Source organism: Aedes aegypti, chromosome 2 (assembly GCF_002204515.2).
Source record: "Aedes aegypti strain LVP_AGWG chromosome 2, AaegL5.0 Primary Assembly, whole genome shotgun sequence".
In the NCBI taxonomy this organism is placed as follows: domain Eukaryota; kingdom Metazoa; phylum Arthropoda; class Insecta; order Diptera; family Culicidae; genus Aedes; species Aedes aegypti.
In genome coordinates, this window is record NC_035108.1 from 10,486,095 (window position 1) to 11,062,810 (window position 576,716).

The 576,716-nt window shown below is 38.0% G+C and overlaps 3 protein-coding genes across 17 annotated transcripts; 1 reads left to right on the top strand and 2 right to left on the bottom strand.

Annotated features, from left to right (window-relative positions):
- Positions 1–550: 550 nt before the first annotated feature.
- Positions 551–4,068, top strand: LOC5567848 (60S ribosomal protein L8). The gene is made up of 3 exons (XM_001657661.2): positions 551–701; positions 988–1,137; positions 3,238–4,068. The coding sequence occupies exons 2-3, from the start codon at positions 1,000–1,002 to the stop codon at positions 3,883–3,885; spliced, it is 786 nt and encodes a 261-aa protein (XP_001657711.1). The 5' UTR covers positions 551–701; positions 988–999; the 3' UTR covers positions 3,886–4,068.
- A 12,844-nt stretch (positions 4,069–16,912) lies between these two features.
- Positions 16,913–335,744, bottom strand: LOC5567847. 15 transcript variants are annotated; one of them, XM_021839896.1, is made up of 15 exons: positions 335,505–335,632; positions 334,890–335,311; positions 244,073–244,084; positions 165,739–165,930; positions 123,209–123,527; positions 122,300–122,951; positions 121,352–122,220; positions 114,932–115,688; positions 114,703–114,870; positions 58,654–58,969; positions 58,121–58,141; positions 57,769–58,011; positions 56,198–56,374; positions 56,092–56,132; positions 16,913–19,069 (listed from the first exon to the last, which is right to left on the bottom strand). In XM_021839896.1, exons 4-15 carry the CDS (start codon positions 165,841–165,843, stop codon positions 18,049–18,051), a joined length of 4,689 nt encoding a protein of 1,562 aa, XP_021695588.1. In that variant the 5' UTR covers positions 165,844–165,930; positions 244,073–244,084; positions 334,890–335,311; positions 335,505–335,632; the 3' UTR covers positions 16,913–18,048. The 15 variants fall into 15 exon arrangements, with proteins under 15 accessions (XP_021695588.1, XP_021695586.1, XP_021695587.1 ...); XM_021839903.1 differs by lacking the exons at positions 244,073–244,084; positions 334,890–335,311; positions 335,505–335,632 and adding exons at positions 54,926–54,934; positions 55,258–55,273; positions 243,744–243,966 and having other exon boundaries at positions 18,971–19,069; XM_021839894.1 differs by having other exon boundaries at positions 334,890–335,742.
- A 55,778-nt stretch (positions 335,745–391,522) lies between these two features.
- On the bottom strand, positions 391,523–395,064 carry LOC110676358 (60S ribosomal protein L18a-like). The gene is given in 3 exon segments (XM_021843883.1): positions 391,523–391,774; positions 393,931–394,182; positions 395,053–395,064. Coding segments are annotated over 3 exon segments (516 nt in total).
- Positions 395,065–576,716: the final 181,652 nt, after the last annotated feature.

Below are 576,716 nucleotides of genomic sequence, written 5' to 3' on the forward strand. Positions count from 1 at the left end.
GCCGGCGCGGGATTAATAATAATGATATTATGTATCCGGTAGAAATCAAGACCAACATTTATTTATAATTATTGTTTTCTCGGGCCCCGTGCGTCGCAGCTAATATGTGAATAGTGCGCTGTGTTCATAAAAATCGTAAGAATGCAGCGCCACACTAAAAAACTAATTTCATAATCGCGCGAGTTGAGGCGCGTCGCGAGTCTCACTGGCGCGATCCGGTTTGGTGGCAGTGCGACAATATTATGTATCCGGTAGAAATCAAGACCAACATTTATTTATAATTATTGTTTTCTCGGGCCCCGTGCGTCGCAGCTAATATGTGAATAGTGCGCTGTGTTCATAAAAATCGTAAGAATGCAGCGCCACACTAAAAAACTAATTTCATAATCGCGCGAGTTGAGGCGCGTCGCGAGTCTCACTGGCGCGATCCGGTTTGGTGGCAGTGCGACAATAATAACGATCGTTTCAAACCGGCCCGTTTCCCGGGAATCCATATACGGGCCCTTTGTCACCTCGCCCAACCGAAACGCAAACTTTGACAAAGAGAGATTTTCGCTGTCAGAGCTGTCATCCGAGGGGAAGTTTGCGTTTAGCCATTTCCTTGTTTTCGACATTTGCTCGCTTCGCTCTTTCTTTCCGGCTCGTACCAGAGTCTAGTGAACACACATTTTGTGTATCATTAAAATTAATTTTTAAGCCCTGTAAGTGATGTTTTATGAAAAGAATTGTGGATTACCGTTGTTCCCCGGATAGATTTGTACTGTGTGAATGTGAATTTAGTGGAATCGTGCTGTACAAAGGACCGAAATCCCGAGGAAAATGCACCCGAGCGATATGTGTTTATGAATGTTTGTGGTTGACGTTTCGTGTGTTGGCACGGAACAGGAATGCGAGTGTGAAGACCTTTTTGGGATTCTGTCGGGGGATGTTCTCTCAAGTGCTTCCAGATCGATCTAATTTGGTGATGTTTTGTTTATCTCCTTGCAGTAAAACGCCACAATGGGGCGTGTCATTCGTGCACAGCGTAAAGGTGCCGGGTCCGTCTTCACTGCCCACACCAAGAAGCGAAAGGGAGAGCCAAAATTGCGCGCCCTCGATTATGCCGAACGTCACGGATACCTGAAGGGAACCGTCAAGGTAAGGATTCAGTCAATGTTTATGGTTAGAGGGTTGATCGCAAGTCTTTTGAGATACTTGGTCTCTATTTTAAGGTGAAACATGTCGGTATCCAAACATTCAGGGCTGATAGCGAGTCACTTTTTAGTGAATGTTCACTGTTTGATCAAATTCTCGCAAAACTTATGATCTCGCCCTAAAAGCCATTGGTAACCGAGTGTGTAGCTTGATGTCACCGAGCAAACGAATGGATTTACATGATATTTAACACAATGCTACAATGAAGAGAAAATTCTCCTCTATCTCCCAGTGGTGATAGTTTTTATTTTGGTTCATTCATTTGCTTGAAAACAAGGAGCTACACACTTGATTAACAACAGATTTTAGGGCGAAATCACAAGTTATACGAGAATTGTTGAATAATGTGTAAATTTATTCGTTTGTTCAGTAACAACAAGCTACACACTTGATTACCAATGGCTTATAGGGAGAGATCACAAATTAAGCGTGAATTGCCCCCATAATTCCCACAGGGATTATCAGAGGCAATATATTGTATACTCTTCCAGTCTTCAATAAATTCGACATCCTGTAATTGTAATTTGTAATTTGAACTTCATTATAAATTATAACCTGTTAGTTCAACTTAAGATCGGATCCCTTTTTTTCAAGGATTCTCCAACAACACCTAGGATTACTTCTGCAGTTCTTCCAGACCATTTTTCAATCTTTTCTCAAGTGAAATCTCCATGACTTCTTCAAAAGTTTGTTTAGGATTCACAACAGCTAAACTACACTAATTATTTCAGTAATTCATACGAAAATTTCTTCAGACATTCCATTCGATAATCTCACAGGATAAGGAAATCCTAAAAGATGTTACTGAACGATATGATTGTATTTTTTTCAATCATCTAAGCAGTTTCCACATAATAATCCAAGATTTCCTCAAGTATTCAGGAGTTCTGTTAGAGAACTTGTGGGAGCTCATCACGAGTTTCTTTAGAACTTAATCAAGTGTCATCACGATGTAACATTGAGATTTTTTCTGGAACATCTGGAAAACTCGTAGAAGACACCTTGGGAAATTTCTCGAAGAATTTCTGAAATTATTCCTGTAGGAATCTTTAGAATAATTACTGAAAGCTTTACAAGATAAATGCTCGGTTTAAATCGTTAAGAAATCCTAAACGACAACTTTGTAGGAAATTCTAGGAAATGTCTTGAGAAAAGACTGGTTGAAAACTTTAGAATGTTCTTAACGGGAATTCTGGTGGAAGTCTTGAGGAAACGATGGTAGTATATTATTGGATAAATTCCTGGAAGACTTAGGGTAATTTACGCCTTTGGTGCCATTTGGCTATCATCGGCAACCAAAACAAACACCAAATTCATAGTTTATTCTACCAGAACATTTTTGTGCTGTTACTTCAATAGGGCCTATCTGACATGAGCGATTTCTCTTCATCGATCCTCTCTTTCGCTAATTCTGTAATATTTCTTGTTAATGAAGCAAGTGATTCTTCATCCTACAGCACAAATATAATATATTTATTATGGTACATAAAGAGAATCAGTTTTCTGCAATAGCGCAAAGAGAGCCACGATTAAGAGAAATAGATGAATGCAGATAAAACCTTATGAAAAAACACAGATTTGAATAAATTTCGTGATAATTGTGTCAAGATTTCTATCACAATCCCGCCCAAGGTTCATTTTTAAATCCTCGATGGAATTTGTGAGAGTGCTGTCGAGGATTTGTAAAAATACCGTCAAATACATCTGCGAAACATTTTTTCAAAGTTTGTAGAAAAAAAATGGTGTCTACGTCTCGACATCTAATACTGTAAATGAATAATGAAGTTCTTGTAAGCTTCTTTGAATGTGATAAGTGTGTTGTTTTTTAGTTAACGACTTTGATTGTTACTGGTTTTTACCGAAATGATCCAAAACTCCTATCTCGTGATTCCTATTAGGTTTCATTTTGTCCTTTTGATTCCCATTTGGTCTCTTCACGTTCAAGAGGACCCTATTTTATAGAAACTTAGTCGTTACCAACCCTGTATTATAAACAAAATATTCAACAGTTGTTCTAATTGTCTCCTCCCATCTATGTTGCAGCAAATCATCCATGATCCAGGTCGTGGTGCCCCGCTGGCGGTTGTCCACTTCCGTGATCCCTACAAGTTCAAGCTGCGCAAGCAGTTGTTCATTGCCGCCGAAGGTATGTACACCGGACAGTTTGTGTACTGCGGAAAGCGCGCCCAGCTCCAGATCGGAAACGTTCTGCCAATCGGTCTGATGCCGGAAGGTACCATTGTGTGCAACCTGGAGGAGAAGACCGGTGACCGTGGCAAGCTGGCCCGTACGTCGGGTAACTACGCTTCCGTCATTGCCCACAATCCGGATACCAAGCGTACCCGTGTCAAGCTGCCCTCGGGTGCCAAGAAGGTCCTGCCATCGGCCAACCGTGCCATGGTTGGTATTGTTGCTGGCGGTGGTCGTATCGACAAGCCTATCCTGAAGGCTGGTCGTGCCTACCACAAGTACAAGGTGAAGCGTAACTGCTGGCCAAAGGTACGTGGTGTTGCTATGAACCCCGTTGAGCATCCCCACGGTGGTGGTAACCATCAGCATATCGGTAAGGCCTCGACCGTTAAGCGAGGAACTCCACCAGGTCGCAAGGTCGGTCTTATTGCTGCCCGTCGTACCGGTCGTATCCGAGGTGGCAAGGGAGACGAGAAGTTCAAGGAGAAGGAGAAGAAGTAAGGCGCTAGAAGCGGCGGAAGAAGACGGATTGCATCCTAAGTTGCTGTTTTGTGTACTGATAAGCGTAAGGATCGATATCGTTCTGCTGTTCTGGAATTAACACGCGGGGTGACGAAAGTAGGAACGAGCGAAGGAATAATATGGAATGGTTGGTAAATAAACAAGAAAATACCAAAAAAATAATTAATATTGTGTATAATTATTTTTACCGAACTCCAGCATTTCGGCTGTTTTCAATTGGTCGATGTTCAGACAGACCGGACTAGATGATATTTTAGCGTTCTAAAGTTAGTAACTCCATCATCGATTTTTCTGATAACGTATTTAATTTGGACACGTTTAATTTGGGCCAAATCGGCGTAAGAGCCGGATCCTAATCTTGGGATTTTTTGTGGGTTTTCTGAAAGCTATCGAGCTCTTATTTGGCCACCAACATGCGTCGTATTGAAGTGTTTCTTATATTAAAGTTTCAGACAATTCGACCAAGAAAAAAAAACCCATGCCAAAGTGAAATGCCTGTCTCAGTTCCTGAGAATATCACAAATATAATTAGCGTTCTTCCGAATAATAATATTTCATGTGTTATAGCTTCGGAAACCGACAGACTGGACGTGCCACGGGTTGGAGCATGGATTCTGTCTCATTAAAAAGGTGGCATGTAGAAAAGCTCAACGTAGAAGCATTCCCGGTATCTAAAGGCGATGGCGGCGTCGTTTCGCGCGAGTTAAGGGGACACGGGAGACTGTGTTATTTTCCCTATCTTTCGTCTCACTTTAACAATTATCATCAAAACTTTGTGGAAGCAAATCTCGAGTTTTAGTGAACCGATGAAGCTGAAAATTTATTAGGTTGTGCACTACATATATAGAATCATAGTGATACATTTTCGCATCGATATATGGAATGGTTCTTGGGATTTGCTTCTTGAAATGGATAGGGTGATTATGATGACATCCCGTGCGGCCTTAAAGAAGTTAAAAAAAAAACAAAATATCCGTTTTCTTATCTGGCATAATCCGCATAAGTTGGTCCGAAGGGTATTATTAAAAATAAAGTATGTGCAGATTATACCTACCTAGGAAGATGAATTTCCAGGAACAGTTGTTTCGTTTTTCGAAGCTGCTTTAAATGCTATCCAACAATGGATGGAGTGGAATTAATATATGCCCTAAGAGCAGTTCATTTGAGATAATTTTTACACGATTGGAGTCTGGGATACTTTATTCAAAATAGAGTTTTGGAACAGCTCTGTTCCGTGGTTTACAAACAGCAGTAAAGGATATCATTGTCAGGGGTACAAGGCAAGGCTTCGATGAAAATATCCCATTGAAGGTAAAATAGTTAATCAACATCAATTTTCATCTTTCCATACAAGCCCACAAACAACATTAAAGCAAATAAAACAAGTTTGATACATAATTGTTTAGCTGTTTTAAATCTAAGTTATATCCAACAGATCAAGTTAAGGTGTCGTCAGTAGAGTGGGGATTATTCAGCTCCATCAGTAAATACTGTTGTCTACAACCAGCTCCATTAGTGACTCACGTACGGGAATACAAACTATTTGCTCTATCAGGCCATCAACGCCCCGTCCGCAGTGCATGTACCACAAATGAAGATCGTTCTTATATTTGCTAGCTTTGCTGGTTAATTTACAAGTTTGGTAAGCTGAAATAACCCAAGAAACATTTGCCTATTTTATAATCATTTATTAAGCAATTTTTCACAACTACATACTGAATAGTTGCTTTATTATATTACTTTGCAGCTGCTACGCACACATTGTTCAAGCAAATCTGGCGAAATTATTAAGCTTCTTATCATTTAGTGACTGTAATCATATATTGTAATGATGTTTATTCAGGTTTCACTTAGCTTAATAAGGATTAATGATTTAACAACGCTAGTTTAACAAACTACATTATTGCAGTTCAATTCAGCATCATGTTTAACAACATTTTAATTATTTCCAAGTGAAGCCTCTGTTCAGGCGTTGTTCACACAAATTTGGAGAAGTTATAAAGCGTGTCGTTGTATATTGACTTTATTCTACAACTTCAAAATCGCTTTACAAGCATTCATCTCAGCTTATATTCAACTGCCACAAAATTGATTGAAAACAAATAAATGACTTAAAATAGCTAACACTGTATACATCAAATGCAGTGTATACCTTCACCATGAATTAATAGCCACACTTTTAATAATTACCGGAATACTGGATTCAAACTCGAGACCTTCCCATCGTCAGCAGTATACCTTGCCATCTGCGCCATCCTTGAATTCATATATCAGCCTTCCAGTGCCCAATATAAACCTCTTGTAGCTGATTATTGATCATGCTTGAGCTTCTATTCAACAATAACTAATCAACACGTGATCAATGCTGATCAACAACTGAATAAGCGCATTACTTCTGCTGCTGTTCAGTACTGATGCGAGCTGAACTCAGTCGGCTATTTATAGCACACAGTGAGAAAATTTATTTCAATGCTGGTCAAAAATAAAGTTTATTCACAAAGTAAAAACAGTCTGAAATGTTTAATCGAATTTCATAATAAGTTTTAACTTGTTAAAACTTTAATTGAATTGTTCATCTAACTATACTAAAATTCATTTATTAAATGTATAATATTTCTACTAGGTTAATATTTTAATTATTTGTCGTACTTTTTCCATCTATTAAACATTATACAAATATAAAATATATTTCAAACAATAACCCTATGTCAGAAGACTGATTCAAAATATTTTCTAAACATAATTGAATATTGTATTGAGAAAGCATCAGTTATTATTGTATCCAACATGTTTTTATATATTAGTAAGTTAGTGGCGAATTCGCCAAGGGCGAAAAGCCACTCAAATAAAGATAAATAATAATAATATTAGTAAGTTGAATATTGCAATACATTAGGAATACTACGGAATTTTTAGATATTTTGTCCATTTTTCAAAAATTTGGCTATAGTGTGATCTCTTTTGTAAGGCTTCTTTGTTGCTGAACAATGTGTTTAGTAATCGTTATTTTGGACTTCTTTGGATGACCTGCCCGGATGATATATCTATGTTGTATTAGGATTTTATTAAATACCTATTCAGCTTTTAATCATGTTCATGTTAAACATGGAAACAGCTGAAGTGCGAAGTAACCAAAACGTTAGTTCGTCTCCTGTACATTTGTTTACACAATTATATTTGTTTGGTGGAATATTGGCTCTTTAACAGAAGGAAAAATGACTTGTTCAACTCATTAGTAAAACAATCTTGACAAGTCGGCAGAGATTCTTTGGAGAAGTTTAATAAGTGTTGATTCTACTATTATTCATTCCAATGAATAATGTTGAACATTGACTTAAATTTGGATCTAAATACCATCTTCTCAGCTCTTTGTAGGGCATTTTTTTCAGCTGTCACCATTATTCAACAATAATTAACTATGTATGTTTATTTGTGACACTTGATTGTAAGTTGGGTAACCACTTTCATGTAACTATTGTTAAATTATTATTTATACTTCGATTATCATTAAAAATGTTATGATTAGTTACTTTTTCGATATCAATAACGTCGCAGATGATGATCACTACATTTGGAAAATTTAAATAAATTTTGATATTTTTAATCCAATGTGATTCGAACTTTACCCTCGTTGATCCATTACGTCGCCATTACGTCCATTACGTTAATCCATCCATCGCATACACGTCTTGAATTTGATTTGAAAAACATTTGAAACATTTGAAAATAACATAAAAAGAAATAATATGTTTTGCTTGAATAAGAGCATACTCATATACTGTTATTCACATTGTTTATAAGTTGTACTAATCATGCTGGTCAACATTTTAAGTATTAGACACTGAAACTTTTGTACGATTTGTTGTTAATCAAATGTTCAATATTCTACTAAAATAATGGCTACAACCTATAGGAGCTTTTAATCAGTTAATTGTTAAACTTCTTATGTGTTGTAGAACAAAAGCTACTATATTTGCATTTTCGGAGGTTTATTCAGCTCTTTTTCAAAACACAAACTGCAAGTGGAATAACATTTTTTTATAAGCGGAAATTAATTTTATTCAATTAATGATTCAACTAAAAATTTGTTCAGCAATGGTTGCTGCTATGCAGCTTGTATTAAACACGTAAGTATCTTAAAAGCTACCAATTGTTCCTTGGGAAATAACGTTTCTGATTAGTTAGAAAATATATAGATGGACCTGTAGGACAAACTAAGGACAGGGCTAAGTTGATGTAGAAGTCTAAAAAATGCATTTGATGCATTTCAATGCACATCTGATGTGCATTGAACAAGTGATCCACCCCTTGGTTAGGGGCCTTTCTTAGCCGAGTGGTTAGAGTCCGCGACTACAAAGCAAAGCCATGCTGTTATTACAAGCATGAAACAAGCTCACCAGTTGGTAATCCATCCTCGACTGAACAGTTACAATCGCAGCGTCAACACGTATAAGCAGGAATATAAAATAACTCCGATGGAGCGCGGATGAAGTGCTAACTGAAAAAAAATCACTCCGAGCGCGCGAAAAATGAATCGGACAGCTTGGGCCTTCGCTAAGCACTACCCAAGCGAAAGAAGCCAGCGAAAAAACACTGCGAGCGCGCAAAAAATGAATAGGACTGATTGGGCCTGCGCAAAGCACTCTCTTCCGTGTTACCTTAAAATACATGTGGGAATAAAAATTGAACATGCCTAATGAAGTGTGCATCGATTGGTTCTGTGTAACAAATAGAATTTGAACTAGTGCGGTAGTTGTTGAACAGCCTAGCTGCGAGTAAGCTGCTGGCAGCGAGAACAAAGTGGATTCGTTTCGATCGCGTAATCCAGTATTATTGGTTGAAAGTTCCGAAGACCTGCATACATGTGAATAACTTGGAAACTGAATCTTAATTAAACAGAAAGATTTGCTATGTATTATAAAGCTCTCATTAATTTTTCCTAAGTCATATAAGAAGGCATGATTTCTTCAATCAATATTAGTCTCTTGCAAGTTCCTAAATCATTGCAAATCCTTTCCATACCCTACACATGTCCATCTTCCCAGAGCATTCTTATGATTAATTTTTAATCATTTTTAAATTGCGGATAAAACCATTCCTGAGCGGAACAAAGCGAAAAAAGTTGAAAATCATTATTCAACCAAATAAAAAGAAAGAATCATCAGCCAGATTGCTTTCTCAGAAAAAAGTTCATTCCTCCTTAACCCAAACAAATTCGCAACAACAAAAGAACCGTTCTCCAGAAATGAACCGCGAAATCCAAGAAACGATCCCCGTTCAGCCACGGAGATAATGATTCCCTTTTATGTCGTCAGTGCGCAGTTGAAAAGATGATTTTCGAATATTACTCGCTCCCACCCGCGGAGCCAAAAAGGAGTCGCGACGACAGAGGATTCCTGCGGTTGTGAACATTAGGGGAACTGGGGGTAAAATGAACACCCTAAGCAATTTTCATGTTTTCTTGCTTATGAAGCTGTTTGATTCTTTTTCAATTGCTCAGAATTGAAGAAGGATGTTTATGCAATGTAACAAGTTGAAATATTGTGATGGAAATAGAATTTTATCAACATTATTATAATTTTGAAAATTTCTTTCCGCAGAGTCAATGTTCCAAACGTGTGGGTAAAATGAACATGTAACGGGTGTAATATGAACATACATTTGGGGGTAAAATGAACATACAATGGGGGTAAAATGAACATGTAGTGGGGGTAAAATGAACACCATTCAAATTGAACGGGTTGCGGCATGATTCTCGTCATCTGGTACATGATCAATGCATATCTCACAGGCATTCCGGAATCGATGGAACGTTAAGCCGCGACTATTTAGACGGCTGCCCATGTCTGTCTATGTATTTTCACCAGAAAACTCTTGGCATCTGATATTAAATCCGGTAGTATTCGCCCTGTGATGGTGTTCATCCCAAGGAACAATTGGTAGCTTTCAAGATACTTACGTGTTTAATACAAGCTGCATAGCAGCAACCATTGCTGAACAAATTTTTAGTTGAATCATTAATTGAATAAAATTAATTTCCGCTTATGAAAAAGCTGTTATTCCACTTGCAGTTTGTGTTTTGAATAAGAGCTGAATAAACCTCCGAAAATGCAAATATAGTAGCTTTTGTTCTACAACACATAAGAAGTTTAACAATTGACTGATTAAAAGCTTCTATAGGTTGTAGCCATCATTTTAGTAGCATATTGAACATTTGATTAACAACAAATCGTACAAAAGTTTCAGTGTCTAATACTTAAAATGTTGACCAGCATGATTAGTAAAACTTATGAACAATGTGAATAACAGTATATGAGTATGCTCTTATTCAAGCAAAACATATTATGTCTTTTTATGTTATTTTCAAATGTTTCAAATGTTTATGTTTATGTAAATGGATGGATTAACGCAATGGACGTAATGGCGACGTAATGGATCAACGAGGGTAAAGTTCGAATCACATTGGATTAAAAATATCAAAATTTAAATTTTCCAAATGTTCCAAATGCGACGTTATTGATATCGGAAAAAGTTACTAATCATAACATTTTTAATGATAATCGAAGTATAAATAATAATTTAACAATAGCTACATGAAAGTGGTTACCCAACTTACAGTCAAGTGTCACAAATTAACATACACAGTTAATTATTGTTGAATAATGGTGACAGCTGAAAAAATGCCCTACAAAGAGCTGAGAAGATGGTATTTAGATCCAAATTTAAGTCAATGTTCAACATTTTTCATTGGAATGAATAATAGTAGAATCAACACTTATTAAACTTCTCCAAAGAATCTCTGCCGACTTGTCAAGATTGTTTTACTAATGAGTTGAACAAGTCATTTTTCCTTCTATTAAAGAGCCAATATTCCACCAAACAAATATAATTGTGTAAACAGACGTACAGGAGACGAACTAACGTTTTGGTTGCTTCGCACTTCAGCTGTTTCCATGTTTAACATGAACATGATTAAAAGCTGAATAGGTATTTTATAAAATCCTAATACAACATAAATATATCATCCGAGCAGGTCATCCAAAGAAGTCCAAAATAACGATTATTAAACACATTGTTCAGCAACAAAGAAGCCTCACAAAAGAGGTCACACCATAGCCAAATTTTTGAAAAATGGACAAAATATCTAAAATTTGCGTTGTATTCCTAATGTATTGCAATGTTCAACTTACTAATATTATTTCTCAATACAATATTTAATTATGTTTAGAAAATATTTTGAATCAGTCTTCTGACATAGGATTATTGATTGAAATATATTTTATATTTGTATAATGTTCAAAAGATGGAAAAAGTACGACAAATAATAAAAATATTAACCTAGTAGAAACATTATACATTTAATAAATGAATTTTAGTATAGTTAGATGAACAATTCAATTAAAGTTTTAACAAGTTAAAACTTATTATGAAATTCGATTAATCATTTCAGACTGTTTTTGCTTTGTGAATAAACTTTATTTTTGACCAGCATTGAAATAAATTTTCTCACTGTGCGCTATAAATAGCCGACTGAGTTCAGCTCGCATCAGTACTGAACAGCAGCAGAAGTAATGCGCTTATTCAGTTGTTGATCAGCATAGCACGTGTTGATTAGTTATTGTTGAATAGAAGCTCAAGCATGATCAATAATCAGCTACAAGAGGTTTATATTGGGGACTGGAAGGCTGATATATGAATTCAAGGATGACGCAGATGGCAAGGTATACCGCTGACGATGGGAAGGTCTCGAGTTTGAATCCAGTATTCAGGTAATTATTGAAAGTGTGGTTATTAATTCATGGTAAAGGTATTTATACACTGCATTTGATGTATACAGTGTACTTTTAGTAATTTATTTGTTTTCAATCAATTTTGTGGCAGTTGAATAAAAGCTGAGATGAATGCTTATAAAGCGATTTTGAAGTTGTAGAATAAAGTCAATATACAACGACACGATTTATAACTTCTCCAAATTTGTGTGAACAACGCTTGAACAAAGGCTTCACTTGGAAATAATTAAAATGTTGTTCAACATGATGCTGAATTAAACTGCAATAATGTAGTTTGTTAAACTACCGTTGTTAAATCATCAATCCTTATTAAGCTAAGTGAAACCTGAATAAACATCATTACAATATATGATTACAGTCACTAAATGATAAGAAGCTTAATAATTTCGCCAGATTTGCTTGAACAATGTGTGCGTAGCAGCTGCAAAGTAATATAATAAAGCAACTATTCAGTATGTAGTTGTGAAAAATTGCTTAATAAATGATTATAAAATAGGCAAATGTTTCTTGGGATATTACCCCCATCTTAGGTGGTCCATTTTACCCCCAAAGAACCAACAAATTCGAATCATTTGCTTTAAGAATTTAGTAGATAAAAATGCTTTCAATTTCCGTGTACTTATCAAAAATACTCTAAATATATGGGCTCATTCACAAATGTCATAACGCTAAAGGGGGTGGGTGGGTGTCCTCGTGATGTTACGGCTCATACAAAATTTATAAAATATTCATACAAAAAGTGTTACGAGGTGGGTGTCGAAAATGGCCATTTTTGGCGTTATGAAATTTGTGAATAAACCCTATGATGTGCTACGCAGTTCAATAGAGTTTTGATGATTTTAGTCATAAAAACCTTAAATTCCACGAGTGAAAATTTACATGAGATGAGAAAACGGAGAGGCGTACTTTGTTTTTGTTTACTTTTCCAGCTTTTGACAGTTCTAGATCGCGCTAGATTTGTCGATATAGTTTCTTAGTCTGAGGATCAAGGATGGTGCTAAGTTTTGCATAGATTTATGGCATAATTACCGTAAAACACAAATTTGTTCATTTTACCCCACCTGTTCATTTTACCCACAGTTCCCCTATGCATTCACCTCTGCTCTAATCCGGCACCGGAATCGGTCCAATTCCATTTCCATATTGGCAAGGTGCGTTTCCTTCTGCAAACTGGGAGATGAGGACGTGCGAGATCAGCCAGCTACGCCAATCGCACTAATTTAAATTAGTGGCCTTCTTGCTTCAGCCTTCTCGTAGATCAAAGGCTAACAGTTACGAAGCAAAATTCCTTTTGATTTATGATTCATATCGGCTAAACTCACGTTGGCACATTTGAATCCTAGTCAGGCGGCTGTATTTCACTCACAAATGGCTATTTTTAACATCCTCTATACCCTCTTATATAAGCAGTTATCCTGATTCCGTGTCCGTCTACAGGTGAACCAACTGTCGGTCGATTCCGAACGAGCCACGCTGAAATTGGCTTGCCGATACAAAAAAGGTAGGTCCAACTAGCATGTTTATTGAATCGACGTCAATTTTTGCGAGATCCAGACACGCCGGCGCCCAATGTGTGGTATCCATCTGTGCAACCCAGTAAGTGCAACCCATCGGCGCCTAGTATGAAAAATGCAACGACAGGACGTGGAAATATTTGTATATAATTGTTAACAATTGGCGTGCAAAATGTGCGACGTGATGGAGTGGACAGTTTTTGAAAATGAGTTCAGAACATCCACCGAGGAGTTCCAGTTGTCAGATCGCGATAATCTGAGACGACTGAACAAAGCGCTACATGGAAAAGCGCGAAAAACCGTTTTCATCCCTGAGAATGTGGAACAGATTCTGCGAATGTTGAAATCAAACTTTGGTCGAACTCAGTGGGTGGTTGCCAACCGACTGGAGACACTAAGGAACTTGGTGTCTCCAGTAATTGGTAGCGATGACCAACGCGAGAGCCAACAACTATCTTATGAATCCCGAACTCATCTCTCACCTGGCTGAAAAATTTCCTGCTTTCAGAAAACAGATGTGGGTTTGGCATAACGCCGCTCTTTTAAAGGAAGGCATCGCTATTGAGTTCGACACTTTCTCTCGGTGGTGCGAGAAGTGCGAGCAATTCCGGATATTATCTGTTGTTCAACGTCGATCCGCAGCAAACTCTTGCAAGGTTTGTTACATCTGTCTGAAGTCGGACATTGTCCCGTAGATCGCGTAGATCGCGCCCGAAACCGGTCGACAGAAAGGTAATTTTAAAACTTTTTTGACGATAGTAAGAACTGTAGGTGTTATGTCTTGTCTCGCGTCGCGTTTCCTGAATGTTATATCGAGATTTTTTTTCTTCTGCTATGGTCCTGCTATCTGATTCTCGAAAGTGCTTGAAACAGACGAAAAGATTCGTGGTATTTGTTTTCAAGTTTTGGCCCAAAAATGTTAGCCATCGGTTTCTCTGCACATTGATCGTTGGAAATCTATGGAACTTAACCAGTTGACATGGTTCTGTTTTAGGGTTTCTTTGATTATAATTTGCTCGAAACATGATGATTGGACATTTTGGTCGACAAAACAACTAGGTGGAATTTAAGCACTTTTCTAGTTCCAACCGGTAAAAACTGGCACTGAAAAAGTTTTCATAGTTTGATCGAAAGAGTACATTTTTTTTTAAAATACAATTCGATAGCGCTTCAATATCTTAATTTTGACGTTATAAATGATTAATGAAGGTTTAAATCTGTAGACTCAATTACATTTCAATTTACATAATGACAGCTCGTCCCGTAGTAACATTTACCGAGCAATTATTCAAAATCGATTTCCATACTACCGTGAAGGCCCCATACTCTGCGCACTTAAGGCTTTTCAAATTTCAAACAGCTGTAATTAATTGAAAACAAAACACAATACTCTGAAATTTTTGGAGGATATACTTATTGATCTTATGTATAAGGAAAAAATATAAAAGCTTCACTAATTAATGATTTTTATTGCAAATTTTTAATTTTTCTCAAGGGTGTCCGTGTTCCTAACTCTGCGCACTCACTTTTGAAATGCTCCTTATTTTGCGCATTTAGGTTCCTAACTCTGCGCACTCGATAAATTATTTATAACAGTTAAAGTATTTCACTAAAAGCATAACTAGCAGTTAAACTCTGAATTAATCTTCATTTTCTTGCTTTATACGGCTTTACGTCCCTAGTGGAGCGTGAAATGTCTCTAACATAGAAGTTTACTAAGTGAAGTGAAATTTATCTATAGTGCAATCCATGATAATTACTGTTACTAAATACCATTAAGTGCAACTCTTAATAATCGAAATCATCATATGATTTCCAAAACATGTAATTAACTTAGTTTTCTAAAATCTAAACCAACATACAAAAAGGGTACAAACTACGTCTTTTTTGCGTTAACCCTTGGCGTGTAAAGGAAAATTAACTTGGACTGTTTATGTATTTTCACTAGAAAATATAAAAACCAAATTTTCTTTGGTTCGGTTCGGGTCCGGGTTAGGTATTAAATAATTGTCTCGGATTCGGGTCGGATCCGGGTTTGAAGAAAATAAATAAGAACCTGGTTCTGGTTTGTTATATGTGAAACCCGAACATTTCTACTAAATACGAAGAATAGTTTAAGTGAAAGGGTATATCCATTCTTAATGTTTTGTTCATCACTCAATCGAGAAGTATCGCCACTCTATATAAGCTTGACGTAATTAATGAACAATTTCTATTGCAGATCAATAACAGTACTTTATTGGCGTTTCTATATAGCAAATACGATTAAACCTCGATGTTCCATTACTCGATATTGAGTCATGAAACTATACAAAAAATCTAAATTATTTTATTGCATGGTTAGGGAGCATTCAAAAATTACGTCCATCGTTGAGCGGAGGAGGAGTCTACGAAAATGTGACAATGCATGCATTAGATACTGTAAAAATCGCGAAAGGGATTGAGGGCACGGAGTGTAGAAATCCTTAAAACATGATGGACGTCATTTTTTAATCTTCCCTTACTATGATGGTCCCCTCAAACAATTTTCCAAAGCATTTCTATTACATATCACGATGGTAGCGACAAGTCGATGGTTCCCTTCAATATCGACCTCTGGAGGGTTGATTGTACGTTGAAAATAACGTTTTATATCTGCTGCGCATAGTAAGGAACATAGTTGAAAAATGGTTCCTTACTATGCGCACTTAAGAAGAATAAGAAAATGAAGAAAAAAAGTTGCACTTTACCAGTGATGATTGCTCGATAAATAAACTAGTGCCTCCGTACTAAAAATCTGAAATATATTCTTTTTAATTTGCTTCTAATGACTTAAGTGATGAGGTACTCCCTTAGCATTTTTGCTAACGGGCAGTAAATTTGGTCGTTTTTCAATATTGTTAAAGCTATTTTATTTTTTATTAAAGTAATAAACGTAAATTTGTCAAGAAAATTTTTCGCGTACTTTTTTATTACTATTGTAGCAACATATAAAAAAAACTTGGAAACAAAAATTTGAGTATTTTACCAGATTTTGGTGGATTTTGGTAAAAGTGCGCAGAGTTAGGAGCTGCGCAGAGTTAAGGGCCTTCACGGTAACTTCAAATGTGTTTTAAAAATAGTTCCAGGGCACGGAAAATTATGAAACTCTAGATTCTGGCTCAATTTTTTACGTAGTATCATGATATGTAAAAAACTGGATGTCCCTATACAAGCCAATTGAATAACTTTAATTTATTTTCCGATGCCAGTACAAATCTGACTGATTTTCATAACTATTTTATATGTGTGAGTATTTTTGTGTAAGAAAACAAAAATGCAGCGTACCTTTAGTAGCTGTCAAAATACGTTGGGGAGCCGGATCCTATTCTTGGCACTTCTGATTCACTTCGGCAGTGGGGTTTTTTGAAAGCTACAGAGTTCATATTTGGCCACAATGTGGGCTTCGTGGCCGTGCGGTTAGTGTTACCAAGCATTTAGCCGAGTAGAACAATTAACGAGCCAGATGCGAGACGAGTCCTTAAATTCCTCGTATATGGTACAAAATGAAGCCGCAGGCTGGTGCGTTGTGCGATATACGGACGTAGAAATCTCTCAGTTGATAACTGTGAAAGTGCTTTCAGAACACTTTTGAGATGCAGGCTCTGCCCCAATAAGGACGTAATGTCTAGAAAGAATAAGAACAAGATGTGATATTACACCAAGTTTTGACAAACTTTTAAGTTGTGTTTGAAATATATATATTTTACCAATTAATTCACAGTATTGAACGTATTACATCCGAATGTTGCCAAATGTCTTTCCTTTCGGTCCGATATTCTCTTTCAAATTCTGTCCTGTTTCACTAAATTTTGCAGTCAATTTTTTCCATTATAATAAGGGAATTCAAAAGGGATGTGACTGAGTGAGTGTATGTACTTTTTTGTTATGAATTTTAATTCAGAGCATAGATTTGGCAATAAATGTATGATTTACAATTGTCATTTTCGTTTTGTTTTCAATCTGTTTAGAACCGATTCCGAATGGTGCACTTTTAGGCATACCAAAAACCGTTTACGACCGCGAATAATACTTATTGTATGAACCGTGTACTTCACTTTTCGATAGGCAATTTTTTGAAAGAATCGACTTTTCTCTTTTTCAATGCTTGTTCTGTAAGGAAATATAGTGATTGACTTTTGAAACATATGCCTGTGAGTGTAATTAGTTAATAATATTCGCTATTCGATTGCTGACTTCCACTCGTTTGGGAATGTCACCTTAAATTTTAATTATATAGGTGATTCGTTCTAAAAAAAATAAAACTTACTTAACGATTCGTTCAAAAAAGTAAAACGAAACTGGATGTATGTATCGATTGCACAAAATTTTCCGGAGGATTTGGAGAAAACAATTCAACAAGTGTTTTTTTTTTAATTTTCCCTAGCATCTTTACAGCACCTCTCCTAACAAAATAAAAAAATCACTTTTAACTACAAATATAAAAGCACTAGTTCGAAACGAAACGCGCGCTTGGATCTATTCTACAGCTTTCTCGTAATACATGTTGGCTCAAAATGTGTCTTGTTAGGTTTTCTTATCGGGAGTAAAATGGACAGGTTATTTGGTTTATTGATCCAAAAAAGCAGTTTTTTGAGTACATATTTCAGTGTCCTGCGCAGAATATCAATATTTCACTTGTTGATTATAGGTTTGTGTATATGGTGGCTATCAGAGAGTGATAATGAGCGCTGTCTTTGAATAGATATTTTGTTCCATAATTTAAAGGTTATAAGATCACATTCATTTATAGGTTTGTTTCAAATTTGTTTTTTGCAATGGTTTTATTTAAATATATAAATAATCATTCTCTTATGAAACTAGATAACTAAGCTACTTTCCTTACAGCTACTATCATTACATCCAGTCAATCCGTTTGCTAGTTTAAGACTATTGATCTTATTGTTGATAGCTTCCTTTTCCGTTTCGGCGATTTGCTCTTTATCATCATCCTCATCATGCTTTCCATTGCTGCTGTTGTTGTTGCTATCATTCGCATCGTCGCCATTTTGTTCCACGTAAAGATTTCCGTTGACTTTCATAGGCTCCTCTTCCGCGCCGACGGCGTCGATAACAATCTGCACATTGGGCGTCGTTGCCAAGGGTGATGATGGCGAAGGAGGAGTCATGGGAACACGTTCGGCCATCGGAGTCACCGGTGCCGACTTGGATTTGTGCGCAGTAGGCGTGTCCGCTGCCGGGAAGCTGCTGAAAGAAGAGGGCGGCTTGATGGCGGAAGCTCGCTTATTGGACGGCGAGGAGGTGTTCAGCTTGGCGGATGTTATGAGTCCGTTTCCACCGTTTAGCTGAGTCCGGACTGAAGTTTTGAGCAATTTTGTACTGTTGGCTGGCGGCGAAGAAGGAGGCGATGAGAGGCCGCTGCTGTTGCTTTGATTGAGTTTGCTAGAGGTCAGCACGTTGCCAATGAGAGTAGTGCGAACGGTTTTCATGTTGGAACAGTTGGCAGCAGTGGTGATGGTGTTGGCGGTCGATGGAGATGATGATGTGGATCCAATGTGGTTCAGATTACCAGTTGATCCGAGGGAAGACCGCTTGTGGCCGTGGTGGAGGTGGTGTTGATGATGATGATGATGATGATGGTTGGAGTGCTTGATCGATGAGAGCTGAGTGTACACTGATGAGATTTGGGTTTTTGGCTTGCTGTTCACCGGTCCACGGCTGCTGTTGATGAGTGATGATGATGGTGTTGTGCTGTGGTTGTTGTTGTTGCTGTTGCTGTTACCATTAGCGTGGTGATGATGATGGCTGCTGTTGGCAATCGCTGATCTGAGGCCATTGCGTATGGTAGGCCCTTGTAGAGATGTTGGCGGCTCAGTTCGACTATAGGCGAGATGGAAGAATAGGATTAGCATTCTGTTCAGAAAGTGTATGACACATGTATGATTAGCATATGGAAATGATATTTAGATTGCTTCAGGATGTTTTACATATATGATTGGAAGCTTTACTTATTATAGCATTTTAGACTTGATAAATAGCTGTGCTTACAATTCACACAAATCTTCCACCATTCAAAAGCTATATATGCTGATACTTCCAATAAGTTGTTATCCAACTTTGATAACTTGTTGAATAGTAAGCAAACTTTTGAACTCGGCCCACATGAGTCACAATTTTAGTAACCCAACACCGTTTTCAAGTGTCTCAAATTCCTTCAAAATATACAAATTCAATGAAAATTTGGTTCACGAAATTTGCTAGAAAAATTATCACAATGATAACACCTATAGCACAGAAAATATACGTTATTTATTGAGGTTAAGTAGCGCGTCATTCGTTTTGGTAGCCATGAATGCAGCTTGCAATTTCAAAGTAATAAAACTCAGTCTTCAAAAATATTGATTCGGAGAAGTATAACGGTATGAGCCAAGAAATATTCTAAAAATATTCCTTCTAGTCATTTGTGAACACAGAGAAAAAAATATAGTAGGACTTATTCCAGAGGAAATCAAATGCAATATATTTTAGATACACTATTGGGTAGCATGAGGTACGCAAAGCTGTTTTCCATAAAATGTGGTCAAGTATTCAAGTGATTGTTGGAAACAACTTGTAATTTACTCAGCAAAGGATGCCCACCTTTTAGAAATAAACTTTGGAGTTAGCAAAAATTTCCACTTTGTCAAGAATTATGAAATTTTAATCTTGAAATAGAACTTAAATGGCAATATTTAGAACAACAAGCTCTCTAGGTATTTGGTAAGACAAACAAGTTTCAGAATAATATCCTGTGAAATTGATTGTTAGTATTATATTTCACAAACAAATTATGCAATGTTTTTGCTTGACGGAGAAAAAATTATAGTTATTTTAATCTTTGTGTTCAGGATTCTGATAATTTTCTACCTTGTTCAATTCATGTGATTTTTTGAGCTGTGGTGAAAGTTTTGGAGCAGTAGATGCCGAGGTAAGGACTGGAAACTTGACTTTTTTGTATGGAAAAGCGGATACTACGTAATGAACAGAATATCACTGTACATCTTATTACAATTTCTACAGGAAATGATAATACCGTGCTACATCGAATTTCCGGACGCTTCGAAAGCTGGACAATCGAGATTTTAACGGTATTTTTGGACCAATTTTTTTTTCGCTTGGGATCCACAATTATGACATCTTTTACTTTAAGCATTCAAAACAGTTGACACAACATGAGCAATTGTCGCTGAAACCAGGCCGCCATCGGCACCCATCGTTAGAATTCCAATTTTATGTCACTGATCGATAGTTTTCGATAAAACTTAAGGCGATCGTCTAATGGGTTTGAGCGATTTGAAATTTGTATGGGAGCGAAGGCGTTATGCTGACTTTAGACCATTGGGCTGCTTAAACCTGGCTGAATTGGGTCATATAAAACCTTTCACGCTACGAGGGATCATGTTTCCTTCAAATCGTGGAAAAAACTTTTTCCGAATTTTCCCTCGTTTTTCCAGCTTACTTCGGCGAAACAAGCAAAGTCGGAAAAATGTTTCCACCAATTGGGTATTTGCGTGATTTTCAGGAAATTTAAAGCGGTGACATATACTTTTTTCAACTCAGAATGGTGTAAATGATTTCAAACATTGTCCCTGAGGTATTTTCCGGAAAATTAATTCTCGATTTTCCCGGAAAATTTGATTCTTCCGTACCGTGGACATGTACCTAAATATTGAACGACTGGGCTGGGTAAAAAATTTGCAAAATATTTTCAATTACTAAACAAAGGGTAACTAACTGGATTCAGGTGATAAATTGAAAATAGGAACGTTTTTCCCAAGGGTTTTCCCCAATTTTCCACAAACTGGTTCAAAAAATTGAACGCGTAACGCCTGTGTACATGGATCAGTGTATTGAAATGAATGATTTTGTCACCCTCCTATTTGAAGCTAATAAACAAAAAATATACTCATATTTTTGCATATCCCGCATCCTTATATTCCCCTGCAAGTAATAGGCATAGACGGGGGCCGTAATTTGAGCATTTTTACACCGAAATTTTGAAAATTTTGGCGTGACCCCACTTAGCAGCGACATGTTTTTCCAACCAGCTGCCGTGTGGATAGAGAAACGTCAAATGAGAAGTAACGCTGCCACACACGCCTGAAATGGGCAGGGCTGGATCATGCAGAATGCAGGATGCTATCGTCAGATCGTCACTAAACCAGAAAGCGCACAACACTATCGCGACGCGGCTCGACTCGTCGCAATATAGAATCATGTTTGAAACATTACGCATCTATCAGATAATCTTTGAATACGTAGCTTGCTGTTGTTAGTATATTAGTCACGGTACAAGGGACTGATAACATTATATTTTCATATGAAATGCCTGTCTTGTTTATGTAACATTGAATAGTCCAATTTACGAGTCGTTGGATCTGATGATCGCTCATTTTATGAATGAAAATTTGACAAGAAACAGTCGCGTATCGCGTGAAACTAACAACATTATCAGCAATTTTGAAGTTTTGTCAAATGAATTATCAATCATTGATTGAAATGCATGATATAAACTTTGTTCAATACAATAATGTTTTGTTTGCTTGCATGATGCTGAGTAAACAAAAAAATCACTGTTATTTCAAAATCAGTATGCACCTATGTGTCGACAAATATCAGATAATCACGTTTATTTATCGTTTTGTTCATATATGGACTGCGAAAGCAGCTACAAATTATTCCAAATATCTTTTGTCAGATTTTTTTTGACAAAAAATGTTATAAAAATTGTATTCCAAAATCTTAAATATTCTAGAAGAAAGTTTCTTTAGGAAAGTAACTTTCTAGGTAATGATCTGAGTTGCTTAGGAGGTCGTTGGCTAAGAAAATAGATACATATTATTCCGATATCCAATTGTAGGATTCTTAGCCTGTTCCAATATTTAAAAATTGAATAATATTGTAGAATTATTTGCAAAGTTCATATTTTAAAACCCTCAATATTTTGCAGGAAAGATTCTTCCCAGGGCTTAGGGCAACTTCACAGATGGTCCATTTTTTGATCCAAATTTTTAACCTAAAATTGATCTGTCAAAAATAAATAAACTAGTAGACCAAACCGAACGCGCATGCACCGGTTGTTGTATTTTTTTCGATTCATTTCAAATATGATCTACAAAAACAAACAAATGGTGAACTGAAAAGCAGAATTTATTAAACCTGAAGAATTCCCAATGAACTTTGATGGAGTACACGGATGAACTGCAAAGGAATTCCCGGATGAATCGCGACAGAATTCGCGGAGGAGCTTGGAAAAAAATCCGGCAGAGCTCCGATAGAATTTCCGGAAGAGCTCCGATGGTATTCTCGGTGAAACTTTTCTCCAAGGATTTTAAGGGGAATTTCCAACAGCAATTCCTTCGTGGATTTTATCAAGAAATTCTTCCGGATATTTACTCTAGACACATCTCCAATGATTTCGTCAACAAATACCTCCAAGGATTCAATTAACAAATTCATTTGTGGCTTTTCTCCAGAAATTCATTTGTGGCTTTTCTCCAGAAATTTTTAAGGGAATTTCTCAGAGAATTCAATACAGGAATTTCTCCGAGAAGCTTTTTGAAGATTGCACCAGGAATTTCAACAGAGATTTCCTCCAGGAAGTTCTCTGGGGATTTCAAAAATACCTCCAGGGATATCGCCCAACATTTATTCCGAGGATTTTCTCCAGGAATTTCTTTCAGGCCTTCATCCGGGGATTTACTGCAGAAATACCTCAGGGGATTTGCTGCAGGAATTTCTCCGAGGATTACCCAGAAAATCCCTTCGGGTATGTATTTCCTTTAGGAATTTTTCTGTGGATTTCACCCAGAAATTACTTCTGAGATTTTTCTCAGAGCTTCTCCGGGATTTCGTAAAGAAATTTATTAAGAAGTTCCTTCGAGGAATTTCTCCAGGAATACTTTCGAAGACTTTTTCAGAGAATTTATCAAAATATTTCTTTCAGCAATATCACTGGGGATTTACAACAGGGATTTTTCCAGAGATTTCCTACACGAATTCCTCAGAGGATTTCCGGTAACAATTCCTATGGGGATTGGTCCAGGATATTGTCGGGGGATTTCATCCAGAAATTCATTAATAAATTCCCCTGAGGATTTTCTCCAGAAATTCCGTCGGGGATTTTTTCAGAGAATTTTTCCGGAGACATCCTTCAGGAATTTATCTTGGGATTTAAACCAGGAATCCCTCCGGAGATTTTTGCAGGAACTTCTCCTAGAATTTCTGCAGGAATTCCTCCGGGGATTACAAGGATTCCTCCGACAATATTCCCAGAAATTCCTCTGAGAATTTTCTCCAGAATTGCTCAATATTACTATTACTCCGGAGATTTTGTCCAGAAATTTCACCGGAGACTTTTTTTTTTCCAAGAGTGGATCATTGAAGGCAGTTTTTGTCAGTGCTCACCGCATCAAAACAAAGGTGCCACTGTGTATGGCATTTAACATTGTGACAGCATTGCTGTTCTGTCAAACACACAAGATTACGGTGGCGCTATCTATGCATTCCATAGTGGCGGTTTTGGTTATTTTAATGATCCATTCTTCCGGCGATTTCCCCCTTCTTCAGGAATTTTTAAGGGGATTTTAAACAGCAATTCCTCCGAGGATTTACATCAGAAATACTTTTGGGGATTTTGTCCAGCAATTTTTCAGGGGATATCATCCAAGAATTCCTCCGAGTATATCCTTCAGAAACTCCTCTGACGATTTGCTCCAAAAAATCCTCCGAATATTTTTTTTCCATAAATGTTGAACGGGAACTAAACCCAAACAAGCCACCACGACAGTTTCGGACTTTGCATTGTGCATACGCGGGGATCTATTTCAATCTTTATTCAACGGCAGCAGAACCGCTGCCGTACCTGTATTTTTACAACTAATCCATACAATTCAAATACTGTGTAAAGCACACAAAGTTGAGCCTAATTACAGGGATGTTCAATTTCAACCTATTAATCGGCCATCCTGACCGCCATCCGGCTCGGATGGTGATACATTTTTATTGATATCTTTTTTCGTACCACAAACCTCATTTTGATTTTGTCGCTTTTTCGAATTCTGCTTTTTACATTTTCTTGGGACAAATCTTAAGTAACCGTTAATCATCGGCTTCATATGCATTTTTCTACGCTGAGAAAATATTGGTTTCATCCACTCTGAATTGATCCACAAACGTTTTCGAAATCTTATTTCAGTATACTCATTATTACTCTTAAAATCAAGCATTAAAACTAGCGAATAACTTTTATAATTATTTTTCAGTTCATATTTTTAATTTTTAACAAAACAGCTCTTGGATCAATTATTTTAGATTGCTGGGTTCCATCACAAAGTTCAACATTACTGCTCTCACTGTGGATATATTGCACCGAACAATTGTTCTCACTAATTCTATTGTCTATTCGAGCAATCTGTTGGATGGTAAGCATGGCTCATTCATTTTAATCTTCAGCTCTACATTTTTGCACCGTAAATCCCAGATGATCTTGCTCATTTCGGTTATCTGATACACCATATACGATATTTGGGAGCTAACTTCAATCAAATGGTCAATCAGTTCATTCGTCATATCAGTATGGCAAGCCATGAAGCCATCAATTCCCACTGGACATTGGCACTGAGTATTGTACCTAGCCACCAGTCACAATTTGCATCCATATTTCCAACGCTCTCTTACTGCTTCCTACGAATATCACAAGCTGCTTCTCCAAATTCCGTGACTTTGGGTTCCCGGACGAGCCCCCAATTTGTTGAACGGGAACTAAACCCAAACAAGCCACCACGACAGTTTCAGACTTTGCATTGTGCATACGCGAGGATCTATTTCAATCTTTATTCAACGGCAGAAGAATCGCTCTGCCGTACCTGTATCTTACAACTAATCCATACAATTCAAATACTGTGTAAGCCACACAAAGTTGAGCCTAATTACAGGGATGCTCAATTTCAACCTAACATAAATGTCTCCGGGGATTTTCCACAAGAACTCTTCCGAGGATTTTCTTCAGAAATTACTCCGGGGATTTCCTCGAAGAACTCCTTCGAGGATGTTATCTAGAAATTTCTCCAGAGATTTGTTCATGCAATTCCTCCGGGAATTTCCCCCAAGAATTCTTCCGGGGATGATCTCCTGATATTTATTCGAGAATGTCAAATAGCAATTTCTCCTGGTTTTCTCCGGGAATTTCAAGAATTTTTCGGGATATTCCCCAGGACCCCATGGGAATTTTCTCCAGGAATCCCCCAGGAGATCTCTCTTTGGATCTCTTTGGAGATTGAACCAGACATTTATCCGAAAATTACCTCCAGAAAGTCCTCTGGGGATTTCAAAGATTCCTCCAGGGATATTCCCCTACATTTATTCCGAGTATTTTCTCCAGGAACATCTTTCAGGCATTATTCTGGGGATTTTCTCTGAGGATTTCGAGAATTTTCTCCAAAAATTCCTTCGGAGGCTTTTTTAGAGAATTTATCCGATTATTTCTTCCAGGAATATCTCTGGGGATTTGCACCAGGAATGTTTCCGGAGATTTCCTCCAAGAATTCCTCAGAGGATTTCCGATAGCAATTCCTCCGGGGATTTGGTCCAAGATTTTCTCTCGGGATTCCGCCTAGAAATTAATTAAGAAATTCCTACGCTCAGACAAATGGACTATCGAAATACATAGGAATCACTTATGAATATTCGTCACAATGAATTGGGTTGAAATTCATAGCTTTTATATACGAAATCAAAATTTGAAAACACAAAATGTTTTTGCGACAACCTGGAATCGAACCAGAGATATTGCTATCGAGAGGCCCATGCGTACACCACGCGCCTATCGACATCTTGATAGTCTGAGGATTTTTTCCAGAAATTCTTTCGAGGAATTTTTCAGAGATTTTTCCGGACACATCCTTTAGGAATATATCTAGGGATTTGAACCAGGAACTCTTCCGGGGATTTTTGCAGGAATTTCTCCTACAATTTCTGCAGGAATTTATCCGGGGATTTTAAGGATTCCTCCGGCGATATCCTTAGAAACTCCTCCGGGTTTTTTTTCCAGAAATTTCTCAGGGGATTTTCAATAGCTATTACTTCGGAGATTTCGTCCAGAAATTCTTCCGGGGATTTCCTCCAGGAATTGTTTTGGGGATTTTCTCAAGAAGCACCACTGAGTGTTTTCTCCCGCAACTCCTCCTGGAATTTCCTCCAGGAATTCTTCTGCGGATCTCGTCCAGAAATTTCACCTGGAATTTCGTCCAGAAACTTCTCTGGCGATCTGCTCCAGATATTTCTCCGTAGATTATCTCCAGAAATTTCTCCGGAGGTTTTTTTTTTCAAGATTTCTTCCGGGATTTCCATCAAGAACTCCTCCGGGATGTTTTACAGGGGACGGACCTGGTGTAGTGGTTAGAACACTCGCCCCTCACGCCGAGGACCTGGGATCGAATCCCATCCCCGACATAGTCACTTATGACGTAAAAAGTTATAGTGACGACTTCCTTCGGAAGGGAAGTAAAGCCGTTGGTCCCGAGATGAACTAGCCTAGGGCTAAAAATCTCGTTAATAAAGTCAAACCACCATGTTTTACAGGAATTTTCAAGGGGATATCCAACAGCAGTTTCTTCGAGGATTTCCATTAGAAATACTCCTGGGGTTTTCATTCACCAATTTTTCCGGGAATATCATCCAGGAATTCCTCCAAGTAGGGGACGGACCTGGTGTAGTGGTTAGAACACACGCCTCTCACGCCGAGGACCTGGGATCGAATCCCATCCCCGAGATAGTCACTAAAAATTTCAGTGACAACTTCCTTCGGAAGCGAAGTAAAGCCGTTGGTCCCGAGATGAACTAGCCCAGGGCTAAAAACCTCGTTAATGAAAAAAAATACTCCTAGTATATCCTGCAGAAACCCCTCCGGCGATTTGCTCCATAATATCCTCCGATTATTTTTCAAAGAATTCTTCAAGGGATTTCCTCAAGAACTCTTCCGGGGATTTTCTTCAGAAATCCCTCAAGTTCTCCAATAGCAATTCCTCCGGAGGTTCGCTCCAAAAATTCATCCTTGGATTTCCACAAGGAATTCCTCCGATAATGTTGTCTAGAAATTTCTCCGGATATTTGTTCATAGAATTCCTTTGGGGATTTCCCCCAAGAATTCTACTGGGGATTAACTCCTGGAATTTCTCCGAGAATTTTAAATAGCAATTCCTCCTGGGATTTCCCAAGACCCCCACGGGAATTTTCTCCAGGAATTCCCCAGGGGGTTTCTAATAGTAATTCATCCGGGGATTTCGTACAGAAATTCTTCCGGACTTTCCACTAGGAATTGTTCCGGGAATTTCCTTCAGAAGCACCTCTGGAGATTGGTTCAGGAATTCCTCCGTGGGTTTCCTACATAAACCCCTCTGGCGCTTTGCTCCACGAATTTCTCCGGGGATTTTCTACACGAATTCCTCAGGGGATTTAATTCATAAATTCTTCCGGGGATTTCGTCCAGGATTTTCTCTGGGGATTCATTCATTGGATTTATCTAGGAACTAATCCGGGGATTTCTCCCCAGGGTTCCTCTTGAGGTTTTCACAAGGATTTCTTCTGGGGCCGAGGGTTTTCTTCAAAGATTTCCTGCCGATATTCCTCCGGAGATATTCTCCAAGAATTTATCCGGGAATTCTTTTGGAGCTCTACCAGGAATTCCTTCGAATTTCCTCCTTAATTTCTCCAGGAATTTCTCAAAGGAATTCCCAAAAAAAAGTTTTTGATATCCCCGAGGGAATCCTTGGCAATCCAGGCAAAGTCTCCGGAGGAATTCCTGTAGGTAATTCACGAAGAAATTCCACTTAGATAAATTCCTGGATGAATTCTCTAAAAAAAAATCCCGGGAGAATTCCTGGAAGAAATCATCGGAGGATATTTTTTATGAAATCTCTAGAGGAAATCCCCAAAAGAATATTTGGAAAAAAAATCCCAAGAGGAATTGCTGGACGAAATCTCCGCAGGAATTCTTGAGACAAATTCTCAAAGGGAGCGATTCCCCGGAAGATTTTTTGGACGAATTGTCTCCCCGGGAAAATACCTGGACGAAATACCAGGAGGAATTTTTTAATGAAATCCTTAGAGGAAATCCCAGAAAGAACTTCTGGATAAAATCCAAAGAGGAATTCCTGGACGAAATCCCCGCAAGAATTCTAGGGGGAAATTTTCAAAGGGAGTGATTCCCCGGAAGATTTTTGGAGGTAATCTATGGAGCAATTTTTGGAGGAATTCCTGGAGGAAAGCTCCGGAATAATTTCTGCCATAAATCCCCCGGAAGAGCACTTGGGGGATATCAACGAAAAAATCATTGATAACTCCGGGGGAATTCTTGGAAAAAAAAGTTCTTGGTATCCAAGGGGAATTCTTGAAGATCCCGGAGGAATTCATTGAGGCAATTCCCGGAGCAATTCCAAGTGCAATTTCCGGAGAAATTGCTAGATGTATTTTCTAAAAAAATCCTCGGGACAATTCATGGACGAAATCCCCCGAGGAATTTGTTTAATGAAATCCTCGAAAGAATTTATGGGCAAAATCTCCAGAGGATTTCCTGGAGGAAATCCTCACAGGAATTCTTGGGAGAAATTCTCAAAGAAAGCAAATTCCCGAAAGAATTTTTCAATGTATTCTACGGAGGAATTCCTGTAGAAAAGTCCCGAAATAATTTCTAGAGAAAATCCCCGGAGGAGTTCTTGGGGGATATCTCCGGAAGAAGCATTGAAATCCTCGAAGGAATTCCTAAAAAAAGAAGTTTTTGATATCCCCGGGAGAATCCTTGGCAATCCAGGCAAAGTCTCCGGAGGAATTCCTGTAGGTAATTCACGAAGAAATTCCACTTAGATAAATTCCTGGATGGCGCGGTAAATGGCTGGGCATGGCGTACCATTGGTACCTCGCGTACCTGCAGGAATAAAATAGACCCCTTTGTGCGGTCCTTAGCCTCTTGCCCAGCAACTCCTATCCCTACCTCCTCGTGGTACTGGCCGGGGTACGAGTAACCTTGGGGAAGATCGGGTAACCAACCCCCGGTGGGAACTTTGGTCGTATGCTGACAGGGAAGGGGGGGTTTGCTTTTGCAAACCTGGAGCGTCTGTACTCCACGTTAGGAGCGGCTCACAACAGCGTCTGTTCCCCATGTCAGGGGCGGCTGATCATCGTCCGAGTGCCAGAGAAGGACTCTAAGCTAAACTGCGCACTATGGCCCTCCGAACATTTAGGGGGAATGGTCCTCCGGAAATCTAGGGGGTTGGTGTCAGGCCCTGCGAGCCAGCCGTAAAAACACATCAGCACAGGAACGTCAACGAGAGAATACCGACCGGAACAATCGGCAAAGACCACAGCGACGAAAATGGACTAGCGATTGGAAACTCGGTACGTGGAACTGCAAATCTCTCAACTTCATTGGAAGTACTCGCATACTCTCCGATGTACTGAAGACCAGCGGTTTCGACATCGTAGCGCTGCAGGAGGTGTGCTGGACAGGAGCATTGGTGCGAACGTTTAGAGGTAATCGTACCATCTACCAGAGCTGCGGCAACACACGCGAGCTGGGAACAGCTTTTATAGTGATGGGTGATATGCAAAGGCGCGTGATCGGGTGGTGGCCGATCAATGAACGAATGTGCAAGTTAAGAATCAAAGGCCGATTCTTTAACTTCAGCATAATTAACGTGCATAGCCCACACTCTGGAAGCACTGATGATGACAAGGACGCATTTTACGCGCAGCTCGAACGCGAGTACGACCGCTGCCCAAGCCACGACGTCAAGATCATCATAGGAGATTTGAACGCTCAGGTTGGCCAGGAGGAGGAGTTCAGACCGACGATTGGAAAGTTCAGCGCCCACCGGCTGACGAACGAGAACGGCCTACGACTGATAGATTTTGCCGCCTCCAAGAACATGGCCATTCGTAGCACCTATTTCCAGCACAGCCTCCCGTATCGGTACACCTGGAGATCACCTCAGCAGACAGAATCGCAAATCGACCACGTTTTGATCGATGGACGGCACTTCTCCGACATAACCGACGTCAGAACCTATCGTGGCGCCAACATTGACTCCGACCACTACCTGGTGATGGTGAAACTGCGCCCAAAACTATCCGTCATCAACAATGTACGATACCGACGCCCGCCCCGGTACAATCTCGAGCGGCTGAAACAACCGGATGTCGCCAATGCGTACGCGCAGCATCTTGAGGCAGCGTTGCCGGATGCGGGCGAGCTCGATAGGGCCCCTCTTGAGGACTGCTGGAGGACAGTCAAAGCAGCCATTAACGACGCTGCCGAAAGCGTTGTCGGATATGTGGAACGGAGCTCAAGAAACGATTGGTTCGACGAGGAGTGCCAAGAGGTTTTAGAGGAGAAGAATGCAGCGCGGGCTGCAATGCTGCAGCATGGTACGCGGCAAAACGTGGAACGATACAGACTGAAGCGGAAACAGCAAACCCGCCTATTCCAGGACAAAAAGCGCCGCCTGGAAGAGGTGGAATGCCAAGAGATGGAGTTGTTGTACCGTTCTCGAGAAACGCGGAAGTTCTATCAGAAGCTCAACACATCCCGCAAAGGCTTCGTGCCGCGAGCTGAGATGTGCCGGGATAAGGATGGGAGCATCTTGACGGACGGACGCGAGGTGATCGAAAGGTGGAAGCAGCACTACGATGAACACCTGAATGGCGCAGAGAACACAGGCACAGAAGGTCAGGACAGCGAAGGCGATGGCTACGTCAGCACAGCGGACAGCGGAAATCAACCAGCTCCCACGATGGGGGAAGTTAAGGATGCCATTCAACAGCTCAAGAACAACAAAGCCGCTGGCAAGGATGGTATCGGAGCCGAACTCATCAAGATGGGCCCGGACATGTTGGCCGCTTGTCTGCATCGGCTGATAGTCAGAATCTGGGAAACGGAACAGCTACCGGAGGAGTGGAAGCAAGGCGTTATATGCCCTATCTACAAAAAGGGCGACAAACTGGAGTGTGAAAATTATCGTGCAATCACCATCCTAAACGCCGCCTATAAAGTGCTATCCCAGATTCTCTTCCGTCGTCTATCACCTATAGCAAACGAGTTCGTGGGAAGTTATCAAGCAGGTTTCATCGACGGCCGCTCGACAACGGACCAGATCTTTTCCGTGCGGCAAATCCTCCAGAAATGCCGTGAGTACCAGGTCCCTACGCACCATTTGTTCATCGATTTTAAGGCGGCATACGATAGTATCGACCGCATAGAGCTATGGAAAATCATGGACGAGAACAGCTTTCCCGGGAAGCTCACAAGATTGATCAGAGCAACGATGGACGGTGTGCAAAACTGCGTGAAGATCTCGGGCGAACACTCCAGTTCGTTCGAGTCTCGGCGGGGACTACGACAGGGCGACGGACTTTCGTGCCTGTTGTTCAATATTGCGCTTGAAGGTGTCATGCGGAGAGCCGGACTTAACAGTCGAGGCACGATTTTCACGAGATCCGGACAATTTGTTTGCTTCGCGGACGACATGGATATTATTAGGAGAAAATTTGAAACGGTGGCAGATTTGTTCACCCGCCTGAAACGCGAAGCAACAAGAGTCGGGCTAATGGTGAATGCGTCGAAAACAAAGTACATGCTGGTTGGCGGAACTGAGCGCGACAGGACCCGCCTAGGAAGCAGTGTTACGATAGACGGGGATACCTTCGAGGTGGTGGACGAGTTCGTCTACCTCGGATCCTTGTTGACGGCTGACAACAATGTTAGTCGGGAAATACGAAGGCGCATCATCAGCGGAAGTCGTGCCTACTATGGGCTCCAGAAGAAACTGCGGTCAAGAAAGATTCACCCCCGCACCAAATGCACGATGTACAAAACGCTCATAAGACCGGTAGTCCTCTATGGGCATGAGGCGTGGACTATGCTCGAGGAGGACTTGCAAGCTCTTGGGGTTTTCGAACGCCGAGTGCTAAGGACGATCTTCGGCGGCGTGCAGGAGAACGGCGTGTGGCGGCGAAGGATGAACCACGAGCTCGCTCAACTCTACGGCGAACCCAGTATCGTGAAGGTAGCTAAAGCTGGAAGGATACGCTGGGCAGGGCATGTTGCAAGAATGCCGGACAGCAACTCTGTAAAGATGGTGTTCGCCACGAATCCGGTCGGAACAAGAAGGCGTGGGGCGCAGCGAGCTAGGTGGATTGACCAGGTACACCAGGACCTGGAGAGCGTGGGTCACAGTCGAGGATGGAGAGAAGCGGCCATGAACCGAGGGAATTGGCGAAATATTGTTGGCGAGGCTTTATCAAGATAATTGATGTAAAGCCAAATAAGTAAGTAAGTAAGTAAATTCCTGGATGAATTCTCTAAAAAAAATTCCGGGAGAATTCCTGGAAGAAATCATCGGAGGATATTATTTAGGAAATCCCCAAAAGAATATTTGGAAAAAAATCCCAAGAGGAATTGCTGGACGAAATCTCCGCAGGAATTCTTGAGACAAATTCTCAAAGGGAGCGATTCCCCGGAAGATTTTTTGGACGAATTGTCTCCCCGGGAAAATACCTGGACGAAATACCAGGAGGAATTTTTTAATGAAATCCTTAGAGGAAATCCCAGAAAGAACTTCTGGATAAAATCCAAAGAGGAATTCCTGGACGAAATCCCCGCAGGAATTCTAGGGGGAAATTTTCAAAGGGAGTGATTCCCCGGAAGATTTTTGGAGGTAATCTATGGAGCAATTTTTGGAGGAATTCCTGGAGGAAAGCTCCGGAATAATTTCTGGAGAAAATCCCCCGGAGGAGCTCTTGGGGGATATCAACGAAAAAATCATTGATAACTCCGGGGGAATTCTTGGAAAAAGGAAGTTCCTGATATCCAAGGGGAATCCTTGAAGATCACGGAGGAATTCATTGAGGCAATTCCCGGAGCAATTCCAAGTGCAATTTCCGGAGAAATTGCTAGATGTATTTTCTAAAAAAATCCTCGGGACAATTCATGGATGAAATCCCCCGAGGAATTTGTTTAATGAAATCCTCGAAAGAATTTATAGGGCAAAATCTCCTAAATATTTCCTGGAGGAAATCCCCACAGGAATTCTTGGGAGAAATTCTCAAAGAAAGCAAATTCCCGGAAGAATTTTTGGATGTAATCTACAGAGGAATTCCTGGAGAAAAGTCCCGGAATAATTTCTAGAGAAAATCCCCGGAGGACTTCTTGGGGGATATCTCCCGAAGAAGCATTGAAATCCTCGAAGAAATTCCTTGAAAAAAAAAGTTCTTGATATTCCCGGGGGAATCCTTGGCAATCCGGGCAAAGTCCCCGGAGGAATTCCTGTAGGTAATTCACGAAGAAATTCCACTCAGATAAATTCCTGGATGAATTCTCTTAAAAATTCCCGGGAGAATTCCTGGACGAAATCATCGGAGGATTTTTTTTATGAAATCTCTAGAGGAAATCCCCAAAAGAATATTTGGAAAAAAATCCCAAGAGGAATTGCTGGACGAAATCTCCGCAGGAATTCTTGAGACAAATTCTCAAAGGGAGCGATTCCCCGGAAGATTTTTTGGACGAATTGCTCCCCGGGAAAATTTCTGGACGAAATGCCAGGAGGAATTTTTTAGTGAAATCCCTAGAGGAAATCCCAGAAAGAACTTCTGGATAAAATCCAAAGAGGGATTCCTGGACGAAATCCCCGCAAGAATTCTAAGGGGAAATTTTCAAAGGGAGCGATTCCCCAGAAGATTTTTTGGAGGTAATCTATGGAGCAATTTTTGGTGGAATTCGTGGAGAAAAGCTCCGGAATAATTTCTGGAGAAAATCCCCCGGAGGAGCTCTTGGGGGATATCAACGGAAGAATCATTGATATCTCCGAAGGAATTGTTAGAAAAAGGAAGTTCCTGATATCCCCGGGGGAATGCTTGAAGATCCCGAAGGAATTCCTGGAGGAAATTCCCGGAGATATTCCAGCTGCAATGTCCAGAGAAATTCCTAGATGAATTCTCTGAAAAAATCCTCGGGAGAGTTCATGGATGAAATCCCCGAGGAATTTGTTTAATGAAATCCCCAAAAGAGTTTCTGGACAAAATCTCCAAAGGATTTCCTGGAGGAAATCCCCGCAGGAATTTTTGAGAGAAATTCTCAAAGGAAGCAAATTCCCGGAAGAAATTTTGGAGGTAATCTACGGAGCAATTTTCGGAGGAATACCTGGAAGAAAGCCCCGGAATAATTTCTAGAGAAAATCACTGGAATCCGAAAGAATCATTGAAATTCCCAAAGGAATTCTTAGAAAATAAGAAGTTCTTGATATCCTTGGGAGAATCCTTGGATTCCTGGAGGAAATTGCCTTAGAAACTCCACGAGCAATTTTCAGATAAATTCATGGATGAATTCTCTAAAAAATTCCCGGGAATCTCTTGGCTCAAATAATGTTAGCCCTTGTGCTACTCAACGAATTTGTCGTAGACGCAATCTTTCTAAGTGGTCAGGCTGCTGAGCTATCCGCAAAACAAAAATTTAATGCTCACTAGCGCCGCCTGGTAGAAAAATTACGAATCTCTTGGCTCAAATAATGTTAGCCCTTGTGTTGCTCAACAACTTTGTCGTAGACGCCACCTATCTATGTGGTCAGGCTACTGAGCTATCCGCAAAAAATGTCATGCTCACTAGCGCCACCTGGTTGAAAAATCTCGAGTCTCTTGGCTCAAATAATGTTAGCCCTTGTGCTACTCAACAACTTTGTCGAAGACGCCTTTTTTCTAAGTGGTTAGGCTTCTGAGCTATCCGCAAAACAAAAATTTCATGGTCACTAGCGCCACTTGTTGGCAAATTTTCGAATCTCTCGAATGTTAGCCCTTTGTGCTACTGAATAACTTTGCCAAAGACGCCATCTTTCTAAGTGGTCAGGCTGCTGATAGCTGCTGAGGTATCCACAAAACAAACATTTCATGGTCACTAGCGCCGCATGGTGGAAATTTCTTGTAATTTTTGGCTCAAATAATGTTAGCCCTTGTACTTCTTAACAACTTTGTCTAAGACGCCATCTTTCTAAGTGGTCTGGCTACTGACCTATTCACAAAACAAAAACTTTATGCTCACTAGCGCCGCATGGTGGCAAAATCTTGTAATTTTTGGCTCATATAAGGTTAGACCTTGTACTTCTGAACAACTGTGGTGAGTTACATGCTCACTAGCGCCGCCAGGTAGAAAAATCTCGAATCTCTTGGCTCAAATAATGTTAGCCCTTGTGCTACTGAACAACTTTGTCGAAGACGCTATCTATCTAAGTGGTGTGGCTACTAAGCTATTTGCAAAACAAAAATTCAATGGTCACTAGCGGTACCTGGTGGCGTAAAAACGTATGAAAATGGCCACCACGTGTTAGCTAGAATAACTGATCAGCTCTACCGAAGATACCAACCTTCCAAAACATCAGGATCTAGAGATACGAATAATATGTTACAAAGTTTGCATTCTTTTTTTTTATCAAGGTTCATATAGGACAAGTCAGAAAAAGCGCCCCTACCGGACAAATTCTCTATTAAACGGATGATCCTCATCCCGCAAAGGTAAATCGTACTGAGTGCTGAAACTTCACCGAAGACAGTACTGTGCTATCTCTTTACGTATACGAGATATTCAACAACACCCTCAAATTGATGAAATCCCATAAGCCCTGGGAAGAATCATTGCTGCAAAATATTTAGAATTTTAAAATATGAACTTTGCAAATAATTCTACAATATCATTCAATTTTTAAATATTGTAACGGGCTAAGATTTCTGAGATTGAATATCGGAATAATGATTCTACCCCATTACCCCGAATGCCATTTCCCCGAATCCCATCACCCCGAATTTCATTACCCCGAATATACCATTACCCCGAATTCCATCACCCCGAATGCTATTTCCCCGAATTCACAATTATCTTGACATGATGATATTGATGACATTTCCCCATGATTGTGGAATTCGGGGTAATGTCATTCGGGGTGATGGGTCGTTCGGGGTTTTGGAATTCGGGGTAATGGCGTTCGGGTTAATGGCATTCGGGGTAATGGGATTCGGGGTAATGGGGTAGAATCCGGAATGATTCTACCCCATTACCCCGAATGCCATTTCCCCGAATCCCATCACCCCGAATTTCATTACCCCGAATATACCATTACCCCGAATTCCATCACCCCGAATGCTATTTCCCCGAATTCACAATTATCTTGACATGATGATATTGATGACATTTCCCCATGATTGTGGAATTCGGGGTAATGTCATTCGGGGTGATGGGTCGTTCGGGGTTTTGGAATTCGGGGTAATGGCGTTCGGGTTAATGGCATTCGGGGTAATGGGATTCGGGGTAATGGGGTAGAATCCGGAATAATATGTATCTTTTTTCTTAGCCCACGGCCTCCTAAGCAACTTTGGTGAAGTATGTTTCTCCTAAAGATTGAATAATTTCGTATTTTTTTAAAATATTTTTCCTGGTCAAAAAAAATCTAGCGAACAAATTTCGGAATATGTTGTACTTATTTCTCAGATCATTACCAAGAAAGTTACTTTCCTAAAGAAACTTTCTTCTAGAATATTTAAGATTTTGGAATACAATTTTTATAACATTTTTTGTCAAAAAAAAATCTGACAAAAGATATTTGGAATAATTTGTAGCTGCTTTCGCAGTCCATATATGAACAAAACGATAAATAAACGTGATTATCTGATATTTGTCGACACATAGTTGCATACTGATTTTGAAATAACAGTGATTTTTTTGTTTACTCAGCATCATGCAAGCAAACAAAACATTATTGTATTGAACAAAGTTTATATCATGCATTTCAATCAATGATTGATAATTCATTTGACAAAACTTCAAAATTGATGATAATGTTGTTAGTTTCACGCGATACGCGACTGTTTCTTGTCAAATTTTCATTCATAAAATGAGCGATCATCAGATCCAACGACTCGTAAATTGGACTATTCAATGTTACATAAACAAGACAGGCATTTCATATGAAAATATAATGTTATCAGTCCCTTGTACCGCGACTAATATACTAACAACAGCAAGCTACGTATTCAAAGATTATCTGATAGATGCGTAATGTTTCAAACATGATTCTATATTGCGACGAGTCGAGCCGCGTCGCGATAGTGTTGTGCGCTTTCTGGTTTAGTGACAATCTGACGATAGCATCCTGCATTCTGCATGATCCAGCCCTGCCCATTTCAGGCGTGTGTGGCAGCGTTACTTCTCATTTGACGTTTCTCTATCCACACGGCAGCTGGTTGGAAAAACATGTCGCTGCTAAGTGGGGTCACGCCAAAATTTTCAAAATTTCGGTGTAAAAATGCTCAAATTACGGCCCCCGTCTATGCCTATTACTTGCAGGGGAATATAAGGATGCGGGATATGCAAAAATATGAGTATATTTTTTGTTTATTAGCTTCAAATAGGAGGGTGAAAAAATCATTCATTTCAATACACTGATCCATGTACACAGGCGTTACGCGTTCAATTTTTTGAACCAGTTTGTGGAAAATTGGGGAAAACCCTTGGGAAAAACGTTCCTATTTTCAATTTATCACCTGAATCCAGTTAGTTACCCTTTATTTAGTAATTGAAAATATTTTGCAAATTTTTTACCCAGCCCAGTCGTTCAATATTTAGGTACATGTCCACGGTACGGAAGTATCAAATTTTCCAGGAAAATCGAGAATTAATTTTCCGGAAAATACCTCAGGGACAATGTTTGAGATCATTTACACCATTCTGAGTTGAAAAAAGTATATGTCACCGCTTTAAATTTCCTGAAAATCACGCAAATACCCAATTGGTGGAAACATTTTCCCGACTTTGCTTGTTTCGCCGAAGTAAGCTGGAAAAACGAGGGAAAATTCGGAAAAAGTTTTTTCCACGATTTGAAGGAAACATGATCCCTCGTAGCGTGAAAGGTTTTATATGACCCAAATCGGCCAGGTTTAAGCAGCCCAATGGTCTAAAGTCAGCATAACACCTTCGCTCTCATACAAATTTCAAATCGCTCAAACCCATTAGACGATCGCCTTAAGTTTTATCGAAAACTATCGATCAGTGACATAAAATTGGAATTCTAACGATGGGTGCCGATGGCGGCCTGGTTTCAGCGACAATTGCTCATGTTGTGTCAACTGTTTTGAATGCTTAAAGTAAAAGATGTCATAATTGTGGATCCCAAGCGAAAAAAAAATTGGTCCAAAAATACCGTTAAAATCTCGATTGTCCAGCTTTCGAAGCGTCCGGAAATTCGATGTAGCACGGTATTATCATTTCCTGTAGAAATTGTAATAAGATGTACAGTGATATTCTGTTCATATTCACCTGAATACTGGATTCAAACTCGAGACCTTCCCATCGTCAGCGGTATACCTTGCCATCTGCGTCATCCTTGAATTCATATATCAGCCTTCCAGTCCCCAATATAAACCTCTTGTAGCTGATTATTGATCATGCTTGAGCTTCTATTCAACAATAACTAATCAACACGTGCTATGCTGATCAACAACTGAATAAGCGCATTACTTCTGCTGCTGTTCAGTACTGATGCGAGCTGAACTCAGTCGGCTATTTATAGCGCACAGTGAGAAAATTTATTTCAATGCTGGTCAAAAATAAAGTTTATTCACAAAGCAAAAACAGTCTGAAATGATTAATCGAATTTCATAATAAGTTTTAACTTGTTAAAACTTTAATTGAATTGTTCATCTAACTATACTAAAATTCATTTATTAAATGTATAATGTTTATACTAGGTTAATATTTTTATTATTTGTCGTACTTTTTCCATCTTTTGAACATTATACAAATATAAAATATATTTCAATCAATAATCCTATGTCAGAAGACTGATTCAAAATATTTTCTAAACATAATTAAATATTGTATTGAGAAATAATATTAGTAAGTTGAACATTGCAATACATTAGGAATACAACGCAAATTTTAGATATTTTGTCCATTTTTCAAAAATTTGGCTATGGTGTGACCTCTTTTGTGAGGCTTCTTTGTTGCTGAACAATGTGTTTAATAATCGTTATTTTGGACTTCTTTGGATGACCTGCTCGGATGATATATTTATGTTGTATTAGGATTTTATAAAATACCTATTCAGCTTTTAATCATGTTCATGTTAAACATGGAAACAGCTGAAGTGCGAAGCAACCAAAACGTTAGTTCGTCTCCTGTACGTCTGTTTACACAATTATATTTGTTTGGTGGAATATTGGCTCTTTAATAGAAGGAAAAATGACTTGTTCAACTCATTAGTAAAACAATCTTGACAAGTCGGCAGAGATTCTTTGGAGAAGTTTAATAAGTGTTGATTCTACTATTATTCATTCCAATGAAAAATGTTGAACATTGACTTAAATTTGGATCTAAATACCATCTTCTCAGCTCTTTGTAGGGCATTTTTTCAGCTGTCACCATTATTCAACAATAATTAACTGTGTATGTTAATTTGTGACACTTGACTGTAAGTTGGGTAACCACTTTCATGTAGCTATTGTTAAATTATTATTTATACTTCGATTATCATTAAAAATGTTATGATTAGTAACTTTTTCCGATATCAATAACGTCGCATTTGGAACATTTGGAAAATTTAAATTTTGATATTTTTAATCCAATGTGATTCGAACTTTACCCTCGTTGATCCATTACGTCGCCATTACGTCCATTGCGTTAATCCATCCATTTACATAAACATAAACATTTGAAACATTTGAAAATAACATAAAAAGACATAATATGTTTTGCTTGAATAAGAGCATACTCATATACTGTTATTCACATTGTTCATAAGTTTTATTAATCATGCTGGTCAACATTTTAAGTATTAGACACTGAAACTTTTGTACGATTTGTTGTTAATCAAATGTTCAATATGCTACTAAAATGATGGCTACAACCTATAGAAGCTTTTAATCAGTCAATTGTTAAACTTCTTATGTGTTGTAGAACAAAAGCTACTATATTTGCATTTTCGGAGGTTTATTCAGCTCTTATTCAAAACACAAACTGCAAGTGGAATAACAGCTTTTTCATAAGCGGAAATTAATTTTATTCAATTAATGATTCAACTAAAAATTTGTTCAGCAATGGTTGCTGCTATGCAGCTTGTATTAAACACGTAAGTATCTTGAAAGCTACCAATTGTTCCTTGGGATGAACACCATCACAGGGCGAATACTACCGGATTTAATATCAGATGCCAAGAGTTTTCTGGTGAAAATACATAGACAGACATGGGCAGCCGTCTAAATAGTCGCGGCTTAACGTTCCATCGATTCCGGAATGCCTGTGAGATATGCATTGATCATGTACCAGATGACGAGAATCATGCCGCAACCCGTTCAATTTGAATGGTGTTCATTTTACCCCCACTACATGTTCATTTTACCCCCATTGTATGTTCATTTTACCCCCAAATGTATGTTCATATTACACCCGTTACATGTTCATTTTACCCACACGTTTGGAACATTGACTCTGCGGAAAGAAATTTTCAAAATTATAATAATGTTGATAAAATTCTATTTCCATCACAATATTTCAACTTGTTACATTGCATAAACATCCTTCTTCAATTCTGAGCAATTGAAAAAGAATCAAACAGCTTCATAAGCAAGAAAACATGAAAATTGCTTAGGGTGTTCATTTTACCCCCAGTTCCCCTAATGTTCACAACCGCAGGAATCCTCTGTCGTCGCGACTCCTTTTTGGCTCCGCGGGTGGGAGCGAGTAATATTCGAAAATCATCTTTTCAACTGCGCACTGACGACATAAAAGGGAATCATTATCTCCGTGGCTGAACGGGGATCGTTTCTTGGATTTCGCGGTTCATTTCTGGAGAACGGTTCTTTTGTTGTTGCGAATTTGTTTGGGTTAAGGAGGAATGAACTTTTTTCTGAGAAAGCAATCTGGCTGATGATTCTTTCTTTTTATTTGGTTGAATAATGATTTTCAACTTTTTTCGCTTTGTTCCGCTCAGGAATGGTTTTATCCGCAATTTAAAAATGATTAAAAATTAATCATAAGAATGCTCTGGGAAGATGGACATGTGTAGGGTATGGAAAGGATTTGCAATGATTTAGGAACTTGCAAGAGACTAATATTGATTGAAGAAATCATGCCTTCTTATATGACTTAGGAAAAATTAATGAGAGCTTTATAATACATAGCAAATCTTTCTGTTTAATTAAGATTCAGTTTCCAAGTTATTCACATGTATGCAGGTCTTCGGAACTTTCAACCAATAATACTGGATTACGCGATCGAAACGAATCCACTTTGTTCTCGCTGCCAGCAGCTTACTCGCAGCTAGGCTGTTCAACAACTACCGCACTAGTTCAAATTCTATTTGCTACACAGAACCAATCGATGCACACTTCATTAGGCATGTTCAATTTTTATTCCCACATGTATTTTAAGGTAACACGGAAGAGAGTGCTTTGCGCAGGCCCAATCAGTCCTATTCATTTTTTGCGCGCTCGCAGTGTTTTTTCGCTGGCTTCTTTCGCTTGGGTAGTGCTTAGCGAAGGCCCAAGCTGTCCGATTCATTTTTCGCGCGCTCGGAGTGATTTTTTTTCAGTTAGCACTTCATCCGCGCTCCATCGGAGTTATTTTATATTCCTGCTTATACGTGTTGACGCTGCGATTGTAACTGTTCAGTCGAGGATGGATTACCAACTGGTGAGCTTGTTTCATGCTTGTAATAACAGCATGGCTTTGCTTTGTAGTCGCGGACTCTAACCACTCGGCTAAGAAAGGCCCCTAACCAAGGGGTGGATCACTTGTTCAATGCACATCAGATGTGCATTGAAATGCATCAAATGCATTTTTTAGACTTCTACATCAACTTAGCCCTGTCCTTAGTTTGTCCTACAGGTCCATCTATATATTTTCTAACTAATCAGAAACGTTATTTATTTCAGCTTACCAAACTTGTAAATTAACCAGCAAAGCTAGCAAATATAAGAACGATCTTCATTTGTGGTACATGCACTGCGGACGGGGCGTTGATGGCCTGATAGAGCAAATAGTTTGTATTCCCGTACGTGAGTCACTAATGGAGCTGGTTGTAGACAACAGTATTTACTGATGGAGCTGAATAATCCCCACTCTACTGACGACACCTTAACTTGATCTGTTGGATATAACTTAGATTTAAAACAGCTAAACAATTATGTATCAAACTTGTTTTATTTGCTTTAATGTTGTTTGTGGGCTTGTATGGAAAGATGAAAATTGATGTTGATTAACTATTTTACCTTCAATGGGATATTTTCATCGAAGCCTTGCCTTGTACCCCTGACAATGATATCCTTTACTGCTGTTTGTAAACCACGGAACAGAGCTGTTCCAAAACTCTTTTTTGAATAAAGTATCCCAGACTCCAATCGTGTAAAAATTATCTCAAATGAACTGCTCTTAGGGCATATATTAATTCCACTCCATCCATTGTTGGATAGCATTTAAAGCAGCTTCGAAAAACGAAACAACTGTTCCTGGAAATTCATCTTCCTAGGTAGGTATAATCTGCACATACTTTATTTTTAATAATACCCTTCGGACCAACTTATGCGGATTATGCCAGATAAGAAAACGGATATTTTGTTTTTTTTTTAACTTCTTTAAGGCCGCACGGGATGTCATCATAATCACCCTATCCATTTCAAGAAGCAAATCCCAAGAACCATTCCATATATCGATGCGAAAATGTATCACTATGATTCTATATATGTAGTGCACAACCTAATAAATTTTCAGCTTCATCGGTTCACTAAAACTCGAGATTTGCTTCCACAAAGTTTTGATGATAATTGTTAAAGTGAGACGAAAGATAGTGATAGATAGGGTGGTCCTTTCTGTTTTCTCAAATTGGTGGACCCCTCATACGCCAGCTAGCTGAACAGTTTGCGAAAAAGCCCATTTTTTGATAAATCTTGGGTATTTCTTCACGTGATATGTCTCATATTTCCCTTGGAACACATACCAAACTTAATGGCATCGTATAGAGAAAGGATATAGCTTTCATTTAAACTTGAAAAAATTTTGGCGGCCATTTTAAATTTGGCCGCCATTTTAAATTTGGCCGCCATCTTGAATTTTGTTAGAAAAATCGATTTTTCACCATTAGCGCACCGCTAGTTTTGAATTATGAGATCACCATTAGAAAGCTGAGAAAAAATGCGTAAGATAGGCTACAGAAAGTACAACAAAGAAACAAGTTTTCAACCTTTGGTGTTTTATTCGAGTCGAGTAAAAAATAAGAATATTATTTTTAGTGAAAAAATCTGGCGGCCATCTTGGATTTTGACGCCATCTTGATTTTAGGTAGTGGAATTAATTTTTCACCTTGATAGCACTCAGCATGTCGAATTTAGAGGCTACCAATAATAAAAGGTTACGTATACTCTTCTTCTTATTACTCTTCATTTTACTGACGTTACGGCCCTACTGGAACCGAGCCTGATACTCAGCTTTATTAGTAATAAATCCAGGTTATTAAACAGGAATTTTCTTTTTCAATGCGATTTCTGACAACAGAATTATTTTTCGACATAAATGAAAACCGTCAAAAAACATTGATTGTATTAAACAAACATTAAACATTACATTGTTGTTCATTGTATGAAGTTTATAGATTGCGTGTCGGGACATTAGTAAGCCTTGTGGTAATATCTGTAGTTCTAACGTAAAACATTGACAATAGTGCATTAATTTATAATGAAAGTCTTAAATTTTGAGGCAAAAAACATCCTTGATTTTCTAAGCCATAAAGTATCGTTTTTAGTACTGCCCAACATGCATGTGAAAAATAGCGAAATTGAATGATGAGAAGCAGGTTTTGTTCTAATGTGGACGTAATGCCGAAACGCAGGTGTATAATTTCGAGGTTGGAAAAACTGGCGACCATCGTTGCTTTCGACGCCATCTTGGTTTTTAGCAGTTGCATGATTTTTTACCATCTCAGTGCTCATCATGTTGAATTATAAGGCCTCCGTTTAAAAAAAAAAACAATCAGATTCTATCTTTCTTATCTTATCTCAGCTGTTCAACTGATTGTTCATTTGTATCAATGGTTTAAGATCAAATAAATGAAAGAAATAATGCTATTTTACAACTCGAAGATATGCAGAAGAATCATTCAGGTAGCAAATAAGCCTTAAAAATCCTGTTTGATAATTTGTTTTTAAAACTAGTTAAGCTGAAGGGCTGGCTCTGTTCCAGTAGGGACGTAACGTGAGGAAAAAGAAGAACATGAAGAAGAATAAGTGTAACGGTAGCATTAAAATTCAACATGTTGAGTGCTAACAAGGTGATAACTCATTCTACTACTTAAAACCAAGATGGCGTCAAAATCCAAGATGGCCGCCAGATTTTTTCACTCAAATTAATACTCCTATTCTTCATCTGTCTCAAATAATACACCAACGATTGAAAACTTGTTTGTTTTTTTTTGTACATAAAAATATGTTTGCATTGATTGCACTCGCCATATACGTCAAAATAGTAGAACATGATTTGGAAAATCGTTCATATCATAGGGTAAATACCTTTTCTCACCTAGTTTTTGTAGCCTATCCCGAGCAGAAGAAAATAACTACCAAATACCAAATTGAGGTATTCCATACCAGATAATTTCCAATACCGTAATCCGGGGTAACATTGATCATTTTTTTTGAATATTTCTAAAATATTTCGTTTGAAAATGCAAATGATGCAAATTTCATATTTTTAAAACAAGTACTGCCACCCATAGCTCGTGACTATATACTGCATTTTGTTTTTTGAAAGAGTTAAGCATGTTTAAAAAAATATTTTAAGTGAATTTTTGATTTAGCTGATATGGGGTAACATTGATCACCTATGTAAACAATGTTCGGGAATATTGAAAATGTCGTTGCTTACTTAAATCATGGCCCCTGAAGCCGAATATGAAGGCCAAACGCTTACAAGTCATTTACTTTTTGAGTTATTTTAAAATTAAAAACACCTCGAACCACGGAATACGCCTAAAAGTAGGCAATTTCCTAAGGGAATTCTATATTCTTAACAGTAATTCGTTAATGTTGCCTAATTGAGCATACTTATGAAAGTTTTGACAACGGAATCGTTTTCGGTGATGCCATTTTTAGTAAGAACCGCATTTTCTTTGCTCATATCGTTTGCCGAACTTATGTGAGACGTGAATGTTAGATAGCGTCATCCTTACCCATTGAAATAATTGTTTCGAAAAGTTGACAAATTTACGCGTAAGGTAAACGCAATTTGTGCAAAAATCTTCACTTTCATTAGCTTATGAATATAAGAAAGAGAAGCACCATTCATGATTTGAAAATGTTCCATCAATAAATGGCGATACGAACTTTTTACGAGATGGGTCATTCCGATCAATGTTACCCCGCTGATCAATGATACCCCGGATTACGGTACAACCTGAATAAGGTATGGATGAGCCCTGCATAAGAGGTAAAATACCTCAAATAATACCTTCTGCATATTCTACAAATACAAAGCTGATAACTAGATCAGGTATTGTAATAGCTAAATAATACTTGATGGATTTTCATGTAAAAGTGAAATTTTTCAATACTAGTTCAATACCTCCAGCAGACCTCAATAGCTGCTCAATACCTCAATGAAGTATTTTTAATTGTTTTAAAGATTTTTTTCAATACCATTATAATACCCAGTGGCGCGGGAAGTGGGTAGGACAGGTAGGACATGTACTACGCACGAAAATACCTGGGTAGGACAGTCGAAGGATTGTCCTACCCACGATTTTACAAAAAAAAAAAAAAACTAGATCAGTGGAAAGTTTGAAAAATAAATTAAATCATTTATCATCTGATTTTTCAAGCATATTAAGTTTGTCCAGAAACCTTTTGCGATTACCCAGGATATTTTCAGTGCATAGAAAAAAGATACTACACTAACTCATAGAATTTTTACTGTTTATCCATTTGTTATCTAGAAATAGATGAAGACATTAGAACAACCTTAGTGGTTGTAAAGGCAAGCTTTTGACCTAGTTTTGTGGCATTTGTTCAATAAAGTTGTATTAAAAAGAATATAAATATAAATAATATGAAAGAATGTTTTTTTTAATGGATGATAACGAAAGTTAGGTTTCATTGTAGACAGTTGGTCTCTATGTTAATGCAAGGCACGAAAGAGTCTCTATTTTTCAATGAAAGGTTTCTAAAGTTTCTATTTTAACCAAAATGGTCTGTAAAGTCTCTGTTTCCTTATTCTGCATGCATTGAATCCTGATGTTAAGGTGATTATAAAAAGAAGCCAAACTTGGAATTTTCAAGTGCACAAGACGAGAGTATCTGACAACAGTTCGAGATGAAAACCAATCAAATTGCTTGCTTGCTGGTGGTGACCAATGGGATAGATTTTCAACGCGGAGCGCTGTTTGGTTCTCAAGCCTTGTGCTCTTGAAAATTTGAGGTGTGGCTTCGTTCTATAATCACCTTAAATTGTACAGGCTCCAAAAACATTCGGAGATTATAACGGGTTCAACAGGAATTTCGTCTCAGATTCCCATAGTGATAGTGATTTTATTAAGTATAGGGGGAGATCCCCCAGTACCGGACACTTAAGCCACTAAATTCATAATTCGAAAAGTATTGGTTTTATGTGCTCGTGCTACCCATATATGATAAATATTATCATTTTTATAGTGTACAAAAATAAATTTGAAAATATAAGTATGAATTTTGACATTGCATTTTGATGATGTATTTTAGTACCAAATTGATCGATCTTGTAAGGTGGCACCCAATACCGGACACAATCTGGAAATGCCTCAAATTCTGTAAATTTGAACATCATTGAATGTGTTTACTTTAGGAATAGTATATAATTGGCAATTCAATCCATTTGCAACATTTACAAGAACAATTTGAGTATTTCATAGTTTGCAAGATGTCCATCAAAAACCTCTTTCTTATATGATGTTGTTCTGCACATTTTACGATGTTGTTCTGAATGTTCATTTTTCTTAATTTTATTGCATGTTTGATACCATAATCGACGGAATCCATGACAAATGAATGTATTTTAAGACACTCGTGCAATAATTACAAAGATATCATATAACAAATCAGGCTGTCCGAAACTGGGGGACAGGAGGTGCTTAAACAAAATTGTAATTTGTCCATATTTAGTCCAATTATGGTACAAAATTCATTCATACTATCATATTAGGATTATGTTCGAATATGCTTGCGTGATCGAAAGTATTTTTTCATATTCAAAATAATTACTAAATAGGCTCAAAATTAAGGCAATACGTCAAATATTTTGAAATTTTCAATCTTTTGTACTTTTTTAAAAAAGCATGCATATTTCAAGGATGTGTTATTCTACGCAAACATTAGTCTCCATAATAGCTTCCTTTACTACTAATACACCATCTTGATTGGACCATGATTTCTCAATGTTCGACTTTGTCCGGTATTGGGTGCTGTCCGGTACTGGGGGATCTCCCCCTCTCTCCTACTTTCAGGGTCTCTTACAGGGATCTATCAAGAAATACTTTTTGAAATTTTGCTACTGATTCTCCCAGTGATTTTCCAAAGGATGCTTAGAAAAATATCTCTAGAATTTGATCCAAAAAATCCATGAGAACTTCAAAGCTCTTACCTTCAGTAACTTTCTAAGGTATTATTTTTTTGCAAAACTATCCTAGAATTTCCTCCAGATATTGTTCACTAATCCTTCAACCGAATTCTCCAATTGTTACTCTAGGAGATCGTCCCCAAGATATCTACAGAATTTCTATCAATAAAATTCATAAAGGTTTAGTCCAGAGTATTTGAAAATGAAATATCAAGGGCTTTTTACACAACAAACCCTGCAAGAAATCATTTTGTGGATTCTTTCAAGAATTCATCTACTTTTTCTCTCAGAAATCGGAAATTCATTCGAATAGCAAGTTTTGCCAAGCATGTATCAAAAATTTTCTCAAAAAATCCCATGTCCAATGTTTTTCTAGAAATTTCTTTAGAAGATCCTGTGAAATTCTAACTCGAGATTCGAATGATTTTCTTCGATTATCTTTTCAAATTATATAGGAAAACTTCTAAAACTGAAGAGCCCAGGAGTTATTTCAGAAAACCTAGTCCTAGTTTCATCGGATTTATTTTCCAGAAAAAAATCCTATGCATTTCCCTGGAGACATTCCTTGAGAAAATCTGGAAAATTACTGGAAGAATTTCTGTAGAAATCTTAGCTGGAATCTCTGGAGCAATTGTTGAAATGCCTATTTGAAGATTTGTATAAATCCTGAAAAGCAATTTTAACGGAAATCCCTAGAAATGACTTGTGTGTTTCTTGAATATTGGAGGATGTCCTAGGGAAATCGATAAAATCTTGGAGGAGTTAGGACCTTCTTCAAAAAAATTGGAGGAATTCAGATGGTTCCTGAAATAATCTTTGGAGAATTTACATTTCTATGGTTCTCCTTGAAAAAATCCATGTTGTATTATTGAGTTATCCTAAATAAAATTCTTGGATAAATTTCCTACAACAATTCGTGGAGATACTTCTTGGAAAATAATCACTAGATGAACTACTTTATTAGTTTCCGGAGTAATATCTGAATATTTGGAAAAATATCTGAAGCAAATTTTGATGAATTTCTACAGTAATACTTGTCGTAATGTCACGAGGAATTCTCAAAAAAAAAGTATTAGATCTTAAACAAATGCCTGCTCTGATGCTATGAAGAATTAAGCTCTTATCTACTGGCTTCTATTCCTCCTTCTTTGTCGGGTGTTGAATCACTGCGTCCAATTAACTTGAACTATTGTGATATACCCTTTTACTGTATGTATAGTACATACATCATCCAGTGACATGTATGTCACTAAATGATCTATGTACTTCTGAGCTCTATTAGTTTTTGTTTTGTTTTTTTCTTTTTTGGTTACTGTTTGGTCCCTTCTCGGCCTCTTTTTGGTTCTTTCATGATCTCTTATTTTCCGTCAAGAGGTCTTCAACTTCCTATTTTTAACGCACTCAGTCGCTACCAGCCCTGCGAAAACGAAAAGCTTTCAAAATCAAGCCAGTCTTCTAAGAATTATATTGTTTCTTCTGTTTAGCGAAAAACTCATCTGAAAATACAGTGGAATTTTCTCAACTCAACCCAAAACCGACCATAATGTCACTTATACCTTTTGCGTTTGAGCCCCTCAAAATTTAATGTAGTAATTTTCAACTTCCAGTTCAGAGTTAATTTTTTTTTGTTTCACAGTGCACAAAATATTTGCTAACGTATGTCCTACCCATGATTTTGAACGTGGACGCGCCTCTGAACCAAATTGAGGTATTGACAACTGAACAATACCTAATTTTGGCATGATACCAAAATATGGTATGCATAAGTTATTGGGGAGTTATTTGTTCCTCCTCGGGATCTTACGCAATTTTTCCTCAGCTTTCTGATGGTGATCTCAGAATTTAAAACTAGCGGTGCGCTTATGGTGAAAAATCGATTTTTCTAACAAAATTCAAGACGGCGCCAAAATTTTTTCAAGTTTATATGAAAGCTATATCCTTTCTCTATACGATGCTACTAAGTTTGCTATGTATTCTAAACGAAATATGAGACATATCCCGTGAAGAAATACCCAAGATTTATCAAAAAATGGGCTTATTCGCTAATTGTTCAGCCAGCTAGTACGAAGGGTCCACCAATGTGAGAAAACAGAAAGGACCACCCTTAAGTTTTATCGAAAACTATCGATCAGTAACATAAAATTGGAATTCTAACGATGGGTGCCGATAGCGGCCTGGTTCCAGCGAGAATTGCGCTATAATTTGTGTGTTAACTAACGGCGGTGTCCGGGATTCGAAGCGTTTCGGGCATTTCAAATCAACACGGTGCATATGAAACTTAGACTTTTAATTCAATTCCTAAGATTTTCAGGAAGAGCACTGCAAAATTCCCAAAAATCAGTAAGAAATTTATGAGGATTTTTTCGAGGAGTGTTTATGAGAGGTTCATGACGAAATCTTGAAAAAAAGATGGAATTTCAGAAAATCGGAGAAGGAATGCCTGGAAACATATATCTGGAAATTCTTGGAGAAATTCAAATTTTCTCAGGTATTCTGCTAATTAAAGAAACTGTCGTATTTTGGGTCATTTAAGGAAGTGATTTTGGATTTTTGTACCATTTTATAATTTGCACAGCGTAACAAGTTATTGGACATGCTAAATTGTAGGGAAAAACTTTTTCTATGACACACAAATGCTAACACGGTCATATGTAGTCGAAAATACGTCGAAAATAATTCAATTGTAAACCACTGTTTTTCAACATTTTCTACCACGCATGACTTTTTGGACCCTAATAGTATATATTTTAGACTTCAGGCATTTACACTCCCGTGCATAAGTTTGGGTTCACCCCTAAAAAACATGTAAAAGTGTTCAATCCATATCTCTGTGATTACACGTCCAATTGAAACTCTCTAAGCCGCATTCAAAAGGCAGAGTTATTCTTACTTCGTATGTATTTTTCCCGAAATATTTTTTTAACTTTGTCTACTAATTTTTTACTTAAAATTGTGACATTTTTCAAAAAACACACTGAAAAAACATTGCTAGTTTCCTCAGCAATGGATCGACCAAAATTTTGAAACAAGGTGTCATAAGAATCGCAATTTTATGTACTTTGAAGAGCACGAAATTTTTGCGGAAAAATCTGAAAACTAGTCGAAATCAATTAAACAGTCAGTATACTGTATCGTACAAAAGTTTGGGTTCACCTGAACTTACGCCATAATTTGCACTCAAAAAAGCTTTAAACTATTAAAATCGGTTGAAAAATGGCAGAGATATTGACAAAAATGATGTGCGTGCGGCTTTTGCACGATTTGCATCATACTGAGGGGTGAACCCAAACTTTTGCACGATGACTTGAATGACTATTTCATTGATTTTGAATACTTTCCAAATTTTTCCGCAAAAATTTCGTGGGGTCTCTTCAAAGAATATAAGATTACGATTCTAATGACACTTTGATTTAAAATTTTGGTCGATCCAATGCTGAGGGAATTAGATATGATTTTTAGTGTTTTTTTGAAAAATGTAACAACTTTAAGTAAAAATTGAGTATACAAAATTTAAAAAATGTTTTTGGAAAAATACAAACGAAGTAAGAATAACTCTTTGCTTTTCGAATGCGGCTTAAAGAGTTTCAATTGGACGTGTAATCACAGAAATATGGACAGAACACTTTTGTATGTTTTTGAGGGGGTGAACCCAAACTTTTGCACGGGAGTGTACATTCGATAGGAGACAAAGTCTAAGATACTGTCTGTTTAATATGTTTATGCATAGTCTAATCAATCGTTTAAAATGAAAAACCGATGGGATGGGAATAGTTTTTGTTTACATTTGAAAAAATTCTAACGGCTTCAATTTTTGTGTGTAAAGTGTTGTGGATGGTTGCATGGATGAACCGGATGAACCGATTGAATTTAATTATTTTCAGTTTAAATAAAGACAATTTTTATGCATGACCTGTTGATTCAGGTGTAAAACAGTTCTATCTATTCAAATGACATGCAAACTGAGTTGTGCTTTCGATTTGAACTGATAAAATTATTAAAAATTGGCCCAAATGCTCTTAAATCTAAAGGGGTCCAAATATATTACCCTAGCATCCCTGGACAAATTCTCAGCGAACGAATTCTTACCAACTCAGGATAATGCCTGGAAGCTCGGAAATGGCTTCTGAAAGTTCTGAAAATTCCAAATAAAAATTTAGGGAAATTTTAAAATTATTCTCGCGAGCATTTTCAGAAGTATCGCAGGCAACTTTTTCCCAGGCTGAATTTTACTAATTTCCAAAGAAAAATATCCGGAAAAGCTATTTTTTAATGGATTCTTGAAGGAGTTCAGAGAACTATTTCATGGTAGAATCCCAAAAATGTTATCAGGAGTGAAAAAATGGTTAAAAATAAAAAAATCTAAATAGGAATTTTGCTGTTGTAAGATTTTGAAGTTTACATGTATAAAACGAACACGTTTCAAATCGAACCTTAAACTGCGAAAAGAAACCACGTATTTCGGTGGGGATCGAACCTACGACTCCATATTCACTAGAAGCGCCCATTTAACCTACAAGCTGCTTTTTGCTTTTTGAAAAGCTTGGATCCGATCTCGTCGGACAACGACCACACACTGAATTTCCTGACCGCTAAGTGATCGGTAGGTAGCATTGGTCACGAAGCCGATATTTAAAAATAACATATCTCTTTCTTTGATGTCTACATGTATACGACAATGTATGCAGGAATTCTACACCTCATACATCCTAAGGAGGTTTAGTTTACAAAATGATGTCACCATGTGCTTTGGGGTAATAGAGTTCAGTTCGCCTCAGAGCGTCGGGAACTCCCAAGGGACTCCGCAGCTTGTAGGTTAAAACGCTCATCTTGCGAATAGGGAGTCGTGGATTCGATTCCCTGCCGAGCACGTGGTTTAACTTTAAAATCTTACAACAGCAATATTCTTTAAGCTGGAATTGCCTAGAACTGAACAATTTAACTGTGCCATTTCTGCCAATGGTTTTTCAAAGGAACCTGGAAGAACGCATGCAAAAAAATCTTAAAGAAATTGTAAAAGGATTCCTAAAGCTACAGCTTATGTTTTTGCAGAAAGTTCATATTTTTTTGTAGGAATTCAAGGGCGAGTTTCTGGAAGAATTTTCAAAGTAATGTAGAATGTAGAAATTATCCATAGAATTGGGTCCTAAAATGTTCAATGAATTCTCGTTTTTATTCAATAATACGAAAGAGCATGTTCTTGCAACTACTTTAGCTAGTTTTCCCGCTCAAATAACGGCTATATCATTTTTTAACTTCAATTTTAAAAATGGTTCCAAATATCAACCTTGACACTTGTGATCTTGTTTGACATTCACTTTTTCGACAAAAATGCCACAGGGCATATAGTTTTAACACTGGGGTTGTTCCTATCTGACATTTCGGAAGGGACACGGAAAACAAAATATACCCAAAATTCGAGTTTAAACCAAGGGGTGTGACAAAATCTCAAAAATCATAAAAAAAATGTTTTGTGTGCTTAAACCAATGAAAATCATTTAAAAATTGAGTAAACATGTGTTTCTGCCCTAAACTTAAGCGTTTGGTAATAAAATTGAGACAGGGCTTTAGGACCCTATTATTGGAATAATTCTAGAAAAAAATACTGGGAAAATCCCGAGAAACAATCTTTGAAAATTCAAACTTATATGATAGACGTATAGATCGAAGCAGCCTTGAAGATGTTATAGGAACGCTTTCTATTCTCTGGAAATAAAAAAAAAAATAATGGTGTTTGTATGCCACAAATTGGCTTGATAACGGGCAATAGATTTGAATAATTCTCGCATAACTTCTGATCTCGCCCTAAAAGCCATTGGTAACCATGTGTGTAGCTCGTTGTTTCTGAGCATTTGAATGGATTTTATTGCTATTTAACAACGCTATGGGGAAGAAACGATCATTATCTACCTGCCCGAGATGTTGGTTTGGATGCTTATTCCTTCTTTTGCTCAGAAACAACGAGCTACACAGGTAGCTACCAATGGCTTTTAGGGCGTTATCTCAGAGTATGCGAGAATTCTTTCGCTTTTGTATACGTCCAAAGCTCTGACGTGTTCGTGTGAAGAAAAAGTTGAGAAAATATTTTAATTATAGTCGGAAAGACGGGAGAGAACTATCTCATTCTGTAATGAAAGTTTCATGGCATTTTTCAATAGCCTACTTGATGGCAAGACAAAGTTTTGCCGGGACCGCTCGGGTTTTGCCGGGTCGGACATTGTCCCGTAGATGGGCTACATCGTGCCCGAAACCGGTCGACAGAAAGGTAATTTTTTAACTATCTTGACGTTTGTAAGAACTATAAGTGTTATGTCTTGTCTCGCGTCGCGTATCGTGAATGTCGTGTTGTTCTTACGTTAGCACAAATCACTCAAATTGTTACCGCTAGCCTTCTATCTAAATAAAATGGAATGGTGTTTTTGTATGTCATGAAATGGCTCAAGAACGGGCCAATCAATTTACTTGATTCCTTCCCAAATGCATTCGTAATTGCGACGTAATTGTGTAGAATAATATTGTAAAAAACGCACCGAGAAAGTTGCAAAAACGGGAACATAAATTAGACATTTTGTGTAGGGATTTTCCATAGCCTACTAAAAGCCTACCCAGCAGTACGAAGTATGTCGGGACAACTAGTTTTAAATATATGAATAAAATTGCGTTTAAGATGATTATGAAGCGAAGCCAAACTATTAATTTTCAAGTACACAAGCCTGGAGTATCTAACAACCGTTCGCGTTGAAAATCGATCGAATTGCTTGCTTTCTGAAGGTGAACAACCGGATAAATTTTCAACGCAGAGCGCTTTTTGGTTCTAAAGGCTTGTGCTTTTGAAAATTCAAAGTTTGGCTTCAAACAATTTAGAATGTAATCAATCATATCTCAGCTTATGATGCTTTGCAATCAACGATATATGTGAGTGTAGGATAAAAGTTCCAAATTTCAACTCAGCACTTTAGCGTACTTTGCACTGGCATAGAACTGTTGCAGTTTGAAAGTTAATGCTATTCACCTAATGGAAAGTATAAAATATTATTTACCTCATTTAGCTAACAACGAGCAGCATGAAAGTAGATATAAGGTAAATGTTTGTATACGCAATTATCTTGTGTAAATATATGAAAAATTCATAGTTAAATAAAAAACATCTTGCAACGTTGTTGGTTTTCATGAACACGCGAAGAATCACGCAATAGCACCACTAAAAATCGGGTGGCTCCGGGTGAGCTGTCGTCCTGATGTCACTTCGGAGTTACCGATTCCTACCGACAGCCGGACAAGCATCCACCCGGTTGTGCAACAGATGCAAGATGCAGATGACGTTAATGGAGCACAGTAGAACGAACGAAAGTAACACATCGCATACAAGTACCTGTCCGAGTGGTAGCCTTGGATCGGCCAGCCCGAAAGGATTCCACGATTCCCCAGCAGGATTCGATTTGGTCGATGAGAGCATTTTTTTTATGGGTGCAATTTTTTGTTAGTATGTGCGTATTTTAGCAAAATTCGGTTACATATGATCCATTTGTTTGAGGAAGCAGCATGAGTAAGGAAAGAATCAAATTTGTTAGTTAAGCTATGGCGGGAAGGATGAAGGAAAAATAATTTAAATTTAGGATTCGAGCTCTGTTTGTGGTTCGGATGTTCCACTCCTGACGAACAGTCGAGAAAAGCAAAGCGATACATAGCGGATTTGATAGAGTCTACGATGAAATTCGCCCATGAGGAACGCATTAAATCGGATTAGTGTAATCATGAACAGGGATGTCGTGTGACTGGGCAGTTGTTGTATTCTGGGAACCACAAATCCCCAATCGATGCAATTTGTTCGGGGCGTGAGAAATCGTTTGAATAAATCTAGAGCAATCGACAGAATATGCCACGTGAAGCCATAAAACCGGTAAGCAATCGTGCCTAATCCTTGTACAACCCGATTGATGAGGCTAGACTCGAAGTCAGTGCAGTTCCTGATAGGAAAAAAGTCCGCCACAAATAGAGATCGACGGGAAAGGTAACTGAAAATGGTTCTACATTTGGAAAGGTTACAAAGAAATGTAAACAAGTAAGTCGATGAAATAAAGAAAGAAAAAAGTGAAGGAAATGATTAAGAACTTGCGAGAAAGCGCACATCTACAAATTAAAAATAGATAGCGTTAAAGCGGCCAAGCCAAAAGAACTATTAAAACCGCAAATGTCCGATAATTACCTCGCTAATCCTTCCTGTCCACCGAACGATAGGGGCCTCAGCTGCGAAAACAAAAGTTATAAGATAAGCGTAAGTCCAACATCAATAATTCTTCCACGACTCTTACCCTCTCAGTCTGGGTGGCTGTGCTGATTGTGTCAATAGTCTTGTCCTCGGAGCCGTTCCCAGCGGTTCCGTTTGTGGCAACCGGTAGGCCAGCCTGTAGCTTCTCCCGTTCAGCTTCGTACTTTTCGATCAGGTTCTGCTGCTGCCGGATGGTGCGATTCTTGGCCGTGATCTCGCCCTGGCGGGTTTGAGGTCGGAAAAGAAAAAGGAATTGTTTGACGTATTATAGAAGGGGTGAAGTTGAACTTGAAGCTGATAAGAGAAGTATTTACAATCGTATAGAAATTGGGAGACGTTTTAAAGGGGAAGCCTGTGGAACAAAAGATCGAAGCGCTATACAGAACTGTGAGGGTTTTGTATTGAAAGATTAGGACTTTAAAACGAATAAAAATAATCGATATTTGAATGCAAATAATGAATTCAACAGAAGAGTGATTCGGAAAAAACAGCTTCCATTAAGCATGTAAGATGTTAATTAAAAATAAAAGGAATATTCACTTAAAGTTACGTAAACTGAGATATTTGTGAAGAATTATTTTATATGAAACTTTCTGCTAATGCACAAAGCTAAAATAAAAAATTCCACAATCATTTGATGTTTCTTAAAAGTGGATTCAAAGCTGTTTCACCTTAAGGGCTCAAGATATCTCAAATTACCCTAGGAAGCAGAGTTGCACGGGAGGGACATTCTCTTTGAGGACGAAGTATATCATTGTGATTGCACAAATTTTACAAAACAATGCCAAAATGGTTGATGAAAACCGTAAGAATTTTCATAAAAACACTAAGTTAAAGAATATGATAGAATATTATTTTTAAGAATCCACAAGGGACTTCGGAAGGAATTCGCCGAAAATATCGCCAGAATTTCTTGTTATCCTATAAGATTGAAAGTGAACAGCGGTATTTGAAGGTGAAGGTTAACAGCTCTAGTTTGAAAAGAATTATCTTTTAATATTTTTGTAGATGGCTGTAGCCGTAGTGGTAAACGCGCAGCTATTCAACAAGACCAAGGTCAAGATCGCGGATTTGGATCCCAGCTGGTCGAGGATCTTTTCAGTTAATAACTTTGGAAGTTTGCTCTACGAACAAGTCATTTCTTCTTCTTCTTCTTTTTAGCGGTACAATCCACCTTGAGCAGAGCCTGCTTCTCAGCTTGTGTTCTATTAGCACTTCCAGTGATTAACTGATAAATCGATTCAGTGAATGAGTAGACAGGTATCTCACTCAATTGATGTATTAAGTAGAAAATGATGACTTGTTCGAAAAAATGCTTAAGAAGAAACGGAAGGATAATATAAAACACAACAGCAAACTACCTTCAAACTCCTAATTGCAGAACTTGGGCATTTCGGCTGATGTAAAAGATTTAAATTTTAGCTAGCATAATGATGTGACATGGGTATACATTACTTCTGATATAATCAAAAAATGATTCTTTCTCAAATTTATCCAGGTCAACACCATTAGTCTTAAAGTGAGGTTGCAAACTGTTTTGCTCTAGCCTATAGAGTCAGCCTAAATCTATAACTAATTCTAAGAAAATAAACAGGAAACTGAACGTGCAAATACCTGAAGGTAAACCACCTGTCTTCTGAGATCCGCCAGCTCCTGTCGCTGATCCTCCAGAAGCGCCAGTTGCAGCACGCCGGATTCCTTGATCAAGGTGTTTTCCTGTTGCTTGCTGTCGACGACGCTGGTGGCATCTAACTCCCCGGAGGCCCCCGTAGGGCTCACCGTCGATGTGGTTGTAGTTGTAGTAGCAGTAGTGAAGAATTGCCCATTATTATTCTCAAATGGGTTGAGAGTATCGGTCTGCATTGGAAACAAACAAAAAAGTTAACATTCCGCATTTAAGATAGACGGTGTAGTGGACAGTGAGAAATTATATTACAACAAATATGCAATTGTTGGGAAAACCTACCATCATCAAATTTTCTTCATCCTTTCGAATTTTGGAATTCGAAAAACATGATTTTGCGTAACGTGCGGACACAAAACGGGCAACAAATAACGGATTACACAAGAATACACACACATATTCGTAACGGGAGGCCGAAGAACGGAAGAACGGGTAGTGAAGGATGAAGAAAATATGAAAATAAATCGAAAGAAAAAGAAAAATCATACAATTGAACTAACTATGTAACTCATGGCTCAAAAACCTATAAAAACAAGTAGAAAAAAGAGTATTATTCACAAATTTCAACGACACTCAATGTCATGCAGTTTTTTTTTTTATCTAAAACATGGATACAGCCAACAATTTCGTCACGTAATATGGAGTCCGTTTTCATTTTTTGCTTCGATTTCTTAAACGTTCTCCCTATCGTGTGACGCAATTCATGGACACTTCCAAATCAATATCAACGTTCGGAAAATCGGTGCAATCTACGGCTACACACTACATCTGTGCACAATATTAGCAACATTTCACATTTCAACCCCAGAACATACCTTCTGCAGGATCCGCCGAAGCTTGACCAGCTGCGTCTTGAAGTGTACCACATCCTGGAGCATTGAGTTGCGCAGCGACTTGTCCAGTAGTGTTAGATCCTCGGCCGAATTGGTCGCCGTCGAAGCAGCGTCCGCGTTGTTGTTGAACTGGTTCAGGGTGGCCGTTTTGTACGATGACGTAGATAGGCCGGTCCGGCGTGGGAGGCTATCCATCGAGCGGGGACTGTCCGAACCACCGGTGCCACAGTTAGTGGGCGTGGCATTGTTCTGGAGACGTCGCGTCAGCAATCGGGTCGCCCGGGCCGGGAGTTGAGATCTGGAAGAAAAGGAGATTGAAGATTAGATTAGTTCTTTTGTTGGATCTACACATAAATTGGTCGGTGATCAGACAGACTGGACCATGTGTTTTTCAATAGTTTCAGAAAAATGTACCCTAGGCATCCAAAATTTCAAAATATTTGCATTATCTGCTGTGATTATGGAACTTATCTAGGTATATGACGATACATCAAAATATCATCGGAAAATTCAGAATTGAAGGAGTTCTTTACGCATCTTTAGAGCACTAAAATATCATCTAGTCCATAGTCTGTCCGAGCACCGACCAATTGATAAATTAAATTTTACGCAAAACTTAAGGTATTGTGATAATCTCCACCCTACCAGACAGCAAGATTTCTGTACAATTCTGCACAAAAACCTTACAATTATTAGATCGTTTGACATATAAACATTGTTAGCCTCTTATACAGTAAGTGGAAGATTCCAAGCAAATATATGATTTCAATTAACTATTCTGTATAAGTAGGGGGAGATCCCCCAGTGCCGGACAGCACCCAATACCGGACAAAGTCGAAACATTGAGAAATCATGGTCCGATCAAGATGGTGTATTAGTAGAAAAGAAAGCTATTATTTAGACTAATGTTTGCGTAGAATAACACATCCTTGAAATATGCATCCCTTTTTAAAAAAAGTAGAAAAGTTTGGAAATCTTTAAAAATTTGACGTATCTTCTTAATTTTGAGCCTATTTAATAATTATTTTGAATATGAAAAAATACTTTGGATCCCGCAAGCATGATCGAACATAATCCTAATTTGATAGTATGAATGTATTTTGTACCACAATTGAAGTAAATATGGACAAATTACAATTTTGGTTAAGCACCTCCTGTCCCTCAGTTTCGGACAGCTTGATTTGTTATATGATATCTTTGTAATTATTGCATCAGTGTCTCAAAATACTTTTATTTTTCATGGGTTCCGTCGACCATGGTATCAAACATGCAATAAAATTAAGAAGAATGAACATTCATAACAACATCGTTAAATGTGCTATTTTTCATCATATATGAAAGAGGTGTTTCATAGGCATCTTGCAAACTAAGAAAAACTCAAATTATTTTTGTAAATGTTGCAATTGCATTGAATTGGTAATTATAAACTATTTCTGTAGTGTACACATTCAATGATGTTCAAATTTACAGAATTCGAGGCATTTCCAGACCGTGTCCGGTATTGGGTGCCACCTTTCAAGTTCGATCAATTTGGTACTAAAATACATCATCAAAACTCAATGTCAAAATTCATATTTATATTTTCAAATTTATTTTTGTACACTATAAAAATGATAATATTTATCATAAATGGGTAACACGAGCCCATCAAATCAATATTTTTCGAATTATGAATTTAGTGGCTTAAGTGTCCGGTACTGGGGGATCTCCCCCTATCAATTGACCTCAAGTTTCTCGAGCACACAACAAAACAGTACCTACATGAACAATGACTAGCATTTTTCATTAAACAAGGTTTTGCTCTGGAACATACAGTTAGTCTTTTTTTTTTTGAAGCCCAAGTTCAATGTCCCTGAAAATCTAACGACAGAACTTTTTTAGAAATGCCATTTTAAGGTGCAAGAAAAAATGGCTCAAAAGTCAGAACTGAAAAAGCAGTTTTCTCCTTTTAAAATAATAAATTGATGAAAATAAGAACACACAGCCTTTTTATTTGGCAAATAAAAGAGCTGTGTGTTTTTATTTTCTTCCATTTGTCTATTTAAAAAAAGAAAACTGCTTTTTCAGTTTTGATTTTTGCACCATTTTTACTTGGGCCTTAATACTTTTTCTTTTTAGATTTCTTACAAAACTTTCCGCTTTATTAGAGCATTTTCATACAATCCCATAAAATACTCTTCCTGAAACTCCTCTATAAAACCGTTTGAAAATTTCAATAAAATTTTCACTAGAATAACTCTCTAGGATTATTTTTTAAGGCGTGCTTCAGAAAATTGCTTATGCAATTTAAACAGAAGTTCATTGGAAAATTGTGGGAGGAAATCCTTCTGGAATTTTAACAGAAATATTTCACAAGGAATTGTTCTTCGAATTCCATTAAAAGCATTTCAACCAAAACCAGTTTATTAGTAAATTTAATTACATAACAGATATTTTCCACCAGAATTGTACACCAGAAGTATGACATATAATCATAAATTCCAACAAGAAATAAACGCTATATCCTACGGGATAGAGACTTACGATGTGATAAATCATTAATTACCAAACCGAGCAGAAACTTAGCAGACACGCTTAATGCATCATCACGTTAGTAAATACAGTTCTAGTTCATCTCGGAACCACTTCTCTTTCGAAAGAAGTCGTCACTATAACTTTTACATCATAAGTGACTATCTCGGAGATGGGATTCGATCCCAGGTCCTCGGCGTGAGAGGCGTGTATTCTAACCACTACATCAGATCCGTTCCCTAATACAGCTTTAGTACAAATACCCGAATGAAGCAAAGAATGCAGATGCAGAAGATTGAAGTAGCGGAGGTTACGTCCACGGATACTACGGACCCGGGGAAATTGGCTGCATATCTGCACTGGGTTAAATATAGCATTTGAAAGACGAAAAAACAATTCATAGAGTATCCAATCAATACCTACTATTACGGTTTTAAAGACCTATTCTAAGTTTAAAGTCGGTTATAAAACCATGACAACACCTTAAAAGTTAGTTGGATCTCCATTGTGACGCATAAGCCGCAAGAATTTATAGAATCTGAAATGGCATGTTTCTTAGACTCAAGTTTAAGGTACACCGAGGCAAGTGAGAGTTCGGAGTAAGTGGAATCATCAGTCATAGCTCATTTGTGATAAGATTTTCAATGGGATAAGTTTCAAGATTGTAAAGAAGAAAAGTAGGAAATATAAAGACAAGGAATGTACATATGTGACAAAAATAAAATTGCTGTTTTACTAACATGTGTTGTAGTTTCAACATAATTTCTAACTTGCATGGGAAATAGCGGCACGCTCAACGTCTTGTGTTGTTTCGATATGAGATAATTGTGGCTGGATTATCACCCAGAAGTACAAGTTTTGAGTATTATAGAGAGCTGCTTAAGTTTAATAAATATATTGACATATGATTTTTTTTCTGAGAAAAAAAAAACTTTGGAATTAAATTGTTCAACAATTATCGTACTAACTATTTAGTATTCAAACAATCAATATTGTCAAAAGACATCCTTCAGTTATCACGTAATTATTGAAAAAAGGTAAATATTTTCATGTTGTCATAATAAAATTTCAAAATTTAACAAAATAAAAAAAAATTGAATGATCTGAATGATTCAATACTTTATCTGTTTAAACAAACTTTTCATTCAATTCTGGCCATTTTTAGTAATCGTGAGAATAAGCGCTTTTCTGACGAGCAACACATCATATCTGTAGTTTTACAATTTCGATAAAAATCAAAAGTATTTAAATGTAATTGTTAATATGCAACTTATAAAGGGCAAACTCTTGACTAACTCATATTCCTCCTAATACATTTAATAAAAAAACAACTGTATTTCAATATAAAGTGATAATGTATCTAACGAACATTTTCTTCTAAAAACGTTGCGTATTTTATAATTGATACCTTAATTACATCAAATATGTGTTAAACATGGATGCCAGCCGTTACCACAAGACTAAGAAAGCTTTCCGTCTTTACAGGGCTGATAATGACTGAGTACCTTAAAAATAGGATATTAAAGACCTTAAAGGAATCAAAAAGAGGCCGAAAAGAAACTAAACAAGAAGCTAGAAAACGAAACCTAATTGGAGCTAGAAAATAATTGTTTGTTTCTTTATGCAATCAGAGCAGATATTTCTCTGAGATCCAAGACTTTTTTTTTTGAGAATTTCTCGAGACATTACGACAAGTATTGTATGTGTTTATTTTTCATGATCTTCTCTAGGAATCAAATCAGAAATTGTGTCAGGTATGTTCAGATATTACTTCCGAAATTTCTTAAGGTGTACATTTAGCAATTATATCCCAAGGAATTCCTCCATGAATATTCCTAGTGAATTTCTCCAAGAATCTTGCTTAAGGTACCTCAGAAATGAAATTTCTCCAAAGATTATTTCGAAAAACATAAAAAAGCCTCTAAATTTTTTTTGATAAATTTTTAAAGAAAGTCCTAATTTCTTCAAAATTTCATCCACTGATTGCGACCTCCTCCAAGATTCCTGGTCAAAATATCTTCTAAAATTCAATTAATAACTTCTTCAAAAATACTTTCATGAATTTCTAGGGATTCCATGTGAAATGATCCTTCAGTATTTATTTAAGATTTGAACTAAAATTTGCTGCAGAGATTTATGATTTTCAAAGAAACTTCTTCATTGATTCTATGAGATTATCTAGAGTAAGTCCTGATAGTTATTTTTAGGAATTCTTCCAGAAATATCTTCAGGGAAATGCCAAGAATTTTTTTCTGGAATATAAATCCGTGAGGTATTTTTGAAGAAAATTCTAAAGTAACCTCGTATAAAACCTGTGTAAGTTTTAAAGTCTTACCTAATGAACATGGACCTCTGAAAGAACTCATGGACTTTCGAGGAAATTTGGAAGTTTTCATAAATAATTTGTTGAGATAATAAAAAAAGAATCAATCCAATCTCTGGGATAATATTTCGAAAGATTTGTTAGAGTAATTTCTCGAAAAATATTGGACAGAACCTCAAAATAAATTGTGCAGGAATGATTGGAGGAATTATTGGGAAAATTTCTGTAGTAATAACTGGTCTTCTTCTTGGCATTACGTCCTCACTGGGACAAGGCTTCCTTCTCAGTTTAGTGTTCCTATGAGCACTTCCACAGTTATTAACTGAGGAGCTTTCGTTGCCAAAGTTGCCATTTTCGCATTCGTATATCGTGTGACAAGTACGATGATACTTTATGCCCAGGGAAGTCGAGGAAATTTCCATTACGAAAAGATCCTGGACCGACCGGGAATCGAACCCAGACACCTTCAGCATGGCTTTGCTTTGTAGCCGCGGACTCTAACCACTCGGCTAAGGAAGGCCGCTCCAATAACTGGTAATAACTGGTGTAAAAATCAAAATAGACTTTTAACTTTTGCATGGGAATGTTTTGAGAAACATTTTACGAAAAATTTGGAAAAAACTGCAGGGCAATATTTGAATTGAATGCTGGAGAATACTTGGAATGCTGAAGAAATTCCTATATAAAAAATAGATTTGTTCGAAGAACGCTTCAAGGATTTCCTAGGTCCTTAGGAGGAAACGTGAATGAATTCTTGAAGGAATCCACATGAATAGGTGGAGGAATTTTTGCAGTGTTTCTTAAAAAAAACCCTTTTTCAAAAAACCTGGAATAAACCTTTATGGTTTTCCTCGGGAGAAATTCTGTTGAAATCCTTGGAAGATCTCCTACAGCAAACAAATTGGAGAATTGAATAAAATATCTAGAGGATATTCTAGGATAGTTAAAAAAAAAAATATATCAAAATAGTACTTGAGAAAACTACAAGAGGCAGTAGTTTTGGAGTTCTCATGAATTTCCTGGAGCAAATTCTGGAGAAATTCTTTTAAGCATCCTTTAAAAATCTCCGGAAAATTGGCAGAGAAATTTCTAGAAAAAAAAAATCAGGAGAGATCCCACTAGGATACCCTGATAGTGTTCTAAATAAAATCACTATGATAGTTTCTGAAGCTTTTTCTCGGAGAATCTAAAATTAAATTCTTGAAGGGCCTTTTGAACCTGATATAGTCTCTGAAGGTTTCTCTGAAGCCTGTACAATTTTGAATTAGGATTCAATGCAAGCAGAATAAGGACAAAAGAGACTTTAGAAACCCTCCATTAAAGTAGAGACTTTTGAGACACTTGTCTTAAAATAAACCAGAAAATATTAGTGGGAATTTGATGAAATCATTTTTCAAAAATTAACTAATTCCAGATATTTTCACGGTAATTTTAAATCAGCCAAAAAACCTTTTAGACATTCTGGAAGTTCTATGGGAATTGTTCTGAAGATCGTCAAGAGGTTCAGCGATGTTTTGACTGATTATATCAAGAGTGATCGCATGTTCAGAAATCGCTAGCACCAGAATATGCAAAATTAGTCTATTTCGGCCAACTTGCATGCAACTTTGCCAGCTTGTATGACAATTTATACACTTAATTTGCCACAGAACTCAAACTTCATGTGTATAACAATAATTATAATAAAGTTCATGCTCAAAAGTTATTTTTAAAGGTTTAGAAAAGTATTGTATTTTGCCATATAAGAAAAATGAAGAATTTTGTATGGAGACTGCAAGTATGTGGGAAAAATCGATTTAATCTAAATTTAATTTCAACCAAATTTTATCGGAAATAAAAGTTAAAGTCATATTTTGTATACTTGGTGGATACGATCACAAAACAGATTGATAAATTATACTTTAAATTTCATGCAGACATCAATGAAACTGTCTTTTATACAATTTAGACGAGCTGTAGTTAAAAATTGTGACGTGCTGGAACACTTCTGAGAACGGCATTAGATACAGCAATCCCAAATCCACTGGAGATACATAATTTGGTCCTTGAAGCAAGCAAAAATATCATTTTGTTACGCTGTGTCATCAATCGATTTTCGCACGAGTCAGAATATTTTGGGGGTCATGCTCAAACCATGCCACACTTCACTAGGCCTGAGAAACCATGGAAACCCTTATTGTGTCTTCTATAATTTCTGCTGCTGCTGATCTTGTTTTTTTGTAGAATCGTGACAATTTTTTGACTGCCCTACCCAGTTTTTTGCACGTAGTACATGTCCTACACACTTCCCACGCCACTGGAAAAGTGTATATTAGGAAGGTGAACCCAAACTTTGCACGATTTGCATCATACTGAGGGGTGAACCCAAACTTTTGCACGATGACTTGACTGACTGTTTCATTGATTTTGAATACTTTCCTGATTTTTCCGCCAAAATTTCGTGGGGTCTCTTCATTAGAATATAAGATTACGATTCTAATGACACTTTGATTTAAAATTTTGGAAATTAAATATGATTATTCAGTGTGTTTTTTGAAAAATGTAACAACTTTAAGTAAAAATTTAGTATACAAAATTCAAAAAATGTTTTTGGAAAAAAAAACATACGAAGTAAGAATAACTCTTTGCCTTTCAAATGCGGCTTAAAGAGTTTCAATTGGACGTGTAATCACAGAGATATGGACAGAACACTTTTGTATGTTTTTAAAGGGGTGTAGATAACTTGTTGATTATTTTATGGTTGTGATTCTCAAGGGACACTTCTGAAGCCTGGCAAGCTCTATCCAAACGAGAGAAAATCATCTGCTCTCGTTTGATATTCGACAAAAGTGGTAATATAATTGAGTTAAATTGTTGAGTATTACATACATGGTTTTGATGCTTGATAGACACTTCAACTTCCATCCAAAAATAGAACATGAAAATCATCTATTGTCGATTATAAATTGTGTACAGACCCAAGATTTGTTAACAGCTGTGAATCATATTTTGGAAGTTTCAAATTTTCTAATTTTTGTAAATAACAAACACGTGTTTAATTACTCAACTTGTCTCATTACCGTCGAACTCCAAGCTGATGAACAATTCCACTAAGTGATCGCTTATCATTTACCACATTCACTTTCTCCAGTTCAACAGATTTATTTGATAAGTTCGAAAAAAGCCATTCAACACAATCGGCCTAGACTAGCTGCTGTTGCTCATCCAATCGAGATGAGACCATCTGTGACGACGACGACGGGTCACGACGTTTAAGTGATAATTAATTAACCAAACTTGCGGTACAACACTCCTATCTCTTTGGTGCCTCATATTGCCGCAAGTTGCAGACAGCTTGCCGCTAGTGCGGTGAGTGAAACTCAACAGTTTCAAGATTTTAAAATTTCAACATCTGCATCCACCACAGATGACAATACATCACGAAGGGCAAACAAGCGACACAGAAACCAAAATAATGGCAGTTTTGTGACCGAAAATCAATAAACTTGAGTGTGCAACTCCATTCTAGCTCAACTAGCTCGATAGCCCAACAGACATACATAGTTTTAATGGCAAACCTCGTTGTCGTTACTACTGGCGATGATGTCGCTGCAAACGATGCGGATGCTATAGATTTGGAAGGACTTTTTGAAATCGTTGTTGCAGTAGTCGTGGTTTGGCGCGTTGAAGGACTAACCGCCCCAGAGCTTTGACTTCGAACCCTATTCGGGCTGGAATTGGGACTGGGACTGCTGGCAGTGATTGTAATCCGAGGGCCACTGCCACCACCGGGTATGGTCAGGTACGATGTTCTTGGATTGTTGGACGCGGTATGAAGATGGATCGGTTGCTGTTGCTGGTGATGGCGCTGCGGAAGCAGTGGTGAATTGGACCGCGAACGGCCAGGCTGAACAAATACATTTTCCGACGTTTGTAGGTCAGTTTTGACGCGACGTGCTCCGATGGGCGAATGTGGTTGCATGGTCCGCTAATTGAATTATGATGACCTGATACGATTGCTTGGCCCGTTATCACCGGTATTGCATTGTGGCACACTGAATTTTCCTCCACTATCGATTTATGCGTGATAAAAAGGCGTTTCACAAACCGCTAATAGATAAGAGCTCATAAAATACAACAAACAGTAAAAGCTTAGGCACATTTCAGCAGCAAATAAGCATACATTTCACTAAAATTTGATTGATTGGCTAACTACTAAGCACAAGAAAAACAGAATCACGATAGCTGATTGTTCAAAATACGATATCAACAGGATGGAATTTTCTTCGCTACTGGGAAAGTGTCTCCCAACTTGGCTCTGGCGCACTGATTGAGGAATGTATAGTGGTGGATTCCAAAGAGTGCGAGAGTTGACGCTTTTGGAGAGCTCAACAGGGCAAAAACCTTGGAGCAATACTAGTGAGAGTCCTTTTCCGGTTCTTAGCGAGAAAAGACTCACGTATAAGTTATATGGGGATAATGATAGAACCACGTTCCAGTAATAATTTGTATATAAACAATCGTGCTCGCTTTCGAGGCACGAAAATCTGGCACAGGCATAATAGTGCAATAGTGCTCCCTCGAGACGGATAGAGAACTGTGAAAGGAACCTGCGCAGTGAAAGCGCTCGATGCAGACAACGACCGAGAGAATTGTGGTTTGTCGGAAACGTGCAGCATTGTTTTCGTGGGACAACCGGCACATCATAAGAAGGTATATCGCGTGTAATGTCATTCTTGAGAGACATTAGTGATATTTAGAGATAGTGAAACGACGATGTCACTTGTCGACAACAAAACGTCTCTTCCATGAATCTAATTTATAGCTTTAAATTTTCTCGAAATGAAGTTTCATTTTACGATTTTATTTCCGGATCCATTTTATTCACATTGCATAACACTGAACCATATTTCGGGTGTAATTCACAACATGAATTGCCCACAATCAATTATGGCCAGCAAACTGTGCCAACATCCAGTCAATAATAGACTGCCAAACAATAGCTTCAATAATTATGTCTTTATGGTTATGTGGCAATGCTGTTGGAAATCAACCCTAGAGCTGTAGCCCGTCTGGATGGCGTGGTAAATTCGCGTAAACTATGCAACTTCAACAGTCATTTATCTTATGATCTCGACAGTGCACAGTGGGCCGCCCATAGGTCAAGAATAAAAAAAAATTGTCTCGTTTTTTACTACTTAAACTCATGGAGTAATTATGTTTTCAAGAATGTAAAAACATATTTTGTTTGTATCGGAGAAAACATTTGAAGATGGGATTAGATTTTAAATAAATGAAAAAAATAAGCAATTTGTCTCGTGAACCAAAAAAATTGAGCTAGCCTAGGGCTGAAAATCCATTGAATAAAGGTAATTGATTTGGCAATTTCTGATGATAATTTTCATCACATGATGTATAAGATGATTTATGACAGCTTCGTAAAACAAATGAAACCAATGTGCAGTATGCCACTCTCCCTTACTGATCGCCATAATAAAGCTTACAGTCAGCACACCACAAGGTTGATGATCATTATCATGATCGCGCATCTTCTCTCTTGTCTCGGGAAAATTAACGTTCAAGCAAATCAGCTGACACAGATTAGTCGTTAAGGGTAATTTCTCTTGGAAGCAGGTTGTGATGTGTCAAGCAAAATCTATCACAAAAGCAACTGTATCTGCGACGAATTGGAATGTAAGCGCCTCTCATTGCTGGCTTTCTGAGGTGTGACGACCATTCTTCTCTTTGCGCCAGTTCCTAACTGCAGATTCAAGATCACGGCCAGCTGCAGGCACTCAACGAACAGCATATGGGCACAGCACGATCATCCCATGGAGCAGGGCTGTCCAACGTATGACTCGCGGGCCACATCCGGCCTGCGGATTCTTTTTGTATGAGTTGAAGATGGTCTGGCCCATTGAATGTGAAACTTAACCAAAGCACTATGGGCCAGAAGTCAAAAGTTAGCGACAAAAATACAAATACCTTCAAAATGAACAAAAATCATCCTAAAAGTAACACAAACTGAAGAAAACATGAAAAGTTGTGTTTGGAGCGACTAAGATGAAATTTTAATTAAATTGAGAATATTTGTAAAGATTATGCATAAATGGAAAATATATAATGCATTAATTAAAATAAAAAAAATGAACTATTAATTCAAATTCGCTCATATTTCATACTAGAAAATTTCAAAGGTATGATTCATACATTTTACAGTATTTTGAAGATACATTATTAAGTTTCTGAAAAATGAAGCTGAAATAAGAAGCCTGAAAAATGCCATGGTTGTTTTGAATGCGTTGACAACTTTTTGAATTTTCACGGTATATTTGCATTTAATTGTATTTGCATTTTTACAACTTTATTACGCATTGTTTTTACTGTACAATACCTTTGACAAAGCCGAATTTTGGACATTTGGCATAATAAGAATTATATGCCTTCTTTAAAATGCTACATGTTCTTGTATGAAACTACTTTATGCGAAACGTCCATTATGCCAAACGTCCGTATGCGAAACGTCCTTATGCGAAATGTCCTTATGCGAAATGGGTACCCCCCTTAAAAACGCTTGTAGATCGTCTCAGCTGCTTCAAATCGTTTTGGTGGCTTCTGCGCGATCATGCCTTGTACAATCTGGAATAATCGCGCAGAAGACACGACACCAACACGATTTGTAGCACTTTAAGACGTTTTCGTCGTCATAAATAATTGCGCAATGCACAGTATGATTGATTTTAAATTGAAATTAATCAAGCAGAATTCCTAGTTTTCATTTGCTTTCGATGAAATTAGACAATTCGTTTATTCACAGTTGAAAAATTCAGATGCTTAAACTACTATCAAACTCTCGATAACATTACGATTAAATTGCCGATATTTATGGCAGCAATTTAAAAGGATTCAAACGTTTCTCTTTTTCAATTTTTCTCATTGATGGCCTTTGATGCTGTCTTTTAATTTTCTTGTAATCTTCCATACTGTATTTTTTTTAAATTCCTACGAAGTTTATAAGGATAGGTAACTTATTGAATTCGTTGATTGTATTAGCAGCAGCGATGTTGAAAATATCTGGTTAAAAATTCGACTAAAATATAGCATGTACTTGAACCGATGTATCTCGGTCATCCGCATATATATGCAAAAACTTTTGGTAGCACATGAAAGAGTGGAGTATAGGCTTCCACTTGGTTGCAAGCCGTATACGGTGGAATATCTTAACTTTTAAGGTGAACTTGTAAAACTATAGTATATATTACTGATACAATGTAAAATCAAAGATAAAATTTAAAATTACCTTCATATTTATATTAGACATATTTGCTTTCCAAAAATGCACAAACAATATTTTTTCTTGCCATTTTTCCCCACAACATAAATTTTACTATTATAGGCTGAATTTGAAGTTTTTCAGTTTTAACGAAATTGACCTTTGTGAAATGCAATAAAATAATTAACAATTGAAGAAAAAAAAAAATAGTTGGTATACAAAATCACACATGTTCTCAATAATTCATTTTATTAAAAAAGGTTTTTAGACTTTCGTCGCAGAATTTTGAGAAAATGGAATTCATCTGAGCATGATTGTTGTATATTATGTCCTGTAATATATAAGAATCCTATTCTCCTATACATATAGGAATTCATTCTCATGGAGTCCATAGAAGTATTTTCAAATAATCCTGGTATAATTTCTAACGAAATTTTGAGCATGAACGGAGCAGAATGCCAAACATGATTTTTTTTCCATCTCGTTGGATTTTACGAAAGAATTGACCCGCCGAAATTGTTTTTGAGTTTTAGCCTGCGGTTTCAAAAGGTTGAGAACCATTGCCATGCGTACAGGAGAGATCAGACCAACAACAACGGGTGGTGGGTGGTTCAAGGGTGTTTTTCCACCACCGATCGTCACAGCAATTTATGTGAGAGAGATGTATCTAATTATGATTTTGTGCCTGCCTGCTCGAAGTATGTGCTCAGGCATTGTTGATGGAAGACGAACATGCAAATAGTGAAAGAGGCTTGATAACCGATACCGATATGTGTTCGGAATGCTATTCGTTTAAGATGTGAAAATCGTGGAACTGACGAGACGAGGAAATTAATGATAATGGAAAAGGTGGTGAAATTAAAATGCTAAGGGATTGCTGGTGTTTTTGAAGGTATAATTATGCTTTTATCGATCCCAACATATGATATTTATGTTTGGAAGCCATTATTCGATAATCTACTAATTGTGTATGAGGTATTTCTTTCAAGTTTGCTAGTCATATTGCAAATCAAGCTGCTAATATCGAAAGCATTCTTAATCAAGAGAACAACCATTTTTTCAACAATTCTTATCGGTTCGATTTGCAAAAAAGTGAAAACTATTATCTAGAAATTTAAAATTGAGGTATTGTGATTTCTGGAGAGCACTATTTTTTTGACGAATCCATTAAAAACTAATTCAGTTTGGTATCTTAAGAAGAAAAAGGCAATCCCTTTAAGTTAACATCAATTAAACACCCACTAGTTGTTATTTTACTTTCTACCGCCAAAACTAGGGCCCCATTAATTTATTTTAGTCAGTAACTTCTCGTTTGTTTTCGGTGGTTCAAGGTTAACCATTCAATTTGGACTCGATGGACGCACCGAGCGTATAGTAACGCATCACCACCCACTCCATCATCATCCGAGAGCCCAGCAAAGCTCGTCGGAATTGTTACCAATTTTGGCGGGCATTTCGAAACTAGACCACTGTTTGGGTCTATTGTGAACAAAAACTAATACCATTCTCTCAGACCCTTATTTTTCTTATTTTGTGGGAGGCACCTCCCACCGTCCCAGAATTAGCTTTGGCGGTACAATCGAGTGAATTGAGCAAATGATGCAACAATGAAAGTTGAGTTCAAATGGATGAGTGTCCATGACCTGGGATACACAGTAAGGTTTTTTTTATTGCTAATTAAACTTGAGAGCCTTAACGTAAAGCATTTTTCCTAACGTGAATAGACGGAACGGTCATGACACTATATAATTTGTCAAAGTGCTACCTGCACTTGCCGTATAATAAATGCACCTTTTCAACAAACACTTAGCGGCATATATCACATAGCTACATCAAAATCTTTCGAATCAGAGCGTGCAAGAAGCAACCACCAGAGAAATGGTCCAACAACAAGTGCCAAGCTGCATTTTCGTGCGCTGTTAAACTTGATGGGTCGTCTAAAAGCTGATGACCGTAATCGATCGAAAGCAAACTGAAATTGAACGAGATGAACGGGGCGCCCTTGGGAGGCCTTGATAAGCGCAGTCAGATAACGTAATATTTGAGAAACTTATAGGCTTTATGACGTAAATTTGTTGTTAACTCTAATTCCACTCATCGTTTATTTCGGTATTTAGAAAAATCGCCAATTTCGAATTGTGGTTCGACCACAGGCAACCATCATCATCATCATCATTTACGAATAATACCTAACAAAGTGAGGTGGATGCAGTGTGATGATTGTTGAAATTTGCGCCTGGCTAATGACGCATTCATCGTTGCTACCGTTTTGCGAAAAAAAGCTGCATAAATGATTCACTGAAAACCGTTTTGCACATGCACATTTGAATTTAATCGAATCAATGTATTCATTGGGGATATGCAGCGAAACTTGCAATGCTAAGTCGTGAAAAATTAAACGGTTGGAGCTATGCGTGGATGCCGTGCGATGAGCTGATCGACTATTGATGAAAAGGAAAGTGCTAGCTTTGGTCAATTTAACGCAACTGACTGAAGTAGATAACGCTGAACACTGATCGCGTGGTAACGAGGTATGATTTTATAAATAATTACATGATATTGATATCTAATGGATACACTGTATTCCATTAGACTGGCTAAAAATGCGTAATATAATTACTCTGAGGAAACGCATAGGTCATTGCTGATAAATGGACTTGTAAATTTATTTTCAAGGTTTATGGACAAAAGGTCGAAAGACAAAAGGTCGAAAGGACAAAAGGTCGAAAGACAAAAGGTCGAAAGGACAAAAGGTCGAAAATGATTTGCATGGTGGGAAATTTTTCCTTCTTTGAAAAAAGATATTCGACCTTTTGTCCCTTCTTTTTTGTTCTTCGACCTTTTGTCCTTTCGGCCTTTTGTCTTTCGACCTTCTGTCCTTTCGACCTTTTGTCTTTCGACCTTTTGTCATAGATTCACCAGTTATGGACATAGTGGTTCCCTATTTCACCATACGTATTTATTTTAATGTCTTTAAACTTTGAAAATGTTTGTGTTCTGTAGTAGTTGGATTTAAGTAATATCTTGATGTTAAACATTCATTCAAAAATACTTAAAATGTGAAAGTTATCAAAATATTACATATGGCAAAATAGGGAACCATTATGGCCATTACTGGTACACTTTCCCTAATCCACCATACAGTAACACATTTCCCGTTTTCTATTTAATTTGGAGACTTTCTCAACTTTTTTCTCGCTCAATCACGTCGCATTCCTTTCCAAGTTCAACAGACATGTGACATACAAACACCACTATATTTTTATTTATATAGATAGATAAATATAAAGATAACAAGATTAACGGTTGTCGAGAAAAAGACTAATACACTTTTGTATATGAAGGGTTTTGGGAATTTTAACTACACTTATATATTATATATTCCTTCAGGATTTAATCTCCTGATTTCTCCGAGGATTTATTCTGAAATTGTTTTAGAGACTTCTTCGAATATGTCTTTATATATTCATCAATGAATTTCATTAAATATTACTTCAGAGTATTCTCTGGGAATTCATTCAGGATTTTCGTTCAAGTATTCTTTTAGGGATATTACCAGGGATTTATTTGGAAACAGTTACAGAGATTATTTCAGAAAAATATTCAGGAGTTTCTTTTGGGATTTGATTAGGAATTTCTCATTCATCAACACATTTTCTAAGAGATTCAACTAGTAGTTTCTCCAAGAGTTCGCTAATAATTTTCACACAAGTATATAAAATTTGATTAGAAGCTATAAATCCGCAGTTAAATTTCAGCTGCGGTTTATTTATAAAAGAAACAAAACCAAGTTCTTACATATACGTTAAAACACGTAAAACTCTAAAATTTGTGTTGTCCATCCAAAAGCATAGATATTTGACATAAGTAAATCTGAAATGAATTATTTTTGTTTATTTTGAAAATACCTAAAAAGCAACGATTTCGTGAAATTATCTTATGTGGAGTGGAAAGAAAAACTAGTCATTTTAAAGTATTTTGCCATTTTGTCATATGTTTTCTAGCAAAGCCAAAAAAAATTTAAAAAAATATTGTGGAACATCTTAGACACATATATTTGAACTCATCACATCGAAGGATCTTAATAAAAACACTCACTAGTTAAGTTCAGACAAAACACAAAAGTAGGGTCTGTGGTGGGTAGATAAGAATTGATTTTCTAAAATCAAAAAAAAAATCAGAATATAAAATTATTTTGTCAAACACAATTTCCAAAAGCAGCATTTAAAATGTCCTAAGGAAAAATACAAAAAAAAATAAAAATATCTATTTGTTTGAAAAATATTACGATTCTCGTAATCAAATTAGTTCCCATACTTTCTGAGATAGCCTATATCGTTAATTAATGAAGAGTTGTATGCCAATAAAACCACTTCAGGGCTCTCAAGTGTCTAAAAAACTTTAGAGACCTGCCCACAAAGAGACTGAATATCAACCACGTTTCAATAAAGATTCCTCGCGTAATACGAAGTTTCTGTGGAATTTAATAATTTTATTCAGAAATTACAGTTTAAATAAAAAAAATCCAGATTTTTTTGGATGAACTCCTAATTAATGAAGAAATTTAGGAGAAATCCGAGGCTAAATTTATTGTTAAATTCCTGGAAGAATTCCTTATACATTTTGTGGAATAATACCTGGAAGAATTTATGAAGTGATTCATGAGATAATCTGAAAGGTAATTTTTGAAGGATTGGTTCCCAAAGCGGCTGCAAGTATTTCGGAAAAAATGTCATGCGATCTTTTCGAGGAACTCTTGTATGATTTCTCGGAATATTTTTACACGAGTTTCACGAGTCCTAAAATCAATATTTGTTCCTTTTGTCCTGGAAAGTTTTTTTATGAAAAAATATTTGCAAGGCATTTCAGAGTAATTTCTGGAAGAATCGTTAGAAGAACTCCTGAAGAAATCTTATAGAAATTTCTAAGATAATTTTCATTTGTTATTCCTACCAAAAAACTAATCAATACATATACTTCGCAATTCGAGTAACTGGACAAATTGATGTGAAATTTGCGAAAAAGTTCGATGAGAAACGAACTCATGTCTAGGTAGGGCGCGTTACCCCTACACCAGCCGTAAACCACGAATTATAATTAAACAAGTATTGTTATTCCGTTATTAGACTGCTGAAAGATTTTCTGGAGCAAATTTTGAAGGAATTGCTCTTAGCATGTCTTACGAAACCATTCAAGAAATTTCAAAAAAGACGAATTCCCGAGAAAATTGCTAGATGAGTTTTCATAACAATTACTAGAAGGATCTCAATTCGTAGTGGTGTGCTTTTGGCTTAACGCTCAACGCTCCGTCATCGTAATCATCGTCATCATCGAAACTTCAAAAGCAGTTTTTCTGTTCAAAACTGAAAATTTTTCGACGATAATGTGTTCACCGTGTTGTGGTTGGAGAATTGAATACAGTGAACACTTTTTCCTGTAAATTTTCTTGACTTTGAACGAAAAAACTGCCTGTGAAAATTCCGAAATCGATGACGAATCCTGCCCCCTTAATTATGGTTATTTCGTTTGAATATATTTCTTACGTTTTCGGTTTTTTGCCTTTGGAAAATTTAACGACCATTGATACAAAAGCCATAATTTCACCCCATTTATACGCCTGCATTCATGCAACACGCATGACGTTCGTAGAAGATAACGAACCACGAAAGAAAACAAGACAGCACCATACCACCCACTGTTTTGCGCTGATTACTGTGCATCACCACTTGTAACATTCGCTAACACACTCTCATTCTGATCAAGAAACAGAGGCGAATATTTTATGGTTCTATACCATTTCCCGGAGAGACGTTTCCCGGAAATCATTTCCCGGATACCTCATTTCCCGGAAAGACATTTCCCGGAATGACCCATTTCCCGGAAAATCATTTCCCGGAATAACCCGTTTCCCGGAAAGCTACTCAATGATAAATAAAATAAGTAATTTCCGGTTCCATACCATTTTTTAAAGCAAAGTATTATGAGAACCACGAAAAAAATGGGCAAATTTCTAAGAATACTTTATAAATAGTCACTAGATTGCCAAAGATTAGTTTTTCAACGTTCATTCCAGCCACGAAATTTATCGAAGAGAATGATCAAAGTCACCCCGCACGGCGGTAACATTTCATTGATGTTCCAATGCTTAATTGCATCCTTGTTTTTCATGTTGAATAAAACTATTTAAAAATTTAATAATTTAGCAACAGACAACATGCTTTTAGCTTTATTTATAAATATTTTGAAAAAATATATATTAATGATTTTATCCAACATATTCTTAGTTTTTTTTTAATATATCGAGGTTTTATAGAAGTTCGAAATTTTGACAGCTAGGATTTTTTTTTTTCAAACAATCTGATTCCAAGCTCAGTTGGGTCTATTTATACATCATGTAGACCAATTTTCTAGATCTTTCAACCCCTTTGAAAGGTTTCCAACTATAGACTAACTTCAAGACTAAATAATCTCAATACATTTAAGACCTCTACACCATTTTTGAGCAGCCTGTAAGAAAATTTTTGCCCGGTGCCAGTTATTCTGGTATTATGTTTAATATTTTTGTCACACTGTCTATATTTTCATTGGATAATTGCCCTTCTACGCTGTTCTTTCGAGTGTTGCTGTGTCTTACTACAGTAGTTTGAAAACGTGTATCTCATAAAATAGCCTATTTTTGAAAAAAAAGATAGATTTTTGAAAAAAAAGGTTCATGAATTTTCTAAATCATTAGTGTCATCGAAGGCTGTAAATGGGGGAATTATGCTCCGGAAAATAGAACATTTTCCTACAGAAGTTTTGGGTTGCCTTTGGCAAAGGGTGTTTTACTACATTCTAGGCATTTTGCCTACAGCAAGCTTTCGGTTTCACTGGCTTCGCTGACTGCGATTAACTCTGCTTGGTAGCGTGAATTTCATGACTTTTTGCAAACCTGGATCACACACAAATTATGTCACGCACATTTTTTACATATTGCACCAACTCCTTTCTTGTCAATTTTATAAGGCTTGTGACGCTTCCTTCAACTTCTTCCGCACCTTTGGAATGAAACACTAGCTTGAACTTTATGCTGTGATAGTGTTTCAATTGATATCATCGTCTTCTATTTTTTCTTTTTGGCATGACGTTTCAACTGCTTCTCGACTCTATGTTCATATTAGCACTCCCAAAGTTATTCTCTGAGAATATTCTTCGCCAATTGACAAATAAACTCTATGCCATCAAAAGTAGAAGAATGTTTCATTCCTAAAAAATTTCGACCGGCGGGATTGGAACCTGCGATGCTTAGCTGGGGTCTTGCTGAACAGCTGCTCGTTAATCGCTACGAATATTGGGGTTCCGCGAATGTTTTTTTAGTGCATTCCGAAGTGGCATTCCGGGAAATGGGTATTTTCTGTGCTATGTTTACAATCAAAGGGGTGTTTAATGATCCAATAGATTAGGATTGAGTTGTTTAAGGTTGCATTACCAGAAAATATGAAAGTTATTACCAATTTTATGCGAAACATAAATCACCCGTACGGCTCGATACAGTTGCTGCTCTTGAACGCTCTCTCGTTACGTACCAAACGAGAGAGTGAATATTAACATTCTCTCCTATTGCTATGTGCCATGAGCTGTTATGATTCACGAACTGTTACATTCTATGAATATGTTCTCTGAATCCTTTAACATTTTATCTTAACAAACAATGTTCTTATACTCTGGGTATTGTGTAATTATTCTACTGTATGCTTCTGACTGACTTTTCTAGAACTCTAAAAGTCAACTGAAGGACAGCGTAAATAATAATAATGAATAGCATAGGAATAATCTAATGTTTAGATGACTCAGATGGTAAAAAGGTGAGTAGCAAAATAATATGTTTTGATTTCTTTTAAGTTTCATTTGGAATTTGGTAGTGTTTGTTGATCAATAGTCAGTGTTGGAGGTATGATGGTAGTGCTGAGAGGCATGATCGTCTGCCGGTGCGCTGTGAAGAAAATAATCGACTGCTAGATGATGGTCTCATCAATTTATTTTCCATCACTGAACCAACACTTTATACTATATGATGATTTTGTGTCATCGCTAAATTACAAAGTAGCAAATCATCTTTGAAGAATCTTCTTTATTGTAAAGTAATGTACATATATCTTTTTTGTAAATCATCACTGTAAAATTTGAAGAACGTATATTTTATACCAGAACATAGGATGAATTGTAGCTAATTTGCGTGTCTAGTCAATATGCAATCAAATTACAATGTAATTTGGTGTAAATTGGTGTCTATTGGTAAAGTACGTATAGAAATTTTGGTATTGGTGTAATTATCAGGGGGTATACGAGACGAGATAAATGGCTGGGCATGGCTTACCATTGGTACCTCGTGTACCTGCAGGAATAAAATAGACCCCTTTGTGCGGTCCTTAGCCTCTTGCCCAGCAACTCCTATCCTACCTCCTCGTGGTACTGGCCGGGGTACGAGTAACCTTGGGGAAGATCGGGTAACCAACCCCCGGTGGGAACTTTGGTCGTATGCTGACAGGGAAGGGGGGGTTTGCTTTTGCAAACCTGGAGCGTCTGTACTCCACGTTAGGAGCGGCTCACAACAGCGTCTGTTCCCCATGTCAGGGGCGGCTGATCATCGTCCGAGTGCCAGAGAAGGACTCTAAGCTAAACTGCGCACTATGGCCCTCCGAACATTTAGGGGGAATGGTCCTCCGGAAATCTAGGGGGTTGGTGTCAGGCCCTGCAAGCCAACCGTAAAAACACATCAGCACAGGAACGTCAACGAGAGAATACGGACCGGAACAATCGGCAAAGACCACAGCGACGAAAATGGACTAGCGATTGGAAACTCGGTACGTGGAACTGCAAATCTCTCAACTTCATTGATCGCCGAGTGCTAAGGACGATCTTCGGCGGCGTGCAGCAGAACGGCGTGTGGCGGCGAAGGATGAACCACGAGCTCGCTCAACTCTACGGCGAACCCAGTATCGTGAAGGTAGCTAAAGCTGGAAGGATACGCTGGGCAGGGCATGTTGCAAGAATGCCGGACAACAACCCTGTAGAGATTGTGTTCGCTACGAATCCGGTCGGAACAAGAAGGCGTGGGGCGCAGCGAGCTAGGTGGATGGACCAGGTACACCAGGACCTGGAGAGCGTGGGTCACAGTCGAGGATGGAGAGAAGCGGCCATGAACCGAGGGAATTGGCGAAATATTGTTGGCGAGGCTTTATCAAGATAATTGATGTAAAGCCAAATAAGTAAGTAAGTACGAGACGAGATACGCCTACCGTTCAAGTTTTGTGAGTGTGTTAGGATGGCTCATAACACTGCTAGATATTCAAACGCTAATGTTTGCTATCTGATTTGGCCCGAGCTTTCGACCAGTACAGTTTGAGTCGGCCCGCGAGAGAGATGATAGTCAGGCTTGATCATACTCCAGAGTTAAGTAGCATGCTCTGGAGTAGCGTTCTGCCTTCGACTCTGTGTGAGAGAGCAAAAAATACTAACCAGAGAGGCAACGAAAAATTAGCGTGAAAGATGCAACACAAAACACAATGAGGGTAAAATCCATCAAAAAGAGTGACATCACAACTTCGCGAGGCCTGTTTTGTACAGAAGGCACGGTGTCTTTGTGGAGTGACTTTATTACAAAAAAATAGGTAAGTCTGAAATTTCGAACTAAAAACAATTAGACTTTGCTCTTTCATTTGCGACCAAAATCAAAATAATCGGTCGGGGGGTCCAGAACATTTTTTTTTTTTATTTTGTGCGAAGTATTCATGGATATGTGTTTTTGTACCGACACACATTGCGTTGAACATAGATACGGGATAAACTGCAAGATCAAACCATTTGAACACAGTGCGCATCGTACCTTCGTGCTGTGCGTACACGAATTCTCTCTGCTCTTGGAAGTTTTCTTAAAAACTACCTAAAGCAATAAAACAGTACTTTTCAGTGCTACAAAACAGTACTTTTCAGTGCTAAAATTAAAAACGGTACTTTTCAGTGCTACTAAAACAGTACTTTTCAGTACTACTTTTTCTACTATTGATCCCTTTACGATCCTTGTTTGGACCCGTGCCTTCGATTTTTCGTTGGATCCGTTGGCGAAAGCTAGCGGTGGTAATTCTTCTTGGACACCGTCTTGGGAAAAAACCTTTCGAAGGTCACGTCTTCTTTCGTTTATTAATTAAACATGGCATCAACAACAAACAAAAGGAAGGGTGAATCTCTGAATTCACTACTTCCTTCCAAAAAAGTGGGTTTTAAAACTGTCACTACACGTGGCAAGAATGGAAGAAAGGACGCTTCCTCGGAATGCAAACTTTCTTCCAAGGGTGAAATGAATAATTGTATCGAAATGAGCAATCAGTTCGATGCTCTAGACAAATTTTCCGAACACCAAATCGAAGCAGCCTCTAGCCCAGACTCTTTGATTCAAGTGAGGAAGCAAAGAGTGCCGCCTATCGTGGTCAGTTGTTCCGAATTTGGGGGATTTAGGCAGGAGATCTTGAACTCCATTAGGGGAATCAAGGTTTCCTTCCAAATCGCAAAGAAAGGAGACTGTCGCGTTTTGCCGGAAACTCTTAAAGATCGTGAGCTTCTTCTCAAACATCTTGAAGAGAAGAAGCACAAATTTTTCACTTATGACGACAAAACTGAACGTTTGTTCAAAGTTGTCTTGAAAGGTCTCTCAAGTGACTATAAATCACCTGAAGAGATCAAAAATGGAATAAATGATTTACTTGGATTTTCCCCAGTCCAAGTAATCATTATGAAAAAGAGAACCCAATCTGGCATTGTTCGGAAAGGGCTTTCTCAAGAATTTTATTTAGTTCACTTTAACAAAAAAGAACTAAATAATATTAAAGCTTTAGAAAAAGCAAAACTTTTGTTTGATGTCCGTGTGACATGGGAACATTTCCAGAAACCTGGAGGAAATTACCAGAACCCCACTCAGTGCCGTCGGTGCCAAAAGTGGGGTCATGGTACAAAAAATTGTCGCATGGATGCTAAATGCATGATTTGCGGAGGTTCTTCTCACGCCAAAGACGTCTGTCCAGTGAAGGAAGATACCACCAAATTCATATGTTGTAATTGTGGGGCTAACCATAAGTCCAATTTTTGGAATTGTCCTTCACGCAAAAAGGTCATTGAGGCTCGTGCCAGGCAGATGAAAGATAATATCCGTTACGATAACGGTCGTTTCCGGAATTTGCCTGGTAGAGTATCGAACAATGCTCATTTTTCAGTTAACGATCACTTGATCATGAATCATACCCAACAGGAAGATCATAATCATGCTCATTCACAAACTAATTTTAATCCGTCGGGTAGCCGTTCGAATCTTTCTATTTCGAATGTATCTACCCACGGTAAATCCTTTGCCGATATCGTAGCAGGAAATTCGAACTCCTCCCCTGTTCGATCCATGGGTACCCATTCTACTTGTTTCAAATCAAATGGAAAAAAACCCTACCGCCACAGGTAACTCCGCTTCTTCGTCTACCGGAAATTCCAATGGGAAATCACATGACATGTCTGCCTCTGATTTTAATTTTCTAACTGAACAATTGAATCTAATGATTGATGCAATGTTCAAAGCCACCACTATGACTGAAGCAGTCCAAGTAGGTATAAAATTTACAAATCAAATTGTTATTGGATTACGTTTTTCTAATGGATCCAAATAATAATTTAAATATTTTAAATTGGAATGCTCGTTCTCTGAATGGTAAAGAGGACGAGCTGTTTAATTTTCTTACGGTTAATAACGTGCATATAGCAGTTATTACCGAAACGTATTTAAAACCTGGATCTAAACTCAAAAGAGATCCTAACTTTTTTGTTTATCGTAATGATCGACTTGATGGGGCATGTGGGGGAGTTGCAATCATCATTCATAGGCGTATAAAACATCAACTATTTTCATCATTTGAAACTAAAGTTTTTGAAACTTTAGGTATTTCTGTTGAAACACAGTTTGGTAAATATACTTTCATAGCTGCCTATTTGCCTTTTCAATGCTCTGGGCAGCAAGTTAATTTGCTCCAAACTGACTTGCGTAAATTGACTCGCAATAAGTCAAAATTTTTTGTCATTGGTGACTTTAATGCCAAACATCGGTCATGGAATAATTCTCAAAGTAATTCCAACGGCAGAATTTTATTTGATGAGTGCTCTTCAGGATATTTCTCAATTCAATACCCTGATAGTCCTACATGTTTTTCCTCTTCTAGAAATCCATCTACGATTGATTTGGTCTTAACCGACTCTAGTCATCTTTGTAGCCAACTGATTACTCATGCTGATTTTGATTCTGATCATGTCCCTGTTACATTTCAAATATCCCAAGAAGCGATTCTCAATCCTATCAGCTCCACTTTCAATTATTTACGAGCCGACTGGAATATATATAAAACGTATGTTGACTCCAATCTTGATGTTAACATTTCTTTAGAAACTAAACTTGATATTGACAATGCTCTTGAAACTTTAACAAATTCCATTGTTGAAGCCCGGAGCATTGCAATTCCAAAATGTGAAGTAAAATTTGAATCCGTGATTATAGACGATGATCTTAAACTCTTGATCCGTCTTAAAAACGTGAGGAGAAGGCAATTTCAACGCACTCGCGATCCTGCTATGAAAATTATATGGCAGGATTTGCAGAAAGAAATCAAGAAACGTTTTGCTCAATTAAGAAACAAAAATTTTGAAAATAAAATTTCTCAATTGGACCCTGCCTCTAAGCCCTTTTGGAAATTATCGAAAATCTTGAAAAAACCTCAGAAGCCAATACCGGCATTGAAAGAGGAAAACAAATTATTACTAACTAATTGCGAAAAAGCTCAAAAACTTGCTATGCAGTTTGAAAGTGCGCACAATTTTAATTTAGGACTTACTAGTCCAATTGAAAATGAAGTTACTCAGGAGTTCGAAAATATTCTCAATCAAGAGAACGTTTTCGAAAATGCCTGGGAGACTGATTTGGAAGAAGTGAGAACTATTATTAAAAAATTCAAAAACATGAAAGCTCCTGGCGATGATGGAATTTTTTACATCCTCATCAAGAAACTTCCAGAAAGTAGCTTATCATTTTTAGTTGATATATTTAACAAATGTTTTCAATTAGCATATTTTCCTGACAAATGGAAAAATGCTAAGGTTGTTCCAATTTTAAAACCAGACAAAAATCCTGCAGAAGCTTCTAGCTATCGTCCAATCAGTTTGCTTTCCTCCATCAGTAAACTTTTTGAAAAGGTTATTTTGAACAGAATGATGGCCCACATCAACGAAAATTCAATTTTTGCCAATGAACAGTTCGGATTCCGCCATGGACATTCGACCACTCATCAACTTTTACGTGTAACAAATTTGATCCGTTCCAACAAATCTGAAGGCTATTCTACTGGTCTTGCTCTTCTAAACATAGAAAAAGCATTCGACAGTGTTTGGCATGAAGGTTTGATTGTAAAATTGAAAAACTTTAATTTTCCAACATACATTGTTAGAATAATTCAAAGTTATCTGTCAAATCGTACACTTCAGGTTAATTATCAGAACTCCAGATCTGAAAGACTTCCTGTAAGAGCTGGTGTTCCTCAAGGCAGCATTTTGGGACCAATATTATACAATATTTTCACATCTGACTTACCTGAGTTACCTCAGGGATGTCAAAAATCTTTGTTTGCGGATGACACAGGCCTCTCCGCCAAAGGACGAAGCCTGCGTGTCATCTGCAGTCGATTACAAAAAAGTTTGGATATTTTTTCTTCATACTTGCAAAAATGGAAGATTTCTCCTAATGCTTCCAAAACTCAACTAATAATATTCCCACATAAACCAAAAGCTCTTTATTTGAAACCTTCAAGTAGACATGTTGTCACGATGAGAGGGGTTCCAATAAATTGGTCAGATGAAGTTAAGTATCTAGGGCTCATGCTAGATAAGAATTTAACTTTCAAAAATCACATTGAGGGCATTCAAGCCAAATGTAATAAATATGTAAAATGTCTCTATCCCCTTATTAATAGAAAATCAAAACTTTGTCTTAAGAACAAGCTGTTGATATTCAAACAAATTTTCAGGCCAGCCATGTTGTATGCTGTACCAATATGGACTAGCTGTTGTAATACCAGGAAGAAAGCTCTGCAGAGAATTCAAAATAAAATTTTGAAAATGATTCTGAGGCTTCCTCCCTGGTATAGTACCAATGAGTTACATAGAATATCCAATGTTGAAACATTGGAACAAATGTCAAATACAATCATTAATAATTTCAGGCAAAAATCGTTACAATCTTCTATTGCCACGATTAATGCGTTATATGTTTAGGTTAAGTTAGGTTAAGTATATTAAAAACTTTTTTTTTCTCTTATAAGCAGGTGAAATCAACTCACCTGTAAAAAAACTGAACTGCTACGGCAAATGTAATGTAATATGTTGTTAACAAAATGTTAATTAAATCTTAAATTTGTTTTACCAAATTAGGATGATAGTGTTGTCAAATAACACAGAACACCTAGATATAAGAAATGAATGTAATGTTTGGAATGATACTGATAAAAAAAATTTAAAAAAAAAAAAAAAAAAAAAAAAAAAAAAAAAAAAAAAAAAAAAAAAAAAAAAAAAAAAAAAACCATTTGAACACCTTGGCTTGGAAGGTAAAGTTGTTCTTGCTCAAAAGAGCTGTTATAAGCATATATGACATATGATATACGCATAATTGCAAAACTGTCTCAAACGTCATTTTAGTTATTGTCCACGAAAAACCTTGAAAATCGTACTTAAATTGGTCATAATGATGTAAGAAGTTATTAGGAAATATTTTTAATAGGTGAAGATGCATCGATATCAAACCTCGAATTTTCAAAAGATTGTTTGTAGATTTGTATCTTGAGAACCTGACAACCTTTTGCGTCGAACATTTTATTGATTAGTCGCCACCAGCGAGTGACCAGCGAGTTTCCAGTTGTCTGCTTCTCTAGACTTGTGCTTTTGAAAATTCGAGGTTTGGCTTCTATGTATATTCACCCTTAAAACCATTGATAACCGAGTGTATAGCTCGTTGTTATTAAGCAGATAAACCGACCAAAATAAAAACTGTCACCGCTGGGAGACAGAGGAGGATCTTCTCTTCGTCGTAGCATTGTGAAATAAAGTGTAGATCCATTCGTTAGCTCAGTAATAACAAGCTATGGCTTTAAGGACGAGATCATAAATTATGCCAGATTTCTCTTTTTACTCGTCGGGGATGGTACACAAATTATGTCACGCTAAATTTCAATTTTTTCGACCCCCTCCCCCCCTTTGTCACACTTTCTGTATGAGTCCTCTGATAATTTTGTAAGGCTTGTCACGCATGGCTTAACCCCCTCCCCCCTTGGAGCGTGACGTAATTTGTGCATGACCCCTAGATACAAAAGTGACTTAACCGCCTTTCAAACAACATAATTTCAGTTATTCGAATTAACTAGTAGAGTACTTCAAACCTTGTTATAAGGCATGTAATATACTTGCCCCATGGTGCTGAAAAATACGCTAATTTGGATGGTATTTGAGAAGTTTCAAATCTTATATTTATTATGTTATTTTCTTAATGGCACATTGCTTATGAAAAGATCAGAAACTAACATCATGAGACTAAAATGGATTTGGGATTTTTGTACTTGTTTGCAGTACTATAACCCCATATTAACCCCTCTACCGGCAGCTTCAATTTTTCAAAATATTCAAATCGCAATAACTTTTTTGTTTCTCAATATTTTTGAAAAAAAATTCCACATCTTCTCAAAAAACTCTCTCTTATTTTCAGAATCTGTATTGGTTTTGAGCATTGGTCATCTATATTCGGAGATATTTCAAAATTCCTTGGGGGACCGACGCATAGCCATAACTCTCGTAATTATCTCTGGCTACAGATTTTTTCTCATATTCGGTTATTCGCTTTTCAAAACTAAACTTTGATGAAAGTCTATTGTGAAGAAATTTAACAAATCGGTGTAACTGTTTTTGAGCAATGAGCTTTTATGTTTTTGGTACCACTCTAGCCGTAACGAGATCTTGAAAACTTCTTAAAACATCATATTGAAATTGTATATGGGAAGTGTCGGTCCCCCAAGGAACACCGAAATATTTTTTAAACCAGTTGACCAATGGTCAATACCGACATAGATTCCAAAAGTAGAAACGTTTTTTGAGAAGTTGTGAAAAAATGGTGGAAAACTATAGGGAAACAAAAAAGTTATCGCGATTCAAATATATTTTTGTGCTGGAAAAATGAAGCTGCCGGTAGAGGGGTTAAGCTAAATAATAGCAAACAAACTCATGAATATCTCTTCTGCTATCTGTCGAATTGAATTTCTCTCTTCAGCAAATTTCTTTATTATGGTTTGAAGAATGAGCTTTTACAATGGGATAATAAGTTTGTACTTACATTACAGTACAAGCGTGTTTGGAACATACCTCACAATTTCTTCATAGTAATTTCCATACAAACCTACTTTGCCTTTGGGCCACCTTTAAATCGCCACCGAAAAAGCTGCGAATTTCACAGAACACTATTTTTATAGTAAGGATAGTAAGGAACATATGTGAGATTGAATTCTCAAACATTTTTTAATTTTGAACCGCCCTAATGTACATAAACAAATAGATGGGCAACTTCAAACATATGTGCAAGTCTCTCGAAATCAAACAAAAAAAAAATTACTCTGGACCCCCCGACCGATTATTTTGGTTTTAGCAGCAAATGAACGCGAGAAACCTAGACTTTATTGTGTAGAAGTTTGAGACTTACCTATTTCTTGTAATAAACTTGTTCTACGAAACACATCGTGAAGGGTCACTCAAGACTTCCTTATTGTGTGAGTTACGGTAAGCATAGAAGCAAGAGAGAAAGAGTACCAGAAAACATCCTCGCATTTCGATGCACTCTCACTACTATTGTTTGAGGATTTGAGTGGTGATTTTTGAGTTCAATTTTTACTCCCCAGAAAATCCTCGAAATCACCTAATTTTTGTAGAGGTTGATGGGCGAATTTTCTTTGCAAAAGTAAGTTTTCCCATAGTAAATCCCATACAAACTTTGAACGGTTGGCGATAAATTATAGTTTCACTAATCAAGCTGAAATTTTGCACAGTCGTTATGGGACCCAAATTTGAACAAAAATTGGAATTTTGTCCCACACTAATTCCCACCCTGGTATTTATATACTGTTTAAGTTTGAGGGGTCATCCAAAATAAGAGCTATTTAGTTACCGAATACAAACGACTATTCCTATGTTACAGCTCTGACAACTTTGAAAAAGAAATATATCTTAGCTTAGCTTAGCTTAGCTTAGACTGACTACACATATCAATGGTTGCTATTCCGTGATTGACCGAAGTCAGTGAAAATGCACAAAGAATCAACTAGAAGTTCAGCTGGGATTGGCCATAATCTTCTTCAGTGTGCATAATTCAGTGCCTCTATTTATACAAGGTCAATAACGGCGCCGGCCACGTCCTTGCAGTCAGGTGGGATTGAGGGAAGGAATGTTAGTGTGTAACCTTTGCTATTTGGAGACCGTGTTTGCCTCTGCATCTCCACAAAGGTTACTGGGAGGGATGTTTGTCAATGGGGAGGATCGTTGGGTCAAAGGATTCACTTTGATAAGCGATTAGACCATGATAAACAATGATTTGTGAGATATATACATGCTTATACGTAAATATAATTGTTCATATAATTTCTATGTAGAGGAAAATTATGCCGACACTTGAGGTGACGAACCATTCAAAGTTTGTTGGACAAATACCTAAATGTAACATTGCTACAGCTGTCAGTACGAAAGCATGTGTTATTATATTTTACTCATTTGAAAAGAAACAAAAAACTTGATTGGGTGGGACATCATCAGAAGGCCGGCTCCAAAGGCACGTTCCCCACCAGTTGGGAGATTTGTGAATAAAGTGAACCTTTCGCAAGTCTACACTTGTAGTGTCGAACCATTCAAAGTTTTTTTAATTACAAAAATAAAGGTATATAAGGGGTGTTCTGACAAAAAAATGTTAAACATAAATAAATCATGAATCAGAGTTTGTGTCGACACTCACAGTGACGAACCATCCATAGTTTGTTGAAACATCATATTTACATCCCACCATTGTAACGATTAAATGTGCAGTCATACATTTTATAGATTAGAAATAGTAGCATGAAACGAGCTCACCAATTGATCCGTTATCCTTGACTGAGCAGCCACAATCCACTTTCAGCTTCACTCGTTTGCTCGGCTAGCACTCAGAAAAAAAAAAAATAAAAAAATAGGCGCGTGACCCGAAAAAAAACACGGACGACAGCTCGGGCTTTCTTGACGCACTGCCCAGGAGCAAGCGTCAAGGTCGTCGAAAGATCAAAATGAACGAACCGATCGCGGCACTTTTTAACTTACTCCAACCGAACTCCCCGATCACGCCACTTTTTCACTTACGAGATCGACGCGCGACATGTTTGATCCTGCCCTCGTCGCTCGCTCCGGCAAAAGCAAGCGTCAAGGTCGAAAGATCAAACAGAACTCCCCAGCAAAACGCGCGAAAACGAAACACAAACCCCGGCGTCCCGAGAACAAACTGTCTTGCTTGGGCTTTCCGAAACACTGCCCAGCAAAACGCGCGAGAACGAAATACAAACTCCCGGCGTCCCGCAAACGCGCGAAACTAAAAACAAAAACAAACTCCTGGCGTCCTGAAAACAAACTGTCTTGCTTTGGCTCTTCCAAGCACTGCCCAGCAAAACGTGCGAGAACGAAACACAAACTCCCGGCGTCCCGAAAACAAACTGTCTTGCTTGGGCTTTCCGAAACACTGCCCAGCAAAACGCGCGAGAACGAAATACAAACTCCCGGCGTCCCGCAAACGCGCGAAACTAAAAACAAAAACAAACTCCTGGCGTCCTGAAAACAAACTGTCTTGCTTGGGCTCTCCGAAGCACTGCCCAGCAAAACGCGCGAAAACGAAACACAAACTCCCGGCGTCCCGAAAACAAACTGTCTTGCTTGGGCTTTCCGAAACACTGCCCAGCAAAACACGCGAAAACGAAATACAAACTCCCGGCGTCCCGCAAACGCGCGAAACTAAAAACAAAAACAAACTCCTGGCGTCCTGAAAACAAACTGTCTTGCTTTGGCTCTTCCAAGCACTGCCCAGCAAAACGTGCGAGAACGAAACACAAACTCCCGGCGTCCCGAAAACAAACTGTCTTGCTTGGGCTTTCCGAAACACTCAACTTTGAAAAAGAAATATATCAGTTAAAAACTGTCGTAGTGTTCATAACACTAAACTGAAAAGCATCTATTTCTCAGTGGTGATTTAATGCTAAGAAAAAGAAGATGTCACATACCAAAGCTCCTCTTTCATATATGTAGATGCACATGAACAGAGTAAAACTACGTTTACGCAACTTTATACCAGTTTCCGTTGATTGTGTAAGAAAGAAACACTCATTACGCTGATTGACCGCTGCATACCGAGAGACTTGCTGTGCAATATTTTCTCAGCCCTTGTATCGACATGTGCTCGACATGCAAAAACCCGCAAAAGAGCTGTTTATTTTTTCACCTTAATTGACGACTGCTGCATTCTTCACCACACTGGCGGCCACCGTAATTTATTTCCTGCGGATGTTCATTCTTTACCTATGGAGACCGTAGCCCGCTTGATCGAGCTATCCGACTAAAATACCTTGACCTTGTGCTGCATCAAGCAAAGTTCGAGGAAATTGCAAATGGCACCGGAACGAATCTATCAGTGTTGGGCTTATTAAAAATTTCACACCTTTGATTCAATTGACTTTTGCTAAGTGGAGAGTTCCATTCAAATCATCGTCCAGTCAGTGGGGGTGTGGTGATGAGTGTGTCCAATACTGGTCACTCGCCAATTACCATCATCATCTCGTGCGGTTCGATGAGCACGATGAAAGTGAAAAAACTCAACCTAATAGTAGCACGATTCAAACGCCAACAATCGCACCAAAAAGTGCTCGAAGCGAATCGATGCCGAGTTGTGTCTGTTGTGTATACCTATGTTTGAAATTGAAGGTGGGTGAAGTGCCAATTACCAATTAACGGATGGTTACCTCGGGGTCTGCTACAGGTGGCTTGGGTGGCCCGAGCTGGTTTCGATACCAATATGTAACTTGATTTGGTTTTTGAAACGCATCACAAGAGGGAAAAATCATCGAAACTATGTTGATTAATATACTTTGAATAGGATACCTTGATGGCATTCCGTTCATGGGAAACAAGTATGTGTTACAGATCTACAGCACTCGCATGAGTTGGTTCGTGATTAACTGTGTCAGAAGAAAGTTATTGTGGCGCTAGTCATCTTTGATGGCACGCAAACCAGATTGGCATGCAAACCAACTGTACACCTCAATCGAATTGTTGGATCTGAGATCACGCTCTCTTGAGGACATGTGAGCGGCGTTAAGTCAGATGGGACCACTTTAAAAGTTTGCTCAATTTGCTAAGATTTGTTGTGCACGTAAAACTGCAAGAGATATGTAACACATTCACTTTGAATGATCAATATAAATCGATCATAGTATGCAATCTGAGTGCCTGTAACTCTTACAAGGAAAATAAACAGCGTACTGATATTTGAGCTTAATAAATATTGCTTTTTAAAAATTAAAGAGGATCTAAAAGTAGAATGAGTGTTGTACCTTTTAATTCCGCCCTGATTGCATTATCTTTGACAGATACGCGCATTTCGACTACCACTTGTAGCCTTCTTCAGTGTCAGTTGCTCGTATCCACTTGATCCTGTGGAAAAATATCGTCGCTAGGTCCACTCTGACTTAATGCCGACCATGTTTCGTCTCGTATCACATCAAGCCAAACTGGTTGATAAGTATACCTTCTTAGATATCAGTTGAGAACGACTATTTCGATCTCTCGTGCCATCTTAGGGCTGCATGAGGGTCAATGTCTCACCCGTTCGATGATGATTTGTCGCGCCTTGTCTACAAGTCAACACAGAACTCTAAGCGAACGGTAGTTCGATCTAAGGCACCGAACTCGGAGCAAACTGGCTGGCATTGAGTAATGACTCCTCGGGCGCAACCGTTGTTTTCCGACGTTCCACCCCGTTAGGAAAGGTGCCTGCCCGAGTGCGGTTGTTTCGTAGAATTATTTCGCGATTATGGCACAATGCGCGTTGTGTTTTATAGAGTGGAACCTGTTCCGGTTTGGAGGCGGCGGCGGTGGGGGTGCCAGATTCGATCTTTGTGGAAGCGATTGAAAATGCTGGCGTTCCGGGTTAGTTTGGTTTGGTCTTGGAAGTCGGTGCTATTTTTTGGCAAATATGAAGTTTTCTCAGAAAATTAATAAGAATACTAAATTTTTTAAGGAACATTTTAGACTCTTTTTAATGCATTTGAATACTGTGAGCAGAAGCTCAATAAATATTTAACAAAAAGTGTAGAGAATTTTTGATTATTGATTTATGAGGCAATTAGATCCCTTACACTAATTTTAGCCAAGATCACACCACTTCTGCGTTTTGATTAGACTCTGACTGATCGTTAACCATATTGCGTCGTTAGGTTGGATTGCCTCCTGAATCGATTCTTACGCATATTTCAATCTTTTAGGTGACATCGACCTCCATAGCCTCATTTGACACCTAGATTTAATTAAAGCCAACTTGCTCTTTATGTCGCTGGCATCACGAAATGTGCGTAATGTAAAACTGGGTTGAAACAGCTCAAATCAATCAAGAACGATAACAACCAGACGGGGGGGGGGGGGGGGGGGGGGTTATCAGCAGAGATACGCATCAATATTATTTTGTCACACGTCTGCTATAGTTAATTATTTTTGCAATTATTCGGCATAATCTTTGTTTCACCTATTGTCTTTAAAAAACAAGGTGGATTTTAGTAGAGGTAGCGAACTGGAAAATGAGGGGCATTTTGAAGTATTTCCTTTAAATTTTTTGGAGATGCCCAACCTCGGAAGTAGTCAATTCGATTCGCATCTCAATGCTCTCTGAATCGCCCTACTTCCAAAGCGGTATATGACTTTTCCTAATTCTTTACCAAACTAACAATATCTATTACTTCATGAAAGTTTGCACTATGGAGAGATCCTTGGATATTTTCCGGATCTGCATTTCTCTTAGGATACTCCGAGGTGATTTTACAAGAACTTTGCAGTACATATGCGTTATGAATTTTGGGATGTTCACTGTAGTAGCTCTGAGAAGAACATTAGTGAATTCCTGGAGAGATGATTGGCAGATTCAAAGATATTGAGGGAATCCCTTTAAATTACAGTATTCTGTTAAGAATATATTCTACAAATATATTGTCAAGATATCTTTGAGAATATCATTAAAAATGCACCAAAGATCTCCTCAGAAAGTCATTAGATAACTTAAAAGGAACACACTTATGTTCCGTCAGAATTCTAACAAGGAAATGGTAAATCCAGTATTTTTTATTGTTTTATTTCTTTATTGACATTACTTCCCTTCCGAGCGCATACTGCTTTTACAATTCAGTGTTATAGGAGACTTTTGAAAAAAAAAAAAAACATATTGACTAGATTTCAGTATGTTTTTGTGTTGGACGTCACCACAACGCTAGGGAAAACAAATTGAAATAGTAATGGAGCTAAAAAAAAGAAACCTACCAAAAACCTTTGGAAGAATTTTCCAGGAATTTAAAAAAAATGTTAAGGTAGAAGTTTCCAAAGAATATTGTACGGCTTCTTAAGAGGATTTTTTTAAAACTTGTTAACAATGTCAATGATTTAGGGGTCTATTTTAAATCTCACCAGAAATGGGAAGGGAATCCAACAAAGATGTCGTTAGAAATTTTTCAAATATCACACCAAAATTTTGAGCAGTTTAGAACATATTTGCTAATGAACACCTAAAGCCTCTTAGGCGCCGTCCACAAATTAAGAAACGCTCTATGGGGAAGGGAGAAGTAGGCTCAAGCGTTACGGCTCATACAAAAATTTAAAAATTTTCTTACAAAAAAGCGTTACGGAGGGGGGAGGCGATCAAAAATTTTCAATTTTAGCGTTATGTAGTAAATGGATGCCACCTTATTAGCAGAGTGTCGTGTTTCTCATGTATACCTGAATGAGCTAGTGTGCCATGCGAGATTTCATATCGCAGCTTACAGAATATATGAGACACGAGATTCGGATACGTACAAAATATATCTTAGTGAGCGAGTCTCATGAGGCATCTCGTGAGGCTCGTCACATGCGCTTACTAGGAGCACTTCTATGCAGTTATGTTTGCCTAGTACAATAACCCCACGGAAGCATACGACTTCGTTCTATACCTATGCTTCTTCGGTGGCCAGCACAAGTTTTACAATTCAAATGCTAGATCCTTAACCTATTTGAACCACGTCAGTCCTTTCAAACTGGCTACGGGCCGTTTTTTCATAGTTGAATCCCTTTTCCATGCTTTTGAAACCTACGCTTGCGAGGCTCAAATGCACTGTCACACTGAGATTTTCTCATGAGACGCCGCATGAGCCAGTGCAGATGTGATCGTTTGAGCTAGTACATTGCTACATGAGATCTAAAAAAATGTGTCTCAACATAGCACGTGCTCAAGCGCGCGATAGTTTTTGTGCGCTCATGGCAAGCTGATCTCAAGCTCTTGATATGAAGCGCGTATACATGATGTCTGCTTATTAGGAAGATAGCGGCTAATATCTTGTCAACAATTCTAAACAGATCTTATTAAAAATCTACTATCTACAGACTATCTGAAATGATGCTATGATATTGCTTAAGATAAAGAAATTCACTGGAAATTTCCCAAAAGTATTGTACGAAAACCACAGACCGGACCTTTTGTGATCTTGGAGGGAAACCAGTGAAGAAATTTGAAATAAACACGGGTAGCCAAAGTAATTAGCCAACTCATCAAGATTCAAGCAAGAAATGTTCTGATAAAATCATTCAGGTACAAATGCAAAAATGGCAACTTTGGCAAAGAAAGCTCACAACTAATAACTGTGGAAGTGTTCGTAGAACAGGGGGTGTGTAATGCCAAGAGGAAAAAGAAGATCTGGCTAAGAATATGTCAAACATCTCTCTTGAAATTTATTAAGGAACGAGAGAGCCAACGTTGAGAAGATGATCGAAGTCCATCATGTGTATACAGAAACGTGATTATTTTTTCATGAAATCAGGTATTGGTAATGTTAACAGAAATTTAAATAAGATTTGAACATTTATTTATAAATTTAGACATTCAGACCTCTTTCACAGAAGATTTGAACATACTTTTTAAGCTTTCCTTTTTCATCTTAATGATTATTTGATTTCTCATAAATAAACCAAAGAAAGTCTTTTTATTTCTCCTAATTCTAGCCGCTCCAATAATTTGTGATAAACTAGGTGATAATTTCGTGATTCTATAGATCATGTCTGTTTTCATATTCCAATAATCTAGAAATGTTTTTTTATCCCTCTCTTCTTCAGCTCATTTGTGAATTTATGCTATACTGATCCAATTTCCAGTTTGCTAAGGATTGCGTGGTTTGGGACGATCTCTAAAAGTCTATCGAAAAATTCAAAGAGGATCTTTCAGTACAATCGATAAAAGCGTTGGTAGAAGGACATCAAGAATGAAGAGCATCTGACAAGAACGTCTGGAAAACTATGCCAAGGATTTCGAGAGATTTTCGCTAGGGATCCGTTAAGTATTTCAATATAAATTCACTTAAGTTTCTGCTACAAATCATCCACAATTTATGTTAGAAATCCGTCAGAGATCTTACAAAACGCACAAAATGATGATGATATCTCTTACAAACCCTGAAAAAAATTATTGAAGGATTCTTGCTACAGTCTTTTTAAAGCACCTTATACTTCGATAACCAGCTATGGAATTTACCAATGATCTCATCAAACAATCGCCATGATAGCATGAACCGATATTCTAAAGGTCTCAATACCAATACAGTAATGGAGTAGCCAGAATTTTACCAAGAAGCAGTGGCGTAGCTAGAGTTTTGGAGGCCCGGTGCGGAGATAGATTTGGGGGCCCTTAAATAAAGGTTTGCAAAATATGCCTTTTATTACCGACTTCACACATACCTTCAACATTTTTCAGGAAATGTTTAACATTTGGAAGGAAATTTCGTGATTAAAAGGTCAAAAAAATATTTGCCGGTGAAAATTGCCCCCTCCCCCCATAAACCCTTACGTAATTAATGGACCGCCCCATACTAGGTGAATTTTCACTTGATACTAGGTAAAAATTAACCTTAGGGTAGAAGCACCGGTTTTGGCCATACGCCTGTTGTAGCCATAGTGAATTATAACCGTTTTACATAGCCAATCAGCATGAAACCTTTTGTGTTCAGTAGATCACACTCACATGATAGAGATACATTCATTTAGTCATCCAAATTAATTCAAAACATTAGAAAAGCAATTATATTCCTAACAATTTTTATTTCCATACTCCTAATTTGGCCAGGGTATTTCTAATTTGGCCAATCTCATAAGAAATTGATGTGTTTGGCCAATTTAGGAACCAAAATTAAAACTCTGGCCGGAACTTTGGTGGCCTATATTGACCAACGAGATTTTCAAAGCGCAAAAATGGTTTTAGCTCAGTTCCGATATTTTACACACATAATATGGATTGAAAGCGTGCATTCGACATATTTGTAGTATAAATAGGGCTTCCCGTATAACTTTTATTGACATTTTCTCTTAGGCTGGCCAAAACCGATGCTTTTACCCTATAAGGTTTCTGTTTGAAAGGATCTGTAAACGTATTCTTGGATAAGTTTCTAAATATTGTACGGTATTTAGTAGTATGCTTACGGTTATTCCTAGTTGAACTCTTGAAAATTCTTAGGAAAATATCTGGTGAAACTGCTGGACAAATTCCTTAAATTCTAGTATTGTGCAAATCACTGAGAAATTATTTGTTGTGGTTTTTGATGTAGATCTAGGAGGGAATCAAAATAAAATATTTGATTTTATTATTCATGTTTTTTTGTGAAGAATTCTTCGCTGCGTATGGAGGTTTCCTTAAAGAAAATTTTGGAATATCCCTTAAAGAAACATGCAGCGACCCTTCTAAAGAAAAACTTTTCCGAAATTTCCTAAAATTTTTATTTTTGAGAAACTCCTTGTGACTAGAAAAAATATCGAAAGAATATTAAGAAGAATCCATGAAAGAACAATTACTGATAGAATTGCTAAGAAGTTTCTAGGGAAATTACTGCTGAACAACTCCTTGTAGAAATGGAAAAATCCAAAAAGCGCTCCCTGAAAAAAAAAAAATGAAGGGCGAATTCAATAGGAGTTCTAATTATCTGAGGAATTCTCGCAAACTTTCAAGATTCATTCCCAAAAAAACTTCATATAAATCTCAAGGGATCTAAATAATAAAAAAAAAATAAAAATAGAAATAATCAAAACAATTCATGGAAGAATCCTTGAAGGCATGGTTCAAGGCATACTTGAAAAAAAACCACATGATTTGTTGTACAAAGGTACGCCAAGAAATCCCATTTTAGTTTTCAGGGGAAAATGCTTAGAGGAATTCTTAGTTACCCTTGATAAATTCCAGGAATGATTCCTGTAAGAATCTTGAAAAAATCCGGGTAGAATTTTCAGAATCCTTGTGGCAATTTAATTAAAAATCCCTTGATGAATTCACGTCCATAGATTTAGGAACTCTAGGTAGCTTCTTACTAGCTTCTTATAGTGGTTTGACGCCGGATGCAAATTATTCAAATATTAGTAGAAACATTGCTGGTTGCATTGCTCAGAATATTCTGTAGAGTTTCTACATGCAAGCGATGGAAAAAGTTTTCTGAATTTGTTGCTAATGTTGATACTGAACAAATACAATTAGAATTTCTGCAAAACAAATCGTCAAAAATAAATGCGAAACGAATTCTTGGAAGCATTTTCTTAACAAAATTTTGGAGGAATCTCGGGATTCGTGTAATGAAAAAAAAATTGGTAAAAACCATGGCGTACTTTTATATCAATTACCAGGAGCAGTTTTTGAAGCAATATCATGAAGAATTATTTATGGTCAGCCAAGAATAAATTTGGATGATTTTTGGTAGGTGTTCCAAACACCGAAAGACACCGTTCTTTCAGTAGGGCAATAAATACGAACACAACAGCTTCGATTGCCACATGCTATAAAGCTAAAACATATTTATTAAAACACTCAAATTGCAATTATAAATCACATCAGTACTTACAGCTTCGGTGTTTTCGTGCCAGAACAAGTTGGTTCTTTTGCTGTTGTTTGTGATCATATTGCTAGTTGATCAGTGATCAACAACAACAAAGCAGAGCCGAAAACACCGAAGATTGACAAACATGCAATCGTACGTAGTCCGACAAATGCTCAGGGGTTCGTATCACCATTCTCACAGATATTCCAAAATTCCTTGTGGGACCGACTCGTAGCCATAACTCACGTTAATATCTCAAACCACAAAATTTTTATCGTATTCGGATATTCACTCTTCGAAATTATACATTAATGCGAGTATGTTGTGAAAAAATGAAGCAGTTTGGTGCAGCCGTCTTTGAGTAATGAGCATTTATGTTTCTGGTACCACACTGGACAAATAAAGATCTTGAAAACTCTAAAAAACCTCATAACGTAATTTTCAGATTTCTCCAAGAATACTGAACTGATTTGTATGATTTTTGAGTAGCTCCTTATTACCTGGCATTGTAAAATACACATTTAATTTTTTTTTTTGATAAATTGACCAAGAACAAAATGGCCGCCAAAGACATTTTATATGGAGAATATCGGTCCCCCAAGGAGCATCGGAATATCTTCAAAACTAGATCACCAATGATTAATATCTACACGGATTCTTAAACTAGAGTTTTTTGATGTCTTGTGAAAAAATGGTGCAAAAATATTGAGAAACAAAAAAGTTTTCGCAATTATAATATTTTTTTTAGCGGTAAAAAATGAAGTTGCCGGTAGAGGGGTTAAACAACAACAAGAAAAATTATTTGTTAAACAAATAAACAAAAAAAAAGTGTGGGGGCTCAAAGCCACGGTCTCCTGGGTCCCTCGGCGTCTTGGCCCACTCTAACCCTAGCCCTAAAGTATTAAAAATAAGGGATAATTAAGGGGCCCCTGTACATCGCTGATCCATTTTTTCCCCAAAGCTTATGCTTGTCAGGCTCATTTTATTTTTGGGATCTTAAAAAATGTCCATTTCTTACAAACAACGTCAAGCTTTTAATGCTATGAGAAATCCACACTGCGATTTTGGGGCTCCTAGGAGCTCGGGGCCCGGTGCGGATTGCATCCACCGCACACCCTAGCTGCGTTATTGTCAAGAAGACTATCTCTCCAGGAATTCGTTAAGAATATCGAGCGTAATATGCCAATAACCTTTCAAAGATATTACTAAAAATTGTAACAAACTTGCAATTGGCCACTGAGGTTTCAGAAATTTATCAATGATATCTCCAAAAAGCAACAAAGTGTAATTTTCCTATCGTTGCAGTTGAAACATAACCCGCATGCCGATCATAAATGGGTTAGTCGAGCCTAATGTTTGTAGTTTCGTTTAGTCATACTTATGAGTAAAAGTTACAAACATTGTACTCATTCAATTGTTAACAGTTTTTCTTGCAAAATGAATCTTTAAATCTTTATTCAGAAAAAATGCTGCCAATCAGCTTAAAATCAAAATGCCTCACAATTCGAACTGCTTCAGCATCGACCAGTTACGAGTTCAACCCCTAGATCAATTTCAACCCCGAAATTACCCAAAATAATAATAATCGGAGAATTGTGGAACGACCCAAATGATCCCCGCTTGTCGAAGCCAAATGATTGTTGAACACTTTTTCCACCCCTTTTCCAAGACCAAAGTGTATCGCAGCACATCGTTGCAATTACAGTCGATTATTTCAATATCGCAACCGTTTCCAAATGAAAACAAGTAATCGAAATGTTTGCAACCCAACCCGGCGCATTGCTGAGGCCATTGCGTCAAATTATTGATGATCTAGATCTTGTGCCATTGGTCGGGAAGCCAAGCGAGCGCCAGCAAGCAAGCAAATGTTCAACAAAACACCGAGTATTCACTGCTGCATTGCTGCTTGCATTTCTTGCAAACCATTACGATGGCAAAAGTTGCCATATAACCATTACTGCGCCGTCGACGAGTTGCGAGCTCGGTACTGACTGACTGACGGCTATTGCGAGGGTCTCTGAGCTAGCAACAAGCGGTGGTTTTTGCGGTCTGGTACTGGAGTACAAAGAACTTGCTAAAGAATGGTGATAGAAGCAAAACAAATTCTGCTGCTGGTGCAGCCTTCTTAGCTTTCAGTGAGTAAACAGACCTGTACTTGTAGGCTGATGGCCTCCGTCTGTGATGGGGTTCAGAGACTTTTTCGACCACCAGCATCACGCGGTTCAAAGGCTGACATGGTGCTCCCCAGACCGATGTTATCAGAAAAAACCTCTACGGTATTGCTAAACTGTAAATCTGGACAACATTAAGCAAAATGTATGGCTTTTTACATACGATGTTACACCCTTTTGAAGTCCACAAATTCCAAGAAAAACAGTGACATTTTAACGATTTTGCATTATCTATGTTATCATGATCTTCACGATTTTTTATTCATCATTATCTTATCTTCAGAAGCAACAAAACTCGCATAACTTGTTATCTTGCCCTAAAAGCTATTGGTAATCGAGTGTGTGGCTGCTTGTTACAGAGCAAACGAATGGATTTACGCGCTATTCAACAATACGATGATGAAAAGAAGATTCATTCTATCTCCCAGTGGTGATAGTTTTCTTCTTGGTCAGGTAGTTTGAGCAATTACCGTGTGAATGTCACCGTTTTTTTTTTTCTTGGAACTTCTTTTTGTAGACTTGCATAATAAAAAAGGCCTAATTTCAAAACGAGCCCTACGATTTTTATTACAAATGGCATGTAGTTTAGCCAAATGATTTGACTGATGAGCATAGATTTGATGAAGATTATTTTCTGATAGTAATGCTCTAAACGGCACCGTGAGCAAGCGAGGAGAAATGCTCAAGTCTTTTGTGTACACCGTGACGCACTTGCATGGCAAGAAAATTTGCATCAGTACTCTTGCGGCGGAGGAATGCCCGAGTGGGTCATGGAACATCGCTGCCAACACTGGGATGCTGGTCGTTTTGAATAGAATGGTAGGCTGAAAATGGTATGCTGTAGGCACCTATCATCGATAAGAAGACATTTACCCATTGTTTGCAGATTTATCCGATATCGCGACCGACGCCGGTGGTATTTCGATGGATGTTTCGCAATCTTTCATATTGATCAAACAGCTCGTTGCTTTGCACCTGGTTGCAATCTTCACTACTTGCTACTACACTTCAACACTTTTGCTTGTTGTTTTCCTCTTTTCTTCTCTTCATTAACAACACTCCTGTTCTACTCGTTTTCCGAGTGTTTAAGGCACTTTTTTGAACAGCTCCATTCGGTGTTTTGCTTCTATTCCTATTCGACACGAAGGCATTAACCATTGATCGTTAGGTGTGCAAGATCATTCTTCTGGAGCCACTCCGATTTCACTTCCGCCCCTTGAAGCTCTCAAATGATGATCATTCATCAGAGTCTCTCACTATACTTCATTCGGGTTTAATTTTATCCGAATCTGAGGCAAACTGCCAACACTACTCAGATTGAATCTAACTTTGGATATCACTCGAACGGCGAAACTAACCAGCTGATTTTCACCGCCCCTTGCAGTGATGTTCTTTGTGTGTTTTGAATTCCAATTCGCGTTAATCCTTGAGCAAATCCGTTAGTTTCGTGTCGCCGACAAATCTCAACCTTCGCCACACAAACATAAACAACTTCCACAAAAATTTGGGAAGTGCACCGATATAAAAAAGGTTGAACTAATTTCGGCCGAAATAAAAAAAACACATTCCCGAATGGTACCACGCATAGGGAACGAACCCTGGCACAATACGGTCTCGAGTTCCGCCGTCGATGCTGATATGCGCACAGCACCTCTCTACCCGTTAGCATCGACGTTGTTCACGGTGGGAAACACAAAAGTGGACTGAAGCACGCGAGGGCACTCGGCGCTACCACGAACAAGCTACCTCAGCTCCTAGCTCTATAAGCTTTCCTCACAACAGCAGTGCTACAATGCTGCATTCGCGCGAGTGCTCGTTCGGTCTATGCACGGTCCCCGTATGCCAGAGGTTCTCAATGTTTTTGAAGCTGCGACTCCCTTTGAGATTCCTCAATCGTCCCACGAACCCCTGAAAGTGAATGTTCATGAAACATTTATAGAAACCTGCAAGAATCCCATTGGTCGGTGATCTTTTCGGATAGGAAATTTTCTCGACTTCTCAGGGCATAGAGTAACTTCGTACCAGCCCCAAAGAAGAAGAAGAACAAATGGTAGGCACATCCAAAAAATTGGCGTCTGTATTTCACCACAGATAATGAAATCGTGATCTTCTATTACAGTCCACTAAGAATCTGATCAGGAGTTTACCAAGGATCGAGGGATCCGCGGACCCCCAATTGGGAAACCCTGCCGTATACCAACAACATGAGTCATGAGCCATAAGGACGGGGACGAGCGAGTGAGCATCATGAGCCATCAGTCTGCTTGCCTGGTTTTGGTGTCTTCATTCACACGAACTCAAGAAAAACGATCACATTGAACTCGAACCTGACTGTTGTTGTTGGTTGTTGAGCCCAACCGACCAAGTCTTCGTAGGCTTTCCTTCTCTGTAGGTAGGCTAGCTAGTTGGTTGGTTGGTTGGATGGTTATGTGGCGTGGTATGAGCGGGCATATTGATCGTAATGTAATGGTGTGTTGGTAGCCGCTATGGTGAAGAGAAAAACATGACCGTATGTTGCTATTGATAACTGATGCCAACATAAAGCAGTGGGAGTGTAGGGGTGCTCATGAACTTCTGATTTAGTGGTTACAGAACAGTAAAGAACATAACAGGATTTCAGCAATTGTAAGTCTTGATTGAATATATATTTTTTATTATTCTGTCAATATTTTTTTTTTTCAAATTTTTGGCAGAACTTCTTAGGAAACTTCTGACGAATTTCCTCAAAATAAATATTTTTATGCGGATAATGTCGTATTTCTTCAAGGAATATCTTACTGAGATTTTAGTAAAATTCAAACAAAAAATTCTGATGGCTTTTAGTATATTTTAACGCATTCCTGCAGTATATTTAGAGGAATCCTTGCAATACATAATCTTCCGCATTAAACTAGACTATCTAATTTCAATTTACTTCAACGTACCAAATACCTGATTTGTAGGATTTTGAAACAGTGGTCAAAATTCTTCAATCGACAATTATTTTTTTCAGCCTGAATTGCATTTATTCCCGATTTGTCTAAATTTACGAAAATTACGGTTGCAGTCCAGCTTGTACTTAAGAAGTTACTCTAGATTCTATTGGGGTCAACGATACCATACGACATACAGTTTTGGAAAATGCATGAACGATTAAAATACATATTACGATTTTCTATGCAAAATCGTGAATTTTGGTAGGTGTGGTTCCGTGTATGATCTTAGTAAAGACGAATCGAATTCTATTGCTCAAGCTAGATATATTCCAGGGGCACCGAAGGAAGTGGTAATTTCATCTACGCGATCTTTATGTACCGTAAAATGGGGTGAAGTTGGTCACTTCTGAGCGATTTTATTCTATAATTCCAAGTAGGATGCATATAATATTATCCAAATATTTTTTAAACATTCTTTTTCTTCTTCTTGGCATTAACGTCCTCCCTGGGACAGAGCCTGCTTCTCAGCTTAGTGTTCTTATGAGCACTTCCACAGTTATTAACTAAGAGCTTTCTTTACCAAAGTTGCCATTTCCGCATTCGTATATCGTGTGGTAGGTACGATTATACTCTATGCCCAGGGAAGTAATTTCCATTACGAAACGATCCTGGACCGATTGGGAATCGAACCCAGACACCTTCAGCATGGCTTTGCTTTGTAGTCGTGGACTCTAACCGCTCGGCTAAGGAAGGCCCCAACATGTACTGGTTGAATGTTTATCGAATTATAATACAAACGTGATTTTGACAAAATGTTATCATAATAACAAACACATTTTTTAGAATTTGAAAAGTGCCGTTTTTGATTCCGGGGTGAAGTTGATCAGTTACTGCGATAGGTTTCACAAACTAAAGATATATGCTAATCACCACATTTGGGGTCACTGAATCTGAATCAAGTCTCAAAATTTTTACAACTTAAATCGGTCAATTTTAGAATTTAATTATGTGAATTATAGAATATACCACATTAAACGTCTAAAGGTATGCAATGTCTTTTGAAATTAGTAAATCGCTTACTAAAACAGCATGTTCTATCTCTGAAAATGATTTTTTATCTTCAATGCAAATTCATAACTGGGTTCACAGAATTTATCTGGAATGTATGAAACAGTTTAATTAAATGGTATTTTTATATAGCCTTGGCATAGTCGATTGTTTGGAGAATAACCCTTCAAAAGTTCATCAAGCATTTTCTAAAATATCTGTTTTTCCATGGTATAATTATCTTGAATGTCAAACCGAATTTGGGAACATCAAGAGCAGCTATCAGGTGATCTTCAGTGCAGAATGCTAAAAAATCAGCAGGTTTCTACTGAAACTCAGCAATTTAATTTGCAGAGAATATTTTTTTTCTTGTTAGCATTATGTCCTGTCCCAGGAGCCTGCTTCTCAGCTTAGTGTTCAAAGAGCTAATAACTGTGGAATTAACTGAGATCTTTCTTTGCCAAAGTAGGCAAGTACGATGATACTCTATTCCCAGAGAAGTCAAGGAAATTTCCCTTGCGAAAAGATCCTGGAACTACTAATAATATCAGCTCGGCAAATTTTAGCAAAATATTGCTGTTTTCAGCGGAAAAAAGAAATCTGTCAAAACGTACGCCAACAATTTTTTGAAGAAAGAATTTTTGAAACATGATGAAAAATCTCCAAGGATCCAAATCGCGAATAATTCATTTGATGTCAATCAATAGTTAGTAATAAATAGCAGTGCAATCAACGAAATGGAAACTATTGTCGATTTAGTTGTCAGATTAAACTAACATTTTTTAACCTTGCAGATAATAAGCCAGATAGCCGTAGCGGTAAACGCGCAGCTATTCAGCAAGACTAAGCTGAGGGTCGTGGGTTCGAATCCCACCGGTCGAGGGTCTTTTCGTAATGGAAATTTTCTCGACTTCCCAGGGCATAGAGTATCTTTGTACCTGCCACACGATATACGCATGCAAAAATGGTCATTGGCATAGTAAGCTCTCAGTTAATAACTGTGGAAGTGCTCATAAGAACACTAAGCTGAGAAGCAGGCTCTGTCCCAGTGGGGACGTAACGCCAGAAAGAAGAAGAAGATAATAAGCCACTACATATCTTGTATAAATGGAAAGACTCAATTATTTTCCACATTACATCAAAGTAGGTTTTTGTAACCTTACTAGTTTCCCAGATGTTGTTTTGTGAAGTTTGCCAATGGATTCCTTGTAAAACTCCTTCTTCAGTTCAATCAAAGACATTCTGAAATTAGAACAGGTAGGGTGCAGAGCTTATTGGGCAATTACATCTCGTATTTCCATAGTTTATTCACACACAGCAATAATTTCTTGTTAATCTGGTGAAATTATAGTAATCCTTTCTAACGTAAACTACAACATTCGGGTTTCACGAGTTTTTTTTACGTGTTTTGCAACTGAATCATTATTTACGGTTGGAGTTGATTGAGTGATTTTGCATCAAAATATCAAGCGTTTGCGAAGCAGATCTTTAATAAGTTTGCTCTCACGGGAGAGCGTATTGATTGAGAATTGAGTGTGAATCTATCAACACTGATAATAAGCACTGCAATACGGCGCATGTTGTAGCAAAATATGAGTTCAGTAGCTGTCAAAAAACCCCACTGCCGAAGTAAATCAAAAGTGTAAAGAATAGGATCTGGCTCCCTACTTCTGCAGAAACTGATTAGGGATTTATATTTTCCCAAAAGCCTGAGTTGAAAATAGCTATCTTCTGTCAAAATTATCTGTCAAAATTTTCCTCAACATTTGTTTGGTATCACATTAGTACTATATGCAACAAGTCGCAGAATAGTGATTCTTACAGCACGAGTACAATTCGAGTTCTGCAACGAGCTGCGCACATTGTTTTTTCAATTTCGTAGAAGACCACTAGATGGTAACAGAAATTATATCGAGGTGCATTTATCATCACTTTTGTAATTTTCTGAAATTATTGTGTATTGACTCAATACGGAAATTCAAAATAGTTGCATGATGGAAAAGAGTTGTGTAAAAGTCATCTGTCAACTGACTATTACGACACTGTACAGGTCAGTACAGTGCTGACACTTTCTATTGTAAATTGGTATGATGAAAAATAATCTATTACGATGAGAAATTAAAAAAAAAATAAGTAGAAGTTGCTTTGAAATGGATGTTTGGAATTTTGTTTCAGAAAATATTTTCTCTTCGACCTGACAAGGTTGTGGAACCTTTGTCATGCAGCAGTTTGTAGAATAATCAGATTGCAAAGTTAAAAATTTTAAGCAAAGCAGCTTTTGGGTAACACTGAAAGGTTGCCTGTTTTAAAATAATGAATGCAAGAGTTTATTTTAACATATTTCATAAGAAAATCAAACAGAGATTATTAGAACCAAAAGATGTTTATCTATTAGGCTATTCAAAAACAAATTTTGTTCTAGAGATTCTTTAGGTTACTCCTATATGTATCCAGAAATTGTTCTAAAGATTTCGTTGATATTCTCCTGAAAGTTTTTTTTCCTGTATAGCCTTCATTAAAATTAGATTTGAATGAATAATAAACAAATACTTGGGAAACACCTGATTTTAGTTCTAGAAACTCGAATCAGAACTGAGCCTTGAAGCAGTATGTAGTGATTTCTCAAAAATATTTCAAAGAAGTTTCTGCTAGAATTTCAGAAGAATTTACTTGTGGCAGAAAACCTTCGCATTTTTTAAAATGCTGTCTCCTTGAGATATTTTCAAGCACATATTTAGCGAACTTGGAGAGAATAAATCAGAAACACTGTAATGAATTGTTGGATCAGCTGAGGAGAAACTTCAGAACTTGTTTCTGAAAGAGCTTTTTGGGAAATATCTGGAGATATTTTCAATAAACAATTCCAAGAAATTGCTAGAGAATTTCTTGGAGGAACTTAACAAGTGACATGTGTTTGTTTTTGGTTTAAGTACTAAAGAAACGGAAAAAAGGACCAAAAAAGTCGTGGTTAACTACCATTGTCTGAGCATCAGGACAGACAGTAATTAGACTAGGATCTTAACGATTAGTTCAACTTCTCACTAATGATAGTAAGATTGCTTCTAGTTATATACTAAATGACATTTAATTGATCTTAATTTGTCTTTCAAGCTTTTTTCCCTCAATTTCACTCCCAGTATTATCAGGGGCCTTCCTTAGCCGAGAGGTTAGAGTCCGCGGCTACAAAGCAAAGCCACGCTGAAGGTGTCTGGGTTCGATTCCCGGTCGGTCCAGGATCTTTTCGTAATGGAAATTTCCTTGACTTCCCTGGGCATTAGAGTATCAAGTATCATCGTGCCTGCCACACGATATACGAATGCGAAAATGGCAACTATGGCAAAGCAAGCTCTCAGTTAATAACTGTGGAAGTGCTCGTAAGAACACTAAGCTGAGAAGCAGGCTCTGTCCCAGTGAGGACGTTAATGCCAAGAAGAAGAAGAAGATTATCCGAAACACCGCTATGATATAGTCAATTTTGGTGAAAGGGTGCCGAGTTTAGCATGTAGCATGTAGCATAACGGAGGTTAAGCTTCGCACAACGCCTGTGCCTTTAACACAGACGTTAATTAGTGCGACCGTAGCAAATCGAACAAAAACAAAAGAATTGCATGAAACATATAACCCGAAAAATTTCTCACCATCTAACCCGTCGCGTATGTGTTTGAAGACCGGCAACAACGGTGCGGCCTTTATCCATCAGCGCATCAGCGATTATGGTTGGGCTCATCCAGGCGTACCTTCATGCCGCTATTGTTGAAGTGTCTCGTACTGTCTGGTGTTTTAGCACTGGAAGCGAATCTGTTTCCAATTCTCACCATTATTTAACTTTCTGTTCTTGGGCCTGGTTCGGTTTTTATCAGGCTTCGAATATATGTCACTTGATGACAAAAAAAAAAACGATCATCGTGTGCACCCATTACAGTTTTCGAGGCATAGTGGGTCGGATAAGGCGGAAGGTAGGTCAACTGACAAAGCCAATTTAGGTGAATGCCAAACGAAGAGTTCCAAGTAGTTGGTTTCCTTTTTATAGAAGAAAGAAGAAGCTGAAAACTGAAAGCGAAAGCGCAACTTCATATCATACCGGTACTGTTTTTGTTAGAATTTGGAAATCCTACAAAAACAACCCTCCTTTGGTCCACAGACAAACAGGTGTAACACTGATGGAATTTCCGTCGACCACGCTTTAAATCATTTCAAATTCCCAATTTTTCATATCTTACAAACAGAGACGTTCGCTTCGTTTTCTTACTTGTTTGATGTTTCACACTTGCGTCTTCTACAAGAATTGTTGCACATAATCGTAATTCGTGAAACATGGCCACCAGATAATGATTGTGTAAAGTGGGCGATGGATTACGTCTGTTTGTCTATGGCACAACCTTCTAATTCGCATCAACGGTGCAGTTCGAATTGAATCACCTTGCACAAACACCTGGTGGCAGGCTGATGATGCCTGTTTACGGTTCAATGATCGCTTCCGGCCCGGGGTGTATTTATGGCTGTAATGATTCACCACCAGCCTTCAAGGTGGCTCTCATTGGACCGATGAGTTTCGAAAATTTCCATTTTTGATTCTTCCAATTAATATAACTAGCGTGGAAAACACGCGGAGAACGATTCTGACGTGCAACGAACTAATTTGGGAGCCAATCGTGAACGTGTTATAAAACGTTGGAAAAAGGTGTTTATCGATCATTTCAATGTTGTTCGGCTTAATATAGCTCCAATGTCGCGGAGCAACAATGGAAGAATATTTCGTACACTTCGTAGCTTGGCTGACCTGGAGGCTCGTATATTTCATTAGCATCAAGTCAAGGTTAGACGATAACGGTCGATTGAACGACATCACGCTAATGTTTTGTCCCGTCACGCAAAGACAGGTGATGGCGTGATTGAAGAAAGCGTTCCATGAGAGCCCAGGTTTTGGAAGATGAAAGACAAACAAAGTCTTCTTTCAAATATTTGATTAGGTTCTAAAGTAAAGTTCGGATCGGACGGACAATGAAATACCGGTTTGTAGTACCTTCCTATAAAATCGATGATTAATTTTAGCGATTCGAGGTTTGAATTCTTTGTCGGGGTAAATCACGTTTCCCTGCTTGAATGGGGCTTCGCCTTTGTAATTTATTATTCATGTCAAATTTTTAAGTATAGAGGTAGTTATTGTTCGATATGTGGCATATATTTTACATTTACATTGAGTCCAGATTGGCGAAAAACGGCTTTCAAAGTTTGTCAATTAATCAAGGATCCTTTGCGAACGCCGAGAATTTTGAATTGAATCACTTATCCGGTTTCACCTTTTTTTTCTGGCGTTAAGTCCCATCTGGGAAAGAGCCTGCTCTGTTTAGTGTTCTTTGCAAATTGACCATTTATGCATGTGTGCCAGGTGCGAAGATTCATTTTTCCTTGGGAAGACGAGACAACCCAGAGAAATCCTCGACCGGTGAGATTCGAATCCACGACCCTTAGCTTGGTCTTGCTGAACAGCTGCGAGTTTACCGCTACGGCTATCTGGACCTTTATGCGGTTTTTGATGTAGAAAAAAAAAACAGTTCATGACTGAATACTACTGATTGGCGATTGTAGTAGTGAGGGATCGAGCAACATTAAATATTAGAAAATAATTACATCAAATTACAGAGTCACGAATACGATAACCAGAGCAAGATTAAACATGTTCTTCAGCCGAGAATGAACCAGAATCGGGCTGAAAATTACTTTTAAAATGATAAATAATGGTAATTGGTTTTGCTTAAGAATTCTCGTTCATCTCTAATTAGTTGTTAATCAATGTCAATTTGTTGATATTTGTTTGTCCCTTTCAAGGCATCGAAAGTAAAGTAAGACGTACAGAAATTTTCAGATATTTTTTTTTAATTACCATGGGAGCTTTTTCAAGAATGATGTTTGGCATTAAAATCATAAATGACAGCAAATTTTCGAGAATCACGAATTCGGTGGCATTACCTCGATGAGCCAATGGATCAAGGTTTCAGGCTGATGTGGGTGTCTCTGAATACTCAAATGATATTTTTTTTAAATATTCAGTGTGAACTGGCCGTTTTGGACAAAAAGGAGTGGTATTGACCATTGAGTTATTCAAAATTCCGTTGAGGTCAGAATCTGCCGAATTACGATTGTTTTTAATCATTTCACTTTTGGACTGGCGATTTCCGATATTTTTACACATAAAACACTATCGATATATACACTCATATACAATTAAGTATTTTGACCTCTGTGAACACGAAAATCTGATTACCTGTGTCAGCGAGAAAATACTGAGAAGAGAGACAACGAAAAATGTTTGAGGAAGATGCGGCACAAAACACAGCAGAGAAAAATAATTTTCTTCATGGAATTATTCCATCAATAAGAGTGCCATCACAACCCCGCGAGGCCTGTTTTGTTTAAGCGGTCACTCAAGAGTTCTTTAAAGTGTGAGTAATGGTGAGCACACCGGCAAAGATAGAAAGAGTACCAGAAAAAAAATCTCGCATTTTAATGCACTCTTGCTCGACTAGTTTGATAACGTGTGTTGTAAATTCTTAGTTCAATTTTTCTTTTCAGAAAAATCTTGAAATCGTCTTATTTTTGCATCGCAGAGGAATTTCTGTCAAGCTGACTGTCCAATGACCATGTCTATTTATAATTTGTCAAATCATAAAGTTTGATATGTCGCACGAACGGGTTATACAGCATCGTGGAATTGGCCACTGTCTTCAGGACATCTGTAACACGTCCGATGTGACCAGGTCAATTTTGGATGGTCGTGAGAAGCTTTCTAATGATAATTTTTACTCATTATTTGACAAATCAAGAAGTTTGAGATATCGTATGAGTGATTTATACAGTATTGTGGAAATTGTCACTCCCGCAAGGATATCCGGAACACGTCCGGTGTGACCAGGTCAATAATGCATGGTCGTTGAACTTTCCAATGAACATTTCCATTCATTATTTGACAAATTATGAGGATTGAAGTGTCGCACGAATGGTTCTGATCATATTGTCTTTTTCTAGGCATTAACGTCCTCACAGGGACAAAGCCTGCTTCTCAGCTTAGTGTTCTTATGAGCACTTCCACAGTTATTAACTGAGAGCTTTATTTGCCAAAGTTTTCATTTTCACATTCGTATATCGGTATACTTTATGCCCAGGGAAGTCGAGGAAATTTCCATTACAAAAAGATAAGGAAGGCCTGATCACTTTGTGTTTACACTTAATTGTATATGGTTGTATATATTGATAGTGTTTCATGTGTAAAAATACCGAAAAGCACCGGTCAAAAACACAGAACAAAAATGCCAGTGTAGCATAAGAAGGCCGGCTCCAGAGGCACGTTCCCCGCCATTTGAGAGTTTTGTGCCAGATTTGTGTTGTTCTCCAAATATGTGCATGAAAATACATTTAAATTTACAACATTTTTTAGCTGTGAAGTGAAAAGATTCAAAAAATCGTATCTCGGCATGTTCTGACCCCAATGGAATTCGAAATAACTCCAGAACCGGTTCCATTTTGCAGTCCTTGTAATAGTGGTTTCTACGCTCGTTTACATACACGTCACATGACAACAACACTACTTAAAGAGTGCTGGTGGAAAATATAAACAAAGATCAGCTGTTCCCAGCAAGACCAAACGGAAGTATTTTCAACCAGCAAATTTGCGCATGTGTTCGTGACACCGCTTGAAAATGACTTTTTAACAGCTGATCGAAGATTTGAAAATTCTCAAAATCAGTCGTTGGGTACGCAAAGGTTGAAATTTTCTTCTAAAATACAGATAGAAGCATTGTCGTGATTCTCTCAGGCCCTTCTTCGGTCTTGTAGTAACGTCCACGGATTATAAAGCAATGAAATGCTACAAATAGTAATGTTCGACTTCCTTGGGCATCAACATACACGTAGGTTACTCGATATACGCAGCATTGTGAAAATCTCAAATTTCCCTGCTTGAGGAGTAACTCGCGTATCTCATCAGCCAAAATATTATGCATGAGTTGACTCAACCTTTTGACTGATTGACTAGTATTTCCACAGTTTTTTTTTCACACAAAACACCTACTCTTTGTTTCTTTTTTTTTTTTTTGCTTGGAATATAACCATTCTAATGTAAATATTGGGTTTTAACAAATTTTCGATGGGTTTTATGATTGAATAATTTATCTCATGCTTGAGTTTTGCGAAGTAGATCTCAAATGATTTTCTTCTCGTGATGGTTAAGATTTGAGTATGTGTCTAACAGCACTGGATATAAGGTTGACTGGATATAAGGTTAAATGTGAGGTTAGGTTGCGAAATTTTTACAAATTCAAATGAAAACTAATAGTTTCCTTTGCTTTGGATTGCCAAAATTTTATCATTATTTCTTCCAAAATTATCACTAGTAACTTTGAGTAGGATGCACTTATCAATATTCTAGAATAGCGCAACCATTTCTGCTTTGCGTTAGATTACGAATAACTGTTCTTAGAACTGATACAGATGCTGGCTTGTGGGAGTCAAGAAAAAGAAATCATCCATGATACACTTAAAATTATATCAGTGTTTGAATGGAAATCCGTCTGCATAGTTTAATCCCTCTGGCATTTACATTAACAATTTGCACAACTTCGTAGGTGGTCCTAGACCATCCTAGACCATAGACTAGCTCTCAGACAAGGATAAAGGGATCTCCAACAGTCGAGAGCTATCCTGGCCATCATTTTGGTCCAATAGCTTGGGAAGCTATTGGACCACAGAATTCTGTCGATATTCTGAAATTGCATCAGGAATTGCTCAAGAAATTCCATACAAAATATCCGTCTAGAGTTTCAACAGAATTGTCTCCACTAAATTCTCTGAGAATCGTCAATGCGTCCTGTTAGACATTCTACTGGCAGTTCCAAGATCTGCCGGATACCGTTTTGCTTCGAATTGCCGGACGCTTCGAAAGCCGGACACTATGATTTTTTTTTTACATTTTTCATACGATAAATTTGAATTTTACTATAATACTTATGCACAAAACTATTCTTCAACTCTAGTTGTATATTATAGATATTAATGTATCGCTGTAGGCATCAATATATTGTTAAAAAACATAAAAGAATCAAATGCATACCGATACTCTACACATTTCATTGGATGCTGGACTGCATCTCACGATTGTCATGAAGTGAGGGAATCGATTTTGCCCAATCCTTTACATTTTTAGTAGCTTCAAAGTTTGTCACGACTCGATATTTTTGTCATTACGTATAGTAAACAGTTCAAAACTCTGAAATTTAGAGATGATGAGTTGAATTTCATACAAAATAGGCAAATATTTCGTCAAAAAGAAGTGTCCGGAATTCGAAGCAAAAGTGTCCGGATTTCGAAGCAAGACACATCTCTTGGTTTTGCATATTGAAACGTTTTTTTGCAAAAAATATTCGTTATTTTTATTACACCATTCTAAATAATAAACATTTGCCGTACCATCACAGTACCTTATAAAATCAAATATCATGAATTTCTAAATGATATAAATGATATAATAAATGATGTTGAAGTTAGTCCGGTGCTTAAGTGTCCGGATTTCAAGTCATAACGGTATCCCTTCAAAAATCTCATTTAAATTTTCTCCAAACATCCCGTGAGTTGCTGATTTAGGATTATGCTTCCGTTTCGTTGTCTATTGTCAAAATGTAATCGCTATCAGCTCATTAAACTATAAACACTAGTTTTGGAACTGTGATTGTCTGAAATATTGATGTACTGAGCACTAGTTTGTAAATCACCATAAACTAGATTAGGTCAACAAAACTATGGCAGCATCACAATGTTTGCTGTGTTATCATAATCAGTTTTCATCTCTGCATCTCCCACGATTCGCAAAAGACGTGTCAAACATTTTTCTCTCTACCTATTCAGCTAGAGCTTGTTATTGATCCACAATCAACACACTAGTCTGCAAACTCTGATGGTGCTTGATCAGCTAATGAGTTGATTGTTTCCACTGACTTTAGTTGTTATGTTGAGTGCGTCGAAAGAAAGAAGATAATCCGATCATATGATATAAGACAGTGAAATCGATGTGTGTGGTAGATTATGAAATTGAGGGAATCGCCGTTTTCTTCATTTGTTTTGAAATTTATGCATGTTGTGTGTCACAGTCAAAATTTACTCACATTAGGACACGAAGATGAGCAATAATTCGTAATTATTGTAGCAGTATCGCACAACTGCTCAATTTTTGATTTTGGGTCAATGAATAACAAACGATAAAAACATTGGGTAACATCAGTCGGGGCTATCAACCACATCATTTATTTGAGAATTAATGACTGAGGGTTTCAAAATGACATTTGTGTAATGATGTTAAAAAAAAAAGAAATCAAATTGAGCAAAATAAAAATATTTTTTTCTGATTGGTCAGGAAAATTCTTACCAATGTGGAAAATGATCACGATCTGTGAATCTGATCACATTTGAACATAATTAGATCGAAAGCTTTCTCAGCTCAAAACTCACAAACACCCCCTCTATCAATCACTAGGAAAAGCTTCCCATCGGAAGACCGAACCAAAAAGGAATTAGAAACATCGTTACTCACGTTATGCTCTCGCGGCTGGTGTTGTTGTTGCTGTTTCGCTGTGAACGCAAAAGTTTGCTCCATTCGTGCATAAGCTGACCGCCTTTGTTCTCCAACTCGGACCAAAGCTGAAGCTCGTCCATCGAGTGTAACGCCGAGGCGCTTCCACTGGCATTGGAACGGGGCGGTCTGAAACGATCAAAGCTGCATAAAGTTTTCCGTACAAAATTCAAATCGAAGTCTAACTTACCGATCGATGGAATCCATGCTGCTGTTGAAGTCCAACATGAAGTCATCCGATGCGATGGAGTCACATGGCGACAGAGTATCTAGGGATTCGGCACGGGACAGCCGAGTCCTGTTCTTACGGATTGGAGCCGGCGATTCATAGGTTTCGGCCATGACTCTTCTCGGTTTTGGTACCGGTGCACCGCCCTTCGAGAGGGACCTGTTGTTGTTCAACGAAGATATGGAATCTCTCAGCGTGGGAGTATCTTCGTTGATGTGTAAATTGATCGACGCCAGGTCGATCATGCTGCTGTCGTTGAGACCTGGTTCGTCGAACACCAGCGCAGGCTGATCTGCTATTTCATCGTCAATCAGAAAATCTCGCCCTCCGTCGGACAGCGACAGAGAATTTGAAGCGTGCGTTGGAGTTCCCGGCGTTACGGGACTTGCGATTTCTTCCAACTCCGGGGAGATCTCGTCAATGTCTTTCTCCTTTTCCCGTTCCTGTTTTCCCTCGACGGGTTTCTTGCGATGTTTGCGGGCGTCATCCGACTCGGTACAACTGCTGACCAAACTGTCGGTGGGAGATGTTTCGTCATCGAGCAGAATGGCATCTCCGACAGCCGCCGCCATTTCGGCGAACTTGTATTCCTCCGAGCGGAAGATCTTGTTGCTATCCGGTTGATCGGAAAGTGTGTTATCGTTGAAGCTGTTCTGTACCTCGGATACGCTGTCCAGGTTGGTGGAGATATCCATGGGGACTGCCGCGGAGAAGGATGCTGTAGATAGGGGTGGAGGAAGGAAGCAGATAGCATGATTAGAAGCAACAATCAAACAATATAACAATAAGTATAATTCTAGCGAAACATTACTAAAGGACCTATGTAAAAATGGAAGATTCATGATCTCTCGCTCTCTTTCGATTATCGATCGAAAGGCAATTTCCTTGACTAGCGTTTCATACAAAAAACGCAACAGAAGAGGTTAATGTGACTCAGTTATTGATCAAAGAGAAAGTAAACAAAGAGAACCTCTCTTTTGTACATAGGTCCTTTAGTAATGTTTCGCGAGAATTGGTGTATGATAATGAAAATTAAATTGAATAACTATTGCAGTCCTCCTGTTGTTTCAGGTGATCATATTTTATATACAGCATTTTTACAACCAGATCGTGTATCAGTTTCACAACTAGATAATGAGTCCACGGTGTTGAATGGATTGAAAAAAAAATCCGAAAATTGGATTTGTAGCAATCTCATTGACTGGCACCGGAAAGTAAACGGTTAAAATCAACATAAATAAATCTCCAGAATAAATTCCTCAAGCATTACTTCTCCCGGTAAAACTCCTGATTTTTTTCAAACCTTTTGCAAAACGTCTTTAAGGAATCTGTTAGGAATAACTTCAGGATTTTATCTCGATATTAGAGCTGATAGCGGCCGAACAGCAACATATTAGTGGCTTTAGTTACAAAAATTATCAAAATAGTGACAAAAAAGTGACTTCAGTACTAAAACATTAACCCAAAAATGGCTAGTAAGATACGGTTTTATACTAATAATTCATTAGTTTATTATATACACACAATAATAAAGTGTTAAACCTAAGTAATTTGACATATTTCCATACAATCACTCATCTGAGAAAAGATTTGATTGCTTGGTCTTACTAATGGGGTCATCAAAATGCTACTTCATGCCTCTTGTATGAACTAGCATCAATGAAAAGAGTGTGACCTAAAGATAATACATTGGAAATCCCTCTCCTCGGTTTTTCTAAAGGCAACATAAGTAACGCATAGATCACAATTCATTCGGATCCAAGTCGATAGAGAACTCCTTGAAATTCCAAATTCATGAGCTCCGAAGAAAGAAACTTGTGAATGATCTTTTGGTAAGTTTTTTAGGGGTTCAGGGTAAAATTATTTAACACATTGACCATTTTTCAGTCCCGAGCAGCACACATGTTATAATTTAGGTTTATCAACTGATATATGACCAGATCTGGTCGTATATAAGTTGATAACTCTCAATTATAACATGTGTGTAGCTTGGGGTGCGAAATAAATTTCGCGAAAAATAACTCTAAGTATGTCTAGAAACATTCGTTTGAAGGAACATTTTCTATGTTAGTTGTGATTATTATGCTGGAGTTAAACACGTGTAAAAATATCAAATTTAAGTGAAATTGCTGGCAGCTTACAAAAAAAAAACAGGATTTATTGGCTAAATTTTTAGTACATTTGTAGGAATTTCTATTAAAATTTACGAAATAATTACTTACAAAATTACTAAACGAATTTCAAGCTCAATGCCTAGCTAATTTGTGGTGAAGTTCCTGGAGGATTCCTTAGAAAATTTTTGCTTTCCAAGGAAATTTCGGGACTATATTTGTTGAAATTTCTTTACAAGCTAGATCGGATATCTCTTCTAGCTATCCACAATATATTGGTGTAGAGATTCCATAAGCTAGTCATATAACAGCTCCTACAAATAAATCGTCCTGTTTTCGTCTAAAAGATCTCCAAGTTTAGCCAAGAATCGTTTACGAAATGTTCCCAATAAATTATCAAAAAAAACCTAAAAAAAATCATGCCTTCTATCAGGTTTTTTCTACCGTCCAACAAACCTCTAGAATTTTCAACAGGAATATTTCCAGGTCGAAATAGTGACCAGGACACTAAAAAGTAACTTGATACCAGCCCTGCGATATTGTTGTTAGGATTTTTTCAATATCAGGACTACAATTTTTTGTTGTTTGTTGGGATTGTTGAGCCATTGCATTTATTGGATTGAACTTTTGTGGCAATCCTTTCAGATAGTCCTCCGGAAACTCATTAGGAACAAAAATTCTAAAGTTATTGTATCTAAGGTATTGCTTTGACCCGTATAGTCCTGAGTGAAAGCAAAAATACTAAAAGCCTCACCGCTCAGCGATTACTTAACGGATTCGAATAATTTTTTGTCAGTATACTAGCCCACATATCTAGTTCCTAAAAGTGACCAAGAGATCTCAGGTCGGGTAAAAAATGGTTATTTTTTGTCTTTGTTTATTAGCAATGGCAATCATTTTAATTTGCATAAATCATTAAGATCTGATATTCAACATTATAAATGAAGATGTAAGCACCGTTTAGAATGTAATGGATGTGGTCACTCTGACTTAATGCCCTAAAGAACCGGCTATAGATTTGTTGGATACTTAAGGTGAAGATAAATCGAAGCCAAAGATCAAATTTTCAAGAGCACGGATCAGGAGAACCAAACATCCGTTCAAGCTGAAAACTTAATCGATTGGTCCCTAGCTGGTGGTGACCAATCGATTAGGTTTTCAGCTCAAACGGATGTTTGGTTCTCCAGATCCGTGCTCTTGAAAATTTGAACTTTGGCTTCGATTCATCTTCACCTTAACCGTTTCAATTCTCTAACAGTAGAGATTGAACATAATAATTTACTGAAATACGTTCCCATGAGCTTGACACATATGTTTAGATACAAATTGGCCACTTTGTCGTAAATTTGAAGCATCCTGGGACCCAAAATGGTTATTTCAAGGGTCAAACAAATGCAGGACACAAGGTTATCATGTTCAACAGTTTCTCAATAGGTTTACCCCACATTATAGCCGATTCAGGAAATAGTCTGTAACTTGTAATTTGCCTACATCCAGGGACACAGAAGTACAGCATCTTTTTCAGCCGACCTGACCTAGTAACCCACCTGAACAACTCCGGACACATGAACATTCCAGAAATCCTTTGGCCACTTTTAGAATCTGTGCCAGTATACTGACAAAAAAAATAATTTCAATCCGTTAAAAGTTTAGCTTTAATCCTCCGTAAACTTTTTCAAGGATTTACTAAGAATTTTTATAAAGGTTTCACAAAGTACTCATCCTAGAAAGACACCAATGACTCATTTAAAATGTTCTAATAGATAGCTACAGGTATTTTGAATTCCTTCAAGAATTCCACCCGTAGTCCTTTTATGAATGAATTCAAGGGAACTACCCTTTTTTTAAGGCGAAGTAGGCCGTCATTGAAATTTGTACGCGTCGTTGATGATTGTTGCTAATTCTTCTCACGATTTCGAATCAAAGAAAATCAGTTGGTTCTACACTGACACACCTGAAAAAGTATGAGCTTGCTTTATGTATATTAGCGCGTACAGTGATACTTTTTCAAGTCAATATAAACTGTCAAGTATGAGTTTTATCACTTTGAAATGCAAGCTGAAAAGTCATCATTGTTGCCAAAACGAATGACGGGCTACTTAGCCTTAAAGGATCATGTTATTTTTTAAGGTATCTTCCCTTGGGGATATTTTTTCGGACATTACTTCGGATCACAGACCCGTTTCCTAAGAAATCCTCTGGGTTTATCAATGGAATGCACCCAACGATTCATCCAATAGTGCTATCATACATACCTCTCAAAACACTTTTTGAGTTTATTTGAAGTCTCCTTCTCGATTTTTTTCAGGATTTAGGTGGTTTTCCCACATTTTAAGAACAAATCGTATGCAGCCGAAATATGATTGAATATCCAATACTTCGGAATGTTCGTATTGTACTTAAGCAGTTAACTCCTTAGTTCATTTTAGACATAATTCTAGTATTGGTGAAACTATTCCGCTAGTTAAGAAATATTAAAAGAGCTTGATTCTCGGAAGAGTGACTCATAAAATCATCAACAACTAGAAAGTTCAGAACAAGTTTGAATTGAACTTCTTTCTCTTGAAGGTAAATATGATTCTCTCAAACTTTTTGTAAACTGTAAAGTTCGATTAATTACTTGAAAAGTGAGCTGATGAAATCAAAATATGCCCTTTTTTCGAACTTTTGGTTGCTTAGGATGTTACTGATAAGTAATGTTGTGAAAAACTCAATTTCTCATAACTCATGCTTGAGATTTTTCATGCGTGAGTTGTCAATCACACAACTCAGCAGTCAAAAAATCATGGATGAGTTGGCTCACCTTTTTGACTCATTGTCTCGTATTTCAACAGTTTACTCACACACGGCAAGAATTTCTTGTTAGTATGGTAAAATTAAAATAATCTATTCTAACGTAAACAACAACATTCGAGTTTTACGAGTTCACCCGTCAATTTTGCGACTGAATCATTTTTTTACGGTTTGAGTTGATTGAGTTGATTTTGCATCAAAATTTCAAGCGTGAGATTGGCGAAGCAGATCTCTAATGAGTTTACTCTCACGGGAGAGCGTATTGATTGAGATTTGAGTGTGAGTCTATTAACACTGCTGATAAGTATCAACTCAATTTTGGCTGATTGGACGTGCAATCTACGGTAGTTCAGTTATTTAGGTATTGTTGCCCCAGGTTGCTAAAACTTGTCCAAAGATTCATTCAATAGTTTCCCTAATGATAGCTTGAGAAATATTTTTAAAATACTAAAAAAAAATAATGATTTCTGGAATCTATACGAAGAATATTCTGAGGAGTTATTCAACAAAACTCAAGAAAAATATTCTTTGATGAAATCTTGGAAAAAATATCATTAGGTATTTTCTGGAAAAAATCCTGCAGGAACCGTAGGATCTCTTGAATGTAATCCCTCGCGTTATTCCTGGAAGAATCCGAAAAGGCAACCTGGAAAAATGTTTAAGGGACATCTTTTTACAACTGTAGAATGGCAGAATGCCACAAAAAACTCAGGAGAAGTCTTTAGAATAATACTCTAAAATATTCCAGAATAAGTCGACTTCTTGGAGAACTTCTCAGTAAGAAGCAAATTATAAAATATCTTAGGAACCACTTCAAATATTATAAGAAAATATTTTTTATAGTTTTGTAGGAATTATTGTAAAACTTTTTTGAATGAATACTAGACGGAAAAACTTTGTATAATCCTTTCTGGAATTGCTATTGTAATTCTTGGACGTTTTCAAGTGGGAATCACTGAAAGAATTCTTAAAAAAATTGAAAAGAGTTTCTCGTTTGTGCCATCAGTGGAACTCCTGGATGAGTACTTGGAAGAATATTCAAAAAAATCTTTATTTTGTTTCGGAGTAACCTTATCAAAATTTCGGGAAACCACGATAATGCTAAATACTAGCTTAAATTACCGGAAAACCTATGAAGCAATTTCTACAAGATTTCGAATCAAAATTTAAAGTAAACCTGATTATAGAAATTCTGGAAACATTCTTCACCAAATTGAAACAAAATATTTGTAGCAAACTAGTTCAATCTGATTTTTACTAGTCTGAATTGATCGGCCAATTGAAGGGGCTGTTCATGGCAGATTTTCGTCTTCTACACTTCACAACACTAGGAAAAAAAAAGGTTACGCATGGTTGCTCATTTATCCATAAGGCGGCCATGTCCTAGGTCAGATGTGCACTTTTGATAACCTTACAGACGTCGGGGAATCAGCAATTTGATAAACGTTGTGAAATATGAATTATACTATATACTCACACAGCAACGATGGATTACCGGCGGTGATGGTAACCGAGCTAATGTCTTCTTGCTCATCCGCACAGGGCTGCATCCCTCTGGCCCCTCTGCCATTGCACTCATCACTACTGCTCAAGCTCAAACTGCTGCACTCTTTGGCGGCCATGCTTTCGCCGGCATTGCACCACGAAGCCCGCGAACTGCCTGGCGATGACGTCTTGCTGCACTGAGATTGCGCCAAATCCTTAATGATTGCCCCTTTCAGACTTTTCTCCGACGAATTGTTATCGCGTGCCAGTTTTTCCTCCTCGAAACTGTCGACATCGGAGTAAACCATCGAATCCTTGCGCTCGAGCACTTCAAGTGGATCATCACATTCTGAGGATTCGTAACGATTATCGTTGATGTCGATGTCATCGCTCAGTTGCCTGGGAAGTTCGGATGATCGGACAAGTCCACTCAGAGGGACCGGCTGTTGCTGTTGACCGATGGTGTTGAAAGCACTAGGAAGCTTGGGAAGTGCAAGGGGTACGATCGGTTCAGCGGTGAGCGTTTCAAGATCTCGAACTTCGAACTTGTGGCGACCGTTCAAAACCATTTCCAGATTGCGGTAGCGTTGGCGAGGCATTCGGTTGTTGGACGTGGTGTCCGAATCAGTATTTGATGGATGGAAGTCGAGATCATACGAACGTTCGGAGGATAATTCCCGCTGAAATTGGTTGAGCGATCCCTTGCGACTTACATTGGCGGCTTGTTTGGCCCCTTTGGGGTCCATGACATAGCGAGGAGCTGCTGAGGGAAGGCTGATCGGTACCGGATATTGTGGCTTTGGAAGGCTGGAGCTGTGGAGGGTAAACTTTGCCACCGATGACGCAGGTTCTTGTTTTGCTCTGTTCGGGACACAAATAAAAAAAATGGATTAGAGATTGAGGTTGAATGAATCATTGCGTCTAAGTGGCATTTACTCACAGCAGATTAGTTGCGGCATGTTGCTGCTGGTTAGAGTCGTTCACAGAGACAAACTGCCGGCCGTTGGCATTATTTACGCTTGACTGTGATCGCTGCTCGTCGGCACTTCCGTTCGTTGCCGTCGAACCACCGGTGAGTGGTATATTATGCGAAGTATTTTTATGCTCTGCTTGATCGAATTTTGTCATCACTTGTTGCGTGCCTGATTCTGATGAAGCTATTTTAGTCGCGCCATGCGCCGATTGATATTTCGGTAACGGCTTGTGAAGTGCACCGAAACCGCCGCCGGCATGTTGCAATGCCGAAGATCGTTCCTGTTGGGCGTGTGACGGTGCCTGCTGTAGAGGTGTGAATGTTGTGCGTGATGCTGCTGCCGCTGATGCACTTTTTGAGCGGCGTTTGTCCGTGATATAGACGTTGTTATTATTTGTGGTGTGAATGTTATTATTGTTGTTGGAATGTTGTTTGTCGTAGTCAGTAATTGTTTTCGGCTGGAGACCAGCTGATGCCGGTCTGACCACGTTGGTTGAGCGGAAACCGAATCGATTGTTACGATACGGTGCACCGTGAGAGTCTTTCTTGGGCGGCTGAAGGCGTGGTGTCGATCGACCTGTCGCTTTATTTGTGCCATCATCTGCCTGGTCTGCCGAACCTGAAAGCGTAAAAAACAAAATGAGACGAAAATACCTAAGCATTTACGCAAATTTAAATTTGCGTACTTCTTCCTATAAATATCGATGGACTGAGAGAACAACCAAACACGGCAACTAAAAAGGCATTTGACCTCATAGCTGTAGGAAAACAAAATTCTACTCTTGTTACGAAGAGTAGAAATTATTTACAATTGCTTTGAGGCAGATTGCGCCAACAATAGCGCCCTATTAGATCACTAACACACAATTCACTTACCCATATTGCCGTTCTTATCGCTAAAAATGCCATCGACTCCAGGATTGGAGATCACTGTTGCGTTGTCTCTTTCCGTCGCTTTCTCCTTCTCCAGCCCACCGTACAGATGGTTCCCATTGGAAGCTGTGGTCGTCTGTGTTGGTTTCTTGAGTGTACCGGTTCCTGAACCTGGTCCCGTACCATCGCCGATAGCCAAGGGCAGTTTGCTACCCGTGGTCGACTGATGTACTTTGTGCTTTTTGAATCCAAAGGACATGGCCGTGCCCTTGGTCTCAAGGCCGGCCGCCTTTTTGGATGATTTCTTACTTTCCGATTGACCCTGTCGAGAGAAGGAGCGAGAGAAAAGCGACTTCGTCAGTATCGTTCACTATGGTACACTGAGAGCTCAGATGGGTGTGAAGTGCTGCTGTGCTGTGAGCTCGTTAACGACAATTTTACACGACCCATTAGTCACACGCGGACCGTGTTTTGATGAATGCGAAAAAATACTGGACTTTTAAAATAGAACACTTTCTGACTACCGACCGAGTGGTTGCTACTCACACATTGGCCCTCGAGCATGATGACGGTTTAGTGTGGTGAGATGGGACGGAACAAAACATTAAACAGAATGCAAGAGAGATGTCGTGTCCAAAACCAATTTACCATTCGTCTGGAAGGAAAAGTAACACAGTAATATTTGCAGGTAAATTTTGTGGGGAGGAGTTGGTGGGCTCCTCTCGTCGTGAAACCGCTGGCTCAAACTTAATGAACTTTCACCTTTTTGTGAAATAATGTCAGTTGAGTACTAGGATTTATAATCGATACGATAAAAATAGTCAAAACCGAGCAAAAATGAGGGGTTTTGAATTCAAACTATCTTACTGTACTGTTGGTAGGATAGCTAACGAATGAGTGGTCGCACATATATTCAAGGTCACTGCGGAAGAACAATGAGTGTCTGAATTGGAACGAAACAGATGCATTTATTTGAAGATATATTGTTATATTGAGTTGTATGTGTAATACCAACGGGTATAACATTTTTGAGCGCTCAAACACTCTGAGATTTTGAAATGTGATCTAGTAATCCAAATAATAACTGAAAAATAAGTCACAAAAGCATATTCCCAACTGATATTGAAAGTACTTAACTTTAGAATAAACTAGATTAAATATAAAATGCATGGTTTTATCTCCAAAACTACTTGTTTTGAATTTCTACTAGCCTTTGTGCAAACTTGAATACCGTTTCGATTCGTATTACGGACACTTAAGGCCTCATTGAAGTACAACTCATCAAAATGCATATAAACAAAACATTTTGTAGGATACCTCCACGTTATCAAGCCTTCAAAATACTTAACTTTCGAATAATTAGTGAAGGGTTCGATTCCACAACATAAATAATTTTAAATAAATTGAAATGTGTGGACTTTCCATAATTGTTATTCCGGACGCTTAATTACTTTTCTCATATTCTGGCCACTTTGATTCAAATTCCGGACACTTTGTTTCCTATTCCGGACAGCTATAAAGTCACAAATAGTAGAGTCAAATCATCAATTAAAATCGTCAAATCATTAAAGAGCCATCATGGCAGTTGAGCATTCTAAATTTTCATAGATATTTATGAAAAATGCTCATTAAAACGAGCCTCGAAAGGGTAAACAATTGAACGGCAAAAATTGAAACATTTCGTGTGAAATGTTTCCCATACAAAGTAGTGTGTCCGGAATTTTAAGCTGTCCGTAATATGAATCAAAACGGCAGAATCAAACATGTTCCGATGTCATCCGGATAGGCATCTTATTTTTACATATTATTTATGGTGTACGAAATCTATTCTTCTTTTATATATCCTCCAAACTGTCGACATCGGAAGAAACCATCGAATCCTTGCGCTCGAGCACTTCGAGTGGATCATCGCATTCTGAGGATTCGTAACGATTATCGTTGATGTTGATGTCATCGCTCAGTTGCCTGGGAAGTTCGGATGATCGGACAAGTCCACTCAGAGGGACCGGCTGCTGCTGTTGACCGATGGTGTTGAATGCACTAGGAAGCTTGGGAAGTGCAAGGGGTACGATTGGTTCAGCGGTGAGCGTTTCAAGATCTCGAACTTCGAACTTGTGGCGACCGTTCAGAACCATTTCCAGATTGCGGTAGCGTTGGCGAGGCATTCGGTTGTTGGACGTGGTGTCCGAATCAGTATTTGAAGGATGGAAGTCGAGATCATACGAACGTTCGGAGGATAATTCCCGCTGATATTGGTTGAGCGATCCCTTGCGACTTACATTGGCGGCTTGTTTGGCCCCTTTGGGGTCCATGACATAGCGAGGAGCTGCTGAGGGAAGGCTGATCGGTACCGGATATTGTGGCTTTGGAAGGCTGGAGCTGTGGCTTTGGAAGGCTGGAGCTGTTGCCATGCCATGGTGTACGAAATCTATTCTTCTTTTATATAGTGATTGAATCGAATAAGGTTCATGAAGATAAACGAGCATGAAGTTTGTATGAGATCAGCAACAAAAAATCTAAAAATTCCATGATAAATTTTACGCTCAACAAATTAATCGAATTAATCGAACCTTACCAAAGCTGCATTTCAACCCTGATCAGTTCAGTCATCGTTTTCACCATCTTGTTGATCCTCTCTATGTAATCCATTCCCCCATATTCCCATTCATGTAAAACAAACCACATAGCTAACCTCGAGTCGCCGCGAGTATTTCGGCTACCACAACTAACAAGCACCCTTTCCTACCTGAACCTCACACACACACACTACTTCACGCAACCCTACCGACAAACTTGAGCTCTCCATCATCACACCACCCGGACCACCGATTGCAGCATCCAGTACATAAGACAGTGGAAATTTCCCACCGAAGCCATTTCACTGTGCATGCAATGAGTCCTTCTACCTGCAGCCTACTTAAGGAGCTTGCGTGCACAGATTCATTCATTCAGTATTCAGTATTTAGCCGTTGTATGGCACGCGCAATAAACCGTCGTAGTTCGAAAACCGATACCCAAAAGCGTTTCTCTCACCGAAGCAGCCCAGCTGGTAGTCCTTTTCAGGACTGTTGTTAAGAAATCATATTCACAGTCTGAGCTATCGACACCCCAGGCATTCCTTCAGGAGAAGGAACTGGCCGATCATCCTTGGCATTCCGAAGAGGAATTGGCCGCCGAAGCAGGGATCCTTCAACCGAAAGGATTGCCCTCGTCATCTACTGTCCGTGATCGGACAGTCGGTTATGTTGTTCATCACTTCATTTAAGTTGAAAATTTGGGTCGATTTTTAGACGAGTCCAGATACACCGGATTAGAAGCTTTTTCATTCTTTTGGCTCTAAGTATTCCTATCTCTTCAAAAAAGTGTTCTTATGAGCTCTATTCCACAATATCACTGCCTGCCAAAGCACAAATTTGTATGGGAAGCATGGCAGTAACGATACGCTATGCCTTGGATGTTGAGAAAAAAATCCATTCGACCCTTGAATGGACGGATGTCTGGATTGTCTATCCTAAACATTGCTCATCAGACTAAATAGAGACCAAGGCGGAGATATTGCCAGATTTTCTGATAAAACCCATAGAAGAACGGCAAAATATAAGTAGATTTTTTTCGACATAATTTGTAAAAAAGCTTTTGTCTGAATTTGTAGAGAGTTTTATGAAAAAAATTGTTATTATCTTGGAGAATGTAATTGAATCATATTAATATTCACTAAAGGGATTTGTAGAGCATCCACGCACAGTATTTCTGGACAAATATCTAGCCGAATTCTTGTGGTGTTTGAAAAAAAGAGGAATAATCTGAAAGTCAAATTCTTGCATTAAGGATTTCTGGTGGAATTTGTAGTTGCATCAGAGAATCAAATATCATAGGCAAGTTCTGAGAGTCATTGATGGTGAAATGCCTGATGGATTTTATAGGAAAATCCGGTGAATTGTTTGCTAGATTTTATGCTAAGAGGGCAACCTTTTTCAACTAGTTTTTCGAATTTCGCCAGAAAAGCCGACACAAATTCCGCTTGAAATCTTCAAAGAATATATGCTGACAAATATTCGTAGTTTTTCTATGCAGATATCTGTCCTAATGTAGAGTTGTGTTTGATCCTTCGACCTTGACGCTTGCTCCGGCGGGGGCCGACGATGAGGGCAGGATCAAACATGTCGCGCGTCGGTCGAGTGAAAGTGAAAAAGTGCCGCGTTTGATTAGTTCTTTTTAATCTTTCGACGTTGACCTTGCTCCTGGGCAATGCGTCAAGAAAGCCTGAGCAGTCGTCAGTTGATTTCCCTCTCGGGTCGTGCGCCTATTTTCTCTGAGTGCTTTTATATAGCCGAGTAAACGAATGAAGCTGAAAGTGGATTATTGCTGCTCAAGGATGACGGATCAATTGGTGAGCTCGTTTCATGCTACTTTTTCTAATCTATAAAATATGTAGACTGCACCTTTAATCGTTACAATGGTGAGACGTAAATATGATTTTTCAACAAACTTTGAAAGGCTCGTCACTCTTAGTGTCGACATAAACTCTGATTCATTAATTATTTATGTCTAATTTTTTTTTCAAAACTCCTTTTTCTTTGTAATTAAAAAAAACTTTGAATGGTTCGACACTACAAGTGTAGATTTGCGAAAGGTTCACTTTATTCAACAAACTTTGAAAGGTTCGTCACCTCAAGTGTTGGCATAATTTTTCTCTTCATAGATATTGTTCATCTATCTATATAAATAAAAATGGAATGTTGTTTGTATGTCACGAAATGGCTAGAGAACGGGCCATCATATTTTGAGCTTTTCCATTTAGATATGATCCTGAAGTGTTCCGACGTGTTTGTGTGCATAAAAAGCTCAGGATGTTCACCCGGAAAGTTAGAAAAACCAGGAGTGAACGGAACTGCCAGTTTTGTATGGGACGTTCTATGACGTTTTTCAGCAGCCTACTTGATGGCAAGACGAAGTTTGCCGGGTCCACTTATATTTACATATAAGCATGTTTAAATCTCACAAATAATTATTTATCATGGTCTAATCGCTTATCAAAGTGAATCCTGTGATCCAACGATCCTCCCCATTAACAAACATCCCTTCCAGTAACCTTTGTGGAAATGCAGAGGCAAACACGGTCTACAAATATCAAAGGTTACACACTAACATTCCTTCTCCCAATCCCACCTGACTATAAGGACGTGGCCGGCGCCGTTTTTGACCATGTATAAATAGAGGCACTTAATTATGCACACTGAAGAAAATTATGGCCAATCCCAGCCGAACTTCTAATTGATTCTTTGTGCATTTTCACTGACTTCGGGCAATCACGGAATAGCAACCATTGATATGTGTAGTCAGTCTAAGCTAAGCTAAAGCTAAGCAGATATCTGTCCATATGCCGTCTTTATTACATAGACAATTCTTTAAATATGTTTTTGCTGATGTCTGTTCATCTGCACATTTTTGCCCGTAAATAAAAAAATAAAACTTTCGTGTAGAAAGATCAAACCATGAAGTGCACAATGAAATCCACTTTCGTAAAATCGAAAAAAGTCAGTCAATAAAAAAAGCATTTTTTTTAATTGAAAAATAGATACTTTCTGCGATGATTGCGTCATATAGTCCAGCATTTTTGTAAGAATCTAACCCTGAACTTTACGAGTATGGAGTTCAAGATGTCATAAAAATCTTACTTGAATGGTTGATGAATTCCCTATTAAGCTCCTGAAAGTCCTTCCAGATTTCTGACAAAATGATATTCTGGGTACTGTAGCAATGCTGCTCAATGTTTTTCGAGAATCTTGTCTAGAATATAATGGAAATTATGCGCAAGATTCTTCGAGAATTTTGCATAGAATTTTATCAGAATCTTGCCTATGATTTGTTTTGTGATACTATTCTGGAAACTGCGTTGTTGCTTTCCAGGATTATAAATAACTCTTGCTCTGCCAAAATCCTACCTGGGATTATATGAATGCTCTGCTCATAGTAGTGGTGAAAAGGTCACTTTTTAGACCACGTGTGCATATGGCATTCCGGAAGAGGTATTCTTTCGGGAATTTCAATAGTTTGATGGTTTTAAAAATTTCATCGTTTTTCTTTTTTCCTGATGGGGTATAAAAGTTTTGTCCCGGAAGCTGCTTGACACCCGCCTTCACATAAGTTTCGTGCAAGAACGTCGGATTCTCTTGCGGCGTGACAAAATTTTTGACACGCTGCTTCTCTTACTTGGACGTCATTTTGAAAAATGGAGGTTAATCCTCATCATAGCAACAAATGTATATACACTCAACTTTCAAATTACACATTTCAAATTTTTTAAATGCCTTTTTAATAAAAACACATCAATTTGAAGTTGGACAATTTTTGCGCGTTCCAGTCTTTACAATCCAGCACCTCAGTATTTAATTATTATTTTTTTTTTAATTTGACACGTGTGTTTTAATTGTTCTTTAAAATGACCGATTGAACATAATATATGCTTAGTTCAAGTTGATAAATAATCAATGGGGTTTTGAATTTTTTGAATTATACAGGTCCTTAAACTCTATCCGGGCTGTACGTTGGACAGCCATGCTTTAAATCTATTTTAACTTGATCAGACATTTATGCTTTACGTGAAATTTGTGAAAGATATAAACCAGAAGGAGATTATTTTACTTAAATTGGGATCGCCCAAGACGGTTTAGTCATACATATTTTTATATGTTTTATTCAACGAAACACCATAATAACTGCCCAAATTACAATAATAATTAATAAATAATAAATAATTGATTACAAAAATAAAACTAGTTCTAAACTAATAAAAGAGTTGCAAGAAATTTACCTTTATATCGGTATTAGAGACCATAAATTCAGTATGGAACGATATTCTTAAAATTTACGAATACTCTTCATTTGGGTAATAAAAAAAACAATGATGGGATTTTTTTTGAAATTCCTGGTGGAATTCACAGCATAAAATCTTAAGAGGATCCTGATGGGATGGGATTTCCTAAAGATTTTTGAAGGACCTTCGAGCGAAATATTGCAGAACGAATTTCTGCGAAATATAAAGAAATTTCAATATGAGCTTTGAAAGGAGTTGTGGATAAATAAATTTTCATCAGTTATCTATATAAAATTTTTGCATCATGAGAACATTCTCGATGACTTCAAGTAATTATTGGAATAAGCCGAATATCTATAAAGGATTAGGTTTGAAATTAGTCTAGGTTCCTGGAGGGAAATTTCAAAGAACGACGAAAGTAATCTATCGGAATATATCTGAGTAATCTATCAAGCAGGGTTATCTGCCAAAGTTGATGAGATTGATCTACTAAGCTTTAATTAGTCGAAGATGACACGATGAACCTATCGAATATTTTTCAACAAACCTTTCAAAAAGTTTGAAAAAAGTTCACCAAAGATACTTGAATCAATCAAATATTTTGTAACCGTATCTGATCTGGTAGCTCCGAGATGAATTCGTCAATACTTTACCATAACAAAAATCTGAATTGAATGTGATAAAAATCTCTGAATACACTATGAGTTGACCATGGAAGTATACAAGATTTTCTAAATTATTAACCATAAATCGGATACAGATTTTGAAGAAACTAAACGAATTGTTACTGAAAACTATTTCGAAAACTATGAATGACAAGCAAAATACTTGATATTATGATTTTAAAGTATGTTGATTGTCATAAACTCTTGCACCATTCTTAAACAACTATTATTTATTTTTTACATATGATGATTTCACCAAGAATCAATCTCTTTGACTGATGAATCACTTTAGCATAATCAATGGGGCCTTCCTTAGTCGAGTGGTTAGAGCCCGCGGCTACAAAACAAAGCCATGCTGGAGGTGTCTGGGTTCGATTCCCGGTCGGTCCAGGATCTTTTCGTAATGGAAATTTCTTTGACTTCCCTGGGCATAGAGAGTATCATCGTACCTGCCACACGATATACGAATGCAAAAATGGCAACTTATGCAAAGAAAGCTCTCAGTTCATAACTGTGGAAGTGCTCATTGAACACTCAGCTGAGTAGCCGGCTCTGTCCCAGTGGGGACGTAAATGCCAAGAAGAAGAAGAAGAAGGAATTCTATTTGTGATTAAAATGAGATTGACTCATAACAGTTTGCGATCCATTATTGCTCGTTTGAAAATTCTTATTCTTATCATATGGAGTTGAATCGCAGAAAACGATCGATAAACCCATACAAAATGAATATACCCTGAACGAAAAGACATACGCTGAAATAGTTGGCATCAAAATACTCAGCATATGCTCCTTGGGGTTGTTCTTCAACAATGTAATCTCGTTTGACAGTGTTGGAATCTGTTTCAACTGGAATAATCAATTTCAGTGTGAAATGTGTCCAAGCTCCTCTAATTATTCCAGTGGTTTACATCGTCTTCGAACGACCCCTCCTGTGTAGCATGCATGGCTCCATAATGTAGATACAGAGCTCATTTTGGCTACCGCACAAGAATCGAAACGACTATTTATGTAGGTAGAACGGCGACCAACAGTCTAGAAGGGGATTTGTTTGCGGTTTAGCTTTTCGCCATGAAAAAAAAAAACGATTTTGCTTGCCTTTGGTAAAGTAGGTATGTATCGAATGACTCGAACAGACATGGACGAACGTGTGTTTACCTTTCCCCTGTTACTCGTTCAATGAACGAGTTGAGTAAGGTCGAGCGTAAAACATGGCCCATTTGTAGGCGTCAGCCAGACGAGGTAATGCTAGTAATTACAGGTGTAGCATATACTCACGGAATGGTTGTTCATTGAAAGGCTTAAAATAAATTGAAACTACGTACCGAACATCTAGTTTTAAACGACAGGCAGAGAAGAGAGTTGAATTAAGCAGATCATCCTCATCCATTCCGAAGATTCCCACGGGCTGTTCCTATTTGACCTTTGAATGCTTGGCAGATATACCTCAAATGAACATCGGCTAGTGTCTTTGCCTATTTTATGATCTGCGAAAGCAAGCCTGGTCTGTCTATGTCAAATACAACGAAACGGAGACGCCGTCATGCAATCATGTTTCACCTGGGCTCTTGTTTTCCTCGCGATAGAAGTTCACACGAACATGAACCGTCCACGGTTGAACTTGGCACCGAACGACACACGAGAAATGGAGTTCAAAAGTTGAATCACGTTTCTTTTTTCTTATTAAATTGTTGCTGGTCCAAAGTGGATTTTGACATGCATTTAGCCTGTTAGTGGTGGCTTTGGTTCGGATCGAAGCCATAGGAAAAATGATTTGAATTCGGCGTTTATGTTTTGAAATCCTGTTCGTCTGCTACACGCCACAAGTCATGTTGCCTGCCACCCATGGATATGCGAACATTCGGAGAAGCGTGAGCCGACAAAGTTTAAAGTTTATGAGGTTAGTCCAAGTGATGCAGAACAGCAAACTATCACCGACAGTGTAGTTAACATCTCTTCGGTTGGTTGGTTAGTGGAGATATAGAACTCCATGTTGGGGCCTTCCTTAGCCTAGTGCTAACGTCCGCCGATAAAAAGCAAAGCCATGTTGAAGGTATCTGAGTTCAATTGCCAGTCGATGTTTGCTAAATTAAAATTTCCTTGACTACGAATTTGTAAATGACAAATTTGGCAAAGAATGCTCTCAGTTGATGAATGTGAATGCGCTCATAAGAACGCTAAGCTGAGAAGCAGGCTATTTCTCAGTGGGGACGTAATGCAAAGAAGAAAAAGAATCTCCATGTCTCAAACACGTGCGTCCCCGCTGATTCGTTGCATTCTCGTGAATGTATTGAACGTCTTGCGTTGGTGTCCCAAATAGATGAGTGCTCCAAAAAAGATTTACGAGAAAATACAGCATGGCATGGAGCAAGGTGAAAACGATTTAGAGTTCGTGATTCTGCAAATCATGGCTCAATTAGGAAACTGAACTATCGAAATTGGAAAGGGCTGCACTGAGAGGAGCATTTACGAATGCAATCGTGGATTTGGTTTGGATTATTACAGGGTAAAAGCACTGCATTTCGTTCATTCGTTCAGTTTGTATTTGACGTTCTTAAGATGAAAATTTTAATTTGGACACGCATCAACATCGTAGTTTCCTATAAGCCATATATTCAGAACACGACAAACATGTTTGCTAACAAAAGAATATTTTACAAACATGCTTTTATAAAGGAAAGTCTTAATACATATATTCAACCAGTGTTTGGTATTTTTTTTCAACAGTTGCAGTTTTTCTGGAATTTATTTAAATAATTCCGTCTGGGTCTTGTGCCTAGTGTGTTCTTGTGCCTATTTTTTTAACAATTGAACGCTTGAATTCACATTGGCTGGGTTGGTAGCAGGTCTCTTTTAAGATATTTTGTCACAATTTTAATGTAAGTTTTTAGTATTTTAAACTGTATCTAAGACTACTTTTTCCCTTCTGCTTCTTCTTGCAGTGAATCCCGATGTAAATTCTTGAAGAGCCATAGATTCATACTTAGCTTTTCCAAGATTTCTTCAGGAATTACTTCACAGGTTACTCAATAATAAGTTTCAGGAATTTTCCAGAGGTTCAAAAATACCTTTAGAGATTCCTTTACAGATCCTTGAGGAAATTCCTACAATAATTTTCCCAGAAATTTGCTTTGTAATTCAAACATTAATTACTTAAAGGATACTTAGAAATCTCTCCAGGTAATCCTTTATCAACTTACTAATTACTTAATTTGTCCAAAACTCGAATAATTTATGATCTTCTCCTAAAAGCCTTTGGTATCCATGCGTGTAGCTTCATGTGGCAAACGAATTGAATTTTACAATGCTACGATGAAAATAAGATACTCCTCTATCTACCAGTGGTGATAATATTTATCTTGGTTTATGTATTTGCTAAAACACTACGAGCTACACACTGTTTTGTTAGAGATTTTACCAATAACACTCCAACCGACCTCTACAGTTATTTTTCTAGGATATCTGAAATGTTCGTACAAAAAAATATTCCTGGAAACTAGGTACGTACAAATTCTAGGATTGAAGAAATTTGTTTAGGAATTATTCGAGAAAAACCTCCAATAGTTTCAAGAGGATTTCCTACTGCGAGTTTTTCAGTAATTATTCAAATTAGTTTCAAATATTCCTTGGATTCTCTCAGGAATGGCCCAGGCTCCCTGAATTTCTGCTTTACATGAAGTTTCTCAAGGAGTTTACTCCAGTATCTTCCAAAGATTTCTCAAGTAAACTAACCCTTGGTTTCTAGAGTTCATTTGGGGTTTCACTATAGAAATGCTACATCAATTGTTTCTATTATTACTCTGATTATTCATACAAAAATATCTTCAAGGATTCTCCCCAACATTTTTCAGAATTTCCTTTATAAAAACCAGTAGGATAACATCCATGATTTTTTTTGATAATGTTTCCACTATTTTTTTTGAAATGTTAGGAGTGAATCGTTTAATATCTCCTCGAAGTTCAAGTGTATTTTAATAGGAGTTTCATTATTCGTTACTTTTAGATTTCCTTAAGAAAAACCTTCCGGATAACATACCGAACCTACAATAATTTCTTGAAAATTTCTTTGGCAACTCCTTGAGAAATTGTTAGAGAAATTCCAGTAACAGTTTCTGATTCTTTATGGATATTTTCAAATGTTTCTGGAAAAACTCCCTAAGATATACGGGTAGAAATAAGAAACTAAGAACAAGATTATTACTCATGATATCATTACTCCACTGTGTTTTCAGTTTATGAAAATAGACCATGATTTGAACATATGATAACATAAGTCAAATTGCCGTAACTCAATACACGCATCATGTTATTGCTGTTGATTGCCTTGGAATCATCAATCAAATGCATAAAACTAAGACTCACGTATCCGTTTATGAATGAATAAATAAAAGCGAGATTTGAATTAAGTACCTTCCAATTGAAAGTCACGTACTCAATTATATTTACATATAAGCATGTTTATATCTCACAAATAATTATTTATCATGGTCTAATCGCTTATCAAAGTGAATCCTGTGACCCAACGATCCTCCCCATTAACAAACAACCCTCCCAGTAACCTTTGTGGAGATGCAGAGGCAAACACGGTCTCCAAATAGCAAAGGTTACACATTAACATTCCTTCCCCCAATCCCACCTGACTGAATTATGCACACTGAGGAAGATTATGGCCAATCCCAGCCGATCTTCTAGTTGATTCTTTGTGCATTTTCACTGACTTCGATCAATCACGGAATAGCAACCATTGATATGTGTAGTCAGTCTAAGCTAAGCTAAGGTCAGTTTTACATAGAAATATTCACAGTTTCTGAAGGTGTTAGAAATACTGTTGGAAATGTTGGTACTAAATAATTCGCTTGTGTTAAGACTGCGTGTAAACTTTGTTTGTGAAAAATGTTGTGTAAGCTTCAGCGTGAACTGCTGAACTCATTTTTGAAATCATATAGCCTAACAAGAATAGTGTTTTGCTCGTAAAACCGTTTATTGTTGAATCACGTGCTTATTCTAAGGGAAATTAAATACATTTAGGCGTATTATGCAGATTTACAAAGTTTATTTTGCAATAAAATGATGATATACACGAGTTGTAAGAATTTTGACATCATTTTCAGATTCAGGAGACCTAAACTTAGTAGATAGGGGAATTTCACATTAATGAATGTTTGCCCTTTACTAGCATATACCAAATTTGCTGGTATGCCTGAAACATACTTTTGGGAACTTGTAATCAGAAGACACAGAGTGTGTTTGTTTGACAAATTGAGACATGAATTTGCGAAAAAGTACGCGTTCTAGTGAGACTCGAACTAACGACTCCGTGTACGCTAGACTGGCGCTTCAACCAACCAAGCTACAGAACACCTTATGAGTCTGCGGAATAGAAAGCCAAAGTGGATCCGAGTCTCTCTTTTCGCAAATCCATGTCTCTTTCGGACATAGATGCCAAACCCCCAACATTAATCATTAATGTATCCCGAGTTGCGTACTCCTGGCGCAGTTGGTCGTAGAGCGTGCGACCATACTGAGAGCTCAACGCATACTGAATTTCGTGCCTGCAAGTATTCGGTTTATAGGTATGCGGCTGTAGAGCGTAAGAACTCAGTATCCATAAACAATTAGCTCTCACTTGTAATCGGGAGATACAAACGCGAGCGTGTTGGGGGTTTGGCATCTAAGTCCGAAAGAGACATGGATTTGCGATTGCAGAATCATAAGGTGTTCTGTAGCTTAGTTGGCTAAAGCGCCGGTCTAGCGTACACGAGTTTCACTAGCACGCGTATTTTTTCGCAAATTCATGTCTCAAATTGTCAAACAAACTGATTCTTCTGATTATAAGTTCCCAAAAGTAGGGAAATTTTACATTCTAAAATATGCTTTATTGTATAGTGATCAATTTCGCCCCAATGTGTCATTTTCATTTTTTGATATAAAAATATTTTTTTTTGCAATGTTAAATGCTTGGCCTAATTCGCTACTCACCACATAGTAACGCACATGCGCTACTGTCGATGCACGAAAAATCACTAAAAGGTAACGCAAAAAATATTTGTACGGCGAAATGCATCTAACGAATTATTTCTCAAAATTGTGAACTATTTTTGAAAAAAAAATTTGGTATTTGTGCGTAATGGTGATGGCTATCACGCCTACCTTTTTTTTATTACAGCTGTCACTCACAAGAAATTTGAAGTTAGATGCCTTTCCCCATAGAAAATGAAATGAGTAAACTTCTGCTGATCAACTGTGGATAAGTGCAGAACAGGTAATCCATTTCTCACCGTAATAGGCTGTTTTTTATCACGTCAATCTGTCATGAAATGGTCTACTTTCCTGCATTGAAGTATGCAGTGCGGGAATATTCATTACGCAACTGAAACCAGTGCAGTAATTATTCATTACGCTATGCTTTCTCATTACCCAACTGTTTTGAGTTGTGTAATGAATTATAACACAACAATTTTTTAAAAATTGTGAAATAATTGTGAATGTATTCCGATATGATTTCTGATACCCTCAGGTGGTCTTCTGCGAAATTGCAAAAAATGTTGTACGCAACTCGTTGCAGAACTCGATTTTTACAACACTCGTCGTAATTTACGATTCGTGTTGTAAAAATCATCATTCTGAAACTTATTCCGTAAACTACTATTATGAAATGTTAAATTTTATTTAATAAAAAGTTGTGAAATAGTGATCAATTTGCCCCCGGATGACGATAAATTGTAAAACTTTAAGGCGAAGTAGGCCGTCATTGAAATTTGTACGCGTCGTTGATGATTGTTGCTAATTCATCTCACGATTTCGAATCAAAGAAAATCAGTTGGTTTTCCACTAACTCAGCTTAGCTTAGACTGACTACACATATCAATAATTGCTATTCCGTGATTGACCGAAGTCAGTGAAAATGCTCAAAGAATCAACCAGAATTTCGGCTGGGATTGGTCATAATCTTCTTCAGTGTGCATAATTCAATGCCTTTATTTATTCAGGGTCAATAACGGCGTCAGACACGTCCTTGCAGTCACGTGGGATTATGGGGAACATATTATGATAAAAAATATGATTTACAGGGGTCATTCACATGCAACGGCATATATCTCAAAAAGTATTAGAGATAGAAAAATCGTGTCTTCGACAAAGTTGTTTCAAATAGCCAATTCTACAACTTTTTCGAAGACACCATATGACTACTTAAATGTTACGAAAAAATAGTTTTTCTATCTCACTGCTAGATGGATTGATCACAAAACTTTTTGCATCAAAAGATGCGCTTTGATATACCAAGAAACTTCTCCGAACAATCTATATCGCTAAAATCAACGGTTTGGGCGCTATTCAAAAAGTGCATGAAATCGACAAAATCCAACACAGTGCAGTAAAAGATCCAGGTGAATCCGTTGTCTTGTTCTCAAGCCATTTCGTGACATACAAACACCATTTCATCTTTATTTATAAATAGATAGATTTGGCTGGCTGTATCACGGTGTCAAATTTTGGTTATTGTCGAAGTTGCATATACCTCAGATATTTTTCGACGAGGATAAGTATCTGAACAACTCTTACACCCTGAAAGTTTCAAAATATTCCGTCGGAGAAAATTCTCGCGTTTAGTATCATAAGGGCGCAACAGCAGTGATCGATTAATTTTCAATCTTTCCAATTTCAAATCTCTTGTGATTTCCAATCTTTTCTAATCAATTTCTTCCTTTTTTCCATTGTCTTGATATTCCAATTTATTTATTTTCACTCCATAGAATATCTGATGCCTTCAATTTACAAATCTTCGATTTACAATCACTTCAATTTACAAATGCTTAATCTTCTAATCTCTCCATTTCCCATTCCCATAGACTTGAAAATTCCTAGTTTTCAATGTACAACTTGTAACTTCCGATTTTCAACGTCCAATTTCTATGCTACATGGACTCTTGGATAGTTGTTTTCACAGACACTCACTTTTTTTTAAACAACACAGGATAAACCTGTTTCGCTATTCAGAAAGCTTCCACTCTTGAATAGTAATAAATATGTAAAAGGACTCCATTCCACTAGGAATCCTATACCACCAAGGCAATCGTTTTAGCTCAGTGAATATAATTCTCCTCTAAGCGGAAGTAAGAAGTAATGGTGAAAAAAGTATCGTCCGTGGGAAATGAAACCGCATTGCCCAGGTCTCGTGTACTCGTGTGGAAGAGTAAAGTAGCAAAATGAATTTATTTATAACCCAGTACTGCTAGAGGAGATTCTTCACCGGTTGGCTCCAGGAGATCGATAAAGTTATGAAACCGTTTTGATGCTTCGTCATCATCCATTCGGTCTGGCAAACGAAATCGCCTGCGTAGGGAAGTCAAAACAAATATAACGTGTTGGCTCAACACTTTCGGCTTTTGCCTCCAAATAGTGACTGGGAAATGATTTCTGTTACCACTTTCATGGTAGGATAGTTTCCTATTCAGTGTGTTATTCCGCTGAGCTGATGTGAAGGGCGTATACTTTTGCGACCGCATTCACCTATTAATCACTCCGTCATCGATTTTTGTTTCTTTTTCAAGGCCTATGCGAAAATCACTGTTACTGCAATCCCACCGCTGTTTGTGTCGTAATCGATGGGATTTAACATGAGTCTCAATTCACAAAATAACTACAATTAGTGCTTAGCTGCCGCATAGCAGTCATCACCGCTTAAGGCGTCACCTGATTTCCCATCTGAGCGAGTCTCAATATACAAAGTTGCATCATGTTCCTAAGTAGGGGAACCGGGGGCAGAATGGACACCTCCTGTATCTTTGCATATGGAAATATTTCTACACTCTAGATGCAAACTTTATTCTAGTTACCAGACGAAAGAATAAATTATACATTGAAATTTCATTAAAATTCTAATTAAAATTAAACACGATTATAATCGGCTCGAAAAATACAACCATAACTATAATTATATATTGCTGTGAAGATGAAGAAACAAATCTTCAAGTACAAAACTAATCGAAAATATTCAGAATTCAAACAGTATCGACTCTGCGAAAATTGAATAAATTCTTGTTTTTCAAGAGTTATTATATTTCTTTTCGAAATGTTCACCAATTCGGAGTTATTCCGGTGGGACACTGGGTCAAACCGGGTAAAATGACCTTAACTTCCATATCAATAAAACTTTCACGTAACTAATTAGTGTAAATCTGACTCTAAATTAAGCTTCGACTACTTGTCAGTAAAACATGGCAAAAACTCCTTAGGGTACCATACTGCTCCGTCTCCCTCTATAGTACAACGACACTGCTCACATCGGAAGTCAGTGGTGCAAACAAAATTGCACTCTCCTAACTTGCATCGGAACGGTATAATTTTCCAGTATGATGAGTTTCTCATATTGCGTTTTACATAATCTCCGTTCATCATGCTCATCGACTTGTCATAAATCACCGTGGAAAATGAGTCGAAAATGTGATGAACGTGTTTTACCCCGGGGGAGCTATTTTCTTGACAATTCCAACGGTATGCGGTATTGCATTGGGAAAGATTATCACACAAATTTATACAATTTTTAGGTCGCCTCAGTTACTTCTTTACTTATCTATAATCAACGGATTGATATAATATATCTTAAAGGGGGCAATTTGGCATCAAATGTTTGTGCCAGAAACGTCGAAAATCTCAACGCAACTGACAATTTGACGAAAACAATGCTTGTTTTTAATTCCCATACGCTTCAGCATGAGAGAGCAGAAAACATCGGAAATACATATTTCTGAAAGCGTAAATCATCATGACAAAATTGCATCGACCGTTTAGGGGAAAAAATGACAGCAACCTTTGCTGCCCTATACCTTTCCACCTGGTTTCATCCAATGGAGTGGACTCTGCGGATGTTCATTTTGTGCCATTATGGGATCCTCTATTTCTAATAATCACCTCTTTTGCTGAATAGCACAAATTGGTGGCACGAAAGGGCAGTACAGAGCATGAGCTTTCGAAACAAGAGTCGTTTGCCACTCCGGAAACCCGTTGGAACGGGTCTTGTAGTGCATTTACGGTTTCCTCTCGCCGTTCGTTTTCTCAAAGCTCGGGAAATAGCTATAATGCAAGCAATGGCCAAATCGTGTCAGTTTAATTTTTTAAACTGCAAAACACCATTTGCCATAGTTGAGAGCAGCAATTGAAAGCCCAACCACGAAAACACACCTATCTTTCATGGGCAATGTTGATGATACCTTGAGAAGCATCATCGTCATGATCTTGGTCGGTACCGTAATACGGGGTAAAATTGATCACTATAGGGCAAATTTGATCAGTTCGAAAATGAATTATGATCACGTTTTATTGGCATCACTGACTTTCAATATATTTTAGTTTTAAGGTGTCTTATTTTAATGAAGGATACAAACTCTAGTGTAATTAAATTGTATAATACTAAATTAAGTTTTCCTATACTTACGAATTTACTTCTTATGTTAAAAAAAAAATAACAATAAAATTCTTATTTTTCGATCGTATATCATTTATTTTCGAAAAACGTGATAATTCCAAAAGAAATTTCGTATTTATAGGCCCATCAATCAGATTCTCAAAGCTCGTTTTAGCTGTTAAATGGTCAAGTTTATTTGTAGCAATAATTTAAGTAACTTAATTACATTCAGAGGCCCTTAATTTAGTAGATTAGACCAATTTGCATTTTCAAACATGCTATGCAATAAGATGATCAAGATCGCCATTTTTGAATTTCAATTTTTATCAACAGATCATAAATTTTAAAAATGACATAGAGCAACGAAGTTCGGATATTGTCGATACTAGTTTGACAATATCTGATCCTCTAAGGATAATAGAACGAAAAGTTCTAAAATATTGACCAATATGCCACCGGTTTACTGTTCTTGAGCGTATAAGACCAGCATAGAGTCAAAGAGGAATGGTGATTTTCCTGATCCGAATCGAAAATTATGTAAAAATCCAATTACCCGGACAGGAGAGAGACTTACTATGAACAACATCTCTTGTTTCAGCATTTCAGGTACCTCTGTGCACGGGAAGAAGAATAAGAAGGCTCCCAACAGCATTGTTGGTAAACAAATAATAATCAACGCGAGATTTGTACTTCGGTCAGCAGGTCGCTGCGGGGGCTTTCGCTTGTGTCGGCTCCCATGGGGTGGTTTGGTCTATTTTTAGCCAATTGGAGTGCTCGATGGGTGTTTTGTGGAATAGCGAGATTGGAAGAAGAATTGATTCGTGTTTCAATGGAGCCTTTTCCCAAGAGAAGTGGATGAATAATAGTCATCGAGTGCAATGCGAATGAATTGTAACTAACAAAGTGTAAATGAAAATGTATTGATTAGTATACCATTGAGGAGAACACAACAACAGTTTGAAATATATTATGCATTTCAACAATACATATTACCCAACTCCAAAGTTTTCATTATTGTTTTACAAATCACGATGTACACTGCGGTCCCCAGCCCGTTATTATAAGAAAAAAAAAACCGCCATCAAATCTGAGCTCACCAGTCATTTTCTATGGCCAAGCTGCATGTATTGGCAAAACTAAAAGAAAAATCGTACGGTCCGTTTTAAATTTACGCCCTTTTGAAGTTATAAGTCCACCAGTTCATAGGGAATCAATGTAATTTAAATCGTTTTTTACTTCCCATGATCATCTATTTATTCTGATGACCATCAAAACTTGATTCAAGGTTAGTTGATCCAGTTGTTTGTTACCTCTAGGCGGAAGTTTACATCATACGATCGACAAAAATTAGAGTTACTCCCTTTCTAATTTCGTTGGCCTTGTTCAAATGTAATGATAATTAATGTAATGATAAATTGTAATCACATGCCAAGAAAGTTTTTCATAATTTACTGAGCTTTCGTAGGCTCAAGTGTTTTAAGGCATTATAGAGACGGTTTGATCATGTTACTATTTTTTTGTAGCATAATACTCTGGACAATTTGGTGAATCAATGTTTCAATACACTTCACATGCAACACATGGTTACATGTTGTAGAACAATGCGCAAATATACCTCAAATAATGTTTCCAGATTTTAAGTTTTCAGTTGTGGGTCATCCCTTAAGTTTTTTTCTTTCCAGTTTTGAATTTCAGATAAATTACTTCCAGCAAAATCAAATTTTGTTACAATTGAAAAGTCAGTTAGTGTAGGAAATGTGTGTCTGAAAAATAAAAGACTCTCGCATCAAACAACACGAAAAACATTTCCAACTTTAACATAAGCTAACACACTAAGAAGTTGACCGACACTTTTTTGTTTGCTTTCAACGGTTATAGCTGGTGTTTCTAAACTAAGTATTTGATTGAAAAGAAAGCTTACAAAGAAGTATTCATTTTATGTAGGATGCAAACCAGTTTATGGTGGACCAGCATAATAACCACTATGTCACAGAACAATTTACGATTTTCCAAAAAATAAAACTAAAAATTGCACGGAATTCATAAACAACTTTGCTTCAAGCATGTAGCTGTCGAATCTTGAATATTCCAATTTCAGTGATCTTGTGTCACTATGAGACTGAATTTTAAACGTCTCATAGTGGTGCATGGTCGGACAAAATCTCAAAAACTTATGCACTCAAAATCACTTGTTAATACATTTTATAGACTTTTGTACCATGTGTAGTGGTTATAGTTAGAATGCTCAGAGAAATTGCTATATTCGGCGAAGTGTGTAGAAGTTGGATATTTCTCGTGCTACTTGAGTAACCCTAACCGAAACAAAGTGGTAGTTGTACTTATCGAGTTATAGATTGAACGAAGGCTGGCATCGGCATGATACGTAAACAGAGTATCAAATCGATTTGGCCCCGGCGGCGGGTTCGTGTCGTGTTCTGAAACGCAACGTGAATATTGCACTTCGTCTTACGTTCGTAACTGTTGCGATTTTCATGTGATTGAATCGGTTCAGCAGAAATGAGTGGTAGTAGGCTTCCGTGGAACCGTCAGATTTCTGGTAACTATCATAGTAGCGATCAGATGTGGATTTATTTCTACCATCTTTCAATTACTACACTATTGAGCGACGATTTTCCAAAATTTGAAATCATAACGAGATTCATAACGAAATCATAACTAATTTGGTCACAATAAGCTTCATTTGAAAACGTAGTCTTAATCTTTAGATAAATTTTTAAAACTCCGTTCGTTTGATGGTGTTTCGGGAAAATGAGCCACCCACTAAAGAGCAGCAAATGATCCATATATTCAAACGACACATAGTTTTTCTTGCCCCTAGAAGTTCAATTTTTATTTTTATGTTTCATTTTAATTTACATATTTCTTCATTCATATGTGCATGATGTTTCATAACTTGTATATCTTTTTAAGTTTATGTACAAATGTCTACATTACAATTAAATTTTATGGAATAATAGCCTAGTAATTTGATTGGATGAAAAACAATCTGGACAAATTTGATTAGAAAACCAAACGATTTACCGATTGCCATTCCAAGCTATTTAGGACGCATTTGAAGTTCCGTCCGACCATTGTATGAAGGCGCGCCACTGTGCGTCTTATGTAATGCATGAAAACCCAAGCCCTGCAAGTCCACGATTTTGAATTACAGTAATACCTCGGATATAACGTAACTCTAAAACTAATAATTACTCAACTGCTCCTAAAAAGCGCCGCTGAATAAAAAAAATCACGAAACATTACTGGAATGATTTACGAAGGAGTCTCAAGACAAATCCCTACATGAACTCCGGAAACAATTTAAAGGTGTCGTAAGCATAACCACTTGAAAAATTCATAGTAAAATTCACTTAAAATCCTGGACAAATTACTTGTTTAGGCTCTGTATCAAAGGCATAGTAGGATTCATAGATATATCATTAGAGAAACTATTGTAGAAATTCAAAATCTTTGAGTTCAAAATTTCTTTATTCCAGACGAATAACAGTTCCTAAGCATTTTTCAGGCGATTTTTCTGGTGGAGGAATGTTGAACCATTTCTTAATGGAACTCCAGGAAAAAATTCTGATGGAATTGCTAAAGAATTCCTTAAGGCGGGAATCCATTAAGTCGATACTGATCAAATGTACATAGGAACTTTTGGAGAAATCACTTAGGAAAAAATGTCTGGTGGAATCGTTATAGATATTTCAAGAGACTCCATAGATAAAATATTGAAGGAATCTCTCGAGGCATCCTAGAAGTGATTCCAGTTGAAATCCGTGAAGAATTTCAGAAGAAACTTCAAATTCTTTGAGAACTTTGTTTGAAAAATATCTTAAGGAATTCCTTAACCTAACCTAACAATTTCTTTGAGCATGTTTTGTAAAAAATATTACCAATTTTTCCGAGCTGCATTATTTATGGATGTACAAAATCTTGGTCGCATAGTGTACTTAATGCACGCATCCTGAAAAAGGCTTGCTATTAGAACACACCACAAGCGTGAAAATGCTGGTGATTACGGGATGGAAAGCGCGACCGCTTTTGAGTTAATTTTCTGGCCATCGCAAGTACAACCGCGCTAGAGGGGCGCGTAGCCGTGAGGTTACGCATTTTGCTTCATGAGCGGAAGGTCATGGATTCAATTCCCAGCTCCTCCACAAAACAAAAAAATAGAAAATAGAAATAGAAAAATAGAATAGAAATAGAATAGAAAAATAGAATCTGTATCGATAAAGAAGAACTATGATTCCGGCACAGTGGCGGCCATGAGCACAGAGTGCCTTTCAAATAAACATAAGGAATAAAAAAAAAAGTACAACCGCGCTAATACTTTATGTTGTAAGCGAGGTTTTTCACCAGTATTGTACAAAAAACAGCAACGCGAGTACTGAGTACCAAACCCAAAGAAACTTCCTACCGTCAGTCGCCTGAAAAATCACGTCAGTGCTTCACAGCACTAGCGTGGTGATGCTGAAGGCGCGAAAGCCAAAAGAGAGCAAGTAAAATGGATTTCTCTCATGGATTGATTTCTCTCTTGTCTCCCCATCCGCACACTCGCACTGATCGATTTGGTTAATGTAGCAGGACTGTGTACCGGCCAGATTTGACGCTTTGGCAACTTACACACTGAAATTTGTAGGTAGTTCAAAAAGCTTTCTATCATATATACAGAAATGCATGTACGATACAAGGCAGTGCGTTTCCCGATGAGAGTGCACGCGTTGGTTTTAATCGTCACAGCTGCAGCGTGTAGTGTGGAACAAAGTGTTCCATAGCGCGTAGAGAAAATCAGATCGCGCGTCGCACCAAAAAGCCAAATATTTTGATAGGTGAACATTTGCGTTGTAAGCTATCAATAATGAAGATAATTGAAATGGGTTAAATTTTATTGAGATAATTATAGAATTGTACTTCAAAAGTTGGCGGTTACGATGAACGAGTTGTCATCTCTGAAAGTGTGCATATGTGGAAGCAACGACGCCTCTGCTCTTTAATCTATTTAAAATTAGTGCTTTTTGTGATTGTGCCTCAAAAAGGGCGTAATTCTAAATTTAGCCGATCTTGTGATTCAAAACACTGCCCTGTGGTTAAAATTCACTACACAAATCAAATGTAAACCAAATTTGATATTATACGTCTTATGACAATGACAGTAAACGAAAAATCGTATGAATATAACTGAATTCCTTTGATTTTGGATTTATAACTTCAAAACGGGCCCTACGATTATTATAAAATTTTGCTCAGACACGCAGCTTAGCCGTAGAAAACGACTGGTCAGCTCAGATTTGTTGGAGATTTTTCTAACAATGACGGTTTGGAGAGCACCGTGAGTATGTTTATCAAACTGTGTTTCAAGAGAAACACTCAAATCAAAAACTGGTTGCCTGAAGTGGGTACCCCAAGTAACTCATTTGGTTTTGTTCGAAATATACTTTTTAATTTTCCAAAAACGTTTGCTTTATGTTGAGTTCAATGTCTAAACGTATATTCATAATGTATATTTTAACAAATATATTTTAACAAATATATTTTAACAAATATTATTTTATACTAATTCATGCAGACTAATGATGGTGTTTGTCATGCATGCTTGCACTAGAAATACATTTGTAAGTGAATTTTTCTACAAATTTTGTTAAATTATGAAAAAAAATCTAATCCATGTTATCTATTAACATTCACCAGTCAGGTATTAACTACAATGATGCCAAACAATAGGTTAGTAGTCGGTTTTTATGTGTTTAGATATCCATTATCAAAGTTACTCCAAAACCGAAAAGAGACTTTCGATTTTATATCAGTACTTGTTTTTTAAAAATATATTAAAAACCTTTAAAACGGAATGCGGAAATTTTCTTCCAATAAACTATCAAAGTTACCTCGTTTTACGGTACCATAAACATTCCCGTTTATTTGTCAGGTACGAACCTCCGCAATTCGTTTTCCTCAAAAGTAATCCCAGAAGGACTTATGGTTGCCCCGCATTTTGCATATACAGTCGCCTTTCCACATCTCGATATCGAAAGGAAATAGGGAGAGATCGAGACAAAGAACAAATTTTTAATGAATACTAGATTGAAAAACACTCCGATGCCAAAAGAGTAATACACAAACAGACGTCATTTTGCACTCCTAATTTGTTTTGAATCCAAAAAATTTGGTCTAGTAACCTTCGATATTGGTCATATCGACATACGGAGAGAAAATTGAGAACGAAATATCGAGATATGGAGGGTGAAAATGTATGCAGACTGAAGGGACTTATGAAATCATATCGAGATTGAGGGCATTCAAGCCAAATGTAATAAATATGTAAAATGTCTCTATCCCCTTATTAATAGAAAATCAAAACTTTGTCTTAAGAACAAGCTGTTGATATTCAAACAAATTTTCAGGCCAGCCATGTTGTATGCTGTACCAATATGGACTAGCTGTTGTAATACCAGGAAGAAAGCTCTGCAGAGAATTCAAAATAAAATTTTGAAAATGATTCTGAGGCTTCCTCCCTGGTATAGTACCAATGAGTTACATAGAATATCCAATGTTGAAACATTGGAACAAATGTCAAATACAATCATTAATAATTTCAGGCAAAAATCGTTACAATCTTCTATTGCCACGATTAATGCGTTATATGTTTAGGTTAAGTTAGGTTAAGTATATTAAAAACATTTTTTTCTCTTATAAGCAGGTGAAATCAACTCACCTGTAAAAAAAACTGAACTGCTACGGCAAATGAAATGTAATATGTTGTTAACAAAATGTTGATTAAATCTTAAATTTGTTTTACCAAATTAGGATGATAGTGTTGTCAAATAACACAGAACACCTAGATATAAGAAATGAATGTAATGTTTGGAATGATACTAATAAAGAAATTAAAAAAAAAAAAAAAAAAAATCATATCGAGATGAAGAACATCGAGATGTGGAGAGTCGACTGTACAAATTTGTTGTTATCTTCTTTCACATGACGACAGACGTCCTTAGCGTGGATAGAACCTCCACAAATCATACAATTAGCATCCTTGATCACTTTAGTTAGAGTTCAGCCATATTATTGAGATAGATTCTTTCTAATGAGTACTTGGACAGGAAAAAATCCAAGTATTTTTTTTATCTCTTCAGACGATTTATATACACTTGAGAGACCTTACAAGACGACAAACGTTCAGTTTTGTTGTTATGAGTAAAAAAATATACCTCATCTCTTCAAAATGTTTGAGAAATATTTCGAAATCTTCGAGGGATTCCGTCCAAACGCTGCAGTCTCTTTTCTTTGCGATTTAGAAAGAAATATTGATTCCCCTAATAGTGTTCAAGATCTCCTACATAAATCCTCCAAATTCGGAAATATTGGCCATGTTTAACAGCACCCTTTGCTCCCTCACATGAATAGAAGAGCCTGAGCTAGAAGTTGCTTCGATTTGATGTTCGGTAAATTTGACCAACGCATTGAACTGATGACTCATTTTGATGCAATTATCATCATTAAGCATTTCCTTCTTTAATCAATATTCGATGTGATCTTCTAAGAGCTTTTTTTTCCAAAGACGATGCCCAAGAAGGATTATCACCAAGAGTAGAAATAATTTGTGTAGGCACTGCACGAGAGTACGATGCGCACTAAAAAGTCATTCTTGACATTTACGCTACGTTTAGCGACAGTTTTCAAGCCCATTTTTTAAGGTAATTGTGAATTTAGAAATTTATTATTATTTTATCATGTCTTTTATTCTTTATTACAATCATATTCAGAGAAGAGACTTTCAAAGAGGGTTGTCCTTAGTTCTTAGTTCTTCTTAGCTCTCGTTATTGCACATTATGCAAAACGAGTTCGAAAATTTGTAAACCAATAACACGATAAGTAATATCAGGAATATAACTGTTTCTTTGCTGCATGCTGAAGATTGCTACCTATTTCTTCAGGCGTTACGTCCCTACTGGGACAGTGTCTGCTTTTCAGCTTACTTATCTATTTTTATGAGCACTTCTAGAGTTATTAACTGAGAGCCAGCGGGATTCGAAGCCGCATGTGGAATTGCCTTTTGATTTATAGTATTCGTGCTTTGGTTTGTTACTTCAATCCAAATATGAAACCATATTTTACTCAACACAAGATGAGGTTGCGAAATCGAATCCAAGACGCTACTCTCGTACTTGTCACATTCGATTTATTCTTCTTCTTCTTTCTGGCGTTACGTCCCAACTGGGACAGAGCCTGCTTCTCAGCTTAGTGTTCTTATGAGCACTTCCACAGTTATTAACTGAGAGCTTACTATGCCAATGACCATTTTTGCATGCGTATATCGTGTGGCAGGTACGATGATACTTTATGCCCTGGGAAGTCGAGAAAATTTCCAACCCGAAAAGATCCTCGACCGGTGGGATTCGAACCCACGACCCTCAGCTTGGTCTTGCTGAATAGCTGCGCGTTTACCGCTACGGCTATCTGGGCCCCAGCAATTTATCTCTCGTGTAAAGACTGGAATGCGCGATACGCCGGGCCCATTATTCTTCCCAACCCTTGCACCCCCCCCTCGAGAAAATAGAACGACCATCCATCAACATACGCACAACTACATACCATGCTGGAAGCAACTGCGTCGTCACTATGTTCCGTGCAGCACAATTTCTCTAGTTCCTCGAAATCAATCTCATTTTGGCATTCATCCATAGTTTTCGAGGCGAAGACGCTTCGCAATTTCGGTTCACCGGGGGGATTTCTAGGGCTGCGGTTGCTTCGGAGGGAGAACACCCTCGGGCTGTGTGGAATCGCGATGGAACCCGATCTGAGGCATATACACAACTTTTACACAACCTGGACCAAATCCAAATCCCTTTCGGTCACTTGCGTTGGATTATTTACTGCAAAACGCAATTGGTGGAGATTTTTCTTCCGGTAAAGGATTGCTTGCACTAGAGTTTTATCGGTTTTCCGTCACTCTTTCAAAGTGAAGACACTTTTTTTCCAGACAGATCACTTTCCGTTCAGGATTTTTTCCCGATCGATTTTACGATATTTACAAAGGGTCACCACACACTTTATCCGGACATTTGCACGAATGCAATCGAGAATAACGATAGGAAAACTGATTTTCACACAATTTGTAGCAAATTTTCACCTATTTTACAAATTTTCCACCCATGCAAAAGTAATCATACACTCACGAGACTCGTCACACAATTGCTGCAGGACCATCAATTTTCACAGGCCGTCTGTGTTTTCTTCCTTCCCTTGGTGGAAAACGCTGTGGCGGGTTGTGTTGGTAGCATTGATCCTGGAAAGTTGGTGCCACTGGGAATGTGGTTGTGCGTGCAGAGGAGGTGAGCGAAACAGGGACGCACTTCGGGTGGCATACAATTCTGTGAGGAACCATACTGATGGAGCCTGATTGGGGCTCTGATCGGAGCGTATGCATGTTTGTTTTGAAAGTGGGCGCATGCGCTTTTTGGGGTTATTGGAACAGGGATATTCTCCAAGGATGCATGGAAAATTGGGGTGAATACGACTGTGGTGACATCTCGTGAGGGTGAAAGTTTGGTTGGATAAGGTTTTAGTACAGTTGAACTAATGGTATATATTTCGCAGACAGCTTTGTCAGTTGCTGTAAGATCGGAGCTTACTTGGATTGTACACAACTTTGAATATATTTAACTGAAAAGCTTAAGAGTTGGCTTAAGAGTGTTGTAAAGATTTGGTGATAGTGGGCGTTGATAAATGTGTGATAGTACCAAAGACGAAATATTGACTTTGATATTATGATCAGGTGGAGTTTAATTTTTTTAAATCAGCATTAGCATTAACATGTTGAGTCTTTGAAGTGAATCAGTTCTAAATTACTTGAACATGAAGTGATTTAGATTTGAATCTACGAAAACATTAAAAGACACGCAACTGTTTCTAGATAGGTTGATATCTTTATTTGAGACACTTGTAGAACGAGACTGTCTCATGTACCTGAATCACTTGAATATGTAGTAAACATAGAATGGATTACTTGAAAGTGAAGTGAATTTGGCCTGAATGACTGTAACATGCCATGAAGGAAATCAGGCCAGAATAAATCATTACTGAATATGAAGGGAATCAGACCTGATTCACTTAAAAATGAAGTGCAATAAGTCCTGAATTCCTATGTAAGAATGTCAATGCATACTGGTCTTAGATGTTATTTATTGAGGTTTTATTTGCGGTGCATTCAGTCATAACAGATTCAATGAAGCATTACACGGGTAAACATCAGAATCCAAAAACAAGATTATGACTCATGATATCATGATTTCAGAGTGTTTTTAGCTTATGAAAATACACCATGATTTAGACTTATGATATCATGAGCCAAATTGCCGTAACGCAACACACCCGTTATGTTTTTGTTGCGGATCGCTCGAAATCATGAATCACGTTCCTAAAATCATGAGCCGCGCTTCCGTTTATGATCGACAATATAAAAAAAAAACAAACTCTAGAGCAAGATTCGAACCAAGAATCTTCGGATTGAGAGTCCCGCATCATACCACACTACTACTTTTTTTTCTTTTTGGAATCGAGGTGATCGAAACGAATGTAATCATGCAATGCAACCTGTTTAGTGTTGTCAGTCTGGATGTTACGCTTTTGAGGAATTATGATTATGGCTCCAGGAACCATGATTTGTGGTCCTGATATCATGACCTAACCAAATGATGAATTTCATGACTTGTTAATCATGATTTGGGAATCAGTTTTTTTTCCCGTGTAAATAGCGTTCAACTGTATTTTCGGTAAACTCAATTTCACAATGCTTTGTATAAGTAATATAATATTATAAATATAATGCTTGACATCAAATAAATAAGTGCTCCTGTTAAAGCTCATTAGCCGGCTCTGTTTGTCGATAATGAATTGTATTTTAAATTAGTTATTTAGTATCTGTTAAAACCTCTGCTTAAAACTTTATCTTGCTTGTCTTACATAGACTGCACTAAGTAATGTCAAAGTATTCTAAAATCTCAACTGTCTGATGCATGTTATTGGAATGCAGTCTGCTTGTGGTTACCAACATCATTATGTCGAAAATGACAGTCATGCAGAAAAAAAGGAGCAGTGCTGAATTATGAGTTAATCAAAACAAGAATATATAATACAGTCCATTTTCCACATCTAGTATTCGTTAAAAATGTGTTCTTTGTCTCTATATTTTCCTATCTCGATGGTGATCATAGAATTATCAAACTACCGTGTATACTGCTTACAAATGCTGAATATAAAAAAGTAGACATTGAGAAAATCTCACTCAAATTTTGAAGCCTATCTTCTCATACAAATGACCACAATTTTCAAGTACATTTGTGCATGCTATATTAATTTAACGCAATTGTGTTTCTTTTGATTGACTGTTTCTATTGATTGACAAAAAATATAAACTTTAATACAATTCACGTTTAGCAGTTGCTGTTTGGCTTGAAAGTTCATGTAGATACTGTTATGCTTTTATTTTTCAATATGGAACTGTACCAACTTTATATGTTTCCACATTTTTAAACAAAATGAGTTAATTTTTATATGCATAGTAAAGTGAATAATAAAACATGGATGTTGCGACGGAAATAGGTGTTGGTTCGCAAATCCATATGGGACAAATATGCTTTGATGGGCAGTATAGCATATTTATGCCATGCTTGCTTGAACTATCTTTTCTAGTGGGAAAACTATGCTGCACTGATTTATCTGATTAAAAAATTATTTAGCCAGTTAATTAAACCATCCCAGACAAGACCAGCAAGATATAATAAGACGGAATCCATCTTTTATTGTTGCCTTTTGGGTTCTTATTTGACCGGATTTCGCGCCCAATCTTATTCCGAGCTGACCCCACCCTCTCAGATTCAAATTTTATTTTCTGGATGTGACCTTGACAAAATAAGCCACTTTGCATACTTAGTTTTCTAAATTATATCTAGATTATCATTAGAAAAGAGCCAAACGTTTTTATCAGATTTTTTTTACAAAATACTGTAATTGATAAATGACAACTCCTACAAAATAGAGTCGTATGGATGTTTTGCAGATAATTGTACAAACTTTTGAATAAAAATAATGAAAAATTATCAAGCAAAAATAGAAAATTACGCAGAAAAAAATGTTACAATTTAAAGTCGATTCAAAAAAACAGCTATTTTTATTTTTATGAAATTTTGGCAGGTTATTTTGTTAACTAGCAACCGTCCATACATCGCGAGATTGCCATTTTAAATAAAAAAAATTTTCTATCAAAAACTTTCTCTTGTCTTAATTGAAGTTCTCAACCAGTCTTGAACAAAATTCTTCTGGATTCAGATTCCGACACTTTAACACACCATCAAGTGATACATGCCGATTAGACTGGCCCTTAAACAAAAAAGTTGTAAAACTCAACGGGGCACCCCCTAGATATGAGCCTTAGGGTAAGAAAAACGCTCTCTCAAAATTGCAACTCAATTGGTTGCTTTACCAGCTGGCGCATTCGATTTGAAGTTTGTATGGGATATTCGTCTCATATATATTGAAAATTGATCCTATGTCACTATTTCGTTCCGTATACTAATTGTTCGCGTTCAAATAAGCCTAAAATGACAAATACACTAGTTGATACCCTAATGAACATAATTGCAGAAGGTTGTATCGGGATTTAATCTTATTTTCATTACTCTTTCAGTTGTTGAAAGTTAGGCTTAGATCAGCACTCCCGTACAGTCACTTATATGTATGCGACATGTGCCTCAGCTCGCCTAGCGTCATAGGTGGCTATGATGCGCTTAGTGGCTACCTCCAAGCTATGTTGAAGAAATACAAGCAGTGTTGCATGATATACTTCAGATAGTTAAAACACCAACTTTATTAATTTTGATCATGGTACAATCTTCTACAATATTCTCCGCTATTACATCAAGTAGTGTTTTTGACATTCTGAGTCCAATTGAACGCGATCATCAATTTTCCTGAACCAAACAGTAGATGATGTGCTGTTGCTCAAATATTTGAGCTAAAAATCCCATATTAACTTCAATTCAAACGCGCCAGCCCATGGAACGACCAAATGAGCTGAATTTTTCAGAAAGGCTTCGTCTAACCCCAAGAAATAATTCTGGGGGGTGCCCCGTGGAATCATACAACTTTATTTTTCTCCCATACTGAGCTGGGCCAGTCTAATGCCGATGGAGTGCTTATTGCGAGTGCGTAATACAAATACAACCTTTATAAACAGCGACACTGGCTTTGTTATTTGTTTCAAGTCCATTTTGTCAATAGATATACTGAGAAAAATCTACACATTAAAGTCGTGTGTTTTACTTACAGATTTGCGTAAAAAGAAAACCACATGACTCAAGTGTGGTAGCCATATGGATCCCTATTTTCGGTTGATGAATCAATCAAAACAAAAAACAACAACAAAGGAATTCAATGTTTAACACACACGAAGTTTGCAACAAAATCACAGCGAATTGGACGTTTATGAATCGATCCATAATTTCAAAAACACAGATCGAACGGGTGATTTTTATCAGTGTACCAAGCTTGGGTGGCAATTTTTGCTAAGTTACTACGATTTGATTTACTCTGGATTGATATAGGTATGATTTGTTAGTTCGCACAGATATAAGCGACTCCAGAATGTACTTACTACAACTTACAGATCAGAGTTGGGAATTATATAAATTTTTTGTTAATATTCATTAATTTGAATTTGGCATATTGTGCGATTCTGAATTTTGACGTACGAATATGTGATTTTGAACGTGATTCACTGGGCAATGTGCAGGCTAGTGCATGCAGTGCACAATATGTTTCATTCACTCCATCGCATGCACTATACAAAATTGAATTGAAGTTTGACAAAATGAGGATTGAAATTGCAACTTTTTAATCGAAAGTCTTCGATCGTATCATAAAGACCACCTAGACAAAATTTTCTGATGTAGTTCTATAAGGAACAGGAGATAAATAATTTCTGCTCATATTTATGAAGGAATTTCTCTATTTTTTTAAATTGTTAGACATTACGGTGAAATTCTGAAAAAATGATGCAAAGTTTCATAATAATGAACTTTTTTTTTGAACGCGGTGTAAACATACAGTATTGGACAAAACATTTGCAATTTTGTCGATTTTCCATACAAAATGGTCACAAGCCTCCAATTGGATCTCAGTTATTAGTGGACCGATTTGAACGAAATTTTCACAGCACGTCAGACATAACTTGAATTTCAACATATATTTTAGAGAGATTTTTCCAATCACGAGTTCAAAAGTAATAACGGTTTGACTAAACTGAATTTTTTGACGAAAAATTATTAACGATGTATCTGAAAATAGGAAAGCCCTACACATAAACTGTCTTTAGCAAACTTGTTCATATTGTCTAAATCTTTAACTTTGCTGATGACATCATAATGATATTCCTTCAACTTTTTAAGTTACGTAAATTGAGCATTCTTTATTTCTTATCTAATCTCAGCTGTTCAACTTATTGTTCATTTCGATCATAGGTTTTAGACCAACTAAATGAAAGAATTAATGCTGTTTTTCAAATCGAAGATATGCAGAATAATCATTCAGATAGCAAATAAGCGTTAAAAAATCGTATTTGATAATTTGTTTTTGAAGCTAGTTAAGCTGAGGGGCTGGCTTTGTTCCAGTAGGGAAGTAATGTCAGGAAAAAGAAGAACAAGAAGAAGAGTAAGTGTAACGGTAGCATTAAAATTCAACATGATGAGTGCTAATAAGGTGAAAACTCATTCTACACCCCAACCTCTTTTTACGACCGTTATCGGGGGGTCGTAAAAAAAATCGGTCGTAAAAAAAATCAGGGTTATAATTATGTTTTTGAAAAATGCAACGTCTAGATGCGGAAATACTGATTCGACATATTCGGCAAAGTTGAAGCATGGTTTGAGAACTTTTCAAAATGGCCGTTCAAGTTTTCATATTTTGGTAATAGATGGCAACACTGATCGATTGTTATCAAAAGAGCCAATTTTATAGGGGTGTGATATGCAAATACCAAAAAAAATTAAAGATAACGATACCGAATGTTCACCAAAGTTGAAGGAAGTGTTGCGTGCCATACAGTCGGCCGAATCACAAATGTTCATGTGGCTGGCAACACTTTTTTTTTTTTTTTTTAGGAAGAATAGAGTGAAGATCAAAACTGAGTAGTGTGTGGTCTTTCGATTTCATAGCATGCTCTTGCAGGGTGAGCGATGGAATCAAGACCAATTGTTTTCGGTCCGCGTGGCGCGAGTGCGAAAAGAGATTCGCGTTTGTAGTGTGTGGTCTTCCGATTCCATGGCATGGAGTTGTGTTTGATCTTCCGACCTTGACGCTTGCTCTTGCGGGGGCCGGCGATGAGGGCAGGATCAAACATGTCGCGCGTCGATCGAGTAAAGTGAAAAAGTGCCGCTTTCGATTAGTTCTTTTTGATCTTCCGACGTTGACGCTTGCTCCTGGGCAGTGCGTCAAGAAAGCCCGAGCAGTCGTCAGTTGTTTTCCCTCACGGGTTGCACGCCTATTTTATCTGAGTGCTTTTATATAGCCTATTAAACGAGTGAAGTTCAAAGAGGATTGTTGCTGCTCAAGGATGACGGATCAATTGGTGAGCTCGTTTTATGCTACTGTTTCTAATCTATAAAATATGTATGATTGCACCCTTAATCGTTACAATGATGAGACGTAAATATGATTTTTCAAAAAAATATGAATGGTTCGTCACTGTGAGTGTCGACATAAACTCTGATTCATAAATTATTTATGTCTATTTTTTTCTATTCAAAACACTTTCTTCTTTTTACCTTTATTTTTGTAATTAAAAAAAACTTTGAATGGTTCGACACTTCAAGTGTAGACTTCCAAAAGGTTCCCTTTATTCAACAAACTTTGAAATGTTCGTCACATCAAGTGTCGGCATATTTTTTTCTCTACATAGATGTTGTTCATATCAAATGAAAATATTATATTTACATATAAGCATGTTTATATCTCACAAATAATTATTTATCATGGTCTAATCGCTTATCAAAGTGAATCCTGTGACCCAACGATCCTTCCCATTAACAAACATCCCTCCCAGTAACCTTTGTGGAGATGCAGAGGCAAACACGGTCTCCAAATAGCAAAGATTACACACTAACATTCCTTCCCTCAATCCCACCTGACTGCAAGGACGTGGCCGGCGCCGTTATTGACCATGTATAAATAGAGGCACTGAATTATGCACACTGAAGAAGATTATGGCCAATCCCAGCCGAACTTCTAGTTGATTCTTTGTGCATTTTCACTGACTTCGGTCAATCACGGAATAGCAACCATTGATATGTGTAGTCAGTCTAAGCTAAGCTAAGCTAAGCTAAGCTAAGCTAAGCTAAGCTAAGAATAGAGTGAAGATCAAAACCATCGAACCTGAGCGGAACAGAAAAATATGATGCTTAGCAACATAGCAATACTCTTCATCTGTAATCCAGTTTTTCATGAAGGGTTTAAAATTTTTTTCGTAGCTGGCAACACTGCTTAAGTGAAATTGCGCCACCAGGCAGTTGCGGATATCTCAGGATCCTGACCACTTAGAAAGATGGCGTCTTCGGCAAAGTTGTTCAGTAGCTCAAGGACTTTTATTATCAAAGCTATGAGATTCGAAATTTTGCCACCAGGCGGCGCTAGTGAGCATAGAATTTTTGTTTTGCAGATAGCTCAGGATCTTGGCCACTTAGAAAGATGGCGTCTTCGGCAAAGTTGTTCAGTAGCTCAAGGACTATCATTATTCTAACCAAGAGATTCGAGATTTGGCCACCAGGCGGCGCTAGTAAGCATAGAATTTTTGTTTTGCGGATAGCTCAGGATCCTGACCACTTAGAGAAATGGCGTCTTCGGCAAAGTTGTTCAGTAGCTCAAGCGCTATTATTATAAAAGTTATGAGATTCGAAATTTTGCCACCAGGCGACGCTAGTGAGCATAGAATTTTTGTTTTGCGGATAGCTCAGGATCCTGGCCACTTAGAAAGATGGCGTTTTCGGCAAAGCTGTTCAGTAGCTCAAGGACTATCATTATTCTAGCCAAGAGATTCAAAATTTTGCCACCAGGCGGCGCTAATGAGCATAGAATTTTTTGTTTTGCGGATAGCTCAGGATCCTGACCTCTTAGAGAGATGGCGTCTTCGGCAAAGTTGTTCAGTAGCTCAAGCGCTATCATTATAAAAGCTATGAGATTCAAAATTTTGCCACCATGGGGCGCTAGTAAGCATGAAACTTTTGTTTTGCGGTTATCTTTCTAAGTGGCCATCTTTCTAAGTGGCCAGGATCCTGAGCTATCCGGCAAACAAAAGTTTCATGCTTATTAGCGCCGCCTTGTGGCAAAATTCTGAACCTCATAGCGTTTATAATGATAGTCCTTGAGCTACTGAACAACTTTGTCGGAAACGCCATCTCTCTTAGTGGTCAGGATCCTGAGATATCCGCAAAACAAAAATTCTATGCCCAATAGCGCCGCCTGGTGGTAAAATTCTAAATCTCATAGCTTTTACAATGATAGTCCTTGAGCTACTGAACAACTTTGCCGAAGACGCCATCTTTCTAAGTGGTCAGGATCCTGAGCTACCCGGAAAACAAAAATTCTATGCTCACTAGCGCCGCCAGGTGGCAAAATCTCGAATGTCTTGGCTAGAATAATGATAGTCCTTGAGCTAGTGAACAACTTTGCCGAAGACGCCATCTTTCTAAGTGGCCAGGATCCTGAGCTATTCGCAAAACAAAAGATTCATGCTGACTAGCGCCGCCTGGTGGCAAAATTCTGAACCTCATAGCGTTTATAATGATAGTCCTTGAGCTACTGTACAACTTTGTCGAAGACGCCATCTCTCTAAGTGGTCAGGATCCTGAGCTATCGGGAAAACAAAAATTTTATACTCACTAGCGCCGCCTGGTGGCAAAATTTCGAATCTCTTGGCTAGAATAATGATAGTCCTTGAGCTACTGAACAACTTTGCCGAAGACGCCATCTCTCTAAGTGGCCTGGATCCTGAGATATCCGCAAAACAAAAGTTTCATGCTCACTAGCGCCGCCTGGTGGCAAAATTTTGAACCTCATAGCGTTTATAATGATAGTCCTTGAGCTACTGAATAACTTTGCCGAAGACGCCATCTTTCTAAGTGGCCAGGATCCTGAGCTACCCGGAAAACAAAAATTCTATGCTCACTAGCGCCGCCAGGTGGCAAAATCTCGAATGTCTTGGCTAGAATAATGATAGTCCTTGAGCTAGTGAACAACTTTGCCGAAGACGCCATCTTTCTAAGTGGCCAGGATCCTGAGCTATTCGCAAAACAAAAGATTCATGCTGACTAGCGCCGCCTGGTGGCAAAATTCTGAACCTCATAGCGTTTATAATGATAGTCCTTGAGCTACTGTACAACTTTGTCGAAGACGCCATCTCTCTAAGTGGTCAGGATCCTGAGCTATCGGGAAAACAAAAATTTTATACTCACTAGCGCCGCCTGGTGGCAAAATTTCGAATCTCTTGGCTAGAATAATGATAGTCCTTGAGCTACTGAACAACTTTGCCGAAGACGCCATCTCTCTAAGTGGCCTGGATCCTGAGATATCCGCAAAACAAAAGTTTCATGCTCACTAGCGCCGCCTGGTGGCAAAATTTTGAACCTCATAGCGTTTATAATGATAGTCCTTGAGCTACTGAATAACTTTGCCGAAGACGCCATCTTTCTAAGTGGCCAGGATCCTGAGCTATCCGCAAAACAAAAGTTTTATGCTCACTAGCGCCGCCTGGTGGCAAAATTTTGAACCTCGTAGCGTTTATAGTGATAGTCCTTGAGCTACTGAATAACTTTGCCGAAGACGCCATCTTTCTAAGTGGCCAGGATCCTGAGCTATCCGCAAAACACAAGTTTCATGCTCACTAGCGCCGCCTGGTGGCAGAATTTTGAACCTCATAGCGTTTATAATGATAGTCCTTGAGCTACTGAATAACTTTGCCGAAGACGCCATCCTTCTAAGTGGCCAGGATCCTGAGCTATCCGCAAAACAAAAGTTTCATGCTCACTAGCGCCACCTAGTGGCAGAATTCCGCAATTGAATGACCACCATTCACTGTTAGCCTTTGAATTACTGAACAATTTTGCTGAACATCATGATACTCTATTTTGAATACTTTTCAAGATAATGATCATTTATAAAAACGGTCGTTAATCTGAATTTCGGTCGTAAAAAAGTGGTCGGAAAAAGAACCGTCGGTAAAAAAACGGTCGTAAAAAGAGGTTGGAGTGTACTACTTAAAACTAAGATGGCTTAAAAATCCAAGATGGCCGACAGATTATTTAACTCAAAATAATACTCTTATTCTTCACTTGACTCGAATAAAACACCAACGATTGAAAACTTGTTTCTTTGTTGTTCAAAAAATAATGTTTGCATTGATTGTACTCGCCATATACGTCAAAATCGTAGAACATGATTTAGAAAATCGTTCATTTCAAAGGGTAAATACCATTGCTCACCTAGTTTCTGTAGCCTATCTTACGCAATTTTTCCTCAGCTTTCTGATGGTGATCTCAGAATTCAAAACGAGCGGTGCGCTAATGGTGAAAAAACGATTTTTCTAACAAAATTCAAGATTTTTTATTAACTTTAAATGAAAGCTATATCCTTTTTCTATTCGATGCTACTAAGTTTTCTATGTGTTCCAAGCGAAATATGAGACATATAACGTGAAGAAATACCCTATATTTATCAAAAAATGGGCTTTCTCGCAAACTGTTTAGCTAGCTGGCGTACGAGGGCTCCACCAATTTGAGAAAACAGAAAGGACCACCTCGCTCCTGATATTTTATTATGCGAATCTGATGGAATAACTTGAAGATCCATTTATCAAATTTCATGTAGTATTCAAAGACGACTGTTAATAGAGTTTTTCTGAAATTTATTTTGAAAAACGGTCTGAATATGAATAATTTTTCTATTTTTCCGGCTATTACGATGGATTTTTTAACCTTTCTATCCCATAAACATGTCTGAACCCTAGAGGAATCCATTAGTGGAAGAATCATGTAAATCCTTTCTCAAGAAAAAATCGAGACAAACAAACACCATCCCATTTTTATTTATATAAATTACCTTTCCATTTTATTTCCTGAAGAAAATGCCCCATGGTTTCAAGCTGGATTATTTCCCAAAAGAAGGAAATGTGATTATTTTGGAGGTTAGGTGTTATAGTGATGTTATTCCGATTTTAAAAATTTTCATCAAAGCAATATCTCAACAGCCATCCAGAGCTTTCCATTTCAGTTTGTTTCATTCGAAATACCGTTTAGTCTTTCAACCAGGCTGTATCATGACGGAATTGTGACACTGACGAAACGAGTCTTCTCACTGTCACTAGACGAAGCTACATTCCATGTACTCCCTTCATCACGTCGCAATGACGGAGCTCTCATGAGAGCAATTTTGTTGTTGTTTTACTATTCAAATTTCTATCTTTTTTTGGAGAATTTCGGGAAGTAAATGTGTTTGATAAGTTAAGTGGATATGCTTCCATGATTCCAGCCATATAAATAACAATCATACCAGATAATAAACTAAAAATTATCAAGTTTACGTTTCCGTCACAATCCATAGCGACGGAAAATGAAAGAGAATTTGAAAAAAGTCTCTGTCATTGTCTCGCCGTCCGATGACAGTGAGCACGCTCAAAAAAGAATTCTGGAAAACGTGAACTGTCAAAAATACACCATGAACTACCACAAATGGTCACATAAACATGATCTAGTTCACGGTGTATTTTTGTTGTTGACGAGTTCACGTCTGCTGTTCACGGATACGAGAACGGATTTTTTTCTGTGAGGGAAGGATTTATGTGAAAGTCGCTCGACACTCTTTATTTTCATTGACGCTTTCAAGCCCTGCTTTCAACCCTATTGGCAAAATCACCCTTTCTATCCATCGGTCGTTTCGACTGACGACTGTTTTGTCTAACATTTTTTTCAGTCTGATGACTATTTCATCATAACAATCATGTGACCTAACGTCATTAAGATGAAGATGCATCGAAGCCCAACCTCAAATTTTCAATAGCACAAATCTACAGAACCAGACAACTGTTTATGCTGGAAATTTAACTCATCGGTCACTTGCTGGCGGTAACCAATCTATCAAATTTTCAGCGCGAACGATTCTTAGGTTCTCTAGATCCAGAAAATTCGAGGTTCGGCTTCGATGCATCTTCGCCTTGATTTTAAAAATATTCAGATTTATGATATTCGACTGACAATTGGTCGGCGTTGAGTCAGAGGCGACCAAGTACAAAACTTGGAAAATTTGGATTGTTCTCTCATTAGATGCGAAATAACCTTACCTACGTTTCACTTTGACCAGATTTGGTGAATGCTGTAAACTGCGAGAGATATGTAACAAATTTACTTTGGATGATCAACAAAAATCGATGAAAATATGCAGTCGGAGTGGACCAAGTGCTTATTACCATAATAGCGAATATGATCAGCGCGCTGAGGAATATTAGGAAATGAAAAACATTTCAAGAGATTTGTCAGATTTTTTGACATCGATTGATTCTTCTACTTATGCATAAATAGAAATTTATAAATATTACTTAATTCGATGCATTTGATTTTGATTTTTGACCATTTACCATATTTGGATGGGTGGTCATAAATTGCTACAGTTTCTGTGCGGACAGAGCGGACCAAGTGTTGAAAAGCAATAAAATGATTGATAACTGCATTTTTTGAGTCAATTTCAGAGTCCAATAGAAGTTTACGGTAGTTCTATGGTGTATGTATGGCATGTCCTAGGACCCGTTTATTGGACCAGCATATTTTGATCGGTACTCAAGATTTTCACTTGGTCCACTCTCACTGAACGCATATTTGAATATTTCTGGTCTTCAATGCCCTGACCCTGCGAAACTTTAATTTTCAAGCTATCGTAATGCCTTTGATTTTGGTATTTACTATATGGATTATTTAAGAATTTAGAATACTGGTGTCGAAGGGTGTTGATAAGCTCTTTATCTTAGAGATATGCACCCAATTCGACCATGCAAGCATTAAATGATTGTTATTTTCAAAGAAATTGTTCAGTCAGAGTGAACCAACTCACTGAACGGTGGTCTTTAGTTCAGTCAGAGTGGACCAAGTACACATAGTCCATCAAAAAATCGTTCTATTAGAGGTTTGGATTATGATTTTTCATGATTATCACTTCACATCATATTGTTTGAAAGTAACATAAAGACGTGTAGAAATATTGAACCAAAATTTTAAAGAGTTCAAAAATTACAGAGCGTTAGACTTTAAACCCATTTTTCTCATAATATCAAAAATGTCACTTGGTCCACTCTGACTTAACACCGACCATTTCGTCCTTAGGCGATAGAATTAACAAGAGAGTTGGGGAATCGTCTATTCGAAAAGATCACCAGATCGGGAATATATGGACTACCAAGAAGTTTCTGAATGATTTTGAATTGGGATATTCCTCTGTGTCTGTGGACTCTCTTTGAACACTAAATGCATCACGAGACTCTTCTTTCGTCGTGGTCGAAATCAGAACCAAATCAATACAATTATTGTTAGATTTAATAGATTGTTTTGACCGTGATGAATTATTATTATTAGTTTTGTTGGCTCTATCCGCTTAAACGACTTTTAAAGAACGTAAAATAATCGCCAAAACAAAGGAGATATAAAAACAAAAGTTTTTTTTGGTGCTTGAAGAGTCTTGAACTCTTGAAGACTTATATAGCTGATAAAACTCAAAAAAGTAATAAATTCGCTCATAAAACATATTCGTTTTCTCATTGTACACAATCTAAATAAAAAGAGCTTTCAAAAGTGAACGCAGTTTTCAGTAATTTGTAAAGCCTTTTGAAATATCAACCAGTGACCCTGATCACAAATTGCCCTCAATTGCCATGAAGATCTGATTACCAGTGGGTGTAGTTGTCCATCTGTCCATTGTTGTTGTTGAAGCCTTAAATTCGCATACAATGCAATCCAATTTGCACGCATTTATCGCCCATTAATTGTTTTACCAACCCGCACCCGAACTCCACCTCTCAAAGTGATGATTGCACGAATTACCGATTTTTTTTCTCTGTTCGCCATGACCATCAAGCAAATTATGTATCGCTCAACAATGTGAGCGAAACAAAATCAATCAATGAATTTGATTTCCGTCGACTCTCTGGTCTGATCTCGGCCGACAGCGAAATGCGCGGTCAGATTGATTGTGTTTTCGAATTCCTTCAATAACACGTTGCTTTTATTCACTTATACCACTTGAACACCATTATCGAAGAAGGGGGTGTGTGTGCAATGTATGGATTCACTTGAGGTAATCCGATAATGGCGTATAATTTCCAATTACCGCCCGATAAAACCGACAATTTCCAATGAATTTTAACTCCACCCGAGCAGACGTTGTCGGTGTCTTCGGCGGAGTAGATGAAGGTGGAGAATTTCCATAGATTGTCTGCCCAGATGAAAATTTTCAATTAATTTAATAATGTAACTTATTCAAACATCATACCTATGATGAACAATACATGTTGTTATTTATTAATTGTTGAATGTTTTAGTAAAGTTGATATATTTTTTGCTTTTATTCTTAATTCATTTTTGTTGCATAAGTAAATTAATTTCGTATAAATTGCATTAGTTTTTGGTGCAAATAAAAATATTTAAGTTTTTATTGCGAAATCTCGAAAAAAAAATTTCTGTTTTATTGTATAAATAATATTATTTCTACTGTTTTTACTGTATTCAAATTTTTTTATTACAACATGAAGACCCCTGTTTTGATTGTAAATTTCCATTGACAATTTATTCAAAGCTACTAATAGAATTTAGTAGCAAACTTACCAATGGAGATAATCTAATTTTAGAAAGATAAATAATAATGGTAATAACAATCGAATAGAAGGTAAGTAAATTTTTAAAAATACTTTTCGTTTTATGGCCTTTCAGCAATGAAACTTGTTATTTTTTCAATAATATTTTCATCAGGGTAGGTGCTGGGCCAGTGTTAACTTTAAAAGTTGTGGTCCAAGTGCGGCCAAGAGTTTATTAACCAATGAATGTGGTCTCGCGGCCATGCACTGTCACTAGGTCAACGAGTTTACCGCCACGCCACTGCAGTAATCATCGCTACAATTCAATTCGATGCAAGTGGTAAGTGGCACTTTTTGGTTTCCGAACATGTTTCCACCGAGTAGGAGGCAGAGCGTGAGGCGAAGGTGGTTTGGTGGTGATAAATTTCAATTTTCTTTAATTCCCCTAGTGATGGTGGTTTTTGGGACTTGGGCCATATCAAAGGAATTCGCTTCCTGTGGTCTGAGCCTCTGGCAATCAATGGTCTCGAACCTTCAGGATGGGATTTGGTTTTGCGGTTTTCCTTTGTTCATAATGAACCAATTATTCGAGGCTGTGCTTTTTCTCACACCTACTTCAAAGCGAGTTTTGAGGTTTTACGCAAATCGATTCAATGATGACCATTCGGTTCGGTAATGGAGACATTTGGGCAACACTTCGGTTCAATGGAGTGGAAAAATGCCTTCAGCGAAATGTAAAGAATGTACAAAGTAATGACAGATTGGGCTTACCACATTGATGAAGATGATGTCATCATGGTTGCAGATGGCAAGGTACGGGGAGCTTCCAAATTCGTTGAGTCCAGAAACCGGCTGTTTAGAGGCGCACTTGCCCATAGGAAGCCGCCGACCTGCTACGAGGTCGGAAGGGGCAGTGGCGGGATGGTTTCTTCTGGCGGTGTCGGCATCAAGATGATTGGGAAACTGTTGGGATTAATCGAGAAAAGTGGTGAGTGTTATTTCATTTTATGGTTGATAAGGTTGGCTGAGCGCATGCAGGATAATCGAGACATTCCATTCCATCTGGTTACTGAAGCGTGCAGTTCGTAAGGATTAAGGATTGTTAAAGGAGTTAAGAAAAAAAAGAGAAACGTTACTTAATTTAATACAGTTATGAAACAAATGAGAAAAGACAACATATAGGAACACAATGAGAAACTGAAGGTTAAGTGCACAACATAAATGATCATGATTCATAGATGATATTGGCCAAATCTGTAGGAAAATCTTCTAAGAACGCCCTTTAAATATCTTATTCACGAGTTTTTTGTGCAAGTTTCTTTAGAAAAAATATCAGGTAAATTATCTAGTAACAAAATTCGCAGAGAACTCTGTCAAATTCCAACTGGAATTCTTCTGCACCATAGGTTACCCATATTCATTCTTCCAATGTTTATTAACCTATTCGTAAACAGAATGATTCCAGGAGATTTTAAAAATATATTTTCCATATTATTATTTTTTTAATGGTTCCTGTCCTCTATATTTATATCCTGTACATTAATATGGTGTTTTTGCAAAAAAAAAATCATACTCTGTTTTACAACAAATTTTCCAAGCATTTTTCGTGGTTCTTAAAAAAATTAGGGGAAGTAGTAGCAAAATGAACACAGTGCCAACAAATTTCAATTAATTTTTATCACGCACGGATGATTTAGAGCATACATCGGAGTGTTCGGGTTGATACGGAGGTCAATTGATGTGAAAATATAAACGAAAACTAAGATTTCAGATTCGAATTTTTGAAAATTTGAACTGACGTAACTTGTAGCCCGACGGTCTTGAGGTTTTTCGGTGAGGTGAGTATCGTTATGATATGATGTCAAATCCCTTTAGAATTCTGTTTTGAATGGGTTACAATCATTAATCGATATATTGTCGGAAAGGCAACAAACATATTCAAAAATATTTGGTTTGCTCACGGTTTTTGCATGATGTTCATTTTACCACCAGCAGCTGCTCATTTTACCCACATAGTGTAGGTAATATAAACATTTGCATCGTTTTTTGCTTGCGATTAGAATTTGGCAATTTTAGTTTGAATTCGTATCGCTGCTATAGATTACATCCCTAATTGTGAGGATGTGCGATAGAAATATACAAATTTCTCGTTTTTCTATGAGAAACCTTCCTTAACCCTTTGGGGCCTGATTTTTTCCAAGAACTATTATACAGTTTTTGGAACGCCTTTCAATAGTTTTGGTGCTCAAAATGCTAAACATAACAATAAATGATGACAAATATTTTTTTGGGAGGTGCTAGGTCTTCCAAACTGATCTTGAGTTCATAACTTGAAGTCTATGCTTGTAATAACAACCTTGTTCATCATACAAGGTGATGAACTGTAATCTACCGTATATTCTGAATGTTCTAGATTATCTAACTTGTCGGGATGTTCAGTACATAAGATCTACAACGCGATGAGAGTCAGGATTTAGTGGTAATAAATTAATAACCACGAAACGAAGCACTTCCGAAACATGGTGTATTCGACAAAGTTTCCAGTCATAATTAGCGACATCTATTGGGAAGCATCCATAAATTATGTCACGTAAAAATTAGAGTGCCTGTAAACAAGAGTGACGTCATGTTCCAGTTTTGACAGGTCTCCTTGCAATTGGAACGTGGATTTGTATGGAAATGACAGTTCGCCGCTGTTCCAATTTTGACATTGACGCCACTCTTATCTAGATCCACTCTGGTAAAAATATACTATTTTCAACCCCCCTGCTTTTCACCTTTTGTTTGAGAACAATTTGTGAAAACGTCAGTAGAGTCTAAATGCGTAAACGAGTAGAAACACGTTTTGAATATATGTGTTTGTCGACGAATCTTCTTCTTTTATCTTGGCATATCGTTCCCACTGGGAGGAAGCTGGCTTCTCAGCTTAGTGTTAGTTTAGCACTTCCACATTTATTACCTGAGATCTTTCTCAGCTAATGACCTTTTTGCATGGATATATCGTGTGGCAGGCATGCGCCCATACTCTGTGCCCAAGGAAGTCAAGACTCTTTCCTTTACGAAAAGATCCGGTAATCGTCATACAAATCTCGAGCTCTACTTCTTTTTTGCAATCGTGCAACACGACTATCCGTGTAGAGGCGTCACTACTGTACTGTCACAGACAAACAGACGTAATACTCTTGAGAAGCTCATGGTACATGCGTTTAACGATAAATTTGAATTTCAGTGTTCAGTGAAGTTCAGTGAACCTGGTAGATTCTTCTTCTTCATCTTCTTGGCGTAACGTCCCCACTGGGACAAAGCCAACTCCTCAGCTTAGTGATCTTTGAGTACTTCCACAGTGTGGCAGGCACGAAGATAAAGGGTGTCCACGATAAAATTGCCACACACAAAATTGATTCGCAAAATTCGAATTTTCATCCGATTGCCATCAAATTTTCAGCGATTGAGAAATAACTATTGAACTTAATTTTACCATTTTACTCGTATTTTATTAACAGTCCATACGGAAATGCCCGCACCTTGGCCTTAACCCCGGCCATGACATTCTGCACAACCTGTGAATCAACCGTTTTTTGCATGTGAACCCATACTTTCTTCAGTTCCTCGACTGTCTTCACTACCTTAGGTCGTGTACACACTCTACAATCGACTTCGGTAAAACGGATTGCCGAGAATCCAACAGCCGAATCTCGGTAAAATATTTGCTGAATCTCGGCAAAACTTTTACCGAGTTTTCGGTAAACCATTACCGAATCTCGGTAACGTTTGCCGAAATCTCGGTAAAAAATTTGGTTTGCCGAGATTCGGTAAAATTTTAACGATATTTCGGTAAAAAGTTTACCGAGATTCGGCATTTTTTTTTACCGAAATCTCAGCTGTTGGATTCTCGGCAATCCGTTTGCTGAGGTTGGCAAAATAATTTAAGTGTGTAAGAAGGTGCTGCTTTATAATCGCCCAGTACTTCTCGATGGAGCGGAGCTCCGGAGTGTTGGAAGGGTTGAACATTTTCGGCACAAAATTGACCTTATTATCCGCATACCACTTCAGTACGTCCTTGGAGTAGTGGCATGAGGCCAAATCCGTCCAGAAGATTGTTGGGACGTTGTGGGCCTTCAGGAGAGGAAGCAGCCGCTTCTAGAGGCACTCTTTCATGTACACTTGTCCGTTCATCGTGTCCTAGGTCACGAAAGGTGCACTCCGCTTCCCGCACGTGCAGATGGCTTGCCAAACCAGGAATTTCTTCGCAAATTTGGACCTCTTCTGAGTGCGGACATGCTTCGGAACGCTGAACTTATCCTTGGCCGTGAAAAACAGGTTGCCGGGGATCTGTTTGAAGTCGGCCTTCACATATGTTTCGTTGTCCATGAAAGTATGGGTTTACATGCAAAAAACAGTTGATTCACAGGTTGTGCAGAATCTCATGTCCGGGGTTGAGGCCAAGGTGCGGGCATTTACGTATGGACTGTAAATAAAATACGAGTAATATGGTAAAATGAAGTTTAATAGTTATTTCTCAATCCCTGAAGTTTTGATGGCAATCGGATGAAAACTTGAATATTGCGAATCAATTTTGTGTGTGGCAATTTCATCGTGGACACCCTTTACTCTATGCCCAAGGCAGTCAAGAATATTTTCATTACGAAAAGATCCTGGACCGACCGGGAATCGAACCCGGAACCCTCAGCATGGTCATGATGAATACTCGCGTCTTTACAGCTTCGGCTATGGGGGCCCTATATAACCTGGTAGATTATATAACTGAACTCTATTTAGCGAAAAAAAAAACACTGCCACAAGGGCAGATTTGAAGTTCTGAGCTCCAGGATAGTTTGGAAAAGCTTTTGAGATTCTCAGAGGTTGATAGATTCCGTTTGAGTTGAAAATATTATTATTTGCAGCGTTGCCAGATCTACGGAAATTTCCGTAGATCTACGGAATTGAGCACTTTCTACGGATCCGTAAGATAATTCTACGGAAAATGTATATTTTCTACAGAAAGCTACGGAAATTCTCATTATTCTACGGTAATTTACGGATTTTTCCAACGGAAATCTACGGAATTGCAATGCCGGGGATCTCTCCCCCCGCTTATCACTTTTCGTCTACGGAATGATTTCCAAAGAAATCTGGCATCGCTGATTATTTCTAGCGCAAGCAACTACTGCTGTAAATTTCGAAAATTGAGCTTCGGGATAGCCTGAACGTCGTAGAATATCCCAGGACATGAAAAGGCATGTGAAGCGGCGTTTTTCTTGACATAATAGGTATGTATTACCAAGTACGAACATCAATTGTATTTACAAAAGGCATTTTAAGCTACTTTTATTCTAATTATTCTATTTGTTAGACTTCTGCATGTTCAGGATGTTCGAGGTTGCCAAGTAGGACATTAAGGCATACACCTAAATTTTTTCCCTGACAGGGAAGTATATTTGCAAGGAATTTTCCGAAGACAGTAAATTTTATTCATTGGTTCTTTTTATACAGCCATTTTCCGACTGCGGTCATAAATGACCGTGCCGGCCCCAAAGGGGAAACTTTGATCATTTTAGCGAGAAAAGTTACTGGAACAAGGGTAGACCTGGAGTTCTGAACTCCAGGGTAAATTGGAGGGCCTGGAATATCACTAACGTTCCTTGAAATAGCCAATTGGTCTGTGAGAAGGTTTAGTGAACATGGTAGATTATATAACTTCACTCAGTTTAGAAGGAAATATTACTGGAAAAATGATAGACCTGAAGTTCTGAAGTCCTGGGGAAATTTTGAAGGATCTGCAATACCTCAATCGTTCCTTGAAACAGCATATTGATCCATGAGAAGGTTCAGTCAACATAGTAGATTATATAAATTCACTCAGTTTAGAAAGAAAAATTATTGGAACAAGGGAAGACCTGTAGTTCTGAACTCCAGGGTAATTTGGAGGGCCTGGAATACTCCAAACGTTCCTTGAAATATCTTTTTGATTCGTGAGAAAGCTCAGTGAACATTAAATAACTTCATCGTTTCGTAAGGAAAATTACTAGAACAAGTGTAGGTCTGAATTTCTGAACTCTGGGGTAATCTGGGTGGCTCGAAATACCCCAAACGTTCCTTGAAACAGCTAATTGATCCGTGAGAAAATTCAGTGAACATGTTAGATTTTACAACATCACTCAGTTTAGCGAGATAAATTACTTAAACAAGTGAATACCTGAAGTTCTGAACTCCAGGGTAATTTGGAGGGCCTGGAATATCCCAAACGTTCCTTGAAAGAGCTTATTGATCCATGAGATGGTTTAGTGAGCATGTTAGATTATATAACTTCACTCAGTTTAGTGAGATAAATTACTGAAACAAATGTTAACCTGAAATTACGAACACTAGGGTAATTTGGAGGGCCTAGAATACCCCAAACGTTCCTTGAATTAGCCTATTGATCCGTGACAAGGTTCAGTAAACTTGGTAAGTTATATATCTTTACTCAGTTTAGCAAGAAAAAATACTGGAATAAGTGTAGACCTGAAGTTCTGAACTCCAGGGTAATTTGGAGCACCTATAACATCCCAAACGTTCCTTGAAACAGCCTATTGATGCATGAGAAGGTTTAGTGAACATGAAAGATTTTATAAATTCACTCATTTTAGCGAGATAGATTTCTGGAGTAAGTGTAGCCCTGAAGTTCTGAACTCCAGGGTAATTTGGAGGCCCCGGAATACTCCAAACGTTCTTTAAAACATCCTATTGATACGTGCGAAAGTTCAGTGAACATGGTAGATTATGTAACTTCACACAGTTTAGCAAGAAATACTACTGGAATAAATGTAGACATGAAATACAGATTTCCAGGGTAATTTGGAGGGTCTAGAATACCTCAAACGTTTCTTGAAGTAGCCTTTTGATCCGTGACCAGGTTCAGTAAACATCGTAGATTATATAACTTCACTCAGTTTAGCGAGAATGACTACTGGAACAAGTGTAGACCTGAAGTTCTGAACTCCAGGGTAATTTGGAGGGCCTGGAATATCCCAAACGTTCCTTGAAATAGCTCTTGAGATTCTCAGAGGTTGGCAGATTCTATTTGAATTTGTAATGTTATTGTTTTTAACCCAAACAATTACTGTTACGGTTGTAGATTTCAAAGAGTGTGCTTCAGGACAGTTTGGACGTCCTAGAACATCCCAGGACATAGCAAAGCAAGTGAAATAGTGTTTTCGTTAAAAGAGTAATTCTGTATTATCTAGCCTGAACATCATTTATGTTCACAAACAGCATTTCACGCTTCGTATGTACTTATAGTTTAATTTTCCAAACTTCAGGATGTTCAGGATGTTCTAGGTTGTCAATTAGGTCATAAAGGCATATACTTCGTATTTTTCTCTGATAAAAGAGTATATTTGGGACAACTTTGCCGAGGACAGTATATACATTTGTTCATTGGTTCTTTTTTTACAGCCTTTTTTGTACTGCGGTCATATATGACCGCGCCGGCCCCAAAGGGTTAAGGTGAAGATGAATCGAAGCCAAAGTTCAAATTTTCAAGAGCACGGATCTGGAGAACCAAACACCCGTTTGAGCTGAAAACTTAATCAAAAATTTGTTTCTTCAAACTTTGCAGTGATTAATCCAACAATTTCTTTTGATTTATTTTCTAAAAAAACCCTTTTCTATATCCATCAGAGAGCTATCAGCTATTCCATCACGTATTTTTTCATTAATCTATCGAAGATTTTTTTTTTTCATAATACCCTTCCGAAATTTTACGAAAAAACTGATGAAGAAATTTAGAGGAGCTCTGATGGAAGAATAGAAGTTTCCAAAAAAATATTTTAAGAGAAGTTCTGAAGAAACTCTTAGTACATTATTCTTTTTTTTACATTTATCAAAAAATAGGGGTGAAAAACTTCGTCTTGCGATCAAGTATGATTTTGTGAAACGTCATGTTACTTCCCATTAGTATTCTACCGTTTTCCTGATTACTCCGGAGACCTTCCCAAACGCATCGCAAACATTTCTACAACGCTGCGGAATTTTTTCTACGGGAGGGGCATATTGCCCGGTTTGTTTTGAAACGACAAGATTTGGACCATTTACAGAAAACGTCTTTTATTCTTTTTAAAAGCTACCTGGCAAGAAAAAGTTGCATGCAGAGCATGACCAACTAAGTAAATAACATTTTGACACCAAAAACTATAGAAGTAATGTATTTCTCACTGCGATAGAGCAGTTTTTCCTTAGGGGGAACGTATTATACCTGTTTGCCCTACACTGTATTTTGTTGTTTTGAAAGTTTTGAACATGTTCAATAATATGTTTTATGCAATTAATTGATTTCGGTCATGTGGGGTAACATTGTAAATAGCGATCAGTAATATTGGAAATGTCGTTACTTACCAAAATCATGGCCCCTGAAGCCAAGTGTGAAGTTCAAACTAAGTTATTCACTAATTGAGTTATTGAAAAAATAAGAGCGCTGTGAATCGCGAAATACGTATAAAGCTGGACAATTTCCTAGAAAAACTGCATTCTTCCTAGTAATTTAATGGCTGTTATCATTTGCAAAACTCATTTGAGACTTATTTGATAGCGCCATTCGCAATCATGGAAATTAATGTTTCGAACAGTTTTTTTTTTTTCAAAAACCTTATTCTTTTAGCTTATGGATACAAGCACCATTCATTAATTGCAAATATTCCATCAATAAATGTTGACTCAAGCTCTTTACTGGGAAAGACATCCTGATCAATGTTATTCCGTTTAACAGTAGTATTTTAAAGTGTTTTATGAATGTAATTTATCATGAATTGTATTGATGCGGGAATAGAAATTTTGATACTGTAGTAATTGCCGTTGTTAGTTCTTAAAGAATTTAAGAAGGAAACCCTAAATGAAGTCTCGAAGGTGTTTACAGAAGAAACTCTAGAAAAACTGTATAAATGGTGAACCTGTAAATATTATAAAAAATAGAGGAATCCTTCCAAGAACCACTTTGTAGTATAGCTGAAAAAAATCTGGAAGAGTTTCTGGAAGTAGCGTTCGAAGAACTTTTAGTAGATTCGAATGCATTCGAATGATCATGGGTCATTAAATGGCCGTGGCAAAATCGCCAGTCAACGATTTTCTCACCAATCAAATCAGAAGTCTGAAGTTTTTTTTTAAACCTTCCAAAATCGTTGATTGGATCCTAGTTAACTAGTCGAGAAATTGATTTCAAAGAGTTTAGGTCCTCCATTGCGTTACTTTTCATGCAAAAGGTGATCCTTTAGTTGTGTTTGATCCTTCGACCTTGACGCTTGCTTCAGCGGGTGTCGGCGATGAGGGCAGGATCAAACAATTCGCGCATCGGTCGAGTAAAGTGAAAAAGTTCCGCGTTCGATTAGTTCTTTTTGATCTTTCGACGTTGACGCTTGCTCCTGGGCAGTGCGTTAAGAAAGCCCGAGCAGTCGTCAGTTGTTTTCCCTCTCGGGTCGCGCGCCAATTTTCTCTGAGTGCTTTTATATAGCCGAGCAAACGAGTGAGGCTGAAAGTGGATTGTTGCTGCTCAAGGATGACGGATCAATTGGTGAGCTCGTTTCATGCTACTATTCTAATCTATAAAATATGTTTGACTGCACCTTTAATCGTTACAACGGTGAGACGTAAATATGATTTTCCAACAAACTATGAAAGGTTCGTCACTGTGAGTGTCGACATAGACTCTGATTTATAAATCAATTATGTCTACTTTTTTTCAAACACCTCGTTCCTTTTACCTTCATTTTTGTAATTAAAAATACTTTGAATGGTTTGACACTACGAGTGTAGACTTGCGAAAGGTTCACTTTATTCAACAAACTTTGAAAGGTTCGTCACGTCAAGTGTCGGCATAATTTTTCTCTACACAGAATTGTTCATATCAAATGAAAATATCATATTTACATATAAGCATGTTTATATCTCACCAATAATTATTTATTATGGTCTAATCGCTTATCAAAGTGAATCCTGTGACCCAACGATCCTCCCCATTAACAACCATCCTTCCCAGTAACCTTTGTGGAGATGCAGAGGAAAACACGGTCTCCAAATAGCAAAGGTTACACACTAACATTCCTTACCCCAATCCCACTTGACTGCAAGGACGTGGCCGGCGCCGTTATTGACCATGTATAAATAGAGGCACTGAATTATGCACACTGACGAAGATTATGGCCAATCCCAGCCGATCTTCTAGTTAATTCTTTGTGCATTTTCACTGACTTCGGTCAATCACAGAATAACAACCATTGATATGTGTAGTCAGTCTAAGCTAAGCTAAGCTAAGCTAAGCTCCATTGCGTTACTTTTCATGCAAAAGTTTGTGATAACTATAAACAAAAGAGCCATAGCATAGACTAACTGTACTGTCCATAATCACAACGGGAATGGTGTTCGTTAGCGAGGGAGAAAAAAGATCTGGGACCCACCTTTGTTTGGTGATGCGATAAGGAGGAAAAATAGTTTTAAAATTTTTATTTCGCTGTATAAATATAATGGTAGATATTGGTAGTAGATTCAAAAAGTATGTCGACATTCATTGTGTAGAAGTATTCAAAGGTTTGTTTTTAGTAACGACGAAAAAAGAAAGGTATGTGTACGTTATAACTATTTCAAATAGGAATAGAAGTTTATGTTGACACTTGTAGTGACGAACCATTCATAGTTTGTTTGAAAATTACGTATCATGAGCATAAAACTAGCTCACTAGGTTCCAATGGATCTTCGGCTGAATATGAATATCTATTCGCACACACACAACGCGAACTGAACAAGATTGGTCTTGATTCCGTCACTCACTCCAAAGGAGCATGCAACGGAATCGAAAGACCACACACTACTCCTTATGGTAATTACAACAATAAGAAGAAATTTAGTCGTATTATTCTTGAATTGAAGTGTGGAAGAACTGTGATTTTGTGATTTCCGCAAACTAAGAAAATCACAACGGAAATTTTTGTTCTGTTTGATGTTTTAGCACAAATAGGACATTTATCAAGTATAAATCGTCTACATTAAATTAAATCCCAATGCAGGGTCCGAAACGTCGGACATAAAAAGACTGCAAATGCTTCAAAATTACAATAGCAATCCTTCCTGTTGAGTACCGTAAGCCAACTTTGAGGAGAAACTTTTGGCAGGAACCTAATATCATGCGTAAAAAATCTCTATTTTAAGTCCTATTGACATCAACCTAGTCACTTCTTCAGAGATTCGTTCTTGTCAATGCATAAATGTATTTTGTTTTTGGCAAAAAAGCTCCCTTGTTGAAGTGTTCAGAGAACACCAATCCTAGCAGCAGACAATATAATGCCAGAAAGAAGAGGTTTCATGAAAAATCTTTCCAAGTATTTCGTAAGAAATTGTTATTTGCGGAAATTTAATTCAGACGTACAGAAAATTTCTCAACTCCGTGAAAGCTCAGCATGATATATTTCTGTGTGGACATGTCTTCACAATTTGTTTTACAGAAATTTCTGTAAAAGTTTGTCAAAACCAAACTTTATGGTTTTTGGACATACATGGTCCCACAACCCAATAGCAATGAAATTTCTATAACATTTATTGTCTTACTATTCATCCAACAAAAAACAAAAACAAAATTTCAGCCTTAAATTAGTGTTGTTGAGTTCTTGGTGAATTTTTGTTTCTTTTCATACTGATTAAAAATGTATACTTGGTTCTCCATTTCATCAATACCTGGAATTCTTTCTAATTTTCTTTTCTTTTGTGATAATATTCATCCTGGTTTTCCAAAAGCTCCTGTCTTTGCGAAGTTTGTTAAAATTTTTATCAGTCGTTTCACTGTTAAAACTCTTCTATAAATTGTATTGGAATTTTTACCAACGCATACATCATCTATACCTTATCTGGCGAACCAAATCCATTTTCTTTTGCTTCTTACCAGAAGTTAAGTTTGACTTTCATTTTCGTTTGTAAATGTAGAATTATTCTAGTTTTCTTTAACATGTTGTTACAAAATATAAGTTCTGGAGCATGAAAGGCTTCATATAGCGATTACCATTTAAACACATCTACAATGTTGGCAATGAAAGAACACATTCTCTATGTTGGGTTCTTTTATCTTTACAGTGTGTCTAAAGTAATTATTTCACAGAATTTATTATTCCGTTAGATTAACCCACCGGAGGATTAATTGCTCACAGATATCGAAGATAAACCTGCATACCTCTCATTTATCTTACAATGTGAAATTGATGCCATTTTTTGCCGTCCTTCCCAACTCCTGCTTAGAAGTCACACCACCATGGACAAACTTCTTGTTTGGTATCTCAACAAGAGCACTTGTACCCGTTCCCGTCTCTGGCAACGAGTGTGTCTAGAGAAGAGCATCTGCTGCGATGCCAACTGCAGGCCACTTTCTTCTTATTGGGTACGATTGGGCTTCCGGTGGTCACAAGAAACCAGAAGACTCCGGTCCGGTCCGATCCGAAAACAGATTATTTATTTACTTTCAATTGGGTGAATAGAGTGTGTCGGTGAAGCAACTAATGGTGTGGAAGCCGCTCCCATTCCGATATATGTGCCGGGTATGAATGGGTTTAAGAATTTACCACTTTGAAAACGAGCCCAGGTCCCAATCGTCCCAGGTCTGTGTATCTTGATTGGGAATGCTCTTTTCCACTTTTCTCACTCGTTTGTTGACATACATTTATTTTCCACCAGCTTGATTAGATCTTGGTTTTTCGGACTTATTAGGAAGCAAACCGGCAGGGGGAGAGGTGCGTAGTGTTCGAGATTGAAAATTGGTCAACACTAATCCCATGTGTTTCCGTTTGAAGTAAACTAGTCGGAACTGTTTCCTGTTCAATTTTATTATGGATGGAGTGTGTTGATTTGAATTGAGAAACAGCATAAAGGGTGTCCCGCATCAAATTGCATCACGTAAAAACGCCGTAGAAAATTATACAGTAGGTTTCGTTTTTGGAAGTTTGGAAAGAAGTACCTAGTTCAGATTGTATTGTTTACACCGTATTTTGTCAGTTGTCAGTTATTCGAAAATGAAAAAAAATGGCATCACTTGAAATGAATCGTCGTTAAATTATTTTGCTCAAGCATCTGGAAAATTTAACACTTATCGGGACATTGGAAAACAAATCGGAATCGTGCAGACAATGGCAAGTCGTGTGATTAAACGTTACTACGAAACTTTGAAAATCGAACGGAACAGCAAATACGGTCAGAATGGATGTTCTATCAGTGATCAGGATCACGAACATGCCGTGAAACCTTTAAGAGGAATTCCAATGCATCGGTCAAGGCTGTGGGCACATATTGTAGTCTGTACTAGTTCGAAGAGCCGAGGACCTGGAGGATCTTGAAGGTGCAGCAACACCCAGCTCAAGTTTGATGTTCCGTAGGATGTTAACAGGCTTCGAGAGGCTATTTAAATGTTCTCGTGGAGTGGTCGAGATCTGAGGAAGACATGAAGAAAAAATCGGTTTCCTTACGGAAGAAACTGTCGGCAGATGTTTTACAGAGCTTAACGAGTGGAGTTAAGCGTAGGGTATGGTTGAAATAAATATGCCAGAAACTTTTTAATGGGTTATGTTTTATTATCACAAAAAATGAAAATAATTAGGTAGTTTTCTATAGCGTTTTTCTCCGATGCAATTTTATGTCGGACACCCTTTACCACCAGCAGAGCCCCTTTTGGTCCAGGGGAAGCCAAGTCTTATATAGGTCACCGAAAGGATCTCCCGCGGAAGGAGAAAGATGTGCCATCATCGTGTTAGTGTTCTTTCGATTTGCATGTGCCCTCGCTGACGGGAAGGAAATTGATCCAATTGTTTTCCGAGAAAATATTGTGTTACGAGATGAAGTACATTTGTTCCAATCGCATTCACCAGCATATCAGCCCATTCCATCGATGTCACCGGCGGTCGTGTATAGCAGAGCGTCAAGTCACGGGCAGAAAATATCACGTTCTTGGAAGGTTTTACATTCCCATTTCCTCCCGTCCGGACGCTCGAAGACTAGTTTTGCGGAGATGGATAGATGGAAGGTGGATGCAGTTCCGTGCGGAATCGCATTTCCTGTCGATTCAACGGTTTTCTTTCTGGTTCGCTACCACGTCTCAGCAGCATCCACCCTTTTGCCCCATCGTTCCCGGTAATAACTATCAGATTGTAATACACATCCAGCAAATAACAATCGATAACATCTTGATGGCTGGAGCAGACGACCGGGAGCGCTGTCAACCAAGCCGCAAGCATGGGGTTGTGAAATGAGATCGATTGGTTGCGAAATATGTGCGAAGCAACAACTAGTCGAATCGGAGAAAAGGGTTACCGAGGAAATGTGTTCCTCTGCTTCTTCCTGATAGTTACAAGTGGGGCTTCATTGGCCGGATGTTTCTGTCGGTTGTTGCCGTCATCGGATTGGCGAAATTGAATCAATCAAGATTGAGCGGGAAAAAGCAACATACTGTCAAGTTTTGTGCTCTTGTTTGGCAGCTTCATTCCCTGCACTCTTTGCCGGGTGTTTCAAAGATGGAACGCATACTGATATGGTGAATATTTTTGCCAAGAATAAACTTTTGTTTTAATTTCAAACGAAAACTCAATTTTCATTACTTTGGTTTCAGTTTAATACTTGTCGACATAAAAAGTTCGGTATTTATTTTCGCTACGCCCAATCATTATCGTTTCATGTACAAGAACTTTTACGTTTTTATACAATATTTTTTATTATTTCCTTTATTTTCTGTATCTGAACCTTACATTTTATATATTGGTAAGGATTTAATGTAAACTTTGTATTAGGTTTTGATTTGAGTATAGACGCTTAGTTTTCTTAGCTAGATGAGAAAAGCATACTTTTGCAAATGTGTTACAACAAGCTGGAATTCTCAGTTATCAATATTCAAAGAACTGTCGACAGCTTGACGTGTTATGTGTTCCTAACAGAGCGTTAATGATTAATCAAAAATGTTAATCATTAATCACAAAAAATCAAAAGTTAATCATTAATCACTAATCATAATCATTGCAATTTTATGTTTTAATCATTAATCATTAATCATAATCATAAAGATCGTTAATTTTATTCAGTAATCATAATCTTAATCATAAGTCAAACATTTAATCAATCATCAATCAATCATTGAACAAAATTTAACAAATTTTACAACATTGCCTTCTAATGTATAAATAAATTTTACATTTCTTATATCTTGTGGCACGAACAATGAGAGTTTATGCCCAAGGAACGTTGAAATCCAACCAGGTACAGCATGGCTTTGCTTTGTATCCGAAGACCCTTAAATATTTCCTCCATGTAAGAAGGTGCATTTCTTAGTTGTATATGATCCGAATCCGAAGACGCGGTTGGAAGCTTGTGAGTTGTTTGTGAGCTTGTGAGTTGCTGTTTATAGGGGCAGATAACAACATTTCGACCTAGCACTACTTTTTTGGCCGTTCATAAGATTGTTGTATACTTTGTATGAAAATCCGAAAATTGGCATAACATTTTCAAGATAAAAAAATAGTCCTTTTCCCCTAGTAGGTGGTATTTCTGTCAATACTTCCTCGCTGTTGCAATGATGTGGAGATTTGCGAAAAAGTTACACGTCTTCTCAGTGAGAATCGAACTCACGACTCCCCGATCTCTAGTTGGGGCGCGTTAACCACTACGCCATGAGAGGACTCATGAACGCAGAAGTTAACCTGAATTCGATTTCAGCTCAATAATCACGCAGTTGCTGGCTAGTGTAGTGTGCTATTCCTATACCTAAAAAACAATGCGCTCTCGGGCTAGGCATTGGATATACATAGAAAGCGTTGTGTTTGGATGGGCATCTAATTCTTCCGAAAGAGGTGCACTTTGCGAAAAAGAACTACGTGATTATTGAGCTGAAATCGAATTCAGGTTAACTTCTGCGTTCATGAGTCCTCTCATGGCGTAGTGGTTAACGCGCCCCAACTAGAGATCGGGTAGTCATGAGTTCGATTCTCACTGAGAAGACGTGTAACTTTTTCGCAAATCTTCACATCAATTTGTCCATCTAATCCAATTGCAAATTATATGTAATGTTTAGCTTTTCGGTAGTTGTTAAACTTCCACTCGGCTGGTTAGCCGTAAACCACGATTCATAATTAAAAAACAAGTATAAAAAACAAGATCAGCAGATAGCTTGAAAAATAAATTAAACTATTTATCATCTGTTCAATTCTTATGGATAATGGGAGACACACTAAGGTTTTCCATTGTTTTCTCATGCCTAGTTAAGGCTGACATGGTTTGCGAATGACTCTTTTACAAAGTTCTAGCTCGTGTGAAGAAGGTTTGAGAATATCTATAGTGAAAATCTTAGTAAAACTGTAAGATTTGTTATAATAAAATTAAAATAGAATAGGTAATTCTTGAAAAATGATTGGATCACATTCCCACTGTTATTTTGTGGTTTTATCAATTAAAATATTTAGAGCGGATTATAAAGATTTTCTGAAAGATTTTATTTGAAACATTTTTCAACAATCTTCAGATTCTCTTGACAACTTTTGCGATAAGCCAGGCCGCTTCAGTGCAAAGAAAAAAAAACTGCACAAATCAACAGAGTTTGTTCTGTTCATCCATTTGTTAAAAACCCACCTGGTTGTATATGTAAGCAGTTTGTTCTATTTTTGTCGAATTTGTATAATAAATTGGTTGGAAAAAGTTGAAATATAAAGGATACTCTATTTTGAAATCTATTTGTTCCTTATAATGCTTTAATTGAATCATGCTGCAAAATTTTACAGACTCCAGAGACTTTGGAGCGTTCAACCTTCAAGAATTTTGTCTCAAATTCCCCAAATTTTTGTTTAGAATACTTTCAAGGCCTCCTAGAGGTGATTTTTCAAAGGATGCTTTGAAAGAAATCTTCGGAATTTGCCTCAAGAAATCCATCAAAACTCCATAGTTACTTTATTATTATGATTTTTTTTCCTAGAACTATCCTAGAATTTCCTCCAGATATTATTTTACTAATCCTCCAGGAGAATTCTCCAGTTGTTACTCTAGGAAGTCTTTCAAAGATTTATACAAAATTTCTACCAAGGAAGCCAACTATGGTTTGCTCAAGAGTTTTTGAAAAATATACTAAGACTTTTATTTTTCAAGAAACCTTGCACGAATACTTCCGCCTGTTCACGTGGATCCTTCCGTGTTTCCTCCCAGAAATCCAAAATTTCTTGAGGGATTCTTCGAACAAATCTATTTTGTTTTGTAAAAATTTCTCCAGTATTTTATCATGCAGTTTTTCCAAACATTTCTTCAAAAGATTCTCAAAATGAATCCCATGCAATCTTCAAAAGCTGATTTAAGTTTTCACACCAGTTAATACCAGTGTCTGCATATTTCAACATACAGTCAACAACGCCGACCCTCATTAACCCAGTAAACACACGATCGTATATAATACGATATAAGAGTGAAAATTTGGAGGCGATATACCCGGGTAGAGCAGAATAGCAAAAGAATAACAAAATTTACTATTAAAATATAATGTTTGAATAGCAAAATTTGTTGTTTGTTTGTTTGAAATAAGAGATAAAATAACAAAAATAATAACTAAGTTTGTATGGCATAAAAACTAAAAAATAACATATTTTGCCATTGTAATAACAAAATAATAGCAAACATATAGGCAACCGTAAATAACAAAATATGTTATTATTTAGATATTAATAACAAAATAAAAACTAAATAAGCTATTCACAAATAGATCAAAATAATGGTAATTTTAGTTCTTTGACTTTAATATCTTAATTTAGCATAATTGAAAAATTAACTTTTTGCTTTCCTGCTAAAAAACTTTTGCTTTTTGAATTTTCAATGAATTTCATATGAATAGTAGAATGAGCTATTATGGTAAAATTTGATATTGGTTTGTTCTCATGAATTATTTAAATGAAGCTTTCGAATATCAAAATAATGACATATTTTACTGTGATGGCGATGTTTGTTATTCTTTAGATATTTAATGTTTTTAGTATTTTTTGCACAAATAACAAATTTTACCATGATAGTATATTTTGTTATTGATTAGTTTTTACATGACTTTCAAGAATAACATATCAATGGTAAATTTTGCTATGATTGTATGTTTTGCTATTGATGAGATATTTAATGTCATATATTAATAACATAATAATGGTTAAAGTAGATATGATTGTAAAATTTGTTCTTATTTTACCATTATTTTGTTATTCACCTCTACCCGGGTACGCACATTTTGCATGCAGCCTAATGGCACATGTACGTAAATCGCCTCCACTTTTGTAATCTTATGCGTTGTCGTATACGAGTTTGTGTTTACTGGGAAGATCCATCGTCGTTGATTTCTTCTTTGTATGAATGTTTTTTTTTATCAACACATACTAGATTCTGGTAGAACGTGTATTCAGTTTTCAATTTCTTTTTCTACACTGATTCTCATCCACTTACTGACATTCGGTGGCAGAAAATTCAATTTCTCTTATGAAAAAACTATTTTCATCAGAATACCCCACAAAAGCATGCGCAAATTGCAAAAGTATTTTTTTCCTAAAAGAAAATCATGACTCATCAATTTGAGGCATCACATTGCCGTTTTCATACACCAGTAATATAGAATTCATTTGTAATTTTTTATATTCAATTCTCAATTTCAGTGTCTCCAGCTGAAATTGAATATTGTGATGACACCAACAGTGGGTGAAACTGATTGTGTGCGTGTGTTGCACCCACTCTCTTTCTCGTCGCATTCGCTCTCATAGCCAGATTGGTTTCATGCTAGCGGAGTTTGTTTTTGTTCGTTTTCGCACTGATCGAGAAACATTCGGCTGAATTTTTACGACACTGGTCAATACTACAGATTTTTTTTTCCAATAATTTCTCCAATCAATCCTGCACAAATTTCTTCTGTAAAATGCTTTTCGAAAAATTCATTTAGAAAATTCTGCGTAATACTATCCCGAGATTTGAATGATTTTATCTTTGATAGATTGATGGATTTTATCTAAGACATTTTCTGAAACTTCTTCGAAAGTCCAGGAGTTCTTTCAGAGTTGTTCATTAAGGATGACTTTAAAACTTGCATAGGTTTCGTCAGAGGATACTTTAAGATTTTGTTTAGAAATACCATACGGTTTTATTTTTCTGAAAAAAAATCTTGGCTTTTCCCAGGAGACATTCCTGGGAGAATTCATGGAAAAAAAAAACTTTCAAAACTTGTTTAAGAAAATCAAGTAGAGTTCGAAGAGGAATTTCTGTAGAAATCTTAGAATGAATCTCTGGAGCAATTGCTGAAAGTATCTTCAAGAAAATCTTTAGTAGAGATCATTGGAAATCCCTAGAAATTTCTGGAGAAGTTTTTACTTTAAAGAAGAATTAGAAGATTTTATCCAGGAATCTTGGAGGATGTCACAGCGAAATTGATGGATGAATCACTGGGTAAAACCTTGAAGGAGTTAGGACTATATTAAAAATATATTAAAGAATTTTTGGTGAGATTTATGAAATAACCTTAGGATAAATTCCATTCCTGTGGTACTTCTTGGAAAACCCCAGGTTGAATTCTTGAGGTATCCTAAACGAAATACGAAATTCTTTAAGAAATTCACTAGGTTTATTAAATAATTACCAAATGTACTCCTTTAGAAATGTCCGGAATAATATCTGAACATACTTAAAATAATTTCTTATGAAATTCCTAGAGTAAATTAGGAAAAAAAAAACATACACAACACTTGTCGTAATGTCACGAGGAGGTCTTAAAAAAAGTTTTAGATCTTAGAGAAATATCTGCTCTGATGGCTTATCTCCTGGCTCCTATTTTTGATACTTGGTTTCTGTTTGGTCTTTTCTAGGCCTCTTTTTGTTTCTTTTTTCAAGCGAAGGGTCTCTAATTTCCTATTTTAAGGTCCTCAGTCGCCACCAGCCCTGTAAATACTTTCTTGGTTTTGTTGTAACGACTGACACCCTTTGCGTTCGAGCCCTTAAATATAGTAACTTTAAATTTTCAGCCTAGGATGCCATAGGGTTAATATTTTTCTTTGCTTCACAGTGCACAAAATGTTAGTCAGCGTTTGTCCTACCCATGGACGTGGACCCGCCTCTGTATGACGGTATTTTTCATACTAAGTTCATCAACAATATATTCATCCTTTCGATATACTCCTTTTGATCAAACTTGATCGAGTTTGACAAACAAAAATTGCGTTTCAGCCAAGGGCCAACACATGTTAATAGTAGTTCAATACTTCAAGTTTTCAAATATCTTAATGAGGTATTTTAACAGTTTTAAACAATATTTTTATTGCCAAAATAATACCACAATACCTGGACTACCAAATATGATATGCACAGATATGATCGAATTATTTATTCTTTCGTAAAGGTTTCATACCGTGAGCTTTCATGTGCAGCTATATGGATGATTTGAAGCCGTTATCGTTTAGATGGTCAACGCCATAGTCAAACACTGAGGGATGGAACAGATTCCCAAGAAAAGTGAATGACGGTTGTTTGATCTCTATCGTTCTAGACTAAAGTTCTTTTTAATACTTGAAAATATTATTGATGGATATTGAATTTTGGAACAATGATATTTAAGCTGTAGATGGTTCAAAGATCAGCTAATCGTGTCCTTAAGGAACAATTGTTGGCATACTTAGCACTATCAAAGTATCCCCATTCGAAAGCAACACCAATAACTCGTCTTCCTATGCCTCCAACAGATACAATCCATAGCAATTCGACAGAGCAGCTCATGGTGAATTAATAGCGTAAATGCCAGCAGTAATTGATTTATGTCGCCGTAGAGTTTTCCGTTACTTCTTACGTCATATATCCCTTCACAACCGGTGGTGTCACAGAAAAGCCTTATTGAGCACGAAACGGGAAATTTTCCCACTCTTCAGCACTGTTCCGGTACAGACCCTAAATGGAAGTGGATTCCAGTGAATTCCCTTGTCCCGAAACTGACGTTGGTTGTACGTATGTTGATTTATTGAATTTTACTTAATCATAAAAAGATAAATGGCAAGTAATGTGTTCGAATTTTGCGGCGGCGACAACGTATACGGCAGTGACAACGAATGCGTATCCATTTCCGCAAATGTGTCTGCCGGCGATACGTATCGATTTTATTGAGTGGCTTAATTTGAGAAAACGAGATTTTCGGGTTTTCTTCGATTTCGGAAAGTGTGGGCCCGATTTACTCAGACGCACGATAAGAAGGGCTGTAGACATTCATTCCTTCACTGCAAAGCCATTCGATGGTGTGGTGGGCGTTTTGCTTCTAATAAATACTTTAAATTTTCTCGTTCCAAAGCGGAGCGAAGGCAGGATGAGACTTCCGTTCTGCCTATCAAGATCCAAAGAAGGGCCGCTCCATTCCAGTGCCATTCGAGTCGTCGTTTGCCAATTTCGAGGGGAGAATCAGAAATGAAGATATTGAATTGAGGAAGACGACGATGCGGAGGATTGTTGGTCGTTGCGGTAAGAGAAGGGGTCTTTCCGAGGGAGGAGTCCAGGAAGCTTTTATCAGTTTATTAGCACCATCGGAACTGTTGAAGGGGATGGTTTACTTTTGAAAGTATCTACCAACAAACGAGAACGATGCGATGAGTACTGGTGCCGTTACTCAGTACGAAACACCAAACTCTTGATGGTGAATGGAGGAAAGTTTTGTCATTTTGAAAAGGGTGCCAATTTGGTATGGATGATTTGACTTTTGCTGTAGCCCCCGGTGGAAGTTGTGTGTTTCATCAGGGGAGTGTCACTCTTCGACTTCTGGGTTCCAAGGGCAACCTACATACAAAGCGGGTGATAATTTCGCTTCCTGTTTACAACCCTTCGGAGGAATGGAATGCTGTGGGGAATTCCTGCTACATGCCCTGCCTCCTCCGGTTCGGGAATTTTGCCAGCATGGATTCTAATGTGAGTGTGGTGTTTCCTGGCAACTGACGGGCTGTCGGCAGCACAAAAAGGGGTCGAAAGGCAGTCAACCGTTGAGTAATTTGTGCCTTGCGTCAGTAAGCAACGATCAACAGGCAGATAAAGATCCAATTAGACAACTTTCCGGGGCTCGAGTTGGGGAAACTTTTCGATGAGCGTTTTGTCGGAGATTTAATGAATTTATGAAGCATATGGTGCAGGAGTTTCACAGATAATTCCAAACAACAGATCATTAGGAGCAGATTTGAATGGTGATACATTCTGCGAATCTCATTGGAGATTAAGATAAAAGTTTCGCATCGAGCATTCGGTTTCTTGGGAACTATGGATGATGATTCTATATGGGCAGAGTTGATCTAATAGCGATACTAATTGGTACTCAAAAGGGATGATTTGTGAGTGGGTTGACTTGGAAAGGGCGAGTTTATTTGACTGGCCTGCTTACTACACCAACTGTGCTGATATAAATGCCTTGTGTTTTTTGCGCTATCATTCTCTTTTTGTTTGTTTCTTTATTTATAAGAAAATTATAGAATTTTCTTTTGGGCAAGACGTTTTTCCTATAAAAAGTTTAAGTTTGATTCGAATTGTGCAGCAGTCATCATACCAACGTTTTAAAATCAACGTACAAAGCGATCATTCATTCAAAATTACCGTCATTTCCGCCACATTCCGTTTTCTACCAGAAGCGCACATCCATTGCACTGAAAAATGTTTATGAATGCAGGTGTCGACGGCAAAACCCAAATAACGGATATGAAAACAATAACACTTTAGCAGCAGTGGACATATTATTATGAATGGAGAAATGCAAATTGGCTTAGCGTCGTACCATATTCGATTGCATTTGACTGGGGCCTTTTTAAACAGCGGCATCAACGGCACTAAATATGGAATACTATAACGACATTTCGTTCTTACTGAAATATTAAGGAGATTGGAAGGTGTCGTGTTCTGACTTTACAACAACGATGTGTACTGTAAGTTATGATTTTTTTTATTTACGAGACATTTGTTATATTGAAGAAATGATTTCGAACAACAGGGATCCCTCTTCATCACTTCCACTAAATCTTCCTGGAATTACGCTATGCATTCTACTAGTATATCTAAGCTGAATGAATTCTGAATATTATTACTTAATGTTGTCGCGAGAATTCTGAGACTGTTAGATTTAAAGCATTTTTTTTGAATATTTGGAATTAAAAGTAGATGGGTAGATTTTTGACAGATACGCGTATTTCGAGATAAGTATTTAGGGGCAGAATTACTAGGTACTCCAATCTACTTTTAAGTTTCTCTATTGATGTTATGTTCAGAAGATTCGAATACATTAAAAAGAGTTATCATGAATTATCCCAGGTAATTCTTATGTATCGATATAGCTCTCCGTTACTTTTTTCAACAAACTTCAGATATCCAAAGAAATCAATGAGAATAGTTTTGAAATTTCTAGACAATTACCATTGGAGGAGAACTTCAAGAGGATTTCCTAGAGTTTGCATATGAGAAACTCTTGAAGAGAATTATAATTTTTTAGCTAGTGTGTTGTTTTTGTGGGGATAAAAACAGTAAGCTTAAGAAGAATTTATTTACATTCCATTGGATATAAATTATTGCTCACTCCAATATTCGAGATGTATATCTTTCAACTGGTGTGAAATATTAGATCTGGTTCGATCCTACTTTAACAGTGTTATCAGGTAACAAAATTATGTTATACCCTAGATGAAACAATAAATGGCAAATTGATACCCACTTATTTTTTTCTCAGTATCGAAGTTGTTATCTTTTCATAAAATCCAGATATTTAGCTACATGAAGCATTCCGCATCATCGTGTGTAACATATTGAAACCCTATTTAAAATTATATAGAGATCCAAATCGGTTAATACAAACCATATTAAAATTTACAGTTTTCGGCAAGAAACACTTTTTTTTTAATTTATCAAACAATAACATTTTTCATGCTCTACAGCTAAATATGTTTCCAGAAAAGTTTTTACATAAGCTTTCTGCTGGACTATCAAAATAGTGTCGTATTGAATAGAAAAAATAATAACAATAATGAAATTTACTGATTTTTTTTTAGAAAATAATGCCAAATTTGAACTTTGATAGTCAATAACTTTTTTTCCTCGCAATTCGTCATACTTCTGTTTAGATAGAAATCAAGCTTGGGTCAAGTGGGCTTCGTGACCGTGCGGATAGTGTTACCAAGCATTTAGCCGAATCGAGTCAAGGGGTGTGGTTCCCGCTTCAGTCCGGAAAACTTTTCGTCAGATTGTAAAATTGCCCGAGATGAACTAGCCCAGGGCTAAAAATCTCGTTAATAAAGATAAAAAAAAAAAGAAATGTAATTCGACTGTGTCACTGGGCGTTGCATGCTAGTCCGTTGTCTAGTGTGGTGCTTCCTTCCAAGTACTAATCGTCGACTGGAAGCATTAACGAGTCGGTGTCTTTTAAAAGCTTGAAACTTCAACAAACATGTCCCGCAGATAAATCTTGCAACAAATTTAAACTTGAGGGGGGTCTGTAGCCTTGAGGTTACGCTTTCGCTTCATAAGCGGAAGGTCATGGATTCGATTCCCAGCCCCTTCACAAAAAAAAACCGTCCAGCCACCAGAAGACGCCTCACGGAGGACCGTGCTTTGGGGAGCACATCCATCATCCGTCAGTATGAGACAAACTAACCCTCTTCGCAGGCAGCTAGCCTCACTAACAGCAGCGCTCTCTACTATCTGCTCGGTGTGAGAGTAAAAAGAGTAGGAGAGAGTGAACGTAGATGTAAATATAAATAATCGGTAAAGAAGCTACAGATCAACTTATTCCGGCACAGAATGCTTAAAAAAAAAAAAAATAATTGAGAGTTTTATCATTTTTTTGTCATTTGATTTTTTATTACCGTGCATGCTTGAAATTAGGTTCCTTCCACATTTATAAAAAGTTTACAGATGACCTCGTTATTTTTAGTTGGCCTACAAGTTTTTGACTTAATTCGGACTAATATATTATTTTGCCTTCAGCCTTTTGCCTTCAAAATTGGCTGTGCAAATTTGCTCAACGCTACTCCCAACCCCCATCACCCTAGCACTTATGAGGGCGTCGCTTCGACGGTGGCCTCTCATTGAGTTAGTGCTACATCAACATTTCCTTACCCTATCCCAAAATACGGTAAAGATGGGCGTGGCCAGGAATAGCAATATCCATGCTTTTGGTAATATTGTTCATGATTGGATGAGATTATCGAATGACACATGAATGTTGCTAGTATTCAATCTACGAAGCATACCGTAACTACGCTAACGCTAATATTTTATTTTGCCTTCAGGGTAACTATCTTTCGGATAGGGTGGCCAGAAAATATGATTTTAGGAAATATAAATTGGAGCGATTTTCAGTCTATTTTTAAACCAAAGCTAGCAAATTCTTGGTTTTGTTACTTGTTTATTCATTATGGATGGCGCTATGAGTGTCGATTACTTGACTTGTATAATAAGTTTGAATTATTGAGAGTTACCGATTTAACATGAACGGCAACACTGCCAAATAATTTCGTGCAGTTCAAGTAGGGATTCAGATCTAGATAAAACCTGAAATTTATTATAACTTTGCTGAACATTCGTTTCCTGTGAAATTGGGATATCATCTTCTTGCATTTTGTTAAACAGATTTGCTAGCTACATGAACTTGTTTGCATCAGAAGACTGTATGGCAACACCATATTATCGTTGGTGGATGTAGTCTTCAAAATTCAATGGTATCTTATTGTAACAGCCCCTTTATGGTCTTTCATGAAAATCTAGCAGTGTTGCTAACTAAATCCAGAATTTGAAATAGTAAATGATCAATATTGAAGAGATCATGTTTCAATTTTACAGAATGTCATAAATCTATGTTTTGGCATAGTGTTATTCGGGGCAAGTGTTTTTTTTTTCGGCTCACGCAACTGAAACCCTGGCAACACTATATGAATATGACACCTTATTAGGTCAGTTATTTTCAGGTGAAGCATAAACAATTTCATCAAAGTACTACTAAAGTAGTGTTTTGAGCCGTTTTGAGTCGTTTTGTTCTAATATTAAAAAAAGTGATCAATAAGATTTTTGGATGGTAAAAGTTTGAAAAATTCAAAGAATCTCTAGTAACTTTGTTTGTTTTATATTATCATTGATTGTAGTGTGCATTTGGTTTGACGTAAAAATTCATGTAGTTTTAGTAGCGGATATTTTTTTGTTACCACGGATTCAAGGCAAAGGTTCGCAGATACCGTGGGCAAAATTTCGCACTAGATTTTAAAAGAAAAATAATCAAAAATCCCTCCAATGCTCTAATTTGGCCAATTTGTAAGAATACCTCTACAAAACGATTAGAAGTACATAAATAATAAACAAAACATAATGATAGGGAAAATCAATTGAAACTTGGGAATGAGTCAAAAACAGCATGTGCCTCTACTGGGACGTAATGTCAAGAACTTCGTTTTAACGTTCTGTAAACAGGAAATGTAAATGAGTCGTCATAACCTTGCCGATTATTCAGTGCGAACTGTTGCGCCGTACAATGCGATGTTTTTGCCTACACTATGGCGCAAAAGTTCGCAATTGAGTTGTCGCCCTAAATATTATATTTCTATAAATACAAATGGATCTTGAGAAAATCTAACACTACGTTGTAATAGTAATATGTATAGCTTGCCCTACAAGCTGGAGCTGAAATGCTTTTAATTAATTGAATTGATAGTTTGAATTAATTGAATTCAATTAGCGGAATTTTTGGTGCGAACGTTTTCCTCGCATTACTCTACAGTCGTTGCATTTCTCAAAAACATAACTCAACCTCAAGTTTTTTTGGCACGATTACTTTATAAGTCGTTAAAAGAGGCCGGAGCAGAATCAACATTTTGTTTGAAGAAATAATGGTTTACATTATTGAACAATCCTGCAGAACGATTAATTTCTAGTAAGTTTGTCTTTCTCTAGCCTCTTGTAGTCCTAAAATATAAGATTTCTTCATTTGTGTCATTTTTTGGATTTTCTATCCTTTCTTTTCTTTTGTGAATTTGGGAAAAATGCTTCTCATGAGTGAATTCAGAAGCAGCAGAAAAACTGGTATGGCAAATGATCGTAAAATAAAAATTCCATTTCTTTACCGAAGCATGCCTGGAATTGTTTCTACAAATGGAAACTGCTTATTTTATTTATATGAAAATATGAAACACTTTTATTTTTAACAACGCTTATCAAGAGATCAAAAAAACTTCATTGGAAACAAAATATGTTTGAAGTTTTATTTGAATATGAAAATTTCTTTGATTACCCTGGGCATAAAGCATCATCGTACCTGCCACACGATATATAAAATTAAATAAATAAAGCAAAATAAACCGTTTCGAAAAAAGGGAACATTCAGTCACGAAACCCAGAACAAGCTGTTTTTCGCTTTACGAATATACACCATGAATATCAATCATGGATTCAGGAACTATGTTCCACAAAACATTCGTAACGCTTGCGATCCGTGATTTTTGTTCTGGTTATCTAGAACACTGTTCTCGGAAACAGGAACGCGTTTATAATGGTGTTTCGAAAACCTTGATTTTTATCATAAATAATTGTTACAAAATCCCTCATTATTGCCCTTTTTCTAAAGAGAATTTCAATTTTCAAACCTAAATATCCTGCGCTGCGTATATTTAGCAGCCTGCATATTTAGTCTGTTTTAGTTGCAGCGGAATGCGAAAAAGACGGTACAGCGAATGCAGCAGAAATCCGTCCCGTTGTAAGCTATGCTCTGGGTGATGGGGGAATGTAAACATCCAGCAGCAAACAGCTCTCAAATAATTCGCACACACATTTACAGCAACATAAATAACTGGAAAATGGTATAATCACAAAAAAAGGTATCACATGCCAATTAAACATTCATTGGAAAGCGAACATTACAGGATCACATTGGCTTTTTTGTTGACTACCGTATGTTTGGTTTTGCGCATGCGTTACCATTTTTGACAGCGCGCATGAACAGAGTTCACGTTATCAGGAACCACATCGCGAATATGATGTTATGGGTTCTAGATATCGTGATTTCAGAGTCATGGTATTGAAAGCGTTACTAAGCAAGCGTGCCAGTGGAACAGGCATGAACTGTGTTCTAGGATTAGTGGTTACGTTCATGGAAAAGGAACGCAAAGACTCACGTTTTTGGGAACTAAATCATGAAACAGAAAAAGCAGTGCGTTCCGTTTACCATGACTGTTTGTTCACGAATAAGGGAACGGATTTTTTTTGCGTATACGAATGCGAAAACGGCAACTTTGGCAAAGAAAGCTCTCAGTTAATAACTGTGGAAGTGCTCATAAGACCACTAAGCTGAGAAGCAGGCTCTGTCTCAGTGAGGACGTTATTGCCAAGAAGAAGAAGAGATGCACAAAACAGCTGAAACAAATTTCCTAGTCACCAGCCGGCACAATTCGGACAATTACCGGCGCTGGCTGGTGTGATGTATAAATAATATCTGCTGCATTTGCATAACGGACACTAAACTCTTTTGGACACCACAACTTGATGGCACTTGCAGCGCCTGCGGCCTCTGAAAGCGCTCAATTCATACAAACACAAGAAAATATTAATAACGATAATAACGGAATTATTCAAATGTTTTCATTGTGTTTCGTTACTGCTCGTTTCTCCGGCATAAACTGAACTGGCCACGGCGTGCCTTCGCTCCAGAACTGTGAGACAAACCCAATACCGAATCCTCCGAACGGAACGGGTTGAATGCATGGGAGTAGCCAGGATTTTTATCAAGGGTGGGTGATCGACTTCAAAGACGTTATTAACCAGTTACTTGCGAAATGACACTCTTTGGCACTTTCTTCATTTTGTGTGTGTGGTTAACTGGTTACATTAAACTAGGCTTATGGTAGAATTTGTTTTAAGAATCCTTGTATATTTTTTGTGATTATGCCCAGACACTGACAAACTGTTTGAAGAAGGAATCATTAAAGGGATTTTGGGAGGAAGGCAGACACCCACAAAAACAACAGGAGTAATTTATAAAATATCTCAGAATGCCGTAAAAATATGTATTTTCAAGCAGTTATTCAAAAGCTTATAAATGAGAATTATGGAAAAATACGATTGTCTGAACTAATATCGTATGGAACATGTGGAAAATTTCCTGCAGACAAAATCAATTGAATTGCTGAACGAATATCTCTCAAAAAGCAATAAAAAACAACCCTATATATTTTTTTTTGACAAATTGCTCATCAGAAGGGTTTTGTTTTGAATTAATCAGTAGTTTTTAATGAAAAGAGTTGAGGATGGGGTTGTTTGTTGGCTACGCCCATGCTTGAAAGCGTTATGCTTTCCATCTCCTGAGGTTCCTATCTGTGTCGCGTGGGTTTCCTCCGACCTTAAGCGCAGTTTGCCCCGGAGCAGCTTGTTATTATAAATTAATTCAGCCAAACAGCAACGGAAAAATAAAACCGACACGACAACGACGACGACGACGAGGTTCCGACAATGTTCAGCGACGACTAGAGTGTAAGTGTGGCCATCGGGAACGAAAAGTGTCATAAGTTTCCTATTATGACATCAACGGCGTGGTCCGACAATGATGATGCGATGGGTTTCAGTTTGTAGGGTGCCCGCAAGGGATCTTTCTGCTCTCCTCTGGAGCATGGGTTCCCAAACATTTTTTTTATGCGAGCCACCTAGCCATCAAGCGGAATTTTTACGACCATGCAGAAAACACGGTAGGAAAATTAGAGCAGGATCGATATTGCCAACCATCTTTCTACAAAAACTCTATCACAGAAGAAAGGCCTGGTGGTTCAAACATGTAAAAAAATAAATCTCAGCAGAAAAAAAATACATTCAAAAGTACTTTAAAAACTCTTATCAGACTTTTCTGGTGTAGGTTAAGCTTAAAAAATAATAAAGGATAGAGATGTTCAAAAATAAAAATAAGATAAAACGAAAACCAAAATTCATAAATTTGCGAATAAATCACTATATAGCCCAATTAGTTTTATAAATTGATATTGGATTAGAGAAGCTAAATTAAACGGTTATTCTCCTGAAACTTTGTAAAACTCCATCAAAATTGTACGCTTAAGTAGCTATTCAAAACAGTTAAAAAGTTTGTAGGGAGGCAAAAAATACAAAATATTTTTTTTCCTGGCGACCTCCCTAACATTAGCTCACGACCTTTGGGGGTTGCGCCCCAAAGTTTGGGAAACTATGCTCTAGAGAGAACGGGTGGTCCTCCATCTCCAGCCCACAGTGTGAAACGAAACGATTCGCCGACGACGACTAGCGACTCGCTCGTGTTATGATAATTTTTAACAGCTATAACAATCGGTCGGAAAAAGGAAGCTGGCGAGTCTGACGGGCTTTTTGTGTGGCTGAAGCCCGCGGGGGAGGAGGTGTGAATCGTGAAGCTAAATGGAGACATGCATACGTGCCTGCCGAATGGAATTATTAACATTAATTTTCATAATTTCGTTTTCCGTACCGACCGGGGGGCGGTTATCACACCTTTCATATTTCCCGCGGCCATTCAAGGTGCTGGTGCATATTTTTGGGCTTTTTGTTCTACTCCATTAACCAAGAAATTCGGATTCGTTTGTTCAAAATAAACTGATTACCACCTATCATTGAAATACCACGTATTTAAATAAGAATGCTTTTACTTCGAAGTTTTTAGTAGGTTCAGCATACTTTGGAAATCCCATTCCTCACAACAATACAATTTCAACAATTATTGGCATGCATTCGAAAACTTCGTATGTAGCAAATGTAAACGAAAACTAATTACTGATAGCGAATTTTAGCAAGGACTTTAAGTTGCACTTATGCGACAGTATTTATCATGACAGTTTGATTGTAAAATTAAAAAAAAAATATTTTCCACCATTTATTGTTAGAGTAATCCAAAGTTATCTGTCAAATCGTACACTTCAAGTTATTTATTGGAACAATAAGTCTGGAAGACTTTCTGTAAGAGCTGGTATTCCACGTTGCAGCATATTGGAATTAATATTGTATAATATTTTCGCATCTGGATGACACAAGCCCCTTCGACAAAGGACGGTATAGTACCAATGAAATACATATGATATCAAAATTATCAACAATTTTAGACAAAAATAGTTGCAGTCTTCTATTTCCTTGAAATTTGCTTTTTATATACAAGAAATGAGTTTCACGTTTAAAATGACACTTATAAAAGAAAAAAGCAAACAAAATATTTTTAAATTTTTCGGTGCCAATCATAAATTTCTATTGTTTTTTTTGTCAAACATACCTAGACAAAATAAAATCATTTTAATTGGTTCATTGATTGGCTGTGGTAATATTCATTAAAAGAAAATTAATAAAACTATTTTTTCAAAACTAGAATGACTTGATCGATTATCACCATTCTCACAAAATTGATCATCAACTATTCAATGAACAACAGACAATCTTTTCTGGACAAAGCTCAAGCTCCTCCGTACGACCCATCTTTTATTTATCATTTTGTTCTTTTATGTTATCGCCTTTATAGTTATTGCTATTGTTATTGTCAAAGCATTATCGCGCAGAAAATGATGTAGCGAGCGCATGCTCTCCCATACGCAATGTAAAGACTAGCCTTGGCCTCCACCGATTGCGGCTTGTATCTATACGCTCATAAGGAAGCACCTTACCTCGGCAACTACCATTCACTTGCAAGTTCAGTCTACGGGCGCGATGATGACGCCAGTCGGTATCGCAATTCAATCGAGATTGGAGCTGGAACAAGTGTGAACCAACGGTAATTATGTATTTATTAGCTTATTAATTTTCCAAGCATTAGCCTCCGCGTAATTGAGCTCCGGCCGGAGCGAGAGGAAGTAGGCAAGGCTCTTCTGGGGTTGCGCCTTTTTGGAAATCTTGCTGTGCTGTGCTATCCCATTTAGGGGAAGGGGTGGTAAAATGAACACCTTAAGGAAATCATCTTGTTTCTGATAGAAAAACGAGGAATTTGTATAGTTCTATCGCACAGCATCAAAAATAGGGATGTAATCTATAGCAGCGACATGCGTTCAGACTAAACTAGCTAAATTTTCACATATTTTTATCGCTATCAAAAAGGGATGCAAATGTTCATTTTACCTGCACTATGTGGGTAAAATGAACAGCGGTTGGTGGTAAAATGAACACCATGCAAAAAACGTGAGCAAAACAAACATTTCTGAAAATGTTCATTGCCTAACCGAAAAAACATTCATTAATGATTGTAATCCATTCAAAAAGAATTCTAAAGGTATCAGATTTGACATCATATCATAACGATATTCACCCCACTGAAAAACCTCAAGTCTCCCGAGCTAAAAGTTACGTCAGTTCTAATTTTCAAACGTGGTTTTCTAAAATCGAAGTTTTCGTTGATATTTTCACTTCAATTGACCTACGTATCAACTCGAATACTCAGATTTATGCTCTAAATCGTCCGTGCGTGATAAAAAATCATCGAAATTTGTTTTTTCTCGGTAAAAGGCACGGTGTTCATTTTACCACCCCTGTTCATTTTACCACCACTTCCCCTACTTGACGGGGTGGAGCTCGCTGAAGAAACATATGAGCTCGGCAAAAATACACTGGGGAGCAAAAGATCTAATCAAACGACGACCAGCCCCTTGCTTAGGCTCAGACGTTTGGATTGAGGGTATGCGATATTTCGAATGGTTCCGTCAAATAGTGCTGGAATCTGGAATCTGCGGAGTTCGACGGAGCTCAGTGAGGCTAAATGCACGTTTTCCAATATGTTTTGTTTCTTAAGGCCAACAGGGTCTTCAAATGAATCTGATTGGCATAAATTGGCTGATATTTGTGTAAATTTTAATGTCTTCGCAAAGTCTAACGGTTAGCTGTTGGGTGTACCAATAATAATGTTGATTTTATTGGTTTTAGTATTGTTTTTACGTAAAAGTATGGAACAGCATTTTGATTCAAATGCCGAACACTGTGTTCATTCTGTCTCATATTGCAAACACCTTGATTCAAATTCCGAACAGCCCAAATAAATCGCATTCAAATGAATAATATGGCAAATAAATTAATATGAACTTGTTCTACTGGTCTTAAACTAGAGAATCATCACTACTCCCGCGGTATAAATTATATTGGAGACGTTAAAATTGAATTGCAACTGACTGCCATTTTCTTGTTATTTGGTGACATATTTCAGCGAAATATTTCAACCAAATCGCCATACAAAAACCGAGTGATCGGAATATGAGTCTGTTCGGAATTTGAGACAAAACGGTATATCTCCGATATTATATTCATTTATTTTTAATATCGAAATATTACAGTATTTAAAAAAATAACGTCCTGGTGTTGTAAAAAAAATAATCAAATTTTTGTTGTTATCTTAGAATGTCTGCTATCATTTATCAACGCTGTGATGAATTGAAGATCATCCTCTAACTACCAGTAGTGATGGTTTGGACGATTATTCATTTGCTACACAACCTATTACCAATGGCTTTCAAGGCGTTATCCTAAATAACGCGAAAGTTTTATTGTGCATCCAAAATAAAATTCTTAATTTTTCAGTCCAAAGTTGGTCGGTGTTCAAACAGACCGAACTACATGATATTTTTTCGTTCTAAAGATACGGTAAGGACTCTATCAATTCTGATTATTTCGATACAGATATATCATCAAATAGATAAGATCCGTCAATACCGTAAATAATACAAATATTTTGATGTTTCGAATGGCTGGGGTACATTTTTTGAATACATTAAAAAAAAAACACTTGGTCAAGACTGTCTGAACACTGAGTTGACTTTCAAATGCTTTCTAAGGGTCTGAAATACACAAAGTAACCCACTCAATAAGAACTTTGAGGACGTAAATAGGTTTTAAAAATGTCTCTGACAAACCTCTTTCGAAATTTTAAAAAGACCTTTAGAACCCCTGAAAAGCTCTTTTAAGCTTATTGGAAACCGCTGAAATGTCCTGAATAAAAAAGACACGGACACCGTCTTCAGCCATTTAGCTGCACAGACTGTAACTTAACACTAGACAACGGACAAGCATGCTCCAGTGGAACAGCCCCATGACACGATACGCTTAACTGCCTGACGACACTAACCGCTCGGCCACGAGCCCCCTGAGAATATCTAGAAATCACTTGGAAATCGCTGATAGTCTCGGTAAATGCTTATCAAAAAATCCCCTGGTAATCTTTTAGAAGCCCTAGATAACATTTTTGTAACTCTTTGGGAGTTGCTGAATCCTTATTGGGTACCTTTCATATACCTCTAAATACCTTATTGTAAACCCCTTCGGAGGCTTCGGTACTTGTTACCGAAAAATTCCAGTCTCAATGCCGACACTAGTATAAATAATACGTTGTTGAACAACAAAACGTTGTCTTGGTAAGTATGGACGTAGCCAGGAGGGGGCAGGAGGAGAGCTGTTGCCCCACCCTGACTGACGGAAAAATATAAAAAAATAAACTTATTGATACAAAGGATGATATACTTTCAGAATTTTTCAAAGATTGTTTTCAGCTTTTATATTTGTAGCCTTTATTCTTTGTTTACATGTCGTGATACACTTTTTAGATAATTGTCATAAAACGATTTCATCCAAGAGTTCTTCTAATAATACATCAATGAATTTGATAAGATCCCCTGTGATTTCTCTGATGAATTTTCCGTTCTTCAAGGAACTTCTTGAACAACCAATTCAGAATTTATAAGCAGAAATCGTTCCTCGAAGTACTTTTAATTTCTTCAACAAATACCTCAAGGTATTTTTGGAATGCATCTCTAGAATTCTGCCATAAGGGTTCCTCCATGTCTTTGATAAGAATGAACTCTTCTGAATATTTTTTTTGAAGAATTTCTCTCATTCATTCTTCTCAGAGATTCAACAAATTCTATTGCTGAAATGTTTAAAGATATTACACCAAACTCAATTTAGATAGCCGAATATTTCCTACAGTAAACATTTTAGGCATGATTTCGTTAGAAATGTATCTAGAGATTCTTTAAAGTAATTTGCCTAATATAGTTTTTGGGTACTATTCCAAATGGAATTTTTCTACATTTAACATTATTCTAGGTATTGCATACAGATATCATATGGGAATTCATGTAAAAATTTCGTCAGGTAACTCTTTGGGATTCCCTCAGAAATTTTTTTCAAGAATTGTATCCACGAATTCTCTTCCAGTTCTTGAGGAACTCTAAAAAACAATACCGGAAAAATGCTATGGAAAATTCGGAGACATTCAAGAGTTCTGATTTATTTTATAGAATTCAACCAGAAGTAAATCAAGTGATGTAATTTGATGTCGAACAAAGAATACATCTTGTATCAACGTATCGTAGTGATTGGTGTGGGAATTAACCTAGGAAAAAACTAATATTTTTTTATCCTGAAAGAGGTCAAGTGGAAATACTTCATAACTTCTGTTGATGCAATCCAATTTGTTCAGAGAGTAAACTACAAAACAAATTCTGGAAAAATCTCCAAAGGAATCTCTGGATTTTTTCCTGTGGGATTTTCTGTCGAGTTCTTTAGATGACTACTTGCTTAATGCCTGGAGGAATTCTGATGGAAACAATCTTTGAGAAATCGTGGGAGAACTGTATGAAATCCTAATGAATATTCCATTTCAATAACTGACAAGACTGAAGTTTACTGTCAATAGAAACTTCTTCTTCTTCTTGGCATTTACGTCCTCACTGGGACAGAGCCTGCTTCTCAGCTTAGTGTTCTTATGAGCACTTCCACAGTTATTAACTGAGAGCTTTCTTTGCCAAAGTTGCCATTTTCGCATTCGTATATCGTGTGGCAGGTACGATGATACTCTATGCCCAGGGAAGTCAAGGAAATTTCTTTTACGAAAAGATCCTGGACCGACCGGGATTCGAACCCAGACACTTTCAGCATGGCTTTGCTTTGTAGCCGCGGACTCTAACCACTCGGCTAAGGAAGGCCCCAAGGTCAATAGAAACTCTGTCATTCGATTTTTAAAACTTTTACAATCTACAAAATTCCAAAGCATTGAATGGTCAACAAATTGAACTTGGACCTTTTTTTGGACTCCATTTGGCTCACTGGGAAAGAAAAAGGAGGGAAGATGTTCTTGATAGTTAAACTTTTCGAACAGAAAAGGTGCCAAGAAGTCGCTTGCCCTTCCCTGATGGAAATTCCTATGCTCATGTTGGTAAGAAAATAAAACTCTCAGCCGTCAAAAATATTTTGAATTAAAAATATATTATACAAAGTCTTTGAAAAAGGATAAATAATAATCGGAAAGGTTTGATTGAAAGACAAAACCCCGTTTTGGCTACCATATAGATTTCTCAGATCGAAAATATCCCCTTTCGCCAGATAAATACCAACAGTTGGGATGGAAATTGCAATTAATTTTAATTTTATTGATCAATAAACATGCCATAGGATATCTTGCTGCTTTTATGGCAGCGAACAGAACGCGTCAATAGTTTTTAAAAACTTATTGAGCACGATATTTGCACCAATATTTTTAACATAAAAGCTAGTGGAATTAGCTTTTAGACGACTTTGCTGACAAAAAAATCATGCGGAACAGAATAAAATTGAACAACTTCAAACATAGATAAATCCGAACCCCACCTTTTGCAAAACGAATTAGGAAAGATAGTTCTCATATTTATTCATCAAGTAAGAGAAACTTTACTCATTTACACAGGTTTCGCGGACCCCCTGAGAAGCCATTACGATCCAGCCTAGGGGTCTACGGACCACCGATTGAGAAACCCTGGCATATCCCATTAATTCTGCCTATCCCCTGTATATCCTAAGTTGATTGCATGTTTTTGCAAGCTTTCGCGATATGTTTTATCATTTTAACAAACATTTAGGATTTTATTGATTTTCCAGAAAACTTAAATTGAGTGCCTCTTTGAAGGCCAAGCCGAAAGTTCGATTATTCAAGTATTTTTTTTTTTTTTGATTAATTTTTCTCCCGTCGGCATCGAATGTTTTTTTTTTGAGTAGTGTTTGATCCTTCGACCTTGACGCTTGCTCCAGCGGGGGCGGGTGATGAGGGCAGGATCAAACATGTCGCGCGTCGGTCGTGTAAAGTGAAAAAGTGCCGCGTTCGATTAGTTCTTTTTGATCCTTCAACCTTGCGCTTGCTCCTGGGCAGTGCGACAAGAAAGCCCGAGCAGTCGTCAGTTGTTTTCCCTCTCAGGTTGCGCGCCTATTTTCTCTGAGTGCTTTTATATAGCCGGGCAAACGAGTGATGCTGAAAGTGGATTGTTGCTGCTCAGTCAAGGATGACGGATCAATTGGTGAGCTCGTTTCATGCTACTATTTCTAATCTATGAAATATGTATCACTTTTAATTAATCGTTACAACGGTAAACATGATTTTTCAACAAACTTTGAATGGTTCGTCACTGTGAGTGTCGACATAAACTCTGATTCATGAATTATTTATGTTTAACATTTTTTTTTCAAAACACTTCTTTCTTTTTACCTTTAATTTTGTAATTGAAAAAAAAAAAAAACTTTGAAGGGTTCGACACCTCAAGTGTCAGCATAATTTTCCTCTACACATAAATTGTTCATATCAAATGAAAGTATTATATTTGCATATAAGCATATATGTATCTCACAAATAATTATTTATCATGGTCTAATCGCTTATCGAAGTGAATTCTGTGACCCATTAACAAACATCCCTCCCAGTGACCTTTGTGGAGATGCAGAGGAAAACACGGTCTCTAAATAGCAAAGGTTACACACTAACATTCCTCCCCTCAATCCCACCTGATTGCAAGGACGTGGCCGGCGCCGTTATTGACCATGTTTAAATAGAGGCCCTGAATTATGCACACTGAAGAAAATTATGGCCAATCCCAGCCGAACTTCTAGTTGATTGTTTGTGCATTTTCACTGACTTCGGTCAATCACAGAATAGCAACCATTGATATGTGTAGTCAGTCTAAGTCGGCATCGAATTTTTTTTTAATTTACACGTTTTATGCTGGGCAGTGGTTCGTTGAAGCCCAAGCAGAAAGATCACTTTTTGACGTAGTAGTCGGGTTTTTTTTTTCGAATCGTTATTCTAGCGTCAGCGTCGAATTTTTTTTTTCGGTTTATTCTGCACGTGTTCTGCACCCAAGCAGAAAGTTTGTTTTATTTTTCGTCGTCGCTGAATTATTATGTTTTGTTTTATTCTTTACGCATACTGAGTGCTTCTCGATGGCCCAAGCAGTCGAGTTCGGGTTTTCGCATAGCCGCATAGTGCGTTGCTCCATAGCCAAAAATCAAATTTCAACCTATTTTTTCCGGCGATTATAAGTATCCACAAGTGCTTATAGATAACATCCGTTATTGAAACAAGTATTTATAAGCTTTACAAAGCACTAAAACATCTATAACAAGCGTCGAAAGAAACAGTTGTCGGATTAGCAGAAAAACCAAATTCTGTCGCATGTTTCCAGCACTCCTTTCAACTAGCACGGAGAGTGTTGAAATCAATCTATTCAATCAAAATCTAAAAGAGAACATGGCTGAAGGCTGGTAAAGTATATTTGATGGGATAAAAATACCAATTTTAACTTTGTATATGAGAAATCGGCAGGTTCAAACTTATGAAATACTAACATGTAATTTTAATTACCGATTCAAAAAAAGTTCCACCGAGTTCCACCCTAAATCACGCACTGACAGGTTTCTTAGAGACTCTTCTAAGAGGTCTGAAACATACAGCTGCAACTCTTTGCAACTCTTCGAGATTTTTGACCATTTTTAGGTATACTACTTAACGAGCACAAGTATGAAAATGAGTTGTTTTGATAAAAAATCCAAAAATCTTGCAACGCCATGTAGTCTTGGCTCAACCAGACATTACACCAGAGCAAGTTTATGCTTAAAATAATGTATTTTAAATTTGGTTTCCAAGATTTTATTTAAATTTTATAATAAAAACTGAAAAAAAAAAAATACAAAAACATGCGATTTTTTGCATAAAGGCGTATAGGTCACTTTTGCAGCTACAAGTGAGAAAAGCATGCTGATTAAAGTGGATTACGGCTACTCAGGCCCAGCTAGCCGTAGCGGTAAACGCGCAACTATTCAACATGACCATGCTGAGGGTCGTGGGTTCGAATCCCGCAGGTCGAGGATCTTTTCGTAAAAGGAAATTTTCTCGATTCCCAGGGCATAGAGTAGCTTCGTATCTGTCACACGCAAAAATGGTCAATCGGCAAAGAAAGCTCTCAGTTAATAACTGTGGATGTGCTAATTAGAACACTAATCTGAGAAGCAGGCTTTGTCCCAGTTGGGACGTAACACCATAAAGAAGAAGAAGAAGAAGACGGCTACTCAGTCAAGGATGGACGATAAATTTGGTGAGCTCGTTTCAAGCTTCTATTTTGAGTGTACAATACATTATGAAACGTATTTTTATTACGACAACGGTAGGAATGTCACTTATATGAATTCATTTAACCTTCCTGTTGCATTCAAAAAAAGTTACACTTAAGGCATTCCGGGTCATATTGACATATTCCAGACAAATTGCTAATTGGCCACTTCCCCCAAGGCACCCGGAACATACTATACAATGGTTAAAGAAATAAGTTGCTTTGTAAATACTTCCAGAAGCATCAACTTCAAAAATCTTGATGTTTCATACCCATATTGATGTGTTTTCGGACATGTTTTGAATTGGCCACATCCCTCGGGGCACCTGGAGCCAACTATACAATGGTCGTGGCAGCCGGTGGTAGTGAAAATGGTTCAGGAATCATCAGCTTTGAAAACCTTGAAGTTTGATGCCCATATTGATATTGTTCCAGATATGTTCCTTATCGGCCACTTCCCCTGGACACCTGGAACCTACTATAGAATGATCAGTACATCTGATGGTTCTAAATATACTGCTGGACACATCATTTCAAGGTTCGATGCCCACTTGTATATAGGTAGCTCCAGATAATATTTATATGATTGGAAATACAAACATGACTGACAATATTTTCCGGAACCAGTTTCACGGAAATCGTCATATATCGAAAAATTTCCAACGAATATTGCGTCCGCCGGCATTCAACTTCTCATTAGTCCTAGTTTCAAGGAAAATAGTAAACATCTGTATAACCTCACACCGCACAAAAATATCAAGCCACATGAAAAATGCCATTTGGACATGACCTCGGGGAACTGGGAACATCTCCGGCGTCCGGTGGCCAATATACATGGCCATTGGCCAAGCAAGTTCCTGAAACTAGAACAAATTTGCGGTCGAATTCTTCCAGATGCATCCAATTTAATCAATTTTCCATAAGGTTATAAGCATTTGAATTTAGGCGAAATTTTGCCTATCTCAATCATTTTGCCTATCCCATGTTGAACATGGTTAGCCTGCAAATTGGCCACATGACCGGGATCCTTGGAGTCTCCGAAATCTATTATATGGCCACCAAGTATCCAAGACTGCTAAGTTTACATCAGCTAATTTATTTTATGAAATTCTTCAAATTTTTATATGTCGCATAAAACCGACTCTCCAAAACTCGTTCAAGAGACCAAGAACCTCCATGAGTCGATGTTCCATGACTCGATATCGACTCATGGAACCATACTAGAATCAAAATTTCATGGTAGCTATGATGGTCCCCTCAAACAGCTTTCCAAAGCATTGTTGTCCCATGACTCGATATTTCCATGAGTCGATGATTCCTTCCAATATCGACTCGTTGAGGTTTGAATGTAGAATTATCGAGTTATAGAATATACCGACACAAAAAATCACAAAATCGGAAGAACAATTTCTTGTTCAGTGGGATTTCGTTTTTGGCATGCTCCATATTTGAATCACTCCCCTCCCGAATGAATGAATCCGTTTTTGGCAACATTTTCGAATGCCATTAAAAGTTATAATTTTTGGTAAATATTATTATTTCTTTTTATTTAGTCATTCGAAAAGCAAGCCAGCTTCACGCCTACCGCATTTCAGAGCTCAATTTCCGCCGATATTCCCCCAAATATCACTAACTTTTACGCGCTTATTTAATTTTAGATAGTCGTATGTTCGCAACGTTTCACGAACTCATTAATCTCTATGAGTATCTCAACTAGAGTCCCAACATCTTTACTCAGGCATTCACGCTGTATTACAAGCCCACTTGAGTATGCCGGTAGGTGATACAGTTAATATAAGTAAGTTTTCTTCAGATTTGGAACAGCTCGTTTGAACAAAGCAGTATTGTCATAAGAGGAACAAAAAGTATATAACTCACAACTTCAGCTCACTGTTATTTTTATTGTTACATGTTTAATACATGTCATTATTGCCCAGATAGCCGTAGCGGTAAACGCGCAGCTATTCAGCATGACCATGCTGAGGGTCGTGGGTTCGAATCCCGCTGGTCGAGGAACTTTTCGTAAAGGAAATTTTCTCGATTCCCAGGGCATAGAGTATCTTCGTACCTGCCACACGATATACACATGCAAAAATGGTCAATCGGCAAAGAAAGCTCTCAGTTAATAACTGTGGAAGTGCTCATAAGAACACTAATCTGAGAAGCAGGCTTTGTCCCAGTTGGGACGTAACGCCACAAAGAAGAAGAAGAACATGTCATTATTGCGTATGTAGAAGCATAACAGCATAACATACCTAGAGCAATAAATGACTCACAAAAACAGGATTTACACTATACTTCATCCTCAATAAGGTCGATGCACGCTTCAATGAATACGATAGATACTCTATAATGCGTTGGACTTTTTAAGAAACGATCCAACATTCTATATCAGTGATGCTCAGGCTGAATTATACTGCGTAAGATATCAAGATTTTAATCAAGTATACGGACCGCATCAATTTATCAAAATGTTCCTTATGATATCCTATCGACCGTTTGCTGGAGCTAGGAGTTCTTTTACCCTAATGGAATCCTATGTTTTATGATGGGCTACTGAGAATATTGAAAGTACTGAGCGAAATCTGAGTATTTCTTGCGGGATCTTGAGAATGTATATTTAGTTATTGGGGATGCTGTGCGAAATCTGTTGATTAATTGTAAACTCCTAAGATTTCTAAGGCGGCATGTGAATCTCTAGCGGAGTACTGTGGATATCCAGTTTAATTTTCAATATTTCTGACAAAATCTTGAGGATTCTGAATACCCGACCAGACGGAAGAAACAAGATTATAACAGAATGTGTTTCCCTGATATGATTTTTTTACATCACCATGACAACTGGTGTAAACATGTACCGTTTGTAGTTAAAATAACAAAAATTATAACAAAATTTGCACCACAATAAACTAAAATATAACAAACCCTGTTACATTTATATCAAAATTATTACAGAATGTGAACAAAATAACAAAATTATTACAAACTATGTCACTGTTCATGACATCGGATGTTATTTGCAACAAGCTGATATATTCGATGTCAAAAATAAAATAAATGTTGTTATAAATGTGTAACTTAAAGTATAACAACTTGAGAACCAAGCCATCTTGATAACACAATTTTATCAACTTCTGTTATTTTTAACTGCTGCTGATAGGAATGTGTTATAATCTTGTTATGTGGTTCTGGTCGGGTAGGTTTACAGCGAAATTCAGAGATTGCTAGTGGCAGCCTGGAAAGTCCTTTTGAATTTTTGAGACTTGATAATTTTCCGCAAATTATAGTTTTTCTGTATTCTAACACTATTTTGACGATTTGTTAATTTCTTGAATAAAGATCACTTATGCGATTATGGTTTTCACATGGTCCATGTGTACAAATAGTATACATAAATCTTATTAAACATCATTTAAGATATTTCAGCAATAAAAAGTGTATGGAACGCCTGTCACAATTCTATATGATGGGTCTTTAGCTTTATAACATAGTCCTTGATATTAAAAAATTGGGTCCCGATTTTGGCACGGTTCCGTTTTTGACAACTGAAAATTTCGATTTTGCCAAAAAACGGAATCCCACTGTATTTTCAATACATATAAGATCACTTCTGTAAGAAAGCAATATTATTTTGCTGATAGTATTTTACAAACTATTATTGTTTCTGACAAAATATTCTTATATGCATTTATTTTTGAACTTCTTAACTTGCAAGTATTTATTAGCTTAGCTTAGCTTAGCTTAGACTGACTACACATATCAATGGTTGCTATTCCGTGATTGACCGAAGTCAGTGAAAATGCACAAAGAATCAACTAGAAGTTTGACTGGGATTGGCCATAATCTTCTTCAGTGTGCATAATTCAGTGCCTCTATTTATACAGGGTCAATAACGGCGCCGGCCACGTCCTTGCAGTCAGGTGGGATTGAGGGAAGGAATGTTAGTGTGTAACCTTTGCTATTTGGAGACCGTGTTTGCCTCTGCATCTCCACAAAGGTTACTGGGAGGGATATTTGTTAATGGGGAGGGTCGTTGGGTCACAGGATTCACTTTGATAAGCGATTAGACCATGATAAATAATTATTTGTGAGATATAAACATGATTATGCCGACACTTGAGGTGACGAACCATTCAAAGTTTGTTGAACAAATACCTAAATGTTACATTCCTAACACTCCTATTCTTATGCCGACACTTACAGTGACGAACCATCCAAAGTTTGTTGAATAAAGTGAACCTTTCGGAAGTCTACACTTGTAGTGTCGAACCATTCAAAGTTTTTTTTAATTACAAAAATAAAGGTAAAAAGAAAGGGGTGTTTTGAAAAAAAAAAAGTTAAATATTAATAATTCATGAATCAGAGTTTATGTCGACACTCACAGTGACGAACCATTCATAGTTTGTTGAAAAATCATATATACATATAAGGACTAATCGAACGCGGCACTTTTTCACTTTACTCGTCCGACGCGCCACATATTTGATCCTGTCCTCATCGCTCGCCCCCGCAGGAGCAAGCGTCAAGGTCGAAGGATCAAACACTTCTAACGAACCAATCACTTTTTCACTCCTAGCAACCGACGCGCGACATGTTTGATCCTGCCCTCATTGCTCACCCCCGCAGGAGCAAGCGTCAAGGTCGAAGGATCAAACACTACTAACGGACCGCGCACTTTTTCACTCCTAGCAACCAACGCGCGACATGTTTGATCCTGCCCTCATCGCTCGCCCCCGCAGGAGCAAGCGTCAAGGTCGAAGGATCAAACACTACTAACGAACCGATCACTTTTTCACTGCTTCACTACCGACGCGCGACATGTTTGATCCTGCCCTCATCGCTCGCCCCCGCAGGAGCAAGCGTCAAGGTCGAAGGATCAAACACTACTCCTTCTTAACTTGCAAGTATTTATTAACCTCAAAACAAGAATTTGAACCAGTTACCCCAAATAAGAATGATTTTCAAATAGATATCGAGTTATGGAGAGAAAATTACCTCTTACGTGATCTCTTGTGGAGAAATCGATTTATAGAAATATCGACTTTTGGAGAGCACGATGTATGGAAATTTAAAGGTACTGAAAAGTCCATCGAGATATAGAGGATAACGAGTTAAAGAATATCGAGTTGTGGAGAGTGGACTGATAAAATCAGGTGATTCTTTCATAAAATCCATCAAATATTGATATATCGCATGGGTGAATTGTATGGAAAGTATAAATTGACTACATTGCCGGGACCTCTTGAAAATACGGAACGAATTATATGGCCACAGAATGGCTGATACATGGCACATTACTGCTTAGATTAGCTTAGATTTTTTCATAAAATTCTGCAAATTTTGATATGTCGCATGGTAGGATTCTATGGAAATGGAAAATTGGCCACATTACCGGGACCTTTGGAACCTACGAAACCGATTATTTAGCCACCGAGTAGCCAAAACATGGCCCAGGGCTGCTCAGATTACCTCGGATGTTTTTTTACATGAAATTCTGCAAATTTTGATATGTCGCATGGCAGGATTCTATGGAAATTTCAAATTGGCCACTTTACTGGGACCTCTGGAACCTATGAAACCGATTATTTGGCCACCAAGTAGCCAAAACATGGCGTAGAGCTGCTCAGATTACCTCGGATGTTTTTTTACATGAAATTCTGCAAATTTTGATATGTCGCATGGCAGGATTCTATGGAAATTTTAAATTGGCCACTTTACTGGGACCTCTGGAACCTACGGAACCGATTATTTGGCCACCGAGTAGCCAAAACATGGCCTAGAGCTGCTCAGATTACCTATGATGTTTTTTGTATGAAATTCTGCAAATTTTGATATGTCGCATGGCAGGATTCTATGGAAATTTCAAATTGGCCACTATACCGGGACCTCTGGAACCTACGGAACCGATTATTTGGCCACATGGTCTAGGGTTGCTCAGATTACCTCGGATGTTTTTTGTATGAAATTCTGCAAATTTTGATATGTCGCATGGCAAGATTCTATGGAAATTTCAAATTGGCCACTTTACTGGGACCTCTGGAACCTATGAAACCGATTATTTGGCCACAAAGTAGCCAAAACATGGCCTAGAGCTGCTCAGATTACCTCGGATGTTTATTTACATGAAATTCTGCAAATTTTGATATGTCGCATGGCAGGATTCTATGGAAATTTCAAATTGGCCACTTTACCGTGACCTCTGGAACCTACGGAACCGATTATTTGGCCACCGAGTAGCCAAAACATGGTCTAGGGCTGCTCAGATTACCTCGGATGTTTTTTGTATGAAATTCTGCAAATTTTGATATGTCGCATGGCAAGATTCTATGGAAATTTCAAATTGGCCACTTTACTGGGACCTCTGGAACCTATGAAACCGATTATTTGGCCACAAAGTAGCCAAAACATGGCCTAGAGCTGCTCAGATTACCTCGGATGTTTATTTACATGAAATTCTGCAAATTTTGATATGTCGCATGGCAGGATTCTATGGAAATTTTAAATTGGCCACTTTACTGGGACCTCTGGAACCTACGGAACCGATTATTTGGCCACCGAGTAGCCAAAACATGGCCTAGAGCTGCTCAGATTACCTATGATGTTTTTTGTATGAAATTCTGCAAATTTTGATATGTCGCATGGCAGGATTCTATGGAAATTTCAAATTGGCCACTATACCGGGACCTCTGGAACCTACGGAACCGATTATTTGGCCACCGAGTAGCCAAAACATGGTCTAGGGTTGCTCAGATTACCTCGGATGTTTTTTGTATGAAATTCTGCAAATTTTGATATGTCGCATGGCAAGATTCTATGGAAATTTCAAATTGGCCACTTTACTGGGACCTCTGGAACCTATGAAACCGATTATTTGGCCACCGAGTAGCCAAAACATGGCCTAGGGCTGCTCAGATTACATCGGATGTTTTTTGTATGAAATTCTGCAAATTTTGATATGTCGCATGGTAGGATTCTATGGAAATTTCAAATTGTCCACTTTACCGGGACCTCTGGAACCTACGGAACCGATTATTTGGCCACCGAGTAGCCAAAACATGGCCTAGAGCTGCTCAGATTACCTCGGATGTTTTTTGTATGAAATTCTGCAAATTGTGATATGTCGCATGGTAGGATTCTATGGAAATTTCAAATTGTCCACTTTACCGGGACCTCTGGAACCTACGGAACCAATTATTTGGCCACCGAGTAGCCAAAACATGGTCTAGGGCTGCTCAGATTACCTCGGATGTTTTTTGTATGAAATTCTGCAAATTTTGATATGTCGCATGGCAGGATTCTATGGAAATTTCAAATTGTCCACTTTACCAGGACCTCTGGAACCTACGGAACCGATTATTTGGCCACCGAGTAGCCAAAACATGGCCCAGGGCTGCTCAGATTACCTCGGATGTTTTTTGTATGAAATTCTGCAAATTTTGATATGTCGCATGGCTGGTTTCTACGGGAATAGAAAATTGGCCACATTTCCGGGGTCTTCCAAGAATGGCTAAACCTTGATCCGTTTGTCGCCGATTCTAAGCCGTTAAACCCGGCCAATCTTAGTTTACCTCTCAAATTCATAAAATTCATGAACTGACGATTCTTTTGAGTATAAAAATATATATAAAAATATATAAAAATATATAAAAAAATATAAAAAATATAAAAAATATAAAAAAATATAAAAATATATAAAAAAAATATATAAAAATATATAAAGGCTGGAAAATACCTACAAAATTGCAATGTCAAATCCGGGTCAATATGACCCGAATGCCTTAAGTGTCACTTTTTTTGTGGCGCCCTTCAGAAACATGCTAGAAATTTGATTTTTTGCCAAAACACAGTTTTCCAGAAAATAGGAAAAGTCACAAAGTTTCAAAGCGCTAGGTGGTTCCGTTTAAAAGTTACAAGTGCTCTAAAGTCGGTTTCGGGTCATATTGACCCGAATGCAACAGGAAGGTTAACAAAATATGAGCAGTTCGTCTTTGAAAATGTCGACATAAACTTATGTACATTTTTTAGATAATAGTAAAAACCCCATACCTTTCCATTTACTTTATTTGATCATTATAAAAAAACCTTTGAATGGTTTGACACAAAAAGTGTCGAATTACCTTATGTCACGTTGTCGTTAAAGTACTGATAGGTGATTTTTTTTAACTGAAGTTGCATGAATCGCATCACTTACCTAGGCGTATCCTGATCTTGCAGCTATGATTCCTCCCCACTAACGAAACTTCCCATGATAACCATGGAGATACAGAGGGGATCTCGGTCTCTAGTAACAATGGATCTCACATTAATATTCCTTCTCTTCTCCGATGACCGTAAGGACGTGGCCGCCGTTATTGACTTCATAATATTTGGAGTTCTCGAAAATGTACATTGAAGATGGGAAGCTACTCCCAAGCTGCATTTCTCGGTTCCTTGTGCAACTTAGATTATTCTGGTCAATCACGGAATATCAATTACGAATTGTACGGTCATCTATGCTTATGTTTATACTATTTCTCAGGAAACTCAAATTTGTTTTCCCATTTCCCAAAATGTCAAATCTTAGGAAAATTTAAAGCCATTCTCCATAAATCAGGATAAATAGTATTAAAATATATTCTGCAGGAAGAAAAACAAATTTTGTTTCGTGCCATTGGTGATTTTGCTTCACGAAACATTTTCATTAAAAAAAACATATCGCATACCCTTAGGTTGGATTTCTTTCACTTTAATTTCCCTATCCAACTAACTGAGCGAGGAACACACGGTCGGCTGGCAGTAATCTAAAACCGTACTAATTGCGTCCATTGTTTGCGCATTTGCAGTAAATTGAATTTTAAATTGGCTTTCTTATGGGCAATACATGTGCAGTGTGCAGGGGCAAACAAAACATGCGCCACCATATACGAGAGAGCGGACATTGGGATGTTGATTGAGCTGATTGGCCTGGTCATGTCTGGGGCCTGCCAGTATCGGAGATTTGAGTTGATTACTTCAGGGTGGGGAGACCCAAGATTATATGTCCGTTGTAAGTCGGGTTGATGAGATTATTAAGAGTGTGGAATGTGTTCCAATTAGTCATATCTTGGTTTCTGGCTTATGCACTTACCCTGTCTGGCATCAAGATCAAACCGATTCGGTTAGTGTAGTTACTTCTAGCTCTAGAATGGCAAGGAAATGAGCACTAGGCATCCCACCGCAATAATTTGGTAGCAAAATAACACACCAAATGGAAAACGAGCAAGAAAATAAAAACAGAAACAAATTTTCTCTTCATTGTAATCGAACCTTGGGATCTTGGTTGTTCGTTACGTTTCGGTCTGTGCTGCCGACTTGCCTTCGGTAGAAAGTGACTCAATTCGGTTCCATTTCCTTATTTACATTGCAGTAGCTCTACCTTGGCTTGTCATGAGAAGGTAAAAGAGCTGGAAATGTTGGGATCGTCTCGGAAGGTGATTCTGAAGGCTGTTTTGGGGCATATTTTCATTCGGTGATTGCCACGTTGGTAAACGAAAAGGAAAGTAAAACGTTTGATTACATTACCGTTGCCAATATTTTACTAGAAGTAGTCTTTTGGGGATAAGGAATGCTTGTATAGGATAGGGTTTAAGAACATACATTGTCTAATTTAGACGAAGATGAATTCTAACAGAAGATAGAAGATAGTTGTGGACTTGTCAACTTGTACATTGAATCACTTGGTATAAATAAATGTATGCCAAATTTAGTACTATATTATTTGATTCCACAATAGTTTGTATCCTTTGACAGAAACGCGTATTTGTAAGGCCGTCTTTATTGTCGTGTTTTAGACTCGACAACTAATCAGAACAATTGATTGAACATTCGAAGCTGCACAAAGATTCAATGAATGAAGCGGCCTTGCGGTTATCGGGAAAGGGAAACAATGTTCGTTGACTTGAGTACAACAAAAAGAACAAATTAAAAAAGATTTAATCGTTTTTGTGTTTCGTTGTTTACATCTTATGAGGATTTTAAATATAATAGACCTGCTTAATAGATAGGCCCTTTGTTAGCACAGCACTCAGCGATTGCGGTGTACCATAGGACTAGCAGTTTAACTGTAACCTTGCAGCTTTAAGCATATAACCTATACCGAAAACTGCTTAGGTCTGTTATTTTTGCACCGTATAATGTGGTCATATTGATCAGCGAATAGATCCCCCATCGGATTCGAAATAATGGTAATGTTTTTTCAATGTTAGTCTCTTTTGTGTTTCTTTTTTTGATAGTAAGACAAATCAGTGCAGGCTGCGTCCGCATGCAGGTTAGTTGGAGATAGGATGGAAATATTGACGTATTACTCGCATTGTGGAAGCTGTCGAGAGTCCTCTGTACTTTCATAACAAACACTGCAAGTTTAGGGGAAGGCTCAGAGTTATATTGCTGGATTTGTTATGACAAATGGTGACCATAACTGCATATTTGTCACATTCGACATTTTTGGAAATTTCCAGTTGAACCGTGGAGAGTCATCAAATGATAAACACATTCGATCAACTTACTGAAATCTGTGAGATTGTTCTAGAAAATTCGAAAAAGTTCCAAGTTGTTTTATCACATTGGTGAATGTAATCGCATAACTGTCACATTGAGATTATACATGAATCTCGTTATTCAGTAGCAATGAAATTTCTATCAGAATTATTTTCTGACTACTCACCCAGTATGCGATATGAGTTGTACATAATTTCAGCCTCAAATAAGCACTTTTGAGTCCTTGATATTTTTTCGAAATTTTAGTTTCCTCCCATACTGCCATAAAACTCACACTTGGTTTTCCATTTACTCAATGCCTACTTTTGTCAAATGCTACGAATACGAAGTTATGGGCAGTGGTAGGTATGTCTAATTTTTATCACTGTAAAATTTTAGTTTCCATTATCAAGAGTTTAAAAAGTCGTAGCACTCTGGCTGAGCAATGTAACCCCAATTTACAGTGAACCGCAATATACCTATGCTTCTTTAATATTCCGGTGGCAAATTGCCGACAACTGCCTTATTTCCAAACGAGGCCATAACCCATCGTCGTACATATACTCCAACGCGTTTTGCTGCTTGCTTCACCATTCTCCGCCAGTGTGTGGTTCTATCAAGTAACACAACAGAGCACGGCTCAGCCCACAGACCTATCGTTAGGAAAAAGGGCACAGCAAAGGATATGGGTTGGCATGACACCTAAGAACCCTACTATGCACACCGTATATTTATGAAAGGATAAAATCAGCGATAATGAATTTATGCAATTTGTATGCAGAGGATGTGCCGGTGAATCACTGCCGGCTGGGTGTAAGCCAAATATTTCTCGGAAAAGGTTGGCCGTATCTCCAGTTCCTGACCAGAGCTACATTTCCTTGGATTATGGTCGGCAGGAACCAACCTGAACATACCTTGGCGTGTAGGTGTTCGGTTTCAGATAATAGAGCCATTTTTCTCTCTAACACCTCCAATGTATCAGACTGCTCCTCAACTGTGTGGTTTCTGTGTATACTGGTGAATAGTCAGAAGGGGGATCGTTTAATGGGGCAAGTGTTCTTACAAACTCGGCATTAAACTGATAACACAATAGCACTCTCCAATCGGTGATTTTGGATGCAAATCAATTAGTCACTAATTGGTTTCTATCGTTCTCGCTATTGGCACATATATCATTCGCACTAAAGGACAAGAAAGCGGGTCCTTTTCACACCCACCCACCCACACAAGCATTCATGATGGACATTGACACAATCATACGGGCACACACATACAGTCACACATACACAAAACAAATAGTAATTAAGAGCAGTCAATTGATTTTTCCCTTCCATCTGATAATCACCCAGTGCACATTGGAGACATCTGAATCCAAAGGTGGAAAGAATTTATAACTTTCACAATTAAAATAAGTTTAATAACGCATTCGAAAAGAAATTTTGTCAGAAATCGATTGGTGACGGTTTTATGAAAGTGGAACAGCTCTTAGATAAGCTATGGTATAAGTGGAACAGCAGCTTAGAAAAGCCCGGGCTTTTGCTAGACTGGTAATCTTTTCGCTTGCTTGGATGTATCCGTGGGTTTCCAATTGGATTCTACCGTGGACATTTCCCAATTTTTCAGTTTCATCCTGAGAGTCCACTCAGGAACACCACAGTTCGAAGCTGCACACTGCCTTGCTAGATTTTCGGCGATTTCATTCCCCTCAATTCCACAATGGCTGGGCACCCAGTACAATGTAACCCAAGCAGCACAGTTTGTTTCAACTCAAGAATAAAATTATCTCTTGAAACAAATCAGGGTTGCCAATTGTTGAAAATATGACTTACAATTGCACTGAATAGCAACGCAAAAAGCGCAAGAGGCGGAGTCTGTTTGCAACATATTTAAGTTATATCGAAATTGCTTATTTGTTTCGAAATACTGAAGAGGAAAAAAAAAATGAAAACAAAAAAATATGAACGAGAATCGAACCGACCCCAAGATCATCAATCTTCTCCTCTACTCACTACTCCACCAACTCTTCGAACAATAGCTTCGCCAATGCACTATAAAAGCGACAACATGGACCATTAACCCGTTAACGCCCAAGGTATCTCACAATTGGAATTCAGCTACGTTTTTGTTATTCATAGTCGTATTCCCATAATATAAACCTTATTTTACCAAAAAAAAAATCAAGTCTATGGTGGGGATCCAAAAAAATTCTTGAAAGTGTGTCGTCCATATCTAGTTGCTCTATAAGTTTATTTTCGAGATTAATCAAATATATTTTCATGCTCTTCGACCCATTACAATGTAAACAAGTTAAAAAAAAAACTGCAGGTGAGGGGTAATTGATAAATTACGTCACGTACAGATGAAGAAAAAGGGGGTTACAAGGAAACGTGACTAGCCATATAAAAATTGAAATCCATACAAAAAGTGTGATATAGAGGAAAATTGAGGAGGATGAATATGGCAAAACTTTGCGTGACGTAATTTATGGACGTACCCTGATAAAGAAATTTCAACATAAAGAATACACATTTCAGAGGCGAAAGATGCATGCCAGAACTAAATCATTTAGAGACTTCAATTCAATTTTCTGCTTTACCACGTAAGTAAGAAAGGCGGCGTCCATTTATTACGTAACGCAAAAATTGGAAATTTTTGATCCCCTCTCCCTCCTTCGTAACGCTTTTTGTATGAAAATTTTTAAATTTTTGTATGAACCGTAACGCTTGAGCCTACTTCCCCCCTCCCCCCTAGAGCGTTACGTAATTTGTGGATGCCGCCATACAGACATACATACATTTCCATACATGTACATGTACAATTATGCACACTTACACCCTTTATACCAAAAACAAAACAAAATCTTACGTTTAATATTTTGATTATAAAAAAACCTGCAGATGTTTAAAAATAGTCTTTAAAAAGATTCTATAAAACTTGCCAGCTGATAATGAAAACATAACTACCAAAATACTTTTTCTGGGTCAAGTTATTAGTATAGAATATGGCTCGGATCTGACAGCGATCGAAATATATATTTGGCAATAGCAAAATTTTGTTAGTGCTAATCAAAAGTTAGTCCTTCAGTCCAATGACAGTCAAATATTGGACTCCAACTATTACATGCATTACAGACGTGAATATTTGAAGCCAAAATTATTCGTCTATAATGTTGAAGTTACTGCATCACTGATGCATATAGTCTTATACACCGATAGAACCGAATCCACGTGGTCCAAGATTTTAGACACTAGAGCGGGCCAGAATACGGAAGCGTGCCCGCTCAAATGTCACAATTCTTGCACCGAGTGAGTTCGGCAAAGAAGGATCTTTACTGCTACCTCAACGTGTCGCTGGTTTTAAAAAGTAAACAACCATACAAAATAACGACCAAACAATGGTGAAGGTGTAATCAATTTTCTCGAAAACATTCATTTTGGGAATTTAGTGGAATTTTCTGATTAAATTGGCAACAACGCACTGCAGTAGCGTTGCAAACAATATCTTTCAAGCGCATTTATTACCTGTAATTTTGCAAATAATAATTTTTACTTTTCCACGTTAAGCCATAAAACAGGTGCTGGACTTAGGTTGGCGGCTATTTGATTCAATTTGACAGCCGCCCTTCACCCTTGAAGTTCAGTTCATGGACAAATAAGTCAATTTGTCGGTTTTTCGTTCTTCACTCTCTTCAAAAGATCATCTTTTTTGATTCGACGGCTAGAAAACATGTGTTTTCTATTTTTAGCCTTCAATAAATTATGTCAACGTTCATCTAAAAATGTAAGGAACATTGCATCCGAAATAAGCGATTAGTAAGTATCCATTGTTTTGATCTAAGCAGACCAATTTCTTATCAGACAAATTTCTTATTGGTTGTTTCCTTGATGTTTCGCACATAGAAGCAATTCCCAACTAATATGTTTTTTTTAGCGAAAATATCTCCTTTAGTTGATCATCGTTTTCGAAGATACCAAATTTTTCATCACTGGACCTCAATATAGGCGAATGCCGACTAGTGCCATCATGAGAATGACTTCCGAACTAAGAAGGTTTTAGGCGAATAGCTTTCCTTGGATTTTATCAGTGGACTGATATATAAGCGAATAAAATGTGTGCCCAACTTCAACTGTGTCAAAAACACTAACTACGTATCCCATCATGGATTGAGATATAAGCAAATAATATTTTTGTTTACTAGCGCCACCTTGAGAGAGTTTTCTATACTACTTTGTTTCTGGACGAATAGATCCCATTTAGTTGAAGACTGTTGTCGAAGACACCAATTTCGAATATCATCGCTGGACTGATTTAAAAAAATAAAATGTTTGACCACTACCCAAGTAACACAACATGTCTCATATAAATCACAATTACTTCAATATGACTAATGAGAATGTTCTGTTTCATAGCGAAAAAACTGGAATTCATACTTATATATGACTGGAAAAGTGCAGAAGGTGGAGCTTGTGCAACATATTTTTGTTGTCAAAATTATGTATCATATGGGTTTAGGTATACATAATTATGTATTATACTTTGTTCAACAAACCATTAACGCAACAAATTACTGAAAACATTTGGTAGTGGATATGCATTGGATGGTCGACAATGAAAAATGTAAAAGTGCAAACATTGACAAGCCTTCATTTTTGATTGCATAACTGTTATTTAACACTAAATTAATATGCGAATCAAAAATTATGGTGAAATATGCACTTTTACTTCGAAAAAATCAATTCGCCCTTATAAATCGTTCAATATACATTTTTCGACATCAAGCCAAGTAAATATTTCCAAAAAGGAATCATCACATTTTGCAAATTAGTTCATTATTTTGTTTTCTAATACTACACTGAACTTTTACTGAACTATTATTACTTTTTCCAAAGCTTCAGAACAAAAAACTCATCGTTATGGTAAATATTCAAAATTAAATTCAAAAATTAAAGATGGTCCCCTTAGACACACTGCATGACGAGTGTTTTGGGAAAAGACACAAATTTCATTGCCAATCATTTGCCATTGTTTCATTCAAGGCAGTGAAAAGTTTTCAGGGACAACTAGTGTGATCATAAATTTACAGTGTGATATAAGTTTGATAAATCACTTGACTAAAACACGTAAGCCTTGCATGAACACAACTGTAAGCGAGATAAGTAATTCCATTGAACCTTTTTCGTACTAAACAGTGGCAAACAACCTCACTCTATTCATTCATATAAATTGATAAATCTGCATTTAGAGCATACCTTAAAAATAATAATTTACTCAAAACATTTGCTTAAAAGTATTCAGTGGACACCATATGGCGAATTTCTTAGCCGGCAGTGTATCATCCATGCTATCAAAAGTATTAAATGTCACTTTTGTTGCATTTGTTTTATAGACAACTAGAAAAACTTATATTTGACTGAAAATAAACATAATTTGTTTATTCAGAACATGTTTGAAAAGAGTATATATTATGACATACATGTAACATGAATATGACATATTGAGATTGTTTATTTGTCGTACATGTCTAAACCAACCGAAATAAGACATATAACCAAACACATGTTTTGATAAACATAAGAAGACAAATATAAAACATAATGTGGTTGAAACATAGTAAACATAATTAGAACATTTTCAGCAAAATGGTAGATTTGTATTGCAAAACAAATTATATGCCTTAGTAGAACATCTCCATTCAAGTTCAATATTGAAAGGTTTAACAAAACAAAATAACGACTAACGTGAGACATGACATGTTTCAAAAACTTTCTAGCAATCTTTGTAGGACAAACTGTGTATTTTTAAATTTGGATTTATGTTTTCAGTGTTACTTGGGTAGCGCCACCTTGTGAGTGTTTTCCGAACAAATAAGGTTTCAGGCGAATAGTTCTCATTTAGTTGATCAACTTTATCGAAGACACCAATTTTGTATCTCATAACTAGACTAAGATATAGGCAAATAATGTTTTGGCACACTAGCGCCATCTTGGGAGTGTTTTTCGAATTTATAAAGTTATGCGAATAGGTATTATTTAGTTGTTCAGCTTTGTTGAAGACACCATTATTGTATCTCATTACTGGACTGAGATATAAATAAATAAAGTTTTGGCTCACTAGCTCCATCTTGGGAGTGTTTTCCGAATTTATAAGGTTCTATGAAAAAAGGTATTATTTAGTTGTTCAACTTTGTCGAAGACACCATTTTTGTATCTCATTACTGGACTGAGATATAAATAAATAAAGTTTTGGCTCACTAGCGCCATCTTGGGAGTGTTTTCCGAATTTATAAGGTTCTATGAAAAAAGGTATTATTTAGTTGTTCAACTTTGTCGAAGACACTGGACTGAGATATAAACGAAGCAAATATTTGTACGCTGGAAAGTTGTTTCATATGTTGCTTATAAATGCGACATTTGTTGGCGTCTGTGCGCCACCTGGTGAGTTAATTCTGAATTAAAATAGTTACCAAGTGGAAGTCAGCAGTCCTGTGATCAACTTTGCAGAAGACAGTTTTCTCCTAAACCTCTTTATTTTCAAGATATTTGCACTACAAGTACTGTCCTATTTATAGGACGCTGGGCGTTCGGGGCTTCTGTCCTATTTTTAGGACACTGGGCGGATATGGGTTAATCAAAGCTTGTTGCTTATAACTTTACTGCACCATTCGGAATACAAGTTCATAACTGGCGAATTTAGGCCGCGCCTGAAATAATCTAAACTTTTCGCAAAAACTTCCGCGAAACACACATGAAACACGTTTTAAACAAACAAACTGTTGCTAGACCATGTTTTTGTTGTTAGATGTTAATGTAATTCCTACTAAAATCGTTAAATGAGATTTACAGTCAGTGACAAAAGTTAGTAACCAAATGCTTTCTTTCTATACAAAATTAGGTTTATTCTACGAGTGGCGTGAGGTGAGAATTGTCGGTCTCGTATTATGCTATAATAGCGAGGTGACAATTCTCGACTCAAGGGAAATGAGTCACCTCATTTGACTCGTCCAGCCTCACACGCCGTGCAGAAAAAGCACAGGAGAGTCTCTTCAACTCACAAACGGTGTGTTGTGGGTGGCTGATGTGTTCTGTAAATTTGCATAACTTTTAAGAGTGAATGACTTCACCGAGCAAACCAATCACTCACAACTAATCATGTTTTTAATTGAATAACAAAAAATAGTTCGATTATTTATTTTGATTTCGTACAACCCTTTGGATTTCATTGAAAAATGATTGTATTATAATTATTTCACTGCATACAAGATTTCAGATTATATGTAGTTTGTCGTCCAAATTTCAACCAATTTGGAATAGGGTAGAAGCACCGCTTTTGGCCATACGACAGTTGTAGCCATAGTGGATTATACACCATTTTACATAGCCAATCAGCATGGAACCTTTTGTGTTCAGTAAATCACATTCATATGATAGAGCTACATTCATTTACTCGTCAAAATTGATTCAATACATAAGAAAAACAATTCATTTTCTTTATAATTTTAAGTTCTGTTGCGGGAACAAAGAGGGGGGCTTTCGACCGAATTCTATTGAGCAGCTCGCAAACTCCGTAATGTGGGTGCGAATCAGCTGTAAGCTGGAATAATTCATTTTATTAGTTAATTTAGCCCACTATAGGGAAATTCAACTTACAAATTTCGGTGTTGAGGTTCAATTATCTTAGGAAATAGCCCATTGCCTCGATGATCATACAGTATACATATCTGTGATGTAATTTTAGGTTAGATTTAAGGAAACTAGATTTAACGAAACTGTGATAACCTACTGTGATACAATAGTTGATAAAGTTTAGATGTAATGATCGTGTTACATATTTAACCATTCGCAAAGATTTTAGATAATTAGGGAAAATTCAATAATTTAACTAAGCTTCTTATAGCACATTCACGATCTAGATTCTATGAGTTTCAACTGTCCAAGTGAGAGATCGTTTAGCTCCGTTGGAACAGTCAATCTCATACAAAGACAATACGGCGAGGCAGTGTTGGCAGCAACAAGTTCCATACACCTTATTTGGCCAGGGCACTCCTAATTTGGCCACCCTCATGAGAAATCAATGCAATTGGTCAATTTAGGAATCGAAGTTAAATCTCTGGCCGAAATTGGTTCCGTTGGTCACCAACAGGATTTTGAAAGCGAACAAATGGTTTTAGCTCAGTTTTGATATTTTACACACATAATATGGATTGAAAGCTTGCATTTGACATATTTGTAGTATAAATACGGCTTCCCATTTAATTTTTATTGACATTTTCTCTTAGGCTGGCCAAAACCGGTGCTTTTACCCTACTAGAATCTGAAATACAAAGCTCCAAACTAATGCATTCAGTACGAAAAATGAAACAAATTTGGTATCAATAGGGATGATGTAAACCAGTCTGACGCCATTTTGAAATGCAAGATGGCGACTTCCGGTTTGGAAAATCACTTGAAACCCACGAAATATGGTATTTTTGAAACGAGACCGATGAGTAGATGAAGGAAATTGATATCCGACGCCATTTTGAACCCAAGATGGCGACTTCCGGTTTGGTTTTGGAATGAGGAAAATCGATTAAAACACTTCCTGGTCGTCATCTTAGATTCAAAATGGCGTTAGACATCGATTTCCGTCATCTACCCATCGGTCCCGTTCAAAAAAAAAAACATATTTAGTGGGTTTCAAGTGATTTTCACAAACCGGAAGTCGCCATCTTGGATTCCAAAATGGCGTCGGACATCGATTTCCGTCATCTAATTGTCACTGACTGTATATCAATAAATTTTTGATTTTATTCAATATCTTAATCAGTGTTGTTCAGACTCATTTCCCCGAAAATAACATTTTCCGAACTACGAAGCCACGAACTACTACAACCATGCTTTATCCTCCTTAGATAGAAAAGCAGATGGTTAAGCTTGAGTACTGCACACAAAATCGATCAATTTTGATCCCAGAGAGCCACAATTCAAGTTTCGGTGAAATGAAATGAGTGAGTGAGTGAGTGCGAATCATTTCACCGAAACTTGAATTGCGGCCCACCGAGATCGAAACTGTCGGATCCCATGTGCAACACTCAAGCCCAACCACCTCCCCCTCCATCTCAGGAATACAACGCACAGTTATAACAGTTCATGGCTTCACAATTCGAATTTCGGGGAAATGAGTCTGGTCAACACTGATCTTAATCCTAATCTCTAAAGATTTATTTTATTTAATTGAGCAAGCTCTTCTATTTCGGGATTTAACTGTGACAATTAGGTATTTGTACCCCAAATTATGTCACTCATAAGAAAGTCAGGTACTGCGTGACAAGCCTTGCAACATTTTTGGAGGTCGCATGCAAAAAGTGTGACTAGGGAGGAGCGGATAAAAAAATGGTGTGTACCATCCCTCAATGGAACTAGACCTATTTGTTTGTTTGTCAAATATGTCAAAATTTGTGGCTTGTGGCAGAACTGCTATGGTTAGGAAATTTTTCGACTTTTATTTTAAGTTCGAAAAACAAAGCGAGTATGTGTAGCGATATTTTTCTTTTTTTAAGTCTCCATTGATGAGTTAACCACAAGTTCAACACTTTAGGCGAAATAGGCCGTCACTGAATTTTATACTGGCCATCGATGATTGTGGCTAATTCGTGTAACGATTGCGATATAATGAAACATGGTTTTAGGAGAAGGTATCGACCGTGATTGTTTTATATTCTATTTTGTTGTGGCTTGATCATGCGACTCAAAGCTAAAGGGAGTCTGTAGAAGATTTTTTCAAATGATAGGGAGCGACAAGATTTAAATGATATTAGGTGGTGAAAATTGAGCAAGTCATTTTAAAGTCAGTAAACATCGAAGCGTCCTGTATTTTGCCTAGCGTCTCTACCGGAAAAGGGTTGGTTCAAAGCTTTGAGCTTTGCTACTAACACAGGCCTGTGTTAAGAATATAACGGTTTCAAAATTTCGACTTTCATCGGAGTTACTTCAGCTCAGTTTTTTTTTCAACGAGGATAAGTATCCCAACAAAGCTTGACCACCCAGAAAGTTTCAAATTATTCTTTTCGAAAAAAAAATGGATCTAAATCAAGGAAAACCCAATTTTGCAGCCAAAACTATCCCATACAAAATATATGATCAAATATTCGCCGACAGAATACTTTTAACCTTTCAATTACAAAATGTCAACTCAAAATCTATGTATGGCTTGGTTTGATATAATTAAAAGCATATTCTAAAGCAAAAAGTTGAAATATTCCAAAGCATTTGTAAAAATTTTCAAAATTGTCGCGGAACATCTGCCAAGGCACTGCGGAGCATGATCTGAAAACCGCTGAGCTATAGGATGCATTATCGAATGTTCCTTCAATATCGAGAAAAGCAACTACGTCTATTTTTTTGGCTTCAAGAGATATCTCGACTTTATTTACCAGCGACTGTAGCGCCGTAATGGTAGATTTACCAGATTGATACGCAAATTGGTATATACAAAAAGGCATTACTATTACACTTGTTGACTTGATGAAGTCATCAATTATTTTTTCCATTGCCTTTAAAAGAACAGAGGAAAAGCTTATAGGTCTAAAGGCTTTGGGAGTTGTTTTATCCTTTCCTCCAGCTTTTGGAATGTAAACAGCTCGAATATTTTTTCACGCTTTTGGAACATATGAAAGCAAAACACTTGCTTTGAATATTTAGGTTACGAGCGGACAAAGCGTCTCTTTCCCTTATGGACCTGTGCACGAGTTCACTATCTGACGTTTAAGCGGTGCCGTGTTGTTTATGTCACCATGGCAATTAGTGAATTCGGCACCGCTCAAACGTCAAATCAGTGAACTCGTGCATTGGTCCATAGCAGTAAGCCTGGGAAAATGTCATCTTTCCCGGCAGATTTGAATGGCTGAAAAGAACTCAATGCCCATTCGACCCTCAGAGGCGTGAAGATTTCACAAGCTTTCTAAAAGGCATTTATCGACCATACATGTCTTGCCTCATCTGAGGTCTGTTCTTCATCCGAATATGGGATCGATTCAGGGAAATGAGTTCTCATCATTCGTCCAGTGTTTCAGAAGAGTCAACAGTAAAACTGATGCTCCAAATTGTATGATGGGCATTTGCATCGCACCCTATTATAAATTGGGCATTAATTTTCTTACAGTACCGTCGTGCGGGTGACATTGGTCCATAAGGATGACATTGGGCCAATATTTTTACAGCAAGCTAATGCCAGAATAATGAAAACGATATATCAAGCTTTAAGAATACTTTATAAATAGCCAATAGATGATTATAGATTTGTTTTTCGGCATTCCTACTAATGAAGAGAGGCGGTCAAAGTCACCCCCTAGGCCCAATGTAACCCCACACGGCGGTAGTTGACAAAATGAACGTTACAGTATGGACCAATTCACGAGTTCACTAATTTGACTTTTGAGCGGTGCCGAATTCACTCTTTGCCATGGTAACTTAAATAACACGGCACCGCTCAAACGTCAGATAGTGAACTGGTGCATCGGTCTATGGACCGATGCACGAGTTCACTATTTTGACGTTTGAGCGGTGCCGAATTCATTTGTTTCCATGGTAACATAAATATCACGGCACAGCTAAAACGTCAAAGAATGAACGCGTGCATTGATCCATTACAGTAGTTGACAAACATGGAGCTTCAACATCTCCAGGAAAGTAAGCAGAAGCAATACATACCTCCGTTTTCCCCCGGATAGTTGGCACCTCTACTTTGATCGCAACAATGTCTCTACGGATGAATTCTGTAATTGGGACAAATTTTGTGCCCACAAGAATAGCTGTTCGTGGTTTGGACTGAGTTTTGTCGTACAAAACTCTAGAACTGCTCCAAGGGCAACCAGCTACCCTACCATTGAATTAGTCACACATTAATATTTTCTTTGGTGAAACATTTGCTGAGCACTGCTTTTTAATATCTTTATTAGTTTCATTCCAAATATTACATTCATTTCTTATATCTAGGTGTTCTGTGTTAGACAACACTATCATCCTAATTTGGTAAAACAAATTTAAGATTTCATTAATATTTTGTTAACAACATATTATATATCATTTGCCGTAGCAGCATAGTTAGATTTTTTTTACAAGTGAGTTGATTTCACCTGCTTATAAGAGAAAAAGAAAACGTCAATTTACTTAACCTAACTTCACCTAAATATATAACGCATTAATCGTGGCAATAGAAGATTGTAACGATTTTGCCTGAAATTATTAATTATTTTATTTGGCATTTGTTCCAGTGTTTCAACATTGGATATACTATGTAACTCATTGGTATTATACCAGGGAGGAAGCTTCAGAATCATTTTCAAAATTTTATTTTGAATTCTCTGCAGAGTTTTCTTTCTAGTATTACAACAGTTAGTCCATATTGGTACAGCATACAACATGGCCTGAAAATTTGTTTGAATATCAAAAGCTTGTTCTCAAGAAAAAGTTTTGATTTTCTATGAATAAGTGGATAGAGACATTTTACATATTTGTTACATTTGGCTTGAATGCCCTCAATGTGAATTTTGAAAGTTAAATTCTTAGAAGAGAAAGTAGAAGTTGCTTCGGGTAGCCCAGTAAGGGTATAATACTGTGGAAGGTGCCCCAGTACACCCAGTATCATCATCAGAACGTATTTATTTGGACAATAATTCAAAATTTTAAAAATCGACCAAAAGTTGTTCTCACAAAAACTTTTTTAAAAAAATTTCTCCATTATGAAACTTTGTCCCAAACATCATTTTACTATCAAGATTCTATGGTGAAAATTTTAAAATATTAAAAATGGGGTTTTTGTGTAATTTGAAATTCAAGTTTTATTTTTGATTTTTCTATGAAAGTCACCAGTCACCATGCGGCCTCCATTCATCGTGCACATATACAAATTCTTACAGAATATTCATACAATTTTCACAAATTATTCTTTTGTCAGCAAAATAAGATAAAACTAATGAAATGAAGTAGTTTTTGTCACGAAGCATTTTGAAAAACCTAGTTTATGCAGTCAAAATCATTTGAATTCTGTTTGATAATGAGATTTTTCAATACTCTTAGTAGAAACACCAAAAATTCACATTTTTCGTTTTAACGTTAGATTATGAAATTTTTTAAAATTTCAACAGGTTTTCACTGTGGATACTATTATTAAGATGTATTTCATCATATGAGCAATGAGATTTTATGCAAATTAGAATTTTTTATTGTGTCTCAGTCGAAACCCAAATGCACGGTGAATGGACCCATTTCAGTATATATGTAAAAGGCATGAAATTATTCGATAATATTAGATTTATTGTTAGGTCATGATTAAACTACTTCATATTTAGTTTTTGAGTGAATATGGAATGGTTTGGACAATACAGTCAAACCTCTTATAACGATTTTAGTAAAAAAATATATATTCTGCCGAGTTTTAAACTTTTTACGTTTTTATTGTAAATGAAGATTTGAATACACTTAAAAATGACTGCGCACACTACTAGCAACATAGTTGCTCCATCAACAACGTTTCTTCAAGATACGAAATAAAATCATAACGAAAACTATACGTACGGTGAATGGTGCACTAGTGTGCACGGTAAATGGTGACATAGAACGGTACGAGGCGACCTTAACATGACAGTTGCAAACATAATTTTTGAGTATTTTTTTGTTATTTTGTTTTTGCTACAAATTATTTGGAAAAGTTCTAGATTTTTTGAAGTGCCAATTTTTCTTAAATGCACGGCGAATGGGAGCTTGACGGTAAAATATTTTTTTCTTATAGTCCAAACGGTTCACTACAACTTCTTCATAGAACATTTTTCTCTGAAATGAACAGTTTCGGAGTTACAATTTTTCAAATAAGTTGCATGCAAAAATTTATAGGCCATTTTCAAAAGTTACACTTGAGTCAAAATGATCAATTTTTCTATGGAAATCACTTATTCTACCATACCTAACACATGTGCAAAATTTAATCCAAATCGAAGACTATCGAGCACGATTTTCATTTTTTTCGACCCATTCTGGATGGAATTCGTCTATAGCAAGAGCTACAATAGACTTAGAAAGTTAGTATCTCCGTCAAAGTAGTTCTCAATTATTTTTTCCTCATAATTTTACATTCTAACCCAATGTGCATTGGTAAGTTGGTTGGGGGAAGGTGTGAGCTGCAGTCGAGCATAAAGCGCGTCGAAGGGAGAGCTCAATTTAAGTAAGGCGATGGGTGACAAAGAGACCTCTGGCGGAGGAAAGCCTGAATTGAATTTGCCAGTAAATTGATTGATGGGTGCCATGTTCTCTTTCGGTTCGCCGGTTTGTTCCCAGAATGGCGGCTAGGCGCTGTTGGCTGACTGACGATGATAGTTTCACCGTGCATTATCGATTTTCTGGAATCCAGTAGGGTATGCTCGGTCGAGATCATGGAATAATTAAATTCAATTAACGGTTATAAAGTTTAAATGAGTATTGCTTTTATTATTTTAGGGTGATTATATTGTGCATATTCAGCGAGGTGCGCTCGATTCGGTGCTGGATGAGCGACATTCGCTTGTCGGTTGATGATGAAGGTCGGATCAGTGCTCTGGTTATTGAGCATGTGTAATTAAATTAATACCTTTCACTATCAATTTGGTGCAATGTTTGCCGCGGTGCTTGATGGAGATTAATAGGCGGGAGATGCTGAGTAAAGGGAATTTTCGGTGAGTTTACCATCCAGAGCAGTGACAGTTATGGGTCTGTAAAATAGAGCATGGGATTCAGCGACATGAGCTTGTCCTGAGCTGATAGACTAATAAAGATGAGTAATGCAAAACGAGTGATTTTAGACAAAGAAACTATCGCAAGAATAAAGTGAGGCAAAAGGTCGAATGGTGCAAGAGTTTCTTTTGAAGATTTCTAGCTCAATTCAAAATTAATCATCGAAATGTAATAGTGGTTCGAATGCCATTCAAGTAAGGGACTTTTGCTTCAAACATTATAGGAATCAAATAAGATACAACTATCGCTATTTTCGATCAAACTTTCACAAATGGAACAAAATAAAAAAGGAAATATATTATTCGATTTTTACGTTAGAAAAAAAAGTTTGAATCAGTGGTGCAAAAGTTCGCACTTCAACCTCCGCATCTTGTAGATTCAAGCATCCATATAGCGAATAGGGAGTCGTGGATTCGATCCCCAGTGGAGCATGTGGTTCCGGCAAGAAAAGGAATATTATTAAGACAACCATTCTAACTAGAGATCGAGTATAACGCTACTTCTCCACAATTGTCATTGAAAGGATATTGGGTTGATGGGATACGGCAAATCGCCTTCTACCTTACAAGTTGGTTAGCGTTAATTTTAATTTCTAAATTTTCACAACCAAGTTAAATGTAAATACTAAAATACACAACTTGGCTTTATAAAAGAAGAACAAGGGATATCAATTTATTTTTCCTCAGATGACAGTTTCCAATCTTAGTTGACAAAAGAAAACAGAAATCTTAATTGAAACAGTCGTAAAATCTATCATCATCATCATTACCCGCTCCGTTCGTTTCCCGTTAAACCACCAAGAAACGAGAATGATTTAGTTCCTCTTCATTCAAGTGGATGTAGAAATTCCGGATGTCATCAAGCGGGAACAAACACACTGCTTCCAGCCACTTCCGGACCGATTCCGCTACTGATCTGCCACCTTATAGAAAACACCGCCGTCCAATGTGACAACCGGGAGTAGTTGAGGTGAAATAAATAACAAAAATATATAAATAAAATACAAACATTTATCATCTCTGTCCCTGGTCCCGTTTCTCCACGTGGTCATCATTCCCAGCGTCGTCGCCGCGACGTTGCAAAGAGACTCTCGCGTGGCGCGGCGTCTTGCTGTTTGCTTGCAGCAGCCGGCGGAATCCAAAGACGTTTTGTGGCAGTGATGCGCGATAACGTTTAAATAGACTTCACTTCACTTCCGCTGGTAGCTGCTGCTGCTTCAAGGCACTATACTGCCGGCGGACGCATAAGCGTCTCAAATGAGGTTTTGATATTGAGCGTCATCAATTCACATGTATTTTCTGGGTAGCCGCGATGGATAATAGTAATACAGTCAAACCTCCGTGGTTCGATATCAAAGGAACCACCGAATCATGAAAATATCAAGTAACAGATGAATTGGAAAGTTGTTTCGAGGGCACATTGAATGCTATTTTTTCGAATATAAGTTTTGTATCATGAGACAGTTATGCGTTCACCGGCAGTATAGTGAGCTGTAGTGTGAGGTGCCAACCAGCAACTAGACGGGCACATCCTGGCATGAAGCCGCGGCCTTGCTATCCACAACCCGAGAGTATGAGTAGGTATGCCGCTCACAAATCTAATACCAACGCTCATCTATCATTTCTGTTTGCTTGTGCTCTTTTTGAAGAAAGAATATTTTCTTCCAACCGAGCGTATCCGTTCGGTTCCAGAATAATGCTCGCTAAGGAAAAATAACAGCTAATCATGGTCAGTATATTTATCACTGCTGGAGTACTCAACTGTCTGTCTACTTCCAGCACTACTGGTGTTGCTCTTTGGTCCTCGACAGAGCATCTCGGTGAATGATGAAGTGTGGATGATTTATCTGGAATACGTAACGAACGGAAGGAGCCCAACCTCGCCTCAAAACAAACCAAAAATCAACATAAATAAATTAACTTCCAATCTGAGCCAAAGTCCGACTCGGCTCCAGGCTTTGTCCCCATGAGACTTTTGTCTTTCCTGTTTCTGGTTAATCAACATCCTTTCGAACAGGCGACTGAAAAATATTTACCCCCAAAGAAAACATTTAATCAAGACTGGTGGCATCTGAATCTGGTCGCATGGCAATTTGGTCCGGAGAAGCCTTTGATGATGACACCGAAGCCTAATTAGCTGTGGGACCTATTTCGGCTCCCCTCAGGTTGCATAAAGATGGAATTTTCGACAACATGAGGCTTGTCACCAACAAGGAACATAGTTTGTGAAAAAAACTAATTTGTAAGCAAAAGTAACTCTTTGGGGAAACATCAGGAAGTTCTAATATGAACAACAAAAAACAAATAGTGTTGGATGATTTAAAGATTTTAAAAATAATTATTTTGTGTGACTTTGAAAATGCAAATTTCAACGGTCATTATTGGAAGACCCTCTCACAAAACCTTTCTGTAAAAGTGCACAATCCTCTTTTTTTCTCCCAACTGGAACACTCAGCTAGGGCAAACGCTCCCTTAGTGGAGGTAGCACCAATAGTGGAGGTAGTGTGTTTTGACATGTTTCGCACTTTTTTATGGCTATGTGATATTTTTCTATGATGTACGATGTGAAAATGATACAAGTTATCGAAAAATATTCATGAAATTTAACCATAAACCTATTTTATACAATTATTTTGCTTAAATTTTTTGCTCCTTTGCATTTATAGTGGTTCATCAGTACCTATAGTGGAGGGTCCCATAAGAAATCAATGGTTTACGCCACTAAAGGAACCATTCTTAAAACATACCTCCACTAAAGGAACAGTGTTCCTATTGTTGGTGCAAGGCTTTTTTCAGGGAAATTTCAAATGAATCGTGATTTTCATACATTTGAATGATAGAAGGATTTGAGATCTAGCGATTGATACGCTAAAATCATATAATTCATGATTTTATCACCATGTTTTAGAAGTTTTCCCTTAGGTTCACCACTAATGGTACATTTGCCCTATGTGTTCTCATAAGCACTTCTATTGTTATTCACTGTGATCTTTGTTCGTCAGTTGACCATTTTTGAACATTATTGTGGAGAAGTTTTTACATAACTTGTAAAGATGCTTTAAATTAAGTGTTTGAAAGAATGCATTACAGTTTCCAGAAAGTTATTCATCAATGAAGTGATATAAATTCCAAGTGTGCGGAAAATGCCAAGTAGATGCTTATCCGATTAACACATGTTACAATTGAGGCATATCAACTAACATATCACCAGTAGGTGAATTCCAGCGAACAATTTTTTCGAAGAGAAGAAGTTTTCTTCCATTACTCACCAGCAAATTTTCTTTTCTTCGAAGATAATACGCACCGGAATTCGCCTACAGGTCAGATAATTTAACAGTTAATCTGCCATAAATATAACATGAGCAGGCTCGGGAACTGTGATCACAATTTGCCACAGTTCATCGATTCTGCCAATCAACCAAAACACAAAGCAGCAGCAGCATCACTACCATCAGGCGCTGCGCTGCCAACCGTTCACACACTGTTTGACTGTTTTTGTCTCTCCACTATGAATGTTTTCGGGCAGCCATCTCGAGGTGAATGATTGAAAAAAATGTTAAATAATTCAATCGCTAATATTTCGCGTGTGTTCTCAATTAATTGAAATCTTTTAGCGCTAATAGCAAGAGCACAATCATTCCGTTGCGATACATATAAACAAGTTTAATTTCATGCTGCCTATATCGAGCAATAATGCAAAACCCCGAAAACCGGAAAAATCGTGTTACCACTGTGCTCGAGTCATGGTCTAATCCACCGGTGTACTAAATTTTCTCGGTCTGAGAATTGTGACACTTGAGCGGGGCACGCTCCCGTATGATCCCCACGTGATTTGGACCCGCTCTAGTGTCAAAATTCTTCGACCGAGTCAGTTTAGTACACCAGTGGATAAGACCATTTCGCATTCGGGGTTGAAAAACGTTAGGAAGAAGAAGATTACATTTTTGAAGAGCCGTGACATTTTTTTGTTTTGAACCGTCATGGTTTGCTTTGGATTTTGATGGTCGTGTAGAAAAATGTGAATGTCGAGGTGGTAAATGTTTGCGACAGTACATTTCCCATCACTGAAAATGAGTGCTATTTGATAAAGTATCTGCCAGCTCAACCGATAGAATTTACTTGGCAAAACCCTGGCAGATTATACGATCAACTCTCTGCATTTAAATTCGTACAGAAGAAATTGATTGTCCAGAAAGATTTGTTGACAAATCTCTGGTAGAACTCTGTAATAAAACTACAAAATAATTCGTAGAAGGATTCATGGCAAAAGATATTTAAAGCAACTCCAAAAGGAATACCTGGAGAAATTGTTATCGCCTGAATTTCTAGCAGAACTTCAAAAATATGGACTTCGGAAGGATGCAAGGGACTTTCGAAGCGTTGTGGAATATATTATTTTTGGGTTGTCCTTAAACCACGTAGTCATTTTTTTTTTTGGTTTTACAGACCCGCTCAACCCCCTCGTGGTCTTTTGTTCATCCGAAATTTTAAAATATGTGTAGATCGTGGCCATTATTCAGACACCCACCTCCTCCCTAAATGTCCACGTAGTTTGTGGACTGCCTATTAGATGTTTAAAATAGGAGGTGAAACTAGTATGGGTTTGGTTGAATTTGTACATACACTACCCGTCGTAAATACGGACTCGCTTGAAAAAGTATTGAACACTCTGCTGGATTTTGAATCACCCTGAAAAGTTTAGCATCACCTCAAAACAGGAACATTCATGATGCTATCTCGATATGCTGATAATCTATAATGGTGCGGCCTTCAGCAGATCAAGGAAATTCGGAAAGCAAAATTTGTTTCGCAATTTTGCCGCTCGGTGGCGTTAGTGAGCATGTAAAATTGAGCATTTTAAGCTTGTGCAATCTTGTTATCTACATGATGGAAGAACATTGTAAATAGATAGAAAGTTCGAATATTCGGCAAAGTTGTTTAGAATTATTTTTTGACAGCATACAAGTCCCATCTCATCATTTTGATAAGGAAGAATGTTCAAATTTTTGGCAAAGTTGTTAGAAGGGTCATGGTAATCCGAAAGGCAAACATTTTAGCTCATAATTTTGTCACCAGTTGGCGGTGGTAAACATGTTGAGAGGAGAATTTTGAGCTAGTTTTGTATTGTGATCCTAAAGAAACAGCAAGTTCGAGTCTTCGACAAAGCTATTCATATAGCCAAAAACATCCGGACGTCAAGACAACCAACTTTTATGCAGGTTTTTCAACACTTTGTCGAGATAAGGAACATCAAGTAATGGAGGGTTGACTGTTATTAAATCTCATGATTTAATAACATAGAATGTCCATAATTTTGTTCAGATTGTCTTTTGCATTTGTAAGTGGATGTGATTAGGATCAGAATCATATCATATTCAAGTGTTTTAGGTCTGATCTATTGCTATTCAAGTGTTTCAGATCTGATGCACCCTTAAAAGGTTCGGATATGTTTTACTTCATGTGCGAGTGATTCATGCCTGTCGCACATCATATTCAAATTATTCGAGTCAGAAACTCTTCATATCCAAGTAATCAGGATTGATTGTCTTTATATTTAAATGATTCATGTAGATACACTCAATACTCTAGTGATTAAGGTTTGATCCTCTTCATATTCATGTGCTTCAGGTTTGATTCACTTCATAATCAAGTAATTCAGGTTTGCTATTTTCCATGTTAAATAAATCATGTCAGATTCACTCCATGTTTATGTGGCTCACATCAGATTCACTTATGAGCGGTTTCTTCACCACCGCTTAGACCTTAAACTTATTCAACTATATGGGTAAACGTGGTTTACGGCTTAAACCATGGTGAAGAAATCGACCCTTAATATTCAATTGATTTCAAGTGGTTCATGTCTGTAAAGTTTGATTTAATTTATATTATAGTTATTCGGATCTGATTTGCTTAATAAATAAGGACTTATTTACTTCATTTTCAAGTAATAAAGTTATGTTTAAATCTCTTCATGTTTTAAATTCTTTTTTTCATAATCGAGACTGATTCGCTATACTCAAATGTTTCAGTTTAAGTGATTCAGGTCAGATTCACTTAATATACAATTGATTCAAGTCTGATTCACTTTATAGTCAAGTGATTCAGGACATATTCACTTCATATTCAAGTATTTCAGCATTGATTCACTTCATAGTCAAGTGATTCTTGTTAGATTCGCTCCACATCCTAGTGATTTGTGTCGGGTTGCTTATTCAAGTACATTATGTCTGATTCACTTTAAAGGTCTAAGTTACCTCATATTCACGTGATTCAGGTCTAAATTACTTCATATTCAAGTAATTCTGGTCTCATTCATTTCAAGTTTATGTTTTTTTTTTATTTTTGTTTATCTACATTTTCCAGTGATTCATGTCTTCCAAACAGTTGAGGACTAACTCACTTCATTTTCAAGAGATCCTGAATTGATATACTTAAATTTTAACAAACCATGTCAGATTCACCTCATATAAAAGAGATTCAGGTATGACATCATATTCAATAGTTTCAGGTCTGATTCACTTCATTTTCCAGTGATTCGGGTTTAAATCATTGGATATTTAAGACTCCATTTTTCTATCTTATCTGGATCAGAAAATATAACTTACTTGAATTCTTTAATTGTATTTGCTTACTAGTGGCACTAGTGTTTTTTTTTTAGTAAAAAGGTCTGTTTTCCGGATTTCCATGAAACTCTGAACAACTTTCCCGATGGCTCGAGCTTTCTATCTCTTGTGGATCACAAGAGAGAACAAGTTTAGCACGCTCAATTTTACAGCTCGCTAGCACCACCACACATTTCGAACCAAACCGTCTGTCATTCGAATGTTCTTGACCTGTTGAACAACTTTGCCCAAGACTCGAACTTTCTATCTCATGTAGATCACAAGATAGAACTTGCTTAAAATGCTCAATTTTACATGTTCACTAGCGCCATCTTGTGGCAAAATTGCGAACCAAACTGTTTGCCTTCCGGGTTTCCTTGATTCGCTGAATAACTTTGCTGAGGGTCGGTTCTTCGCATATCATAAGGATCTCGAGATATAGCAATATAAATTTACCTATTTTGATGTGATGCTAAACTTTTTGGAGGTCAATTCAATATTTAACTGGGTGTTGCAATACCTACTTATTTTAGTGAGTCCGTATTTATGACGGGTAGTACACGCAAACAAATTTTGTTGTATAATCTACTGAATCCATGGTAGAATTAAGAACTGCACCAACTATTTTCAACCGACTACAAAAATCTGTTAAGTTTACTATAATCTGGTAAAAATCACTGAGCAGTGCAGTAAATGTGACTATGTCCATAGTAGTCTCGACTACATTGCATTGTATTTCAATCCGTGACACTCACCTTACAACACAGTGTGGTCAAAAGTACAATACCAAACTTGTCAAATCAAGAATGTTTCTAGTCATAAATACTGCAACTGTGGTTAAATAAACCGAAAATATTTTCTTGTGTAGTGATGTTGACTATGTTCTGGTAGAGTTAACAGATTAATGTAGTCGGTTGAAAATCGTTGGTGCAGTTCTTAATTTTACCATGGATTCAGTAATTACTACAACAAAATTCATTTCAGTGTAGGTTGGCATTGCAGAATTCGCACTCATTTAAGGTGAAACAGTTTGGAATCAACTTCTAAGATTGCACTAGTACTTCAAAGGCACAAAAAAATTAGAAGATCAGGAAAGTTTGCCTATTATTTCTCCAGTTTTGTGCCTTTGAAAACGCGAGTAGGGTCACAAGTCGGCCATTGTGACGGCCATCTTTGGATTTCGAGATGTTTCACCTTAATATTGAAGCACGATCAAAGCAAGCGAGGAAAAACATCCTATCTGTTGCGGTCCACGATCGGCCATCTATCGTAAGTTGTAAATAGTCTGATAAATAGAAGCAGCGAACGAAAGCCTCAAAGAGAGAGCGATGATAAAATCCATTTTTCTCGGTTGTTTACCGTTGGGGTAGGTGTTTAACTTTACTGGCACGATAAAGAAGCCCAGAACTTTCGATAGCAATAGTGTCCCCCAGGTTTGGAGCTTGTATAGAGGGGTTTTATCATGCACTGCTATCCCCCCGACCTGATCAAAGTTGTGGCAGTATGTGATAAACAGTCTCTCATAAAGTGCTGCATATTATGATAGTTTCAGAGAGCATTACGTGAGAGATTCTCTCAATTTTCTCAAGATTCAATCCCTGCGGGTAGTGTAAATAAGTACATTCCGTAGTTATTTTTGAAACATTTTAATAAATGTGGAAGTGCTCATAGAATATTAAGTTGAGAACCAGTCCCAGTTGGGATGCAGACTACATAGTATGTGTTTATTCCTTTAAAGTCTTAAGTGGGCACGCTGAATAGAAAGTCCTAAGAAGACACGCTGAGTAGAAATTGATATGCGCGGTGCTTAAATTTTTAACCGGTGCTGTGAAAAATTTTCAATTTTGTGATAATAAAATTGAGGATATTTGTAGTTCTCTGTCAAAATTTTATGCCGATTGCTTATAGGGAAACAAAGGTACAGCATGCCTAAGTCAAGTATTTTGAATGGAAAGCGGCTTTCACTACTATTATTCTGAACAGAACTGTACATATACATAGATTGAGTACAAATTGTGTGAATGCATTGAATTTCTTCTAGTACACGACACCTATCCTTAAGACAAGGTCGAATTATCGACATATCTCTTTAAATTAAGATAACCGATAATTATTGAAATGATTGGTTGATTGACTCTTCATTATGGGGAAATTCAGCCCGAGACAGGTTCATCCCCGTATTTAAATGATCAATTGGTTGGTAGTTCATGATTGCAAATATTCAATTATCTTGCGTTCATTATGGCTTTTGAATTAGTTTCAATCGTCGGTACAGCTTTGGTCAATTGCTACTTTTTAAATCTTATGTAAATTAGTTTATGCTTCATTGTTTATCACTTGTTATTCCTGAAATTGTTTAAATTCGTTTCAGAAATAAATGTTTGACGATGTTTGATGCTTTTTCATCCATTCCAAAACTTAAAAAAATATATACAAAATACAAGAAATTTAACCACTTGTATTTCCTTGCAACATAATGTAAAAAGATGAAGTTTTTCACAAGTTTTAAAATAAATTATGCCGATGAAATTGTTCGTGAAACACCGGATACTATCAATAAAAGCAGAAAGTCATAAAATATTTTTTTTTTTTCGATTTTGAAATATTTGTTTTTTTTTTCGCATAACTATTGATTTTACTTTTGTCAAACTATTTTGTTAATAGATTATACAAAAAAATAAATGCATCACACCGGTAAATTGAAAAGAACATAAAGTTTTTTCAAGTTTAAATGTCGAGATATTGTTCTGGTGGATTGTGCTTGTTTTCTCCGAATGTTGTTTCCACGAATGTCATTTCGCCGAAAGCTAGTTTTACAAATGACCCTCTTCCCCGAATTTGATCGAATAATTCGTTTTCCCGAAAAAGTGATGCAGATAAGAAAAGTGCAAGAAGTATCTTTAGTGACAGGATGGTGAACTAGAAAGAACGATACAAAATTAAATGTACGACAATTAAATGACAATTATGAGTGTTTTCAGGGAAATAGGATATTCGAGAAAATGGGATATTCAGGGAACTAGCGTTCGGAGAAATGTAGCAAAACAGTTCCGGTGATTGCCTTAGGAGTTATTTCCCGGATTTATCCCAAATTACCTCTTAGGATACTTCTCAGAATTAATCTATAGACTCATTAAAAGCAGTCTACTACGATACCTTCTTCTCAAATTCCATAAGAAAATGCTGTCATGATTCCTTTTAGATTGCACAGCGTAACAAAAATGACAGCGACTGTTACAGTAGCGCCGTAATGGTAGATTTACCTGATTGATACGCAAATACAGCGTAACAAAAATGACCTTCTGCGTGTCTCAAGAATCAAATTATGTGTCTCTAGTAGATTTGAGGTTGCTGAAACTGATGCCGTTTTCAGAAATGTTCCAGCACGTCACAATTTTTAGCTACAGGTCGGCAAAGTTGTATAAAACACTGGTTTCATTGATGTTTATATAAAATTTAAACCATGATTTATCAAAAAATATTATGATCTAATTTACCTACCATGCAAAATAGGACTTTAACTTTCATTTCAGAAATAATTTGATTGAAATTGCAGCACTAAATTGAGGTTTAATCGATGTTTTCAACATGCTTGCAGTCTCCATACGAAATTCTTCGTTTTTTTTATATGGCAAAATACAATACTTTTCTAAACCATCAAAAAATAACTTTTGAGCATCGGAAGTATTATGAACTCTGTTGATAAGTATTGTTATACACATGAAGTTTGAGTTCTGAGGCAAATTAAGCAAATAAATTGCCATACAAGCTTGAACACTTGCATGCAAATTTAGCATTTTCAACAGCTAATATCTCAAAAACTAGACGTGCTATGATATTTCTGTAAATGGAAAGAGATTCAGCAACTCTTAATTCAGTAAATAGCGGTATTTTGGTGCTTGAGACAAAATCGTGTTCCGCAGTGTTGTTTATGCTATAATTATGCATAGAGACAACATGTATTTGTTTCTATTCCTTTGGAAATGCCAATTGAATTCCTTCAAATATTTCAAACACAAGGAACGGTTGTGCTGTGTATTTTCCCAAGACTTCCACGAAATTCGCAAACGAGGTTTATTCAAACGCTTTCATTGCCAAAGTTGCCATTTTCACATTCGTATATCGTGTGGAGGACATGATAATATGCGGTGCCCAAGAAAGTCAAGGAAGTTTTCATTACAAAAAGATCATGCATTCACCGGGAGTTGAACCCAGACATCTTAAGCATGGCTTTATTTTGTAGCCGCGGACTTCACCTCTAGATTAAGCAAGACACACGGCTTATAAATGCATACTTGAGGTATTCTTCTTAAAATTAGTGCAGGAATGTAGGCATGTATTAAATTGGGCTTTTTGTAGAATTCTTCCAAAAAAGTAAAAAAATATATTTCACCAGAGGAGACTCTTCAGACTCCCACTTCAAATCGTTGATGGTTGACTCGAGTATTCCTAATATAACATCTGTTAAAATCTGTGACAAATTTTGCATGAATCCTTTGAATGATATATGATGTAATATATGTTAAATGTTTCTGCAAGTTATTTGTATGACGCAATTATTTTATAAAGAATAATACTGGAGACAACCGCTGAAAAGTTGAAGTCTTTGTAGCATGGCAGTTGATTTTGAACAAGTGTTTCCCCCGATAGAACATTTCTGTTTTAGCGCCATGTGAAAGGGAAACATCCTAATTTTTTTCTGTAAGTTTCTCTGAGATACTTATTTTTTGATGATCTTCTTCTGTCGGGTGTGGGATCACTGCGTCCATTTTTTAGGACTATTGTGATATACCCTATTACTCTATGTACACAATGTTTTCCAGTAGCAAATGTGTCTCCGGAATACTTTGCGCATTTGACTGAACTTTGAACCATCTGCCATTGATGGGCAGAAGTCCTAGGTTGCAGTGTTGTAGTTCCTCCAATCTGGCGTGATCAGCCTAATAAAGCTAACCACCTCCCTGGGGGATGCGTTCCAAATATCAGCTGGCTGTAAGTAGTGCTTGCCAAATATTTTGAACCTACGATGGATGTGTGCACTGCAAGAGCAGAGAAGGTGTTGTGAGGTTTCGTCCGTCTCGTCACAGAAACGGCAATTTGTGTTTTGGACGACACCGATCTTGTATAAGTGGTATCTGCTTGGGCAGTGACCAGTTATTAGACCGATGTATGTTCTGAGATCCCTTTTGTTGAGACCTATAAGTTTTTGTGTTTGTGTCGTGTTTATTGTTACGAACCTTTTGGACTGATTCGCATTGGAAACTGTATTCCAATTTGATTGAATTTGACCGAACAACCAGTTGTTCAATTCCGTGTTTAGTGCAGAGTTTGAAATGCCAAGGAATGGCTCTGGACCAATGAACATATTGGTTGATCCATTCCTTGCTAGCCGATCGGCAATTTCGTTACCCTCTAGACCCGTATGTCCTGGGATCCAATATAGTTTAACTCGATTGCGTTCAGCTAGGGATTTCAGTGCAAGAATGCATTCCCACACAAGTTTTGAGTTGCAAGTGAAAGCCTTCAAAGATTGAAGCGCTGCTTGACTATCAGAGAAAATACAGATGGTGGCATGTCTGTAATTTCTTTTCAGATACAGCTGCGCACATTCCTTGATTGCATAGACTTCTGCTTGAAATACTGTAGGCCATTGTCCAAGAGAGACAGAGATTTTGGTTTTCGGTCCGTATACTCCAGACCCTGTCAAATTATTCATTTTTGAACCATCTGTGTAGAATTTAATAGATCCCGGTGAAATGCTGGGTCCACCTCCTTCCCATTCCTCACGAGAAGGAAAGACCACCGTGAATGGCGAGTCATAGTTTACCACTTTTTCCATCCAGTCACTACATTTTTCAACAATAGGATTTATCGAAAATTCGTTTAATATACTGAGGTGACCTGTTAAGTCCCCTGACAGTAAGACTGTTGATCGTTTTAGCCGAAGAGCACTTTTCTCAGCATCCAGCTTTATGAATTGATCCAGCCGGGGCAGATTGAGTATAGCATCTAGGGCAAACGAGGGGGTACTACGAACTGCACCGGTTATGGCAATACAGGCAGTACGTTGAATTTTGTTCAGCTTAGCTCTAGCCGTAGCTTCTTTTATTTAAGGCCACCAAACAAGGGACGCATAGGTTATTCTAGGCCGAACGATTGTTTTATAGATCCACATGATCATACTGGGTTTTAGACCCCATGTTTTACCACAGGTCTTTGAGCAAACCCAGAGTGAATTGAGACCTTTATTTATGATTGTTTGAAGATGGGTGTTCCAATTTAGTTTTGCGTCAAGTGTGATGCCAAGATACTTGACCTCATTTGAGTAAACTAATTGTATTTGGTTCAAGAAAAGAGGGTGGAGTTGTACCTTTCGTCTTTTTGTGAACGGTACAATTGTTGTTTTTGAAGGGTTTATTCCTAGTTTCTCTTTTTGACACCAGGAGAGTGTGTGATTGAGAGCAATTTGCATCCTTGATGAAATAACGCTGTCAAATTTGCCTCGTACAATAATGACTACGTCATCTGCGTATCCAACAACTTCAAAACCCCTTCTTTCTAAGCTATCTAGCAGTTCGTCCACTACTAATGACCACAATAAGGGAGAGAGTACTCCCCCTTGAGGGCATCCCCTTGTAGCCATTACAGTAATGCGCGAATCACTCAGCTCAGATGAGATCTGTCGATTTGCTAGCATAGCATGTACCCAGGTTGCAATGCATGGGTCGAAGTTTCTCCTCAACATTGCCGAACCTATAGACGAATAAGAAGCGTTATCGAACGCGCCCTCAATATCAAGAAATGCTATAAGAGCGATTTCTTTTGCATTAAAGGTTTTCTCGATCTTGTTCACTAGCGTGTGCAGTGCTGAGACCGTTGATTTTCCGCTTTGATAAGCAAATTGGGATTTAGAAAGAGGCATAGTTTTCATAAATTTAGAATCTATATACTCGCATAATACCTTCTCCATGATTTTAAGCATTACCGAGGATAGGCTTATCGGTCGGAATGCTTTAGGGTTGGTTTTGTCCTTTTTTCCTGCTTTTGGAATAAAGACAACTCGAACTTGACGCCAATCATTTGGAATGTGTCCCAGAACTAAACTTGCCTTAAAAATCTCTAACATGTGTGGAATCAGTGTCTCTTCCTCTTTTTGGATAAGCGCTGGGAAGATTCCATCCATGCCAGCAGATTTGAATGGCTCGAAAGATCTCACTGCCCTATCGCGAGTAAATGCTTCTTTGGCAACCTTTATTGCGTCCATTTTTGCTCCTGAGTCCCCTGATAGGAACCCGTGTGGAACTGAGACGTCAAGTCTGGCACCTTCAGCATTTAGACTCGTTTGTGGGATTGAATCAGGAAAGTGAACTCTTTAGCAGTTAGTATTTTTTGATGATAATGTTCTCTCTAATAGACACCGTGATCCATTCTGATTAAGTTTATGCCGTATCTTCTATGTTAACGTAGAAAATGTTAATCATTAAAACTCTTGAAAACTGCAAATATTCACACGATTCACACTTGTAAGTAATTAAGTCATTATAAAGCAAGAATATACTCAGATATTTCGTTTACTACCATCATAACGGATTTCCTGAGTTTTGCACGACTTCAGAACTCACTAAAATCTACCACATTGTATCTCTGGTGGTACACGTGCCCTGTACATTGTTATCGCTGAAGCACCTGCTCTCTTCTAACCTCCACCGTTAACACCTTTACAGAACCTGTACTTTCCGGCACCGATATTGCACCGAAGAGCTAGTGTCAGCTAGCGAGAAGATGATGATAGTGGATGGAATGGCGTGACCACCACCAGACGACTGCCCTAGGATCTTACCACCAGACAGAGTGACGAGGACGACCGCGCTATGACGAGCACCGAACGTGTAGTACATGATTATTACTTGTGCCTTTTCCTGAAATGAAGAAAAAAGAGGAAACCCAGTGAGAACTTTTGTTACACAATTGAACGAGGTGTTGTTTGCTTGCCCGGTTCTGGCGCCACCTTTCGAATAGCGTATGGTGGGGTAAAAGTTCGACTTTATTGATATTATAGATATTTCCAGGAAGTTTAAATATACTGCACAGGATCTTCAATCTATTGGTTCAAGTTTTTTGAGTAGGTGAGAAAAATTTAAAATTTCATGTGCTTTATATGTAAGAAACTTTCAATAAAAAAATTATAGAAATTGATTTAGCTTTTGAAAAGTTGTGGCTATTTGTTGTTGTTCGATGCAAAAAATTGATTTTTAATCTGCATGGAACAAAAAATACATACATGTTTATTAGATCTTTTATGTTTTTAAATGTGCTTTAAGATGCACTTTTTGCCCCACTTTACTTTTCAGTTTGGTATACCTAGATATGGAAGTACCACTGAAGTGCGCTACTGGCAGGAAGTAGCGAAAAATTGCGAGAAATTTTTATTCTTCTAGAAACCTAACTCCTCTACAGAGCGAAATGCCTGGGAGCGTGATATGATTTTTTTCCCTCATGGTATCTGCAATGTATATGTGATGCTGCCATTGCCGGCTGGTAGTGGCTTTCAACAGTCATCAGCCACATTGTGGCGTGCAATTTCAGGGGCTGTAAACTGAGTCTATAATAGCCATTGTTGTAACCGAAGTAGGGGTGTTGTGTGAACGTGTAGAACAACATTTAACCAGGTAAACTTGATAAGACAGCCTTCGCGCTAGGTTGACTGGGGGAATAGGGGAAGGTGGTTCAAAATGCAAACTTTCAGCTCAATCACACTCTACAGAGAAACAATAAAGTTTTACTATGAACCTATAACATAAATTTTCTTTCGATGCAATTGGTCATTTAAAGCAATTCAGCTTGATTGACCACCCGTGGTTGCTAGAACTGGTCCACAATAGACCGGATATACCCCTGTATCTACGCTAGTTCATGCGGGATGGTACAGGGGCAAGGTAATTTTGATGCACAGATTTCGATTAGCAGGCTGAATATTTATAAGGCGTAAGAATAGACTTGCTATAATGATGAAAGAATGGAAGCTTAGGGAAACGGATTCTTGTCCATCTCTGGTTCTAGGGATTGCTATGAATACATAGCTTAAGTATGATAGATTAAGAGTGGAAGAAAAACAACTAAACACTAGTGAAAATACAACTACAAAGTACGAGGAAAAGTAACGGCCTGGAATTGAATAAGTCATGAATATCTGGAAACTTTTACAAATCTTCTGTACATAATCATGGATTTTAAGAGGGGTCACAATAAATTTTCAAGGAATTTAAGAAAATATGTGAGTTGAAGCTGGTAAGTGGTGGATGATATGATGATATAATACAATCAGGCTACATTCCAATTACACTGAATCTTTAAACTTAAGCTATATTAAATATAAAAATTCTGGATTCTGATATGCCCTCCACTGGGAAACCTTTCAAACGAAGCTTAAACACATTTCCTGGACTTATCCTCAATATTATAAGCGGGGCCTTCCTTAGCCTAGTGGATAGAGTCTGTGGCTACAAAGCAAAGCCATATTGAAGGTGCCTTTGTTCGATTCCCGGTCGGTCCAGGATATTTTCGTATTGGAAGTTTCCTTAACTCCCCAAGGCATAAATTATCATCGTACTTGCCACACGATATACGAATGCGAAAATGGCAACATTGGCAAAGAAAGCTCACAGTTAACATCTGTGAAAGTGCTCATAAGAACACTAAGCTGAAAAGCAGGCTCTGTCCCAGTAAGGACGTAATGCTATGAAGAGGAAGAAACTTCATAAGTGGAAGATTTCAAAGACATTTTAAATTGAATTTGATGTTTTTTTTGACATAAGGAACATTAAGAAAAAATAGAAGAATGGAAAGTCAGCTAGTCCCTTTTCCCGTTCACCCTACTGGGATATGGTATGTTCCTTGAAAAACCCATAAAACAGCCTGAAACACTATTTGTGTACACTGAAATCAACTCTCCATTATGTTTTATGTGCAGAAATCAGATAGATGTTAAATTTTTGCCTCACATTTGATTTTATGTGCCAGCATATAAATTTTAGTTGATAACAATAAAATACAATGTCAAAGCACTTAATCTTTACTTGCGTTCTAATGCATTATAAAGGCCACATTGTTACAACCTGTTTATGTTTCAAATTGAATTCTAGAACACTCGCAGAGCAAAGGGAAGTAAACATGTCACCTTAGGTATCATCCTGCTTGCACGATTTGCGGTTTTTAAGTTAATCGCTCTTTTGTTTAAAAACATGATTTTATTCTCAAAAGTTCTATTGTATCGACTGACTCGACGGATTATGGAGTTTTGCTTGACTAGAAGGTAGGTTTCTTTAAGTAAAAATGTTTGAAAACTCTTTTGACGAATGAGCTATTTATTTCTTTCCAGAGATTCTGAATTTGACTGTACCAGATTCAAATTATGTGACGGTGGACGACATGACGAATGAAGACTTTCTCATCAACCCTACCGCTGCTCACTTCAGCATAACCAATGCTACGAACTTGCTGCCGAAAATCCACTAAGTCCACCAAAATGAATTTCATTGAAGTGCAAATAAATATGAGATTGAGTTCAATTAACCGTATAAAGTGGTTCATTAGCTTTTAGATTATGGTTTTATTTAAAAAAAATAATAGAGGGAAATAAACATTTGATCGCAAATTAAATATATTGGCGAGACTTATAGAAATTACATGCAATCGCATATCATTTATAAAGGCGCTCCATTTGAAATCTAAGGGTTACAGAGCATTTAATTTTATGTGCAGAATCAATACAGTCCAAATGCGAAGCTTGATTGCAAAAATATATGTGCGCTGCACATATAATCTAGTAGGAGATTCAGCTCAGTGTACTCCGTGTGTATATGGTATGCTTTCCCAAGGAAACTATTCAAAGAGCTCAGAAACACAAATTTTGTCGCTCTAAAACCCTGTTGGACACTTATGAACTTCGCCTAAAGCTCATAAGGTTGAAAAGAGAGTCATTGAATGTTATGAGTTTTTAAATATATTTTTAATCAAATTCGATATGTTTAACATGAAGAACATTAACAGAAAATAGAACAATGAAAAATTAGCCAGTATCCGGCACCCATACACCCATACTGGAACATGAAATGTTCTCCTGAAATACTCCTCAAACAACTCTGATACACAATCCACAAAAAATCCCTCTCAAACTCTCTCGGACACTAATGAACTTCCTCCAAACCTCATAAGAAGAAGTAATCAGAATCGTACTGTAAGAGGGAAGTCATAACAAATTCTATGAGGATTTAGAGGTATTTTAAGTAGAATTAGAACTGTTTGACATTAAGGACATTAAAAGGAAATAGAGAAATGAAAATTCAACTCGTCATTCTTTGACGCCCCTAATGGTATCAGATATACCCCCTGGGAAACCCTTGAAACATGCTTGCAACCTAGCTTACAACAATAAATTACTATTAGATTATCAAAATCTTTCCATTATGAAGATAATGTAAGATTTCTGCTCATTATTTTATGAAAAAACAGTTTCACGGCAATTAGAGCTCACAAAAGAAGAGTGCTTGAAGTCTAACTGCTTAAATTTTGGAATTTGGAAGTAAATTAAAATATTTTATTTTGATAATTTACATTGATAATTTTAAGAACTTCTAAAAGGGCTCTTCAACTTATGAATTCTGTAATCTTTTGAACAGGGATGTCAGGTTTTTTTTTCAAAAATGTTGATGATTTTAGAAATGTAGACTGGAAAAGTTAGGGTCTCCTATCTCGTATATGAAATAACCGTAGAATTAACTATAAATTTTCATCTTGATCTTCCATATTTTTGTAAAATGTAGACTAAATCTGGAATATTCCAGACAAATCTGGAATTTTGGTAACGCTGCTTTTAAGATGCTCTTAGCATACACTGCTAAAAATGAACGTAGATTTTCTTTGATTCTTCACTGTTATGTTTTCCATTTTTTCCGTTGGATATGTTTCTCCATGTACTCATTTTGCCATGTACTCATTTAGGCGCCCCCTAACGACTGGCGCCCTTGGCGGATGCCAACCTGGCCAACCGTTCACTGTTCTCTCTTTCCTCGAATCCGTGTCGAGCTTCAAATGGCTGACTTTGCTGATTTATTGTTTATTGATTTAATGACTTCGTTGGAAAAAAAACTGCTGAAGTGTCAAAGTGGCGGGAATATATCATGGATCGCCTCACCAACCAAAGTGACTCCCAGATCTTTACCTTATCCCACGAACGCAATATCTTTCCCATGACGACTGTGGAGATGCAGAAGATTCTTCGGTCTCTAGTAACAATGGTTGTCTAACAAACATTTCTTCCCTTCCCCGATGACCGTATGGACGTGGCCGGCGCAAAATACAACGTGTACATAAAAAGTTCAGTGTATTTACAATAGCATTTGAAATGTTTGACATGAGAAATATTATTAAAAATGAATGTAAATTGAGCAAGTTCCCCCTAGTGGGATCTAATATGCCTTCCTAGGGAGACTACTCAAACAGCCCAAACAAAAAAGTTGTCCCCCGGAAATTCTGTCGGACACTAGTGACACTAGTGAGGTTATTATTAATTTTATGAAGTTTTTAAGATACTTTAAATCAAATTGGTAATTTTTAACATAAAAAACATTTAGGGGAAATAGAGAATGCTTCGTGAAGCCCAAGCAGGACAGTTCGGTTTTGCGTCGTCCGATAGATTTTGCTGACGGTTTCGCGCGTGTTTTCGTCGCCGGAGATTTTTTTTCCCCTGTTTTGGAGCGTCTTGCTGGGTACGTATTTGGAAAGGCCCAAGCAGGACGGTTTATTTTCGGGACGCCAAGAAGTTTTGCTGTCAGTGTCAGTTTTGTGTTCAGTCGAGAATGGATTACCAACTGGTGAGTTCGTTTCATGCTTATGATAACACATATTTTCTTGAAAGCGTAACTTTTATGTAATATTAAAACAAACTTTGTATGGTTTGTCACTATAGGTGTCGGCATTATGCTTTTTTCTTATATAATGTCAATATACATATATTTTTCTCTTTTTGACATTATTAAAAATTATCTTTTGAATTGTTCGACATTGTGAATGTTGACGTATTTTCTAAAACTTCTACCATATCGAGACAAAATGCACAGTAATACTCATATGTAATTTTCAAACAAACTATGTATGGTTCGTCACTACAAGTGTCGGCATTATTCCTGTTTCATATAAGTTAAAATATATACATGTAATTTTCAGTTTTCGTCATTAATAAAAACGTCTTTTGAATTGTTCGACATTATAGATGTTGACGTATTTTTTCCAAAAACTTCTCGAGACAAAAATACAAAACTAACTTTAAATACAAGTCATATATTTCCCCCTTGTCCATGGATCGCATCACCGACCAGAGGTGACTCCCAGATCTTTTCCTCCCTCACTAATAAACACCCTTCCCGTGGTGATTGTGGAGATGCAGAGGTATTCTCGGTCTCTAGAAGCAACAATCATTACACCCTAACATTCCTTCCCCATCCCAACTGACTGTAAGGACTTGGCTGGCGCCGTTATTGATCAATAATATTAGATCTGCTAAAATTGCACTTCGAGAGTAAGCGGAAACTCCCATCCCTTATTCATTTGGATCGTAGTGCAATTCTTACCAGTTCCGATCAATCACGGAGTAGCAACCATTGACATGTACAGTCAGTCTATGCTATGCTATGCTATGCTTTAACATAAAAAACATTTAGAGGAAATAGAGTAATACAAAAAATCAGCTGGTATCCGGTATCCTTACGCCTTTACTGGAACAACTCTGACTCACAATTGTTGTCCCTCTAGGTCTAGAGCATGTAAATGAACCCAAATGGCAAAAAAGTGAATTTTCACCGCACAAATCCAAAGCAGAGCACCGCAGGTTATTGCAAACAAATCAAAATCTATATCCATTTAACGAAACTTTTCAGCAATTCCATGCTCTGGGCCGTGGGTTCTAATCTCACTAGTTGTGAACCTTTCCGAATTAAAAATTTCCTCCAAAAATTCATGAATGCAAATGCAAAATTGATCAATTGGCGAAAAAGCTCTCAATTAATTACAGTTGGAACACTAAGGTGAGAATCAGGCTCTGTTCCAGTTTGAACGCAACGCTAAAAAGAAGAAGTTCAGAAGTATGACGTAATTGGTACAAAAACTCTCAATTAATAACAGTGGAAATGTTTATTAGAACAGTTGAAAAGCAGGCGCTGTTCCACTTGGGACGTAATGCCAAAAAGAGGACGTTCACTGCATCTTTAATAAAAAGTGCTTCCTCCGCCCTTGCCCAAACTGCATAGGAAGCTAGGCAGGTGATTATTTTGTTTCAATAGATCAGCATTGCACATGTGTTCTAAAATCATGGTTATTTATCGCAAGACCATCATCTACAAAATCGAAGATTGCAATCGAAAGAGCAGACTGGAGCAGCTGGAATCATTTTCAGTTTTTAAAAGGCATCCTAAGTAGGAACTGATGTGAAATTGAGAGAGGTGTTTTTTTTTTGTGTTAGCTGTTTGAAGTTTTGCTAGTTATTTTGTTGTATGTGAAAAAAAAAAATTATATGGGAGCTTTAGTTCTCACAAAATTCCTGTTTGAAAAAAAAAAATCACAATTACTTACAGTGTTATTAATCGAACTCATTTAGTTTGATGCATATCATTTCGATTATCACTTAAGAAAAAAATCGCAGAACAACATAAAACGCCACAAAAAATAAATTGTAATTCGCACAAATTTACAGATCAAACTGTTCAACAACTTGGGTTGGTCTAGTTTTATAAATGATTGAGTTTTGAGATTTTTCATGATATTTGCTACTCATTTAACACATATCAAATATGTGTAAACAAAGTAGCATACTTGATTTGGTGCAATAAAATAGTAATTTTTTTAACTTTTGTCCAAGGGACATAGCACTGTGTGCCATTTCGATAGATTGTGAGAACTTTCTGATTCCGTTACAGTAAAAAAGGCAGTAATCGAGCCAAGATGGTGCAGTACATGAAAATATTCAAGCAGTATTGAGATTCTTGATAGTGTAAAAGCTTATTTCTGTAATAATTTTCCATAGTTCTAGGAATGATAATAAATTATCAATTATTGTGATTTGAAGTAGTGCTAGGGATTCTACCCCATTACCCCGAATCCCATTTTCCCGAATGCCATTTCCCAGAATTCCATTACCCCGAATGTACCATTACCCCGAATTCCATCACTTCGAATGCTATTTCCCCGAATTTACAAGTATGGACCAATGCACGAGTTCACTAATTTGACGTTTGAGCAGTGCCGAATTCACTTGTTGCCAAGGTCACGTAAATAACACGGCACCGCTCAAACGTCAAATAGTGAACACGTGCATTGGTCCATGTTGACATGATGACATTGATGACATTTCTCAATGATATTGGAATTCGGGGTAATGTCATTCGGGGTTATGGGTCGTTCGGGGTTTTGGATTTCGGGGTAATGGCATTCGGGTTAATGGGATTCAGGGTAATGGCATTCGGGGTAATGGGGTAGAATCAGTGCTAGGAATGGTAATAGTAGTAGGCTTGAATTTAGAGAATCTCACATGGCTCTTCCTAGTACAGCAGTTCAAAAACGTGAATCTCTTCAAGGAGCCTATGTTCGGTGCATGAATTGAAGGCTCTAAATGCTGGAAATGCAGCGGGAAATATAACATTTTTCTACAGTAATTTCGTGTTGCCATCAGCAACGGGTGTTTTGCTATTTTCAAGGCTTTTTGCTTGGCTACTGTAGAGTGGATTTCAAGATTTTTCCCAACCCTGATTTAAAGTATTTCCTACTTGGTAAGCACGATAAAGTATTAATTCCATTATGAAGTAAAATTAATTTTAACCTATGAGTGCATTGTGTACCACTTCGCCCTACACCAAGAGAAGGGTGAGTTTGGATTACATTGTTCCATTTGTTTCATGCGCAAGGCGAGACGGGTTGCGGGTGTCATGCGTGCAGCACTTATGCACCATATACAACGAAACCGTTTAGCTTAATAGATCCACTAAACCGGGCCGCAAAGGGTGGGAAAAACTAGTAGAAGGAAATGCCAAACAACAAGCGTGCAAACTACATTCACTTACCCTTTTCATGATGGGATGTAAGTCTGAAGAAAAAAAAAAAAAACGATCTGCGGAATGGAACGCAAAATAGCTCCATTTAACATGATTTTTTCTCCGTGTAAACAAGCTATTGTTTGCTGGAGCGGGCGGATTCATATTAGGTAGCAAAAGCAGCAAACAACAAGCTTCAAACATTGTGTACGGTGAGAATTAAACTGCGACCAGAGAGTGCGGAAAGTGAGCTTTTTCTTGTTTGCCTTCGCCTTCGTAATGGAATCCCTCTTCCTTCGGGTGGTTTTTCGCATAACTTTGTATTGTTTGAGTTTTTCCGTAATACCAACCATATCGGAGGGGAGATGAACAGAGCTTTATGAGATTATATCTGCTTACAAGATATTGTGTGGGATGAAAAGCGATCACACAGTGTATTACTTTGAATGACTGAGAATGTCGACTATGGTTTTCCTAGTTCTTGTGTAACTTGATTTCATATTGTGCGTAATTAACTTGTACCTATTTGTACCGGATGATACTTCTTGACAATGTGAATACAAATTTGTGTATTCTGATCAAGTAATCAATGAGCACAAGAAGTCCTTCGTCAAATTGAGCCTACAGTGCTACCATAAATTTAGTAAACGTGTTAATAGCTATGCACTAGCACCATATTATAAACATTGTCCCTTGTGAACTCTTAAGGTGAAGATAAATCGAAGCCAAACCTCAAATTTTCAAGAGCTCTGATCTGGAGAGACAAACATCTGTTTTAGCTGAAAACTTAATCAATTGGTCACTCGCAGGTGATCACCAATCGATTAAGTTTTCAGCTCAAATGGGTGTTCGGTTCTCTAGATCCGTGCTCTTGAAAATTTGAGGTTTGGCTTTGATTCATCTTCACCTTAATCTAGCCTTTTATGGAAATTCGTGAGTTTTGCTTGTTTCATTTTCAGCTATTCATTCCAATATTACATTCATATCTTATATCTGGGCACTTATTTACACTTCAAATTTCATCTTCAAAACCACAAACCCTTCGTACATCTTCACTGAAGGATTTCTATAATTCACGAAATTTAAAGAAATTCCCTCAACTACTGCTTATAATAGTGAACGTAAACAAAGTTTTCGATTCGTTGTACTGGGAAAACATCTTGTGCGCATCAAAGTGTGCGTGATATTCGGCGTAGAAAACGGTTCCTTTGATTGTGGTGTTTTCGCTGCACTGTGAGCAGCTGTCAGGATTGTTCGATCAAATGGAATTGTGCCGATACCTATGTTTGGCCTGTATTTTGATTACGCCAATGAATTTAAAAGGAAATCCATATACTTCAACATGTTGAAGGATTAGAGGGAGATGCCTAGTGATACATTTTATTGTAATGTTGAAGTGTAGTATTTGACCACTCACTATATAACACTGAGCCGTTAGTTCTGAAACGAATTAAACTTGATTACGACCGAAATGAAAATGGATACGACGAATAGAGACAACGGTAAGTAATAAAACATTGCAGTACTTCCAAAAAACGATCTTATTTATCAAAATCTTATTTCATCTGATGTGAAGTTAAAGTCTTTATATTACACTTACTTTCAAAGTCCTTTCGACTGATACCGTTTTCATGCTCGTGCCTTATTTTACTCTTAGTTGAGTGAATTCAGATTGAAAAGAATACCAAAGCTGAAAAAAATATATGAACATGTCCTAAACTGTATGAAACAGTACCGTAATTCTATCCTTTTGTTTCATATTACAAAAGACAACTGAGCCCTGTTTTGAATACCGAAACCCATGACATTCATTTTATAACATTTAGCTCTAATGAATAAGTTAAGCTTCGAAAAGGTCATCAATTGTTCAATATGATGAGATAATATTTCGTTCAATAATTTTTGACATTAGAGCCTCGGGATAAATGTTGATACTCATCTCATCATGAGCCCGTATGAAATAATCCGTATAATGGGTTCTTCATCTGACCCCGCTCGAAACCAACTAAACTGATTATTATGATAGAGAATAATGCCTAAATGATAACGCGCTCATTGCAGCTATGTATTATTAAGGCATTAATTATAGTGCTTCCACCTGTACAGTGCAGGTTGTAGAGTGGCAGATCCAGCACTGGCCAGAAGCCGTTTCTAGATTTGCATTCTTTGTGTTGCGCACTGGTCCTCGAAATTGGATGATCCCGTGACAGAGCTGACGGCTTCGGAGCGTTCCAACATCCAACTGAGTCCGGACAAAGTCAGCTCTGGCATCCGGCAGGACCAAAGTGAAAATGAATTCACAATGAATTTAATTAATTATTTTGACACGGGATGGTGTGAAGAGGGGCGATGTTTTCGTGGAAGCTTTACAAAGGTATTATCGTGATGAACCACCACCGGAGCGAATTGGGTATTCAGGCAGCGAATAATTCCATAATTGGTTTCACCGCTTTGCCAGGGTGGACGACTTTCTCTGGATGGCGGCTACTTTGTGCGCTCGCAAGATATGACAACGGAAACTGTTCCAGCGATGGCGTCTGGCAAGTGGCAAGTGCCCTTTCTGCTCCCCAGCGTATTAACTCGGAAACAATGGGGAAATAAAATCAAATGAATATTAAATCAAAATTGTGCTGAGCTAAGGGGAGAGAAAGCGCAGTCCATGGGGGCTACCTGCAAAAAATGAACTAGAAAAGCCAACGAAGCACAATTTCAATAGTCTAATGGAATAGTCGGAATTCGTTGAAAAGCTCATTTGTCATGAAAGTGTCACCGCAAATAGTCGGGAAATGTTTTTTTGATGTGGAATAAAGTGCAATTTATATTTTTTTAATTTTACAATGCTTGGAACGAATAGTTTTAAACTGAGAGGCTTCTCAGCACGGGCCGAAGGTAACCGGATTGGATAAACACGACGAGTGATTATAACTGATAATATCCAGGAAATACGAAGGCGCATCATCAGTGGAAGTCGTGCTTACTATGGGCTCCAGATGAAACTGCGGTCAAGAAAGATTCACCCCCGCACCAAATCCACGATGTACAAAACGCTCATAAGACCGGTAGTTCTCTACGGGCATGGGACGTGGAATATGCTCGAGGAGGACTTGCAAGCTCTTGGAGTTTTCGCCGAGTGCTAAGGATAATCTTCGGTGGCGTGTGGCGGCAAAGTATGAATCACGAGCTCGCTTAACTCTACGGCGAACACCGTACCGTTAAGGTAGCTAAAGCTGGAAGGATACGCTGGGCAGGGCTTGTTGCAAGAATGCCGGACAACAACCCTGTAAAGATGATGTTCGATACGATCCGGTTGAAACAAGAAGGCGTGGGCACAGAGAGCTGGAGAGGTGGATTGACCAGGTGCACCAGGACCTGGAGAGCGTGGGTCGCAGTCGAGGATGGAGAGAAGCGGCCATGAACTTAGTGATTTGGCGAAATATTGTTGGCGAAGTTTAACAAGATAATTGATGTAAAGCCAAATAAATAAAATAAATAAGCTTTCACAACTGCACCGGTACCTTAAGACGGTAAAGTGCTTGAGCTATTGCTTCCAAACTTACGGTGTTGAACGCATTCTTCACATCCATAGTGACAACCGCTCAGTACCGCACACTGGGACAGATCGCTGTTTTCGACGGCCAAAACCTCTAGTACTCTGGATATGCATCCTAGAGGTTTGGTGTCTGGGATAAAGTATTTTGGAATAATTTGTACTACATTTTCGCTCATTTAGATTCAATCTAGATAAGTTAAAACTGATCTAGATCAGTTTTATCTTTTGCTAGGAGCGACAATTTAGTAAAAACAGTCAAGAAATCAATTTTGATTATTTTTTGTACAAAAAAAAAGTTCAAAAATATTTTGTCATCAAGTTTTACAAGTTTAACTATAACAAATTAAATTTACATCATTTACTAACAAAATTTTCAAAATTAATTATGTTTTTAATAAAAACGGTCTAAAACTAGTGTTTTACAAAATCTAGGATAACTCATGAAGCGGCTGATGGCGGCAGCTAATATTTTGTATACGACTAGTCAAGAACAATAGTTTCATTGTCGCGAAAAGAAAAAAAATGAGGCAACGTGGGGCTTTTTTGTTGTTACGGTTTTAAAATTTGATGAACATATGTTAAAAAATGCTTATATTTGATAAACTTTTCATGAATTTATATTTTTGAAATGCATTTCAAAATTCGATTTTTATTAGAGTAATAGTATTGTGTTTAATAAAAGCCATGTTTTACGATGCAAATAAACGAAATAGGTCTGAATTTTCAGAAGGTCACATATTTTTTTATTTCTTAATCTGATTATTATCTAGATATGAAAGCAGATTAAATTACATATATCTAATTCTAAATCACATATGTACTGATATATCTGTTTTTTTTTTCGATCCCAAAATCATTCCAGCAAAAAAGCCCCACTCAGCCCCACTTCGGTTTCTTCACGACAATAAAACTTATGTTGTTGACTAGTCATGGACAAAAAATTAGCTGCCGTAATCTGGCGGCTCATAAGTTATCTGGGATTTTGTAAAACACTATTTTTGGACTGTTTTACTAAAAGTATCATTAAATGAAAATTATACTAGTAAATGCTCTCAAATTACTTTTTTTTTGTAAAGTTTTAAAACTCGATGACAAAAATGGTTTATCCATTCTATGAAAAAATTGTCAAATTCGATTTTTTTACAATTTTTAATAAATAGTCATACAGCGCCATCCACGTCGGTAATAGAGTGTAAATGTCTTCGGAAAAATGTCAAAAATGCCTCAAAGAACAACGTTGCAGAAGAAAGTTTTTTTGCTAGGACGCTCCTATCAAAAAATAAAACTGATCTAGATCAGTTTTCACTTATCTAGATCAAATCTGAATGAGTCAAAATGTAGTATTCCAAAATACTTTGTCGAAGACACCAAACCTCTAGAATGCATATCCAGCGTATTAGAGGTTTTGGCCGTCGAAAACAGCGATATGCCCCAGTGTGTACCGGATGCCGCTCCTTCTATGCTCGAGTGTCATCTAAGCTGTCTGAATGACCGACAGGATAGCGTATCTAGTAGGTAGATAGGTCAATACGCCGACGGGTCACCTGGTGGTTTCCCCGTTGTTAGTAGTAGCACCAATTTCTGTAGCTTTCTTACATCCGGGAAGATTCCTTGATCAATGTAGCGTTACATCGCGATTCTGATCATGCTCGTATTCGCATTGACTGCCGCTATTAGCCTGTTTAAGTGTAAACCTTATTAACCTTATTATTGGGTTGGACAGGTAGGGCGCACAAAAACACCTGGGTAGGACAGTCAAAGGATTGTCCTACCCATGATTCAACAAACAGAAAAAAAAACGAGGAACATTAGAAACTATTCATCATCTGTTCAATATACATACAAATCTATGGTGAAAATCCTAGGATACTAACTGTAAGAAATGTTTCTCTTTAACCGTTAGAAAAACTAATGAAGCAATTCTCTATAACATTTCTGAATGAATCAATGCATGGTTAAAAAACATCTACGGCCTGATCTATATTCTGAAATTAATTGCCGAGGGCATTCCTGGATTTAATTCTTCAGAAGTTTTTGGAAAATCCATCGAGAATTATTCAAAGACGTGTTTAAGAAAATTATAATTTAAGAGCATCACTGGATAATAACGCAAACTAGATCAATATCTCCTGACTCACCTAACGTTCTTATATAAAAATTGGCGTCGATGAGTCACTGACCTCTTGCAACAATCCCCTTATCATCTCCGTAATGTACGATACTACCTTAAAAACATTATTTCAATATCGCATATAAACTATCGGAATAATGTTTTAGAATAATTAGTATTGATAATTACAAGTTTATATAAAATTATAGGGTAGGTGTACCAGTTATGGACATAGTGGTTCCCTATCTCGCCATACGTGTTTACTTCAATGTCCTCAATTTATGAAAAATTTTGTGTGTTGTAGTAATTAGATTTAAGATATATCTTGATGTTACAACATTCAAACAGATTTCAAATGTGAAAGTTATCAACATTTCGTATATGGCCAAATAGGGAACCACTATGGCCATAACTGGTACACTTTCCCTACCTCTTTTAATTTTATCGTTCCAGGGAGCAAGTAGTGGCGCTTAAGCCTAGGCTTCAGTAAGAGCAACAGCACTAGGAAGGAATTCCGATGTTCCAACCCCTGGATCATCGGATAACTAAGAAGTGAATATAACAATTTTTAGTGATACCACTCAGAGCGGTCATAATCCAGTCGAATCACGCTTATAGTGAATCTCTCACTCAAATTATTTGATATCGATGAGGGTATCGGTGAGTCGCTGGCTTTTTGCTAAGTACATGTAATATCATCATTATCTTTTCCTATACCGTAGATGATGGGCGTGGCCGGCAATGGAAGCTTTCATATCTTCTCAACTATGAATTCTGTTCGGACGGTCGTTCTCCAAAATGGATCTCCATAAGCAATCGGAATAAGATTGAGAAACCAAAAATATGAAAGCTCTCAGTATGTAATGTACAAATTTGTCAATTACTACGCAACGCAATATGTGAAAAATGATTTGTTCAAATTCCTCCTGATATTTTGTGACACCATTAATAAAAATAAATAGAACAGATCAAAAGGATTTTTGTATTTGCAGAATAGTTCAAGAGGTTCCAGCGAAATATTTGAAGGAGTTTCTGCACGATGAAAGTTTTACAAGAATGTTGAGTCTAGTACACGACACTGAAGACGGCCTTACAGTTGAGGTCGAAATACGCATATCTGTCAAAAGATACAAACTCTAGTGAAATTAAATGGTATAGTACTCAATTCGTTTTTTCATCTACTTAAGAAACTTCAGTTAAAAAAATGTGATTGCTCGGATCACTACGATACAAAAAAAAAACTATACAAATTCACAGAATATTTAAACTTTATCCATTTGCTATCTAGAAATAGATGAGGAAATAACAACAGTCTCTATTTTTGTTCTATTTTCGTCAAACTCTTTTAATTAAACTGATTTGAAAAAGGATAAAATTTTATTAGGTTAAAAAAAGCCAATTTTTACGAATTATGTTTTTTTAATTCTGTTGGACTGAAATTACCGTTCGAAAGCCTGAAAACTGTAGATTTTTGTTTAGTATACTGAACTAGAAATCGACAAAAATATCACTTATACCTCTTTGCGTCTGGCCCCTCAAATAAAGTTACTCTCAATTTCAGTCTAGGATTACATATGGTTGAAAGTCTGCCCTTCACCATTCATTCTAGGGAACTGAAAGCATGGAGTCGCATTACATCATGAATTAGGGGTCACTTGTAAAATGAGCTTTATCAACCAGTGAGCTCTTATTCTGAACCAACTGAAACAATCGCTACCAAATCTTTCTAGTATAATCGGGGAAAGAGTTTGACATTGATGATTAACTCCTTACGACCCCGAATTGCAGCAAATCACAAACATAATCATGGATCAAATCTTTGATTCTACAAGGATTAGTATTTATTCCATCCCACCCGAATACACAGTGTAACATTTCATTCCCCTTCGTGAAATTGGATCCCTAATTTGCTCGTAGGAGTATGTTACGGAGCAGCTTACAGCCAACAAGATAGCATGGAATATTAATTTAATACCAGTCTGGTGCTCATTCTGAATGTTCATAGTATCATCTCTGGACGCCCTCACGTGAAGGGATTCCTCTCAGAACAGCTAGCTACCCACCACTACGATGTATGATGGACCTTCCAGGAAAATCCCCACTCGGGCAGCATCGGTGAGTGTGTTTGTTTGGAGAATAAGCATGAATATTTAAAAAAGCAAAAATTTGTATGTTCATGCTGCTCCATAGCTGTGGGGATTTGGTGGACCAACAGAAGGAATGATGAGCTACTGCAGACAGGTGAAAGGGAATTTCCCTACCTGTTTTACTTTCCGCTCTGCAGTCACCGCTCGATTAGGAGGAAATAGCAAGATTGTAATAATTTTGAACCAGAATGAGCTATAATACTTACTTTTCTCTTGTTTTTATATGAATTAAGTATGCAGATCAGAGGAACACCAATTTATGCTATCATCACAGAATCAGTTACTGATAATTTTTTTTTTTCGATGAAATAGTGTGATCGGAGACCAAAATTAAAACGTCATACTCACAGTGTTTTTCTACCAAAACATTTCAATACATTCAGTTATTTTTTGTTCTGTTATATTAATCCTGAAAAAAATCTCAAGACTTAATAAACAATTTCATCGGGATTGTCAATAATTGAAATAGAAACGGTCCAAAATTAAACTGATTTGGTGTCGTCGATAATATAAAACAACAGATTGACCTGTAGGGTAGGTGTACCAGTTATGGACATAGTGGTTCCCTATTTCGCCATACGTAATAATTCAATTGTTTTCAAATTTTTAATCTTTTTGTGCGTGTAAGTAGTAAAATATCAATTATACATTGATGCTAACACATTCAAAAAGCTTTAAAATGGGACTTTAAATGGGTTGTCGAAGTGGAGAAAAACTGGACGATTTCAATAACAATTCAAAAACATAAAGAGTTGTAGGCAAATGGTATGGTCATCGTTTGCCATCTTCTTCTGCTCGGGGGTGCATGTGTTGGTCGGCAAACTTACCGTCGGTCGGTCAACTTTCCTTTTCGCCCGGTTGCATGAATATGAATGATAACTAGCTTTATTTGATCGTTCTTTTTATTTTTACAGCTTCGCTCTTTCCTGCCCATGTTTCTCTTCGTCCATACGTGATTAAAGTGTTCATGTGCTTGACTTTTTTTTTTATTCCTGCCTGGCGTTTACATTCTCTGGCTCTGACTGGGATTTTGTGCTGAAACTGTGCCAAGTTTCGTCTGATAGCTATAGGTACTAAACGATTGCCGCACGAGTAAAGCTGGAGTCAGATTTTTTACTGCCAAACTCGACGATACAGCGGCGTTGATGCTAACTGCTAGATTCGTACGGACAGCTATCGAAGCGCACCAGACTTAGCGGTTTGACGGAGGTAAATTCACGGAACACCACACCGGGGTGGCGAATCGAGGGTTGGTGGGCAGAATGTTGACACAGGGCACGTGAGGGGATTAGATATGGAAGCACTTTTTCATTGTACAATTTGCGCATTTGCCATGCGGATCGCATCGCTTTTACCGGGGTGCTAACACACTTGGAATCGAGTCGGTTTGGTTTGGTGCTACAATGGTAAATTGCTTTGCAGTTCGTAGGTAATTACTGCTTGGCAAGTTGACATCGTTTTCGCTTTGTTTGCCGAATAAGAGCGATTTTTTATCGCAGTTTGGCCGATATTCGATATTTGATAAATTGATACTACTTTTAAATTTGTGTGGGTTAAAATGTGTAGTTGATTGCATAACTTCTGAGATTGTGGTGATGTGCGCGATTATAAAGCAATGCTGTTTGATGTCTGTGATAGAGCTTTGCAGAGCGAACAGTGACTGGTATGAGGGTTGGAACGCTGATCACCTGTTAGCTACCCAAATCGTGTTGGATTGCTCTATCGATCTTTGCAGGATCTGTCAATAGTTCGGATGGTTGCTGGTCCTTTCGTCTGGAACTGGCAACAGGCAGTACGCTTCAGCGTATCATCTGTCCCAACTGAAGATTGATACCTGCATCCTATATTGGTCCGTACTTGAAGTTGTCCGCATACTACCAAATATTCTAAAGTTCCTTGGTGATTCGCTGCCAATGATTCTGACGGTTGTCAGGAATATTGAATTCGTCAATTTCTGGAACAATTTGTAGATTCAAATCACCGAGAAAGTGCCCAGATATGACCGCTTCGAGGTCGGTAGACTTGGTTGGGGTCCGAGTTAGTGTGCAAGAATTTAGACACGAGCTGAGACTTGAGTTGGACTAATCCACATTACATAATACACTTCTTTAGGCAAACGGTGGTAAATATGATGATCTAATCTTCCCAAAGATCTGGTACTTTTGACACAAAATGGATAGTATCAGCTGGAGACCCACATGGAGGATAGTTTTTTGGCAATTATCAGCAGCCAAACGGGACAGCAGCTGATAATATTTTAGAATCTTTGCTTGCTTGTGGCTCGTAAGGCTCCAGCTTTCTTCCAACATCAAAGATTCCATTACCGCTAAGTTGCGTTCTCAACTATGTACTTCGCATAGTCGCAATATTGGGATGAGTTCAAATGAGAGTTTCCCATCTCGAAATATCTCTAGAAATTCTTCCAGAGATTTCGAAGAATCCTCCAGGAATTTTGCCAGAAAATCGTCCAAGATAATCTCTACTATAATCCCCACAGAGCTTTCTACAGGAACTCCACTAGGGATTTTCCCAGAGATTCCCCCAGGAAGAACTTTTGTTTGTCATGAGACGTTCCGCAAGAACTTCCGGCAGGTTGGTACCAGTGATTCCTTCATAGACTCCTTTAGTCAAATTTTTACTTGAATTCTTCCTGGCAATTCTTCAATAATTCCTTCAGGGTTTGTTTAAGGAATACTACGGAATTTCTCCGGAGATTTCTCTAGGGATTTTTAAGTGATTTCTTCTAGTATTCATTCTGAGATTCCTCCAGAAAGTCTTCCAGAGACTTCTACATGGATTTCTCCAAGAAAATCTCTACAAGGATACTCGCAGAGGTATCTTTAAGGCATTCTCTAGAAATTTCTCAGGGAGTTACACTAGGACAATCTCTTGAAAGATTACTCAAGATATTTTTCTAGAGATTTCTCCAGAACTGCCACCGAGGATTTCTCTACGGATACTTACAAAGTTATCCCCAAGTAGTCCTCTCAAGATTTCAATCAACAAAAAAAAAAAATAATAAAAAAATGGATGATGAAACATACACTTCGTAGTTGCTTCTTCGTGATCAAAAAGGATAGTGATATTGCACATTAAACCACTCAGATGGAGCTAGGGTTTTCAGCTTTTTACCATCTTCAACGTACAATCACACAACCCTTGCTATTTATAGATTGATAACGCCGCTGGAATGTTAATTGGATGGTCGTTGTTACTTGAAAACCGGAGAATCTTCTGATTATCCATAGCTACCTTGAAAGTAGTGATGCATGTGATATACGACCTTATGGATACCACTGTGGCAAGCAGTTAAGTCGATTTATTCAATTCCAACGATAGATAGAACTGATAATGTTTGCGTCATAATGACGCAACGAGATAGAGAAAGATTGCTATTAGGAAGAATGTTACAAATATGAGAAAGACACGGGCCTGGAATTGAACCCACGACCTCCTGCTTGAGAAGCAGAGACGATAGCTATTTGATTATTAGGGTACGGGGTACCCCAAGTAGTGCTCTCGAGATTTGTCCAGAAATTATTCCGGAGATTTCTTCCAGGATTCCTCCACGGATCGCTCCAGAGATTCTATCAGGAATTCTTCCAGGTGTTTTACAACTCACGATTTCCTCAAGGAATTCTGAATGAAATTTGTTATTATCGGGTAACCCAATCGGGAGCATCATAGAGACTGTCTGACTGAAAACCTCAGGGTCGGCATGCTCACCAGTACAACTTGCGGTCAGGAAATTCTCGCACTTAATTTAGTCAACCACAGAACTTCTTTGAATAATTTATTGGCTGGCTAACTTCACTTCCACTCTCTTAGCTTAATCTGACCTTATGCGAGGCTCCTTCTTCTTCTCCACCACCTTACTGCTACAGGAGCTCTGCAATGACGGCTTCTCCGACGCAGATCTACGTCGACGACGATGCAGCAGGGCGTTGTCTTCTGGAATGGCTTGGGGTATGAGCACCGTAGATTTACTGCATGTCCTGGTCCTGCCGATATGGATCGGCCTTCGGCGGGTTCGTTGCCGGAATGCTGCCCAGATGGACACCGGGACACCACAGGGATGGTCTACTATTGCTATTTTAATCCGGCGGGGTTCTGCAGTCCACATCGCCTTCACTTCTTCCACGTCTTAAATCTCCTTCTTCTCTCTATCCTTTTCAATTCTTCACTTTAACTTTTTGGATTTAGCCTTTAAATCTTGGCTGTTTCATAGCATAGCATAGCATAGCATAAACTGACTGTACATGTCAATGGTTGCTACTCCGTGATTGATCGGAACTGGTAAGAATTGCACTACGATCCAAATGAATAAGGGATGGGAGTTTCCGCTTACTCTCGAAGTGCAATTTTAGCAGATCTAATATTATTGATCAATAACGGCGCCGGCCAAGTCCTTACAGTCAGTTGGGATGGGGAAGGAATGTTAGGGTGTAATGATTGTTGCTTCTAGAGACCGAGAATACCTCTGCATCTCCACAATCACCACGGGAAGGGTGTTTATTAGTGAGGAAGGAAAAGATCTGGGAGTCACCTCTGGTCGGTGATGCGATCCATGGACAAGGGGGAAATATACGACTTGTATTTAAAGCTAGTTTTGTATTTTTGTCTCGAGAAGTTTTTGGAAAAAATTACGTCAACATCTATAATGTCGAACAATTCAAAAGACGTTTTTATTAATGACGAAAACTGAAAATTACATGTATATATTTTAACTTATATGAAACAGGAATAATGCCGACACTTGTAGTGACGAACCATACATAGTTTGTTTGAAAATTACATATGAGTATTACTGTGCATTTTGTCTCGATATGGTAGAAGTTTTAGAAAATACGTCAACATTCACAATGTCGAACAATTCAAAGGATAATTTTTAATAATGTCAAAAAGAGAAAAATATATGTATATTCAAATTGTATAAGAAAAAAGCATAATGCCGACACCTATAGTGACAAACCATACAAAGTTTGTTTTAATATTACATAAAAGTTACGCTTTCAAGAAAATATGTGTTATCATAAGCATGAAACGAACTCACCAGTTGGCCATCCATTCTCGACTGAACACAAAACTGACACTGACAGCAAAACTTCTTGGCGTCCCGAAAATAAACCGTCTTGCTTGGGCCTTCCCAAATACGTACCCAGCAAGACGCTCCAAAACAAAGGGAAAAAAAAAAAATCTCCGGCGACGAAAACACGCGCGAAACCGTCAACAAACTCTATCGGACGACGCAAAACCGAACCGTCCTGCTTGGGCTTCTCGAAGCACTACCCAGCAAGACGCTCCAAAACAGGGGGAAAAAATTCTCCGGCAACGAAAACGCGCGAATCCGTCAGCTAAATCAATCGGACGACGCAAAACCGAACTGTCCTGCTTGGGCTTCACAAAGCACTACCCAGCAAGACGCTCCAAAACAGGGGGAAAAAAATTCTCCGGCAACGAAAACGCGCGAATCCGTCAGCTAAATCAATCGGACGACGCAAAACCGAACTGTCCTGCTTGGGCTTCACAAAGCACTACCCAGCAAGACGCTCCAAAACAGGGGGAAAAAAATTCTCCGGCAACGAAAACGCGCGAATCCGTCAGCTAAATCAATCGGACGACGCAAAACCGAACTGTCCTGCTTGGGCTTCACAAAGCACTCCCTTTAAATCTTGGCTGTTTCAGTCGACGAACTCTGGGCAAGTGAAGGTATTATGGACTGCCCTCTCCATGAACACAACGACCCCATTACGCCACCCCTCAAGGCTACCCTGAAGATGGTAACCAAGCCCTCTGGTGGTGGTTTTTTTCACTGAGGTGGGTAGGTGGCTGCATGACTTCTCTAGGGTGGTGGAGTATATCTTAGGCCTAGCTTCTCGGGAGTTTGAACGGTGAAAACATAGCAAAGTACAAATTTTCCTGACATTTTACAATTTACATTCTACGAAACGCTTAACACGAAGTTCCCGGTGACTCTTACGACATAAAATAACCAACACTTACAAATTCTCAAAGAGTTACCACCTAAAAACCTCTTAACTTCCTATAACCTCTAACCTCTAACTTGACTTACTCCAAGGATTTCTCCAGATAATACTCTAGGGATTCCCCCGGAATTTCTCCAAGGATTCGTTCTGGGCTTGCAAAAATCCTCCGGGGATTCCTCCATGAGTTTCTCTTGAAATTTCTTCAGAATATCATCAAAATTCATACTAAGAATTTGTCCAGGGATTACATTAAGAAAATCTACAAAGAATCCTCCACTTAAATCTCCATATTAATTCTTTTTGGAAAATCTCTTTTTGAATTTCTCCAGAAATGGGTTATTCTAGGGATTTCCCAGAAAAATCTCTACAGTGATTCTTCCTGGGATACCTTCAAGAAATCTCCAGGGACTCCTCCAGAGATGCCTTTACCAGTCCCTGATTACTACAGGAAATTCTCCAAAGACTATTTCAGGAATTTATCTAGGAAAATCTCTAAGAGATTCCTGCAGAGATTTCTCCAGCTTTTTCTTTGAGAATTTCCCCAAGGATTGCTCCAGAAAAATCTCTACATGCTTTCCTTGTCCCAGGGATAAGCCGGTAGAGAATCAACTGTATATTTATTCATATATGCATTCTGCATACCCTTCACTACACTTACGTCGGCTGTTAAACAGTAATAACACTTTAAGTAGATTTTACAATGTTTATTCAACATTTAATCCACCAGGTATACAGCGAACATTCAGAAATGCTTGTTAGGCATTTGTTTGACAGGATTGCATGACGTGTAATTTCTGAGTTTTTGAAGAAAAGTTGTAGGTGCCGTTATTACGTATGATAACAATTGTACAAAACAGTAGGCTTTGTTTAGCATTAGTTGAACAAAAACACATGCTGACAGTCATGAAATATGCTTTTCATCCACGCAGTCTCTATTAGAAATAAAAACATTGACAAAACAAAGTCTGTGAAGCCGAAACGCATATTTTATATTCCAGGGATTTCTTCAGGAATTCCTCCAGAAATTTCCTCGAAAATCCCTCCATAGGCTCTTGCAAGAATTTCTCCAGGAATTCATGCAGGAGTTTAACCGAGAATAGCTCAAGATTTTTTTTCTTCTAGAGGTTCCTCAAGGGATTTCTTCAGGAATCGCTCCAGTAACTTATCCAGGAATTTCTCATAAAACATCTTCCGGAAAGGAGCTCATGGAAGTGTCTCTAAAACAATTTCGCGGGGGAAACCATGGAGGAATTCTTATCATGTTTGATGGAATCCTTGGAGGAATTCATTGGGACAATCTCTGTAGGATTTTTTCTAGAAATTCTTGGATAAATCCTCGGAGGATTTTTTTAAATACAGATCGAATCTCTGGAGAGTTTCAAGGGGAATCAAGAATCCCTGGAGGATTATCTGGAAAAATCCTTAGAATAATCCATGTAGCGAATCCCTATGGGAATTCATGAAGTTATTTCTTTTTGAATCCCTAGATGAATTTCTGATGAAATCTCCTGAAGAATGGCTGGAGCAATAGCTGGAGGAAATCTCAGGAATCTCGAAAGGACAAGCTCAGGAATTTCTGGAAAGAAGACTAGAGAAATATCTTTAGTAATACTTGAAGTTACACTACCTGGAGAAAGTCATGGGGTAACATCTAAGGCAGTGGTCACCAAACTGCGGCCCTCAGCAAGGTTTTGTGCGGCCCGCGGAGTGATTTTGAATATTGGAGTAGTGTGGCCCGCATCTTGTAATTTCAGAAATTGAAAAGTTATCTTCTGTAATATCTGGCAAACGTATCTCTGTAGAAATCAAATCGATAATTTTACAGATTTTCTCTTTCTCATGCGTTATGCAGTGGATTGGTTATCAAGAAACGAAGGAAAATTGATACAATTTGTTATTTCTGGAGTTTGTTCGATAACCCAAAGTTTTTTTCAAGTCTGATATCATCGTTTCTGTAAAACTCCAAAGTTTTTAGCCTTCTCGTAGCGTACACAGTTCGAACGAAACGTGTAAATTTCTGAGACATATAATGCACATAATTGGAGCGTGGCAAATCATGGACATTTACATGTCATGTAATCCAGCAGGATCCTCTGTGATTACGTGACATATAACACATATTTACATGATTTCAGACTTAAATTTACATGACGTAATGATTACATCGCATGAATGAAGTTTACATGACGTGTAATCTTCATTATTTTTAACTGTGTAGTTTTCAAAGTTCAAGTAAGAAAGTTGTTTTTGCAAATAGGTATATATTTATATTTTAATTCCAAAATAACGCTGAAGTTGTAGTTTTTATGTAGCTAAAATTTTTTTTATTATATGGAATTTAATTGTAGACATTATTCTAATGTTACAATTATTATATAAAAAAATGTTGATTATACTAGAAATTTATCAAATATATTTTCATTTTTGAAAAAATAAACCACCCGCCTTATCTCTTGAATCGGTATTGAATTGGTTATGATCATGATGTTTCTCTTTTTGAAATCCTATAATTTTTGACGTTTATCTTTGCACGAAGGATGAACTCTTGACAATCCAGGGACATCAGTGTTATTTGAAAAGATTATAGAAACCGATAGTAACACCAATAGGCATGCATGTTTCAGAAATCTCCTGTCGACCCCTAAAACAAGATGTGACACAATTCTTATTAGTTTTCTTCTTCTTGTAATGTCTTGTAAAGTGAGAGGTTTGAAGATTTCTGTTTTATATTCGATTGTAGTAAAACACGTCTTTTTTCGATGGTAGTCACAAAACTTCATTTCTCATATATTTCACCTAATCCATACATAAAGCCTGTCCACGTTAAATTTCGGACACCCAAATAATGGCAGCAAAAAAAAGTTACTCATAATTCAACAAAAACAATTGTTTATTTCAGAATAAAAGAGTTATATCTACAAAATAAACAGTTGACAAGGATGTTAATCCTTCTTTCTGTAAAATTCTCGAACTTTCTGTGGTACACCCGCCATCCGTGTCCGAAATTTATCGTGGACAGGCTTTAGCTGAAATTCCTCTAAATTCCTTTTTCTCTTTTTATGCTATCTCTCGTTTTCTCTGAGCGAGTTCTCAAGCGTTTTTCACTACTACACTTCTCTTGTATGATCTTCGTGTTGCTAGAAAACTGCTACACATAATTGAAAATTGAAAAGGAAAAAAAATAATCTGAGCACAGAAGGTGCTTCTGAAGTTACGTACAATAATTATTGCTGGCAGCGCAGTCGCAATCAGAGGCTGGTTCATATTGGCACAAAATTTAGATACGTGTTGTCGTTTTAGGTCGACCCCAATAGTGGCCCATTCAAGTTGAGTAACAACTGTCGAAAAACTCAACTGAATTAGTAGAGCCAAGCGTTTTTTTTTGTCGACAGTAATTCTTATAGAGTCGTGTTGATCGTACTTATAAAATAAATATTATTTACATCTTGTGGCCCGCGACGTGTTTTAAGAGTAAAGTAGTGGCCCTCACAACCAGATAGGCTGAGGACAACTGATCTAAGGGGTCATCTACGCAAAAAACCTTGTTGGGATTTTCCTGGAGGAATCCTTAGATTCCTTGGTTTGTGGAATTTTTTTTTTTGAAGGGATATCAGGCGAAATAGCTTGAAGAATGTTTGTGGGAATCTCTGGAGGAATCCATGAAGTAATTTCTGCAATGATTCAAGGAAAATTTCTCAGAAGACTCCTTGGGGAAATTCCTGGAAAACCCGTAAAAAGATTTTACTGGTGAAATCTTTTGGGATTGAAGATGTTCTTGACTCACCATAGCTGAAAGTATCTTCGTACCTGCCACATGATACATACTTGCAAAAATTACCAATCAGCGAAGAAAGCTCTTAAATAACTGTAGAAGTTCTCATGAGAACACTGCAAGTAAGCTGAGGCTCCATCCCGATAGTAATGCCAGAAGCGATAAGTAGAATTTTATGTTTAATTTTTGACATGGTTTCTAGTTAGATTAAAAATTATGAATTTTGAGCAGTCGCATGGTTGAATTATATGATATGTGTATGAACTTCTGAATATAATATGTGCCACTTCCTTCTGAAACAGGTTCCAGGTGTCCTTGTATCCTAGTGCTCTGAATGGCCTGGCCATACTCACAAAAATGTTCGTAGTTCCATTTCAGTTTCCATATATTTCGTGTAAAGCTAAAGCTACGAAAATAGGTTGAAAAATGGAAGATTTTTTTGATCAACCTCTGAAGGAAAACCAGAAGAAATCACTCGAAAAACCTTTGGAGAAATCTCCGTAGAAATTCATGACTGTTTCTGGAAGAACGCCTGAAACAGATACTAGTGTGATCCTTGGATATATTCCTAGAAGAATCTCGGTAAAGATTTTACTGGAGGAATCTTTAAAGGAATTACTGGAGACATTTCATTGAAAATTCCTTGCAAAATCTCTAAACGAATTCTTGTAGATATTTTCTTGTAGGAATCCTTGTAGGAATCCCTGGAGAAATTGCTAAAGGTAGTCCTGGAACCCTATCAGAAGCGGTCTAAAAAATCTTATGGCGAACAAAAGTGCTTCTTGGAGGAATCTTTGGCAATAGCCCTAGTAGTATTCCTGAAAAAAAAAATCGCTGTAGGGATTACGGTAGAGATTATCTTTGATGATTTTCTGGTAAAATCTCTGGAGGAAACTTTGAAATAATTCCTGGCGAAATCTATAGAAAAGTCTCTTGAGAAGTTCTCACAAGTACACTAAGCTGATAATTTGGGATGTTGTCTATTGAGACTTAGTTGAAAAATCATGACTTTTGAGCTGTCGCATGAAGAAGATGGTCTGAAAATTTCCATCTGATCGAATCTGGCTAAATGTAATTGTTGGTTTTCTTGATGCTTTTGTAAATCGGAATGAAAAACCATAGAATTTGGAACGTCGTATGACATTCTGAATATGATATGTGATCCTTGTTCTTTTTGCGCCCTTAATAGCCGTACTCACAAAAAATGTGAAGGGTGCCAATCTTCAGTTTCGTATCTCTTATAAAAACGAAAATCGATTCAAACATGGATAATTTTTGACCCTGGCAAAAATTATCCATTTTTGAATGCAAAATGTCTTGCTTTTTTTTAATGCAATATGTGTCACTTTTTTGTAACGCCATTCATGGAGTTCGCTGAATTATTTAAAAAAGTACAAAATATTGAATCTTTTCAGTATGGGGCTTTTCTGTCCTAACTGGTGCGTCACCTCTTAGGTTAACAATTAATGATGGACAATACTTATTCAACGCTTATTCATTTTTCTGGGCATCAATTTCCAGTTTTCGCGACTATGAAAAACATTTCTACCAGGAGTTATGAAAGCCAATTATCTCAAAATTAAAGTCATTCGTGGGAAAGTTATTTTTTTGTCATTTCACTAAACATCGTTTTCTCTATTCATAGTGTCCATCGAGGTTTCCATCTGCTCAAACTGAGCTCGGCAAACCAATCGCGCAAAACAGCATCAATCTGCACCATTCGAATGTCGATCACCACCACAACCCAGCCCATCAGGTTCGGCCGGTTAAAATAGCTGCTAAATGCCCGTTTGCGATGACTATCGGAAAGAAAACTCTGCATTCCGGGCACGTTTTTTTGGTCTGCACACGCGCCAGCGGGAAAAACCTCTTCCAACTTCAACCAACCAACCGACCGACTGTGTAAAGCTTTCCTGATGCTGCATTCGAGTCGCCAATTACTCGAGAGGTTGTTGCTATTTTGCCATTTTCTTCGAATTAGACGAATTTCGTCCGTTTAACGAGATGCAAATAGCAATAAATTTCAGCACCAAGCCAATAAATGCTCTCAAGTAAGAGCAAGATGAATGCAATAATGAAGATCATGTTTTAAACGCTTTTACAGCCTCGGTTTGGTGATGAAAAGCCCTATCGAAAGGGGAGTGCTGGCGATGGCCAAAAAGAGAAAGACTTCAAACTAGTTACGACGAAGCACGGCTATTTGTGTGAACGGACGCACGAGCTCTTGAAAGTAAGTTATTTCGAACATTTGCCCATAAAAGAAAGACCAGCTCTTCGGCTGCAGCCAGCAAACAACGAGCAACTGTGTGTGCACTTGTTGACTTAACAAGTGCGCGCGGAAGAACCAGGAAAGGCATTCCAGCTTCGGCGGCCACTTGCAGGTAACGAGAGTTTCAGCTCAAATTAACCTTTGCGTACCGGACGTCTGTTTTGTAGGGTTTCCAAAATCTCGAATCACCTGTTGAAAAACACATAATCGAAGAAGAAAATCTCAGTGACCGTAGAAAAAGAAAATCAACTTTGTGAGTCTTGTCACGTTCTGAATATCTCGGCGGATTTTATAAATTTGAAGAAATCACCCATGAGCAGTGGTGGAAAGAATCATGCCGTTTACGCAAAATGAACCAATATTAAGCAGGATCCACGCTCACGCGCTCACGAACCAACATCGACCGATTTGGTGACAGATTCTTGCATCGGAGAATTAGAACAAAACAAATGTAAAAAAGAGCGTGATTGCTTGATGAGCGGAGTCTGCTCACAGCCGTTTTTTTTTCCGTTAATAACAATTTTTGTGAATAATTGGATGGATTACGATTATAATAGATAGATTACAAACTAATGTACGACAGTATTGAGAAAGTTGACCGATATGTGGTGTTTTTGTAGAAATATCACAGGGAATCGGACGCGTGATTGCATGTCATAATAAAATGATGCGATGCCCTTTACAGTATATGTGTTCGGGCGATCGTGAGCAAAGACAGCAGGAACGCAATCGCACAAAATGAACCACCGATGCGGTAGCATTTTTCTGGTGTGCATGAACAGACTCTGTTCACCGTTTTACAGCACTGCCCATGAGCGAAGTATCAAATTTAATGGTTTGTTGAACCAAGTATAGAAATAGTTGTCTATGAGTTCAATGTCCATTCCGGAACAACTTTAGCACACTAGACATATTTCGGGTAACTCTAGGGAAGTAGCCATTTTAATTTTTTTTTTCCAAATTCTATCTAAAACTTTTTACACAATGGACCAGTGCACGAGTTCACTATTTGACGTTTGAGTGGTGCCGTGATATTTATGTGACCATGGCAACGAGTGAATACGGCCCCGCATGGACCGATGCACGAGTTCACTATTTGACTTTTGAGCAGTGCCGTGTTATTTATGTGACCATGGCAACGAGTGAATAACACGGCACCGCTCTAACGTCAAAAAGTGAACTCGTGCATCGGTCCATACTGGCTGTTGATAATCCTTGGTTCATTTGGAATGCATCGTTTAACTCTTTTTAGTAATCAGAATAACTCTGATTATTCTCATACGTCAGACAATTACACAATTTTTGCGTACGCAAATCTTTCCAAAAAATCAGACGAGTTTTAAGATGGGTGTTAGTAGGTGTCCAATCAATTATCTTTTCCTATCCCTCAGCTTTTGCAAGGACCTGGCCAGGACAATTGTTGACTGTTAGAGGTTGCGTCAATTTAGTCTTTGAGGTAAATAGGAAGACTTACGGCTTCGGCAACATTCGACTATTATCGGCAACTGAATTTCAAAACATTATTTTTCAATCAAAACACATCAATGAAAATATTCAGATGATTCTTTGTTCTGTCAGCTTCCCGCTGACGAGATTTTCGAGACAGAACAAACAATTTCGCCAGAGATGCCATCAATTCAAATGAACACGCCTCAAAATGCGACTGATTTGGAGCTGCCGAACAGATTTGCCTGCAGCTCTTATGGGAAAGCTGCCGAAGAGAATGAGGCTGCCGACAATAGTCACAATGACAAGAGATGTTTGAAGCGTTGTTTCCAAAAAGATTTTTATAAGTCTGTCGGTATGAATCGATAGAGGATTGAGCAGTGCATAGTTGTAAACAGACAAACACGTAATTTGTCTGCTGATGTCCGAGAAAATTACATAAGAAACGCAGAATCGGCTTAGACTGCCGAGAATACGTAAGTTCTCCTATTTGTCGAAAATTTCTGTCTATGGTAACGAAATCCTCAAAACAGACGTTGGGCACGCAAAGGTTAAACTGAACGAGATGGAATTAGGAGGAAAAAAAAATGATAGACCTAACGGATTGTGGACCCCTTTTGTCGAGGATAGGAATTTCTATTGCAATTGCTCCGCACCACGGTTAACTAGCTTGCCACTACACGATGCGATGATGGACGACGTAAAGACACAATTGTGCCAAAAATTGGCCGGAAGTGAACGTTGTGCGCAACCAACGTTAATTAAAACCTGCTGGTCATTCTGTCCGCTGCTGTGTGTTCGGACGGTAGTTGAAGCTGAGGCTCGTTTTCGAAGGCCGCACCGAGCGAATAATTGAATTCCAAAGCAGAGACTTTTTTTCCTGGTACGGCGTGGAATCAATTTGAGAAATGGCGTGAAAATATCTTTTCCCCATTTTAACGCCGTCCGCCACTGACAAGGGGTCATGCTCGCTGCTGGGACCGTTCTTAATTTAGTCGTCAAATCAACACCTCGCATTTATTTTTTTCCCATTTGAGAGACATTCAGGTGCTTTCGTGTAGCAATCTTTTTGCTGGTTTATTTTTGAAGTAGGCATGAGAGCGATGAAAAACATAATTGACGAGCGCTTTTGGGATATTTTTCGGCTCTTAATGGCTATTTGTCAATCGTGAGAAGCATTTACAAACAACTTGTGTTTGCTGAGAATCTACCTGTGATTTTAAAATGAAGTGTTTGAGCTACGGGCAGGACAAAGTAAAAATCTAAATTCAACTAAATTTAATTACAGTCCATTGAGCTGTTATTCGGATGATCGAATACGGTCATAGCATAATCCGATAGAAAGTATATCATACCTCAAAATAACATAATTTTTGTAAGCAAGCATTTTTCAAGCTTCCAATACCAACCAATAGTTATCAACTGAGAGCTTTCTCTGCTGATTGACCATATTTTGCATGCATATCATATCGTATGGCAGGTACGACAATATTCAACACCTTGGAAGGTCGAGAGGATCTTCGAAAGGCATTCGAACTCACGACCCTCAGCCGGTCTTGCCGAATAGCTGCGTATTTACCACTACAACGACGACGACGATTACTACTACTACTACTACTACTACATAAATACGACTATGAATCCCGCTTATTAATGAATATATCCGGTTGGATATTTTATCGACATCCCAGGGCTTAGATACAAAAATTAAAAAAAAAGTCACTCATAAAACATACTGAGCTGAGAAGCCTCCCCAGTTCCAGGATGGACGTAACGTCAGAAAGATACTTAACTATCGAGTTCCCCAGGCATCTATCGATGGACTGTTTTCAAAGGTCCTTTCGAATCCACACTATCGAGTTAATCTGAATTGAAAAGCCGCTACTGGCAAGTACCCCGTTGTAATGTTGTTACCGCAGTCAAACTCAATCAATGATTGTTACAACGTGCACTGAAATCAACTCTCCATTATGTTTTATGTGCAGAAATCAGATAGATGTTAAATTTTTGCCTCACATTTGATTTTATGTGCCAGCATATAAATTTTAGTTGATAACAATAAAATACAATGTCAAAGCACTTAATCTTTACTTGCGTTCTAATGCATTATAAAGGCCACATTGTTACAACCTGTTTATGTTTCAAATTGAATTCTAGAACACTCGCAGAGCAAAGGGAAGTAAACATGTCACCTTAGGTATCATCCTGCTTGCACGATTTGCGGTTTTTAAGTTAATCGCTCTTTTGTTTAAAAACATGATTTTATTCTCAAAAGTTCTATTGTATCGACTGACTTGACGGATTATGGAGTTTTGCTTGACTAGAAGGTAGGTTTCTTTAAGTAAAAATGTTTGAAAACTCTTTTGACGAATGAGCTATTTATTTCTTTCCAGAGATTCTGAATTTGACTGTACCAGATTCAAATTATGTGACGGTGGACGACATGACGAATGAAGACTTTCTCATCAACCCTACCGCTGCTCACTTCAGCATAACCAATGCTACGAACTTGCTGCCGAAAATCCACTAAGTCCACCAAAATGAATTTCATTGAAGTGCAAATAAATATGAGATTGAGTTCAATTAACCGTATAAAGTGGTTCATTAGCTTTTAGATTATGGTTTTATTTAAAAAAATAATAGAGGGAAATAAACATTTGATCGCAAATTAAATATATTGGCGAGACTTATAGAAATTACATGCAATCGCATATCATTTATAAAGGCGCTCCATTTGAAATCTAAGGGTTACAGAGCATTTAATTTTATGTGCAGAATCAATACAGTCCAAATGCGAAGCTTGATTGCAAAAATATATGTGCGCTGCACATATAATCTAGTAGGAGATTCAGCTCAGTGTGGGTGAGATTTTCAGTTCATTTAATTGCACTATGTTTAATGAACATTGGTTGGGGTCCGTCGTATGCTGGTTTGATTGGAACATAATGGAACCGGTGATGCCCCCGCAATAGTTCGGCATGATGTACGGTAATGAATCATGTGCTCTGTAAGTGTAATTGTGGCGGTAATGATTTGTTGAGGGTTTTGTTTTATGGGCGGCTGGCCTTTTGACAGGTGGATCAATTTTAATCTGATGAAAAGTTATTACTGTTGCAAGTGATTTTGGGGTAGCTTTTATTACAATTTGATTTCTTAACATTACGTTCCTAGTGGAACAGATACTTCTTAGTGTTGATTCGAAGTGCACGTTATGTCTGTACCAGGAAAATATAAAAATCGAATGTACATCGGATTTTTTCTCGCTAGAGATTAGTAATTGGTCTATGTTTTCATAATCAGAAGGTTTCAAAATATTCTATCGGTGAAATTTTGATTTTTTTCACTTTTAAGCTATTTTTCATACTAAAATATATGGAAATCACCGACAGAATATTTTAAAACCTTCCGATTATGAAAATATGGACCGAATACTGATCTCCAGTGAGAAAAAAATAGATGTACATTCGATTTTTATAATCTGACACTTGCCTTAAATCACCCAAAAATTATGTTTTCGACAACTTTTTGCTTGGAAGTTGTAGAAGACATCATATATATGGATTCTAGGCAAAAAGAAATCGGAGTTATGCCCAACAACACCGCGAAAAGGTCAATGTCCGGCTTTCGAAGCGTCCGGAAATTCTATGCAGCACGGTACTATTGTCCGACCAGGAGTTGATCCCAAACATCTTCAGTATGGTTTTTATCGGTAGACGTGAACATCACCACTAGGCTTAGGAAAATCGCCAAGTCAACGTTTTTTCACATTATCTGAGAATTAGTTTAGTATATAGTTCACTAATTATGCTTAACTCACCGCAAATTGTCAATAGTAAATCAGTTCTTCCCTAGCATACCTGAAATAAAATAAAAAATGCGTTCGTTAGCTAAGTATACAATTCGTCTTTTTTTGCTCTCGTACGGTAAAAAGATTCAGTTGTAAAATAAGGTTAAATAATGCATTTAAAAAAAAAACCAGATGTTCATATATAATACATTCGGTGAAGCTGAAGTATTGTTATGAGCCATTGTTTATCCATACCTTCAAATTCCGGATTAAGATAACACTTAGAAAAATCATTGAAATTTACGTTATATGTGCCCAACATATTAGAGTAGACTGGCCCTTAAACAAAAAAGTTGTAAAACTCAACGGGGCACCCTCTAGATATGAGCCTTAGGGTAAGAAATACGCTCTCTCAAAATTTTAACTCAATTGGTTGCTTCACCCGCTGGCGCATTCGATTTGAAGTTTGTATGGGATATTCGTTTCAAATATATTGAAAATTGATCCTATGTCACTGTTTCGTTCCGTATACTAATTGTTCGCGTTCAAATAAGCCCAGAATGACAAATACACTAGTTGATACCCTAATGAACATAATTGCAGAAGGTTGTATCTGGATTTAATTTCATTTTCATGACTCTATCAGTTGTTGAAAGTTAGGCTTAGATCAGCACTCCCGTACAGTCACTTATATGCATGCGAAATGTGCCTCAGCTCGCCCAGCGTCATAGGTGGCTATGATGCGCTTAGTGGCTACCTCCAAGCTATGTTGTAGAAATACAAGCAGTGTTGCATGATATACTTCAGATAATTAAAACACCAACATTATTCATTTTGATCGTGGTACAATCTTCTACAATATTCTTCGCTATTGCATCAAGTAGTGTTTTTGACATTCTGGGTCCAATTGAACGCGATCATCAATTTTCCTGAAACAAACAGTACATGATGTGCTGTTGCTCATATGTCTGAGCTGAAAATCCCATATTAACTTCAATTCAAATGCGCCAGCTCATGGAACGACCAAATGAGCTGAATTTTTCAGAAAGGCTTCGTCTAACCCCAAGAAATAATCCTGGAGGGTGCCCCGTGGAATCATACAACTTTATTTTTCTCCCATACTGAGCTGGGCCAGTCTAATATTAGAGCATATAAAATGATGCAAATTTAAATTACAAATTTTCCATCACATTGAACGAAACATCACAAGAAAAGCAGTCACATTGGACATGATTTCACAAGAATGGGCTTCATCCCATTACCCCGAACGCCACTACCCCGAATGAGCCATTACCCCGAATAGTATGAGATACAATGTAGTTTCTTGTTTGCGGACAAAAAATGATGACAATACTGTTATAAAAGATTGACCATTCATGTATGTGTCTCTAATGTAAACTTAATGGTTTTCATCATATATTTTCAATTCTTTCATATGTGAGCTATTCTTTCGAAATATTCTGTTGGCAACTATTTTCTTTTGATTTTTTTTTCAGGTACAGAACCTATTTCTTAGTTTTGTGAGCACTTACCCAATTCAAGGGTCCATTCACAATATTCATAAAACCAAAAATGGCCATTTTCGATACCCACCCACTGTGAAAATTCAACAAAATTTGGTATGAGCTGTAATATTTTGACAAGAATCCCCTTGATCGTTATGAAATTTGTGAATGGGCTTTTAATAAAATAAGCCTTTTATTTACTGAGATCATTCCTTGACAATTTACCATTTTTGTACATGTGTCTCTGCGCCAAGGGAGTCAAGGAAATGGTCAATGCAATAAATTTCCTCCGCCACCAGAGGAATTTGAACCCAGAACATAACATCTTACTACAGCTGCGTGCTCACCGGTATTTGGAGTCCTTGGAGGTGTTCATAATTCAATTATGATTTTAAACAGAGATTTCCGTTTCTTATGAATACAGGTTGTAGCATAGAATCACGTTGTTAAAGTGATTATTCACGTCATAGCGTTTACTAGAAATTTACCCTTCTTTCTTTAGAAGGCTGTTCTGGATAATCTAGTCTCTAATATTTTCATATGGCACAGCTAAGTTTATGATAAGCAGGATATCCTTAAGGCATTCATTGAAGTTAATCCTGCCTTAATTTAATACAAGAAGATAAGAGAAAGGATATTCCAGAAATTTTCCCTTCTTTAATCTTCCTAATTAAAACAGTCAGGTCTCTTATCGAACTGCTCACCATTTTTCTGCCATCATCATTTTTTCATTGTCTTGAATCAAATACAACTAATTTTTGTGGTTATCTTATCGAAATTCAGCTGAATGACCATCAAATCAGCAAAAGTTTTTACTGTAGCGGCCATCAGAGGCCACCGTTATTCTAATATGTACAAGTATATGAGCGTTTCTATGTCACAGCGGAACATTTGTCTATCAGGTTGGTCTTTAAGCGGGTTCCATAGAACAACACTTGCAGCGATAATATCAGGGTGATCTTCAATTGCTACAAAATATTTTGGAAGATTCCAATGCTAGTAGACTGACATCTAAAATAGTATAAGAGAAGGAAGTGGGTAGCAGCGTTGAAAAGGAGACTTTACTACATCCTAATTGTTTGCATATTATAACTATCCTTTTCATAATAAATTCATCCTTCTTTTTAAAGTAGGCTGTTCTTCAGAGCATTGCAGTGTGGATTTGTAAATCTCACCAAAAATAGAGGACAAATCCAAATAAAACTTTGTAAGTTAAAATTATTTGCTGAAGCTAGCTCCATTTTTTATCTCATAATATTTGAAAAATACATTGTAAAGCTAAAATCGTTTAATACTCCGTACAGTTATCTCCCCACCTTCAAATCAAAATTAGTCTCAAAAGGTTATGCATTCGGGGTAATGGCGTTCAGGGTAGTGACCCATTCGGGGTAGTGGCGTTCGGGGTAATGACCCATTCGGGGTAATTGTTTTTTAGGGGTAATGGCGTTCGGGGTAGTGACATTCGGGGTAGTGGCGTTCGGGGTAGTGTCATAGAGTCCAAGAGTGACGTATTTTCAAGTTCAAATACCATCAAATTTACATCGTTTCATTTTTTACGTCAAATATTTTGCTTGCCATGAATTTTACGTTATTTATTTATTTTAACTAAAATTTATAAAGAGGGAAAAGCCCCTTTGAGTGATTATCATTAAAGACATCTTTCTCAAAAAGGCGTAAAACCTCTCTATCTTTTCGAAAATCGGAATAAAATTATTATATACTAAAGGATCAATGCCTTTTGAATTGATCCATAGCAAAGCCAAAATTTTTTAGGAGAACCATGCATCAGAATTTACTTGAAATCGTCTAAAACGGGACGGACCTGGGAAAATTTTCTTCAAACCAATGCTGAAACAAAAAAGATAGAGAAACAAAATAAAAGTATCATATATAGGGTGCAGAGCTACTTGGGCACTCCCATGATTCACTTTGGCATTGGGGATTTTTCACGATCGAATCGTCTGAAATTTTGCTAAGGGAAGCACTTCAATACGATTGTGGCCAAATAGGAGCTCGGTAGCTTTCAAAAAACCCCACTGCCAAAGTTAATCAAAAGTGCCAAGAATAGGATCCGGCTCCCTAGTATGAAGCACCATTCAAAAATCTCTTTTACTTCGAATCTATGCTTGATGAAGTTAATATCAATACAACAAATTCACGTTGGCAGGTTTGATAATACTCCTCAAAAATAATCAGAGTTCGGTTACATGCTCTAGAGTAGCGTGCTGCTTTTGCCTCTTTGCAAGGGAGCAAGAAAATACTAAGCAGAGAGGCGAAGAAAAATGAGCAAGGAAGATGCAGCACAACACAAAACAGAGTAAGATTTCATCAAAAAAGAGTACCGTAATTCGGGGTGTAGTTGATCAGCGGGGAGAAGTTGATCATTCCCGTACCCACATGTATAGACTGTTATAAGAGCTATGCCACGATTTCAATTATCACAATTTCTGAGTTGTGGCATTACCTGATAGCTACTCTTGATTTTCATAAATTCGCTTGGACATTCAAGGTAATTATTTCATGGAAAAACAGATTTTTTAGGAAATGTTTCATGAACTGTTGAAGGGTTCTTCTCCAAACAATCGACTTTTTCCACGGCTATACAAAGCTACAGTTTTAATAAACTGTTTCATACATTTCAGATATGTTTTGTGTATCCAGTTTCGAATTTGTATTGAGGATACAAATTCTTATTTTAGAGAAAAAATGATCTTTTTGCAAGAGGGTTGCTAACTTCAAAGAAAATTGCCTACCTTTAGGCGTTTAATGTGGTGTAATCTGTAATTCACAACTTTTAATTAAAAAATTACTCGATTTATCAATAAGTTGTAAGATTTTCAAGTCTTGATTCAGATTCAGAGACCCCAAGTTTAGTGAATAGCATACTTCTTTATTTTAGGAAACCTATCGCAGTAATTGATCAACTTCACCCCGGAATTAAAAACACCACTTTTTGATCTCCAAAATTTTTTTTTGTTATTACGATAACAATTCGTCAAAATTTCTTTTGTATAATTCGTTAAACATTCAACCAGTACAGGTTTTAAAAATATTTGGATGATAATACATGCATCCCACAAGGAATTGTAGCATAGAATGGCTCAAAAGTGATCAACTTCCCCCCAGTTTACGGTACCATCACAAATCCACGAGGCCTGCCTTGTTCGGGCGGAACACTTAAGAATTCTTCTAAAGCGTGAGTAAAGGTGAGCATAGCAACCAGGGTTGGGAAAAAATCCGAAATTCACTCTACAGTAGCCACACAAAGCCAATCACAGTCAGCGAAGCCAGTGAAACTCACGCACATCGCTGATGTAGGCATAAGGCCTTGAAAATTGCAAAACACCCGTTGCTAAGGGCAACCCAAAATTACTGTAGAAAAATGTTCTATTTCCCGCTGCATTTACCGCATTTAGAGCCTTCAATGACACTAACGATTTAGAAAATTCATTCACTCAACATAGGCTACTTGATGAGATTCACGTTTTTGAACTACTGTACTGGGAAGCGCCACGTGATTTTCGCGAAATTCAAGCCTACTACTATTATTGCGGGGAAATTTAAAAATTTGGATAGCCTCGCGGAAATAACGCGCAGTGAGCTATCCCCGCACAGAACAAAAGTCACAAAGTGTGCGTTGAACGTTGGCTCATAAAAAATCATCAACTTTGTCACTGTAATTGTGCTCATTTTAGACGCCATGATTGGAACTGCAAAGATTCGAGCTTCGTACATGGAGTCTATTTTAAGAAAACTCAGACTCAATCATTTCAAAACGGCTTCAGAAGCTGTTTCTTTTTGGGAACATGTGATAATTACATCCATCATAAGGGGGCAGTCTACGAAAGTGTGACGGTTTATGTATTTGAAACAGAAAAAGCGTAACAGATGGGGTGGGGTCTAAAAAATGCCAAAAAATCAAGGATATTATTTTGTTGAAATCTTCACTTTGCAAAGCTCAAAGGCATCGTTCGACACAAGTTGTTCGAGTAGAAAAAAAAGTTAACCACTTCGAGCTGCTTTTGTTAGATGTACATATAACATATAACGCTTTTTGAACTGAATGTTCTCTTTTACTAGTTTATTGTAGTAAAAAAGCTATGAATATTAGAAAAAAAAAAACGCTCCATTGATGTTGAGAAAATTAAGAAACGTCAAACCGTTGCAAACAGGCAAAAGCACCTAACAACGAGCATAGTTGACTTAGATTGGAAGCAAGGAAAATTTCCACTTCAAAGCAACCGGATTTTCCAGGATTCAAATTTTTTCTTGCAACGCGTAATACCATTCCCAGCACTGATAGCAACAAAAGAGAAGGATTTTTGTTGTACTCTCACTCGAATCGTTTGAGGATATGTGTTGAAAATTTTGAGTTCAGTTTTTCACCTTTTGCTGGTAGAAAGAAAGCTGTGGTGGAGAAGCTCAACAACCAAAATTACGTTTCATGGACCCAGGACAATCGCTGGAGGAAGTTGATGCAACGGAAGAGAACGGCAGGAACGCTGTTAGACTGTTCTAGCAGTTCTACCAGAATTTTAAGTTAGACTGTTCTACCAGAAGTGTGAGATGCGGTACATAGACGGCGAAGATATTGAGCAGCATTTTTACGATATGGAGCGTTCGTTCGAGAAACTATCCAGAGCTGGAACGAATCCAGGCCGTGAGCTGGAGGTGATTATCGTGCTACGGAGTTACCCAAGTATTTCAGTACTGTGACAGTCCGCAAGGAAGATGAAGTTACGCTGAAGCTGGTCAAGAAAAAAGTGATCGATGAAGTTCTGAATCGTGGCCGTGGAGGTCAAACCGCTCAAGCCCTGAAGGTAGCAGACCTCTCATGAGAAAATTATGAAAATTCAAGACCGCAGCGATCAGCACAAGCCAAAGTGACGAATCCGGATGCTGGGAAGGAAGTGACCCTTAGCGAGGTACTGTACATCCCGGAATTGGAAGCGAACCTGGTGTCCGTCGGTTGCTTGATTGGAAAAAGTGCTGATGTAAGTTTCAACAAGACTGACTGCATCGTGTTCAGTGGAGGTTAAGTAGCGGTTGGAGAATGGATTTTACGGATTGAAACGATCCCCTGTTGCAACAGCAGCGATGACCCGAACTGTATTCAACAATGGCATTGTGACCCTGAAGCCATTTTAAAGACGGAACGACAATAAATAACAACCGGCATCAATATCGATCCCTGTGGAATCTAGCATGGTGCTGTGTTGAAGCAAAGATGTCACGGAAACTGTACCCCAAGCAGAAATCGAAAGCGATCATCGATTTGTGTGGACCGACAAATACGAGGACTCTAGATGGTTGTAGGTATTTTCTAACCTTTATCGACACTGCCGCTATTCGTGGATTTATTTCCTGCGCAACAAATCGGAGACTGTTGATTGTATCGATCATTACGTGCGATAGACATGGACGGATTCCGAACCAAGGCAGAGAATATTGTAGCAAGGGCATGAAGAAGCTGTGCAAGTAATTTGGTATACTACAGCAGTTCACGACTGCCTACACCCCCCATCAGAATGGTGTGGCAGAACGTCGGAACAGATACCTGGTGAAAATGGCGTGTTGCATGTTGCTGGATGCAAAGATGGGATACCAGTATTAGGCAGAAGCTGTGAGTACAGGAAATTCTCTTCAGAACGTTCTACCAACAAGAGTCAAGACAATGACACCGGATCTGTCAGAGCTACACGTTTTCGGTGCACGCATTCCAAAGGAGCAATGCACGAAGCTGCAGCAGACAGAAGAAGGTCATGTTTGTTGGATACTCTCTGCAGCACAAGGGGTATTGGATGATCGACTTGGAATCAAACAAGATGATCAGCCGAGACGTGCCACAGTATTTCGATCGGCCGAAATCGTGAACTTAATTATGTAGCACCTTTCAACGTGATTTTTTCGGAATGGTGTCTTCGGACGAAAATTCTCTAAAAATATAGCGCATATATTGACGGTAAATGTTAGTTCACAACTTTGCCACGGGCGGCGCTGTGAAAATAATTTTTTTTAAATGACGATCTTTAAATATGATGTCTTCGGCAAAGTTGTAGATAATTCAAATACAAACAACTTTGCCAAAGACATCTAGTGTGTATTCAGCCGCATTTCCAAAATACGGGAGTATTTTATGAACGACCTCCTAAAACTAGTTTTTCTCGTATATTTTGAAAATACGAAGTTTCCGGTAGCAACAATGTTCTACAAAATTGTGTAAACAGTCAAAATGAATCATTCTCTGGAAGACACCAGGTTTCTAAAGACCAAGGAAAAGCAGTTATAACCATTTAAGTGCAAAAATCAGTCATTTTTGGGGTCCGTGTATTTATTCGGGTGGCAGCTGGTGGCAGATGAAACCTAGTAGGGTTAAAAATATACCATTAGTAGTTGTATGTCTTCATTTACAAAATGATCTGATATTGAGGCACTTGCCTGATTTTGGATTTGAATTTGATACATCACTTAATTTGCTACTCACCGCATCGTTCTTGCACGTGTCATGTAGTAAACACTAGCCTGCTAGTTTATCTTTTTGGTCTTTTAGTGCTATTATTCGACCAATTAAGCGTGTCAGTTGTATAATGCTAGCACGCAGAGCGAATTAAAGTGCTATTTGGTTACTTGGGATGTACGAAAAAACGCAAAAATCTCAAGTGAAAAATAGTTGTAGGGCGAGTCATTTCGTAAAGCGTCTTTTCAGGAGATTGAGAACCTTCTTCAAAAATGTATTCGGAACCTATTGGTTGTGCGTAATGATGAAGAATGTGTCAAAAAGAAGAAAAAGATGAAGTATGGAGCCACATAGCCCTCTACCCATCATATAACTAAGTACTACAGGGTAATAACAGTCATTGATGAAACTTCCTCTAAGTAAAAGGGATACTCGTGGATACTAATGACACTATCGACATTTACAACTACGAATGATGTATTTTGAATCCTACTAGGTTTCATCTGCCACCAGCTGCCACCCGAATATATACACGGACCCCAAAAATCACTGATTTTTGCACTTAAACGGTTATAACTGCTTTTCCTTGATCTTTAGAAGACTAGTGTCTTCCAGAGAATGATTCATTTTGACTGTTTACATAATTTTGTAGAACATTGTTGCTACCGGAAACTTCGTATTTTCAAAATATCGAAGAAAAACTAGTTTTTCTCCCGTATTTTGGAAATGCGGCTGAATACACACTAGGTGTCTTTGGCAAAGTTGTTTGTATTTGAAGTATCTATAACTTTGCCGAAGACATCATATTTAAAGATCGTCATTTCAAAAAAACATTTTCGCAGCGCCGCCCGTGGCAAAGTTGCGAACTAACATTTACCGTCAATATATGCGCTATATTTTTAGAAAATTTTCGTCCGAAGACACCATTCCGAAAAAATCACGTTTAAAGGTGCTACATAATTAAGTTCACGATTTCGGCCGATCAAAATACTGTGCGTGCGGTTCCGTTTGGAACCGGCCAATAATAGGGATCAAGAGCTGGTGCATCACGAAGAGGATGTCAACGTTACCGTATTTGAAGATGCCAACGAGTTTGGAGTATACGAGGATTCGGATGGAAGCACTTTCAATGACGTTCCGATGCAAAAGGGGCCTACAATTGCAGTCCAACGAACAGGATGGAGAGCCTCGAGCATACCGTGAATGTGTAGTTGAATGGCAGCCATCGAAGAAGAACTTCAGTCGCTGAAAGAGAATGGCATCTGGGAAGAGCTCGATCTACCAACCGGAGTTAAACCCTTGGGTTGATCTTCAAGAAGAAGCGGGATGCAACAGGAAAGGTGATCCGGCACGTTTTGTAGCACATGGCTATTCACATTATGGCTAGGACTTCAACGAAGTGTTCGCGCCTGTAGTGAAGCAGGTGACACACCGTGTTTATTTGACGATTGCTGCAAGGAACGATATGCTGGTGAAACACATCGATATCAAGACCGCTTATTTGTACGGGACGCTCGATGAACAGATTCTCATGAGATTGTTACCTGGAATCGAAGTTGCTGGAGCGAAAACCGCATGCCTACAGAAGAGTTCGCGTAGTGAAATGAAAAAAAAAAAAAAAGCTGCGGATCGTTAAAATTGTTTGTTCTATTGAATGCGTCGCTTGCTCTTGCGTGGGCGAGTGGTGAACACTTGTTCAGCGAATCCGGTTCTTCTCCTTCTACTTGGTATTACGTCCTCACTGGAACAGAGCCTGTTCAGCTTAGTGTTCTTATGAGCACTTTCACAGTTATCAACTGAGAGCTTTCTTTGTCATATTTGCCATTTTCGCATTCGTATATCGTGTGGCAGGTACGATGATACCCTATGCCCAGGGAAGTAAAGAAAATTTCCATTACGAAAAATCCTGGACCGACCGGGAACCGAACCCACCCATACCTTCAGCATGGCTTTGTTTTATAGCCGCGGACTCTAACCACTCAGATAAGGAAGATCGGTTAGGCGTGATCGTATCACCAGCATTGGTGACTCCCAGATCTCTACCTTATCCCACTCACCCAATATCCTTCCCATGACAGCCATGGAGATGCAGAGGTGATCTCGGTCTCTAGTGAAAACGGTTGTCTAACTAACTAACATTCCCCGATGACCGTAATGATATTGACCTATATTGACGTTTAAAAATTGAGCTCTCGATTTGTGCACTGAGAATGGTACCCAAGCTAATCCCAAGACCCACTCATTAAATCTCTGTGCAACTGCAATTCTTCTGGTCAATCACGGAGAAGCAACTAAAAAATTGTATGGTCATCTACGCTCATGCTCATAAAACAGTTGGCGAGAATGTGGAACCAGCGGATCGATAATACAATGATGAAGATGGGCTTCAAGGCGTCGGATGCGGATCCCACATGACATCATCATTCTCTGTGTAGATGATATATTGGTGGCGAGCTCGAGCAAGCAGGAGTACGTCGGAATATTGAAGAGTCTGGAAAGTGTGTTCAAGCTAACCGAACTAGGAGACATTCATAGCTACCTAGGATTCGACATCGAGAAACACGGTGAATCAAACGGCTTACGTCTGACAGTTGGCTGACAGATGCATGAAGCGAGAGCAAGCAAAATCCTGATGGACCTCGGCGACATTCAACGAAAGGAATTGTAATGTTTGAAATGATATTAACGAAATTACAATAAATATATGTGTCTTTGTCCTCTTAGCAATTTTGAGCGATTCTTTTTCACATTTAATTATCATGTTTCTTATTTCTCAAAAGCCTAAGTCTCCGAACACACAATGACACTTTTACATCAACAACGCCAGCTTATCACAGCGCCCGTTTTCTCACAGTGCCCAGTTTTATCGCTCACCGACTGGTATCGCACTTGATTTATGGGTAACTAGATTAATTCTGCCGACCAGAATGATGCGCAAAACAAAGCCCACGCTTTCATAGCGACCGAGTCGCGCTTGCACATCTAATCAAGTCTCATCCCACAGCAAATACATGACAGCAGCAGCATTGCGCACGTGTCAGCCGAATTCGGCTAATGAGAAGCAAAATACACGCCTTTGTTACTACACCTGGTGTTATTGTGGGTCATCCTCCGCCGAAAACAATAGCCGAAAATTATTACGCTTTCTGGGTGGCGCCTGAGTTTAACCAGATTGAGTGTGGGGCGATAGTTTCGCACGCTTTCCATTTTTCGTGCATTGTGTCTGGAAGGAGGAAGAGAACCCCTCATCGCTTGCTTGTTTGCTGGTCGGTCGGTCAGCTGAGAGAGCGTGAGTGCCATATTGATGGAGCTTCCCCATAACCAGCTTGTTTCGGTGGCTAAATTATCTCCTGGGGATCTAGATTTAGCGAAGCGTAGAAAATTGTGTCTCTTTTGTAGGCGCTTATCTAAGTAGGCGTTGGTGGAGGTCGAAATTATGTGGGCCTTGTTTGGCTGTATTTTGATGGCTACGGCCTGCTTTGAAAAATAACTGAATATCGTCCGCAGAGGTGAAAATTTGAAGCGATTTAAGTGCAAATAAATGTGGAGCGGTAGATAAGTCCCAGTAGATAACTCTTTCGATGTATAATTTTCGCACACCTTCACCGACGCTCAGTGTGTGGGCGTTCATGTGTTGTAGTCGAATGTGAGTGCTATATGAATAGGTTTTTTACCCTTCGTCTGTGTCCAGGGGTTAATATGACCGCTGAGCACTTTAAAAGGGCTGCAATTATTTTATTAATGAACCACATTATGGATTTTTTCATAAGTATGAGCGTTTCTGCTAAAAATTACGCAAAGATTTCATTTATTTAGTTAACATCCAAACAGATAAAACTTAACCAACAAATTCACGCCACAACACTCAGTTCGTGGCCGCATCTCTCCATTTTCCATACGCACTTGATCCGCCTACCTAGCTCGCTGCGCTCCAAGCCTTCTTGTACCAACCGGATCCGACGCGAACACCATCTTTGCAGGGTTGCTGTCCGGCATTCTTGCAACATGCCCTGCCCATCATATTCTTCCTGCTTTGGACACCTCTGGATACTGGGTTCGCTGTAGAGTTGGGCGAGCTCGTGGTTCATCTTCGCCATACACCATTTTTCTGCACACCGCCAAAGATCGTCCTAAGCACCCGACGTTCAAAGACTCCAAGTGCTTGCAGGTTCTCCTCGAGCATCGTCCACGTTTCATGCCCGTAGAGGACTACTGGACTTATGAGCGTTTTGTACATGGTACATTAGGTGCGGGTGTGAATCTTTTTTGACCGCAGCTTCTTGTGGAGGCCATAGTAGGCCTGACTTCCACTGATTATGTGCCTCCGTATTTCACGGCTAACGTTATTGTCAGCCGTCAGCAAGGATCCAAGGTAGACGAGCTCGTCGACCACCTCGAAAGAATTCCCGTCTATCGTAACACTGCTTCCTAGGCGAGCCCTGTCGCACTCGGCCCCACCAGCTAGCATATACTTTATCTTGGTCACATTCACCACCAGTCCAACTGCTGCCTCGCGTTTCAGGCGGGTGTACAGGTCTGCCATCTTTTCAAATGTTCGGCCGACAATGTCCATATCATCCGCGAAGCAAACAAATTGACTGGATCTCGTAAAAATTATATTCCCGCTGTTAAGCCCGGCTCTCCGCATAACAACCTTCTTGCGCAATATTGAACAACAAGCACGAAAGTCCATCACCTTCGTAGTCTCCGGCGGGATCTAAACGAACTGGAGTGTTCGCCTGAAACCTTCACACAATTTTGCACACCTTCCATCGTCACTCTCGTCAGTCTCGTGAGCTTCTCGGAAAGCTGTTCTCGTCCATGATTTTCCATAGCAGTCGAAACTGATTTGCGATCGATTCCAATTACACTCCCGTGCAAAAGTTTGGGTTCACCCTCTCAAAAACATACAAAAGTGTTCTGTCCATATCTCTGTGATTACAAGTCCAATTCAAACTCTTTAAGCCGCATTCGAAAGGCAAAGAGTTATTCTTACTTCGTATGTATTTTACCAAAAACATTTTTTTAATTTTGTATACTAAATTTATACTTAAAGTTGTAACATTTTTCAAAAAACACACTGAAAAATCATATCTTATTTCCTCAGCATTGGGTAGACCAAAATTTTAAATCAAAGTGTCATTAGAATCGTAATCTTATATTCTTTGATGAGACACCACGAAATTTTGGCGGAAAAATCTGGAAATTATTCAAAATCAATGAAACAGTTAGTCAAGTCATCGTGCAAAAGTTTGGGTTCACCCCTCAGTATGATGCAAATCGTGCAAAAGTTTGGGTTCATCTGAGCTGCACGCACATCATTTTTGTCAATATCTCTGCCGTTTTTCAACCGATTTTAATAGTTTAAAGCTTTTTTGAGCGCAAATAATGGCACGTACATGATTGGTTTGAAATTTCACAGATTTAAGTAAGTCCAAACTTTTGCACGATACACCATACTGAGGGGTGAACCCAAACTTTTGCACGATGACTTGACTGGCTGTTTCATTGATTTTGAATACTTTTCAGATTTTTCCGCAAAAAAATCATAAGTGCTCTTCAAAGAATATAAGATTGCGATTCTAAAGTCACCTTGTTTTAAAATTTTGATCGATCCAATGCTGAGGAAATTAGTAATGTTTTTTCAGTGTGTTTTTTGAAAAATGTCACAATTTTAAGTACATATTTAGTATACAAAGTTCAAATAATGTTTTTGGAAAAATACATACGAAGTAAGAATAACTCTTTGCCTTTGGAATGCGGCTTAAAGAGTTTGAATTGGACGTGTAATCACAGAGATATAGAATGAACACTTTTGCATGTTTTTAGGGGGTGAACCCAAACTTATGCACGGGAGTGTAGGTCTATATCGTCCGCAAAGTCAAGGAGCATGTGCGACCTTTTGATAATAGTGCCATTTCTCTGCACACCAGATCTCCTAATAGCACCCTCGAGTGCAATGTTGAACAGTGAATTTGAAAATGCGTCTCCCTGCTTCAACCAGTCTAACGTCACGAACGAGGTTGACACCTCGTCTGCGATCCGAACACTTGATTTCAAACCATCCAGCGTAGCACGTATCAGCCTAATTAGTTTCGGCAGAAAACCATGTTCAGACATTATCTGCCAAAGCTCATTTCTTTTCACTGAATCATACGCCGCCTTGAAATCAATAAACAGATGGTGAGTCTGCAAGTTATACTTCCGGAATTTATCTAGGATCATTCGCTAGCTAAACATCTGGTCCGTTGTCGAACGGCCCTCACGAAAACCATATTGGTATTCGCCGACGAAGGACTCCTCGAGCAGTCTCAGATTGTTAAAGAGGATGCGCGACAGAATTTTGTACGTCGAATTCAGCAGGGTAATTCCTCTGTAATTGGCACACTTCAGTCTGTGCCTTTTCTTGTAGATTGGGCGTATGAGGTCATCCAACTAGCCGGTGGGCAATTCTTCGTCCTCCCATACCTTCAGAAGTACTCGGTGGATCGACTGATAACGCTGCTCACATCCGTGCTTGAGAAGCTCGACCGTGATCTCGTCCTTCCCAGCAGCCTTACAGTTCTTCAGCTCGCTGATAGCCTTTTTAACCTCTCCTATGGTCAGTGGGTCCACAGTTTGATCGTCATCATCAATGTTCATCCTGTTTCTCGCTACATATCAATTTTCATCGTTCAACAATTGCTGAAATTGCTCCTTCTACCTGGCAGCCACCACCGTTTCATCGCTCAGCAAATTCCCTCTCGATAATTGCACATGGCGGGCACTGGTACGGTATTGTGCCGCGCACCATTGATCGTTTTATATAATCTCCGCATATCATTCCGGTTCATGCTTTCTTGAGCTTCAGCTACCACACTTTCTTCATGTAGCCTTTTCTTTCTGCGGTGGATTCGCTTTTCTTCGGCTCTTGCTGCCCTGTACCACTCTCTGTTCTGTCGGGTACCGGCCACAAGCATTCTTCATGTTTGTCATTCTCTGGCACTCTTCATCGAACCAGTCGTTTCGTCTTCGTCGTTGACCAGTGCCAATCACTTTCCGCGCCGTTGTTGTCACAGCTTAGTGGATAGGGTCCCACAGGCTGTCGACGTCTCCAGCAACGTTGATTCTTCCCAGCTGCTCGTCTAGTTGCTGACGGTACTGTGCAGCTATCCCATTAGTCGACAAGCGTTGTATATTCAAGCGCAGCTTTCTGTTTGTTGTGGAACTCGTGACGCTGGATAACCGCGCCCGAATTTCAGCTACAGATAATGATCCGAGTCGATATTAGGGCCTCGGTTGGTCCTGATATCCATGTCATCTGAGAAAAGTCGCCCATCAACCAGCACGTCGTCTATTTGAGAGCAGGCACCGCCACTCGGGTGTGTTTGCAGATAAAACACCCGAGAGATATCTGGCAGAATTTCAACAAGATTTCATAGGGATTTCCAAAAGAATCCCATGAATTTGAACGTAATAATCTGATAGTAGAAGATTAGATTTGTTACTAAAGTTTTAGACAGATTTCCGGGAGAGTCCGAGAAGAATCGGAATAATTCTGAATTAATCTAAGAGGGATATCCAAAAAAGTCTCAGGGATTCATGAAAGAATTATTGATAGATGTTCCCAATCGCCAAACAAAACACCGACTTGTAAGTCTCTATCAAGCAGCTACAAGGCTGTAATTTATGTATCCTTGATTAGTTATGTTTCAGGTATGTATAATAGATTTAACTTACTAATTCAGTGTTCTTCTGCGTACAATATGATTGGCAATCTTTGCAAAGGGACTTAACGACGATCAATCCACAGAAATCTAAAGGTTAGTTTTATATAATTTCAGGTTACCGTAAGTATACGCCATTTTTCATCTCAGGTGGTAAACGTACCTTGAATGGTCAACTGTAACTCTAGGAAAACTGACGGACTTTTTACGAAAGCAGATACCTTAATTGTACGAATATTTATAATTGTTAGAAAGATAAATTCAATGTATATTTTAATTCTAACTCACTTCGAAATATAATTTGAAGAACGACTCGCTAATAGTGCCGACTAATCATTAACTCACTAATAGCAGATAATGGACAATGTCATTCGCAGTTTATCATTCTACGTTTCTACACAGACTCGTGCGAGGGAATGGTAAGTCGTTTTACCACCTATCCATCGTAACGAGGGGTATTGGCAACAATAGATTTCTGGAAAATAATCAGAGGGGTTTAATATAATAATTTCGGATGGATTTCCGGAAGAAATCCCAAGGGATTTTTGTTAGAATCTCTGAAAGATTTGTGGAAAAATCTTCAAAAGATATTCAGAAGAATCTTAGATCATTTTAAACAATGCTATCCCTCTGGAAAACAATCATAGAAACATTTTGGGCAGAATTCCAGGGAAATTTTACGGAAGAAACCCGGAAGGAATCCCATAAATATTTAAGAGAAAGTCCTAGGAAGATTTTCGAAAGAATCACAGATCACAGATAATTTCAGAAGGATTTTCGAAAGAAACTACGAGGAATTTCGGAGAGATTTCTAGAAGAGTCGCAGAAGGGTTTTTCGAATGAATCCCACAATGCTCCATAATATTCTCTGTAGTATCATAAAATAAATGCAAATGGAATCAGAGAAGCATTTCTAAAATTTTTGGACCGCCAAAAAGGATTTTTGGATGGTACAGCTCGAGATTGGTTTATTAAAGAACTGCAGACGGATTTCCTGATAAATTTCAGAAGGACATCGTGTAGGATTCCATGAGGATTACCGGAAACACTTTTTGGGATAATCCCAAAGAAATTTACGGAAGAAAGAATCTCAGTGAGATTTTCCAAAACATCCCAGGAAGAATGTGGAGAGTAGTGGAATTTCTTGAAGAATCCTTAAATTATTCAGTTTATTGTCTTAGGTGTACTTCTAGGAGAATCCCAAAATAAATTAACGAAGGATAGAAAATAGTCATTAATGCATAAGCTTTAGTTATTGGATGACTTTTTCTTAGTTTTCAATCACAATTGTTATTTTTTCCATGCCCGCGCTCGAGAATTGAATCTGGCCATGATGCAACAACAGCGTCCTAGGCATCAAAAATTGTCAGCGCTATCAATCAAATTTACTCATCAAAACCATTTTAGTGAATACAACAACACTGCTTTTGTCAACATGCTTTCGATTTTATATCCATTGGGTGATTCGTAATCGTAGGTGAGCCATTCTGATTCGGAATTGGTACGTCTAGTAAACGTAGAGGCAGTAGCAAAATCGATCCAAAAATGAACGAATCTTTGAATTCCTATACGGTTTGTGTAGGAAGTTTGATAAATGAGAATTAACTAGGTACAGATAAAACTGCAAGCGGCGTCTTACCTGGTACGAATCAATAATATAGATCAATTTGAGTTTGATTGAGGCGAGAAAATTTGTGACAGGTCTAAATAATCAGTTTAAACATTTTATTATCAGGTTGAGGTAGTGTATCTTGATCACTTACTAAATCACAGTGAACCGTTAGTTGTGAGACGAATAAAAACTCATTGAGATCGAAATAATAACGAATACGATGGATATAGGCAAAAGAATGTGATCATTTCATTGCATTATTTTCAATAAATGATCAAGACTTATCAGCAGAAATATCGTAAGTTCGTTCAAATTTTGCGAAATTATCACGATTTGAATTTGGAGTCAATATGACTCCAAGGCAACGATTTTTTTGGCACAGACAGAGGGTAAATTAGAAGCGGTGCGTTGTTTGCTGGGATACTCGCGATAAGCTTCAGCTCAACTTGCATTGATAACGACTGGACTGTTAACAAACGCCTCACAAACAAACTATAGCTAAAACAATTAGCAGTTGGTAAGATATAAAATTCTCCACCCGTTGAAAGGCATGGATGGCTTATGCCATCTAATTATCAAGCCGAGAAAAATTAAACTGAACTCGCTAATTTGCATTTCAGATTGTATTCAGTTGGTCGAATCACTTCATTAGGTATTCATGTTCCATTGCATCACAAATTGTGCGCCCACAGGTAGAGGAAGTACACTGCAGGAAACCTAAAGAAAAAGAAGTCCTAGGTCCATCTGGGCAGGAAAAATGCGGCGGCCGACGTCAAAGTGCCGGCAGTTTCACCAAGAAAAAGCAAGCATTGCACATTCTACTCGTTACCATTTGTAATGATATTCACTGAGTAGGGTCTTTCGTTAGACCGATGAGGGGCCTTTGGTTTTGATTTCCACCCTGAAGAATGAACTGGTCCCCGGCATAAGTGAATCCAGACCTGACGATGACCACTTGGCGGCCTATTGAAACGAAGCCCAACCATCATCTATCGGATTGGGTTAATCATAAAACAACCGGCTCCGGGTCACAAATCAAAACGGGGTCCAGTCGGAGAGAAGTGTAAATAACCGAAATCAGAGAACAACACAGTAGGCAAAGGTGTGTAAATCGTTGCAACCTAGATCCATCTTGAGCAGTAGGCTGTGGTGTATGGTTTCTTTCAGCTGACTTCCACCCGGTTGCTGAGATTGGCCATATGGCCTAACGACAGTCGGTAGTGTGTGGTGGCAGTTTTCTCTGATTATTTGTAATTTTCTCAGGGCTAGAGAACGAGCTGTCAAAACGTGCTGACATTGGGGTTAATTTTCGCTATTTATGCTTTGATTAAGTTATTTGCTCGACACGTGCCGTAGACGGTTTCTTGCAGTTGGATTTTATTTTTGAGAATTGGACTGAAGAATGCGGCTGTTATGATGAGTTGGAGAACGTCTATTTTGTGTTTATTTTGAAAATTCTCACGAAAATTTAGTCATGTTTTTAGAAATTCTATTGGTTGTTTTGTGGGATGCTTCACGATATACGAATGCGAAAATGGTTTTTTTTTTCCAAGGAAGCTCTCAGTTAATAACTGTGAAAGTGCTCATTGAAAACTAAGCTGAGAAGCACGCTTTGTTCCAGTGCGAGGATGTAATGCCAAAAAGAAGAAGAAATTGTTACCATTGTTGTCGGATGTTGTTCCACTTTTTTGACATGATGGTTCAGAATTTTTTTAGTATGGACCGTTTTCCTTATCAATACAAGTTGCATTGTTGGACATTTTAGTAAGCTAAAAATTACCCTTATTTAGTCATATTGCTGGCTGTGAATGGATTCTTATAAACTTGGGCTTCTGAAAAAATTCAACAAAGTTACGCGAATAGTGAATCCTCACATGGTTATACTGAAAAATCGATGAAAACTCATCTCAAAATAAACCACTTGAAAGAAAGGGGATTCTGAGATTCCCAAGCCTTCAGTTGTTCAAAAACTGCCCCTGATCACAAAAATGTCCATTTAGTTAAAGACTGGAAGCTTCAACGGTACACCTCTCCATTCTCCGTACGAATTTAACGACAATTTCATGCCATTGACCACTCAATCATCTGTCCCTGAATTCCACTCGAAAGCCCACACTCCAACAACCGCACCATTTGTTCATTTTTGCAATCCAATCTTCGACACCTGTCGTTTAATCCGGTAAATTCCCCCGCTCGCGTATCGCTTTCCTCATCCATCACGAAAAAAAGGCACCATGACCAGCCTCTACCCACCACCCTTTTTATGGGTCGCCAGTGTTTCGCGCTTAATCGCTCTGAATTTTGCCCTGGCCGATCATAATTTCATTGACCGACGCCTGCCCCCTCCGTCAAAGCCAACTCGTTTTGCGCAGCTCAACCGTGAAAGACCATACACACCGAACAATCAGCTTGAATTTCTTCGTTAATTTTTCACCAATTTCAGCTCCGGTGGTAGAATATAACAATAATTTGATCAATTTTAATTATTCGCAGCCGTTTTCCTTCGTTCGCGATTCGCATCTGCTCCTCCACCCCAGCAGATGAGTCTCATATTTGGAGGGGGCAGTCAAATTAACAAGCATTTAAAGAAGGGGAACACTCTGTGATTTTGTTATCAAAAAGTTTTTCATCATATAATTAGGCATAAACAATAGAAGACTTATGCATTTCTGTCGGATTTTTGGGATCAAAAACCATAGTGTAATTTATTCTTCTACGTTTCTATCCATATTGAATCTTTGCTCATGGATTTCAAATAACCGCAATTTTATCGTCGAAAAAATAACGATAAAATAGTGATTAATTCGAATCTCTGAAGAAGATCCAATAAGGATCTAGACGTAGGGGAAGAACAACACTTCTTCTTGGCATTGACGTCCTCACTGGTCCAGAGCCTGCTTCTCAGCTCAGTGTTCTTATGAGCACTTCCACAGTTATTAACTGAGAGATTTCTTTGCCAAAGTTGCCATATTTGCATTCATATATCGTGTGGCAGGTACGATTATACTATATGCCCAGAGAAGTCAAGGGAATTTCCATTACCTAAAGATCCTGGACCGTCCGGGAATCGAACCACGTCACCTTCACCATTGCTTTACATTGTAGCCGCGGACTCTAACCACTCGGCTAAGTAAGGCCTCAAACACACTATAGTGCTTAACTGTTTAATGATTCAACCATCAAATTATTATCAATTTAAGTATAAATTAAACAATTTTTTTTCAATGGAGAATTTAATCAAGGTGATGTAAATTTGCATTACGAATCGTTTTCCTAGGGCACAATAATACTTTTCCCATATTTGAGGTGTCACTTTCGTTCACTGTTTCGACGGCTCTGATGGAAATATGGAGCGAGTCGGGATTGGAACAAAAACCACAAATTTTTCATGCACCGTCCAAATGGCAAACAGAAAACAGAAAAAAACGGGTGACAAGCACAAGAATTTGAGGGGAAATCTTGCCAGACCACAGAGACGCGCTTTGGAACACTGCACTGTGGAGGATGATGCTGATGTCGCAGCTTATTGCAATATCGGTGGCGATGTACCCTGGTGGCATTACTGACATCATCGAGAGCACGGGGGAATCCTGAAATTAAGCTTATAATGACATAATTACCGTTCGGGCATGTTAAAGCGTTTACTCGATGTTATTGTTTGGGGTATAATGTTCGTTTATCTGTGTCACACCTTCCAGTCAATTTTGTCAATTGACCGAAATTGCTAAATGCTTAAAGAAGGTAGAACGATATCTGATAAAAAAGATTGTAAATTTTCAGACAGCCCACATGATGTTTGGTCATAATATGTATTAGCTAAAATTGTTTATGTTCTGTCAAGATACTAGGGTAGTTCAAATTTTCAAAATCTATTAGTAAAACGTAATCCAATAACAATTTGATTAGTAAATTTTATACCAACTTGCTTCAGTCATAGTGGTGGTTTAAAATATTGCATCAATCATTTGATTCAATTGTTCAGTCAGATAAAATAATCCGGAAGGAGTCATATTCCGTAGACGAAGAGGCGGAGTAGAAGTTACCTGTGGCGGCAGGGTTTTTTTGGTCCATTTGATTTGAAACAATTAGAATGGGTACTCATGGTACGAATAGGGGAGGAGTTCAAATTACCTGCTACGATATCGGCAAAGGATTTTCCTTGGGTAGATACATTCGATATTAAAAGATTCGACGTAAAAACATAGTTTGTGAATGAGCATGATTATAATCTTCCTGATGGGTATGATTCTTGATCAAGCGATCGTTAACTGAAAAATGAGCATTATTCGATACTCTACCAGGGATATTCCGGAAACGACCGTTATCGTAACGGACACTACCGTTCATATACCGTTCGCCGATGACTCGCCTACGCGAAGAGCAGTCCCAAAAGGTTTATTTATGAGGCCCCCCGCAATTAGAGCATATGAATTTTGTGGTATCTTCCTTCACTGGACAGACGTCCTTAGCGTGAGAAAAACCTCCGCAAATCATGCATTTAGCATCCATGTGGCAATGATTTGTTCCATGACCCCACTTTTGGCACCGACGGCACTGAGTGGGGCTCTGGAAATTTCCTCCAGGTTTCTGGAAATGTTCCCATGTCACACAGACATCGAACATGAGTCTTGCTTTTACTAAAGCTTTAATATTACATCTTTTTTATTGAAGTGAATCAAATTATATTATTGAGAAAGCCCTTTCCGAACAATGCCATACTTGGTTCTCTTTTTCATAATGATTACTTGGACTGGAGAAAATCCAAGTAAATAATTTATTCCATTGTTGGTCTCTTCAGGTGAATTATAGTCACTTGAGGGACCTTTCAAAACGACTTTGAACAAATGTTCAGTTTTGTCGTCATCAGTAAAACATTTGTGCTGCTTCTCTTTCCTAATGTTTGAGAAGAAGTTCGCGATCTTTAAGAGTTTCCGGCAAAACGCGACAGTCTCCTTTCTTTGCTTTTTGGAAGAAGACCTTGATTCCCTTAATGGAGTTCAAGATCTCCTGCCTAAATTCCCCAAATTCGGAACAACTGACCACGATAGGCGGCACTCTTTGCTTCCTCACTTGAATCAAAGAGCCTGGGCTAGAGGCTGCTTCGATTTGGTGTTCGGAAAATTTGTCTAGAGCATCAAACTGATTGCTCATTTCGATGCAATTATCAACATTATCCATTTCACCCTTGGAAGAAAGTTCGCATTCCGGAGAAGCGTGCCTTCTTCCATTCTTACCACGTTTAGTGACAGTTTTAAACACCTCTTTTTTGGAAGGATGTTATGAATTCAGAGATTCACCCTTCCTTTTGTTTGTAGTTGCAACCATGTTTGGTGAATAAACGAAAGAAGACGTGACCTTCGAGAGGTGTTTTTTTCCAAGATGTTGTCCACCGCTAACTTTCGCTAAGGGGTCCAACGAAAAATCGAAGGCACGGGTCCAAACAAGGATCGTAGAGGGATCAATAGTAGAAAAAATAGTACTGAAAAGTACTGTTTTATTGCTTTAGCTAGTTTTTAAAAAACTTCCAAGAGCAGAGGGAATTCGAGTACGCACAGCACGAAGGTACGATGCGCACTGAGAAATAACTTCATGAATAGGGATTCCCCAAGAGTTTGTTTCAGGAATTCTCTCAGGCATGCATCAAGGAAAACTACTACATGAATTACTTTAAGAAAATTTTAAGGTAATCTTCCAGGGATTATCTTAAAAAAGTTTCCAGAGATTAGTTCTGGGCCTCCAAAAACTCCTCTTGGGAATTCTTCGAGAACTCCTCTAGAAATTCCTACAGAGATTCGCTCATGAATGCCTCCAGCGGGAATCGAACCCGCACTTCCTGGTCGATGCGGCTAAATGCTTTGTAATTCTCGACAAAAACAAAATCTAGAGTTACTCCTTAAGGAATCCCCGGTTAAATGCCTGGAAGAATCCCTGGAGGCTTATCTTGAGAAAGCATTAGAATAATTCGATTTTCCTCGGGGTAGTTCTGGGAGAATTCCTGCAAGAAGTTATTGAGGAATTTCTGAGTTGTGGAACACCTGCAGAAATTCCTGGTGCGATCTGCGGAGGAATTCTGGAAGAAATCTCCAGAATAATTCATGGAAGAATCTTGAGAGGACTACTTGGGGATATCATTGCATGTTTACGTGAAGGAATCTTAGGTGCAAATCCTGAAAAAATTACAAGAGAAAACAGATAACTGCGCTTGCATGTCAACGTCTTGTACCACTGATATTCAAGTCATTCGTTTGGTTGCTAAAGGAAAAGATATTAGCACCCTGTCATTTGTACCATTTAAAATTGTATGAATGCAGAATCAAAGCCAAAGGCGCTTTCCACCTCCACATGGCCAAAAGGACTTGTTTTCCGAGAATTTTTCAATGATAACGCAACTGGAAATTTTGGCGACCAAGACCTCCATTTGCATACAACGATCCGCAGAGTATTCCGATGGAAGCAGAAAACATGAGGATGGAAAAAATGACATTCAATCAGCCACAGTTTTTGATACCTACAATGCTACTTTACTTCCAACGCACCACCATCAGCCCCCGGGACGCACACTTACCGCAAGCCTCATGGAAGCTCCTAATCTGCTCAACACAGTCGGAGTCTGTCCAGCCAGCGTTCAACAGCCGTCCTGGTCCTGTGTTTGAGACAGGAGAGAGGGTCTTCCAAAATCATCACAAATGCAAGTACGATATACACACGAACAGTGCGCATCCTGTAATATTACCCGTTTCTAGCTTATCGTCTGCCGGGGGCCAAGATTGTCTCTTCCAAGATGTTGCTCGTGTTCCCGTTTCTGCCTAGGGTAGATGTACCAATAGTGGAGGTACTAAGCACGATTGAACTTCATTCAATCGCCTAAATTCAAGAAGCGCAATTAATGTGCATGTTGATGTTGTAACGGGAAGTAACGACCATTGAGTTGATGAGAAAAATGATTTCATCGCAGTAATCCACGGCATGTCAGTGAAAAATATACCTCCACTATTCTGCCCATACTCGCAATACAGTCCCATTAGGAAAATCATCATGTCGAGAAAAACGCAACTGAACATTATTGCAAAAAAAATCATAACGCCGCTGCCCGCAGCAAAAAATTTTAGTGCCATCCATCAAAACATTATCATTAGAGTATAAGAAAATTATCAGTAACCAAAATATTTTTAATACATTTGTTTTTTATGTACAAATCCAAGATACTTGCAAGTGGGACTCGTTATCCGAGTACTTTTCTCATCATATTCAAATATACCCGCATACCAGTCCCATTGCTTGGGACTCGCTTACTTTGTTATCGCGCACCTTGACACATTTAAAGCCAAGTTTACTGTAGATTCCGTGGCACTTTTACTTTTGCTACTATTAGGGTTCTCATCTTCTAGTTACAATACTTCTTGTAAAGTATTAGACTTAGCGGTGACAGTGACAGTCCTGAAGACATTCCTGGATTTGATGAAAGCGTTGCGACCGGCCGATAGGAAAGGTAATCTGGATTCACCTGCAGCACGTTTATATTGGATTTGAAACACAGTACTCAGGCGGGCAAGTATTATTTAGCTTGATTTCGGCAGAGCTATTCGACAGTTCTTAGAAACCCATAATGCTGCCTTCTTATTGGATCTATTCATTTTTCAGCATTGGATATGGCTCATGCATAGTTTGACCAGTTGACGATACCAGTGCGCTGCAGTGGTAATTTGCGTATTCCCACATTGGTCCAAAAAGCCTTTCCCTCGTCGTTGGAAGATGAACCTACCAAAGATTTTGTGATAATTGGTCAGAAGACGAGGGCAATCACAGCAGTAAGTTTGACTTGGAGGGCAGCTACTTATCTTATTTTTAGTTTAGACTCTTATAAGGTTTAACATTTAGATATTTTTTCTATCACTTAGCGCACCATAAGTTATTTCAAGCAATAACAATATTGGTTATGGAATAAAGATGGTTAAAAATACTGTAATTTGTAGTATTTATTTCTCTTATGGGATGAAAAGTACGAGCCAAGATTATAGAAATCATAACAGGAAGAGGTTTGCTTGAATTTCATCGTAAACTACTAGTGGGACTGTTATGCGGGTACTTTCAATATGGGACGCACCTGATTTGATATTTTTTTCGCATTTCGTCCATACAAAAATACAATTTTAGGTATGATACCTAGAAGTACACTAATAATAAACATGATTCACGAAGAAATCTCGAAAGTGATGAAAATTCAAATGGGACTGTTATGTGAGTATGGGCAGTATTGGTACACTGTTCCTTTAGTTGTGGTATATTTTCAATTTGTGTTCCTATAGTTGCGGTATGAGTGTTTTTCTTATGGGATCCTCCACTATAGGAACACGTTACCGCAACTATTGGTACAAGTAAGAAAAGTTTAAGCAATTTTAGTTATATTTCATCAATTTTAAAGCAATTTGAACGCTCTTTCCAACTGTTCCGTGTATCAACAAGCCAATACGTCGATTGGCAGTGTCGGTTCTGTAACTAGTGTAATAAAATCAGTGAAAACGGCACTACCGCAACTATAGGGACACCCACAACTAACCCGTTAACGCCCAAGGTATCTCACAATTGGAATTCAGCTCCGTTTTTGTTACTCATAGTCGTATTCCCATAAATTAAACCTTATTTCACCAAAAAATTTCAAGTCTATGGTGGGGATCCAAAAAAAGTCTTGAAAGTGTGTCGTCCATATCTAGCTGTTCTATTAGTTTATTTTCGAGATAAATCAAATATAATTTCATGCAGTTTGACCCATTACAATGTAAACAAGTCGGAAAAAACTGTTGGTGAGGGGTAATTCATAAATTACGTCACGTACAGAAGAGGAAGGAGGGGGTTACAATGAAACGTGACTACTCATATAAAAATTGGAATCCATACAAAAAGTGTGATACAGAGGAAAATTGAGGAGGATGAATATGGCAAAACTTTGCGTGACGTAATTTATGAAGGTACCCTGATAAAGAAATTGCAACATAAAGAATAAAAATTTCAGAGGCGAAAGGTGCATGCCAGAACTAAATCATTTAGTGACTTCAATTCAATTTTCTGCTCTACCACGTAAGTAAGATTCAGACATACATACATTTCCATACATGTACATGTAAAATAATGCACACTTAAGCCATTTATACCAAAAACAAAATAAAATTTTACATCAAATAATTTGATTTAGGAAAAAAACCTACAGATGTTTCAGACTAGTTTTCAAAAAGATTATATAAAACTTGCCAGCTGATAATGGAAACATAACTATCAAAATATTTTTTCTGGTTCAAGTTATTAGTATACAATGTGACTCTGATCTGACAGTGATCGAAATTTATATTTGGCAATATCAGAATTTCGTTAGTGCTGATCAAAAGTTAGTCCTTCATTCCAATGACAGTCAAATATTGGACTCCAACTATCACATGCTTTACAGATGTGAATATTTGAAGCCAACATTATTCGGCTATAACGTTCAAGTTATTGCATCACTGATGCATATAGTCTTATTCACCGATAGAACCGAACCCACGCGGTACAAGATTTTTGACACTAGAGCTGGCCAGAATACCTGGGGAGCATACGGAAGCGTGCCCGCTCAAATGTCGCAATTCTTGGCCCGAGTGAGTTCAGCAAGGAAGGCTCTTTACTGCTACCTCAACGCGTCGCTGGTTCTAAAAGGTAAACAGCCATACAAAACAACTACCAAACAAGGGCGAAAGCGTAATCAATTTTCTCGAAAACATTCATTTTGGGAATTAAGTAGAATTTTCTGATTTAATTGGCAACAACGCACTGCAGTAGCGCATAGTAAATAACTGCTTGCAAACAATATCTTTCAAGCGCATTTATTACCTGTAATTTTGCGAATAATAATTTTTACTTTTCCACGTTTAAGTCATAAAACTGGTTCTGGACTTAGGTTGACGGCTGTTCAATTTTACTCTCATTTGACAGCCGCCCTTCACCATTGGAGTTCAGTTCATGGATGGATAAGTCAATTTGTCGGTTTTTTCGTTCTTCACTCCCTACAAAAGATCAAAGGATCTAAATGGTGTCAAGGTTCATCTAAAAATGTAAGGAGCATTGCATCCGAAATAAGCGATTGTTGCTCGAATCGATAGTAAGTATCCATTGTTTTGATCTAGGCAGACCAATTTCTTATAGGTTGTTTCCTTGATGTTTCGCACGTAAAAGCAATTCCCAGCTAATATGTTTTTTTTTTGCGAAAATATCTCCTTTAGTTAATCATCGTTTTCGAAGATACCAAATTTTTCATCACTGGACTTCAATCATGAGAATGACTTCCGAACTAAGAAGGTTTTAGGCGAATAGCTTACTTTGGATTTAATCAGTGGACTGATATATAAGCAAAAAAATGTGTGCCCAGTAGTGACATTTAGGTGATTTCCAAAGTAATAAGTTTTCAGGCAAATAGGTCTCATTCAGTTCTCCAACTTTGCCAAAAACACTAACTTTGTATCCAATCTCTAGAATCAAATAATGTGTTTGTCTACTAGCGCCACCTTGGGAGAATTTTCCAAACTACTATGTTTCTGGGCGAATAGATCCCATTCAGCTGAACACTTTTGACGAAGATACTAAATTCGAGAGTTCGATTTTTTTCAGTCCCATCGCTGGACTGATATAAAAAAAAATAAAAAAATTGACCACTAGCGCCACCTTATGAGTGTTTTCCGAACTAATATGGTTTTAGGCGAATAGGCTTCATTTAGTTGTTCAACATTGTCCATGACACAAACTTTGTATCTAATCACTTGACTGAGATATTAGCTAATAAAATCTTTGCCCACTAGCGCCATCTTGTGAGTGTTATAAGGTTTTATGTGACTAAGTATCATTTAGTTGTTCAACATTGTCGAAGACAACAATTTTGTATCTCATAACAGAACTGAGATGCAAGCAAATACAATATTTGCCGACAAGCGCAATCTAGTGAATGTTTTTCAAACTAATAAGTTTTCGGGCGAATAGATCTCATTCAGTTGAACACATTTGTCGACGACACCAATGTTGTATCTCATCACTGAACTAAGATATAAACAATCAAAATGTTCGATTGCTAGCGCCATTTTGAGTGTATTCCGAACTAAAAATGTTTTAGGCGAATATGTCTCATTTAGTTGATCAACTTTGTCGAAGACATCAATTTTGTATCTAATAACTGGACTGAGATACAAGCAAATAAAATCTCTGCTCACTAGCGCCATCTAGTGAGTGTTTTCCCAACTAATAAGTTTTCGGATGACTAGATCTCATTCAGTTAATCACATTTGTCGAAGACACCAACGTTGTATATCATTACTGAACTGAGATATAAACAATCAAAATGTTCGACCATTAGCGCCATCTTTTGAGTAATTTCCGAACAAATAAGGTTTTAGGTGAATAGATCTAATTTAGTTGATCAACTTTATCCAAGACACCAATTTTGTATCTCATCGCTGGACTAAGATATAAGCAAATAAAGTTTTGGCTCACTAGCGCCATCTTGGGAGTGTTTTCCGAATTTATTAGGTTCTATGCGATTAGGTATTATTTAGTTGTTCAACTTTGTCGAAGACACCATTTTTGTATCTCATAACTGGGCTAGGATATAAGCAAATAAAATTTTGGCTCACTAGTGCCATCTTGGGAGTGTTTTCAGAATTTATTAGGTTCTATGCGAATAGGTATTATTTAGTTATTCAACTTTGTCGAAGACACCATTTTTGTATCTCATAACTGGACTAAGATATAAGCAAATAAAGTTTTGGCTCACTAGCGCCATCTTGGGAGTGTTTTCCGAATTTATAAGGTTCTATGCGAATAGGTATTATTTAGTTGTTCAACTTTGTCGAAGACACCATTCTTGTATCTCATAACTGGACTAAGATATAAGCAAATAAAGTTTTGGCTCACTAGCGCCATCTTGGGAGTGTTTTCAGAATTTATTAGGTTCTATGCGAATAGGTATTATTTAGTTGTTCAACTTTGTCGAAGACACCATTTTTGTATCTCATAACTGGGCTAAGATATAAGCAAATAAAGTTTTGGCTCACTAGCGCCATCTTGGGAGTGTTTTTCGAATTTATAAGGTTCTATGCGAATAGGTATTATTTAGTTGTTCAACTTTGTCGAAGACACCATTTTTGTATCTCATAACTGGACTACGATATAAGCAAATAAAGTTTTGGCTCACTAGCGCCATCTTGGGAGTGTTTTCAGAATTTGTAAGGTTCTATGCGAATAGGTATTATTTAGTTATTGAACTTTGTCGAAGACACCAATTTTGTATCTCATCGCTGGTCTGAGATATAAACGAAGCAAATATTTGTACGCTGGAAAGTTGTTTCATATTTTGCTTATATTTGTGACATTTGTTGGCGTCTATGCGCCACCTGGTGAGTTAATTCTGAATTAAAATAGATACCAAGTGGAAGTCAGCAGTCCTATGATCAACTTTGCAGAAGACAGTTTTGTCCCAAACCTCTTTATTTTCAAGATATTTGCTCTACAAGTACTGTCCTATTTATAGGACGCTGGGCGTTCGGGGCTTCTGTCCTATTTTTAGGACGCTGGGCGGATATGGGCTAAGGGAACACTTACCCTACTGTGCCTTTCGCTCAGCACATATCGGCGGGATCAAACCAGAGTGATGTTCATCATTCAATTCGTGGATACTCTTCATCTGAATCTCTTTCAGAACTGTGTATTACCAAAATGTCAGAGGACTTCGCACCAAAATCTATCAGTTTTTTGTAGCAGTTGCAGATGCAGAATATGACATTATTGTCCTGACGGAAACTTGGCTCGACGATTTTATCTCGTCAGTGAGCAGTTCTTTGGAGCAAGTCTGGGTGAAGGTTCGTTTACGAGGTTTTGCTGTTAGTGTTGGAGTACTTTATTTACCACCCGACCGCAAAAAATGATCTGCTAGACATTCAGCAGCATTTGGAATCTGTTGAATATGTTATGTCAGGTTTGAAAAAACATAAGTTTGCCTTTCTTTTCGGCGACTACAATCATCTTGAGATGCTGTGGTCTCCTTCTGAGGATGAAGGCTTCAAAATTGACTCTGGGCGCACAAGACTCAGTGCCTCTAGTAGTGCGCTGAATGATGAATTCTTATTCGATGGCCTAACACAGGTCAATTCGATAAAAAACGCGAACGACAGGATCCTAGATTTAGTGCTGGTAAATGAAAGAACGCTACCTGTATGTCGTCTCTCTTAAGTAGTTGAATCGCTCGTGATACCCGGCACAGCTCACTCAGCCTTATAAATCGGCATTAGGATAACTATGCAGGTGAAATTTGAGCACATTCTCGAATGTACAAGATTTGATTTCCATCGAGCAGATTATGATGTGCTCTCCAATGAGCATGCATCAATCGATTGGCAATTCCTCGACTCTGTTCGCAGCTTAAATGACATGGTCGACACATTTAGCAATAAAGTTCAGCGAATCATCGAACAATATGTTCCGGTTCAGCGCCCTCCCTTAAAACCACCTTGGACAAATCCTTACCTTCGTAAACTGAAAAAAACGTAGGGGATCAGCACTGCGGAAATACAGACGCAGTCGCTTACCACTTTTAAAACGACGCCTCGTGCTGGCTAGCAACAAGTATATTAGCTAAAACCGTCTTCATTATGTTCGATATGTTGATCAAACTCAACGGAATCTTCGTCTATATCCCAAACGTCTAAAGTCTAAACGAAAGGGAGATGGACTACCGTCTGTAATGCAATACGAAGAACCTACTTTACTCGATTTCGGTATCTTTGAAATAACTGAAGATCACGTTCACGTAAGGCTTCAACTTACGAAAGCTTAAGTACTCAGCATCACCCGGATGGAATCCCGTCATGTTTGCTGAAATAATGTTCAGCTGCCCTTTTAGTGCCATTGATGAAATTGTTCAATTGCTCGTTACAACGAGGAACCTTTCCCGCTGCGTGGACGACTTCTTTGCTTTCTCCGATTTTTAAGAAAGGCGACAAATGTGACATTACCAACTACAGAGGATTTACATCTTTAACAGCATGTTCAAAAGTTTTTGAAATAATAGTGAATAACGCTCTTTTCGAATCATGCAAGGACTACATCTCTACTACTCAACACGAATCCTTTCCAAAACGCTGTGCATTCGGTCAAAGGATACAGGAAAGCAGGTCGATGTCATCTTTACGGATTTCAAATCAGCATTTGATCGTGTGAATCATGCTATTCTCCTTTCGAAGCTTTCGAAGCTTGTGAAGTTGGGGATGTCGCCAGGCCTCGTTAGATGGCTCGAATCGTATCTTTCCGGCCGATCTATGAAAGTACGGATTGGGGCAGCTCATTCGGATTCTTTTGCTATTCCTTCAGGGGTGCCACAAGGAAGCAATCTAGCACCTCTCTCGTTCTCTGTATTTATCAACGATGTTGCCTTCATTGTGCCTCGCGGAGAACGAGTCTTCTATGTAGATGAGATTTTCATGGTGGTCAATAGCGTTGAAGATTGTTTGGCATTACAGGCGACCTTAAATTCTTTCGAATGCTGGAGCAGGCGTAATAAACTTGAGCTCTGCGTAAGGAAATGCTACTTAATCACTTTTAGCAGAAAACATAATCCAATCCATTTCGATTACTCGTTGTCTGGTAAAACATTGGAACGTTAAGTTAAGGATCCTGGAGTGATACTGGATAAAGAGCTGACATTCAGGCCGCACTAAGGACGTTGTTTCTAGAGCAAACAAGCAGCTTGGTTTTATATTTAAGATTGCAGAAGGTTTCTCGGATGCTTTGTGCTTCAAATTATTATACTGTGCCTTAGTTTGCTCTACTTTGGAAGCTGCTTTAGTGGTTTGGTGCCGTTTGGATGTTTGGATCGATCGATTCGAGGCTGTGCAACGGAAGTTCGTGCGACCGGCTGGAATCTTCCGTGTCGTGGTAGAATTTATCTTCCTCCGTATGAGCACCGATGTATGCTGCTTGGGTTGGATACTTTGGAAAGTAGGAGAGTTTCAATGCAATCTAGTTTTATAGACAAGATCTTCTAAAGCGACATTGATTCTCCAGCTATACTCCAGGAGTTGCGTATCTATGTCCCAGAACGCTTTTTGAGACGACGCAACTTTCTAAGTATGGATGCGCGCAATAGCCGATACGGGCAACATGGTCCCATTAGACACATGGTTGCTCGTTTTAATGAAGTTTTCGAACAGTTTGATTTTATTCAATGTATTTATCTTGTAATATTAGGTTTTTAACTCTTTGTTTGTTAGTTTTAGATTTTAAGTGTCCCTTCTCTTAGTTTGTTGTGTTACTTGTTTCAATAAGATGCGGGTTTGATGCCTATTTCAGGCTTTCCCAGCCATACTTCATTAAGACCTAGGACAGATGAAGAAATACATATAAATACATAAATAATAAATGAAATGGTGGGGAATCGACTGTATGGTTGTAATCAATTATGTTTTTCGGCTACGCAGTCTTAATTTTTACAACGGCTTATTTATTTGCCCGACGTTTCGACACGGGAAGACACAATTCCCGTGTCGAAACGTCGGGCAAATAAATAAGCCGTTGTAAAAATTAAGACTGCGTAGCCGAAAAACATAATTGATAATAAATGAAAAATATCCTGAGTAATACTTGAAGAAATTATCCTAGTGTAACTCCTGGAGAAAACCTTGAAGATATAAAAAGCACTTATTGAACTTTAGCATACTTCAATAATCTCTCCATTAAATAAAAAAGGACCTAACTGTTCCGATTGTTATACTTAGATGGTGTTTGGATCGATTGGCCTCCCATTTATTACTTGAAGTGTTATAGGAGTGACGATGGGCGGAAGGGGGTGGTCTTACACGCTTCACAATTTATTTTCGATTTCATACAAAATATTTTACCATGTAGCGAGGAGGTATATAAAACCCTGAAAATCAAGAAAATTCCGAAAGGTTCTTTGAAATAATTTTTCAGAATATCTGAATAATTCAAAATGAAGTGTATGGAAAATTGCTGGAAGAAAAATACTGCTTGAATTTTGCCAGAAGATTTGGGAAAAACTTTCAGAGAATTTTAGGGAAAGTTCTAAAAAAATGCAAATCATTCGGAATATGGGTCGGATAAATGTAAATAATGAAGTTTTGAGAAAATTGCTGAATATTTCAGTTCAGTATTTTGTTGTTCATACATAACATTGTGTTTCTATTTATTTTGATGTTTCTGAAACTATTGGGTATCGTTTTACGATACAATTCATGACACTTGACGCCTTTTACAATTCGATAAAAAAAGCCCAAATTATCTTGGAGCAATAGATTTCAGATATTGAACATAACTAGATTCTAATTTAACAGTGTTGCCAGTTTCCTTGTTATTTTGTATTCCTTAAGAAAGCTTGTGGAACATTTGACTTTATATATTGCTTTGTTGATATCTTTAATTTCAAAATAGCTTCAAACGTTACTTAAAATATCATAGAAAACTTCAAAACAATCACACTAGTCTTAATCGACTTATCATTAAGTTTATAATGGAGTTCTGTAATGAAAGTTAAGAGCGTAATTTTGTTTTCTCTCTAAGAGAAATGTTCTGTGGACCTCCCTAAATATTATTGTTATTGTTTATTGAACACCCGTTATTAAACAATACACATGAGGCTTGGCAGAAAAATAAAGTTCCTCTCTAAGTTTTTCAAAGATTTTTCTAGAAATTTATTGAGTTTTGCAGATTTTCGAAAGGAATTCACTAAGAATATCAGTGCAGATAAGCCTTTACAGCAGTGATTCCCAAAGTGGGCGAATCCACCCCCCTGTGGGCGATTTTTAGCTTCAGGGAGGCGAAAACGTGCAAAACTGCAATTGGGGGGGGGGCGAAAGCACTAAACAAGGGGCGAAAGTGATAGTATTAGAGGAAAAACGGCTAATATAATTTGGAGGAGGCAATACATTCAATGGAAGATCAAACCTTTAACTATTTCACCTATTTTTGAAATGTACGGCATCCTCATTTTAAAATCATGATAGATAAGATTATAGAATGTAGTAAAAATATTTTATAAACTTTCCCAAAATATTCCTATAAAAAAAGAAGATAAGTCAGCCTTATATTTTTCATACTTTAAGTTGCAGTAGAATACAAATTATCTAGATTTATCCAAAATATCTGAAACGAAATTCAACAATTTTAGATATAACAGGTAATTAAACATGGAATCGCATTTAATGAATCAAATTTTATTGAATGTGAAAATTGAGAAAGTTATTGCAATTATATCGATGATCGCATATGATGACATCTGCAATGTTAATAACTTATTATTAATTCACTTTAATAATAGTCGATCAGTGTAATTTAAGGAGATATGTCGCATAAAGTTGGTATTGGAAAATTAAAAACAAATGAGTTATTCAATGAATCTTCTATGGATATATGAGTCGCGAACATTTTTAGGCGTTTGTAGTCTGCACCACAAATGATTGAATTTCCGATAAAATTCAAACTATTACAATAATAAACATAATAACTTGATGCTCTCATGATTGGATAATGTTAAAAATTTCAACTATGTACAGCATTCAATACATATATTTATATTACCGGGGGACCAATTTAGTAGGGTGATGTGCTAGTATTGAGCATTGATCAGTGAGAACTGCAATTTTCCCAGTATTGCAGTGAATGATGCTGACATAAACCGATGCCAAACAATTCTTTCTCGAAACGGCTTTTGCATTGTACAATTAAATTTTGATAAATCTTGATCTTTTTTTGGAAATAATACAAAGAAAATGCATTGTGCTGTATTCTTAATCCGTCGTATCGTTTTCATAACTTTCGCAATAAGTTTCCAGAATCGTCTATACTAAGTCGAGTCTAGTACACGACACTGAAGACGGCCTTACAGTTGAGGTCGAAATACGCGTATCTATCAAAGGATACAAACTGTTTTGCTAGAATAAATAGATCGACGGGCATCTCTCCATTTCTTCAGCATGTACGCCATTTTGGTGTACAAGAGTACAAACCATGACAGCTTTCACAAAAATACACTTGAAAAATGAATCTATGTTGCAGGTAAGTTGGAAATCCGCCGTAGTGGAACATTTTAAGTTTGATACGACGAATAATAGCGCTTACGACGAAGTAGAACGAAACCCTACTGAAGAATGGCACTGTTTTCCACCTGTTTAAGTTGGTTACCGTTTTAATTACTTTGTACAACAAAACACCGCCGGCCTTGCCATGCCGCCCAATCCAGCCACGCGCCAAATCAAAGTTTGACCAGTCCATTATCAGCTCCAGTGTCAACCCGTCATCGAACACTTTAAGCTTCCTTCCATCGAGCATCGTTTGGGCATCGGATTATGTCATTATACCGTTTTGTGTTTGGACACTCTTGCTTCGGTCGATGCTTTACGATCGGAACGTGTTTTCAATGCCATTGCCACCACATGCCGTTAAAATTTTCCGTTTCACTCTTTGTTCTATGACTCATCGTCGTCACACGTCGTCAGTCAAACAAAAACGGCCAGCTCGCTGCACTTTTCTACTCGTTTGGACTCGGATCGCAATCGCGTCCAGTGGGGAGCACTAAATTTGTCACAATGTGCCCTTTACAAATCATCGACAGCGGATTTTTATCGATGAAATATGGCCATCGACCACTTCGGTTGGTAAGGGTATGCGATATGCAATACTTTCACGTATAAAACGAAACGATATAAGGAACCCTTAGTATCGTTAACAAACTGAGTAGATTGGATTGATTCGTAAAATGGTGTTTGTAAAACTGGGTTTCACGTGAACCAGGGGTTCTCAAAGCGTACTCAGGGATTTCTAAAACCATTTCAACTGATTCAGGTGGCGAATTCAATAAGATTCTCGGAAATTCCTGAAGGGTATTGGATAAGGTTTAAGAGCCTCCCAAAGAGATATCAAAAAGAAACAAGAGGTCTCCAGAAGATTTCCAGGGGTTTCCTAAGAGTTTCAAATGAATCTCGAGAGATTTTCAGAGACTTCCCTTGTTTAACTCCTTTCGACGCAAAAGAAACTACCTGGGAATATTTGTAAATTCCTTGAGAACTTTCTAGAAATGTTTTGGGATCCTTGTTAGAGGATCTAATGTACATTTTCCTGTTTTCAGTATAGAATTTATTCCTTGCAAGGCGGATGGAATCGACATTTCAAGAAATTCCGGTATTTTTTTCGGTAATCAGAAACAGCGACGAAACTTGAGTAAATGAAATAAAATTGAAAAGAATTTTTTGACGGAATCATATCGCATACCCCATTCGTCTACTGACAGCAGGACCAACTCGTTTCACGCTGGTTCGATAGAAAGCTTGGAGGTAGTGCTTTTCCAGGACATCTCACGCGTATGCCATTAATTATTATTTATTGACTTCCCAGTTTGGACAACGAATCGGGAAGCATATGTATCCTTAAGCCTATTGTCACTGTCCGGGAAGCACCATGTTATGCGTCATATTTGGATACTATTTATACGCTTGATGGCTGACGCTATCGGATGCTATCAGTATTACGCCACCTCCTGAACTTTCGCCATTGACGTCTTTTTGGAAGGCAAACTACGAATTTCGACCATACAAGAACCAAACGACGCAAAATGTTGCTCGTAATCGATGCTTGTTTATCAAACAGCAATTTTTAATGAAGATTGGTCCACCGCTGGCAGCGTCGTCGTAACCGCATTGAAGCAAATTTCGGTTATTTATATCAAAAGAGGCTTAGAGCTGTTTTTTGAATATGCTTGTTGGTGATTGAGTTCTGTACTGGGAAACAGCAAATATTGGAGATTGTTTTTCGAAGGCTACTCGCAAAATGTTGAACAAACATCTCCACCTCGGAAAGCGCTTGGATTTCGAATGTTTGGGCTGCAGGTGAAGGTGGAGGTGTTCACCAATGGCTCCGACAGGCGAATTGTTTATTCAAGGTAGACGGGAACTGTCCAAAGCAGATTTCTATTTCAAAAAAGGCGTGGGTGAGTTGCATTGGTAAAATGGGAGGCGGCAGATGAGTTTGCACGAGGACATGTTTGTATTTTTATTTCATACTAGTGGTCCCGGCAAACTTCGTTTAGCCATCAAGTAGGCTGTTGAAAAACGATATTGATCGTCCCATACGAAATGACAGTTCCGTTCAAGCACGTTTTTCCAACTTTCATGGTGACTCTCCTGGGATTTTTATACACACAAACACGTCGGAAGCCTTGACGAACAAAACGGAGGTAGAATCATTTCAATCCGTTGACCCGTTCGTAAGCCATTTCGTGACATACAAACACCATTCCATTTTTATTTATATAGATAAGCAAAATATGTTTTTGCATTTTTAAGTTCACCAAGAAGCACCCAAAGGCCATGTGTTCCATAAAAAGAATGGATTTCCAATTGTGAACTAATTGACAAAGTTGGACGAGTCGAGTTCGTGTCTTCAGTGATCTCTCGGAGGTTTATGAATAAGGTTAATATTCGATCAAACTCAAACATACATTATCTATCGAAATCCAATGCCAATCTAGGGTTACCAAAGAATTTCGTTGAGTACAAGAGTTCTGGTCAACAAGGGTAACCAGTAATCTTTATAAAAAAGGCAAAGGAACAATGTATTCTACCTTGTTTTGATTATACATAGATACGATTCCAGGTTGTTCAAGGACTATTTTGAATGTTGACGTGCAGATCTACAAGCCTAACCAATTTTTTTTTTAAATTTCACCGGAAGAAGCAGAACATCGCATCTTTCTCGATTTTATGTTGGATGGATTTTATTTTTGGATGTTTGGAACTGATTGCAGGAACCGCGGAGCAAGATTGTTAATTCCTAAATTATTGTATTCCACATTAAAGTATGTTTATCGTTTTCAACGTTTACGAGAGAGACAGGCAACTGCATTTCAGTTCTGCGTCCCGGATCTTTTACGGATTTCTACGCCCGTACAGTACCCAAAAAGGGGAATTCGTTGTATGCCAAATGTTTGACAAATGTTGCCTATGCTGTGGGCAAACGATAGAAAAGAACACAGATAATTCCTTGAAAAAGGCACAAAACATGTGTCCGAAATGTCGGATGTAAGCGAAAATTCGTTTTTGAGTTTTATTCTAGACTGAAGGTCGTAACCTCAAACATACTTATCACAAGATTAACTTTCCTTAGTCCCTAACAAAAAGTTACAAATTGGTTTTCGACCCGAAAATTATAACAGCTCGCCATTTTTTTTGCCTGAATTCAGTTTTGTTGGACTTAAATGAAAGACCTACATCCGGATTTGGTCACTGTGGCCTCCGGTACCGGCTACATCTGAAAAAAAGTTCCTTTGGATACCCTTACTTTGAAAACCTGTAGTTTACGTATTAATCGTTTAGTTATTCATAGTCGGTTCCGGAAACCCGGAACATCCGAAAATTAAGTTTCCATCACAGTTTTGTATATGTAATTCACATCGTTACTATTCGGCTGATGGAATTTTTCGGTAATAAGGAACCAATTACCGGCGCACATCCCTTTAAAAATTCGGTCCAGTATGGTTCATGTAGAACCGGTTCCTATAGTTCCGGAAGGTAGCCAATCTAGAAAAAATGTATGAAATTACTCGTCCCAAAACCAAATGAATTGTGTCCAATTCTTTACGATTTTGTATGGTTGGATGTATTTTGCCAAAAGGATGAATGCATGGTTATTCTGGTTCTTCTGGAGCACCGGAACGGCCACCAGGATAGGAAACCATGCGACGGCACAGGTATTCAAAATCATGAGGGTTGGCCCTCGCATGCTTAGTTTTGGAACAAATACTCAAATATCCTACAATGGACCAATGCACGCGTTCACTCGTTGACATTTGAGCTGTGCCGTGTTATTTACGTAACCATGGAAACAAGTGAATTCGACACCGCTCAAACGTCAAATTAGTAAACTCGTGCATTGGTTCATACGGTAGTCACAATGAGCCAGAGTGGTCATTCATTTATAATTGAACTAGAAGAGTCAAAGGTATTCAAAATCATGAAGATTAAGCCGTCGCATGCCTACTTTTGGTGCTAAAACTTATTGGCCCCATATTACGGGTTTCCTGGTGGCCATTCCTTTGCTGTAAATGTACCAGAATAACCATCCATTCATCCTTTTGGCAAGGTATATCCAAACATAAAAAATCGTAAATAATAGGACACAATTCGTTTGGTTTTGGGACATAAAACCGAGTAATTTCATTGAATTGTCCAGATTGTCCATCTTTCGACTCCAGGAACTGATTCCGCATGGACCATACTGAATAGAATTTTTCAAGGAATGTGCGCCGGTAATTGGTTCCTTATTACACATAAATTTTATGCCAAGTATCCATCAACCGAATATTACCGATGTGAACTACATATACAAAATTGCGATACAAACTTACTTTCAGGATGTTCCGAGTTTCCGGAACCAGATATGAATAACTAAATGATTTAGGAATCTCTATTCACAGTCCACGTGAATACCTATACAACAATATGAGGACGGTTCAGATTACTTGTTTAGTTACGAAACTACAGGTTGTCTCTAAAGGGACGTTTTTCCAGATGTAGCAAGTTCCCGGTGGCCACAGTGACCAAATCCGGATCTTTAGGAGGGTTTCTGAAACAAAACATGTGTGCCTTTCAAGCCCAACAGAACTAAATTCAGTCAACACACTGATTTTTGCGAGCTGTTTGAATTTTCTGGTCGAATGCGACCCTAAGTCACAATTTCTATCTTTTTTATGGAAGCTCCCCTAAGGGTCATTCAAAACTTTTGTTTCCGTAAAAATAAAATTTCCCACAACAACACCAAAATGTTGTCAGAATGTGTCAAATTGCTAGGCTGTTTTAGTCAAAAATTACATTGGTTTGAATTTTGAAATGGGTCGAAAAAGACCCAAGGTCTTTACTAAGGTTAAATGAGATCAGGCTTTGCAGAATTCATTCTCATTTGATTTTGAAGCACGATCACAGCAAACGAAGAAAAAACGTCCATGATCGGCAATGTATCGCAAGTTGTAACAAGTTTGATAGATGACAGCAGCAAACGAGAGCCCTAAAGAGAGAAGGAAAAACTGATGATAAAACCCCTTTCTCTCAGTAGTAGTATTAGTAGAATTTAGTAGCGGGAGATCCCCTAGTGCCGGACAGCACCCAATACCCAAAATAGTTTGGATCCCGCAAGCATGATCGAAATAATCCTAATTTGATAGTATGAATGTATTTTGTACCATAATTGAACTAAATATGGACAAAGGGGCTGTCCATTTATTACGTAAGACATTTTTCGAGGTTTTTCAACCCCCCCTCCCCCCATGGTAAGATTTTTTGTATGAAAATAAAAAATAAATTGTATGGCGCGTAAGAAATCTCAAACCCCCCCTCCCCCCATAAACCCTTACGTAATTAATGGACCGCCCCAAATTACAATTTTGGTTAAGCACCTCCTGTCCCTCAGTTTCGGACAGCTTGATTTGTTATATGATATCTTTGTAATTATTGCATCAGTGTCTCAGAATACTTTCATTTCTCATGGGTTCCGTCGATCATGGTATCAAACATGCAATAAAATTAAGAAGAATGAACATTCAGAACAACATCGTAAAATGTGCTATTTTTCATCATATATGAAAGAGATTTTTGATAGACATCTTGCGAACTAAAACAAAACTCAAATTATTCTTGCAAATATTGCAAATGCATTGAATTGGTAATTCTAAACTATTCCTATAGTGTACACATTCAATGATGTTTAAATTTACAGAATTCGAGGCATTTCCAGATCGTGTCCGGTATTGGGTACCACCTTTCGAGATCGATCAATTTTGTACTAAAATTCATCATCAAAATGCAGTGTCGAAATTCATATTTATATTTTCAAATTTATTTTTATACACTATGAAAATGATAATATTTATCATATACGGGTGTTACCCATATATGAGCCCATAGAATCAATATTTTTCGAATTATGAATTTTATGGCTTAAGTGTTCGGTACTGGGGGATCTCCCCCTACTATACTATAACTTTACACCGCACTAAAAATACAAGCGACAGAAAAAATGACATTTGGACATGACCTCGGAAAATCCGGAACATCTCCGGTGGCCGGTGGTTAATATCCATGGCCAACCCAGTTCCTGAAATTAGACCAATTTTTCCGTCGACTTCTTCCAGATGCATCCAATTCCATCCATTTTTCCATAAAGTTATAAGCATTTGAATTTAGGCAAAATTTTGCCTATCTCAAATGTTTAAAATGCACGAATAATTGGCAAATTACATTAAGGTACCCCGGGGCAAGTGAGAATACGGGGTAAGTGGGGCGTTTCGTCAAAGCTCACTTAGGAAAAGTTTTTCATGAATACCACCATGAAAAACTTCTACAAAGTTGAAGATACAATGACAAGGAATGTATTTAGTACTAAACATATTGTTATTTTTATTACCATGTGGTTCATGTAACAGTTGTCAGTTCAGCGCCATTTTCAACTTGCATGATAACTTGTGACACGTTTCAAGTCTTGCATTGACTCAAAAAAAAAAATAATTTGTTATAAATCGAATTTCCATCTGTAAGCTACAATTTTAAGTATTACTACAAGCTGCTAACGATAAACCAGTATATTGTTTTCATTTCATATGAAATTTTCGATGGTCTATCTTACCCCAAAATATGTTTATACCCGGGGGGGGGGGGGGGGGTAAGTGGGACCTATCAAAACACAAACCAGAATCAAAACTTTTCGTATACGTTCCATACATTTCCCTAGAGAGTAGAACAAAAACATTCAAACAAATGATTTTTATCAAAAAAGATCAATCTCAAATTACGTTATTGCATAAGAGAGAAAAAAAAGTGTAATTATTCTTTTTTTTATATTTGAAAAACGACTTCAAAATTGAACAAACACAAAGATGAAATTTGAAATGCATCATGAAAACAATTACTTTTCTATTTAATTTGAACTTTATTTGTTATATCTACCAAATTAAGTAGTGATGGAAAACAATTCCGCTCCATTAAGTGGTTTTCGGCCATGCACATAAATAATAACAAAACATATTTATAATTTCGTCAATTTTTTATTGTTTATGTGCTACAATTTAATAAACAACTTATTAATGATATATTTTGAACATCCTCTTTACACTTTTATTGAGAAATTTTCAGTTAATATTAAATGTGAGGTAACATACTATTAAATAAAGGTTTTCTTCCTAAAACGTTACGTATTTTATGGTTGATGCCTTATATACTTCAAAAATGCACTAAAAATTAAAAATATATGATTTATCAATCCTTTTATTTTAATGGTTGACTTACTGATGTGGATTGACGCATGAAACTGGATGTGTCCCACTTGCCCCGTTTAGCGAGGTAACTGCGTCCAATGGCGCGTTCTAAAACTTTCTTCCAAGGTTTTTACAATTTCGAAATCATTCGATCAGTTCCATGCACACACCAGCAAATATGTTGCCAAAATGTGATTGTGTTGTTGGATTTGAAAAATATTGACATTTGAAAATTTTATTGAACAATTTGTTTGAACTATCGTTTTTTTCGTTCGCACTTGCTCCGCGGTACCTTATTTAAAAAACAGCATCATCGTTCCATACATATTGTTCAATTTATCACTGAATTAGACTTGAAGGACCAAACCAGAGAAGATAACTTGCAACGTGGTTAAAAGCATCAACCGTCCAACCATTCCACCAAATCGTCATGCCCATTCCACACATATGTATGCATAGACAATCGTTTGAACTTGATTTCGAAATGCCCTCATTCCCAAAACTGGGACGAATGGCCCCCACATCGAAAGCACCAGAAAGCATTCCATTTACATCGCCGTCATGACCCAGCATCAGACCAAACGACGATGCTTCAATTCGAACTTCTTGGAAAGCTTGAGGCGTATCCCACAAAACTGTTTGCTGGTCGATACTTACTAGACAGGTACCTACACAAACCTCCAGTTGACGGGCAGAGGCTTCAATTATCTCACATGCAGTGCCGAATGTTGTTTGCTGGCATTCCTCTAAATTACATCAGGCAACGACCGCGCGAATGGCGAGATGGCGAATGAGATTTCGGAGAGTGATGGGTTGTTCAAAAATAACGTTGAATGTTAAAAGTTGAAATTTTGTTATAATTCGTTACATGGAAGTGGGGGGTGTCGAAAATGCCTGAAATTTATGTTACGTAATATATGAACGACCCCCAACAAGTACCGTTTCGAATGCGCTGTCGGTCTTCGTCCCAGGGTTTGGAAAAGAACCACGCACTCTGTCTGCCGTTGTCGACAGTGCAATCAGCCCGTCCTAAGTGGAGTGAAACCTGCGGTGTACTGTATTGATTATCGGCAGGAGATAATTGTTTGATCTTTGACTAGCTCGAACAACGAACGTCTGGAAATGGTTTCCTTCACCTGGCAGGCCGCGAACTTTGCAGCGTTGGGCTGAAACGGTGCTGATTGACATGGTTCGTTGAGGTTGGGGTGAAAACAGTGGTAGCCATGAGGGGTGTGTTTTTGAGCACTGAAGATTGGGTTCCATGAAGTGCCAATTGAATTTGGGAGTTGAACTTGAATCGAGGTCATTTTGGAATTCATTCCAAAAATAGATGGATTATTCAATCCTTTGCAATATCATGGGTGATGCAGATGGAGCAGGGAAGGATGATGAGAACGTACTCATCATCTGGGCAATAAGTTTGATAACGAATCTGCCAAGTATATTTCAAGGATTCCACTTCCAATCAACTTTGCTAATCAAAGATAAACGTTTTCGCCAAAAACTAATAAAAAACTGTGTTTTATTCATGTTTTATGAATCGTCTCATTAACTCTCTATACTAACAGAAGATTTATCCTGAGATAATCGCACAGACAAGCATTCCTTGCTTTACAAATTCACAAAAGGTTTTAAAGGTCTCAGATAAATCCAGGTTGTGTAGCTTCTGAATCCTTACCACTTAAAACACACTCTTTCCTGTGACAACCATGAAGATGGAGAGGTATACTCGGTCTTTTATTACGATGGATGTCACACAAGCATTCCTTCCCATCCCTGACGACCTTAAGGACGTGGCCATAGTATTTTAGAAATATTACACTGAAGATATCAGAATCCGAGCAGGAATGACAACGACAACTGACAATCAAAACTATTTAATTGACATTAGAGATAAAAGATTTCAACATAATATAAAATTAATTTCCTTATTTTTTGAACTTCTGAACCATAGCGAAATCTGACGTTCGCAGATCTTATAAAGAAATCTCTTCTATTGATTTAATCTTTAAAAAAGGCTAAACATGATATGCAAATGGTATTGCAAAAACAGATTTTGGATATCATTTCAAGTCAATATCACTACCCATATCAAAATTTGTTATAGCTAAGTTTTTTTTGCCTATTGGGGGAGATATTCCCAAACCCCGTCTCTCTTCCTCATGAAATTTTGATTGTTTTGGTCAATCACGGAGTAGCTACTACAAAACGTAGAGTCAACTATGTTCAATTTCTTGCTCGTATTTCTCAAGCGATAGTTTCAAGAATCATATAACTTTTTTTTCAAAGCCTCACCTTTCAATTTGGTCCATATAAAATATGTGTATGGGACGTGATTTTTGGCCAGATTCCCTTGTCCCTTTTGTACTTTTATGGGATACTTTCCAAAATAAATCCAATTTCTTTCCTTTAAGATGTTTCCAATATTGTCTCACTGAATTTGACGCTTTTCAATCCTGACTCCCACTTTTTGTATAAAATCTGAATAAGTTTTGCTCTGTCACACTTTAACACTAGCTGGTGACCAATCGATTAAGTTTTCAGCTTAAACGGATGCTTGGTTCTCCAGATCCGTGCTCTTGAAAATTTGAACTTTGGCTTCGATTCATCTTCACCTTAAAAGCTTTACGTGATTTATGGCTGCTCACAAGGGTGCGGCTTGTTTTTCGAAAGTTCTCAGAATCAAAAATTGGTGTGCTCTTATTAATACAAATCACTTGAGCATGAGCATTGATGACCGTACAATTCTCGTAATTGCTACTCCGTGATTGGCAAGAATAATCAAAATTGTACAGGGAACCAACAGATGTAGCTTGGGAGTTTTGTTAGTGGGAGGGCTTAAAAGCTACATGATCAGGATTCACCTTGGTAAGTGATGCGATTCATGTAACCTCTGTTTAAAAAGTTATCTATCAATGCGTCGACATCTTAAGCATCGAACTATTCAAAAGTTTGAATTTTGAAATTTTGTAAAACATAGATAAGCGCTTATGTCACCACTTAAAGTGACGAACCATCCATAGTTTGTTCAACAAATTCTTAAAAAAATACATGTCATGATACATATGTGTTATTACAAGCATGAAACGAGCTCATTAGTTGATAATCCATCCTCGAATGAACAGTCACAATCGCAGCGTCAACACGTATAAGCAGGAATATACAATAACTTCGATAGCGCGCGATTGAAGTGCTAACTGAAAAAAAAACAATCACTCTGAGCGCGCGAAGAATGAATCGGACAGCGTGGGCCTTCGCAAAGCACTAAGCAAGCGATCGGAGCAAACCGAAAAAAACACTCCGAGCGCGGGAAAATAAATCGGAGCAGTTACTTCAACTTCATTTTTTTAGCACAATTCTCTTCAAAATTAAATTCATGAAAATTTTGTAGAACATCAAATTTGTCTAAACTCAAAGCATGTCTTAGTTAAAAGAGTTTTCTCCAAATTTTTGCTCTTTTCAGTAAAAAAAATCATCTCTGTTCGATCATAGCTTCACGAATGGTCAACCAATTCCAAATATTTTTACATGCTTTTGAAACTAATATAGTTCTTTTCATGCAACACATTAAACTAAAAAATGATTATGACTCAGATATTCAACAACAACTACCCAAAAAACAAGATTGGAATCAATTGAGTATTCATGAAGTTATGGTCAAAAAAAGATGAAAAGATTGAAAAATAACAAAGTTATGTATATTTTACTGATCGACATTTCGTATAATTGAAAATTTACTTTGAAATCGCTTGCGCCATCTCTAAATAGTAATATTTTTGTATCTAATTTTGTGGTTTCTCTTTCATGTCATTTGAAGTCAGAAGAGCACTGGTTTTGAGGACTTTCAAAATATAAGCCGCACGCTAATGCTCACATGAATTTCTTTGAAACTAAATACAGGTATTCTACCAAACGATTTATTTTTGATTTGTTCAACGAATCAGACCAGGATATTTTTGCATTTTTTTTGGACTATTTTTAATCACGCGAAAATATTTTTTTCTAAATACACGTACAGCCATTTAGCTGCACAGACTGTAACTTAAATGCCTGACGACACTAACCGCACGACCACGAGGCCCACAATATTGTCTCACTCTATCAACGAATGCTAAAAATGTCAAGTGGCATAAAAAGCTCTCAGTTAATAACTGTGAAAATGCGTATAAAAAGAGGAGAAGCAGGCTCTGTTACAGTGAGGACGTACCGCCAGAAATAAAAAGAATATATTCCAGAAATATTCGGAATCATCTCTGCTATAAATTCTAGACGATTTGTGGCATAATCTAACTCATGTGGAACAATCGGATCTACTTTTCAACAATTATGATCAAAACCAATATTTTAACTCATTGCTTAGTCGAAAAATTGAACTGTTTCTGACACCAATTTTCCGATCATCCAAAAAACAGGTAAAATGACATCCTTTAATCTTTTATATTTCGCGTGAAATACATAGATCATTTATTGTCGTGTACTGAACATAACATAACATGTTTTAGTTTTCCAGTATTCAAGTATTATTCAAACAAAATTATTATCTTTTTTTAGGCGTCGAGTTACATAATTGTCAGTGGTTTCATCATCCCCGCGGAACTGTCGAGGCTTTAACAGTCCAGTCGAAAAATTTCTCACCCACCGGAGACCACATACGCGGGCGAAAAAAAGTTATCACAATCGTGTGCAGAAATTTTGGAAATGCAGTAAATTTTTCTCATAAAACTTTCACCCGCTTTGTGCATGTTAAATCGCTCACCGCAGAAACCAAATTGATTCGGTTCCCGGCGGAAACATGTTCACATCCCTCTCGGTGCTCACTTCGAAAGCAAAAGCAAAAGCTAGAGCAAAAACGAAACGCCAAACCACAGTGACAAAAACGCAACATTTATTCCGCCAGCCAAAAGTTGTTCTGCAGCGCGCCACTTTGGCCGAGAACAATCGAAATAACGCGTGCTCCGCCGCGAGGGAAACTTGCCCGGTAGGGTGGCCCATAATGATCAATATACAGAAATCTGAAGATGAACCACCCATATTTGTTTATTTGGACTCTCAGAAGCAGGTAATTTTTCAGTGCTTCGATTTTGTTCAAGTTTAGTTAATTGCATCTCTAATCAAAAATATCAGACCTATATTTTTATCTTTTGGAATTCTTGTTTTGGATTGGGTGGGTTAACAAATTAAGTTTTTCTAACCAAAAAGAGTAAAATTTGTGTTTATGAATGCGGTCAAATACCGTAACAATGCCCCATAATGATCAGAGAAAAAAGAGAAAATATTAGAAAAATACTAGACTTTGCCAACATCTGCACAAAATATGACTATTTTCATCAAAAAACGACAATTTTTCATTCTAGGGTTGAGCATCAGGACTTTTCGAACATTGAAGTTCTTCTAGAGCATCCTACTACCCTTCTGCTCTGTTGGCTGGTAGTGAGTGTGTGTAATTTAAATTTGGCTCATGCAGACTATGCGGTGGTGGAAATTATCATCAAACTGCGTGTCCCCTTCGAGCCTAACTCCGGGAATGAGGAGGTAGGTATAATCGCACGCATGGAGCCATAAAAACACACGTTTTCACAGACACGTGGTTTACAAGTTCCCCTTCCCACCCCTCAAGCTCTTATATTCACCACAATGATGATCCGCTATACGCAGAGCTATCATACATATATGTAGGAAGTGGGAATTTGATTTAGCCGCAAATCATACGCGATCATACGCAAGCATAAATGCTGAAAAATCACCCGACTGCAGTTTGCCCTTTCGCAGTTTGAATGGGAGCGTTGGAGTTCTAGGCTAGATATATAAAATCACAGCATAACCGCACTTAATAAAGTCCAACCGATTGTTATTAATTCCAGTGGCAGAATTTACAATTAAAGCAGAAAAAACGAGGAATCACGCTACATGGGAAAGTGGAAAAGTTCTAAATCATAATGGAACTGCAATTGTTACCGCAGACCCACTACATACTGGACAGTTTAATCAGAAAGAATATTTTTCTACCGTGTTTCCTGTCCATTCCAACGGACCGGAATGAGATAATAGGTGGATTTTGAAGAAGCACTTCTTTGTATCGGTTGTTATGAAAAATTTGCAGAGAAATCATGTGTTTCTCGTGAAAGCAATAACGAGTAAAACAAAATAAGCTTCTGAAAAGTTGTCCAAGATTGCTTGCAGTCGTTCATCCCGGGATAAACCAGCAGTGGATCTTTAAGGCACTTTGTAATATATATTATTGCTCTCAAGATTACGAGTGCTTTGCGAAGGCTCAAGCTTTTTAATTTGTTTTTCGCGCGATCTGAGTGTTTTTTTTAAGTTGGTTAGGTGGGAACATAACAATTTTCAGCAAAATTTCAACAGTGTATTTTATATTTTATTTATTTATTTCTTAATTAAAAAAAAACTGTAGAGTAGAGTAATACATAAAAGAAAAATGAGTGCACTCCCGAAAACATCTCATGTCATTGGTCCTCATTGCATAGCATTACCGACTGTACAAATCGCGGGTGGCTATAAAATGCTCAGCTCTATCGGTTTTGAGAAATCTATATGAACCGTAAAAAAAAAAGTTTGGGATGAACGTCTTTTTCTACATAATAAAAATTAACAAAGCAAGCATCACATTGTACACCTGGCCATGTCCTTGCAGTCACTGGGGGGAAGGGAAGGAATGTTTGTTCAACGTCTACTTAAGAAGATACTGGGAAGCCATACTATCTTCATAGACATCACGGAATAGGGATATTGTGTTTGTAGGGTAGAGTGTATTGGAGGATGAGCTCAATTCGAAAGTTTAGAGCATTATGATAATAAGTACAGTAAAACGGGGTAACTTTGATAGTTTTTTTTTTCGAAGAAAACTTGAATATTTATGAATGCTGTTTTAAAGAATTATGATTTATATTTTTATAACAAGTACTGGCATCCTAGCTATCGATTGTAGTTGATAGATTGCAATCAGTCGGTTTTCTGTTTCGGAGTTACTTTGATAATGGTGTATAAATCGAACAAAATTGAATGAATTTCGTAATGTTTATGCCATCCCTCTAGGCGTTTTACGCTCTATGATAATTTCTGACTTAGATTACAAAAATGGTCCCAGTTTGTAAAAATGGTTTTCGCTAAGAGATTTGAAGCCATATTCAAGTTCTATTTTAACTAGGCTGTCTAATATAGGTGACAAACTATTCAAAACAACATCAAATAGTGATTGTAGACTGAAGAAGGATACACCATTGTGATGATAGGTCGGGATTTACATTGAGTTCTAGATTCAAACGAATCGAATTCTTCGGGGAAGTTTTTCACTACAATGTCCTTGGCTAGCGTTTCGTGCAAAAACGCAATAGAAGAGGTTAATGTGGCTCAGATATTGATTGAAGAAAAAGTAAACAACGAGAGCGTCTCAATGCTAGATTCCTACTTTGGAAAATAGGCACAAAACTCCACCACCATCAGTAAAGCTTTATCTCTTACACTGATAAAGCTAGGGGGTACAAAAGGATGAATACCCCCTTAAAAATAATATTTTTACATTACTTCCAAATTTGAATTTCTACATTTTTACAATGTTCTACAATGTTGAAGGTGCTGTAAAAATACACAGTTTTGCTGTGAAAATTCTCATCATGCTGTTCCTCAACCTTTGTCCTTTTAATGTATGCACAAATAATTGCGGGATCTTGCGTGATCCATAGCAGCTCGTTCAATTGAAAATGACGATTTCCTATGAATAAATATATGAAAAAATCAGAAAATCATTCGTAAATCTTCAAAATTAAGAGCTAGCGCTTCAGTGCCTTCGGCAAAAATGTGTATTATTACAGCACCTTAAACATTGTTGCAATTAAAATTTAAAAGTTGTAGAGATAATGTTATTCTTAGTTTATTTTTTCTTCTACAAATTAATTTATTTTTTCTTCGACAATTTTTTATGAAATGATGTCGCTCACAATACTTTCTTAGCCAGTTTTCAACTTTGACAATATTTTTTTTCATAGCGTATACCATTTGAAGTGATTTTTTAAGTACTCAATAAAAGATGAAACTTTATAGAACATGTTGAAAGGCTAAACCCAATAGTTTCAGCACAAAAACACATGTCCCACTTTTTTTATTTCGTCCCACTGTGCGTCATTAGGGCAAGTGATCACTCTATCGACGGATTTCACGCCAACTCGACACGCGATTGGCAGCACCCCTTCAGAATTCATTGAAACTTTCTGGGTGTGAAGACTATGTGAAACTAAGATACTTTGCATACTTTGTTTTTTCAAAATAGATCTAGACTAACGTTTGGAAAGGGTCAAAGTTTTTTTTTACTTTTTTTATAAACCCGTATAACTCGAAAACGTTAAGACCTACAAAAAAGTGTTGTATGAAGGACTGTCGTGAAATTTCCTGACGTTTTAGTAAAAAATATTAAAAAAATAAAAACACATTTTCTACACTGAAAAAAAGATATTCAAAACTTCAAAGTCGATTTAAAAAAACGGCCACTTCAGATTTTGATCATTCTTAAGCAAAAAGTTTCGTAATTAATTTTTTTTATAAACTCGTATAACTCGAAAATGGCAAGACCTACAAAAAAGTGTTGTATGGGGGACTGTCGTGAAATTTCCTGAAGTTTGAGAAAAAATATTGAAAAAATAAAAACACATTTTCTACACTGAAAAAAAAATTCAAAACTTTAAAGTCGATTTAAAAAAAAACTGCCACTTCAGATTTTGATTATCCTTAAGCAAAAAGTTTCGTAAATAAATTTACTAAAAGTCGTCCATACATTGCAAATTGGGCAAATTTTAGGGAAAATTTTTTTCTTCAAAGATTTTGTTTTAAACCGTCAAATATGATTGTGTTTTCAAGTGATAAATGAGTTTGAATCAGAAAATAGATTGTATTTTTATTGAGAATAGTTAAAAAACGGAATTATACAGTGATTATGTTTTTTAAATGAAGGCAATCAATGGACTTCGCCTCTGCCTATGAGGAAATCAACTCCGTCTAACAATCCGACGGATTTTTATGGTTCTAAAGGTATCACAACAGTATTGCAAACATTGAAAAGTTACAACCTTATCCATATCCCATTAAATTCTCTTCTAGAAAAAGTTTTGTGAAAAATAACTTACTAAACGTACCTGCGTTAAACGCCAGATGAATAAGGAATAATGAATATGTTTGTATTGTTATCTACCTAAAAAAAGTTGATAAGCTCATTACTCATGATTTTATTTGCAAATAACAGTCTTCTTTTTCACGAAACAAAAAAGGATCCTTAAAACAAGGTTAAATACTGGTAATTAGCGACTTTTCTGAAAATTATAACGCTGTTCAAGGATATCACTGGAATAATTCCCAATTCTAAATTTATCATATAAAAGATAATAAATTGGAAAATGTTAGTTTTATTATAATATCAGACCCATGACACAGTAGCAGTTCAGCTATTTATTTCAAAATTGATAAATTTTGTTAAACAAATCAAAAGTTATTTTTAAGTCAGATGAAGCTGCAGCTCATTATAAAAATAGAAAAAAAAAATTGCCAGCTTATGTAATTTCAAGAAAATACATGGATTGGAAGCAGAGTGGCACTTTTTTGCCACATCCCACGGCAATGGCCCCTGTGACGCTATTGGTGGCACTCTCAAGCGAATGGCAAAAAAAGAAAGTCTTGCAAAATGCTATGGAAACACAATCGCAACTCCACGAGAACTATTCGACTGGGCAGTGAAACAAACTGATACATGTATCACCAAATTAAATTTCTGTTATATATATAATGAACAATATGTTAAAATGTCAGAGGAATTGGTGGAATTGTTTGATAAGTTTAAAACTGTCCCTGGTACCCAAAAATATCATTGTTTTATGCCTACTAGTGATACACAAATTGCAGCCAAACGGTATACCAATTCAGAGGATGAACCAAAAATATTCAATTTATTCAGTAAAGCCCAAAAATAATGTAAATATTCATGTACAGATACTACGTTTTAGGATATATAGCAATAATAAAAATAAAAACAAACCACGACTTTTTTCATAAGCATAATATTGACCCTTTGCAGACACCTGTTAAGATTGGCTTTGACCAAATAAAAAATTAAATATTATTGTGATATCTTTCCAACCATAAAAAACCCATCGGATTGTTAGAAGGAGTTGATTTTCTAATTAGCTTATGGTGCGAGATCAATTGAATTTAATTAAAAAAAAACTGTATAATTCCGTTTTATTTCTTTTAACTACTCCCAATAAAACAAATATAATCTATTTTGTGATTAAAACTCATTTATCATTTGAAAATATGATCATACTAGACGATTTGAAGCGAAATAAAAATTAAATAGAAGTTCATTTTGGACTTAAAAAATTCGATGTTAGAAAAACATTTTTCTCTAAAATATGCCCAAATTTACAATGTATGGACGACTTTTAGTAAATTTAATTACGAAACTTTTTGCTTAAGGATAATCACAATCAGAAGTGGCCGTTTTTTTAAATCGACTTTAAAGTTTTGAATATTTTTTTTTCACTGTAGAATATGTGTTTTCATTTTTTCAATATTTTTTTCTCAAACTTCAGGAAATTTCACGACAGTCCCCCATACAACACTTTTTTGTAGGTCTTACCGCTTTCAAGTTATACGGGTTTATAAAAAAAGTAAAAAAAAAAACTTTGAGACTTAAAAAATTCGATGAGCTTGAGCTTGAGCTTGAGCTTGATTGGCCGCCCGTGGATGCACTCCAGTATCGCCAGATCAGCTGCACTTACACAAGGAACCATCGAATGACTGCTTGGGACTAACAGGCATCCTCAGTGTATAAGTGCTGGTGATCTTCTATTTTTAGTCAACAATGGCACCTGCCACGTCAGAATGCAGACCAATGAGGGGAAGGGAGAGGAATTGATGATGCATTGAACTGGCTCCCACGTAGACCGTATATTCCACTGCATCCACGCCAGTTCATGCGGGAGTGTATGGATTGGGGGAAAGGCATGGCAGAGAGAGGTTTGCTTTTGTGGTTAGCAGACTGCCTATGTATCAGGCGTAAGAAAGGCGTGCGCGTGGAAGTAGGAAGCGTTAGGGAAACGGTTTCTTGTCCGTCTCTGGTTCTAGCGTTTGCTATGAACGAATAGTTTTGAGAGTGATATATTTAGAATGGAAGATAGAAGCAAGTGAGAGATACACAACTACAAAGTACGAGGAAAGGGACGGGCCTGGGATTGAACCCATGACCTTCTGCATATGAAGCAGAAGCGGTAGCCATCAGACCACCAACCCCGTCTTTGAGACTTAAAAAATTCGATGTTAGAAAAACTTTTTTCCCTAAAATATGCCCAATTTGCAATGTATGGACGACTTTTAGTAAATTTAATTACGTAACTTTTTGCTTAAGGATGATCAAAATCTGAAATGGCCGTTTTTTTTAATCGACTTTAAAGTTATGATTTTTTTTCAGTGTAGAAAATGTGTTTTTATTTTTTAATATTTTGTTCTAAAACGTCAGGAAATTTCACGACAGTCCCCCATACAACACTTTTTTGTAGGTCTTGCCGTTTTCGAGTTATACGGGTTTATAAAAAAAGTTAAAAAAACTTACTTAAATTGGTAGATTTCCTTTTGTGCGTGTAAGTTAGGATTAAACGTACTAACTGAGCATCAGTAAGCGAATTGGTGTGAAAACAGCCAACAAACATAAAAACTGAACAAAGGAAACCGTTCTGTGGTCGGGAGATGCGGAGCAGGCTTGATAGAAACTCCTCTGCGAGGCAAATATGATGCGATTTTGCCGTTTTACTAAGGAGTAATAACTGAACTCAAAGTTTTCAACACAGGTCTTCAAGCGGTCCGACTAAGAGTGCAAAAATATGAGAGGATTTTTGTCTGGTACTCCCCCTCTCTTTCAATGCGATACTCACCTTTACTCACGCTTCAAAAGAACTCTAGGGTGTCCCGCTCGAACAAGACAGTCCCCGGTGAGTTGTGAGAGCACTCTTTTTTTAATGGAATTTCACTATTTTGTGTTTTGTGCTGCATTTTCCTCGCTCATTTTAGTTGCCTCTCTGCTTAGCATTTTTTCGCTCCCTCGTAAAGAGTCAATGACAGCACGCTGCGCTAGAGTATGTCATCGAACTCTGATGATGTTAGGGAATATTATCAAGCCTGATGCGGAGCGAGAGAGAGAGAGTGATTAAGTTACTCGATGTTGCAATTGTATGTGTGCAGCCTCGATCTCCATAGACGGTTGGCTTGATTTGAGCGTATGAATTCATTCTAGAGACTATTGCAGTAACGGATAGATGTAAATTTTATTCTATCATCGTTCGTTCACTACAACTTTTAAGCTCGTAAGCTAGTGAACGTTGTATTTACCAGCCTGAGCATTAAAATCTCCTATGATGATCTTGATATCGTGGAATTGAATGGACGGCTTTGATTGGTCATAATTAATTAATAATTAATAATTAATAATTAATTGGTCAAGTCATAAAGTTTAACAAGACATAGTTTTGGAGCATATTTTCATAATCAGGAATGCTAAAAGCCAAATCTAAATGATTTTAAGAACAAACTTTTGATAGGCAAACAAATTTTCAGGCCAGCCATGTTGTATGCTGTACCAATACTAGTCCATGCTGTTGTAACACCAGGAAGTAAGCTCTGCAGAGAATTCAAAATAAAATTTTGAAAATGGTTCTGAAGCTTCCTCCCTGGTATAGTACCAATGAGTTACATAGAATATTCAATGTTGAAACATTGGAACAAATGGCAAATAAAATAATTAATAATTTCAGGCACAATCTTCTATTGCCACGATGAATGCGTTATTTGTTTAGGTTAAGTTAGGTTAAGTATATTGAAAACGTGTTTTTTTTCTCTTATAAGCAGGTAAAATCAACTCACCTGTAAAGAAATCTGAACTGCTACGGCAAATGAAATGTAATTTGTTTAACAAAATGTTTATAAAATCTTAAATTTGTTTTACCAAATTAGGATGATAGTGTTGTCTAATAACACAGAATACCTAGATATAAGAAATGAATGTAATGTTTGGAATGATACTGATAAAGAAATAAAAAAAAAGTCTAAATGTTTGTCCTAGTTTGAAAGTGCATTAAAACGACATCAAAGAATATTTGGGTTTCTTAGTTGGCTAATGCTCTAACACTTCCAGCAGCACTACAATTTGGAATTCATGGAAAGTCTCCAGGTTTGCAAAACCAAACCCTCTCGCCATAAGATCAAACTTCCTACTTTGATCAGTTAGTCGATGATCGCTAAAGTTTCTTTATCATGCTTCAGCTGGTATCGCGAGAAGGTAACATAAAAGTGTTATGGAATATAAGGATAAGTTCCACTCATTGGGACCAATTATATTTCTTCAGCTACTTAAAATCCGAATGTATTGCGATGTACAGAATTTATCAATAAAAATAGTTCTGTAATCAAGAGTAAAAGTGGCGCAAAAACAGGCAACTGCATTTCAGTTCTGTGATCCGGACCGTTTCAACATTTCCAAAATTTTGTATGAGTCGTAACACTTGAGCCTACCAAGTCCGCTGTCTTTGAACGTTACATAATTTGTCAAAGGCGCCTAATTCGCCTTTTCGACTTTAAAGGGCTAATATACAGCTAAAATTAACTATATTATTGAGCTAAAATAGACTATATACACTTCTTGGTTACTTAGGAGAAACTTGAAAAAAAAATATCATCGTTGGACTCATTTTTCGCGATGCTTTTTGAAAATTCTTGATGCTTTATTATTTTTGTGCATTACTATTAAAGTATTCCTATTCATGAAATCATACTTGAAAAACTTTCTGTCGAGTTAGTGGAACTCAGAAGTTAGGCGGCATCCACAAATTACGTAACGCTCTAGGGGGAGGAGGGGTAGGCTCAAGCGTTACGACTCATACAAAGATTTGAAATTTGTCATACAAAAAGCGTTACGGAAGGGGGGAGGGGTCAAAAATTTCCAATTTTAGCGTTACGTAATAAATGGACGCTGCCTAAGGACATCATTTCTATGCAATTTCGCTTCTAAGATTGGCATGATTCCATAGCATAAACACTGACTGCCAAAATAATAAATTACTTCGTTTAGTTACCCAACTCATTATTCCATAAACCGTCGAACGAACCCATTCAAAAATCGATCAAGTCTGATTCAAATCCTAATGCTCTTTGGGTTCTGAACCACTCGAATTGGTCACATGGCCCCAGCAGAATCAGCTTCCCACAGCTCAAAGCACTCCGCCGGACCGTGTGGTTGACGTTTAGCAACCTGCCACAAGGTGTTCCCCGTCGCCAAGGCAGAAATGGTGTGTTGCAGAAATTGCTCCGTAACCCGAGCAAAAAATCGAATAAAAGTGAACGGAATGCAAATAACCTGCTTGTAATGCAGCGCACATAGAATCCGACCAACGACAGCATAGGATCGGTGAGAGCATCGCTGTGGCACTCGCGTCTCATTGAAGTTGGTATCACGGTTCTTAGACGCACCGTGATTAACAAAAAAAAAAAACATAAATTATGAACTTATCATTCGAAAGATATGGTTTATTTAAGGGTTAACATAGGGGCCGAGTGGTAAGAGTTCGCGGTTACAAAACAAAGCCATGCTGAAGGTGTCTGGATTCGATTCCCGGTCGGTCTATGATCCTTTCATAATGGAAATTTTCTTGGCTTCCCTGCGCATCTTTCTGGCCTCACAATATACGAATGCAAAAGATGGCAACTTTGGGAAAGAAATCTCTCAGTTAATAACTATGGAAGTGCTCATGAGAACACTAAGCTAAGAAACAAGCTCTGTCCCAATGCGGACGTAATGTCAAGAAGAAGAAGAATACAACGTTACAGTATCTTTCAATTGGTGCATTGAGAACTGATGGCTATTTTTTCGTTAAAACGCTTTCAGACACACCGTGGTAATGCATTCCGCAGGAAAAGGGCAGAAAATCAACTTACCTTTTATGGGAACGAACCAGCGGCACCAACTTGAGTAAACTTCTCCCTTCGGTTGCCTGGCGCTCCGCCCACTACGAAGCACTCGTTTTCTGCCAAGGAATTCCTACGCCGTGCGCTGTCCTCGCGGTGGTCTCGGGTTCCCCCCGTTGGATTAACACTAAGAATCCACACTCTTTCTCTCTGTATTCCCACAATAGCACTGATGAACACTAATTAAATTGAGAACTTTTTGCACTACACACAGGATCCTTAATTATTAGCTCGATCTAGGAAGCTCATAATTGCTGCTATCTTCAGCAACTCTACGCAGAGCTGGGAGCCCTTGCACTCGCTTTGAAACTATTTTTCTTGCTTTTTCTTCACACTTCCTGAAGCCAGCTTTGCTCAAGAACGCATTTAATAGGCCCCGATGCGCGTACAAGCTGTAATTTGTAACAGAAAGTTGTAGCTCCGAGCGAACCGGATTATCGAAGCCCCATCATTCAGATGCTGGCCATCCTTCCCTATCTCTCTGTACCCGGTTCACATCACTGTTGAACCCTCTAGGTATATGAAACTATCATGCATTGCAATTCAATTCGCATTGTGATCCACTTAATCGACCCAACTGCCAACCTTGTCAGCTACGGCGAAATCTAGGTGACGTTCGCCGATGTTCGCGATAAACCACCTATCCAGGTGACGGCAGATAATCGCGAAACAACTACATGAGTCACCAAAACGAAGCTTTTTTTAGTTGTGCTACGCTCGCACTTAAACGACACAAATACGCCGCGCAGTGCGTTGTTCCAGTTGGATGAAACGAAGCGCGCGCGAGCATCCAACAAGTCGTCGCTCAGCCGCGATCCGATGCAAACTGCGGCTGCGTGGATGAGTTCGCGTTTGCGTTTGCTTTCGCGTGCTCGCGCTAGGCTTCGGCTTCTTCAGGTGATTCCAGCCGCGAAGGCTCTCTCTCGTGCTGCAATGTGCAAAAGACGACGAGCAGCAGCGCGGAGCAGGTGTGAATGCAAACAGTGCATCAGATGTGTTGGTGAGAAGAGAGCGAATGAAAAAAAATCTCCAGCTGAGAAAGTACAGAGGAAGGTTCGGCTTATGGATATGCGATATGCATTTTTTTTAGATCGATACGAATCGAAACGATACGTGAAAGTTCTAGCATTGTTAATGATAAAACAGAATGAGATATCAAAGCGTTTTGTTGAGTTCGATAAAAAAAAACTCCAAAAATGTGCGGATGTTTTTGAAACGAAAAGAAATTTTGATTTTATTTCGCGAAATTGATTTCCCATCATTTGTAAAACAAGTTTTTGTAAAACTTCGGATGGATTTCGCAGATCAGGGGCTTCCAAGAGATTATCATGCATTGCCAAGAACTCACAAAGAGTTTACAGATGTTCCCAAGAATATCCAGTAGGTTCTTAGATGTCCTCTATGATTCCTAAGGGCTTCTCAGGCTTCGATATACACTTCAAACACTGGACTTTTAAAACATCAGAATAACTCTTTGGAATTCCTGAAAACATTTTTGGAATCACTGATACGGATTTTGGGAATTGAAAACTCAGAAAACTGCTAGGAGCCTCATAGTAATCTATAGGTAAGTCTCTGAAATTCCATAGAAATTGCCAGGAACGTTTGAAAACACCCTTTAAAAGCCCTTGGAACCTCTTAGAAATTTCTTGGATACCCCTGTGTGGAGGACTCTGTGTGAGATTTGGTAAAGAGAGATTTCAATATACTTTTTTTCATAATGATATGACTACATTTTGTTTGTGTACTGAAATATATAAATGAAGGATGAAAATTCTTATATCCAGTTATGGTTGAGGGCCACGAATATAAATTGATGTGTGAAAATTAGTTCATCACAATGTTGATTGTGATATTGATTATGGATATTGTGGACATAAATATGCGACAAATAAGGCTTTCAAAAACTATATGATCACATTGAAAATAGATATAGATAGATATATTATAACATGACCTTATAAACCCATTCAATGATGCTCTTTCAATTTAGTTTGATTGATAACGAAGCTGCGCATTGAATAAACTTCAAGGATGCATTGAATTTATTGGTAACAGTGTTGCCAGTAAAATAAAACAACAATATTGCGAATAAATAAGTAAAAAAATGATTCAAACAAGTAAAAGGATAAAGATTTTTGAATAAACGATGACTGTTAAGAACATTCTGACGTTTAAATGACTTTATTGAATATATTTCAGCAATAAATTGAAGATTTATGATATTTCTTGAATTTTCGTAATAAAACAATACACCACATTTTTATAAATTTTCAAAATACGATGGATAAATTTCCTTGAAGTTGTCATATTAATATAACTTCTATTAATATCCAAAATACACTGGATGAATTTGCTTGCAGTCGTCATATCAATGAACTGCAGTTCAGAATATTTTGTTTTAAAGAATGTTTGCAAAAACAAACAAAACGTTTGAAAATTTTACCAGATTTAATGCAAACCATCATTTTTCAGTATGATCAAGCAGTTTTGAGGGATTTGTAAAACAATTTTCGGCTTGAAATTTTGATTATGTGAAATATTGATTTTAATGATTTTTACCTGCTATAAATACTTACCGTTTACCACGGGTATCAGTCCAACATATATTCTATCGTTTAAAACAACGTGATTTCTCATGTTTGTTTTATGATCTTAGATTATTTTACTGAAATTTCCTTTTGGATAGCGTTTGGATAGGCTGAAGCTTGGAAAGCTTAATGAAAAATATGTATGAATATTTAACTTGACTTCTACAAGTATTTGTCTTCAGTTTTGATTTACAGACGAAAAAAGCTCGGGAATTATGTATTTGTGTGGTTTTCTGGGTAAAATAAATTTTGAGTGTTATCGGAAATTAGGTTAGGTTTCGTTTGTTTGTCTTTTTAGTCCTGTTTAGTCTCTTTTTGGTCCAGGTTTGGTCATTGGAGTTCTTATTTTCACGATACTCAGTCGCTACTAGCCCTGTAGTTTAGAAAATTTGAACGTTTTCGAATTCGTACACTTCAGGTTAATTATCAGAACTCCAGATCTGAAAGACTTCCTGTAAGAGCTGGTGTTCCTCAAGGCAGCATTTTGGGACCAATATTATACAATATTTTCACATCTGACTTACCTGAGCTACCTCAGGGATGTCAAAAATCTTTGTTTGCGGATGACACAGGCCTCTCCGCCAAAGGACGAAGCCTGCGTGTCATCTGTAGTCGATTGCAAAAAAGTTTGGATATTTTTTCTTCATACTTGCAAAAATGGAAGATTTCTCCTAATGCTTCCAAAACTCAACTAATAATATTCCCACATAAACCAAAAGCTCTTTATTTGAAACCTTCAAGTAGACATGTTGTCACGATGAGAGGGGTTCCAATAAATTGGTCAGATGAAGTTAAGTATCTAGGGCTCATGCTAGATAAGAATTTAACTTTCAAAAATCACATTGAGGGCATTCAAGCCAAATGTAATAAATATGTAAAATGTCTCTATCCCCTTATTAATAGAAAATCAAAACTTTGTCTTAAGAACAAGCTGTTGATATTCAAACAAATTTTCAGGCCAGCCATGTTGTATGCTGTACCAATATGGACTAGCTGTTGTAATACCAGGAAGAAAGCTCTGCAGAGAATTCAAAATAAAATTTTGAAAATGATTCTGAGGCTTCCTCCCTGGTATAGTACCAATGAGTTACATAGAATATCCAATGTTGAAACATTGGAGCAAATGTCAAATACAATCATTAATAATTTCAGGCAAAAATCGTTACAATCTTCTATTGCCACGATTAATGCGTTATATGTTTAGGTTAAGTTAGGTTAAGTATATTAAAAACATTTTTTTTTCTCTTATAAGCAGGTGACATCAACTCACCTGTAAAAAAAACTGAACTGCTACGGCAAATGAAATGTAATATGTTGTTAACAAAATGTTAATTAAATCTTAAATTTGTTTTACCAAATTAGGATGATAGTGTTGTCAAATAACACAGAACACCTAGATATAAGAAATGAATGTAATGTTTGGAATGATACTAATAAAGCAATTAAAAAAAAAAAAAAAAAAAAAAAAAAAAAAAAAAAAAAAAAAAAAAAAAAAAAAAAAAAAAAAAAAAAAAAAATGAACGTTTTCGAATGAAACGCAAACAGTTAATCAAATCTCAAAAATACGAAATATATTTTTTTTAATCGGACTCGATTGAACAAGTAATCGCTTAGAGAAAAAATATTTTTTTTTCTTAAAAACCAGTTTTTTTGCTCAACATTTAAGAAATGTTCAAGAAAATCTATCATTGCATTACACCTGCTATCTGGATTGCGATGATTTTCAATGATTGCTGACGATTGAATGATGGATTTTTGAACTTTAATCATCCGGGGATTCAAAAGTTTTGTGGATTATTTATATTTACAGTGCCCGTCTGATTTTTGCAACATGCCAAACATTTTCATATTGCCTAAATCGAACTGTGCCAGAATCGAACGGTTGTTTTTATTACAATTTTGTTCACCGTTATTCTGGGGTTGAATATGCTTATTGCAGAAAATCCCTTCAATTAAAAGTAATTCAATTCAATTTAATCGTACGGTTTTGTTGCAAAAATCAAATCGTGCCAAAAACTAACCGCGCCAAAATCGTACGAGCACTGTACATATTTGGGAATACAACCGATTCTGTTTCTGCACGGATTTTTTTTACACGGCAATGCAAGAAAAGTTTTCATACATTTTATCCGCCAAAACCTTATTTTTGCATGAAATGTCGAGAAAATGTGTTACTTTTTTTTGCACGGTTTTTGAAAATTTGAACAGGAAACTTTTTTGCACGGTACGCACTGTGCCAAAACAGAATCGGGTGTCTACCTATCCAAATATGTAACAAATAAGTATTAAAACATTAACAAGATTCAATGAAGTGATTTGGCATATTTGAAATAACTTTGCTGTTTTGCAGCCCATATAATTGCAATTTTATGAATGAAATTTAGAAAACTGTAGCCATATAACGAACGCGGAAAATCGAATCTTCGTATGTTGGTCATCCCATTCTTAACAAATGTTTGCATTTTTTATTTGGTTACAAAACATTAATTAAAGAATATATGAACCATTCCATAGAACGTGATGGGAAGGTATAGCTCCGAAGTATTTCGGACAAGGTTGTTCCAGAACATCTCTGGGACAGGTAGGGTAAAAATCACATAAACTTCCTTTTGGAACCCATTTATCATTTGGAAACGAAATGTTTTCATACAAAATGTGAACATATCCGTCATTTGTAATAAATTACAATCGATCAGGATAATTAAAAAACTATAATTAACCTAGAGTCAGACTAAGGCCTCCAGAATGTTCTGAAATTTTGAAATAAACTATAATTGATGTCTACGTATGTTGGTTTACAGCACTCACTAAACCTTAACAGACGTGTCCACAAATTTTGACAAGTAATCGAATATTGGAAGTCATCCAATTTTTTGGAATTCAGGTCCTTATGATCTACCAAATCAACTACAGTCTATACTAACCCAATTCTATTGATACTTTCTCGTTTCTATCCATAAAACTTCATATGGCTCGAAGAGTTTTCTTCTAAGAATGTAGATAATCTTATGATAGGCAGAACATACTGAAGTTGTGGGCATCAATTTATATATGCAGCTTGACTTATTATTCAAACAAAATGTTTTTAATATATCCATACTTGATCATTGATTGATTGATCACAATTCATGCCCACAACTTAAGTATGTTCTGCCTATCTTAAGATTATCGATATTCATAGCAGTACACTCTTCGATCCATATGAAGCCTTATGGATAGGAACGAGAAAATTTCAAGATAATTGGGTTAGTATAGACTGTAGTATATTTGGTAGAACATAAGGACCTGAATTCCAGGACGATTTGGATGACTTCCAATATCCAATTTCTTGTCAAAATTTGTAGTTACGTCTGTTAAGTTTAGTGAGTGCTGTAAACCAACAAACGTAGACATCAGTCGCTAAAAAAAACTTATCAGTCTGTGTTGATTATGGAAATTTTTTTTTGAATTTTGTATGTAGCCTACGGGTTAATTTGAAGAATAAGGAGAACGATTTAAATTATTTAAACAATGGCAATTTTTCATTCAATTTATTGTCGACAATTTTACTCTATAATTGGCGAAATTCCGTTTGATTTCGTTTAATTCCAACTAATTTTACGTTATCGAATTCCATAGAACCCGGCGAAATGTTGAATCGAACGGTGTTTGACGGAATCATTTGAAATATCGCATACCCTTAGTATAGCTACTTGCAAGTGTTCGATATTCAATGCATACCGGTGGCCTGTAGAGTCGTCGGAGAAATGAGATAATTGGCTTGAGTGTGAACCACAATGCGTCATGTGGTGAAGGGCTTAGTGATAGTGATTAGATTGCTGCTGCTGGGAGGAGATTGGTGGGTATGGTGGAGTCACGATTATGAATTGTAAATTGTATCATTGCGGGAGTTGCGTGATCATTTCCGCGAGATTGATTGATGATATGTTTCGGTTAAAATGCATTCGATTGAGGGGAAGGAATAAGCAGTTCATATTAAATTGTACATTAAATGTGAAAGTTGAGTCTTGTTTTTGTTCTCTTTGTGAGTAATAGGGGAGATGTCCCAGTACCGAACACCTTAACGGGTAAGTGCTGTAAGAATACTAAATTGAAAGCAGACGTTGTGCCTATGGGGAAATAATGCTAAAAAGAAATAGAAGAATGCGACAAGTTTGTAAAGAGTAAAGAATTTCTGAGTTTTGAATTTATTAGCTAAGAATCTGGTACTGGGAGATGTGCCCTTTGAATATTAGAGTTTGATAGTTAATATTCCGCTATACTCATAGAAATTTCATGTTAATGACGGAATCATCAAGATTCTAGTAAGAATTTTATTTCAATGTTAAGAATCTTAGTCTTAGGGTGATTCTGGAAATGAAAAAATATCAAATGTCGGAACAAACGAGGAGTTCAAGTTCTAAGCATAGTGCCATGAAAGAAGAGCATACCTATTTATCCATGTTCCACCTACTACAACGAAGAATGTCTCTATTCGCTGTAACCCTGAAGGACCGAACCAACGAAGCCCCCAACCACACTTGACTATCCCCCTAGGAGAGCACCGGAACGGAACATCAGCGCAGAGTCCCTGTCGGTCACTTAATCCCATTGCCGATTCCGAAAACAACTTAATTCAATTAATTAGCATCGTCAATAGAGCTCCACCATTGTTCCGGAGAGTCGCTTATGTTGTCACACGAATGCAATTATTTTTCACATTTTACACGGTACCACACCGTAATTGAACGGTGTGACCCCAGGCTGCAATCGTCACCGTGTCTACGATTGTCGTAGTAGAATTGCATCGCTCTTTCACTGATGACCAGGTCTCGGATAATCACCCTCACTTTTGCACTGCAGAACCCAGGATGTCTAAATTGGAAAATTATTTAGGAAATGCACAACTGTGGGAAGCGGGGGAGAAACAGTGCCCGTAAGGTCCACATCATGATGCTGTTTTCAGATGCATCAGACCGTGTCAACACTTACCACCTTTTCCAAACTAGGCATTCATGAAGACCACACCAGGAATGGAATTCGATTCGAATTGAAGAAGGTTCAAACTCCACCAGCAGCAGTCGAGCGAAGCACAGTGGCGGAAAGCCGGACAAAACCATAGAATTTGCTATCTGATCGAGATACTTTTGTCTTTATACAACCCGCTGAAACTCTTTTAAAAATTAGTGTACTGGTTGAAATCAGATTAGAAAAATTATGAATATGCACCCTGGTACCACGATTCTAATGTGTTTTCATCATATGAACATACACCATGATATCATGTGATCATTGATGCTGTCAAACTCGAAGTCGTGTTTTTCGATTCAATGAAAATGGAGGTGAACCAACGCGAGTCGAGAGAACAAGTTCTTTCCAAACACCTGGAATTTCCTGACCTGGCAGTTGGGAAAATGTTGAACATTCACCATTCAACCAGGTCCGTCACACTCGGCTTCAGATTGGGTACCACTTCTAGTACTGCATTCGGTCCCTCGTAGTGCAAAAGGTACCCAAGTTTGACAGATCGCAGTACACTTTTCACGGCATTCTAGATTTTGCCATGCGCCATAAAATTTTGGGTAGCTGCAAGGGACATGGGGGTCTTTAATTTGTCTTTGATTCAACCGTCTCCAGAGTGTTGAAGCGGTTGACGTTAGACCACGGCAAAGAAGCTGGAAGAAAACCGGGATCGGAGAACAAAACGACGGAGGGAAAGGTGAAACGGATGATTACAGCAAAACCTAACGTCTCAAGCCGTGATTTGGCTAACAAGATCGGCATGTCGCAGAGCTACATCCAGAATGCAAAGAAGAGAGCTGGACTACATACATACAAGCTACAGAACTTCCCAAACCGCGATGAGCGGCAACAATCGACGACAAAAACTCGGGCACGGAAGCTCTACGAGAAGATGCTGACAAAATATGGCTGCTGTGTGATGGACGACGTAAAAGCCGATTTTAAGCAAATTCCGGGGTTGTAGTTTTTCACCGGCAAGAGCAAGTTCGACGTGGACGACAAATTTAAGAAGAAGAAAATGTCGAAGTTCGCCTCTAAATATCTCATTTGGCAGGCCATCTGCTCTTGCTGACTGAGGAGTGAGCCTTTCGTGACAAAGGACACAGTAAATGTCGAGATCTACAAATCTGAGTTCCTCGAGAAGCGCCTTTTGCCGTTCTTTCAGCAGCATGACGGAGCTCCGCAATCTTGGCTAGATTTGGCATCATGCCACTATTCTAAAAGTATCCTGGAGTGGTATGAGGCCAATTCTGACCATTTTGTTCCTAACGACATGAATCCGCCAAACTGTCCGGAGCTGCGCCCGGTGGAGCATTACTGGGCAATAATGAAACGGGAACTTCGGAAGAGCAGGAATATAGTCAAAAACGAGAAGGCATGTTAAGAAATTTAAAAAAAAAAAAAACTGAGAAACTGGTATCGAATGACACTGTAAAGACTTCGATGGAGGGTATCAAGCGAAAATGCCTTCAATTTTACACTCAAGGCTTCATCGATTAACTTTTCTTTTGATTTTTGAAGTAACTTCCCTAAAATTTTGGTTTGATTCTAAACATTATAAGAAAATTGGCATGACACTTTCGGTGTCGCAATAATTTCGTGTTCGCCCTTTTTCATGAGTCAGCTTGCCGTTTTGTTTCTTTTTATAGTTGATTGCTTAGAAGGTTGATGTCTTCGTGAAAGGTATAAACCAGATAGCCCAGGTAGTGGTAAGAGCCCAGATAGTGAAAAAGAGAATTTGGCTGCTAGGTGGTGTTAGTGATAAATTTTCTTCAATTATAACTTTCATTAGTTAGAAGTTAAATATCTTTGGAAAAGCTGTGCAGCTGAAAAGGACAATTTAGCAGTAGGCAATCTTACTAGAATTCATCTGCTAGATGATCCTCCTAGTAACTTTTTATGAACATTCTTTATCCCAAGATCACGATATACAAGAAGGTTCATCTACTAGACTGATACTGCCTAATATCTTATTCAGATTGCAACTGCTCTGTTTATGCAAACAAGGTCCATATTCATATTCGCTCTACAAAATATCCTACGTCTTTAAATAAATCTTCACATCTACTGATGACGACGCATGTTTCACTTACCGACGACTATTGTATCTAAGGGGGCGATACAACATCTATTCGAACAAAATATAAACTAGAAACGATTGGTTCGACGAGGAGATTTTGGAGGAGAAGAATGCAGCGAGGGCTGCAATTCTGCAGCATGGTATGCGGCAAAACGTGGAACGATACTGAAGCGGAAACAGTAAACCCGCCTATTCCGGGACAAAAAGCGCCACATGGAAGAGGTGAAATACCAAGAGATGAAGATGCTGTACCGTTCTCAAGAAACGCGAAAGTTCTATCAGAAACTCAACGCATCTGGCAAAGGCTTCGTTCCGCAGGCTGAAATGTGCTGGGAGTATCTTAACGGACAAGGTGATCGAAAGGTGGAAGCAGCACTACGATGAACACCTGAATGGCGAAGAGAGCAGAGGCACAGAATGTTAAGACAGCGAAGCGATGGAAGGTGTGAAAATTTGCGTGAAGATCTCGGGCGAACACTCCAGTTTGTTCGAGTCTCTGCGGGGACTACGACGTGCCTGTTGTTCAATATTGCGCTTGAAAATTTCATGCGAAGAGTCGAACTGCATTATCCTCAGAAGCGATGGGACGCCAGACCCGAGCGTCTATCCGGCTCGAACGACCAATGTTGACGCTGCTGATAGACACTGGCCGGACTCATGGCCTGTGGTGCAGTTTACAGTACAGTAACTTGAGCGTTCATAGTAGACATGCGGGAACTAAGTTCTTCAGATTTCTAATCACAACAAATACACGAATGTAATGATTTCAAAACTGTATTCACGTAATATAATTAGTTTATTAACTATATACACTATATACAATACATTTTTATGCTAACTGCACCTTTCCCAGTCTGTAGGATAAGGTGTGCCGGCACAATCGTGCGCGCAATAATATCTATTGCGGCTATGACCTTACGATGCGGCGGTCAACTACAGAACTAAACTAATGATATATGATCATCTGCTTTCGCTGCTAATGTTGGTAATAGGAAACGATAAGATTAGAGACAAAATTGTTGTAGATCCAGTAATGAGTTCAATGTATTTCTCTGCCTCGTATATCGATATATACGATCGGCTAGATGTTATCAGCTCTGTATCGTTACCAATACTATCTAATAGTTGTTTACGAACTGATGTGCGAACGGCTCGGATTGCGATTATTCTATTTCGGTTCTGTTTTGTCTGGAGATGACCAATATAGATACAAATCAGAGAGAGAAAGAAAGGGGTTGTTCCACTAACTGGATTGTTTTCGATTCGCCTTGCAGACACTTGATGGAAGGTACAGTGAAGATATTGCAGATTACTATCCTATCTATTCTACAGGAGGGACGCTGTGCAAGGAGAATTTTTATAGTGGTTAAAATCATGATCGAACGTTCACATTTGGCGTGAACATAGAGGATATGAAAGATTTCTTTTCTAAGCCATCCCCCGATCTGCTGAACAGCTTTGTCGGAAACACCAACTTTTTAGCTGATAAGAATCAAGATACAGACAATTAAAGAAAATGTGTTACTAGCGCCACGCAGCGGACAAGTTCTCATCCAGACTCTTCACCGCCAGTTAACCCTCAATATGGTGAACAGCTTTACCGAAGACATCAACTTTCTAGCTGATATGGATTTTGATGTTGAGAAGATTGAAGATTTATTTTTGAGTGCTATCTAGTGGATGAATTTTCAAACAGACTTTTCACCGCCAAATAGCCTTTGATGTGCTGAATAGCTATGTTGAAGATACCTTTCTTCTAGCTGACACGGCTCTTGAGATACAGACAAATGGAGAAAATTTGTCACTAGCACAAACCTAGCGGAAAATTTCTTAATCAGACTCTCCACTGCTAGTTAGCTCTTGATCTGCTCAACAGCTTTGTCGAAGACACCAACCTTCTAGCTCATATGACATGACATGTTAATTATGATTTGAAAATCTGAAATTATCACAATTGTGTGAATCATTTTTAGAGTGATTGTTTTGATATTTTTGATCAGTGGGTGGTGGGTTGGGTGGTAAGCAAGAAGTCGAAGCCACGTGGTTTTACGAACTGGCACTGTACTGTAGCAATTTGCTCCCTAGGTGGCATTATGGTACATAGGAAATCAGAATAAATTTGTTCCTGCTTAAACGTCTATCTGTGATAATATTTAACGCAATTTAATAAATTTTAGCTGTATAGAATAACAAAATATCGATAGCTTATTAGAAAAAAATTGTTATTTATCTGAGAAGAAGGTTATTTAATGGATTTCTTTTATTCGTGAGGAGTTTTTATATGTTTCTCATCACGACCCTTTACCTCCCATATAAATAACTAGCCGTGCTAGATGTTTTTTTTTTTTTTTATATAAAAGATATTAAAGAAATTTGAATGAATGCTTATGTTACATGAGGGGCCAAATACAAAGGAGTGAGAGTGATATTTAGTTCGGTTTTGAGTTAAGTATACTGAAGCATTTGAAGCTATACAACAATGTTTTTCATCTAATAGGAAAAATAATATAATTTTTAAAATATTGGCTTGTTGCTTTGGTTCCATTTCAATGAATAAATGAATTCATGACTATAGATCCATTCTCAGTGAAAAACCTTTCGATATTTTTAAAACGGTATAAAAAAATAACACAAAGTGTATTTGATGGTTATTTATTGTACAGTATTATTGAACTTTCGATAGTTGCTAAAAATGAATCAGGATTTTCTTTATTTTCTTTTGCTTTGGTCCTGCTATCTAATTCTTGGAAGTGCTTGTAAGAGACGGAGATTTGTGGTACAGTAGTTTCTCGATTTTATCACTGCTCATTTTAATATCGCTTCATTATACCACTCTCGATTTCAGCACGGGTTTCTTTTCGATTTTATCACGCCACAATAATTGTATGAAATTCATACATTTTGCATTGAAAATTAACCCTAAGCAATTATTATATACATTTTTGACCCATCTCTTGCGTGCTTGTCATTTCATTCGCTCTATTTCTGCAACACAAATCTCAAATTTTGAAAAAAAATAAAAATTAGAGCAGAAAAATATATTTTCATTTTATTACGTTTCGATATATCACGCCAAAAAATTGTGAATCCGTGATATAATCGAGAAATTACTGATATGTTTCTTTGCACATCGTTTGTTGAATATCTATGGAACGTGACCGCTGCACATGGTTCTGTTTTAGGGTTTCTTCGAATATGATTTGCTCTTGCATTTCGGAACATGACACTTCGACTTTTCTATTGTGAATTTTAGGCGCTTTTCTAGTTTCAATCCGGTAAAACTGGTGCTACGGAAATCGTTGAGCTTGCCGCTATTGTTTTTCAGTCACAACGCGTTCTGAATAGTTCCGAGAATTGAATAAATTAAATTATTTTTCCAATTTCAGTACAAATCTGACTGATTTTCATAACTATTTTATCTGTGTGCGTATTTTCGTGTAAGATACACAAAAATGCAGCGTACCTTTCGTAGCTGTCAAAATACGTTGATGAGAATTTTAGTGATGTTCATCGATCAAAATGTAAGGGATGCTCAAAAGTTTGGTAAATCATATTTTTTTTATTTATTTGGAACATTTTCTTCAGTTTCAGAACTCTGTTTTTGGTTCCAAAAGTAATTTTTGTAAATTTGTAAATAAACATTATGCAAAACATAAAAAAAAACTGTTTCAGTTAATTAAAACTATTTGAGGTGAAGTTTGGATATTCTGAACAAAATGGTGCCAGTTTAGGATTCGTTCAGTATTAAAAATTTCGCACGTTATGGAACGCGACGATTTGTAATTGTCGCCGGTGAAACCGTCACGAAAATCGTCGCCAGCCCACCAGCCGCTGCTAATTTGACGTTTCAACAGTCTTACCAACAGTGCGACAACACTTTGCTTCACTCAGCATTCATTGCGATAAATTGGTACTGTGATAAAGTACGTGGTTCTTGGTTCGAATCTTGGTCTAGCAAGTTTTGTTTTTGTTTTCTTTTTATCAGTCAACCCGACAGTCAGTCAGTCAACCCGACAAAAATATAAATAGATTCGAAATGAATCATGATTTTTGAGCATTCGTTGCATAATTTCGAGCACTCAGCTGCAAAATATAACACTTGTGTCGCGTTACGACAATTTGACTCATGATGAGTCCAAGTCATGATGTATTTTCATAAGATGAAAACACACTGGAATCATGATATCCGAGTGCATAATCATGATTTTGGATTCTGATTTCTACTCGTGCACATAATCCTCATAAAGATCTCCACTCCGATCACCAGAATCATCTCAGGATTCTCATCATAATCCTCTGAGGATACTCATTAAAATTCCTGCAAACTTCTCATCAGTATTTTCATCAGAATTTTTCCAAATATCTCATCACAATCCTTCCAGGATTATCATTTTAGGTTTTTTTTTATCACAATCCTTCCAAGATTCTCATGAGAATACTCCCAGGATTCCCATCGAAAACCTTTCAGTATTATTACCAGATAACTTCTAGGATTCTCATCAGAAAGCTTCTAGGATTCTCATCAGACTCTTCCCAGGATGCTTATCCGCTTATCTAGGATTTTTATCGATCCGTTATCGCTTATAAAGATATAATCTTGTACTTACAAATGATGAATACGTCCATTTACTTATGTGTGCTAAAACTCCAAGGAATTGTTGGAAGACTTCAACTTGCACAAAGGTTGGCCTGATGAGGAACCATATAAACCTGAGAATATAAACCAATAACATGCTCAGTATACTTGAACACCACAAACAATAAAATTAATTTCTTACAAGTAGACTCCATAATGCAGAAATTCGTTTAACGAATCGATTTACGAACCAATTCAATTTACGAATCCCTGATCTAGTTCGTAAATTGAGGTTACGGGGTATGATCATTCAAAACCACTTTCCCCTATTAGAAATCATGGAAATTATTCCCATAACATGTCAATAACATTTTGTATGACAAAATTCTGAAAATTTCAGCATGATTGAATGATTATTTCAAGAATGAAATGCAATGTTTTATATAAAAAAAAAGCGGTTAAATCATTACACATAGCCATCTTCTCGGCTAATACCGTCCTCACTGGGACAGAGCCTGCTTATCAGCTCAATGAGCACTTCCTTAGTTATTAACTGAGAGCTTTCGTTACCAAAGTTGCCCATTTCCACATTCGAATATCGTGAGGCAGGTACGATGATACTTAATGCCCATGGAAGTCAAGGAAATTTCCATTACGAAAAGACCCTGGACCGACCGGGAATCGAATCCAGACACCTTGTGCATGACTTAGCTATGTAGCCGCGGACTCTAACCACTCGGCTTAGGAAGGCTGAAACTTATCATTTTACCTTATGATAAGGTTTAGGGCCAGAAATGGAATCAGCAAATCATCAAATTTTCAGGCATTCTTGACAATTTTTGTGATTTTGTTCGAATTTTGTATAAAGCTCCACCACTGTGCACTGGCCTCGAGTGTTCGACATTCCCGGAATCGATCGGGGGTTAGGCTTGATGTTTCGGTATTTCCAATCGTCTCGCAGATGGGAAAATGTTTACCAATAATCCATCCGATTAGAATTGTACACACATGGAGATCCTGGGATGGCTGCTCTATTGCCATCACACATCCATGAATCAACCGGCGTGGTTTTCTAGCTGCCAGGTGGAAAGACCAACAGGACTCTAATACACGAATACGGCGCCCCCAGGGAGCGAACTCCATTTAGATGGGCTCAACTTTTGGTGCCGTTCGCAATGAAAATGCTATCAAGCCAGTGAAGCGAGTCTCGTTGGCGCCGGCGTTGTTTTTCAGGCGATGGGTTTTTCTAGTTAGTGTTTGGCTAATGGATCTGCGTGGGGTTCGGATTATATTGTGACTCAAATGGAAAAATCTTTGAAATTAAAGTTTATTATGATAGTTTTTTAAGCTTTAGTAAACTCTTCAAAGAATTAAACTTTTTTTTATTTCTTTATCAAAGTTTTTTTACGAATATTTTGCTTCTCAATTCAGAAACACGAGTTTGGATTTTTTTGCAGATCCTGTCATAATTTTCGAAGTATAATCGTGCGTACATTGAAATTGCTACAATAACGTTTTGAATCGTCTACAATAACAGATCCGAATTTTATTTGCACATTTTCGAAATCCGATGCCCCTTACTTCAACATTGGAATTCGTTAAAATTTCTCCAGCTTTGCCTAAAAATTACATTCAGAAAATAAAATTACATTCAGAAAATAAAATTAAAGTCAAAATTACGATCAATCTATGATTTTTATGAATTATAGTCAGTTCTTATTATAGTTTTCTTATAGAAGAGTAAATACTAGCAGAGCTATCAGGATATTGAATTGATAGGAATCAAACTCTTGTTAAATTTTCTTCTCGAACGAGTTGTAAACCCTCCTTCCAACCGTTTAACAGTGAAATAATATAACTCTTTTCGTTGAAAGCTTCTCGGTGAAATGCAAAAATAAAAAACGAAACCTCTCCGGTACCATTACACACAATTTGACTGCCCTTAAACCGGTAGATCAAACGTAAGCAAACGAAAAGAAAGTCATATTCCCAAACCGTCACGTAGCACACATGGCCAGGAAATAAAGAGTCTAAAAGGTAAATTCCTACAAAAAAAAACGAGAACATCAAAATGTCATAAACATATGTTTCTCCTGGCGCACGACGTTCCGCCCGCTATTCCGGAACACGAGCATAATGGGGCCGACTTCTCTCACGGTTCAGCTTAAACTTAAATTTCCATCCCATCGCCTTCCATCCACCCTCCACGCTTTCTTTTCCAATGCAAACGATTGGTCTGAAGGGAAACTCAAGAGTCAATCCATACGCTTGGGCAGGCTAACCTGGTCGTTGTCTCGTAACGACGTTCAACCATCACCGAGATCAGAAACAGACCCAGGCAGCAATAAGAAAAAAAAAAACAGCCATCAGACCAGGTACCGTTCTAATCCGGTACATATTTTTTGCACCGAGAGCCTATCCGAAGCCCTCGGGGGAACCTCAAAAGTCTCTACATGCCGGTCGAAGCCGGAGAGATGACCGGCAATCGAGCATAACCGTAAATTGTCGGCTGAATGGGCTCAATTGGCTGTGATGCGAAGTGCTTCATTTGATAACGCATCATCGAACAAAGCGAACCGTGCGTCGTCGAAGACCGACCGATGCGAGGGGATACAGTGAGTGACGGTGGAATAATTCCTTGGTCGTCATTTATATTTTCCACTTTTTCTTAATTATTTTCCTATCATGAGCAACACAATAACCAATACACAAAAGTATATGAATTGATCTAAGCAAAACATGCACATTCGACATCTCATTCGACAAGAACCACATTGGTTGAAGCCTTTTTTCTAAAGGTCACTGTAGACACGCATTTTTTTTTTTTTTTTTTTTTTTTTAATTTCTTTATTAGTATCATTCCAAACATTACATTCATTTCTTATATCTAGGTGTTCTGTGTTATTTGACAACACTATCATCCTAATTTGGTAAAACAAATTTAAGATTTAATTAACATTTTGTTAACAACATATTACATTTCATTTGCCGTAGCAGTTCAGTTTTTTTACAGGTGAGTTGATTTCACCTGCTTATAAGAGAAAAAAAAAAAATGTTTTCAATATACTTAACCTAACTTAACCTAAACATATAACGCATTAATCGTGGCAATAGAAGATTGTAACGATTTTTGCCTGAAATTATTAATGATTGTATTTGACATTTGTTCCAATGTTTCAACATTGGATATTCTATGCTGTAGACACGCATGCTGTATTGCAATGCATAGTGACTTCTAACGATACGAAGATGGAGAAAAAATGAACATCATGTTCCTCGTTGGATGAATGTGAAGGGATCAGACTAATGGGATAAGGCTAGAGTGAACATTATTATGAGTCATTAAATGAAATAGTGTTCAAAAATTGCTTTAATCTGTTTGATATTCTTCAAAAGTTTCAATTTTTTCTTAAGAGATTTATCGTGAAATTGTTCAAGTAAAATTGAATGATTTCTACTGGAGTTTTGATTTTTCAGAGATCCTCCTGTTGTACACATACAAGTTTTACCATGAATTACGCTGAGATTCCAACAGAACATCACTCGGGGAGATATTAATGGAGATTCTCCTGGATTTTTTTTCTTTGAACTTTCTTTTTTGTTCTTGTCAAATCTTGCAACACATGGTCCACGTCTTTCTGTATCTGCCGGATCAGGAGCGAACACCATCTTCACAAAACTGTTTTCAGCATTTTTACATCATGTCAACCCAACGTAATCTTTAATTTTTTACCATAGAGTTTAGATAGCTTATGATTCAATCTTCAACGCTACAAACTGTTTACATACATGCCGCCAAAAATCGTCACAAGTACATACCGACCAAAAGCTCCATTTGTTAATTGCAAGTCCTTCTCGTGTACATTGTAAGGAGTGTATCGAAAAGTAGTCGCAAACTTTCAAAACAGTCTCAAAAATAATGGGTTAAACATACAAACATTGTTTTGATCAGAAATGCTTTACAATGTATTTAAAAATGATGATGCGGTGATATTGTTTCAATAAAGTGGCATTTTGCATGATAATATTGCAAATTACTAACAGATGTCGATGAAAATCTTGCACACTTCTGAAAAAAATGATATGTTAATAAATGTGTTAAATTCTAAGAAAAAATGATTTTTCTTTATGCTAATATATTCTGTGCCACAACTCTCATGACATAGTGTAAAAAATATTTTGAAAAATTCATTAACAAGCATTTAAGAGCAAATACCGTGGTGAATCAAAATCCGGACGGTACCGATATCCGGCCACTCTGATTATGTAATTGAATTTGAGTTAAAATTTAATGATAGAATGTTTGATATTTATTAACACCTTTTATTTTTAACATAGCTTATTATTTTACATTTATTTTCAATCTAGTAACCACGGCCAAATAATTATTAAAAATAAAAACAAATAATTTGTTCGTGTTGGACGTCATTTCGTCGCGGTTCAACTCAAATCAAAGTTAAACGGTCGATGAACGCGTGAAAAATGTTTGGTTGAAGGTATAGTTTGTGAAATATATTTTTTGGAAAGTTTCAACCATTGGTGCCAGGAAAGAGATATTTTGAACGTTTTGATACTCCACTGCAGTTAAATATGTTGGAAATATACATTTATCGGTGTTTGAAGAGACTGTCCGGCATCTTGAGCCATTGTTTTAAGATCCGGACATCATCTAAAAGACCCACGTTTAACTAGTGCAAGTGAATTTAAAAAAAAAAGTAAAAATAGAATAAACTTGAAAAACAACTATGGGAAGCTTAGTGAGTTAATAGAAATCAATTGAGTGTTAAATAAACTGTGTATATTTTCATAATAACTGTTTGCGTCGTATCGACTGCAGTTCAAGCCGTATGCACTTCAGCTCAGGTAATCAAGTCACTAAAATTACAAACGTACTATTATTTTTGACATTGTTGATCAAACGCGGACATGATCATTAAATATTGATATTCAATTGTGTGTTTCAATTCAAATTAAACGAATTTTACATGCCCTAATACAGTTGTCCGGATTTCGATCCAAAAGTGTCCGGATTTAAAGACTTTTTTTGCATCAGGTGTCCGGATTTATAGACAAGACATGCTTCAATATTTTAATGATTTTTATGCTAAAATCATGGTTTTTACCGGAAAGTTTTTATGTTTTGTAAAGAGCTGGATTGAAACAATATTTAAAACAATATTACATTAGGAATTTTCTAAAACAACGCACTCTTTTTACAATTTGAACATTTGCGTCCGGGTATTGATGCACCACGGTACAAAAATCGAAAAAAGTCGATTTTCAAGGACCTCGTTTTTTGATTTTTTCTTTTTACATGGTAATGCTAATATCGAACGATTGTAATGAATAAAAAATTGTGTTTTGATTGGAAAAGTTTCTTTGCATATTTATGAAGTAACGTTAGCAAAAAATGCTACTCTATATATTAAACGCTGTATATGACAGAGCTTCAAAAGTTGATTAAACAAAAGTGACTTTCTAAAACCGAGCTTATTCCAATAATTGAGCTTTTTTAGAGCAATAATTTATTTTTTTGAATTTCTTTTACGTGCTGTGTGAAGTAAACATATTTTCCGATAGAATAAGCTTTTCATCCTATTTTGTTTGATATACATTTTGTTCAATACAAATCATCGAATTTTCAGAAGACACTTCAAAAATGTAATTTTGTGCAAGATTTTATTTTCCATGCTTTATAAACCTTGTTGTATTTATATTAAGACTGCATATTATTCAATATTTTTTTAGCTGCTTCAATTTTTGATGACATGATGAAGATTTGCGTGAAAAAAGCTTTCAAAAAGATGAACTATGCTCTGAGATATACCGTTATGTCCAGTCGTCTACTGGTCTAATGAGCGTTTTGTACATATATACAGCAATTCCATGAAAAACCGATCTAGTGGGTCACCGAATTTCGTGAAAATTTGCTAGTTTGTTCCTCATCTGAAATAAGGATACATGTGTTTTAGGATTTTTTGATTAGGGTGACCATTTCCAAAATAGGGTGACCAGAAAAATCGCGATTTTGCTAAATTTTTATTTAAAAAAATTATAAATTTTAAACCGCTCGACCGATTTTCAATATTTTTCGACGAAGTGAAAGTTAAAGATTTTGACTTTTCAAGGAAAATATAAAATTTCACAAAAAATGTTTTTTTTTACATGAAATAAAATAAAAAAATTCCGTTCTTTCGTGTTTTAAAGACCTTGGGACAAAAGGGGTTATTGCTGTTCTCATTTTTTCTTAAAAGTACAGAAAATTTCACGTTGACTGTATGTATGTATGTTTTCTAGTTTTATATTCATTTGAAATAAAAAAAAAGTCACACACTGTAGGTCTTAGTGCATTACATTTTTTAATTTTTTTTCAAATCATAGCTTTTGAACACCTTAACCGATTTCCAACCTTTTTTTATGGAATCTTAAAATTTCAACTTTTCTGAAACAATATTAACTTGGATTTTTATTTTTACATGTAAATATTTAATTTTTTTTAGATAAATTTTAATTTTTTTCATGACAGACATTTTTTTTAGAGTTTCATATTTTTTTAATTGATTTGTTTTTTTTTGATTGATGGTTAGGGAACTTTTGAGAAATTTTTCAAAATTTCATATTTTATTTTAAATAATCGGTTTTGTTTGGCGTAGCCGTGTGATCTAGACTATTGGTACAAAATAAAATTATATCATCTTATTATATTATGATATAAAGATTTTATCGAACATAGGTTGATACAATTTTGATGTAGAATGTTGTTAAAATAACTAAAATTAAAACAAAAATATATGAATTGTATAATACATATAATTTAATGTGTTATAAATCCATAAAAAAAACATATCAAACTCAATTATAATGTTTGAAAAAATGTATCAAAATTATAATACTGTGTTATATACAGGGTAACTTATTTCGTTACGAATTTTTTGATCGAATATAAGAAAATTCTAATAAGACATGATACTCCGCGCAATAAACGGAAAAATGTATGTTTAGCTATAAAACAAGCAATTCAACATTGGAATTGTGTAGCAACAAGTTAATTTTTAATCACTTGCAATTATTCAATTATTAAATGATGAACATAACGTTTTGTTAACAAATCCAAGAGATTTTTCTTTTATTCTCCCCAAATGAAAACAAAGTAACTGATTTTTATCATAAGTTAGTTGATGTTCACAAAAAACATGATATGATTAACAACAATTTAGATATACATTTTGTGAAAATATTGAAACGATAAAGAATAAGATTGAAATTAAATGGATGAAAAAACTTAAAACCAAACAATCGTTAGCCTAGCAAAAAAAGTAAATGTCCAATAAACATAACACATTATGATTGGCTTAGAAATAGGTAAATTTTCGAATGTTATTACTTATTGAAATGCACTGATATGTATTTGATTTAATTAAAAAGTTGTTAAAAATAAATAAATAGAAACATGTTTTAATATTTTCTGTGGATAACTGTGTCTAACAGAATAATATCACAATAAGATATGTATACAGTTAAACCTCCATGAGTCGATGTTCCATTACTCGATATCGACTCATGGAACAATACTAAAAATCAAATTTCATGGTTACTATGATGGTCCCCTCAAACAGCTTCCCATAGCATTGCTGTTCCATGACTCGATATTTCCATGAGTCGATGGTCCCTTCAATATCGACTCATGGAGGGTTGACTGTATCATATTCTGATAAAATTTTGTTATATTTTTGTTATATGCCTCTAGTCGGGATTTATAGAGAGCAAGAAGATGAGTTACTTCGTAGAGGTTAATTCATTTGTGTTGGTATTATAAGAAGAAATAGTGACGTCATATAGTGTTCAAAATATTTGTTGATTTTATGCTGAATTACTTTGATGGAGTTTGCAGGTTACGAATAATACTTGGAAAACAGTATTGTGCGATTCCTCCAGGTAAAGGCGACTTTATTGTGTTATGCTTAATGAGATGGTATGTGGTGAAATACATCAAGGCAATGCATGAACTTTCCTGAGAGGGTTAATCAATTCCCCCGAGAGGGTAAAGTAATTCCCCCGAGAGGGAATGAGGAATTAGGTGCAACGAATAAGGAATAAGGAATAAGGAATAAGGAGTAAGGAACAAGGAGTGAGGAATAAGGTGTGATGAATGGAAATAAGGAGTGAGGAATGAGGACTTTAAAGTAAGGGATGAGGAGTGAAAAGTGAGGAATGAGTATTGCGATATTAAGAATGAGGAACGAGATATGAGCAGTGAAAATTGAGATAGTTGAGCCAAGGAATGAGGAACGAAAAATGAGAAGTGAGGAATGATGGGGAATACGGAATGATGAATGAGAAGTGAAGAGTGAAAATGGAATGAGCGAGTGAAGAGTGAAAATGGCGTAAGGAATGAGGAGTGAGAATAGAGGAATGTGGAATGGGGAGTAAGGAATATAACATTAGAAGTGCGGAATAAGGTTGAAGAATGAGAGCTGAGGAATGAGGAATGATAAGTAAGGAATGAGGAATAAGGAGTTAGAAGTAAGGAATGAGGAATGGGAAGTGAGAAATGAGGAATGAAGAGTGAGGAATGAGAAGTGAGGAATGAAGAGTGAGGAATGAGGAGTGAGGTGTAAAGTAAGACATGAGAAATGAGGAGTGAGAAGTAAGGAATGTGAAATAAGGAGTGAAAAGTGAGGAATGAGGTGTGAGGAATGTGATATGAGGAGTGAGGAATGAGGAATGTAAAGTGAGGAATGAGGAATTTGAAGTGCAGAGTGAGGAGTGAGGAATGACTAGCAAGAAATAAGGAAAGAGAAACAAGGAATGCGAAATGAAGAGTGAACAATGAAGAATGTGAAATGAGGAGCAAGAAATGGAGAGTGAGAAATGAAGAATGAAGAATAAGCAATAAGGAATGTGGATTAAGGAGTAAACAGTGTGGAGTAAGGAATGAGGAATGAGGAAAGAGGAATGAGGGACGTGATATGAGGAGTATGGAATGAGAAGTGAGGAATGACGTGTAAAGAATGAGTAGTGAGAAGTGAGGAATGATGAATGAAGATTGAGGAGTAATCGAGCGAAGAATGAGGTGTGAGGAATGAGCAAAGAGGAGCGAGGAATGACGAGTTATGAATGAGAAGTGAGATGTAAGGTATGAGGAAAGCGGAGTGAGGAGTTGGGAATGAGAAGTGAAGAGTGAGAATTGAAGAATGAGCAGAAAAGAATAAGGAGTGAGGAATAAGGAATGAGAAACGAGTAATAAGGAAAGGGGAATAAGGAACGAGAAATGAGGATTGAAGAATGAGGAGTGAGAAGTGCGGAATGAGCAAAGAGAATTGAAAAGTAGGAATGAGGAGCAGTGAGGGAATAAGGAATGAGAAGTAAAGAATGAGGAATGCGGAATGAGGAGTGAGAAGTGAGAAAAGAGGAATGAGCAGTAAGGAATGAGGAATGAGGAGTGAGGAGCGAGAAAAGACGAGTGATAAATGTGCAGTCAGGAATGATGGTGTTGATGATTAAAAAGAGTGAGGAAAGAGGAATGAGGAATGATGTATGATGAGTGAGGAATGTGGATTGAGGATAGGGAGTGAGGAGGGATGAATGAGGAGTGAGGTATGAGGAGTTAGGCATGATGATGATGATGATAATGTTGGAAAAAATGTTCTCTCATTTTTGGAAAATATGTATGTCATGTTCAGTATAAAAAACTTAAGGACAACCAAGGGATGAACAAAAGAAAATCGGAATATATTGAAATTGATGCTTATATCGTATGGTAATCCAAATCGCATGGTTTTTTAAATAATTAGTGTTGTTTTTTTTTAAATAATTAACGAGTTTTTTGATGACGGTACAGCTACTTCACCTCCTTGCATTCTGTTTCTTTCAGTTGGCTTTGTATTCCGGAATCAGTAGGTTGGCTGTTTCTGATTCATTCTGTATTGTTCCTCATTTGCAGATTTGCAGCTCCACGTACCGAGTTTACAATAGCTTATCCATTTTTATCGATGTGGTCTTCGCCGATTGTTCCGGATCGTACTCTCTCGTTGAGTTCCTGATCTGATATATTTTCACGGTTGGCTTGCCGCGCAGGGTTTGACATCAAGTACCAAGATTGCCATAGGTCTATAGTGCAAAGTTTAGCTTAGAATCATCAATGCTCGGCTCTCCCCTTGGTGATGGCTTCACAACGTATTGTCACGTGTATCGCCACCGACTTCATGAGATTCTTTGAGGTTATTGGAACACAACCTCAAACACCGTGGTAATTAATACCAATGGGTTCTAATTCGGTTCTAATTTTCACAAAAGCAAACTTTTCTTAACTGAATAATCTCTCAATTCACTACTAGTAGTTGTGCTATGCTTTCCATTCTTATTTCACTGACCAAATTTCACTTCTGCTCTTTAATCCCGGGTGGAGGGTGCCCAGTAAACATTTTGGTTGGTATAACTTTTGTTATACATCATTCTATATGAATCAATTCAATCGTATAGAATACATGGAAAGCCTATATATCTACCAGAGTGGAGGCTATATGCGTACTTGGCACGACTTTTTCAGACACATCTCTCTTAGGGTAAAGCACCGAATCAGTTATACCCGGTAACTGTACTATTAAGAGCTAGGAATGGAAGTTGCTGGGCAAGAGGCTAAGGTCCTTTTTAGGCAGGCTTGGCCACGGAAGAGAAGAAAAAATGTTGTGCGGTGGGTTTTTTTGCGTATACAATTTTGCAGCATTAAACGCAATACTTATGACACACTTGTCACCAAATTGGAATAAGTACAATGGTACAATCATTTGAAATGAAAACCAATTGCAGCTGAGTGTACTACGCAGGATGCTGCTTCAATTCAGTCAAGAATTCGGTATCAATCTTGCCCAGGATTTTATTAGAATCGTGCTTAGGATTGAAACAAGATTTTTTTAATCCCGTTCTGAACTCTGTGAGAATTAGATATGATTTTGTAAGATTTTTTCTAAAAATTCACTTAGAAATTTACATAAGATTCTGTCAGCTCTGACAATCGTTTTCTAGTTTTTTTTTTTGCAAGAACCCTGTGAAGCGTTTTGTGAGAGTTATACGTAGCATATCGTTGAAATCTTACTTAAGATTCTTCTGTTGGAATCTTTGAGAATACTATCCAGAATTGTATACTCACCGAATTGCCCAAGATTTTGGTATAAATTTGCCATATGTTTTCTAAGAACCTTGTAAGGCTTGACAAAAAATAAGTTTTGTCTATCGAATAGTTAACAGAGCCATATATGAGTCCAGAATTATCTTATTATTAGAAAATCTCATTTACAATTTATTCATGAACCAAAATCATTATTCTTGGTATGTTTTTACTTTCAATTGGTATTTCATTCCAAGATTCAAATATGAGAAGCCAGATGTGACCTGCGGGCCGTTCGTTGGTTGGGCAAGATTGATTAATAGAGGTCTTTTTTTATTCTTTCAGGTTCGTGAATACTATTGGTACGCCATGCCCAATTCATCAAATATTTCACTAGACATAGATTTCGATAAAATGCGACAAGGAATTTTGAAAATTTCACTTAAAGTGTCGAAAGCATTCGCGGGGATTCGCTGGTTGGAACACGACTGCCTTCCATCCAGCGAATCCGACCCATTAGTTGGAACGACTGACAGCTGGTGAAAATGCTCCAGACTAACGCATCTGGTGAGCAAATCGTAACGAAACGCACATATACCAACACATTTGTTCTATTTATGTAGACTTCAATGTGACGGTGCTCAGACGTCAATGTCAGTTTGACATCTCTTGGCATTCGAGTGCTATTTAGTTGGATTTTTTTCCAACCAACGAACATCCAAAGGAGGAGTGGTGTTTCCAAAACAGTAACAAGCTATTTTGAAAAATCATTTTTGAAAAATTTTGAGAAGAATTTAAAGAGATTTTTGCATTAGCAGTGCTCTGATAGCCAAAAATTACCTTTGGATTGCTTTTGATATTGTCTTGTCAATTGTTATAGGAGATTTAAATCATTGCCAGTTATATTCGAGATTAAATAAAAATAATCACACATATAAGGGGGAACCCACCGTGCATTTTTTTACATTTCTACAAATCCGTGGCTTAGAATACAGCAAATCACATTCTACGGAGCTTCTACGTAATTCTTCTTGAAAAAAGTTTCCCTGTCACACATTTGTATCGTACCAAAACGAATTAATCTTCTTACGGCGCTGACTTAAAAACAACGAAAAAAAAAAACCTTCGCCATACACCTTTTACGGCGCCAGCAAAAAATATGACTCGCAATAAAGTTTCAACTTTCGCTCACATTTGCCTGCTTGAAAAACGATGTTGGGCGCAACCGCGACCGATAAAGTGTTACAATCTATTCGCCCGCCAAAATGAAAAATGTGCCCCGCGGCCAGCCAAATCCTCCGTTCCTCCAGGATCCAACCCCGTAGATAGCAAGGCCGAAGTTTCCGCTCCAAGAGTCTTGCTGAATGGAGGACGAACCAAAGACCACCCAAAAGTTCCAACTTGTCATCAGCATTCTCGTAACAACTTCTCCCGATTTTCGGCTGCCGGGTGAAGTCGTCCTCTGTTTAGCTTTTTTTTCTGGGGGGCTGAAAGGAGTCGGATGAAAAGTTTTCTCTTCATCCCGCTTTTGTGTACGATTGGGAGTATTCGGTTCGCCACGGGTCTCTGACACTGACGTTGGACTAAAGGCTTTTTGGAAAATCTAGCTGGCCAAAAGTAGTTCGAAGCGTTTTTCGCACTCTCTATGTGCAGTTGGTATCGGAACGCAGATTTTTAATTGCATCGTGCATCGCTTAAGGCAAAATTGATGAAAAACCGAATTTAGTACTATACCATTTAATTCTACTAGAGTTTGTACCCTTTGACAGATACGCGTATTTCGACCTCAACTGTAAGGCCGTCTTCAGTGTCGTGTACTAGACTCGATTTTATCCAAAGTCGAGTCTAGTACACGACACTAAAGACGGCCTTACAGTTGAGGTCGAAATACGCGTATCTGTCAACTTCTAATCACTACTTTTTTGATACAGTTTCTTAATTGCAAGAAATTTACGTTTTTCATTATTTCCCATACGTTTTTACAGTTCTGGACTACCATTTTTCAATGCGCTTGTGTTGAAGGTTTGAGAAATTTGAGAATCCAGTGAGCGCGATCATTGAGTGGAATACAAACAACAGTGTCGCCGCTCAGCGGCCAGTGAGAACAATCAGTTGTTCGAAAGGTTGTTGTCTGTACTTTTTGCTGCTGGCGCCAACTGTTAGCGTTTGAGAACGAAGTAAACAGTCGTTACTCTATTGCAAATTATGGATCAATTCATGAACGTCAATCTTGATTTGTTGTGGTTGTCTTGCAAGTTTCGTGTGTTTTACATGTTGAATTCTTTTGTTTTGACTGATTCATCAATCGACAACGAGAATTCCATGATTTCTAAGCTCATTTCAAATTCGATATGTTTCTAACATCACAAATGAAAGGCTCGCGCATCGTTTTCATTCGTGTTTGACGTTTCACACAAGCGCCTTTTGCATTTTCCCAAATATTACGTCTGTTTGTCTGTGGTTTACCCGTTAGATATATATGCGTCTTGGCTTTCATAATGATAGCCCTTAATCTATTGAAGAACTTTGCCGAAGATACCATATTTCTAAGTGGTCAGGATCCTAAGATATCCCCAATACAAAAGTTGCATGTTCACTAGCGCTGCCTGGTGGCAAAATCTCGAAACTTTTGGCTTAAATAATGATAGTCATTGAGCTACTGAATAATTTTGTCGAAAACACCATCTTTTTAAGCGGTCAGGATCCTGAGATATCCGCAAATCAAAAGTTTTATGCTGATTAGCGACACCTGGTGGCAAAGTTTTGAAACACTATTCATGCTTACTAGCGTCGCCTGGTGGAAAAACTCTTGGAACTTTTGTCTTGAATAATGAAAGCCCTTGAGCTGCTGAACAACTTTGCCGAAGACGTCATCTTTCTAAGTGGTCAAGATTAAAAATGAAACAAAAGTTCCATGCTCACTAGCGCTGCCTAGTGGCAAAACCTCCAATCTGCAAATCAAAAGTTTCAAGTTCACTAGTGCTGCCTTGGGCCGAAATTTTTAAAACTACTGCACCCCTTTGCCGAAGACACATCTAAATGATCACTGCAAGTCAGCCCTTTAGTTACTGAGCAACTTTGTCGAAGACACCATCCTCTCAAATCCTCAAGATCTAGAGGTATTATATGTTACAAAATTTACATTCGTATCCCTCAAGGTTCATATAGTGCAAGTTGGAAAAAGCGCCCCTTTCGGCCAAGTTCTTAACTAAAAAGATGATCGTCTACTCCTAAAGGTAGATTGTACTGATTATTGAAACTTCATCAATGACAATACTGTGCTATCTCTTTTGGCATACGAGATATTCAACAACACCCCCAAATTGATGAAATCCCATAAGCCCTGAGTCTCCTTTAACGCGGATTACAATAACGCCCCTCGACCATGTGTCTAATAGGAGACCAGACTGTAGCTCTGCATGACGACTAGATTTTTTCAATAATGTTTTATCGTCTGACTGCATATTCTGCGTTACGATTCATAATTCGAAACTTAACTTCAATTATGTACGGTCTGAAAAAAAAAATCGATGTATACAATTTTTAAACTCAGACTTTGAGTTGATGCAGTGCTTAATAAACTTCAAAAAAGAAAAATTGAGAATGATACTCAATTATTCATCTGTCACATACAGAACATTATTTTTAAAATTCTGAAAACAAATGTTAATGACTTTTGGCCAGCTAGATTAATAAAATACCCCTTAGTGCATCCCCGATGTCCTCGTCATAGGTGGCTGGCGCTGAAAAGGAAAGTGGGAAAGTTTTCTGACGTTCCAGTTGCTGGTGTCACGCTTTTCGTCAACTTTCCTCCAAAGTTTAAACCTAAGGCTGAAATTCGAACCGTGGAACATTTCAAACAAGTTTTGCAAGCCTACACCACTAAGCGTAATGGTGACAGTGTTTAGGCAGGTCTATTGACCGACTTACCGAAGGCAGCAGCACAAGGCGAACTTGAGTGATGATGAGTGCGATAATCGGTAGGGGGAGCTCCTGAAGTTAGGCGAAGATGCACGTCGCATTCACTGCTGGAACTGTCGTAGAAAGCTTTTCGAGCAGTTTCCAGCGGATGCGCGTTGCGGCTGAGAGGCTTCCAGTTTCGCTCATTCTCTCGCGTTCTCCCACGCCAAAGCGCATGGAAAGATGAGAAAAGCTCACAGCATTGCAACCAGTAGCTTTGGCCAGATGACCTAACGCTTTCAGTTCTGTTCATAATGATGACTGGTGTGGAGGCACACATGGCGAGGATTGCTTCCTGTGGATATTTGCATTGTAAACCGATGGAATTTCGACCGAATATAATCCCATGCAGAATGGCTGATTGTAAATTCGTAGCACGAAAAGCTCGGTTTCTGGTCTTTTCACGGACCTTAAAGCTTGTTAGGAATATTCGGAGGTTCCTCCGATTGTCCACCCCGCATGTATCTGGAGTGCGGCGGTGGCATTGATTGGAATCTGGTTGGAGTCTCGTTCAAGGTCCTCCGCACATTTGTTTTTGCGTCACGACGAGGGACTGGCATCTGGCTGGTGAACTTGCATATGCTGGCGTTCGGAATTGGAACGTTTGAAGTGGTTTCAATTGGGTGTCGCCCTGTGGAAACAACGAGGATGGGCTCGTTAGGTTACTGGTGGAAATTAAATTTGTCGAATCAGAACGTGCAATTTGTGAACCGTTGTTGCCGTTTATAATTAAGGTCGCCTCATGGGCGTGTTAGTTGAAGTTGAAGCAGCAAGTGCTATTCATTAAATTTAATGAATGTCAGAACTGTCTGGTTGCCTTGGGTGACATACTGGGCTGCAGTTACAGTGTTTTTATACTCAAGTGTAATCAAGCCTTAATTAAGCTTAATCATTTGATTTTTTTTTAACAATTTAATGTTTCTAACATATCATATGTTGGTTTGAAAGAATTTTGCGGTATACAAATTATATGTACTACAATTGCGAAAGAACTTTACAATTGAATAACTGTTCGCTGACAGGAAATTTTTTATTTAGCATGAGCCCTAGAAACTTAATTTCATCTGACCAATTTATTGGAACCCCTCTCATCGTGACAACATGTTTACTTGAAGGTTTCAAATAAAGGGCTTTTGGTTTTCTATTTTTGCAAGTATGAAGAAAAAATATCCAAACTCTTTTGCAATCTACTACGATACCATGATATGCAGGCTTCGTCCTTTGGCGGAAAGGCCTGTGTCATCCTCAAACAAAGATTTTTGACATCCCTGAGCTAACTTAGGTAAGTCAGATGTGAAAATATTGCATAACATTGGTCCTAAAATGCTGCCTTGAGGAACACCAGCTCTTACAGGAAGTCGTTCAGACTTGGAGTTCTGATAATTAAACTGAAGTGTACGATTTGACAGATAACTTTGGATTATTTCAAAAATGTATGTTGGAAAATTAAAGTATTTTAATTTTACAATCAAGCCTTCATGCCAAACACTATCAAATGCTTTTTCTATGTCAAGAAGAGCAAGACCAGTAGAATAGCCTCCAGATTTGTTGGAACGAATCAAATTTGTTACACGTAAAAGTTGATGAGTGGTTGAATGTCCATGTCGGCATCCAAACTGTTCATTGTCAAGAATTTCGTTGATATGGACCACCATTCTGTTCAAAATTACATTTTAGCATTTTTTATTTGTCAGGAAAATATACCAATTGAAAACATGTGTTAAATATATCAACTAAGAATGATAAGCTACTTTCTGGAAGTTTCCTGAAGAGGATGTAAAAAATTCCATCATCGCCAGGAGCATTCACATTTTTTTTTTTTAATAATAGTTCTCACTTCTTCCAAATCAGTCTCCCAGGAGTTTTCGAAAACGTTCTCTTGATTGAAAATTTTTTCGAAGTCCTGAGTAACTTGATTTTCAATTGGACTAGTAAGTCCTAAATTAAAATAGTGCGCGCTTCCAAATTGCAGAGCAAATTTTTGAGCTTTTTCGCAATTGGTTAGTAATAATTTGTTTTCCTCTTTCAATGACAGTTTTTTCAAAATTATAGATAATTTCCAAAAGGGCTTAGAGCCAGGGTTCAATTCTGAAATTTTATTTTCAAAATTTTTGTTTCCTAATTGTGAAAAACGTTTTTTGATTTCTTTCTTTGATTCTTTTTCTTTGATCCTGCCATATAATTTTCTGAGCAGGATCGTGAGTGCGTTGAAATTGCCTTCTCCTCACGTTTTTAAGACGGATCAAGAGTTTAGGATCATCGTCTATAATCACGGATTTAATTATGGAATTTCACTGCTTCTGGCTTCAATGGAATTTGTTTAAGTTTCAAAAGCATTGCCAATATCAAGTTTTGTTTGTAAAAAAATATTAACACCAAGATTAAAATCAATATATGTTTCATATATATTCCAGTCGGCTCGAAAATAATTGAAAGTGGAGCTGATAGGATTGAAAATCCCTCCATTGGATATTTGAAATGTAACAGGGACATGATCAGAATCAAAAACAGCATGAGTAACTAATTGGCTACAAAGATGACCAGAGTCGGTTAAGACCAAGTCAATCGTAGATGGATTTCTAGAAGAGGAAAAACATGTAGGGCTATCAGGGTATTGAATTGAGAAATATCATGAAGGGCACTCATTAAACAAAATTCTGCCGTTGGAATTACTTTGAGAATTATTCCATGACCGATGTTTGGCATTGAAGTTACCAATGACAAAAAAATTGACTTATTGCGAGTCAATTTGGAGCAAATTAATTTGCTGTACACAGCATTGAACAGGCAAATAGGCAGCTATGAAAGCTTATTTTCCAAGCTGTGTTTCAACAGAAACACCTAAAGCTTCAAAAACTTTAGTTTCAAATGACGAAAACAGTTGATATTTTATACGCCTATGAATGATGATTGCAACTCCCCTACATGCCCCATCAAGTCGACCATTACGATAAACAAAAAAGTTAGGATCTTTTTTAAGTTTGGATCCAGGTTTTAAATTTATTTTAAATTAAATTATTATTTACTGGATCCATTAGAAAAATGAAATCCAATAACTATTTGGACTGCTTCAGTCATAGTGGTGGCTTTGAACATTGCATCAAGCATTAGATTCAATTGTTCAGTTAGTAAATTAGAATCAGAGGCAGACATATCACTTGAAGTGGGTACATTATCTGACGATTTTCCGTTAGAATTTTCGGTAGACGAAGAGTAGATGTTACCTGTAGCGGCAGGGTTTTTTCATTTAATTTGAAACAAGTAGAATTAGTACTCATAATACGAATAGGGGAGGTCCTTAGGTAGACACATTCGAAATCAAAAGATTCGAACGGCTCAAAATTAGTTTGTGAGGGAGCATGTTTATTATCTTCCTGTTGGGTATGATTCCTATTCAAGCGATCGTTAACTGAAAAATGAGTATTGTTCAATACTCTACCAGGGAAGTTCCGGAAACGACCGTTATCGTAACGGATACTTCTTTTCATCTGCCTGGCACGAGCCTCGACAACTCGCCTACGTGACGGGCAAGCCCAAAAATTTGACTTATGATTGCCCGCGCAATTCGAGCATATAAACTTGGTGGTATCTTCCTTCACTGGACAGACGTCCTTAGCGTGAGAAGAACCACTGCAAATCATGCATTTAGCATCCATGCAGCAATTTTTTGTATCATGACCCCACTTTTGACACCGACGGCACTGAGTGGGATTTTGATAGTTTCCTCCAGGTTTCAGGGAATATTCCCATGTCATAAATCATTTACTCCATTTTTGATCTCTTTAGGTAATAGTAATAGTCACTTGAGAGATCTTTCAAGACGACTTTGAACAAACGTTCAGTTTTGTCGTTATAAGTTAAAAAATCGCGCTTCTTCTCTTCAAGATGTATGAGAAGAAATTCGCGATCTTTAAGAGTTTCCGGCAAAACACGACAGTCTCCTTTCTTTGCGATTTGGAAGGAAACCTTGATTCCCCTAATGGAGTTCAAGATCTCCTGCCTAAATCCCCCAAATTCGGAACAACTGACCACGATAGGCGGCACTCTTTGCTTCCTCACTTGAATCAAAGAGCCTGGGCTAGCGACTGCTTCGATTTGGTGTTCGGAAAATTAGTCTAGAGCATCGAACTGATGGCTCATTTCGATGCAATTATCAATAGAGTAAAGTGGGGCAAAAGTTCGAGTGGGGTAAGAGTTTCTTTTAAAGATTTCTAGCTCAATTCAAAACAAATCTTATAAATGTAACTGTGGTTCGAATGCTATTCAAGTAAGAGACTTTTACTACAAATATCATAAAAATCGATTGAGATTTGGAAAAGTTATGGCTGTTTGTTGTTTTTCGACGTGAATATTGTAATTTTTGGTCAAACTTTCGTTGCGTGGAACCAATTGAAGATACAATCTTTTTCAATATTTTATGTATGGACGTTTCTAGGCCTATCATAAGGTTGCTTTGACGTGTATTAGATTTTGCGTAAATGCTTGAAAACAATTTTTGGCCCATAGTGGGGCAAAAGTTCGAATCAGCGGGGCAAAAGTTCGACCCATGTATAAAATCACGGAAAAATTTTCAAATTGCCTAAAATCCACATATTATCTTCAAATTTAGTTAAATTTGTCTGATCGTGTGAAAACTGTCACCAAAATTTTACATTTCCACTTAGTTTTGCGAAAAACTGCTATTTTTGAGTATATTACAATTAACCCGTTTTGGGCAATTTTTCGAAGAAATTTTGGTGTGTATTTTTCAGCAAACGTAATATTACGGCTGGTGTAAAGTATGCCTGTCATAAAAGGATTGATATTTTGTGTTTTAGCCAGCGAACTTTTGCCCCACACTAGATTCGAACTCTTGCGAACTCTTGGTGGGGCAAAAGTTCGAATAAGACAATAAATTTTGTAACTGTTATAACTAAAAATGGGTAAATATTTGGACACAAAATTGTTCAGCAAAATTATAGCCAATATATTGAAGGTTCACTGTATGGTATTTGTTTTGTTTTAACTGCTATTGTTTTCCTGGAAACTTTGATTATACCACTAAGTTCGAACTTTTTCCCCACCTTACTCTATTATCCATTTCACCAATGGAAGAAAACGCGCATTCCGGAGAAACATCCATTCTTCCATTTTTGCCACGTTTAGTGATAATTTTTAAGTCCACCTTTTTGAAAAATATGAATTCATAGATTCACCTTTTCTGTTTTCGTGGTTGCAACCATGTTTAGTGAATAAAAGGAATAAGAAGTGACTTTCCAAGTGTTTGTTTTTTTTCCCAAGACGGTGTCAAAGAAGGATTACCACCGCTAGTTTTCGCTAACGGGTCCAACGAAAAATCAAAGGCACTGATCCAAACAGGGTCAAAAAGGGATCAATAATTAAAAACTAGCACTTAAAAGTATTTTTTTTGCACTTTGTCTTCCGCGAGCAGAAGGAATTCGTGTACGCACAGCACAAGGGCACGATGCGCACTGGGCAACAGTAGTCTTTCAGTTTCTATTTCTTAAATCCTATTTCTATTGCGGCAACATCAAACCGAAAGCCTCCTCAGCTTATGGACCCAAGCCCATGGTGCACTCTGACGAAGCCATTCACCCATGTTGCAGGGAAATTCTTCCGTTTTGAAGTGAAAAATTAACGAAGGGTAAATTGCTACTAATTAGCACCCAGGAATAGCACATTGCTAGTTGCCACGTTGGTAGCATAATCTACGAATAATAGCATCAAATTTTTCACTTACAAAGATGAGTGCGCGAGTGTGCATTGCTGAGTGCACTCAAGAGAACTTTGGTCGCATTTTTAAGGCCCGCGTCGTCGTCGTCGTCATCGGGTGGGTGAGCTCATTCAAAGTCAACCGAGAACAAAGCGAGTGCAAGGCTCGAAACAAGCACAGGGTGAGATTTCTTGATGGAAGAAATGGTCATTTTGAAAATTTATCAGAATACAATTTCGACCTCTGGGTAAGTCAATTTTTAAAAATCGTAACTCGTCTTTGAAAACAGCAATTGATTCAGCAAACCTAAATTATTTAAATAGCAGTATTTTGGTGGTAGAAACAAAAAAGTATTTTGCAGTGTTTCAATTATATTCACGTTTCAATATTAGTAAATGACACAGTATAATGCCAGCACAGTCTGTTGTCCAATGCGGCCACTATTCACGGTAACTCATCAAATAACGCTGCTAAGATCTGAAAGAATTTACTCTAGTAGGTATTCATCAGCGGGTGGAATTTCCGCTTGGAAGTTGCAACTTTTCAATTCATTTCTGTACGTTTTCTCAAGTGCGTCTGCCGTGCAGCTTGTTGCCAACGAGTAAGCCTTCCATATTGCGTTTAGATTTTTCTTGTTCCTTTGTGCCAACCGAGGGCGCCCTGAAAGGAAATGTAAATGTCTCCGGTAAAGGAACTCCATAATCTAGGCACTTGACATATATCACTGAATCATGGGTGTTCGTGTTAGTTGAGAATGCTTCTCCGGTAGAAGTGGTAACGGCGAGTAAATTAACGGATGTTCTTGATGCTGATAGTATAAGTGAAATTCTGAAAGAGCTAGGCAGAGTCACAACCAAAGAAATGATTTCTTTTGATTAGGTATCTTTTCACAGAAAAATCCTCAACATTCAATAGATGTTACCATACATCTAATTTTTCAATAGAACAAAAAAAAAAGATGTTTGTGTGACTCTCATTCAATCTTAGAATATCTTTCTCTTTGTGAGCCTGATTTTAGGTTAGGAGTTCTATGAGCACTTTCACACAGCCAATTGACCATTTTCAGATTTGAGTATCGCGAGGTAAGCAGCAAGATATTCTTTGTCCTGGGAATTCTAGGAAATTCGATCGGTCAGTGATATTCGAACCCAACACCTTTTTATTAGACCATTGGCATATTTTTTTTGAAGAATTCCCTAAACATGATCAAAAACAGGTTCTCAAACAATTACCAGAATAACAAAAGCATTCTTTAATATTCGCATAGGATTCTCAAGAACAGCTTCTTCTTCTTGGCATTAACGTCCCCACTGGGACAGAGCCTACTACTTATTAACTGAGGATTGTACCCCGTTTGGCATAAAGCCGTTTGGCATAAGGTCGTTTGGCATAAAGCCGTTTGGCATAAAGTCGTTTGGTATAATGGTCGTTTGGCATAATGATTGACTTAAGATAAATATCGGCTTTTTTGAGCTTTTACCGAGATCAACACCACCGACCCCATTGCAAAAAAAAATTGTAGATTCTAAAAACGCGTGGTGTGCGTTCAGAGATTTTCCAAGCAAAGAAATTCAAAAATTGTTGTGGCATTAGAGAGCATTACTAAACAAAACTAGTGACGGGTCTCTACATCTCAGAACATACAGTATCTTTGAGCTTTTTGAGATGTTAATATTTGAAAACAGTGAATTGGCAAAGAAAGTTCGCAGTTATTCATCAAGGGAACGCTCATAGAATATTTCGCTGCACATCAAGCCCTGTCCCAGTTTAGACGTAACACTCGATGAAAATTACTTGATAATAGAATGGATTTTTCTTTGAAAAAATATCAAAAGATCTAATCCAAAGATCTTTCAATGCGACTTAAGGCAAAAATAGCGTATATACGAGAACAGATAATTTTTCGTTCAAAATGTTTAAGGCTCTAACGCAAAAAGATATTTTCACAGCATAGCTCAAATGAACAACACATCTTTGGAAGAAAATATGTGTGGCAAAACTTTTCAACGGTTCAATATAAATTCTAATTTAGGAAATGTACATCAAAAACACCGTCCTTAATCGAGAGAAGGGAAAATTTGTGATCGAAATAATATTTTTTTCAGCATATCTCGGAAGGAGATCACGCGTTTGCCCCAAAAAAAGTATATGTTGAATATTGGCAGGTTCTAAAGTAATTATCATTCTTTCAACACATCTGGCAAGAATTAAAACGGCAAAATATAAAAATGGTTAACATTGAGCTGTACCAAACAATAAAATTAAAAACAATATATATAAAGAACAGCCTATTATTAAAAGAAGGCAAAATTTATAATTTAACCAATAGAAGAATGGACGCCAAAAATTATTGCGGAAAAATAAAACGAAAATACATACAAAATGGGTTCAGAATCATCGAAGTGATTGTGCTACTTTTCCCCGAATGTCATTTCCCCGAATGACTGGTTTCCTCGATAAGTGGTGACGAGAAAGAACGATAAACAGTCAAAAGAAAGAAGTATTCCGTCATTCTCGGCTATTCACATATTGGAACAAATGCTGAGGACGGTGAAACACGAAAGAACCGACAATTAAATAAAGAAGGGTGCATATTAGATGGTCAGTTCGTAAACCACCCTGAAATGTATAAAGTTAGGATGAGTGCCAAAAACTTTTCGGGAAAGTGGGCTAGTCGGGGAACGGGATATTCGGGGAACTGGCATTCGGGGAACTGGCTTTAGGGGAACTGGCGTTCGGGGAAACGACATTCGGGGAACCGACATTAGGGGAAAAGTAGCACAACCCATCGAAATAATTGCAGTAATCGATTTCTCTTTTCGTTGATAATTTGAGCAGATCAATGTTAACGATTGCCGCCATTTTTTTCAGTTGGAAACAAAAAAATACTTTCAAAATATACCTCCAAAAACAGCCTATGCATAAAACAAGGAGAAATTTATTGAAATTTTAAATAAACAGTTTTCATACCCATGATTATGGTTACATCATATTTAAAAAAAAAAATAGATCAATTAAAAGAAGGGTAAATTTGTGCTAAATATATAAAAATCTTCAGTGCAAAAATTTGATCCAATAGCGAAACTCAAAAGAAGAATTAATATTTGAAAGAAGAGTAATTTATGGATAATTAACTAAATACTATTGGCAATAATTTTCCTAATATGGTTAAATTTATTCAAGAGCGAATGATTGCTGAATAAACTGTCATTTTGTATCAATTGACTCCAAAACCAACCTGATGTCATCAGAAAGATTCAATAGAAACGTAAAAACGAAACATTGAGAAATTCTTGGTTCCAGACTCATTATGCCAAACGACTATTATGCCAAACGACCATTATGCCAAACGACTTTATGCCAAATGACCTACCACCTTAACTGAGAGCTTTCTTTGCCAAAGTTGCCATTCTCGCATTCGTATATCGTGTGGCAGGTACGATGATACTCTATGCCCAGGGAAGTCAAGGAAATTTCCATTATGAAAAGATCCAGGGCTAAAAATCTCGTTAATAAAGATAGAAAAAAAAAGATCCAGGACTGATCGGGAATCAAACCCAGACACTTTCAGCATGCCTTCGCTTTGTAGCCGTGGAGTCTAACCACTAAGGAAGGCCCCATAAGAACAGCAAAGGACTCTGAATTTGATCTACAGAAGTTTCCATGTCGGTTGGTAAATGGCTGGGCATGGCGTACCATTGGTGCCTCGCGTACCTGCAGGAATAAAATAGACCCCTTAGCCTGCTGTGGTCCTTAGCCTCTTGCCCAGAAGGGGGGGGGGAGTTTGCTTTTGCTTCTGCAAACCTGAAGCGTCTGTACTCCATGTTAGGAACGGTTCAAAACAGCGTCTGTTCCCCTTGTCAGGGGCGTCTGATCATCGCCCGAGTGCCAGAGAAGGACTCTAAGCTAAACTGCGGACTATGGCTCCTCCGAACATTTAGGGGGAATGATCCTCCGAAAATCTAGGGGGTTGGTGTCAGGCCCTGCAAGCCAGCCGTGAAAACATTAAGCAACGAAGAATCAACGCTTTAGTTGGATGCTTTCGACTGTTATGAGTTACACCGGGGATTTTCTTAGCGGCTTTCAGTCTCAACGGCAATCAGAACTAAAATATTTCTTCTACGCCCAACGCTTCGATTGTATTTTCAATCCTTTTCTGATTGCCGTTGAAACTGAAAGCCGCTGAGAAAATCCCCGAATAATCAACGAGAGAATACGAACCGGGACAATCAGCGAAGACCACAGGGACGGAAAGGGACTAGCGATTGGAAGCTCGGTACGTGGAACTGTAAATGTCTCAACTTCGTCGGGAGCACACGCATACTCGCCGACGTGTTGAAGGACCGCGGATTCGGCATCGTAGCGTTGCAGGAAGTGTGTTGGAAGGATCAATGGTGCGAACGTTTACCATCTACCAGAGCTGTGGCAACATACACGAGATGGGAACAGCTTTTATGGTGATGGGTGATATGCAGAGGCACGTGATCGGGTGGTGGCCGATCAATGAGAGAATGTGTATGTTGAGGTTCAAAGGCCGGTTCTTCAACTTCAGCATAATAAACGTTCACAGCCCTCACTCCGGCAGCATTGATGATGTTAAAGACGCTTTTAACGCGCAGCTCGAACGCGAGTACGATAGCTGCCCAAGCCACGAAGTCAAAATCATCATAGGAGATCTAATCGTTCAGGTTGGCCAGGAGGAGGAGTTCAGACCGACGATTGGAAAGTTCAGCGCCCACCGGCTGACGAACGAAAATGGCCTACGACTAATTGATTTCGCCGCCTCCAAGAATATGGCCATTCGTAGCACCTACTTCCAGCACAGCCTTCCATACCGATACACCTGGAGATCACAACAGCAGACAGAATCACAAATCGACCACGTTCTGATTGATGGACGGCACTTCTCCGACATTATCGACGTCAGGACCTATCGTGGCACTAACATTGACCCCGACCACTACCTGGTGATGGTTAAACTGCGCCCAAATCTCTCCATCGTCAACAACGTACGGTACCGATGGCCGCCCCGGTGCGACCTAGAGCGGCTCAAGCAACCGGATGTCGCAGCGGCACACGCGCAGCACCTCGAGGCTGCATTACCGGAAGAGGGTGAGTTGGATGGAGCCACTCTTGAGGACTGCTGGAGAACAGTGAAGGCAGCCATCAACAATGCAGCTGAGAGCAACGTCGAGTACGTGGGAGGGAGTCGACGGAACGATTGGTTCGATGAGGAATGTAGACAGATTCCGGAGGAGAAGAACGCAGGGCGGGCGGTCATGCTGCAGCAAGAGACTACACAGCTAAAAATATGTTGTAAATTTCAGTTTATTTTCATGCACATATTTGGAGCATCAAAATGAACTAAAATGTCAACGCCAAATCGCCTATTTTTCAATCGAATGCACTTTAAATTTACACGATAGTGTGGCATTCAAGCATCTTTAGTTGAAAATTAAACGTGATGCAGTAACAATAGATGAATTCGATTTACTTTTACTATACTCCTCTGTTTACGCTACATTGAAATTCAAATATTTTTATCTGTGTAGAGTTACATATTTCTCAGGAGCACATAAATGTTCTGACGAGCCTCCAACCAAACCGTCTCTCAGCTCATCGGAATCCTAGTGTGCTGCACTAGACGGAGGCGCACGAAAATTCTACAAGCGCGTGCTAGGTGATGTGCTCTCGGGAAGACTTGTCTCATGCGCTGCTTGGCGCTACGGCTCACCGTCGGTAGCCAAGTTGTGAAACAACTGCTTAGTAATGAAGAGCCTCTACAACTATTTTCGCCTCAATATGCAGGTGTCTAGATGGCCTACATGACATGGTCAAACACTCGCAATCCAAGTGTTACAATTTCGATTCTTGTTGAAAACTTTTGAAATCACTTCAATTATTGCGCTGAATTTTGAACAGCACATGTGACGGAGCGCATGAGACCGCAGTGAGACACATCTCAATAAAAATGAGACGCACCAAAAAATGTCTCACAATGTACAGAGCGCCCGTGCGCTTGCAAGCAATGAAGCTCCTGCACCTAAGGCTGCAGCCCGTGCACAGTAACTGTATAAGGGACCCGGCAGAACGTGGAGCGTTATAGACGGAAACGGCAACAGCAGACCCGTCTCTTTCAGGAGAAAAAATGCCGCCTGGAGGAGACGGAGTGCGAGGAGATGGAACAGCTGTGCCAGTCTCAAGAAACACGCGAGTTCTATCAGAAGCTCATCGCATCCCGCAACGGCTTCGTGCCACGAGCCGAGGTGTGCAGGGATAAGGATGGGAGCATTTTGACGGACGAGCGTGAGGTGATAGAAAGGTGGAAGCATCACTTCGACGAACATCTGAATGGCACTGAGAGCACAGGCAATGAAGGTCGGGACAACGGAGGAAATGCCTTCGTCGGTACTGCGGACGATGGAAACCAACCAGCCCAAACATTGAGTGAGGTTAAGGATACCATTCACCTGCTCAGGAACAATAAAGCAGCCTGGTAAGGATGGTATCGGAGCTGAACTCATAAAGATGGGCCTGGAGAGGCTGGCCATTTGTCTACACCGGCTGATAGGCACAATCTGGGAAACAGAACAGCTACCGGAGGAGTGGAAGGAAGGGGTAATATGCCCCATCTACAAGAAAAGCGATAAGTTAGATTTTGAGAACTTTCAAGCGATCACCATTCTAAATGCGGCCTACAAAGTATTATCGCAGATCATCTTCCGTCGTCTGTCATCTGTAGTAAACGAGTTGATGGTCGCTCGACAACGGACCAGATATTTACTGTATGGCAAATCCTCCAAAAATGTCGTGAATATCAGGTCCCAACGCATCACCTTTTCATCGATTTCCAGGCGGCATACGACAGTATCGACCGCGTAGAGCTATGGAAAATCATGGACGAGAACAGCTTTCCCGGGAAGCTCACGAGACTGATAAGAGCGAAGATGGAAGGTGTGCAAAATTGTGTGAAGGTTTCAGGCGAATACTCCAGTTCGTTTGGATCATACCGGGGAGTACGACAAGTTGATGGATCTTCGTGCCTATTGTTCAATATTGCGCTAGAAGGCGTTATGCAGAGAGCCGGGTTTAACAGCCAGGGTATGATTTTTATGAGATCCAATCAATTTGTTTGCTTCGCAGATGATATGGACATTGTCGGCCGAACATTTGAAAAGATGGCAGACCTGTACACCTGCCTGAAACGCGAGACATCAAAAACTGGACTGGTGGTGAGTGCGACCAAGACAAACTACATGCTAGCTGGTGAGGCCGAGCGCGACAGGGTAGGCGCCTAGTGTTACGATAGACGGGGATACGTTCGAGGTGGTCGATGAGTTCATTTACTTGGATCCTTTCTGACGGCTGACAATAACGTTAACCGTGAAATACGGAGGCATAAGTGGGGCCCACTTGGCCACTACAAGCTGCGGTCAAAAACGATTCACACCCGCACCAAATGTACACACTTAGAATTAAACGCAGAATTCGGTGAAATACTTCACAGATTCTAAACTGTGAAATATTATTTTACGGATTTTTCTGTGAAACGCAAATGTTTTCAACTGAACTGTCAAAAACTCACCGAATGTTCTGTAAAGGCGGAAGAATCACAAAATTCTGTGAAATCAGTGTAGATAGTTTGGTGAAGCTTGAGCATTTCACCACATTCACCAAAAATCGATGAAACCAGTAATCGGCCATATTGACAACTGCAGCGCTGCTCCAGAATTAATACTTGTTTCATTCAGACAAGAACAGTGTTATAGTTTAAAATGTAAGTGTCAAGACAAGGGTTACGATTTCCACAACAAGTCTGAAGAGGTTGGTATTGTCGTAATTATGAACTTAATATTTTTTGAATTCAAATAAAAATGAAAAGTAGAAAATAGAGTTGTTTTAATTTTCCAACATGTTATCGCGAAGGGGCGTATATTCGCTTCGTTCATTATTTTGAATGATGGTGCTGCTTCGAAATTATAGAAATAAGGGGCAGATCACGGAAAATCCGAAAGAAATCCTTTTATATTTTCACAGGACCTCTGTAAACATACAACAAAACGTCCGGAGAAATGCCAATTGAACAACCACTAAATCACCGTAAATTTGTGGAACAGTACCGAATCGTTCGGTGAAACATTCGGTACTTTTGACAGATAGACTTCTTCAAGGTTTACAGATCGTTCGGTAAAATAAAAAATCACCGAACGGTTCACCGAAATATCTGCTGTTGAGAATTCGGTGAAATTTCACAGAAATCTGTGTGTACCATGCACAAAACGCTCATAAGGCCGGTAGTCCTCTACGGGCATGAAACGTGGACGATGCTCGAGGAGGACCTGCAAGCACTTGGAGTCTTCGAACGTCGGGTGCTTAGGACGATCTTCGGCGGTGTGCAGGAGGACGGTGTGTGGCAGCGAAAGATGAACCACGAGCTCGCCCAACTCTACGGCGAACCCAGTATCCAGAAGGTGGCCAAAGCTGGAAGGATACGATGGGCAGAGCATGTTGCAAGAATGCCGAACAGCAACCCTGCAAAGATGGTGTTCGCTTCGAATCCGGTTGGTACAAGAAGGCGTGGAGCGCAGCGTGCTAGGTGGGTGGATCAAGTGCGCATCGATTTGGCAATCGTTGGGCAGAACCAAGGATGGAGTGATGCGGTCACGAACCAAGTTTTGTGGCGTGAAATTGTTGATTCAGTGTTTTCTGTTTAGATGTTTACTAAATGAATGAAATGACAGCAGAGAGAAGATAATTTTGGCTTATAGCGCTAACATTGTTAGATGGGGATTCTCATCGAAGCCATTTCAGGATTCTTTTCGAAATCAGTTCAGGATTGTCATCAAAATCGGACCAGGATTTTCATCAGACTTCTGTAAGGATACTCATAATGCATCTTCTTCTTCTTCTGCTTTCTGGCGTTACGTCCCAACTGGGACAAAGCCTGCTTCTCAGATTAGTGTTCTTATGAGCACTTCCACATTTATTAACTGAGAGCTTTCTTTGCCGATTGACCATTTTTGCATGTGTATATCGTGTGGTACTTCTATGTCCTGGGAATCGAGAAAATTTCCTTTACGAAAAGATCCTCGACCAGTGGGATTCGAACCCACGACCCTCAGCATGGTCATGCTGAATAGCTGCGCGTTTACCGGTACGGCTATCTGGGCCCAATGTATCTTCTAGGATTCGAATCAGAATTATTTCAGAATTATCATAAGAGTCCTTACGTTATTTTAATCAGTATCCTACAAAGGTTTCTCCTCGTAATCTTTCCAGGTATCTCATCAGAATCTCTCCAAAATTCTCATCGAAATCCTCTAAGGATTCTCAACGAAAGTTTTCCGGGATATTCATTGAATATTTCCACAATTCTCATCCAAACTTCCTCGGATACTCATCAGAAACATTACAGGATTGTCCTAAGAATCCGGGACTTTAATGAAAATTCTTACTGGATTCTCATCAGAATCCGTCCAGTATTATCATCGGAAGTCTTAAAGTATTGTTACCAGAAACGTTCCAAAATCAAAAACGTTTCGGAGAACTCGTAATAAACCTTTATAGAATCTCATTAGAACTTTTAGAATTTTTATCAGAAATCCTCCAGGATTATAATCAGCTTCGTTTTAAAGTTCTTATTTGAACAGAACCACACTGTCAATGACTGTATATTTGTTACATTCGACAAAAGTAGGCATTAAGTAAATGGAGTGCCAAGTGTGCATTTTATGGCAGTATGGGAAGAAACTTAAAACTATAAAAATTACCAAGAACTCAAAAATGCTTATTTGAGGTTGAAATTTTGCACAGCTCTATCGCATAATAGGCGAATTGCCAGAAAATAATTCTGTTATAAAATTCATTGCTACTACGGTACGGGGCTCATGTTTATTCTCAATGGGACTGTTATGCGGTTACAATTATCAATGTGACAATCTTACAGATCTCAGTAAGTTGATCGAAAGTGTTTATCATTTGATGACTCTCCACGGTATTAGCGTTAGCGTTGTTACGGTATACTTCGTAGATTGGATACTAGCAATATTCATGTTTTTTTCTTTGATAGTCTCATCGAGAATGCTTTCAACAACAAGGCTTGGGAGTAAACCTTGATTTCATCTGAAACACAGTTTGCTCAGAGATTTCAAGCAGATCAGACGCATTTATCGAGCTGCGCAGTGTGGTATTGTGAAACAAAAACCATCCATTTGTTCGGAGTGTCTATTGTTCTGGAGTGACCTTGAATCGAGTGTGAGGTTGAGTAAAGCAATGGAGGCGAAAGTCGTAAGGCAGAACACGTTGAAGTTGAAGTTCGGGGCTCAATCCCGGAATCCGACAAACGATGAAGTGTTTGCATTTTTCCAAAAGCAAGGATGGGACTGTGACATGTTGTCGGCGATGTACCGTGAAGATTTCTGTTTATTCATCAAGTTTCAAAGGGAAGATCAATTGAAGCACGCGTTGAAGGTTCTTGGCCACGAGGTTATGTTTGAATATGCCAACGGAACCAAGATTCAAGTTACGGTATCAGCGGCAAACGGAATGTTCAAATATGTGCGCGTGTTCGGCTTGCCCCCTGAGGTAGACGACAAGGCATTAGCGTTTGTTTTTGCGAAATATGGTTCTATTCAGCATTTGGTCAGGGAACGATACCCCGCCGAATCCGGATTTCCAATTTGGAGCGGTGTGCGTGGGATCAATATGGAGGTGTTGCAAGACATTCCTTCACATGTTCACGTTCAAGGTGTGAAAGCTAGGGTGTTCTATGATGGCATCCAGCACAAGTGTTTCCTGTGTGGTTCAGCAGAACATCTCAAGGCAGAATGTCCGAAGCGAAAGTCGGTGAATGAGCGGTTGGGTACTTACGCCCATCCACCGGTGAATCGTACGGGGTTGATTGACGCAGCTGCGTCGTCGTCGAGCGGTAGTGTTAAGCTATCAGTTCCAATCAAAGCGAAGGGGTTACAAATTAGCGAAGAAGTTGAAGTTGCACCACTAGCCGGTGCTGAAAATCAGTTAAACAGCGATATGGGAGATGAATCGAACGGTGATAGCGGAACGTCTGAAGAACATGGAAATGTTGATTCTGAGGACGCGAGAGTCGTTTGTGAGGATGGAAAGAACAATCAATGGCAACATGTGAAACGTTTAAGGAGCAAGGAGTCCAACGTAGGCAATGCGGCGAAAACTGCCAAGGTAGGTGATGGCCAAGGCCCCGGTTTATTGAAATTGCAAGCACGAATATCGCGTTCATTAACGCCACGCCAGACAGCAACGAAAGGCAACGGAAAAGAAGGGATTACTGGAGATGTGAATCAGTTCCCCCCGTTGGGTAAATAATAAGCGTTTGTTAGAGTATCTGGAGCGGGTGTTACCATGGAGTACACATACAAAGTAGCGACGATAAATTTGAATAGTTCAAATAGTACGATTAACCAAGGATTGTTGCGTGATTTTATCTATGATCATGATGTTGATGTTTTATTGCTACAGGAAGTAGCATACGAAAATTTCTTGTTCTTACCTACTCATTATGCTTTTGTTAATATTAGTGCAGATAACAAAGGTACTGCAATTCTTGCAAGGAAAAGTATGGAAATTTCAAATGTACTCTTAGAATCTAACGGTCGAATAGTTTCATTAATTGTTAATGGTATTAATTTTATAAATGTTTACGCACATTCAGGATCAAACTATCGCAGAGAACGAAACGATTTGTTTACAAATTTGATGTCAGTGCATTTAGGTAAACCGGATGCTTTATGTTCAGTTATTGGAGGAGATTTTAATTGTACATTAGAAAATTCAGATTCGAGAGGTGCATCAAACAGCTCATGCGCAGGATTAAAAAATTTAGTCGATTTATTTGAATTAAAGGACGTAGCGAAGTACTTGAAAAAAGATCAATTCACCTTCTTTAGAGGTGAATCTGCCTCGAGATTGGATCGATTTTACGGACCTGCTCAATTTGTCGAAAGCGTTGCTGATATAGTTACAATTCCCGTTGCTTTTTCTGATCATTCTGCTGTGGTAATGAAAGTAAAAACGTCAAGATCAAAAGTCAATACAAGAGGTAGAGGGTACTGGAAAGTAAATCCTAGTATTCTGGAGTCCGAAGAAATTTCGAATAGGTTTACAGAAGAGTATGAATTGTTGAAAAATCGTGTCTTATACTCCAGCGATCTTAGTTCCTGGTGGAATTATGTGTTGAAACCAAAATGTAGACAATTTTACAAAACAGAAGCCTGGAAAATTAACAGTAAAATAAGAGCAGCAAAAAGCGAGCAGTTGAGGAAATTGATTGATTTGAATGAACGTTTGTCGAATGGACAAGATGTTTCAGTATTGATTAACTTAGCCAAATCCCGTCTGATGGAAATTGAGTATGGAAGAGTCAAAAATTTTTCAAAGAAATTATCAGAAAACAATATTGCTGAAGGAGAAAAAGTTAGTATATACCAAGTATCAAATCAGATACATAGAGGAGTTTATAGCAACCAATTGACGTTAAAAGGAGAAAACGGACTGGTGTCGGATCGTGAAAGTTTAGGCAAAATTATTCAGAATCATTTTCAACATTTATTTCGAGGAGACACAGATGAAGAGAATCAGAACCCAGATGAAAATCCATTAAATTACATAGCATATTCTGTAGAAGAGGAAGAGGCAGTTGCACTAACTGAACCTATATCAGTGGAAGAGATATGGCAAACTCTTAAATCATGTAATCAGAAGAAATCTCCAGGACCTGATGGGCTAACATATGAGTTCTATTTGAAACACTTTCATATGATGAAGGATGAGATGTGTAGGCTTTACAACGGATATCTAGCTGGAACACTGAATCCACCGAAGGAATTTTCAGAAGGAATAGTAACTTTGATTCCAAAGCAGGGCGATCGGACACTTCTTGAAAATTTCCGACCAATAACGTTGTTGAACGCGGATTACAAGTTATTTGCAAAGATTTTAGCTAACAGAATTCAACCACTTTTAAATAATTTGATCGGTCCAGGCCAAAGCGCATGCATAAAAGATAAATCATGCATAGGCAGTCTTGAAGAACTGAAGAAAATACTTACAAGGTCAATTGAAACAAAACGATTAAAAGGTTTCGTGGTTAGTTTAGATCTCGAAAAGGCGTTCGATCGGGTACACCATCCTTTTCTTTGGAAAACTCTCCAGAAGTTTAACTTTTCAGAACAATTCATTGATTGCATCAAAAGATTATACGCTCAAGCCTCTTCCAAAGTTTTATTTAATGGATTTTTAAGTCAAGATTTTCACCTTAGGTCATCCGTTCGACAAGGTTGCCCCTTAAGCATGATAATGTTTGTTTTATACGTAGAGTCTCTCATAAGGAACATTTATGCGAACATTTGTGGGATTCTTGCTTACAATAATATCCTTAAAGTAATCGCATACGCAGATGATTTGAACGTGTTTATACGAACTGATGAAGAATTTGATTTGCTTATGAAAATCATCTCATCCTTTGCCAGCTTCGCGAAAATCAAACTGAATATAACTAAGTCAAAGTTTTTAAGGTTAAATAACTGCCCATCGGGACCACAATTAATTACAGAAACTGATGAGTTGAAAGTGCTAGGAGTCATTTTTAGAAAATCATGGAGTGAAAGTATCGATAGTAACTTCAATAAATTGGTTTGCGATGTAAAACATAGGTTAAATTTGAATAAATTTCGTAAATTAAATTTGCTTCAACGGGTATGGTTTGTAAATATATTTGTGTTGTCTAAATTATGGTATTCAGCTCAAATTTTTCCACCAAAGAATGTTCATTTAGCTAAAATCAAATCTGCCGTAGGTATGTTTATCTGGCATAATAATGTCTTTAAATTAGATAGAAAGCAACTTCATTTGCCTTTTGAAAAGGGAGGCCTAGGGCTGCAAGATCCGGAGGCTAAGTGTAAAGCACTTTTCTTAAAAAGTATTGTTTGTGATCATGTCGTTAATAATGAAAATTATCTTTTGAATTTTAAACAGCAATCTAAATTAACAAGAAACGCAAGAGAATGGTTAGAAGAAGCAAAGTTTGTTATGCATAATTATAATATAGATTCTTGTAAAATGTTATATACGTATTTTGTAGAGAAAGACAAACATCAACCAAGGGTTGAAAATGTATTTCCTGAAATTGATTGGGAAATCGTTTGGAACAATATCAGCAGCTCCTTTTTGATTTCTGAAGATCGATCCAAGATTTACGAGCTTGTTAATGATTTAATTCCAAACAAAAAGAAGTTAGTTGAGTATGGAATCCGACGAATGAGTGATGTTTGCGATGAATGCCAAGTAGTAGATTCTAACGAGCACAGATTAAAGTTTTGTCCAAAAACTGAAGACATAAGATCCTGGGTTGAAGTAATAATACGACAAAGAATGAAATTAGAATACGTTGATTTAGAAATGTTTTTAACTAGTCAATTAGATAGAAAATGTTTTCGACAGCGGTCTGCTCTTTGGTTAGTTTGTCATTATTATAGTTATGTATTAAAAAGTTATCCTAAATGTAGTTTATTTGTCTTCAAAAAAGGCATTAGGGAATGTAGGTGGAATAAACGAGAGGAGTTTAGAAGGAATTTTGAAAGTTATTTGAATATTTGCTAAAATAATGTAGGTAAAAAATATGCAAAAGTGATCTTGTTTGTAAAAATGATGTAAACTGGTATCTATTTTTCAATAAATAAAAAAAAAAAAAAAAAAAAAAAAAAAAAAAAAAAAAAAAAAAAAAAAAAAAAAAAAAAAGAAACAAGAATATCAAAATCATGAATATTGCTATTCCCGGCCACGTCCATCTTTACCGTAACTTGAGATAGGGGAAGGAAATGTTGATGTCACACTTACTTAATGAGAGGCCACCGACTCAGCGACGCCCTCATAAGTGCTACGGAGTTTGGGATTGGGAAAGGTATTAGGTCAGGATTCGCCTGAGAAGCTGACGATGGACCCAGAACATTTGATGTTTAACTGTTTTAGATTTAATCTTTTGAATGCCGGCAATCAAAAGAATGAAAGAATGCGTTATTTACAGTATAAACAATACTAATTGCCGTAAAATAAAATTAATAGAAGATATGACCGCGCGTACGACGATAAAGACATTCTACTCGGTTAAAAGCAGAATTGATCACTCCAGGGTCATCAATACATAAAAAAAATGTCCGAATCGCACAAACCAAGCCGCCGAGAAAAAAAACTGCCCACAACGCATGAACTGAACGGTTTGGAAAACATGCCACTCTGCATGGCCAACTCCGTGACAAGCGACCAATACAATAAATACAAAAATCGACTACTACGCACGTCTAATTCCGCGTCAAGCGACCGGTTGAAACAACAAACTACATGCAAGTCGACAAGAAAACCGAAAAATCATGCACGCGAAACCGAACTTGATTGATACCGATTCCATTTCTCGTTGGAGCCAGCAATAGAATCGAATTAATTGTTTCCTTTCATTATGCTAACACAAAAACAGAGAGTATAACTACAAACTACAGAGAAATGACGGTTCTTTTTATTATGGAACAGACTCACCGGATTGATTTTCTAAAATTATGTGCTGCTTGCAATCTCCGGAAAAAAATGTTTCCTCTCAGACTTGTTGAAATCCAGTAGGGGGCGATTCAAATATGACGTCCATCATTTTTCGGGATTTCCAGACCCCCCCCCCCCTCCCCCTGTGTCACGCTTTTTCCAATACCTAATACACGCACTGTCACACTTTCATAGACCCCCCCCCCCCTTCCCCCAAATGATGAAAGTCATTTTTGGATGACCCCTAGACTCACAATCACAACACCGGAAAAACATTCCAAATCACTAAATCCTGTAAAATCCAAATAAATATCTTCCACTATCTCTTTCATAAACTTTATCTAATGTTCGTAACACACAGCCCAAACGGAAAATTTCAGATTTGAAACGAATCTTCACAGAATTTACAATCAGTCCGGGTGGCGTAGTACCACCGGGGCCAAACCACCAGCGGAATCGCGGAAAAATATCACGCAGAAAGCGAAAAAACGTGACAATCAGATGAAAACGCGTCCGATCGCGGCGAGGCCTACTACGTTATATTTCATTTGATGACTCTCCACGGTATTGACTCGAAATTGACAAAAATGTCGAATGTGACAAACATGCAGTTATGGGCAGTACACCCCTAACTAGAACCCTTTCAGTATATTTCAAATTAAAATAAAAACTTGATTTTCTGAAATCAAAATTTTGTATTTTTTTTAACTAAACCTGACCTTTAGCATAATATTTGACCTATCCAAAATATTCCAATTTAGCTCACGAGACGGAGATGAGTTTACCTTCACAAAACCAGAATACCTCCAGAAAATTACCAGACTTGCTTTCGATGATCATCTTTTGTCGAGTAAATGTTATTTTTTATGTCGAGGTATGGAAATCTACATTAGATCTAGGTCGGCACTCCGAGATTGCATAATGAGAGGCCGGAATTTCCATACCTGAACATGTCAAATGGTCAAGTAATTATTGTGGAACATTTTTCCATATCATATAGTAGAAATGTGCACTACTTTCCGAATAGTGTATCCGGATTGCCCACCGGTATCCAACTCTTTGTGGATGCATCCAAATCCCTGCTCAAAACCGTTGAAATTTTGAGTATTGGACCACTGTGTCAAAAAATTGAGCAAAAAAAAAGGCCACGCCTTTTGAGTGTTAATTGAACGAAATTAATTATTGTTAGACATACTAAGAAATTCACTCGAATCGATTGAACGACAGCTGATGAATAGCGGTGGACGTAAACTGAGTGGCAGCGTCTAATAGGAGACATGATTGTCTCTTGTTCTATTTTTCATTATTTTGCAGTTTATTGCAGTTTGTTCTACATCGTATTCTGAAGAGTTTTTCAGTGAAATTCTCGTCAGGGTCTTGATTGCTTTCTCCAGATATGCCATGCAAACTATCTATCAAAAGAATCGCTCAAGTTTGTTACGCTATCTAACAAGGGAAGGTCACGATGGTGTTACACGGAGTTTCCTACCGGACTATTTTTGTTAGACTCCACATGTCGAAATGAAGGGATAATCAAGAGCACAAATCTAGATAACCAAACATCCGTTTAAGCTGAAAACTTAATCGATTAGTCACTAGCTGGTGGTGATCAATCGATTAAGTTTTCAGCTCATACGGGTGTTCTGTTGTCCAGATTTGTGCCCTTGAAAATTTTAAGTTTGGCTTCGATTCATCTTCACCTTAATTCCATAAAAGGTTCGAAAAGAAATTGTAAAAAAGATCCAGTGGCAAAATGTTTCCAAATTGGACCCTTACTGGCTACAGTACTGTTTTATTTTTGACAATCCCTTTCTAATTGCACTATTTGATTTGCTTTCACTGTACTCTTCTGTTTACGCTACATTGAAGTTTAAAAATTTTTTATCTGTGTGTTTTTTGAATTAACGTCTTTATTGGTTCAGATCAATATCAAATCTAATGACAAATCGCCATCTACCGCTTTTTTCACCAACGGTTTTAAAGTAAATCGTCGCAAAAATACCAACCTGTACCATTCAAGTTCTAAGGTATTATTCCAAATATATTTATAGTTATTGTAACACTCTCTCCATTATCGTCAATAAACGAACGTGGAAACAAAGAGAAAAAAAACTCCACTTCATTTTGCCTCAATAACGACCTAAAACCGTGCAGCTTCTTTTGTGATTCCAAACACCTAAACGAGGCTAATATCCCAGCCGACAGAAAAAAAGAACGAACTGCACAACTTTCACCCAACACCCGAAAGGAGAAAGAAGTGCCTGCAGACGATAACGAAAATTGGAAATTAGTTTATTGCGTATCGTAAACATTAACAGAAATGAAAATTTATGAATGCTTGAACAAAGTATCGATACTTTCGATTGTCATGGAGCGAGAAGTATCCTTGAAGTCGGTTTTAAGTTGTTTAAAGGTGTAGTGAAGCTTGAATGTTTGAGCGCTTGTTCAAGAGAGCTATAACCATTTTTCTATCGATGTTTTCTGAAGAAGGGCGTACAAATCCCAATGATTCCATTTGGCTACCAAATATGAACCACGTATCATTACAAACCCACATGCCAAAGTGAATCAAAATAACCAAGAATAGGATCTAGCTCTCTACCCAAAACTTTCGATATTTCAAAAATGACACGGTGTTTTCAGATTAATGAAAGTCTTTGACATGCCCATCATATCATATTTAGTTTTTTTGATCTTGATTGATTGCCAAGAAAATAGGCTATTTGAAAATCACCTATTTTTTAATGGAAAACATGTTTTTCTTGATGTCAATCATTTTAAAAATCCTTATATCAGGCTCATTTAAAAGTTCATGCCACATACAGTAATCATGATAAATTACAATTGAATCGGTGTATTTTTAGTTAAGTTATAGCATTTTTTCATGTTTTTGCATGTGTTGCAACAAAGAATTTTAAGAGGTTTTTTTTCAATCCTAAATTTTACGAAATTTCTTTTTTTATATACAAAAAAAAAAACTTTAAGCAGGATCGGGGTACGTCATTTCAACTGCGATTTTCTTGGGTTCCTTGCGATTCTCCTCTGCAAAGTGAGACTTCACGTCCTATCACCGACTCCGGAAACAACTACTAAACAAATAAATGCAATACAAAATTTATCTCCACAGCCAACCGAACGAGTAGGATGGTATACAGTCGAAAGCTACACAGCGGTATAAATCAAACCAGCACAATGCACAAAGTGGAAAGGAATTGTTCATGTTCCGGCAGTGTTGCCTCCCTGAAATGTCCGTCCAAGTTTAGTACACCCCACCTCGAAAAATTCACTAAAAATTGTCGCCCGAAGCTCATGTCTGAGATAGAAAACCGCGTCGTGGGAGGGAGAGCCCATTCCATTTGACCTAACATGACCAGATTGCTGCAACATTACCTCCGCCATCTGACTGCATCCGGCCAACCACCCCATCCACCCAACATAGACGAACATGGACGGAACAATTTATTTATGCAATTTACTAGCTAGGTATCGGGGACGGTAAATTAGAAATTAAAATATAAAGTTTAATAATAAAGTTCTTCACAGGCGATTACGCCGTTGGTTATCCAACCTTCGGGATAGTGGTACATTAGAGTTGTACAGGAATAAGTACGGAATGGAAGGCGGAAACGGAAGGAGGAGGGAAGAGCAGATTGGTCAGTGATTGTGCCGTTTGGAGTTGTAGGAACGGATTGTAGTTGTGTGCCAGAAGATTATTGTTGGTTTCAGGAGGACAGTGGGGAGGATGAGGAATATGAGAAATGTATCACGAGTTATTAAATCCCTTCTGGTGACGCAATCTGGTTGTTGCAGGGATGAAATGGTGGGAAAGTGAGGGTCTATTATCGGCGATGATGAAATGATGTATGCAGTCGAGCAATATATCAAAGAGTTCAATTTTTAAATCAGGTTTCAGTGGCATATGTGTTTCAAAAGTAAAGTTTTCCTCTATGACCTATACAGTTTAGGACTCTCTATTGACAAAAGGACTAAAACAGACAAAATTCAGCGTCAATCGTGTAAAGCCCTTAGTAGTGGATTATTCAATAATAAATAATTTAAACGCATCTATTGCATCCAACATAAGTGGCGAAATCCCAAATATTAAGCACAGATTGTCTCCTCTCAAAGAATGTTGCAAGCAAAACGACTTCCTTTCTTGTTCTCCTTTGCATTACGTACTCACTGGGAGAGACCCTGCATGTCAGCTTAGATTTCCTATGAGCACTTCCATAATTATTAATTGCCATTTTCGCATTCGTATATCGTGTGGCGGGTCAGAGTAGTCAAGGAAATTTCCATCACGAAAAGATTCTGAGCGACCGGGAATCGAACCCAGGCACCTTCAGCATGACTTTGTTTTGCAGCCGCGGACTCCAAACACTTGGCTAAGGAAGGCCCCTTAGCCAAATACAACATCTACATATGGATCAATGCACGAGTTCACTAATTTGACGTTTGAGCGGTGCCGAATTCACTGGTTGCTATGATCACATAAATAACACGGCACCGCTAAAACGTCAAATAGTGAACTCGTGCATTGATCCATATACAATAAGGGTATTCACTTAAGGTGAAACAGCTTGGAATCATAATTCAATAATGTACCAAAACTTTGAAGGCACAAATCTCGCGAAAGAGGCATTAAACTACAGTGAAAATCCTATTTTAGCTTTGTGCACTAGCTTCTTCTTCTTCTTTCTGGCGTTACGTCCCCACTGGGACAGAGCCTGCTTCTCAGCTTAGTGTTCTTATGAGCACTTCCACAGTTATTAACTGAGAGCTTACTATGCCAAAGTTGCCATTTTTGCATGCGTATATCGTGTGGCAGATACGAAGATACTCTATGCCCTGGGAAGTCGAGAAAATTTCCAACCCGAAAAGATCCTCGACCGGTGGGATTAGAACCCACGACCCTCAGCTTGGTCTTGCTGAATAGCTGCGCGTTTACCGCTACGGCTATCTGGGTCCCTAGTGCACTAGCAGAAAGCTTAAAATAAGAAGATTGACCTTGTACGTTCGTTGTTTCAACAGATTAGTGCCTTTGAAATCGTGAGTAGGGGCACAAGCCGACCATTGTACCTGCCATGTTTGGATTCCGAGATGTGTCACCTTAACGGCGTAAAACGCTGCGTAAATCACGATTATTTGGTTATTTGAAATCTTTCACAATATTGCGTAAACTGCACATGGAACATTTCCAACTGTCAAAAATCGATCAAAGAATGCGTTCGTCGTCGTAACAACTATTATCAAAAGAAAAATAAACATTCAAATGAATGATTACCCAAAAGTCCGCGAATACCTACTTCTCCAAGAGAAAATTATCTAAATTATGATCAAAATTGGATTGGAGACCTTGAGACATGGGCCAACTAATCTTTTGGTGGAAGCGTCCAGATTACAGCTAACCAAGAAGTGATTCTTGAAACTATGTATTGTCAGTGTACAAGTTTCCACTCATGATCCATCACCACGCTTATGATGAATATAATTTTACTTGAGCAATTATTCAAATGGTCGCCCGTTTGTTCAAATAAGTCAATTTAAAAGAAGTGAATGCATTAGTTAGCACATTTATTAACTCATCTTTGTTGCATGGGACATGAGTGGGTCCGATAATGGAACGATACTGGTGTACTGATGCTGCTTGAAAATATTCTCAACAGAATGTCCCATAATACCGTATTATCATCGAAAACTTCAAGTTAATGGCATCATATGATATATATTTCTCAGGTTTCGCATATTTTCAAATCGGTCATATGGTAAATAATTTAAGCATTGAACGCAGTCAGACCATTTGATAGAGAATTTTCTCCATATGTTCAAAGCAATCAGAATAGCTGCTATTAGGAGAGGTTTTCTGTAGTTCAGATTAATTGAGTATCCCATCGCGGATTACGAATCACATAAAACGAATTATTCATGTTCTATATGAGCTATAACTCTTGATTGGTTAGAAATAAAAATGACTATACATGTTTTTAGAGTCCATTTATTCAAGAGATATATTACAGATCATCATAATTTTCAACTCCCTGAAAAAATAGTGGAATTAACAGCACAATAAACGGCGACTCTGAATTGTTTACTGGTTGGCGGAACGAGAACAGCTTACGGTGGCACTTGTGGTAGTATCCTTGTACCAGCAGGAAATGAATTTTCGAGTCGTAGAACTGCTTGTAGTGAACATGACGGGTCTTGGGGGCTTTCACCGATTCGACCTTGATGGTTTATTAAGCACGGGTACGGTGATATGAAGCCTTGTTGCTGTAGCACTAGGGTGGGGCTTATTTCGAAAAATCTTCCGTAGTCAAGATTTACAAAGTGGAAAATGATCATCGGTCCCAAAATAATATCCTGTGAAAAAATGAGAATTTTTGGTGAAGGTTTAGAGGTGGCGCAAAGGGCGTATATGCAGTTTTCCCATTTTAGTGAACTCTGAAAAATTTTGGTATGCTTTTCAGCTTGTTTTGGTGGTTTTAGGACCTTAAGGGCAAAAAATCACCTCAAAATTGCGATATCCCCACTCCTTTAGATGATATTTGATGAAATATATTTTATGCATGCGATTTTTGGCCCTTGAATAGGTTACAATGACTGATTACTATGAACCCGAATAAGCATATGAATAGCTGGGGAGGATTCCTATGCTAGTAGAATGGAACAAGGAGCAAAGAAGAATGAGAGAAAGAACACAGAAGAATGTAAGGTGGGGTCGGTTAAACAGGGGGAGGGTGTAACTGATGATATTATATTAGAATCAACTACGGAGCCATGAAAATATCTCGGTTGGATGTATGAGATGTGATTATATGCAAGTTTAACACTAATTTAGTGTTTTAGAATGTCCGTTTGATATAACTCCAGCAATTGCTTTTATAATCTAAAAGAAATTATAGAGGGGGATCAAATCCATACAGGCTCAAAATCCGTACACTTCATACAAATAGAAGGAGTTTTATATGAAGTGGTTTCTTAGGTGTTCGGATTTTGATCCCACACGATACATCCTTATTAGGTAAATCCATAAACGATTTTTGCTTTCTAGCAATAACACTTCTTGTTAGAATTTCCACAGGAATTTCTGGATTATGATGCCATTTCAGCAATTAATTGCGTTTGGACTTCCAATACTTCACTTTCGCCACAACACCTTCAACATAACTTCGGACAAACGAAAATGCAGATGAAAGTTCAATACATCGTTCTACATCTGTATTTGAAATCGATGTATATAAACAACAGCAGAAGGAAAAAAATCGGTAGTCAAAATTCAAATTAGTGCACGAGCAAGAGATAAACCACTTCAGGTTGAAAACCTCTCAAATAAAACCAAAATTAAGTCGCCACAGTTCTGAAACATATTTTTTAGGACAGAGCTACATGAAGGAATTTCCACAGGATGTCCTATGTATATATAAATAATTATATAAATTGGTTATGAATTCAATAGATACTGCGTGAGGATGAATTTCCAGGATGTAAATTTTGCAATGGTCCCTTTCGATAAAGTGCTATCATCATTCAGAAAAAGTGGCGTGCTTTTATCTATATCTACCAGGAGAATAATGATGAAACTTCGTATTGAATTAAGAACATTTTGGCCGTTACTGCAATTTTTCCATAAAGAGTAATCTAAAATCGTATGCATGGGTCAAAAACTAGAGATGGTTTAAAAAGTGATGCTCTTTCCCTACTTGAAGAAAAATTGCTCGTAATATTTCTGAAGTAGGTAATATTAAATAGAAGTCAAGGTGTCGGACCTGGTGTAGTGGTTAGAACACACACCTCTCACGCTGAGGATCTGGGATCGAAACCCATCCCCGTGATAGCCACTAAAAATTTTAGTGGCGACATCCTTCGGAAGGGAAGTAAACCCGTTGGTCCCGAGATGAACTAGCCCAGAGATTTTTCAAGATTCCTCAGTTACGCTCAAGACATCACTAGTTTCACCCTCCCACCTGTTTAACCCACCCCACCTTACATTCTTCTTTGTTCTTTGTTCTTTCTCTCATTCTTCTTTGCCCTTTGTTCCATTCTACTAGCATATGAATTCTCCCCAGCTATTCATATGCTTATTCGGGTTCATAGTAATCAGTCAGCGTAACCTATTCAAGGGCCAAAAATCGCATGCATAATATATATTTCGTCAAATATCATCTAAAGGAGTGGAGATATCGCAATTTTGAGGTGATTTTTTGCCCTTAAGGGTCCTAAAACCACCAAAACAAGCTGAAAAGCATACCAAAATTTTTCAGAGTTCACTAAAATGGGAAAACTGCATATACGCCCTTTGCGCCACCTCTAAACCTTCACCAAAAATTCTCATTTTTTCACAGGATATTATTTTGGGACCGATGATCATTTTCCACTTTGTAAATCTTGACTACGGAAGATTTTTCGAAATAAGCCCCACCCTACTGTAGCACTGAGTGATAGCACCACCAACAGTCAGATCACGGTACATGTTATGCGTACCGGAGCGGGAATCGTGCAGCGGAGTCTTCTCCAGGATGCGCTTGACCGAAACGATTTTACCGGTGGTCCACCGGAAGCACCAGAAACGGCACTTGGCCACGATCTGGTCCGGTGCGAAGATGTTCATCTTGAACAGCTGAGGGTTCCGATCCTTCTCGGGCAGCTTGCGCCAGACGACCTTCAGCTCTTCCTAGAGCTTTCATTTCGAGTGCACTTCATGAAAGAATTGCAGTTGTGTATGGGTACCACGCACGAAAATGAACAAAATATAATATATAATATTACAAACTATGAACTGAGTTCAAACGATAACAAATTCTTGAAACGTTATTGATTGGGTAACTAGATTATAAATTCGTCATTTGTCAACGATCACTGTGAAGAAAGGAATTATTTCATTAGAAATATTGCGGGGAAATTTAAAAATTTGGATCGCTGCGCGGAAATAACGCGCAGCGAGCTATCTCCGCATAGAGGAAATTAACCACAGCAAGCACTGCAACTCTTCAGGAGAAAAAGATCATACTCATTGACAGTAAACTAGCAGCATCGTTTTCTTGTGAGCTACTAATTCGAAAATTGGAGTTCTTTTCTTCAGTTTGGGTTACCGTTTCCAAAAGGAGAGCGGAATCGATGATCAGCAGATTCACCTAAACGGGGCATGATTATTTAAAGCTTTCGAATTGAAAGGGCGTTCTAGCGAACTGGAAACCTGATCCGGAATCTTTCAAGAACGGAACATTAAAGTGAACAAACGAGTCGATATCTTTTATTATCGAGAAACAGTTCACTCAACCAGCATTCTTAGAATGAACTAGGAATCAATTGCTAGTTTCCCCCATTTTCGGTTGTCTGTAAGTGGCGCTTTTGAATCATCCCTTTTCCCCCTTACAATGATATTTGTATTTATCAATTCTAGTATAAGTTGTAATGTTTTGGCCAGGTTTTGACTTATAAGTTATACCACAGACAAAGTTATACGTTATGTTACTGAACTAATAACAATATCCAGGATCTTCTGCCAGTTGGTAAAAGCACAAAGCACAAGAGCAAAACTGACTCGTTCAATCATTGTTGGGAAATTGTATTCGTTCAACTGATCCAGCTCACTAATACCTATAAATTATCCGGATGATTTTAGCGGATCTGATCACCAAAATGATTTGTTTGGCTATCTCATATCAGAATTAGCGATCATTTAGAAATACAACAAAATGCATTTGGTACAGCTGACAGAAGCAACATTTCAATATTTGTGGTCACGGGTGGCTACGATTAAAATGGTGAAAAATTTTCCGATAGACTATTCTGAATTTTCCAGGAATCAAAATTTTTCTTGCAACGCATAATATTTCTTTTGAAAATAATACGCAGAACCTTAGTTACGCAGCTTTAAGTGAATACCCCTAATGTCTTCATTGACTTAATAATAGTAAATCGAAACATTGTCTTAAGAACATGCTTCTGGCCTTAAAAAAAGTGCAGGTCGGCTATGTTGGGCCAATATGGACCAGCTGTTGTAATGCCAGAATGTAAGCTCTGCTTACTTACTCACCTGATAGGTACTTGATGGACTACAATAAGAATGCTAATGTCGCGACTGTTCGTGTGATATACAGCTTAAAATATGTTGTAAATTTCGGTTCATTTTCATGCACATATTTGGAGCACCAAAATAAACTGAAATGTGAACGACAAATCCCTTATTTTTCAACCAAATACACTTTAAATTTAAACGATTATGCAACATTCAAACATCTTTAGCTGAAGATTAAACGTGATGATGTAACAATAAATGAATTTGGTTTACTTTCACTATCTTCTTCTGTTTACGCTACATTGAAATTTACACATTTATCTCTGTGCACGCTCTGACAGCTAGAGTACCGGGTCTATAGGTGTCAATTCAATGTTTCTAACCAAAATATAACATTCTCTACAATATGGCATTAAACAAACCATCAGAAAATTCAATAGTGAGTATTGATAAATTAATTATGTTTGTGATAACAGCGCCACTAGCGTTCTACTACTTATTTCTATTGCTACAATCCGCTACGTAGAATCTACGCTGATAATATTCACTTCCTTGTACACTTAGTACAATTCATGTATTATTCGCAGCACCTTACGCTCAAAGACTCCGAACGCTTTTCGGTCGTCCTCTTTTAACGTCCAGGATTCATGGCCGTATGAAGCAACCAGAAGGAACAGTATCTTGTATAGCGCAAATTTTGTCTTAGTTTGCAGGCTACAGGATCTTTGTTTTGGGTAACATCATTATCGCACGTCGCAAGAGTACCAAGGTAAAAAAAAATATTCCTTTTCAAATTTTTCTCCACTCAGCAATTGGAACCACGCTATCTACCGGCGATCATGCACTTTATTTTGCTGGTATTTATGATAATTCCAATCCTCGCTGTCTACCTACCGGCTCGACGATCGATTCCGATTATATCGATAACATCCACAAAATCTAGGAGCGTATGGGACCACGTGACGATTGTACCTCTACTTTGCATATCAATGTAGAACAAAAGCTTCGAAAGCGCGTCTTCCTTGCTTCAATCCATCTAAAATTGCAAAGGAAGTCGGAATCTCATCCGTAACTTATACACTTGATTTCGATCTATCTAACGTTGCATGAATCAGCCAAATCAGTTTCGTCGGGAAATCATGTTCTATAATTAAAGGGTGTACGGAATCAAATTGCACCTCTTTATATGGCTGTAACTTTCAACCCGTTGAGTATTTTCTATTGAAATATTTGATGTAATTTGTTCAATGTGTATTTGTTTACGATGTGTAAGTTTCACTAGCAGACGTGCAATCGTTGTGAAGACGTAGTCGGAAGAACAGCAGCGACGCAAAGAAAATTTGCGCAGGTACCTTTAAAATCCGGATCTATGTCATCGTGCCATCAGCAGAAAGTTGGGAATGGTACATTCTACAGTATCTCGTGTTTTAAGTCGGTACCACGAACGGTTGACCATCAAACGGAATAAAAAAGGTGGTAATAATGGATCTCCGTATCGTGTTAAGGATCACAAACGGGTTGTTCAAGCTTTCAAGAGGAATCCCAATATTTCAGTTCGAGGTGTGGCGAGGAAAATGAATCTATCCAAAACTTTCTTGCTAGATACGAAAAAACGTGAAGGACTACATAGTACAAAATCCAAAAGGTAAAACCAGGGCAAACTATCGTCACCGTCAAATGGAAAAAGTCGACGACGAAACTTAAAGAAGAATCGTTCTCGTTACTCAACCAGCAATACATTACTATTTACCGAAGCGATTTGGCACACAGGCGAACAAATAAGCTTCCTTCGTATTAGTCGAATCTTGGTTCGGGAGATCTGAACCGACTTAAAATATGAGTCGTGTGTTCGACAGATTTTTAAGTCTTTTTCTGCAACAATTGGAACAAAAACAAAACACGTCTGGAATCGAACAAACGACCTCTCAATCGTCAACTTCAAGTGCTTACCAACAGAACTGTTGTAGTATCATGAGTAGATCAAGATCAATCACAAATAAAAACAGTTTTACTCGGCGTTTGGTGCGTAGCAAGCGAATATACAAAGAACGCCTTCTTCTTGTGGGAAAGGTGAGCAAGCTGAATAAGGAGAAAATGTGCGTTGACAATTTACCTACCTAATCCAATAAAGAGCGCCCAACATAACTCTGGTCCTAACAAATCCCTACCTCACGCTTCCACAAGTCAAAATATGACAAAGGCCGCCAGCTAACGGTTGCGTACTTAGCTGCTAGTACAGCCTGGGCACTGTTGTTCTTCTGACATCAGCAAGAGTGAGGAGGTTCGTCCGAGCTGAAGCTTCTTCCCTGGAAAGGTATTAACGAATTCCAAAAGGTATACAATTTTGAAATATTGGAGCAAATTTTGAAGAAAACTCAAAAAAATCTTGACAATAATCGTTAATATTAACAGATTGTTGAACAAATTACTGTACAAAACAACAAAGCTTCCACTCCAACCACAGGCTACTGACTGATATTGCTACCTAATCAACACCTCTTTTTTATTCTACGTCTGGGTATCAACATATTTACAATCTTACTCGGTAAGCGTTACCTCTACAATTCTTACCCATAGACATCTCCACTACAGGGTATGTGATGTACCTGCTCTCCATCATTTCTCCTCATCACACAACCTCCGAACCGCATATCTGCCACCGAGCTCTTTCCGTTCACTAAGCTCCTTATGGCTCCTCCTAACTACCGAACTCTTCCTAGCCTCGAGCTCCACCTGGTCAGCTGCACCATCGTCCTCTTGGTCACCCACACCTTAATACAAGCTTCTCCTTGCTAACGAACTCCTCCAGCTCTTCTGAGCTCGTCCTCCGATTAGCCAGTGCAGCACCTGTCCAGCCTCGTTCTAAGCATCTTGGCCTCCGCTTCTTGGGTACCTCGTTCAAACACCTCCCGCCCAGACTTTACCTCTCGTCCAGGCACCTCCTCAGCGACATTTTGCCTTCTCGTTCAGGTGCTTTCTCGTGGTCCCTCATTGAAGCCGCTTCAGTGTTCTCCAGGCGTTCCTGCGCCCATTACTTATTGAAAAGAATACTACACAAAACAACAAGGCTTCCGCTCCAACTGATATTGCTACCACGTCAGCACTTTTCTTTTATTCCATGTCTGGGTATCAAAATATTTACAATTTTACTCGCTTAGCGTTACCTCTAAAATTCTTACTCATAGACACCTCCACTGCAGGGCTTGAGATGTACCTGCTCTCTAACAAAGGTAACTAGGATCAATCAATGCAATGCCTAGTAAAACTTGGAGATCCCATGGGAAATCTCATAAGCTCACGATTTCTTAAGTAAAAGTTAAGTTTCAAAAAAAAAAAAGAGCAACAAATTAGACGCAAACTAATAATTTATAAAAACCCTAAAATTTATTATTAATTTTGTTTTTACTGTAGGAAAGCAGAGAAAAGATTTTTGGTTGAGTTTGGTTCTCAACTTCATCCCTGGCCGGCTATCAGCTTGTATCCTGTGTCCAACCAAGCGAAATCAATATTTTCTCTCATTCCTATCCTGGTGGTTATCCTTGCCCTTTATTAAATCTATAATGATCCAATCTGGTCTCGATCTGACGGTTAGCTGGTAGCTTTGGTAAGAAACGATGGTGCGAAGCTCTAGCTGCTAGCTAAGTACGGAGAACGGTAAAGTCACCGCCAGACATGGAGCATCGGGGAGCAATCGCAGTGCAAACTTCTGGACCAGTTCCAGGCAGAGACACGAAAAACTATGCGGTTCACATAAATATGAAATAAAATGGAGTATTAGATTAAGTTCTCGCTGTTCTTTGCTGGTGGGGAAGATTCAGAGCTCCGAAAATGAGCGAGAACGGCCGGACGAAAACTTTCTGTTGTCCGTTCCGAGCGCTGAATGTATCTTTTGCTGACTGGCTAAATGCCGTTTCGCAGAATCTGGAAAAGTTGCCCAACGCGCTACGAACACTCCGCTATAGAGCATTTCCAGGCCAAAACGTAGATCGCGAAGAACCTACGACTTCCGTGTTGCGTGAAACATCGAACATTTGTGGCTAGTTCAGAGAAAATTTACATGATTTCAATTATATTGGTTTAAGGTGAAGATGAATTGAAGTCAAATCTCAATTTTTCAAAAGCACAAATCAAGAAAACTAAACATCCGTTCGAGCTGAAAACTTAATCAATTGGTCACTAGCTAGTGGTGACCAATCGATTAAGTTTTCAGCTCAAACGGGTGCTCGGTTCTCCAGATTTGTGCTTTTGAAAATTTGAGGTTTGGCTTCGATTCATCTTCACCTTAAATTTTATATTATTATATGTTCAAGCATTGTAGAAGCACGTGCGGTACAATCAAAAATTAAAAAGTTTGAAACGAGAAGATTTTGTGAAAAATATTCAAACTTTAGGTACAAATTCTAAATTACGTTGCGCGTTCGGTAATGGCCAGGATAGCAACAAAGTGTGCTGTTGTTACAATCCAACTCATCGATGTGAATCTAGGTCTTTGCCAAATCAACCAATGAGAAGTGACTCTTTTTGACATGAAATTGGCTTAGAGTTTGTACTTTGACTGACACATCTAGTCCTAGCTTCAAACAAGTTTCAGCAAATAACAAAGACTATTAAAAAAATATTTTGAGATTAAAAATGAAAGTGTTACCTTTGTAGTGTTATATATAAAATATAAAAGAATTGAAGAGAATGGTTTTGAGAAAATCGACTATATACGTGATCTAACGTGGATTCTCTGAGTTTTTTTTTCTCAAATAATGTTTTTTTTCTCCTAAAAGTACTTGTCATTTACTGGAAATTCTTCGACGACACTCTTTTATTTAAATGAATCGTTTTTGAGTTATAAAATCTCAAATCTTAAGAATGTTTTAAGGGGCAGGCCCTTTTCAAACCACAGCCTATAAAACATAGAAACAAATTGATGTGATATGTTTAATCGAATAACACACATGTATGAAAAGATTAATTTTAATTGGAAATAGTCAGTCTGAAATCGTCATTTTCATTTGCGTTTTGGTCTGGCAATGCTCTATAGTTAGTTGAGAAGGCGGAAGAAGCAATTCCCTGATTTATGTTTTGTGTGTTTAGTTAAATGGCACTTCTGTCTATATTTCGTGTTCGCCGGTGAATAGATGAAAGCTTTTATACGATTTCCTCTCGTTTTCCCCCTCCACTCGTCGTCCTCGTCGCAAAAAGGGGTCTACCGGGAAGACGGGCGGAAGGGGCCAGAATTTCATTTTCCGGATTACAATTCCATTCGGCAGGGTTTTTCTCTGGCTGGACTCGCTCGGTTTGGGATAATGATGAGGGCGGAATTTTGGCTCCATGGTCCGCTGTGTGGGATGAGGAATTTTTAATACCTTATGCAAAGGGCGGAGAGGAGCGAGATGGTAAGCCCGCAACAGCCGTTTGTAACAACTAAATCGTTTTATATTTAGTCGTAAAACGGTCTTGCTTGCTGAATTGTTCCTTTCTTTCCGCTTTTGACCAGTGATTTCGGTCAGCTTACAGGCTTTGAGGATTTTCCGCAGATGATTAGTATGTGCACGGGAAATTATGAGTTATGGAGAAGATTTGCAGCCGAATTAGAGAATGGGGGTAAAAATTCAGAAAACAACTAACAATGCGCTTAATTGGAAATGTTTCCGATATTTTGGAATTGGTTCGGTATGTTTGCTGTGGGGAAATTTGTATTTTGAATTTGTTAGATTTATGGCTTGAATCTCCAAGTGGCTGTTCTTTTACGTCAGCTGGTGTGAATGTGAAGGCTTTGAAAAATAAATGGTCGTCGTCACGCTTCAGCAATATGTCGAAGTCGAAAGCTAATTACCGATGTGCTTTCCATCATACCGAGCAGAGAGATGATCGTAAATCATGCTGAGACCACTCTCCCGTAACACTCAGGAATAATTCAAAGAAGTTTTCGTGAACAGGGGTGCAGCACACATTGATATTGAATGCACATTATCTGATCAGACAAATGCCGGTAATCAACGGACGAAACATCAATACAGACAATGAAGAGTAACTTGAGGCTACAAAACTGGCTGAATGAAGCTCTTCTTGAGGATTGCTGAAATACAGTGATCAAAGAACTTAGAAAATAGACGGAGGTGGCCCAATTCGCTTAAAGACATTTCGCATAAGGATTTTTCGCATAATGTCCCACTCTCGGAGGAGTCGACGGAAAAACTTTTTTGATGGAGAGTGCAACTAGCTTCTGGAGGAGAAGATTGCAGGACCCGAATAAATTTGGAAAGATATAGAAGGAAACGAAAGTAGCAACCCACCTTTTTCGTGAGAAAAAAAGGCTTAATGCGGCCTAACTAACTCGCTCTGTGCCGTGAGCCGAGATGTGCACAATGACCAATGAGCCCTGCTCCAATTTTATTACCGAACGCTTCCAAGTAACATTTTTTTACGGTTTTTGATATTTTGTCATACCTCTCAAATTTTGGGTATATTTTGTCCTTAGTAAGTAAAGGAAGTAAACGTCAAACACGATCAAAAGTGTTAAGATTCAATTAGAAATGTTTGTCCTTTCGCGTACGCAGCCAGAGAGCGTACGTGGCCAAGCAGCTGGTACACGAAGTAAATAAATAAATTTATCAAAAAGAAAACCTTAAAATAACAAGCACAAATATAATGAAATGGTTTAGAGAGTACTTCTGTGTATCAATTTTATTTTCTATTGGTGTTGTTACGAATGTTTTCGCTGGCCGGATAAACACCACGGTTCATTCGCGAAATAGCGGTTCGGAATTCGTTTAAACACTCGATATCAATCTCCGAACTTATTAATTTATTAATTGAAAACAACACGCACTTAATTCAATAGCGGACTGTATATTTACTTATTATTGGCAACCGACCCGGGCGATACGCGAAAGAGAACTAACTCTATCGATCTCGATCCACTGATCGTTGCCTATCCCGACGGTACTCAACTTCCGAAGATTGGTTGCCCTACACTGCTATCAGTGGCGATAATAAAGAGATAGAGATAACTGCCCCGGTGGGACTCACTCTCACCTCAGTCGGCCATCAATTCGTTCTGTGAGTCATATACAGGTCTATCCTATACTACGTAACAGGTGTTTTTTGTCTGTTTTACCACATGCTATTGCCACTTTTTGCTCCTTGTCGTATAACAATGAAACTTCCTCATATGCGTCTCAAACCTGCAATCAGTGATCGAAAATGTACCGTCGATAACTGTAATGAGTGTGAACCTCCCCCTTTTCCTCCTTGCGACGATTGCAGCTACGTCGTGATTCTTTTTACATTCGTTTTGCACTCCCGTCACCACGACAGCATAACGTTCATGGTAGGCTGAAAAGAAATGGTACGCTACTTGTATCCATGTCAGGTAATACATTCATAGCTACAGTAAGAATGTATCAGTAGCAACGCGAATATCGCAAATAAATTTTTTGAAATCTCCTGCATGTGAATGTAACAGCGATGCGACAATAGCGTAAAAAATGCACTATACGCTTCACTGCTTGCAACTGCCGTTTTACGCATATTTGTCCCGCGGTGCATAAGGTTTACAAAGAACATGGGACAAATAGGCATAGAAGGCAGCGTAATGTTGCATTGTTGAAGCCCTGCTCCTTTGCATCTTTGGCTACAGAAGATGAATAATATTGCGAAAAAAAAAGAACAATTTAAAGGTTCCCCCAGATCAAAGCGACTTTTTACGGCGACAGCGACAAACAATCGCCACGATGTTTGATGAGCGCGTCTAAGCCATAGCGACGCGATTTCGCAGAGATTTTCGTCGCGTCAGTCTAGATTATGGAACCATCTGAGTCCACAAAAAAAAAGAGTCTAAGAGTCACAAATGTGGCGAGTTTTTTGTCACTGTCGTCGTAAAAAGTCGTATTGTTTTGGGGAAACCTTAAACCATCACTTTTCCAATTAATAAAATCTGCGATTGTGGTAGTGAGAAGATTACTGCTTTGTTCCCTTTTCTCAATGATGTTCAATAAGACTAATTTTAAGTCAGTTGAATTTAACTAAATAAATAAATAAATCAATCAATACATGCAAATACATAGCACGTGGTATATCTGTCAAAAGATTGTAAAATTTGACGAAATCGACTGGAAACTGGATTACGACACTTTCGGACACTTGTAAAACTTCGATTTACGACTACCGAAAAGCTAAACATTATATTTACTTTGCAATTGAAATAAACGGACAAATTGATGTGAAGTTTTGCGAAAAAGTTACACGTCTTCTCGGTGAGAATCGAACTCACGATCTCTAGTTAGGGCGAGTCACCCCTACGCCACGAGAGGACTCATGGACGCAGAAGTTAACCTGAATTCTATTTCAGCTCAATAATCACATGGTCCTTTTTCGCAAAGTACACCTCTTTCGGAAGAATTAGATGCCCATCAAAACACAACGCTTTCTTTTTATATCCAATGTCTAGCCCGAGAGCGCATTATTTTTTAGGTATTGAAAGTACCACACATCACTCGTTACCTACGTACTGGCTGAGATTTCTATTGTGTGGGATTCCAATGGGTCGCGACGTTTTCAAACGACCGGTTACGGAACATGAGTCCGTGGCTCGATAAATACTTGTTTTTAATTAATTATGAATCGTGGTTTGTTAAGCAATGCGAACAAATACAGAGCAGCTTTGGAACGTAGTAAGCCAGGCGTGGTCGACGGTTTGTCTTCAAAGTACTGATATTATCGAATTATTGAAATCAGTGATAAATCAGAAATAAGTTGAAATCAAACTGATAGTACAAAAATATACACCGTTTTGTCTCAAATTCCGAACAGTCTCATATTCCGAACACTCGGTTTTTATCTGGCGATGTGGTTGAAATGTTTCGCTGAAATATGTCATCAAATTACAAAGAAATGGCAGTCAATTGCAATTCATTTTTAACGTCTTCAATCTATTCTATACCTCGGGAGTAGTGATGATTCTCTAGTTCGGAACCCGTAAAACAAGCTTAGATAAATTTATTTGCGAAATTACTCGTTTGAATACGATTTATTCGTGCTGTTCGGAATTTGAATCAAGGTGTTCGGAATATGAGACAGAATGAACAGAGTGTTCGGCATTTGAGTCAAAATGGAATTCCATACTTTTACGTAAAAAACAATACTAAAATCAATTATATCAACATTTTTATCGGAACACCCAAAAGCTATAAGATTTTCACAAATATCAGCTAATTTATGCCTTTAAGATGCATTTGAAGTCACTGTTGGCGTTAAGTGTTCGGAATATGAGTCAAAACGGTAACTTGTTTTATATAGTTTCAAAGCCGCAGCCATTATTTCTAACTACACTGTATGTTTGTACAATTAAGGGCGTGTTTATTAGCATGACTGTTTTCGAGCAAGGTATGTGTATTTAAGGTAGTTGCTGCCCTCTACACCTGGATAAAATTGAAACATTCCGAATATATAGTGCAGATAAAGAACTAATATAGTGCTTATTTAATGCCTGTTTGTATCAAGGCTTAGAAGTATCAATGCAGTAAGTGGGTTTCTATGCAAAGGAAGTGCTGTTATGGCAAGTGTCATTTATAATGCTATTATAATGCATGCCAGTCTTCAAAATGCTCATTTTGGGGCTTATTATTAGTGCCTTTAGGTACTTGGCTACTAAATGTAAATGTGACCTATAAAGTGTTATCCCAGACTATCTGCTATTGTCTGTCATCTATAGTAAACAAGTTCGTAGGCAGTTATCGAGACAGCTTCGTAAACGGCAGATCGACAACGGATCAGGTCTTCACTGTTCGGTAGATCCAGAAAAAAAAACTTGAATACCAGGTCCCAACGTATCACCTTTCCATAAATTTCAAGGCGGCATGCGATAGAAGCGACCACCTAGAGCTATAGAAAATTATAGACGAGAATAGATTCTCAGGAAAGCGGTAAGATTACCAGATGGCCTAAGCGCCATTCCGGTTGGAGACCATCCACCTGTTTTCAGAGTTTCTTGGCCTGAGACATCTAGAGAGGAAGGGTTTCAGGGTCCTATTGTGTAAGGAAAACACAAAGAACGATTGGCTAAGTTGCTGCAACAAGAAGACTCCCCTTTTACATTCCATAGACTGTTAGTCCGAGAAAAGAAAAGGAACTTAGCCGATAGTGCAGACTGCTTTCGCACCTATTCTCATCACTGGCTGGCTGTAACCGTAGACCGCAAACTGATTCCGAAAGACTAGAGAGTGTTCCCTGGGTGGGATTCGGAGCCAACCTCCCCAGTAAAATTAAAGAAAATAGCAAGGAACAACCCGAGTGATACGCTACACTACCTCTTCTCGTTCATCAATAACTTCAAAACAGGTCGGTTTGTGTGTGGTACACAAATGCATTTATTCAACACGTAACGAAATTAACTCAAATTAATTTCTTTATTTAGATCGTAGACTTACTTTACCGACATTCTCTCTTAATCTTACTCTAGTTATTCACAAATTCATTTTACATTTCTTCGTCTACTTCTCTTCTACTCTCTCTTCACGTGCTTTTGTGCGGTTTTGGGCATTCACATTGGGAAATCGATAGTGTCCGACAAATTCTACAGACCGACAAATTCTACCGCCGCGCAGCTCTAACCATCAAACGGAAGCGGGCAAAAAATCTACACCATGCGCATGGGACCAGTGCTGTAAACATTCGACACTTTGCGCGACGTTCGTTTCGTTGCCATGGTCAGCAGTCACAGCACGAGCGGTAGAATGAACGTCGACAAACACAAAAAAGTGTCAATTGAATGTCGTCTGATATGATGAAATTTGCATAAATCATAAGTTTTGCAAAGAGTTCAGACATCGGATCATAAATAACATGGATAGTTTGATCTTGTCTGTTATGTCGAATGTGACACTCATACAGTGAAAGCAGAATAAAAACAAACAAAACCAAGCGAAGCTATCATGGCCAGTGGCGTTCAATTGACATTTTTTTTTTCGACATTCGTTTGATCGCTTGTGTTGTGAATGTTTAAGGGAAGCGTTGCCGAATATCAGCGAAAACGTGTCGACTACCGTGATTGCTTACAACACTGCATGGGACTCTTACTGTTTTGCGTGCATTTATTTACGGTACTACCTAAAGGCCCCATACTCTGCGCACTTAAGGCTTTTCAAATTTCAAACAGCTGTAATTAATTGAAAACAAAACACAATACTCTGAAATTTTTGGAGGAAATACTTTCTGATCTTATGTATAAGGAAAAAATATAAAAACTTCACTTATTAATGATTTTAATTGCAAATTTTTAATTTTTCTTAAGGGTGTCCGTGTTCCTAACTCTGCGCACTCATTTTAGCAATGCTCCTTATTCTGCGCATTTAGGTGTCTAACTCTGCGCTTTTGATAAATTATTTATAACAGTTAAAGTATTTTACTAAAAGCATTACTAGAAGTTAAACTCTGAATTAATCTTTATTTTCTTGCTTTATACGGCTTTACGTCCCTAGTGGAGCGTGAAATGTCTCTAACATCGGATCCGGGTTAGAAGAAAATAAATAAGAACCTGGTTCTGGTTTGTTATGTGGGAAACCCGAACATTTCTACTAAATACGAAGAATAATTTAAGCGAAAGGGTATATCCGTTCTCAATGTATTGTTTATCACTCAATCGAGAAGTATCGCCACTCTGTATAAGCGTGACGTAATTAATGAACGATTTCTATTGCAGATCAATAACAGTACTTTATTGGCGTTTCTATATAGCAAATACGATTAAACCTCGATGTTCCATTACTCGATATTGACTCATGAAACCAAACAAAAATCTAAATTATTTTATTGCATGGTTAGGGAGCATTCAAAAATAACGTTCATCGTTGAGGGGAGAAGGAGTCTACGAAAATGTGACAATGCATGCATTAGATACTGTAAAAATCGCGAAAGGGATTGAGGGCACGGAGTGTAGAAATCCTTAAAACATGATGGACGTCATTTTTTAATCTTTCCTTACTATGATGGTCCCCTCAAACAATTTTCCAAAGCATTTCTATTCCATATCACGATGGTAGCGACAAGTCGATGGTTCCCTTCAATATCGACCTCTGGAGGGTTGATTGTACGTTGAAAATAACGTTTTATAACTGCTGCGCATAGTAAGGAACATAGTTGAAAAATGGTTCCTTACTATGCGCACTTAAGAACAATAAGAAAATGAAGAGAAAAAAAAATGCACTTTATCAGTGATGATTGCTCTATAAATAAGCTAGTGCCTACGTACTAAAAATCTGAAATATATTCTTTTTAATTTGCTTCAAATGACTTGAGTGATGAGGTACTCCCTTAGCATTTTTGCTAACGGGCAATAAATTTGGACGTTTTTCAATATTGTTAAAGCTATTTTATTTTTTATTAAAGTAATAAACGTAAATTTGTCAAGAAAATTCTTCGCGTACTTTTTTATTACTATTGTAGCAATATATAAAAAAAAATTAAGTATTCTACCAGATTTTGGTAGATTTTGGTAAAAGTGCGGAGAGTTAGGAGCTGCGTAGAGTTAGGGGCCTTCACGGTTTATCAGCAGGACGAAAATGAGTGGTTGCCGGACGACGACGCTGGGGTCTTGTTAGTGTAATCGATGGCGCTGCTGATGGGCGGGTGGTTTGATCCGTGTCGATGGTTGCTGCATCGGTCGACGCTGATCGCTCGTTGAACGGATGGTTTGGTGGGTTGACGCTTACCTACGGGACACCTCTGCGATGTCCGTCTCAAAACGCTCATAAGGCCGGTAGTCCTCTACAAGTATGGAACTCTAACTGGAATAAAACAAAGATAATATTTTCACAGAAATAATTCACAAAAACGTAGGATTTTTCGAAAAACTTTTCTTTGGTGTGGCTTGATTAAATGATTCTCTAGATAAAAAAATAATCATAACTGGATTTTGCTCTCGTTATCCGTTCAGTGTATGTGCTGTACGTGTTCATGAACGAGATTACCACTCAACAAAAATCATTCTCTTTCTTTCACTCTTTCTCAAATTTAATAAAAAAAAAACAATGTTAGTAAAAGCTAAATGTTACACGAAACCAAAACAGTGCAGAACATTATCAAAACCCTGACCAATACATATTACTGTTGAACAATTATTTTCCATTTTTTTGACACATCGGCTGAACAAATTCTGACCCCTTTATTATCCCGTATAGGCCTTTGGAAAGAAAATTACTAAAACTACTCTCACCAGTCTGCGAATACTTAACGATTTCCAATATTTTTATTAGTATACTGCACAAATATCTAGCTTCTAGATCATTATAGTTAGTTTGAGTCATTCCGGTGGATCACTTGGTCAGGTCGGATAAAAAAGGGATATATTTTGGGGTATATCAAGTTATGTTTATTTATTTACAATGGTCATCATTTTAATTTGCATCAATTATTAAGGCAAAGTAGGCCGTCATTGGAATTTGTACGTGTCGTTGGTGATTGTTGCTAATTCGTCTCACGATTTTGAATCGAAGATAATCAGTTGGTTTTGCACTGATACAGTTGAAAAAGTATCAGCATGATTTATGCATGTTAGCGCGTACAGTGATACTTTTTCAAGTCAATATAAACTATCAAGACTGAGTTTTATCACTTTGAAATGCAAGCTGAAAAGTCATCATTGATGCCAAAACGAATGACGGGCTACTTAGCCTTAAGATCTGATAGTCAATTCAATAAATGATGTTTTGAATCGTTTAGAATGTACCGGGTGTAACCAATTGGGCTTAATGATCAAAAGAATCGGCCATAAATTTGTTGGATACTAAACATTCCAATTCTCGTAAAGTAGATATATAGAACAAATATTTAGATACAAACTGACTACTTTATGGTAAGTTTAAGGTTGGTTGGTTTGACTTTATTAACGAGATTTTTAGCCCTGGGCTAGTTCATCTCGGGACCAACGGCTTTACTTCCCTTCCGAAGGAAGTCGTCACTATAACTTTTTACGTCATAAGTGACTATGTCGGGGATGGGATTCGATCCCAGGTCCTCGGCGTGAGAGGCGAGTGTTCTAACCACTACACCAGGTCCGTCCCCCGGTAAGTTTAAGGTGTACCAAGGATCCCGAAAATGGCCATTTGTTTACTTATAAGATCAATCATATGTAGGAAAAATGGATATATCCATTTCAATCGGTTCTCGAAAGATTTAAACGGGTGTGTTTCTCTGTCTGTGATGTAGTTCCCACATTATTGCCGATTTCTTAAACTATCTGTGACTTTAATGTTGCCTACTTGCAGGGGCACAAAAGTATAGCCCTTCTTTTCACCCGATCTCATCCAGCGACCCACCGGATTAATTCTGGCCACAGGTAGGCTTGGGAACTGTGACCACTATTCACCACAGTGCATCGATTCTGCCAGTCAATCAAAACACAAAGCAGCAACAGCATCAATACAATCAGGCGTTGCGCTGGCAACGGTTAACACTGCTTGAATGTTTTTGTCTCTCCACTATGATCGTTTTCGGGCAGCCATCTCAAGGTGAATGATTGAAAAAAATGTTAAATAATTCAATCGCTAATATTTCGCTTATTTTTTCGCTAATATTAAGAGCACAATCATTCCGTTGCGATACAACACCCTTGGTTTTGCGAATATCCCAGGAGTCTGACCACTTAGAAAGATGACGTCTTCGGCAAAATTATTCAGTAGCTTAAGGGCTATTATTATTATAGCCAAGTAATGTGGTATATTGCCGCAAGGCGGCGCTAGTGAGCATGAAACTTTTGTTTCTCAGATCTCATGATCCTGAATACTTAGAAAGATGACGTCTTCGGAAAAGTTGTTTGGTAATGTAAGGACTATCATTGTTTGAGCTAGTTGATTCAAAAGTTTGCCACTAGGCGGCGCTAGTGAGCATAAAACATTTGTTGCGCAAATATCTCAGGAGCCTGATCACTTAGAAAGATGGTGTCTTCGGCAGACTTGTTCAGTAGCTCAAATTCTATCTTTGTTGAATCCTTAAAGTTCGAGATTTTGCAAAATAATGATAATCCCTGAGCTTCTGAACAACTTTGCCGAAGGTGCCTCTCTAAAAAGTCAAGATCCTGCAGTATCCGCAAAACAAAAATTTCATGCTCACTAGCGCCGCCTGGCGGAAAAATACCCTATTTCTTGGCTCAAATAATGATAGCCCTTGAGCTACTGAACTATTTTGCTGAAGACACTAACTTTCTAAGTGGTCAGGCTCCTGAGATATCTGCAAACAAAAGTTTCATGCTCACTAGCGCCGCCTAGTGGCAACATTTTGAATCAACTAGCTCGAAAAATGATAGTCCTTAACTTACTAAACAACTTTGCCGAAGACGACATCCTTCTAAATAGTCAGGATCCTGAAATATCTGCAAAACAAAAGTAAAACTTCCATGCCCACTAGTGCCACCTAGCAGTCAAATTCCGAATTGAATGAGGTACAATCAGATAGCGCTTCACCTCCAGAACAACTTTAATAAAGCCCCAAGTTTCTATATTATCTGGATTTTAAGATATGACGATTTGAAACTATGGTTTCCTCGAACCGTACATAGTGCGTTCATTATTATGCGACTTCCATGTACATTTGTTGATTTTACCGTATTATAAAGGGCCATACTGTAGCTAAAAACTGTCGAGTATTGTTCTTAAGAAGATTCGTGAGGAATACATTTTGGTTTGGTGTCGATAGATATCTTTGTTGCAAAATGATACCATATAAATCACAACTGTTGTACAAAGTACAACAGCGCGACAGCCCGAGGGTTAACAAGTTCATTTTCATGCTGCCTTTATCGAGCAAAAATGCAAAACCCCGAAAACCGGAAAAATCTTGTCACCACTGTGCTCGAGTCATTTCGCATTCGGGTTTGAAAAACCGTTGGGAAGAAGAAGATTACAGTTTTGATGAGCCGTGACATTTTTTTTGTTTTAAACGGTCATGGTTTGCTTTGGATTTTGATGGTCGTGTAGAAAAATGTGAATGTCGAGGTGGTAAATTCTTGCTAGAGTACATTTCCCATCCCTGGACTCACAGGAAATTTCTCGAGTTTCTTTGGCCACTTTTAGGAACTAAATATGTGTCGGGCATACGAGAACCGGCAATATTTTTGATTTCATTGAAGCCCATACGAGTTAGATGAACGTGTCCACCATAACTTGTGCTGTATTGCAAATAAGTTAAAAATTTCTCAGTTTTTATTTACCTCTATATGTCCTAATAATATCAACTCCTGACTGATAACTCGATATTGAAGGGACCATCGAATGAGGGAGATATCGAGTTAAAGAAGACAAAACCAGTGCAAATGCGATCCAACGGACCATCTAGGTAGCCATGAAAACCTACATTTACTATGGTTCTCTAACTCGATATCGAGATACGGAATATCGAGTAAGGAAGAGTTGACTGTACTTTTAAGCAGAACCGTCGACAGTACATTTATTCAATGATAGATAGAAAGGAACATCAGTCACATTCGTCGGATCCGAATGATAGGCGTAATGTCACATTTCATTATTTGTTTGAGTTTCCTGCCTTTTCCACGTAAAAAAAGCTCCCCACCAGTTAAATACTGTCCAAGCCTGTCCTCAAATATCGTCACATCATGTTCCAGCTACACCACCGCAGGGAATGGCGCCAAACAGTCACTACAACACCGGAAGCGCCACTCACTATGCTTCCCGAAGCCATTACAACAACTCGCATCGCCAGCAACCAATCCCTGCTTCGTCGTAACATTCCCTTCACCTCCCCCCATCCCACCAACGCACAACAAACTCCCCCGGGTAATGGATAGTGCCCATCAAGAAAAGTGACAGGTGGCTGTATGCATGTACCTTCCGAGCCGGTCAGTGACTACACGGAATGTGCTAGACGACCTAGGTGCGGAATTCTGGAAGGGTAAACTTTTGCCAATCCGATCCTCCAAACCCTGAAGCTAGGTTGCAGAAAATCCATTCTCAGGAAATAGCTGTGCCACTACTGCTGCCACGTCCCAGTTGGTTGAGCTACCTTCGCAACAACCTACAACGCAATTGCTCGCGCTTTCGAGTGTTTGGTTTTGTAGCGGAGTTCGGGGCAAGTAGGACGCCCCTTTATTTTACAATAACCAGTAAAACATTTACATTTATTGTTTTTTTCTCTTTGAGCTTGATGTCAGTTGATTTATAAGTCATAGTACAATGTGTAAAATATAAGGGAAAATTTCTTTATTTTTCTCCAATTTTTGCAATAACAAACAAATATAAGTGGATTTTTATAATATTGCAGCGTAACAAAAATGACATTTTTGCATGTCTCACGGATCAAATTATGTGTTCAGCGGTTTTCAGATCGTGCTCCGTGATCGTTTTGAAAATTTGTATCAATAACTTGAAATTATCAACTACAAATTTTGAAATACTCTTTCAATTATACCAAACCAAGTCATACTTAGAATTTTAAAGAGTACGAATTTCGAGAACAAAACAATTGATAATTGAATTTTATCGATGAATAACTTGTTGGATACAACCAAATGATCGAATTTTCATTTGAGACCACTATTTTACTTGATGAATTTATGCTCCTGAAGGTAGTTTTATTATATCTTTACTTTACGAAACACAGTTTCCGCGATGCCATCATGTCGACGTTATCGAACTTTGGGTACTTTTACATAAAAGTTCAGTATTAGTGTCAAGATTTTGTATTTGGAAGATTAAAAGTATGCTGGTGTAGAAAATTTTTCATACATTTTGTAAAGGATGGCACGGTTTCCAGGTCACGAACTTTGACGATTTTGGCGAAACCCAAATAAAATTTCATTTAGATAATACATCTACGAGCTGTTTAGTGGAACAGCTATAAGTAGATGAATAAACCGAAGTTAGTACTATACCATTTTATTTCAACTATAGTTTGTATCTTTTGACAGATACGCATATTTCGACGTCAACTGTAAGGCCATCTTCTGTGTCATGTACTAGACTCGACTTCCGAACTCGAGGAAGTCGAGTCTAGTACACGACACTGAAAACGGCCTTACAGTTAAGGTCGAAATACGCGTATCTGACAAAAGATACATACTATAGTGGATTTAATGATATAGTACTAAATTCGGTTTTTCATCTACTTCATTTAGATGCCTAATTGTTACAGTTTAACTCTGTAATGATTAGATTAGAGTTAAAAGTTTGAAATAAAATTGAATTTATTGAAAGATTGTCAACATAAATTTTACTTCAATATTTTCATAGAAATTATAAGGTCAATCAAAGCTTGTAAAAAATCAGGAGTGGCGATGAAGAACAGGTGCTCCGTGCAACATTTTCATCTCAAAAAGTGCTCCTGCTCTAGTAGATTTGGAGTCGCTGAATCTGATACCATTCTCAGAAATGTAACAGCACGTCAACATTTTTTTGCTATAGGTCGCCGAAGTTTTATGAGACAATGATTTCATCGATGTTATCATGAAATTCAGAGCATGATGTATCAAAGTTTTTGAGATCTATTCCACCAAGCATGCAGTATAGGACATCAACTTTTGTTTTGAATATAATTTTTTCTTCCTGGCATTACATTCTCACTAGGACAGATCCTGCACCTCAGCTTAGTGTTCAATAAGCACTTCCACAGTTTACCAAAGTTGCTATTTCCAAATTCGTATATCGTGTGGCAGATACGATGATACTCTATGTTTTGAATATAATTTTGTTCAAATTGCACGATTAAATTTAAATAACGTCGACTTTTTCAACAGACCAACCACCCACAATTTATCGTTTTTGAATTAAATTAAAAAGTCTCTCGGTTACTTTTGTCTTTGAACAACCCTCTGAAACTTTATGTAAAATGACTGCAATGTATGATACTTGAGACAAAAAAAGTGTTCCGCAGTGTTTGCAGGTGGTTCTCTGTTACCTGTGAAATAATTTTGGGTTGTCTTTCAATGAGCATTGCCCAATCATATTTACTTGATTATGTGTGAATTTCATATTTCTAATAGTTTTCAGCTTTTCCCAAAGTAGCGTGAGTCAGGAACGTTGAATTCAAATTGAATACGTTGAATGAAATTAACACAGAAAAAAATCGGAATTCGGGAAACGTCACTGAGAACCAGCCGCTTGAACGTTTAGTTCCCATTTTTCCATATCACGATGTACGGAGTATTGATGTAGCATATAAACAAAAAAAAAAAAGACTTATATTCGGAATCTTGATTGGTTGAAAATAGTAAATTTTGCGGCAAGAATGCCACATTTAGAGATCTTTAGATATCTTTATATGATAGATTTACAGCCCTAGATTGTGTCATTTTTAAAACCCTTTACCGGCATAATTTTTTCACCATAAAATATATTTGGATTGCGATAACTTTTTCATTTTTCGAAATTCTTGCACTATTTCATTCACAAATTATCAAAATAGTTGTATTTTAGAAAACTTCATTAATTTTGATCATTATTTATCCGATTCCAGAAAAATTATGATATTCCTTGAGAGACCCTAACCCCTGTTATACAGTATTGGACAAAACATTTGTAACTTTTTCGATTTTCCATACAAAATGACCAACTTTGGTAAGCTAGATCTCAGATATTTATCGTCCGATTTGAATGAAATTTTCACAGGACATCAGATATAACTTGAACATATATTTTTGAGTGATTTTTACAATCACGGGTTTATAAATTATAACGGTTTATCTAAAGTGTAATTTTCGACGAAAAATTCAAAAGTATTTATCTCAAAATCTGATAGCCCTACATAAAAACTGTCTTCAGCAAACTTGTTCACATCGTTAAAATCTACAACTTTTCTGAAGATACCATGAAGCTATTCCTTCAATATGTTTAGTTATGTCATTTATAAAAAATCGTCAAAAAATTGACTTTAGTCAAACCGTTACTGCTGTTGAACTTGTGATTGGAAAAATTACTCAAAAACATATGTTAAAATTCAAGTTATGTCTGATGTGCTGTCAAAATTTCATTCAAATCGGTATATAAATAACTGAGATATAGCTTACCAAAGTTGGTTATTTTGTATGGAAAATCGAAAAAGTTGCAAATGTTTTGTCCAATACTGTATATCAAGGAACATTTGTTTCTCATGGTTCATTATTCACTTTTTAAAACAATACTTTGATGAGAGTCTATCATGAAGACATGAAGCAATATGTAGTAACCGTATTTGAGTATTCAGCATTTAAGTTTCTGGTACTATTCTGATCGTATTCTAGAACATAGGTTCCCAAAATTTTCAAATGCGCGATCCAACTGACCGTTAGGTTTATTTTTTGTGACTCATCTTAAGAATAAAAACTTAAAATCTTTTCGATAAATTTTCAGCGTAAAGTATATTCAAAATAAGTGAGAAATGTTTCTAATATTTTTGGTTTATCTATGAATAGTGAGTTGTGTTCTATTCTTGGCACTTAAGATTCACTTATGCAAAGTTTTTTTTTTTAAGGTAGTGGACTCATATTTAGCCATACTTTTGGAAAGTATATCAGTTAACTCAAATGTTTGAAACTTATTGTTCATAAATAATTTGGTTATACCAGCCGAATCTTTTAAAATTATTATGACTGCCTAAGTATTTTTGCAATTTCACAAAGTCCTTGTCTTGGTGTGAAATACAAAACAGTTGACAAGTTGCTAAGAAATATTGTTTCTCCTGCTATTATTGACTAACGACCCCCAGTTTGGAAAAAGATGTTGTAGAAAACTTAAAAAACATCTTTTCGTGTTTTCCATATCTCGTAGAGACAACTAAGCCGAATTGTTTTAAACTTACTTTTTTATTTATCAAATGCAAACTGAATTACGGTCAAAGAAATTGGATAAGGGAAATCATGGTTCCTTAAGCACATCTGAATATCTTCAAAATAAAATGAGCCATGATTAAAATCGATATTGGTTCTTTAGGTGAAACAGCTTAGAATCAACATCTAAGATTGCACTGAAACTTCAAAGGCACAAATCTCGCGAAGAAAGCATCAAACATCAGTGCACTTTCTATTTTGGCTTTGTGCACTAGCAGAATGCTTAAAATAAGAAGATCAGAAACGTTTGCCAACTATTTCTCTAGTTTAGTGCCTTTAAAAACGTGAGTAGGGACGCAAGTCGGCCGGCCATCTTTGGATTCCGAAATGTTTCACCTTAAAATTAAAGTTATTTTTTAATAATTTGTGAAAAAATGGCGCAAACGTATTGATAAACCAAAAAGTTACTGCGATATTTTGTGCTGAAAAAATTTTGCTACAGATAGAAGGGTTAAGTTTGCCTAGGCTTATCAGAAGATTTTTTTTCAGAAAGTAGGACATTTAGCTGAAAAAGGAGGATATTCAAAAAAATTGCCACACCCGACGAACAATTATTTTATGAAAAAAATAAATAACTACAGAGAAGCTTTTAAAAATTACTGATAACCATATTTTCGAATTCATTCATTGAAAATTTCAACGAAACATAGAAAGTAATGCTGTTACAAAAAAATCATAGTGGCTGACTCGCCTATGTCGAAAAATTACTAATGATAGCAAAAACAATCAAACAAATATCAAGTTTCTACTTTCTTTGACATAAACCTTTGGAGAAAAGAATTATCTGACAAAGAGAGAATATCGCAAGACGAAGTTTCATTCCAAATATTATTTATTAATATTAAACAGTGGCGCGGAAAGTGAGTAGGAAAGATAGGTCATGTACTACGCACGAGAACACCTGGATAGGACAGTCAAAGGATTGTCTTACCCACGATTCACCAAAAAAAAAAACAAGATCAGCAGAAAGCTTCAAAAATAAATTAAACCATTTATCATCTGTCATCTGTCTTATCATCTTTACAAACTAGATCAACGTTGTACTTATTCTTATGGAAGATATGATAACGTTTTTCATTGTATTCTCTCTGTGAAACAAACTGTTATATTTAATTGCTACAAGAAACTTCTATAACCATAAGAAAAACAAAGGGAATACTCTATGGCCTTCCTGTATGAATCAATGGATGATTCATTAAATATATCTACGGCTAACCCTGGACAAATTTCCGTAAGCATTCTTGGAAGTAATTCTTGAGACATTTCTGGAACACCCATAGACAATTATCAGAAGATTATTAAAGAATCTTCGGATGAAGTAATGGGTTAATCTAATACCAGTTGCATCGTGTTATACATTAGCAAAGCGTCCGATTTGAAAACGGTCTTCGGCATAGTTGTAGCTGATGCATGTATCTGACAGTATCAGTGTAGTTCTAACCCTCAAGAGCACATTGGCAAACACTATGACCGATTGAATGAATTGCACCCTATTCCCATAGTAATTTCCATACAAACTTTGAAGGGCTTGTGCAGTCTCAGTTTTCATTGGAATGAGCTCAAATTTTGGGAGGACACTCAGAATTTGATCTAGAATCGAGTGGTGTGGAGCAAAAACGATTTTTTGAACCACTCTCACGTGTAAATCGTGTGGCAGGTACGAAGATACTATATGCCCTGGGAAACGAGAAAATTCCCTTAACGAAAAGATCCTCGACCAGTGGGATTCGAACCCACGACCCTCAACATGGTCATGCTGAATAGCTGCGCGTTTACCGCTACGGCTATCTGGGCCCCATAGTGATTTTCATTAAAATACTTCCAGGCGATCTCTACAGAAATTCGTCTAGAGATTTTTGTACAATCTCTTCCCTAAATTCTTCTAGCGATTTTCAAAGCTAGTACCTCCAGTGTTTACCCAAGGTATTAATATGCTTTTTTTTTTCCAAAACTGTCCTTGAATTTCTTTTAGCTGTTTTTTACTTATCTTTTAATCGAGTTCTCCAGTTGGAGACCTTTCCAAGATTTCCACAATTTAAAATGAAATTTCAAATTTGTCGAGATGTTCTTCGAACAATTTCGTTTTTTCCTGGGATTTTTTCCAGGATTTCATCCAAGTATTAGTCCTGCAGTTTTACCAAACATTTCTTTAAAAGCTTCTCAAAAAATACCATGCAATCTTTAAAAGTTTATTTAAGTTTTCACAAGGAGGAATTGCCTGGGAAATAATTACTAAATGAACTCCTTTAGTAACTTGCAGAGTTATATCTGAACTTTTGGGAAAATACCTGAATTAATTACTGAAGAGAATAGGGTCCTAAAGCCCTGTCTCAATTGTAGTACCAAACGCTTCAGTTTAGGGCAGAAACACATGTTTACTCAATTTTTAAATGATTTTCATTGGTTTAAGTACAAAAAAACATGTTTCTATGATTTTAGTGATTTTTTCACACCCTTTGGTTTAAACTCAAATGTTGGGTATATTTTGTTTTCCGTGTCCCTTCCGAAATGTCAGATAGGAACAACCCCAGTGTTAATACTATATGCCCTGTGGCATTTTTGTCGAAAAAGTGAATGTCAAATAAGATCACAAGTGTCAAGGTTCATATTTGGAACCATTTTTAACATTGAAATTTAAAAATGTTAGAGCCGTTATTTGAGCTGGAAAGCTTGCTCAAGTAGTTGCAATAACATGCTCTTTCGTATTATTAAATAAAAACAAGAATTCATTAAACATTTTAGGACCCAATTATAAAAAAAAACACATACAGTAGTTTTTTTCAATTCTCCTTAAAAGTTTTAGATCTTAGAGAAATGTCTTATTTGAGGCTATGATGCTCTTATATACTGGTTCCTTTGAAACAATAGAATTTACTCAACTGAACTCAACTAAACTTCGACCAAAATGTCGCTTACATTGCTTTGCGTTTGCTGGGGCCTCTCGAATATAATTACTTTCAGTTTCCAGCCCAATTTTAAATTTTCTTAGCTTCGGTGTACACAAACAATTTGCCAACGTTTCGTTCCACCCATGGTGTCGAACGTGGACGCACCTCTGACATTAATAGATCCACTGGCTTCGGTGTCTTCAATGAAAACTCTTTTGCTTTCCGAAAACTTTAAGAATTTTCCACGGTTTATGTTGCTGAGCTGGCAGCAAATAACTTCGCTTTGGGAATGCGAATATGCCCGTCGACTACTTCTTCGTCTTCTCGGATAGTCTCAGTTCTATTGAGGTACTCCGGTCGATGAAACCTGTAAAGTATGCATCTTACTTTTTTACAAAAATAAGAGAGCAATTACCTTTTTATGGATCCCCTCACATTACTCAATATTATGGCAATAAGAAAGCGTACTCTCTCGCAAAGGCGGGTGCTGAGGAAGGTGAGATTTATGATAGACGAATTTCACACGATGATTTTTTTCATTTAGTACGTCAGAGTTCTCTTCATGGTTGGCAAAGCGATTAGCAAAATTGCCTACTGGGACGGTGATTACATTCCATAATCCATAGCTTCCCAAACTCGGTTATAGCGGCGCACCAGCCGTTCGTCGGATCGCTTTTTCGTTCATCTTCAGGCAAGCTCGCAACAAGCTGCTGCGCCGCAAAAAGCGTGTTTGGGAAAAAATCGGGATTTCATTCGCGTGATATCAAAACTTATGCCTAACCATTACTCGCCAGATGCACATTTGTACATGATTAACCCCGCGGTGAGCAATATTTGTAATCGGTGTGGTTCTGGTTATGATGACATCGATCACGTAGTTTGGCAATACCCGGATATGAACGCCTCCAGAGCGCGACTGTTGGATACTCTTGCGGCCCGAGGTAGACAACTCAATGTTCCTTTTAGAGATGTGTTGGGAACACGTGATTTTATCTATATGGTCACAATTTACGATTTCCTTCGCTTGACTGGTATGAATGTTTAATTTTCTTGTGTTCTCTTCCCCGGTTTCTAATTGTGTGTTGTCCTCTTTGTGTTGGTAGCAACGCCACGAAAGGAAAATCGTGTGATTACGATATACCTTCCGGATAAGCTGCAAAGAACTCGAAACCCAATTCTTACCATGTGCTTTCCTTAAAAATTGTGACCACTAACATCGTGCTACCACGATTACCCTGGATCCATCCTTATTTGAACATTGAAAAGTCAATGTCAAAAATGAATATCGGCTCCGTGATGCGTTAAATGCGATTGAGCCTCAAATAAACGAACCTGTGAGAAAAACAGTGTGATTCCAAATTTGGTGGATTTGATAAACTTTGGAGATAGTAACAGAATGAATTGCTTAGAGAGGCACTCTTGCCCCAACTTCCTCTAGGTTTTCTAGTAACAACAACAATCAGACAGAGGGCACGTGTCAGAGTGAAAAAGATAGAATTGTTTGCCCGCCCCGCCGTCATTTCAGCAGCTCAAATGCACCAATGCGGGTAAAAGTGCATTGATGAAATTGTTGCACACGACGGGTACCTAGAACGTGATGGGTTTTCGCGAGTGGAGCCCCCAAAACCGTAATCCACTGATCCGGAGCTACACACACAGCGAGGATAAACGAAAAATAGAGGTGAACTTGGCGGTGGGCAGGTGCCTACTCCAACATGTCGACGTTGCTGAATGACTTCACTGGGGTGATGACGCCCCCGGACGGACGAAGAGTTTTGTTGTGTTCACTTGGCGCCGTGCATGGAACGGACTGGGGTACAGAGCGAACTGATGGCAGCACGTAATACGGAGGAGTTGCGGTGCAGCTTTAGGTGAAATAGTGACAAGTTTATTGAAATTCTTCAATTGATGGGTGATTGATGTTTTTTAACCAAGGTATAGTTCCCTGAACTTTGAACGATTTGGCCATCTCGAGTAAAGGAATTTTGATTGGACATAAAATTGATTTCAATTATACCGTTATATCGATACCTATGTCAGTCAGTTTATCAATATAGGAAGACAAATCAACACAACAATTTAGGTTCCTGTCATGACGACCGTCACTTGATACCGCAATCACGTCGCGCAAGAAATTATCGCTTCTCTTGCCGGACGTCACGTAAAACTTTTTTCGTCCTATCACACGACTTTTTCGGTAAATCTATTTTTTCTCGTGAAACCGTTCTGCATCGGCAACAATTTAGGGCCGGAAAATTGGGCTTGAGCCGTTCGAATAATAAAATTATAATTTAATCATCCTTAATTTTGCATGCACATCGTGGTAGCGAAACGAAGAAATCCCAGCGAAAAAAATCACAGAAGTTTAATCCTCGCCACCATCGCTTACATCCGGTTGACTCTGGATGAAATCCAAACGCACACACACACTGACACTGCTCACATTTGCGGCCGATGTGGTCCATTTCACAATAACAATTTTGCGCCTCTGACAGACGATGGACAGGCCCTACCCCTTTCTGACCCCCTCCATTATTCACTCGCACATGTCCAGAGCCGTAGCGTGGCCTCTTGGTGCCCTTGACGGCCCTCCATTTAAGCTCTCCTTAGTCAAAGCTTCACAGTGCGCATCGTACCTTCGTGCTGTGCGTACACGAATTCTCTCTGCTCTTGGAAGTTTTCTTAAAAACTACCTAAAGCAATAAAACAGTACTTTTCAGTGCTACACAAACAGTACTTTTCAGTGCTAACATTAAAAACGGTACTTTTCAGTGCTACTTGAACAGTACTTTTCAGTACTATTTTTTCTACTATTGATCCCTTTACGATCCTTGTTTGGACCCGTGCCTTCGGTTTTTCGTTGGACCCGTTGGCGAAAGCTAGCGGTGGTAATCCTTCTTGGACACCGTCTTGGGAAAAAACCTCTCGAAGGTCACGTCTTTCTCGTTTATTAACTAAACATGGTATCAACAACTAACAAAAGGAAGGGTGAATCTCTGAATTCACTACTTCCTTCCAAAAAAGTGGGTTTTAAAACTGTCACTACACGTGGCAAGAATGAAAGAAAGGACGCTTCACCGGAATGCGAACTTTCTTCCAAGGGTGAAATGAATAATTGTATCGAAATGAGCAATCAGTTCGATGCTCTAGACAAATTTTCCGAACACCAAATCGAAGCAGGCTCTAGCCCAGGCTCTTTGATTCAAGTGAGGAAGCAAAGAGTGCCGCCTATCGTGGTCAATTGTTCCGAATTTGGGGGATTTAGGCAGGAGATCTTGAACTCCATTAGGGGAATCAAGGTTTCCTTCCAAATCGCAAAGAAAGGAGACTGTCGCGTTTTACCGGAAACTATTAAAGATCGTGAACTTCTTCTCAGACATCTTGAAGAGAAGAAGCACAATTTTTTTACTTATGACGACAAAACTGAACGTTTTTTCAAAGTTGTCTTGAAAGGTCTCTCAAGTGACTATAAATCACCTGAAGAGATCAAAAATGGAATAAATGATTTACTTGGATTTTCCCCAGTCCAAGTAATCATTATGAAAAAGAGAACCCAATCTGGCATTGGTCGGAAAGGGCTTTCTCAAGAATATTATTTAGTTCACTTTAACAAAAAAGAACTAAATAATATTCAAGCTTTAGAAAAAGCTAAACTTATGTACGGTGTCCGTGTGACGTGGGAACATTTCCAGAAACCTAGAGGAAATTACCAGAACTCCACTCAGTGCCGTCGGTGCCAAAAGTGGGGTCATGGTACGAAAAATTGTCGCATGGATGCTAAATGCATGATTTGCGGAGGTTCTTCTCACGCTAAGGACGACTGTCCTGTGAAAGAAGATACCAGAAAGTTTGAATGCGCCAATTGCAAGGGCCCTCATAAAGCTAACTTTTGGGAATGCCCTTCACGCAAAAGAGTCGTTGAGGCTCGTGCCAGGCAGATGAAAGATAATATCCGTTACGATAACGGTCGTTTCCGGAATTTGCCTGGTAGAGTATCGAACAATGCTCATTTTTCAGTTAACGATCGCTTGATCATGAATCATACCCACCAGGAAGATCATAATCATGCTCATTCACAAACAAACTTTAATTCGTCGAGTAGCCGTTCGAATCTTTCAATTTCGAATGAATAAACCCACGGTAAATCCTTTGCCGATATCGTAGCAGGTAATTTGAACTCTTCCCCTATTCGTTCCATGAGTACCCATTCTACTTGTTTCAAATCAAATGGAAAAAACCCTACCGCCACAGATAACTCCTACCCCGCTTCTTCGTCTACCGAAAATTCCAATGGGAAATCATCAGATGATATGTCTGCCTCTGATTTTAATTTTCTAACTGAACAATTGAATCTAATGATTGATGCAATGTTCAAAGCCACCACTATGACTGAAGCAGTCCAAGTAGGTGCAAAATTTACAAATCAAATTGTTATTGGATTACGTTTTTCTAATGGATCCAAATAATAATTTAAATATTTTAAATTGGAATGCTCGTTCTCTGAATGGTAAAGAGGACGAGCTGTTTAATTTTCTTACGGCTAATAACGTGCATCTAGCAGTTATTCCCGGAACTTATTTAAAACCTGGATCCAAACTAAAAAAAGATCCTAACTTTTTTGTTTATCGTAATGATCGACTTGATGGGGTATGTGGGGGAGTTGCAATCATCATTCATAGGCGTATAAAACATCAACTGTTTTCGTCATTTGAAACTAAAGTTTTTGAAACTTTAGGTGTTTCTGTTGAAACACAGCTTGGTAAATATACTTTCATAGCTGCCTATTTGCCTTTTCAATGCTCTGGGCAGCAAGTTAATTTGCTCCAAACTGACGTGCGAAAATTGACTCGCAATAAGTCAAAATTTTTTGTCATTGGTGACTTTAATGCCAAACATCGGTCATGGAATAATTCTCAAAGTAATTCCAACGGCAGAATTTTATTTGATGAGTGCTCTTCAGGATATTTCTCAATTCAATACCCTGATAGCCCTACATGTTTTTCCTCTTCTAGAAATCCATCTACGATTGATTTGGTCTTAACCGACTCTAGTCATCTTTGTAGCCAACTGATTACTCATGCTTATTTTGATTCTGATCATGTGCCTGTTACATTTCAAATATCGCATGAAGCGATTCTCAGTCCTATCAGCTCCACTTTCAATTATTTACGAGCCGACTGGAATATATATGAAACGTATGTTGACTCTTATCTTGATGTTAACATTTCTTTACAAACTAAAATTGATATTGACAATGCTCTTGAAACTTTAACAAATTCCATTGTTGAAGTCAGGAACATTGCAATTTCAAAATGTGAAGTAAAATTTGAATCCGTGATTATAGACGATGATCTTAAACTCTTGATCCGTCTTAAAAACGTGAGGAGAAGGCAATTTCAACGCACTCGCGATCCTGCTATGAAAATTATATGGCAGGATTTGCAGAAAGAAATCAAGAAACGTTTTGCTCAATTAAGAAACAAAAATTTTGAAAATAAAATTTCTCAATTGGATCCTGGCTCTAAGCCCTTATGGAAATTATCTAAAATCTTGAAAAAACCTCAGAAGCCAATACCGACATTGAAAGAGGAAAATAAATTATTACTAACTAATTGCGAAAAAGCTCAAAAACTTGCTATGCAGTTTGAAAGTGCGCACAATTTTAATTTAGGACTTACTAGTCCAATTGAAAATTAAGTTACTCAGGAGTTCGAAAATATTCTCAATCAAGAGAACGTTTTCGAAAATGTCTGGGAGACTGATTTGGAAGAAGTGAGAACTATTATTAAAAAAATCAAAAATATAAAAGCTCCTGGCGATGATGGAATTTTCTACATCCTCATCAAGAAACTTCCAGAAAGTAGCTTATCATTTTTAGTTGATGATTTAGTTATCAAATATACGTTGAAGTAGAAGCTACGAAAATTCAATTTTTGCCAATGAACAGTTCGGATTCCGCCATGGACATTCGACCACTCATCAACTTTTACGTGTAACAAATTTGATCCGTTCCAACAAATCTGAAGGCTATTCTACTGGTCTTGCTCTTCTAGACATAGAAAAAGCATTCGACAGTGTTTGGCATGAAGGTTTGATCGTAAAATTGAAAAACTTTAATTTTCCAACATACATTGTTAGAATAATTCAAAGTTATCTGTCAAATCGTACACTTCAGGTTAATTATCAGAACTCCAGATCTGAAAGACTTCCTGTAAGAGCTGGTGTTCCCCAAGGCAGCATTTTGGGACCAATATTATACAATATTTTCACATCTGACTTACCTGAGTTACCTCAGGGATGTCAAAAATCTTTGTTTGCAGATGACACAGGCCTTTCCGCCAAAGGACGAAGCCTGCGTGTCATCTGTAGTCGATTGCAAAAGAGTTTGGATATTTTTTCTTCATACTTGCAAAAATGGAAAATTTCTCCTAATGCTTCCAAAACTCAACTAATAATATTCCCACATAAACCAAAAGCTCTTTATTTGAAACCTTCAAGTAGACATGTTGTCACGATGAAAGGGGTTCCAATAAATTGGTCAGATGAAGTTAAGTATCTAGGGCTCATGCTAGATAAGAATTTAACTTTCAAAAATCACATTGAGGGTATTCAAGCCAAATGTAACAAATATGTAAAATGTCTCTATCCCCTTATTAATAGAAAATCAAAACTTTGTCTTAAGAACAAGCTTTTGATATTCAAACAAATTTTCAGGCCAGCCATGTTGTATGCTGTACCAATATGGACTAGCTGTTGTAATACCAGGAAGAAAGCTCTGCAGAGAATTCAAAACAAAATTTTGAAAATGATTCTGAGGCTTTCTCCCTGGTATAGTACCAATGAGTTACATAGAATATCCAATGTTGAAACATTGGAACAAATGTCAAATAAAATAATCAATAATTTCAAGCAAAAATCGTTACAATCTTCTATTGCCACGATTAATGCGTTATATGTTTAGGTTAAGTTAGGTTAAGTATATTCAAAGCGTTTTTTTTTTCTCTTATAAGCAGGCGAAATCAACTCACCTGTGAAAAATCAGAACTGCTACGGCAAATGAAATGTAATATGTTGTTAACAAAATGTTAATAAAATCTTAGATTTGTTTTACCAAATTAGGATGATAGTGTTGTCTAATAACACAGAACACCTAGATAGAAGAAATAATGAATGTAATGTTTGGAATGATACTAATAAAAAAATAAAAAAAAATTCAAAGCTTTACATAGTTTTTTTTTTTGGAAATGGAACTTACGGTAAAAAAAATCATAGAGCATTTTTTACGACTCTCGTAAGATTTTCCTAGTACTTGGAATGGAAAAGATTTACATTGTCCGCACATTTAATCACTAAGTGATGTCTAATAAGAAGATTTGCAAATTGATTATTTTTTAACAGAATTGTTTTAGGACTACCTACTGAAATTCCTAAGAAAATGAATGTTCATATGACTAGAACAAATTTGCAAGATTGGCAAGATGTTTTAAACGAATAATTTTATTCGTGAAATATTAATTAAGATAGTAATTATACAGTATCTTTTTGAGCGTATATCACTTATGGCGTTAGTAAAAACTCGTATTGTATGATCAATGATTTATTGTAGAATCTTGATGGATTCCTATTACTGTGATATTGTGAGAAGTTTACTAATGTATTCAACTTTATTACCACAGTACATTTCAAAATTTTGTCAAGTGAACCCCGTTTCTAGCATTCTTTTAAAGCTTGCGCCCTCAGTGGGGACCAACCTGGCCAACAGCGCGCTACGGCCCTGCACATAGCCAACATTATTATTATTACCAACTCCTGCACCGCCGGCGACGTGACAGTCAGAGGACAAAACATGCCACACACCGAATAAAACTTTTCCGGCCTGATTTCTCACTTCCATTTCCACTCGATTCCAGGGACCAGGAGTTTCCCGGCTCATCACGTTTGTTTGACCGTTCCAGGATTCCCAGCATACCAGAAAATGACCAACAACATGCACGATAAAGTTTGGGCTCGCCATTTTTACGGGTAGTGAAATTCTCGTTTTTTTTTCGCTCTCTCTCTTGGTCTGATAGTGGTCCAATCACGGTGAATAATTCCGATTTTTCATTGCGTTTAAAAAAAAACTTTCCGCTTTCCCATCATGGCTCGAGTAAAGTTTTGTTCCGATCGCATTTAATCGCTCCGCTTTGGGGATGGTGTGTCCATGTTGAACGACGATGACTGGGATGATGACGATGATTATGATGATGGTGATAGGCAATAAATGTAAATTTCTGATAGGAAAAGCCCCATGCTTTTCCCACACGCACATCCCGCAGTGGCCATGTCCTCCTCCTCGAGTTGGGGTTTGCAAAGCAGCATGGGGCAGCATTCTCTAATTTGAATATTGTAACTTTATGCAATCCGCCTTTTGTTGGGGAAAGCAAAAAAAAATCGGACCGAATGGGGCCAGAATGGAAATCGGAGCGCAAGGAAAAGTTTCGTGTATGTAGTGAAATGGATTTTAATTCAATTTTACGTTATTATGGCTTATTTTCCCCGAAGACTTGCTATTTCCGGGTAAATAGACGCTGTCATGTTCTGTGACCGACCAGCATTGTTGCATCCGGGTCAATTGGAAAACTTCTTCTTACGGGATAGGATTTGCCGGGTTCTTCTTCTTCTTTCTGGCGTTACGTCCCAACTGGGACAAAGCCTGCTTCTCAGATTAGTGTTCTTATGAGCACTTCCACAGTTATTAACTGAGAGCTTACTTTGCCGATTGACCATTTTTGCATGTGTATATCGTGTGGCAGGTACGAAGATACTCTATGCCCTGGGAATCGAGAAAATTTCCTTTACGAAAAGATCCTCGACCAGCGGGATTCGAACCCACGACCCTCAGCATGGTCATGCTGAATAGCTGCGCGTTTACCGCTACGGCTATCTGGGCCCCACGTGCCGGGTTCTGTTTAAAGTATATTTTTATTTTGAAACATGAGATTATAAAACAGCAAAAGCGTTTTTGAATATCAACTAAGGCTTTTCACCAGTCTTCTTTCATGAAAAAATCGGAAAATACGTAATTTGTTGGTCTTAAGTTGCTTTTAGGGGATTCGAGTCCTGATGTTCAAGAATCTTTAGCTTAGCTTAGACTGACTGCACATATTTATAGTTGCTATCCCACGATTGACCGAGGTCAGGCAATGATCTTCTTCAGTGTGCATCATTCAGTGCCTCTATTTATACAGGATCAATAACGGCACCGGCCACATCCTTGCAGGCAGGAGGGAGATGACGGTGTTTGCCTCTGTATCTCCACAAAGGCTGCTGGAAGGGATGTTTGTTAGTGAGGAGAATCGTTGAGTCATAGGATTCACTTTACAATATGATTAGACTATGAAAAACAATCATTTGTGAAATGTAACTACAATAGTTTTAGTAAATACGAAAAAAACAAATGAAAAAAAAAAGAATGCCGACCCTAGAAGTGATGAACTATTTGAAGTTTGTTGAACAACTACATAAACGTAGGCTTGATAGAAACTCCTCTGTGATGCAACGAGGAGGCGTTTTTGCCGTTTTTCTGAGGAGAAAAAACAATAACTCAAAATTTTCAACACAGATCCTCAAGCGATTCGAGTGTGACTGCAAAAAATGTGAAGATTTTCTGGTACTCTCTCTCTCTCTCTTGTTGGGATGCTCATCTTTGCTCACGCTTCAAAGCAAGGCTGGTTCATTGTACTCTGTAGCCAGAGTAAGGTTATCTGACTTGGCAAAAGTGGCTAGGAAGCCATCTTTAACTTGCTGGCCGTTTTGTTTACAAACATTACTGCCTGGCCTGGATAACGCTCGAACTGAAACTAACCGTGCTGCCAAAAGTGCGAACGAAACAGTTAAAAAGAGAGATACAAGTAGAGTACGCTACGCTCAGATGCGGCTGCATTAGAATAATTTCTGACATCATTTTTTCTCCAACCAATCCGAAGTGATTACTGCCTGGCCCGCAAGATGCTGAAACTAAAACTAACCGTGCTGCCATAAGTGTGGACGAAATTGTAGAAAAGAGAGAAAGAAGTATAGAGCACCCATGGAGCAGGTGCAACCGTATTAGAATAATTCTTGATAACACTGTTTCTCCAACCAATCAGAAGTCAGTTGTCCGACTACCTGCCCCAGATGTTTGTAAACAAAACGGTCAGCCCTTCCTCACCTACCCTTCCTGGTTTTCTCCACAAAGTGAGCATAACGTATCACCTTAGGAGCTGGACCCGCCTTGCTTCAAAGGAACTCTTGAGCGTCCCGCCCGAACAAGGCAGTCCTCGGGGAGTTGTGAGAGCATTCTTTTTTGATGGAATTTTACTCTGGTGTGTTTTGTGCTGCATCTTCCTCGCTTAATTTTCGTTGCCTCGCTGCTTAGCATTTTTTCGCTCCCTCACAAAGAGGCAAGAGGAGTACGTTTCTCTAGAGTATGTCACCGAACTCTGATAATGTTGAGAAGTATTATCAAGCCCGTAACATTCTTACCGTTGTCAGGCCGAAAGCATGTGTTTTCAGTTTTAACTCATTTGAAAGAAAAGAAAAGAAAGAAAGAAAAAGCATAAAACGAGCTCAACAATTTCTAGTTCATACTGGACTAAGCAGCCACATAGCAATTTCAACTCCATCAACACGAAACGCACAAGCAGATGTACACATTAAATCTCTTGGAAGAAGCGCGCAAAACGAACTCAGTTACTTGGGACCTCCCTGAACATTCTGCCCAACAAAACGCACGAAAGAGTAAATAAAACTTCTTCGCCGACTCGAAAATGAACTTCAGTGATTACACTGGGAATACCTGTGCGCTTCAGCTGGAGCATCATGCAGCTTTCATCTAGGAATTCCAACAGAAATTATTCCTGTATTTAAAGCATAATCCTCTAAGAATTCCAACTGTGTTTTCTCTGGGGATTACAAGAAATTTTCAAAAGAATCAACTAGATAGCTTTCCAAGTAATCTTCTACAGATTCTTTAAAAAGATTTTGATGAGTATTGTAGTGAATAAATATGAATTCGTTTTTGAAAGTGATCTACAACCGTTATCAGTAACCCTAGTGTTTGAAGACAGAAGAGAAATACATACATGCGCAACCCGATCTGATGACCGACATGCTGGCCATCGAACTTATTTGTATATAGTAGAGTAGAAGAAAATTATTGAGGGTAAAACAGTACGAATCAAACGCCGGAGCGAGTAACAACACCCGCGGTATTGTGTTGAACGGTCGATCGTGTACGGTTTAAGTGATCCAAACGAAACGCGATATTGACTAGTTTGTCCGAAAACAGTGAGATCTTTGAACCCCCTTACATTAAAAGTGCATCAGGTGTACTTAAGGTGCCAAAGGTGACCGAGCATCAAGCTGAAGCTGAATAGAGTGGTCGCTGTGCTCTACTTGTGCGTGCGTCTTTCATTGTTAAAGGAAGCCCAGAAATCAAGGTGTACCAAACCCCATTTTGGTGATTCATCGTTAGCAGACTTTCTGGACCGTCTTTGGTCTTTCTTTTGGATTTGGTCCTTCGAGCCGGATCGAAGGTTCCCCCGACCAGAAGGACAGGCTCGGTGAGTACACCATTTCGTTTTTCTTCCCGCGCGGCTGGCAATCAATTATCACGACCTGTTAAGGTCAATGGTTTGCTGCTGGCTTTGTTCCCATACCCAAGCCAAGCCAAACGAAAGTCCAGCAAGGCAAGCAAAGTATATTCCCAAGCCAGTAACAAAGCGCGCGCGCAAATAGCACAGTAGGCCCCACAAAGGGAGCAGAAATTTCAACACCTTGCTTTGGCGGAGCAACGGTGTGTAAATCGCAAATATTTTTAAACAAATAAAATTGATCAAAGGTTTTGAAATTTTTGATTTGCAATTTGAAATTGATTTTCATTTGCATGCGATTTGGTGGTAGTGGGTGGTAAGTGAGTACGCCCGCGACGGGAAGGATATACACGTGCGATTTGTGTCAGTTTCCGCCGTGTCGTGTAAAAGACGGTACGCGCGACGGGAAGGAGAATCCGATATCGATTTTCGTACCGATCTTCCGTTACGTTTCCGCGTTGTCGATCTGTGGTGGTAGTGAAGTGGTTTAGTGCAGTGGACCGAAATGTCGAAAACGGAGAAGAAGTTGGCCGAGTGTTTGATGCAGCGGAAGGCGCTGCTGGTTGTACGTGATTCCGTGGAAGCCTTCATCAAGAAGTACGACGATCAGCGAGACACCTACCAGATCCCAATTCGTCTTGAAGCCCTGGACCGCGTCTACAAGGAATTTCAAGAGCTGCAGTCGGAAATTGAGAAGTACGACACCGCCGAGAATTTCGACGACCACCTAGAAGAACGAGCAGCTTTCGAGTCGAGATTCTGCAGCGCCAAGGGATTTCTATTGATGAAGCGTTCCGCAGATCCAGCCCAGGCACTGAACACGTCAACAACAAACCACCAAAATGCAGTTTCGACCGGTTTTCACCTACGACTACCGAAGATCGACCTTCCAAAGTTCGATGGAGATGCTTCTCGATGGCTTTCCTTCCGTGATACGTTCACCTCAATGGTGCATTCCAATGCGGACATTCCTACAGTAGCGAAACTACAGTACCTCCTAAGATCCCTAGAAGGAGAAGCGCACAAGCCATTCGAGTCGATCGATATAGAAGCGGACAACTATGGGTCGACATGGGACGCGCTGCTAAAGCGCTATGATTACAAGCGTTACCTAAAGCGCCACCTCTTCCGAGCATTGTATGATCTCCCACCGCTGAAGAAAGAGTCCCCGCAAGAGCTGCACGATCTAGTTGACGATTTCCAGAGGCACGTTAAGGCTTTGGCGAAGCTGAATGAACCAGTCGAATACTGGGACACCCCGTTGATCAACCTGCTGAGCTACAAGCTGGATCCCACAACCCTTCGAGCCTGGGAGGAGAAGACGAGCAATGTCGACGACATCACCTACAACGAGTTGATCGATTTCTTGTACCAGCGGGTCCGAATGTTGAAGTCCGTAGTCACCGATCTGCAGCAGCGTTCCAATCAACCCGGTCAAACCAAGGTGGCCGGTGCCGCTCAATTCCAGAAAAAGCCGTACAAGATGGTTTCCAATTCCGCCACGATCGAATCCAAATCCTACGCTCCGAGTTGTATAGCCTGTCCAGAGAGCCACTTCCTATTCCAATGTCCAGCATTCTCCAAGATGTCTGTCCCCCAGCGCCGAGAGCTGGTATCCCAAAAGCGCCTCTGCTGGAACTGCTTCCGTTCTGGACACCAAGGCAGAAGTTGTACGTCCAAGTTCAGTTGCCGAAGCTGCCATCAAAGACACCACACCCTCTTGCACGAGAACCCATCCACGAATGTTTCCGCCGCTCCCGCCGTCGTATCTGGCCAACCATCCCAACAATTGCGCCCAGCAACCTCGACGACCATCGTCGAATCCTCTGGATCAGCAAATCCGAGCTCCCAAGTTAGTTTGTCGGTACAGTCGTACCAATCCACCGTCCTGCTGGAAACGGTTAATCTCCTTGTTGTGGACCAGAACGGCACGGAGCATACCGCTCGTGCGCTGCTAGATTCAGGATCGATGTGCAGCTTCATTACCAAGAAACTAGCGAATACCCTCAACCTCCGCCGTACGAAGGTAGACGTCGCCGTGTCTGGTATCGGTGAAGCCTCCAAGCAGATCAAACGCAAGTTGACTGCCACTATCAAGTCCAAGATGCTTTCGTACACTACCACGCTAGAGTTCCTCATCCTAAAGAGACCAACTGTCTGCCTGCCAACCACTCCGATCGACGTTACCTCATGGAAGTTTCCCAAAGTTCCCCTTGCCGATCCTCGCTTCCACGTTCCTGCCGACATCGACCTAGTTGTCGGAGGAGAAGTATATCACGAACTGCACACCGGCAGTAAGATATCGTTTGGCGATGGACAGCCTGTCTTCGTCGAAACCCTGTTCGGATGGACTATCTCAGGGAAAGTACCAACTAAATCACCAGAAGTCCCTCGAGTTTGCCATCTCACTACTGTCGATCGCCACTTGGAACAAGCCCTATAGAAGTTCTGGGAGCTAGAGGCCGTTGAACAGTGCTCCAAGTTCACCGCCGAAGAAAACGTGTGCGAAGAATTGTATTCCACTACCACCACTCGCGAATCGTCGGGTCGTTACGTCGTTGCCTTACCACTCACCCGCGATCCGCTCGTCACTCTCGGTGAATCTCGATCAATCGCCGAACGCCGCTTCCTGAGCCTCGAAAGAAGACTTGAGCGTGATCCAACCACCAAGGAGGCCTACTGTCGCTTTATGGAAGAATACGAACACCTGAAGCACATGGTGAAACTCGTGAATCCAGTAGATGAATCCCAGCCACACTGCTACCTGCCGCACCACCCGGTATTCAAAGAATCCAGCACAACGACCAAGGTCCGCGTCGTCTTCGACGCTTCGTGCAAAACTTCTTCTGGATTCTCCGTGAACGACCTACAGCTGGTTGGGCCCGTCGTTCAAGAAGATCTACTGTCGATCCACCTCCGCTTCCGCAGTCACCAGATTGCCCTCGTAGCCGATGTCGAGAAGATGTATCGACAAATCCTGGTGCATCCCTCTTTCCGTCGGTACCAACTCATCCTCTGGCGTCCTGATCCAAGTTTGCCCATTGCTACGTACGAGCTGCAAACGGTTACGTATGGGATGGCTTCCGCACCGTTCCTAGCGACACGCACGGTCGTAAAAATTGCGGAAGATTCAACTGAAAGGTATCCAGCAGCTGCGCCGAAGGCCAAGAAGGACTTCTACGTAGATGATTGCCTCACTGGGGCTGAAGATGTTGAGTCCGCAATCCGCGTACGCCAGGAGATGTCCGACATGTTATCATCAGCGGGACTACCGCTGAAAAAGTGGGCGTCAAACTCGCCTGAAGCCCTTGCCAACGTTCCAGCCGAAGATTTGGCACTTGCGCCGTATTATGATCTCCAAGATGCACAGTCGGTGTCAACCCTCGGGGTTATTTGGGAACCCGACTCCGACATGATGTCGTTTAAAGTTCAACTGCCACTACCGGCACCCGTTCTCACGAAAAGGAGGATCATGTCGTACATAGCGCAGATTTTCGATCCACTTGGCCTGGTGGGACCGGTCATAGTCGTCGCCAAGTTGTTCATGCAGCGTTTGTGGGCGTTGAAGACCGAGAAAGGAGATCCATACGAGTGGGACCGTCCGCTTCCAGCACATCTGCAAAAAGAGTGGAAGACGTTCCACGGGATGCTCGACGCCATCGCCACCCTCCGAATTCCACGCTGCGTATGCTTGGCCAATCCAACCTCGTTCCAGTTCCACTTTTTCTGCGACGCCTCTCAGAAGGCGTATGGAGCTTGCTGTTATGTGCGGACAGAATCCGCTGGAGCAGTGCATACCCGATTGCTGACGTCCAAATCCAAGGTTGCACCGTTGGCCCATCCGCAAATCATCGCTCGTCTCGAGTTGTGTGGTGCAGTTCTGGCGTCCAATCTTTACAAAAAGGTAATCCAATCCATCCCGAAGTCGGCTCAAGTGTACCTGTGGACTGATTCGGCCATTGTTCTGCACTGGTTGGACTCGTCGCCTGCCCGATGGAAGACTTTCGTGGCTAATCGGGTAGCTCACATCCAAGAAACTACCGCATCCTGTCATTGGAACCATGTTTCTGGGACTTGCAATCCAGCTGATCCCCTTTCCCGTGGCGTTGATCCGGTCAATATCCAGCAACATTCGCTGTGGTGGAACGGACCAGAATGGTTATCCCTGCCACCATCTGAGTGGCCCATAAGTGAACTGCCATCACTCGATCCCTCCTGGATGTCGGAAGCCAGAATACATGTTGCTATGGTAGTTACCGTCGACTCCGAGTTCTCCAACCAACTGTTCAGCCGATACTCCAACTTCAGCATGCTTCGTCGTTCCATCGCATACTGGATGCGATATTTTCGTGTCCTAAAGGCAGCCTCTAAGAAGTCCACGATCGAACCGTTCGAGACCCTAACAACAACCGATTTCCACGAAGCAGACGTTACCCTTTGCCGCCTAGCTCAGCGTGCGTCGTTCCCGGACAAAATGTCCAGCCTACTTTCCGGAGAACGCTTCCCTATATCGTCGCCACTGAAGTGGCTGAAGCCGAAGCTCGGCAAAGATGGTGTTATCCGTGTCGGTGGAAGACTCGGCAGTGCTGTCGTATCCGAAGATATTAAACACCCAATTGTCCTCTCATCCAAGCATCCGTTGTCCTCTCTATTGGCCAAGTACTACCACGAAATGCTGCTCCACGCTGGTCCCCAGCTCATGCTCGCCACGATTCGCCAGAAATTCTGGATCATCGGTGGCCGAAACCTCGTCCGCCGTACGTACCATCAATGCCACAAGTGCTTCCGCAGCAAACCCGTCTTGGTACAGCAGAGCATCGCCGATTTACCACGGTCACGGGTCACGCCGACCAGAGCGTTCACCGTGTGCGGGGTCGATTACTGCGGTCCCGTCTACATCAAGTCGCCGGTGCGCAACCGGGCTCCAACTAAAGCATACATCGCCATAGTTGTGTGCTTCACTACCCGTGCCGTCCACATCGAGCTTGTTTCCGACTTGTCCGCGCTTTCCTAGCCGCCCTCCGCCGTTTCGTCGCCCGCCGTGGAAGGATGCGAGAAATCCACAGCGACAACGGCACTGCTTTCAAGGGTGCAGCAAACGAGCTGAGAAGGATCTACGAGATGCTGAAGTCCAACGAAGCCGATCGGAAGCAGATACTCGACTGGTGTGCGCAGAACGAGATCGTCTGGCGGTTTATACCTCCCCGTGCCCCACACTTTGGTGGACTGTGGGAAGCAGCCGTCAAGTCCGCCAAGAACCATCTACTACGTGAAATCGGCACCGTCAACGTTGCCTATGAGGACATGTGCACTCTGCTGACCCAAGTGGAGATGTGCCTGAATTCCAGACCCCTGGTTCCCATCCCAACCGAACCTTCAGACCTGGAAGTCCTGACGCCAGGACACTTCTTGATTGGGGAAAGTTTTCAAGCCGTTCCGGAAGATAACCTCTGTGACGTTCCGGACAACCGCCTTACCCACTTCCAGTTGACCCAGAAGCGTTTCCAACGAATCTGGACCAGATGGGTTCCAGAATATCTCCAGCAACTCCAGTCGCGAGCAACAAAGAGCAAAAATCCAGTCACCATCACGCCAGGTACCGTCGTGGTGATTAAGGACGACAATTTACCACCGATTCAATGGCCCCTTGGAAAGATCATCAAGGTACATCCGGGCAAGGATGGAGTGGTACGTGTCGTTACCTTGGAAACCGCATCTTCCGAGGCTGTCGTTCGTCCCGTTGCAAGGATTGCGATGTTGCCGATGCCGGGAAGGCCAGATCCGTATAGCGAAGAAGCAAATCCGGGAGAGCACTCCAAAATTTCTTGTAACCTTCGTGAAAACCAAGCAGACGACAACATCACCACCGACGAACAATAGTACAGTTTGTCAACAAACTTTCCTTACATCAAGTTCAGTGACCTCGGCAGCCCGAACAAACGAACGTTGCCGACAAGTCACGTGCTTCTTTCGGCGCTTCGCAACACCCGAGGCGTATAAGTGTATAAAGTTATTGAAGAGCCACTTGAACGCAGAAAAGAACATTGAACTAGTATATGTGTTGAACTAGACAAGCAAGTTCAAGGTGGCCGGAATGATGAGTATTGTAGTGAATAAATATGAATTCGTTTTTGAAAGTGATCTACAACCGTTATCAGTAACCCTAGTGTTTGAAGACAGAAGAGAAATACATACATGCGCAAACCGATCTGATGACCGACATGCTGGCCATCGAACTTATTTGTATATAGTAGAGTAGAAGAAAATTATTGAGGGTAAAACAGTACGAATCAAACGCCGGAGCGAGCAACAACACCCGCGGTATTGTGTTGAACGGTCGATCGTGTACGGTTTAAGTGATCCAAACGAAACGCGAAATTGACTAGTTTGTCCGAAAACAGTGAGATCTTTGAACCCCCTTACATTAAAAGTGCATCAGGTGTACTTAAGGTGCCAAAGGTGACCGAGCATCAAGCTGAAGCTGAATAGAGTGGTCGCTGTGCTCTACTTGTGCGTGCGTCTTTCATTGTTAAAGGAAGCCCAGAAATCAAGGTGTACCAAACCCCATTTTGGTGATTCATCGTTAGCAGACTTTCTGGACCGTCTACTGCATAGACGGTGGAAAATCCTCCGATCAGGAATTGGTAAGCCCCAACAGATTTCTCTGATCATTTCAAGAGACGCAAAGGTATTTTGATGGAAATTCACTAAGTGATTTCCCCAGCAATACATTCACAGTTTGCTCAAGAGTTTTGTCTCAGAATTGAGGAATTTTTCAAAAATGTCGCTTAAGATTTTAGAACGCAGTACGCAGTTGAATAGAAGTGTTTATTCTAATAGAGCTCTCTGTAAATAATTTCTTGATCCATTAGATATTTGTTTTAAAGCTCTCTATTGAATTAAGCGGCATACTTAACTGTACTTCAGAATTCTTCTACAGATTCATCTTGTTTTAAAAAAAATCTAAAACATGGCTGCAGAAATGTTAATAGAGTTTTTTTTTCGAAATTGCGCCATGAACTTCTCATAAATTTATTTGAGATTCATTCAATCATGATTTAGGAATTTTCCTGAGATTTTCTCACATCAGTTTTTTTATTATTTAATTTTTGAATGACTTAGACGATGGAATGACAAATTCCAATTGAATTCTAAAATGAACTCTACCTTGCATTTTACAGCTTTTCATCAAAAAAGAAGTAACTACGTAGTGTTGGTCATCTCTGTTCATGCTCAATCTTTGGAGAATTTAATGCAAATTTTTTTTCCCTAAAAAACTCTTTGGTAAACTTTGTTGTGTCCCTACACAGCATCGGCGTGGCGGTTTTGAATTCGGTGAATAACGCAACTACCGTTCAGCTGTTAGCTGTTGGTTGATAAGCTTCCCCTAGAACCATCCAACTAAAAAATACTTTACCTTTCAAATATTCAATGTTTTTCCTCGTTATTCCTCCAAAAAATAATTGATTCTGTAAAATCTTATACGGAGATAATTGATTGGAAATTCAACTCGAAACTCCTCTGTGTATTTGTTGATAATGTTTTCGTAAAAAAATGTTTTATAAATTATTTTTATCACAAGTATTTCTGAATTACATCGCAAATTGCGTCAGAAATTCTTCAATGTTCTATGTTAGGGAATTTTTGCTTTAAGAAGACAATTTACACCGTCTTCAGCCAAAGGCTGCACAGACTGAACAATCACAAACATTAGACAACGGACAACATAGAACTCCCAGTAGTCCAGTGATGAATTTTTCGTTTGACGAAAAGTTTCCACCGACTGGAGTGGGAATCGAACCCACGCTTCGTAGCACAGTACGCCTGAACGGCTTACACCGCTAACCGCACGGCTACGAGTCCCGGTTTATACAATAATTATTTACGAAAAGCGTTTTGTATCGCTTGTCTTCGAATTTCCGGAGGAACTTTTGTTAAAAGAAAATATGGATTACTTTTGTTTCCGTAATTACCAAAATTGTCAAGAAATTTGAGGAGCAACATGAAACAAAATAAATGGAAAGGACGAAGTGATTTATCAAGATATTCATACAGAAACTTGAACGGATCTTCCTTAAAATATTTATTTAGAAATAGTCTTAACAATTATTGCCAAAATTCATATTCTGGATTTGAATTCATAGGGATTTTCTGGGGAAAACAGAAGCCACAAAGAAATCTGCTAGATTTAAAAGATATTTTTTTTTTGTAGGAAAATTCTAATTGATTTTTTTTTGATTCATTATAGAGGTTTTATTTACACTGTAATCATTCACTTTTAAGAATGATTATAAATAATCATTGGATCCTTCGTTATTCCGAAGTCTCTCTGTTGTTTCTACCTGCTTCCACAATGTGCTGTTTTTCCTTCCTTTGCATGGTGTTCTCTTGAGGAAATTCAATCAATTTTTTTTCCAAAAAGCAACACTTTTTTTAAACTAGTTCGTTTATTTGGGGCTCAAATGCCTGTAACGCTTTATTGAGCCGAAATTATTTTTTTGTATTTTTATTACATGCAATTAATTGTTTTTCTTCAGTTCAAGATTAATATGGGATGGAGCCTCGTGGCAACTCGAGGTTAATGGTCACAATTTTGAAAGGGAAGGACATGGTAAGGATTGGGCTTAGGGTTCTCTGCAGCTCATCCGGGAGGTATAGCGTGGTAGCTCTCTTATCGTGTCATGGTGTAGGTACCAATTTCTTGCCGGTATTCGTCTGCCGGATGGCCAGGATCCTCAATCCAACACAGAAGGGACAATACAGAAAAAAAACTGGAGAAGAGAACACAAGAGAATTCAACTTTTATACAAGACAAGCGAGAGAAATCGTAAATTGCGACCATGTAAATGAAATCGCGGGTGCCCAACACATCTCTAACTGGAACATAGGGTTGTCTACCTCGGGTCGCAAGGGTCTCCAAAAGTTGTGCTCTGGAGGCGTCCATATCCGGGCACTGCCAAACTACGTGATCGATGTCATCATAACCGGAACCACGCCTATTACAAATATTGCTCAGCGCGAGGTTAATCCTGTGTAGATGTGCATCTAGCGAGTTGGACATAAGCAAAGATGGTTAGAAGGAAAAAGATAACCGACTCTCGTGTTTTCTAGGCGACATGAATAGTGCCGCTCTGGTGAGTCAAAAGCCTACTAATATGCAATGTTTTTCTAGTGACCACCAGATGTTGAGGTGTTCGTTTATGACATTCACGCTTGAAAAAGGATACACAGGTACACGAGGATGTACGACATTGCCAATCATCTCTAAATGGGATAAAATGTGAGAAAAAGAAGAGAATAACAGCACATGAACAGTTATTAGTATATATAAAAATTACTCAAATTTTTGTTGTTCCAGAAAAGCCTGATGTTATGTGAGTCGAACTCACTTCTGTGTAATAATTAATAAGCGTGGTTGTTTTGATTTCTTCCTCTTTTCGTTTTTTGATTGCACGATGATTTTAATTAAGCTAAATATAATGTTTACGCGATTTTGACTCAACAGATGGCAGTAGTGTTACTTGAATAACGTGTCGTCGACAAAATATATGGCAAAATAAAGAGTCGCTCATCTTTTTCCTTTTAACCATCTTTGACATAAGTCTTGACATCACGCGAATGAAATCTCGACTTACGTCCAAACCTTTCCACCAGGCTCGCAAGGAAGCTTTAGGAATTATGGAATGTAACCACCGTCCCAGTAGGCCATTTAGCCAATAGCTTTGCCAACCGCGAAGAGAACTTTGACGTACTAAATGAAAAAAATCATCGTGTGAAATTCGTCTATCATAAATCTCACCTTCCTCAGCGCCCACCTTTGCGAGAGAGTCCGCCTTCTCGTTGCCATAAATTAAGCAATGTGAGGGGACCCATACAAAGGTAATCTTATATGATCTTTCGACCAGTGCAAACATCTGCTCTCTTATTTTTGTAAGAAAGTGAGATGCATGCTTTACAGGTTTCATCGATCGGAGTGCCTTAATCGAACTGAGAAGATAAAGAAGTGGTCTGCGGGCATGTTTGAGATCATCCCCAAAGCCAGCTCAGCAACATAAACCGTGCAAGGTTCCTGAAGTTTTCGGAAGGCGGAAGAGTTTTCATTGAAGACACCGAAGCCAGTGGATCCATTTATACGGGACCCGTCAGTGAAATATCTCCTGTAGGAATCGACATTCTGGTACTTTGCGTTAAAAATATGTGGGATAGTAATACATCGAAATTGATATAGAATTCCATGAATAGCTTGTTTCATAGACAGATCATATTCAACAGAGGAACTGTCTGTCATGAATTTTTTGTCATTAGTGAAGCGTACTTTGGAGGGTTATTACATGGAAGGCTAATGTCAGATGACATGTAGTAGAGATAAACTCTCATGAGTTTTGACTGAGCAATCAGTTTGAGCAATTCTTCGAAGTTCGGTCTTCCGGGTGAGCATAAAAGCAACACTTTAAAGAATCTAAGGAATAAAGATAAATTCTAGGAGTTTTGAGAAATTACCGATCTTTCATACGTATTGTTCTTGAAGTCTATCAGGAACTTAACAACAAATTTTCAAGGTTATGCAAAAATTTCTTCCAAGATTTGAATTCAGTAAAATCTTACATTACGAATTTCACCCTAAGGGCAATGTTCTTATAAAACACCGAAGATATTTTCGAGTTACAGTTCTACCACAAAAAACTAAAAATATTCCCTCCAAAAAAGGGTGCTTCAATTTTTTGCAATAGTATCATGAAACTTCGGAGTTCAATTGCTAAGATGTTAGATGCAATTCTCTTCAATGAAAATTCCCTCCGTTTTAACGTCAATGTCCATTACAGAAGACGAAGAAAAGAAGTACAAGAATTCTTGTAGTAAATCTAACAGAAAGTCGTCATATATGTATTTTTAATTGAATTTTCATGACTATTTTGCTTATTTACACCGAACTGCATTAAATTAATAAGATTTAATTTTGTTTGGACCTTTAATTGCAGGATTAACTCAAGGATTTTCTTGAGAAATTTTTTGAAAACTCAAGATCGAATTGCATTTTTTTGTAAATCTGTGGATAAAAAATGCTAGTGTTGTTTAAAGAAAAAGATCTCTGAAAATACTTGGATGAATCTCTGATGATTTTTTCGGAAGAATCCTAGGACGACATCCCAGAGGAAACCATAATATAATTCTTTAAAGAAATCCCTCCACAAATTGCTCGGACAATTTTTAAATATTATCGCGGATTGATTTTTGTAAGAATAGTTAAACGTTTTTCGCTAGAAACTTTATAGAAATGTTTTTTTTTTAATTATTTTAGAGAGGATTTCAAAAAATGAATATCATATTCTACAGTTTTTTGAAAGAATGCCGAGAGAAACTAGAGAAATCAAAAGCACTTAGATTTTTTTGTGAATTGAAAATGCAGATAGATTTACGGAGAAAATCTATGAGAAATCGCTGAGAACATTTTCCCGACTGAATCCTGTTTAATTGCTTATGAAAATCTTATTGAATATTAGGAGGAATCCTTAGAGTAACACCTGCAAAAATCATTGAATGTTTTTGTCAAAATGTCCCGGACAATTTTCGCTGCGAATTGTGCAAGAAATCCTTGAAGAATTCCAGAGAGATTTTCTGAATTATTTGTTGAAAGAATCGGAATAGATACTGTAGGAAGAACCTCGAAGCAAAAACTGTTGGTGGACTCTCTGAAAAACTTGTGGAAAGAATCTTTGTTTGTCTTGCAGGCAATTTTGGTGAGACTCTAAGTACTTCATGCACCATTTCTTGGACACAATCTCAATTATTCCAGAAAATGATTAACTATTAACTATTAAGGTCGCACAGGACGTCATCATAATCACGCTATCCATTTGAAGAAGCAAGTCCCAAGAACCATTCCATATAATGACGTGAAAAATGTATCACTGTGATTCTTTACATGTAGAGCACAACCCAATAAATTTTCAGCTCCATCGATTCACTAATATTCGAGATTTGCTTTCACAAAGTTTTGATGATAATTGTTAGAGTGAGACAAAAAATAGGGAAAATGACACGGTCTCCCGTGCCACCATAACTAACATTAACAACTAAATTATAGAAGAGTAGAAAATCCAATGATTTTCCGTGGAAATATCAGAAGGAACTTAATGATAACTGGAAAAGAAGTTTTTGGAGAAAACACTGAAAAATACGAAAATAATTCATAAATATTTTTCTTTGTAATAATTGAAGTTTAAAATTATCACTGATGTGCAGCAGTAGGAGACAAAATCACAAACAAATAAAATCAATTCAAATCTATGCAAACTACACAATTTGTGACTGACATTATTGCGACTGACATTACGTCTGTAAAACAAGAATTGACTATTTCTCCAAAAAACAAAATAAACGTTGTGGTATTTCCAAGTAAATCCCATTAAATTTTAAGTGAAACTACAGTTCCGGGAAATACACCCTCGTGAGAAAAAACTCTAGTAGGATATGACGGATTTCACGCCAACTCGACACGCGATTGGCAGCACCCCTTCAGAATTCAATGAAACTTTCTGGATGTCAAAAGTATGTGAAACTAAGATACTTTGCATACTTTGTTTTTTCAAAATCGATCTAGACTAACATTTGGAAAGGGTCAAAGTTATTTTTACTTTTTTTATAAACCCGTATAACTCAAAAACGGTAAGACCTACAAAAAAGTGTTGTATTGGGGCTGTCGTGAAATTTCCTGACGTTTTAGAGAAAAATATTAAAATAATAAAAACACATTTTCTACACTGAAAAACTTTAAAGTCGATTTAAAAAAAACTTCAGATTTTGATCATATATATATAGCAACTATATATACTTGAAATGCAGCCATTCCATGAAAAATCGATCTAGTAGGTCACCGAATTCCGCGAAATTTTGCTATATTGTTCCTTTCCGAAACAAGGATACACGTGTTTTTCGATTTTTTTATTAGGGTGACCATTTCCGACATAAGGTGACCAGAAAAATAGCGAATTTTCAAAATTTTTATTTTTTGAATAATCCTAACTTTAGAACAGCTTGACCGATTTTCAATTTTTTTGGACGAAATGAAAGCTAAAGATTTTTCAAGAAATATATAAAATTTCACAAAAAATGGATTTTTACATGAAAATAAATAGAAAAAAAATCCGTTTTTCGTGTTTTGAAGGCCTCGTGACAGAAAATTTTAAATAATTTTTTCACAGTTTTTTAATATTTTCTGAAAAGTTAAAATCTTTAGCTTTAATTTCATAAAATAAGATTGGAAATTGGTTGAGCTGTTCAAAATTTATGATTTTTTTAAATAAAAAATCTAATGCACTGAGACCTACAGTATGTTCCGATAAAAATTGACTTTATTTAAAAACAAAACATTATTACAAAAATTATATTAAAAAACTAAAAAAACATACATTGCTGAAAATTTGACAGCAAACGTAAAATTTTCTGAACTTCCAAGAAAAAATGAGAACAGCAATAGCCCCTTTTGTCCCGAGGCCTTCAAAATACGAAAACATGGAAATTTTCGTATTAATTTCTACATGTAACAAAAAGTTTTGAGAAATATTTTGTATTTTACGAATCACAATTTTTAGCTTCCATTTCGTCTAAAAAATTTTTAAATCGGTCAAGAGGTTCAAAAATCATCATTTTTTTATATTAAAATTTTGAAAATTCGTGATTTTTTTGGTCACTCTATTTCGGAAATGGTCACCCTTTTTAAAAATTCAAAAACACGTGTAATCTTATTTCGGATAATAAACAAAGTACCGTCGTTGGGGGTGACAATGGGTCAAAAAGGGATATGTGCGATTTATTTTTTGAATAACTATCGCAATTCAACTCCAATAAACTTCAGATTTTTTGTGTATGTACTTTGATGGTACATTTACAACCGCTCAAAAAATTAAAGACAAATATTTATTCACAGCGGCACCACAAGTGAATGAAAAATGACCCAATCTCACCCCATAGAGGGGGTGACATTGGGTCACTGTAATTGAAATAACTTGTTCTTGAAAATATTATTTCAAAACCATTCACAACTGAAAAATATTGATAAAAAACGATGCAAACAAAACAAAAAGATATCTAAGATGTTTCACAAGTATGATCAACCCACTTAAAACAAATATTATACTGAAACTTGAAAAGCGATGAGAAAAAATATGTAAACCCAACATTTATTGTCAAGTTTACATGAATTTTCTTGGTGTTTCCCTCAAATTGTCTTCATAATCTCATCCCCATTGCTATAAAGCCCATTCAGTTTCTCCAAAGGTGTACTGAAAAAGTGATTATTTTAAACCTTCGCAAATAGTTAAATTTCGGTGCGACATTCCACGATCAATAATTTTCAAGCAGAAGTTGACGTCATAATCCCAGTATTAAAGCGATCCAACTTATTTGTACTTCCGTGAGATGTTTCTATAATATGAAAACACTGACAAATAATCAAATTTAGAAAAAAACACCCTTTTGATAAAAATTTACGATGTTGCTGCGCACGAAACACAGTTGCTGGTTTGAGAAGTTGTCAAAATGCGTTGTATTGTTATTAAATGCACGGAATACTCAAGTAGACTTGTTTGATGTTTCAGAGATGCTGTATTTAGAAAGAATAAACACATCTTAATGAAAAAAGAGAACACCCGGCACCGTAAAATTTCAAAAAAGTGGACTTGGAATTTCATTTACTATCGTTCTTGCTTGACCCAATCTCACCCCCATTTTCAATGTTTTAGACATCGTACCGAAAAAAATGATTTTTGTGGGAAAATCAAACAGATTTCGGAAAATACCTGTGATGTGTAATGAAAAGACTTTCAACATTCTACTAATACAACGATAGAGGCTAGAGTACATGCGTGATACTTTGTACAGGAGAAATTTAATGTTGTAAATTTTATCTAGTTTCAACATGCAAGTTTATTGATGTAGTAAACAAAAGCTACTATTTCTAAAAATGCATATTGTAAAGAATTATGTGTAATAATATGTTCCCTAACATATGAATTATCAATTTTAGTAATATCAGCGTTATCAGCTAAAATATTTCACAAAACATATTTTTCCGTTTTGACCCAATCTCACCCCCTAGACCCATTGTCACCCCCATCGACGGTAGCAAATTTTCACGGAATTCGGTGACCCACTAAATCGATTTTTCATAGAATGGTTGAATGTTAAATGAAATAATTCTAGAAGGTTATATTTTCTGGTATTTCTTCAAAAAAAAAAAAAAAAAAAAAAAAATAAATATCATCAACTAGTTAAACATTAAGAAGTACTTCATGATTTTTTTAAAAATATTCTGAAGTTCCTTCCAAAAATTTCTCTAGGGACATTTCAAGAAATTCTTAATTCTTAGACTCTAAGTTTACAAAAAATTACATCCATTACTTAAATATTTCTTCAAAAAATACTTTAGAGCCCCCAAGATTTTTTTGCGATCGGATTCCTTTTCAAGTATTCAATAAGAAACAATGAGGCGTTAGATTAAAATGAAGTCTTGGCATTTTGTTTTCTTCTTTAAAATGCTGCGACACCATCGCACTATGGGCGATCAGGTGGCCAATAATCGAAGAAATGACTTGTTCTGATAGGTTCTTCAGGTACATCAATGCATAGTAAACACTTATATTAAGATAGTCCTGAAATACTAGAGCAAGATCCTTTGTAGTTTCATTGATACAGTATAGTTAGAGTTTTTAAGAAAAACAAAGAATTCAGTACAAATACAAGGTATACGTTGCATGGAATATACTGCAGAATCATAATATTTCATACATATCCTTACACACTGTTCAAAATATAACTAAAAAAAAGCTATCTTAGAAAAATGAAACGAAATAAAAATTCGTACTTTAGTTCTGGTAAATGTGGGGACTACACTGAAAAAAAAAACATTTTCAATTTCTTACCGAAACTTTACACATCCCATACTTTTTTGTCTCAAGCTAAAATTAATTTCCAAGGTTATTCAAAGATGAATTTAGCTGCAAATATCTGCACTTTTTTCAGTTAGGGCTTTCAATGAACTTGCCTTTTTTAAAGATAATTTCAGGGAATAATTAAATATCGCTAAATGATTAATGTCATCATTATTGTGTAAGTTATATTATTCATAATGGTTTTCACAACGTTAATTGCATGAGTGGCCTATATGCATCATTAGTGAAAAACGTATTTTTCGCTATAAGCCCTTACCAAAAGTTGGTCTCGAAAACTTTTCATTGAAAACAAAATATCAAATTTGTATCACAAAACTCACAAATATGATATGAGATGGCAAAAATATTTTTGGCTACCATTCTATATGAAAACCACCCATAGTGGCATCGAGCAAGAAATCCTATAAAACAAACTGGATTATGTTTTACGGTTTATAAATAATTATGAACAATTCGATAAAGAGCCACCTGTCGTTTAGATTGTAATATGTTTGGTATGAGAATATTGGGTGATATGAATAAAAAACGTTGAACTTTACTACATGTAGCATCTACTCAAAAACAAAATCCACAAAGTTTACTACACTTTTGGTATGAATAAAAAACTTTTCGAACATGTAGTACTTACTACTTTCGAACATGAGCAGTGACTGAAGCTGCACGTTAAGAAATTTCCATTCAGGGTGCAGAGTGATTCTGCACGTAAAGAACAATCTATTCAGAGTGACGCTTAAAATTAATACAATCATGCATATGGCGGAAATGTATGGAATCTAATCGATTACGCGACAATTTGCACAAAATCATGAAAGTGCTGTAATTTGACAAGATTTTTAGTGTAATTTTGCGATTAGTCTGGTATTCTCTTTATGTCTATGATTTTAGGATGATGGTACATCAAAGAATTTTCTGAGTGGTTTTCGGTCTTCGCCAACGCCAGCGATTGATGTTTTTTTTTTAATATTAGCTTAACATCTATGAAGAGATCTTGAGACTACAGCTATCAAATTAGGAATTACATATTTTCTAGCACCAATACTGAGAATAGAATTTATAGAGGTAGAATTTTGATGCTCCTCGTCTGTTTTCTTAACAGCATGTTGAATTCCGGAAGTTCTAAGTGTTTCTGTGATATTCTCGTTATTTTGGTGGGGTTTCTGATAGTATCCTTGGAATTTCTAGAACTTAGAACGTAGAGATTTTAATGGGAATTGTAGTGATTCCATTTGTAGTCGTAAGAATTCAATGAGGATCTCTCCTAAAAACCCAGGGTTCCCTTTGAAATTATTAAAATTCTTATCGATTTCACAAAAAATCCCATTGAAATCTACAAAATATTTACCGACATTCAAAAGGTTTATATTAAAGCTTTGCTTTGAAATTCCAACGGAACTGGAGATCAACGGAATCTTAAAGGTTTTTACAATAATTACAAAGATTGTATTCAGAATTACAAATATTCACACAATAATTCGCAGGAATCCCACCGCAATCTCATAGATTCTTACAGAAATACCGTCTCAAAGATACCCACAGAATTCTAAGAGATTAATATCCGGAATCCCATTCCCACCCCAATTCTAGAGTTTTTACCAGATTTCTAATATTTCCGCAATATTCCTAGAATGGTATTTAAATTTTAAGAATTGTCATAAAAAATCCGACATCCCTATCGGAATCCCAATGTTCCTACAGGAATTCCGGAATTTCAAAGGAAATCTGAGAATCTGAGATGTCAGAATTTACAAGTAAAATTCAGAATTACATTATAAATATCTGAATTCCTACCGACATCCTAAAATTCCTAGAAAATAACATGACTATCGTAATGCCAGAGTTCACACGGATATTACAAATTGCTACTGCCAGTAATCTTACCGGAATCTCAGAATTGGCGGGGCGAATGTTTTCGTCACCTCAGAACTCCTAAGCAAAACTCAAAATACCTTCCGAAATATCAAAACTCATATCGTTTTCCCATGATTTTTACTCAAAAGTAAATTATTCCATTCAATTTCGCAATCTCAAAGCATGAATAGCAATCTCTTAAGCTAACTACCAGTAGCTTTGTAGTAAATGCTACCTTTATTCATAGCAACGCGTTGTTTGTAGTATGTTCGAAAGGTGTAGAAAGGAAAATGACACAAACATGTTCCACTCGTGTTCCACATATAGCGTTTACTACCGAGAATGTAGTAAACTCAACTTTACTACATTTTATTCATACGGCCCATTGTTTAAATGATGATTTGCGAATCAAAGAGTGTGACTATGTTTTGTTGATATTACTCTTAAGCAATATGGTGGTGAAACCCAAGATGATAGCTACCATTGAAAAACACGTCTCTAAACTATGCAAATCGTGTATTGTTTAGGGAAGGTTGGCCAGAATCAAAATATGTTCTGCGAGTACACACGAACAATTGTTTTTCCATGAAACCTTCATCTCAAACATTCTTTTCTTTTTTTAAGGAGAATACTAAACTGCACTGTCATAATTCTAGTAAGATCCACCGTATTACCTATATTAATGATAAAATGATTGATTTTACATATGACGTTTGGATCGCCTTAAATATAATAATAAAATAGTTTTAATCATTCGAAAAATACTGTAAGTGCATCCAAATACGGTCGGCTGAAGTATTATTTTATCACTAAATTCCACACGAATGAAGATGAAGATCTTACGAGCAAACGGCGGATAGTTTCGCTGTCTTTTTTTCCCTTGGAAACTCATAATAACTTGTAATTATTAAGCCACATGAGTGGAACGTACTTCCAAAGGGAGCATCACCCGCAACCTTCATCGTTTTCTGAACCGATGTCCCTGTAAACGACCTTAAGGGTATCTACCCTTAATCTCGTTCTCGAACCGAAAAAGGTCCTACCGGCCTCATAAACGGTACATTTTATGACTCCGCTGAAAACGAGGTGATTGCGGTGGGTGTGTTGTCCTGCGTCGTCGCCAAAAAAGAGGGCTGGCGCCATGATGGTTCACTACTAGCACTCGAAACGAAAGCACCGCCGACAAGGTGTAAAATTAAATTGCCTCACTAAAAAGTTAGAATGGGACAACATCGTCGTTGACACAGCTTTAGTTAGCCTACAAACTACTTCCTTAAATTGGCTAATTTTCCGGCGTCTTCCTTGGTTGGGTAGCCCCCTAAGCGAAGGGAATTAATTAACTGCCTCTTTATTGTTACCTAACTGGAGGGCCAAAGTGTATCGTTCTTAGAATTTAAAGCGTTCATTTGGTTGGAAATTTAGTGTTAACGCACGTAGTTCCTAAAACGACGGTCATTGCTGCTGATGTCAGCTATGAATATATTATGGAATCATTCACGACATGCCACGAAGCCACCAGCCCGGGTGTAAATTATTGAATTTAAATGCAATGCCAAGTGATTTGAATATTCACCGACCATTTCAATCGTTGTAACAAATTGCCCGAAATCAAATTTACGATGGTGAGCCACTGACTGTCGTTTCACACCGACAGGCACTAATCCCATTGAGCTCAGAGCTGGGTGCCCCTGTGCTAATGTCGAGGTTAATTTACAACTATATCGAAAGTAAATTTATGGCTTTGGTCATCCCCCTCATGTTGGCACCCATTGGTCCTTCCTAGCTAAGTGCTTCGTTCGATGTTGGCTCCATTCCTGCCTAGTACTGCTCACTCTCTCTCTCTCTGCCATCACAACATGAGCTGTCGATGTTCGACACGGATTTTACAACACTTCTAACTCGCTGTGTACACTCTCCATCAAACTTCACATTCAACAGGTTTCCCTGCTGCCTTTGACCTACCACCCCCTCACTATTTCCGAAAACAGGAACCCAATCACTACAAATTATATTGCCTGTTTCCTATGGGTTCGACCGGGAACATTCGAGATTTATTCCCGTTCCTCCAGGACGAACCACGCATTCAAATCGGATAAAACAGTAATATTTGCAACGATTTTATTCATAAAACAAGTCATTGATTGCAGCCATTTGGACGACGCACCGAAAGCACACTGAACGGAGTCGTCGATCGAAGCGGACGTTGGCCGCGATTTTGAATCCCGGCAACTTAAAAGGGATCTACTTATAAATCCTAGTCGCGGCAGTGCATCAGACACAACATGGTGATGGCGTACGACCGACCTGCAAGGGCGTAGCCAGAGGACGTTGTTCCCTCCTGGTCGATGGAGAAAAAATTGAAATCAATTGTTTAGCAACATACATATTTCAAATATTTCCAGATGGGGTTGGTAGGCTACCACTTATGCTTCTTAATCTGAAGGTCATGGAATCAATCCCAATCCTCCAACTTTGTAGTTGTTTCTATCACTTGCTCCTCTCTTTCACACTTAATCTATCTCATTTCAACTATTCGTCCATCGCTATTTTGAAGACGGGCAAGAAACCGTTTCCCTACGCTGCCATTCTCTCATCATTATAGCATGCCTTTCCTTATGCCTGATACTTAGGCAGTTTGCTAGCCAAATGCAAGCCTCTCTGCTATAAAATTGCCTTATGTCCAATATACATAACCTCATGCATATAGTATAGGGTGCAGAGTTACTTGGACACTTCCATTATTCACTTTGGCATGAGAGTTTTTTGTCGGCCGAATTGTCTGAAAATTTGCAATAAGGAGTACTTCAATGCAACGCATAATGTGGCCAAATATGACCACTAGAGTGATGCAAATTTTGAAATTTTAGCTCCCCTATGCTTAAACGATTTTAATTATGGTAAATTACATCCTCCTAAAGTTTGAAGTGATTCGGAAGAAATTTGACTGTGCACACGCCATTTGAAGTTTATATGGAGATTGCTATGAAAAACGCCAATCGTTTGTGTTCAGCCCTCTATCTCTTCGTCATAATATTTTATGGAAAAGTGAACACACTCATCTCATGTGAAAACTTCCCACCTACAAACTTGCCGAAGACCACTTTTTGATTGGACGTCAGGATAAATTGTTATTCATCATGATAAAGTTGGTTTGCATATAGCATGCTTCACCAACTGTTCGGCAAGCAACAGTGTTGCTCCTGGCGGGAAGAATAGATCAAAGTAATCCAGGCTACTATGTTCTACAGCAAAAAAGCAGTGTTGCTCTGAAAGTAAATGAATGATCATCTCAGCATGGTTTAGACTTTGTTATCGATAGTAACAAATTATCCTTACGTCCCATCGAAATGTGGTCTTCGGCAAAGTTGTAGCTGGGAAGTTTTCACATGAGATGAGTGTGTTCACTTTTTCATAAAATATTATGATGAAGAAATAGAGGGCTGAACACAAAAGATTGGCGTTTTCCATAGTAATCTCCATATAAACTTCAAATGGCGTGTGCACAGTCAAATTTCTTCCGAATCACTTCAAATTTTGGGAGGATCATTTTCATCATAATTGACATCGTTTAAGCATAGGGGAGCAAAAACTTCCAAATTTGCATCAGTCTAATGACCACAGTAGCTTTCAAAAAACCTCACTACATAAGTGAATCAGAAGTGCCAAGCATAAGATTTGGCTCCCTATAGTGTTTTGTTTGACGCAAAAATTCAGAATAGTCATATGAAAGTGTGGGAGGATATCAAACATAATCGTGTCCGAGTAAAATATGTGAATTTACTTTTAAGATCATTGAGGTTCAAGCTCAGATCTTGCCCCACCTCTGTTGGAAATCCTGACTACGTTCATCCTACCGGCAGCCACAATTCCGATCGCCCACTACGACAACAGAACGACAACGATACGTGCCGCTCTACCTGTGTACCTGTATAATGTGCGTAGACAGACCAATTTGTTCGGTTATTAAACGAAAATCCTCCAATAAATTTTCAATATGCTCTTCCGCTATTACTGTTGCGGCGCCCGGCTTGGTAGATGCTGCTTTGGGGGGTTTTATGAGCTGTGGGCGACCGTTTTCTACGCACTGAACGACCGCAAGATTTTCGCGGATAGCCATCCCTCCGAGGGGGCCTTTTGGGGTCGGATGAGTTGTTGGAAGGGTGAGGTTAAAATAATTTATTGCGTAATAAATACTTACCGACGTTAATGGGATTCAAATGGACATTTTAATGATTGGGTGGGGGGCCACGGATGGGGATGAACCAATAGATCTAGCTTTGAACTGGGGTTATGGATTGGAGGTGATATGCACTTTTAGACTTTTATTCGATGAAGATTACGCCTCCGAATGTGTGATGGGAAATGCACTTCGTGTGGATTTAATTACGTGATGTTTCCATCTGATGATTATTCAATGGATGAGATAAGGGTAAGATATCCATATACAGGTATGTTCCGTTTTTGCCACGCTCCGTTTTTATCACGTTCCGATTTCTTCAACAAATTATTCCGTTTTTATCAACACAAAAATATTGAATTTATTTATTATGAATACTTAGAATATAGCCTTAAGACTTATTTTGAATGAAACCAAATAATTTTCAAATGTCTCAGGATCGAATTTCCGGCATTATGTCAGTGTTGAGCACATGTATCGCTTGTGTCAAGTCATATACCAGTTTTCCCGACCACGTCCTAGCGACAGCTGGAGGTTGTAATTAGGGGTCGTCCATAAATCATGTGGTCATTTTTTTATTTTATTTTAGGACCTCCCCTCATCGTGGTTTTACACAACATTTCAAAATTTGTAAGGACTGTGGTCATTTTCCAGACCCTCCCTCCCCTCCATAATTGACCACGTTGTTTGAGAACGACCCCTTAGTTGAATTAAGTAAGTATTAAAAAAAAAATACCCTATAGAGCTGCAGATATCACTCTTTTTCTCATATAACATGGCAATATAGAATATTAAAATTCAATGTAAATGTTGTCGACATATTCGATCAGACAATGTCCAACTCTTTGTTATAAGAGATGGACCAGGGAAATTAAAATATCCTGTCATAGAACTAAAAGCGGTAACCTTTAGACCAGAGAGCTTAAGACAAAGACGTTGTAATGAAGCTCAAACTGGATACCTGTTCTAGTCCTGAATTCGTTACCAAAATTTGACAGATTGCAGTACACTTTTCTAAGCACTTTGCTTTTGCTCAAGTGCCATATATGTTTGTAATTTTCTGTGGCACACGGTACAAGATCGAGCTTATTTCGCATTTGCAACTATTAATTATCAACCCGTTATATTTTGGACATAGAAACTTTCATTATTTTTTATCTCTTTTGACTCAAACATGATAGAATTTCACAGATTGTAGCAAGAATCCGGATTCAATGGGGAGAGGACGAGAATCAACAAAACATAGCAATCTTTTAACAATTTATGAATCTCCATTCAATAAGTTTACATAAGTTTACTACGGCACGCACATTCTTATTCCAAATTTGTTGGGATCCTGATCTTCGAGTAGACACTTATCTCTTCTCCACTTGGCGATCAACAGATTTATGAAGAGTCTAATACAAACTGGCTTAGGCTAATTCATGCATCTAATTTATTTAAACTCAAAGCATTTTCAAACCCCAATGCTTCAATGCCTTGGCAAGGATGCTTGTTAATGACTATGTACACTTCTATGTTATCGATGAACCCATTCAACATTAGTTCTACTGAATGAACAACAAGAACTTTAGTTAAGTTTTTTTTTTCAAAAATACATGTAACACTGCGGAACTAAAATTACCTTTTCGTATGTCTCGAGGATCAAATTTTGTATCTCCATTAAATTTTAGAATGTTGAATCTTATGCCACTCACATAAATTTACGAGCACATTACAAGTTTTTGCTAGAGGTCGTTAAAGTTATAGAAAATCCTTGTTTTCTTGATGTTTCAATGAAGTTTAAACTATGATTTTTAATCGTTCGGTAATTAATTCCATCGAGCTTGCAAAATAGGATCTAATCATTAGTGTTAAACATAAATTGATCGAAATTGCCGGATTTAATATCAATTTGATCGAAATTTCGATAATGCTTGCAGCCAAAATAAGTTGTTTCTTTTACATGCCAGTTACAAACATTTCTAAATAATGCATCTTTTGTAGTAACGGAAGTACTACAAACTTCATTGATTCGCAATAATTAGCATCCAAAAACTCATATAGGGAGCCGGATCCTATTCTTGGCACTTTTGCTACACTTTGGCAAAGGTTTTTTTTTTTGGAAGTTACGACTGTCATATTCGGCCACAATATGCGTCGTATTGAAGTGCTTCTTGTTGCAAAGTTTCAAAATATTCGGCCGAGAAAACCCCCCTATGCCAAAAAGAATGTTGTAAATTTATCACATAAATCTACAGACAAACCGGTAAACTTGCATGCAAGCATAATAAAATCGATAAATAATGCATTTTCAACAGTTATTGTTTTAAAACCAAGTGTGCTAGGACGTTTTTGAAAGCGGCAATAGATTCAGTGATATCAAATAAGGTGAATAGTTGTATTTTGAGAAAAAAAAATGTTCCGCTGTGTTAAGGTATTTTTCGTTGAGTGGGTGTTTCAAATCCTGGCCAGGCGAGAATGTGTTTAGTTGAGAAGTTTTCTCGACAAATGCAAACAAATGTACAAGTGGCAAAGAAAGCTCTCAGTTGAACTGGTAGGTGTTTAAAAGAAAACTTAGCTGTGCAGCAGGCCTTCCAGGTTGGGATGTAATGCTATAAAGAAGAAGAGGAAAAATCAGAAGAAAGAGAAAAAAAGGGATTGTTGAATTTTTCTTTACCATAAATAATTATCAGCTTGACACATTTTCGTGTTCATCATTTATACAAATATGACTAATCTTATAGTATATAGTACATTTATGTAATTATCATTTAAATATTACATAACATATCTATTGACATTTTGACCAAAAGTAAAACTATAACTATTAAGGACATATGTCCTTGAGTACCAAAATGGCCTCTAATATGGCACCTTATTCCCCCCATTCACTTTCCACTCCCTCCTCCCACGCTTCTCACAGTGTTTTCGAGAGCGATCACGAAAAATGATTATTTAAAGTTAGTAACCTTATGGTAGAGGGGTGGCTTCTCAACTGAAAGCATTGCATAATGTGTTTTTCACTAATTACCAGTTTTTGAATCCAAACACGTAGTGGGGCCCAGATAGCCGTAGCGGTAAACGCGCAGCTATTCAGCAAGACCAAGCTGAGGGTCGTGGGTTCGAATCCCACTGGTCGAGGATCTTTTCGGGTTGGAAATTTTCTCGACTTCCCAGGGCATAAAGTATCATCGTACCTGCCACACGATATACGCATGCAAAAATGGTCATTGGCATAGTAAGCTCTCAGTTAATAACTGTGGAAGTGCTCATAAAGAACACTAAGCTGAGAAGCAGGCTTTGTCCCAGTGGGAACGTAACACCAGAAAGAAGAAGACGTAGTTATTGCTGTGATTTGTGTTGTAAAATACCACGCACTACCGAATCACTTCATCTTCACACACTGAGATATTGTTTGCTGGCTTTTCGGTGCCCGTTCTAAAACGCACTTTTAATCGTATTTCTACTCACCGTTGCAATTCCAAAATTCAATGTGATACTTGAAACACTTTGATTTTTCACGCACGATGCTCGTGGGAGCAATAAATCACTTATATTCGTCAATTTGTGCTCGAAAACAGCACCGGAACGCGAATTCACTGAGCCAACATTGTTTATGAATCGGATGCGCCGCTCTCACGGATTGGAAGTGATGCCAGTTTTTATGTTTAGAATTAAAATTGTTTGAATATACATACACTTGTTATAACCATGTATTTTGCAATTTCATAATACTCAAAAGGTGTACAATGTCACAAGTGTTGCAAAACATTTTTATGCGTAAGAAAAACAATGTACGACGCAATTTAACAGCAAAAATGAATATAAGATATTATACAGCACAATTGACTGTAGAATTCAAATGCATACTGATGGCAACTTTCTCCGTCCGTGAGAAGCGGGAGAAGAGAGGAGAAAACTGTCAAAAAAAGTAAACAACACACGTATAGTGTGAAAAATGCTTATAATTTTGGTCAAAACTCGTGTTTCCACTACCAAATGAAATAAATTGTGATTTTGAGCTTTTATGAATTTGCTGATGAATTCATATCGACAATAATACCTTTGTATGCAACGTGTACTAGTAATACTGCCTACATAATTCTGTGGGTGGAGGTACACATGGAATATGATGATTTATTTTTGGCCGACGCACATAACATTGTGCTCCGCCTTGTTGGGTGGCTCGAGAGGGGGCTTTAGCGGGTGGCTCAAGTGGGTGGCAACATTATGTTTACGTGCTCAATGAACTTTCACCTTAAGGATTTATCGCAAAATCATACTTATGGAGCTACACGAATGAACAATTGAAAGGTTCTTAACAGCCCCTTCACATCAATAATATGCATGTATTCGACGAAAATGTGTACTTTCCTGTTGAAAGTGCCATTTTCTGTACAGATTTGTAAAATATTTTGTCTAAAAAATTATTCCTTTTTTGTCACGGTTACCTTTTTGTCAACTGAAAATCTCCGATCGTGTTGATAAAAACGGAACATAACTGTAATGATAATCAACCATTCATGTTTGATGGTAGCAATATATCGATGGCAGGTGCAGGGTACTCAGATTATTCGAGTCCAGTTTTACTCAGTACGGTAATGAAAACAATTATTTTCAGCACACCAATATTCAAATCATATGACAGTTATAGTTAGATGGAACATTAGAATTGACGAAGTTGGTGTAAGTAATGCCGAAAAATATATGTGTATTTCCTGTTAAAGACATAAAGGCCGTGACAAAGCGATAGGAAAGTAATAAATTCGTTTTAATTACACTGTATAGCCGTTTTAATCTAATGTGCTTTTTATTTTGTCTGTATCTCATTGTTTTTATCGAATAATCGAAACATACAGGCAAATCTCCTCCATGTTACACTGAAATGTTATGTCACGGGAGGAATGGAAATACTGACTTGCAACAATCGTAATAAAGAAAAATTGAAGATCTTCCTTTTCAGAACTGGTTGATTCATCTTTGTAAATTTCTAAAGATTGAAGAAGTTTTTCCTGAACCACCTTGTCTTTATTTTGAAAATCTCTGGTACCCCTTCCAACACATAGTTTAACATCAAACTTTTTAAATTTGTGTGTGCTGGAGAGTAAAGCTCTAGCGCCTTTGTCGAGAAAACTGGGGTCTCACAAGGCTTGGTCATCGCGGCTACGCTGTTCCTTGTAATGAATGAAGTGTTTGAAAATTTGATACCAGATATTTAAATTTTTGTACATGCTGACGACATCTTGCTGGTAGCCATTGCACAGTGGTCCAGGAATCAGTTTTACGCGGAAAGATGCATTTTGAGCTTTAGAATGAAACATTAGACAAAAACGGTCTTCTACAAAGTTGTTTGTATTAAATAAGCCCTTTGTTTGGTGTTATTGAAAATTAGGGTGGACCACATTTTCATAGAAATTGTGTAACTAACTTTCTTATTTGTAGAAATTTTATTATATATGCTTCAGCAAAGTTATAGACCATTCAATTTCAAGCAACTTTGCCAAAAAAAGTTTTTTTGTATCTCTTAAATTGACCGATTTAGAGCTTTTTTCCAGCAGTGACATAGGGTGGTCCGAACAAAACTGGTTTTCTGGCTCTAGAGTTTTCAATTCAAATTTCTCATCAAAGTAGTCTATGAAACACTTTTAGAGCATTAATAAATGCGTTATTTCGTGAGTGAAGAAACTCGCTATCTCCTTCCATTTAGAAGTTATTGTTGTTTTTCTATCAAAAACATGCCTATTTTGTTTGTGAATATCTCTGATTGGGGCAAATATAAAAAATATCTTTTGACGGCATTCAAAAGACAAAATAAAATTGTATATTATATCAAAAAATTACAGATGTATTATTTTTGTAACTCTAATAAAATGCCTTGAAAAACAAAGGATTTTAAGCAGAAAAACTTTAATAACTTTTGAACTAAAAAGATATCATCAATATTTTTGCATGAAAATTTGCGTTTTGTTAAGTTCTAAAAGTCGTTCATAGACCGCTTTGACAAGAAATCTGAAATAAGAAAGATAGGGCTCTAAAACTATTTTGAAGATTTTCATAGTATGTAATTCTTTATTATTTCGCATTTTGAGCATGAAAAATAAATTTTAAACAAAAATGATCTTCTACAAAAATGGTTTCTAAAAATGTAAGCTTTCATACTGTGTCATTTGAAACTAGGGTGGTCCACAATATCACACATATCATATAATCAACTTTTTTATTTGCAAAAATACTGGTATATGCTCTTAGGCAAAGCGGTAAAACTTGAAATATTGATCAACTTTGCCAAAAAAAGTTTTTATGTAGCTCAAAATTTGACCAATCTAGAGCATTTTTTCATAATCATCGCAGGGTGGTCCAACAAAAATAAGTTTTATAACTCTAGTTTTTTGAATATTATTTTCTCGTCAAAGTCGTCTATGAACGACTTTTAGAACTTAACAAAACGCAAATTTTCATGCAAAAAGATTGTTGATATCTATTTTAGTTCAAAAGTTATTAAAGTTTTTGTGATAAAAAATATTTGACTTTCAAGAAGTTTTATTAGAGTTACAAAAATAACACATCTGTAATTTTTTGATATAATATACAATTTTATTTTGTATTTTGAATGCCGTCAAAAGATATTTTTTATATTTGCCCCAATCAGAGAAATTCACAATCAAAGTAGGCATGTTTTTGAGAGAAAAACAACAATAACTCCTAAACGGAAGGAGATAGCGAGTTTCTTCGCTCACCAAATTACGCATTTTTTAAAGCTCTAAAAGTGTTTAATAGACTACTTTGATGAGAAACGTGAATTGAAAACTCTAGAGCCAGAAAACCAGTTTTGTTCGGACCACCCTAGGTCACAGTAGGAAAAGAGCTCTAAATCGGTCAATTTAAGAGATACAAAAAAACTTTTTCTGGCAAAGTTGCTTGAAATTGAATGGTCTATAACTTTGCTGAAGCATGTATATTATAATTTCTACAAATAAGAAAGTTAGTTACACAATTTCTAGGAAAATGTGGTCCACCCTAATTTTCAATAAAACCAAACAAAGGGCTCAACTAATACAAACAACTTTGTAGAAGACCGTTTTTGTCTAATGTTTCATTCTAAAGCTCAAAATGCATCTTTCCGCGTAAAACTGATTCCTGGACCATAGTGCATTGGTCATACTCCTAGGTACACAAATGAGCATGTTCCTTTGTCTTTTCCCTCTTTGCAGCTCAAAGCATCCGCGACCACGTTTGTGACTCGCGACACAAACTAGTGAGTCCAGGAATCGAAATTAACGGGCAACCCATTCCAACCAGAAAAAATGTCGGGACGTTTGGAATATTGATTAGACAGACAGACTGACGTTCCCGTCAGAACATCATTAAAACGATATCCAAGTCACATACATAGGTCCAACAATCGCTTCTACGCGCTTCAGGGTAGCACAAACTATCGTAGATAGCAGGCTATTTTACGGACTCGAGGTCATCTGTTTGAGCCAACAAAATCTCCAAGAAATCCTCTCACCGATTTTCAACAGTTTGGTCCATACTATCTCCGGTTTACTTCCATCAACCCTCGCCGACGCTGGTATTCTTTCGTTCCACTATCGAGCGCACGCAGTCTTCTACCGCAAAGCGACTACTTACGCTTCAAACCAGGATTCTGACAACTCAATACTACCCCATGGGAAAAAAACGAGCCACCATCTTCGGTTCCCACTGGGAAGTGGTTCCCCAAGACAGTTAAATGTTAGTAAACAAATAGTCGTTTCGGGACAAACAATCTAGAATTGCGAAACAAATTGTATTGGGAAAATGTGTTTAATACTACTTTTTGCTGTTTTAAACAGACACACAGTTGCATACGCTTGAAATATTTGATTCCGAACGATAACATTTTTTTTATAGTGAGCCTCTTAAACAGTTTAATGTAAAGGAAAATTATTACTGATAAGATTTTGCCAAAGTAAGAAATTACTCTTGAGTTTGATGCTCACTACAAAAACATGGCTTCTTAGCAGTGGGCTGCTTCAAATAAGGGTATGCGAAATACCGAATGATTCCGTCAAATACGCTTCGAAACGAAATTCCGCGGAATTCAACGGAACTCGCACAGGCGAAATTTGTATTTTGCTATTTCGTTTCGTTTCGCCAAATTGTTAAAATATTTCCACGGAAAATTGAAAACAAACGGAATAAAACTGAATTTCGCGAAATTCGAGTTTAATTTCAAACAAAAAAAAAGGCAAAGCGTTCGCTACTACTCATAGCTACAGTCAAAAATGGGTCCGTGTTACGGATCAAATCGACTCATATCATGGATCAGAACACTATAACAGCAATTTATCTGCGAGGCAAACGAATGGTGTGCTAGTGAAAGCATACGTTTTGGCGTTTCTTTAGGAATCGTCTTATCTTAGATTCATAACTGGTCGGTGTTCAGACAGACTGAACCAAGTGTTTTTTCGTGGTTCCAGAAAAACGTTTCCCAGGCATGCGAAATATCCAAATATTTGTGTTATTTGCTGTAATAATGGAACTTATCTATTTGATGATACAAATAGCATAGGAAAAATCACATTTGTTTGAGTTGATAACGTATCTTTAGAACGCCAATATATTATCTAGTCCGGCCTGTCTGAACACTGATCAACTGTGGTATGGGTTTCAATGCCCCACAAATATGAATCGACGCTTCTAGGCATATGTATGAAATTTTATATCCTACGAATGGAACAAAAGTGTTTAAGCATGTTATTGTTGATTGCGATGCTGTATTGATTTATGGTTCGCGTAGGTAAAATAGGTTCTGCGTAATTGCTACTCTATTTGATGAGATATTCTCCGTTTAATCCAACTTTGATCCATATCTGTGTGCTATCCATAACTGTTGGATGACTGTAGTATTGACTGGTTCGCAGGATATGATAAATTGCACTGCCGTTGTAAAGTTTCCAAAAACGCTAATTTGACCTAAATTCATCGCGGCGAATAGCCCAGGAAAGGAACAACTGCGTTTGATGAACTACCGCAATGTTATCTTCCATAAGAATGAAGAAAGCAAAACCACGGTTTCCTTCGGGAAACATCGCGTGTCCTGTTGAGCAAATCCGTTAATGTATCGCAAAAACTGTTTGTACACAAATGCAAAAAAAGCTGCGGAGCGTGAGTCCCTGATGTTCTGGATTTGCTCAGGTGGTGCAGATTATTGATGCGCGCGCATCTCGCTTTCTCGATATAACGTCACTTTTAACACAGCATAAGAACAGCTTTCCCAAATTAACGCGATTTTTTCCGCGATGGCGACAAAAAATCGCCGCGATTTCGTTGTTGTGTCATAAAACTGTACATGTAGCAGCGAAATCGCAGCGATTGTTTGTCGCTGTCGCCGTAAAAAATCGCGTTGATTTGGGTGATCCAAAGCCACACCTCAAATCTTCAAGAGCACAAATCTAAAGAACCAGACGTCCATTCAAGTTGAAAACTCTATCGATTGGTTACTCGATGGCCAATCGATCAAGTGTTCAGCTTGAACCGCTGTCGAGTTCGTTAGATTTGTGCTTTTGAAATTCTGAGGTATGCCTTCGATTTATATTCACCTTAAACAAGGAAGATGCATACATTATTTTTTTTATCGTGATTCAAGTTTATTCATACTGTACCACACCACCAACTCCTCTCTCCTCGTATAACGTGACATAATTTCCTCACGACCCCCAATTAAAAAAAAAATGCGAATATTGATAATATATCATAACAAGTATTAGAAGCCAAATGCCGCAAGCCAAAAGTCTTAACCTTTTCAATACCGACATCAAGTTTAAAAATTCTCTAGTTTCGCCAAATCAGTTATAAATTTGATTCATGCATTGCATGCATCATCAAAATTCTTTCCGGATATAGATTCAAGTTTGGTGGGGTACCAAGGGTATTTCACAATAAAAAAGCGCAACATTTTTTTTCGATTTTCGCACATCTAAATCACGAGAAAAAAATGAGCCAAACAATTAATTTAGCTCATTGAAAGACGGATTGTCTGAACGAACATGGGTGAACTTGTCAGCCATATTTGCGGTTCCTCTATGCTATGTAGTCCAGGTTCAAAACTTTTATTTTCGAAATTTTCAAATATATTTTAAAATACTCTCGAGGCTCAAAATTTAGTAAAAATGTGATTTTGTAGTCAGTTTTAAACAAACAGTCTGAAAATGAGATAGTATAAACAATCCTTAATTCTTCCAGAAATCGTCCGGAAATTCCTTCACAGATTTTGGAACAGGATCATTTCTCCAGTATTTGCTCTTCAAAATAATAAAAATACCTTCAGTATTTTCTACAAGGTTTACTCCAAATTTGATCCCTCCAAGAATTAATTCACAGGTTATTCAAGGCTTTTCCAGAAAATTTATTAGGAACTTCTAAATTAACACCAACAGGCAATCCTAGTTAAGTTGCTGCCGCAATATCTCTTGGAGTTTATTACTTTTGCAGTTCTTTTAAATTTATCTTGATTGATTTCTTAGGTATGTGTTGATGAATTCTTTTAAATTTAATTTAAGTCAATACTCCAGCAAATACTTAAGCAAATATTCCAGTGATTCCTCTGTTCTACTTATTTTTCTTCTTCTTTCTGGCGTTATGTTCCAACTAGGACAGAGTCTGCTTCTCAGTTCAGTGTTTTCATGATCACTTATCGACTTGTGTCCCCTATCTCATTCATTCATGCCACAAAGCATACAGTACAGTAAAATAATGAATATCATTATTCCATGTGTTATGATATACATTAGCATAAAATCACATCCACATGATTAAAAAAATGTAAGGCATTTCTAAAAATCAAATTAATTTTGGGCTCCTCTCAATATTTTTGAGATTGTTTTAAATGTTTGTAACTGCTTTTCAACCCACTTCTTAGTTGTAGCATTTAAATTAAACCCACTCATTGCCTTGTGTGAATGTCAGATATGTTGAAATTAAACCTTCTAAAGTTATTAAGAAAATTTCAAACAAACAGAAAAGAGTCCTACCAAAACATGTAAGGATTCCGCTGAGCAACACTAAGGTTTCCATATGGTAGAGGATTTAAAAATACGTTTTTTATGCCTATGGTCAAATTTCCAGCTATTGACAAGAAAAAAAAACTTAAACGTGTATTCCGCGAAACAAATTCAAAAAATTCGTTTCGTTTCGAAAAATTCCGTGAGATATTTGATTTCGTATCGAGTTACACGAAACATTTTTGAATTTCGTTTCGTTTCGTCATTATCAGCGCAAGATATTCCGCGTATCGTTTCGTTTCGTATCGACATGGAAAAAATCCATATCGCATACCCTTAGCTTCAAACAGCTGGAAACGATAGGGTGCTTTTTTTGATCAAGCAGATCATATCTTCCGTGAGGTTGCCAATTTCAGTCTCCTCCTGTGACTAGAGTCCACTGGCATGGACCAAGCAGTTGGTAGCTACTCCCTCTAAACATAGACGAGCAGATAAAACAGATACTCCGTAGTGGCGATGACACTGCGGTGCTTAGAACGTCCGGACTGGAACTTTTGCGGACTAAATATCCAGGACATAACCCTCGTTGCAAAGACGGTTTTCTTTCCCAGCAGGGATTATGTATCGGCATCTCAGGCGCCGATCTGTCAGTCTTCCACCTGAGTGTTCGGTGTTCTCTGCGAAAGCTGCGGACATCTCACCAGCGTGTGCCCCAGTCCTCATCCTCATCTATTCCGCAAGCGTTCTATCAGCCTTACAGTCAGAGCGGCCGTCCCACCCGTGGATACAGTGTATACGAGCTCATACTCCTGCGACACTCACCTTTACCTTGGTTCCTGGGCATTGTGGTCCAAAGAAATGTGGTTGCAGAATTATTAGCTGGTACGGGACACCAAATGTAAACACCAAATCCGAACCCCAGCCGTATTGATCCCAGACGTTAATAAAACGATGCCACGCCCAAGAGTGGAATCGAAATACTTCGACTCAGCATCAGAAGGTAAAGGGAGATTGGAGAATTCGCCTAATGTTGAACGGCTAAAAACCTCGCCTTTTGTTGACCGGCGACCAATTAGCGAGCATTGTAGCCGTTCAACATTTGGCGAAATACCCTACTTCTAGTGGGGAAAAGCTCTCATCCAGCAAATACTTTCGCGCCTTATAACTGGATTCACCCATTTTACCAACAACTTTGATGACAGACTCTTCCGTCAAGAGTGTGAACAATGCGGTGTACACAACTCAGCGGAACATGTTATCTGCCACTGTCCTCTGTATACGAACATCGCAGAAGAAACAATTACATTCCCGGATGCAACCGTGATACCCTCGCAAACGACCCCACTTCATTGGCGGCTCTTATTCGCTTTCTTAAGGAAGCCAGAATCTACTCTCGTACGTAACGAATTAACAACCTGAACCCAACTCCATCCACTTCAGAGAATGCCTAGGATTGCATTACCGTTGGGCTTCCCGAAGACCCCTTATTCGGAAGTAAGTTCCATCCAACAACAAAAATCATCACTCGCAACGAGTGCTGTAAACACTCGACGCATTGCGTGACGTTCGTTTCGTTGCCAGTATTTTTTTGCATTTTTCCGCTACCGTCGCATACAGCACGTGCGGTAGAATGAACATCGAGAAAAAACTGTCAATTGAATGTCGTCTGACACAATGACATTTTCTAATCATAAATTATGCATAGAATTAAGGCATGCAACCAAGTTGACAATCGCTAGCTGTAAACAACGGACGTGTTCAATTTTCTCTATCGCTGCTTCCAAGTGGTTTTATCATGATGGCAGCGGCTCGTAAAAATATACTCGTTGTGGACTTTAGTGTACTCCACGTGCGATCAGAAGTGTCAAAAATTCACAAGTTCTTATGTGAAACCTTGGACAGGACGTGACAGCTCAACTAAGACTGCCCCATTGTTTTCAGTCGACAAAAATCTAGGCTTACAATTTTATTGTTTCATGCACGCTTCATTTATGCTGTGCAATAGAGGATACTAGCATTTTTAAAAATCAGGTAAAACTGGCGACAATTTTAAAGAAAATTGACACAATTTTCATTATATTGCTGTCAATTGAATATGTTTTTATTTATTTTTTATTATTTTAGCACTAAAGGAGCACATGCGGTAAGCTCAACATTACATACAAATAAATATAGAACAAAAGTACTTCATGAAAACTTTAATTTATAAACTAGCAATACGGCCGGGCTGGCAACAAAGTGCCCTGTTGCAATCCAGCTCAACGATGTGGAAGTAGGCTTTTGCCAAAACGACCCATAAGAAGTGGTCTTTTTTTTTACAGGAAATTGGTTTCATTTTTGTACTTTGACCTGACACGTCTTGTCTTAGTGTGAAACCATCAAACTTCAGCTAAATGACGTTACCAGCATACAGCTTCAAAATATACGAAACTGTGTGCTAATTGAATTGCTTAGTGCTGACTTGGCCACAAAATATCAGAGCGGAAATAATATGAAGCACGTTATTGTCCACGAAGGAAGGGGTTTTAAAATCCCGTTGTATGTGGATGACGCTGCCGTTACTGTACGGATCCATGATCTTTCAACGGACATTTCACACATGACCGTGAAGAAACATAAAGAGAAATGATACGGTGTGGTAAACTCCGTCGGACGAGAGCGATGGAAGCATTACTTTCCTGGTATATCGAATGGAATACGTGTTTTGAGGATGCATTTCTTCAAGTCAATCCCTTCGTACCTTGAGATTGAAGGTCAGATGACGTCAGTCTCTTACCAAAACCAGGTGAAAAGTTGCCGCTATTGCCACAAAATAGTTCACCCGAAACAAAAATGTTCCGAGCCATCGGAAGCGCCAACTGAAGCCAATCAATGTGAAGCCGGAGGAGACATCCGATCCTTTTTGCTCAACGTGAACGATCTCCCCGTTCTTGACGAAACAACTAATGCACCCCACAGACGCTCAGACGGTTTGACCAACATTGACTCCGCCCCCAGGTTGATGCTCATGTTGGTGCTATGTTTGGCTGTTTGACGAACCAATTTGACAGTTTGTGATACCAATTTGACGGTTGACGGATCGGTCGGCCAAAATCAAACGAGTTTGATTTTGCTCAAACCACCGGTGGGCGGAGCCAAATGTTCGACGAACCAATCGTACCGTCTGTAGGGATGTTGCACGACCATCGACGTCATCATGTCAAATTGAAGCCTCGACGTCCCATGAACTGCCTATGCAGATGGGTGGAAAGTTAAAATGCGTGAATTTACGCAGCGTCGGTGCCATAGTGATCTATCAAATGCGCGCTGTTGAGTTGTTTCTATATATTTCTCTATCGTTTCCAACAATCTCTAACCGATTTCTTTAGCAAATTCCCCAGGGACTCTTTAATTATTCCTCAACCAATTTTTCCAGAAATATCTTCAGAGAATCCAGCAGCAGTTTTACCTGTGATTCCATCAAAAGTTAAAGAAAAAATCCATTAAGGGATTGTACCAGGATTTGCACTACAGGGATTCCATCAGGAATTTAACCAGGAATTTCTCCAGGTAATTCTCTTGGAATATCTTTAGGAATTCTACCAAAAATCCTTCATGATTCCACAAATTTCAAGATTTAGTCCAATGATATAAAAAGAAATTCATGTAAGAATTCCTTTATAAATTCCTTCCGAAAGATCACCTGGAATTCCTCATGGGATTTCATCGGGAGTTCCTACAGGGATTCCATCAGTGTTTCCTCTGAGAATCAGAAGTTCTTCTTCTTCTTGGCGTTACCTCCTCACTGGGCACTGAGTTCCTCCAGTGATTCCATCAAAAGTTTCTTCTGAGATTTCTCACGGAATTCCTCAAGAGATTCTATCAGGTGTTCCTCTAGAGATCATATCAGGAGTTGTTCGAGGAATTCTATCAATACTTCTTCTAGGAATATCATAAAGAGTTCCTCTATAGATTCTATCAGGAGTTTCTTCAGGAAACTTATCAGGAATTCCTCCAGAAATTTCATGAGAAGTTTATCTAGAGATTTCACCAGGAGTCCCTTCAATGATTTTATCAGGAATTCCTCCAACAATATCTTTATATTGCTCCAAGGATTCCATCAGGAGTTCTTCCAGGGATTCTATCAGGAATTCCAATAGGGAATCTATCAGGAGAACCTTTATGGCTATCATTAAAGCTCTTCTGAGAATTTAATCAGGAGTTCCTCCAGAAATTCCATCAAGAGTTCCTTTAGAGATTCCAGCTTGCATTTCTTCCGAGATTCTATTAGGAGTTCCTCCAGAGTTTATATCAGGAGTTCCCCTACGAATTCCATCATGATTTATTCTAGGGATATCATAAGGAACTTCTCTATGTATTCTCTCAGGAGTTCCAACAGGAATCTTATCAGGAATTCCTCCGGGGATTTCATCAGGAGTTCCAATAGCGATTCCATACGGAGTTCTTCAAGGGATTTCATCAGGAGTTCTTCCAATGATTTCATCTGAAGCTCCTGCAAGAATATCTTTAGGAATTCCTACAAGGGTTCCATCAGGAGTTCCTCCGGATTCCATCGGGAATTACTTCAGGAATCATCATTAAAATTTTCAGAAATTTTAACTGGAGTTCGCTCTATAGATTATATCAGAAGTTTCTACAGAGATTTAACCTGGATCCTCCAGGGATTGAATCAGAAGTTTCTTCTAGGGATAACATCAGGATCTCTTCTGGGAATTACATCAGGAGTTCTTTTAGGGATTTCAAAAAGTACCTTGCGGGGTTTTCATTAACATTTTCTTTAGACATTCCACCTGGGATTCCTTTCAGGATTCTATCAAGAGTTTCTGTAGGGATTCCATCAGGAGTTCCCCTGAGTTTTCCAATAGGAGTTCCCAAAGGATTCCATCAGGAGTTCTTCTAAGGATTTTATCAGGAGTTCCTGTAGGGATTAAATTAGGAATTCCAACAGGGGAAACAACAGAAATCCTTTTTGGCATTTCATCAGGGGTTCCCAAGGGATTTCATCAGGAGTTCTTCTATGGACTTTATCAGGAGCTCCTCTAGGGTTCCCATTAGAAGTTCCATCAGAGATTCTATCAGGGCTGCTAAAGAGTTTCTCCAATGATTCCGTCAAGAATTACTCCAGGGATTGCATCACAAGTTTTTCCAAGGATTCCATCCAAAGGAGTTCTTCAATAGATTTCATTGGGAGTTTGTGCAGGGATTCCATCGAAAGTTCTTTCATGGAAAACATTAGAAAAACTTCTAAGAATTTATTATAAAATTCTTCTGGGATTTTATCAGAAGTACTGTCAGGGATTCTATCGTGAATTCTTTTAAAGGTTCCTTCAGGAATCCCTCTAGGGTTATTCTGGGTTCCATAAGACAATTTATTATGAATTCTTTTCGAAATATATTAGGGAACTCTACCCGAATTTCTAGAGGATGCTTCGAGTTATTCATCTAAGAACTCTTCAAGGTAGTCCTGGAATTCCTTAAGGGATTCCTCCAAGAATTCTTAAAGAGATTTCTCCCGGATTCCTCCGGATTTTTCAAGAAATTTCTCGCGGAATAACTCCAGGGATTCTTGGGGGTTTTCAGGAAATTCTCCAACGATTTTACCAGAAATTTATTATAATAGTTTTACCTGTAATTTGGGAATCCACCAGTATATCATCCAGTGACTATCAGGAGTTCCTCCTGGGATTCAAAACAGGAATTCCTTCAGGGGTTCCTCTGGGAATTTCACCAGAGGTTCCTTCGTAGATGCCGCCCAGATGAAGTCCAATGATCCAATAATGAATTTCCTATGCGATTTGATCACAATTTCCTATAAAGATTACACTAGTAATTCCTTCATATACTTCAACAGTATTTTCCCTAATTATTTCACCTGTAATTTTTCGCAAGAGAAGGTTTTTAAGGAATATTACAAGGAGTTCTTCTAGGGTTAACACTGGGAATATCACCAGAGTTTTGCTAGAATTAACACCAGAAAATCTACCAGAGTTTCTCCAGAAGTTCAACCATAAAATACTTCAAAGGTGTTATTAGGATTGTGCTTTAGGATTATCAGAAACTCCTCCAAGGAGTTTACTGATGTTTACCCAGAGCATCAAACAACACATTTCTCTGAATGCCTTCAGAATGAATCTCTAAAGTGGACCCAAAAGATTTTTTTAATTTTTTGATAAAAATCCATGGAGAAATTTCTTTAGAAATCCTTAAAGGTATCACCCGGGGAAATCAATGAAGAAATTCCCAGAGAATTTCCTGGATAGATTCCTTAATATATTTCTGGGAGAACTTTTAAAGCAATCCCTGCCGGAGTTTCTGAAAGATTCTTTAAGGTAATTCCTGGTAGATTCGTTCGAAAAAATCCTTCAAGAAATACTGGACGGAATTGATGGATAAATTCCTTCAGGAATCCTTGGAGAAATTTATATTAGCTTATTGAAATAATTGCTGCAGAAATCCCAGGACGAATGCCTCGTAGGGTCCCTTCAGAAACACAAGGAAGAATCTTTGGTGGAATTTATAAAGGAATTTATTGAAGACTCCCTAGAGGAATACCGAAGGATAACCTGGGAGATCCTCTCAAAAAATTGCAAGTGAAACCTCTAAAGGAATTCCTGCTGATATCCCGTGTACAAAGCTTTGATGAATTCTTTTGCAGTATTTTTCTTGGAATCTTTGAAGGCTTTCTGGTGGAATCCTTGGAGGAATTCTTGGTGGAATCCCTGGAGGCACTTGATGAATCCTTGGATAAATTGTGGGTAGTATCTGTATAGAAATGCCTGAATTTTCGCTGGAGGAATTCTTAAATAAATCTTTGGAGGAATTTTTGGTGGAATTCTTGAAGGAAGCATTAGAGGAACAACTGGAGACATCCCTTGGGAAGTATCTGTATAGATCCCTGGAGAAATCTGTTGAAAAATTACAAGAAAGAATCGCTGAAGAAATTCCTGGTGGATTTTCTGAACTAACTCCTTGTGGAATTTAAGGAGGAGTCCTAGGAGCAAGCCATTAAAAAAGTCCTGGTGAAATCCTTGAGGGAATTTCTGGTGATAAATATCTTGAGAAATCCCTTGAGAAGTATCTGAAAGAGTGATGTGATTCCTGGGTAACGCGTGACGAAATCCTTGGAACTAACTCCTAGAGAAATTTCTGAAGAAATCTATGAAAAAATGTTATAGCAATCTCTGGAGGAATTCTAGGAGGCAGTCTTGGAGTTAGCCCTGAAGAATTACTGAAGAAATTCCTTGAGGATTTTCTGGGACAGATCTTTGAAGGAATCAGTGGCGGAAATTCACAATAATTTATAAATAAACCTCTGAAGGAATCCTTGGAAAAATTCCACCTGAAGGTATGCCTGAAGAATGTTCCCGGAGGAATTTCTATTTGAATTTGTGAATAAATTTCTAGAGGAATTTTTGATAAAATTCGTGGTAGAAACCCAGGAAGAACTTTTGGTCGAATCCTTAGTATAACTTCTGGATTCCTGGAAAAACTTCAAAGCAGAATAACTAGAGGAAACCACTAAAAGATTCTGGATAAAATGTTAGGAAAAATTTCATACCCGAGCAAAAGACGGATAACTCGATGATATCAAATTTATAACAACTTTAATTATCGCTGTTATCATATTGATATTCTGTTATCAATGATAACCGAGTGATAACAAAATTGGTTATCATTGTATCTATGACAGACATGTTTGATAACAAATTGATAACAAAATATGTTATCACATATCTTTTTCATAACATTTTTATATAGCATGTCATTATATTATTGAACAAAGTTGACTTTTCGTGATACAAAATTTTATAAAATTATTTGAAGCGTTTAATCTAAAAAACTCATCTATCAAAATTTTCCTTGATTTATGACCATGAAATTCAAAAATATGATAATGCAGATTTAGTTATCAACTTGAACTCAGTGATAACATAATTTACTATATCTTTGTTATTCGACAAATAAATTGGAGTTCTCATTTTTCTTATGTTGGCTGTTAATTCACCCTAGGTGATAACGAAATCAGTTATCAAATGATGATAACCAGGTAACAAGATTTGTTATCATTTTGCTCGGGTAGCCATTCCCATATCAATGGCTGCTCAGAATATTTCCCGAAAGAGACCCTTCATGATTTCAGAGTTTTGCCGGAATATTTCGTACGAATTATTACTGGAATTCCTCATTAAATATTTATTTCGTCCGGTACTTAAATGTTGAAAACTCTTCTCTTCCTTACTGCGATAATTGCCAAAAAATCGATAAAAGATTCTTTCTCACAGCCACAGCATTCGAAAAAAAAAAACAATCACATTTTCACTAGACTCTCGGCAAGTTTAAAAGCTTGCGAAGAAATTTCGTGTTGCTGCAACCGAACTTGACAGTCGGTCAAACGGTTGCAGCAACATAAACCGGTTTGACTAACTTGGGGGCGGAGTCAATGTTGGTCAAACCGTCTGAGCGTCTGTGGGCTGCATAAGACGACACAATCAACAACAATAGTCGCACCAACAGTGCCTATTGTTTCATCACATAAATCTGATATCGACGATGCTCACCACGAGGAAGCAGTCACGGATAACAATAACGAGGATGATACCGATAGCTCATCAGTAGAAACAGACACACATAAACGGCGCTGGTCAACTCGACGTAAGAAAGAAACGAAATATGTGTGCAATTCTCAGGTTTGCCAGAATGATCGGAAAACCGTGAACGACGCCAAAAAGAGCAATTCATTTGTTAAAAATTACACAAGTAAATGAAGAAGTAGTTCTGCATCCAAAATTAACTTAGGAGGATAGGACAGCTTATTATATAAGACATTATGTAATTAACGCACGAAAATCAGCTCCATAATGCATTAATGGCAGATGAGCCTCTCAAATAAACGAACAATAAAAAAGGCATATAATTCTGCCTTTTTTATATATGAGATATACTAAGGTTAACTTAGGGATTCTAAATTGAGGTTCATGGTTTATGCCAATATCTCCTCCAGGAAACCTAATCTGAACAAACCCCTCTAAAGAACATATTTCCTTAATGAGATCTACAAGGATACCTGATAGCTCATGGGATTCTGTCATATCTCCACCAAGCAGGAACACTGTCACACGGTGCTTCGGACGCTACTTAGTTGCACATGTCCAAAAACCTAAATTTTTATTTTAAAACTTGACTAAATCATTTTCACCAAAAACCAGGAATTTCAGTGTATATTTTTTCTGGTCGATAGTTTTTCAAGTGTCGCTAACCTTATTAAATGAACGAATATTATGGTAGGTACCTTAATAATTTAAAAACAGCTTCATTATACTGTAAATATCGCCACTTCCCGCGAAAATATTTTGCCTAAACATGCTATTGAGACTAAGGAATCGATTTTCTTATTTCATTAGGAGTGTTTTTTTTTCATGAAGTAGCTTCAGGAATCTTCTAGAAGCATGTTTTGGGGAATCCTTCAGAAGATTTCGTTTATTTCGTTTATTCTTCGAGGAATAATTATACATTTTTTTTCAGTAATCGCTTGATAGACAACCGGAAACACCTCGCTGATGCTGTGTGAGAAAAGCGAGTTAATTTCACCTGTGGATTACCAAATATTCCTCCAGTAGAAGATTAAAAAAGAACATTAAGGGTTATGTCGTGTAACGAGATAGCATTTTGAGTATTTCAGGGATTCCTCCGGCAATTGCATCAAAGGATTTTTGAAAAATTCTTTCTAAAATCTAGTTAAAAGATTTTTCTAGAAACTTCGAACATGCTTAGACCTCCACATTATTTTTAGAGGTTCACTTGACTCACTTTGATATTCCTTCAGTAATATTTTCAAAGAATATTCTATGCATTTAAAAAAAAAAACAGAGAATTCTACCAGTGATTGTTTTAAAAATCCCGTCAGATATACCAAAGAATAAATATTAAACATTGTCAAGGCACGCATCATTGGATTCCTTAAAAAAAAAATTTTGTGCAAAGTCCAGAAAATCCTTTGGTTATACTCTTGGGTTTCTACTTAACTTTCGTTTAGAATTGACGTTCGCTTCTACAAATTTTTATCCTTTGCAGGACACTCAATTATAGGGCTGCTTTAAGTGTCGTGTACAAAAGTCGACTAGCCCCTCTATTTAATTGATAAAAAGTATAAGTATAAGGAAAATATCTTGTTGAAAGTTATAATACTGAATTCGGCCTCTTATTCTTCCCATAATTATTTTATTAATGATAGATGAATGTTACATTTATCTATATTTTGAACAATTGTGTTATATCCGAAAATCCGAATTCTATTAGATGCTCAATTGCCATTTCAAAAATCAATACACAGCTATCGAAGTAAATGACAGGAACATTCTCTATCCCACTTAGAATTACTCTCCCTTTCCAGGCATCATAATCTGTTTGCCTCATCGAGTACCACTCGAGTCTCTCCGCTTAATTTAAACTTTATTAAAAGTCAAAATTCTTGTAAAGCACCCACTCAAACAGGGGCCATTGTCGGTCAGTTGTCGTCAGTTGTTGGCAACAAGAGCAATCGACCTTTCTTTTCAGTTCATTTCAAGTGCTCCGTCATATCAGATTGATGACTATGGGAGGCGGAAAATCGTTTCCTCCATTACCTTGCTCCCATTTTCTGTACCAAGGGTTCATAGTGCGCTTCTTTCTTGTCTTCGTCTGTGTGAGTGTGTAGGTGTGTATGTTTGCAGAAGTAAAAGGGAAAACAAAGCCTCAAAAAATAAGTCCCGAAGCCATCAAGTGACTATCCATCAAAAGTGGTTTCCACTTTTCACTGGAGACTTTTCAAGATTTTATGACCAACTTTGGTTGAATGGGCACCGAACAGTTTGGGGGGGGAAAGTGGATGGAAAATCACTAACGTTTTGTGGTCAGCCGCTTTCCAATAGCCGGAAAGCACACACATAGGGGAAAGCGTATTTCCTCATGACGCGGATCGTTGTCTTTCGGGATTTTGAAGAAGCAACCGGCAGGATTCCCAAAAGTGCGCACTTGCTTGCACATCGAGCTGCAAAAAAGTTATGAATTCTTACATTCGGTGAAGAGCTCTTACGTTGCAAAGAAGATCTCGCTGGTTGCGGAAACAGGTCTTTATGACAAGCGGAAAATGCTTTTTCCGGTAGTGGAAATGAGAGCTCTAGGAAAGTGCCGCTAAAAAATGGAATCTCTGCTTCGAAGTGGAATGGGTAAATGAAGCACAGAGTTATCAGCTTACGATTGGGATTTTTTTTTTGTGGTCATTGAACAATCTCTGCTGGCGCCATATCCATTGGATGTCGTGTCAGAGTGCCGGTAGACGGCGGAAGATTCATGGCGTCTTGTTTGAAGTTTAATATTGAAATGAAAAAATGTTGAACGAGTTTTTAAATAATCGGCTCCGGATTTGTTTTAGAGGGGGATATTGGCTTAAGGAGTGTTTAAGATTTTCTCTTCATTGTGTAATACACCCCAACCTCTTTTTACGACCGTTATCGGGGGGTCGTAAAAAATCGGTCGTAAAAAGGCAAAGTTGAAGCATGGGTTGAGAACTTTCCAAAATGGCCGTTCAAAGTTTTATATTCTGGTAATAGATGGCAACACTGCTCGATTGTTATCAAAAGAGCCAATTTTGTGGGGGTGTGATATGCAAATACCAAAAAAATTTAAGGATAACGATACCGAATGTTCACCAAAGTTGAAGGAAGTGTTGCGTGCCATACAGTCGACCGAATCACAAATGTTCATGTGGCTGGCAACACTGTTTAAGAAGAATAAAGAAAAGATCAAAACCATAAAACTTGAGCGGAACAGAAAAATAGAATGCTTAGCAACATAGGGTGGTAGGTCATTTGGCATAAAGTCGTTTGGCATAAAGCCGTTTGGCATAAAGTCGCTTGGCATAATGGTCATTTAGCATAAAGTCGTTTGGCATAATGGTCGTTTGGCATAATGGTCGTTTAGCATAATGAGTCTAAAACCAAGAATTTCTCAATTTTCGTTTTTACGTTTCTATTGAATCTTTCTGATGCCCCAGGCTTGTTTTGGAATCAATTGATACATAATAACACTCTATTTAACAATCATTCGGTCTTGAATAAATTGAAGCATAATAGGAAAATTATTGCCAATAGTGTTTTATTATTTTGCCAAAAATTACCCTTCTTTCAAATATTAATTCTCCTTTTGAGTTTCGCTTTTGGAACAAATTTTTGCTCTGAAGATTTTTATATATTTAGTCCAAATTTACCCTTCTTTTAACTGTTCTATTTTTTTTCCCTACAAATGATGTAACCATAATTATAGGTATGAAAACGGTTGATTTAAAATTTCAATAAATTTCTCCTTCTTTTATCAATAGGCTGTTCCTTGGAGCTATATTTTTCAAGTAGTTTTGTTTACAACTGACGAAAGGGCGGCAATCAATAAAATTGATCTGCTCCAATTATCAGTGAAAAGAGATATCGATTACTGCAGTTACTTTGATGGGTTGTGCTACTTTTCCTCGAATGTTGGTCCCCGAATATCGTTTCTCCGAACGTCGGTTCCCCGAATATCCCGTTTCCTTAACTAGCCCACTTCCCCGAAAAGTTTTTAGCACTCATAATTGTCGTAACTTTATACATTTCAGGGTGGTGAACGAACTGACCATCTAATATGCACCCTTCTTTATTTAATTGGTGGTTATTTCGAGTTTTACCGTCCTCAGCATTTTTTCCAACATGCGTATAGCCGAATATGACAGAATACAGGTCGGACTCGATTATCCGGAGTACCGATTTTTTTTTTCACTCCGGATAATCGAATCCTCCGGTTAATCGAATCACTAAGAAAAAAATTGTTAACTTTGAAAAACTTAAATTTTATCTTTTTTCATAAATTTATTTATATGATGCGGTGAAGTAGCCAGAGTTTTTTTTGCTAGGAACAGTAGGGTTCTTTACAAGAAAAAAAAAATTGACCAACATACACAAAAAAAACATTGTTTTAAACCCCCCCCCCCTTTTCTTTAATATGTTAAAATCTGCAAAACCATTTATATTGTATATTGCAATACAAAATTATCTCAGATTTATGCATAAAAATTTAAAAATAATAAAATCAAAAAACAAATTCCAGATAATCGAGTCTGAAATTCCGGATAATCGAATCCCGGATAATCGAGTCCCCGGATAATCGAGTCTCTGGATAATCGAATCCAACCTGTACTTTCTATCTTTTGAATGTTTATCGTTCTTTCTCGTCACCACTTTTCGAGGGAACCAGTCATTGCCGCAATATTTTTTTGCGTCCATTCTTCTATTGGTTTAATTGTAAATTTTGCCTTCTTTTAATAATAGGCTGTTCCTTATATTTATACTGATTTAAAATTTATTTTTTAGTAAACCTAATTGTAAACCATTTTTATATTTTGATGTTTTATCAATTCTTGCTAGATGTGTTTTTAGAATGATAATTATTTTAGAACCTGCCAATATTCAACATAAACTTTTTTTGGGGCCATCGCGTGATCTTCTTCCGAGATATGCTGGAAAAAATATTATTTCAATCATAAATTTTCCCTTCTCTCGGTAATAGACGATGTTTCTGATGTACACTTCCAAAATTAGAAGTTATATTGAACCGTTGAAAAGTTTTGCCACAAATATTTTCTTCCAAAGATGTGTTGTTCATTTGAGCTATGCTGTGAAAAGATTTTTTTTTGCGTTAGAGTCTGAAACATTTTAAACGAAAAATATTCTGCTCTCGTAGAAAGGCTATTTTTGCATTAAGTCGCATTGATAGATCTTTGGAATAGAGCTTTTGATATTTTGCAAAAAAAAATCATTCTGTTATCAAGTAATTTTCATCGAGTGTTACGTTCAAACTGGGACAGAGCTTGATCTGCAGTGAAATATTCTATGAGCGTTCCCTTGATGAAAAGCTGCGAACTTTCCTTGCCAACTTACTGTTTTCAAATACGTATATCGCAACAAGCTCAATGATACTCTATGTTCTGAGATGAAGAGACCCGTCACAAGTTTAATTTAGTAATGCTCTATAATGTTAACAATTTTTGAAATGTTTAGCTTGGATAATCTCTGAACGAACACCACGCTTGTTTACAACCTACCAACATTTTTTGCTGTGGGCTCGGTGGTGTTGATCTCGATAAAAGCTTAAAAAATGCCGATATTTATTTTAGGTCAATCATTATGCCAAACGGCCGATATGCCAAATGACCATTATGCCAAACGGCCGTTATGCCAAACGACTTTATGCCAAACGACTTTATGCCAAACGGGGTACAATCGCAACACTCTTCAACTGTAATCCAGTTTTTTATGAAAAGTTCAACATTTTGTCGTAGCTGGCAACACTGCTAAAGTGAAATTGAGCCACCAGGCAGTACAAGTGTGCATGCAAGTTTTGTTTTGCGGATATCTCAGGATCCTGACCATTCAGAAAGATGGCATCTTCAACAAAGTTGTTCAGTAGTTCAAGGATCATCATTATTCTAGCCAAGAGATTCGATATTTTGCCACCAAGTGGCGCTAGTGAGCATATAACTTTTGTTTAGTGGATAGCTTAGGATCTTGACCACTTAGAAAGATGGCGTCTTCGGCAAAGCTGTCAAGTAGCTCAAGCGCTATCCATATAAAAGCTATTAGATTCAAAATTTTGCCACCAGGTGGCGCTAGTGAGCATAGAACTTTTGTTTTGCGGATAGCTCAGGATCCTGACCAGTGTTGTGAAAAACTCAATTTCTCAAAACTCACGCTTGAGATTTTTCATGCGTGAGTTGTAAATCACGCAACTTGGCAGTCAAAAAATCATGGCTGAGTTGGCTCACCTTTTTGACTCATTGTCTCGTATTTCCACAGTTTACTCACACACGGCAATAATTTCTTGTTAGTCTGGTAAAATTGTAGTAATCCTTTCTAACGTAAACAACAACATTCAGGTTTTACGAGTTTTTGACGGGTTTTGCGACTGAATCATTTTTTACGGTTTGAGTTGATTGAGTGATTTTGCGTGGGCCCAGATAGGCGTAGCGGTAAACGCGCAGCTATTCAGCAAGACCAAGCTGAGGGTCGTGGGTTCGAATCCCACCGGTCGAGGATCTTTTCGGGTTGGAAATGTTCATGACTGCCCAGGGCTGCCACACGATATACGCATGCAAAAAAGGTCATTGGCATAGTAAGCTCTCAGTTAATAACTGTGGAAGTGCTTATAAGTACACTTAGCTGAAAAGCAGGCTCTGTCCCAATGCGGACGTAACGACAGAAAAAAGAGAAGAAGAAGAAGAAGCGTCATATTCTCAAGCGTGAGATTTGCAAAACAGATCTCTAATGAGTTTGTTCTCACGGGAGAGCGTATTGATTGAGGTTTGAGTGTGAGTCTATCAACACTGATCCTGACCACTTAGAAAGAAGGCGTCTTCGGCAAAGTTGTTCAGTAGCTCAAGGACTATCATTATAAAAGCTATGAGATTCAAAAGTTTGACACCAGGTGGCGCTAGTGAGCATAGAACTTTTGTTTTGTGGATAGCTTAGGATCCTGACCACTTAGAAAGATGGCGTCTTCGGCAAAGTTGTTCAGTAGCTCAAGCGCTATCATTATAAAAGTAATGGTAATTTGCCAGTAGGCGGCGCTAGTGAGCATGAAACTTTTGTTTTGCGGATATATCAGAATCCTGACTACATAGACATGGCGTTTTGGGTAAAGTTGAGCTACTCAACAAATTTACCGAAGACGCCATCTTTCTTTGTCAAGATCCTGAGGTAACCGTAAAACAAAAGTTTAATTCACACTAGCGCCACCTGGTGGCAAAATTTTGAATCTCATGGCTATATAATGATAGCGCTTGAACTACTGTACAGCTTTGCCCAAGAAGCCATCTTTCTAAGTGGTCAGGATCCTAAGCTATCCGTAAAACAAAAGTTCTATGCTCACTAGCGCCACCTGGTGGAAAATTTCATAGAATCTCATAGCTTTTATAATGATAGCGCTTGAGATACTGAACAACTTTGCCGAAGACGCCATCTTTCTAAGTGGTCAGGATCTTGAGATATTCGTAAAACATATGTTCCATGTTTACTAACGCCGCCTGGAGGCAAAATTTTGAATCTTTTAGCTTTTATAATGATAGTCCTTGAGCTAATGAACAACTTTGCCGAAGGCGCTATCTTTCTAACTGGTCAGGATCCTGAGCTATCCGCAAAACAAAAGTTCTATACTCACTAGCGCCGCCTGGTGGCAAAATCCCGAAACTCTTGGCTAGAATAATGATAGTTCTTGAGCTACTAAACAACTTTGCCGAAGACGCCATCTTTTTAAGTGGTCAGGATCCTGAGACATCCGCAAAACAAAATTTCGATGCACACTAGCGCCACGTAGTGGCAGAAATACGCAATTCTATGACCACCATATGTTAGTCCTTGAACTAATGAACAATTTTGCTGAACATCATGATCCTGTATTTTGAATACTTTTCAATACATTGATCATCTATTAAAACGGTCGTTAATCTGAATTTCGGTCGTAAAAAAGTGGTCGTAAAACAAACCGTCGGTAAAAAAACGGTCGTAAAAAGAGGTTGGAGTGTACTAGTTTTGAGCAACTGTAAACTAGGATGTCATAAGTGCGAAACTGATTCAGTTGGTAAACCAAACATTCTACGCCACACCATCGTTAGGCATTTTTCTCATACCAATACTTTGCTAGGTGTATTTTGAACTCAAACATTGGAAAGTTGGAGAACTATCAACCCACAGCCGAAATGTATTCAAGAATTGTTTCAGACTGTGTTCTTCGCAGCCGTGCGGTTAGTGTCACCAGGCCTTTAGCCGCATCGTGCTAAGGAGTGTGGTTTCGATTCCCGCCTCAGAACGGAAAAAAGACTTGCCATTTATAACTGATCAGAAAAATAATAACTCTTAACAATTATCAACATCAGTAACTTTGGATGCAGACATAGTAGAATGAGACCCAAAGGAAGTTTTGAAATTTAGTTTGATGAATTCGTAAATATAAAAGAAAACTTTTTGGGATGAGAAAAATAGACGTTTTAAGTAAGCAAAGTTCCTCGAGTAAAAAGCATAGACCGTATTTGAATCAATTACTCTACAATATTTTCTAAGGCATCATTTTTTTATAAGCTTACAAGAAAGCAGACTATTCATTAGACACAGCTCAGTGATGTTGGACACCCAAAGTACTATTTTAAGTAGAATGGTTCAAAGTTCCACAGAAGTAAAGTTTTCCTCATAGAGGTGGGCCACTCTCATCTTCAGTATAGCGTCTGAGACCGATCCGATTCCCAGGTTGATTACCTCCCGCACAGAACAACACGGCTCCCAAACGGAATCGTTTCTCACGAAAACGTCTGGCCTTTTGTACGGCTCTAGTGCTCAACTTTGCAGCCAGAAGTGCAAACCGGAACTGACAACACGATAATTGTGTCTGTATTAATAATAAAGTTCTCCTTGTGAGCCAAATGAAAAATTAAGTACCTTTAATTGTCGTGTTTTTCGGCGAGAACTTATTGTTTCCCGGCCGCGCCAGCATGGAAGTTATGCTCCTTTGGGCAGGTGCCCTTATTTCAAGACCCGCGTCATTGAGCGGGAAGTGAGGGAAGACGGGGTAATTTGCGCTTCTCAAGGAAAAACTTTATTTTAATTGTAAATTTCATCGTAAATTTTATATTAAGGCAGTGGAAAATGGAAGTGGAAGTGGAAAGTGGAACCGTTTATCTTGGAGAAATTGCACTGAAATGTTTTACCCCGACGGCGCATTTTACTCCTTGTTCCCCCACAGAAGAAGTGCAGTGTTCCGGTTTCAACTTCTTCGGGTCGGCTTCCTGGGAAATCAAAAAGAGGGGCGTTGCAGCTGGGAGGCCCCACATCGTGTCTGTGTCAGAGTGAGTTTGAGTTTGGAAGAAATGCTTCTGTTTTTTCGGGTTGGGATTGGATTGAGGGGGTGTCTGTCAGTCGGGGCCAGGAAATGTTGTGCAAAAGTTTTGTAGTTCGACGACGGGTCAAGTTTTGATGCCAAGCCATGTTTGTCGCCGGAGTTCAGGGCTGTGGGGAGTGGCTGTTGATGTCGGCTTACGATTCGGATGTAATTTACGGTGGCAAAATCAACCAACACGTGAAAAGTTTGCAGTTTGATGGTTGAAAAGTGTCAGCGAGGGAAAGGAACTGAAGTTTTAATCTTTTATTGAATTTTTACCCGCTCCGGAAAAGCAGCTTCAAAACAGTGACGATAATGGTGCCGTTCGTGGTGAGTAAAGTTTTGCCTGGGAAGCAAAAATGTTTATAAGCTGAAGTTTTTTTCATACCTAAACTTCTTAGTGTATGAATGAAGTATGAACTTTAATCTTCAATGAGATAAACAATACTTTTTTTTATCTTGACAGAAATACTTTTTAGCTAATGGATTTTTATTTGGATGAAAAGATCAAATCAAGACAAGATTCACAACAAAATCTAACCGTCCAGTGGAACGTAAAGAAAACTGTAAGTAGATAATATCACAAGCTTTCCGATCTATTTATCACCATTGGCTTAGAAAAAGAGGGCAAAGGGAAGCCAGCCCTACCCCTTAGAAAATCCCTGTACTCTTTCCCCACAGAAAGTAATGAAACAATAAAATCAAATGGAACTAGCTTATTTATGCATAACAATCATACATGTTTCATAGATAGCAAAATATTTAAAACCTATTTGCAGGTAGCTGTAGCGTAATAGGTTATCTCTAGAAGATAATGTTATACAGAATACAAAATCGCAACAGTTGGTAGGTAAAAATGACAACTGTCTAACAACTCAAGTGTGTCGAGCAAATTTTACGGTCGACAGTAACTCCAGTTGGGGCCCAGATAGTCGTAGCGGTAAACGCGCAGCTACTCAGCAAGACCAAGCTGAGGGTCGTGGGTTCGAATCCCGCCGGTCGAGCATCTTTTCGGGTTGGAAATTTTCTCGACTTCCCAGGGCAACAATCACACTGCAAGGTTGTTAGTGTTTCAGTGCCTTAAACATATAAACCCTAAATTTAGAGGCATCTAGCTTGCAGAAGGAGACCAAGAAGAAATCAGACAGGAGCCAAAAAGATATCGAAAATTGACCAAACTGGAAACAGAAAAGCATAACGTAAACAAATAGGAATCAGGAGATAAGAGTTTGATTCGTTTCATCGTAGAATCAGGTCAGACATTTCTCTTTTTTTTTGTATTTCCTCGTGACGTTATGGTAGTATTATTGCTCGTATTACTGTTTGTTCCATGATTTTCTCTAGAAAATTCATGAGAATTTAGGTATTTTCCCAAAGATTCAGAATATAACCTGAATTTTTCCAAGGATAACCATGGAAATTACTTAGCTATTCCATCAGAAATTTCTCCAAAGATTCTTGTAGACATTTTTTAACCTTTCAGTCGTCTCGTGAATTTTTGTAACGCGAGTAGTCGCGCGTTGTACTTTGTACAACACCCTTGGTTTTGCGAATATCCCAGGAGTCTGACCACCTAGAAAGATGACGACTTCGGCAAAATTGTTCAGTAGCTTAAGGGCTATTATTATTATAGCCAAGAAATTCGGGATTTTGCCAGTAGGCGGCGCTAGTGAGCATGAAACTTTTGTTTCTCAGATCTCATGATCCTGACCACTTAGAAAGATGACGTCTTCGGCAAAGTTGTTCGGTAACTCAAGGACTATCATTGTTTGAGCTAGTTGATTCAAAATGTTGCCACTAGACGGCGCTAGTGAGCATAAAACATTTGTTTCGCAAATATATCAGGAGCCTGATCACTTAGAAAGATGGTGTCTTCGGCAGAGTTGTCCATTACCTCAAATTCTTTCTTTGTTTAATCCTTAAAGTTCGATATTTTGCAAAATAATGATAGTCCATGAGCTTCTGAACAACTTTGCTGAAGGTGCCTGTCTAAAAAGTCGAGATCCTGCAGTATCGGCAAAACAGCTCACTAGCGCCGCCTGGTGGCAAAATATCCTATTTCTCGGCTCAAATAATGGTAGCCCTTGAGCTACTGAATTACTTTGCCGAAGACACTATCTTTCTAAGTGGTCAGGCTCCTGAGATATCTGCTAACAAAAGTTTCATGCTCACTAGCGCCGCCTAGTGGCAAAATTTTGAATCAACTAGCTCAAACAATGATAGTCCTTAACTTACTAAAAGACTTTGCCGAAGACGACATCCTTCTAACTAGCCAGGATCCTGAAATATCCGCAAAACAAAAGTAAAACTTCCATGCCCACTAGTGCCACCTAGCGGTCAAATTCCGAATTAAATGAGGTACCATCATATAGCGCTTTACCTCAGGAACAACTTTAATAAAGACCCCAAGTTTCTATATCATCTGGATTTTAAGATATGACGATTTCAAACTGTGGTTTCCTCGAACCGTACATAGTGCGTTCATCATTATGCGCCTTCCATGTACATTTGTTGATTTTGCCGTATTATAAAGGGCCATACTGTAAATAAAAACTGTCGAGTATTGTTCTTAAGAAGATTCTTGAGGAATACATATTGGTTTGGTGTCGATAGATATCTTTGTTGCAAAATGATAGCATATAAATCACAACTGTTGTACAAAGTACAACAGCGCGACAGCCCGAAGGTTAAGAAAGTCCTAAGTCCTTAAGGATTTTCGTTGATTTTTCCATCGTTTTCCTCAGTATGCTCCAAGATTCACGTATAGAACATCTTGAAAAAATCTTTACGGGATCTTCAAGAGAAACAACTGGAGAATGGATAAGTGAAAAAATATCTGTGGGAACTCCTTACATAGTTTTTTGGAAAAAATTGGGGTATCTCTGAGGATATTACTGGAGGTAATTTCGTTAGAGTGCTCAAAAATTTCCTGGAGTGAATTCTTAAAAAAATCTTTGAAGCATCCTTTGAAAAATCACTGGAAAATTTTCTGGGAGAATCGGTAAAGGAATCTCTAGAACAATTTCAGGAGAGATCTCTGTATGAGTCTCTAAAAATAGTCCAGATGAAATCTCTGGACAAACCACTAGAAAGTTTCTTGAAGTTTTTTCTCGAGTGATACGAAATTTTTGAAGAACCTGGTGATATCCGCCTTACTTACTTTTGCTGGCGCTACGTCCTTCAAGACATGACCTGCGTCACAATGTTACGCCAACTAACTCGGTCCATGGCTGCTAACCTCCAATTCCTCGATCACCCCACACTTCCAAGATCCTGCTCCACTTGGTCAAACCACCTAGCTCGTTGCGCTCCCCTTCGTCTTGTACCGGCCGGATTTGAGTTGAACACCATTTTTGCGGGATTGTTGTCCGGCATTCTCACAACGTGTCCCGCCCGTCGTACCCTTCCAGCTTTGGCGACTTTCGTGATACTGGGTTCACCGTAGAGTTGCGCAAGCTCGTGGTTCATTCTTCTCCTCCATACGCCGTTCTCACATACTCCGCCGAAGATCGTCCTAAGCACACGTCGTTCAAAAACTCCTAGCGCTTGCAGGTCCTCTTCGAGCATTGTCCACGTCTCATGCCCGTAGAGGACTACCGGTCTTATTAGCGTCTTGTACATGGTACACTTAGTACGGAAGTGAAGTTTACCAGACCGCAAGGTCTTGTGGAGTCCATAGTAAGCACGACTTCCGGCGATGATACGTCTTCGAATTTCTCTGCTGCAGTTGTTATCCGACGTTATGAATGATCCGAGGTAGACGAATTCGTCCACCACCTCGAACTCATCCCCGTCGATCGTCACGCGTCTGCCTATGCGAGCTCTATCGCGCTCGGTTCCTCCAGCCAGCTGATATTTCGTCTTCGACGTATTTACCTTCAATCCAACCCGATCTGCTTCACGTTTCAGCCTGGTATACTGTTCAGCAACCACCTGGAACGTTCTTCCGACAATGTCCACGTCGTCAGCGAAACAAATGAACTGGCTGGATTTATTGAAGATCGTGCCCCGCATGTTGAAGCCCGCCCGTTTCATAACACCTTCTAGCGCAATATTGAACAGGAGGCAGGAAAGACCATCGCCTTGTCGAAGTCCTTTGCGTGTTTCAAACGGGTCCGATAGAGCACCCGATATCTTCACACAGCACTGTACACTATCCATCGTAGCTTTGATCAGTCTAGTCAGTTTCCCGGGAAAACCGTTCTCGTCCATAATCTTCCATAGCTCTTCGCGGTCGATGGTATCATAGGCCGCTTTGAAATCGATGAATAGGTGGTGCGTAGGGACTTGATATTCGCGACACTTTTGGAGGATCTGCCGCAACATAAAGATTTGGTCTGTCGTCGATCGCCCGTCCACAAATCCGGCTTGATAACTTCCAACAAATCTGCTTGCCAGTGGCGATAGACGGCGGAAGATGATCTGGGAAAGCACTTTATAGGCTGCATTAAGAATGGTGATCGCTCGATAGTTCTCACATTCTAACTTGTCACCCTTTTTGTATATTGGGTATATTATTCCCTCCTTCCACTCCTCCGGTAGCTGTTCTGTATCCCAGATCCTGGCTATCAATCGGTGCAGACAAGTGGCCAACCTGTCCGGGCCCATTTTAATAAGTTCCGCTCCAATACCATCCTTTCCAGCTGCTTTGTTGTTCTTGAGCTGTTTGATAGCATCCTTAACTTCACCTATTGTGGGAGTTGGCACGTCTCCCTCATCCGTCGTACTGATGAAGCCATTCCTCCTGCTGTCTTGATCTTCCTCCTCTGCGCCGTTTAGGTGTTCATCGTAGTGCTGCTTCCACCTTTCAATCACCTCACGTTCATCCGTCAAGATACCACTACCCTTATCCCGGCACATTTCGGCTCGCGGCACAAAGCCTTTGCGGGATGCATTTAGTTTCTTGTAGAACTTTCGTGTTTCTTGAGAACGATACAACTGCTCCATCTCTTCGCACTCCAACTCTTCCAGGCGGCGCTTTTTATCCCGGAATAGATGGGTTTGCTGTCTTCGCTTCTGTTTGTATCGTTCCACGTTTTGACGGGTGCCTTGCTGCAGCATCATCGCCCGCGCTGCATTCTTCTCGTCCAAAACCGTCTGACACTCCTCGTCGAACCAACCGTTCCGTCGATTTGCTTCCACGAACCCAATGGCACCTTCCGCTGCGTTGTTTATGGCTGCTTTGAGACTACTCCAACAGTCCTCAAGAGGGGCTTCGGTGAGCTCTCCCTCTTCCGGCAACGCTGCCTCAAGGCTTTGCGCGTATTCAGTTGCGACTTCGGGTTGCTTGAGTCGCTGCAGATTGTACCGAGGCGGGCGTCGGTACCGAATGTTGTTCACAACGGAGAGTCGTTGGCGTACATTAACCGTCACTAGGTAGTGGTCCGAATCGATGTTTGCGCCGCGATAGGTTCTGACGTCGATAATGTCCGAGAAGTGCTTTCCATCAATCAAAACGTGGTCGATTTGTGATTCAGTCTGTTGGGGTGATCTCCAGGTGTACCGATACGGGAGGCTGTGCTGGAAGTAGGTACTACGTATGGCCATGTATGTGATATCCGCCTTGAAGTCTTTTAATTTTTCTCTGAAGCCTGTAGAATTTTGCATCAGGATTCACTTGATTCAGAATAAGTAAAAAAGAAATTGTGGATACCATTTTGATTAAACTAGAGAACTTAGGGATCGTCCATTAAACACGGGATTTTCCTGGGGGGAAAGGGGGTCGATCCAAAAACTATAGACCATACATTTTTTTATGGATCAAAACCACGAGGGGTGAGGGGGTTCTGAAAATAGAGACTTTTCACAGACTTGCATTAAAACAAAACCCAAACTTTCTAAAAAACTACCAGCCCTACATTATTTTTTTCAACTCAAAACTGTTAAATAAATCAGTATGTTCATCAACTTGAATATTCAAACGGGAATAGAAACGGGAGGAAACTAAAATTTCTGAAAACTACCAGGAACTCAAAAGTGCTTATTTGAGGCTGATATTTTGTACAACTCATATCGCATACTAGGTGAATTGTCAGAAAATAATTCTGATAGAAATTTCATTGCTATCACAACACGAGGCTCATTTATGATCTCAATGTGACTGTTATACGATTATAATTACCAATATGACAAAACAACTTGGTATTTTTTTTTTTTAATTTTCTAGAATAATCTCACAGATTTCAGTAAGTTGATCGAAAGTATTTATCATTCGATGACTCTTCATGGTATTAACTCCATTTTGTCAAAAATGTCGAATATGACTGTTTTACAGTTATGGGCAGTGAAGGGACTTATGAAATCATCGTCATAGGGAGAGATATCGGGATGTAGAACATTGAGATGTGGAGAGTCGACTGTATACTTGATATAAAAAATGAATGCTATGATTGGAATGATACTGATAAAGAAATAAACAATATTTTTTGTTTTTACTAATGTTTTCCTTTTAGAAATTTCGAATACAGTCACCCCACGCAATTGAATCACCCACATTTTATGAATCAGCTGAATTCAAAAGACAAAATAATTATCAAACCTATCATAAAACATCACAGAATCATTTTTACTGGTAAGCAACACAATGTGTTCAACCATTTCAAGGCTTTTTATCTCAGTAAAATAGCTCTTGATCGCGGTATGAATCAACAATATTACTGAGTTCTTTTTGTAGCTATTTGGGCTGTATTTTTAGCCAACTTTGTAAGCCGTGTGTCTATTGACGCCCTAGAAACGACGTTTCAAACTTTGTTTCAATGATTTTTTTTGACAGATTGAGCCCCAGACAACATTTACATACTCAATAAACATAGCTATGAGAGATAAATGCGTATTGATTCGGATTTGGCTGAGTTTTTTGAGTTAAATACTTTATCAATAAATTGTGGGAAATATACACACCAGTCACAATTTATGAATCAAACTACGAGTACTTAGTATTTTTAAAAATGATTCATATTTTCAAATAGTTTCCAATGAAAAATGTTGTTACGGGAAGTGGTTTGAGACCGTTCACAAACTACGAAAATTTCTTTTTTTTTGTGTAAAAGGAATGTGAACATTATTTAAGGGGTTATAGTCTTATATGGCATAAAAATTGTAGAGGTTGTTTATGTAAGGCCTCAACGATTATTATGTTGGGGGATAAATACAAAAATCCTTAATTTGTGAGGAACAAAAAAAAAACAGTAAAGATGTAAAAAATGTTGAAAATTTTTTTTTTAGTTATACCCTATACTGCCCATAAAGGTATAACTGTCCCATATTGAAAAAGTAGGCATTGAGAAAACACCACTCAAAGTTTGAAGTTTGACTTCTCATACAAATGTTCATGATTCTCTAGCACATTTCTACTTGCCATATTCATTCAGCACAACCTCACAGGTAACTCATTTTGCTTCTATTGATCATCACAAAATATAAACTTGAACAAAATTCATGTTTCTAAGTTGCTATTTCGGTTGAAGGTTCATATAGAGACTGTTCTTCATCTTCTTCTTTCTGGCGTTACGTCCCCACTGGGACAAAGCCTGCTTCTCAGCTTAGTGTTCTTATGAGCACTTCCACAGTTATTAACTGAGAGCTTACTATGCCAATGACCATTTTTGCATGTGTATATCGTGTGGCAAGTACGAAGATAACTCTATGCCCTGGGAAGTCGAGAAAATTTCCAATCCGAAACGATCCTCGACCGGTGGGATTCGAACCCACGACCCTCAGCTTGGTCATGCTGAATAGCTGCGCGTTTACCGCTACGGCTATTTGGGCCCCTATATAGAGACTGTTATGCCTTTATTTTTCAATATGGGACTGTACCAACCTCATATTTTTCCACAACATTTTCAAACAAAGTGTGTAAATTTTTATGTACGAAAAAAGGTGTTGGTTCGAAAATCCATATGGGACAGTTATGCTTTTATGGGAAGTATAGATTCTTCCTAATTTTGCTATAAAAATGGGGTATTCCTTCTGCAGAAGGACCAAAGGTGGGAAAGAAAAGAACTGATTTGTATCCTCCCTGATTGATATCAAAACCAATTGTTTGTCATTTTTATGATCACTTTGGTTGCACGTAAGTTTTTTTAGATTAACTCCCAGGCTAAACTGTTGGCTCTTCTATCAGACACACTGAAAAGTTTAAGGTATTCACACTTTTGAAAAATAATAAAACAGAGGTCATGGAGTATCGTTTACATTTATTTAGCCGATTTTTCAGGTGCGTAATGTGCCACCATACAATCCCCAAACAACATTGGAATCCTCAAACTGAGAAAAATCTACATGTCAAGATCAAGTGTTTAACTTTAGATTTGCGCAATAAGAAAAACCACATGACTTGTGGGGTAGCCATATGGATTTCGTCGTTGACTTCACGGTATAATAACATGTGCATCAATCAATATTAAGTTGTCATGTGGAGCAAACATGAATGTCTAAATATTAAATCATGAAAACCTACTGATTTGCTTATTGAATTCGAAATGTAGTGGCTATAGATAGCCATGTGTGACAGAGCATGAGGCTGAAAGAAGAAATATGGTAGAAGAACACTTGCTCCCCAAAATATGGATTCAAGGCTGTTTGTCGCAAGCTCACTTGAATGTTTTTTCTTCATACAAGTGAGTCAGCAATAAGGGAACATCCATAAATAACGTAGCATTTTAGGAGGAGGGGGAGTCATATACGTCAATATGGACGCTGCCTAAGCGGGGCGCCGCAAATCCATAATTTGGGAAGCCCGGGATTAGCATATTCCATTTTTTTTTTTTTTCAAAACTGAGATCCAGGAAAAACTGTTAGTGGAATCCGATTTTTCTTCTGAAGCATACATTATATTCCATATTTGTATAAAAAGGAAGAATCCTCTTATATCGGACAATTTTGCTAGTGGAAGAAAAACCGAATTCACAAATTTTCATCTAACACTTCCAGCTTCAAAATTTGCTTCCTCTCATTGAGAGCATGATGATGACTGTCATTCGACACGAGGTTCAATCGCAGTTCAGTTCGCTACGGGTTGATCACAAACAATTTAGAAGTTTTGGACACAGAAATGAATAGCAAAGCTCAACGATTTCATCATAACAAATTCATTGCGCAAATCGATGAATTGACCAACTTGAACATGATGATCATGACACAAGCAAACCATAAGCAAAACACACTGAATCCGTGTTGGATGATGATCTATGCGTCCATAGGTTGACGCATACGAATTTGAAGGGAAAGCTTCGGGAACTTATGTGGAAAAATATGGAATCCCTCTTATCAATCCATGAAGCAAAACAAAGGAATTTAATGTGTAACACACACTAAGTTTGCAAGAAAATCACAGCAAATCGATATGGACGTTCATGAATCGATTTATAATTTTAAGCATACAGAACGAACGTGTGGATTTTTATCAGTGCAGTAAAGGCAGTCGAAAAGTCAAGCATTCAGTTCTGCCATCTAGATCTAATGATTGTCTGATTACACTATCTGCCATCATCCTCCAAATCTCGAAAACTTATTCATACAGACTCAAGTCAAAAAAGTATACAAACTTACTTTATCGATCCTACTTGTTCCGCAGACAAAATTCTACACATTTCGCTCTGAACCAACTCGATTTAGAACGTTTTATTTTCGGATTTACAAAACGACGAAAGTAAGATTTTCATCTTTCGCAACCTAAACACTACTTTCGCCACCCCGATGTATGGAGAGACAAAGTGACTTAACCACGAATCAAAACAAAACACTACTTGAGTCGATTTTCCACTGGTAGAAAAACGTCGCAAGTAACTGAATAAAACGGCTTATCATTTTGTCATAAAATTCTTGTGTGAAATAATAGGAACTCCATTGTTTTCGAACGGGAGCTCGTTGTATGCAAAATTTAAGCAATGTACACGTCGAAAAAATGTTAAAAAGGTGATTCATTTTAAAACAATTTTAGAAGACAGGATGTGATTCTTCTGAATTAATTTTCTCAAAACCGTATGGAAGTTACTTACGTCGATTTGAAAAATTAATCGAGAAATAAACATGCTCCAGAAGCATATAAATCCACAAATTCAATGTTCACTAGGCCCGCACAGTAGCGGACTTTGGGGCAAGTGTGCCATAGGGGCAAGTGTGCCACCCCTGCTTTTTATAAAAACTACAATATATATTTTCTTTTTGAGCTTAACAACATGTTCCCTTATAGTTCACAATACAATGATCAAAATATGATGAAAATTGCTCTATTTTCCACGTATTTACAGCGACTTGTGCTAAGACAACCAAATTTGAGTGGAATTTTATAAGATTTTGTTGTTTCTAAATAGCATGGTGAAAGGTCAATTATTAACAGATTTTTCTAACGTACTGTACATTGTGAAACTATTCAAATGTGTAAGTTATTGTGGCATTTTAATCAAAAAAGTATTTAGTTTTACCAACGAAATCCAGTTTGGTTGAAATGTTGGGGCAAGTGTGCCACCTATTTGGTGAACAAAAATTGTTGGAGTGAAATTTATAAAAATGTAAACATCTTCAACAGAATCATAATAATAAATCAAAATGAGGCACCAGTAGTAATTTCTGAAGTATAGTAGGGGAATAACTGACATGTTTGCCCCCTAAAGTGATTTTTTCTCAGAATATTCAATATTCAATACGTTTTTCGGCTTATTAAGTACAGTTTTACATATCTACATCAATATTTTACCGTTATTTAGTGCTGATCTAGATTAATATTATACATATTCGCCGTAATATAAGGGTAATACATATATTGTATGGAATGGAGACAAAAATAACCATTTTAGTTATTCGGATTGAGTAATAGGGAGTTACGCATGTTTTGAATCCTGTTATAAAGCATCCCCTTATCACGGTAAACTTAATTCTTGTTTTAATTATCGATTAGCGTCTGCTTTGTAAGTATTATTAATAGGAAATAAAGAAAATTTCATTACAAATGGAATTATATACGATTTTTATATGGTGGCCGTCTTGCCCCATATGGGTGGCACACTTGCCCCATAGTGTCGAAAAATAGGTTATTTTGGATGATATTTGAGAAGCTCCAAAACTAATACTTTTTGAAATTATTCTCTTTTTAAATGGCACAGTGGTTATGAAAAGATGTAAAACTAACATCATGAGGATAAATTGGTGGATTCTATGAGCTTTAGACAAAGTTAGAGAACAATTTGCTTAAGGTGGCACACTTGCCCCAAATTCCGCTAGCTAAATTTAAAATCAAGCAATGTCGTGCAGAATCTTGAAATACTTGGTTCCGGTTCACCCTCGTATATATTTAACATATGAACAATATAGCATTTGATTGCAAAATAATTGAAAGTAAACAACTGATTCATAAATCGTGTTCACATTGATTCATATTTGTGGACAGCTTTTTTGCCGATTCATGAATTGTGGTTTTAGGCAATGTTCAAATAAGTGAAAATTTCTAATTTTGTCATTAAATTTAATGACAACATTGTGCATGAACTGCAGGTATATACCCCACTTTACCATTCGGCATTGGTTTCTTCAAAATATAGTGTTTATTTTGCTCTCTAGAATTTTTCAAATTTAAGCAGAGCCTTATATGATTCATAACTGTGGTACCAGCGTACCTCTCAAGATTAAAAATTAAAAAACTCAAAAAAACGTTATATTCTTTGCCTGCAAAGAAGACGACATTTATATTAAATTAAATTTTATGACAAGGGGCCGTCCATAAATGACGTAGCATTTTTTCACTGATTTTTTACACCCCCCTCCCCCCTCGTAGCATTTCGTCACAAATGCTGATACCCCCCTTGGAAAATACGTACCATATCAAGCAACCCCCCCCTACAATTTTGTTATTTGTTTTCCTTAGCAATTGGGTTAAAACAAAAAATGGATTTCTAAAGTTCAATACAGATGTTGATATTAATTACTAACTGAAACGTAAGGATAATCTAACGACTAACGAATAAACGTTTGATTTGCAGTAGCGCTCAAAAGTAATTTGGAAAACAGTTTTAAATGAACTTTCCTGTTTAAGTTGCTGGCTAAATTGTATTAGTTTTGCTGTTGTTACCATGAAAAATTAGTTTACAGTTGAAAATATAGAAAAAAGGAAAAATCTTTGATTGGATTGATGAGGCTAACAGTAACGAGTTTGGGTACAATAGATTTTATAATATATTGAAAAGAAATTTAGTTGTATTAGAGAATCGTTTTTAATTATTCGTTGTTAGGAAATAGATTTCAATGAAAATGATCAAAATAAGATATATTTTATTTGAAATGGATATTTGTCATTTTCATCATAATTCAAATCCATTTAGCAATCAGGTGCCAGATGTAGAAAAGATTACACTTGTAGTATTTGAAATGTTCAGAAAATCTTAGCGATTTTTGTACAAGTTATTCAACTTTATTGATATTTCAGCTTAACTTCCTTATCGTTCCCCATACAGTAGTTTCTCGATTTTATCACTGTTCGTTTTAATATCGCTTCATTATTTCACTCTCGATTTTAGCACGATTTTCTGTTCGATTTTATCACGCCACAATAATTGTTTGAATTTCATTCTTTTTACATTTAAAAATAACCCTAAACAACCACCATGCATCTATTTGACCCATCTCTCACGTGCTTTTCATTTCATTCGGTCTTTTTCTGCAAAATAAAGCCAAATTTTGATGAAAATTTTATGGCAGAAAAACTATTTTCATTATATCACGCTTTGGTATATCACGCCAAAAAATTTCGGATCCGTGATATAATCGAGAAATTACTGTACTAAAATAATCTTACACAAACTATAACGAAACAAATAAATACTAAAAATAATCTTTCTTCAAATTACCGAGTTATTAAGAAAATTGAATGATAGAACAATGTCGATAACACTCGAATCTGCTGTCCAGACTTTTCCATTAAGTTTTATTCAGGCTATTCCATCAAGAGCATTGATATATCAAAACAAATCGATGAGTTGATTGGGTGGAGATCTTCTGCAACATTGAGAGCCTAATTCACGGAATGAATATCTTGTTTTAATATAATATTTGCCAAAACGAACACATGTTTTTTAATGAAATATGCTCTAACAGAAAATATGAATAATATTAAAACAATGTTTTCCAAGTCGTTAAAGCCTTGATTTTTAATTAATTTATCTATATTTAAATTTATTTATTTATAAACAAATTTATTATTACATGAATATAATGTTCACATAATTATTTAAAGCATAAACAAATCTGTTTGATTGCACTACAGAAAATCTAAAATTTCTTACATTTTTTTCCAATCTTGTCATATGAATGTTTTGAAGCTGAATCATCACTTTAGAACCCAACTTTATAAGTCAAACAATGAAAAAAGAAGTTTGATAAAAAAAATTATTGTATATCATTTTTTCAGCGCCTCTTATTTTACCGAAGTGATTCAAAATGCTACGTCCACTAGCTAGGACCCCTCCCTCTCCCTCGTCACACATCGTCACAAATTCGTGAAGCCCCCCCTCCCCCCTAAAAAGCTACGTCATTTATGGACGACCCCCTATCAGCAACGGCCAAACTGCGCTGCCAGATATGGGTAAAACAAATGAACAAAGCAACGATGACGACCACAGTCACCGTTGTGTGCCGATTCTAATTTCGAAGAACTGGATCTCAGGGTGCCACCCACTGCCGGTCCCTGTATGAAGTGGCTCAACTGCCGGACGTTCAATACCCGCTGGCTTTGGAAACGAACAGAAACGAACCATTCGTAAACACGATCACCAAGTTGGACGAGAAATGGTGCTAGAAAAAGTTAAAACTTCTTTGTAAGATGCCCAATTGATGTGGCATTGACGATCAAAATTTAGCGGAAAAGTTTTCTTTAAGAACGCTGAACTGTTACAACCGTAAGCCCCATGCGGCCCATATTTTGGAGATGTAAAGTTTGGAAACTCTTGTGCCTAAATGTGTCCCCTTATCATGGGCAACATTTGTTCGATAGTATGCGAGCAACTGTGCCTTGCTAATGTGGGCCATCCGAGTGTGTTGATCCATCTTGACTACATAAGAAGAAGACAATGGTGTTAAATGTGCCCTACAACTCCGAGAATCCGAGAAAACTTCTTAATTTTTTTTTCTTTCGAGAATGTCAGTGAAAAGAGATTTTTGGTATGAACTATTTTGAAGGATGGTAAATGCAATATTTCAAAGACCATTCGTGAGATTCCTGAAAGTATTTGGTCTCTTACTACCTTGAAAGAATAATAAGTAATTCTTTTCGACTTCAAAGTGATATGGATGAATAATTATAGGATTCTTATTAATCAAAAACATTCTGCAATCCTAATCTTTTTGAGCTGCGTGCAAAATAGACGTAGTCATTATTTTTATTCTTTTCCACTGTATGGCATACGATCGATTGTTCCTCTGGTGAATTGTGTTCCACCTTACCCTACATACATTCCACCGCAAAGACGTTCAGTAAAGTTTCCCCCAAAAGATGTGCGCCGCATTTTCCATAGTTCATATTTCGACTAAGACTGAATAGGCTTTAACCTTTCATCAGGGGCTTCTTACAGCTCGCGAGTAGTACATTGCCCGTTTCTCATACGCAAATATCTGTGTGGGTGTAATTCAGTGAAACAGAAAGCTCATATCGCAGATGAAGCTGAAATGCCAAGCAAACCCTAGATCGGAAGATTGAGGGAAGCACAGTGTAAACCCAAACTTGCGGTTATGACATGGTGTACGCGAAAGGACGACCCAAAGGATGCCTCCCCGCAGCCGTGACGTTTGCTCATAGGCCATGTGGCGAGGAGGAGCCATTTACAACTTGGAATGCGGGAGATTCCCTGGCGTGTGCTAAGATTTCAGAGCATCAGAGAGAATGGGTTGCCTCCGGGGGCCGGCTGGTGAAAAACTAGGCAAATGAAGTCACTGCTTGTGGAGCTACGCCAGATGGGAGGCCCGCAAGAAAGACAAATGTGTATGATGCTAATTTATCATCGCTGGGATTCACCGAAGCAGCAGGATGTGTGGGTGGTTGGAAGGTTCTATGATGAAGGCGACGGGCTGGTACACGACTGGTGGCAAACAAACCGTTCCAACGTTGACTGAAGCCGCAGGCGAAAAAAAAGAGGTTGCAAAGTGGAAAGCGTAGCTTGTTTGGCGTTGCTTTAAAACGGAGATTCATGTTTGTAGCTTTTGCTTTCAGAGAAAACATTTGCTTAATGGTTTCAACGTGCATTGAGATGTTTAAAGGATGCTTGTACCATAAATCGACCATATCGTTTCATTGCAGAGATTTATTCAGATGAGTAGGTATAATGATTTGAAGCAGGTATAATATTTTGAATCTATTTCTTATCAATTATTTTATTAATTTATTTGATTTTACATCAATAAACTTTATAAAACCCCGCCAACAATATTTCGTAAATTCACTCGGTTCATGGTGCACCTGGTCAATCCACCTAGCTAGCTGCGCCCAACGCTTCCAGCTTTGGCTACCTTCTGGATACTGGGTTCGCCATAGAGTTGGTTCTTCTGCACGCCGAGATCGTCCCAAGCACCTTTCGAAGACTCCAAGTGCTTGCAAGTCCTCCTCGAGCATCGTCCACGTTTCATGCCCGAAGAGGACTACTGGCCTTATGAGCGTTTTGTACATGGTAGGTATATTTGGTGCGGGTGTAAATCTTGTTTGACCGCAGCTTCTTGTGGAGGCCATAGTAAGCCCGACTTCCACTGATGATGTGCTTCTGTATTTCACGGCTAACGTAATTGCCCACCGTTAGTAAGGACCCGAGGTAGACGAACTCGTCAACCACCTCGAAAGAATCCCCGTCTATCGTGACACTGTTTCTTAGGCGAGCCCTGTCACGCTCGGCCCCACCAACTAGAATGTACTTTGTCTTGGTTGCATTCACCACCAGTTCAATTTTTGCTGCCTTGCGTTTCAGACGGGTGTACAGGTCTGCCACCTTTTCAAATGTTCTTCCGACAATGTCCATATTATCCACGAAGCAAACAAAATGACTGGATCTCATAAAAACCGTATACCTGCTGTTAAGCCCGGCTCTCCGTATAGCACCTTCTAGCGTAATGTCGAATGAGAGGCCCGAAAGTCCAGCACCTTGTCGTAGTCCCCGTCGGGATCCAAACGAACTGGAATGTTCACCTGAAACCTTCACACAATTTTGTACACCTTCCATCGTTGCTCTTGTCAGTCTCGTTAGCTTCCCGGGTCGGCAGGTCCTCTTCCACTGCGTACAGTCAGCGTATTCGTAGTATTCCCGAAGCCGCCGACCTCTACTTGGTTCGCTGCTGAGTATTATTTTCGCAATTATTCCTTTCAACATTCACACTCAGTGACCAGCCCACTAAAGTCTGCCGTATTTTACACGCTTGATAATATTCGCTTCTTTGTACACTTGATACAACTCGTGATTCATGCGTCTGCGCCAAACACCATTTTCGAGTTTCCCACCGAGTATTGTCCGCAGCACTTTACGCTCGAAAACACCGAGAGCTTTCCAGTCTGACTCGTTCAACGTCCACGCTTCGTGCCCGTAGAGAGCCACCGGATAAATCTATATTTATACAGGGTGAATTTTGTTTTCGTTTGCAAGCTGCGGGACCTAAGCTGGTTACATTGTCCGTGAAAGGCCCTATTCGCAGCTGCAACACGTCTTTTAACTTCGCGGGAAACATCTGGTCCGTTGTCGAATGGCCCTCACTAAAACCAGTTTGGTATTCGCCGACGAAGGACTCCTCGAGTGCTCTCAGTCTGTTAAACAGGATACGCGACAGAATTTTGTACGCCGAATTCAGCAGGGTAATTCCTCTGCAATTGGCACACTCCAGTATGTAGCCTTTCTCGTAGATTGGGCTAAGAGGCCATCCAACCAGCCAGTGGGCAGTTCTTCGCCCTCTCATACCTTCAGAACTACTCGGTGGACCGACTAGTAAAGCTGCTCATTTCCGTGCTTGAGAAGCTTGACCGGGATCTCGTCCTTCTCAACAGCCTTACAGTTCTTCAACTCGCTGATAGTCTTTTTAACCTCTCCTATGGTCGGTGGGTCCACAGCTTGATCGTCATCATCAATGTTCATCCTGTTCCGCGCTACATTTCCATTTTTACCGTTCATCAATTGCTGAAAGTACTCCTTCCACCTGGCAGCCACCGCCGTTTTATCGGTCAGCAAATTCCCTTCTCGATCATTGCACATGGCGGGCACTGGTATGGCATTTTGTCGCGCACCATTGACCGTTGCATAGAATCTCCACATATCATTCCGGTTCATGCTTTCTTTGGCGTCAGCTACCACACTTTCTTCGTGCTGCCTTTTTTTTCTGCGGTGGATTCGCTTTTCTTCGGCTCTCGCTGCCCTGTACCACTCTCTGTTCTGTCGAGTACCGGCCACAAGTATACGGCTTCTGGCGACATTCCTCATGTCTGTCACTCTCTGTCACTCTTCATCAAACCAGTCGTTTCGTCTTCGTCGTTGACCAGTGCCAATCACTTCCCGCGCCGTTGTTGTCACAGTTTCTTGGGTAGGGTCACACAGGCTGTAGACGTCTCCAGCAACGTTGATTCTTCCCAACTGCTCGTCCAGTTGCTGGCGGTACTGTGTAGCTACAACGGGATAATGTTCTGAGTAGCTATTAGTTTATTAGATATTAGTCCTTACATCCATGACATTTGAGAAATGTCGCCCATCAACCAGCACGTAGTCTCGGGAGCCGGTCACCAGGTGTGTTTGCGGATATTCTTTCGTGCGAAGCAGGTACTGCTGATTGCCATCCATCTAGCAGCAGCAAAGGTTACTAGCCGCAGGCCATTATCATTGGTAACGGAATGAAGGCTTTCCGTTCCAATGACGGGTCGGAAGTTATCTGATTTCCCAATCTGCGCATCAACGTCATCGATGACTATCTTGTTTTGGGCACTCTCCGTATGCCTTATGCAGGCTCTCATAGAACTCATACTTCATGTCTTCGGGCTTATCGTTTGTTGGCGCATATATGCTGATCAGGCTAGAGCTGAAGAACTTGCCCTTCATTCTCAACACATAGATTCGGTCGCTTACCGGTTTCCACCGAATAATTCGCTTCATCTGCTTCCCAATCACTATGAAGCCAACTCCACGGTCTGCTCTGTCACCGCTGCTGTAGTAGATGTGGTACTCAAATTAAGTGTTGGCGATTGGGTCCACTGCTCGGAATTCACGTTCTCCGTTTCTCGACCAGCGTATTTCCTGGATAGCTGCTGCGTTCACGCCGACATTCCGTAGTTCACGAGCCAGGAGCCCAACATGCGCGGGTTCATTCAAAGTTCTCACGTTCCAAGATCCGACTTTCCAATCATTGTTCTTTATTCGTTGCCGGGTCTGTTTCCGTAAAATCAATCCGTTTGCTCTAATTTTGCCTTTCTTGGTTGGTGCAGAGTCTTCGATAGGCCACCTAAGCAGGGTTGCGCTACCTACATCGTGCTAGAGGGGCTGCCTCCTCGGTGCTGACACGATACAGCATTGTCCGTTTGTTCTTTACATGATGATCACGGTCATAGCCATCACAACCATCCACCTTTATCAGGGCTTTGGACCTGTTGCTCTGGTTCTCAATAGTTTCAAGTTCTTTCGGACATGCTACTATGGTGAGCCGTCATGCGCTAGCGGTGTGAGATACTTTTCTATGCCGCCTTGAAATCGATAAAAAGGTGGTGCGTTGGGACCTGGTATTTACGACATTTTTGGAGGATTTGCCGTACTGTAAAGATCTGGTTCGTAATCGTCCGCTGTACTGAAGAAGGCATTTCCTCAGTTTTCCCGACCATCATTGCCTGTGCTTTCAGCGCCAATCAGGTGCTCGTCGAAGTGCTGCTTCCACCTTTCGATCACTTCCCGCTCGTTCGTCAAAATACTCCCATCCTTATCCCTGTACATCTCGGCTCGCGGCACGGAGCCGTTGCGGGATGCGTTGTACTTCTAATCAGTGATGCATTTGAACGCATTCAGTTCGCGTTCCAGTTCATTTTGTTGAACGCAGCGATCAAGTAGGCTTGAACATTGAGCAGTTCAAAAATATGAACCCGTGCGAGCCGAAAAATGAACGCAATCAGTTTTGACTGATTTACGACAAATTCTAGGTCAATGTTATGTTTTTGACATGCATAATATCGAGGGCTGTATGCACGGTGCTCCCCTGACCGTTATTATCAGAAAAAAAATCTCCGTCAAATCTGTGCTCACCAGTCAATTTCTATAGCTAAGCTGCATGTCTGGGCAAAATTTCAAAAAAATCGTAGGGCCCGTTTTGCAGTTACGCTCTTTTTATTGTATAAGTCTACTAATTCAAAGGAAATCTGAGATATTTGAACGGATTTCCATTGGCCGTGATTACCAGAAGAAATATACCATCAAAATTTGGTTCAAAGTTGGTTTGTTTAGTTATTTGTAACCTCTTGGTGGAGTATTGAATGAGAAAATTGGCGACATTTGAAGTTACGCCCTTTTTGAGGTGTAAATATTGAAAACACAAATTTTAAAAAGAATAATTAGGCATTCCAATACTGTTGAGCATTTACAAATGTTTTCAATGACACATTGCACTCACATGCCACAAAAGTCTTTCACTATCAACTGATTTTCCATAGGCTCAAGTGCTTTAAGGCATTACGGAGCTGATTTCATCATGTAATAAAATTAGTTTTTGTAGCCCAATATTCTGGATTGGTTGGTGAACCAATGTACTCACGATTCAGATTATTTTAAATGCTACTGATTGCTACCTGTTGTATATCAAATTAGAAGCATACGTCAAGAAGTACTTAAAGAGTTATTTTTTTCGTAATGGGTAGCAGTGTATGGAATAAAATCAACTACGCAGAAAGCAGTGATTCAAAATGGAAGAATGTAATGCAAAGTTTAGAACATCCGTTATTATTTTGTTTAATTGATTTCAAAATCGTAGCATTTACAGAGTTTAATATTGACTGTTTGTCTTTGTCAGTTTGAAAAACTTTGTGTAGCTCCCAAAATATGATTTTTTTTCGTTTGTAAAGGGTCATAGAAGCTGGTGTGTCATTACTTCACAAGTTCACAAAAATAAAGTTTACATATAAATTTTCAGTTTGTGTAGGATTCAAACCAGGTAATCAACAGGGCCACAGAACAATTTACAATTTTCCGGTTACCAAAACTGGAATTTACGTAGAATCCATGAACAACTATATGTTTATCATATTAATTTTTTTTTAAATATACCCCTTAACTTTGAGTTCCATTAGCCCGAATACCTGAAGACCATCATCGTGAGTTCCAGTTGCAAGAATATCATTACTTCGAATATCATTATCACGGGATAATATCGTTCAATATAATAATATATTCGGAACAATAGCATTCACCGTAACAGTGCGTTCAGTGTGATGAAACTCGGGATAAATGAATTCCGGGAAATGAAACTCGGGGTTAAGGTCTAGAATATTTTAAAGAGAGTTTTGAAACATAAGGAAGATATGTAACATTAGAGGAACCCGGGCAGCACTGGCTGAGGGAAAGTTGTGCATTTTTAACATAGTATTCAAATGGTGAAAAAAAAGGAAATGTCATGGTAAAATAGATGAAAAACATATATCCGAACGTAGAAAAGAGCAAAGTCGCGAGTGCAAGTTAAATTTCAATTGGAAAATGTATAAAAAGTAATAATTTAGAATTTTAAAAAGTGGACTTAATGTGAAAAAAATTATCGATGACAGCATGCGCGGGGAGAAGTGATAAGTGTTTGAGTGAACGCGGTCTCAGTAGTAGTGGTAGTGAAAGGTAGGAAGGGTGGAAGTGATGTGGTGTGAGAGATAAGCGTGTGGAGAATTGCTGCTTGCGAGGCTTACCCACACCAACAGACTAAAGTGATCTCTCGGAAGGGGGAAAGAGAGGCGGGTATGAGCAAGATGATGGTACGATTAGAAAACTGGGCATGTTCAATGGTGTTCAATTGGAGTGTTGCATATTGATACAGTGCCCGTTTGATTTTCGCAACTTTACCGTTCGATCTTCATTCCGAGAAGCCCAGCAAGCGGGTACAGTTTTCACATAAGCAAAGTGTTCTGGCCTTTTTTTTCGATATTCGAGAAGATCAGCAAGTGGATCCAATTTTCGTACCGCCCTATCGCAGGAGTGGGAGTTTGTTTTTTTTCCGGGTTTTGAACAGTTTCGTAGTAACTCGCATAAATAATACTCAATAGTTAACGGTGGAATAGTTCGACGACATCGTTTTGACGACCAGCTACAAGGATAAAGAAAACCGGTGAGATCTTTTCATGTTGAATTGTATTATTTGATTATATTTCCAATGTTTCATGCATTTTGGGTTGGGTGGGACCATCAGGGCACCCGATTTAAGCGAGATGGATAGGAAGAGTGAAACTGTTAACTTCCTATTGCCAACATTTCGTGGAAAAAGGGCGGGCTCTTCTTCCCATCTATTGGGTCTTTCTGACAAGCAAGGGCTTGATTGTACGACTGTTTGTGTGAACTTACTTTTGGAAGGAGATTCTTTTTCCCTTGCGGGTTTCGCGTAAGTGTCTCTGCTTACGGGTCCGCCATTCGTTTTTGGCCCTTCAGTCAGGAGTATGATTGAATACAAATAGTCATACTATCTTGAACAAATTGTTTTGTTAGAACAGGCCATTGCTACCGGTGGATACCTTGCTACAATAGATGGCAGCTTATATCATCATCATCATCATAAGGAAGATATGTAACATTAAGCTCTGCAAGTGTTATGATTTTTAAATTAATGAAACCAAATAATAACGCATGTTTCTTACTTCTCTGAAGCGTATTTCAAGTACTGATGCTTTCTCTTCGCGAGTTAGCCTGAGAATGAGTAAATTGATGTATACATTTCGTTTAACTATTGTATTTATCCTGGACTCTTATCGGGTTGTGTAATCGAAAAGACCGGGAAACCCAAAGGAAATATTGTAGATTCGTGCAAAATCTAAATGTAGTAATGCAGCCATTCCATGAAAATTTGCTATTTTGTTCCTTATCCGAAATAAAGGATACACGTATTTTTGGATTTTTTGATTAGGGTGACCATTTTCGAAATAGGGTGACCAGAAAATCGCGATTTTGCAATTCTTTTATTTTAAAAAAAAATATAAATTTTGAACCGTTCAACCGATTTTCAATCTTTTTGGACGAAATGAAAGCTAAAGATTTTGACTTTTCAGGAAAAATATAAAATTTCACAAAAATTGTGTTTTTTTACATGAAAAAACTCAATAGTTTCCGTTTTTTCGTGTTTTGAAGGCCTCGGGACCAAAGGGGCTATCGCTGTTCTCATTTTTTCTTGAAAGTTCAGAAAATTTTACGTATACTGTCAAATTTTCAGTGATGTATGTTTTTTAGTTTTTTGAGATATATTTTTTTGAAAATAAAAAATCAGTCATTTTTTATCGGCACACACTGTAGGTCTCAGCGCATTAGATTTGTAATGTTTAAAAAAATTATAACTTTTGAACAGCTTAACCGATTTCCAATCTTTTTGTATGGAATGAAAGCTTAAAATTTCAACTATTCAGACTATAAATATAAGGCTATAAATGATCACCAAAGTATTGGCAGTGATCTAGAGTTCCATAGTGTCTATTGGGTCCATTACTAAGCGATTGTTGAAGTTCAAGTTCTAGCGCAGTATAATGAGAGCCGGAACAGCCAAAGGGGTGGCTAAATGGGCTATAACAATATTTTTTGACTAATAATAATGTCACAAAAATTGCTCCGTAATGCCTTACAGCGCTTGAGCCTATGAAAAATTGATCAATTGTGAAATACTTTGGCAACATGTAGTTGCAATATGTCATTGAAAACATTTGAAAATGCTTATCGGTATTAGAATGCCTAATTAATCTATTTGAAATTAGTGTTTTCAATAGTTACACCTCAAAAAGGGCGTAACTTCAAATTTCGCCAATTTTCTCATTCAAAACTCCACCAAGAGGTTACAAATAACTAAACAAACCAACTTTGAACCAAATTTTGATGGTATATTTCTTCTGGTTATCACGGCCAATGAAAATCCGTTCAAATATCTCAGATTTCCTTTGAATTAGTAGACTTATACAATAAAAAGGGCGTAACTGCAAAACGGGCCCTACGATTTTTTTGAAATTATGCCTAGACATGCAGCTTAGCCATAGAAAACGATTGGTGAGCACAGATTTGATGGAGATTATTTTCTGATAATAACAGTCAGGGGAGCACCGTGGTATGATTTCTATAATCATGATAAATTTCGACGATTAATACATTCATTCTTCAAGTGGGACCTCCAATCATTATTGTGAACTGAACGGGCCGTTCTTGAGCAACGGCAAGCTCTTGCTCGTAAGTTCATTGACTACTACGTTCAAGTGCAAATTTGGCTCGGGCTCCGTTCATTTTTGGCTCGCGTTCAGTTCAAAATGCACCACTGCTTCTAATAAAACTTACGTGTTTCTTGAGACCGGCACAACTGTTCCATCTCCTCGCGCTCCGTCCACGTTCTGCCGGGTCCCTTGCTGCAGCATGACCACCCGTGCTGCATTCTTCTCTTCCAGAATCTGCCTACATTCCTCGTCGAACCAATCGTTCCGTTGACTCCATCCCACGTACCCGACGTTGCTCTCAGCTGCATTGTTAATGGCTGCTTTCCAGCAGTCCTCAAGAGGGGCTACATTCAGCTCACCTACTTCGGTAATGTAGCCTCGAGTTGCTGCGCGTATGCAGTTGCTACATCCAGTTGCTTAAGCCGCTCTAGGTCATACCGGGGCGGCCGTCAGTACCGTATGTTGTTAACGACGCAGTTTAAGCATCACAAGATAGTGTTCAGAATCGATGTTGGCGCCACCATAGGTCCTGACGTCGATAATGTCGGAAAAGTGCCAAACGTGGTCGATTTGTGATTCTGTCTGCTGTTGTGATCTCCAGGTGTATGGGTGTGGAAAGCTGTGCTTGAAGTAGGTGCTATGAATGGCCATATTCTTGGAGGCGGCGAAATCAATTAATCGTAAGCCGTTTTCGTTCGTCAGCTGGTGGGCGCTGAATCAAAAAAAAAAAAAATCGATCTGAACTCCTCTTCCTGACGAGCACTTGAGCGTTTAGATCTCCTATGATGATTTTGACGTCGTGGCTTAGGCAGCTGTCGTACTCGCGTTCGAGCTGCGCGTAAAAACCTTCTTCATCATCATCAGTGCTTCCGGAGTGAGGGCTATGCACGTATATCATGCTGAAGTTGAAGAACCGGCTTTGAGCCTCAACTTGCACATTCTCTCATTGATCGGCCACCACCCGATCACGCGCCTCTGCATATCACCCATCACTATAAAAGCTGTTCCCATCTCGAGTGTGTTGCCGCAGCTCTAGTAGATGGTATGGTTACCTTTAAACGTTCGCACCATTGATCCCTTCCAACACACTTCCTGCAGCGCTACGATGTCGAATCCGCGGTCCTTCAGCACGTCGGCGAGTATGCGCGTGATCCCGATGAAGTTGATAGATTAACAGTTCCACGTACAGAGCTTCCAATCGCTAGTCCCTTTACGTCGCTATAGTCTTCGCCGATTGTCCCGTTTCGTATTCTCTCGTTGAATATTCGTTGCTTGATTTTTTTACGACTGGTTTGCAGGGCATCACACCAATCCCCTAGATTTCAGGAGGACCATTTCCCTTAAATGTTCGGAGGGCCATAGTACGCAGCTTAGCTAAGAGTCCTGCTCTAGCTCTCGGACGATGATCAGCCGCTCCTAACATGGACTACAGATGCTTCAGGTTTGTAGAGACAAACTCCCCTTCCCTATCAGCATACGACCAAAGTTCATACCGGGGTTGTTTACCCGATTTTCCCAAAGGTTGCTCGTACCCCGGCCAGTATCACGAGGAGGTAGGGATAGGAGTAGCTGGACAGGAGGCTAAGGACCGCACAGAGGGGTCTATTTTATTCCACGATGTATCAATGCTACGCCATACCCAGCCATTTACCAACCATGAATGATTACGAACGGAAGGCGATTTTCAGTCCACATAATTAAAACGTGGTAAATTGTTCTGATACGCCATACGATTTCTCCTGGCCTATGAACAATCATGGTTTCCCATAACGCTGTGTTATTTTGTTGAATTATTATATGATTTTTCAGTCTGTGGGTGCACTGCTAGCGCTACTAGTAATCTCAATCACATCACATTCATACGTCACTCCAAACGACATCATTTCCCCATCTGACAGATGCGACACACTCCAAGATATCCGAATGAAACCAGATGAAAAACCAGCAAACCATTTGAAATTGAGACAAGTGGAATTAGATTAGATGTTTGGCTTACGACAAAGCTCCTTTCCCACAAAGAGCCCCCTGCAACGTTGTCAGGGGGGAAGTGTTTGCATTGGACTGTCAAATCATGAGCCCAAATCGAAAGACAACGACTACGAGCAGAATGACGACGATGGATGCTGTTCTGGGACAGTTCACAAAATATTTTTTTCTCTAATAGATAGAATGAATATGTTTCTTTAGGATCATAATCTTTGTTATCATGTGGCTAGGTAGCTGCCATTCGTTTAGTTCTTTGTGTGGTTAAATTTTGAAATATGGAAAATATGCTTTTACCCGACGTCGTTCCTGCAGCTTCAAAAGTCTGCTTCTCCATTTCATTCTCGGCCAAGCGTGAAGCACGAGTGGGAAATTTGTAGATCGTTATGAATATTCCTATGAAAGCTACTGCCTCGTTTCCCATAATCCTAGGCATTTATTGTCGTGTCGTTCCCTTCCGCTTCTTTCGATCCATTCCGGAAAGCTCCTCACATCTGTTCTATGTCATTCGACAAAATATACGACCTAGATCAAAGAAGTCTCCCCCGCGGCATAACTTTTCTCCCAATTTTCTGCCGCACTTCTCCAAAAATTCTAAATTGTTGACATCCATTTGCATTGTTGGCTTCTTTTCCGTCTCTGGGATCAGGAGAAGAAATCGAAGCAGAGATTCCTTTGTGCTCTAATTCGGTCCAATCGAAGCTCGTCTTCTTTGTCGGTCATGTTTCAGAAAAGGGAACTCCAGTGTCGAACCAGATGGAATCTGTCCAGAAGCAAAAATAATCACGCATAGATAAGACTTTGTGATCCCTTTCTATTGGTGTGCTGGTTTCTCCCAGCCAAACTGAATCGGGATGTCCTTTAAGCTCTTGCTCTTGAGTGTCATTGGTTTGCCAGGTCATCGACTACGTCTTGGAGATATGCAGCGTCTCACAACCGACCGGCATCAAGTCAGCAGATCCGGATCCGGTGATATCACAAGAGCAAACAAGGAGCAAACATTATTCCATGAAAATTTTGAGACATTATTCATGTCCTGTGCCAATTCATTGTATGAATAATTTATAGGAAGTGCGGCTCGTTGGTCGATCCCAAACCACTGAGCTGTGGAAGAGCATCGTGGTAAAGTTTATGACCAGATCACTTACCCGGATGGAAACGCATACCAATTTGGACAACAGTCATCAATCAAAAAACACTTTTTATAATTATGCTTCGGCAACGAAGAAAAGAAAATCTCCTCCATAAATATGCAATCACCTTCCTACATCCGCAAATTGAGCGATCTTCACGCCGTATCATAAATTCCGCTCAAATTTACAATGTGTCAGGACATAAAACAATTTTACCACAATTTTAAACGTTATCATTACCACATCGAGCTCACAGTGTGTAAGCGTCCTGTGAAACATCCATATTTCGTGCGGTCGTGCATTCTGGCAAGAGGCGGACTCCCTTCTCAAGTTTGCAGGCAGGCACAGTTTCTTGATGTTTGTCTCCGGTTTTTAGGAGACGTACATATGTTCCTCCACCCAGCATGAGTAATAACATACTTGCCTCCCGGAGCAACTTTCTCACACGAGGACGAGGAGGACACACATTCTGCAATGACTGGTATTTCAGATGAGACGACGAAGAAGACCACATCCTCACTCGCATGCAAAGTGATAAAATGCAAACGAGCCGTTTGTCGTTCTTGGCTCGCACCAATTCCGCATGGAAACCGGAACCAATGACACTTTAAGAACCGACAACACATGAGTAAGTAAACGAGTGCAAACGAAAGTGGGGTTGGAGTCGGGGAGGTGGTAAATTTATTCGCGTGCACGAAATTCTTTTTATTGACACTTACTTTTTTATTCTAGCACGCAGCTTAGCATACGTATCATGTGCGGTGGAGGATATTTAGGCCATGGGGAAGGGGTAGTAATATGGCAGGACTGTTCTTTTCCTGGATTTGGAAGTGGGACTGGGTAGACGATGTATGCATTAGTTGATTTGGTAGAGAAAAAGTTTTTATAAGTGAATGTTGCAAACACGAAAGAGATGAGATTTCATACACTTATAGGTTCTAGATACGCTCTTCAAAACAATGGCCAGTAATCCAAAAGAGATGAAAATGGGAAATCATTTTTTCAAGAAATCGGAAATCAATCTTGTACGGAAATATCTACAAAGGACTTTACCGGTGGGCAGTGGGCCATGGTACCCATCAGTGCCACATGGACGCTAAATGTATGATATGCGGAGTTTCTGTTTTCAATAAGGACATACGTTCTGTGAAGGAAGAATTAAAAAAAAAACGTTTGTGCATACTGAGGGGCCTAATGATACACATATACATTCCAATGTCAATGTTGTCACAGATAACTTAATTTTCTTTTCGTAGTTTTTTTTTCTACGGGTAACAGTTCGATTTTTTCCGAATTAAAATAAAATACTGATAACTTCTATTCCGTCTCTTCATCAACGAAAAATCAAAAGTAATTGTACCAATTTCTAGTAATATGTCTTCTTCTGATTTTGATTTTTTCACTGAACAATTGTATTAAATGATTGATGCAACCTTCAAAACCACCACTATGGCTTGAATTTACTAATAAAATTGTTAATGCTCGTTTTTTGGAATGGTAAAGTGGATGAGTTGTTAATTTTCTAACAGCTAATAACATACATATAGCAGTTATTACTAAAACTGGAACTGAAATCTGGATCCAAACTTTTTGCATTCATAGACGTGGAAAGCATCAACTTTTTTCGTTGTTTGAAACTCGAACCTTTGGGTGTTTCTGTTGAAATACAATTTGATAAATATGATTTCACAACTGCCTATTTGCTTTTTCAATCAAATGGGCAACAAGTTAATTTGCTTCAAAACTAACTGGTTTCTCACGCTGACTTTGATTCTGATCACGTTCATTAGCGTAGCTAGGATTTTTTTTCTGGAGGAGGCCTAGCAAATGCTTGTTTTACTGAGGTATTATTATTATCTTTATTAACGAGATTTGCAGCCCAAGGCTGGCTTATCTAGGTTTCACAGAAGTACTATTGGTCACAATAATCACGATTTTCACAAATTTCATAGTTTTAACAGATTTGTATTGAATTAAATAACTTCTTATTTTGTCTGATTTCACGGCACATCTGTATAATTTGTAAATTTCAATTTTCGCTTCAAAAATGATTCATTCTTTTCGTTATGCAGTCAAAAATCTTTCAATAATTCTAACAAAAAAACTCACAAGGAATGTCAAGGAAGAAACCTTGATCGATTTAGGTCATCAGTCGTGTGCTTTGAAAAGATTCATCTGAGAATTCCTACGGGTATTTCTTCACGAATTATGTTCGTACTTTTCAGTGCTTTCTCAAAAAACTTCTTTATCAGTTTTCACTGAGTTCGTCCTTAGGTTCCCACGGAAAATTCCCACCAGAATTTTTTTTCGAATAATCTCTATCGAATTGCTTAAAAAATCTCTCAAAGGATTCCGCCAGAGAACGCATTAGAATTTCTTTAATTATTTTTCCTGAAAGGTCCTTTAGGTAGTACTTACTTGATACTTGATGGGCTACAATTCGCTAAGATGAATCTACGCCGAATGGATGAGTCTTCTCCACTGGGCTCAGTCCTGGGCCAATCGCTTCCAGTCGCCCTGAACGTTAAGGGCCCTTAAGTCCTCCTCAACCGCAAAAAGCCATCGTGTGCGCGGCCTGCCACGAAGTCGGCGGCCTCGTGCGGGTTCTCTGTTGAATATTATCTTTGCTTGTCGTTCTTCCGGCATACGGGCAACGTGACCAGCCCAACGCAGCCTGCCGTGTTTTATGCGCTTGACAATATCCACCTCTTTATACACTTGGTACAACTCGTGATTCATGCGACGCCGCCAGATGCCGTTTTCTAGTTTACCGCCGAGTATTGTTCGCAGCACTTTACGTTCAAACACCCCGAAAGCTCTCCGGTCGACTTCCTTCAATGTCCATGATTCATGGCCATATAGGACAACCGGAAGGATCAGTGTCTTGTATAACGCGAGTTTTGCTTTCGTTTGCAGGATACGGGACTTCAGCTGGTTACGGAGCCCGTAGAAAGCCCGACTCGCAGCTGCAATACGTCTTTTCACCTCGCGGGTAACATCATTATTGCATGTCACTAGTGTTCCAAGTTACACAAATTCTTCTACCACTTCAAACTTTTCACCACCTAGCACCATTTCGCTACCACTAACACGTCCGGACCCACGTTGACCACCAGCTATCATGTACTTCGTTTTTGTGGTGTTGATCGTGAGCCCAATCTTCGCTGTCTCCCTCTTGAAAGACACGAACACCTCTTCCACTGCCCGACGGTCAATCCCGATGATGTCGATATCGTCCGCAAAGCCAAGGAGCATATGAGAACGTGTGATAATGGTACCGCTTCTCTGCACACCGGCTCTCCTGATAGCACCTTCGAGCGCTATGTTAAACAGCAAGTTAGAAAGAGCGTCACCCTGTTTCAATCCATCAATGGTTACGAACGATGACGAAATCTCGTCCACCACCCGCACAGTTGATTTCGATCCATCAAGCGTTGCACGAATCAGTCTAATCAGCTTCGCCGGAAAGCCATGCTCGGACATAATTTGCCACAACTCGTTTCTCTTCACTGAATCGTACGCTGCTTTGAAATCTACAAACAGATGATGAGTCTGCAAGTTGTACTCCCGGAATTTATCTAGGATTTGACGCAGGGTAAACATTTGATCCGTCGTTGATCGGCCCTCTCGAAAACCAGTTTGGTATTCACCGACGAAGGACTCCTCATACATTTTTTGCTGAGAGGTTCATGTGAGGATTTGAACAGCATGCGCATAATTGGTATAAACACAAAGTGGAATAAGAAAAAAACTCAGCAATCACAGAAAAAGAAGACCGTCTTCGCGAGTCTCGTCTCAGGCGCACTCCAGTCGATGCCCTTTCTTGTACAGAGGGGAAATGAGACCTTCCAACCAACTAGTAGGCATTTGTTCTTCCTCCCATATCCTCAATATGATACGGTGAAGGAGTTCGTGCAGCTGCTCACTTCCGTGTTTGAGAAGTTCGGCCGGGAGCTCGTCCTTTCCAGCAGCCTTGTTGTTCTTCAGCCCATTGATAGCTTTTTTTACCTCATCTAGCGTTGGAACCTCACAGCCTGTCCATCGTCATCGATTTGAATTCTGCTACCAGATCCACTTCCTTTATTTCCATTCAACAATGACTCAAAGTACTTTTTCCACCTGGCGGCCACCATTGTTTTATCCGTCAGCAAGTTTCCTTCGCGGTCGTTGCACATAGCGGGAGATGGCGCTGTTTTTCTCCGCACACCATTTACGGACTCGTAGAACCGTCGCATGTTGTTCTGTTCCATAGCTTCTTGCGCCTGAGCAATTACTGCCTCTTCATGCTCCTTTTTCTTTCTGCGATGGCTCCGTTTTTCGGTTGCCCTTGCTTCCTTGTACCGCTCTCTGCTCTGACGGGTACCAGACACCAGCATCCGGCTTCTAGCCAAGTTCTTCTCGTTCGTCATTCTCTGGCACTCCTCGTCGAACCAACCGTTCTTTGGTCTCCGTTGAGCAGTATCTACCACTTCTTGTGCTACTGTGCTCACCGCTCCGTGGACTGACTCCCACAGATCGCTGAGGTTGACGCTTTCGTCGATTTCGCTAATCCGCTCGTCGAGCTTTTGATGGTAGTCCGCTGCTACACCATCTGCAGACAGGCGTTGGATATTGAAACGCAACGATTTCTAGAACTCGAAACGGTTGATAATCGCGCTCGAATTTTGCTTACAACGAGATAGTGGTCTGAGTCGATATTAGGACCCCTGAAAGTTCTAACATCGATGCCATCGGAAAAATGTCGGCCGTCTACCAGAACATGGTCGATTTGGTTGCAAAGTTCGCCATTTGGGTGTTGCCAGGTGTGCTGCGGATATCCTTGCGTGCTACTGATGGCCATCGCCCTGGTGGCAGCAAAGTTCACTAAACGTAGGCCGTTATCGTTGGTAACAGAGTGAAGGCTCTCTTTACCAATGATAGGGCGGAAGAAGTCCTTTTTTCCGACCTGCGCATTAGCGTCGCCGATGACAATTTTCACGTCGTGTTTTGGGCATTCTCCATAGGTCTTGTCGAGACATTCGTAAAACGCGTCCTTCACGTCATCGGGTTTATCGTTTGTCGGTGCATATACGTTGATCAGGCTGTAGTTGAAGAACTTGCCCCGAATCCTCAATACGCAGATCCGCTCGTTGATCGGCTTCCACCTAATAACGCGCTTCATCTCCTTCCCGATCACTATGAAACCGACTCCGTGTTCAGCTTTATCGCCACCGCTGTGGTAGATGTTGTATTTGAAATCGGTATTAGTGATGGGGTCTACCGCTCTGAATTCACGTTCTCCAGATCTTAGCCAACGCACTTCCTGAATTGCAGCCACGCACACGCCAACTTTTCGCAATTCACGAGCCAAAAGGCTCACTCGTCCAGGTTCATTTAAGGTTCTGACGTTTCAGGTACCGAGTTTCCAATCATAGTCCTTATTTCGTTGCCAGGTCGGTTGCCTAAAATAACGTTCGTTTCTTCTTCTTTCTCCATTTTTCGTGGTGGATAATGAATTCGGTATGCTACCTTCACGTTGATGGGACTGCCATCTTAGGTGTAGCTGACGTGATACAGCGTTTCATACTCAGCCGCTGGATGCCAGAACAGACGCTGTTTGAGCCGCATCTCCTGGTTTACAGACGCTCAAAACGCACCTCCTCACTCTAGCTGATGTCAGAAGGACAACAGTGCCCAGGCTGCACTACCAGCTAAGTACGCAACCCTTAGCTGGCGGTCTTTGTCATCATTTGACCCGTGGAAGCGCGAGGTAGGAACTTGTGAGGACCAGAGCTGTGTTGGTCGCTCCTTCCTGATTGTCGACTCACCATTTTGCAGCCCATCCTTAGGTAGTAATTACTTGTTAATGTTTAAGATATTCAGGAATTTCTAACGATTTCTTCAAAAAACAGTACAAAAAATTCTAGGTGTCGTACTAAAAAAATCTTCAAAATCACCAAGTAAGGATTCCTTCCACGAATTCTTCAGAGAGTTCGCCAATAGGTTTTTCAACTTTGCATATGAAGTTCTTTCTAAAGTTTCTCTATCAATTACACAGCGTAACAAAAATGACATTTTTGCGTGTCTCAAGGATCAAATTATGTGTCTCGAGTAGATTTGCGGTTGCTGAATCTGATGCCATTTTCAGAAATGTTCCAGCACGTCACAATTTTTAGCTAAAGATCGCCAAAGTTGTATAAAATACTGGTTTTATTGATGTTTACATAAAATTTAAAGTATAATTTATCAAACTTTTTTGGGATCTAATCCACTAAACATGCTTTTTTGCACCTAAACTTTCATTTTGGATTAAATTTGATTGAAATTTCGCGATTAAATTAGGATTAAACCGATTTTTTCGACATGCTTGCTGTCTCCATACAAAATTCGTCGTTTCTCTTATATGAGAAAATAGAATACTTTTTTTAACCATCAAAAAACAACTTTTCCGCATCGAAAGTATTATAAACTTTGCCGATAAGTATTGTTATACACATAAAGTTTGAATTCTGTGACAAATTAAGCAAATAAATTAACTTACAAGCTGGCAAACTTGCATGCAAGTTGGCTAAAATAGCCATTTTTTGCATTTTTAACAGACAATATCTCAAAAACTAGACGTGCTATGATATGTTTGTAAACGGCAATGCATTCAGCAACTCTTAATTGAGAGAATAGTGGTATTTTGGTGCTTGAGACAAAAACGTGTTCCGCAGTGTTATCAGAGGAGTTCTCCGCATTTTTTCACAGATAATTATTATTTAGATTTATCTAAAATCAAGGAGCAACGACTCTTATTCCTTCAAAACTCTCTCAAGAATTTTGTTTTTTTTTTTCAAAAATACCTAACTTTAAAAAAGATTTAAGGTGATTATAAAACGAAGCCAAATTTACAATCTTCAAGTGCACAAGTCTGGAGAATCTGACAACCGTTCGCGTTGAAAATCAATCAAATTACTTTCTTGCTGATGGTGACCAATGGGATAAATTTTCAACGCGGAGTGCTGTTTGGTTCTCAAGACTTGTGCTCTTGAAAATTCGAGTTGTGGCTCCGTTCTATAATCATCTTAAGAATTCTAACATTTCTAAGTTCCCAGTGGAATACGTTCAACTGTTCTTATCAAAACTCTTCTGCGAAAATACTAATAGATTTTTTGAATTATTTGTTGAGGGATTTCTTAGATAATAACATTATTTTTTTCCCAAGATTCAACTGAAAAATTTACCAGAGATCAGTGTTGATAGACTCACACTCAAATTTCAATCAATATGCTCTCCCGTGAGAGCAAACTCTTTAAAGATCTGCTTTGCAAATCTCACGCTTGAGATTTTGATGCAAAATCATTCGATCAACTCAAACCGTAAAAAATGATTCAGTCGCAAACCCCGTCAAAAACTCGTAAAACCCGAGTGTTGTTGTTTATGTTAGAAAGGATTACTATTATTTTACCAGACTAACAAGAAATTATTGTCGTGTGTGAATAAACTGTGGAATACAAAACAATGAGTCAAAAAAGTGAGCCAACTCACCCATGATTTTTTGACTGCTGAGTTGCGTGATTGACAACTCACGCATGAAAAATATCAAGCTTGAGTTATGAGAAATAGAGTTTTTCACAACACTGCCAGAGATTAGCATTAGCATTTTCCAGAGTTATTTTTTGCTTTACACCGCAATTCTTTTGGGATTTTTTTGAAGTATTTTTTCACCAAATTTACTAAGATTTTGCAATTTATTCTTGAACTTCTCAAAAAAAAAATCTCCAGAAGTTCCATCAAGTATTTTTTTAGGTTCTAGAAGTAAATCCATTTTTTGCGAATAATAATCTCAGGATTCTTCCATAAACAACATTTTATCCATTATCTTTTTTTTTTTTGTTAAAAAAATACTCCAGGAATGTCGCAATATTTTTCAGGAATTGCTTTAAAAATCTCTCTTCGAATTAGTCACTCATAACTCACTCAGATTTCTAAAGAAACAAATACAAAGAAAGGTTTGAAAGAACTTTGTTGGTAATTTGTTGAATAATTGCAGCTGAAATATAAATTGGAAAAAATACTTCATTTCTATCGTAAAATTCAAGAACATAACCGCAAAATTTCTGAAACTTGTTGACAATGTACCTCACAGAAAAGCTGAAGTGATTCTCGTAGGATTTTTAACAAAAAATCTTGTTATTTTTTCTACGTCTTTCATAATAGAAAATTAGTGGTGTTAGAATGGAATTTTTACTGAAAGTGTTTGTTACTCAAATCTTTGATAATATTCTGTGAACACACATTTTCCTACCTCTAGAGATGCCAAATAAACTTTTTGAAGGGTCTATTATCGACTTTTTTGTAGTACTGTAGAAGTTTAATGCGAAAATTAGAGATGTTAATGAAATCTTTCACATTACTTTGAAAATTTCTTAAGGAATTCCTAATGGATTTACAGGAATAAGAAACTAGACGTAAAAGAAGGGGCCTTCCTTACCCGAGTGGTTAGAATCCACGGCTACAAAGCAAAGCCATGCTGAAGGTGTCTGGGTTCGAATCCCGGTCGGTCCAGGATCTTTTCGTAAAGGAAATTTCCTTGACTTCCCTGGGCATAGAGTATAATCGCACCTGCCACACGATATACGAATGCAAAAATGGCAAATTTGGCAAAGAGCTCTCAGTTAATAACTGTGGAAGTGCTCATAAGAACACTAAGCTGAGAAGCAGGCGCTGTCTCAGTGAGGACGTTAATGCCAAGAAGATGATTGAACTGTGTTGGTAATTTGTTGAATAATTGCTGCTGAAATATAATTCGGAAAAAATACTTAATTTCTGTCGTAAAATTCAAGAACTTAACCGCAGAATTTCTGAAACTTGTTGACAATGTACCTCACAGAAAAGCTCGTTGGATTTTCAACAATAATTCTTGTTGTTTTTTCTGCGTCTTTCATAATAGAAAATAAGTGGTGTTGAAAGAATGAAATTTTTACTGGAAGTGTTTGTTACTCAAATCTTAGATAATAATCTGTACGAACTCCGGAGTTTTATGAGACTATGGTGAACATATTGATGTAGAACTCACGTTTTCCTACCTCTAGAAATGCCAAATAAACTTTTTGAAGTGTCTATTATCGACTATTTTGTGGTACTGTAGAAGTTTACTGCGAAAATTAAAGATGTTAATGAAATCTTTCACACTACTTTGAAAATTTGTTAAGGAATTCCTAATGGATTTACAGGAGTCAGGAACTAGACGTAAAAGAAGGGGCCTTTCTTAACCGGATGGTTAGAGTCCGTGGCTATAAAGCAAAACCATGCTGAAGGTGTATGTGTTCGAATCCCGGTCGGTCCAGGATCTTTTCGTAATGGAAATTTCCTTAACTTACCTGGGCATAGAGTATAATCGTACCTGCCACACGATATACGAATGCGAAAATGGCATCTTTGGCAAAGAAAGCTCTCAGTTAATAACTGTGAAAGTACTCATAAGAACACTAAGCTGAGAAGCAGGCTCTGTCGCAGTGAGTACGTAATGCCAATTAGAAGAAGTAAGAAGAAGACGTTAAAGAAATCTGCAATTTTTCAAAACTCATATAATTTCCCACTTTTAAGATACTTTAAAGTTTTGTTTTTCGGAATATGGAATGATTTTTGTACGAAGTTTCTCAAAGCGTCATACGAAGGAAGAAGAAACAACAAAATGGTGAAGCAGGTAGAACAATAGATGGGTAATGATACAATGAAAGCTAATTTATAATTTTCTCTCTACAGGTTATTGACAGGATTGTTAAGTCATCTCTAATGAATTAACAAATTAAACAAATGTGTCGAGAAGCTCCATCAGAATCTTCTTTAGAAATTATCCTTGAAATCTATCATTCTTTGACTTTTGAAGTTCTGCCAGAAAGTCTCTAGAAACTCCGCCTTCGTATCGTATAAAATTCATACCAAGAATTTGAATTCTGACAATTATTAGTAAAAATAATTCTTTAAAAGTGTTTTAAGGAAGATCAATAAAAATATCTTTAGAAATCTTTTCCCCTTCCCAGTTATTTTGCTACATGTTTCTCTGCAGATTCCTTAACCGCTATGATAGTTTCAGAAGCAAAATTTTTCCTCATAGTTTTCAACTAATTTCCTTTGAAGTTTCGAAGGCAAGATTCATTTCAAAAATAATTTTTTGAAAGATTAAGTAACATTTTTTAGGTTAATCCGGGAACATTTTCTGAAATAAAATAAACTAATAAAAAGAAGACATAGAAGAAATGGATGTCCACCAGGAGGAATTCGCTTTGAAAGTATTAACAAATCCCACAATATGATTTGACTAATTTCGGAAAAAGTTGCGAAAGTTCAAGAGCCACCCTTAAATATTCCTTAGGAATTTGATTTCACTAAAATTCTTTAAATAATATCGAAAAGATATTGAAAATTTTTGTTACGAATGTGTTAAAATGAGTTTTTTGGAAAAATATAGTTTGAGCAATAATGCGCAACTCATGCGGAAATACAGTTAAACCTCTTTTTGCGCCCTTCCATTTACGCTCCAAATTCCAACTTACACTCCCTCTTTTTACGCTCGAAATTCCAAATAACGCTCCCTCTTTTTACGCTCCAAAAATTTCATTTACGCTCCTGCCTAATAACGACCCACGAGAACCAATTTAGTAGCGTATTTTTGGAACGGGATCGATGAGTAGATGAAGGAAATCGATGTTTGACGCCATTTTGAATCCAAGATGGCGACTTTCGGTTTGGGAAAATCACTTAAAACCCACTAAATATGGGTATTTTTGGTACAAGACCGATGCAAAGATGGCGCAAATCGATGTCTAACGCCATTTTGGAATCCAAGATGGCAATTTTCTGTATTTTTATCGATTTTCCTCGTTTCAAAACCAAACCCGAAGTCACCATCTCGAATTCCAGAATGTCGTGAGACATCGATTTCCGTCATCTACCCATCGGTCCCTTTCCAAAAATACCCATACATCGCGGGTTTCAAGTTATTTTCACAAACCGGAAGACGCCATCTTGAATTTCAAAATGGCGTCAGACTATGGTTTACGTCATCCCTATTGAAACTCTTGAGAAGTACCACGGATAAACTTCACCTCTTCGCAAAACTTCTTGAGAAAAAAAGAAAAGCTTTATTACGCCTCTAATTCTTTTTACGCTCAAAATTCGAACTTACGCTCTCTCTTTTTACGCTCCAAATTCCAACTTACGCTCTCTCCTTGTGCGCTCCGATTCTTTTTGCCCTCCTCCAGTTAGGGGCGTCAAAAGAGGTTTGACTGTACTCAAAAAAAAAAAAGATCAAAGTCAAAGAGAGCTAGAATAAAACACTAGGGTCAATTTTGTTAATTTTCTTAAATTTTTATAATTGATCTGAAAAAAACTTGGCCGAGCCGAAACTCTTTGAAATTTAAACCTTATTTTTCGACAAAACTTCCCGCTAGTCATTTAGTAATTCTGTCTTTTATTTCAATTATTTTTTTCGGACACTATACTAGTTGAAGTTAATATATGCATTTCTTTGGTGAATTCACATAAAGAAAATCATCATCATCATCATCATCACACATCGAAAAGGGTATCCTCTTAAACCATGAGAAAACCGAAAGCAGTGAATATGCCCAGTGAACCACGTATCGAATAAGAATGTGCATCTAAAATCACATATTCATGCGTCCAAAATCAGAATCGCACAAGATGCCAAATTTAACGCTATCAATGTCAATACAAGTTCTATATAAATCCCCAATACGATTCATAAACGACAATCTGTGTTGACAACAAAATATGTCGTAAATAGTGCAACATAGAATCGCGTTATGTTGTATAAACTGACAGATCATATATCAATCCAGAAAGCATCGTATGAAATCGCAATAACTTAGCAAAAATTGCCACCCAAACTTTGTATCTGCTGACGATGGGCCTCAAAGAACAACGCTGTACATGAAACATGTATTAATTTTGGCAAATAATCTCCCGTCTTGTGTAACCCTTAGTGGGACAGTGGTAAGGTGTCATATGCCTGATCCAATGGTCTCGCGTTCGAGACTCGCTGGAAACTTTTTTTTATTTTCATCCAAATTTTGTGGCAACGTTTATTTGATCACAGAAAGTCTGAAAAAGTCGTGCCAAGTACGCATATAGCCTCCACTTTGGTAGGTATATAGCCTTTTTATGCATTCTATACGACTGAATTGGTTCATATAGAATGATGTATAACAAAAGTTATACCAACCAAAATGTTGACTGGGTGCTGCTTTATGCTGAAACAGCATTATTTGCATTATTTAAAAGAAAAGCGATTTTTTGAAACCAAACTCCCGTTTTTTTGCGCCACGGTATTTTTTGCAACGGAGATGCAGGCTTCCTGCCTATTTAAAATACCCATGGAACAATTCACAATCCTATCAGCTTCACTTTCAACTAGCTGTGAAAGAGCTGACTTTATATAAAGCATATATCGACAATCTTCTTGATGTTAACATTTCTTTGCAAACGATATTTCATGTTCTCGCAATCAATTAACAAATTAACAAAAATAAAATGGCTGGTTTTATAAAGCCATTCCAGACAAAAAAAAGGTTTAGTAAGTCACTAAATTCTGTGAAAATTTGCTATTTGGATCCTTATCCGAAATAAAGATATACGTGTATTTGGAGTTTTTGATTAGGGTAACCATTTCCAAAAAAGGGTGCACAGAAAAACGCGACTTTGCGAAATTTTTATTTTTAAAAAATTATAACTTTTGAACCGTTTGACCGATTATCAATTTTCTTGGGCAAAATGAAAGCTCAAGATTTTGATTTTTCAAAAAAATATTTACAATTTAACAAAAATTGATTGTTTACATGGAGAAAAATAAAAATAATCGTTTTTTCGTGTTTTGAAGGCCTTGGGACTAGAGGGGCTATTGCTGTTCTCATTTGTTCTTGAAAGTTCAGAACTTTTCAGAAAAAAATTAAAACCCTGAAAAAAAAAATTACATGAAAATATGTACAAATTCCCCAAAAAACTAGACATTTATATATTAATTCATGTTAAAAAAATTGTTGTTCCCTTTGGTCCCAAGGCCTTCAAAACACGAAAAAACTGAAGTTTTTGATTTTTTTCATGTAAAAAAACAATTTTTGTGAAATTTTATATTTTTCCTGAAAAGTCTAAATCTTTAGTTTCCATTTCGTCCAAGAAAATTGAAAATCGGTTATGATTTTTAAGAAAAATAAAAAAAAAAAATTGGAGAGTCTCGATTTTTTGGGTCACCCTATTTTGGAAATGGTCACCCTAATCAAAAAGTTCAATAACACGTGTATCTTTTTTTCGGATTAGGGACTGTTCATTTAAGTAAGTGGACACCTAAATATTAACATTTTGGAGTGAAAATTCCATAAAAACAAATAAAATTTTGTTTCAGTGTGTACCCAAGTGTTTATTTTGACAGCAGACAAAAGTTGACATAAAAAAAATTATAAATTCCAAGCGATGGGTCGAATTGACATGGCGACTCGCAATTTTTTCTGCACAAATGGTGCACAGAAAAACTGTCGTTCCGAGATTTGGCTAAAATCGCGAAGTGTCCAAATTGAATTTTTTCAACGCTTTGGCCAAAACAGATATTCCTGACGACGTACGATACATCCCAACAGAAAAATTTGGGAAAAATGATTTGGTCTGGCAAGCAATTTGCTCCTGCAGTATGAAAATACTACATATTTCACGACGGGTTCAATCAACAGCGAAAATTACAGAACTGAATGCATTAAACAATTGCTTCTGCCCATCTACTGACAGCATACCATGCCTCCATTGTTTTTGCCAGACTTAGCATCGGCTCACTATGCTTCAGCTACTTTGGAGATGCTCAAGAAGGAAAAAGTCGAATTTGTAGAAAAATGATCGAATCCATCAAATTGCTCAGAACTACGCCCCATTGAAACATATTGGGCAATAATCAAACGACATCTTAAGAAGGATGGAAGAGAAGCAAGCTCCATCGATTTTTTACAATAAAATGTGGTCACAACGAACAGCAGCACAACGAAAAGTTCCGAAAAAAGTTGTGCAGGGAGGTATCATGAGAAAAGTAAGAGCATTCTCCAGCAATGCTCAATAAATGTTCAAATTTATGTGAGTTTGGTCGAAATTACGTTGATTTCCATGTATTTTAGGTAAACTCATGAATTTGTTCGAAAATAAACAGTTTACTGTAAAAAACACGTGTCCACTTTCTTAAATGAACAGGCCTTAGGAACAAATTGTTAAATTTTCACGGAATTCGGTGACCCACTAGATCGGTTTTTCATGGAATGGCTGTTTCTTCAAATTGAAAATTATTTTCAACTAGAGTTACTGTGCACGTGCTTTAGCCTTAGGTGCAGGAGCCTCATTGCTTGTAAGTGCACGGGAGCGCTGTACATCGTGAGACCTTTTTTGGTGCACCTCATTTTTCTTGAGATGTGTCTCACTGCGGTCTCATGCGCTCCGTCACATGTGCTGTTTAAAATTCAGCGCAATAATTGAAGTGATTACAAAAGTTTTCAAAGAGGATCGAAATTGTTACTTTTGAATCGCGAGTCTTCGATCATATCATGTAGGCCATCTAGACACTTGCATGATGAGGCGAAAATAGCTATAGAAGCTCTTTGTTACTAAGCAGTTGTTTCACAACTTGGATACCGATGGCGAGCCATAGCGCCGAGCAGCGCATGTGACGAGTCTCCCCGAGAGCACATCACCTAGCGCGCGCTTTTAGAATTTTCGGGAGCCTCCATCTAGCGCAGCACACTAGGATTCCGATGAGCTGAGAGACGGTTTGATTGGAGGCTCGTCAGTACATTTATGTGCTCCTGAGAAATATGTAACTCTATTTTCAACTGATAACATCCGAGCAATGTATGTAATTTATGCTCGCTACATTTTGAGAACATAGAAAATTTCAGCGCGGATTTATTCCTGGAATGAATTATTTCATCACTCTGCACAACGTAGGAGTGGGTTAGGTTTTCTAAGGCAATCTCCTCCTGCCTTCCTCCCTATAGCCCATTTCCGCTTCCGACGGTATAATGTGATGTATGGTTAAACGAATGCTAATGACATGTCCTGGGTGCGCGCGTCCCTCTACGACAGTGAGCTCGGTAATGTATGTGTGGTGCATTACAAGGCGACGCAGGATGTAAATAGGTAAGTGGGTAAACGTCGCCGCTCTCGGCGGAAGATGCTTTTTACAACCCCCTTGCTGAAATCCGTTCCGGCTTGCAAGGCGACTGGCGCTTTATATGGCTGCTGGGGGGTGGTGCTAAAAAGATGTCACGCCGCCGTAAAAAATGAGTGATAGCGCGTCGCAAAATTTCCATACACGGTAGACCAGCTCCGGCTGGTGGTTGGTAATAAAAGCACATCCTCTGGGAAGTGAAGCAACACTTGCCCCGTCTCACAGTGGATCAAAGCCGGACAAAACCTCAGAAAATTAAAACCAAATGTCATGTTTAAATTATATGACCGAGACCGAGACCGTCAAAATTTCAACAAACTTGAATGGAAATTTAGTTGTCGAGAGTTTTTCAAGGTTAACAAATGTTGTGAAAGTTCTTCAATTTTCATCAACATTAAATAAAAAAATCAATGGTGCATTTAATAATTCAATAAGGATTTAAAAATCTATAGTTATTGAGAATGATATTGAATACAGGGTGATTACTAATTCCTGTCAGTTAAGTAACTGATCTTTGATAAAAGATGTATGTATGAATTTTAATTTCCAGTGTACATCATGTTTTGTACATCTATAAAGTTTGTTTTGACAAAGTAAAGATCAAATCTTTTTTCATTTACCTTAGTTTTTAGTCATATGTGTTGTTTTAAAGGCATAACACCTGGCACGCACGTTTTCCACAGATATGTATTTTTTATTAAACTCCGCTGAAAAATTTGCGTGATTAAAACAGTATGTTACCACAATCTTTTAGACTTACTAGGGAACTGATTATGGAAAACTTTAGCGAAAAAATATATATTTTTTGATTAAAATATATGCTTCTGAATAACGTGCGTGTTAACTGTAATGCTTCTGAAACAACGCATGTGGGTGAAAATTAAAGTAAAAAAAATAATTTGTTATCTATGTACAGTGAAAACAAATGTTATAGATGTACAAAACTGGATCTGTACTGGTATTTAAAATTCATACAACCATCTTTTTTCTATGATTACTTATTTTACTGACAGGAAATAGTAATCACCCTGTACTCATAGCCTTAATATTAAAGTATGTTGAAGCGTTACCCCTAAAAATTCACTTCAGAAACATCAGAGTATACTGAAGCGATGTTCCATGACGTAAGGGAGATGGGAGCAGGGAGAGGTATCCATATTTGACTGTATATTATCATCGTTTTACACAAATTTATGAATTTTTCATAAACATAGCACATATAATTTCGTACTATCAAGGACATATTTGAAATATTTACAATAATTTGCCTTATCATATGACTATCCATTAAACATTTCAACATGATTGGATGATCACATCATGAATGAGAAAAATAATTTCATATGAAAATAAGGATAAAATAATCAAACTTAACACAATCCCTTAAACAACGCACGATATGAAAAACTTCAGCTGTTTTGGATTTTTTTTTAGATTTTGTCCGGCTTTTGTATGCAGGCCACTGTGCATCTGCCTGCCAAGAAAAAGGAAGTGAGATGAGAAACGTGTTGTGCATCGTCAGCGTGACAGGTCGTCAAGAATCGTGTGCGGTGCTAATATTGGCGTTAAAGCGTCGGCATAACATTATCATTATAGGTGGTTTACACCCGGGAGCCGACCAGATACAGGCTTCGGTGGTGGAATTGGAAATTTCCGGCGAATTTTACGAGCGAAAATTATGTAATTGAACATAGGGATACAATTTTTGCTCGATGGGTTATGTTTCATAACAGAAATGTCTGTATGAGTTAATGAAGAAAAGAACATCAATCGGATAAATGGCGTTGCAAATTGAAAATACCAGAAACAAATCATATTTCACCCAATATTGAACTAATTTGTTATTGTAAATAATGTGGAAAAGCTCTTGGAGCCATGCCTGCGTAGGCGGATCATCATTCTTTTCAATCTTCCGCAAAACATTCCTGGAAATCCTTCACTCGCATTGATTGTGTACACTTTCTTCGTCGAGGAACGGAGAATGCGTATCCTTTAGTCGTCGGGCATGAGTGTGAGAGAAGATAAAACAACATTCCCTCGGAACTGCCCCCCGATTGGCTCCGAGCAAGCCGATAAGGACGAAACAAATAAATGTTTTCTAGGAATATCCGTTGCAAAACCATGAGGTCGCAATCCGGAGCTGCGACATTTTCATTTTCTTCGCCATACAACCAGAGCCGCAGTGTTTTCTCATGGCGCCCTTCTGTTTGTACGTCCCCTAGTCGAGATTAACGCTTGTATACGTTTTTTTTTTAATATACGCCTATCAAACCAAAACAATTTGCGAAACTGTGTGAACATTTTTTTTATTTTTGTTTTTGCCAAGTGCGGCCACTCATGCGCCCCCTGGAAGTTAACGCTCTTGGCGGGGCCAACCACCCGCTACGGCCCTGCCGACAACATCCTCAACGTCTTGGCTAGATTTATGGAACGGTAATTCCAGCTTCATCCGACCGACAAGATGACAGCCGGAGAAAAATACGGCTCAATCAATGTCCACGGCCGTCGTCGGTGGCTGCTTCGGACTCCATCCCGTAGACGCAATTGATAGCCCAAGGCAAAGTGACTCCCGATGGAAGTGAAGAGGAAAGCGTTGGGTGATGGAAAAAATCAGACGGCAAATGGAGACGCATAGTCCAGTAAATTAATCGAAATAAATAAAAGTGTGCCATTTGTCTCGCGGGCGATGTTTTATTGCAGTTCTTCGTTTTCTTTGTCCCCGTATGGCTTTGGCGGGGGTGACTGATTTGTCTGTTGCAAACGACAAGCAAGAAAGTGGCACTCATTTGCTGGATTCCCGGTCGTTTGGTTAAATTATTTGGGCTCAATTTGCTTCCACGTAACTTCACAAAGCCGTTTGCGTTGTTCTGTGAAATCGAATAACGAAGACTTTTTCTGTACAAGGCAAATTCTCCAAAGAATTGGCATATTTGTTTATACTATTTTGTTATGACTATATCGGTCATGCGACTGAAAGATAAAGGGAGCATGTAGAAGATATTTTCAAAAGTTGAAATTAATAGGTGAATAGGCGTCGCGGGAGAGCAATAAGGTTGAACCTGAAATTTTATTAGGTGCTGAAAACTGTGAAGCCGTCGGGGAACCAGTAAGCATTGGAGTATCCTTACTTCTCTACTGGAAAAAGGCTGGTTCAAAGCTATGGGCTTTGCTACCAACTCAGGCAACTGAGAGGTGTGAGATGCGCATTATTTATAAGGTATTGAAAGACCACACACTACTCGCCAACGACGTACTGAACGAGATGTACAATACAAATACTACGTACTGTACGAACTGCGAGAAATTTGCAAATCAAAGAAAAACCTTCAATTCCAAGCACCAATAACTGGTCATTTGGATCATATGAGTGGTTCTAAACTGCATAGCCAAGGTCCAAGAGCTTCGAAAAAGAATAGCTACAACGAGAGTAGAGTATGATCAGTCATAACTAGGAATTTAGGATATCCCGTTAAATTGGTCAAATCTTGAGAAAATTCTAGGATTTGGCTTGAGGAATTGATTGATATTCTGATGTTTCTATTAAACTACGTGTCACATGCAGAGGCCTTTCTTAGCATAGTGGTAAATACATTTTTTTAATTATCATTTATCGATTATAGGCCAATCAGTCAAGTGGAAGCTTAAAAAACTACCGTTAAACTTAACATTACATATACTTTGCAGTTGGATTAAATGGACAGCAGCACTTCGATGAACGCCTGAATGACGTTTGAAGTGCTGGCTGTGACGATGAATTAAATGAAAAACTTCTATTATGGACTATGGTAGCCAACCAGCCAATCAAGGTTAAAGGAGCCATTCACCAGTCAAAAAAAAAAACAGTTGGTAAGGATGGTATTGGAGCTGATCCCATAAAGATGGGCATCAGAAGTTAGACATTTGGCTGCACCAGCTGATTGGTACAATCTGGGAAACAGAGCATGTACCGGATGTTTTTTCTTCCCTTATAAGCAGGTGAAATCAACTCACCTGTAAAAAATCTGAACTGCTACGGCAAATGAAATGTAATATGTTGTTAACAATATGTTAATAAAATCTTAATTTTTTTTTACCAAATTAGGATGAAAGTGTTGTCTAATAACACAGAACACCTAGATATAAGAAATGAATGTAATGTTAGGAATGATACTAATAAAAAAAGAGCAGCTACCGGAGATGTGGAAAGAAGGGGTCACATGAACTGGAGGAGCGCCCTCTTTCTTCTTTATCAGATTTTGCACGAAACGGAGCCGGTACGTAGCTACTCTGACTAATGTTTCGAATTTTAAGAACCAATCTAGGTTGAACACTTATTCCGGCACATTCAACCCGTGATGTATGCAACATGAACGTAATTCTTTAGCAGAACTCTGTGCTAGGTGTTTTGGCTTTGGCCAGTCTGCTGCCAGTCTTAGAACCGTAGGTCCTTTGAATCACGTACAATCGGTGGTCAATAGTGGGCCTCTTCCCCACTTTGTTGCCTCATCTGCTGGGTTGAATTTAGAAGGAATTGTGACCAGTCGCTTTGCGATGTCCACTCTTTCTCATAGACTTTCAGCGTTTATGGGTAAATACATAATTATAAGAGGAAAAGCGATGAATAATACAGTATGGCCCATAAAAAAATGCGAAAATTGTTTGAACGTGAATACATACACATAGCATACATAGCATACACAGGCGTTATTTTCATTGATTTTGATAGAAAATTTAATTTCTGATTATTTTAGTATATTCTGACACAACTTCGCTATCTAGGACAATTTTTGTAATATTTTTCTTACTGTCCTAATTAATGCAATAAAGCAAATAAGTTCAAAGGTTTTGTCCGCCCAAAGCTAGAAACAGCGTCTGATTGTCGTATACTATGGTGAAAAACTTTACACCTTCAAAAATTACACTTTATTGTTGAAAATTTTAGTGTGTTTGGTGTCAGAGGATGGAGGAGTTCTTAGAGAACGTGTTTTTTATGATCACAATAAAACATTTTGCCAGGGTCATAGTTTTGAAGACATTTGCGTCTTATAGGTTTGATATGCCTTTATATTTTGTTAAAGTTGAATAAAAAATAATTACGGAGGCCAATAACAGATTTTTGAGGATGAAATGTGTTCTTTCGGTTTGAGACAACTTATATCAATACTAGCTCACAGGTTTTGAGCAAAACGGAGCCGCTTATCACACTTATATGAAGGTTCAATCAAAGCTCTCCAAAATGAGCCGTTTTTTTTTTTTTGAAAATATGTTTAAGTCTCCAATTACCCAGGTATGAACAAATTATATCATTTGATATGGGCGTATGCTGGAGACAAGGCCTGTGAAGAATCTCACACCATCGTTGATGTTTGAGAAGCTTTCATCACACAGATATTGAACTCGATGTCCGCATGATAAAATTTGAAGGTATGCTTCCAATTCCTCTCTGGTAAGGTGAAAGTAACAGATAAAAATCATGTCCAAAGCGAAAAACTGAGTCTAAATAGATTAAACAATACAGGTAATGAATAATATTTATGTTACATCCACATTTTCTATGTAAAAACTACCATAAAACATGATATGACAATTTTCGCATTTTTTTATGGGCCATACTGTACTTAGCTAGCTAGTAGGAAAGAACACACACATATACCATAAAATTAAAAACCATTAAAAATAAATTAATACATGCTTAAAAATCATATAAAACCTCTAAACATAAGAACAGAATTCATGCAAAAATCAAATAATATAGATAGGAGGACGGCACAACGGTCGAATCAAAGTAAATGCGAAACACAAAACACAATTTGTTAAAACAGACATACAACACTCCACTCCCACAAAACACCCAACGCTGACTGTGCTTGGTAGCCAATCTGGCAAAACCAGTTGCCAACCATGGAAAAAAGGCTATTCGCTGGTTCCGAGTGAGCTTGGTGGACTTGACTCGGCCACTTTTACACGAGTGTTCTAGTTCCAAGATACGATACCCTAGTGAAGTGAGACAGGAGAATATTTCTCTCCTCAAGTGGCCGATCCTAGTAACGATCACAAGCCAACTCCAGTGGCGGTCGACATTGAGCGATTTGTGACCGCATGGTGGTGCTGGACCACTTCGAACCCCAACCCAGCCATTAGGCAAGGTCATAGTGAGGCGATCCAGAACAAGCTATCGTCCGGCTCGTATAGCGTTCATCCCGGGAAGCTCAATAAAAGCTCCAGGCTTCGAACGGGAACCTGGTCACGGAAACCATTGCAGCGTGCTCGGCTAGGACGAACCCCAGGCACCAGGCAGCGTCATCAGGGCCCCACACTAACACCACACACAATATAGCCGTAAGTAAACCCGATCAGTAGGTTCTAGATAGGGCTGTAGGTGTTAGGGAACCAAATATAAGCCGTCATTGCAAATCCCACATTTCATCGTTTTTCCTCTTTTTGCGAATCCTCAGAAAATTTTGAAGACCCTGAGAGGGCTGGGAGTCCTTGGGACTGAGTGGGCGTACCAAAGGTTAGTTACCGTGGTGCATCAATACCCGGACGCTTAAGGTGCCCCAAATGTTCTTACTTCAATATGAGCGTGTTGTTTTAGAAAATCCTCGGTGCAATATTGCTTGATAGATTGTTCCAAGCCAGATCTTCATGAAAGTGATGAAATTTTTGATAAAAATCATGATTTTAACACAAAAATCAATCAAATATTGACGCATGTCTTGTCTTTAAATCCGGACACCTTAGACAAATGATGTCTTTAATTCCGAACACTTTTGAATCGAAATCCGGACAAAGGTGTTATAGCATGCAATATCCATTAAATTTCAATGAAAATAATATCAACACGTATTAAATAACAATCTTTAATAAACTTGATGGCCACGATTGCCCCACAATGGCAAAACCAATAACACGTTTGTAATAAAACTGGTTTGATTACCTGAAAACACTGGCTCATAATCCCGGACAGTCTTTTTGAACACCGATAAATGTATATTTCCAATTTATTTAATGATAGTGGAGTCACCGAATTTCCAAAATATCTTCTTTCGAACAGTTTTGGATAAAATTTCTATAAAGATATATTTTACCAACTTTTACTTCAAACAAACGTTGTTCGCACGTTCATCGATCGTTCGACTCGAGTTGAAATTAAATCGCGACGTAATGACATCGAACATGAACAAATAATTTGTTTTTATTTTTATTAATTATTTAGCAGTGGTTACTAGATTAGAAATAAATGTAAAATGATCAGCATTGTTCAATTAAAAGGGGATGAATGAAAACCAGACATATTACCAATTAATTTTAACTGTAATTAATTAATATAATTAAAGTGTCCGGATATTGGTACCGTCCAGATTTTGATTCACCACGGTACAGAATCCATCTCCAATCTTCAACATTAGCTACAGTTAGCAATGCTCCTATGCGAAATGAGACGTATTGTTTGTATCGTCGGGCTTCTGATCTTAGCCATGTCAGTACAGTTGCTGAATCGCACCATGTAAACCGTCGTTTCACTTCCAAAGTGTGAATTTCATCAACCAGTTTCATCAAACGTGCACCGAGCACCGCAGCCAATAACTCATGGCGAGGAATCGATAGAGGTTTTAGTAGGGCCACTTCTGTCTTCGCTGTCACAAGGCAACAATATAAGATGGCGACAGCAACAAACAATCGCCGCGAATTCGCTGACGTTTCGCTGCATGCATAGTATGGACCAATACATGAGCTCATGATTTGACGTTTTAGCGGTGCCGTGTTTTTTATGAGACCATGGCAACGAATGAATTCGGCACCGCTCAAACGTCAAATTAGTGAACTCGTGCATCGGTCCATTATGAGCGTGTCTAAGCCACAGCGACGTGATTGCGCTACGATTTTCGTCGCGGATATCTAGATGGTTTCATATGAGACAGCTTGCAGCGACACAACAACGAGATCGCGGCGATTTTTTGTCGCTGTCGCCGAAAATAGTCGCGTTGATTTGAGGGAGCCTTAAATCGAGATTTTGATAATGAAAGCTGGTCGCACTATGGTATATTGAAAGTACAGGTACAGCAATCTAAGTAGTCACTGGAAGCGGGGAATGGTAAACCGAGAGGGGGTAAAAAGTGACAGCTGGCGAGTTGGTGATGTATTTTTCACTCCAAGAGTTTCCAACGTATCCAACGTATAAGCATCTCTATGTTATTGAAATTTTACTTGAAAAGGAAAGTGGGATAACATTTCTATGTTACTTAATAAAAAAAACGTTTTTAATCCAGATGCCAACATTTTGTGCCAATTTCGAGAATATGACTGAGAACACCACACTCCGTACTGTGGTTTTTAACGTTAGTTTTACTTAAATAATTGCGGTAACTCTGGAAGAGTTCCGTACACGGATGTTTGATAGCCGGGGGAAATACGTCAGTCAAGTATTAAGAATTCACTTTGTTCTAAATGGTTTGTGCTACATACTATTGCTTTTCCTATGTTATCCATTGTAGGGCTCTTATTATCGGCTTTTGGGAATGAATGGACCCTGGACTAGGGTGGGGCTTATTTCCAAAAATCTTTCGTAGTCAGGATTTACAAAGTGGAAAATGATCATCGGTCCCAAAATAACATCCTGTGAAAAAATGAGAATTTTTGGTGAAGGTTTAGAGGTGGCGCAAAGGGCGTATGTGCAGTTTTCCCATTTTAGTGAACTCTGAAAAATTTTGGTATGCTTTTCAGCTTGTTTTGGTGATTTTAGGACCCTTAGGGGCAAAAAATCACCTCAAAATTGCGATATCTCTACTCCTTTAGATGATATTTGACGAAATATATTTTATGCATGTGATTTTTGGCCCTTGAATAGGTTACAATGACTGATTACTATGAACCCGAATTAGAATAGCTGGGGAGGATTCCTATGCTTGTAGAATGGAACAAAGAGCAAAGAAGAATGATAGAAAGAACAAAGAACACAGAAGAATGTAAGGTGGGGTGGGTTAAACAAGGGGGAGGGTGTAACTGACGATATTTTTCGCCATTTTGAGGTGATTTTTTGCCCTTAAGGGTCCTAAAATCACCAAAACAAGCTGAAAAGCATACCAAAATTTTTCAGAGTTCACTAAAATGGTAAAACTGCACATACGCCCTTTGCGCCACCTCTAAACCTTCACCAAAAATTCTCATTTTTTCACAGGATGTTATTTTGGGACCGATGATCATTTTCCACTTTGTAAATCCTGACTACGGAAGATTTTTGGAAATAAGCCCCACCCTAACCCTGGACGGACATGCACATATTGCTTAGTAGGTGAAAAAAAATCGAACGGGTGAAGAGAGGCATCATAAGAGCAGGATGAACGACGCAGGAAATGTAGTGGTTTAGTTTAAAAACAAGATGTAAGTGTTGGATGTCGTTAAAAATGAATAGAAATGGGAAGTGCAATAGTAAAAGTGAAAGTGAAAATAAAGTGTTTGTGTTTTATTAAACCGAAATTATAAGGGGTCGGAATCCAACGAGATAACGATATGGTTCTAAAAAGCCTGAGACACGACTTTACGTTTATTTTCCAAGGTCGTCCAAAGATTTTCCTTTACGCGTACTAAACGAAACAAACTGGGGAGAGGAAAAAGTTGACGTGATGTCATGGCATGCTGGATTATTCCATGAAAACAAAGTGGTCAGGTGTCAAATGGCAATATGGCGGATTCAGCAACTTGTTACATTGTACTACCTCCCTTATAGATACCTTGGGTCGCACCTTCGAAGTAAGAGCGGGGTATTTCTGGGAGGGAGGCACCGATACACACGAAATATGGAACAACACTTTTCCAAATTGCAAGCTAACTCCCGCTCACCAACGACAATCAAGGCAGGCTTGGGAAAAATCGCTAGTTTTCTTTTGTTGTGTACTTAAGATCTTTCTGGACAAACTTGGAAAAAGGGCCATAGGCCATGTGCATTTAATTTTAATTCTGATTGGAAAAGAGTAGAAACGTGCGTGTTTCAGTACTTTATATTCGATTAAATTAAAAGGTGCTATCGTGGTATTGTTTATAGGTGTGCAAAAATTGATTTTCATCCATTATTGTCAACTTTGTTGAGATGCAAACATATGCTTTGATCAATTACGCGCTTTTGCTATGTTTGTCCATTCTTTAAGTTTTGGGCCACAGTGACAATTCGTGACAGCAGAATCTCGGCTCACTATGACGTACATAAATTTTGTATCGGTTTCTCCCTCCCAAAGTAGTCCATCTTTTCCAGCCTTCATAAATCGCATCATCCACCTTTTCGTAAAAAGGACTCCTGAGCGCCACACTTCTAGCAACACTTCTTCTCGGAAAAGTTTTTCCGTGCACGAGAATATCGCTTATCAAACCGAGGATCAAAAAAGGTCATTAGGTACTTTAGCATTAAATGTTTTGTCGGTCGTTCATCACTGCACATTAGCTGCTTTACGTCGTCTTTCAGGTCTGTAGAGAAACCGAGTGCATTCTGTCTGGTCCTACACAGCAGCCCCAATACACGCTCACATCCACAGTCGTTGTTGACTACAAAACTCTTATCCTCCAATGTTCCGGTTTTTTCGAGGATCCGCAGTACTTCGACGCTCTTGGACAACTAGCTCCTTAACTCGAACCCTCCTTTTTCGTGAATCGAACGCATTTCTATTTATAATAAATCTTCAAGCTGTTTAGTAGAATACCTATAAGTAGATGAAAAACCGAATTTACCATTTAATTCCACTAGAGTTTGTATCCTTTGACAGATACGCGTATTTCGACCTCAACTGTAAGGTTCAGTGTCGTGTACTAGACTCGACTTGAAGAAAACCATCGTATGCACACATTAGATATTAATACTAGGTATAAACGTATTTCCCGAGCTATTTTTTTTAACTTAAAATTTATGATCTTTTAGGTACATTCCATCTCTCTTTTGTTGAAACTTTAAATGCTGAAAGGTACATCACGGGAACGATGAGTAGGTACCAAGTTGAATAACCATGTTTTGCCGTTGCCGTTGTCTCTGTTGAGTAGCGTCGTAGGTACCTGTTTGCAAATTTCCAGACTCTCCGCACATCCAGTTTCCAAGAAAAAGAAACATTTCTCAAAATTTTGATATCGGCCGTCGTAATTGTATGTCCTTCTGAAAAGATATGTTCTGCCACCTTAGATTTGAGTGGCTGTCAAGTGGTGTCACAAAAAATGTGAAAAAGTTGATTACTGAATTATTGGATGCTATTTTACGTTAGTCTGTAATTTCTAGGGACATTCTGATAACAAAAGGACCGCACGATAGGTAATCTTTTCTTAATGAATACCTATCAAAATCTTTGGAAATCGCCAATAACAATATTATCACATTTTTCACAGACTTCGCTATCGGCTCCTGATAAACCGACTAGCTCATGTAAGACCACTTACATGTCAGTGTCCAACCTAATTTTGTATTACTGCTGAGAGTTTATTAGACTAACCGGCCCATATAAACATAACAGACACATCAATTTTCCGTAGTCGTATCCTTGTTGAAATCAAATGTTACTGGTTTGCATTGCTCATTGCTTTATCTAATGGAGCAAAGAATCAAATCCAAATCAAGCGTCTTCTTGAACCTTTAATAATTATTATATTATGAACCAGATGTGTGACATAGAAAAAAAGTAGTATTTATATGGTGCACATCCTCACATATTTGCTTAATCATCGTTAACATTCCATACAAAAATACTGCACCCATTTACTAAATAAGTCCATTGTAACTAACACGTATCCATTACCCGCTTTTGAACGCGGTAAGGGGTCCACGTAATCTAAGGCAATAACCTGCCACGGCCTAGACGGTACGCGCATCTCACCCATGGGAGGAGGGGTAGTTGCTGAGTTTGCAGGCTCTATTTCCTTGCAAATCTGGCATTTTTGTATGTAGCTGCGAATTTGGCTAACCATCTTCGGCCAATAGTATTGCTGGCGCACTTTAGTTAAAGTTTTCTCAACACCAATGTGCATGAATTCATCATGACAGGCCTGTATTATATTGTGACGAGCCTCGGAACATGGAATAACCTTCCAACATACCGGTGGTCCACCAAGTCATTGGTAAATACAAATTTCATCAGTTGACCATTACTGACACGAAAGTCTGGATAGTCTTCTGGTCTATTCTCGACGGATAGCTTCAGTTCATGGTACCACGAAGAGGGAGTTTAGCGAACACTGCCAACACGCTGCGCGAAAGCGCATCTGGCACCACATTGTCCTTGCCTCGCCGGTGGACAATTAACATGTCATACATTTGGAGAGACAGACTCCAGCGACTGAGTCGCGAGGAGGTCTTCCATTTTGTGCGCATAATGTACGTTAACGCTGAGGAATCGGTGACAAGCACGAAGCGGCTTCCCTCGATATACCCGCGAAAGTGTTCAATAGATAGTAGCGCTGCGAGCCCTTCCTTCTCGGTTGCGTGATAAGCTCGCTCTTGGGTGGTAAGTTTCTTGGAAACATATTTAATTACTCTTTCTTGGCCATCGAAATTCTGTGTAAGAACACCAGCGACGGCATGATCACTCGCGTCGGTATGAATGAGGAACTCCCGATCAAAATCAGGGCTCGCTAGAATCGGAGCCGTAATTAGTTTTTCTTTGATTGCCTGGAACGCATCTTCCGCTTCAGGCGTCCATCTCACAGTCTTCGCCTGCGTTTTGAGAAGTTCTGTAAGAGGCGCGGTTATTTTGCTGTATTCGGCGATAAATCGCCTTTAGTAATTCGACATACCTATGAAGCGACGAAGTTTTGTGGTCTATCATACTCCACTATGGGCCTTATCTTTTCAAGGTCCATTCTCAGACCTTCAGAAGAAAGTACATAACCCAGAAATGGGATTTCGGTCAGGCAGAAATGTGATTTCTCCAATTTAATCAAGAGATTAGCTTCCCGCAAGCATCTGGCAACTTCTACGTGCTCCTCGAATGTCTCTGCTACTATGACGATGTCGTCCAAGTAGACAAAGACATTCGGTTCCAATTCACCCTGACCTAATACTCGGTTCATCAAGCGAGCTAGCGTTGCTGGGCTGTTGATTAAACCAAATGGAAGGCGGGTGAACTGGAACATCCCCTTTCCTTGCACACTGAACGAACAGAATTTCCTTGATTCTCGGGCCAACGGTATTTGCAAAAAGGTCTCGGTAAGGTCAATGGTGGAGAGATAATTGGCCCGAGGTAAACGGCCAAGTATTCGTCCAGGATGCGGGAGAGGATAGGCATCACGTACGGTCCTCTCATTTAGTTTGCGAGCGTCAAGACAAAGCCGTATTGCCCCGGATAATAAAATAAAATACTTTACTGTAAAATTTTATTTACAAACTTGTAAGTTTCAACAAATGTATCATATTTGCAGAGGAGGATTTATTGTCATTTTCGTCTTAATTTGTGTTTTGTTATAACTCAAAAGTTTTTTTTTTATGAAATACTGTAAATTTTCAACTGAGCAATTGTCAAGTTATTTACAAGCTGTGATGAAAACTTCAGGTCAAACGAAGCACTAGTAGCCTTCAAACTTGAAAATTGTGTAGTACTGTATTAAAAAATCATACCATGCATATTTCGCACAATATTCCAGATTTAAAATTTATTTTTCTAATGCAACAATGAGTGTAGTAAGTTGTTTTACAATGTGAACTTAATTTTCGATAATAATAATAATAGTTGAGCAAACTTTTTCGGGTCTTTTTTTTCTTTGATAATCAAACCAAGAAGAGAGTAAAGGAAGATTTCTTTAAAACTTACATTATTAAAACCAAAAATAAATGGTAGGTGACCTAAACGTGTGTTTGATCAAGAGTCTCCAGATTTTTATTTTTTTTTTTTTGAGGTTTAGAGGATTTTGAGCAAAAACAAACTTCTCTTCATCAGGTCTTTTGATTTTAATTTGATTTAAGAGATGGCGATCATTATGATACAACCACAAATCATATTAGAAGTATCGGATTAGTTTGGTATCTACACCACGCTTATTGCTCATATCACGCTCAACATTGCGGTTAAAGGCTGGTTTCCTACTGACAAGAAAAGGAATCGCTTATTTTGATACGGGGAAAATTTCTTCGCCAGAAATGGTCAAGAAAATCACATTTTTGATCCCAGTACGCAATTGAAAAAAAATGTCATTTCAAAGGGGGCTCCCTGTAGGAAATTGCTTGACCCATTCAGTCAGGGAATTTCTTTACTTTTCTTGAGCGAAACAGCATACTTAGCTTAAGACGCCTAATCGGTTCGATATAATTCCGCACTTCGACCCGCATTTTTAAGAAGTTCGTGGAGATAAGTTACCAACGATTAGTATAAATTCCATTTAATAAACTACAGAAATAACAACTAATAAATGCACTATTTTTTTTTAATCTCGGAGGACGCACTCTGGTAGAATACCAGAATTGTCCTCTGGATAGCAAATCTGATGCGCTATATAACGTGCCATGACAGGCGCTGAGTCTGAGGATTTGGAGAAACATATTTTTCATGCATTTCAAACTAATGGTGCCGGTGCAAAGTAAAATTCATTTATTTCAATGAAATAAAATAACATAACACCGTGACAAATTAATCAACCTTGCACTCGTCTAAAAACTTGCACAACAGACTGACAGCTGTTTTTTTCTGCTTAACTTACATCATAGCAAACCTTTGGTGGAAAACAATAAAGAAAACTCAACTCATAGGAATGAATGAATTGTGATGGAAGAGCCGCTGCGTGTTTCATTGCATTACACTTAATTCGAACGAAATTTTGTTTGATGATTGCTCATGATGCTAGAGCATTACATGATGGAAGAAAAAGGTGCACATGATTGAATTTAACGTTCTTTTTTTCGATAACAAATTCATTCACCGTGCCACAAGGGGCTGAAGTTGCCAATCTCTAAGTGACCCCTGGTTTCTTTTTGTGGAATACCAGCATAGAGCGGGTCCCTCAACGAGGTGAATGGCCGAATCAAATAAATCAGCGTTACTGGCCTGTTCGGAAATAGCCAATTGTTGAACATGGGAAAGAAACTCGTTGAGCTCTAGGCCATGATCAGTACCAGAATATTTCTTCACTTTCCACTGCGAGACAGGCGTCGTCTTGCGTGGCGGAATTGCCGGTGGTATCGCCATTAGACAAGGAGAAATGCTTGAGGGGAAAGTCTGTAAAGTATTCGGCGGCATAGTCGATTGCGTGTTTAGCGACGTTGCCGGCGGCATCAATGATGACCTGTAAGGTGCTGATGCCGCTGAATCTTGATTACTTTGAATATTTTGGACATTTATGTTTGAGGGGGGAATATTCTGTCCCATCCATAACGGGCTGAAAGAAAGTTCGTTAATTTTCCGGCAAAACGAATCATTGGCATCCGAAGCGTTAATCGTCGGCCGAGGGTAAGGAATGCTACCCTGAATTGTGGTGGTAGGTCGGACCTGTGAACCCACCTCAAAAAAATTCGGTGATGAATTTTCACCGCCTGGGAAGTGAAATGGCACATCGGTATTTGTTGTTGAACGCAACGCGATAGCTGAACCAATCAAGTTGAAATCTCTCAGCGATACACTGCTGGTAGGGGGTCCATTGGATATTCCCGTCCTTGTAGTTGCAGTGGTCGTGATTGCCGGGCTCGATGGGTTTGTCGCAGCTCCCGGAATTTGGGGTGCTTCGTCCATTGCAAACGGGTTTGTCTTGTTGAGAGATGTTCGGGGCGAGGGAATTGGAGGTTTTCGTATCTCTTCTCTCAACCCCTTTAATTGGCTCGATAGTGCCTGAATAAGGCTCCCAATATCGGTCATCGTACTATTAAAGTCGTCTTTAGTGACAAACTTCGATAAATCGGGTTGTTTGGGGATAGCCCCCGTTGAACCCGACCCAACAGCAATCGCATCAGTCGTTCTTGTAGGAATTCCTCCCTCTGCGACATCTGAGTCCCCGCTCGATTCTCCACCAGTTGTGAAAAATCGCTCCTCAGTCCAGAAATACTCTGAAAACGCTCAGGACTTGATTAGCCTTAACGTGGAATTCCGCACGAGGTCCCCGTTCTAGGGTGATAGAGCATCTCTCCGCAAAAGGATGCTATGTAGATGACGGCCGTAGCTCTAAGTTTGCGGGTCTAGTCGGCCGGAACGTACTTTGCGACTCCGGGGATGACCGACGGTTCGATAGGAATCGGACGCTAATACTTAACACAGCGTTTCTCCTTGACACACGTGGGTGGTTATTATAACTCCGAGTTTGTTGCTTGGGCTTAGAAACCTTGTGCTCAATTGCCTGTTGGTTATCGACTGACTCTTCAATTTCATCCGATCACGCCTTTTCCCTCCACAATTAACCGAATACTCGCTCGTGCCTCTATTTCCGCCCACACCCAGCTATCGTTCAGTGGAGGCGATCACCCACCACACTCATGCACCCAGTTTTGCTCTTCATACGCATCACGCCCAGGCGGGAAGTATGAATTGACTGTTAGGGTTTCGCTTTAACTTCACAATATATTCCCTAATTTCCTAGCACTCGTAATTAATTGCAAGCAAATGTTACCCGCCGGTAACAATGTGTTCACCCATGAGCGTCACAGCCCGCTTAGTGCTGCCAGAAACAACGCATTTTTATCTTGAATTGTGGATCAATTTCCCGGGAAGTTCACAAGACCAGGCTTTGGAAAATGTAACGATCATAATATAGCCTTTAATTGTATCCCATTTATCCGCCTGCATTCACACAAAACGCATGACATTAATCGTTCGTAAAGATAACGAATAACGGCAGAAAACAAGACTGATACACACCACCCACTGCTTGATGCCACTCACTGACACACTTTCATTCTGATCAAGAAACAGAGGCAAATATTTTCTATTTTCTATGCTATGTTTGTAGCTAAAGGGGTGTTCGTTGATCCAATAGATTATAATTAGGTTGTTTAAGGTTGTATTACCAGAAGATGAAAGATATAACCAATTTCATATGAACTGGAATATGAAAGTTATTATTCAGTTTCAAAGGAAAAAGGCAAAACATAGTTATGAAGTTTGCATCAAACTGTGTAGAAGTATCACATTGCGATGATTTTTTAAAGTAATTTAGACTTCGAGATAGCGGAAGAGTAGCAGATTCTAAACAGCTAAATAAAAAATATTATTTTTGCTGTAATCGGAACTAAAATTATATTTAACAATCGATTAGGTAATTGACGTAACTTTCTAGACGCAGTTCACGCAATGAACTTTTTCTACAATAGGGTGATGTGTTATTATCCATCGTATTAAGCATTGATCAGTGAGAACTGCAATTTTCCCAGTATTGCAATGAATGATGCTGACACAAACCGATGCCAAACAATTCTTTCTCAAAACGGCTTTAGCATTGTACAATAACATTTTGATAAATCTTGATCTCTGTTTGGAAATAATGCAAAGAAAATGCATCTTACCGTATTCTCAATCCGTCGTATCGTTTTCAACTCCGTCGCAATCAGTTACCAGATTCGTCTCACAACTTACGGCTCACTGTGTGTATTAAATGGTTAAAACACAACATATCAACGCTATAATAAAATGTTTTGTAGAATATATAGATCTACTGGCATCTCCCTCCATTCCTTCAGCATGATGGAATATACTAATTTCCTTTAAAATTCATTGTTCGTTATCAAAATTCAACCCAAACATATGAACACAATTCCTTTTGACCGTACAATTATGGCATTTGCTCACAGTACAGCGAGAACAACACACTCAAAGGAACCGTATTTTTACGTCGAGCGTCGTGCACACATTGATGCGCACAAGCTTTTTTTTCTCAGTACGACGGATTAAACTTTGTTTACATTCTCAATTATACGCGGCGGTTGAGGAAATTTCGTAAAATTTGGTGATTTATTGAAGTTTTACGGCGTGTGATTGGAATGAAATCCTTCAGTGAAGAAGTACGAAGGTTTTCCATAGTGAAAATAAGTGCCCGGCGAAGTAAGTCACCCACGGGGGCGGGAAGAAACTTGTGTTGGAAAGTGGTGTGGCTCAGTCGATCGCTAAGCATTTCTCTCAAATCGTGTTCGTCCATGCGATTTCGGTGAAAAACTGCAAAGTGGATAATTGAACTGAAGTTATTTACCGAAATACAGTAGTTTTATTGCATTTTTGGTGTACAAGTGTACAAACCATAACAGCTTTCACAAAATTATACTTGAATGTGTGTTGCAGGTAAGTTTGAATATCCGCCGTAATGGAACATTTAAAGTTTGATACGACGAATAGTAGCGCTTACGACGAAGAAGAACAAAACCCTAATAATTCGAATGCTTCTGTCGCACTGAATGATCAATCCATTAACTCATTTCACCGACTCTCCACAGAAACAATCAACATAACTCGCCCGTTTTCTCCCAGTCACTATTTACTCTCCACTAGAGCCGTAGTTTACTTTCGCATTCCAACGAGAGTATACCATTCGAGATGAAATAGCTTTTCCGACATCGAAAACCTATTACATTTCGCACTAAATTAAGCATGACAACGAGGACCATTCAGTGTAGATGTGATGCGTCGTCGTCGTCGTCGTTGTCGTCATTGGGTGGAAAAGCTAGATAGATGGACATCATTACCTGGTCCGAACGGTCGAACATAAATTTCCTGCTCATAATTAATTCACCCAGAGCACATAGCCAACAGGAATCGGTTTCAGTCTGGAGGACAGGACGAATTGGATACTGGAAAGAGGTGGACATGTGACGACATTGAACCCCACCAGTCTGGCAGGTTCGACATCCAAAGAGAGGAAAAGCTTTTCGGTGTGAAATTTCTTCGACCACACGGAGAAGGAATTGATTTCCAACCGAATCGATCCAGATTGTTCTCTACTGACGCACTTCACAAGTGGCTTTACTGATTAGTAAAAAAAACTTCACTCTTGGGGTTACTGATTACTCTGTTTCAAAAGGGGGTGTGTGTGAACATGATTGCGGAAGGTTTTACCTGAACTCGCCTTGTTTATCACGACAGCGTTTGACAAACGAGCACTCGGTATTCAGCGAAACAAAGTTGGAAAGCTTGTTTGCGGTATCAGTACAACAATTCTGTGCTCCCATATCGCACGTAGAAATTGGAATTGTGCTTATTTCGGAGAAGAGACGTAGGTCGGTACAGAATCGAAATGGTACTGAAGAAAGAGGGATATTGATACACGTATTTTGTTTCAATAATACGCAGTGAGTTGTGTGTCTACACATAACGAATACGAAATTAGTTTTCAGCAGCCAGCATCCAACGCTGGATCGCCCTGTTTCTGTACAACTGGATTTGGCTGAACCGAAGAACTCGCATCGTCATCATCATCTGTAGTCTGTCCCATTGACCGGATCGTGAGCGGAGATTTGTAGAGGTCAAACTGGGTGGGTTATGATGTCGTTGTGTTCGATATGGTTCGCAATAACCGCAACTCGGTATGACCTGAATCAGTAGCACTTGGTTGGTTGCAGTTCAGTGGCTGAAGTGGTTATCGTTGGTGGACGAGATTAGATTAAATTATGACACATTGTTTCTTGCACGTGGCGAACAGGATTGGCAAACGGTTCACCAGCTCAGTTGATATTGGATGCTGCGGTTGGTGCAGCAGTCGAACACACCATTTAATCGAGTGGTGCTGCTGTATGACTACCAGTTGAGTCAGAATAATAAGATTTCTGGCATTGAGGATAATTTTACAGGAATTGTGATTTTTGTTTTTTGCTTTGCTGAAGAGTTACGAAGAGTCTCCCAGACAGCCAGCAGTCGCATAGCTCGCATGCCGCATGGACGTAGAACAACCGAAGTTGCACAGAGATTCAATGAATGGGGCTTGGAATTAGCTTGCCATTCTCAATGTGCACAAATCGGCGCCGGCTACTTCCTTACGGTTATTGGAGAAAGGAAGGAATGTTAGTTGGACAACCATTGCACTGTGGTCCAGAAAGCAGTTTTACGCGGAAACCTGCATTTTGAGCTTTAGAATGAAACATTAGACGAAATCGGTTTTCGACAAAGTTGTTTGTATTAGTTAGGCCCTTTGTTTGATGTTATTAAAAAATAGAGTGGCCCACGTTTTCATCGAAATTGTGTAGCTAACTTTCTTATTCATATAAATTATAGTGTACATGCTTCAGCAAAGTTGTAGACCATTCTATTTCAAGCAACTTTTCCAAAGAATGTTTTTTGTAGCTCTTAAATTGGCCGATTTAGAGCTTTTTTTTCCTACGGTGATATTCGGTAACATCCAAACAAAACTAGTTTTCTGGCTCCAGCATTTTCAATTCAAATATCTCATCAAAGTAGTTTATCAAACACTTTTAAAACTTAAAAAAGCGTAATTTGGTGAGTGAAGAAATTCGCTATCTCCTTCCGTTTGAAAGTTATGGGGCTCTGCACTGTTTTGATTTTGCATGAGATTTTGACGTTTACTGGACTTGTTGTTTACAATTTTTTTGTAAGAGTAAAAGAGAGCAAAATATCTTTGTGCAGAGCCCCATTGTTGTTTTTCTCACAAAACCATGCCTACTCTGATTGAGGCAAACATAAAAAAAATTTCTTTTGACGGCATTCAAAAGATAAAATAAAAATTGAATATTATATCTGTTGAAACTTAGACTCAGTTTTGGTTTGGTTTGTAGATAAAAAATCTTTATTTCGTCTGTCAGGTCATTATTGGTAGTCAATGTTCGATAGCGATGTAAATAATCCAATGTTTATAATTCAATATGATTCACATGATAATCCAATAGCATTACTCGCAACACTGAATTCAAGTAAGAATATTTATGAACCTATCTGCAGCAGAATATTTATAGCGCCCTGCATACAACCTCGTATGCAAGTTCCCGTTGGATCTCGTTTGGGCATTATTGGAATAACATGACATACGTCATCAATCCTTCAATGCTGGATTGTTATTATTTTGATCGAATCTGATCATCGCGATCTCCTCGCGAATAGTTCCGCGATATTTCAACAATATCAAACAATTACAGATGTGTAGTTTTTTTACTCCGATAAAATGCCTAGAAAAACAAATTATTTTTATCACAAAAATTTTGATTACTTTCGAACTAAAATGTCAATATTTTTGCATGGAAATTTGCATTTTGCTAAGTTTTGATAGTTGTGCATAGATGTTTTTTTTTTTTTTTTTTTTTTTTTTTTTTTTTTTTTTTTTTTTTTTTTTTTTTTAAGGCACTCCGTGCTCGTGGCCACTACTGTGCCGGAATCAGTTTATCTGTATCTTCCTTACCGATACAGTTCTATTTTTTAGCTAATCTATATTTACATCTGCTTTCACTCTCTTCTGCTCTTTTGCTCTCACACCGAGCAGGTAGGAGAGTGCTCTGCTGTTGGTCCAATCGATTTCCATAATCCATAGTCAATTGCTCTTGCGGTGGTTCGTTTTGCCGTGTTCCTGAGTCGTTTGAGGCTAGCTGCCTGCGAAGTGGGTCAGTTTGTCTCAGTCACCATCTGATACTGACGGAGGATGGATGTGTTCCCCTAAGCACGGTCCTCCGTGCGGCGTCTTCTGGTGGATGGACGGGTTATTTTTTTTTTTTTTTGGAGGGGCTGGGAATTGAATCCATGACCTTCCGCTTATGAAGCGAAAGCGTTACCTCAAGGCTACGGACCCCCCTACTATAGATGATTTTGACGAGAAGATAATATTAGAAAAACTAGAGTAGAAAAACTTATTTTTGTTAAGTAGATGAAAAAACCGAATTTAGTACTATACCATTTAATTCCACTAGAGTTTGTATCCTTTGACAGATACGCGTATTTCGACCTCAACTGTAAGGCCGTCTTCAATTCTACTAAACAGCTCGAAGATTTATTATTATTTTTGTTGGACCACCCTACGATGATTGGGGAAAAATGTTCTAGATGGGTCAAATTTTAAGCTACAGAAAAACTTTTATGACAACTTTGAAATAATGGTATATTTTTTCATATTAGAAAGTTGATTATATTATTTATGTGATATTGTGGACCACCCTAGTTTGAACTAACACAGTATAAAAGCTTACATTTTTATAAACAATTTTATAAAAGATAATTTTTGTCTAAAATGTAATTTTCATGCTCGAAATGCAAAATAATAAAAAATACACGCGATGAAAATCATCAAAACAGTTTCATAACCCTATCTTTCCCATTTGAGATTTCTCGTCAAAGTAGTCTTTGACTTTTAGAACTTAAGGTGACACGTATCGGTGTCCAAAGATGGCAATGGCCGACTACTCACGTTTTCAAAGGCACAAAATTGCCCAAGTATCAATTGCACAGCAACTTGGCTTTCGTGAGGATTTATTAATGTTTTATGACAGTTAAGTGATTGTTATAATACTTGGAGGCGACATTTAAAGTAGCCAAAAGATGATATTTTGTAATTCGGCTCTTGGCTGTTTTCAAAACCTTTTAGAGCCAAAACATAAAGTTGAAATTTTGTGGCTACAAAACCTGATTTATTGCAGATTACAAAACCTTATTTCAACTGCTTGCCGTGGCTGAACAACTCTTATTTGTTACGGCTATGATAAAAGACTCATATAATAAAGCTTGTTGTCATAAACGCTGCTTTTAAGCTGCATGACTTCCACTTGGTTTCTGATGACTTACCTTATTTATACCTCCCAAATCAGTATTGGGACTTATAAGATGCGAAAACTGTATTCACATTGCAATTTTAATACTTACCACACCAGTATAAAGTCACTAACATTGTGTTATTACCATGGAACACTTATTCCTAGTGGTAAAATGCAAAACTGATATGCGTTTTTATTTTTTTTTGCGTATTTTCTTCAAAATAGCACGCCCGAACTATCAAACTATGGTAAATGCTGCTTAGTTACCATAAAAAGCGAAAAAAAGCTGAATCATCTTCAATCAGCATTTATTAAGGCAATTTTACATCCACAAATGCCGAATCATAACTGTGTGCCCTTATTAATGTATTTATGATATCAAAACAGCATTTGTCGATGGCAATCCATCAATCATGGTTCCGCCATATTAATTTCACTCCGGTTGCGACAATTTCACTTTTTTAAATCATACTATCTCCATGAATTCGCTCATAAGACGCTATGGTGTGATGATATAACTGATTGAATATAATTAAGAGCACATTCACTGCCCAATCAAAATAAGAATTGTTGAATTTTCACCTAGCGGTTTATTTAAGCAAATACTAAATAACTAGAAATATGCCATTTTCATAGGGGGCACAGGCAAATTCACTTCTTTCTCATCACATTTCACAATAAATCTCACTCGGCACTAACGATTCGAGCACTATATCCAAAAAAAAAAATCACTTCAAATAAAAACTGAGAAACAAATTATCGCAGTCGTATTTTTAATCTTATTTTGTTTTGTTTACGTTGGAATAAATTCGGCAAGATCGGCGTTATGATAAAATCATTTTCAAGATGAACCGACATTCATCGAGAAAAGATGGCTTAAAAATAGCTACCAAAAATACTATTTTGCTTTATTCGTGTGACATAATTGTACTCTTCATAGCCTCTTTCAGAGTGGACCAACTAGTCACTTCTAATCTACAAGAGGTTTTGGGGGATGCGATGAAGGCAACAGTGCCTTGATCGTGGTTTTATGAGCGTTTATTTATAGCACCCTGGAAGTAATTCGTAAAACTAAAATTGTTACTTGGGTGGAGAAATAGTAGGAATAACGTTTCTGATCTTCTTATTTTAAGCTTTGTGCTAATACACAAAGCCAAAATAAAAAAATACACTGTTGCTGGATGCTTTCTTCGCTTCTGAAGTTTTAGTGCAATCTTAGAAATTGATTCCAAACTATTTCACCTTAACGAAACGCAAATTTTAATGCAAACATATTGATTATATCTATTTTAGTTCAAATGTTATTGAAGTTTTTTTTCTGCTTAAAATCCTCTGTATTTCAAGGGATTTTATTAGAGTTACAAAAATAACACATCTTGAATTTTTTGATATAATAAACAATTTCATTTTGTCTTTTGAATGCCGTTGAAAGATATTTTTTATGTTTGCTCCAATCAGGGATATTCACAATCAAAGTAGGCATGTTTTTTTTTTGTGAGAAAAACAACAATTTCTCCTAAACGAAAGTAGATAGCGAGTTTATTCACTCACCAAATTACGCATTTTTCAAAGCTCCAAAAGAGTTTCATAGGCTACTTTGATGAGATATTTGAATTGAAAACGCTAGAACCAGTTTTGTTTGGATGTTACCGTATGTCACTGTAGGAAAAAAGCTCTAAATCGGTCAATTTAAGAGATGCTGGGCGGTATGAATAAAATGTAGTAAACATGAGTTTACTACATTCTCGGTAGTGAACGCTACATGTAGAACGTTGGTGTCAAAAGTGGGGTCATGGTACAAAAAAATGCCGCATGGATGCTAAATGCATGATTTGCGGAGGTTCTTTTCGCGCTAAGGACGTCTGTCCAGTTAACGAAGATACCGATAAGTTCATATGCGCAAATTGCAGGAGCAATCATAAGTCAAATTTTTGGCCATTCCCATCGCGTAGGCGAGTCGTCGAGGCTCGTGCCAAGCAGATGAACAGTAATATCCGTTACGATAACGGTCGTTTCCGGAATTTCCCTGGTAGAGTATCAAACAATGCTCATTTTTCAGTTAACGATAGCTTGATAAAGCAAAATACCCATCAGAAGGATCATAATCATGCTCATTCAAAAACATATTTTAATCCGTCGGGTAGCCGTTCGAATCTCTTAATTTCGAATGTGTCTACCCAAGGAAAATCCTTTGCCGATATCGTAGCAGATAATTTGAACTCCTTCCCTATTTGTACTATGAGTACCCATTCTACTTGTTTCAAATCAAATGAAAAGAAAAACCCTGCCGCCACAGGTAACTCCTACTCCGCCTCTTCGTCTGCCGAAAATTCTAATGGAAAATAATCGAATGTACCCTCTTCAAGTGATATGTCTGCCTCTGATTTTAATTTTCTAATTGAACAATTGAATCTAATGATTGATGCAATGTTCAAAGCCACCACTATGACTGAAGCAGTCCAAGTTGATGTGTAATTTACGTATCAAATTTTTATTAGATTACGTTTTTCTAATGGATCCAATAAATAATGGTTTAAATATTTTAAATTTGAATGCTCATTCCTTGATTGGTAAAGAGGACAATCTGTTTAATTTTCTTACAGCTAATAACGTTATTACTGAAACATATTTAAAACCTGGATCCAAACTTAAAAGACATCCTAACTTTTTTGTTTATCGTAATGATCGACTTGTCCCATCATGTGTTGCAATCATCATTCATAGGCGTATAAAACAGCAACTGTTTTCGTCATTTGAAACTAAAGTTTTTGAAACTTTAGGCGTTTCATTTGAAACACAGCTTGGTAAATATTCTTTCATAGCTGCCTATATGCCTTTTCAATGCTCTGGACAGTAAGTTAATTTGCTCCAAACTGACTTGCGAAAATTGACTCGCAATAAGTCATTTTTTTTGTTATTGGTGGTTTCAATGCCAAACATCGGTCATGGAATAATTCTCAAAGTAATTTCAACGGCAGTATTTTATTTGATGAGTGCTCTTCAGGGTATTTCTCAATTCAATACCCTGATAGCCCTACATGTTTTTCCTCTTCTAGAAATCCATCTACGATTGACTTGGTCTTAACCGACTCTAGTCATCTTAGTAGCCAATTAGTTACTCATGCTGATTTTGATTCTGATCATGTCCCTGTTACATTTCAAATAGCCCATGAAGCGATTCTCAATCCTATCAGCTCCACTTTCAATTATTTTCGAGCCGACTGGAATATGTATGAAACATATATTGACTCTTATCTTGATGTTAACATTTCTTTGCAAACAAAGCTTGGTATTGACAATGCTCTTGAAACTTTAACAAATTCATTTGTTGAAGCCAGAAGCACTGCAATTCCAAAATGTGAAGTAAAATTTGAATCCGTGGTTATAGACGATGATCTTAAACTCTTGATCCGTCTTAAAAACGTGAGAAGGAGGCAATTTCAACGCACTCGCGATCCTGCTATGAAAATCATATGGCAGAAAGAACTCAAAAAACTTTTTTTACAATTAAAAAACCAAAGTTTTGAAAATAATATTTCTTAATTGGACCCTGGCTCTAAGCCCTTTTGGAAATTATCTAAAATTTTGAAAAAAAAACCTCAGAGGCCAATACCGGCATTGAAAGAGGAAAACAAATTATTACTAACTAATTGCGAAAAAGCTCAAAAACTTGCTATGCAGTTTGAAAGCGCGCACAATTTTAATTTAGGACTTACTAGTCCAATTGAAAATCAAGTTACTCAGGAGTTCGAAAATATTCTCAATCAAGAGAAAATTTTCGAAAATTCCTGGTAGACTGATTTGGAAGAAGTGAGAACTATTATTAAAAAATTCAAAAACATGAAAGCTCCTGGCGATGATGGAATTTTCTACATCCTCATCAAGAAACTTCCAGAAAGTAGCTTATCATTCTTAGTTGATATATTTAACAAATGTTTTCAATTAGCATATATTCCTGATAAATGAAAAAATGCTAGGGTTGTTCCAATTTTAAAACCAGACAAAAATCCTGCAGAAGCTTCTAGCTATCCAATCAGTTTGCTTTCCTCCATCAGTAAACTTTTTGAAAAGGTCATTTTGAACAGAATGATGGCCCACATCAACGAAAATTCAATTTTTGCCAATGAACAGTTCGGATTCCGCCATGGACATTCGAGCACTCATCAACTTTTACGTGTAACAAATTTGATCCGTTCCAACAAATCTGAAGGCTATTCTACTGGTCTTGCTCTGCTAGACATAGAAAAAGCATTCGACAGTGTTTGGCATGAAGGTTTGATTGTAAAATTAAAAAACTTCAATTTTCCAACATACATTTTTAGAATAATTCAAAGTTATCTGTCAAATCGTACACTTCAGGTTAATTATCAGAACTCCAGATCTGCAAGACTACCAGTAAGAGCTGGTGTTCCTCAAGGCAGCATTTTGGAACCAATATTATACAATATTTTCACATCTGACTTACCTGAGTTACCTCAGGGATGTCAAAAATCCTTGTTTACGGATGACACAGTCCTATTAAGAACAAGCTTTTGATATTCAAAATAAATTTCTAGGCCTGCCATGTTGTATGCTGTACCAAAATGGACTAGCTGTTGTAATACCAGGAAGAAAGCTCTGCAGAGAATTCAAAATACAATTTTGAAAATGATTCTGAAACTTCGTCCCTGGTATAGTACCAATGAGTTACATGGAATATCCAATGTTGAAACATTGGAACAAATGTCGAATAAAATAATTAATAATTTCAGGCAAAAATCGTTACAATCTTCTATTGCCACGATTAATGCGTTATATGTTTAGGTTAAGTTAGGTTAAGTAAATTTGAAACGTGTTTTTGATTCTCTTATAAGCAGGTGAAATCAACTAACTTGTAAAAAATCTGAACTGCTAAGTCAAATGAAATGTAATATGTTGTTAACAAAATGTTAATAAAATCTTAGATTTGTTTTACCAAACTAGGATGGTAGAGTTGTCTAACACAGAACACAAAAAAACTGTAGAAATCGTGGGCGGCTGTACAATGTAGTTTAAAGTAATCTCTATGTAGTGTCGCCAAAAAGCGTCTGGGATGAACGTCTTTTTCTACATAATTGAAATATTCAAAACAATCATCACATTATACACCTAGCCACGTCCTTACAATCACTGGGGGAAGGGAAGGAATGTTAGTTTAACGTCTACTTAAGAAGATACAGGAAATCCAAACTATTTTCTAGTCGTCACGGGATAGGGAGATTGTGTTAGTAGGGTAGGGTGTATAGGAGGATAAGCTCAATTCGACAATTTGGAGCATTATAAATAACATATGGTATAATAATCAATTTTGAATTTATCTGAAATATCCGAACCATTGGGGCCCAGATAGTCGTAGCGGTAAACGCGCAGCTATTCAGTAGTACCACGCTGAGGGTCGAGGGTTCGAATCCCGCTGGTCGAGGATCTTTTCGTAAAGGAAATTTTCTCGATTCCCAGGGCATAGAGTATCTTCGTACCTGCCACACGATATACACAAGCAAAAATTATCAATCGGCAAAGAAAGCTCTCAGTTAGTAACTGTGGGAGTGCTAATAAGAACACTAATCTGAGAAGCAGGCGTTGTCCCAGTTGGGAAGTAACGCCAGAAAGGAAGGAAATAATCCGAACCATTAATGAAAGAAAAATTTTGATTAGTTAGATAAAAAAGAACATAAAATGTCACTGCACTACGCCAACAATGCACTGTCACTATTCCTTAGCACTAAGAGTTTTTAAGAACAATAAAAAAATTAGTGAAAACACAAGGTACACATTGAATACAATATACTGCATAATCGTAATATTTTATACAGATCTTTATACACTGTACGAAAGCTTATTCAAAAAGCTATTTAAGAAAAATATAATGAAAAAAAAAATCGTACCATAGGTCGGGAATATTCGGGGAGTGCACTGAAAAAAATATATTTGATTTTTTACCGAAACTTTACACATCCCATACTTTTTTGTCCCAAGTTGTACGAGGCTAAAATTTATTTCCAAGGGTTCTTTGAGATGTAAACTAAAGGATTGTGAAGAATTTAGCTGCAAAAATTGGCACTTTTTTGTTTAAGGCTTTTTGAATATTTCCAATATTTTTAACTATTTTCTATGAAAAACAGCAAAAAAATATATCAGAGGATGACTGAATATCGCTAAATCATTCATATCATAATTTCTTTGTTAGTTATAATTTTTATAATGATTTGCACAACGTTAATCGCATAAATGACTTATATACATTATTAGTAACAAAACTTAAGTTTTCGATATAAGCCCTATTCAAAAGTTAGTCTCGAAAACTTGTTTTTGAAAATAAAACATCAAATTTGTATCACAAAACTCATGAATAAGACATGAGATGAAAAAAATATTTTTGGCCGCCAGTCTGTATGGAAACCGGCCATAGTGCCTCTTATAGATCTGGGTCTTCACGATGTCATATACTTAGGATTTGATGCTTGAAGATGCTCCAGACAGGGGAATTGGGTCTTCGCCATGGACTTACTGTTGGAGAATTCTATGTCACAACCCTCTTTGAAATTTGCTTGAATTTGTACGAACTTAAGCGGTTCTCAGGATCTTGATACATTCCATAATTCAGCGTATATAACATCATTATGACCAAATGTAAAATTCAAAATTATGCAATACAATGCTGTAAACAGGATAAGCACTAACTACATAATGCTATACCAATGAAAATAAGAAAGAAAGAACGCTCCCAAACACTCCCCAATCCAAGAAGTACATCCTTCCATCACCTGCCAGTCATCGTGACAGTGCGAAACCCCCTTTAGGCATTCATGACATAGCCAGCAGCCCAACCACAAGCAGATAGCAGTAATGCGATATTATTCTATTACCTTTCGGAAATTTCCATGGACAGACCCCGGCGCTTCTTCCGTCCATGCTGCGGTAAGCACATTGTAAAGGCTCCAAATTGGAGCTAAGACGTCATCGTCATCGTCATCTGCAATTCCGTTCAGTGGAAAACTGAAAAGTGCAATTCCTGTTCTCCCCCTTCCCACAAGGGTGATGGTGACAATGAAGATGTTTATCTTCCTAACCTCCCAATGACTACCGGAAGACATGCACAGTAACAATTATAAGAACTATCCATGACTTGATTGTGTTGAGTGTGTTTTCTACGAGCAGGTGCAATAACTGTTCACAAGACTTCCTCTCAGGGCAGATGGAAATCCTCGCAAGGTAGCATTCGTTGAGATGAGGAAGCTCATTAGTACGCAAGGCAGCCGAAACCATCCAAGCGGTACTACCTTCTAGTACCCTTGTGTAAATGTTTACGACCTGCGCGTGATTTGCCTTGCGTTTCGCCACGCTTTCTTCCCCTTACTGTTTGTCAATTTCCACTTGATCTTAGTTAGCACATTTCCTCCATCGAGGTGAAGTTTACATGGGCGTAGCCTCCCTGGCCATCGAAGAAAAAAATCGAAATCAAGGGCAAGGGAAGAAGAAGAAAAGTATTAAGAAAAATCAAGAGTAAAGCGAAAACGTTGAACGTATGTCTTGTGTCTTTAAAATAATCATTACCTATACATCAATACAAAGAGATTACATTTAGGAATTATTAGAAGAACTTTTTAAAAAATAAAAATTAGTCGGAGGAAAAATTTGAAACAAATCCTGTAAAAATCTCAACTTGAATCCCCATACTAATTTATGGGAGAAATATTTGTGATATGGCTGAAGAAATTTGGGTGTTATCCCTGGAAGAAATGCCGGAAAAATTGAACTTTTGAATTTTTGAAGTCACTCGTGCTTACCCATTCATATAGAAATCCCGGTTACGCCCATGGAACCTTTATCAGCCCGATAGGATCTCGACAGCCCTGGTGTGTGGGTATTAACTTTCGCAAAAAAAAAACGCTCATAAAATGCCTCTAGGTATTTCACACCTGCACTTGGCAGCGCAATCTCTGGGGACCGATCAACTGCCGAGATGTGTGTTAATGTCAGCGGCACCACGTGGAGGATGTGTGTGAATCTTGACTCTCAATTTGAAAACGATTCGACTTTTGTCAGCTGTTTCATGACGCAATCATGGCAAGCAAGCAAAAAATACGCAATTTGCATCTCATTTGGTTTTCGCCAAGCTCTAGATATCAGCGCAGCAGTGCCTTGTGGCCTAACGTCATGTATATTAGCTTTGAAATAAGCGAAAATATTTTTCCACCGCCCGTCAATCAGATCGCTCGAAATTGACGGGAAAAACACTTCGCTCCTTCGGGGTGCGAAAAGGGCTCTGCTGGGAAAAAAAAGGGCATCTGCCTCTGTAATGTGAATTCAGATATGGAAATTGATTTTCCCGGTGTGATTGACTGTCACTGTCAGTTTAATTTATCTTGAGAATTATTCACAACACTGCACAGTGGTAACGGTTATAGACCAGAAGTCGAAATAAAAATAGTTGGCTTGTTTTTCACTATCATGGTATTATCATGGAACAATTCAAAACTCAGCCTGTTCAGTAAAGGTCAGTGGACCTAGAACAATTCTTAAGTATCTGTCAAAGTGTGTTGTTCCAGTAGGGTTCACTCTAACTGCACACTAGTGTGGGACAAAATTTAGATTTTTGCTCTAGTCCCCCCCTTGGATTGCATTTAGGTCCTATAGCAACTGTGTATATTAGCGCCAGCCCTTCAAAGTTTGTATAGGATTTACTATGGAAAAACTTACTTTTGCAAAGAAAAATCGCCAGAGGTAGTCCATAGACATCTATAAAAATTTTAAACGCAGACCCCGGTAGGTATTTTTACGATGAAGAATATTGTCGAAGACCGCGAAACAATCTGACACTTGTGATTATTATTCAATAAAAACCTATTGGCAGGGCCACGTTGATTAATACGTAAAGGAATAACAATAATATTAAAATCGGGCAACATTTCCGAATAGTCTATGCCTAATAACTTTTTTACAAGCATAGGATTGCTTTGCGGTCTTCGACAATGTTGTTCATCGTAGAAATACCTTTGTATAATAAGTTTTGTACTTGATCCACTTTCACGTAATACCAATAGAAAAAGTGTAATATATTTGACAATTTCCGATACTATTTTTCCTCAGATCTTTCATAACATGATTAATGATCGCTTCGTAGGATAAATGGAACCACTGTGCATTGTGGAAGTATTCAATTTTTATTGATTAAAAAATAGACTTTCCAGCTCAAGCGTTGATACGAATTCTTTTGCAACATGATGATTTTCTGTGCGTATCGCATTACTCTGTCAGGCCATAAAAATACTTCCGATAGCTAATTGAGGAGAATCCTCTCAATATTTCGTGTCGATCCAACAAACCAATCTAGGATGGAAAAACAAAATCATTCGAAATTCGATACCCCTTTGCAGAGGTCGTAAAATATTGTCAGGATTTCCATTTAGCCTGTTGTTTGTTTATTTGCGAATCTATCCCCAAACCAAAGTCTCAACTGATAAAACGTATTTCGGACCAACCCACGCCTTTTCCACAGGGAGCTCAGACCGCCTCCTCCGCCATCGATGATATCATTTTTCGACGACCCAACCAGGCATTGCTACACATCCGAAATGACATTGTAAATCCACTTTTGGTCCTCGGGGTTTTGCAGGCCGTCGCACGCAAAAAGCGTGTAAAATGATCAGCATAATTTATGCGGCACCGAGAGCGAACAAACGAAAGCCGCCACCCTTGGGTCGTCCTTGGGGAGACCGTTGCCGAAACGCAAAGCCAACCACCCACACCCCGAAAGAGCACATGGGGTATAGTGTGCGACAATCGGATCTTGTTCACGCACATATGGACCTAGCTCTAGCAATCCGCCATTCACCCACCCACGCACTCGGCGTCGCAATTCAGATTCAGATAAAGTTTTAATAAAGTTTTCAACTGCTGCTTAAATAGCGATTCAGAGAGTCGTTACTTGCACACGTTGCCCATAATTTACATTTTACACGGTTTCCATTGGGTGGGTATCTACATAGAACACGATGATAGCAGTAGTATGTGACGTATGCACTTGTGTTTGAGTGGATATTCAAAACGAAAGTTTGTGTGTTGACACAGAAATCATAAACAGGTCAATAGAAATAGGGGAGACATTCTTTATAACTTTGGAACATTTTGATTTGTTGATACATTAACACAATTAATTTTATCGATATTGGTCATAACAAATTGTCAAATTCTTCGAACAGTAAACGCTGCGTGCCGGCTGGTTTATTTTCCATAGGCCACATGCAAAATTTCACGCGGCCCTCTTTTGAGGAAACGATGCGCCGCAATTGAGCAAACACCGCAGTGTTATTCCCCTATAAGGCGCCGTCCACAAATTACATAACGCTCTAGGGGGAGTAGGGTTACCAGACGTACCGTAAAATCGGGTGTAATTGATCAGAAGGGTGAAATTGATCATCGTACCACCCGATTTTATTTATTCGTAATGGAGCACAAATAACAATGTAAGCTGCAGTAAATGAACGTTGCTTGTCGTAACTATTGTAGAATTGTGTTGGGAAGTTTTTTGCGTTAAAGAATGTTTATTACTATGAAAATAACGTAAAATTTCAAAATCATGCACGGTGCAGTATTGACAAACAGCTATGATCTTCTGTTTATAAGCAAGGATTTGAACATGGTATAAACCTGAAAGTTTGTGAGGATGCTTGAGATATATCCCCAAACCAGATTTCATCACCAAAACTCGTACCAATTAGCTCATATGGTTGAAATAACTGAATTTCTGTTAGATATCATTGAAATCCTTAGGAAATTGCATACATTTAGGCGTTTTCCGTGTAATTCTTGAAATTCAACTATTCGTTATTTATATATATATTGCATTGTTAAGAATTTTACAAGCATATTCGGATTCAGGGAGCTCAATTTATTTCGGTACATAAGTCAATGAGGCTCACCTTCGTACTTGTTTTCCTGCATTTAGTTGTTTGGCACTGTTAACATTATAGAAAACAGACTAGAAAAACCGTGAAAAATGATCAATTTCACCCGAAATTACTTTACTACTACGAAATTACTTTACGGTACTCTTTTTAGAGTACATGTACTCTTTTTTTTCCTTAAAAATGTGTGTACTATTCTTTTTGCTAAATGGGCTCAAATGTACCCTTTTCTAGTTATTACTGACGATTGTCGAACAAAACAAATAATCTTTTGAAGAAACCAGATCTATTCCATGAAAACAGGAGACCCAATGTTTTTCGTCAAATAATAGCTAAATCGAATTGGTACGATTAGCTCAATAATGATTAGAAAGTAATCATAAACTAAAATATCGCACTTAATATAGAAATCAGTTTATTATTAATTATTGAATGGGTTTTGAACTATTTGAATCAATTTGGATTTTTTTCAAGCACATTTTCTAGAAAAGTTGTTTTTCAATGGTCCAGTGATTGAGCAGAGCTGTGGGAATGGAAGGTTTGAATTTTGAATATAGTATCTAAAACACGAAAATAATGGCTTTAGGACATTCGGTCGAATGACATTTGGTCGAATGACGTTTAGTCGAATGACATTTTGTCGAAAGTACATTTGGTTGAACGGACATTTGTTCGAATGCCATTGGAACCTCTAGTCAAATGAAATTTTATCTATTGGATATCGGTTTTTTTTGTAATAATTTTGTCCAACAAATATATAACAAAACTGGATTTTTTCACTACTGCCTAAATAAGATTAATAATTCTTATCAATTATTTTATTTTTCAACCGATTTTGTATTTGAAGACGGGACGTTTTATTTTACCAAATTTTTTAGAATCCTAAAATAAACTATGTCATATTCTATAGAAATAGTTTTCCCATGTTTACCAAAATATTTAGCTACTATAAATGTTCTTTAAACTACAGTACCTACTTCAACGTTGGGAGCATGAAGATATGTTAAATCTATTATTCTTCCAGAATATCATCATTCTAAAGAAAATGCCTGCAAAAGCTTTCATTGCTTAGTTATTGAAGTTTCAAGCTATATAGAATTTATTATTCTTTAAAAATGTCATCGTTCTTTAAAAAATGCTTATCTTTGTTGAATGACAGCTTTTAGTGTGATTGCTTGAAACATTTTTGAGTTTTAGGTCTTAAAGCGTGAACTTTGGGCTTGAGAATTCGGAATGTGGAAACCAAACATGAAACATTTGGTCACCTGTCATTGTCTTACTCATGGGCATTTTTTTAAATTATCGGACAGGTTTGGGCCGGAGGTTTTCCGATTTGCATGAAATTTTCACCAGAGCTAGAGCTCGTGGATACATGACCAAAAGTGAAATTCAAAAAAATTATAGTGGCCTATTTTCCCGGAAAACTCTAGATGAATTTTCACGATTTCTCTATATACCTTAAACTTTGAAAATTCATATCTCCTGAACTATGAATCGTAGAACAAAAGTTTTTTAGTGAAATCGAAAGGAAATTTTCTCAGCAATCTATTAAAAATATAAAAAGAAAAACATTTCTCAGAAAATTTTTCATTATGGAGAAAATTGTCAATAAAATAGCGAAAAAACTATCGTCTGTATCATGAAAAATTTCCAAAAAAATATGTTTTGTTTCATAAATCCATACTCTAACTTTCGTCCATAGACACCAAAATGGTATCTTTTACCGTTTAGGCGACAGAACTGAAAAACCGATGACCACCCGCACGCTTCCCATAGGAAAATGTGTTCTATTGTGGGCCTCATAACCGTGCGCTAACGGCGGCAGTAATTTACACGCATTGTAAGTGTAACACAGTAAACCATCCTTTCCTTTCCAGTCAGAAGAAGCTTTTCGTCAATCGGACCACTCTCCATTGGTCAGTTGGGTGTTTTGTGTGCCCTTCATCAGTAACGTTATTTAGTATTAAAGCTAACAGCCTCTATGAAAGTCGCACGGGAAGTTCTTGTTACTATCAATCATTATGGTAACGTTTGAAGGATCAAATCTCAAGATCCACTTTCTTTGAAAACTTATGAATATATTGTTAATATGTTGTTTCGGCCAGGACGTCTTTCCTACGTTGTGTCTTTTACGATACAACGGACGGCAAATCAAGCGAACGGCTTCACTTTAACAGATTTATTACCACTGAGAGGCAGCATGCCTACACGGTGGAGAAACGAAAGAAACTACATTCTCACAAATTCAATGGGTGCGCCTTATATAGGCGCACGATATGGCCAGACAAAACATACAATAATTATTCATTATGCGCGTACGCTTCTCAATACAGTTTGGCGCGCTGTTGGGTCGGCGCCAACTGTAGAGGCTGCACGCTGACTGGCAGTGGAATATTCCACAGCAGCCATCAATGGAATAATAGATAGCGTCCCTGAGTATTATACAGTTGATTGATATTATATACATGCAAATACTATACAGTGAAACCTCCATGAGTCGATATTGAAGGGACCATCGACTCATGGAAATATCGAGTCATGGAACAGCAATCCTTTGGAAAGCTGCTTCTAGGGACCATCATAGCAACCATGAAATTTTGTTTTTAGTATGGTTCCATGAGTCGATATCGAGTTTTGGAACATCGACTCATGGAGGTATCACTGTACTATATTTTTCTGAGGAACAATCAGAATTTAAATCAAATATATCACTTTGTATAGAAAACAAAACTGAAAATTTATTCGCGCGCTTTCAGTTGATTATCTAATCATTTGATAAATTGAACAAAATTTGAAAAAAGCAAGAAAATTACAAATAGCACTTTATGTATGCATAAATATCCTTTTTGCTTGGCAACTATATGATACTGAGGGTCAAGCATGGAAAACACTCACTCAGTTATTGTGTTTCCCTCACTCGCTTCCACGCACAGTCGGGAGCGAGAAAGCCGTTTTTTTAACCAAGCCGAACGTTTCAATTTCCAGTGCCCATTCTGCTTCTTCGGCGAGCACTAAGCGAAACAAAAAACGGCATCTGATCAGTCGAATGCAATCCCAAAATTTGAAAAGGGTCCAAGAGGTCTTGAGCCTTTTTTCAGAAACGTTGCTGTTTAGCCCTTTTTAGCCCGCCCACGCAAACTAACCCCACTATCAGAAAGATTGGTGTTAGCTCTTCCTGATAGTGGTATTGGTGAGCGTGATCGAGTTGAATTGGGTTCAATGCATTCGGCGAATGGATGCTAAGTGCATTAACTCGTGCCTCGCAGATACAAGTGAACGTACACAAGTACGCGTTCTTTCCGATTGTCGCTTTTACACAATCGGTTTCGACGCTTTCATGATACACTCCACCTAGGACGGTTCAGCTATCACTGAATGTTCGATAGCAGCAGATATTTTGCTATTTCTCATCGGTGGCGTTCGGGTGAGTGAGTGAATTTTCCCATGCTTGCTGAGGGTCAGTTCCTATTACCTATATTATTAAATGTTAGGATCGTTTTCAATTAAAGTCTCAATAGTAAAGGTTACGAATAAAGGACATACAAAACACCCAACAGACCAAAGGAGAGTGCTCCGATTGACGAAAAGCTTCTTCTGACTGGAAAGGAAAGGATGGTATACTGCGTTACACTTACAATGCGTGTAAATTACTGCCGCCGTTAGCGCACGGTTATGAGGCCCACAAGAGAAGACATTTTCCTATGGGAAGCGTGCGGGTGGTCATCGGTTTTTCAGTTTTGTCGCCTAAACGGTAAAAGATACCACTTTGGCGTCTATGGACGAAAGTTAGAGTATGAATTGATGAAACAAAACATATTTTTTGAAAAATTTTTCATGATACAGACGATAGTTTTTTCGCTATTTTTCTGACAATTTTCTCCATGGTGAAAAATTTTCCGAGAAATGTTTTTCTTTTTATATTTTTAATAGATTGCTGAGAAAATTTCCTTTCGATTTCACTAAAAAACTTTTGTTCTACGATTCATAGTTCAGGAGATATGAATTTTCAAAGATTGAGGTATATAGAAAAATCGTGCAAATTCATCTAGAGTTTTCCGGGAAAATAGGCCACTATAATTTTTTGAATTTCACTTTTGGTCATGTATCCACGAGCTCTACCTCTGGTGAAAATTTCATGCAAATCGGAGAACATCCGGCCCAAATTGTCCGATAATAAAAAAAAAATCCCCTCATGGTAAATCAGTTTATTGTGACCTCATGCTCTATTACATTCCTTGAGGCGTGTCGATGGAATCGGTTGAATAATATTTCAATCAAAATCAGAGATCAGAGATGAGTCGACTGTGGTGACAGAAGTTAACTTCTGCTTTATAAGATCTGCTCTTTGCGATTCATCCGAGTGACAGAATAAACCTGAATGAAAAAAATGTCAGCAAGAAACGTCAATAACGCAAGAAGTAAATCGATGTTGTGGGAGAGTCGATTAACTGGATCCCCGAAATATCGCTCGACGCATTATTAAGGCTTGAAGCTCATTATAGAAGTTTCAGAAGTAAAACAAAGCTGACTTTTTGCGCTCTATTCTATAGTTCTAGGCACTCCATATTTTCAATCACTCAATTAGGCATTAGTACATTTCGTCGAATGACGTTTGGTCGAATGACGTTTGGTCGATGGTTGGTTGGTTGGTTTGAATTTATTAACGAGATTTTTAGCCCTGGGCTAGTTCATCTCGGGACCAACGGCTTTACTTCCCTTCCGAAGGAAGTCGTCACTATAACTTTTTACGTCATAAGTGACTATGTCGGGGATGGGATTCGATCCCAGGTCCTCGGCGTGAGAGGCGAGTGTTCTAACCACTACACCAGGTCCGTTCCCTCGTTTGGTCGAATGACATTTGGTCGAAAGTACAATTGGTCGAATGGACACTTGGTCGAATTGCTTAAAAACATTTATTTTGGTCGAGTGACGTTTAGTTTAAGATGTAGGTATTTGTACATTGCCTGAAATATTTATCTCCACTGAATTTATTATTCTTTGAAAATTCCATCATTCTTTGAAAAATTTATTGTTCAACGATGTTAATATAATGTTTTTATTATTTATTATTCTTTTGAAATATCTTCGTTCTTCGTAATGAACTGCTAATCTTCATCTGATGGAAGAATTCGTAGAGAGTACTCGGTATATTGCTTTGATTTCCGTGTCTTGCAGCTTACGGACGTGGGATAGATTGTTTAATGCGGAAATCAGGAATAAAACGGAAGGAAACAATTGCTTTAAGGAAACCCTTTATGGCGAAGTGATTGTTATGTGTTGGTAACTCTACTTATGGCCAATTGGCTTATTGTGACTTCCAGCTTAATAATATTCCTCACGCAAATATATGGCTTTGCTGACAGTGTTGATGACCTCTGGTGAAAAACAGAGTTTGCTATAAAAGCTTTGATTTAATAAAAATTAAAATTGTGCTAATTTTATGTATCGGGAAAGGGAATGCGAGTTGACTGAGACGACAAAAGCTGGATTACGCATATGGATTATTGGTAAAATGACTGATACTGTTTCAATTATTTAATCACTTTTGTTTTAGCAAAATGCTACTTTTGACGATAGTCAGACTAAACGTAAACCTTCATTTTCATACTATTTAGATTGGACCACTATCTTATCCACGAAAAGTCGGTTCGGCCAAATATCATAAGCTTTCTGCTGCAACTTAACATTTTCGACCAAATGTCCATTCGACTAAATGTCCGTTCGACCAAATGTACTTTCGACTAAACGTCATTCGACTAAATGTCATTCGACCAAATGTCTTTCGACCAAATGTCATAGATTCCTGAATTACTGTACTAAAAACAAAATGTGAATCTGTTCAATAATCTGAAAAATACACATTCGACTAAATTCTCTACTAAATGTTCTTTCAACCAAATGTCGAACACTTTTTCAATCAATTAAATTATTTTCGACCAAATGTCCATTCGATGAAATGTTCATTCGATCAAATGTACTTTCGACCAAATGTCATTTGACCAAACGTCATTTGACCAAATGTCTTTCGACTAAATGTCATAGATTCGAAAATAATATTAGAAAAATAAGATGAAAAATTTAAATGAAATACAATGCGTGAGATTCTTTTCAGATCCAAGGCTCAAAAAATCGTTCTTCTTAGTTCGAGTTTCCTGTTCAAACAAATTTTGTTCTACATTTGGTAAAGATCATTCTTGCTAAAGTGGGTACTAAAAATATTTGATAGACTAGAATTTTGACAAAATTTGAATGGCTTTCTGTATGATATGCGTCATTATAAAAAAAATGCTGAATAAATCGATTCATTCAGAATTAACGCCTAGTATAGAATGCTTGGTTATCAGCTTATTAGGATTAGCGAATGAAATTAAGATTACATTTCGTGAATTCTTCAATGATAGATAATGCGAATGTAGAAAAATTGGCTGTGAATGTGAATCTGACAATTGTTTGCATTATTTACGTCAAAACGGCGTATTTAGTAAATATTTCCTTTTTTTACGAAATTAAACTTTTTTCGTCGATAAAGTGATAGCGAGCAACGACATTAGATTAAAAAAGAACATACTTACTTGATACTTGATGGGCAACAATTCCTTGCTATTGCGTTGAATCTACGCCGAATGAAGAAGCCTTCTCCATTGGACCCGGTCCTGGGCCAATCGCTTCCAGTCGCCCTGAACGTTAGGCGACCTTAAATCCTCCTCAACTGCAAAAAGCCATCTGATGCGCGGCCTTCCACGGAGGCGACGGCCTCTCCCTGGTTCTCTGTTAGAAGTTAGTTTAGCTTGACGTTCCTCCGACATGCGAGCTACATGCCCAGCCCACCGCAGCCTGCCGTGTTTTATACGCTTAACAATATGCATTTCATTATAGACTTGGTATAACTCGTGATTCATGCGACGCCGCCAGATGCCATTGTCCAATTCACCGCCGAGTATTGTTCGCAGCACTTTACGTTCAAAGACCCCAAAAGCTCTCCGGTCGACCTCTTTCAACATCCAAGATTCGTGGCCGTACAGAGCTACCGGAAGAATTAGAGTCTTATACAACGCGAGTTTGGTCTTCGTCTGTAAGCTGCGGGACTTTAGCTGGTTACGAAGTCCGTAAAAAGCCCGACTCGCAGCTGCAATACGCCTTTTAACCTCGCGGGTAACATCATTATCGCAAGTCACATGAGTTCAAAGGTACACAAATCCTTCAACTACTTCAAACATATCACCACCTATCACCACCTCACTACCAACATCACCTATGGGCCTACGATGTCTACCAGCGACCATGTACTTTGTCTTCGTGGTATTGATAATGAGCCCAATTCGCGTTGTCTCCCTTTTAAAAGGCACGTATGCCTCTTCCACGGCTCGGCGATCAATCCCGATTATGTCAATATCGTCCGCAAAACCAAGGAGCATATACGAACGTGTGATAATAGTGCCATTCCTATGCACGCAAGCCCTCCTTATTGCTCCTTCTAACGCTATGTTGAACAATAGGTTTGAAAGTGCATCGCCCTGCTTCAATCCGTCTAAGGTTACGAAGGATGTGGAAATCTCATCCGCAACACGTATACTTGATTTCGATCCTTCCAACGTAGCACGAATCAGTCTAATCAGCTTCGTCGGAAAGCCATGTTCCATCATTATTTCCAACAACTCGTTTCTTTTAACTGAATCGTACGCCGCCTTGAAATCAATGAACAGATGACGAGTCTGCAAGTTGTACTCCCTTAATTTATTGAGGATCTGTCGCAGGGTAAACATTTGATCCGACGTCGATCGGCCCTCACGAAAACCAGCTTGGTATTCGCCGACGAAGGACTCTTCAAGCGGTCTCAATCTGTTGAACAGAATACGTGACATTATTTTGTACGCCGAATTGAGGAGTGTTATTCCTCGGTAATTGGCGCACTCCAATCTATGCCCTTTTTTGAAGAGAGGGCAAATGAGGCCATCCATCCAGCTAGCAGGCAGTTCTTCTTCCTCCCATATCCTTAGTAGTATATGGTGAATTATTCTATGCAGCTGCTCACTACCGTGCTTGAAAAGAACATAAAAATGATAAAAACAATGAAACTAGGACAAACACGTTAGTAAAAAGTTAATTTTCAAAATTTCAAACTTTTAGGCTAAGCGTACCCTTTAGTACTCTTTTATAGATATGGAAAAATGTACTCTTTCTGATAAGAGCAAATATGGTAACCCTAAGGGGGAGGGAAAGTGAGATCAAGCGTAACAGTCCACACCAAAATTTGAAATTTTCATACAAAAAATGTTACGGAGGGGGGATAGGTAAAAAGTATAAATAATAGCGTTACGTAATAAATGGACTCTGCTTCACATAGTAAAAATAAACGATTTCAGTCTAGATTCATTTTTTTATTAAAAACATAATGTTTATTGTTTGCAAAATATCAATGTATATTGGAGAAGGGGCCATGATGAGCCGTACGACGCAACTTAGTCGCGATGCTTTCACAAAAGCGCTGGGCGGCTCTTCACTTTAATTACGGGAAGGTATTGAAATCATTCTCATTCTTCACAGAACACCGTAACGCCTTTATGATCAGATAGGGTTAGAAGCACACACCATTTTTAAAGGATTTTCATTTGGCAATCTTACAACATGCTCCACCCAACATAACCCAAGAAGTATGGGGATGCTGCTCCAACGACAACCCACTAGAACCAGCACATACACTGTACTTGAGCAATTCTTGTCGAATTGCTAAAGTGGTGTACAGTGCACCGACATTACCCATTGGCCTCAGACCCTCATCTCCCCGGAACCACATTATAGTTTCAAAGAATGGATCGTAACTAAATTTTGACAGGCGGCATAACTAATAGGACAGGTTCTTACCTTGTCCTTTTGGTTAAACGAACCTTCTATTTCTTCTTAGCATTAACGTCCTCACTGGGACAGAGCCTGCAGCATCTCAGCTAGGTGTTCAATGATATTAACTGAGAGCTTTCTTTGCCAAAGTTGCCATTTTCGCATTCGTATATCGTGTGGCAGGTACGATGATACTCTATGCCAGGGAAGTCAAGGAAATTTCCATTGCGAAAAGATCCTGGACCGACTGGGAATCGAACCCAGGCACCTTCAGCATGGCTTTGCTTTGTAGCCACGGACTCTAACCACTCGGCTAAGGAAGTACCTTGTATTTCTTTATTTTTAGGTGTTCTTTGCTGGAAACGTTGAAGGGATGCCAATGCTGATGATATTCGGACCGCTTGGTTGAGTTCTGTGGACCGGCTTATTGGTTGTTGTCATCGGATACTACAACTGGAAGAATGCAGATTTTCGAAACCGATAGCTTGTGTTCTCCTGCTGATGTTTTGATTGTGACGACACGAGTGATGCCATCGGTTCTTGAATGCAAACCCACTCCCCGTGCAGTAGGCCTACATTGGCGGTGGTGCGTTGTCATCCTTTAATACGACTGGTCCCGTTGGATATTGACGAGATGGTTGGTCTATTTGGTTCGAACGTGCCTCTGTCAAATATGTTGCAGTAGCTTTTGAATTTGCTGATAGTTTCTCAGTCGATTAATTGGACTAGTGGTGACATTTACGTCAGGGACAGCCTTGAAGGACGAATCTGTCAAGAAGTGTAATGATTATTGTGATTGGTCCTTCGAAACGGATAGCGTGAGGCCCGCTAGTCCGCCAGCCCGGAATCTACGCCGAACCCGCCAGATATTCGCCGCCACGTGCCCAAGAGGTAAGCCGCCTTGAATAATCTTTTATACAAGGCATTCCAATTGCCTTGAAAAGGTAATTATTTTTCTAACACCTCTATCCTTTGAACTACGAGCGCGCTAAACTGTACGGCGAACCCAGTATCATGAAGGTAGCTAAAGCTAGAAGGATACACTGGGCAGGGTATGCTGCAAGAATGCCGGACAACAACCCTGTAAAGATGGTGTTCGCTACGAATCCGGTCGAAACAAGAAGACGCAGCGAGCTAGGTGGATTGACCAGGTGCACCAGGACCTGGGAAGCGTGAGTCGCAGTCGAGGATGGAGAGAAGCCGCCATGATCCGAGTGAGCTGGCGAAATGTTGTTGGCGAGGTTTTATCAAGATAATTGATGTAAAGCCAAATAAATAAATAAAATAATAATCTCTATTCTTTTCTCGTTTGAGCTGCGCAGTCTTCCGCCTTCCAGATCCTTTAACTTCCTGGTCAATTTCGTCATCTTCCCCACGATGTCAACGGAGCGACATATCAAAGGCTTTAAGACGCGCCTAAAGAGCTTGTTGACTTCATTTAACCTCATCAGGTAATTCACGGAAGAATACCAAATAAACCGGGAGGCTCACCAAGTCTCGGTTCGTCTGGAACACCTAGCAGCCCTCTGGAAGGACGTGAACACCACACAAGTGGAACTCGAAATGCTGGACTAGGAGAGCCTGGACCAATATCTGAAGGTCCGCACAAACTTTGAGTCCAGCTTTTTCCACGTAAAGTGTTTCCTGCTTTCCATAAATAAATCTGATGTCCCAGACTCACCGTCTGCTTCTCGAACTATACTGCACAAGTCCCTCCTACATTGTCAGGCCATCTTGATGGATGATTAAACTTCCATGATTTGTTCGTCTCGTTCGTACACTCGTCGCATGAACATTCGAACATCCATTGGCGTAGGAACAGGGGGTGCCAGGGGGTCAGGCCCCCTCCAGAATTTTGAATGAAAATATATGTGAAAAAAAATGTTTACATAATTCTAAAGTGAAGTAAAATCTTCTGAATCTATTGATAAACATTCATCAGTAGTTACGTTCTTTTATTTTGTTCAATAATAGTGGGAAAACCTAGCTTGTCGTTCACAGCATTAGTGTGGCGGTTCTGAATTCGTTGAATTGTGCGACCATCGAAAAATTAATCGTCCTGCTGTCGCTCGACATCTCCGTTTCAAAATACTGTGATACTAAAAAGCGTCAGTATCCTAGAAAATCGATTTCTTAAATTCGTATTTTCTGAGTAAGGAAAATCATACTATTTCAAATGTTCTAGCATAGTGTAGCCTTTTAACTGAATTACGATTTCCTAAGTTCTTGGAGGGTGCCCTGATCGAGGTGTCCGGTGATGATGATTGTCCCCAAAAGATTTCTTTAAAGAAATTCATTGATGAAAAGGTCTTGGTAAAGAAATAAATAGGAAAAATTACTAAAAGAACTTCTAAGACGTAAAATAGCTGCAATTATTGGCGAAAAACAAGGCCTAATTCAAAACATATCTCTTCAAAGAATTTCGAACTTACCTGAGGCTTAAAAAAAAGTAAAAAAACCGGCCATAATTTTTGTTTCCAGCAATATGTTCTTTCTCTGTTTTCGCTTCATTTTTTCAATAATTTCGTATGACAGAAGTTTTTAATTTTTCTCTAAGCTACGTTTTACCAAGTAAGTTTTTTACAGTCTCAAGAATTTTAGTGATCAAATTCGTTAATGTATATCGAAGAGTGGCTTATACCTTTTGCTTCAAATCTGTTTGAAAGTAGTCAAATAATATTGAGATTTGCTAAAAATTGCTAAACCTTGAAAAAGTTCAAACTTTGCCCTAACATTTTTTTTTCTAAATAATCGTTGATTCTGTAAAATTCCTTCATATAGGGGAATTTACGTATTCTTGGCAGTCTAAACCGATGTCGTGTTTCTTTTGCAATTTTCTCGAACATCAGCAGACAAATTACGTTTTTGCCTGTTTACATATATGCGCTGCTCAATCTTCTATCAATTCACACCGATAAACTTGTTAAAACCTTCTTGGAATCTTATTTATAACGCTTCGAACAACCAATATCGAAGTGGAATTCTTAGAGACTTTTTGGCTTAATTATGGAGATTCTGTTGGAGCTCCTTGAGAAATTGTTTTTTTTTTTTATATGATTTGAGCGATTTCAAATATCATGCAGTTTATTGTTTATTTATCCAGCCCATTGATTCACCACTAGTGAAAAATATAGATAATCACTTATCTTTGGTTGTTTCGATCTGATTTAACATTTTGTTGTTTCTCCTTCCTTCACATGACGTATTCTTAGGTACCTTCGTACAAAAATTCGTACTCCAAAAAGCAACATTTTAAAGAATCTGAAGAAGAAAAATGAATTCCAGGAGTTTTAAAAATTTTCAGAGTTCTTATACGTATGGCTCCTGATTTCTGAAAATCCATCAGGAATACCTCAACGAATTTTCAAAGTTATGCAAAAATTTACTCCAAGTTTTAAATGATGAATTTTGTTATAAAACATTTTAAGCAGAGTTCTTGATAAAAACAGATAATATTTTCACCTTCAACTTTTACAGTTCTACCACAATAGTTAAAAGTTTTTAGATTAATCTGCCATATTGAAGCTTCGGAGTTCATGCGAAACATTTTCTAAAATATAAGATACAAACACCTTCATAAAAACTCTATCTGTTTTAACATAAACCTTTGCCTATTATAAAGACGATAAAAATTAACAAGATTTTTTGTAGTTAATTCTACAAAAAACGCCAAAGCTTTTTCTGTGAGTAACATCGTCAGGACGTCAGAAAGTTCCAAAAATTCTACGATTAATTCTTGAGTTTCCCGATAAGAGTTCAATATTTTTCCAAATTCAATTTAAACTTTAAGAGCCAGTTCGCGAGAACCGCAACCCCCTTTCCAAGGGAAGTTGTATCGATGTTCTCCGATCAGGCTGAAATTTTCAGGGATTGTTCTTTTATATAAAAGATGATGTTTTGCAAAATATTAGATTTTTATATTAGGGGGAAGTGGGACAAAACGACCCCCAATGATTTCATGTCACTAAACATGCAAAATCACAATAACTTATATAACTATAGTAAAACTGCACGGATTATGTTGAAATTTGGCATGAATACTCTACGTTATATAAACTTTGAGATTGGCATGGTATATGGATTTTGAAAGTAATTCAAATCGAGAAAAATGAGTTTTTCATAAAAAATTTAGTGATTTTCAAATTGATTTTTTTTCTTACCAACCGAACTAGGTCAAAAAACTAAATATGACGTTTTGTAGGGTAACTCATGGGCTTTCATTTGAGGTGTAATCCAGATATGCCGTTTCAAAAATTTTCGAAACAATTTTTTTTTCGGGGTAGTGTTTGAACTTGAGCCATTTTGCGAGTACCGCAACCGCCTTGTCTAGAAAGGTAGTATTGATGTTCTCCGATCGAGCTGAAATTTACAGGAGTTGTTTTCCTATATAAAAGAAGATATTTCGCAAAATTTCAGATTTATATATTAGGGAGAAGTGGTACAAAATAACCACTAATGATTTAATATAGATAAAAAAATACAAAATTAATTAAACTGCTATAATAGCGATAGTAGGGGCCCAGATAGCCGTAGCGGTAAACGCGCAGCTATTCAGCAAGACCAAGCTGAAGGGTCGTGGGTTCGAATCCCACCGGTCGAGTATCTTTTCGGGTTGGAAATTTTTTCGACATCCCAGGGCATAGAGTATCTTCGTACCTGCCACACGATATACATATGCAAAAGTGGTCAATCTGCATAGAAAGCTCTCAGTTAATAACTGTGGAAGTGCTCATAAGCTGAGAAGCAGGTTTTGTCCCAGTTGGGACGTAACGCCAGAAAGAAGAAGAAGAATAGCGATAGTAAAAATGCACTAATTTGTATGAAATTTGGCATGTTTACTTTACGATATATGATTGATCATTTTGGATAAAAAAAATGTTTCAAATCGATAGAAACCTGTTATTTTGTAAAATTAGTTTTTTTTTCAAATCGACTTATTTTTGGTCAACCGAACTAGGTTGAAGTTTTGTAGGACAACTTAAGGGCTTTCATTCGCGGTGTACCGTGGTGAATCAAAATCCGGGCGGTATGAGCAGCGTATGGAGGCCTCTTGTCGGTAGTTGTAATACCGAATATATCATACCGTGTTGCCGCTGCCATATCTGAAAGAAATGTCACTTTCTTGCAAAAGTGATGATGTGGATAACAATAAGTCATTGTCCCAATGTTTTCGTTAGCAGCTTCGGCGGTTCAGTAGTAAGCGTTGTTTCTTCTCACGCTGTTTGGATGGGAATCAACTACCGCATTTTTTTTAATTTGGATAATGTTTGATGGGTTTGATTAGGAGGGTCACATGTATGTGTGTATGATGGTATGTTTGCTAGAGATCAATTTGTAAATAATTGAGTTTAGCTTAGTTTAGACTGACTGTTCATATGGCTGCTATGAGACACTGTTTAAATCTTGAATGGAATTTTGACTTTTACTAGCCTTAATGTTTGCCAATTTCTCGAAAGAGTAAAAGAGAGACGAAGATTGTTAAAAATTGCATTTTTCCACGGAAAATTGTGTATTTTTTACAAAAAAAAAACATATTTTTCAAAGCAATTCGTTTAAACGTTACAGTAGTTCTTGTGATGCTGTGTGTTTTCCGACACAAAAATATTGGGGGTCATTTTGACCCACTTTTCCCTTATAAAAAGTGTAGTTCTGCCAAATGGGTTTCTTTTTGAAAAGTAATGAACACATATTGTGTAAGCAATGTTTGTGATTTAGTTGTTTGGACAGACATGTTGGTGGTTTAAACTGCAATCATCACTGATCGGTTCAATGAACGACGCACAGTATTGTTCTGATTACATATTACTCATGTTTTGATGATGTTCAAAGTATTATTCAAGTATGCTCAATCGCTAACGGAGCCTGGAGAGCACCAGGGCGAACTCTCCAGTATGTAGCTCTTACTGCATTAGGGCGGGGCAATGATGCAGCGGACCGTCTTTCCCCAGCGACTCGTGGGACCAAAAAATGAGTGCAAATAATCAAACCAAAATAAAAGGTGTCGACTGCCTTCCTCAGTTCGAAAAAGGTGACGACTGCCTCTCCCAGTCGGATGAAACGGAAACAGAGAATGCTTTTGGTAAGCTTGGACTGACCGAAGATGAGCTTCTCAGTAGTTCGCATGAAAACATGGAAACCGACCTCCCTCTGACACTCCCGAACGACCCAGGACTCCATCCTTCGGTTGAACCAATGGACGACGAAGAGGATGGAATTACAGTCACAATAAACTTGACAGGATCGCAGCCATCAATCACAGGATCGAACGTCACCTCGGGTCCTATTGATGGGAAGACCGATCAACATCCAACAGATGACGCGAACAAACAAAAACCTACTGGCACCAAAAAGATCACTCGGAGCCAAAGGAAGCAGCTAAAAGCACTCCGACAAAGTGGCTTAAGCCGCCCTGAGGCCCTATCCAGAATCACGGGAGGTGAGGCTATGGTGTCAACTCCTTCGAAACGCACTCGGCAGGACCTTGACAAGTCTACAAATGCTGAAGAAGAACATAAGCAGAAACGGATGAAACAACACCTGAATCCGAGAAAGCGCGTTGGGCAACAGGAAACCAACAGCTCAACAGCCTCGACGATCAACAAACCCCCTCCAGAAGATAAAAAACAGACTAGTCTAAGCTACGGTGAAATTACCAGTCGCAGGAGAGTCGGAATAATCCCAAAAGACTTCCCCACGACCCAACTTTCAACGACTCAGCTGGACGTTCTCCAGGAGGCACTGCTGCTTCGGGTTGAACAACAACGAAACGCGACAATGAAGCCCAAGTTCTCTAACCTTATCTACAAGTCTGGCCATATGGTTCTTATTTGTAAGGATCAGGAGACTGCGGAATGGGTAAAGGAGATAACACCTGCATTAAATCCCCTGGAAGGCGTTGAGTTGGTTGCAATGGATGAGGATAAGATTCAACGTCCAGAACTGATTCGAGCCTTCTTCCCTCAAAGCGCACAATACACCGATGATCGTATCAAAGCTCTCATCGAGAGTCAGAACGATCTGCTAACCAACAACTGGCGTGTCATGCAACGGCTCACTCCTAACAACAAGCATGTGGTGTGGGTCTTTAATGTAGATGGACCGTCCATGGAAAAACTCATTCAATCCAAGTTCATCCTCAACTACCGCTTTGGAGAAATACAGTTGAGGAAAGTAAAGAGCACAACCCCAAACTCCAATGACAATCCAACTGGACAGCCGACCCAAGAGAAATCTGAGGAGGCCTCTAGTAGCATCCCACAACCAACTCCCACCATACAGGCTAGCTTGTCTTCCTCTGATGGAAAAGATGCATATTTGACCTCACTTCCTGGCCCAAGCGGTGTCACCTCAATGGCTCCCAATAAGGGCAGTGGAAATGTCAAAAGTGTAAAATTGACCACAGGGGATAAGCCAGCAGGCCTAGGTAAGGGAAAGGACAAAAACCAAAATCTAAGACATCCCCCAAAATCAAAAGTTGATGATCCGCAACATCCAAAGAAGGACGGCAAACGTCCGGAAAATGCGAAACGCCTCAGCAATGATTAAAATCCTCCAAGTGAATCTCCATCATGCTCAGTGCGCAACAGATGTGCTTTGCAGGAGATTCACAAAAGAACACCTTTCCGTGGCACTGATTCAAGAGCCATGGGTCAACAAAACTCGAATACAAGGTATTCAACTAAACTCGTGTAGGTTGGTATATGATGACAGCCAGCTCTCTCCCAGAGCAGCTATTCTAATACGCAATGATACTAAATGTTTTCCAATTACAGAATTCATCAAAAGGGACATCGTGGCGGTCAGGATGGAGGTTTCTACTGCTAGGGGCAGTACTGAGATCATTATGGTTTCGGCGTATTTCCCTGGCGACGCAGAAGACATTCCTCCTCCAGAGATGGCTGCTCTTGTCTCTTACAGTCAAAAACACAACATCCCCTTCGTCATCGGTTGTGACGCCAATGCTCATCACCTTGTATGGGGAAGTACAAACACAAATATCAGAGGTGAGCATCTTTTGCAGTTTCTTTCCTCCAAAAATATTGACATATGCAATGTCGGTGATAAGCCTACATTTGAAAACATCTTACGACAAGAAGTCCTTGATCTGACTTTATGCAGTCAATCCATCTCGGATAAAATAAAAAACTGGCATGTTTCTAATGAAATATCTATGTCAGACCATAAACATATAGTCTTCGAGTGGGAAGGGGGTCTAATGATTCAAAAGTCGTTTAAAGATCCCAAGAAAACTGATTGGGAAACCTACTCAGCTATTCTCCGTTCTGAAGACTATATAATAGAGCCGAATATTCAGACTATTATACAGTTAGAAGCAGCTTCGGATTCTATTAAAAACAAAATTCTAAATGCTTATCAAGAGAGCTGTCCGATCAAAACAGTTAGTTCGAACAGAGATGTTCCATGGTGGAACTTCAACCTTGATAAACTCAGGAAAACTGCTCGGAAGGAATTCAACCGAGCCAAACGCACTTCTGATTGGAGTCTATACCGAAAGGCTCTGACAGAGTATAACAAAGAAATGAGACGAGCAAAACGGAAATCATGGGTTCTCATGTGTGAAAGCATTGAGAAAACTCCCGTAGCTGCTCGACTTCATAAAACTCTTTCGAAGGATCACTCCAATGGTTTGGGAAGTCTTCAAAGGACTGACGGTTCACTCACTGTGGAACCTCGTGAAACACTGAGTGAAATGCTAAGAGTTCACTTTCCTGATTCAATCCCACAAACGAGTCTAAATGCTGAAGGTGCCAGACTTGACGTCTCAGTTCCACACGGGTTCCTATCAGGGGACTCAGGAGCAAAAAGGGACGCAATAAAGGTTGCCAAAGAAGCTTTTACTCGCGATAGGGTTGTTAGGGCAGTGAGATCTTTCGAGCCATTCAAATCTGCTGGCATGGATGGAATCTTCCCAGCGCTTATCCAAAAAGAGGAAGAGACACTGATTCCACACATGGTAGAGATTTTTAAGGCAAGTTTAGTTCTGGGACACATTCCAAATGATTGGCGTCAAGTTCGAGTTGTCTTTATTCCAAAAGCAGGAAAAAAGGACAAAACCAACCCTAAAGCATTCCGACCGATAAGCCTATCCTCGGTAATGCTTAAAATCATGGAGAAGGTATTATGCGAGTATATAGATTCTAAATTTATGAAAACTATGCCTCTTTCTAAATCCCAATTTGCTTATCAAAGCGGAAAATCAACGGTCTCAGCACTGCACACGCTAGTGAACAAGATCGAGAAAACCTTTAATGCAAAAGAAATCGCTCTTATAGCATTTCTTGATATTGAGGGCGCGTTCGATAACGCTTCTTATTCGTCTATAGGTTCGGCAATGTTGAGGAGAAACTTCGACCCATGCATTGCAACCTGGGTACATGCTATGCTAGCAAATCGACAGATCTCATCTGAGCTGAGTGATTCGCGCATTACTGTAATGGCTACAAGGGGATGCCCTCAAGGGGGAGTACTATCTCCCTTATTGTGGTCATTAGTGGTGGACGAACTGCTAGATAGCTAGCTAGATAGCTAGACGAAAGGTACAACTCCACCCTCTTTTCTTGAACCAAATACAATTAGTTTACTCAAATGAGGTCAAGTATCTTGGCATCACACTTGACGCAAAACTAAATTGGAACACCCATCTTCAAACAATCATAAATAAAGGTCTCAACTCACTCTGGGTTTGCTCAAAGACCTGTGGTAAAACATGGGGTCTAAAACCCAGTATGATCATGTGGATCTATAAAACAATCGTTCGGCCTAGAATAACCTATGCGTCCCTTGTTTGGTGGCCTAAGACAAAGGAAGCTACGGCTAGAGCTAAGCTGAACAAAATTCAACGTACTGCCTGTATTGCCATAACCGGTGCAGTTCGTAGTACCCCCTCGTTTGCCCTAGATGCTATACTCAATCTGCCCCGGCTGGATCAATTCATAAAGCTGGATGCTGAGAAAAGTGCTCTTCGGCTAAAACGATCAACAGTCCTACTGTCAGGGGACTTAACAGGTCACCTCAGTATATTAAACGAATTTTCGATAAATCCTATTGTTGAAAAATGTAGTGACTGGATGGAAAAAGTGGTAAACTATGACTCGCCATTCACGGTGGTCTTTCCTTCTCGTGAGGAATGGGAAGGAGGTGGACCCACCATTTCACCGGGATCTATTAAATTCTACACAGATGGTTCAAAAATGAATAATTTGACAGGGTCTGGAGTATACGGACCGAAAACCAAAATCTCTGTCTCTCTTGGACAGTGGCCTACAGTATTTTAAGCAGAAGTCTATGCAATCAAGGAATGTGCGCAGCTGTGTCTGAAAAGAAATTACAGACATGCCACCATCTGTATTTTCTCTGATAGTCAAGCAGTGCTTCAATCTTTGAAGGCTTTCACTTGCAACTCAAAACTTGTGTGGGAATGCATTCTTGCACTGAAATCCCTAGCTGAACGCAATCGAGTTAAACTATATTGGATCCCAGGACATACGGGTCTAGAGGGTAACGAAATTGCCGATCAGCTAGCAAGGAATGGATCAACCAATATGTTCATTGGTCCAGAGCCATTCCTTGGCATTTCAAACTCTGCACTAAACACGGAATTGAACAACTGGTTGTTCGGTCAAATTCAATCAAATTGGAATACAGTTTCCAATGCGAATCAGTCCAAAAGGTTCGTAACAATAAACACGACACAAACACAAAAACTTATAGGTCTCAACAAAAGGGATCTCAGAACATACATCGGTCTAATAACTGGTCACTGCCCAAGCAGATACCACTTATACAAGATCGGTGTCGTCCAAAACACAAATTGCCGTTTCTGTGACGAGACGGACGAAACCTCACAACACCTTCTCTGCTCTTGCAGTGCACACATCCATCGTAGGTTCAAAATATTTGGCAAGCACTACTTACAGCCAGCTGATATTTGGAACGCATCCCCCAGGGAGGTGGTTAGCTTTATTAGGCTGATCACGCCAGATTGGGGGAACTACA

Excerpts from the sequence above, each read along its gene's own strand:
- LOC5567847 (XM_021839891.1), bottom strand. Across the intron at positions 58,012-58,120 it reads ATGAAGAAAATTTGATGATG|ACCGATACTCTCAACCCATT; the intron begins GTAGGTTTTCCC and ends TTTCCAATGCAG. Across the intron at positions 19,070-56,091 it reads GGACAGGAAGGATTAGCGAG|TCGAACTGAGCCGCCAACAT; the intron begins GTAATTATCGGA and ends TCTCGCCTATAG.
- LOC5567848 (XM_001657661.2), top strand. The coding sequence starts at position 1,000 with ATGGGGCGTGTCATTCGTGCACAGCGTAAAGGTGCCGGGTCCGTCTTC. Across the intron at positions 1,138-3,237 it reads ACCTGAAGGGAACCGTCAAG|CAAATCATCCATGATCCAGG; the intron begins GTAAGGATTCAG and ends TCTATGTTGCAG.